This window comes from Pithys albifrons, chromosome 12 (genome assembly GCF_047495875.1).
Source record: "Pithys albifrons albifrons isolate INPA30051 chromosome 12, PitAlb_v1, whole genome shotgun sequence".
Lineage (NCBI taxonomy): Eukaryota > Metazoa > Chordata > Aves > Passeriformes > Thamnophilidae > Pithys > Pithys albifrons.
The window spans coordinates 14,639,344-15,080,629 of record NC_092469.1 but is presented as its reverse complement, the minus strand read 5'-3'; the positions used below and the strand labels follow the sequence as shown (position 1 = coordinate 15,080,629).

The window sequence follows — 441,286 nt, the reverse complement described above, 5'->3', positions numbered from 1 at the left end:
AAAAGAGGTGGAATGTGCTAATCAGGATTAGGAGTTCATCAGCCGTACTGTCAGCTCAGGGCAGGCTGACTCTGTGGAGCATCCCCAACAGAGGGGCAAGCAGGGACCCCCCAACTCCCCAGGCAGCTCCTGTGCCCTGGCCGTGCTGTCTGCAGAGTGGGCCTGCTGTGACAGCCCTGATTTTGATACACACGGGGTCTAGGCCATGAGGGTCTTGCCACTGCTGAAAGCAGGAGCAGACAGCAGAAGACCCCACAGCTCTGGAAGGGCCAGGCTGGCTGGGACTTCCCGGCACCAGCGCGGAGCCAGGTCTGAAGCGGACATACCAACTCTGCAGTCACATCCTGCACCTTTACTTTCTCTTTCAACTCAGGTCCCAGCAGAATACATAACTATTTTCTTCTGCCAGCTCCCTCAATTGAAAGATGAAGATAAGATTGAGTTTGTGCCTGCCCTGTATTTCCCTATGCACAAAGTTTTCTTAGGGCTGCTAGGATTCTGGCATCTCTGTCCTTTTGGAAATTCCAATAGTTACACTTGGGATTTTATTTTCAAAAAGGGAAACCCCCCAGGTTTCCATACAATGCATTTGGTGAAGATCCCAGCCTGTGACTTCAGCCTTTGCTTATACTGTGTTAGAAGAAAAAACCCATTTCAAGGAAATAAAATAAAAATTAAGAGTTGAAATTAAGTCTGTTTGATCCAGCCAGAACAAAGCATGCTGCATCTTTTGGGATGTTTTCTGACCCCTTCCCCAAACAGTGTTCTCCCAGGCTCTGCATAGATTTACAGGAAACTTTTATTCCAGAAACTGGCATTGCCTGAAGCCATCAGGCACCTTGGCCGCTGGAGGAGATGGCACAGGACACACATGCTCACATCTCCCCTGAAAAACCAGGTTCGGGTTCTGAAAAGGATTTGCTGCTAGGGATGGAAAAACAGGAAGGGTTCTGGCATGCAGGTAAGTGGGAGGGCGAGTCCTTTGTTTGCCAAAGGCATGAGTTGCCACAGGCACTGTTGTTTTAAGGCACAAACCACCCTCTAGCAGATAATGCAGCTGCTTTTCCAGTGCAGACAGGGCTGGAGGTGTTTTACCTGGTAGAGGAGTCTGCCAGGACACCCTTGGAAACTCTCTTTGCTTCCAGTGGGCTCAGCAGCTGGATTTGGAGGTGGCAGCAGCACGAGCAGGAGTGTGGAGGGCAGCTGCAGCCTCAGCATGGCTCCATGGGACACAGCGAGCCTTCAAGTGCTGGCAGCAGTGTGGGCCTGAGGCACCAGCAAACCCCTTGTCTCCCACCAAAAACAGGACACAGAGACACAGTATTTGGCTCCAATGGGAGCAGGCAGCTCCAATGAGCAGTGACAAACCTGGGGTGCAGCTGGCAGCAAACTGGTACCATCGTTCCCAACCCAACTGGCACCATCGTTCCTATACCACCCTCCCATCCCATTGCACATCTGCTCCTCCAGCACACCAGCACCAGGCCCTTACTGCACTTCTTTGAGGTCTTGCAGCATTGAAGAACCAAAGGTCAGAGTACCTGCTGCATCCCAGGAGATATTCCTGCTGTAACTAGTGATAAACCATAGGCATTGTGTCTATCTGACAGTAAAGGATCTTAGAATTGCTCTGAGCCCATCTTACCTACAGCCAATTTTAGCTTCTTTAGTGACATCGAATTGTCTGAACACTTGCTGTTGTCTCAGTTTGATTTAGTTTTGCTTTAGTTTCCAGGAATGGGAAGTAGTTATTCAGGGTCTGGGTCTGTAGGTTGAATTGTGATGTGGATGAGGGCAGGCAGGTGTCCTCCTACACCAGCAATCCCAGTCCACAAAGATGAATCACAGCACTCAAATGGTGGAGTCTGCAACCCTACAAGTCAGGGACAATCAGCTTTCAGGGAAACAGAGCAGAAAACCGAATAACTGGGAACCAGAGAGCATGGGCTGTGCTAAAATAATGAATGAAAACAGAGGCCAAGGCTGAAGAGGAAGAGAGCCCTGACGAGGAAGAAAGCCTGCCCACCATGAATGCCCATATCCTTCCAGTGAAACTGTGGGCTGGAGCAGCCCATTGCAACCCATTCCCATTCTTCCTCAGGAGGCTTCTTGAGGTTCCCTTTCCCACCAAAGGCTCTCTGAAGGGGTGTCATAGCACCAAAGAAAAGCAGTATATACCAGGAAGAGGGTTGTTTTTTCCCACTCATGTAACCACAGTATGACTGAGGAAGGACCTTAGGCTGACTGCAAACACAGACAACAGAAACTCATGAACAAACATATGCCTGTGCACCTGCCATCGAGTGTGGTCAGAGGGACGAGGCACGGGGCACTGTCCACCACTGGGGTGGTCCTGCACCTCTGGGTGCTCCAAGACAGCCCCAGACAGGACCCTCAGCACCCACAAAAGGACTTGGCTCATTCCAGTTTGGTCGATGCTGGAGTCTGGGGTCTCTGGGTCCAGTTCCTGCTCTGCCATAAGGAATGTTTTGTACCAGGATGGATGTCCTGCTACTCAAAACACTGGTTATGCTGTGGAGAAGGGGAGAACAAAGTCAGGAGTGGATGTTAGTGACAGCAAAAGGCACATTCCAAAGCCTGATCTGATGTCATACCCCTAACCTTTGGTTGTTCAGTGGAAACCATTACCCAGGAATTTGGCTTATTGCTTTAAATCACAGATATCACAGGTCAAAGGGTCAGATCCCATCTTATCGAGGACAGACAGGGAAGCAGCTCCAGCATTTCCCACCCACCACAACTTTGCCAGGCTATTCACAATCAGGTGCTCGAGCTGTGCACAGAGTCAAGGTTCTCACAGGTGGGAGAAACATATGACTAATGTTGGGGAATTGCTTTTGAAAGTAAAAAGTACTTTGACCCTGCAAAGCTTTATATGTAAGATGATATATAAAAAGAACATGGGCTGTGTCCTAAACAAACAGGAAAGGGCCCCAGAACATGTCCTGCCTCCTTCAGGGAGGGAGTTTCCATTCTGGAAATTTATGCTCCCTGGCTATTTTGGTTCCTTGTGCAAGAAGGGCTGTTTGTTACAGTAGGTTTGCATTCCTTGAAATCAGGTGATGACCACAGAAAAAGTAAAAGTCTGTGAGAGATAGAAGCCTGTATCTGACTTGGAAGAAAGATGCCAGACAGGATCAGATGAGAATGCTGATGATTTTCACTTCATGAAAAGTGGAAATTCTGTTCGGGAACTCCTAAGGCTTCAGGAGTTGGTGACACTGGAACAGGACCCGGTAACAGGTATTGACAGCATCCTTTGCTGCCCACAATATTGCCCATGATCTCCATCCCAGAGGGTGCTGGAAAGAGGCAGCAGGAATGCTCAGCTTTTGGGAAGACCCAGCCAGTCTTGATGCTGCAAGAGAGAACGACTGACACCTGACTGGACATACCATGAGATTCTCTTTCCCCTGATAAGGCTCCCAGTCAACTCATGGCAGTTCCTCCTTGCACTACCCTCGTTTCCTCAGTGGGGTTGGCAGCTCAGCCACCACTCTGCCACAATCCCCCTTTTTCTCAGCCCAGGAGCATGAGTGAGGGGAACTAAATCACCAGCCCAGCAGCAGAGCTCCCATACTCACGAGGGCTGGGCTCCTTTCTCAAGGAATACAGAGGCAGCAAGGTCTGTGAGCTAGGACTGGTGGTGCACCTACTTACTGCAGATGAGGCCAGTGTGTGCAGGAAATGAGGAGCAGTTGTGCGGGGCTGTCTGCAGTCCATGTCTCTGCAGGGGACGGAACAACTCCGTATTTGGAATTACTGACAAGTCCAGGGATTGTTTAAGAAAACGGCTTTATGTAGAAAATGTTTTCAAAAATAGCAGATCATATCACACTGGCTTTCACTTCTCTGAACACAATGCCTTCCTCCTTTGCTATGAGTAAGAACAAATTCAGGCTCCAGCACAGAGTGCAAAAATTGTCCTATGCTAATATTCTGTATTTTTCCACAGTGAAGCAGCCCACAGCTTCCAGTCAGCATTCCCAAAGCAGCCAGGCTGTGGGACACAGCTCTTCTCCTGGCAGCGTCACACCTGAGCTGCAAACTGTTGGCTGATCCCAGTGGGACATTGCAGGGAAAAGTGCATAGCTGCAGTGAGAACTGTTGTCTCTCCTTGGCAGCTGGATCAGCCAGGACTGAGAACTCATTCTGGTCCTGTCCCACGCAGGCTGCCAAGGGCTGCACCGGCTGCTGCAATAAACAAGTTTGAAGTTGTTTGAAAATACAGTGTGCAAAGAAACAAACACGGAGCTGTTCAGTCGGCAACATGCTTCAGCTCTTTCTAAATAGAGAAGAGTCACTTAATCCTGCAGAGCAGTGCAGCCACTGGGAGCAAGCTCTTCCCCAGGGAAGGGAATGGGGAAGGCTCTTGTGGGGAGATGTGCCTGGATGGCACAGGTGAAACCTTGGCAGATATTCAGCTGAGGGGAAGAAGCTGCTGGGACTCTGCCAGAAGGGGCTTCACTGAACACACCAAGCCCTTGGCTCCTGCTGAGCCCCTACAGAGCTTGGGAAATGTCCTGATGTTGCAATCCTTGTGTGTAGCTGCAGACCCTGAAGGCCACAGTTCCATGAAGCTGGCATGGTGAAGGAGAGACACATGATCCTGCATTCAGCTCTGTGGCCCCCAGCCTAAGACGGACATGGAGCTGCTGGAGCAAGTCCAGAGACCACAAATATTCTGAGGGCTGGAGCAGCTCTGCTATGGACACGGGTTGGGAGAGCTGGAATAGTTCAGCCTGGAGAAGAGAAGGCTACAGGGAGACCTTAAAGCCCCTTCCAGTACTAATAGGACTACAAGAGAGCTGAAGAGGGACTTTTGACAAGGGCATAGAGTGACAGGGTAAGGGGGAATGGCTTCATACTGACAGAAGGCAGGTTTAGATTAAATATTGAGAGGAAATTCTTCTCTGTGAGGGTGGTAAGGCCTTGGCAGGGGCTGTTCAGAGAAACTGTGGATGCCCCATCCCTGGAAGTGTTCAAGGCCAGGCTGGATGGGACTCCGAGCAACCTGGGATAGTGGAAGGTGTCCCTGCCCATGGCAGGAGGGTTGAACTAGATGGCCTTTGATTGTCCCATCCCAAACTGTTCTGTGATTCCATGATCTGTTGAAGGGTGGTCTCTCACTACTGCCCTGCTGGGAAGAGAATAGAGAACAGCAGCAGGGCTGCTCAGAAGGGCAGGACAGAAACCACCATGCATCACCTGGAGACCACAGGTGCTGCCAGAGCTCTCTTGGAACAGGGGTGGCTGTCCTGTGCTTTGTCCCAGGGTGGTACAGGGGGCTCTCCCTTTGCATCCTGGAAAAGGGTCCTACCAGGGACCTTGTGGATGCAGACAGAAGATGGGGAGCAGCAAAGTGGCATGTCTCTGCTATTTCACTTCTGCCAGAGCCTGAGGCCAGGCAAGTGCCTGCTGTCCTGGCTGTGGGAAAGGGTAAGGCATGTGCCTCTTTGCAACAGCCTCAGTTACTCTCCCCTCATCCCTCCATCCCACGACAGCAAGGGCAGCAAGTGCCTGTGCCAGCAACTCCTTGTCCTGGTGGGGTCCTTCTGCTGGCAGGAACAGCCAGATCCCAGCCCCAGCCCTTTGCTTGGGGTGCCATGATTTCCCGTCTGTCGCAGAGCCAGCCCTGCAGCCCCATCCCGCAGCATGCAGGGGCCTGCACAATCACAGCCTCTCCACATGCCCTCTTCCCACTTCTGCATCCAATGTGTCTGCACATGCATGCTGACAGTACCTAAGAAAGGAGCTTATCAGAAGGAGTTCTGTTTATTGCCTTCTCGGAAAGGCTCACCTCTTCCCATCTCCTCCAGGCAGGAGAAGGCTGTGTGTCTTCCAACAGAGGCTGTGGAAACAGTTTGACGTGACCTTATCATTAAGCCATGATGGTGGGTGAAGGAGAGACCAGAAAATCTGTCTCCAGGGTGCCCTGGGGCTGATCCCCAGCAGTGTCTTCATGACCGATGGTGGCCCCTGTGAGCCAGCCCCAAAAGCAAATGCCACATGCATTTATGATCTGATAGATGTGACTGTGCTGGGGCCATTGGCACCCCCAGGTTTCAGGTGAGCCCTTCCATCCCAGCAAGTTTCCTTTAGAAAGGGACATCACAGCCTTCCAGACCAGAGCTGTCACCCCACTCATTCTGGTGGGTCTCTCTGCCAAGGCTTGGCCATGGGCGCAAGTGCTGAGCTCCCACCAGTGCCCAGGGACACACTCAGGCAACAGCAAAGAGCCCCAGGAGCCCACATGGCTTCCAACATCCAGGGAACCTTAACATGAACCAGCACAACAAACACACAAGGGCTGGGCAGGAAAACAAAGCCAGGCACACACATTCCTGCTCAGGCACTTAACCCTTTTCAAGCCTTACTGGTTCAACTGAGAGACCAAGGAGTCACTGAATCCTTTCCCTCTCTCCAACCCCAGCCTTTCTGCACCATTGTAAGAACAGAGTGTATCCTCCTTCTCTGCCTCTGCATAGAGCCTCCACACTCCTGGGGATTTCAGCTATAACCCTAACTAGTAACCTGCTCCCTCACCAGTGTATTTAGACGACCAGAGTCAGCCTGGCCCCAGGGCAGCACACTTTTGCCTTACCCAGGCTTTCTTTCTGGGAGCATGACAGCATCACACCTGCCCCACCATCCAGTGCAAGAGCTCCTTAGGCTCCTGATGCACTGTTGTGGCTGTGGGTGTGTTTTTAGGGTCTTGTCTCCTAAGAGCAACAGCCTACAGATGCCAACCCTTAGCATGTTTGTGTTGGCTGGGAATAATTAGAAAATAGGGTGCTGGGCACAAGAGTAAGATAGATTCCTACCCTGGGCTATGATTCCTAATATCAACCCGAGGAGGTAGCACAGGAGAACTGAAGAAAGAAGAGACATGTCTGGGATTCAAAATGCTATTTGGAAAACAATTCCCTCCTAGGACAGAGCTGATCTCAAACCAGGGCTGTGAGCGAAGGCAGTCCTGTTCACACCTGTGCGCCAAAACAAAACAAACTGTCTGTACAAAGAGCTGACGAGCAAGTCTCGTTTCACTGACCTGGACCACAGCCCAGAGCCCTCCCCACAGGCATCCTCCCTGTCCAACCCCACACACTTCCAGAGAACTGCAGGTTCACGCCTTCCAGGCCACTGGGGTGAAATTTAGGGACCAACTCAACTGCAGGCAGTAGGTCCCCTTGAGCTGTGCCAGAAGGAATGGAGTAGCACCAGCAAGTGCTCGAGCAAAGGCTGTCTCTGGGAGAGGTGCAGGGCAGTGGTGCAGGTGAGCCCTGTGAACTCTGTGGCCACCTCCAACAGGCATCCCCTGAGAGGAAAGACCCCATCAGAAAAGGATGTGCAGCCTCCCCTGGGCACTCACCAGATGGCTGATAAGGGAAAACCCCACCTCTGCCTGGCCAGCAGTAATGGCCCTTCCACTGCCCTGCCAGCCCTAAGGTGACAGGGGCCTTGAGGAAGTGACACGTGTCCTTTCCTGCTCAATGAAAGGGTCCCACTCGCGCCAAGGAGCTCCCACCACACTCAGCCCACGCCCTACCCCCGGACTGTTTCCTGCAGTTTCCTGAGCTGGAAGGGGCTCTGCCTCTTGCTGCAGCAGAGGATGCCATCGTGCAGCAGGCATGGTTTCCTTGGCTAGAAATCGCTGCTTCCATCCTCGAGTTCATGAGCAAAACCCAGTCCTATTTTAGTGTTCCCATAGCATGAGGAGATCCCTCAGCAGGCTGCTGGTAACTAGGAACTGGTAAGGGTGAACGAGGGCTCCCAAACACTGGACACCTCCAGAGGCTGCTATTCTCCCACAGGGCGGGAGAGCGATCTCTGGGACAAGCTCAGTCCATGAAGCCACCAGGCTTCTGCAGATCCCAACCAGGAGCTGGACCACACCTGGAGAGGCCACGAGGAGATGATTTCAGCGCTGCTGTATCATTTCCTGCTTGATAAGACAGAGCCTGTGGTCACAGATAAACATTCTTGCTTTGAGGACACCGGGATTTTCACTGCAGGACAATGGGCTGACTGAAAAGTTCAGTCTGGCTGAAGTGTTGGCTATTTGTCTCTCGGGATGTTTTTTTCCCTTTCCACCTCCACTCCTCCAAACCCCCCTCCCCCCCCTCTTCACTTCACCCTTGTTTGGCTGCTCTCCCACCTTGATTTCATTGCAACAGCTCATTCTGAGCTCAGTTCCTTCAAGCCGTACCCCTGGGCTGACAGGGCAGGCAGCTGCAGGCAGGCTTCTCTGAGTTGCCAGCTAAAGAATTTCAAGGAAAATACATTTCTGGGAAAGGGTTAAACCAAGCCCCTGGGAAGCTCATGACCTGCAGCAGCCTTGGGACACCCTCTGAGGCTCAGCAGGGGCTGAGGAGGTTCCAGTGGCAGCAGCTTGAGGTGGGATGTGTGACCAAGACCATGTGCCACCATCCCACATGGCAGATGTCCTGGCCCCTCTTCAGTCACCTAGCAGGCCTCACTTCTGCAGAGTATGTATTACCACATCTCATAGAAAACCAGTATTAAATACACCGCAGAGAAGCAGCAGGAACTGCTGAGAGGCTGCTGAGAGGCTTTGTCTTCTGTAGAGAAACCTAAGCATTGCCTTGTGTGCAAATGGCCCATGTAGCAAAGGGTTGACCTCCCTTGTCCCCTCACCAGGACACCACTGGATATTTCTTTATAATAAATACATAAGCAGGTGCCCACAATGAAGGTTGTGGTGTTCCAGCACTGACACTGACTCACACTTCCTGCAGCAGAGCAGGAGCTCAGGAGCAGAAACACAAGTCGTACATTTAACACTGGCCCTTACAAGGTGATTACCACACCTCTGTGTGCTGCCAGAACTCCCTGTTCCTGTGCAGGGCTAAGAGGTGGCCTGTGCCTGGGGGTTCCTGGTCAAGGGCCTGTATTTCCTCCCCATCCCTGCTCTTGCCTTGTGGCTGTTTGCTTTCAACCCCATGAAAGAGGAAGGAGATTCCCAGCAGGCCCATATCCATAATTTCCCATTCCTCTGTCCTCTCTCCAGCTGTTTAACAAAGTCATTGAGGCAGAGATCACCCTGCAGAACCCTGGGAAGATGGGATTCACCTACACGGTGCTAAACCCCAGCAGTACCACTGCAGACTGCCCTCTGCCTGGTGTGCCTGTGCACGGTGAGTAGCTCAAGGGATTGGCCCCAGCCCTGTGTTGGGTGGCCCAGGAGAGGGTTAAGGGAAATAAGGGGAATAAAACCCTTCAGACAGGGCTGAAAGCAATTGCTTCTGGGATCAGAGAAGGTCAAGCAAGTGCTCTCCTAACAGACTCCCCCGTGGCCTTGGCCAGCATGTGCCACTGGCTGGAGTCACAAACACGTTGGTTGCTCCTTGGACCTGGACTGCTGAACTCTCTGGCTGTGCTGGCACAGCACTTACTCCTTGTCCCTGCCTCCCCCCTGCCAGCACTAAGCAGCACTTAGGCATTCCTTGCTTGGGCTTGAAGCTCCTTTGCCAGAAAGTCTCACAGCCCCTGTGCTACTCCTTCACTCCTTCCAGCTTTGCTGCTCTGCTGCAGCTTTGTGGGGCAGTGGGGAGCCCCTGGAGGAGTGAGGCTGGAAGAGCAAGGAGAGGAGTTTGCAGCATCCCACCGTCCCAGCTTCTCAGTCCTGCCTGTGTATCTTTGAGCCTAAGCAGTGTTCCTGTCTTTGGCCCTCTCTGGAATAGGAAGTGGAAGCTAGATTGCTTTCTCTTTATTTCATGGCTGTCCCCTCCAAGACGTGACACGCTGGTGCCCCCTTCCTGCAGCATCTGCAGACACAGCTCTGCGTGGGCCGTGCAGTCACAGCTGCTGTGGCAGCATTCTGAGTGCTGGCAGCTTGGCAGGGCTCCCTTGGGCTGCAGCTGTGTTGTGTGCTGGAGTGAGAGCTCAGGGGGCTGAGTGGCAGGATCTGCCCCTCTCAGCTGCTTCTCCCTGCAGTGGGAATGGGAGTGGAGAGCTGTCCAGCCCAGCATGTAGGGACAAGCTATGTCCTGTTACCCAGAGCCCAGTTTGCCCTCAGCTTGACTGGTGAGCCCAGCCTGGGGCTTGGACAGCCCTTGTGGAAGCCCAGAGAGGAGATGCCCTTCCTGCCATCACCCTCTTCCCTAGATCTCATCCTAGTCTCTCGTCCTGTGTTTCCAGAGATGTATGTTTGCAGGTGACTGTGAGTCTGGATACGTTCATGCACTCTTAGCAGCTGAGCTGTGCTCTGACCCTGTGCACAGGGCAGGCTCTGCTGGGGAGTGCAGCCTTACAAGCCCTTGGAAGGACACACTGTACCCTTGAGTTGGAGGGTTGAGCTTTTGTGTCCAAGGAAGTTAAAGGTGATACCATCTGATGTTTTCTTCCAGATGAGAACCTGCCCTCTCAGCCTGTCTATTACCTGAGCCATCCCCCATCAAACCTGCTTTGATGCATTCCTTCCCTCTCCTCCCATCCCTTCCAGGATTACATTGAACCTGGCAAGGAGCAAGTCCTGAAAGTTTATTACCTGCCAGGAGTACCAGGATTCTTTTGCAGGACTTTCCAGGTGCAACTGGGTCACCTGGAACCGGCAGAAATCTTCCTAAAAGGAGAGGGGATCTTTCTTAGGATCTCTCTGGACCTGCCCTGGAAAATCAAAGGTTAGCACTGCCTGTCTGCTCCCCAAGAAGGTTCCCTGGTTTTCTCCCCCATAGGGCAGCACACCCCCATCTCCAGCATGCCTGGAGATTGCAGGGCTGCCAGGCCAACACTTGCCCCTCCGGTGTCTCCCTGAGCCTTGAGCAGAGGAGCCCATGTGGGCTTTGTCCCACTAACCATCCTGCAGATCTTGCCAGCACATCTGTCAGAAGTTTGGAAAGATGATGCTAGACAGCAAAGCTTGGGAAAGCTGTAAGAGAGACTTGTAGGCCATTTGGCAGGGTTGGATTTGCATGGCATTTCAGGGGATGAGATGCTCCTCTCTGAGGAGGAAGACAGCTGAGAATCAATATGGGCATTCAGAGAGGAGCAGGAGCATCCACTTTCCATAGATGGCTTGAGGGGTTTGTTTCTGGGAGAGGCCAGTGTTGGGGAAGTGGGACTGCTCAGCTTAAGTGGGATTGGCAGTGTGCCCACACTTCCATTTGTGGATAATTTTTTCCTTCAGGAGATGAGAAATACGAAAAGATACAGACAGAGGCAAAAGAAAACCTGGTAGAAGACAGGCAGAGTGTTGCAGCAGCTGTTCTGCCAGAGCCTGCATCCATGGAGCCACCCACAGATGGCTCTGGCATCGAGAAGCAGCAGCATCCACTTACACCAGGTGACTTGAGGGGTTTGTTTCTGGGAGAGGCCAGTGTTGGGAAAGTGGGACTTCTCAGCTTAAATGAGATTGGCAGTAAGCCCCAGCTTCTATTTGTGGAAATTTTTCTCCTTCAGCATATGAAAACTATAAGGAGATGCTGAAAGAGGCAAAAGACAAGCTTGAAGAAGATACACAGCTTGATGAAGCATCTGCCATGTGGGAAGCTGAGTCCATGGAGCTGTTCAGGAATCTGTCCTTAGCGCCATCCATGGGGCCATCCATGCAGTCACCCATGGCCCCACACATGGCTGTCTCTGTCACTGAGTCTGGCATCGTGGTAAGAACAGCTGCTGCCCCATTTGGCACATGCCACCCTCCCCATGTCACTTGAGCCCCTTGCACCACACAGCAGCTTTCTGGTGCCCTGCTGGCACTTGGGACCTCCCTGCCAGAGGCCATGACCATCTGTGAACTCGGCATTGGACCAGGGGCTGCCCACCTTTGGTCATGGTCTGTCCTGGAGATGCACCAACTTCCTGGCTACCTGTGGGAGAGATCATGAAGGTTGTGCTCAGGAGATGAATTTGATGGGGCTTTGAAGGAAATGCAGGAGTTTGTTACCCTTGGAAGCCCTGCCAGGTGATTTGGATGTTGGTGAGGTGGCAGGACTTACCTAGGCAGATTCCCCTTGCTCCTTCATGAGGCAGCACAGGCACAGGAGGCTCCAATTCAGGAAGAAGATGCTCTGCAAAACAAGACCTTCTCATGAATCTTAGCAGTGTTGATTATATTTATCAGCACTGCTTTAGGGATGATTCTGGTTGCAGAGCAGTGAAGATTTCCTGTGCAGGCAAATTTTATTCCAAGGCCCTGAAGCAATTTCAGGGTTGAGTTCTACACCAGGCTAAGCAGTTTCATTGAGACCAGTGAAGGCCCAGTGGACTTATCTATACTGGCCTTTCATATCAGAGGAGCTGTGACCAGTGTCCATTTTAAACTAATTTTATTTTCAGGTCCCACTGGTAGCTGACAAATCCTAGAACCTGCACTCCCTCTGACTTCCTGAAGTCACAGGCCTTGGGTTTCATGGGCTTGAGTTGAGTTTTTACAGCAATGAGTACAGAATTATCCACTTTATTTTGCATCTTTGATCCATTTGGACGTATATCCAGGCTGTGGTTTAAGGACTGTCTTTACTCCTCCTTCCAGAGTTGAGCTGCCTGCATACATCCTGAACATGGGCAGTGTCATTCAGGGTAATGTTGAGAGACACACCGTGAACATCACCAACACCGGGCTATTCCCAGTATCCTGTTGGATCGATCAAAGTGTCCTGCGTGGAACAGGTAACCAGTGCTGGAGAGACTTCTCGTGGGCTTCCATGAGAGGCCTTGAGGCAAGGCTGTGCTTTCCTCAAACAGCGGCTCACCGTGTCTAAGGGATGCTCAGGTGTGTCTCCTCTCAGTTTTCAACCAGAGAACAGCACAGCATGGGAGAATCTCAATTGGAAAGTCTCCTTTGAAGAGCTCTGTGCAGCCTTCCCTGAGGTGATGAAAGAATGGCTGGAGGTGCTCAGTTAATGGGTTTTGAGTTTACCATCCAAGGTGTACCTTCGAGGCTGGCTGTGAAACCTCTTTCTCCTTGAGTGGTGGGTCACAAGAGAAAAAGAGCAGTAGCTTCTCGAGAGATGCAAGAATGGTATTTGCCAGAGCTGCCAGCCAGGACACCTGTGTGACCTTAACATGCTTGTGACACATTTCATGTTGTTTGTTTAATCTCATCTGCTTTGTTTCCATCTTTCAAGGTTTCAGTGTGAGCCTGGACCAGGTGCAGTGCCTGCCCTACTGCAACACCAAGAGGTTTGAAGTGCTTTTTGACAGCAACAACGTTCCATTTGGAGAGGTGGATGTGCTCCTGCCCATCAAGGTGACACAGCTTTTGGGGCAGGCAGCAGGCTGGGCACAGCAGCAGATGTCACCTGGATTCTCAGTTCAATTGTCTATCCTACAGGTAGCAGGAGGCTCCACAGTTCACATCCATCTCTACGTTACTGTGACTGGGAAGCACATCAAGAGAGAACAGGCCTCCCGCATTCCATGGATGCACTTTGAGAGACTCCAGAGACCTGATGGACTGATCAGCAGAGTGTCATCTGACTTTCCTTATCAAAGGTGAGGGCACAGCTGAGGTCTGTGGGTCTCAGCAGGAGCTGAGGACTCTTGATGCACCCAAAAATCAGATCCTGTGGCTCTCACTCAAAGGTGCTTGAGAGATTGGGTTGCTGCCCCAGTGATGAGGAATGCTCACTCTTTTTCAGGAGTGATAGCCTTGCATCAATCAGTTGCATGGTCCCTGTTTTTCCAGTTAGGAAAGGGAGGCATAAGGGTTTGCAGGGGCCTGGCAGAGAGCTGTAATGCTGAGCACAGAAAAGGGGTTTTGCTCACAGCCTGGTGTCCAGCCTCCCCCAGGGCCTTTTCAGCTGAGGGGCTGTGCTCGAGGGTGCTCGTGAGGGGCTCGTCAGAGAGGTAGGAGCATTATTCCCTGTTCAGAAGTTGGAGGAGCAGCAGCAGTGTTCTCTTTCAAAGCTGCCTTTACTTGTGGCTGCCCACCTTCCAAACTTTGAGGTTTCAGATAAACACTGCCATCATCAGATTGGAAGAGTTGTGGTCTCAATTAAATTGTAGAATTTGGGGTGTCTTCTTTTGTGACTGAGAGAGGCATTTATAGTGAAGTGTTCAGACCTACACAGTGAACAGAGTATTTTGGAGTCAGTGAAGGAGCAAAGCAGCAGCAAACTCCTCTTCATTTACTGTGTAAATAGCAAGAAAGGCAGCTGAACTGGTGAACCTCGTGAGTTCCAAATGCCCTTATTCAGCATAGCCCTCATTTCTTTTCCTCATTGGTGCATGATTCTATGAAACATTTCTCTCCTCTTCTGAAATACAGAAGTTAAGCAGGGAAATTGTTATTTTCCATAGATCATACAGGTATAGAAATGTAGGTTAGAAATCTAGAAATAGGTTACTGTCCCAGGATTTGAGGAGTCTGGAGGATATCAAACAGCCAAACTTGATTCTTCACAGAAGGGCAGGTTACTTCTGATGCTGCCCATTAAAGGCAGAGGTGGGAACTCCGGAGCAGACTGGGAGATCCCTATTCCAAATACGGTTGCCAGACCTCATTGGAGGTCTGGAAGTGAGACTGTCAGTTCTGCTGTTTCTGTCAGGATTTCTAAGGAAATCCTAGCCAAAAGACAACAGAAATTCTTCCATTTGGTTGCAAACAAGATGCCACCCATTTGAGAAGAAGACCACCTGGAGCCAGGGAGGCCCAGAGGGATGTAAACCCTTTGGAAGTCACCTGCTTGCTCAGGGACAAACAGACTGAGGAGCAAGCCTGGAGCAGGATTTACATCCATCCACAGGCACTATCTCCCACACCGAGAAGTGGTGTAGAATATGCTTTGCCTGTATCTGTACCTGTATGGTTGGACTGACACAGTTTCTTCTTCAGTACAATTTTAGATGTTCAGAGTGCCCCTGAGAATAGAGAAATAGAAGAGGTGGAGTCAGCCTGTAAAGAATTCAAGACATCAAGTTTTGGACCAGTTGAGTGATAAGCTGGAGGACTGACACTGGCCCACCTCCTTTACCAATAAAGCAGGGTTTATGTTTTTGTATCTCTCGTAAAGAAATCTGTGAATGCTGAGCTATGTGGCCAGGCATGGTGCAAATTTCATGAGATTCTGTGCAGTTTTGCTCTTTTTTCCAAAAAAAACTCTTCGCGTCACGCCCCCTTCCCTCCCCTCCAGGAGTCCATCCCTCCGCAGTCCATGTATGGTACTGTGCACGCTGATTCGAAGTTACTCCATCACTTCACTTCTTCACTGCCTTCTTTGGGCAATTTCTTGATGCACCATCAACGCTGATTGGCCCATCCAGTCGCCCTATGAGGCCCTACCACCGGCCGCACACCTGCTGGGACTGCCCCTCACAGCCTGCCCGCCAAATCCGCCTGTCTGACCTGCATGTGGAGAAATCCTCCACCCCTTAAAGGGCCAGTTCCGCTTTTCCAAAAAGCAATTAATACAGAACCTTTTAATTCAACTGTTCAAATCAACCAAAACCCCTTCCTTCCACACCTCCTACAACGAACCCTCTCTTTTTATTTCTCACAGTGTCAATGTCACAGCCGGCTGGTTGCGGACTGAGTAGTGATCAGCAGTTAACTACTTCTTTTTGTTAATTGCTGGCATGGGCAGTTAGTGGCGGGGGAGAGAATTTACATAATAATCCCAAACTACAACACACAGTCACACCAGCAGTTCTTCGGCTGGATAAAGACCTTGCAGGTTATCCACAACCTCCAATTGGCCTGTGGTGGTTCAAGCAGATGGATGGGGTGCTATGGCTAGTGAGGCCTCACAGAGAAGTGGCAGTTACCGGTCCTCAGGTAACAGAAATTACCGGTCCTGAGGTAACAGAAATTACCGATCCTCAGCCTCCTCACCAGTTTGAGAAGCGCTGGCTGAGGGAGCTGGGCTTGTTCTTCCAGGCACACTCGCTGGCTGAGGGAGCTGAGCTTGTTCTTCCAGGCACAGTCGCATCAGGACAGCTGCTCTTGCAAAGTGACACAGCCACGTGGTATTTATTTTCCTTCCGTTTCCATCAAAAAACTTATTAATAGAGATTTGGTTAATAACTCCAGATAATGGGGGCCCAAAAGTAATGGGAAGGGGGGAAGGTGAGAAACACCATCAGGCTCTGGTGTGTCTCTGTGGCTTATTTGCACCCACAGCTAAGGGCTGTTTTGACTCAGGGCCTGCCTGTCCTGGGGCTTTATATCTATGAATCTTAACTCTGCCACTAATGATGATGGTTTAATGATGAATCAGGGTGGGGAGGCCTTGTGTTCTCCACTTCTGGAGAAGGAGGCCACAGCCTTGAGACACCAGTGTATCCTTTGGGTCTGCCATGAATGGGATTCTGGATTTGATAGAATAGAATCATAGAATCACTTGGGTTGGAAAAGACCTCTGAGATCATCAAGTCCAACCCTTGGTCCAACTCCAGTCCATTTACTAGAACATTTCCAAAGTTCCATTGCTGCTCCTTCCAGGTGAGCGGAGACATGGCCAGTGGCACCTCCAGAATGGCTTCTGGATCCCAGGGCAGAGTGGGGAAGCCTTGTATTTCAAAGCTGGTCAGAAAGTCAGAGAAGCCTGTAACTGTGAGTACCCATTGTGGCCAGGGAGGATCTGTGCTGAGGCTACAAACTCCTCTTCCATGTCCTTCTGGGGTGATTTTGGTTTTAGTTTTAGCCAGGCCTCAGTTTTAGCAGGCCCAGGGAATCTGAGGTAGATTAGAGGGGACAAACATCACCTGACTTAAGCAACCAAAGAAATATTTCATACCAGATGACGCAAACTGAGATATAAATACAGTAGAGTAGGAGAAGTTTCTCAGTTCCTTCATAGCTGTGGTCGCAGTAGGACACAGTGTGCCGTCCCAGGAGGGATAGGATGCCCATGCCCAGCACTGGCTTACCTCCATTTTATCTTAGGGAATTAAAATGTTTGTTGTTAGTCTTTCTCTCTGCTTAGGTCCGTCCCTCTGGGGATTGAGTTCTCTGGAGTGAGTTGTAGCTAGAATGGTGGGATTTGCATTGGATAGCAAGTGGGGAGGTTTTTTTTTTGTTATTTCTAACTTGTGTAAGTTGGTGTTATTATTGTAGTTTTCTTTTAATTTTCTCCTTTCTGTATAAATATATAAACCTGAGTTTGGCTGTGATCACAAATTATTCACCAGTGGCACTTGAACAAGAAAAGCCTTTCTGAAAAGGGCATTTCTGAGACTCTTGCTGGTTTTTTTGCCTTCCAGCTGACTCCCTCTGCCTTCCAGAAGGAGATGTCTCTCAGCACCAAGCAGAGGCTGGACAGCATTCAAGAGATGAGACTGCCCCAGATTGTCAAGCATCAAGACAGGAATGAGACCTCCCATCACAAGGTAGCATTTTCCTGCCCTTTTCCTTGCTGTTTGATGGGCTATTTGAAGAGGGTGTCAAAAGACCTGCTCAGCTTCAGCCTGATCTGTGTGGCCCAGCAGCTTTTCATCAGCTCAGAGCAGAGGTGGGTGAGCTGCTGTTACCCCAGTGTGAGCTGGGCAGACATTACTCATTGAGAGCCTGCACTTCACTGGGGATCAGTGTAGGATTCTCATTCACGAATCTTCCTCCCAGCAGCTGAACCTCTCTCTGCTCTCTCTTGCCTCTGCAGTTCTCGGCAGTTGACCCAGACCAGACTTTGTTTCAGCCTTTCCCATCAGAGGTGGTATTTCAGAACTACGTCCCACACAAGGTCTATGAGGTGCCAGTGATTCTGAGGAACATGGACAAGGTAAGTGCTGGGATGTGGAGGTGTAATAGAGAGCTGGAAGAGGAGAGAGGTGTAATTTCTGTGTGGTACAGCAGAGCACATGACCTGCTGCAGCACATCCAGAATGAAATGTCTCAGCACCTCTGTTTTACAAGATGATGGAAATCTACCCATGCTGGGATTCTGCCCTGGTTTTGGCTGTGTGTTGGTGGTATCTAACCCAAAGGACGTTTTCTTTTTTGTCTTTGCCAACATATAAACAGTGAATTTGCTCTAGTTGTGCTTCCTCAAGTTTAGAAGGACGTTTGTACTAACATTTCTGCCAGACTCAGTAAAAAATAATGAGCTCGTACAGCAGCATCTTCTGACTGTCCTGTAAAGGGGAGGCATTGTATGAGCTGTTGATTCATCCCAAAGGAATTAATTCTGAACTGAGTAAGACCTCAGTCACTGGATAGCAATTGATAGGCACAACCTGGGCTGTTGTCTGGCTTTCCATCACTTTGGCAAGCTGATTACTCTCATCTTCTGCACCAGCCCTTCCTGGTAGTGTCCTGTACTTCTCTCTTCATGTTTGCTTTTACTCCCAGTAAGGCCAGAGTGTCTGGTCTCCCCACATGACTCTATCCCCATAGCTGGACTGCCCCACTTCAACCAAATCAGTTAGAAGGGAAATTTCCCCCCCCCCGCCCCAGGATAGCACGTGCTGTTTTGCCTTGAGGTAGCACATTTGCCCTCCAGAATGGGGCTGCATGACTGTGTGCAGGCAGAAGCAAACAGGTCTTTGGGCTTGCTGAATATGCAGATGATTTGGTTCAGGTGTTCTGCCTCTGTAACTGCTGGTGCCTGACCTGCTCAGCACTTCCTTCCAAGCAGGAATTGCACTACTGCTTCTGGCTGAGCTGCTTTTGCCCAGGCACCCTTGAGAATTATGTGACTGTACCTCCAGAGCTAAAAGTGCTTTGTAATTTGGTTAAGGAAGGATGTCACCAGACCATAGCCAGGTGTCTTGTCTACCTGTTTCCACAAGTGGAAAGATCATTGTTCTGTGTCATTCCTGCAGGTTCCTCGGCTGGTGAAGGTCATCATAGAGAGGTCACCTTATTTCAAGTTGGATGGCCCCAGTGGTGTGTACCATAAGGTACCACCAGGCTTGTGCTCTACTTCACGCATCCTCTTCACCCCTGTGGAGAACACGGTGAGTCTGGAGGTCCCAAGACATCAGTGTGTTCAGTGGAAAATGAACCTGCAGGGCTGGATTCAGGACAGAGCATCTGGCCTTGGTTTTGCAGAGCTCAGCTGGTTTCAGTGGCATTGCACTGGATCTAGAACTCTTTGCCCGTGGTGAAGATGGGGATAAATGTTCTGAACTGAGACTGTTTCTTTCTATGTAGGATTATTGCCACCAGCTCCTCTGTGTCACTGAAAGAGAGGAGTTCATTGTACCAATTCAGGCCATTGGTCCCCGAGCTGTCCTGGACTTCCCTGACCAGCTGGACTTCTCAGTCTGTCCAGTCAAGTACAGCACCCAGAAGACTCTGCTGGTTCGCAACCTTGGTAACCGGGAAGCCCATTACCAAATCAGCACCCAGAGGTAATGCAGCTCATCCTTCTTTGTGCAAAACACTCTTGGGTGATAATGGAGTTGGTAAAGAGTAACAAAAGGAACCAGATCAGGATCTTCTGAGGGCTGGATCTACCTCAGAAGTAACTGGTTTTGTGTTCTGTCTGTCTTCTGCTGGCTGTGGTTGGTTTACTCCTTCCTTACACAAGTGAGCTGAAGTGAAGTAGACTGCAAAAGGAGTACTATCACCAAATTTCCCGCAAGAGTCCTGATCTCTCCCTGTGTTGTAGCCCTTTCTCTGTCATTCCGGCCATGGGAACTCTCAACATTGGCAACACCATGCAAGTGACAGTGGAATTTCACCCTCTGCAGGCCCGTGATCATTCTGCATCCCTGGTAGTGCACTACGACACCGGTGAGTGCTGGGCACTGCACTGGCTGCCTTGCTGTACACACACAGCAGTTGGGATGTGATCAATGTACTGATCCGTGCAACTGCTCATACAGCTAAAAGCTGTGCAGTTTTCTTCTGTTACCTGGTTTCCTTTGTTCCTTATGTTTCTCTCAGCAAGTGAGCTCAGCAAAGATTCCCCTTTGCTTTGTACCAGGTGAAGATACCCACACAAGCCTTCATGGCTCAGCGGTGAATGTCCACATCAGGCTGGACAGGAATTCTGTGACAGTTGACAAGACTTACCTCTCATTGTCAAACCACAGCACCGTGATGATCCACAACAGGAGCAGTGTCATAGCCCGCTTCCAGTGGAAGGCTTTTGCTACTCAGGAAAGGGAGGATCGGGAGAAGGAGAGGTAGGTTTGAAAGATGCATTTCAGTGAGATCCACTGCCCAAGGGTAAAACTAACATGACCTCAGCAGGGTGTTGGTGCCTTTGAATGGTTTAGGACAATTAAACCATCCCTGGCATCAGGGCATGTGTCCCTGGGCTTCAGGGAAATGGAGCTCAGCACTTCCCATTCCAGTTTCATCTATACTCCAGCTGAGGATGATGTTTTGGAGGGGAAGGGTTGATTGTAATGACTGGATTTCCTCAGAGAGTAAATTAATGTTTGTGGAGCCACAAAGCACTGTGGTCCAGAAATCCCTGGGTTACAGGGTGTCCATGAGGCTGAGAGTGTCAACACCTGCTACCTGGGACTGCACTGAGCAGAAGGACTTCATATAGCTCAGGTAGCACAGCTGTTCTGACACTCTCTGCAGTTCCTTCTGCTCCAGCTTTGATAAGATGGCAGGTTCCTTTCCAGTGCTGTGCAGGGCAGGGGGCTTTGTTGGCCCTGATAGTTGAAGCCATCCTGCTGTAGGATGGTGAATTGCTCTGCACTGTCCCAGTTTCCAGCACAATGAAGTATTTCCTTAGAGGACAGGGAATTTGGAGGTGGAGGGTTCTGCAGGGAAGGCAGAGCAGCACAGGGCTTGGATTTGTGCAGCATTTGGGCTTCAGCAACCTGTGTCTTCATGGTGGTGAAAGATGGGGCTGATTCTTCAAAGGGTGCCTTTGGGGAAGCTGTGAAATTCCTCTTTCAGGCAGCAGAGACATAGACCAGGGGTCTGAACTGGAAATGACGGTTAAAAACTTGGGTGATTTAGGGCATCCTTGTGTGACTTTTCAGACTTGGATGGATGTGGGTATACAGGAGGTAGATTGTCCCAGAGCTGATCAAGAAACTGCCTCAAACTGCAGCACTTTTTAAGGGTTTCTGAGCAAATAAAGTTCAATGTAATTAGGTCAGAAATGCCTTGCAGGCCAAAACTAGTTTTCCACTGTTCTCTATTTAATTACACAGTGTCTGACTTCCATGCAAGCTCAGTGTGTTAAAAGAAAATCGCATTACCTTCTTTGGATACTTCCCTGGACCATTTCCCCATTTCTTCCTACCTGCCTGACTTAGCCTGGCCCCTGAGTGGTCCTCTTTCCCCTCAGAAGCAGCCAGGTTTCCTCACAGTTAACTTCAACCTGATCTTTTCCCAGTTACATTTCCTTTCATGCCAGTTTGTGTCTTAGACTTTGACCAGTCCTTCCTGACTTGCAATCTTGGGGATGGTTGTGGCTCCAAGGTTGCTGTCCTGCTATCAGAGCAGCTTTTGAGATCTCAGAGCAGAGAGGACTTTTTCATGAGAGGAGATAGTGCAGGACCCTGCAGTGGGGTGGAACCCAAAAAGCCCTGGATGATGAGGTCTATCCAGGAGTTTGCTGTGTTTCCCTCCTGGAGGACTTTCTGGGACGTCAAGGTGGAATCATTGTCTGTTGATGGAGGTAGAGTTGAGTTGCCCATCTCAGTGGCTGGAAGCCCTCCTTGTGTCCAGCACTGTAGGTCAGCCATGGAGAAACAGTTCCCATTGCACTCCACAGGGAACCAGCCAAAGCGAGTATTTTTGGTGCTGGTGACAGTGTTTGCCCGAGGCTCTGTCTGTGTGCAGCTGGTGATGTCCACGACTGTATTTCCTTTCTAATTGTGTTTGAACTTGGCTGGGGAATGATCTGTGTCCTGCTTATACTGCACTGCCTCAATCTGCTCCATATGGAGCTTTCACTTGTCCCCCAGTTGTCACCTGCTGGCTCTTCTTGGCCAGGGGACTGGACCGTGAAGGAGGGACAGGGACCTGCCAGCTGGGAGACAATTGCTTCATAGCAGTGCTCCCTTCTGATCTTTCAGACTCATCTCTTGTGATCTTTAAACACTACACTGATTTCTGCTGCAGCTTCCAAGTAAGGGAGACATTAAGAGGTCTGCAGACAAGGCCAAAATGAGGAAAAAGAGATGGTAGTTCAAAGCAAGATTTAAAGGTTTGTATTCAGAGATGCTGGTCCTGACTTCTTTATTGTGTGATACTAAGCAAAGTCCCTTCCTCTCTCAGGGCCTCTGCTTTCATGCATATAAAACCTTGACTGTCACTGAAAGGGTGTAATATCTTAATTTATTTGCTTTGAAAGTGCTCTGGGGTGCTCTGGTGGAAGGCAGTGTAGGGAACAGGACAGTTGGAGTTTGCTTATCCCTGTAGGTACGAAAGGAAAGAAGAGAGTGATGCTGGTAACCTGCAGCTGAAACCCAGATTTTTCCTCCCTTCCCAGGGAAGCCCCACAGTGGGTGTTCCTTGATCTTTATCTACCTCCCCTGATCAGCTCTGTGGTGGGAAAAGCCAGTTGAAGTGACTGATTCTTCCTCAGCTATGGCAGTGGGTTTGAGCCAGGAGACTCTCTTGAAGGTTGTTGTCTTTCAGAATCTCTCCTGAGTTTGTAAGTATCGAGTAAAATTACCTGCTGCACCCACAGAAAACAATTCCATCTGGAATTCTGTGCCTCGTGGCTCAGGGTCAGCCCCTTGCTGAGGAGCTGCTGCTGGTCCTCCCCAGGTGCTTTCCTGCTCCTGCTCTATCTCTGCAAATATGTGGCCCATTAAATGATCCGCTGGGTTTGTCTCTCCCTGTGGCTGCAGGCTGTGCCGCCAGCTGTGTCGGAAGGAAGAGAGCCAGGCAGGTGTTTCTATGAAGTGGTGCAGAGTGGACACCACTTGCCAAGAACGCCTTTGTCTTCTCTCCCACAACTTCCAGAGCGAGAGGGCAAAGGTACAAGAAGATCCTATGCTGTTCTCTAGTGGCATTTTCACTATTGAGCCAGTGGTAAGTGATAGCTGAGAACTGTCCTTTCTCCTCCTCCTCCCTAAGTGAGGTCACTTGGCAGATCCTCATCTCAGCTGGCTTGGTGTGCCAAGAGAGAAGACACTAGGTTTCTGGTGATGCTGGGAGAGCTTGTTGCACAAAGCATTTCTGCCCTGCAGGCTCCTAGCAGGCAGCAGGAACCTGTCTAAATCTTCCAATCTGTTGTATCAGTGTTATTGATAAGGTTTGCCCACTCTTTGCTCATCACTGATGGTCTAAATACAGTCTTGCAGGGCTGTGGCTGGAAACGAGAAATGTGATGTTTGAAGATGAAAGTTTTGTTGTCTTCTTCTGTTTTAGGAGGGAGAGGTCTGGCCAAATTCTTCAGCAGAAATCAATGTGATTTTTAAACCCCAAAAAGCCCAGATCTATAAACAAACTGCCTACTGTGACATCTCAGGTATGGCTCCTTTCTTCTGCCTCTCTCACCCACAGTGAAGGCAAGGTGCAAACTCTCTTCCAGCCCACCGGGCTCCCATGTAATTGGTGGGAAGGATTCATGGTCAGCAGGGCAGTGCTGGCACATGCCCACTGACCCTGTGGCTTCCAGGGAGTCTCATGTGCAAGGCCAGGGCTCAGGATACCTGGCCGTGGATCACTGATTCCCAAACAACCCAAGCAGGGCAACATCTAGTTACATGCAAGCCTTGAGGTAGTCTGGGAGTTAGAGGAACCAGAGCTGGGCAAATGATGTGTGTTGAGAAAGAGATTCTGCTCCTGAACAACAAAATGTGGGATAATATAGGGAATTACTGTACTGAAATTAAAATCTCTCCCCAGGTCGTGAGATCAGGTTGCCGCTGCTCCTCATAGGGGAAGGCCTCGGGCCCCAGCTCCGCTTCTGCTTTGAGGAACTGGACATTGGGGAAGTTTCTGTCCTAGGAGTCCACAGATATGAGGTGAGCAGCAGGGTTGAGGTGTATCCTGATGCTCCTGGGACAGCAGCAAGCCTTGTGGACATGCGGAATTTCTGGCAACTCAGGCAATTGTGATGCTAGTCAAATTTGTGGGGTTTCCTGGAATGTGGATCCTTTTGAGGAAGTCTGAAAGGTATGTCCGTTGTTCATGAAACCCTCATCCCTGCTTTTTGGCCACCTGCCTTGAAGATCAGCTGGGAGGCTTTCCTGCAAAACAACTCCTTGGCATATGAAAGCAACACTGGGTCAAAAAGTGGAGTGTTCAGAGGTTTTTGTTCCTGCCCCAGACTCAAGGCACCTTTGTGCTTGGGCTGTTCAAAAGCAGCTGGAACAAACTGGCTGCATTTAAGGTCAAGTCATTTGCTAACTGTTTTCAGTCAAGTACCTCCTGCCTGTTCCTAGGGGTCAGAGGGAAGTTGTCCAGCCTCCTGGCTTAGCACTGGCCCTCAAAAAGGGCTTGGGAGTGCTTTTGCTTGCTGACCAGTCCCTCACCACACTTGAGCCATGGTGCATCTCTGGCTCTAGAAAGAGCAAAGCATTCCTGGGAAGAAAGCAAAGAAACTTTCTACATCTTTGCCTCAGGCATCTTCTACATGCAATAAACTTGTTGGCTACAGTAGAAGCTGAACAGGTCCTGCCCTTGCTGGTGTTGGGCACACCTGGAGCAGCAGCAGCTCAGTGGTGATGAACTTGTAACGCTGCAATGACCTGTGTTGGTCTTAGGGCCGGGTCTGAATGAAGTTGGTGACACGGAGCAGCTCCTCTGCACTTCAAGTCCAAGTGGACTGCTCTGTGTCAGTGGGATAACGCCAGAGTTACTCTGGTTATGTGAATTTATTGCTGCTTTGCATGAAAAGGAGCAACTGGTCCCGTTGTACTTTTTGGCTTCTGCCAAGCAGCAGCACAGAGCATCTTCTGCTTTTTATGGATGTTAATTATTTAATTTGAAAACAACTCAGCCTTCTGTAAGAGAGGAGATTCCTAATGTATTTCCATTTTGCTTTCATGCTGCTGCAGGCGATCCTGTGCAACAAAGGGCCTGTTGAGGCTCCCTTTTGCCTCATCCCTCCAACTTCAGCCAGGGGCTCCTGCTTCACCTTCCTGCCCCAGCAGAGCATCATTGCACCGGATGGGCTCCAAGTCATCCAGATTTCCTTCCGTGCCACCATCCTGGGGAAGTTCAAGGAAGAATTCTGGTTCAGTGTGACTGAATCCCCTAAGCCTGTGACCTTCACTATCAGGTGAGAAGGGCTCTGGGAGGTAGGTGGGCATGTCAGTAGCTGTCTCTGGGTTATCCTCTCCCACCTACCTCATTTTGTGGTGGAGCAGAGAAAAAGGGTGTTGCCTGAGGTCTTAGTCTTGGCTCTGATCCTGCCATCCCCTTAGTGTGGGGATGCCTGCTTGCCCAGTGAGGGTACCCAGGAGCTGGAGTGACTCCTTCCTCTGGGGATGTCCCTTCCCCCTTGGCCACGACAGGCAGTGGGATGGCATCAGCTTTGGACAGTAGCTGCTCTGGGATGTCCCACCTGCACACCCAGCAAGGCTCCCAGGGCTTTGGCAATGGGCCAGCCTGGGTGATTCTGCACCAGAAGTCATGTTTCTAAAATCCCCTGTTAATAATCCATCCCAAATGGGCAGCAGCAGCCTCACATCATCTCTCATGCCCCTGTGTGAGCTGTGCTCCTGGCTGTGCTGTGAGTGCTCTGGTGCCTCCTTTCCACAGCCAGGAAAGACATGATGAGGAAGCGGGAAGCTCTGCAGCAGGGACTGTCACAAGGACTCAGGCATCATCCCATGGGCTGGTGTCATTACAGAAGATAATCCTTGCCAAGCAGAGGGGAGAGGTGGAGAAGAAAAGAGAAAAAAGATGATGGGAGAGGCAAAGCTCACTTCTCAGAACCTCAGCAGCATGAGGGCTTGTCCCAGATAGCTGGCTGGCTGCTGATCACTTGCTGCCTCCTGTCCACACAGATGCTGTGATGAGCACAGGGTAGTGGGTTGATTTGAAACCCATGGTGGCTCTGACAGGAGCTTTTATCCATTCATGGGGTCATGAGACCTGAACCCTTTGTAATTCCCTTTAATCAAGCCCTTGCCTCCTCCACCTTTGTCCTTATAGGGGCTGTGTTGTTGTACCAACTTTCCATTTTGATGTACCTGCCCTCCACTTCGGTGACATCTCCTTTGGTGAGTGTGCCTGGGATTAGGACCACAGTGTGAGAGATCTCTGTGTTGCTGAGACAGAGCACTTGAGCCTCAGAGCATCCATCCCTTGCGTTCCTCCACAGCAGCCTGTGCAGTGTGGGGGAGATGTCCCTGTTTGTTGGGTAAGGTGAGACATGGTTCCAAACTGCCATTCTCAAAGCAAGCCTCAGGTTTGCCTCCAGTGAAATGGGCTGTGAGTTGTCTACAAGCTCAGTCTGGTTGCCCCAAACCAGGAGATGCCTTAAGACTTCTGCCTAGAGAAACTGCATTAGGGTGCTTTGCATCATATTCTAGTTCCCAGTTTCCTCCTCTCTTACTGTAGCTTCTCCTCGATGACAACTCACTGCTTTTATACCTTGAAAACAGTGGGAGTGTAGATGGAGTTAACAGGAAGTTTTACAGCTTGAATTTTCAGAGTAAATGGTCAGTCTGGGTGCACACTCATCAGAGAGAAATAACTGGTGCTGGTTTGGGGCAGGTGAGAGAGCTCCTCCTCGTTAGAGAAACTTCTGATGTTCAGAAGGGCTAAGAGTGGGCATTTCCAAGGCAGCAGCAATCTGGGAGCAGCATCAAAGGGAACTAAATGACAATTTTTCCTCACTGAGCTGCTCAATGAGCTCTAGTTCAGATAAAAAAGAGCTAAACTGTAAGCACAGTTTTATTCTACCAGAATATTCCCACCAGTAATCACGAGATAATTGGTGCTTACATTTCATTTTTCTAGGCTTTCCTCACACCTTGTCCTGCCGCCTGACTACCACCTCCCTGAGGCCCATGACCTTCAACCTCCGCATTCCTGAGGATGGCTTGGGAGAGCCCAGCACTAACAGCTTTGCTCAGATATCCAGCAACACTCACCCATCCTGGGGAAAGGGAGCTCAAGGTCTCATGAAGCCAAGGGAATTTACCATAAAACCCTGCAGAGGGACCATCCGCTTTGGGCAATTCCAAGATATCCAGGTATGGATCCAGCCATTCACGCTTCAGCAGGTAGAGCTGAAGCTCACTGATGTGTGTGAGGGTGTTTAGCACTGCCAGCTTTGAGCATCATGTGAGTAAGAGATGTGCCCTGGTGTGAGGTCTCTGTTAGCTGAGTCACTGGGGATGTTCCTGAAGGAGCACCATTTTGTTTCCAAAATCATAAGCTGAAATCCTGTACCATATGCTCAAGTCCAGAAGCCATTTGTGTGTTCTTGAGTGCAGTTTCTTTGATTGAAAGCAGCAAAGGAAGGATGGGGACAGAAGGGTGGCTGTTGGAGGGAGAGATATTGTATAAATTCCTTTGCTTTTCTTCCTGATCTCTTGTCTCCTCTCCTGGGGAGCAAAATGAGTTGTATTCCCTGCGGGGATCTTCAGTGGGGACAGGAAACACTCTGCAGCCATGAACTGCCCAGCATCTTCTCAGCCACGCTTTGCCCTCGGCTTCCTGATGTAAAGCTGAGCTCATTCTGTTCAAGTCAACAGATTTTCTCTGCATTTATGTCACTGTAGTCAGGTTGAAAATTGGGCCCTTAATTTGAATACAGTGGTGAGTAAAGCATTAGTCTACTGGTGCTTTAATTTAACTTACCTGTGCCCTAAGAACTGCAAGGTCAGTTTAACAAATCTGATATTGCCCGAAGGCTTTTGTTGCACCCAGAGATTGTGCTGTACACATGGACCAGCAGAAGAATTAAGTAAAAATCCTTCCTTTCATTACAATAGAATAAGAACTGGAGGACACCATATGTGGGTGATGAGCTTTTGGGAGTGAGGAGTTATTTGCTGCTCTTCTCTTCCACCAGGTCACCCTGTGTTCCAACACCGTGCAAAAATATAAGATGGAGCTGGTGGTGGATGTGGATGATGTTGGCAAGGTGTTAGCACTGCCTGTCAAAGCCAGGTACCAGCACTGTCCTTGCAGCTGCTTGTTTTTCCTCATGCACCCACCATTGCCTTGAACGGGGTTTGCTGGCTGCTGCTCCAAAGAAGAAGACGACTTGTTTAATGACCTTGTTCTACCCAGCTAGATGTGAGGATAGCAGTGCTTGGAAAGCAGCCTGTGGTGAGAAGCACCCCTCCTCACAGCCAGGCATGGCCCTGGGCCTTTTTCTAAATGGAATAGGAATGGCATTAATGATTTGCCTGGGTTTTCGTGCTTGAAGTGTAATAAATTTCCAAAGGGCCGCCTCTCCTTCTTCCTGCAAGTGGTGGGTTTGTGCAAGGTTGCCACCACACTGCAGCACTGGTTTGGGACTCAGCAGTCTGCTGAGGGCTGGGGTCTGGCTTAATTAACCAAAGCATGTGCCAGTGGGAAAGGGGCTCATGGCAGGAGTGGTGAAGTAAAAGGAAGGCAAGATCTTATGAAGGGGAATATAGTCCTTGATGTGGCAGGTGAGCTCAGGTTTTGCTGCTTCCCACTGGCTCTTTGAGCATTAATGTTCTCAGACTTGAGGCCAAAAGTTGTTCTTGTTGCAGCCAAATTCAGTCCTGTTACGCTGCTGTGGGTGTCAGTTTAATGACAGGAGGGATGCCGTTCCTTGGTGCTGTTCCCTCTCCCAGGCAGAGCCATCAATTCAGTGCCTGGGCTGCAGTTTTATAAAGCAAGTGCAAACAGGGACAGTCAGTGTATAGACCTGTGGGGTGAAAGCCCAAGGGAGCTGTAGGAACTGGGAGAGAGTGATAGCCCACTCTGTATGGTGTGTGCCCTCCACTTCTGGAGCAAACAGCTGAGTTTTCAGGCAGGGCAACAGCACTACTGGGGATGAGGGAGTAATTTTTACTGAGACACTGTAGTCTTGTGTCCTTTGAGCCTTGGAGAGAACTGATCCTCAGTGGGAAGCTCCTCCAGAGGTCATGGCTCACTGGGACTGTTGCAGGAGTCCTTGCAAACCTCCTTGGGCAAAGGAGGGACAAAGCTGCTGAGACAGCTCTAGAACAGGGCACATGCTCTGCCTGGGCACTTGGAAGCCTCTGCAGTGCTGGGTCTCAGGGTCTGCCCCTCCTTGACAAGAAGTGTTCAAGTGAAAAGAAGTTAAAGGTGATCTGTCACTGTAGGGGTATTAAATGTCTGTTTGACGTGACGGATGTGTTATGCTCCATTTCACGTTCACTGGGGGTACAAGTTCTCCATTCTTTCCGTATCTCTAATTCCCTTGAGGTCATCTCTTTGCCCAGATGTGTCGTTCCTCCACTGAGAGTGCTCAACCCCACCGTGACATTTGGACGATGCTGCCTAAAGGTCCCTTATGAGAAGATCCTGACCCTTGTGAATAACAGTGACTTTTCTGGATGCTACAGAGTTCTTCCTCAGGTTTGGCACCTCCTCCTCTCAAATGTTATTGAGTTCTTTATTAGAAAAAAAAGGGGGGGTTGGATAAGACCTTGCTGGTTTCTATTCAAACCTAAAGGTTTGCTGAGAACAGGAACCTACCTGAAGACAAACTTTAGGAAGCAGTTTAACCTCTTAGGGAGGCAGTTTATATTCTAGTATTTGGGGTGTTTTCATGCAGGAGAGCTTAGAGGGTTGTTAAAAGCTACTGCAAAAAGGCTGCCAGCACAGGGATGAGTGTCTGTGGATGCACTAGCTTTTGGACCCCCTCAGGATGCTAACCCACTACAAGTCCTTCATCTTGTTTTGTGCCTTTCTGCTTTCTCCTGGGGATTTTTAAAAGTGTGAGTGAATTGCTGTTGTGATCAGTGTTAAAGACTTGGAAGTTTCCTCAGAAGTCCCTCTGAAGCTGCATTTGATTCTGTCCCTTCTAGGAACACAAGGAAGATGCTGCTGTGTGGTACTCCAGCCCTGTGCCATGTGGAATTATCAAGGCTCACAGTTCAGTGGAGATCCCATTTATACTTGAAGCCCAGTTGTTGGGAGAGCATGACATCATTGCTGATGTTGCCGTGTTTGGGAATGAAGAATCCCCACTGGTGAGTGTGAGGAGAGACGTGTGCCTTTGTGTGACTCTTCCTGATAGGGAGTAAAATGTACAGGGATTCTTCCAGAGAAAGCAGGAACTTCTGATATATGGCTAATGTAGACAAGGAAAGCAGGGGTTGGTGGCCTAAGTAGCATTTATGCCTAGAAAAGAGGAAGTGTGGAATCCTCACGGGTGGTAATCTCAGTGTCTGACCCAGCATATAGTTATGGATATGGGAGTTGGGATAATACTCCCAGTGTGAAGCCCAGACCAGTCCTAGGTCTCACACTCTGTTGTGTTATCAGATGAACAAAGTGCTGCTTCATTAGAGCTGTTGTTCAGGGGCACACAGGGACATCCCTGAATCCTGCTAAAAGCAAGCACTGCATGTGAGACCACGCTGAAGGGATGTTCTGTGCAGAGCTGGACTGAAGCTTTGCTGAAAATCAAGTTCTTCATGTCTGAGTAATATCCATCATACTTCTTCATCAAAATCCCCAGCCCAAGACACATGAGTTTCCACAGTGCTTGCATCTGGAGCACAGAGACTTTGGTTGTTTTTATCACTAAGCTTGGAAATGAATGAGGCAAAGAGGATTCAGGCATACACCACTACAGCAGCAACTACAAAATGTAGGCCCTGTCGGCCAGGGCTGGGTACCCTTTTTTCCAAAACTGTCAAATGTGGCACTACCACCCCACTGACAAAGCCAGTGGTACTGCAAGGTGTGGGTGTGTGTATGTAGCAATAACACTGATGGCAAAGTTCACATCTTCCTTTATTCCCATTCCCTGGGTGCCACATTGCCTGTAATGCTGGTGAATGGGGCTTTCTCTGTCCCTTCTAAGAAAACTGTAGATGAAGGGTTTGGGGTTTTTTCATAAGCCCTTTCCTCAGTGAGGATATATTGCATTGTTACACACTAATTGAAGCCAGCTGGCCTGGGTATCCTCCAGGTGCTTCTCTGCTCATCTCCAAGGGTTCCGCCCTGCAATTGCTGCTTCTGTCCCGCTGTCACCTGGAAGCAAAGCTGGCTGGTGAGGCACAGCTCTTCCCTCCATCTTCTTCCTGAGCTTTGGGCAGTGTCACCCAGGCTGCAGCATTTTGGGACTCCCTTTTCCCAGAGGTTTATCCTCATGGCAGGGCTTGAATTCCTTATTTTTGAGGTACCAGCCATGGTACATGATTTTTGGCTTTCCCTTGCACATAGTCATGTCCTGTAGGGATGAGTATTTCTGGATGTTGCCGTTTCTGACTCAGTTGTTTCTGACAGCTCTCAGTGCTGTTCCCTTGAGTCAGGCAGCACTGAAGGTTTTACATCATGGGGGCTGGTTTCTTCTGTGGTTAAATCATACTCTGACCCCTCCAGTGTATCATCCAGCAGCTTCTGGGTGTTGGGAGTTTTAAGCATTCTGGTCCTGTGTAGGAGTTGGGGTATTTGGGGCCAGTGAAATCCAGCACGACAGAATAAATTCTCCTGGGTTTCACTGGTGTGAGGTGGTAGTTTAGCAAAGGGATCCGTGTTCCAGCTCCCAGAGTCTGTGCCAACTCTGCAAGAAGAAACCTTTTGGGTTTCAAATTATCAAAAGAATGAATACTGCTTGAATGATGTAATTACTAATTAATGCCTGTTACTTGCATAGTATCAGGACATAAGCACAGAGTGGAGGCAGATAATTTGCCTGATCTCTACTTTGAAGAGCCTGCTTTGCTTCTGACTTGTGCTGGTTTCACAGGTGTAGCTTTAGGAATGTTAAAGAACTTTTAGTGTCCAAGCATGGCTGTGTGGCAGCAGAAGCTGGGAGGGTGGTTTGGGACAAGGTGGAGACGTGAAAGGAGTGGGAGCAGGCATGATGTAGAAGTAGGAGAGAGTGTGGAGGAAGTGGGAAGAAGCAAGAATGGGAAACAGCATTTGTTTGTTTGCTGATAATAGACGGGAGCATGTGGCTTTCAGATGGGATCACTGCAGACCCCACACTTGCTCCAGGCCTTCTGTTTCAGTCCACAGCACTGAAAACTTCAAACAGCCATAATTATTCCCAGTTTAGGAGTGCCCTTAGAGCTGTTGAAGCTTTTCAAACCTTCCCTGTTGTGTCTTTTTTTGATCTTTCCTACCTTCTTCCTGGAACAGAAAATCCACTTAGAGAGCATTGGACAGGGACCGGTTGTCCATGTATATCCAAGTGAGATCAACCTCGGCACTATCCAAGTCCTACAAGACATTTCCCAGACTCTACACCTCTCCAATCAGAGTGTCATCCCTGCAGTCTTCCGGGCAGAGATGGTAAGTATCTGTGGGGCTGTTTTCCACTGAAAATGACTGCTCAGTAGCAGCCTGTGACTTGTTTTTATATGCAATGTTTCCATATCACTCTGTGCAAGATGGTCCATCTGAGTGCGGCAAGGGGAGCCCTGCTCTGGGGGTGGTTTTATCTGGGGCAGCCCTCAGTGACATAGTTTGCAGAGGGGTTGGAGCAGAAATGAGTATTGGGGTTTGCTCAACCAGTTTTGCAGAGTTATCCTTTGGGCTCTCAGCAACATCCTCCAGCTGTGTGGCTGCTGTGGTGGGATTCGAGCAATCCTGGCTTCCTCTGGCCTTGAGCCTTTGTACAAACCCAGCTCTGTTGTCAGGAAGTCAGGAGAGAGAAAGTAGCTTCCCTTGGTGCAGATTCCAAAGAGAGACTGAAGGGGGAATAACCTTCTCCTGAGGAGGAACATCCTTTGGGTTGAGCAAAAAGTGAATCTGTTAAAAGAGGGTAAAATACAGGTTGCATAAGCTCTTGAAGAGTTGCTGTTGCCAGACACTGTTGCTTAAATTCAGAGAAATGAAACCTTTATGGTTTTTACCCTCATCTCTTTAGTCCTTCCATTTCTTGTAGCCCACAGCAGACCAGGGTCCTTGGTTTCCATCCTAAGTCTGTGTTTGGTTTGTCTTACAGGCTGGCACAAGCTCACGTTGGAGGACTGAACCCAGTAAAGGAGTGATCCCTCCCAAGACTGAGGTGACTGTGAGTGTCACAGCAAACCTGGATGGCACAGGGAAATTTGAGGATGAGGTGAAGCTGTTCATTGAGAACAGCCATACGAGCGTCATCGCTGTCCGCGCTGTGGGCATTGGCACCACAATTGTCACCGACAAACCATTTGCTCCAGAGCTCAACTTGAAGTCTCACTTCAGGTAGGATCTCTCTCGGCTCCCACTTCTCCCTTGGGCTCAGCAAGGAGCAGTTTTGCTGGAGTCCTTCGGGCTAGATCTTCTTCACTGCACAAGGTCCCAGCTCTCTTTCCCTGAAGCCACAAGGATTCCTTTAAAAGCATGTGATGGCCATTTGAGAGTCATTAGATACCCTCAAATGCCATCCAAATGGAAAATGGGTAGTGATAAACTTTAGGGGCAGCCAAGGCCTGGCTGTGGATGAAGTCAGGTGGCCTTTTCAGTGGAGATTTTAGCACTGAGTGTGCAGTCAGGGAACACCATCAGGATGCTGAAGCTGGGTGACTGCAGGGAAACAGCAGCTCCTGTGACATTTTCTCTTGCTTCTCTTCTAGCCATGACATTTCAATGTCATTTCATGACATTTTCTCTGCTTCTTTTCTAGCCTCACTCCCTGCCGGTATGAGTTCAAATTAATAAACAAAGGACGACACATCCATGACCTGTACTGGACCACAGAAGGTTTCAGCATCTTTCAGCAGCATCGTGCCACCAAGGGTAAAAAGACTTCCCAGAGCCTCAGACCTGTCAGCCCCGTGTTTAAGCTGGAACCACCACAGATGAAACTGATGCCAGGCCAGACTATGGAGATGGTGCTGGAAGGCTTCTCCAACACTCCCCAGGTGAGGTTCCCACCAAGGGCTGAGCCTTCCCCATCAGATCCCCTGCCCTGGAGCTTCTCCTGCAGCCCCTTGACATTTGCCTGGGATAAGGAGCAAGTGCTTCCGAGGAACTGTTTTAAGGCCATGAGTTTCCATGGCAGCACCAGTTGCTTTCTTTGCTGGCCACCATCCGTTGCTAAGGCTTTTTTGTATTTCCATAGTAACCAAACCCCAACTTATTGATACCAAAACATGGGCTGAAGGAAATAATTATTCCTTCAGGGAAAACAGGAGGTTACCAGTGTCACATGCTGAGACAGAAAGGAAGAGCAGAGAAAAGAAGTTACACTTAGACTAAGAGCCCAGGCAGAGAGTAAATGAAACAAGTGCCAAGTGCACTGGGGAAAGTAGAGAGTAAAACAAAAGCCCTGTGAAGGGAGGGAGTGTCTGGGAGCAGCATCACTTTTGGTCTGCAGACAAACATGGGCAGAGGGCTGGTCTAGCCCTGAGTCCTGGAGAAGGAAAACAAACACAGTGTGTCAGCTCTAAGGATCAGTGTGATGTCCCTCCACATGGAAAACTGTTCTCAGGGATCATTACAATTGGCAGCTTGACTTTTGCCAATCTTTCTCTTACTGCTTGTCCTACTCTCTCAGCCAGCCCTGGTGTCCCAAGGGCAGCCAGGTCTTGCATCACTCTTGGAAAGCAGCTCAGAGGGGGAGATTTTAGCAGAGTCACGGTGTGTTCCTCTCCCTGAACCTTTCTTTCCAATGGAAATACAACTCTGCAGAGAAGCTGCCAGCTATCCCTGGTGTGCATTCCCTGGCTCCAGGACCCATGGGAACAGATATTTAAGTGAATGTGGAAGGAATTTGTACAAAGCTCCTGCTGATTAGCCCTTCTATCACCTGTTTCCTTAATATAATTTAATTTCTTTTAGTCCATTCCTACAGCTTTCTATATAAGCACTATGCTTAGTGATGGCACAATTCAAAGCAATCATCATTTGGGGCTGGGATTACTACAATTGTAGGCAGCATGTGGCTCATGAGTGCCTTTTGTGGATATTGGGGTGCAGAGTTACAGGCATTTCAATGCAGAACAAACAGGGTGCAGCACAGAAAGAAAAGGTGCTTTTGAGGAGAGGAGTGTCTGTAACTCTGTGGCAGGAATAGGGCCTGTGGGTGGTGAGCCAGCATGGGGTGTTTGCTGCTTGCCTTGCCAGCACCCACTGGTGACAGTGACCTTTGCATGCAGGAGGTGAAGGAGCGACTGCTGTGTCATGCCCTTGTGGGGAGAGAGAAAAGAAAGAGACTAATAATGCAAGTGGATGTCACCTGTGAGTTCGTTTCTCCCACTGTGCAAATGTCTTCCAGAGCAATCCCTTTCCGTGTGGAGAAGGTAAGTCTCTGGATTGCATCCTTTAACAGCACGTAATGGCATGGCTGTTAAAACAGCTGGAAGGTTAGAAACTCTCAGAAAGAGTAAATAGAATTGTATGCACTGGGGTTGAAAAATGAGAAATGCATTGGAAGGGAAAGGGGGTGTGTGGCCACTTGAGGTTGTTTTGTCTTGTCTCCTGTTTCTGTAGCAACCCAGTGATGTCCTGACTCTCCAATACGAGCCTCTGTCTTTAAAAAACACCTGCTCCCTGCCACTCAGCATTGTGCTGGACTTGAAGAAGCCATTCCTTATCTGCAATGTGGACCAGCAGCCCCTCTCTGCAGATGCCTGGGTGAGCAGCCAGGGACCCTCCTGCCAGTGGGGTTTGAAGACGGAGGGATGTGGTGGTGCCCTTTTGTTGGCCAGTCCTTGAGTCGAGAAGCTTATTCTGTAAAGTCAGCAATGGACTGGCCTGAAGTGAATCAGCAGAGCTGCAGAAGGACACAAAATCACATCTGAATTGGGAAGACATCCTGGCTCTAAGACACAAGGAGCAGGCAACTAGACCTGGCATGCCATGCAGGAAAGGTGTCTCCTGGAAAGCATCCCAGCTCTCCAGCAGCCATCCCCTTGTATTGCTGCCAAGCACAGAAACGTGGGCCTGAGAAGATCTCAGACCAGAGTGTGGTCAGTCAGACCCTCACTGTAAAGAAATGAAGGGAGAACTGAGAAGCCCACACTGGGGTCACACTTTGAACCTTTACTGTTTCATGCTGCCAGACCTTGGGACTTCATCACATGGGTTATTAATACTATTCATCTCCTTGCAGCCCATGAAGCTGGAGGTAGGGCAGGAGCTTCATCTGTGCATCCAGTTTAACCCAGCTTATAAAAAGGATTTGAACAGCCGGGTAGCAGTGACGACACTGAACATGCGGTTCCTGGAGCATCCTCATGAGGAGCAGATCTCCATTCGGGGAGAAGTTTACTTCCCAAATCTCCATATCCCAGCCAAGGCCCTGGACTTTGGCTGCATCATGAATGACACTGAACAAGTGCGTTATGTGGAGATGACCAACTGCAGCCCAATTGCTGTCCACTACCACTGGGCATTCCAGACAGGCAGCCAGGTAAACACGATAAGGTATGTGCACCTTTGCCCTCTCCTTGAAGCTTTTCTTCCTGGTGTCCTGTTGGTATTTTGGAAAGACCAAGGCTGTTTGCCTGGGATCTGACCAAGTACTTTTGAGACTTCCTTCTGCAAATAACAACAACCAGCCATGGTCAGGCTGGATGCTCAGGGAATAGACAATCTCTGCCAGTTTGACACTGGCTGGAAACAATGTCCTCCAGCCAGACTGGGGCTGGAAGACGCTCCCAACACTTTTCACACAGCAGTAACCTGGAGTCCTGCTTTATCTCTGGAGCTACAAAGCCATGCATAGGCACTTGAACAAGCAGATCTATAATGTGACCACTTTTTCTTCCCTGCCAACCCAGTTTGTTGTCCTTTCCTATGAAGAACCTACACAGGTGCTGCCACCAGAGTGCAGTGCTGCTGTCGCAGTCTCTTGCTGCTGCTTTGTTATAGCCCTCATAGTGTTTTCCCCTGGGAAGGAAAGCTGGTGGGGAAAACTGATTTCTCAGACATCCATGACCTGAGGCAAAGAGCACGTTGGTGAAGGGAGTTTTCACCTGTTAAACCACATATTACCTTCACAAAGCAGCTCTTTGATGCTTGACAGCAATCAGCAGGTTCTGCTGGAGCTTTAGGGATGGCTGTAGCTGTTGGTGGCAGCCCTTGTCTGAATATCCCTGGGAAACAGCTCTGGGCTGTGCTTTCCAAGTGCAATCCTATGGCAGTGCTGGGGCACATCTAGAAACACCTTTGTGGTAGTTCCTACTTCCATGCCATCTGCAGAGTGCAGAAGTCTGGTCTGGGCAGCTTCCATTACAAAAATGAACATTTTTTCTATAATGACCCAGGAAACCAAGCCAAGTTAACCACTGAAATGCTGCAGTTTCAAGGAGCAGAGCTCACCCAGAAAAAGTTTTGTTTAATGAACTGGGCCCTGGCTCAGAGGAGACAACCCTGTAGGGAGCTGAAATGTTGTTTTCCAGGTTCACTCCTTCACCATCTAAATTCAAACCCAAATCGCCAAAGGAGAAGAGAGACTCTTTGGAGTCCTCAGTGTTGCCAAAGAGTCATTTCAGCACTGAAAGTGTGGAGGACCCAAGTGAATCCCTGGAAACAGTGCAGGATCCTGCACAGCAGGCAGAGAGTTTGGAGGATTCCCTGGAATCAGAGGTAGATTTTCTTGTGCACCTATTGCTTGTGTTGCCTCTCACAGCTTGCCACTGAAAAGCCATGCTCGTGCCAACCTCATTTTTGCTGCCCTGCTGTCCTGTGCTCTGAAAGTGGGCTGGGCAGCAGGGCCAGTGTCTGGACATGGAGTGTCTGAGGAGGGAGAAACAGAATAGTTTTCCTCAGAGAAGCCCACTCAGATGCTACAGACCTATACCGAATTTGGGATTTTCGAGCTTATTTTCTTTACAATGTAAAATGTGGTTTTTATCTGCACCATGATGAGAAGGCTTCCAGTTTTCTTCCTGTATCAAGACATGCTGAGTCTTGATCTCCATTTGCCCCTTCCCAACCCAGCTAGAATGACTTATTTTCACATCTCTGCCTTGACCCAAGAGCCAGTGTTGCAGTGACAGCCCTGGAGCTGTCTTTTGTAAAGCAAGACTTTGCAAAGTGGCTGCCTCTTACTCCTAGCATGGAAAATGGCCTTTGGTCTGCTGACCTGCCTGGTGAATCTTGGTGCTTTGGAGTGGGAACTGGCCCCTTGTTCTGTATCATGTGGTACAGAGGCTGCTCGTGGGGTAGTCAAAAAGGATGTAAGGAAGCCTGGGAGTTTGTGAGAGTGCCAGTTAGCATTAGGTTCAAGGAGAGGGGTTGTACCTGCTCACAGTCGTTTTAACTGTGCGTGGTTTTTCTGAATCAGGAGAAACAATACCCATTAGACCCAAATAGTGCGGCTGAATGTTCTCAGACAGAAGCATGAGATCATCTTTATTTCCTGGTTGCTGCCATGTATGCACAAGTAAACCAGGGAGATTCCAGTGGCTATCCTAGAATCCTGGTTTGGCTTGGAAGGGACCTCAGTTTTGCTTGGAAGGGACTTTTCAAAGATCATGCAATTCCACCTCCCTCTGCCTGAGTGTTGGGGGCATCCAGTTGTCCTGTGCAAACTTTATTGTAGGAAGTGCAGATGGAGCTCTGTGGGTGGGCTTGGACCAGCACTTGACTGATAACATGGACATACCCACACTTGGTTTGTGCCCAGGTCCCATTTCAGCTGCTTCTGGTGTGGTGAGGTGGTGGAACCTGCAGCAGAGTGATGTTGCTCAGACCAGCCAGCTGCTCAGTGCAGCCCATGGTGCTTGTTTTCCAGGTACTGCCATCCCCTACTGTGGAGCCTCAGAGCCCAGAGACAGGATTGAGGCAGTTTGTGGAGGTGGAGCACCCTGCCTTGGGAGTACAGGAGGTAAGTGGGAATCTTCTCACTTCAATGTTTCCAGTGTGGAAAGCAGTTCTGTAGGCCCCACTCCCACTGGTGGCTCTCAGCACTGCTCACAGAGGGTCCTTACATCCCTGCAAGCCATTGCAAACCACTGCTGAAGCAACTGGTTACTGGAGGGGCCATGTGGGGACATGTCTTAGGACAAAGGACACCCTGTGCAGCACCTAGGGAGGGCATTTCTTCCCTCGTACCTCATCAAGTGGTTAAATAGGAAATTTTTGCAGGAGCTTTTGCTGTAGCACCATAAGAGAGCAGCATGTAAAGCAGAGTTAAGGAAAACCTCAGGAGTCAGGTGAGCTGAGCTGGAGTCCTCCCCCCAAGTCCAAGGGCTCTCACCTCTTATTCTCCTGTTTTTCTGAAGGCAGTGAAAGTGTTTTCAAAGGCAGGTTCTGCAGTGGAGAGAATTTCTTGCTACCAGCAGACATCCCAACCTACTATAATGTAGTGCATTAATTAATGCATTGATTAGTGAGTATGGGAGAAGATTTTCCCACTGGTCAGTGGCAGGGGTGCAGGAAGCAATTAGGATGATTGCTTCTATGTTTGAGGAGAGGCTGCTCCAGCTACATCTGTCCTTTGCTCCAACTCACAGCTGCTCTTCTGCATCCATTTCCACCCTCAAAGTCTCAACCTCTCCTCCCCTGCTCCAGGTTTTCGATATCCTGCCAGTGTTCGGTGTGCTGCAGCCAAGTCAGAGCCAGCAGGTGCTCTTCACCTTCTTTGGCCACAGCAACATCATCGCCCGTGTCACGGCGCTGTGCCACGTGGAGGGGGGCCCGAACTACGAGGTGGTGCTGTGTGGGGAGGCTTCGTGCCTCACCTACCACCTGGACATCCAGGAGATTGACTGGGGGCTGCAGGTACCACACCCTTCCCCTGGCAGAGCTGCTGTTTTGGAACCATCACCAGCAGGTTGCTGCCCACCCCAGCCCAGGGCTCTCTTCCCTTCCCAGCTCCTTTGTTGGCTCTGGGGCTTTGAAGTGTGACCTTTGAGGCATATGTCCAGCATCCATGCTGGTTGTTAATGGCCATCTCCACCACACACACCCACACGTACACCCCACCACCAATGTTGGGAATTTCTCCTCTTCAAGGGGCCTAACGCTGCCTCCTGGGACAGGCAGGATCCCAGTGCAGATGTCCAGAGAGACTTTTCCCTGAGACAGCCCTCCACTGATCTGCTCCTAAAGCTTGATCTTTAGTTCTTTTCAGTTAAAAGCCCACAGATATTTCCAGCTTCTGGCCCTGTCCATGTTGCCCTGTGTGCCTCCTTTTTGCCTATTTGCTTGCCAATACTTGCATAGAGGTGCCTTTTCCTCTGGAATGCTTCCATGCCACCTCCTTTGTTTCACCAGGCTGTTGGTGACCCCTGAGAGTAAAGAGGGCCTGTGTCCCCTGGTTCATTTATTCCTGGCCCTTACAAGGTTATTACCACACCTCTGTGTGCTGCCAGAACTCCCTGTTCCTGTGCAGGGCTAAGAGGTGGCCTGTGCCTGGGGGTTCCTGGTCAAGTGCCTCTATTTCCTCCCCATCCCTGCTCTTGGCTTGTGGCTGTTTGCTTTCAACCCCATGAAAGAGGAAGGAGATTCCCAACAGCAGGCCCATATCCATAACTTCCCATTCCTCTGTCCTCTCTCCAGCTGTTTAACAAAGTCATCGAGGCAGAGATCACCCTGCAGAACCCTGGGAAGATGGGATTCACCTACACAGTGCTAAACCCCAGCAGTACCACTGCAGACTGCCCTCTGCCTGGTGTGCCTGTGGTTGTGCCCAGCACGGTGAGTAGCTCAAGGGATTGGCCCCAGCCCTGTGTTGGGTGGCCCAGGAGAGGGTTAAGGGAAAAAAGGGGAATAAAACCCTTCAGACAGGGCTGAAAGCAATTGCTTCTGGGATCAGAGAAGGTCAAGCAAGTGCTCTCCTAACAGACTCCCCCGTGGCCTTGGCCAGCATGTGCCACTGGCTGGAGTCACAAACACATTGGTTGCTCCTTGGACCTGGACTGCTGAACTCTCTGGCTGTGCTGGCACAGCACTTACTCCTTGTCCCTGCCTCCCTCCTGCCAGCACTAAGCAGCACTTAGGCATTCCTTACTTGGGCTTGAAGCTCCTTTGCCAGAAAGTCTCACAGCCCCTGTGCTACTCCTTCACTCCTTCCAGCTTTGCTGCTCTGCTGCAGCTTTGTGGGGCAGTGGGAAGCCCCTGGAGGAGTGGGGCTGGAAGAGCAAGGAGAGGAGTTTGCAGCATCCCACCGTCCCAGCTTCTCAGTCCTGCCTGTGTATCTTTGAGCCTAAGCAGTGTTCCTGTCTTTGGCCCTCTCTGGAATAGGAAGTGGAAGCTAGATTGCTTTCTCTTTATTTCATGGCTGTCCCCTCCAAGGCGTGACACGCTGGTGCCCCCTTCCTGCAGCATCTGCAGACACAGCTCTGCGTGGGCCGTGCAGTCACAGCTGCTGTGGCAGCATTCTGAGTGCTGGCAGCTTGGCAGGGCTCCCTTGGGCTGCAGCTGTGTTTTGTGCTGGAGTGAGAGCTCAGGGGGCTGAGTGGCAGGATCTGCCCCTCTCAGCTGCTTCTCCCTGCAGTGGGAATGGGAGTGGAGAGCTGTCCAGCCCAGCATGTAGGGACAAGCTATGTCCTGTTACCCAGAGCCCAGTTTGCCCTCAGCTTGACTGGTGAGCCCAGCCTGGGGCTTGGACAGCCCTTGTGGAAGCCCAGAGAGGAGATGCCCTTCCTGCCATCACCCTCTTCCCTAGATCTCATCCTAGTCTCTTGTCCTGTGTTTCCAGAGATGTATGTTTGCAGGTGACTGTGAGTCTGGATACGTTCATGCACTCTTAGCAGCTGAGCTGTGCTCTGACCCTGTGCACAGGGCAGGCTCTGCTGGGGAGTGCAGCCTTACAAGCCCTTGGAAGGACACACTGTACCCTTGGGTTGGAGGGTTGAGCTTTTGTGTCCAAGGAAGTTAAAGGTGATACCATCTGATGTTTTCTTCCAGATGAGAACCTGCCCTCTCAGCCTGTCTATTACCTGAGCCATCCCCCATCAAACCTGCTTTGATGCATTCCTTCCCTCTCCTCCCATCCCTTCCAGGATTACGTTGAACCTGGCAAGGAGCAAGTCCTGAAAGTTTATTACCTGCCAGGAGTACCAGGATTCTTTTGCAGGACTTTCCAGTTGCAAGTGGGTCACCTGGAACCGGCAGAAATCTCCCTAAAAGGAGAGGGGATCTTTCTTAGGATCTCTCTGGACCTGCCCTGGAAAATCAAAGGTTAGCACTGCCTGTCTGCTCCCCAAGAAGGTTCCCTGGTTTTCTCCCCCATAGGGCAGCACACCCCCATCTCCAGCATGCCTGGAGATTGCAGGGCTGCCAGGCCAACACTTGCCCCTCCGGTGTCTCCCTGAGCCTTGAGCAGAGGAGCCCATGTGGGCTTTGTCCCACTAACCATCCTGCAGATCTTGCCAGCACATCTGTCAGAAGTTTGGAAAGATGATGCTAGACAGCAAAGCTTGGGAAAGCTGTAAGAGAGACTTGTAGGCCATTTGGCAGGGTTGGATTTGCATGGCATTTCAGGGGATGAGATGCTCCTCTCTGAGGAGGAAGACAGCTGAGAATCAATATGGGCATTCAGAGAGGAGCAGGAGCATCCACTTTCCATAGATGGCTTGAGGGGTTTGTTTCTGGGAGAGGCCAGTGTTGGGGAAGTGGGACTGCTCAGCTTAAGTGGGATTGGCAGTGTGCCCACACTTCCATTTGTGGATAATTTTTTCCTTCAGGAGATGAGAAATACGAAAAGATACTGACAGAGGCAAAAGAAAACCTGGTAGAAGACAGGCAGAGTGTTGCAGCAGCTGTTCCGCCAGAGCCTGCATCCATGGAGCCACCCACAGATGGCTCTGGCATCGAGAAGCAGCAGCATCCACTTACACCAGGTGACTTGAGGGGTTTGTTTCTGGGAGAGGCCAGTGTTGGGAAAGTGGGACTTCTCAGCTTAAATGAGATTGGCAGTAAGCCCCAGCTTCTATTTGTGGAAATTTTTCTCCTTCAGCATATGAAAACTATAAGGAGATGCTGAAAGAGGCAAAAGACAAGCTTGAAGAAGATACACAGCTTGATGAAGCATCTGCCATGTGGGAAGCTGAGTCCATGGGGCTGTTCAGGAATCTGTCCTTAGCGCCATCCATGGGGCCATCCATGCAGTCACCCATGGCCCCACACATGGCTGTCTCTGTCACTGAGTCTGGCATCGTGGTAAGAACAGCTGCTGCCCCATTTGGCACATGCCACCCTCCCCATGTCACTTGAGCCCCTTGCACCACACAGCAGCTTTCTGGTGCCCTGCTGGCACTTGGGACCTCCCTGCCAGAGGCCATGACCATCTGTGAACTCGGCATTGGACCAGGGGCTGCCCACCTTTGGTCATGGTCTGTCCTGGAGATGCACCAACTTCCTGGCTACCTGTGGGAGAGATCGTGAAGGTTGTGCTCAGGAGATGGATTTGATGGGGCTCTGAAGGAAATGCAGGAGTTTGTTTCCCCCAATCCAAGCCCTGCCAGGTTTACAGACCTTAATGCATCAGCCTGACTGCACCCTGGGACTTTGCTGGCAGTGGTCAACTTCGAGAGGCACCAGCTTGGTCGGTGTTCCCTTTTCAAGAGGGCTTTTGTTCAAGCTGCTTTGCCACTGTTTAGAGCAGGCAAAAATCTGGAGCTCTGGCGGGTTTCTGGCTTGTCTCTCTGTCTGTCTGGCCCCATCAGCTTTTGTAGCAGTGGCTGGGCAGGCAGAGATGCTGGAGTTACTTCCCTGGGGATAAGGTCCTGGCTCAGCAAGCAGGAGGTGTCACAGACACTGAGCAGCCAGACAGGAGGACCCCATACCCTCTCTCAACAAGAGCAGTGTGGGATCCTTTTTCAGATACAAGCCTAGGCCTTGGGACGAACCCTTGCCAACTAGCCACTGTCTTCTCTTTCCTCAGTGGGACACTTGGCTGCAGATGGAGATGGAGAAGATGCTGGTAGAGCAACATGCTCTGGAGCTGCAGAGAATTGTCACCTGTCGTCCCCCGGAGCACAGGGTCTTTGACAGGTCCCTTCGTCAGAGGCTTGTCGAGTGAGTAGGGACTCTGGTCCCATATCTCCTAGTGCCCCAGGAGTAACACCCAGCAGTGCTCCGTGCTCCTGAGAGCTCCTTGTGTCTTCAGACCTGGGAATAGCCAGGGATTTCAAAAAAGGTCCAGCCTCAATAGCTGTGATGTGCTCCCTGTGAGCAGCTGAGTGTCCTCCCTTCCCCAGTGCCACGCTGAGCTTTGGAGCTGCTCAGCTCCCCACAGGTTGTGTCTTAATGCTGAAGGGGCCCAGAACAGGCTATCAAGCCGTTCCAGGCAGCACAGACACCATCCTTGCCAACAACACCAAGCTGCCATCTTGGTTCCAAATAACAGAGCACACTGAGCAAAAGGAGCAGGGAATCACACAGGTCACCAAACCCTTGGAAACCCTAATCAGGTGATTTGGATGTTGGTGAGGTGGCAGGACTTACCTAGGCAGATTCCCCTTGCTCCTTCATGAGGCAGCACAGGCACAGGAGGCTCCAATTCAGGAAGAAGATGCTCTGCAAAACAAGACCTTCTCATGAATCTTAGCAGTGTTGATTATATTTATCAGCACTGCTTTAGGGATGATTCTGGTTGCAGAGCAATGAAGATTTCCTGTGCAGGCAAATTTTATTCCAAGGCCCTGAAGCAATTTCAGGGTTGAGTTCTACACCAGGCTAAGCAGTTTCATTGAGACCAGTGAAGGCCCAGTGGACTTATCTATACTGGCCTTTCATATCAGAGGAGCTGTGACCAGTGTCCATTTTAAACTAATTTTATTTTCAGGTCCCACTGGTAGCTGACAAATCCTAGAACCTGCACTCCCTCCGACTTCCTGAAGTCACAGGCCTTGGGTTTCATGGGCTTGAGTTGAGTTTTTACAGCAATGAGTACAGAATTATCCACTTTATTTTGCATCTTCCATCCACTTGGACGTATATCCAGGCTGTGGTTTAAGGACTGTCTTTACTCCTCCTTCCAGAGTTGAGCTGCCTGCATACATCCTGAACATGGGCAGTGTCATTCAGGGTAATGTTGAGAGACACACCGTGAACATCACCAACACCGGGCTATTCCCAGTATCCTGCCGGATCGATCAAAGTGTCCTGCGTGGAACAGGTAACCAGTGCTGGAGAGACTTCTCGTGGGCTTCCATGAGAGGCCTTGAGGCAAGGCTGTGCTTTCCTCAAACAGCGGCTCACCGTGTCTAAGGCATGCTCAGGTGTGTCTCCTCTCAGTTTTCAACCAGAGAACAGCACAGCATGGGAGAATCTCAATTGGAAAGTCTCCTTTGAAGAGCTCTGTGCAGCCTTCCCTGAGGTGATGAAAGAATGGCTGGAGGTGCTCAGTTAATGGGTTTTGAGTTTACCATCCAAGGTGTACCTTCGAGGCTGGCTGTGAAACCTCTTTCTCCTTGAGTGGTGGGTCACAAGAGAAAAAGAGCAGTAGCTTCTCGAGAGATGCAAGAATGGTATTTGCCAGAGCTGCCAGCCAGGACACCTGTGTGACCTTAACATGCTTGTCATACATTTCATGTTGTTTAATCTCATCTGCTTTGTTTCTATCTTTCAAGGTTTCAGTGTGAACCTGGACCAGGTGCAGTGCCTGCCCTACTGCAACACCCAGAGGTTTGAAGTACTTTTTGACAGCAACAACATTCCATTTGGAGAGGTGGATGTGCTCCTGCCCATCAAGGTGACACAGCTTTTGGGGCAGGCAGCAGGCTGGGCACAGCAGCAGATGTCACCTGGATTCTCAGTTCAATTGTCTATCCTTCTGCAGGTAGCAGGAGGCTCCACAGTTCACATCCATCTCTACGTTACTGTGACTGGGAAGCACATCAAGAGAGAACAGGCCTCCCGCATTCCATGGATGCACTTTGAGAGACTCCAGAGACCTGATGGACTGATCAGCAGAGTGTCATCTGACTTTCCTTATCAAAGGTGAGGGCACAGCTGAGGTCTGTGGGTCTCAGCAGGAGCTGAGGACTCTTGATGCACCCAAAAATCAGATCCTGTGGCTCTCACTCAAAGGTGCTTGAGAGATTGGGTTGCTGCCCCAGTGATGAGGAATGCTCACTCTTTTTCAGGAGTGATAGCCTTGCATCAATCAGTTGCATGGTCCCTGTTTTTCCAGTTAGGAAAGGGAGGCATAAGGGTTTGCAGGGGCCTGGCAGAGAGCTGTAATGCTGAGCACAGAAAAGGGGTTTTGCTCACAGCCTGGTGTCCAGCCTCCCCCAGGGCCTTTTCAGCTGAGGGGCTGTGCTCGAGGGTGCTCGTGAGGGGCTCGTCAGAGAGGTAGGAGCATTATTCCCTGTTCAGAAGTTGGAGGAGCAGCAGCAGTGTTCTCTTTCAAAGCTGCCTTTACTTGTGGCTGCCCACCTTCCAAACTTTGAGGTTTCAGATAAACACTGCCATCATCAGATTGGAAGAGTTGTGGTCTCGATTAAATTGTAGAATTTGGGGTGTCTTCTTTTGTGACTGAGAGAGGCATTTATAGTGAAGTGTTCAGACGTACACAGTGAACAGAGTATTTGGAGTCAGTGAAGGAGCAAAGCAGCAGCAAACTCCTCTTCATTTACTGTGTAAATAGCAAGAAAGGCAGCTGAACTGGTGAACATCGTGAGTTCCAAATGCCCTTATTCAGCATAGCCCTCATTTGTTTTCCTCATTGGTGCATGATTCTATGAAACATTTCTCTCCTCTTCTGGAATACAGAAGTTAAGCAGGAAAATTGTTATTTTCCATAGATCATACAGGTATAGAAATGTAGGTTAGAAATCTAGAAATAGGTTACTGTCCCAGGCTTTGAGGAGTGTGGAGGATATCAAACAGCCAAACTTGATTCTTCACAGAAGGGCAGGTTACTTCTGATGCTGCCCATAAAAGGCAGAGGTGGGAACTCTGGAGCAGACTGGGAGATCCCTATTCCAAATACGGTTGCCAGACCTCACTGGAGGTCTGGAAGTGAGACTGTCAGTTCTGCTGTTTCTGTCAGGATTTCTAAGGAAATCCTAGCCAAAAGACAACAGAAATTCTTCCATTTGGTTGCAAACAAGATGCCACCAGTTTGAGAAGAAGACCACCTGGAGGCCAGAGAGGCCCAGAGGGATGTAAACCCTTTGGAAGTCACCTCCTTGCTCAGGGACACACAGGCTGAGGGGCAAGCCTGGAGCAGGATTTACATCCATCCACAGGCAGTATCTCCCACACCCAGAGAAGTGGTGTAGAATATGCTTTGCCTGTATCTGTACCTGTATGGTTGGACTGACACAGTTTCTTCTTCAGTACAATTTTAGATGTTCAGAGTGCCCCTGAGGATGGAGAAATAGAAGAGGTGGAGTCAGCCTGTAAAGAATTCAAGACATCAAGTTTTGGACCAGTGGAGTGATAAGCTGGAGGACTGGCACTGGCCCACCTCCTTTACCAGTAAAGCAGGGTTTATGTCTCATGTGAAGTAATCTGTGAATGCTGAGCCATGTGGCCAGGCGTGGTGCAAATTTCATGAGATTCTATGCAGTTTTGTTCTTTTTCCTAAAAAAGCTCTGCAGGACAGAGAACTGAATTCTGTCCACCCCTGTGAAGCACCTGGAGCTTTTATAGTCAGTCTCAGTCACTACTTGAAGTCCCACCATGTTCCTTGCCACTGGAATTGGGTGGCTGATGCTCTAAACCCATACCATGAAGCCAATGACACCCTTATGATGATCAGGGATGACCATCTGATAGCAAAGTTGTTGTCTTGGTGGTACTTTGTCCCAGATAACCCTGAGGATTGTGGCAGACTAATAGAGAGAAGCCTCTTGGTTAGGTATGAGAAGTGACAATACTGATTATATGGATGATTATGATTAAATGTATTGCTAATACAGTAATCTAAATATTGCTAATGCAATATACAAGCAGAAGAAGAAAACATCAGACCAATCACCTTCTGACCTTGTTGTGCCCCAAAGCTTGAGCCTTCCAGCCCAGAGTGCAATGTGTCCTTCTGAGGGCTCCTAAGGCTGCACCCCCAGCAGAGCCTGCCCTGTGCTCAGGGTGAGCACAGCCCTGCTGCTAACAGGCTTTGCTCTCTACCAGCAAGAGCCAGGCTGAACAGAGAAAAGCTCTTTTACCAGCTAGTTTGTAACTAATCTCATTTGAATACATGATTTACCTCATTTTTATAAGATTCCACAACTTTTTACTTGGCATAGGCAGGGCTGTGCCCCTTCACCTGCAGGGACAGGTTGGGTGAAGAAGTGGGTGGCCCTGGAGGTGGAGGCAGAGGCTGAGCAGCACTACGGCAGTAGCTGAGACAGTAAAGAGAGCACGTGTGCCATCGTGGGAGCAGACAGGCAGTGCTCAGGTTTGCCACCAGGGCTTGGGAGCCTTCAGGGCTGGGTTAAGATGCCACAGTCACTATGGGACAACCCCTAAGCCGCCTTCCAGGCTCAGCCCTGTGACCTCAGTGAGGACTCCTGTGCCCCTGAATCCTCCGTGGTGCTGCTTGGGGTTTTGGGGGGGCCCAATCCAGGCTTTTTAGACCACTTACCATTCACAAGGATTTATTTGAAGGTGTTTTTCTACCACCTCACACCTTCTGTGCTAACTTTGCTCACTGCAGGGAAGCTGAGTGATTACTTTAAATAAATTGTCACTGTATAGCTCTTGTGAGGAGAACTAAAATTAACTTCAGGACCTGCAGTTCTGGCTGTGGCTGACCACGTACATTCCCACACAGGGCCCCCAGGGGGGACACCCTTCTGGGCCCCACTTTGGAGTCTAACCCTGTCCCAGAGGGTACGACCGTGGACCAGAGGGGTCCAATCCCACCCCAAAGGGTACGATACTGGGGCAGAGGGGTCCAATCCCCCCCCAAAGGGCTCCAACCCTGTCCCGGTTCCCCACCAGGAACCGCTCCCACCCCACCCCACCCCTCCCGCTCCGCCACAATCCCACAATGCTCCGGGGCGGCGCGCGGGCCCCTTCCCTCATTCAAATGACCCACCGCGGGCGGTGGCGCGGGGGCTGTCGGGAGTTGTAGTTCTTCACGCCCCGCCCAGTGCGCGTCCAGCGGCCGGCGGGACTCGCCGTCCCGGCATGCCGCGGGCCCGGGCGGAGCGGGGCGGGGCGGGAGCGCGGGCGAGGGAGGCTGAGGGGGCTCGCGCCGCGCACGGGGCCGCCGCCGCCGCCATAGTGGGAGCCGCGGGTGAGTGCGGGGGGCGCGACCGGGAGCGGGGCGGCACCGGCACCGCCCGCGCGGCAGCGCCGCACCCCGCGCTCCCCGCCATGGGCCCGCGGCCCGGCCCCAGCTCCAGCCCCGGTCCCGCCGCGGGGCGCTGCCGGCAGCCGCGGGCCGGGCCGGGCCGGGCGGGGCGGGAGCCGCCGGCCGGAGCCGTCCTGACCTTCCCCGCCTTTGAGGCGCCGGCAGCGCGGGCCGGGAGGGGCGGCGGCACAGGGAGCCGAGGGGCTGAAGGGGCCCCGCGTGTGGGTGGGCGGGCTGAGGGCGGCGGCGGCCCCGGCACAGCTCCCCGGGGGAGAGAGGGGCCTCGGCCGGACCGGGCCCGGGGCTCTGATCGCGCCGGGGGTGACCGGGAGGTGCGGGCTGTGCCCCCCCTGCAGCGCCGGCGGGCTCCGGGCACTGCCGCCGCGACCCTCCGAGGCTTCTCCTCGGCCTGGTGCCCGCCGGGGGTGCCGTGCTGGGCTCGGTACCGCAGGGAGTAGAGCTGGACTGGGGAACCGGGAGCTGCGAGGGGGTCTGTGCAGCGCAGAAGGTGCACTCGGTTGTGCTGCTGCCTCGAGGTTTTTTCTCATGTTCTTGCTGTTCTCTGTCTTACCAGAAGGTTGTGCGAGGACTGAAGTTACCTGACCCGGTTGAGTCTTTGTCACATTGAAAAGGAAGAGTTCATTCTTCCTTGGAGTAAAAGTAGCCAAGTGCATGTGCTCAGTGATCTGCTGCGACCGTCTAGTTTTTCACTTTGAGTTGCCAGTTTCCAGTATGATCTGCAAGAGATCATTTTTTCTTCACCCTTCTGGCTGTTGTCACTTTTAAACTTAAAAAACAATCAAAACCTGGAAAGGTGTCCAGTAGCAAGAATCATGTGTTGCATTCAGTTAATATGAGATGGCTTTCTGTAGATATTTAAGTTGCCAAGATGCTGTTCTTGCAATTCAAATTTAACTTGCTGTTCAAGGCAGGCTTTTATAACGCTTCAGCTCACTTGAAGTCCATAATTTCCAGTGTAATTGTATCTTTTAGCGTTGTACATACTGTATTGCAGTTGAACTGATTGCAGAATTGTTGCTTGAAAGTTAAATCTGATTCCTTAATCAGCCGCTTTCTTAAATTGATACTCTTTTGAGGAGTTGTGCTCAAGCAACGTTTGTGTGTGGTAACTTCACGTTTTCTTTTTGTTTGTTTTTAAACTCCTAGATATTGTGGCAATTGTGGATTTTAAACGTTTTGTTGCTGTATCTGTAAGATAAAGAAATACACGGGTAGCCGTTCTCCCTTCTGTTATTTTAACTTGTGCCTCTGTTATTTTAAAACTAAACAGTCTTGTATTCATCCAGGGGAAAGGAAATGTGGCCTCAGCCTTGTAAACTTGAATTCAGTTTTTGATTTGCTTGAAAAATACTGGGGAAAAAAGGCAGTTTTGCAGCACTGTGGCTTTTGCTTAACAACAAAACATTATGTCTTCCTCTCCAGTTGTGTGTAATGTAAGTCTGTATATTTGAAAATCCTCCTGACTGACTCTCTGACCCTTGGGCTGTCAGGCTGCAGTTGGGATGAGCATCCAGCTGCAGGCACAGGGAAAGCTCTCCCAGTCCTCCCCATGTGGTTTGTGAACTGGTGGCCTTACACTTGCTGACGTCTCTAACCAAAAAACTGTACTTCACATTGGCATAATTCCCACATTAATTTGTTTTAGTGAAGTTGGAATAGAGGAATAAAAAGACTAAGGAGAAAGTACATGTATTTCCCAGAAGGAAACAATCTGCACCTTGTCACCTCGTGATTTTTAATTCCCCCTTCTCCTTTCCATCCTTTTGCTGTTCACAAATTTAGATTTCATTATTTTCAGATCTAGAAGTGTAGTTAATGTGATTTCTTGCAGAGTGCAGCCCATGGCAGGAACTGGGTAGAGGTCTCTGTTGAAATCAGTAGTTTCTGATTGGCCTGGAGCTGTGGTTTGCAGAGGTTTGGCCTCCATGGATCAGTCAACTACTGTGAAAATACCTGAGAGAAGCACTTTTTTCCTTCAGTCTCTGAATGTATGAATTTGCTTCTCAACTGGAAATTTCATAGGTTTTGAAACAGAGTGACCACTAAATTGGCATTTGTCAGACAGGTACAATGTATTGGAGATAAATGGCTGATGATTCACGATGTCCCTCAGTAAATTCCAGTATTTCCTCATCCCTGTGTCACTGCACTCTGCCTGGCCTGAGCTTGTGTAGTCCAGAGAAGGCTCCAGCAGCTTCATCGTGGCCCCAGCCTCTGTCAGGCCATTATTGGCAGAATGGAGCCAGGCTTTTCACAGGGATACCCAGTGGGAGGACAGGACACAAAGGACTTAAATTGGAATATCCTGGTTGGACACGGAGAGCTGCCCTCTGCATGAGGGTGGTCAGGCAGTGGAACAGGTTTGTCCTCCTCCTTTGAGCTGGAGGAGGTCCCTTACAACCTGCATTTTTCTGTGATAATTTGCATAGTTTCTTCTCTTGTGTGTGTATCCTTTGCTAAAGGAGAATAATCTGTTATCAAGTGTTGGTGGAGTTGAATCGATGACCTGTTTGAGAGATTGGCTAGTCCTGTGGCGCTGGTTCCATTGTGTTCCTAGAAAGTGCACGCTGGAGGCACTCCTGTCTTTGCAAGTTTTAACAGCAGTAAAAAGAGATTGCAGGAAAAATAGTCTAAAACTGTTTGCTGTTTTAGTTTTTTCCCCCACAGTCTGAAGACTGCTCACTGTTTAATCTGAGCAATCTAAAATATCTGCATGGTAGAAATTGCAGGAGTATCAGGAACCAAAACAACCGAGAGCTCTTCCATTGTCCGTATTTACTGCTGTTAATCAGTAGTGAAGGGTGCAGCAACTGACGGTCTGTACAGGGTTTGCTGTGAATTCACATGGACTCCTGCACCAGCAGCACCTGTTTAAAGACTGTGCTGGTGCTCTCTTGTTAGGCTGATTCTCAAATCCCCCTGAAAACAAGCTTGAATTGGATCTCAAGATGAGTTCAACATCGGTGGAGTGGTGTGTAGGACCAGCTTTAATATTCCGGGACTGTGGTTTATTTATGTTGGGATTACTTGCCAAATAAACATAGTCATAACCGAATAATAGAAGGCAGTTTTCTCCACTGACATATTAGAATGTGTTGGTTTGAGGTTTTTCCTCTTTGAATTCAGTGAGTTTTTTCGTGCTGTATTGTAGAAAGATTTTACTGACCTTATTTGCCTGTAATGGTTGTTCATTGATTCTTTGAATACAGCTTGCTTTTTAAATGTGGCAATCCCTGGCAAACCATCTGTGGTTTATTTAGCAGTTTATATTTTACCATTGCTTATACTTTTGTTGACTTTTTCAGAAAATGCAGCATTCTTCTAGAAGTGCAGGCTTGCCATGCTCCAATTCAAAATTACTTCATTTTTTTAATTGATAGCAGCAAGCTTACTTCTGTCTGTGCCTGATAGTGCAGTAAAGCTGAACTGCTGGTTGAAGCAATTTTTTGTCCTTTCTTCATGCTGCAGAGATGTGACAGTAGCCCACCTGCTCCAAATGTCACTGGTGCTTGTGTTTCAGAGAGGGCAATCTGTTTGTTTACTTTTTCCAAGTAAAAAAGTGGCTTTTCCTCAAGTGACACCTCTGAGTAGCTCTGACAATGCTGCTTGAGGAGAAGGATGGACTCTGTCCTGCAGCTGACTGAGAATCATCTGCAGGGTTGTTTCATTGTTTCTTGCTTGGGAAGGAAGCAGTGGGAGAAGGTTTTATCCAGACCTGTGGCAGAAATGGGTCTGTTGTGGACTGTGTTCCCCTCAGGAGTTATGGGCAGTGTTGGTTGGCTCGTGCTGATCTCTCATGCTCGGAGCTAAGGCAGAGAAGGAAGAGGGATGAGTGTAGACAGGGACACCAAAACTGAGGCAGGCAGTGGAAAAGATGCTGCATTTTTTGATTTTGTGGACAGAAAATCTGCTTCCTGAGGCCAGTGTAACACGAGTTTTATGCGAGGTCACTCATGGCCCGTGTGAAGGCTTTTCTAGGCCTCTGTCTGATACCCTGATACATTTTCCTCCTCTTTGCTGGGTCCTGCAGCCTCACTTGGTATTGGTGCCATCTGCCACATGCCAAAGCCGATACTTGGGATGTTGTGACACCTTGTAGGATGAGAATTGTAGGAAATGTGATGAGAGATGAGCAGAGGGATGGAACTTACACTTGATGTGTCAGTGTGTGGCTTGGCAAAGGTATTGGAAAATTTGATTTAGATGTCACTGTGCAAAAGTCCCCTGCAGAGCAGCAGTCCCAGTTCTTGCAGTGTCAGCATGTACCTGTTGGAGACAAAAGTTGCTGGGACCTTCAGTTTTGTGTACTCTTACTTGGTTTCAGCTTCTGCTGGGTGGTATTTGAGGTGGGGATAAATTCTCTAGTATGAGCAGATTCCAAGAAACTGAGTGAATAATGTGAGTTAAAGTATTGCACCCTGTGTTAGTAGCTCAGCTTTGCTGCTCTGGTTTTGTGAAGAAACTGTTAATCAAATGGACTGTGATGTTCTTAAGTGAATGTGAGGAGGTAGGTTATGTTTGAAGTGACAAAGTCAAGCAAATTAATTAGCTTAAGCAAATTATCTCCTTTTCCGTGGGGAATTAAGGTGGAATATCCGGTAATACACATGCACAGTAGTAACTTTCAGCAGCGCCTTTAAAAGGACAGGTATGCCATGTCTTACATGCTTTCCAGCTTATTGAAACTTCTTTTGTCTGGCTTTATATTAACTGAATATTCTTGTCTTTGTAACCAAACTTTGGGTGAACCATGGACAGATTTAGCTGGATTGCTCTGAGACATTTCTGTGTTGTCCTGGTGTTTGACAACATCAGAACATGTGCAGTCCTCGCTTTGCAATAGATCTTAAAAGCCTTTTATATTACATCTATCTTGTTAAAACATTGTACTGATAAGTGTATCACTATGATCTTACATGGGTGGTGGCTCACTGAAAGGGATTGGGCTTGATGAAACAGATGATTCCCATCTTGTTCTTTCTTTAGGTACATCTCTAAGCTTCTTAGACCTGTAACGACAGGCAGAAAACAGGACAGTGTGGAGGAAAAGCTGACGAATCAGAAGAGGAAAATAAAAAACCTTTCCAGGCAGAGAGAGTGTTCAGCAAAACCATATATGACTGGCACAGGAAAGACAGTAAGGTTGTAACAAGCAAATTAAATTAGTCAAGGATCATTAATTTCAGCCACATCTTTTAGCTTGTTCTCATTTCTGACAAAATCAACATTATAATTGGTCCAGTTCATGCTGGTCTTTTTATTTATTTAATAGTATTTTACCTACCAAAATACAGCTACGTTTTTAGGAGGAGATAGCCAGCCAGCATACTAATCTTTGAGTTTAGAAACCATAATTCTACTTTTCATGTTTAAAATATGCATTCCTTCATTTCTTGCAGTCTCTAAGGCTTCCTTACAGTTGTAGGATTGAACAGGAGGCACCTGATGCTTGAGTGAAGCTGTTGTGCCTTAAGTGACTCATGTACATCTTGGTCTTGGGTTTGTGTGTTGGCACAGTGAGCTGTTCAGGGTGAATACACATCGTGTGTGTGTGTAAATTTAATTTAGCAATAGTTCACTTGCTTTGGCTTCAGGAGAATAAGCTGGTGGTTTTCCTGTGTCCACAACTTCGTTTCAGTATGAGGTGTTCGACTGTTGAGCATAAACACTGTCAAGCAGATTTGCACTTCAGTGTTTAGGAATTATATCTGATAGCGATTGAATTCATGGGTTGAAGTTGAAGTTTGCTGATCCATGGAAAGTGAATCAAAGTGATTTTTACTGTGCTGGTGGTTGAGTCCACCACAACCCTCACAACCCACACACCTCCAGGTACCCACAGGACTGGACTGGGAACAGCAGACAGCAAAGCTAAATCCTGGTACTGCTGGTTTTCCAAACATGACGTCAGTGCTCCCTGTCAGCAGGGTGGGCATCACTTGGCAGAGTTTCCAGGGAGTTCATGTGATGGTTTTAGGATCATTTTCTTTCAACATAAGGTACCTTAATACAGGCTGAAGTTGTTGGATTTGTACCTCAGCTCCAGGTTAGGCCGGGATGTGGCAGTTACGGATGTGCAATCAGTACAACCAATTTGCTTGTAAAGAAGTAGGCTTAAGTTGTTTGAGGTGTGATTTGGCATGATTTGTTTTTTAAATCTGTTGTACTTGGCTGGGTTTTTTTTCCTTTGTGATCTGTTTTCCCAGACAAGTGACCACACTGGGTAAAATCACCCAGGCTGAGTCATGTACTCAGTGCAGTGCTTGGGAGAGTGACTGATGCCAGATTGTAGATCTCTTTGGAGCAGCTGAAATACCAGTTATGTGGCAACAAGTCTTTGAATTTTTAGTCTATGTTAGTGTGCAGGGCTGTTGAGTGTGATGTTGAGCATACTGCCTAGGTGTCTCATAGTGAAATAAGGATGTTTAAAAATGTGACAGGTCTTGTCTTTGATTTGTATCTTGCTTTGGTAGTTGAATTTACTGCCCTGAAAACATGGATGCTGCCTGATGTTATGCCATAGATCGAATAAAAGGGATTTGCTCTTCTGTAAGTCTGGCCAAATATATGGATCCTTAAAACTTCCAACTTAGAGCCTGAACCCATATCATTTCCCATTTACTTGAGTAAAACTCAGGCAGCCAAAGGTCTGAAATACAAAAAGAGCTTTCTTGTCCAACTATGCACAGAAAATTAGGCTTTGGAATACCCCATGGGATGGTCTTGGGAATGTGTGTTTTGCTTCTCTTGGGAATTTGTCAAATCTTAAACAGGTGTGTAAGTAATGGACATCTAAAGGAAGCCAAAATAACTATCATATCCCGTGTCCTAAAACAGAATTTCACACCTTTCCAGACTTGGCAGTGCAATGGAAACCTGTAGGTCCAGGATTCCTGCTCAGGGATGGTGAGGAGAGACTAGTGGCTGACAGGTCTTGGTGTTGAGCAAGTACAGTTTGCATGAAATAAACTCAATTCTTAGAATATAATGTAGTGGGGTTTGAATGCAACATTTTTGTGTTTTGAATTTTATCACAGTTCTTCAGCCTTTCAGAGGGACATCAGGATAAATAAAAATTAATTTGCTTTCTTGAAAAATGTAATGGCATTGTAAAGCCATCATGTGTAAGGATGGTGTGTGATGGTCTGTGGGCTGGGTCTGTCCAGTCTGCTGTGTGTGCTGTGTGTTTAATCCCTCTGGAATAGAGGGACTTGTGTCAGAAGGATGAGATGATGCCTCTGAGCTTCCAGCACCTTCACTGGGAAGTGCAGATTTTCACCACTGGGAAAAATCCTGGTTTGTGTCTGAAAGTTACTACAGGTTCAAATATAAACCTTGAGAGTACTGCAATGTCAGTGACAGGATGGAAGAGGATGGGCAGTAAACCTGTGTTAAGCAATGAGCTAGTGAATTAATTCCTGTTGTGTGCCATTGAGAGGACATCTCAGAAGAACCTCTGGATGGTGAAATACCTGAGGAGCTCAATAGATGAATCAGTTGGTGTCAGCCACTTGCAGACAATCCATGGTAACAGGTCAAGTTGAAACAGCAAACGCTTGCTGGCTTTTTCAGGTGGTGTAATTTCTGCAATATGTGAAGATAAGGTGATATATGAAGGTGAAGTTGTAACACTCATTTTTGTTCTAGTTCTCCACTTTTGTACATGAGATGGAACCTCACACTGAAATAGCACCACAAACCAAATGCTATAATAAGTAACTAAACCATTTGTTATCCAAGACTTTTTTATTTACAGAAAGTCTAACATACAGAGGTGAGATTTGTCTTACTTATCTAACCAAAGAAAAATTCAGGCCAGCTGACAGGATTTGTGTTTGCCAATGCTAATACTTGAGCCAAGTGTTACGCTTGTTCCTCTGATCTTTCTGATGATTTTCTTGGTTGGTTGTTTGTTTCACAGTCACTGGCTCTGGGTGAGGATTCAGAATGGGAGACAAGCCTATCTGGGAGCAGATTGGGTCCAGCTTCATACAACATTACTACCAGCTTTTTGATGCAGACAGGACTCAGTTAGGAGCAATATATGTAAGTATCTACAGAAAGGGGGGGCTGTGTGCTGTTATCTGTCTTGATTTCCCTATTTTGATGTGTGAGAATACACAGGGTAATGTACTGGGTTTTATCCTAAATCCGGTGTGTCAATCAGTGCAATCACACTTACTCAACTTTTATTTATTGCCTTTTTTTTTAATGTGTCACTTCTGTTTTGAGCTTTGTTTGCCTTCCAGGCGGTCACACTCATCAAAGCCCTGGTTGGCTGTAGACAGTGGCTTGTATTGGAGGGGGTTGATGATGATCCTGTGATGAAGTGCTCTGTAAAACCAAACATTCTTGCTCAGTTTGCCATTAATTCAGTCATGGATTTGCTTCGATCCGTCTTGAAGCAGGACATGATTTAAGTCCTACCCTGTGTTCAGCAGTTCTTGCAGGTGTTTCTTGGATCTCATGCTCTGTTGATCCTCTGAAGATTAAAAGAGATTTAAAATTTTGAATCCAGTTTAAAAACGTATAATTTGTGAAATCTAAATTTAAATTTCCTCAAAAATTAGTTTTTTATTTTTGCCTCTTATTTGGGCCAAAGTAGATTTGGATTCCGAAAATTAAAGACTGTACCTAACAAACCCAAACAACACCTCCTTTTGGTTTTGGGGGAAGATTCATAGAATCATAGAATCGATTGGGTTGGAAAAGACCGCCAAGATCATCAAGTCCAACCCTTGGTCCAACTCCAGTCCCTTTACCAGATCATGGCACTCAGTGCCACATCCAGTTCCCCTGGAGCATGCAGAGTGCTCTGTGTGTGGAGTTGATTACTGATGGCGAGCAATGCTGCTGGGTGCCTGAGGTGTTTCAGCAAGACACTCAAGTCTTTCAAGCCTTCCAGTCGCATGTCCTGTTTTTCTGACCAGTTTTTCATGTGTTGAATGAGCTGTGTGAAGTTTCAGCAAGCTCTTGAGGACTGAGCCTGGTTAAATGCCCTCTGACACCCCTCCTTACACCTCAGCAGTGCCCAATGGCACTGATACCATTTGCTGTTGGGTTGGTTGTATACTTGCTACCTGCCAGATTATTGCTTTACTTTGCCCAAGCAGCTCTGTACAGAGCCTATAATGGGAGAAAACCAAGCAGTCTGTTCAAGCCACAGCTCTAAATATGAAGGCTTTTAGCAGTTTGTCATGTTATTACCAAAATACATTCAATCCTCAGAAGACTGGTGAAAAGTACAGCCTAATTTAAATTCCTGGACACGTGGCCTTCCACACTATGAACTCCTGGCTTTTTTTCACCCTTAGGGTCTTTCATTCCATGGAAAAACCTATGCACAGTATTTGGGAGAACTATTATGCAGGTCACTGATGTGTGTGTGTCACTTTGTGGAGTTCCCAAACTATAGAGGATGGGACCCGGTTTTGTGCGGCTAAAATGCACCAAGGTCACAATTTGTCTTAATTTGGGGAGGTTCTGCAGAAATGGGCTTTTAACAATGAGCCTTTACCTTCAGAGACCCTGTGGGAGCAAACAAATTTTATAGCATACAGGAATGCAGCAGGGAGCTCTTGGATTTGGTTTGTGTTCCTGTATCACTATTTCCATCACAAGTTTCAGTTTATCTTTAGTGGTGTAATCCAAGTCATTCAAGCATTTGTCTCCTATCCCAGGCAGGGATCTGGCCAGTCACTTTTGCTATGAATTGCTCGAGTATGGTGAGCTGGAGCACCACCCTTGTGGTGCAACTCATTTTGTCAGTTTTCTTCACGTATTTTTATCTCTCCACTTGCTTGACTTTGTGGTCATAGGATTTTTTTGGTATCCTTTGGATTTTCTTCTGAAGGCTAACTTTGATTCAAAGGCAGGAGCTTTTTTGCAGGTAGAACCATTATAGTGTCTATTTAATTTCTAGTTGATTGTTCCAAACTTTTTAAATTGATCTTGGTGGTTTCTTTCTATCTCCCTTCGAGGTAGTTTTCAAATAGCTGGATTCTAAGAATATATCCTAAATAACCAGAGTCTCCTACCAGGTTTGCTCAAGGGTTACCTAAGCAGGTTGATGATTCTTTCTTTCCCCCTAGATTGATGCATCATGCCTTACGTGGGAAGGACAGCAGTTCCAGGGCAAAGCAGCCATTGTTGAAAAACTCACTGTAAGTCTATAAACTTTATGAATGTTTTGGGAAACAGTTTGGAAGACTGTAAGATAATTGCTTCTGAAAATCTGAGTTAGAATTAAGCAGTTTAAAAATCTTGGATACAGAACTTGTGCTTCTAGCTTTGTTCTTCAAAAAATGTGATTTATTGCTACATAGCAGGGGTGTTCCATTGGCAGCTCTAATGGTGTAATGCTAATTGAGTCCCTAGTTTGCAAGGTTGTTTTGTGACTGCAGTTGTATTTGACATTATTGATTTATTCTTTTTTCAAAGGTCTAATGCATAAGCTGCCTCTGATCTAGAGCAATGAAAGGTGTCTTTGCTCTTTTAAGGCATGCCAAGGAAGAAGCAATAGCAAGCCTGTTACTTGGATCTGTCTGTGATAAAGCCTAGACACATTACTGCAAGAAACAACTTGTTTTCTGATACGTAAACTGCAAATAAGTTCTGTAGTGGAGAAGCTGACTTATCCTCAGTGCAGATTTGTCAGCAGTTCAGATGTGAGCAGGTATGGTTCAGGACTTTGGAACATGTGTTTCCTCTTCAACAAGTAAGAGGCCAGTGGAACTCCATGTTCATTTAATCAAATTTGGAGAAGTTTTATCTTCTTGAGTAAATTCATGCTTCTGTTATAAAACTGAGTCTATTTATAAGCTGTCATGAGACTAGAAAGTTTGTTTCTCTTTCAAGATATGCAGAGGACTTGCTTTTTAGGTCATAAGAGAGTCTGCTTAGAGCATGGTATTTCAGACATACTTCACATTGAGGAGAAAAATCTTTGTAACTTGTCTTGTTGCACAGCTACTGCTCCTGACTTACAGAATTGCTTCTTTCATCCAAGGCATCTTTAACTGTAAAGACTGAGGTTTGCCCCTGGGTCTGTGTTTTAGGTGCCTGTGTTGCCTTTGAGAAGGCCATGCACTCAGAAACAGCACAGCTTGCAATTGCTCACTTGTAGGTGAGGAGATACTGAAGCTCCAGAGTTGTTTGTTTGTGTACTCAGTGTTCTTTAGACTTCTGGGCTAGCAGCCATTTAGATACCCAACCAGCCAAGCATTTGCTTGGTCAGTGTCTGACTGCTGCCTTGGATCCAGCCCAGTGCAGATCCAGCCCCTTCCCCACCACAGCTTTGCTCATCTCCACCTTCCCTGTCTGCAGTGCAGGTTTGCCTTTCTGAATTTATGTGTTTGCTGCAGTCTTAACTGGTGAGTGAAGACACACTACTTTGCCTTAGGGAAGCTTTTTCTGACTTGGATTCATCTGCTTAAAGTAAGGAAGAAAAGTGGTAAAGTTATTCCGTGCCCTTCCACTGCCAGGGCTCCTTATGGGGCTGTATCAGCTTACTGTGACTGATGTCGCTCAGCATTCCCCTGTCAGCACTGAGCTGCCTGGGCTCTGCTTGCTGTTTCAGCTTCTTGTGCTCACCTACTCTGTGCTTCTGGAGCTGCTTAGTCAGTTGAGCAGATCCCTCAAAGTTTGACACTGAATTTCTTTTGCATTTCTGCAGTCATGTGTCCTTCAGCACCTGGCTGGTGAATCGATGTAGGCACAAAGAGGTGGCATTTTCTTTGACATCAAATTCTTTGCTGTGTAACAGCAATGCTGTGGCACCTTTTCAGTCTGCTAATACTGAAAAGGTTCAGTTGGGCATGGTTGTATGGGCATTGCTCTGCCAGCACTGGCACACCTGTACCTTGTTACAGTATGGGAGGTGACACTTGTTCCTTCTGTCCTAATTAGTGCTGGACATGTTTCACTTACACTGCCTGTGCTAATTATGAGCAGCCTGATTACGTTGAGCATTTGAGATCATAATCACGCAGTTCCATGAACATACGGGACCAACGAAGAAGCTGAGGCAGCTCATCTTGTTGTCAGGAGTGAGTTTATGCTACTCAGATTTAGTCTTGCATAATTTCTCTTGTCTGATTTCATAGTTTTGCTCGTGAGAGCCTGGTCCAATTCATCAGAAGATGCTAAAAACCTTGGTTGTTGTGTGGCTTCTTGCTTTTTGGACACGTTTATTGTGCTTTTCATATCACAAAATCCTTCTCTCCAGTACAGATGGATGTCCATAAGCAGCCATCCTTTCGAGGTTGCCTCTGCTTTTGTTAAAAAGCAATGAACTTTCCTGTCTGTTACTTTGCTACTCTTTCCAGTGGGATTTTCCCCCAGTGTACCACAAGTAGCTCGCTAGCCTGGCCAGCCATTTGGGATTGTTTTTGCTGAAGGGGTTAATCATAGAATCATTAAGGTAAAAGATGTCCAAGATCGAGTCCAACCTTGAACTGAACACCACCTTGTTAAGTGAATTACAGGACTAAGTGCCATGGCTGGTTGTTTCTTGAACACTTCCAGGGATGGTGACTTCTCTGGGCAGCCCATTCCAGTGCTTAACCACTGTTTTGAGTGAAGTTCTTCCTTATGTCCAGCCTGAACCGCCCCTTTGCAGCTTGAGGTCATTTCCTCTTGTCCTGTGGAATCAGACACTTGAACAGGCATTGTCTTACCCGTCCTAGTCTTTGGTTCCTTGTCACAGTTTTGCAGAGCTCGTTTCCAAAGCCTTTCCTTCCTCGCTGTGTTCTCTCCCCAGTCTCACCTCTCTTGTCACACTCAAAGCTGGGCTCTGGATACAGTGCATTCTTTCCCCTTCGTCCCTCTGTCTTTTCCAGAGGCTCTTTTTGCAGCACTTGTTCAACAAGAAGCTGTTGTGCTGAGGTGGGACTGGACTTTGTAGTTCTCTTTTGTCAAGGAAGGTGGTGCAATGTGCCAGCCTGTGCTTGTGCAGACTGGGGGCACATTGCACGCTCATTTGTGGGATGGTGACCCTGGAAAATAGTCTGCTGGTCGTTCAGATAAGACTGCTCTGGATTTTTTTCTAGGTGTTGCTAAATGTCTATCCCATATTACAAACCAGCTGACCTGCTTTGCCCTTCCTAGTTGCTTGAGATTGTACTCCCAGCCAAGAGGAAATTCTGCAAGGTTTATTAAAGGGTTCTTGAATAGTGTCCCTCTAATTAGAGGGCTGGTCCATACACTTAATTTGCTTCCTCGGGTCCTGATCCTTCTGCAGTTTCTGTGTTCTCTGTTATCCAAGGATTCAGCTTCCTGTATTTCTTCCTAGAGCCTTATGCTTGTAAAGCCAAGGCTGTACTTCACACCTGTGACAGTAGGACTCATGTCTTTACCTGGGGCTCATAGGAAGTCTTTGAGGCTCCTGCCACTAGAGCGAAATGCAGAACTTGTCAAAGTCATGTTCGGTTCTGCTTCAGCCTGTTTTCAAATCTGGGAAGTGCAGCAAAGGCATCAAAGTGCCACCTGAGCCTTGAATGATCACATGCTGCCATCCTATGCATGGATTTGCTCAATCTTTGTCTTGTAAGTTAAGTAATGCAATTACTGTACATTTCCTTATTTTGATTTCTTTTCATTGCAGAGCCTCCCTTTCCAAAAAATACAACACAGCATCACAGCACAAGACCACCAGCCTACACCTGACAGCTGTATACTCAGTATGGTAGTGGGACAGCTTAAGGTAAACTCTTTCCATTACAGGCTAACAAGTGCTTGCTTATGTCTTAGATTTTTGCAGGATTCTACATAATCTAATTTCTGAAAACATTAAAATGCTCTTATGGGTGGGAAAAGAACATGGGTAAGCTTTCACTGGGACATCATTATTCTGTTGTTCAAGACTGTCAAGAAACTGCTTATCCTTCCAGATACCTCACACTGGGTAAACTGCCTGCAGTTTGACAGTCACGTGGTCTGTCAGGAAAAGCACCACGATTTTTACTGTGCATACAGATACCATGTGGCTTACAGAGGCATCAGTATTTCCCTTACCCTGATGCAGTAAGGTTTCAATGCCCTCTGTTGCATTTAAAAGCATCAACACAGTGTTCTTGGACAATATAAGGATGTGTCGTGTAACGTCCTCTTTGACACATCGAGCTCTGATTTAGCAGATTTCGTTTTGTTAGTTGACCACACATTAGTGAGTCCCTACTTTTCTTTGCTGTCACAGGACATGAGAATTCAGTCCTGGTGTTAATGCAGTCCAGTACCTCTGTAATCAATAGTGATTCAGCAGTGGGAATGTTGCCTCTGAGGTCAAGCACTTACTGCTGAAACAACTTCGTTGTGTGCAGAATCAGATTATTTTTTAGGCTGTAGTATGACTATGTTGCTGTGTGAGTGATACTCCTGAACATGTAAACTTACTCAGTCTCCCAATATACTTGGGCCACAGACCTGTAAATTAATTGAACAGCTTATTAATGAAAGACATTGTCCTGGAATCTGCAAAAAACATCCTGTGTGTAAAGTCAGGTGGTGGATTCACCATCCCTGGAGGTTTTTAAACTGAGATTGGATGTGGCACTGAGTGCCATGATCTGGTAAAGGGACTGGAGTTGGACCAAGGGTTGGACTTGATCACAAAGGTCTTTTCCAACCCAATCCATTCTATGATTCTGTGATTCAGCTGTAGGCAGAACTTGCTCACAGTGGGCAGTGTTAGTTTAAAAAGTGTGGAATTACATAGCAGTAGTTAAAATTATCAGAGTTAGTTTGGTCCAGCCATGCTGTGAAGTCAGGCCTCTAACACCACCCAGTCTTTAGGGTTACCTGAACCCAGTTTGTTTTAAAATAGTTTAGATTTCCTTTTCCTCTTAACTCTGAATGTCACGTCCAGTATCAAGGCATTCAAACGTCCACTGACACTGATCTGTTTACTAAGCAAACGCAGGACTTCAAGTTTGAATCTGCTTGCTTAGCTGTTCTCTTTGTTTTGGGCTGAGCAGTTGAGAAGAGCAGTGTCCAGTGTATTGCATCCACTTCTAAACCTAACATAGACAGCTTTGGCTCTCATTAAAGTCATTCCTGCTTCTCAGCTGCCAGTTGGATTCCAGCTTTCTGTTGCTTGGTCTCACCCGCACACACTGTGAGGAAAAACAGCCCCAATGTGACCATGGAAATCACTGAGTGGCAGGATAGATATGCAGGCAAACATGCTGATCTTCTCAGCCTTGCTCTTGTGTGTGCACACAACTCTGACAGGACCAAGACTTTTTGACCCAAGGTCTTGGTCCAGTCACATCTGCACCTGGTTTTGCACAGTCATGTTGTTAAGGTTACTGCACAGTCATTAAGCAGATCACAGCTTGCAGCAGTGGTTCTGTTGAATCCTGTGGCAAGATACCAAGTTCTTAAACATTTTGTAAAGCTATTGGGTTTTCTTATCCATTAATTTAGAGGGATAGTAAATGGAGTCTGAGAGCTTTCCATAAATACCATGACTTGGAGTAGTATTTCCTAACGTATGGGTTTTATCCTCTGAATAATTCCAGCTTGCTGAAATAACTCAGAATAATTTGGGGATCATGTGTTAGTGCATCTGAGTATTTGAAAAGAACATACAAGATTAAATTATCCTTCCTGTCAGATCAAACTCAACTTGTTTGTGAATTCTTAGTAGATGAGGACACATTTTTCCACCCTTCGTGTGTGTGTCTCAAACCTTAGCTTTAAAAATCACATCTTAATCCCTGGGAATCCTGCTTCTCACTGAACAAGTGTCCAGAAAGTCAAAGTCAACTTAGAACTTCAACTTCATGCCTCTGCTATGTGTGAGACTTACATAGGTGGGCAAATGAAATACCAGTAACAGTGAAATATCAGTAATATATGTATATATCAGTAATATCAATGTGATATCAATCAGTGTATATCAGTAATATCAATGAAATATCAGTAGCAGCATGATGTGAACATGAACCTGCCAGTACATGAAGCTGGTTGTCACTTTTTCTCGTGTGAATTCATACATGTTGACAGCCACTTCAGTGCCTCTCAGTGCTGTGCTGTTGTAATACAGTGACTGAGAACCACCAGATTCAGGTTTGTGCTTTTTAACAGATGGTTCATCTGTAGCTCCAGTTGATCAGCGAACACTTTAATATGCAAACGTGGAGCTCCAGCTTGGTGTTCCTTAAAGCTGTCTTAGTGCTGTGGCTGCTCAGCCCACATCTGTTGGCCTCAAAGAAAACTGTAGAGAGTTTTGCACAGGGAAGGGCACTTTCAAGACCATCAGTAGCAGAGTTTGAAGGGAAAACCCAACCACGCTTCCTGCTTACTGTTCAGTTATCCTTTTCGTGGAACTGGGAGCCAAATTCTTCAAAGCCCAAGACACTTAACAAATATGCTTTTAATCCTCTGCAGTTTTTCAAACTTGCATTGTTTCATGTAATGAAGGAGCATGCACAATGTTTGATAGAGTAACCCAGAAAAATAATAGTGCTGAAGTACCTGTAAGTTGTCGTTCTTGGCATGATATTTAAATGGATTTTTTGAGGCATTAGTTGCTTGAATTGCTCGTCCCAAAAGTTCAGTGGAAGCATCAGTCATGCTGAGCAAGCTGGGCATGTCTTGGTTTCTTCTTTAAACCATTTAGGAGGAAAAATAAAGCAGAAAAACTTTCATTGTAAAACATGTTTAAGTAAATATATGAAAGATCCTCTTTAATGGTTGCTGAGATAGGTATTAATGTTTGAGGGTTTTTTATTATTTTGAAGAGGTGTAATAAATACACATCCACTTATCCTGTTGGTTTTTACTGCTGTTCATGGCCTGGGTGCTGCTTGCTTGCTCCAGCTGGGAGGAGTAGCCTTTAGGAGTGAGTTTCGTTTGGTGTGACGCTGCTTTGCCAGTGTTCATCCACAGTGTCACCCAGTACATCCACTGCTTCACCAAGTAACATGTTTCTCCTGTCATGCTCAGGCAGATGATGACCAGGTTCTAGGCTTCCACCAAACCTTTTTGTTGAAAAGTTTTCAAGGTGCCTGGGTGTGCACCAATGAAGTCTTCAGGCTATCCCTGCACAACGTTTAACCCTCTGCCTTATGCGTCTTCCATGCAGTCCTAGTTAAGTAAGGAGTGCTCTCTTCTTGCCTGTCTGTCCCCTGAGCTCGGCTGAGGAGCATGGCTGTGGCTTGTTCTCAGAGCCAGTGGGGCACATCTGTGGCTCTCCCCAGAGCATTGACGTGATTGCTGCAGAATTAATTGTCAATAACTAATTGTTATGCGGTGTTTCCTAGTCTTAAAAGGAAAAGGAACTTTGCAATTAAAATCACTGGATGTTACTGTAATGCATGCTGAACACTTAAAGCATTGCTTAAAGCCTGTTAAATGAGGCTTAGCAGCTGAAGGAACCTCAATCTGAAGTAATTAGCCTTTCGTTAGAGGTGAGGGTTGTTGCAACACTGCAGTTCAATCCACAGTTGCCGGGGATGCTGGTGAGGAGTAAAACCCTCTCTGATGGACAAGAGGAGGGAAGCTGTGCAGCTGAATTTGGATTGCAATGCAGTCTTGCATCTAAAACGCTGACATGACCTATGACTCTGTGAGATGAGGACTTTCTTTCGAGCCTCCAGGTCAGAAGGGATGTAGAAAAAGTGGAAGAGGTCAAAAAGCTGCCAATATTTTAGGTGTTGGAAAGCTTGTGGAGCCAGGAGAGGAGGTGGCTGAGGGCAAGCTGCCTGAAATGTGGGTGGAAAGTAGTTGAGTACTTTCAACCTCAGAGCAAACTCTTCTTCTTCTTGGTATTGCCAAAAGATGTAACAAGGCACAGTCATTAGAAACCATAATTTGGGAGGTACAGATTGGACACGAGGGAAGATTTTTCATAGTCAAAATTTTGGCAATGGACTATAAAATATTTACTTCCTCTTTACTACAGGATTTTCCTTGTGTTTAAAGTATGCTGCTCCTCTGTGCTGTGAAGACATAACATGAAAGGAATAAAAAACCCCAATGATGTGTGACTCCATTGTGGCAATTTGCTGTCTGTACCACAGCAAGTGTTTTGGAGAAGAATTCCCTTTTAATTTTTCTTCATGTGTCCGGTCCAGAATTGCTTAAGAAAGGGGAAATTCTCCTCAAGCCAAAATACAAGATTTGCAGAGCTCTTGCCAGAGCCTACCTGGGCTTATCAGAACTTGGGGAAACCTACACTAAAGTTGGAGTTGGACCAAGGGTTGGACTTGATGATCTCGGAGGTCTTTTCCAACCCAAACGATTCTATGATTTTGTGATTCTATGATTAAAGCTAGGCTGGTGGTGGTATTTTTTTCAGAGGTATATTTTAAAACTTGCTTATGTCAGTAATGACAAACTTCAGTTTGGTGTGAAAACTACTCACACAACTTGCAGATGCCCCAGTGATCTACAGTGAAGAGCCCACAGGGCAACTGAGAGCTGAGAACCCTCCAGCTCCCGAGCACCAGTGAGTCTGTACTGGGATGTGTTACATTTGGTACCCAGGGGAAGCTGGAAAAGGCACAAACCCGCGGGTTTCGGGGCACAGGCACTGCTGTAGCACAGACATGCAAGCCTCTCTTCTGGGCAGCTGCAATAAGGATAACAGTTGTCTTGAAATAATTGGCAAGGCTGCTGTCATATGTGCTAATGAACTAGACGGACGGCTGGGCTAATCCAGCCTAATTGCTTGTGTTCACACTGGGCTCGTTTCTGCAGAGCCTCTGCCTCATGCACAGAGAGGTGTGTGTTGATGAGACAAGCTGCCCAGTTCCTCTCTTGGACAGTGTCTGTTGGCACTTGTCTTTCTTTGAGCGTTTTTCTTTCATTCATCTATTGAACACTGACTTGCTCGTATTTCTGGCCTTACTTTGCTGCCTCCTTAATTTCTGGCTGTACTGGTTTCCTTCCTGGTTTTGTAGTGATATATTTGTCTTGCCAGACTGATGCCCATGCTGATTGCATTTTTGCAACCTACAGAGTTGTACTTAATTTACTTTTTTTGCTAGGAAAATATCTGGTAGCTGGATAATTTTTCTTGTCCTTTTCTGACTTCGTTGTATCATTATAATTTCTTTAGAGATAAGAAATGCATGCAGGATTTGATATGTGGGTGTTCTCTGTGTATTTATGCATTTGCTTATTTTTGGGTGTTGATTTTCTGTTCCTTCCCTAATAAATGCTAACCCTGTGCTTGCCTTGATAGCTTTTGAGCTCTCAGCTAGTTTAATAAATAAATATACATCATCATTTCATAATAACTTACCTGACTGGCGAATCTCAGGCCTTTTTGGTTTTCTTCTGTGAATTAGCATACACTTAATGAAACTGCGCTTCATCTGTGCCATGTAACTTCCTGGGCAGCTGCCACTGAAATCCTTGCAGTGGTTTTTGGATCTGAATGTTTCTTTTCCACACACTTGATCCCACCACTGCTCTGGCAGACTTGCTGTTCTGTGATACAAATGTTGTCCTTTGAAAGTGGCTCCTCAAAGCTGACTTTTTTCACAGGCTATTTATCACTTCAATGAATATTACTTTTTGAGTAAAAATTATTTTTTGTTTATTTTGTAGGCTGCTTTGCTCTTTAAACTTTTCATTTGCTGTTCTTAGTGAACAGCAGCAGAGCGTTGCCAGTGAATGTGGGGCTTTGACAGCCTATTTCATGTGCTGCCCTGGCTGCTGCTCTTCAAGGCTCTTTTTTATGCATTTCCCCCATTTTCTGAAGGTGAAGTCATTTCTTGAAAGAATAAAGCTTAAAATCCTCCAAAAATGCTGAACTGAACACACTGCAGTCAGTATCAGAAGGTTGTTTTGTAGCTTGGTCCTGTGTGCTGTTCAGATTAAATTCTGCTGTGTGATTTCCTTGATTTGGGAATCATTTGTGTTGAAGATTTAATTCCTGCATGTGTCTGAGAAGACTGGCAAATAAATATTAGGTGGGAGAACCAGTCTCCCTGCAATACTATTTTTACTTTTGTAGTAATACTGTAACTATCCAGGCACTGCACCAGCGTGCCCAGACGTGCTGTCAGAGGCAGCAGTGGAGGCTGCAGAGGTTCCTGTGCTTAGAACATATCCCTGCAGCTGTGCCAAATGCTTTGATACCCCCCAGCTGTTTCTGGACAGTGGAAGGGGAAAGTACCACATTGCTGGCCACCTGTACCTGCTCTGGGAAGGCTTTCAAAACCCAGAGCATTACCTGGATCATTCAGGCAGTGCTCTTGGTACCAACTTCAACAGCAACTCCCTTTTGACATCAACCCAAAGGGCAGCAGATAAAAACTGAACCTCTTTGTTTTAAGCTTGATTCCTGGGCAAGGGATTTGTGGTTCAGCACTGAGGGAGGTGTGTTCTGTCAGTGTGGTGAAGCTGTGGAGTGACATGTCTGCAAGTCTTCAGAAAACCCCAGATTCAGGGTTTCTGTGTCGCTGGGCACTGGGTGTTTGTCTGCAAAGTCCCTCGGAACAGACCCTCTGGTGGCATTAGTGTGTCCTGAGGTACTACACATCTTACAGCATGTGCTGTCACTGTTAATGTCAGCTTTGAGTTGTCTTGGAATAAATTTCTCACAAAAGAGTGTTTTGAACTTTGTTCCCCCCTCTCTTTCCACAGGCTGATGAAGATCCTATCATGGGATTCCACCAGATATTTCTATTAAAGAACATCAACGATGCCTGGGTTTGCACCAATGACATGTTCAGGCTAGCATTGCACAACTTCGGCTGAGCTGCCCATCCCGAGGCACCCGTGCTTTTTTTTTTGTTTTGTTTTGTTTTCCTCCTCTCCTCCTAACTGGTATTATTCACACTCACAGAACATTCCAAATATCATACACAAACCTGCAGCACTGCAGAGCGTGAGCAAGACTTGTGACCTGCCCTTCTGCTGAGTTTACATTGTCACTAGATGAGTTTCTTGTGCATGATGTTTGGAAGTTAGACTTAGCTGCATTTGATAAGAGAAATTTTGTGTTGTACCAGCATGCCTCGGAAAGAATTTATAATGCAAAAGGTTGTTGTTTATGTACTGACAAGATGCTCTATAACCCAAAGAAATGAAAGAACAGCAGCCTCTACAGCCCAGTTATTGATTTGTTCAGATGTTTCAATGCTACGTTACACAATAAAACAGAGATTTTCTTAAAAGTTTAAATTGTTTTAATCAGTTGGCTGTGGTGTGTGTGATACTGCTTGCTGTGGGTATCCTGTGTCTGCCTGTTGGGGAGATGCTGGGGAGATGCTGGGGAACTGAGCAATGCCTGGAGCTTCACCCGCGAGGGCAGCAGGGCAGGTCTGCCCTCGGCCGCACCTCCTCACCTCCCTCTCAGCGCCTTTCTCAACAGGAACTTTCAGCTCAGTTTTCAACAGTGCAGGGTAGTTCTCATCTGTTGCGTTTCACCAGGGCAAATGCCTCAGTCCATAGAGGAAGCTGACACGAATCACGGGAGCCTGTGGTTGGTCCTTGTGCCATCTCAAAGCAAAGCAGGGGCGGTTTATTTCCTTCTCGGGGGTCAGTGCCGTGCGGCCCTCCTGGCGTTTGTGCCTCCACGTGCACCGGGGCTGGGCAGAGCTGCGCACAGGGGGCTGTGCCGTGTCCCCGCGGTGGCCGTGGCCATGTCCCCGTGGTGTCCCCGCGGGGAGGGCGGGACAGCCCCGCCCCGGCCCCGCCCCGGCGCGCGGGGAACGCTCGGCTCGGGCGGCGGTTTCCGCCCGGCGCTCGCGGGGCCGGGCCGGAGGCGGAAGCGCGGGCGGCGGGGCCGGGCCGGGCAGCGCGGTGGCGGCGGCGCGGGCGGGCGGCGCGCCGGGCCCCATGGCCTCCTGCTCCAGCATCGACATCGAGGACGCCACCCAGCACCTGCGGGACATCCTCAAGCTGGACCGGCCGGGAGGTGAGGGCCGCGCCGCGGCAGCGCCGGAGGCCGCCGGGCCGGGCGGGGCCTGGTCGCGGGCCGGGCCGCGGGACCCCCCGGGCCGTTGCGCCGCCGCCCCGCCCGTTGTCACCGCCCGCGCCGGGGAGTCCAGCAGCGCTCGCCGTTCGCCCCTGCGGGCGCGGGGCCAACGAGGCGGCGCGGAGCGGCCCCAGCGTGGGGAAGGAACCCCGGCTGGGTCAGGGGCTGGCGGCGCCGGGCAGGGCGGCAGCGCTGCCGCGTGTCCCTGCGCTGCTCTCGGCTGAGAAGTCGCTGCCGGTGTCCCTGCGCTGCTCTCGGCTGAGAAGGACCGAGCTGGGAGGCGAACAGCACAGACCCCTACGGCGCGAATCCCCGCGGTACTGGGAGTGCTTGGAGTGTTCCCCGGGGATCCCGCTGGGCTCAGAGGAAGGGGCTGTCAGGCTGCTCTGAGATCAGTGCCATGTTCGCCCTTACGCAAACTTTTCCCTCTCCTTGTTTGTATGTGAAATGGGATCACAGATATCTCTCTTAAAGTGGTTGTGAGTCTTCTCACTGTTCTTTGAGGTGTTGTACTTCTCTGCTCAGAGTCCAGTGGACTCCCTTCTGCCTGTAAGAATACCATCAGCAGGCTCAGGAGTCAGCCCTGCGGTGTTCCCCTCTCCTGCAGCCTGAGCTCTCTTTCACCCCTCTCAGTGCTTTTTTAACCTACCATAGTTGTTTCAGTCAAACCTGATGAGGTCATGGGCAGAATGAAGCACAAACCATGAACGCTCTGCAAAAACATCTTAGCCTCTGGGTAGGAGAAAGAATTTATATCCCTGTTGTGCTCCTGTGAAGGGAAAGGCAGGAATAATGTAGCTTTTAAGTATCCTGATGGTAGAAATGTGCTGCTTCCAAAGTGACTGCCATGTGTGCTGCCTTTTGCTTGGCCAAAAGGAGAGGTTGGGTGTGGGATTGTTGTGGGAGGGATGTAGAGGCACATGGAATGATGGAGCAGACCTGGAGTCAGCTTTACTGCCCATACAGAAACTTCTCATTACTTGGAGTAGTTTCTCTTGTTTCTGGAGTGCTTGTACGTGCCTGGATTATAATTCTTATAAGAAAAATATATTTTTCCTTCTTAGTGCAGCACTCTGTACCTTGAGAGACTGAAAGGAGAGCTCCACACAGGGATGGGGAACTGTTGTTTCACTTTCTGAAATAAAAGGATGTGTCATAGTTGGGAAATGGTTGGAGTTGTTGTTCAGGGTGACTTGACTTTTCCCTGAAGCAGCTTCTCCTGCTGGTTGAAGGAGTTATTGGTGGAGTATGGCTTTCTTCTTTTCATTCTTCTTCTTCCCTATTCATTCTCTTTTTACCTTCTCTGTTGTCTCTAGTGCACAAAGAAAGCAGTTGAGAGGAAAAGGAGCAAATGGATAGGAAGTCCACAGAAGGAACCTGTGGTGGTTCTCAGCAGAAATCACTGTGTGGGTAATAGCAAAGAGACTTGATAAGGTGGAGAGGAAGAATACACATGTTAACTGAAAACCTTTAGTACTCCTGTTAGGATGTCAGGGGAAAGGGACAGTGGGGGATCCTTCAAGGCTTGTGAAAGAAAATAGAAGCATCCTCAAGAATTCCATGTTTAGGGTTAATCTTACCTGGCTTAAAGTTGCTGTGGTCAAGGTCCTCCCTGGTTCTAGTTGCTGTTATACCCTGGATTTCCCTTACAGATTTTAATGGCCAGTGGACACTGGTGTAGCTGCTTCCCAAGGCTATTGCTGTGAAGAAAGTTTTGTAGTACTAAGTGTGTGTAGCTGTGAGCAGAATTATGTTACTCTGGGTCCTGTCCAGGCAGGTGACAAGAAACACTCTCTGCTTTAAAGAGTTTACAACTGCCACAATTACTTTTTAAATTCTGCTGGGTTTGGTGATTGTGAAAATGTTGTGTTTGCTACCCCAGTGTTTCTTGACACTGTTTCTTCACAGTTTTGGCAAACGTCACCTGTTACTTCCATAGCCCTTGCCCTTTTTCATGCTGTGTCTTCAGCAAGGGGCAGCTTCGTGGTGAAACTATGGGCCTCCCCATGGAGCATGGAGACAGGCAGTCAGTGCCAGTATGCTGGAGGAACATCCCAGCTGATGATGGGCAGGGTCCTTCAATCCACAGAGATCTCTGCTGATCACCAGGTGTTACGTGGGCTCACCCTGCTCGTGGTGTTTATCAGGGAAGTGTCCTGTTCAGTACAAACTGGCATCCCGTGGGGCAGGTGATGATGGTGGGAGCAGGAAGAGTTCAGTGTCTCAATGCTGTTTGCTCCTGCTCTTTGGAAAGGTACTGAGTATAAACACTCTTGTTTCCCTTTGAGGCCCAGATCTACCAGTCTGGGTTAACCCTTTGGTTTTGTTCATGTTCTTACTAAAAACTGAGCCTCTTCCCTTCTTTTATGCCTCCAGGGCTGTGTGCAGGCAGCACCTGTGCTTGAGCTAAGCCCATTCCTGAACTTGAGTGTACTGTTGTGCCCATCGGCCTCTGGGAGTGTTTCCTGCTTTCTTTTTTCCACGGAGTGAATGTCACTATCCCACTGTCTGTAAAAGAGCAGCGATGCACAAGTGAAGTGCTCCTGTGGCTTCAAACAGAGCAAAGAATGTATCATCTTTCTCTGGCAGCCTTGGTGCTTTTTCTGTAGGGAGTGTTTTCCTGGGTTGGGTCACAAAGGATAAAGTGCTGTCAGTGGAAGTAGCTGCAACTGGACAAGCACCCACCACGTGCTGTAGGAATAAGGGGCACCTCTTAATGTTGAAACAGCAAGGACAGCACCAGTGTTAGCTGGTTACAGCATCACATTCCCTGGCCTGAAATTCCTTGTGCTGTGTGAGTGCCACTGCTTTTGCTTCATGCAGTGCAGGTACACTCAGGTGAGTGCCCAAATGGTTCCTGCATCAGGATACCCTGTCACTGCAGAGGCTTTTTGGGTCCATGGCGTAGTTACTGATTTAATGACTGTTCGTAAACAGGCAAGTTTTAAATATTCTTCTGGCAAATGAATAGTTGCAGTTGTTTTTTAGGCAGCAGCGCTCATCTTGATCTGTTAAAGCCTATTCAGTAATTGAAAGCTTGCCTTTAGAAGGACAGACCTCTTGCCCAGAGGTTTGTTGGGTGTGCCAGTGACAGTGGAGCTTCTGGTCCTGGGAACAGCCATTTTGCAAGAGCTCAGCAGCAGTTGTTACCTGGCAACAGTATATGAAATTTCAATTTTCAAAACCAGTGAAAATTTGAAGTGAGGATTTGCTGAGACAGTCGGCTTTGCCTTGGATGTGCTGATGTGTAAGAGCAGGTGGAGGGGGCTCCTCAACTATTGACCTTGCTGGTGAAGTAGAAGAGTCTCCTTCGCCCTCTGTTACATCTGTCCCCTTCTAAAGCCTTCAGAAGGCTTGGAGACCACCAGCCAACTTGGGCTAGGCCAGCTGCACAAAGTCAGGGCACACACACACCTCAGAGCACAGCTGAAACTCTAAACAAATGGTTGCTTTACACAAAACTTGAGTGCTGTAAACTTCCCTGTGATTATTTGACCAGGGGGAAAATATGGAAATCCTGTAGGCACAGCTGCACAGTTTCATTGCAAAGTTACTTGAACACTCGGACTTTGAGGTCAGGTCTCACAGTCAGAAGCCAGTTTTGGAAAGTAACAAATGTATTATTTCCAGCCAGCCCCAAAAGAGGCAGCTGATCACTGTATTGCTGAACTTCAGAGGTCTCTCTGCAGGCCTGTGGGTTAGAAGTGTGACCTGTCAAGACCCTTTTGGTCTGGCACTTGATTCAGTAAACCTGAATTACCAGCTTAATCTTTCTGTTTGCTCCTTGAATCTGGTAAGTTCCTTGTACCTGTTCTTTGGTGTTTCTCTGATCTGGGATTGCCGTGGAGGAAAAGCTGTGACTTCACTTGGTTGTGTGGAGGTAAGTTTCGCACATGGGAAATCCCTTACACATCCTTTTTGGGCAATACTTTTCCCAACAAATTCATTATATTCTGCCTGACAGACCAGTAAAGACTGACAAAAAGCATCTGGGGGTGGTGTATTTCACACTGCTTTTTCTTTTAAATGAATATTGGGCACAGTTGGTCGTGCTTTTCCTCAGGTTCGGTGAATGAGAACCAGAGACCATCGAGTTCGTATAACGGAGACCTGAATGGACTGCTGGTGTCTGATCCCCTTGGGAGTGGAGATGGACCTCCTCTGGTCAAGCCAGTGCATCGCAGCATCTCTCTAGGAGCCCTGCAGGAGAAACAAGTCATGTAAGTTTTGTTAAAGAAATGCTGAGGGTGAATAGAAAACAGCTAAAATTAAGTTCTGGTGAGCCTGGACATGCGTGCTGGGAGTCTGACAAGGAGCTTTATGTTGAGTTCAGTGCTCTTGATCAGAGCTCTTGTAGCTTTTGTGAGGGTGATGCATGGAGTCTGCCATCCTTCCAGATCAGGAACTGAAGAATATCAGCAGGGCTCTTTAGAGAAGGGGAATAGGACTGGTTACATGGTGGAAAATGCAGGTCAGCGTGCAAGTAAATCAGCAGGGCTCTGGTTGAAACTTGGCATTCTCCTGTAGATCTCCAGATGGCCTCCTTCAGGGACCCAAGTTACCTGAGGGGTTACAGAGCTTGTGTAAGTAGCTTTTGCTTGGGTTCTCTGGTCATAGTTTTGAGAGAGGATGATGCCATGAGAACCACGAGCAGTGTGCGCTGTTCTTGTTGATAAGGTTTGGCTGGTTGGCTTTGGTTTCTTTGCACCATCCAGTGCTGGGTAGTAGTCAAGGCTACTTTAACCAAATGTAGGTCTGTGCTCAAGTCAAAAAAAATGGAGATTTTTAAGCTGAGCAAACTAGATGTTTGGCTCTCTCAAACCCACAGCACATAGGGAAGGGAGACTCAGCTGAGTTTCTCTTTTTGGTTGTTCACCTCAAACCTCCTATATGCACAGATACTGCTAGACTGCTGTTAAAATTATGAATTTAACATTAAATATTAAACCTTCTGTTCTTGTGAGTCCTGTCTGATTTTTCTCCTCTGTTTTTTTTCTTAAAAGTTGCCTTTCTGGTGATGACAGCTCCACTTGCTTAGTGATATCAGCAAAGGACGTGGAGATAGTGGCCAGCAGTGATTCCAGCATTACCAGTAAGGCCAGAGGGAGTAACAAGGTAAGGAATATTGGAATGCATAGTCTGTCTCTTCTTTGAGTGACATCACCTCATGCTTGAATATTTTTAAACAGAAATGAATACCTTCTTTGTTATGTTATAGGAGCTTGTAATGAGGTAGAAGTTTGTCATAGAGTTTAATAAGGGGAGAAAAGTTGAAGCAGTATCTTGTAGTTGATTGTTCCTGTTAATCCAGAGTCTGGCCATGTTATCCTCTAAGTTTCAGAATCTAATCTGTAGGTTCCTGGTAAAATGTCCTTTCTTCACAAACAAGCTTTTTCTGCTGATTGTTTCCTCCCTGGGCCCTGAAGGGAGGGTTTCCTTTGCTGATTTGCTGGTGTCAGTCCTGCTGAGGGTTCTGGCCAGCAGGTCAGAGCTGCAAGAACCAATATGCTGAGATTAAAACTAGTGCTAAGCAGAGTACTGAACTGTGCTCTGAAATGTTAGTGATTAGGAGAGAGAGCTCTGGTCTTGATCATCTCAGCCCTTTCCCATACTGGTCCTTAATTTTCCATTTTGTAGTTTTCCATTTTACATTCCATTTTGTTCTTTAGCATGCAGTGAATTAAGGGACCACATGGATAGTAAATGAATATTGCACTGGGTTACTGTTTTTCATAGATAATACTGAAGATAAAAGTGAAAAGGAGAATCACTGGCTGCATTTCCTCAGTAATTCCTAATTCATTGCTCAGTGACAGTGGTTATCTGTGCTGGTTTGGGACTAAGAGTCCTGCTTGCCAGCTGTAGTTAAACCATGACACTATCAGATTAAATAGTACAGGTTTTCCCTAGAAAAAATTCTATGTTTGACAGGTTTGTTCCAGGAAAGAGTTAATTCCAGACATTTCTCATGCTTTGTTTTCTTTCTCCCGAGCAGGTGAAAATACAACCTGTTGCTAGATATGACTGGGAGCAGAAATACTATTATGGCAATCTGATAGCAGTTTCAAACTCTTACCTGGCTTATGCCATTAGAGGTGAGATTCCTTCTTGGATGTGATTTGTATTCTTTTTCTCTGTGTATCTCTAAAAGAGTCAAAGTTTGCATCTGAAGAATGTACATGGCAATAATTGAAACATACCTTGCAATACCCACATCAGGGTGCTGTTGTAGAGGGAATGTAAGTGAAGGTGAAGTCACGAGTTGGTTACATAGCAGAGTTAGAAATAAAAGAACTTCGGGGGGGATGGAGGAAAAGTTGAAGGACTACACTGGTTTCACTGAACAGCTGATACTCACATTCCTCCTCTTATTAAATATTTCTGCAGCAAACAAGCTTCAGAAACTAAGCTAAGCACATAAACAGCCCTGTGGTAATTTGAGCAGATAAATGTTTGTGATGGATTTGCTTGCATAAATTTAGAGTTGAGTTTAAGGCTAAATTTAGAGGATCCAAAGAGCAAGGCAGATGCAGTGTTCTGTGCAGTGGAGAGAGAAAAGCAGAACAACACAGGGAAAGATTGTTTCACAGCATACAGGAAAGAAAGTGACGGAAATAGCGTCAAGCTGTGCTAGAGGAGTTTAGATTTGGTATTAGGAAATTTTTTTTTCACTGAAAAGGTTGTAAAACACTGGAACAGACTGCCCAGAGAAGTGCTAGAGTCACCATCCCTTGAAGTATTCAAAAAAACCTGTGCATATGGCACTTGCCAACATGGTTTAGTGGTGAACATGGTGTGGTGCAAGGTTGATAGTTGGACTTGATGATCTTAAAGGCCTTTTCCAACCTTAACATTTCTATGAAATGAACAATTAGAGACACTGCAGATGACTTTCTGTTGTCATATAAGCATATAAGTATTTGGGACTCAATCAGCTCTTTCCTTTCTTCCTAGTTCTAGCAGACATCAGTTTGTCTGGTCTTTCTTGAAATCCACTATTCCACTCTTGTGTTTTTTCCTAGCTGAGGATATATTAGAGTAGCTTAAGGATGTCTCACCCTTTTTTAAAAGTATCAAAGCTTGGGTGCAATAACACTGTGGGAAGCTGAGTGGTCTGCTAGGGTTGGCATGGGAGCAGGAAGTGGAAGCAACATGATCGTCATAAAACTGCCTGCTTTATAGTGATGTGTGTCTGAAAAGGGGAAGTGGAAACTTTGCTCTGAAGCATGCTCTTTTCAGTCTTGCAAGGCAAAAAGTAGTGCTTGTTGCCAGGTGAACGTTTATGCTTTTTACATTCCACTTACAGAACGTGCTTCTCAATGACTCCTTTTCTCCAGTTATTAAAAATTAACTTGCAAATAAAATGAGTGCCACTGTCCCTAGAGGTCAGCCTTGGAGGCTTGGTGATGAAGGGATAAAGGTTTAGAGTCCTTGCACTTAGTGGAGGCATCTTTAATGAGGATAATCCTGGGAATTATGAGAAGTTTGTAGAATTATGGGAAATGTATGAGAGTTATGCAGGGAAACCACAGACCTGAACAGTGACCTCTCCCTGTGCCTCTCCCGCAGCTGCCAGCAATGGCTCGGCCATGGTGCGGGTGCTGAGCGTCAGCACCGCAGAGCGGACCTTGCTGAAGGGATTCACGGGCGGCGTGGCAGACCTGGCTTTTGCTCACCTCAACTCCAACCAGCTGGCATGCCTGGACGAGGCTGGCAACCTCTTTGTCTGGCGCCTGGCCATGGATAAAGAGAAAATCCAGTATCCTGTGCAAATACACCTCATATCAGCCTCTGTCTAATGGGTAGATGCAAATGCAGCCTCACATCACAGTTTGTTATGTAGCCTTTGCAGAATAGCAGCTTGCAAGGGAGAGGTCAATAAATCTGCCCCTTCCAGAGTATTATATCACTCAACTTTTGCCTGTGTTCAGCACAATTGTTACTTGAAATTGAATATACCATGAAATTCTACCACCACAGTGCTCCCTGTCCGGGCAAGAGCAGTCAGTGAGAAGTGTCAGTCTGTTCTAGTTGGTCTTGCATGTGGATAGTCACCTCAGCTGTGTGGCAGAGGTTTGTCTTGTCTGGTTCTAACCTTTTGCTCTGTTACTTCTCTGGGGAAGAGGATGCAATACTTCCACTCACTGTCTTCCTTCCAAACTTGTGATCCTGCTTTTAGTGGTCCAAAAATTATTTTCAGTGTCCACTGCCCTAAATATTTTCCTTTTGATTGCTTGGAGTGAGTGGTTAGTACTTCTAGGGAGCATGTGAGATATGTTATCTTAGGGTGTAGCTTCTTAATTTTAATAATGTACCATTATTCCAAAAACAACTGGAAGAAAGGTGATGGTAGTTAAGATCTGATTAGTAGTGGTGCACTAGAGCACTCAGCTGGGGTCAATGTGGTAACTCCTCTGTCTTTCTGTGATCATTTAATCATCAGCAGTCAGGTGGATACACATTCAGATGTGATTGTGTCCCTGTCCTATTTGTCCTGTCACTGTCTGAAGCCTGCAGGAGAAAATTGTGAGAATCTGTGAACTTTTATAAGCTTAAGTTCTTGTACCAGTGAGGAAATTCTAGCCTGGCTGCTTTCTCAGCAGAATCTTTCTATCTGGCTTCTTTTGGAATCTATCACCCAAAAAATCTTCAGGTTTAATAGTATTTGACAGAGGACCAAGCCTGAGTAGGTTATTGCTGGGCATTAGTAACACAGCCAGAATGTTGCATTCTTAACCCTGGTGACCAGAGAGGAGATCCTGGTGAACATCAAGCGACCTGACAATACCCCTCTGAACACCTTCCGAAGGATCATCTGGTGCCCTTTCATCCCGGATGATAATGAGGAGAACGGTGAAGAGGGAAGTCAGACATTGGCATTGTTGCATGAGGACAGGGTAAGAAAACCCTACTTTTGAAACATTGTCCCTAATTATTATTAGAGGAAGAGAATTTAGTGGAGGAAAGAGCTGATTTGGTTAGAGCAATAATGGCTCCTGTGTAGTCCACACTGGGGATCCTCATGTAATGAGATGTGAGATTACTCTCTTCCAAGGTGAGGTCATGCAGATCATTCTCTGGGCCTCAGGGGGATGGAAAGAATAATTTCTGCTCACTGTCAAATAGCAAGGACCACTAGAAACAATGTGGAGGGCAAGAAGCATCACTCATCACTTCAGGCTGAGCCAGTACCTCAGTGTAGGGCTTGGTGGGCAGCAGCTGCAGCTGCCCAAAGCAATTCCCTGTACATACATACAGCTGGGTGCCAGGAAAGCATCCGATGGCCAAATTGAGTGGAAACAGGAAGCTTAGGTCACATACTTGTCATTGGATTGGTATGTCAGGATGGATATAAGATAAGGATCTGGGAACAGACCAGTAGTTGTAAAAATAAACCTATGTGCCTACATGTTTGTTTTCCAGGCAGAGGTGTGGGATTTGGACATTATCCGAACGAACAACAGCTCCTGGCCAGTGCAAGTGCCTGATATCAAGGAAGGCTTCATCGTGGTGAAAGGCCACAGCACGGTACAAACCTGTTTTGTTTTCTTCACTGCCATCACATAGGTGATTGCAACCAATCACTTAGGTTTTCTTTGGGTTATAGTGGCTCAAGAGCTGCAGTTCTCAGGAAAATTGGCTGTAAAAAAAAAACAATTGTGAAACAGCTGTGATTGTAAAGAGCCAGATCAAAATGCTCTGTTCGTAACATGATTAACAGTGAGAACAGTGGCAGGACAATCCTTTGTACTTGAAATGTCTGTGAAATAAAAAACTATAAAATTGATTTTCTGTGTCTCTTTCCCCCCTCTGTATAGTGCTTGAGTGAGGGAGCACTTTCTCCAGATGGAACTGTGTTGGCCACAGCAAGCCATGATGGTTTTGTAAAATTCTGGCAAATCTATATTGAGGGACAAGATGAGCCAAGGTAAGGAGAACTGGAAAACAAAGGGTCTTGAAACAGAGGCCAGCATTTTCTCTGGGAGAATTTCTTTGGTATAGAATCATCTGTAATGGTAGATGCAGGATAAATGTTTGTAAAGTAATTTGTTGCTGAAGAATAGTATCACTGAATATCATAGACATATGGAAAAAACAGAGAGCTGTGTCTGGAAACAGGAGTTCTGTGCTTTGCACAGGCTGTAGTCAAACTCTTGCACTGTCCATGTAAATGCAAGAAGGTGCTCTGAGCTATTCCTCTCAATGTTGACTTCTTTTTGTATTGTACCCATTAAGGCACCAGACCAAATGGCAATGTGGGATTTTATTTATTTATTGGTCGCAATATATGCCTGCATGAACTGTTTTATATAAGCCTGTAAAGAGTTACAAGTCAGTAATGGTTGATAGGTGCTGACTTAGTGCTGTCTTTTGATGAGGAGTTTTTTTTCAGAACCTGCATCTCCCTCTTTTACCACTCCCTGCACACCTGGGTCTTTGCTATTATTTTTTCCCAGGTGTCTTCACGAGTGGAAACCCCATGATGGGAGACCTCTTTCCTGCCTGCTCTTTTGTGACAACCATAAAAAACAGGACCCAGAGTAAGTCCACAATCCTGTACTTGGAATATTAAAGTTCAGCAGTGTCTTCTAACTCCCTTTGGAGGGTTCCTTGTAGCTGAATCATACTTGTAAAAATTTAGCTTGGTGGCAGGAGCAAGTCCTGTCCTCTTTGTAGTCAGTTTTCTAGTGGTGGAGAAATAAATAAGACTCAGAAGCACAACCTAAAGTGACTTTATTTCTACTGCCAATTCCATGAAAGCAGTGAAAATGCTAAATTGATGAGTCCTCTCAGGTTTGTGGTATGGTTAGTCTTAACTGGCCTCTTAATTCTCTGAAATTCCACTGCAATTGATGAAATACAGCTTTTATTTTTATTCTTATTTTTATTGGTTTTTATTTTGTCTTTATTGTTGTGTTCTTAAGGTTCTTGAGAACTGTAGTTGTTTCTAATCTTGCTCAGAGCAGGAATTTTCTGTCAACTTTTAAGACACAGTTGGGCAAAATCAGTTATGTGCTTGTGAGGAGCTTTTCTCTAAAATGTCTGTATGGAAAGGACCAGACCTGCTTTAAGAGGACTTGGATGTGTTGTACCTGCAGGGTTCCCTTCTGGAGGTTTCTCATCACGGGAGCTGATCAGAACAGAGAACTGAAGATGTGGTGCACCGTGTCCTGGACCTGCCTGCAGACTGTCCGGTACGTGTTGATGTGCTGACCCCCCTGAAGGGGTGGATTACTCTGAGCAGTGGGGTCCTAACAGAGCTCTCAAATTTCAGGTGTACTTATTTTGCAAAGGTGATCCTTGATCTCCAATGGAGTCTACTCTAGCCCCAGTTAGAGCCTTCTCCTTTGCCATTCTGACTGTTATTGAAAGTTCTCAGATCAAGCTTTGGAAACGCTGAGGAAGTTGATCCTTTTACCCTTGGTGTTACCAAGACTTATTGTCTTTGTCTTGTTCTGTAGAGCATAGACTTTGCCTCTCCTCATGCTACAGGTTTTCCATAACTGCACACCCAAAGTGTTTTCTTCTCAAAAATTATAGATATTCAGTAACCACTCTAGGATCTTTTCCTATTAATACTTTTATTTTTCATTTAAATGAATGAGGAGCTGCTGTGTTGATAGAGCTTAAGCAATTTTTCAAAGCTTATTTGTTGGTCCAGAATTTCAAATTGTGTTGTAGTCCATTCGCTGGCTCATGTTCCCTGATTCCATTTTTCTGATGGCCTGTCTGATCATACACATGCTTAAGGCCACTTCTGATTTGCCCTCTTAAAATGAGGAGAGCATGACATATAGCTGAGTGCTGCTTTTTCCACCTTCTACTACAGAAGGTCTAAAGCCAGTGGAAGGGTTATTTTGACTTGCGGAATTTTTGTTGTTAAATCTGTAGCATTGACTATTGTACTCCTATGAATGTGGAACAAGTAAAGTGACAACAAACTGTAATACAGCTGTAAACTCCTCAAGATATTGTTGGTTTTGGTTTTGGTTTTTTTTTTTACTATGCAGTTTCATAGTACCCTTTCTAATTGTCTAATCTACCTTGCTTTTTGTACCACTTCCCTCTTATTTGTGGATCTAGCTTTTCTCCTGACATCTTTGGCTCCATGAGTATTCTTCCCAGCCTGAAAGTCTGCCTGGACCTTTCTGCTGAATATCTGATACTGAGTGATGTGCAGAGAAAAGTAAGTGGTTCATTTTATTGCTGGCTGTGTGGGTTATGGGGACTGAAGGAGAAATGGCCTTCTGTGTGACTGTTACTGCTGCCTGGGTCTGGGATTTGCATTAGTAGCTAAAAATGGAGAGATTGGCTTCAACTGTTTCATCATAAGATGACAAAAGGTAGTAGTTCAGCTGATTAATCCTGAGGAGACTTAAGGATTATTTCTTACCCTCTATAAATCTCTCATTTGGAGATGCTTGTGTCAGGCACAGTAGGGTTGAGTTCTGGATCAACATTGACTCAGATAGGAGTGTGGTTCCCTGTGTTCTGTTTCAAATTTCACTGCCCCAGGCTTTATTGCTCATGTAATTTTCCTCGTTCAGGTGTGAGGCTTTGGAGTCCTCACACATATGCATGGTCTGCTGTGAAAGCCCCGTGACTTGACTTCTCTGATTCTTCCAGGTCTTGTATGTGATGGAGCTGATGCAGAACCAAGAGGAGGGCAAGGCTTACTTCAGCTCCATCTCAGAGTTCCTCCTTACCCACCCAGTGCTAAGCTTTGGCATCCAGGCCGTGAGCCGCTGTCGGTTAAGGCACACTGAGGTGCTCCCAGCAGAAGAGGAAACAGACAACTTGAGTGTAGGTATGTGATGAAGTGATCAGGATTTCTTTCCTGGCTGGTTCTCATGAAAGGCTGGTACTCTTCTCCCAAGTAAAAAGACAAGAGGAAACAGCCTTAAGATGCACCCAGTTAGGTTTAGGTTGATATTTGGAAAATTTTCTCCTCCAGGCTTGAAGCTGGGTGGGTTATCAAGCATGGGAACACAGGATTCGAGGTGCGGCCTCACTGGTGCCAAGTACAGGAGGATGACCATTGTCCTGGTCCTGCTGGCCACACTATTGCTGACACAGGCCAGGATGCCATTGGCCTTCTTAGCCACCTAGGCAGTCTGCTACTGTCAACCAGCACCTGCAGGCCCTTCCCTTCTGGGCTGCTTTACACCCTCTCTTCCCCAAGCCTGTAGTGCTGCAGAGGGTGGTTGTGACCCAAGTGCAGGACCCAGCACTTGGCACTGTTGAGCCTCATACAATTGGCCTCTGCCATTGATTCAGCCTGTCCAGATCCCTCTGTAGACCCTTTCTGCCCTTCAGCAGATCAACACTCCTGCCCACCTTGGTGCACAGCATCTCCCATGGTCTAAGAGAGATGATTGTCCAGCTCTGCTCTGCACTGGTGCTGCCTCACCTTGAGTACTGTGTGCAGTTTGGGCACCACAATATAAAAAAGATGTTAAGCCAATAGTATCCAAAGAAGGGCCATGACAATGGTGAAGGATCTGGAGGGGAAGCAATATGAAGAGCACCTGAGGTCATGTGGTCTCTTCAGCCTGAATAAGGGGAGACCTCACTGCAGTTACAACTTCCTTGTGAGAAGCAGCAGAGGGGCAGGCACCCATCTCTTCACTCTCGATACACCATGAAGCTGAGTTAGGAGATGTTTAGATTTGATACCAGGAAAAGGTTTTTTCACCCAGAGGGTGGTTGAGCACTGGAACAGGCTCCCCAGGAAAGTGATCGCAGCACCAAGCCTGACAGGGTTGAAGGAGTGTTTGGACAGTGCTCTCATGCACATGATGGGATTCTTGGCGTGTCCCATGTAGGGCCTGGAGTTGGACTCTATGATCTTGTTGGGTCCCTTCCATCTCAGCATAGTCTATGATTCTGTGGTGGTGTCTGCAAACTTAATAAGGGTGCACTCGATCCCCTCATCCAGATCATTGATAAAGAGAATGTGTATCATGCTGGTTGTTGCTTGTTCATCCTGCTGCGATGTTTTTGTAGTACTTTGTAGTTACCATGCAACTTCATGTTTTACCTTTGTCACCCTTCCAGAAGGTGCTCCGGGCAGTGGGGCTGTTGAATCAGCAGCGGGTGTGCTGATCAAACTCTTCTGTGTGCATACCAAGTGAGTATGTGTGGCTGCTCCCATAGCCCGTTGTTGGCACTGACCTGTAGAAGTTTAACTTACATAAATTCTTTTGCTCATAACAAAAACTACTTGGACCCATGGCAACTTGTAGCTGTGGCGTGTATGGCCTTACCAGGAGGTAGCCCTGAATGGTACTGTGGCAAGCTAGTATTTTTGTGGCCATGAGTACACAGTGGCTTAAGAGTTGTGCTGAGAAAGGTCTCTCATACCCTGAGTGCCAGAACTGGGTGACACAACTCAGTGAGGATCAGCTTCTGCTGCTTCTGTGGCAGCCAGAAAACACTGAAGCATTTTCCAAGGGAATCAGTTCAGTGAAGAGAAATCTTCTGAGACTTGATGATTCATCAGCTGATCAGAGATGCCTCTTTCTTTTTAGAGCCCTACAGGATGTGCAGATTAGATTCCAGCCTCTTCATAGCCCTGACATGAGTGCATCCATACCTTCCCATGGCTCTCATGAAGACTTTGGTGAGCATGTGTGTTAAATCGATCTTCAATGTTGCTGAGCCTTTAAAGGTTGTTGGGGGCAGCAGAAGGACAGGTTTTGTGTATCTCTTTGTACTAGACTGGTGTAATTGCATAAAGGGTTCTAAATATGGACTAACAGTGAAGCAGGAAGTTGGTTAGATCACAGTGTGAGTCTGGATCTTGGGATATGTTAGACCAGGAGTGCTAATGGTTTTTGCATGCTTGAGTTCATCTTCCTAGGTGATTTGGCACTTGTGCAGGAAACTTGAGGTTTGTCTCTTGTCAGGTGGAAGAGATTGGAATGACAGCAGAGCTTTGGGAGTAGAGGGGCTGGGCTCTTTCAGCTCTTTCACCATACTGGGATGTGGCTGTTAAACTGGCCTTGTGTTCAGGGAGGAAAGGAAGATTGGATATTTTATTATCAAAGCCTGATAAAATCCACTCTAGCATACAAAGAGTAAGCATAACACAGGCTTTGCTTTGCCCTAACATTTGATGGGATGTTATGGGTTTTTTGCTTGTTCCTTTTGTTAACCAAGTATGGCATGCAGTGGCATAAGTTCATACTTTGTGGAATTAAAGCTTTAGTTTGGGTGGAAGTTCCTGTAAATCAATTTGTGTCTCTTCCTTGGAAGCCTTTCCGGACCATATGGCTGATCTAAACACGGAAGGGCTGGGATCTGAGAAGGAATCAGTGCACGGCTCTCAACCAGACCTGCGGCGAATTGCTGATCTGCCTCTGCCAGCTGACTTCCTCTCCCTCTCCAATGACGCCAAGCCCAAGCTGATGACTCCAGATGCATTCATGACACCAAGTACTTCTCTTCAGCAGGTAAACAGAGATCAGCACTGTTATGGTGGTGCAATAGATGGGGTTGGATTTTGGTACTTTTGGGCACTCTTTCTAGGCGCTAATGACTCTGATAGGGTGTGCCAGCTGAATGCAGAGCCCACAGGAAACTCTGCATGTAACCAGACTGAGTAGAGACGTGTTGGCGTGTTTGAAATGCTAAGCTGGCCTAAGCTTGTGTTGTAAGTGTTGTGTTTAGCTGCAAAACTGCTGATGTAGCTGTGCTGTGTAGAACTATGGGTTTGCTAAATAACTGTATCTAAGCTGGGAGACTGCTTTTACTGGTTTAGACGTTGTTTGGAGTTATGATATAACTGTAACAGAAGAAATGCCATTTCTGCCCATCCTGTCTGATGTGATCCTGTGGGAATGAACATCTGAAATTGTCAGGTTTGGGGCTATGCAAACCCTGGCTGTTCAAATGGGGGCTGTTCAGACTTGTGAGACCCCACCTGGAGCACCCCCACTCTCTGCCATAAACTCTCTGCCTCACTGATGAGGTGACACCAGAATGCCACTTTGTCTGGGGAGAGCAGCTCCTCAATAAAAGCAGCTGTGCTTCATTGAGGAGAATGTTTCAGGACTTGCCTTCAGCCAGAGCTTGAGTACCTTAGCAGTACAAGTTGACATATTTATTTTCTATTCTCTCTTCCCCAAAGATTCTTTAGGAGTTTTTCTGGAGCCAGCATTCTCAGGTCAAATTTTGCTGTTGGGCTCTGTCCCCTCCTGATTGCTGTGTATTTCCTTACAGATTGCTGTCTCTCCAGGCAGCAGTGTCAGTTCCCTGACTGCAGTCACAGCCATGAGTAGCACTTCTGTCACGGATACCTCTATGCCCAGGTAATTAGCACACGTGTTAAATAATACATCTGCAGCTAAACCAGTACAGGCCTTCATGGTGGCACAGAGCTGTAGCATGTCTTGTAGGAGAGGAGGTTGTAACCAGACTTAGAAACTGGCCTGAGTCCCAGTGCCCCTATATGGGCAGCTGTTTGCATCCCTGATGCAGCTTGGAGCATGCCTGTTGTCATCCCAGGGGCCAACAAGAGTGTTTCATGTGTGCCTCATAGGGATTCTGTTATTGCATCTCAGTTTTGTTGCTTTGCTTGCTTCTCCCAAAGGGCTGTCATTGTTTACAGGTAAGAGAACACTGCAGCCACCCAGGAGAGAGAGAGAATTGGGACTGGTGGGAAAATCTTACCGGTGTCACAGTGGTTAGTCTGCATAACAGGCAAGAATTCACTTCTGGGGGCTGAGAAAAGGAGAGATCTATCCCTAAACTCTGTACTATGTACACTGAAGATACAACTGGTCCCTTTTCTCACTGACCCCTCAGATTCTAAGGGATTGCAATGCCCCACGTTTTTTTCTTTGTTGTTTCCACCTGGTATCTCTCTGGGCTCTCTGGGGATTAGGAGATGGAGGTGCTCATTGACAGGGAGTAGCTGACCATGATGGAAGGAACAAGGGCTCCTCCACTGACCTGTGATCCCATCTCATGCTTTATTTGTTGGTGTTTCTGTTTCTGCAGACCATCAGAAGACTTGACTGTGAGCCCCAAGATGCAGCTGGACACCAGCCTCACACTGAGTAGCAGTAGCAGCAGTCTCCAGACCAGTCCTAGGAGTCATTCAGTTCTTATCCCAGGCCTCCCTGACAAGCTAACACCAAAGGCACCTGTTCCAGTAAGGCTCCAGATGCTGCTCCCTTCCTTCTCACGGGCCAAGGAGTCTCTCTCTGTGCCTGTACAAGCTGAAATTGCTCAGCCTGGAGAAGCAAAGGGTCTGGGGAAACCTCATTGCAACCTTTCAGTGTTGAAAGGGGCTTATAAAAGAGATGAAGAGTGGTTTTTTTTTTATGGGCAGATAGTGAACGGACAAGTGGCAGTGGTTTTAAACTAGGAAGAGAGGAGATTTACATTTAGTGTTAGAAGCAAATTCTTTATTCAGGGGTTGGTGAGGCCCTGGAACAGACTTACCAGGGCAGTTGTGGATGCCCCATCCCTGAAGGTGTTCAAGGCCAGGTTGGATGGGGATTTTAGCAACCCGGTCTAGTGGAAGATGTTCTGGCTATGGCAGTGGGGTTGAGACAGGATGATCTTTAAGGTCTCTTCCAACCCAAACCTTTCTAGGATTCAATGAAATTACATTTATTTGGGTATTAACAGGGACAGTGTCTGCCCTTTGGAAAACACAGCTGCTGGCACAGACCTGCAGCCCAGTTTACTTACCCACATTGATGGAACTTATCCTTGTGTAAGAGCAGTACGTCTCTAACACATAGAGACAGCTCTAGCTTGGGCTGTCACTATCACAGTGACTGGACGTGGTCAGCCTTTGTATTAGGGGACAGTGCTACCTGGAAAGGTTTATTCCTGTCTGTTGGTCTGATGAGTCTGAAATAGCTCTTTCCTATCCCTAAATTTTAATTTCCAGATGTTGTGTAAAATGGATCATGAACAAAGCTTGAATTTGAAATAAGTTTTCAGTCCAAGAGATGTTCAGTGTTAAAACTAATGTCTTGTGTCACAAAGAAGAGATCATGGAGCAGAGCAGGAAGGTAGAACTGGTGTTATATTTTCTTTTGAAAGTGGGTTCAAACTTGCATTAGCTTAAGTGCGTTGTTAGCCCAGCTGAGAGTCCATTACAAGTCCCAGGGCCCCTTTCCATCCGATGAACAAGTAGCAGACAGGGATCACATGAGGTTAGGATACAGCAAACTGTTTCCAGACGTGGTTGGTGTGAGGTACTAGGGATTCTTGAGGTGTGCTTGCGTTACCCTGAAGGCTCTTTTTTGATTTTTGTCTGCAGGTCACTGCAGGAAACTCCTCTCTAGCACTGGAGCTGCAGGAGGTGGAGCCCTTGGTGGTGCCCCAGGCTTCTCCCACCCGTGAGCGCTCGCCAGACGTCATTTCCTCTGCTTCCACGGCCATGTCCCAGGATATCCCAGAGATTGCTTCTGAGACCCTGCAGCGCAGCTTTGCGGCGGCCCCGTCGGGGCTGCCTGCGGAGGTGCTGGAGCCCAGTCACCACACAGACAGCATGGCCTCTGCTGCCTCAGCCCTGCATCTGCTGTCTCCCAGGAACCGGCACAGTTCCGAGCACAGCCACCACTCTTTGGACATGCCTCCAGTGGAGGTGGACAGACTGAATGCTCCATCATTACTGGAGACTGCTTTAACTCAGGAAAATGCATCTTCTGACAGTGTTGTGAGTCAGCCATGGCCAGCAGCTCCTGACATAACCAGAGAAACCAGGAACAGCATGGCAGACAGGTAATCACTTGGGTTTGTCTCGCTTAGGGCAAATTGCCAATTTGCCAGCTTGGTGAAAAGCTCTTAAGTTGTGATTAATCCAGAGCAGTTCTTCATCCCTCTTTCCATTATAGGATCTGATGAGTCAGCCTTCCTATGTGCTTGGTCTGTATGCTCTGTCCTCAACTTCCTAGGTCAGCTCTAACCATTTTTGCTCAGTGATACCCTTTGCAGCATAAATGTTAAAAAGGTGGGAAGTGGAAAGTCTACTTTGTTGGCCTTCACGTTCACCTGGACGTTTGAGATGGGATTTTTTTTTTCTGCTCTGGATATCAAACCAGTACAAGCTAAACTCTGCCCCAGGCGATGCATTCATGCAGGCTTTTGTTGACTCAACTGGCACATAACTGACAGGTTTGGTTATGTGTTAATTGTATATATCTCTTCTAGGATTGGCTTGGCGCAGTTAGTGTTATAAATAAAGTACTTTAGCAGTCAGAAAATGAGTGGCAGTGTCTCCATGGAGCAAGAATGCAGAATGGTGCAACATCACTTAGCCTGCTTTCCAGGAACAAGCTGTTACTCTGGAGCAGCGCTGGGATAGATCACAGAATTAGTGCCCCTGTCTTGTAGTGGGATGGGAACAGCATCTGACATCTCCAGACTGTCTGGGCCAGGGCTACATGCACTGTGAGAGCCTGAAAATACCTTCATTTTTAGCAGGACTCCCAGACTGAGAGGTCAGTCTTGCCCCTCAGGTAATCCTGGACTGTTCCCCGAACAGAATTTCAAGAGAAAGGACTCACCTTGTGCCTCCACATCTGAGAATGCTGCTTCAGGGAACAGTCCCAACTCTGATGGCTCTGGAAGGACATCAAGACTGTCTCTACACAATGTTTTTGCTTTTACTCATAATATGAACTTGAGAAAATATTTTTATAGGAGTTTTGCAACTCCCCTCAATCCTTACTCTGTACCTTACTCTGTTTTCATTCTTCTGGACTTCTCATATCAGAATATCAGATCAGCTGTCTCTGACTGAGAGATTTCACAAATGCTCACCTCTGTTTAAAGATCAACCTGCAATTTGGATTCAGGCAGACTTAGCTTACAGCCCAGAAACACATGCAGTTTTCTTTCGAAAGTGAAACACAGACTGGATCCACTGTTACAATTCTGTTCTGTCTGGTAGGGCTGACCCCTCGAATTCATGCACTTTGTCAGACACTTGAAAGAACTGAGAAGCACTTAAAATTTTTGCTCCAGTGACGAGTATTACTTGAGGTAAAACAAACTCTGAGATTAGCTCAGTTGGTTAAAACCTTGGTTGTAATAATGCCAAGGTCATGGGTTCAATCCCCTGTGTGGGCCATTGACTTAAGAGTTTGACTCGATGATACTTGTGGGTTCCTTCCAACTCAGAATAGTCTGTGATTCTGTGAAACCCAAGATCATGCCATTCACAGGATTATGCTGTGCTGCCAGGTTTGAGTGGTGACTTACCTGTTTTGAATGAATGTTAACTGGGAGATTGTTCTTGGTTAGTGCTGAAAGCGTAGCTGAACTGCTTCTCCCTTCTTAAAGCCACCAGAAAAGCAGATGGAGAAGTTCAAATGTTTGGTGCCTCTAAACAACACTTGTTGCTTTTCAGACCATCAGATCAGTGTGCTGTTGGTTTTTTTTAGAGACTTTCTATCAGGGTCTCTCATGAGACATGGAAAGAGCAAATATCCAAGCTGAAAGAGACTGTCGTGATGGTATTTTCCTTTTTCCCCTCTAGCCCAAGGGATGAGGTTGAAGAAAAGCACAAGAGCTCTTCCTACCATCGACACAGCTACCACCTGCTGCAGCATGACAGCCAGGATGCCAGTGCAGAACAAAGGTACCAGAGTGCTCAGCCCCTTCTCTCATCCTGCACGGACTCAGTTCAGGCTGTATTTGTGCTTCTGTCCCCAGCAAGCCTTCACATGTGGGGTGAATGTCTCTGCTTTGTCTCCTGAATTAACGTGTGTGTGCAGCCTGGCTTCCATAATGTTCTGGTGACTCCATCTGATCTCTGGATTGGCCTCTGTGCATTCTCCAGTTTATGCTCTGTAGGGAGGGGTTTGATTGTGCTGCTTCTAAGAGCACGGACCAAGCTGGATTTAATTACCTGTAAAAATCAACTCAGGGATCAGTTTCAAAACACTGTGCCTTAGATAACGTAGTGAGGGTGCCTCGAGAGTTAGTTTCTTGCTTTTGATACCTTTTCTCTCTCATGAGCCCTCCTAAATCTCTGTGGGTATATTCTGTGTGCTTGACAAGCTCAGCCCTGTTTGACAGCTGAAGGTTCATTCATAATCGACACTTAAAGTCAGACTGAAATGTGCTACCTGTATTGGAGAGCTGGTTAGCACGTGAAAGTCTCCACGGTACTGAGAATCACAGACTTCTTAGGCTCACGTGGTTCTCCTCTGTTCCTGCAGTGCTTTCTGCATTCAGTGCTTGTTGTCTGTAAGCTGTAAGGATGTGCTATGCTTGGGTTTATGTACCTCTGTGTGTGTGTGTGTGTAGCAAGGACAGGCATCATTCCACCACGCTGCCTGAGCCATGGCTGACCTTAATGCAGGGACCCTTCATGTATTGCTATACACAGCACTTGAGCTCAGCCTGAGCAGACCTGGATCAAAGTAGAGCATCCTGTGCTGAGCTCTAGAGTTGTCTCTGTTAAAGATCAAGGTGGGAGTGTCCTTGGCTTGTGTGACTCTGTCTGTGTTTGGATGAAGAGCCGAGTGTGCATCACCTCCCTTAGCGAAGACAGGCACTGTCTGGTATTGCAAGTGATGTCCTCTCCCTGCTGTTCCCTCATAGTGACCATGATGATGAAGTTGCAAGCTTGGCTTCTACATCAGGTGGATTTGGTGCCAAAGCATCTGCACAGAGGCTGCCTGTGAAGGACTGGAAGGTCAAGGCATCCCCCCGGGCTTCCCCAAAGCTAAAGCGGAAGGGCAAGAAAGATGACGGGTACGCTGGGCTTGCCAGAGTACAGGGGGCTGTGGGACCAGCTGAGCAGGGCCACAACTTGTAGCTATTACGGTCTGAGTCTGGGCAGCAGCCAAGTGCTCACAACCCTCTCCCTGTTATGCAAAGGGCAGTAACTCCACAGAAAATGTTGCTGGTTACTCAGACACCGACTGCCACTGATTGCCACTCAGGGATATGGGAATCGGTTCTGCACTATCTTTCCAGCTGGGACTTAAAATCCAACATACAGCTTCAGAAGAATGTGTGAGACATAAATTGGAAGCTGTGGACATTGGATCCTTTTCCATATTTCAGTGAAAACTTCATTGAAACTGTGATGCTGGGCATATCACAGTGGCCACCATTTCTAATTGGCTTCTGCACACTGGCACAATACTCTGTTTCAACAGTATCTATCATTTGTTACCTGCTTCCTGCTTTTGTGTGTTTCTAAACATGCCCATATCAATGACTTGTAAGTGAAAATTGATGACTGGAAAGGTGTGCCCATGGCATGTTAGACCAATCTGTCTGAATTAGTGTGAGAAGGGCAGCACAGCTCCTGCATGGGGCTCTCTCCTTTTCTTGTGTTCCCACAGGGCTGTAAGTGGGATCTCTAGCTGTGCAGATCACAACAAAGATGGACTGTGGCATTAAGTTTCTGGCTGTGGTTCTTCACAGTGACACTCAGAAGTCTTTGGCTTTTGAAATTACTTCCATTTTTCCTCAATCCTTTTAAAGTTGCTGAGTGGATGCTGCCTGGGAACCACAAATGTTTACTTTCCTTCACAGAGCTGTTAATTTAATGGAGACATGCAATATTAGTAGATCAGTTCAGGGATTTTCTTTAGTCTGCTGTGTAAGCTGGAGTGCATCACTAGATTCTTCACTTTGAGAGCAGGAATCACTCTAGATGATTTGAAGCTGATTAATTCTAAATTTTAACAAATGTATACTTCTTTTTTCTTTGGTAAAATATCAGACCTTCAAAAGCTGTTTGGAAAAGTCTTCCCTAGCTTCAAATTTGGACACAACTGATAAATCATTGTGTATTGTTCTTTGTAACAGTCCTCATTAACACTTGGTTCAAGTCTTCTCCCTGCAAAGGGGCCAGTCTGTAAGGAACTTGAGGGCCTATGAATACTGCAAATGATGGAGTCACCTTCCAAGAAGAAGTATGAGCTGGAGTGTAAAAAAGTGTAAAATCTAAACCAACCAATCTGTTTTGGCAGAGGGCTTGAATAATAAGAGAAGTTAATAGACATATTTGAGTTACTACTCTTTCTCTTTTTATTTTCAGGGATGTGAACCAGTCGCCAAGATCTTCTAACAACCAGGTGAGTCAGAACTGCTCCGTGTGATGCTTCTATTTACTGTCTTTCTAAAGACCTTAGAGAAAGTTCATCCCAGTTCCTTGAAGTACCACAGGTCATGCCTGAGCAGGTTAAGATGGGGCTGCACTTGGGCTTGGCATTGCTCTGTGCTCACACACAGCAGAGAAGGAGCTGCTCTGTGTTCTTCAGACTGATGACTTCCTTCTCACCTTTGCCTGTGCCTGCACTGGGTGCAAGACAAGCTGTTCCCAGCAGAGGAAGGGTTGCAGTGGGACTGGCTGGGATGTATAACTACCCTTGTTTAGTGTTCATCTTTTAGCTATTCTGAGCATGTGATTTATACTTCTCCAGTTGTTGGGTTATTCATTAAGGACATGAAGGAGCTGAAAAAGTGCTCTAAGAAACCTCCTTGCTGTCCTGATTGCACAACTCTTTCGTGAGTAATTGAGGTCATCATTTACATTCGGAGGCCTGAACACTCTCTCAGTACCTGCCCAGAAGTGAATATAATCTGTTTTCTTCCATCTTCTTTTAGGTGTTTTGAAGGGAGCCTTGAATGTAAACATTGATAATCTGAGCAACCATTTATGAATTCCATGCAGGAACCTTGCTTTATCAGTGTCTGCCTTGGGACAAAAGTACTTAGAAACAGGCTGGCCCTGATTTCTGTGTGCTGTTACACTTCAGTTTCAGAACAGGGGTTGACTCAATACTGAGTGAAAAGCTGGGCTGATCTCTGATCCTGTTAGAAATTAATACTTGTCCTCTCCATGTGTAGGTGACACCAGAGTTCCAGGACGAGCTGATGTGCATACTGAGGAGCCAACAGCGGGAGCTTTCCGACCTGCGGCAGAACCAGATGGAGCTGCTGCAGAGACTCACGGACCACCTCGATGCCATTCAGAGCTCCCTTATGGGCCACATGGAGAGGGTGGTTGACTCCCAGCAGGAGCAGGAGCGTATCCTTATTTGCAAATGTTGCATGGCAGTTGAGTGGAAGGCTGCAAGGCAGACTAGAGGCATGAGGAAGGCACAGGAAGTTCAAGGATTTTGGGAGTGCAAGGCCATAAGTGCAGTGCAATTGTCTGACTGCTGCAGTATAACTATTTCAGTTCATCTCAGTCCCTTTCTAAGGGCAAGAAACTCAGACATACAACAGGGAAGAACTGACACTCTCTCCATTCCACTGAAATCTTAGTTACTCATTAAGCCATAAGTGGTGCAGTGCTGATAGAGACCAGAGGTGCACCTAATACATTATCTGACCTCAGGCAGTAGCCAGTTGCATGGGAGTAATTACAGGATGATCCTTTCCTTCCTTTCCTCCTTAAGGCAAGTCTGTGCTTGCACCACAAATAGCATCCAACTGCCATACTGCATAGCTGGATATAGAATTATGTTGTCTGTATGCATTTATACATCTGGTGGTCTACAGATCCCTTATGTGTTTCTGAAAAGTATTTTCTTTTGATGCCTTCAAACCTGGTATCCAGTTATTTTTATCATATTGTCAGTAGCTGGTTTCCTGTGCACCTTTTGTTGCACTGAATGTTCCCCAAATCAAGCAGCTCTAGCCGATGTCATGTCTGCCACCACTCTTAATGTCTATGACCATAGTTTTCTGTGTTAATTAGTCCCGAATTTTCCTTTTTTGATCATCAGGCTGTTATTCGTAGATAGTTTAGATAGCTTTCTACTGAATTTTACCGTCTAGAACTATACTGTTATTACTAGAATAATTTTTCCCTGTCTGCACTGAATTTTGTCAGCAACTGAATTGTCATTTCATTGTTTGTTTTTGTTGGTGTTTGGTGTTTGTTTGTTTAAGATGTGTTTGTGTGTTGGTGCCTTCAGAGAGCTTAGTTGCTTCATGAAGCTGAGTAGCCTGAGGTCTGTGTCTGCTGCTGTGCACTATATGCTTTATGTTCACTAATTCCATCCTGTAGAAACATTTTTGCCAGTTTGCTTTTTATGGATATTGAACTTGTTCATTTCTGTAGTGTCCTGGTTTGGGCTTGGAAGGAGTTAGTTTTCATCACAGCAACTCATATGTGTTATATTCTGGATTTGTGACCAAAACTACATTGATAACACATTGATGTTTTTGCTGTTGCTAAACCCTGTCAAGGTCTTCTCTGTGTCTCACACTGCTCCACCAGGGAGGCGCTCAGGGTGGGCAAAAGTTGGGACACACAGCCAGGCGAGCTGACCCCCAGTGACCAAAGGGATGTCCCACCCAGTATGACATTGTGCTCAGCAATAACGCCTGGGGAAAAGGAGGACGGAGAGGACATGATGGTGTTTGCCTTCCCCAGTCACTGTTAGGCCTGAGGGAGCCCTGCTTTCCTGGGAAGGGCTGAACACCTGCTCACTGATGAAAAGTAGTAAATTAATTCCCTCTTTTCCTTGGCTGGCATGTACAGTTTTTGGTTTACTTCTTAAACTGTCTATCTCACCTGTGAACTTTCTTACTTTTACCCTGCCTGTCCTTTCCCCTGTCCTGCTGCAGAGTAGTGAGTGAGCAGCTGTTGGGCGTTGAGCTGCCTATGGCACAGCTCAGTTAACCCACAATATGTAGGGAGCACTAGTGTTGAGCTTCTTTTAGCTGTTTGAATTTTCTACCACATCTTCCAGAGCTCTTCTCTCACCCTGATCATTTGTTTAAGAGCACCCTGTTTACAGGAACACAGCAGTAATATTGTTCAACTCTTCTTTCATCAGAGCTGTGAATTTGCTCCCACTGAGCCTCTGGAGGTGAGGCTGCTGTCCATCTTTGTGGATAAGAATGTTGTGACTAGAGAGGAAATCTGTTGTTTGTGCTCCTTAACATGTGTTCTTACTAGAAAGAAGACTAGACCGAGTGCTGACGGAAGGGCAGCAGCGCAATGGGCAGCTCCAGGAGCATCTGTCTCAGCAGCTCTCTCAGTCCCTGTCCACAGCTGTGTGTAACCGTCTGGAGAGGACCATTCGTGAGGAGATGAAGAAGAGTGTGCCCCAGTGTGAGTGTTGCTGCCTGGGTTTGGGAGGTGAATCCCTGGTTAGCTCCACAGGGATTGAGAGCACTGTGCCTGGGAGTTGGTACTAAATGAAGTAGGAGTTGGGTTGCATGAAGAACAGTCACTGCACATCCATCTGCTGCAGGCCCCACTGTAATCTGAGAAGGGGAGCTGTGGTTTAGAAGAAGTATGAGGCTCCCAGAGGGAATGCCTTCCCAGGGAGTGTGGCCTGACCTTCCATTATAACTCCATGAAGCCTTCAGAGTCCATTCAGTGGAGAAAAGTGAAAGAGGCTAATGAGTTTGGAAATGTTGAGACTTGACTGGAGCAAACTTCAACCTGTCTTTGCCCTTCTTTGATGCACTGGTACCATCCATGTAAAGAATATTCCAAAAAATACTGGTGGGAAAGCCTTCAGCCAGTAGCTGCCTGAAGCAGGGCTACCTGCTTTTTCAGATCAGGTCAGCCGTGAGTTTGTCATGCCATGTCTTGAAAACCTTCAAGGCTGGAGATTCCACAGCCTCTCTGGTGACTTCCAGAGCTGTACCACCTTCCTAGCAAAAGGTTTCTCCAAATGTCCAACCAAAGTGTGTGACCATTGTCCCCCACTGTGTTGTATCCAAGAATGATTTGATTGCATTTTCTTTTTTGGGTTTGAAGTGTGACTTAAGGCTTAAAACTGCAACAAAATACATGTTTGTATTGTGAATAGGCATTTCCAAGAGCATGGACCCTACTGTTAGCCAGCTAAATAACACTATTGCTGCCAAGCTCACTGCTGTTGAGGGGACACTGAAAGAGAATATCACCAAGCTAGTGAAATCAAAGGTAAGGAGAACTAGACCAGCTTTTACTGAGGACATTGCATTGTCACCTGCCTGGGTAGCAACTTATACCTTTTTTCCCTCACCTCTGCTTCTGGGTAATGCCAGTTTAGCTCCCAGTGATCAAAGCTCTGTGCTGGACTCATTAAGGGAACAAGCTCATTGTATGCTCCCCTGCTTGCTTTGCCTCGTTAACACATTTTTTCGTTTACCAAGTTGTTCATTTTCTACTAGAGTAGAGATTCTCACCACAGCAGTGGCTTTTAGGGCCAACTCAATCAGCCAAGTGATGAAAGTTTGACTGGCTCCACTCTGTTCTCCATTTCTGTGTTATTTAGGGAGCACAAGCTGCTAACTTACCTTGGCAGGGAATAGTGGTTTGTGGGAGGGAAGGAGGGAAAGGGGAAAGAAGTTGTGTCTGACTGTGCCATCTTCCCTTGCTCTGCAGCAGAACTGCAGGGAAATGGTGATGTTCTTGGGCAGCCCTTCGGCAGGCAGATACTCTGCCTGCTGTAGCCATGATGCAACCCGGTCAGTGGGAAGGGCAGGGGGAGTGTACACTTCTGAACCTGGGCTGTCCCTGTCTGGTGTGGGTGTGTTGCAGTGTTAACATTCTCAGTCTGCAGCAGGCTGTTAATTTTCTGGAATCTTCTGTGTGTGCTTGTAAGAACCTTACAGACAGCGTTGTGAGGGCAACAGCCGATACGCTGCAGGGGCCGATCCAGTCGGCATACAGGGAAGCGTTCCAGAGCATCGTGCTGCCGGCGTTCGAGAAGAGCTGCCAGTCCATGTTCCAGCAAATCAATGACACCTTCAAGCAGGGCACACAGGAATGTGAGTGGGTTTTCTTCTTCAAGTTTTCTCTGCACAGTCCGTTTACATTAGTGGCTGACAACATACTGGCCTTAGGCCTTTGCCTTTCAGAGTTTCACTGGTGACTGTTTAACCTCTTAGCCCATCCGTGTGCTCCATTTCACACCTGGGAAGCAGAAGTCAGGAGATTTTTATGGGTGGTGCTGTAAGATTCAACTCTGGGCTTTGTAGCCCAAATAGTGAAACATTTGGCCACGTTCTCTGAGTCTGTAACTTCATCTATTGAACAGTAAAGACCAGCTGTAGGATGACGCCATCCTGGTGTCAGGAAGATGGTGAAGGGAGAGGGTAGCAGTCCTGCAGCTAGGCCCTCATCTCAGAGGGATAATGGATTAGAGAAGGTTGGAGAAGGGTACAGGGATGACTAGAGGTTAAACAGTGGCTGAACAGTGTAAACATATTCAGGCTGGAAAAAAGAAGAATATACCCTTAAGTAAGGAAAAACTGAACACTGATGCACTGGAGATCATCTTTCTTGTTCTCAGACATGGGATACAGGTCCTTGGCCTTCTGGGAGGCCAGGCAGGTATTACTCTGCAGAGCTGAGTTCTGAGGGGGGCTGAATGTGGCCAGTGGCTTCTGTTGGCCGTAGATCTGCAGAGTGTCTCCAGCTGCTGTTTATATTGCATCCTCCTTCTTCACAAGTCTCCCACAAGTACTAGAGTTTCTCCCTTTTGATTAGACCAGTTCATAAAATACTTTCAAACACAGCATTTAAATCTCTGCAGACATGATTTCTTTTTTTTCAGGAATGTTCCCCCTCTTTCTTCATTAGCATTGAAGTAACACAGATCACAATTCACACTGTATATGAAATAAAATCACCCTCACTCCCACATTTATCTCCCCTGAACAAAGAACACCTGTAAATGTCTGTTGTAAGAGAACTCATGACTTTGTTGCTGTGCTGTGTGATCCCACATGATGGGGAGGCTGGAAGCAGAGTTTCTAGGTTAGTGTAACACAGCCCAAAACAAGGCTTGTGTGTTCTACCCTCTCCTGTGCTCATACACTGGCACAGTAATTGTTTCTGCTGGAGAACGTGCTGGATTTCTACCCTGATAATCTTCACAGGTACAGATGGCACAAACGTCTCCCCCTTTGCTTGTTGCAGATATCCAGCAGCTTGAGACTCACTTGAAGAACAAGAAGGTACGAGAACAGGAGGTCCGGGACCCGCTGCTGAATCAGCTTCGGCAGCTCATCAGCACCTTCCAGAGCACCACGGAGCAGTTGGCGTCCACTGTGGCAGCCAGTGTCCACACCGAGGTGCAGCATCAGCTGCACATTATTGTGGGCAAGTAAGTTGGCAGCTGGGCACGTGGAAAGAAATGTCAGTGAGAGAGGTACATGCATTTGTCACAAGCACCTGTCCCTGCTTAGTTGTGGAACCCGTTTGCAACAAGTACTATAGGGCTGCTTGTTGGCCCTGCACAGTATGGTAAAGCACGTGGGCTGGTGGAACTGTTGCCCTCGGAAGGTTTTTTTGTATAGCTGGGAGATCAGGGCATGCTTTCCCCAAGGTCCCATGTGCACATTAGATGACAGAAGGACCTAAGGCAGCCCCTAAGCACGTTCGAGTCTGAACACTTGCTGAAGTAATTTCAGAAAAGTCTTTTGATGGCTTTTCATTACTCCCTGTCCTCAGGCATACGGTTTCTGCAGGTTACTCTCACTCCTCCCAACAGCTCTGCAGCAATTCACACTGGGCATTCCTGGTTTTAGGATGTGATCCTGGCAGTGCCTTCAGCACATTCATGCCATGAGGCTGGTGGCAGGTTGCCTGGCATTAAGATTGGCTGGTGGTCACTTGCAGGGCAGAATGCCTATATTTTAAGACATTAGAACATATGTCAGCACACACTGGGATCTTCCATGCAAGTCAGAGTTGCCAGGAAGGCCACCAGACTAAATCCTGTTCTTGTTGCATGGACTGTGCTTGCTCCCAGGGAAGTCTTGCTATTCTGCCTGCGGTAGAGCAGATTTGATGCTTTGTGCCTTTGTCCGAGGAGAGAATCCAGCCCTTTGTGGGCGGAAAGGTGTCACACACAGCAGCAGAGTCTGCACTGTGAACTGCTCTTCTATAGAGTAGTCACAGGCACAGTGTGTGTTTTCATTCTAAAGGTGTCATCTGCACATTAGGAACTGCATGTAGTGGATCTGAGATAGTAACCTGGGCCCATTCAGGGATGACCCTACAGTTTAGTTACCTTGCTTGTAAGCCAGAAACATTAAAGATTTAAAACGTTGTATCATGAGAGACTTAGTTCTCTGTAACATCCACTTTCCTGCACAGAATCCCAGCATGTTCCATGTGCACCCTGGGACATTGAGTTGTTGGACACAGAGTTCTGATGCCTGTACCTCAGAGTTATTTGTATGAACCCTTTGGGAGCCACACTACAAAAACCACATCGGCCTGTGCTTTCTCGCTGGTACCAGCTTTGTGTGCAGTGTTATCCCTTAGCTCTTCGTTCTCCAAGATACCCATGGGTTTTGTTCTGTTTTGGTTTTTGTAGCTTGCAGGAGTCTATTTTGGCCCAGGTGCAGAGAGTCATTAAAGGAGAGGTGAGCCTGGCTATGAAGGAGCAGCAGGCAGCTGTCACCTCGAGCATCGTCCAGGCGATGCGCTCGGCAGCCGGGACGCCAATCCCCTCTACTCACTTGGATTTCCAGTCCCAGCAGACTCACATCCTTCAGCTACTCCAGCAGGGACACCTCAACCAAGCTTTCCAGCAGGTACCTAGTTTTTCTGGCAGTGAATTGCTGCTTGTTGGGGAGTGGGGAGGAAAAAGGGCTCCTTGGGGTGGGGATATAATCCCACTACAGCTTACGCAGATGACTGAAAAGACCTGTGGCAGTGGACTGCTTGAGGGGTCAGTTGCTCTCATGCAGGTGGAGCCAGAGACGTGCAGGTTCCATGATTTGGTAGCAGTTGAGTTCCTTCATCTCTGCCTGTGCCCTGTCAGGACAGTGTCAGCACTCCAGTAAACCAGCATGTTTTGCCATTGGCAGTGGCATGTGGTGCACCCCCAAAGAGCTACAGCTTCATAAGCCTCTCCAGGCAGATCTGCCAGCTGGGACCTGACCTTGCCTTTGCCTTTGAATATGTAGGCAGATCGGTTTGAACTGCCCCAAAAAAAACTTCCCTGTGAATGAACAGACACAGAGTATATACCAGGAGCCCAAACACAGCCCTGCTGGCACGTACAACAGAAGTGCAGAGTTTGCTCCCAGAGGAGCCATTTAGTGCTCCAGGGCAAAGGGCCACACTCTGTCCTGTGTCTCTCACCTGCCTGGTGGTTCTTCTGCATTTCTAGCTGTGTCTTCCTTGCAGGCTCTAACGGCAGCTGATCTCAACCTGGTTCTCTATGTCTGTGAGACTGTGGATAGTCAGCAAGTATTTGGACAGCATCCTTGCCCACTGTCCCAGCCTGTGCTGCTCTCCCTCATCCAGCAGCTCTCCTCAGATTTGGGCACTCGTACAGAGCTGAAGTTGAAGTAAGTATGATCAGAACATCGGGTCCTGTTCCTGGCACTGGCTCTGAATTCACTGCCTGGAAGTGGAAGGTGGTGCTTCGACAGAAGTTGGAGCTTCTGTAGCCTGTTACTGGCATGTTTACAGACAGTAATTTGGAAAAATGTGTCAGCATTGCCACGGAAAGCTTTGCTGCCCAGAGGGAGTAGTGGAAGGAGTACCCATCTGTAGGTCCCAGTACCTCTGGGATTGTAGCCTGTAAATATTTGCAGACTGTTCAGCGATCTCCTTTCCCCAAGGAACAATTCCTCTGTAGAGGCAAAGATAGGGATAGAGCCATGTTCCCTGGATAGTATAATATCCAGAGTAACTTTGCTCTGTCCTCAGTTCTTAGCCTGTCACTGGACTTCGTGTCAGCAGTTTCTTGTCGTGACTCCCAGAAAGGCTCAGTGGGAGGTGGCAGAAGGAGCTACTCGAATAATGTCTATAGATGTTCCAAGCAAAACTTATGTGACAAAATAGTGACTGTGCTGATACTTGCCATGAACATTTTTAGTGAGTGAGTCAAAACTCTGTTATCTGCCCTGAAAAACTAACTTGTTAAGGTTCCTACAGGTTTTGACATGGCTTGTATGGAAAAATTACTTAAATAGAGTTTTTAACTCAAGTTAATAGGGATAAAGCAAGCTAGAAAAATTGAAGAGCTTCAAGTTACAGTTGAGCTGGTAATTGGGGTTAAAGCTGTTGCTGTGAAGTTTAAACTGGTCTGTTAGTGGAAACCTTCTGCAGTGACCACATTGCCTGTGGTTTGAAAGCTGATGGCTCGTCTGAACTTCAGAGTGGCTTGTTGGTAAAAGTCTTGCTCTTCCCCCACTTCTTTCGGGATACACCTTAAATGTAACCCTACATGAACTGAGCCTCACTGCTGAAGGGTTTTACTGTCTAATGAGTGACTAGTTCTGGTTACACTATAAAGGCATAAAAAAAATACCTACTGAGAGCCACCTCCAGCATCGTAGGGAGTTCTTGCTGTTGCTCCTGCTTTGGTTCCAGCAGCTAGGTTGTGTGGCAGGTGGGGCTGGCTGGGAGCTGTAGGCTGCCCTTAAATGTTGAGGAAGGGATAGGTGGACTCTGCTGTGAGTCAGGAACATTTATTTCCTGATGATTGAACATACTGCAGAGTTTGGGTGGGTGGGGAGCAGAATTGTGCATCTTCAATGCTAAAATGAACTGAATCGGATTGAGATCGTTTGTTGGGTTTGGTTCTAACCTTGCGCTCTCTCCTTCAGTTACTTGGAGGACGCAGTGATGCACTTGGACCAAAGTGACCCCATCACCCGAGACCACATGGGGTCAGTCATGAACCAGGTGCGGCAGAAGCTGTTCCAGTTCCTGCAGGTGGAACCCCACAACCCTCTGAGCAAGTCTGCACGTCGCCTCATGATCATGCTCCAGGGCCTGGTCACCCCCAGCATGACCTAGGAGGACTTGGCTGCCTTGTGGGCTGCTCCACCAAAGCCCACCCAGCAGATCAGTAGTTACAAATGATGTATGGCTTTGTGTTAAGAGCTCTTGCCAGGAAATCTATTGACACGTGTGATGTCTCTAAGGCAAACGCCATCTGTGTATAGTTCCAAATAGTCACTGAACGTTCACTTGGCTTCTTTTTCCTAAATAGCCTCTTTTTGAGAGAGTTAAATCTCTTCTTCACCTGCCCATCCGTCCCTGAGGCCTGGCACACAGTCCAAGGCACACGCAGCAGAAGCAGATGGATTTTATACCCCTTTAAAAGTTTGGAGCCTGCTGCCACCAGCAAAGCTGTGCATTGAGCCCCAAGCAGGGGGTGCTGGGGACACCTGCTCCTCACTGACCCAGAAACCTACACCCACATCTTAGTGAAGGGCTCAAACTCCTCCTCCCTGCGGGGATGAGGCACAGCTGAGCAGGAGCAGTTAGTTGAAGTAAGTTAGTTTGGTAGTTACTCTGAAGTTTAACTCCTGATCCGCAGTGGGGTGTCTGGCCCTCCTGATGCAGTGAGGCAGGTTTGGGCAGGGGCGATGCCTCTGGAGTGCCCCGAGGAGGGGCTGTGCTTTGGGGTGCTCAGGCAGCAGCGAGCTGCGAGAGCCCTGGGGGGCCACCAGTTCTGTTGTGCATCAGAGCATGTCCATGTTTCAGACATTAGTTTTGGTTTTACACCAAGGTTTTTCTTATTATCTAAATTTTGAAGGTTTTTGTTGTTTGGGGTTTTGTTTTGTTTTTTTCAGTTCTTTTTTTGTTTTCGTTTTGTTTTTTTTTTTTGAAATAACATTAAGAACAATTCAATAAAAAACTTTTTGAGAAAAAAAAAGGTGGATAACTTCTGTTGGGTGTTGGACTGAGTGATCTTTGTGGATATTAAGCCATCTCCAGGCTGGAGCCTGAGGTGGTGAGAGGCCAGGATCCCCTCTCTCTTCCCAGATTTTCTCCTGAGTCTCTGTTCAAGCTTTCCCACATGAGTCCAGAGAGGCTCATCCATCTCTGCTTCCTGGCAGAGTCAGGAGGTGGTGGTGGGCTGCTGGCTGTGGGAAGGGGACACTAATTCCCCTTTTCACAGCAAAAATGTCTCCTTCTACTCCTCCCTCCTGAAAAAAAGAGAAGAAAAGACTGCGGAGACTTTAGAGCACCTTCCATTCCCTAAAGGGGCTCCAAGAGAGACCTTGGACAGAGGTATGGAGTGACAGGACAAGGGGGAAGAATGGCCTCACACTGATAGAGGGCCGGGTTAGACTGGATATTAAGCAATTCTTTCCTATTAGACTGATGAGGCACAGGTTACCCAGGGAGGCTGTGGCTGCCCCATCCTTGGAAGTGTTCAAGGCCAGGTTGGACGGGGCTTGGAGCAACCTGGTCTAGTGGAAGGTGTCCCCGCCCATGGAAGGGGCTTTGGAACGGGGTGGTCTTTAGGATCCCTTCCAACCCCAACCAATCTGTGATAAGCTGCAAGGACCGAGGTCCAGCCCCGGGGGCTCCTCCGCCCCTCTGTGGGGCGGGCAGGGCGGGCTCGGGCGGTGCCGGGGGCTGGTCCCGGGGCGGGGCCGGGCGGGCCGGGGGCGGGCGGCGGGGACGGGGCTGCGGGAGCGGCGGGCGCGAAGCACTCGGCAACGGCGGCGCGGGGTCCGCACCATGGGCGGCGGCTGCTGGCGGCTGCTCGGCGTCCTGTGCCCGCTGTTCCTGCACCTCGGTGAGTGCCGCGGGGCCGGGGCCGCTCCGTGCCGGGCTGGCGGGTGGGAGCGGGACCTGCGGCCACCTCCGGCTCCGCTGCCGCCGCGCCTCTCGCACCCCCCGTAGCTGCGGGCAGCGGGGTGCCCGGTTGTCCCGCAGCTTGGCGATCCATCTACCCTTGTCCCGTGTCTCCTGCGGTGCTTTGCTCCGGCTGTGCAGCGCTGTCCCAGGTCCCCGTGCTCAGGAGGGGACAGTTCCCAGGCTCCGGAACCAGCCCCATGTGCTCACCCCACGTTCCTGATGGCTATCCCTGCTGCCTTTCCTCAGCCGCGGCCGGAGGGCACCCTGATCGTTGGGGAAGGGTCATCCGGCAGGTTCTGCACCTCTCCGGCACCAGCGCATCCCGCTCCTCTCCCGCTCCTCTGTGAGCTGAGGGAGGACGGGGGGCACAGCGGTACCCAGCGACATCCCTGTCCTGAAGAGGGATGGGGAGCCTGGAATTAAGCTGGTCCGGCTGCAGGAAGGTTGGAGGACAGGGACCTCTAAGCCTCAGGTGGATTTCATGCTCAGAGGGTGGGTGATTCTCCTTCCCCAGAAGCAGGATGGCTGCGTCGGTATTCACCTGGGAGCCAGCGATGCTCTTCAGCGCCCTGGAAAACTTCCTCCGTGCTTTTCCCTTGAGCTTTCTCCCTAATGGAGCCGGGGACAGGTTTTTCCCCATGGTTTTGCAGAGGGGTTGTGGAGATTATTTGCCCTCCTGATTTCTCCTTCCTTGCCTGCCCTGCTCAGCCTTGTGCCGAGGGAGCTGGGCAGAGGGGAGGGCTCGTGCTGGGCGTTAGAGGAGCCCAGGGGATCAAACCAGCCTGCAACAGGGACCAGTCAGCTAAGGGTAGGCATCTGCTATTGTGTGCCTGAGCTTGATGGGGCCAGAAGAGAAGCGACAGATGCCACTTTACTAATACCTGTGATATTTGTTACTCATGTGTCTGGCATCAGAGACTTTCCTTGATGATGTGCTCGGGGGTTCTCATCACAAACACGTGCTGTGCCCCGTGTTGGGCTGTCAGGCTCATTAGTCTCGGCCACAGGTGCTTTGCTCAGGACCTTGTTGCAGGGGCGCAGACACGGGATGCCAGCAGCAAGGCACACAGCTCCTTGGAGATACCGTGGCTGGCTCAGCAGCCACTGGGCAACTTTCATCTCCTTCTGGGGTCATCTTCCCACAGGGATCCCCAGTAGGACTGTCCCCAGTTAGAGACTTGCCTGGCTCACATTCGTGACACTTCCAAAAGTCTCTCAACTCCCAGTGGTGAATCCTTTGTGGAGCAGAGCAGAGAGATGGTGCTTCTCAGAATGAAACAGCCAGAGTTGTGCCTCTTCCTTTTGTGCTTTTCCTTCCCCTTTCCCCTCCCTCTGCCCCTTCTGTTTCTCCTTCCTCTTTCTCCTTTTCCGTTTCTCTTCCCCTTTCCCCTTTGTCTTTCCTCTTCCCCCGTTTTCCCTTTCTTCTTCCTTTCCCCCTTTCCCCTTTGCAACCTTCTTCCTTCTCCCTTTTCTTCTCCCCTTCTCACTTTTCCACTTTCCCTTTCTCTCCTCCTTTCCCTTCTCCTTCTCCTTTCCCCTGCTCCTTCCCCCTTCCCCTTTCCTTTCCTCTCTCCCTCTCTCTCCTGCTGTAGTCGGAGCAGGGACTTGAGCTTGCTGAGCCTTTGCTTTGTTGTTGTTTGTTTTTTTTTTCCTGTTGTAGTCACAAATTAATCTTTGCTGTCAGGAGATAAAGGCCGGGACAGATGGCTCCGGGGAGAGCCCGGGAGGTCCGAGGCGACCCGGCCGTAGGAGCCGTGTGGCTAAAGCAGCATCGCTGCGGGGTCGTCCCATCCTCCCGGGCCAGGAGAGAAGGTTCGCTACGAGTACCCAGGGAGGGGGCGCTGGGGGGTCCAGAGGGGTGCAGAAGCCCCTCGCCACATTTCAGAGCCCCGGTGTCACCCCCACCCGGTGACACCCTCACTGCAGGCACACTGAGCCGGGCAGGCGACGCTGTCGGGGGGGTCCGCGGGGGCTCGGCTCCATCTCTCCTCTCTCTGCCCCCCCCAGCCGCGAGCCAGGAGCCCGTGAGCATGGCCGGGCAGTGCGACACTATCTACAGGGGCTTCGCGGGCTGCCTCATCAGCCTGGGGGACAGCATGGCCCAGAGCGTCCGGCAGCAACAGGAGGAGGGCGGCGAGGAGGCACAGGAGCTGGACACCATCTGCAAGTGAGTGTCCCTGTCCCTGTCCCTGTGGGAGCCGCTGGGACGGCTGGGTGACCTGCCACCAGCAGCTCCCCGACTCCTGCCCTCCTCCCCAGGTCTTGGGACGACTTCCACACCTGCGCCAGCGAGGTGCTGTCGAAATGCCCCGTGGAAGCGGCCACTATCTGGGAGTCGCTGCGCCAGGAGTCCCGCAAGATCCAGTTCCAGGGGAACCTGCAGGAGCTGTGCAGCGCCCGGGGACGCCTGGCCAGCGCCCGGGGCTCGCCGGCTGCTGAGACCAACCAGGCTACGCTGCGGAGCTCGGCCACCGCCCTGCACCCCCGTCTCCTGGCCCTGCTGGCCCTGCCGCTGCTGCTGGCCCGGCTCTAGCCCTGCCCGCCCGCGGGGTGCCCGGGTGACACTCCGGGTCTGTCCCCTCGGTGCTGGCCCAGCACAGGCCTCCGCGGTCCCCGTCGAGCCCACCTCCCTCCGGGGCATCCCTCGCGGGGCACGGTCCTCCCCTGCAGCACTTCAGATGGATTTATATTTATATTAAAAGACACTTTTACATTTCTTCTGTCTCTCTGCCATGGGATGCCCCTCATGCCTTTCCCAAGCTCCGTGTTTGCTCCGGGAATGGGAGAGGATCAATTCCCAGGAAGGGTTAGCAGGGAGTCCGTGGCTCTGATACCCGCGGTGCATTGGCCAGGGCCATCCAGGACGTGGTACCATGGACAGCCCTAGGAAGGCTATCCCGGGGATTCCCAGTGCCCTCGTATTCCCTGACAGCTGCTTTTCAGGGCTGGGCATAGTGGATATTCCCTTTAGAGCTGGGTCAGATGGTTTCTTCGTTTTAAAGGTCACCTTAGGAAAGCACAGGGGGCGTATCTCTTTTCATCTTTGTGGGAGCTCATAGCTTGTCCTCTGATGGGCAAATCCATTGACTTTTTATATAAGGAACCCTATTTTCTTATCCTTTTATTTTAGTTCTGTTGTATTCACAGTTATGAAGAAAACTGGGGTTTTCAGGGAAGAGAGAGGCTTTTTTTAGCCAAGGTGACAGAGGTGAAAGAACGAGGAACTGAAGCTTGCATCCAGGTTCAGGTGGGGCTGGTTGGAAGTAAACCAAGATGATGTGTGGGAGTTTAACTTGGTCTATCTGTGGAATACAGTGTATTTCCCATTCCTGATGCTGTTATGCTGAAAACTTATGATTTTTTTTTCCAAGCTACTAAAACCCATTGTGCAAACCTGCTGTCCTAGGTGTGGTCTGGAGAGAGGACCTCCCCACTCCCCAGGACACAGCAATCACCCCCTGCCCATCACCTAAATTAGGGCCACTGCACTTGCAAATGGGCCACCCCAGCTGTTGCACAGATCCTGGGCTCCTCACTGGTGCGGCCTCTGGTGCCCAGCCGTGGTGGTGGGTAGATCTGGCTGGCATGTGGGAAACCACCTCGCTTGGAAAAGGCAACAAAATCCTGTGGCCAGGAGGAGTGCCACCACGCTGTGGATTGTGCCAGGCTCAGCCATGAGCAGGAGTGATGAGCTCCTATGTGCTGTGAGTACTGAGTTGCTGCTGTATCTGTGATTCCTGGGGTGACTTCAAGGCTGTCCCAAACATATTCCAGCAGCTGGGCACATGCTTTTGGCCCAGGGAGGCCTTTTCATGCTGGTCTGTGGCTGAAAGCCTTTAGCATGTGAGTGAGAAGCTCAGTTATTGCTGTCTTTGTTGAGCCAAGAAATATTATTGTTTGTTTCATCATAAAACTTCTTTCTGTGAGGTCCACTCACAAGTGACTCCTGACCTCTGGAATGTCACCTTGGCTGTCCCAGTACCCTGCCAGCCTGTGGGACCAGGAAACACTGCTGGGGTTGTTGTGCTGTGGTGCATCCCACAGGGCTAAGCAGTTGCTGCTGATTCCTCAGTTTTATGGGGGGCTCCATCTTTATTTCCTGTTACTTATTTCCTTACCAGTCTGGAGCTGGCTGGGGGACCACAAAACATCTGGGCTGCCAGCAGCCCTTGCTGGGGGATGATGGGGCTGGTGCCCAATGGGACACGGGGCAAGACAACATCTCGACTCTCCTCATCCAGCAGCTGCTGCTCCCCGTGTTTAACGCCAGCGCTGGGGGGATAATCCGCCGATTCTCTCCTTCCCAGTTCCTGACAATCCTGTGTTTAAGGGTGAATTAGTGCCGGATCCCGGCAGGGTGGCTAAGAGGATAAACACCAGCTGGGCGGCAGCCACGCACCACTCACTGCCCCACCAGCACCTCCTTGGGGATGGGAGTGGTGGGATCACTGCCAGGGATGCTCCCCACTGTCTGGGGGAGGTGTCCAGGGAGATGGAGTGGCACCAGCACAGTGCTGTGACAGGCTGTCACCACGATGGTGACACCTGTGGTCAACAAAGCATGCAGCTTCAATCCTGCTAGGATCAAAGCCTGGGAAGACCCACAGACACCCACCAAACACTCTGGGTGTTTCTCCCTGTGTGTAGGAAGATGCACCATGCATGTTCCATGTCCTGGGACATGTCCCTGTACATGTCACATACCCTTAGCCGTGTCACCACATGTCCTGAGCAACAGTGCATGTCACCACACTTGGCTCACACCTGTGGCAATTCTCCCACATGTCCTGTAGCTGGAAGGTGACACCAGAATATGGCACACAGCTTGCAGGCACTGATGGCTCCAGGGAATAGGGACTGGGATTTGGGGGTGCCAGGCTAAGATGGGCCCATGGGTCACCACTGCTTGGTGACACCCCATAGTGCAAGAGTCCACAGCAAAGCACTGTCCAAATCCCACTGCCACCTCTGATCCCTCATCCTCCTTCAAAGAGGTGCCAGCAGGGCTAAGGGTGGCAATGGGACAGCAAGGATGGGCATGCTGACCCCAGGAAAGTTCTTTGGGTGCTCCAGAATTGGGACAATGAGCTGGTGTCTGTCCTTCCATTGCATCCAAGGGTTTGGGACAGTCCTGCAGCAGTGTCCTGTTGTGGGAAGGGACAACATCCTTGTTCCTGTCCCCAGAACAGTTAGCTCCCCAGACACTGGCAGCATCTTAAAGAAACTGCCCAGACTGAAACCTGCAGATGTGGGGGACAGAGACTGGTAGACCCCAACACCAGGAACATCTGGAGCACCCAGTGTGCTGTGAAAACCCCTTGTTCTGGTTATGAAACTGGTGACCTACTTTACACTCCCTGCTTTTGTTCTTAATTCCCAGATATGGCCGCTCTCCAGATTTTGCCCATCAAGGCAAATTAATTGGAGTAGATCCTAATTTGCTCTCTGCTATTCTTTGGGCAGAAGATTAAATGCTCTGCAGACATTATCTCCCTCTCTCTCCTCTAAGAGACAAACCTGAATTATTAAAAAAAAGGAAAAAAAAGGATAAAGGCCAGCCGAGTCCGGCTGAGTTGATGTTTGAATTCACTTTTTGTAATCGCAGAAGGGGTTGGGGAGGTTTCCATGTCCTGGGCAGCTGGAACCAGATGGTGACACTATTCTGGGCAGCTGTGTGAGTGAGATGGCACATGTGGCACAGTGACATGAGGGCCAGCCTCCCAACCATGCTGCCCAACACCTCCACCATGTGATGACCAAAGCCTCCAGTCCTTTGCCCTGGGAAACCCCTCTCAGTGAAGGTGCTGACCAGGGAATGACTCCTTGTCTGTGGTAACGCACTTGGGTTTCTCCAGCTGGATGGGTTGGTGTGGGGGCCACCAGCAGAAGGGGAATAGCTCCTTGCCATCCCACAGCCTTCAGTGCCACTTTCCCAGTCTGGTATCCCCATGGCGAAGCCCACCCAGGCACCATCAGGGCCACCTCCAGCATCACTGTCACCCTGCAAGGAGTGGGAGTGTTGGGAGCAGTGAGTAGCTTGGAGGACACCATGTTGCAGGGCTGGCCACTGACCGAGCTTGCCTGGGGATTTCTGCCAAGCCAAATGTCCAACTTTCCATTAAGGAAATACCAAAAGACAACCTCAATCCCCATGGATCAGTGGCAGTGGGAACAGCTGAGCCGGAGTCACCTCTGCCATGGGGGCTGTGCTCAGTGTCCTGCCTGGCACCCCATCTGTGCTCAGCTTTGGGGCTTTTTTATTCTCCTGAGAGGCATATGGAAAGTTGGATTTCTTTTTTAAGCAGCTTTAATTGAACATCCTCCCTCTCCGACCTCTGCTGAGCCTTCCCAGGACAACCTTGAGCTCTGGCCTGGCATGGCCACTGAGGGACAGGCCCGCCTGCTGCACAGTGCGGGGATGCAGCTCAGAGGAAATCCAGGTTTCCCACTTCACCACATCCATCTGATGGCAGATGAGGGACCCCATTATCCTGGCCTCCTATGGCCTGGCACGGCAGGAAGGCCCAGCGTCCCCGAATTGCCCCATGCCCTGCATGTCTAGCAGTGTTTAAGGCAGCTTTGGGGTGCAGGGGATGCTGAAGGTGCTGCCAGACATTCCCATCACTCCATTGGAATTACAGCTTGTTGTACCCCAGTGAGACTCTGGATTCAGATGGAAGCACCACAGGTGGGTGTGGGATGCAAAGGGAGCTCTGAAGTTCCTGCTTTAAGCAGGATTTACCCTGGTGCTGGAGCTGGCAGCCCAAGGCTGACTCCAGAGGAGCTCTGCATCTCCAGGGAGGGAGGATCCTCCACCTCTGGGTACCCAGCACTTGTGGTCCCAGCCTGCCTTTAGCAGCTTCCATGGGAGAAGCCATGAGGAAACTACTAACAGAAGATGCAAATCCAAAGGGAACCTATGGTTGCAGAGGGGTGAGGGCTCCCAGGAGTGAGCAGCCAGGCTGAGGGGCCAGGGGAGAGGCGGATGCCCCATCCCTGGAAGTGTTAAAGGCCACACTGGATGGGACTTGGAGCAACCTGGTTTAGTGGAGGGTGTCCCTGCCCATGACAGCTGAGCTGGAACTGGATGACCTTTAACGGTCCCTTTCAGCCCAACCCATTCTATCATTCTGTAATTCTTCCCAGACATTCCTGCCTCAAGGGCTGAATCCTTCCCACAGCACCGGAGGCAGGCTGCAGGTCTTGAGGGTAAGAGCTGGCAGGGGAGTTCTGAAGCACCAAGCTCAGAGGGTGAGGCTCCTTTCTAGGGAGAGCAGCATCTTGTAAGGCAGGAGGCAGAACTGACTGGAGAAGTGCTGGTGGGAGCCCGAGTACCCAGAGCCCAAAGGGACAAGAGGCTGCAGAGCCTCTTCAGTGCTCGGGACTTCACAGCCCACAGCCGGTGTCCCCAAGCAGCAAGGTGCTTGTCCTGGTCAGAGGAAGCTTCCTGCTGTAGCTTCAGGCATGGCTTTAGATGGATTTACAGGGTCAATGGACAGTGACCCCAAAGTCACACTGGGTGATGAGCAGACAGTTCCCTGCCTCATCTCTGGGTATTTTGCCAGGCTTTGTGCGGATGTCTGGTGCGATGTTCTCTTGTCTCTGGTGGGTCTCAGAGCACCACCATGGCATAAATAATACAAGAGCTAGCTGGTCTGATTAAACTTCTCAGAAGTCCATGGTTCTTGCCCAAGAGTTTGATATGTGTTGGCTCTTTGTCATTTTTCCGCGGTGATGGACTTGGAAGTGCCTCCTTTGATGTTCTCATAAGGCTGGTCAGGAAACAAAGCTGTGAGGAAGTGACTAATGGAAGACACATCCCCTGAGGGAAATGCATCCTCAAAGAGCACTTATCCCTGTGTGGGCAGCTGTGGCCAAGGAGAGGTACAGGCTGGTGACACTAAGCTGGAATGACCTTGAGAAACATCCTGAAATAACAGGATCAACTTAAACAGGGACACGTGCAAGGTTTTACATGACAGACACAGGCTAAGCCACCTCCCAGGGACAGTGCAGGGGACGTGTGGCTGTGGAAACATCTCCAGAGTGGAAATGACTGTAAGAAAAACGTACAGGCAGCATCACAACTGTCTGGGACAACGAGAACTTGGGAACTTTCCTTGCAGGGAACTAAACAACTCACCAGGTCTGTCCAGTCCCACCCAGGCAGCCCCTTCTCAACTCTCACAAATTTCTGTGCCTTATTGGGAATTACATGGAGAAGAAGCTGGTGACAATAATGTGCATCAGCAGGTACAACTTTTATTACGTTATGACTTACTAATCATTTTAAACAGCCGAAGATCCCAGGAGCATTGGAATAAACCCAGCTATTTTTAAAAGCATGGTAGGAGTGTGAAAATAGCCCCGCTCCACCCGAACCGCCTCGGGAATGACGTGACAGCCAGGCTGGAAAACAAGCCCAACAGTGTCGCGTTTGTACCTTCCCCAGAGAAAGGAGAGCCGTCAGCATCCCTGCAAGGTGTCATCCCTCACCCCTCTGCTTCCAGGTCATCCAGGGCCGGCATGTGGAGTGTTTTCTTTGGGTATGGAGAAAGGATATGAGGAAAAAAGTCCACAGGCAGTTACCAAGCAAACTTTGAGGGTTTTGTGGCACTTAGTAGCTGGGGGAAAGAAAGGGGAAAGGAATGTGCCTCGTTATTCTGCTGTGCACAAGAGCCAGCCCGCGGGGACCGGGTTTTCCCTGCCAAGCCAGAGGACCGATGCTTCCGGACAATTCTCTTGCAAAGGGAGTGCTTTTCCAGATTCCTGCAGCCCCGCGGGGAACTCTCAGAGCCGCTCGGTGGGAGCAGCTTCCCCAGCGCTGCCGGACAGCTCCCAGTGCTGGGTTTGGCTCTGAGGGAGGTGAGGGCTGTCCGTCCCCGGGCAGTGCATCAATCCACGGCCATCCCGCCGAGGAAGGAGCGTGGGGAGCAGGAACACCATCCCTGCCGGGGGCCGTGGGGCTGGGGGCACTGTGGGACCCATGGGGTGCCAGCCTTGTGAGCCTCAAGTCACAGTATTGCAAAATGCAGAATATGTTAAGGTTATCTTAAGCCGGGATGTCTTTTTGTTTGACCTCTGTGTACCGGCAAGGCCAAACAGCAGGAAAGGAGACCTGATCAGTGGAATTGGCAGCAGCCAGCATCACTTACTCAGGGACATCTTGGAGGCAATAAATCGAGGATTAAGGATGTAGCAAATCAAGATGTTGATGTCTGTCTATGTACACATTGCTAACCTGGCCAATATACTCCAGGTTCATCTATCCTCGAGCTGAACTAAATTCATTCTAATACTAAAAATCATGCCTGAGGTAAAAGGACCCTGCCCAGATGAAGACCTTTCCCCTGTGCATGAGTAGAAGTTACCTGGGCTGTGTGATTTTTATGGAAATTACTAATCAATCCTAACAGAGGGGCTGTGCTTGGGAAGTTACTAACTCTGAATTTGTGTGTAAATAACAACAGAAGGCCCAGTGGGGTGTGCGGGGTTTGTGGAACACCACTGAGCACCCAGAGCCTTGGGCAGCTCCGAAATCAATAACCAGTGTCTCTCAACCTCGTGTGTCATTATTGGTTTGTTGCACATCAGGCCCTGTGGGGTTGAGGGGTCCCGAGTCCCTGATGGAGCTGAGGGGTCCCAGATGGCACTGAGGGGGTTCCAGGCTGTAGCTGAGGGGTCTCGGAGCCCTGAGGAGTCCCAGGTGGGGCTTGAGGTGTCCCAGACAGGGCTGGAGGGGTTCCCAGACACGGCTGAGGGGGGTCCCAGGCAGGGCCAAGGGGGTCCCAGCTGGAGCCCTGAAGGGGTCGCAGCTGCAGCCCCGATGGGGTCCCCGAGGGGTCCCAGCCCGAGCCCCGATGGGGTCCCCGAGGGGTCCCAGCCCTCCGCTCTCAGCTCCGGCGGTACCGGAAGTTCCCGGCGGCCCCGGCAGGGGGCGCTAGAGCGCTCCCCCGCCCCGCTCCTCGGCCCCGCCCCCCTACGCCTCAGCCAATCGCCGCGCGTAGCGTCCCCTCCCCTCGGGCGTCCCCGGCGCGTGGTGATGACGTCAGGAGGCGGTGCCGCGCCGCGGGCCGGAGCGGGCCCAGGTGAGTGCGGGGTCGGCGTCGCCCGGGACTGTCCGGCACCGGCACCGGCACCGGCACCGGCACCGGCACCGGCACCGGCACCGGCACCGGCACCGCCCCCGCCCCTGCCCCTGCCCCTCCCTTATTCTCGCTCCCTCACGTCCTTCGGACCAGCGGCGAGGCGCGGGCGCGGTGGGCCCCGGCGCCTTAGCCCCGGGGCTGGGCCGCGGGGACGGGCGGGCCGGGGAACGAGCCCTGCCCGCCCCCAGAGTGTCCCCTCAGCGCAGCGGGCGCGGCACTTCCCGGGCCTGGACCCCAGCCTGCCGCGTGACGAGCTCCTGGCCTGGCCCTGGGTCCCCTTTCCAGGATGGGCGAGAAACGGCCTGGGTCGGGATGAGTTATGGAGACAGTCGGAGCTTTGGAAATCTCGGGATGAGTTATGAAAACAACCAAGAGTTTTGGAAATCTCGCTTGGTTTGGCTGAGCCTGGTCCGCCCCCCGGCTCTGGCACAGCTGCCTGTGGTGCTGCAGCAGCCCCAGCCCCGGGTTTCCCCTCCAAACCCCACCAGAGGCTCCCACTGGGAATTCCAGGTTGTGTCTGGTCTGTGTCGGGCAGTGAGGAGCACATTTGACGTGTGTCAGTAAGGGGGCAGGTGAGGTGCTCTCAGAAGGGCAGTGCTGGCACAGGTGTGCTCTGCAGGTTGCTGTGTGAGCTTTGTGTAATGCAGTTACTCGCTGCTATCTTCAGGTTTCCATGCTGGCATCTCACAGAACAGCAGCGTTAATGAGCTCCAGGTTGTGATGCGTTTACTTGGGAGTGGAAGGTCGCTTGGCCTTGGGGGATTTAGGCAGGTGACTGACACCCCTTATCCACAGGGACCCTCAGCCATTCATGCCCTGGTATTTTCAGAGGGAGGACAGTTTCTGAGTCAGCAAGAGCTGAGATGTTTCCCTGCTGGGCTGTGGGAAGTGAGGTGCTGGATGTCCAAGGGGAGAAGCACAAACCCCTCGTTCCTTCCCACCACTTCCAGCTGCAACTCAGGTGTGCTCTCCTCTCTCAGTTTGGCACCTGACAAGTGTGGGGTTTCCTGCTGGGAGTGAGCTTGTAATGCTCCATTTCTCCGATTCCTTTTCCCAAACTCTGTGTGATTATGGCACAGGAGTGTGTCCACCTGCTGACAGAGATGGGCATTTTGGTGCTGATTCTGGTGTGCAGCTCTGGGGTTGCTTCACTGGGACCCTCATGTGTACAAGGAGGAACGACTGACATGCTGGAGTTGCTGCCAGATCTCAGTTAATGTCAGGAGTGGATTTCTATACGATGGTTTCAAGCATTTGATCCTTCTCTTCAGTTTCATTTACAGACTGAACATTTCCTACAAGTGCTTCTCAAAGCGTTGAATTACTGTTTAATAACCTGGTTTGTGGATGCTCTCACTCCAACTCTGTGTTAACTTACTGTGCTTTAAGGTTCAGTAATTCTGGGACAAACTGTCCATGGGAGGAGCGATTCAGGGCCAGCCACAGCTCGTTATATTTTGTCATGGTACTTTAATCCAATTGAACCTCCACTTCCAGGGCAGTACTTGGTGAAAGTCACTTAAGCTGCTTGAGAAGTTGGTGGGTTTTTCCTGTTGCTTGCACCCTCCTACACGTCTGTGCATGGCTGGTGAGCTTGACCTCAGGGTGCTGCCAGGAGGGCATCCCTGACAAGTTACTTTGATCATGTCTGATGTTAAACCTGAATCTTAACTAAAGCCTGGTTTTCTTTCCAGATTGGATGTGGAGTCTAAACTTCTTCCAGGTGTCCCTTTAAAGCATTTCTTATTTCTCCACCTAATTCTCATGATGGAAGACCGGCTGAGGTTCCTTTTCTGCTCTTCATGCTGAGTTGTTGGATGAAGAGGTGGTGCCTGAGCGGAGATTCACCTGGTGATGGTAAGACCACATTTCAAGATGTGAGATCAAATTTCAAGTCTAATCATCTTATGCAGCCTCCTGCAATGGCTCAGGACCACATTGATGGGCTCTGAGCCAAAAAGTGCCACTGTAAAACTGCCAGAGCCACAGGCAGCTTCCCCATCTCCTGGCCAGTGATATTGCTTTAATCAGCACATAAAGACTTGCCCAAGTGCAGCTGATTTGGTGTTGTTGGAACAGTGCTATGAGCTCCCAGTCTGGAACAGCTGGTAGAAATTCCACTTACTACGCACAGCCCCATATGGAAAGCCAGAAGTGGCACTTGGTGCCTGAAGATGTCAAATAAAGCAAAACTCAGTCAGGTTGTTGAAAGATGTCAAAGCCCACCTCAGTTTCTCAGGGTTTGAAGGATGAGGGACTTGCTGACTGAGAGTTGCTCTGGTTAAGTGAACATCTTCCTTTTGGAAGGGACTTCAACAAATTCAGTGGTCAAATGCACCGTAAAACCCCAGTAGCAAACCAGTGAGAGGTTTAAGACACTATGCAAGGTCAGTATAAAGAAAATCTTAGGAAGATTTGTTAAGTGTACGAGTTGCTGAGTTACACTGCGGAGCTTCTAGTGAGAAATTTTAAAACTATAAGGTTTGCAGTGAATGCTGACTGAGGAAGTTGAGCAGATGAAACAAAACTAAGGAAAATGCCTTTCCTTGATTTGATTGTTGTTAAGCAATTGTGGCTAGACAAAAAGACCTCCAGAAGTCTCCTCTAACCTCAACCACTCTGTGACTGATTCAGTGCTCAGCTGGGAGCAAGACCAAACTATGCTTAATAAAAGTGATACTGTGTGATCTCCATGGATCGTTACTGTGTGTGTGACATCCATGGTCCTCACCATGACTGTGTGTTTGTAGGCACCATCTCTGCTCACTTGTGGTGAAGGCAGCAGAACACCTCTTGCTTGATCCAAAATTCTTAGTTTGTGGTAGTGTGGCCTCCTTTGTCTTTTTCCCATTTGGACTTTTACTACCTTGATTCCAATTTATTTGTTTCTTCTCATTCTTCTCCTAAGCTTCAAATGTGGGAATTGTCCTGGCTGTGGTTGTTGCTGCTGCTACCCTGGAAACATGCCTTGACAGGAAATTAACACCAGTCAGTGATGGGCTGTGGGACAAGCAAAGTGCTTCCCGAGCCCCCCAAAGATGTGCAGCTCGACCTGGTTAAAAAAGTTGAACCTTACACAGGCCACAATGACATATACAAACATTTCATCAAAGATGACTGTGGGGCTGTCATCAAAGCCGGCTCCCTGTCACCTCCACATCACATCAACCCATATCCTGGGAATCCCCTGCCTGCCCACCAGCCCGAGCCCCGCAAGAACAAAGTGGCCAAATACCGCGCCAAGTTTGACCCCAGAGTGACAGCCAAGTACGACATCAAGGCCCTGATCGGGCGGGGCAGCTTCAGCCGCGTGGTGCGGGTGGAGCACAAGGCTACCAAGCAGCCCTACGCCATCAAGATGATCGAGACCAAGTACCGGGAGGGCAGGGAGGTGTGCGAGTCGGAGCTCAGCGTCCTGCGCAGGGTGCGGCACACCAACATCATCCAGCTCATCGAGGTGTTCGAGACGCAGGACCGCGTGTACATGGTGATGGAGCTGGCGACCGGCGGGGAGCTGTTCGACCGCATCATCGCCAAGGGCTCCTTCACCGAGCGCGACGCCACGCGCGTGCTGCAGATGGTGCTGGACGGCGTCAGGTACCTGCACACGCTGGGGATCACACACCGCGACCTGAAGCCCGAGAACCTGCTGTACTACCACCCGGGAACGGACTCCAAAATCATGATTACGGACTTTGGCCTGGCAAGCGCTCGGAAGAAGGGGGATGACTGCCTGATGAAAACCACGTGCGGGACGCCGGAGTACATTGCTCCCGAGATCCTGGTCAGGAAGCCCTACACGAACTCCGTGGACATGTGGGCGCTGGGTGTGATCTCCTACATCCTCCTCAGCGGGACGATGCCCTTTGAGGACGACAACCGCACCCGCCTGTACCGGCAGATCCTGAAGGGCAAATACAGCTACTCAGGCGAGGTGAGTGTGTGGAGGGCAAGTCGAGCAAGAAGCTCTCCCTGGGAGGGTGTTCATGATGACAAGAGGTTGTTTGTCATGTGCAGGGTGTAACATCACCTGGGTTAACAAAATCTGTAATTCTGACTTTTAAAATCCTTTCCCATTTTCTGTCTGCTTTCCCAAACTGCTCCCAGTGAACTCCTTTAAAAAACTGTGTAAAGAAAGAGGGGGTTCTTCCTGTACAACAGAACTGGAATGCTTGTGGCTTTCTGGCTGGGGGAAGCTTGGCCATGGTAAGCTGCTGTTTGAGACTTCGCAGTAGACGCTTGTGCCGAGGTGTTTGAAATATGACGTGTACGTACCCAGTCTGATTTCTGATACAAATCCAAGTGTAGTATGAAAAATAGCTTTGCTGAAAGACAGGGTTTTGGCGGGCAAGGGCCACCTGGTTCTTCCATCTGGAGACATGAGCATTTCAGAAATTGATCTGCATTGTTTTCTGAGCTTGGATGTGATAAATTAGAGGATTGAAGGATAGTTTTCATAGATAACTATGGAAAGAGGAGCCTTGGGGGATAATTTTTAGTCAGAAGATGGGTGTCCCTGCCCTCCCAGAGTCCCATCACTCCACAGAATGGCTGGGCTGGCACAGCTCCTGCTGATTTCCTTCTGGTTGTGGTGGGAGAGCTCAGGTACCACCCAGCTCCTTCACCAGCACAGCTACCAAGTGTAGCACAACCTCACTAAGAATCACCTACAGAGAAAGTGGGGAGATCCAAATTTCCAGGTTGCCTTTCTGTTTATCATCCTCACTGTGTTAAAAATATTTAAAAAATGAAGCTTTTATAGCTTCCTTATTAAGTAGGATAGTGTTTATACTCTTAAACACCGTGACTTTGAGATGAAAATGTTAATGAATGGCTAAATTTATGATTCTGAAACTACTGTAAAATAACTGTCAAAAACCCAGAAGAAATTAATGGTCTTGTATTTTTAAATGTGACAGGTGTGTTGGCATTTTAATGATGGATGAAAGGAATCCAACACTAAGTTTTTAAACATGTGAAGCTGCTTTAGGATTGTGTTTTTAAAAAAGAGCCCTTTGGAGAGTGATTTATCAAAGGTGTCAGTAAGTCTTCTGTACTTTAAAGGCCGTCAGGCCAGCTTGTGTTAGTAATTAGAACATCCAAGTTAAATAAAACTGAGGAATATTGGCATTTGCATTGGGGGCCACCAAGTAGAGCCCAGATTTGACACCTTTGCGGATCTTGTTAATTCTTTCCGTGAGTGCTTCTCAAAGTGCCTTGTACACAGTGGAGACACAAGTGTGAGGAATCACAAACCCCCAAATTTGGCAAGATTCCTTGGTTTTTTGAGGCTAAAGATCCACCTGTGTTCAGTGCTTCCTATGGAATGTATTCCATAGATGTAATTATTGCTGTTACCCTTCTCTAGGCTGCTTGTACTCATTAGGATGGGGTGGTACATAAAGGTCGTTCTGGTTGTTCACTGCTTGTTCCCCTGGAGTTTTTGATCCTGTGTTTGTCAGGCAGCTCTCACCATTTGGCTGAGGGTGTAGAAAGTGGCCCACTGTGACTCCAAGAGGTTTCCTGAGTGTTAGCAGCTGATTTGGAGATGTTGTGGTGTCTGGATAGTTTGGTGTATTCCCTGTAACGTCTCAGTAACTCCTCAGTGCATGATCTTGTGTTTAATGACACTGAATTTTATGACTCATTCAACTTTGTCACTTGGTATTTTTACTTTTTGCAGGTTTTTTAATTGTTTAGCATGTTACCCAAGAGAAATTCTGCCTGTTCTTATGAAATGTGGTAATCCTGAAGTCTTAGAATCTTAGAAGCAAGTGGTGGGATATTCATTTGACTCCCAATAAATGATGACATTGAGTTGTTGATGTTACAAACAAAGCTGAGGAAGCAGTGAGGGATCACAAGATAAATTATCTGATGTTCACTATGGATGAATTTGAACTGGTCCCATGGGAAGATGGACTGTTTGAATTTTCTGTAAATGATGGTGGGCCCTGTAGGTGCTTCTTACTCTTAAAAAGAAACAATTTGAGGTGAAATACTTCTAAATATCATCTTGATACTTATGATCAAAAGCTAGTTGGTGCTAGGAATGAGTGTTGCTATTGCGGATGTCCTTGCTGTGCCATGCCCTTGAATATGGAGTGCAGTTCTGCATCCCCTGGATAAAATACAGAACTGAAAAGCTTGTGTAGAAGGGCAAATAATCAAAGGTGTGGGCTGGCTTCCATTTGAAGAATGAGTGAACAGACTGGGGCTCTTCCTTCAAAAAAAATAAACGTTTGAAGGAGGGTCTCTGACCAAATTCTGAGCAGCCACAGGCAGTCTGGAGAGACTTAATTGACAGCAAGTGTTTTGAAGGTTCCCTGGTGTAATTTACTTTGGTGTCTGCTGGTCCTGGTGCCAAGAGGGACGTATTTTGAGAAATTCTTTGAATTCATTGTGCCAGGGCCACTGGATGCTCGTAGGTTGTAGATGCAGATGTAGCACATGTGCCACAGAGAGTGTTAGACTGTGTTTTCAAAGTGCCAGTACAAAACCCTGAGGCATTTTACTCGTTATCCCACCACAAATTACACACTTTAGGGGGATATTACAGATACTATGTGTGACATGAGTGGTTGTTTTGGAAAGCTGTCAATGTTTTACTGCTTGGAAAGCAAATATGTGTCAGCCAGCAGCCCGTATCTTGTCTGGATGCTTTCTGTTCCTCTAGAGCCAGGGAAAATGGATGCTTTAATTTAACAGTGTAATTAAGCCTATGCCCCTAAATTGCAGACGTGTTTGACTGTAGCCAGGTATTGGCAGGAGATGCAGTAAAAAGGCTGCTCATTTTGTGAATAAATTCTAGGAGAAAACAAAGTGAGACAGAGATTTAGAGGTGTCTGGTGCCAGCATTCTTAAAAGCCATCTAAGCCATCTTCTGGGCTTTTAAATGCTTCCAATGATGAAGTTCTGATGTTCACAGGAAATTGCCTTTCTTTATTTGTGTTACACTGGAAGAAGTGGGAAGATGGCAGAAATGAGGCTGTTGATGAGTTTGTTGGACTGATGGTCATGAGAGGAGTCACAGGTCCTGGTTTCTCTGGGACAAGAGTGGGAAGAACACTTGAGTGCATTGCAGGGTGTCTGTCTTGGATAGATACAGAAGCAAAGTTGCTCATGGCAGCAACTGCTTTTCTTGTCTGTAATCTGAAGTTTGAGGATGTGAAATGAAAGAGAAAATGTTGAAAGAAGCCTGTGAACCCCAGAGCTGACAGCTTGAGCTGTGTGGCTCAAACAAGTGCCATGGGAAAGAAGGAAAGTGTCCCAACTGCCCCATGTCAGCCCTGAGTTTGCAGAGTCTCAGTGTTGAGTCCTGCTTTTTGAAAGATCTGGCCTAAAAACCTGGTCAGAGAGGACAAAGCTTTATTGAAAGAGGAATAAAAGCCAAAATGCATGCTGACCTGAACAGTAGCTCCATGTTCTTGGAAAAACAAGTGATCTCAGGTCCAGCTAATGTAATTGCTTTCTGGCTGGGACCCTCTTACCCCGGGCTCCTGTTCCTGGAGTGTGAGGTCTCTTTGAAGAGCCCATTAGCAGATCAATAGGAGAGGTCTCCCACAATAGGTTATTCAGGTGCTGCTGACATCACCGTTCTGATTAGCTCTTGTATCTCCTTCTGTACTTTTTGAACTGCTTGGAGTAATGGCTAGGGTGAGGAATGAAGGAAAGCTGGCTTTGGAACTTCGTGTGCTTCTTTTTCCTCAGCATCTCTGAGTGCAGGTTAGGTGGGCTATTGACACTGCATTGGATGTAGCCTGCTGCAAAGTTATTCTCTTTCACTTGCTTTGTTAGAACTCGCTAAAAAGAAGTTTTGGCAATATTTTAATTGAAATCTTGGGGATAAAACTGATTTCTAAGGATCTCTTTGTAGCTTAAAAAAGTTGACTGAGAAATAAAGCTGGAATTCCATTCACAGTTTCCTTTGAAAGTGCAGAAATGCACATCAGACCATCATTATCCTGCTAGGACAGGCTTGCTCTAGTTCACTTTCAAAGCTTCTTCTTCTGTTGAATCCAGTACTTTTATGTTGCTCTACATACCTGGGAAAATTGCCCAAAGAAGTGGAAGGTAATACATGTTATGGTTAAATTGGGAAGCTGAGCAAGGGTGTGTGAATTGTTCTGGTTTTGATACCTGGTCTGGGCAAATCATTTCCCCTCATAGTCTGTTGTCCTATTCATAGAAGAGAATCAGCTTTTTGTAGTGTGCTCACAGTGGGTGAGGTTGGTGTGTGCTGCTGTGGGAACATCTCTTAATGAATCAACCCAGAAAGCTTGTTCTAAATAATGATGCATTGATAAATGGGACGTAAGGAGAGACATGTTTGATGCACGAGGGAGGTTGGGCATTGTAAGTCTGTAGCAGCTCTGCAAGGGACTGAGCAGCCACAAACAGAGAACAGTTGGCCTGTCTTCCTGCAGTGGTGTTCCAGTGCATACCACTGAACTTAAAATTACAGGACGATTTAGGCACAGATGGACCTCAGGAAATCTTTGGACCAAACCCCTCTTCAAAGAAGGGCTGAATTTTAGGCTAGTTGAAGTTGCTTAGCACCTTATTCACTCCAGCTGCCATGAGGATGGAGATGTCACCACCTCTCTGGGCTCTGTCCTGGAGCAGCCCAGTTCTTGTAGGAACTGTGATTTTTGTTTACATCCACATAGAATTTACCCAGTTGCACCTTGACTGTCACCACTTGCCTTTTCCCTGGGCACCTCTGAGACACTTGGTGGGGTGTCCTCCTCTCTAACTGCCCTGACAGTGCTGGCTCATGCAGTTAGATCCATTTCTCCAGCCAGCTAATGTCCTTCTGGGTGGTGGTCATGCCCTCATGCACATCAACAACTCCTCCAAATCTTTGTCAAAAGCAGCCAAGAAACACATACTAAAAACTTTAAGGATAAAGGAGGGGCCCGACATACAGATTGTATGTGCATTGCATTTCTTCTTTTCTCTCCTTGAACGTTCAGAATCTTAATGATTTTCCACCCTAGCTTGGAGTTGAAAGCCCCAAGTTAAACGCAGGTGTTGAGTAAACTCTGCAGATCCTCTATGGGTAGGTTCAGCCTGGAAGAATGTCCTTAGTTACAGGAAAACCATGTTCCTCTAGAGGAGTAGCTGAGTGGAGTTGTGTGAATGGTGTTCCCACAATAACTAACACAGTCTGTGTAAGCAAAGAAATAAAACGCTTTCTCTCCTTGCAGTTTCCCTGCCTGCATGTGATAGGAGGAGCTGAAAACATGGAGGGTGCAGTAGCACACAAACTGTGCATGTGCTACCTGACAGACAGCAAGATAAAAAAACGCCATTTCAAGGCAGCTGATGGATGTTTACAGGATGAGTCCTTCCTAAGTACTTCAGCAGGTCTGCAGAGCATTTCCAAAGTATTCTTGTAATTGTCCTCATTGTGGAGGCTCCTTAAAAGACTGTGGAGGACTTGTAATCCCTCAAATCCCTTGTGGTACATAATGGAGGAGACAGGTGACAGGCTTGTCAAGTTTTAATATGAATTTCCTGCATTTATTCAATTTCATGAGAGAGAATGGGGTAGAAATTGAGCCCAGACTGCTTCTGACTCAGCTGGGAGCTGGTTGCTGAGTCGCCCATCCTGCTCCAAAGGGACTGATCAGTCACTGTATTAGGATGACTGTGGTTGGGTTTGCTATCAGATGACAAACTTATTCTAAAAAAGGCACAAGAAAAAAAAAGAAACAGTAATTATTCTTGGTAACCTGCTTCCTGTAAAAGTTGGAGATGGAATTGTGTAGTGGCAACTCAACTTTCTATTTTGCATATTTTAGTGGAGGAACTGATTTCCTGTAGGAGAGGAGAAAAATTATACTTGCATATCACAGAAAATCTCTCCATAATCCTTATTGTTTTTCAGGAGAGTTCAGTCAGTGTACGACAAGTATTCTGCAATTTTGGATGTGGCTTTTTAAAGAGCAGTAAGTTTTGCATTGTTGCTGTGACAGGTGTGTCTGGTTGCCAGTCCTGGAATAACTCCTGTGTGTTTGCAGTTTTGGTCACTTAAAATTAATGACATACACCTATGTAATAAAAAAATAGAATTTTTGTTGTTTTGATGACAAAAGTATAACCACATTATCAAAAAATACCAATCTGGAAAAAAATCAAGTGTTCCATATCATATTAGCTTTATTTTCTGTTTTACGCTTTGTTTGCCCCAGAAATGTGTCCAGGTCTTTTTTCCTGCAGTTCATACCTGTAACATTGTTATATATCATCAAGTTTTGTGTAATATCTTGTCTGCTAATTAAATTGGTTATGGGGTAGCAACTGCCCCCAAAGAGGGAAAACTCTGCCTCTGGTTATCTTCTAGCACATCTCCTGATTAAGAAGGGCAGTAAGGCAGCCTGGCTTCCCCAGGTTTGGCCTGGAGTGTGTCTTTGGGAAAACACTTAAAGCAAATTTAAAATACAGCCAGGAGCAGAGAAGCACCACTGCCCTCTGATGCTCCCTTGGTCCTATATATTTATTTTAATGCAGGAAATAAAGTCATATATATACAAGAGTTCAGGAAAGCTGGTAGGTGCCTCCCATTTTTTGAAGATTTACCTTTGCATGGTGTCTTCTGCTGCCCTTTGCTCATTGCAAAACCACCTTATTCTCCTGGATTTTTTTCCATGGTGTCAGTGCCTGGGAGGGACCCTCAGTTGTGAGGGCCCTGGCTGGTCACGCTGGCTCATGGTGTTGCTCTCCCTGGCTGTGCCACGTGGTCTTTAGACCAGTTTGGGGCTTTTACAAGACACAATCATCACCTTGGCCTCTGATGTCCATGCCAGAAGAGAGGAGAGATTTCAAACCAGCAGAGTGGCCAATTTTCCAGTCTTCTCCCTGGACTTTGAGTGTCCCAAGCTGTTGAGTATCGTGTAACAAGGAAAACAGGGACAGGGCAGCTGAAGGCAACGTTCTAAACCACATTTGCAGTACTTATTTGCATGGGTCCACGTTTTAACCTTCTTTCACTTAGAGCAGCTGCTGTTTCTTTCTCTTGTGAGCCCCATTAGATGTTAGAAGTGTTTTACAATAGTCCTGTTGTTAGAGAAATGCTGGCTTTTTTTAAAAAAAAATTAGAATTGGTTTTTTTCCCCCCACGTAGGGAAGAATTGTTTTTTTTATATAAATTGCTGAGCCCTTCGCCTGGAAAAAGTGAAGACCGTCAATTTACAGAGGAATGTGCTTTTGCATTTCATATGGCTGTGAGAAAGTGGTGATTTTTAAGTAGAACAACAAGAGTGCTGGCGAGCTGCAGTCAGAGGGCTCTGCTGAAAAGGGCACTGTGCTCTGCTTTGAAGAGCTGAGGCACTTGAACAGATGAAAGCACCTCTCCGAGCCGGGCACAGAACACGGAGCCCAGTAAATGTACTTCCCTTGGCTTCTGCTCTTTCTTTTCTTTAATGCACCCCTTATGGGTGTGAGGATATGGGTGGGTTTGTGTTGCTCCATCTCTGAGAGAAAAGTGTTTGTCCAGATCTCTCCCGCTGCAGGAGCAGAGTCTTCAGAAAGACAGTAACCTCAATTAAAACCTGGAAAATCCTCCAGTTTCCTGCAGGTATCAGTGACCATGCACCTGCAAAACTTTAGCATGTGATACTGGTAAACATTTTTTGTATAGATAAAGAAACACCTTTTCCCAGTGAAAGGGCTTTGAAACCAATGTATGCATTTAAAAATCAGTTCCCCTTTGCTTTGGCTGCTTCTTGAGGTGCTTTTGAGGGTGGTTTCCTCCAATGGAATTGGTGTGTCACAAGGACCTTTTCCAAAGTTATTCCTTTTGCCTTTTTGCTCTTTACTTCAGCTTATGTTGCAGCTCAACAGTGAGACTTACCCAAATCCTAGGGCAGAGTAACAAGGAGAGGAGGGACCTTTCTTTGCATTCATCTGTCATTTCCATGGCACTGCAGTCTGCAACATTGAATGTTGGCAGTTTATATTTCATAGAACTGTGCACAACATCAGGACAGGGTGGAAACTCTGTCTAAGCCCTAAAGCCCATAGAAACAAAATAGGGAGGGAACAGAGGAATGTGGGGTTTTTTCCCAGCAATTTCATTAACAGCCCTTTTTCCTTAGGGCTGCTGTCCATACAGTAGCCACCTGCAGATTCAAGGCAGGGTGAGAGGCAGCAGCTGAGCATTTTGGTTAAGATTTTTATGTGAGTGCCTGGATTTGGGGATGTGGTGCACAGTGTATGGCACATAATAGAAGGATGGAAGGCAGGAGCCACATCTGAGGGAAAAGGACTTGCAATAGTGCTGTGATTTGACATATATTTTCATTCCTTCATCTCTGGGCCCAATAAAATCCTGTTAATGGTGCAATAGTATTTCTGCAGAATTACAGATGTAGGGATAAAGGGACATTGGTAGGGTAGAAAAAGAATATTAAGTTGCCTCTGTGCAGAATGCACATTATGAGCAGAAAGGATTTGAGCTATCGGCGACCATTGGTGTCTTTGACTCCTTTACATTTCTCTAAAAATAGCCTAGGCCATTTCCTCTTTTACCTTTGTCTGATTTAATCCTAGAGGCCCAGGGAACACTGACTGGCACCTGTAAAATGTTTTTAAAGTGAGGTTTCAGGTGGGTGCTGTTGAAATGTTGCACTGTGGAAAAATATTACAGTGTCTTCCTGACTCCCCCCAAGCCCCCTGGCTGAGGCTTTGAGGTTCTGCAGAGTTGCCCCTGGCTGTAGTTCCAGCTGCTGTCCCTGCTGCAGGTTAAAAGCCAGTTTTGTTTAATCAAAACCGAGCTCTGTGAAGAAGGGCTGTGAACATGCACATTGCTGCAAATCACTTTGTGGCCTGTAACTGACCCTGCCACAGAGAGAGGTGGTTGGACCTGATATATTTGGAACAATCTGGTGCTGACGGGTTTTAGACATCCTCTGACCAGAATTTGGGGGTTCCCCAGCAGTTCCAGTGTGCTCCTGCCCTGGCATGCCATGAAGGGACTGGAGCACAAGTTCTGTGGGGAGAGGCTGAGGCAGCTGGGGGTGTTTAGCCTGGAGAAGAGGAGGCTCAGAGGTGACCTCAGCACTGTCTAGAACTACCTGAAGGGAAGTTCCAGCCAGCTGGGGTTTGGTCTCTTCTCCCAGGCACTCAGCAATAGGACAAGGGGGCACGATGGACTCAAGCTCTGCCAGGGGAAATTTAAGTTGGCGATCAGGAAAAAATTCTTTACAGAGTGCTCAGGCATTGGAATGGGCTGCCCAGAGAGGGGGTGGATTCCCCATCCCTGGAGGTTTTTAAACTGAGATTGGCCGTCGCACTGAGTGCCATGATCTGGTAAAGGGACTGGAGTTGGACCAAGGGTTGGACTTGATGATCTGGGAGGTCTTTTCCAACCCAATCAATTCTGATTCTATGATGATTCTAAGAAGGAGGAGTTAACCAGCACATGTGGTGTAGGTAGGAAGTCAAGGTTTTGATTTTAAATAATCCAGATCTCTTTTCAGCTGCAAAAGCTGTTTTTGGAAAATTCTTCTGGTGCTGAGCTGGAGGGCTAAAAAGGTGCTCCCTGTGCCTGGAAGTTTTCTTGATAGTCTCTTGACCTAATCCTGAAATCCCTAAGTCTGACAAGATTGCATTGAGGCATTGGGTCTGTAGGCACAGGAAACTGGGTTTGCTGTTTGGAGCTGGAAGGGGTGGCTCAAACCAGCATTCGAGTTCCCTGGTTTGGAGCACGAGCTGCTTCTGCTCTTTCCACTCTCACCATCCTCCTGCTTTGCCCTCCTGCTGCCCTGAGTGAGTGACGAGGTAGAAATCCCAGGCATGTTTTCCAATACGTTTGTTATTTTAAATGAATGTTTTTATGGATTTTCCTGAAAACTGAGCTTTTACTAATACACCAGATTAGTTTTGATTGGTGACACGGGAGCCATGGGCACAAGTGGAGGGGAGGCAGAACGAGCCACCTGCTGTTCCTGCAGGGACACCTCAGTGCTGGTGTGGCCCCGTGCCTGGCTGTGTGTCTGGAGCTTGTGAACTTCCATCAGCACAATACACCCCACACATCCGGTGCACCAGCACTTCAGGCACTTCCAGTGATTAACCAAAGAGCTTGATTTTGCACCTCACAAAAGGGAGAATTGAGCTTTCTGATAAAAGTATTTTTGTGTTTCTTACTTTTGTCTGTGTCTGAAGAGTAATTTCTGAGGGATTTTTTCACAGTCTGATCATTTTGAGAATGATTATGTAGCTCAGATGTAAGAAAGGTTTCTTGTTACAGATGGGATGACTCAAAAGACTTTATATACTGTTCTGTCAGCTGCTGATAGGAGTGCCTGGGTTACAGTTTATCATCTCTTCACACTTAGTCCTTCATTTTTTTTTTCATTTGCTTTTAGCTTTGCAAACTTCAGGGATTCCTGGTGATGTTCTAAGCTACCATTTTGTTCAAGAGACTGATACTGCAAAAGTAAGGAAAACTAGCTTGAGCCTTGGATGAGAATGCGAAGTAATTTCATGGCAAATCCTCTTCCAAAGTTCAAAGGAGTTCCAGTGCCTCTCTAGTGTCTGGCACAGGGGCTTGACAAGGATAGATCTGATTTTGGAGGCATCTTAAGCTATTTTATGAACATGTTTCTCAATCTCTGAAAACTCCGTTTGGAAATGTGCTGTAGCCTTGCTTGGGGAACCTTCTGTGTGCACTGAAGGTGTGCCAGACACATGGAGCTCCTGAACAGTCAATATGGGTCAATCCAATGAGTAAGTGGGTTGACTGTTCTTAAGGAACAGAGATGGTGAATTACCCAAGCCTGCAGGCAAAGCAGAGGCAGGGTTTGATGTCTTCCTCATCTTCTGGAAGCAGGGGGCCTTCTCCTCTCCCTGGCTTTGGGCAAGCAGCATTGCCTCTCACATCCTCTGCATCAGCTGGTGTCTTCTGTGTCAATGGGTGAGAAGCTGTGTGGGAGTGGGGGTTGGCACTGGGAAAGCTGTGCTGCTCCACTTACTGTTACAGATCATTTTGTCCTTATTTGCCCTTCATACTGAGCAAAACTTCTGTTACCTAGAAGTGAGGAAAATAATGTTCTCCAATCACTCTGAGGATAAAAGCCATCAGGCAGGTTTTTCTGTGTGGAGCTTTGAAAATCTGCCACAGGGAGAGCATGGAGACCAAATGTTGTATTTCCCCAAACCCAGTGTGTTAAAATTGGCATTTCCTTACTGGTTGCTCATCAGTAAAGTAGAACATGTTGTGACGGTGGTTCTCTAGAACTTTCCAAAGGTCCAGAGGTATTTGAGGGTTTATTGACCAACGCAGGTGAGGGGAGCAGAGGTATGTTCATTGTTTTTGCAGATGATGTGGAAGAGTTGCAAAGTGCATTGAGTTCTAGATAGCCCTAACAAATCTGAGCAGTTCAATAGCAGGTGTATTTAAAAAACAATGAGTGAGTGTACAAAAATAGGTGAAGAACAGAAGATTAGGAGGTGTTTGCTTCTTAGAAAAGGATCTATCTGTGAATCACAAACTATTATGTGAGAGCTGTATCGTACTTGTGGGAGAAGATGAACATGCTGAGGTGTATGAACAGAAAACCAGACAGTGTGTGGTGTGATCCTGCTGTGTTTAGGGGCTGGTGCTGCATGCCAAGCTGAAGCTCTGACACTTCTGGGCAGCAGAGTCCAAAAACACCACGGGCCAAGCAGAGAGACTTGACAGAAGATCAACAAAAACAATTGTGAGTCAAAAAACCACAGTCTCCGGAAGGCTGAAACATTTTTGGCTGTTTGGCGTGGAGAACGTGTTGTCATAGCAGTTTGCAAATATGCAAAACGCTGCTTCAAAGAGGAAAAAGAATAATCTCTTTCCCAGATTATGTCAAACCAGAGCCTTAAAAGGCACTTAGAAAGATTCACTGTGGACCTTTTACAACACTAGTGTCTCCTGCTCCTAAAAAATATTTACCCAGAGGGTTTCTGAAGCTGTGTTGCAGAACAAGTGGGGCAGTCGTCTGTCAGGAGTGATGCATCTGCAGTCGGTCCTTTGGGGGCCATGGGATGGATTCCATGATCCCTGGATGTCTGTCTGCTGCAGCCCTGTTTTCACCCTGATTTCCCAAGGAAGCAAAGCTTATGGCACTGTGCTGTCTGTCTTTCAATCTTCTAGAATTAACTATTTAAATTCTGAGGTCAGTGTCAGCCCAAGTTGAGCAATGTGGAGGACTCAGAGTCATGATGTTTCTATGAGTTTTATGTAAGTCAGTGGCTCAGTAGGAGAGAGAACTAAAGCACATCCTTACTGCAGAAAAAAAATGAGTTTCTGTCAAAATTTACCCTGAGCTGATCAGCACATGTTTATTTTGGAACCATTCATGTCACACTTGACCTGTTAAGCCTGTGGGATGGAGCCTGGGCAGGGACACACGTCCAAAGGAGGGATGTGCTGCTGCTGTGAAGGGGGCGACGATGGTGCTGGCTGGGGACAGGGTGGAGAAGTGTTTGAGTCATAGAAACCTTGGTTACAAGAGACCTTTGGAGGGCTTTAATCCCATTCAGCTTGAGACAGGACTTCTGCCAGCACTAGATCATCTTGGCTGTTACTTTGTCTTCCTGTATCTTGAAAGTCTCCAAGGATGGACATCCCCCACCTCCCCAGTGACCTTTTCCAGGGCTGCACCACCCTTCCCCTGGTATTTCCTGATACAGATCTTCCAAGGCACAGTTTTCCATGTTGCCCTTTGTTTGGACCTGCTATGTGGTAGCTCTGCAATCCTTGTAACTACTTCTGAATAAATGTAATATGCTATTAGATTGCACTTAAGACTTCTCTTTGCCAGCCTGGGTAAGTCCAGCTCCTTCCAGCTCTTCTTAAAGGCTCTGTGTCCAGGCCCCCTGGCTATCTTGGCAGCCCTCACCTGGATTTTCTCTGCAGCCTTTTTGAACCCAGAGATGGCCAGGCTTGACAATAGTTAATATGATTTCACATAATAAACTGAAATATTTTGATTTGTTTCAGAGAGAAAAATACCCCAACAGTGTAGGAAAGAACAGGGTACAATTTAACGGAGAGAAAAATCACATTGGTATAAGATCATAGCTGCAGAATTAGGAACATGTAAATTAGGGATGTTTAATTTGTCGTTGCTACTTTAATTTTTCCTTCTTGTGTATATACAGTTTGGTGCATTGTCAATGACATACTTTGTTGTTCAGCAGGATATCTGTCTCCATCACTGAATAGCTGGGATGCTGAAAGAAATTTGAGAAGAAAATAAGGAGAAATGTGTTGGAATAGGATCCAGAACAGTTTTCCTACTCTGCATTCTAACAAAAACATCCCAAATAATGCTGGGAAAGACAACTGAAAACCAGTCACTGAAGACCAGGGACTGAACTGTGGTAAACCAAACAAACCTACTTACAGTGTCTCCTGATGTTTTGTGTACTTCAGAATGGGTTATATCCACCTGGCCTACCCAAACCAGTGCTGTCTGGGAGAGAAACCAGAATGGCATTAGACTGGGCCATGCTGGCCTAACTTGGGAAGTACTGAGATACCTAAACCTGGGCTTTCAGCAAATGCTCTGATAAAAGAAGGGACATTTCACCTCTTCTGATCCATGCCAGAGTTGGATTATGATTAAAACTGAAAGAGTGACTAGGGAAGAAAGCAGAGTCAAGACAGGCAGTGGGGCAGCTGGAGCCTGGACATTGCTGATGTTTGAGACACAGCTTCTCATTTTGATCCTTGTGGGTCCCTTCCAACTCAGGATATTCTGTGATTCATCCATGCACTGTGTTTGGGCTTGAGGAGGTTAAAGGAGCTGTCCAGGCAGCAGAGGAGAGCTGGTTCCTGCCAGGGCACAGGGCATGGTTGGACTGGCAGCTCAGGCTGTCTTAGGATTTACTCCCCCTTGTTCATTCCCTTGTAAGCACCCAGGGCTTGTGCACCAACAGCTTGAAGCTTGCAGGAGGGGGGTGTGTATGTGGGAGGTTATAAGCTTCTCTGCTCATCCCTCCACCACTGCACTAATCAGTGTGATGAAAGATATTCTTCCTCCCTGGGGAAGATTTTTTCCTCCTGTCAGGAGCCACTATTTCTTAATTAAACTGTTACTCTGGGTGTGTGCGTAGAAACACGTATTGACTTCAGCTCCAGTTCGCAGCCAATACTCGCTTCAGGCAATGGTTCAGAATGAGGGAACATCATTCAGCTCAGATTAGAGTTTTTTGAGAATAAAAGCACCAAAGGTGTCAGGATACCCAGATGTTAGGAACAGACTGGGAAAGATCTTTCCCAGTTACTGCAAATACTGCTGTAACTGGTGCTACAGCAATACCTTTGGAAATTTCTGACCCTTTCCCTGTTTTGATGGTGGTTTTGATGGTGTGTGCTTGATCTTATAATTTCACCTGCATTCTTCTAAGCCCAGGTCTCTTGACCCTGAGCTCCCTCAGTATACGATTTCTCAGTCAAGGTAGTGATTAAAGTCCCCTGTGTGTGACTGTAACTTGCTGACACATATTTAAGAGACATGAAGCGATGCAAGCTACAATATGGTATTACCCCATTTTAACAGCTATTCCCTTGGCATTGCACTTAAAGGAGCCACCCCTGGCTGGAGAGAAAAGCTTTGTGTTTATTGTTTTTGTAGCTGCTGTAATTTTAGTGCATGATTCCAGCTGAATACTCAATGCCTGTACAGGGAAAATGGGCTGGCTATTTCCATTCGAAAAGCTGGGTTATAGAAGTTCACAGCACCAGATGGCCACGCATACTTATAATGCTCTGGATTATTAAAGGACTGTTGTATTTTCCTCTTTCATCCTTCCTTTATTCCTCCTCCCCACATCAACAAATTAATGCTGAATGCTTGGGAATCCGTCCTGCACAGACTTCAGCACATTACATCTTTTCATTGGAAACTTTTTGTTCCAGCTCTTTTGAACTGGTTGGTTTTGATCATCTCTTTGCAACTGTTCAGGGGCTGAATGATGCCTGGGACAGTGCAAGCCTGGTGTTAGCAGAGCCCCAGCACAGCCCTGGGCTGGTTTGCCACCTCACATCTCATAGTTGCTGTCCCCAACCTGCTCCTTTGGAGTTGACACTTTCTGTTTTCTGAAGTCATCTGGGAATCTCCTAAGTTAGACAAAATTGCTGCATTAGCATGGATGGGTGAAGGATGCAATGGAAGAATTTTTGGGGACCTTCATAGTATCATTAAGGTTGATAAACACCTCTAAGATTATTGAGTCCAGTTAATTTCCTTTTCAACACTAACAACTTGTCTCTTGTTACCACCATAAACATCAGAATTTTGAAATGCAGCTACTCTGAAAAATGACAGAAGCTGGAGAGATGTGCCCTTCCCACAGCACCATACATATGTGTTAGATTGAGTCATTTCTGGGAAAAGAAATTAAATTGAAAGAAAAAAGCCTTTGCTGTTCGTATTTGTGGCAGGCTGAAAGAGTTGGGGCTGTTCAGCCTGAAGAAGACAAGGCTCTGGGTACCTTAATGCCCTTTTGAGTCCCTAAGAGCGCTCCAGGAGACTTGGAGAGGGACTTCTGACAAAGGTTTGGAGTGACAGGACAAGGAGGAATGGCTTCACATTGACAGAGGGCAGGATTAGATTGGGTATTAAGAAGAAATTCTCTGTGAGAATGGTGAGGCCCAGACACAGGTTGTCTGGAGGAGCTGTGGCTGTCCCATCCCTGGAAGTGTTCAAGGCCAGGTTGGATGGAGCTCTGAGCAACCTGGTCTAGGGGAAGGTGTCCTTGTCCACGGCAGGAAGTTGAAACAAGATGGTCTCTAAGGTCCCTTCCAACCCAAACCTTTCTATGATTCCTGGGTGCCGTCTGTGTACAGACTGACTTCCTTGTTAATGGTTTTTAATGGTCTGGGTGTTTTCAGTGAGATTGCAGACAGCGCAGTTGATGAACACAGAATGGAGTGTACAAGGTATTGTGTACAAGGCCACGTACACAATTCTGAGCAGTGGTATGGCCAGGTGTGCTTAGGGGAGGGAGTGCAGGTGTTGTAGCCACAAAGGTTCTGCAGGGCAAGAAGAGCTCATCCTTAATAAACTCCTTTATGTTAAAATTCTCCCTGCCCAGGTCAGAGGTGCTGTTTGCAGTTTCTTGAAGACTGGTATCTGCATGGCCTCTCCTTTATGGGTACCAGTGGATATCTGGGGAAGCTGCATTGCTGAAATACAGAGACTTCCAAAATCTGATTTAAAAGAAATACTTAGAGGGTGCAAAAAAAGTAACTTAGAAACCTGAATATAATAGAAATGCTTTAAAGAACTAGAATCCAACAGGAAAATGTATCATAAAGTTTTGCATTTTGTATTTTCAGGTAAAAACAAGTTAAAAGCTGGCATGGAACAGTTGTTAACTTGATTGGGGTACAGGTTTTGGTGACTGCTTGACAGCAGCTCTCATCACAGGCAGAGTAAAATTCAGAGCCTCTGCTCTGGTGTCCAGACTCAGCCCTGAAAGCTGCTTTGCCTCTGGAGTGTTGGCTCCGACCCCCACCGAGGTGCAGTCCAGTTGGATGAGAAGATTCACACCAGTAACACGGGTCAGCACTTTGTTTCCGACACGTGCTGGGAGTTCTGTGCAGCGTAGCCAGGTCTGTGCTGGCGTCAGCTGCAGGGGGAGGAGGGGGGTTGGTTGTTCAAACCGGAGAACAACGTGTTGTTTGTTCCCCACATGCCGGCGTGGACGGCCCCTCAGTAGCTTTTATGCTTGTGTGAATAACAAGCAGGGGTGGTGATGGGATTTAATCACAGAGAGCCAGCGCTGCACGCAATCACCCAGACTAAGTGACACTCACAGAGGATCTCTTTTTTCCTCCTCCCCCAGGCTCGGAGCCTGAGTCTGAATAAAACATAACACACTTGAGAGCTCTTTGAGGCCTTGTAAAGGAGGCTGCTTTCCCCTGAGTTAGTTGTGTAGCAGGGCTGAAGTTGCTGATGGGCGATGCGCCCTGTGCTTTGTACAGCTTAGAAGTTCAGGAGGTGCTTTTGTAGGGAATGCTGGTACACCTCAGAAGCAGCAGCTGGCATTCCTGAGGGACCACAACTACAGATCTGTACAGTGGAAGTTTTCTCCCATTGTCATTATGGCTGTAAGACAGGGAGTGGGGTGGGTTTCATACTTGGTTGACATGTATGCTAATTCTGGATTCTGTGCCAGTTGTTCGCTTGGGCTGATGTAGCTGCTTCTGCAGTTATTTGGTGAGTCATGCCAAGGAATGGCTGGGCTGAAAACCCCAGCTGAAAAATTAACCAAAACTTCCTGGTTTGCTTCACTTTGTTTGCACAAACCAAACTGTCTGTGCTGGCACAACTGGGAGTGCAGCATCAAAGTGGGAATGACAACAGAAATGGTATGTTTGTGTTCTGTGGTGCATGATGTGAAGGCAGTTCCCTCTGACCAAGAGGATGCATTGAACCCAGTCTATTTGTTTAGGCAGGCTCGTTCCCACTAAATCTATTTTGTCTTGTAAAGCTTCCAAGTAGCTGTCTGATGGTTTTCTGTAGGGGAACCTGGAAGGAATTTGTGTGCTGCTGTAAGGCCTCTCAGGTGCTTTGAGGCTTCTCCAGCCCTCAGTCAGACTCATCCTAGGAATCAGTGGGACTGGGATACAGTCTTTGTGGCCTAAGAGTGATTATTTGCAGCTGTGATAACATGCTTTGTGCTTCATGTTTTTGTAAAGGCTGATTGGCAAGGGAGATCCAGGCCTTTGCACTTCTGGGTGTCCCTCACCTTCCCCATAAATGTTGTCTTTAGAGCTCATGTCAGTTCTCCTGAAAACAACATGTAACTTGGGTAGGAATCAGTAAATCAGTATTTTCCTTCAGTGGGTACTGTCAAGGCTAAAAGCCAAGCTTAGAAGTCAGGTGATTGTTTCTTCTTTTCTTTGCACACAACTAACCAGAAGTTCCCTCCCTGCCTTTGTGTCTATAGGGAAAGTGTCTAAGAGCTTCAGTGTGTGTGTGTGTGTGTGTGTGTGTGGTACTTGTGTACCGAGTTCTGTGTCCATGGAGTAGAGGAGACCTCCTGGATGGCCAGGGAGGAGTCGCTGTCAGCTTGGGGAACACTGTGGTCCTGCCTCAAGCAGGTCACCTGTAAGAAATGGGTCTGTCTGAAGTAGTTTGATGCCATATCAGACTTGGTTCACAGTTTCATCAGTCCGTGATGAGACTGGAGTTTGAGCATCAGAGTGATCCTGGGCTACCTGAGTGAACCTGTGGTGGTCCTCTAGGTTATCTACGAAGGTGCAGGATTTGGTGGGGCTTTTTTTGTTTTGTTTTAATGTAAGGATCCTTCACAGCTTATAATAGTACTGGGCTTTACTGCTCCTCATCTCTTTGGAGGTCAGAAACCTGGCACTCCTGCTCCAGCCTGGTGAACAGAGAGGAGAGACCCTTAAAGTTGGTAAATCTTCACCAGTGCTTTTGATGATTAGATAAAGGAGAGCAAAATGATGGCAAGACAGTGTTCATCACCCTCTGCTGAGCCTGCACATGGAAATGGACATGTACTGTTGTTTCTTTGGTTGTTGCAGGAACCCTCATTATTTCTGTCTGAGGGTGAGCTGATAAGATGTACTTACTGCAGCTTGTGGGAGAGTGGGCAGGCCCTGGCACAGGCTGCCCAGAGAGGCTGTGGCTGCCCCATCCCTGGAAGTGTCCAAGGCCAGGTTAAATGGGGCTTGGAGCAACCTGGGATAGTGGAAGGTGATTGGACTAGAGGATCTTTAAGGTCCCTTCCAACTCAAATCTGTGATTCTGTGCAGAAAGACACCAGAACTGCTGTAGTCCCTTTCCCTTCTGGAGAAATACAGTCCAACAGAGGCACAGAAATTATACTCAAACAGCATCACATTAGAAATAATTTCCTAGAGGAACAGGGGTGCAAGGTGAACAAGCATTGGTGGCTTCTCTTCATATTTGTTGCATTTTTATGCCAAAAAAGGGCAGGATGTGTCCACTGTGGCAGTGAGATTAAAGGCAGAGGTGTCTGTTGAGGTGTGGGTGATGTTTCATGGCCACTGGATGGGAGCATTTTCCTTCCAAGCCTTTTTCTGTCTCCACTCAGAGAGGCAGAGAGACAGAATCTCCTCTAGATTGCTTCAGTCCTGTCATGTGAGCACACCTTGTGTCCTGCACTTGTGTCCTCCCTGGTGTTCCCCAACCATACCAGTGTCAGCCTTCCTTGGCTCCTACACAAACCGCTGCCTTGCAGTGTTAATTGGGAGGGTTCCTGGAGTTTTGCCAAGTTAAACCTGCTGTTTTGTCAACTGATAAGAGGTTTCTGGAGAGTGGATACATTTCTCCAGGGGCTGGGGTTGAAAATTGCTTCTGTAGAATGTAGTCTTACCTATTTTTAAGGAAGAGGCTTCAGTGGAATAAAAACGATGCGTGTGGTGCAGCAAATCAAACCTCTGGCTGCATAAACAGATCAATAAACTGATTTGTGTTTGCTGACCAGAAGAAAAATCTAATTGCAGGTACTCCATATTCAACATTTGTGGTAAACTAGAGTAATTGGAATAATGAGAAATCCAATGTGCTTTTGTTTGGAGTTTATTCTTCTTTAGGATTCATTAAACTGCATGGGCCTCCCAAGGCTCAGGCTGGTTATGTATCACTGTTCCTGGCTCTTTAGCCTTCATGGATTTCTTCAAAGTCTAAATCATCACATTTGCTATCTTTTAATAAGACTTGAAAAGATTGAAGCAATGTTGTTCCTGGTGTTTAGAGGCTCATTTCACTCACAGGAATCTCAGTTCACTGAAGTTGAAATGCATCTGAACAGCACTGTAGCTCTTGGGTTGCCTCAAATTCCAGGTCTGTGCAGTTACCAACACCTGCAAGAGGAAATAATGCTTTCCTGCATGTCCTGAAGATGTACTTCCAAGTACTGTTGTGACAGTCCTCAAGTATTTTTCATGTGAGTGCATCTCTTTCCATTTAGATTAGAGAAAGAGGATGGAGGAGGTCCTGGTTTGATTGTATTTCTGTGAGGGATGCTATGCAGAAAGGGACAAGATTTTAGGGAAAGAGAGGAAGAAACACCCCAAGAAAAACAGTGAGGTTGGAGTTGTGTGGATGTGTTTTCTCCATTCTAGTGACACGAAAGCTCTTTCAAGGTATCTTAAATAGTTTCAATTGCCAGTAACTGAAGTGAAGATGGTAGTAAAGTGTTGTTAAAAAGTTGCTGCACGGAGAGTAGAATTGTCACTGCATTTACTGTCTCTTTGAGTTAAAGCTGGTAAATTGAACAGATGTATCATTAGCTTGGACATCTCATTTGGATTATTTGGAGAGTGGAAAATGAGTCCTCTGTGAAGGAAACAGAATGGGGTGAGCTCTGGCTGTGGGGAGGAGAAGGAAAGAAAGGATTGAGAGTTGCCAGGGGTGTAGCCAGGTAATGATGCCTTTGTGATTTTAGCTGAATGAATAGCTGAAAGTGATCCATAAAAATAGCTACAGAAATACAGAAGTTTTTGAAGGCAAGCTTGGAAAAGTGGAGGCAAAACATCTTGCTGCTGGGTTTTATTTGGATGTGTCCATCAATGGCAGAGAGAACCCACAGGTCTGTGACTGGAGATCCTGAGTGTGAAGGGAAGGTGACGTGTTGCCAGTGGACATATGGAACCACCTGGGATTAGCTGAGATTATGCCAATGAAGACTAAATCCTGCAAGTTGATTCCCTTCACTGTTATTTAACAAATTAAGTACCTTATCCAGAAGTCTAGTAGGAAATCTATAGGCTTGAAATGTGCTTTATATTCTTCTGTGGCAGGGCAGATTTGGCTTTTTGGTTCTGTTGTAAAAAGCATAGAGGCTGAGCTCCTCAATAGTCCATCATTCTGCAAAACAGACCATTGTGTTCAGTTGCAATTGAGCCTTTATTGTGGGAGTGTTTTTCTAAATTTGAAAAGGGTTTTTGCTATTTTATTTATCCTCTTTATAATAAAAACACTTTCATGAGTCTCTGATCAAAGATTGTCCTTGTTCTACTGACAAGCACCAGCTTTTCTCTTGCTGTTCATTGCCAAGATACATTTCATCAGCTAAGAAATAGTGATTTAAGACAGGTTATGGCAAACACATTGTATTTATATATAATAATATACTATTTGAAAGTAGTAGGCAGGGCAAGAGAAAATAGCCTTAAGTTGCACCAAGGGAGGTTTAGACTGAATATTAAGAAAAATTTCTTCACTGAAAGAGTGGTCAGACTTGGGAGCAGGCTGCCCAGGGCAGTGGTGGAATCACCATCCCTGGAATTGTTCAGAACACATGTGGATGTGACACCTGGGTACATGGTTTAGTGGTGAACATGGTGGTGTTGGGTTAACATTGGACTCAATGATCTTAGAGGTCTTTTCCAGCCTTAATGATTCCACGGCAGAGAATCTTGAATGTTAAGATTTTTTTTGTTAACTGATTTAGTTCCTGAAATGTGGAGGGGAGTGGATTTTGGATGTGATTTCAAAGCACAGAAGTGATATCTGATCCACAGGAGAAGGCTGTGCTTCCTTCCTGAGCACACTGGAGCATTTCCATTTCTGTCCTGGATGCATTCAGGAACATTTATAGTTTTTTATTCATATGGCAGTATTCAAGTAGTTCATACGATTTTCACTCTCTTCTCTTGCAGAGTTACTGGCAGTGGTCATATATCCCACTTCAGCTGAGTAAGCCAGACTGGTTTAGTCACTGTAAAATGAGACTGTACCCTGGTGCCCCTTGTAGCTGGGTCCTCAGTCAGAATCTGAGTTCACCTTTCCTGGCCATGCTGTGACTGGCTGTGGGCTGGGAGCAGTGCTGTAGCTCTCAGACCATCCTCCCTTTCATTATAAAATCCTCCCAGGGGTCTGCTCCCTTGCTGGTGCCTTTGAGTCTTCTGAAAGCAAACATTACCTTCAGTAGCAATGAACTGCAAACCTCAAAAAAATCAGGACATACCTTTTTTAGACCTATTGCACAAGAAAAAGGCTTTATATCTGGCTGTGCAGTCAGTGGACCCTGAATTTTAAAATAGCTGGATGCTTTTCTTTCTCACCCAATGAAGAGAAGAATGAGAGACACAGGAGAACAGCATTTTGCTTTTTTAACGACACACAGTGTTTCCACTCAGTTACATGTATGTGTTTGTACATGGTCACCGTTATTGTATCAAAATCTTCACTTCATTGCAGGAGTCTGCTCAGGCTTTGTTTTAATGCTCTTTGAGATGCTGGCTCTATGGACTTTAAAAATTCAGTACTGATGCTGAGATTGCACAAATCTGCTCTTGCCCAACTGCATTTGCCACTTGGGGTTTTCTGCTGCCATGCTGCCTCCCCCTTTCCACCCTTACAGTTCATTCTGCCATGTTTTTCTTTCTAGCTTTGTGCACAGCACAGCCTTAACCTCACGCTGAAGAAAATGTTCTCACTTCTCACCTTAGTGTGAATATGGTATTTTGTCAGAAGTGAAACAATTCAGCATGTGTGGTGTTTGATTCATAAGTTGTTATGGCCATTCTTGGGTGTGCTGGAAGGATATTTATTATATCTAATTAATTATTTTGGGCTTGTTTCTTTAAAACTAGCATTTTATTAAAAAATTCCTCTTTCTTTGGTAAACATTCCTGAAAATTTCTTATATCTAACATTTCTGTATATTTGGAACATTTTATGGGGTTGTTTCCAACTGGACTGAAATGCTGCTGTAGGATTGACCAGTAGCAACATCTAAATTTCTCACTCCTGTGTGAGTGAGACCAAGTTCCACAGCAGAAAACTCTCCCTAGTTTTGGTTCCAGGATTGGTGCAGAGGTCAGTACTTTCTCCCTAGATATGTGCCTTAAGATGAAGAGTCAGAAGAGCCCCAGGGATCTGGTGTCAGGATCCGTCCTCTGAGTGCTGTGTTCATGCAGTAGTGGCTTTGTCAGGTACAAAGCACTTGGACTGGGGAGGGTTTTCAATGGGATACAGTTACTCTGCATTTCCCACTAATTCAACCTCTCCCCCTAACCAAAAGTAATTATGTCTCGTGTTCCTTGGGTAGATACTGTCAGTTACAGCTTGGGAGATTTGAGGGTAAAAGAGAAGCAGCAGAATGCCCCAAAGCGCTTTGTAGGCATGGGAGGAATTGATTAATCATCAAAGCCATGCCGGGATGTTTCATTGTAATCAGCTCCTTTGTGTTTCAGCCCTGGCCTAGCGTGTCCAACCTGGCCAAGGATTTCATCGACCGCCTGCTCACGGTGGACCCGAGTGACAGGATGACAGCACTCCAGGCCCTGAAGCACCCGTGGGTGGTCAGCATGGCAGCCTCGTCCTCCATGAAGAATCTCCACCGTTCCATCTCCCAGAACCTTCTCAAGAGGGCCTCTTCCCGCTGCCAGAGCACCAAGTCCGCGCAGTCCACCCGCTCCAGCCGCTCCACCAAATCCAACAAGTCGCGGCGGGTTCGGGAGCGGGAGCTGCGGGAGCTCAACCTGCGCTACCAGCAGCAGTACACGGGCTGAGCACCGGGCTGGCACCTGCCAGGCGCCTCTCCAGATGTCCTCTCTGCAGTGTAGGTGTGCACACACACTCCGTGAGGAACATCCAGGGTCCTCCCTCCCTCCCTCCCTCCAGGTGTTCCCCCATCCATGAGGAGGTGTCCCCCTGTGCGGAGGAAAGGGAACCCTGCGAGCTGTGCCACGGGGGTTTGCCCCAGAAATGGGGGAGCCCCTGTGGGCTCAGAGCACAGCTCAGAGCATCAAGTAACACAAAAATTAAGGAGCCACGTGGGGAGAAGAGCTCTTTTCTATAGCCCAGGAGCTTGGTTGTTCATAGTTATTTATTAATTCCAGAGCATTATGTTTCTCTCACTTGTGTGTGAAAAAACCCCACCAAGTCACTTGTCCGTACATGCACGTCTGTGTGTGCACATACACGTGTGGGTGTGTATATGTATTGAAAAATTATATATACACACAATTTTTGGTCTGGTTTAGTCAGACTCCATGGTGCCTTTGCAGCAAAGCTGGTGTGAGTCATATGCAGTTAGAACTGGGATAGCTCTGACTCACCAGCTGCCCACCAGCTCCTCGCCAAAGAGATGCCAGACAGCAGTTTTCCATGGTGGCTGGGAAGCTGTGAAGTTTCCCCCAAGGGCTGCCATCCACCTGATGACGTCAAGGGCTTACTCGTTGAGTGTTTTACTCGCCTGATGACGTCAAGGGTTTACCCTTTGAATTATCCTTGCCCTGTTTGCAGCAAGACCAGTGCCTGCCATGCAGGGTTTGTTGTTCTTGCTGTGCTGTGGCTCTGTGGTGTCTGTCACCTGTTACACACCTTGCACCCTTCAAAAGAAGACTGAGAAAGTCAAGTTTTCTGTGCTAAGGAAAAAAAAAGGGGAGGAATTTCTAGGAATGTGCTTCCCATCCCAAAGCTGGGATGGGCTATAACTCCTATGAGCATTACTGACCATGTCACTGCACCAGAACTCCAGTGGTTCCAGGCTACTCCCTGTTTGCAGGTTGCAGAGCTTTACATGCCTGTGCTGCCCCAGCACTGCCATTCCTGCTTTGGAAGCGTGAGGTGGTGGTGGGAGCTGTTGGGATGGCTACAAATTGCTCCGTGGCATCAAGGTAAAGGCTTGAGGAGTGGAAGCCCAGTCTGGGAGTGTCAACAGTGACAATGCCCTGGAGATGTTCCACAAATGTCTTAGAGCTGTTAGAGGTGACTTAAATTCTTCAGGAAAAAGGTGCCTTTCAGGTGTCCTTGTGCTGTGTTGGTGACAGGGGGCTCTCTTGTGAAGGACTCTCATTGCAGATGGGGGCTGCAAAGCTGAGCTTTGTGCAAGCCTGCTGAGGTATCTTCCCAACTGTTGGAACAGCAAAGCGGAGCTGATGGCACAGTTCCAGGATGGATTTGGCTTCTTGTGGTAGCAGAGACAAGATCTGCAGTGAAAGAGAATGCTGGGTTTTGAAATGTTTTGTATGAAGCCAGTTTGCTTTGTGCTGTGCACTTGGAAAGGGCTTGCTTGGGAGATGCAGGCTGTGCAAGCTCAGGGGGCTGGTGAGCATGGCCTTTTCCCAGGATTGATGCTGTGCCGGTGTTTTAGTGTCAGCAAGGGCTGAAGTGGACTGTCATATCTCCAGGGAGCTCTCACTGTACTGGCCATAGTCCCTCATGGTCAGCAAACAACAAAGCAGCTTCAGTGGGAGCAGACTGGGTTTTCTGTGCTAAGGGGAAGAAAAGAAAAGGGGAATTTCTAGGGATGTTCTTCCCATCCCAACGCTGAGATGTTTTATAACCATAACCACAGCAAGCTCAGCCCATGTGGTGGAGAATACCACAGAGGAAACCTGAGGACAACCACTGTGTGTAGCAGGGGTGAATTCTAAATCCCTTCCATGGTTTTGCATGTTATTTTGAAAACTTTGCATCTTTTGCATGCTCCCCTTTTTCTGAGCGACCATCCTATCACATCACATCCAGTCTTTCTTTCATCAGCATTAACTGAATTCCCCAAAACTGTGTTTTTTCAACTCTTGGACTGCAAACAAAAATGTCCTTAGTGTCTTTTACCTCCTCACATGGTTTTCCCTGGTTTGTTACCAGGAGCTGTAAACTAGATGTGATTTCTGACAGAGCAGCCAGCTTGCCACATTTTGCTTTATAAAGGATTCAGTGTCCCGCGTGCAAACAGTTCTCTGAAAGCAGAAGCCCCTCTAAGACTGGCATTAACTGGACTGTGAGTGCAGTGCATGTGAGGTGATGGCAGGATGCTCCCTCGGAGCACTTCTGGTTCTGAGCCACTACTCGAAGAGTCTTCTGTGTGTTTGGAGCATCACACCCAGGCACTGTGATCTCACTTACCTCCTGGGTGTCCTCATGGCCTTCCCCAGATTGTTTTGCATGTTTGTCCATAAAACAGGTGTTTTTCTAGTGTGAGGGGGTCAAACTGGTGAACTGAGCCAAGACCCTTCCTGTTGACCACAGGCAATGTGCAGATGTCTGCCAGTACTGTTCCTTCATCCTTCTCTTGTGGGATGACAAATAAAGGAGGGGAGGAGGTCAGGACATTGAGCTCTGGGCTGACCAGGCTTGTTTTTCCACCTTCACAAAGCAGAACAACAATCTTCTCATCTGAGACAGGTTTTGCTTCGTTGCTCTTTTTCACAACTGGTTTTTCACCACGGAAAGTTCAGAGCAATATCGTTCATGGTGACTTTGGGGTGGAATATGTTTTGGGAAGCGAGGTGTTGCTGTCTGGATTTCTGGAAGTGTCAGGTTTTGGTGGTGATGGTCTGTGACTGGGGGTGAATTGGCAGAAGGGAGGATCCATCACATACATGGGCAATACTGGATATTTGCAACCTGCCTCTCCATGGTACAGAGGTGTTTGTGGTCCTCAGGCATGATGCTGGTTGGGAATTGCAGCAAGAGGACCAAGGCCATCCCATAAGAGGCTTTGGTTTTTCTAGAAAAATAACTCTTCACAATTTCAATGTTTTCTTGTTTGCATAGAAAAATCAATGTAAACGTGGGGAAAAGCTTTACAGGCTTTCCTTCCATTATTCGATTATAACACTGTTGGCTCATGCACTGTTCTTTTTCTAAATTCAGTGTCTGCAGGGATTCTTGCACCCAAAGAATAGTATTTGAAGGCAGAGGAGAGATGTGCAGAGCTCCATCCAAGTGTCCCTGGAGTCCCCAGTGATCTTTCTTTCACTCTGGAAAACTGTGATGATCCAAATGCCACGTCAGAAGGTCTAGCTCAAAAACAATTCCTTGGGTGCTTATATCCTTGCAATTAGGGCATGTTTTCAGCTAGGTCAAGTATAGGGAGGGACAGGCAAAGTGCTGTAATTCTGAGCCATAGTTCTGGTGCCTTCAATCTGTCCTCTAAGAAGCTCTTCACTGTGAATTACCTTGATCATCTTTCATCATTCCATAGGAGCATCTCAGTGCTCAGTTGGTCTTAAGTCTCAGGAGTTTACACTTTTCAGGAGTGCCTTGTTTGAGGATTTTAGGAGCTAAAATCTCTCAGAAATGTTTTTTTTTCTACTTTTCCATTTAATTTTTTAATCTCCTTTGGCTCTTAAAAGTGGCTTAATTGGGCTCACAGGGTTTTTTTCCGAAGCCTTCCTTTGGTCCTGAATGTGCTGGGAGAACACAGGTGACAGCTGTGTGTTCCAGACCATCTCCCAGTGCAGTCTTTGTCTTAGGCTGGGGTGCAAATCTACAAATCTACCAGTACTTTTGTTTTCCTTGCTTAGGGTCATGCAGTGAAAATGAAGTTGGAGTGACACCCAGTGGCAAATTGTGGTGTGTCCGTGTCCAAACACAGCCCTCTCCCAGGTACGTTCCTGCTGTTTCTGGGTGAGATGCTCTTACAAAGAGGAATTGGGGATTGGTGTGCTGGGTGATGGTCTTGGACCTAGTCCTAAATGTTCATCAGCCTTCTCTTATGGCACCTGGTCCTGAGGAGCACCATTTTAGCCTCCACAGGGATGAGTATGAGTCCATGTGCACCCGCTGGAAGGGATGCAAGGTGTGTGTAGTCAACTTCCCCAGTGTCACAAGGAGATGCTCACCTTGAGGAGGCACCCTGGGGGACACTGCGGGAGAGCGGGGCCTAAAGATGCTGAGGCTCGAATCAGTGCACAATCCTGGAGTGATTTGGGTTGAAAAAGACCCTTTAAAACCCTTCTTGTTCCAACCCCCTACCTTGGGAAGGGACACCTTCCACTAGACCAGGTTGCTCCAAGCCCCATCCAACCTGACCTTGGACACTTACAAGGATGGGGCACCCAAAGCTTCTCTGGGCAGTAAGTTTGTGACTTTCTCATACCTTGAGACACAGTGCAGCAGCTCAGGGTGTTGCTTCCGAGAGTATTCTGTTTCAGGGAAATGCAGTTTTAAGGAGTAAAGGGAATTAGGGTTGTTTGTCTTTTGGAACTTAGCAGTACTGTGTAAAACAATCCCATCCTTTTGTCCTGGGAGTTTGGCTGCTCTCTTGGGGGAGGGAATTACAGCGTCAAAGAATGTGGCCTGTTGACTTCTTGATTTTATTTTTGAGGGTTATTGGAAAAGAATGTGAAAAGGTCTTCCAGAAGCAGTGTTAGAGGCTCTACAGATTTGCATCCAGATTTTTGAGTATGTGATGTATTTTTCTCTGTGTTTTGCTAAAACAGCAATTACTGGTCCATGTTTGATTTACTTTCTCACCCTTCTTAGGCTTCTAAAAAACTAACATGTCAGCCCAATGGTTGAAACTCCCCTTCCTTCAATCCAGAAGAAGTCTGTGCTATTTAACACTGAGATTGTGATAGCATCCAGATGCTTCTGCCAATTCCTGGTCTACATTGTTCTTGGAAGTGTACATCCCTATGTGAAGGAAAGCTTTAGAGCCTTGTGAGGAGCTTAAGCCCAGACAAAAGGGCTCAGACCTACTGGCCTCAGTAGCAATGTGGAAACCAGCTGCAGTGCAGGGCCTGTGTTAAGTGTTTGTTTTGGATGTGGTAAACCCTCAGACTCTTAACTCCTTTGGAATCTGGATATTTTCCTCTTCCTGGTGAGATTTTTCTGTCCTGATAATTTACATTCTTTCTTCGACCTTGCTCTATTTCTCAATTCTGTTTCCTACCCAAGTATTTGGCTGAAGTACTAATAGAGTCAACTTTTATGTAATGCACAAACTGGAATAGGAGTGGTGGTTCACTCAGCTACTGGGCAGCAGCTCTGGTTTGGCTCTGCAGGAGCTGTGGCGAGTCCTGTGGCAAGGTAAAAGCATCCCTGTGTTGCTTTGCAGGTGGGAGAAGGCTCTCTTTGAGCACCTGCAGTGCAGGCTCAGATCAGTATGATTGTGTACCACACAGGGCGACTGGTGCGTGGCTGTTACAGGCCTCTTACTGTGCTGCTGGGGCCATGCTCTTACTTTAGGTGATGATACTAAAGATTTGGAAGCTTTGAGGTGGGATAAATTAGAATCTCAATTGTTTGACTTAATTTTTTCTAAATGATGCAAAGCAACACAGAGATTGGCTTTTGGGGAAGAGGATTTGCAAACTGTTCTCTGGCAGCATTGTGAGCCCTAAGACTTGCAGGGAGGGTGGATTGTCCCAGCCTCTCACCCACTCGGCTTCATCTTGGAAAATACCACAAAGTGCCTGTACCACTCAGTGCCACATACTCAGCTCTAAGTTGCCTTCACCACTCCTGGGGGGTTATGGTGCTTTCTTTGACCACTCAGTCTCCTCTTTCATCCTGTACTAAGAACGCAGCTCTTGGGTGCTCCGGAGGCAGGTGCCTGTGTGTCAGCTGTGCCTTACTGTGCAGGAAACTCCTCAAAGAAATAAATGTGAAGCAGCAGGGATGCAGCAGCATCATGGAGCTTGGTACCTTCTGCCCTCGGCGTCCCGAGGACAGAGGGAGCTCTGCCTGGTGTCAGTTATTCCCTCTCCCACTGTCTCCCCCCGCCTGGTAATACTGTAGATCCCTCGTGTGTGACAGGCGAGTGTCTCGCTACTGTTACAGATATCATTGCACTGTTTGTCTGTTGAATGTGGAAGAGATCATGGAACAGATCCACGGCTCCAGTGAGGTGTGTTACAAACCAGCAGCTCCTGTGTGGACGCTCAGATGCCTTGGGTTTTCCTGTTGCCTTTCACTACGGAAAGACACCTCCCGGGAAGCTCTCGGGATCGGAGGTCTTCCGGCACTTGATGTTATTTTTGCTTGCCCAGTTTCCGGCGCTGGGTTGGAACAGTTTGGAAGTAATTCCAGTCATATCCAGTCAGTCTCCTCATGGGACTGTTTTGAAAAGGGTCCCATTCTGTGACTTGCCTTTTGAGTCCTGGCTTTACTCTAGGGACTGTTGTGTCAGATGAGGTTGGAATCATTGTAATTAGTCCGTAATGTTACAATTAGTGTACAGAATTATTTATTTGGTGTACTCAGTCTGCTAAAACATGTTCATGTATTCTGTGTACCCCATGGCTCTGCTGTCGTTACTTCTGCCTCATGGATCACTTGAGGGCTGACTGCTGGAAGGCGCTGATTTCCAGGCTGGGAATGATGGTCAGTAAACACATGGAAAGCCAGAAGCTGCTCGCATCTCTAACGTGTCCTTGGATCACAGCAAGAAGGTACCAAACTGCCCATAAAATAGTTTGCTGGTTTAATGCAGCTGCCAGTCCAGGAGCTACCCAAGGGAAACCGTTTGTGGGGATGGGATGCCCATGGGATGCTCTGGGTGAGGCAGCCGCTCGACCTGTTGCTGGAAGGCAAGGTTGGGAGGCTGAACAAGCACTTTGGGACATTTTGTTCACTTTTCTCTGGCTGCAAGGTGGCAAAACGGGCCAGAGAAGTGCTCTGGTTTGCACACAACCACTTTTTAGCTCTACAGTTTCATTCTGAGCAGTTTTTATGGACCAACAGGAAAACCTGTAATATCAAATGATCAATGCACACCCGTCTTGAGCCACCTCCTCCTGGAAAGGAGGTGATTTTTCATGGGCAGGGGACCCCGTCCCATTGGCAGGAGGGCTGACAGTAACCTGAGCACACAGAGTACGTGACCCATAGTGCTGTAGTTGACAGTTCCTGTGTGAAGGTCCTTGTAGACACCAGTTTCCTCTGCCCACATGGCCCATTCCCATATCTCTGACTTTAAGATCAGTTAGGAGCTCCCAGCAGAGCAGACTACTAAATGAAGCTAAATTTTATCTGACCAAACTAAAACTTACAGCCCTGGGCTTTTTTTGAGCAGATTTTTTTTCAACTCAAATCGTTTGGTCAGACTATTTGTGTTTGCCCTCCATTGGTGTTCCATACCCCTTCCCATGGGTATGTCCCTGTGTAGCATCACATTGTCTCTGCAGCTGCTTGACAGAGTGATCACATCATTTTTGGGGCTGTGTTTCACAAAGGAAAGGTTTTGTATTGCATTCATAGAACTGCTAAGGAAAAATAAACCCTGTGTCTCATGTTGGGACAGCCTGATCCTGCTCCTGTCCACAGCGTATCATCACCTGCTCTATTTTGAGCAGTCGGGAACTGGGTTGTAATTCACCGAGCATGTGCCTTGTTACTCCCATGTCACACAAGATGTTGTTTTCACTGCAGACATTGGCTCAACATTTGAGTGAAAACCTGTCACTTGACCTCGAATTTTGTTTTCAGCTTCAAATTTTCCATTGGGATGGCCTTCAGTTTGCTGCTCTGTTACCTGGCAAATCTGCAGGTGTGAAGCAGCGTGCTGTTCTCCAGCCACCCCTTCCACCTGCCCCAAGACCTGGAGCTGCTCTTGGCACTTCTCCCTTTCAGCTCTGTGTTCCCAGGCTGCTGCACAAGTTATGGCTTTGTACTGCATGCAGGGATCTTTTAGGATCCTGTGCACCCACCAGCACCCACCCTCCACTGCAAGCTGAGCAGTGCTGTCCGGTGCTGAGCCTGGTGAGCCTGGGTCCCGGCTGGACACCAAACTGCAGCTCTGGGAAGTGGTTGAGTTCAGGAGAGGAGCACGAGCTCCCCCAGGCTCCCCCATGTGCCTTTTACCCCAGTCTTCATCATGAGGAAAAAGGAAGCAGAGGCAGCATTTGGCACAAGCAAATGCTGATACTTTATTACTCCCAGTGAAGGGATCACTGACACTTCTTTAACCCTGAGCGACAATGGTGTCGATCCAGTTGCGGAACTGGCTGACACGGGTGTACATGGCCGGTGTGCGGGTGTTGCAGTTGGAGGTTCCCCAGGAGACAATGCCAATCAGCATCCAGCCATTCCCATTGTTGTATACCAGAGGTCCACCAGAGTCACCCTGCAGAGAAGACACATTCTTAGTGCCCCTGGCACATGATCCAAACTGGTCCCCTGGGCACAGCCAGGTGCTGTAGCTTAAATCTCTGGTTCCATAGATGTAAGACCCCACATACCCTCCTCCTTCACCCTCCCTGTGATGCAGTGGGAGCTCATCAAGACCCCACATTTCTTCCTCCTCCCCAGCCACCCTGTGGTGCAGCAGGAACTTGGCTCCTTACCTGGCAGGAGCTGGCACCGACCCCACCGGCGCAGAGCATGGAGCTGGTGATGCGGTTGCCCCAGTACTGCATGCACTGGCTCTGGGAGATCAGGGGCACGGTTACCTGCTGCAGGACTGTTGCCAAGGCTTGAGCTATGGGAAAGAAGCACCATTAGATCACCTCAGTGTTGGTTGGTCTGTCGGAGAGTGCACAGGTGCTCTGGGCAAGCTGCTGGTGCTCCAGAACATGAGCGCTGCCCTGCAAAGTGCTTTCCCTCTACATGCCAGTGTACGCCTTCCCTGGGCAGGATCGCTTTGTGCATGCAGCCCTGAGACAGGGCAGACTTGTGCCTGCACAGTTATCCCTGGGTACGCACACATCTCCCTCCTGAGCACACACTGACACCTGTGCATGCACCAACACACTTGTACACACTCAGACAGGGTAACTCCACTGCCCAGCTCCCTCCTCCCTCAGGATGTGTCACCCCCCTGTGCACCCCTGGACCCTCACAGCACCCAGGAAGAACAGCAACCACACAGACCCCTCCCTAAAGCCACTGCACACATACAGTTGGGGTTGGTGCGTCCCCAGCCAGTGGTGACAGCTTGGGCATTGCTGGGCAGAACCAGGTTGGCAGGAGCCAGGCAGATGGGGGCCACACGGGATCCCAGCTGGGCGGGCGTGGAGAGCCTCAGCAGGGTGATGTCATTGTTCATGGTGTTGGGGTTCCAGCCGGGGTTCGTGATGGCCTGCAGAGAAACACCATGTTGTTCGTGCCTTGCTGGGGCAGCCTCAGCACAGAGCTGCAGCCCCGTCCCTGAACCAGCCTGGCTCACCCTGGACACAGTCTTCACTTGAATGGCCTCTGTGTTGGAGCCGAGGTTATATTCCCCGAGCACGACGACATGGGCGCTCGGGCTGTGAGAGGTAAGAGAGAGTCAGGGGGACATGAGGCAGCCCACGCCCCAGGGTGGGAACAGGAACCTGAGGGAATCCACCATGTGGACAACTGGGAGGAAGCCCTGGGCTGCTCAGGCCTTTGGGGCTGGCCCAAGTGCCACTCAGCAGTACCCAGCACATTCCAAGCCCCGGCCAGTGGCCCCAGCATGGGCTGGCTGGGCATGGCTCCTTACTTGAAGTTGCAGTGGGCAGCTGTGACGACCCAGTACTGGTTGATCAAGGAGCCACCGCAGAAGTGGGATCCTGAGCGGGTCTGGGGAGGAAAGAGGGAGGAGGAGCTGGGGCTGGGCTGGCTGAGCACCTCCAAGCTGGGGGCAGGCAGAGGTCCCCTTGGTGCCCATCCACCTCCCAGCCACAATGCCCATCTTGCTGTGCCGCGCTGTGTTGTGCCACTGCAGGGTTTAGGGCACTGCCCCTGCCCCTGCCCGGGGAGTGGGATGGTGCTGTACCTGAAGGGACACCTGCCAGGGCCATGAGCCAGGCACGGCATTCTGCCCATTGACGATCCTCTCGCTGTAGACCACCGAGGGACTGATATCAGGCACGCCACAGCCTGTGGGAGAGGCAGAGGGGCACAAGGGTGACCCCAAAAGCTCAGGGCTCATAGCTGGGGGCTGCCTGCACTGCCGTGGGTTGCCCTTTGTCCCCCTCCCTGGTGTCCTGCTGCACCCAAAGAACCTCCTCACGCCCTTGGGCAGCAGCCCTTACCTGAGACGGCGCTGGCAAGGGCCAGGCAAGCAACAACCCACAGGAATGCCATCCTGGAATTATGCTGGCTGAGCCCCTGGGGGCCACGAGCTTTATAGCAGACAGAAGACCACATGGCTTGCAGCTAGGCAGGTCAAGGTCCCCCTGTGGCCTTGCGTCAGCTGTGAGCAGCAGTGACAGGCCAAGCCTGGCACATACTGTGCCCTTCACAAACAAGGATGTGGGAAGGTGCTGTCCAAAGAAACCTGGGGTGCTTGGGCTATTGATGCAGTGAGTTGTGGCAGTTCTCACTGCAGCCTGTGGAGCTGGAGAGGGGAGAGCACCACAGGGCTGTGATGGGGGGTATCAGGGGCTGCTTGTGCACACCCAGCTGGGATAGCAGTTGGGCTGAACGTGCTGGGATGGGCACCAGTGTCTGGGGGTGTGGGAGGTCATCCTGTACTTGATCTGTTTCAGATCAGTTGGCACTAGAGCTTTTTTTCCATGTGGCCATGAAGTTCTGGCCTGGCTAGCACTGGTCCCAGCTGGATGTTCCCAGGGCTCAGAGCCACGCTTTGAAACATGTCCCTGGTGCAGGTGAGCAAGTCCCAGAGCAGGGACAGGTGGGGATGGCAGATACCTTACCAGGCAGGTGGGAGCTGTGGCCAGCTGAGCAAACACCCTGGGAGCCCAGGAAGGACAGGGGGCACCTCTCCAAGCTGAGGTTGAGTCCGCCACTGAGCATCCCCCCAGCACTGCAGCTGCCTGACCCTCACCAGAGGGCTGGGGAGCAGTACAGCCCACTGTGTCCTGGACCTGGGGTGCGCAGTGTCATCCCCCATGTCCCTGAGTGATCTCCCTGGGGTGGCACCGAGTGCAGGGAGCCAGACCTGGGGTGATCCTGAACACGGGGATGGATCCCCCTTCTCTGTGCCACCTACATGCCCTGATCCCTGTTCTGACCCTCTGGGGAGCAGAGCCTGGACACTGGGGAATGAGTGTAGAGTTCAGGACTTTATTTCCAGCAGGGGTGCTCCACAAGGACAGCAGGATGTGGCCCACCCTAGGGCAGGAAGCATGGCAGAACATGGAGGTCTCCTGGGTGCTGCAGGGGCTGGGTACAAGGATGTAGGCAGAGACACAGGCTGCTCCTGATCTTCTCATGGCACCTGGGGAGCAGATGGCCAAGGGCCAGGCAGTAGCAGAGGATGATGGAAGGAGAGCCAGTGCTCAGGACGGTGCTGCCCATCACAGAGGAACCTTGGAGCAGGAGGGTCCTTCACACACCAGACACAGCCATGCTCTCCATGCAGCTGGAGAGCCTTGGACTCCAGTCCTGTACTGGATGGTGGCAAACTAGCCAGTGCCAGAAGTCTGGCAGGTCAGCAGGAGCTCAGAGCTGATGGCACTGCCCAGGGCAGGAAGACCAACTGCTGCCCTTCTCCAGGGCCGTGAGCCACGATGAGCTGGTTGAGCTGCTCTCCACTGGCCATGCAGGGCTCAGGCTGGAACTGCAACACCTGACCTTGGAACTGAGGCCAGAAGACCTCTCATGGCTTAAACCTTCCTACCACCCTGCTCCCAGTGAGACTCCAGTCTACCTTGGAGCTGGGATGGTAGCAGGCTCCATGGCCAGGGCATGCTGTCTCAGGAGGCTCTCTGGAGACTTGGAGAAACCCAAATATCCCTGCAGCCCAATGGTGACATGGATTTGCCCCAGCTGCAGACTCTTGTCTGCTCTGCAACTCCTCTTTCCCCTGCAGGCAATGGGCCAGGCCTGAGCAGCCCTCAGTCACTGCCCCCAGCAGGCCAACAAAATAGCAACAGGCTGGATTTCCCCTGATCCAGGTATCCCAGTGCTGGTGCTTGCAAGGGACAGTCTGCTCACTGAGGCAAGACCAGAGGAGGAAGGCACATACCCAGACTGTCCCCAACACAGGGCAAGGTGCTGCGTGCAGGGGATGCCATGTGTCACCTCCATTCCCCCCATGTGCAGCTGCAGAGATGCCCTGTGTGGCCTGTTCCTGGGCAGGGGGGAGCCAGCTGGGGGGCAGTGTCAGGCACACTTGCCCTTGCGAAGGCAGAAGGGCAGCTCTGGCACAGGGACCAGGATGGTGCTGAAGATGGGCCGGTAGCCCTCGGGCAGGACCTGGGGGTGCTGAGCCATCATTTCCAGCACCACATGCCGCACTTCCTTGGAGACGTCACCCCGGAGATCCAGCAAGGTGGAGATGTGCTCGTCACTGGGCAAGAGGAAGAGGTGAGTCAGGATGCTGCTGGCCCACGGTACCACCCACGGTGTTCCTGTCCTGCAAACCTCCCGTGATCCAGAGAAGTCAAGCTGAGACCAGGGGAAAGCCAGTACTTTGCATGAAGCAAACTTTAAAATTTGCTTGAAAATAACCCTCCAAACCATATGAATTTGGTTTTTGACATTTCCAACTTGTTGTTTTGTCATTTCTCACACTTTGTTTGGGCACCAGACACGTGAATGCCACAGCAGAACTTTTTCCTTTGCTTCTTTGCCTTTGAGACTTTGCAAGAACCCCCTCAAATCTGCAGCATGGGAAAAGGAAACCTCAGGGAGAAGGGAGAAAAGGTTTGGGTTTCTGCCTGCTCTGCAGTGTCGCCTTACAGGGTCCAGCCTGACTGCCTCTCCTGGACAGATTCCCACCTAGGCCCTCTTGCAGGAGGCACCTTACCTGGCATCAGGGTACTTGGTGATGAAGCCCAGCACCTCCAGACTGAGTAGTGCTGGGTCTTTGAGGTAGAGCAGCTCCCGCAGAGCAAAGACAGCCTCTAAGCTCTGCTGGCTCCGATCCAGGCCCTGGGAGGGAAAGCAGCCAGGTGTGAGACCCAGAAGAGGTCACCACAGTGGCTGGCGAGACACAGCTGAGTCCTAAGTGCCCACATGGGGTCCTGGTTCTCTGCAGCTGTTGTCTTACCACTAAGCATGTTCCACCCATCGGGGCTGCTGTGCAGCACCACAAACCCCTGCTGGGCAGGGTCATGGTCCCCCAAGTCCCTAATGCAGCCAGTTCCCCCTGTCTTGGCCTCACAACCACTCAAGGGTAACAGCCACATCTTGTTTGTGGGCTGATGCCCCCATCCCACCTGCTGTGGGCTGGAGGGGAGCAGGAGGGCGACAGAGGTGAGCTGTGGGCTCCTTTAACTGACCTCACTGGGTGATGCTCCCCTCCCAGAGCACACCCAGGCCCCTCTCACCAGACCACAGAAGAGCTCCTGGAGCTGTGTGGCGTCCTGCAACAGGCGGTCACAGAGCTGGCCACGCTCCTCCTCACTCTTGCACACCACCTTCTTCTGCATGAGCGCCCGCAGGTACTGGCTTGCCACCAGGAGTTCGCTCTCCATCAGCAGGAGCTGGGCAGGGGAGATCTGTAAGTGCTGGCATTGCCTGGGTATCAGACCCCAGTTCCCCAGGGAAAGGCAAGAAGTAAAAAAGGCTGGATACAACACCAAGCCATGGACAACCCACTGGGAAGACCTGTGGCTGAAAAGACAGAGAAAACAGCTGGATTTGGGGGAAGCCCTGAACATCTCTGTGTGGCAGTGCTCTCTGGACTGCTCCAGAGGATACGAGCTCTCCAGCAAACCCAGCAGCGACTGCATCTCCCACATTCTGCACCTCAGCGTGGCACCCAACTGCTCAGCCTCCCTGCACTACACACAAGTAGCGGTTCGAAGGACACCCAGTACCGTGAAGACGGGTTTCCTGACATGGGAGAAGTCCTTTGCATACTTCTCAATCACTTCACACATGCTGCCGACGAGCTGGGACCCAGAGAGCCACTTGCGGGATGGCAGCTGCAGGCACAGGGGCTGAAAGGAGCAGAGGAGCAGTGTCTGTGCCCTGCATCATCGCATCGCTCTCGCAGCAGCTGCCAGCTCAGGGTGGCATGACACCCACAGCTGGTGCCCACCTGCTGCCTGGCAGCACAGCCACTTTGCCTTGCAAAACCCCCAAACCCCTGCTGCCAGCCAAAACTCAACACAAAAACAAAAGAGTGGCCTAGGTTAGGAAATTATGGAAACCCCTGGGGCTGTCCCTCCCTGACACCCTGAGAGCCCCATTTTGGGGCTTTATCTGTGTCAGGATGCAGCACCTGAGGTGCAGGCAGCAAGCTTTTGGCCTGTCTTGCTTTGATTCTATTTTTAATTTCCATTCCTCCCCATTTCCCTTGTGTAGACTTAACATGTTTTTGGCTGAGGGTTTTGATTTCCTATTCCTGCCCTGCTGTCCTTGCCTGTCTTCCTGCCTGCAGGCACACACTCCCTCTGTCTCTGCTGGGGCCACGGCTGCCAGCGAGATCTTCACCCTTTGGCTCTTCCTTTGTTTTCATGGCATTCAAGCCGTAAATAGCAATGCCGTTAATTATTCCAGATTTTTGGTCCAGACTCCAGGAAAGCTAAATTTGCCTATACTAGCAGGAAATTACTTGGGCAGTTGCACATGGATTTGTATCCTCTGCACGGACATTGCTGCTCTCCAGCTGGTTTTCTGTCATGAAACAGCCATTAAAAGGAGCATAAGGCAGCCTGGGGGGGCCATGGCTCCTGGTCTCTGTCCGTTAGTGATTTGGGGGCCACAAACCATCTGCCCCAGCGATACAGGGCGGTGCTGGCTGGTGGCAAACATAGTGTGGTTTATCAAGGTCTGGGAGCCAGGCTGGCAGAGATGTCTGCAGGATGATAGCAGGGTATGGAGTACATGGCAGGGATCCCTGGCAGGAGTAACTTGTGTCTGGGGTGTTGCAGTAAGGCTGTTCTTGCTGAGGCCAGGTTTCTTGCAAACCTTGTCAGCCTCAGGTGCTATGAACAAACGTACCTGCAGGTCCAGGAGCATCTCTTCCAGCAGCAGCTGGCAGGCTTTCTTCTGCATTCTGTCTAGAGCAGACTGGAGGGATGCAGGGACTTCTCTGTGGGCAGCGTTGGGGTGCAGGGAGGAGACAGAGTTGCTGTGAGAGAGAAGAGAGGGTACAGGTAGCCTGGGAAGCACAGTGGGGACACTAGTCCTGTGGGAGGATGGGAAGTATGTGGCTTCCCCATGGGTGGTGGGGTTGCTGCAAGAGCTACAAGGTGCTTGTGCAGGTTACCTGAGAGCCAAGTTGTTGTTGAGCATGGCCAGTAGGTAGGAGACATAGTACTTGGGCACAGTCCGGTCCTGCTGGTGCTCCTTCCCACACTGCACCAGGGCTTCCCGCAGGCTGCAACACAGCGAGGCCACCATGATGGGTGGGCAGAGCCCCCAACCTCCCGCCACAAGGACATGGAGCTGGGATGCTCCTGGGGGCATGTGGACCTTTCACACACACACACACACACACACACACACACACACACACACACACACAGAGCACACTTGGCTCTTTCCTGATCCTGCCATCAGGTTGGAGAGTGACAGGTTTTTGGGCAGGGTGGGACAGTGGGACCCCTTCTGGACCCCCCTGATCTCAGCAGAGAAGCATTTTCAGCAGTGAGCTCTGAGAGCTGATGCTACCAAGGGCTAAGACAGCAGCCCCATGGGTAGACAGGCTGTTGAGTTTTCTGTGACCTCGACGGTGCCACACAGCAGACCTCCACCACCAGCCCATGGTGCTTGGCCACAGGGTCTGTGAGGATGAGCAGGGGTGTGAGGGGCTCCACTGACCGGGCCAGAAATGCCTCAAGCTCCTCCAAGGCCATGTTGTAAACCTTCTGCTGCAGAGAGTCAGTGATCAAGGAAGCTACCTGGATGTTCTCATTCAGCATCTGCAGCGGGAGGGGAGAGTGGAGGTGAGTCAGGAAGAACCTGCAGGCCACAGTCCCTGTTTTGGGAGCTCTCAGCATGGCCATGCCCCAGCTGCACCCACAGGGCTGGAGACCCACCTGCATGACAATGACAGGCAGGGCTGACTGGAAGAAGCCCTGATGGTCTGTCTCAGGTTCCTCTTCCCTGAACCATTCCTTAAACTCCACCTCCAGGGTCCTCTGCATCCACTCTACCACGCTGGCCTGCAGGAGGGACACCCACCATAGGCAGCCCAAGAAAGTCAAGAACAGACTCCCTTGAGACCGAACACAGCAGAGCAATGAGCCCTGGGCCTTGTACCACAGGCTCATAGTCTGTGGCTACTATAAGAGCAGATGCTTGGCTCAGTGGGTGGTCATTGGGGTCCCTGTTCCACTCACCTTGACTTTCACTACGTATCTCCTCTCTGTCTGGTCCACAAGCTCAGGGGACATCAAGGGACCCAGAGCAGAAACATCCACTTCTGGGAGGAGGTCAGGGTGACCCATCATCTCTGGGCTGGAAGGCAGAGCTGGGTCAGGGCTGGGAACACCTGTGTCTAAACAGGAGTTCCTACCTCTCCCTCTGTCCTCCTCTCCCTCTGTCTTCCTGGTGGTCATCCCCTGGTAGCCAGAGCCACTCTCCCAACTCACCCATGTGCTGGTAAACAACCCAGCTCCCCATAACAACCCCTGCTTTGGTGCCAGTGTTGGTGCTGACCTGTGGTACACACGGAGTGCCCATTCAAGGAGGAGGAAGAGCCCCTGTTTGTCCAGATCCTCCCGGAGGATCTCCTGGAGGTGGCTGGTGAGGGCTTGGTGGTAGGTGGTAGTGCAGACACTGAGGATGTTGTAGTGAGCTGGGACACACTGGACCATCAGGTCCTTCACCACACGCAGCTCAGACACAATGTCCTTCTGCAGCACTGCCAAGTGCCTTGCCAGGCCTGGCCCCTCAGCATCGATGTGTGCAGCATGGAAGTGGGCTCCTGTGATGGTGTCCTGGAGAACATGGTAGAACTTCTGCCTCCAGCCCTTTGGGCGGCCAGGGGGCAGGAAGGTGGCCTCCAGGAGCAGAGTATCATCTATTTTTTCCTCCCGCTCGATGATCCTTACAGCAGTGACAAACAGAACCGGGTCCTCACGCACCAGCCGCAGGCCGCTGCCCACGATGTTCCATAGCTGCTTGGCCAGTGTCTCATTGAGCTGCTGCAGCCCACTGAAGTAGGACAGCACAGTTGTCTGGGCACTGGAGAGCCCACGGAGGTGCAGCTGGGAGAGGATGTCATCCCGGAGATGCTCCACCATCATGAGCTCCGCATGGGCCTCCAGGAGGCGCTGCCCATGGAGCAGCTGCAGGGTATGGGAAAAAGCCTCGTGGACTGTGAGAGAGGGAGGAGAGATGCCAGGACTCAGTGCAGGGGAAGAAGGGGATTTGCACTAGGGACATGGGTACAGGTTATCAGGGAGACAGTGAGGGGAAGGATCTGGGCTCAGGGGCTCAGGGTACAGCAGGCTGGATTAGGCCCTGGGGAGGCAGTGAAAACTCCACCCATGGAGACTTTCCAAATTCAGTTGGCAAAGCTGGAGTGACCAGCTCCAGCTTTGCCACCAGCACTGCATGGAGCCCAGGGTCGGACTGAAGTTCTCCCCTGTGCCTTCCAGCTCAAATCCACCAGGACTGGCCAGTGCCTTACCTGAGAAGATCTGTGGCAGCACCTGGACCACGGAGGCCAGCTGCACATGCTCCTCCACCAGCGTCCGCATCTGCTGGAGGCCCTGGAAGTGGTCTGCGCTGTCCAGCAGGGCCCACCGCGCAGCCCCCAGGTCCTGACACACGCTCTGCACCTCCTGCGCCGCCGACCGCAGCTGCTCCAGTCCTGCACTCACCCCCTCCAGATAGGACTGGACAGTCGACTGGGGAGAAGAAAAAGGAGGAGGGCCAGTGGAGCAGCCCCAGAAGGCAGGAGGAGCCCTACACTGTTTGTCCCAGCCCTGCATAGTCTGTATTGCAGCCACTCTCCCAGTCCCACAAGGTCACACCTGCCCCTGTCATCACACCCTCAGACCGTTACATCTCCTGGACTTCCTGCAATGACCCCATCCCACTGGACCCAAGCACACCCAGCTTCTAGGAACCCCCTGCAGCAGCAGGAATGACTCATACAGGGTGGCGTGAAGGGCAATGGCTGCTGTGCATGAGGTGGGAGAAGGGCATCACTTCAGGTGATCAAGGCCACAGGTTGAGCAGTAATCAGATGTCTCCTTTTACTTTTAAAATGCTGCTTTGCTTCTGCAAAAGAGCAGCAGGCCATAGGGTTCTTGTGTGCCCCCCAAGGCATATGGATGCCATGAAGTACCTCAGTGGCCATACAAACCCTCCTTCCAAATGGATTTCCATAATTTCCAGCCCTGCAGTGGCACTGGCACATCTACATGCCCTATCCACCCATTTAATGCCTGACTCCTGGTGCCAAGGAGGCACTGTTCTACCCAGCATCATCAGAAACAAGTTGCTTTCTCTGAGGTCACATCACTTAAAACAAGTTCACTCCTGGATAATTCAACCACACTCAGAGTGGGAGAAACCATCTCCAAAATACTCAGGAGAAGGTTGCAGAGCTCTGACAGATTGGATCACAGGGTTAATCATTCCTTGGGTCATGCAAAAAGGTCACCCTGAGGAGGGAGGTGTGCAGGGGGATTAGAACAGCCCTTACAGATGTGGAGAGATAAAGTTTCCCCTGTGGGGACCTGAAGGCAGGAGCAGGTTGGAGCTCTGCCTCCTCCCAGCCATGGGGGGAAGGGCTGCTGGGACGGGGCAGTGATGGGGAGAGCTGACTCCCACACATGGGGTGTGCTGAACCCCCTTGGTGTTTTATTTTGAAAGAAGTTCATAAACGTGGGAGACTCATTTTAACACTTCAGACACTGCCTGGGGGTAGGGCAGGAGGTGGGGTTACCAGATCTTTTCCCCAAAACATTTGCATTTCCCCCACAAAGTGCCAGCCAAAGGAAAAGATTTTGCCAAAAGTGGACACAAAGATGATTCAATGCACAAGAGAGCACCCTGGCTGTGAATCCTCCCTGGAGAGGTGGTGAGGCTGTGAGTGTCCATGTGTGGGCTGTGGCAAACACCCACCTTCAGCCGGGACTGGATGGAGCTGTTCCTCTGTGTCTCTCGGCTCCGGTAGTGCCCAAGCCCCTCCAGTTTCTCGGGGCGGTAAAACACCCCTGAAGCCCATTTCAGAGCAGCTCCTCTTGCCAGCTTCTCAGCCTTCTCTGCTTCCGGCCACTCCTCATCTGGGGATGAAGCCAGGGGTCAATGAGCACAACGAAGTGGTGCAGGAAGGGCCCCTGAGGCAGGAAGCTGGCTGCCAGCAGACTTCCCAGCACACCCCGATGTGGGAAGCTGGACAGCATGGCACCAAGTGGGTCCTTCCACAAGGGCCCCCACAAGATGCCACAACCACAGACTGGGATGTCACCGTGGCAGCAAAAAGGCTGCCCTGGGAAACTATGACTCAGCCTGCCAGCTCAGATTGTCCCCAGGCTGAGCACACATCCCCATTGCTCCCCCAAACACAATGGTGGGGTGTCTAAGGGTGTCTGATGCCACCTGGGAAGCCCCCAGCAGGGCTGATGCTCCAGCAGTGAGTCAGCAGGAGAGATGAAGAGACAGCAGCTCTCACATGAAGGAGAGCCAGGAAAAGGTGAGGATGGGAGGCTCCTGAGCTCCCAAAAGCACCCACACTGTGGGGGGCCCAGTGTTCCCCTTGGCACAGGGTCCAAAGCCACGCCAAAAGCCTCCTGGACAAAGCAGAGGGCTGAGAACCAGCACAGTTATCACACACCAGTCCCTGTCCACAGCAACTGGTTTCATCGTTACCCTCCACCCCATCCCCAGCCACTCCCTGCAGCCCCACGGGGATGTCACCAAGTGCCAAGCCAGGCTCCTGCTCTGCTGGGAAGCCACCGGCAGCCCTGGGCTTCGGCGAAGGACAGCAGCTTTGAGGATAAGATGTGCAGAGAGCAGCGCTGCCTCCAGCGCAGATATCACCATCGGGAAGCACAGCCAGCCTTCCACCCCACCCAAGAACACAAGGCACCAGCCCCGACACACGGAAAAGGTCCAGGCGCCAGTGAGGCAGAGGGCAGGGGAGCCCCCAGAATGTGCCGCAAGCAGCAGCATCCCTTCCCTGCCCAGCTCGCCGGGTCCCCGGGGCGCAGCATCCCCGTTACCTCTGGGGCTGGCGGCGCGCTCGTCCTCCGCTGACATGCCCATGGTGTCCGGGCTATGAGGAGCTGCGGGGGCCAGGGCAGGGCTGCGGAGGAAGCCGGCACCGCTTCCTCAGCCGGAGCAGCCGCGTCCTCAGGGCCTCATTGTGTTCCCGCAGCCGCGCTCAGGACGTCAGGAACGGGGGGGCGGAGGGGAGGGGGGACCGGGCAGGCACCGCGACAGACGCGGGGCTCGGGAGAAGAAATCATGGGATCCTTTAGATCGGGAAGGCCCTCTAATACCATTGAGTCCATCCGTTAACCCAGCACTGCCAAACCCATCACTAAACAATGTTCCCGAGTGACATCCACACGCCTTTTGAACACCTCCAGGCACGGTCACTCCACCACTGCCCTGGACAGCCTGTTCCTCCAGTGTCTGACCATCCTTTCCGTGGAGAAATGTTCCCCAGTATCCAACCCAACCCTCTCCTGAGGGGAGCCTCAACTTGAGGCTATTTCCTCGCGTTCTGGAAGTGACACCCCGCGTTCCGCGGGATACACAGCCTGTCCCTGCTCCCAGCAATGGCCTGCTCGCACCCAGTCTGGCTCGGGGAGGACAACGGGATGCTCGGGTGCCCCTCTCAGACCTCAGCCCACCCACAGTGGGAGCCCACTGAAGGCTGAAGCAGCGGGGAAAGGGGTCTCTGTGCCAGCGTGACCCGAAGGCAAGAGGGCGGGGAAGCGAGGATGGCCCCTCCATGGCTGGGGATGCGCCTGAAGATGTCCCCTTGCCACAAACTGCCTTTCCCGGGCACAGACTGGAGGATTCCCAGTGTGGAGGATTCCTGGGTGTGCTGGAGCAGCAAACCGCCCCTGTCACCGGGCACAGGACTGAGGTCTGGCTTTGGTACCACAGGACGGCGAGGAGATGGACACACCCCCGGCTGCATCCCGGGGAACCCCGGGCCGAGGAGATGCCCGCACCGGGAGGCAGCGCCTCTTTGTCCGCGGGAGGCGGCGGGGCAGTCCCCGCGCCCGCCCCGTCCCCGCCCCGGAGGTTCCCGGAGGTTCCCGGGGCGCCCCGCGGCCCGGAAGCGGATGCGCGGCCGCGGAGCCGGCGGCGGGCAGATGGCGGAGTGCGGGGCGCAGCCCCCCGGGGGTGGCAGCGGCGCTGCGGTCGCGCCCAGCCGGCACGAGAAGAGCCTGGGGCTGCTCACCACCAAGTTCGTGTCGCTGCTGCAGGAGGCCAAGGACGGCGTGCTCGACCTCAAGCTGGTGCGGGGGCTGCCGGCGGGGGGCGAGGGCTCCGCCGCCCCGGGGGTGGGTCCGGGGGGGCTCCGGCGGGACCGGCCCTTCGGCGGCTGGAGCAGGTTTGGAGAGGGGGGGTCCAGGGACACGGCAGCGCCCCAGTGCAGCAGGTGATTTAGATTGGATACTAGGAAAAATTTCTTCGCGGAAAAGGTGGCCGGGCGCTGGAAGTGTCTGCCCAGGGCGGTGGTGGAGTCAGCGCGCCTGGAAGTGTTCAAAAGGCGTGTGGATGTGGTGCGTAGGGACATGGTTAATGGTTGGATTGGCGGTGCCGGGATAGTGGTTGGACTCGATGGTCTTGAAGGGCTTTTCCAACCGTAATGGTCCTCTGGTCGTACGAACAGGGAAGGCGGGGTCCGCGGGGATGCTCGGGGGTGCAGCAGAGCTGCCAGCCCTGCAGCATTCACACCCCCTCCTGCTCTGCCATCCGCGCCCTTCTCCCCACCCCATCGTGCTGTCTCAGCCGGTCTTCCTTCCCCAGAACCTTGCCTGGCGTTGCGGGTGTTTGGGTGCTTCGTTTGGAACCCGGTCTGACTGTCTCATTCTATTCTGCGTTCTTGCCCCTCACCAAGGTGCTACTTGATCACCGGCACCGTAGTGATCCAGCCCTGTAAAGCTTCCGAGACCTATAGAAACACGTGCCTATAGAAACTGTGCCTCCCTACAGCGCTTAGACCTCCCGGCACACACCAGGAGGGGGAGTGTGCTCACACTCACCTGCCAGAGGTTGTCGCCGATGCCTTTACGCTGTGGAGAAGTGCTCTGGGAATGCATCTTGCTTCTGCAATTTAAGATCTTCACCTAGAGGAAGTAACTAATCCCAGGCCTTTTCTATAGGTCAAGTTCCTTTGCTATGGTTTATACAAATGCCTCTTACGTGGGCACATGTGCAAGTGCGCTCTGACCCTTCAAAGGCAGCAGACAAGTGCCAGAAAGCCCTGACGATGCAGGGGCTGGAGGAGTCTCCTTGCTTCTGCCAAATTTTTGTCTCTTTGGATTTGACAACATTTTCATGCTTCAAATGTCCATTAAGTGGGTTCATGTTGGTTAGTGTGATTTGCTCAGTTGTGCTGTGTAGGGTCTCCAAAGTCCCAGCTGGTTACTGGTGAGTGAGAAGGGATGTGGTTCCTGTGCTGCCACGCTCTGACTGCTGCCACTGACATTGTTAGTCCTGGCTGTGCTCATGTTAACTCTTGCTGGTGCCAGGTTGCTGTGTAGTTGTGGAAACAGTGCAGTTCTTGGTGTCCTAAAACCTGAGGGAAGGAGAGTTGTGTGAGCAAGGCAGGGGAGCCCCAGGGCTGCTCATGCTTGCTCTCCATCTGGCATCCTGTCTTTCAAACAGGAAAAATGTATCTTTTCGAGTGCCTCATGAAAAAATGCTGATTCTCCATCAAGTGGCATCAGATCAGATTCAGAAAAGACCTTTTGAATGTTGACTTCACAGAACTGTTGTCAGTCATGCAGACAGCTCTCAGCCTTCTCCTTCCCATCCCCTTCTCTTTTACCCTGAGGGAGCACTGAATTTTTAGGCTGCTGAATTAGTGTTTTCTAGCACTGCTTTGCTGGTGGGGAATAGTGATTTTTGGATCCACAGGGAGCGGAATAGTTGGAATTTGGATTGTGTTAAGTAGGGAGGTTGCAAGGTAAGTAAAGAAATGCAGGATGAGTGATTTCTCATGGTCATATGACATTGAGACAAGTTACATCTCTGTAACTTGAACTGCTGGAACAGGAGAGGTATTAGGTGGGGAGTGCAGTACTTGGCCAGGAGTTAGTCTGACAGGCAGGAAGGAGCTGAACATGACTGAGTTTGGAGTTAAATGTCTAACCTTTTTGCAGGCTGCAGATACCTTGGCTGTGCGACAGAAGCGACGGATCTACGATATCACAAATGTCCTGGAAGGCATCGGGTTGATCGAGAAGAAATCCAAGAACAGTATCCAGTGGAAGTGAGTGTCAAAGATGGTCTAAATTGTTCACAGGTCCCTTCTAGTCCAGGTCCAAGTGACAGTGAGGTTAAAATGGCCTGTGCAGAGAGAGGTTCCTCAGTGATCTATGCTTGTCTTACCCCAGCTGGGCTGTGCTGTCGGCAGCAATGAGGAAAGCTGAAGTATGTATGGCATGTCCCCTACAGCAGAGCTGTTATTTTGGTGCAGACTAAATATTTGCAGTGTCTTGGGCTATACAAGATGCCTGTCGTGGCACTGGAGATGGAGAACATCTCCACTGGTCTGTGGGAAGTAGAAATATGTACCAAACATTGCTGTGCTGGAAGGTGGGGGTGTAGAGCAGGTACAGACAAGGCTTTCCAGGCAATCTGGCCTTGATATGTGACAGGGATGGCAGTAATGGGCTGGCAACGTCTCTGAGAGGCTGGGGCTGCTCTGGTTGTCTCCAGAGGCCAATGCATCTCACTCCTTTTTACTTTGCCCAGGGGGGTGGGTCCTGGCTGCAACACACGTGAAATAGCTCACAAACTGATCGAGCTGAAGGCAGACATAGAGGACCTGGAGCAGCGGGAACAGGAGCTGGAGCAGCAGAAGATGTGGGTTCAGCAGAGCATCAAAAATGTTACAGAAGACATGCAGAACAGTCGATATCCTTTGTGTGAACTGATTGCTCTGTCTCCATGTTTGCTTGCTGGGCTGGAAAGCAGAGACCCAAGGGCTGGGTTGGTGGTGATCTGTTGCTGCTGGAGAATCTGCACTGAAAGAGTCAAAAGGCAGTGCCTGGCTTTGGAATTAGGGTAACTGTCTAGCCTGGGAACCTGCTTTCTCTGTGGTGCACAGCTTCTCCTCTGGCCTTTGGGAGCAAAAACATTGTAATGTTTACCTTGATGAGAAAAGTGCTTCTTTCTGAGTCACGGAAGCCACTTTCTTGAGTGCAGAACTGTTCTTGTGGTTTAACTATCTCAGGATGTCAGGTGTGATGAGCATGCAGCTTGCAGACCTCACCTGCAGACCACTTGAATGTGGCATGGAGACCCCTCTGGGAATGGTGTTCCTTGTGCTCAGGAAGGAAAGACCAAGTGCCCTTTGAGCTCTCTGTCTATGCAGTAAGCTCTAGCCTTTCTCCTTAACCTTGGAAACATTAGCATATGTGACACATGAAGATATCTGCAAGTGCTTCACAGGTGAGGAAGTGGTGTTCCATCATAAAGATATGACTGCAGTTCTGTCAGTCTCTCCCAGCTGCTCTTCTTTCTCCAGGAAAGAGTGGGCAGCAGACCACAGGCTGCCCAGCAGCATCAAGTTAAATGTAGTGTGAGCTTTGATGCCATCCTGCGTTTGTGTACCATTGAATTGTAGCTTTCACAAGAGCAGGCAGACGGTATCTTTTACTTACTTTAAAAGCTGTTGTTCCTAAGGAAGTCTTTTTGCTGCATGTCAGTGTGTGCGGTGTCCATGTGTTACATTAGAAGCCCTTAATTTTGAACTGCTTGGGTGGCCAGTGTTCTTATAATAGGAAACATTTTAATGCATGGTAGAAATTGGGGTGTAAGCAGGGAAATAGTATAAAAGGTGGTCCTTCATCTGCATCATCTTCCCTATCAATAAAAATGCAGGAGAGAGATAGAGAAGAGCAGGACAGAAGGGAATCACTTGCTCTGCCCTCACTCTCCTATGTGCTGCATTCCTAAAGTTGGAGGGGGACCTGTATCAAAAGACTTGCATTCTGTCTCTTTAGGGCAAAAGTGAAGAAAGCTCACAGGAGACTTTGTTTCTTCTATTGCCAATTTCAATGACAGATGTAAGACCAAAATAATCCTGGTGGCCAGCGTACAGTGGAGCAGCCTGCACTACACAAACTGTTCTTCCCAGCTGTAGCAGTGCAGAGTCACAGCTCATTTCTGCTTCAGTGGATGCCTGACCTCTCCTGACCTGGCAACCTGCATATGCTTTGCTTGCTGCAGAGATTGAAGCTGTTTGTCCTCACCACCCCTAGCCATGCGTAATCTCTCCCATGTCTGACTCTCCTTGTCTCCTCCAGGCACTCTTGTCACCCTGCACTTCACCAGCTCTTATATTTGTCATTGTTGCCTTTGTGCTTTCCTTGTTTACCAGCTTTTACACTGCTCAAGTTCCCACTGGTGTAACAACTGCATCACCACCCCCTTGGCTTTACTGCTGCTTCTGGTTGAAGCTTGCACTTTTGGGGGCAGGGGTTGTGTTTTCAGTTTGACACTGCTTGGGGCCACATCACTTGTAACAGTCTGGAAGAGTTTACTGGAGACCAGCAGACAGCTCATTGCTTGGCTGGTTTAGTGTTTTGCATTTTATTGCACCTGGTTTTTGTAAACCGGTTTGTGCCTGAGGTCAGACCTCACCAAAATACATAGAGATTAGATTTTACTGAGGGCAGGTCTGAATTCCCTCTAGAACAGAGGCTTGGTCCATGTTTTCCCATTGTCTGTACAGTTTCCCTGAATGAATATGCCTTACATGACTCTTTTTCCTCTTCTGAATGTCTGAGTCTTACAGAGATTCTTTGTTGGACCCACTGTGTTCTTGAATTGTGGTGCAGGTTAGATTTCAGCTCCTGGATTTTCTGACTGCTACTGATCTTGCTTTCTCCAAGATTTCCATGCTTGGACTCTTGTCAAATATGAATTCATTACTTGAATTAATTAAAAAAAGAAAATAAGAGAAATAAGAATATGTTAGTTTTTAGTGACTGGGAAATATTATTTTCCCACCTGTTGCTGTGATGCATTTCGCACTTGCAGTTTCAAAAAGGAAGTGGAAACTCACTGTGCTGTTTTATGAAATTATTTGGGATGTTGCTGTCAAGGGAGATAAAACCCACTACCTGTCTTTGAGACTAACAGGTCTTAAAGCTCAAGCTGGTGTCTTTGAGCTTTACTGTGCATTTTTAATGTCTCTTACATTTTTCTTAAGTATAGATTTGTTTAACAAGTCCCATCTAATTGACAAATCCTAAGTTATTTTTAATCCCTTTGCCTTTTGCTGATCTGAACTTTGATTGCCTGCCTGTAATTAAGGGATGTGCTTTTCAGCTATCCACTCTCTCTCTCATCGCTCTGGGGATCTTCTGTGTTAATTACCAAGTGAAGCTTAATGCAGAATACTGATGAACTATGAATATTAACCGCACTAAAGCTTAAACATTCAAAGTGAAAACTGCAAGCTGCTTGATCTAAATATGTCAGATGTTCACAGAGCTGGTATTTCTCTGTTCACATTTGTCTAAATGCAGATATGGGCTGGGAGCTGCTCACCTGTGACTTGTGTTACTAGGGTGCAGGTCTTATGGAGCTGCAGAACTTGGAAAGGAAGGATGCTGTCAGCCTGGAGTCCAGTCCCACACATGGTGGGCTCTGTGGAGGGTCCAGTGCAAATACCACCAGACATCTCTTGTGACTACAGACTGGGGAGTGTTAGTTTCAGGTGTTGTTACACCAGCCTGAGGTTTGCAGCCTGGGTCCTGAGCATGGTTCAACTCCATCTCTCCACTGGCAGTGCAGCTTTTTTGTTTATAATTCACATATGAAAGCTTGTGACAGAAGAACGAAAGATATTCCCCTTAGGTTTCAGGCAGTCTTAAGAGTGAATTTAAGCCAGCCCTTCCGAGGAAAAGAAATAGTCTTGATAGGGACACCGCTGAAAAACTTTGGGGTTACAATTGAGAGAAACTTTGCAGGTTCTTTGTGCCCTGGGCCCTTGGCACACTGGGAGCTGTATAATGGGCTTGGGGTATAGATGTCTTTCTTCTGTGGAGGATTGCCAGGAGATAGGGGGTTTGAGGAGGGGCTCTTCATCAGTGCTTAATTATCATCACAACAGCTTGTGCCCACAGAGCAGAGTGTGCTGACTGGTCTGTTTTCACAGGAGACACCCTCCTTGTGATTCGAGCCCCATCTGGCACTCGTTTGGAGGTTCCCATCCCTGAGGTGAGTGATAAATACATGGGCAGAGGGCAGGTGTGTGTGTGTGTACGTGTATGTCTTGTCTGTGAGAAACTGACATTCTATTTTAATGTACGTCTGTGTTTTGCTTTTGACTTTTCTCAGGGCTTAAATGGGCAGAAGAAATACCAGATCCATCTGAAGAGCACAAGTGGTCCCATTGATGTTCTCTTAGTAAACAAAGATACTTGGAGCTCTCCTGCTGTCGTATTACCTGTCCCTCCCCCTGAAGACCTCATTCAGTGCCAGGCAGCCTCACCCTCGAAAACGCAAATCCCACCGCTCACCCAATTCCAGGAGGCCTCTGTTCCCAGCACCACCCAGCCCTCCACACCAACACCCACCAGCACTCAGGACCATGGCCCTCCCACACAGAAAAATGCAGGCACAGGTGAGAGGGAGCTGTAGAAGGCAGGAACAGTCTGGTGGCTGGCAAAGGAGGGTATGTTCCTTGGCCCACCTGAGGCTGGCACTGCCAGATGCGCAGTGTTGAGCAGCTGGGGACGGGGCACCTCTGCCTATGCTGTAGCCCATCCTTTTGCCATGGTTAGTGGGACTGGCTGTGCTCAGGAAAATCAGGCACTTGGTTTCAGGGGTAGTGCGAGCCTGTAGGGGCACATGTAGGGGAGAAACTGATCATGCAGGTTCACTGAATAGCAAAAACTTGCTAAAGGGTCATTTTGCACCTTGAGTTCAGCTTTCAGTTTGAAAAAAGGTTGTCACAACGATTAGGTTGGTTGTGGCTTTGTCCTCTAAACTTTGAAAGCCTCCAGCAGTGGAGATCTCTGGCTTCCTTGGTGAGCCCCTTGAGGGCTGCTGCACCCTCTCAGTGAATTCCTTTACCCTGAAGTTCGGATCCTTTTTGCTCCTATTGTGCGTGTTACATTGTTTGGTACCACCGAGTTCTTAAATTTGGTAACTGCCATTCAGGTAGCTGCAAGCTGCTGTTAGATCACCCTTAGGCTTCTCTTTGCCTGGCTGATCAAGCCCAGCTCCCTCCACTCTTCCTTGTAGGCCATGGGCCCTAGACCTATGGCAAACTTGGTAGCCCTCAGCTGAATCTTCCACAGCTTTCATGAACTGGAGGATGGCCAAAGCTGGACACTATTCCAAGTGCAGCCCTCAGCCCCAAGGAGGAGGATGGTAACTTCCCTCACTGTGCTGGCCATAGTTCTGGTGTAGCTGTTCATTGCTACCTGGCTTGTTTTCATTGCTATGAGAGCATGTTCTTGGCTTGTGTGCAGCGTGGTACCACCAGAACTGCTCTCCAGCAGAAGTGCAGCAGGACCTGGAGGAAAGCAGGAAGCTTTCTTCCTGTGCTTGGCCAGCATTGCCAGCAAGGGCTGAGTCTGTGCTGCAGCTGCTTTGGGGCTGGTGGGAGACAACATTCCTGTGTGTGTCTGTGGCCCTTTCCAGAGTGTGATGTCCCTGCAGCAGAGTCCAAGGGCACCGGTGACTCCGACAGCCAAGCGGCCGGGCTGGATGCGCAGCTGCTCCAGTCCTCTGCGTCTCTGGACAGCAGCTCCGTCCTGCCCAGCACCTCTACCTCCTTTGAGCCGATCAAGCCCGACCCCACAGGAAGTGAGTATGCTCTCTTGTTTCATGTGTTGCCCTAAAATCATGCAGTGAGGGAAATCAGGGAGTGAGGAAAAGGCTGCTGGGCCTGGAGGAAGGAGCCGAACTCCATTCTACCTTTGCTGTGAGCCAGGCTCTGTCAAGGATGAGCATTTCCCTGTGAGGGTGCCAGGGAGCTTGGCAAGAAGGTGACTATGTCTTGTCTGGTGTCCTGCTGCTTTCCGTGACATCAGTACTAGAAAATCTGTGAGGGACACCCTCATGTCTCTGCTGTTACGTGTAGGGTTATTCCCTTTGAGTCCTTTCTGTAGTGGGAGGTTGCATTTTTGAGGCCACATGAAGCTACAGAATTTCCAGCCATCACTGAGAGCACTTTGTAACTCACAGGGAGTTTTCTTGTATTAGGAGAGCTCTTGTCTCTGTTCTCCTCCTTTACTTAGGAGTGCTTCATCTATCCTTAGCGCCCTTGTGTTCTTAGTGATCTTGCAGTGTGTATTTGGGGAGCTCCTTGATGGGCTTGGTGAGATGAAATGGGCTTTAAAAAAGGAACATTGGAGCTTTATGTCAGGAAATGGCAGGATGGCCCAAGGACATAAAAGCATCCTCTAGGTAAGCCACACCTTGGGAATGTTTTGAAGCCCACCTTCCCTGCAGAAACACTCAAGATTACAAAGTTATGGTTAGAAGAGGAACTGGTACTCCAAACGTAGCTTGCACAGTGCTTGTTTCACACTTCTGCTACCGTGTCTGAGAGAAGCATGAGCTGTCTGTCTGGAGTCGTCTTGGTTATGGAATTAGCCCTTGGATGTCCATATAGCTTACCATGTCCCAGTGGGCCTGCTGGCTCTCCAAAAGCACGCCCTCATCTTACACAGGGTAAATGGAGGCAGCGTGTGGAAGTGACACCATGCGAGGTTTACAAACAGGCAGTTACTCCAGAGCTGCTGACTGTGATAACATGTTCGTGTCCCTGGGCTCCTGGAAATTTATCTTAAAGTAGTAGAGCTCGAGGGTTTCATTGCTTATCATTGCAGCAGAAATATCTGACAGGGAGTATAGGAGCAGACTTCCTGGATGGCATCGGATGATGTGGGTGCATAAGGAGTACAGTAGGTTTGTGGATGATTCTGCTGTAAAGCATTTAAGACTCTTCATGTAATGATCCAAACCATGTGGTTTGTTGTTTGCAGTACTGGAACTTCCCAAAGAGCTGTCAGAGATGTTTGATCCAATGAGAGGTACGTTCATTTCCTGACCACGGCTTTGCTCTGTACCCATCTACCCACAGACATGGGACAGTTTGTTTGGTTCACTCCCTTTTGGATTATTTTGTGGATGTGGTTTTGTAAGGTCCTTGTCATTGCTGGCTGCTAGCCCTCTACTTGTAGTTAGGCACTCTTAAAATTACTGGTTTCTGGATATATTTTTCTGTCTTCATGTTTCCAGCAATCTCTGTTAAGAGCTTGCTCTGCCGCACAGTGACAGGGCTTCCCTGTCCCAATGCCAGCACGTATCTGTGCTCAGCCTTCCCATGTTCCTCCTTCAGCTTGTCAGCACTATGGAAAAGAAAAATCCCTATTAGGTCTTGTTTCAGTGTAGCCTGCTAGAGGTTAACCCAAGCAAATATTCTAGAGAACATTCAGTGGTCTTGGTGGGGCAGGTAATTTTGGAGCAGTAGGAGAGAGGGATGTTGTTACTTGTGTTTGGAGTTCTGACTCTGGCCAAGGGATGTCTAGGGATTGCTGCCTAATGGTGGGACAGACTCTGGGCTAAGGGCAGGAGAGGTAAAGGAATTTGGTCTAGCATAAATCTGAACTGGTAAACTCTTTCTATCAGCACTTTTATTTCCCTTCAGTGCTGGTGGAATACTTTGTAGCCCCACAGCTCAGCAGAGCTGAGTACACAGCTCTGTGGTGGTCGCAGGAGATGTACAACAGCTGTCCCTAGGTCTATGCTCTGGCAAATACTTTGTGAAGGTCCTGCCTTTGTGTGAAAACTCCACAAGCCCAAACATCCACATGTGTGAGCCTCCAATCTGTGTGCTGTGAGTCCTGGGCTCTGCAGTCAGCCTGGAGAGCATCCTTCCTCCTTGCCCAGCACCTGCTGCTGCAGATAGTGCATGAAGTCTTAATGATGTCTAAGTACATCTGAGGAGTAAGTTTGAGTTCACATTGTGAGACATAAATTGCTGCAAAGCCCCAGCCATGTGGAAGACCTGGCTTACCCAAAGTAACTGTACTATGTGACTATATGGACACTCTTAGAAAGGAGATGTTTGCTGTCTATGGTAGTGTATGTGGCTTTGTGGAGTATTCTTCCCAGTCTGGAGTGGGAAGATAAAGATCCAGGAGCAAAGGACAACAAAGAGTCCACAGCTACTGAGGCAAAACTCAGGACTGGAAAAAAGCAACACTACAGAGCTCAGAGAAACAGTCCTTGCAGCATGCTCCATGCAGCCTCTCTCATCCCTGTGTGATCCCAGTAATGTTGCCCTGGCACTGGCAGCTGCTTTAAGGCTGTGCAGTTTAAGCTGCAAGAGCTGGAGTTCTCCTGTAGTGTTTTGTGTTGGAATTACTTTTACTACGTGGTTTTATTTCTATTTTAAACCCAAGCTTCCTTTCACCACTGCCTTCTGTACATACTGTGCTTTAGCCAGAGAAGGGATAACAAGGGTGGGGAGCACCCTGGGAAGGTGGGGAACTACCCAGGAGCAGATCAGGAGAGCGGAGTTTTTTGCTACCATGCTTGTCTCTTCCTCAGAATGTATGAACTCTGAGCTGCTGGAAGAGCTGATGTCATCTGAAGGTGAGTCTTAGAGTCTCCCATCATGGTGTGGCCTTCCCGGCAGGAAGACCATGCTGTGTGACTTTACCCAACTGGCAGCCTTGTGACTGCAGACTCACCCTCATCTCTTCTGGGCTCTGGACACAGACTGGCTTGTTGCTGTCTTGCCAGTCCCTGAGAGAGGTGTGAGAGCCAGGTGTACCTTCAGCACTGCAAGGCTGCTGGAAGCAACCCTCACAGACTGTTACTGTGAGGTGGCTGCACAGCTCAGTGGCCTTTGGCAGGTCCTGGCTAGGGGTGGGAGTGCTGAGTTTTGTAACCAACCCTGGGCTTCTCTTTCCCCAGTGTTTGCTCCCTTGCTCCGCCTCTCCCCTCCACCTGGAGATCATGACTACATCTATAACCTGGATGAGAGTGAAGGTGTCTGTGACCTCTTTGACGTGCCTGTCCTCAACCTCTGACTCTCGGTGCAGCTCTGAGCCCTGCAAACACAGACTGTTTTGTAACTCTTCGGAAAGTGTCTATTTTTGGATTCCTTTTATGCTAGAGCTCGATGGCTGAGTACTTCAGACATGCTCTTATTTGGACTCGGAACCAAGAGATGTGGACTTGCAGGCTGGGAGCCTCCCCGTAACTTGCTTCTTCTTCGGGTGCTCGTGCAAGATGCACGTGCAGCTTGTCCCCTTCATCTCTCCACTGGATCCTGGGCCTCACCTCAAAGGCTCTGTGTTTTGAGTGTTCCCAGTTCACCTGTAGAGTTTGCCCATGTGCCTCTCTGAGCTTCCTCCGATCTGCATGCCTTGGTTTTTCCTGCACTCTCAGAGGCACTTTGCACCTCCTAGGTACCAGCTGCTACAAGGAGCCCTAATATCATGGTCAGTTCACAAGCCCGGAGGTTGTTAATTAGATTTCTCCATGTTAGTGATTTGGATTGAGGTAGTTGTGTTTCTGAAAGGCATCAAGGGGAAAAACAATGGCATCAAAGTGTCTATTTCTGCCAGTGACTTCAGACCAACCTAGTATGTTTTACAAGAAAAAGCACTTTTTTAGCCAGCTGTGCCTCCTAGGAGGACTCAGGAGCTGAGCACTCCTGGTAGCACCCAGGAGCTGAGTCTGTCCCCGCTTGTGCTTCAGCAGGAATGCTGGTTCTGCTTTCATGAGTTTGCTGATGCACAACCTCAGGGGCTCCAGCTCCTTTTCCAGCAGCTGTGCTGTTTCTACAGGGCTAAAGAAGAGATGCCAGTATGGTTTCTTTTTTAATTTTTGGTTTTGCCTAAGTGAAGAGATGTTTGAAAGGATAAGACTGCTCCAGCTGGTGCCTGTAAGGTACTTCAGGAATATCAGAGCCTGTTCATATTTCCAAATAGCTGTCTTCTCCAACCATTGCACTGGAGCCTGCAGCTGTCTGAAAGGCGACCAAGCAGTAACAATTCAGTAGTACTTTGCTGTAACAGGTTACATAGGTGGTGTCAAAATAGTGAGATTTTTTTCTCCCCTTCTCTCAGGATCAGATTTTCTGTATATATTTGAGTTTGCTCCTCTAGTGTCCACACCCGCACTCCCAATCCCTGATCCCGTGGCAGGATCACCTAGTGTGATGCTTTCTTTGCATCATTTTCCTGCAAGATTTTCTTCATGCTTTGTAATGGAAGGTCTGCTGTTGGGTTCTTTAGGATCATCTATCTGGTACTAGGCTTGGACCCTGTATAGTTTAGTTGGAGTAAAAATGCCCTGATGGATTTGTGTTGTATTTTGCAAGCCCCAGCTTTGAGTTTCAGCCAGATCCTGTATTTGAGTGTCTTCAGTTTTGCACATCTTCCTGCCACCACAGTGGCAGCAGCTGTCCTGCCTTTCCTGCTCCGCAAACTGCCGAAGAGAGAGCCGGGCCAGGCTGTGGAGGGCTCTTGCAGAGAGGTAGCTTCCAGCCATCCACTTAAATAGCTGATGTTTAATTTCTCCACGTAGCTGCTCACTGCCTGTGACCCACACAACCAGCTGTAGCACCAGCACTAAGGAAGGTAAAGTCTGAAGAGGTGAGAAGAGTATGTGCTTGGGACCTGCAGCCCTGGGGTGGCTCCTCAGGCCAACCCGTTGTACATGGGACTCATCTGGAAGGACTGTTCCTTTCTGCAACCCCAAAGCAGCATCAGCCTCTTTGGGAAAAGTGTGAAGAACGTGGGAGGAACAATGGGATGCTCCAGTCTGGCAGCTGCTGCACCAGTTGTGGGACCCCTCAGGGGGATGAACTTCAGCCTGCATGCAGCCAGTCCCTGAACCTTTCCCTCTCCATATGGAAGCTGAATCCCTGTGTCCTGCACATACCTTAGCAAGGCTCCCTGGCTTTGGTGTAGCTCCAGATCTTCGAGTACTGCCTGGCCCACACCCTCCTTCCCACTGTTCACCTTCACCACCAAGATAGATGACCTCCAGAAAAGGATGCCTAGAGAAAAACTTACAGTTGCAAATGAACTTTTTGATTCATATATAAAGATTATTTTTATACTTTTTTTTTTGCAAGGAGAGAAAAATTTGCCCGTGATATTTGTACAGTGTTCTCTGACGCGAATAAACAAACAAACGAAAACTTCCCCGAGTCTCTCACGCTGTGGCTGCTGTCTGGGATGGGGTCCGATGGGGAGCGGGGCGCTTTTCCCGCAGGAGGGCCCGTGCTGGGAGCGAAGGTGGGTCCCGCAGGCCGCGTCAGCTCAGGTGAGTGGGCCGGGCCTGCTCGGGGCTGGGGCGGCCTCGGGGCCCTTCGGGCGGGGCTGGGGCGGCGGCGCGGCCCGGAACTGGCGGCGGGCGCGGATCCGTGGTGGGAGCCATGCCGCCGCCCAAGGACGTGGTGAAGATCGCCATCCAGATGGTGGGAGCCATCCCGCAGCTCATCGAGCTGCAGCAGGTACCGCCCGGCACCCTCGCGCCCCTCCGCGGGACCCCCGCCCCGCCTCACGGCCGCGCTCTCGCCCGCAGACCAAGCCGCTCGCCGCGGTGCTCAAGGACGTCTGTGACGCGTGAGTACCGCGCTCGCCGCCGGGTCGCGACAGGTCGCGACAGCCCGTGTCCGGGCTGCGGTGGCCGTACGCTCTGTGACCGGCCGGCCGTGCCCGCAGGTGGAACCTGCCCCACGCCGAGCACTACGCGCTGCAGTACGCGGACGGGCGGCAGACCTACATCACCGAGTCGGTGAGACACCCCCGGCCGCGCCCGGCCCCGCCGCCGCCCCGCTCACCTGCGCACCCGCTCACCCGTTCCCTTCTCCTTACAGAACCGCAGGGAGATTAAGAACGGGAGCATTTTACGGCTGACCACCTCCCCGGTACATCCCTCTGCCCCCCTGTCTCCTCCTGCGCTGCTGCGGTGGGATGTGTCCCTGCAGGGGGGCGATGCGGTGCTCCGAGCCCTCTGCGCTGACTCCCTCGGTGACCTGAGCCCGTGGTGGCTCCCCGCAGTGCCTAAGACCCAGCAGAAATAACACGGGCAAGAGACGTGTCTCAGCCTTCATTTTCCCTCGGCAGAGCTTGGGGGAGTTTGAAGAGAAACTAAATCATCTTGAGATGCTTTGGATGCGTGGGCCAACTCATCAAGTGTTCTTGGTGTCGTGCCAGCTTGACCTCTGTCCTCAGCTTCTCCTGGTCTCTGCTTTGGTGGCTCTGTCTCTCAGTCCGGCTCCTCACTGGGGCTGTTCTAGCCTGAGACTCCTTGCAAAAGTTGCACTTCAGCTCCTTCAGCCTTCTTCAAGCTTCTCACTGCCTTTCAGTGAGCCCCTTTGGCTTGATTCTTTCCTTCCTGGTAGGACCAAGAAGCAGAGCGGTTGTACAGTGGGATCCAGAGCAAGAACGTGGATGTGAAGACTGACTCACTGAAGAAGCTTGCAAGCCTCTCCCAGGATGTTACCTTTGCCCAAGAGTTCATCAGCAGGAATGGCTTGAAACAAATCTACTCTATTGTGGAAGAAGGGAATGAGTGAGTATCAGCACACGACCTTCCATACATTCCTTGACTTTTCTTTTTCCTTGCTAATGCTGTGTGAGCTCCACGCTGGTTGTTGGAGTGGACTCTGTTTGTGTTCCTGACTTGTTGATGCGTGTACTGTGGCTGTGTCCCTGCATGCTGGCAGCCAGAGGAAGGTCCCTACGAATATGTAGTCCTGACTCCCTGTGAATGTGCCCAGACTTGAACCTCCCATCCCTTCCTGGCTGGGTCATCTGTAGCCTTATGGGTTTTGCTACTGGGAAACCTCCCACAATCATTTTGGCCCCCACTGCTGCTCCTCGGTTCTGCCACCCTGAATAAAGCCTCTGTCCTGAGGTTTTAGCTGCAAGGGATTTTCAGGCAGCTTGAGAAAATCCCAGTTGCTCAATACAAATGCCTGTGTGACTCGTTCAGGATGTGATGGTGCATCTCCTCTGAGCTCCTGTCACACAGAGAATATGGAGCCTGAAACAAGGCAGCACAGCACATGTTTCTTACAAGCAGGGGGAGGGTTATGGGTTTGTTTGATTTTCCTGAGGGTTTGTCTGCAGTGATCTTTGTACCATGGTAATGCAGCTTTCCAACTACTGAACTTCCTCTGTCCTGACTTCCTGGGATGACTAAGTGAGAGTCATTTCTAACCGAATTGTCTCTTTCTTTTCTCCTTACTGCCTGTTCATGTGTCCCTCCAGTACAGGGGAGATGCTGGCTCACACTCTGAAAGCCTTCACAGAGCTGATGGAGCATGATTTTGTTTCCTGGGAAAATCTTAGTACAGTCTTCATCAAGAAGGTAACTATCTTCTGCAGCCTCCACAGCCTGTACCCTTGGCACTCCTCATCCTCGTCCCCCAGGCTCAGCCTGCCATGGTTTTGTGTCTTCTAGATAGTGAGTTATGTCAATATGAATGCGGTGGATGCATCTATCCAGCAGCTCTCCTTGTCTATCTTGGAGAACATGGTACCTACCAGTCGCGTCTTCTTTGAGCTGGTTAAAAAAGAAGTGACACTGGATCGTCTTCTCATCCACCTGCAGGTGTATGTGAACAGGCCAGAGCACTATTTGCCTCCTTCTCAGAGCTGGTGATTCTCACATCCTCCTCCTCTTCCTCCCACAGGACAAACTCCCAGCTGCAGCTGAAGGCCATGGCCCTGCTCATTGCGCTGCTGCTGACAGCAACCGATGCTGAGCGGCGGGTGAGGGTCACAGGCAGGATCTGTGGTGGCATTGCAGAGCCAGGCACCACAGTGCCCCTGACACTGGGGTGCTCTGCTGAGAGCCCTCAGCTGTCATTAGCTTTGTCTCAAAGGACAGAAGTACCACAGCTGGTGGTGGCACAGTGACTGCTGACCCAGCCCCAGTGCCTGGCACATCTGAGCTGTCATGGTGGGCCCCACCCTGTGATGGGACTTTGGGCAGCTGGGTGCTCTGCTGTGGGCTTTGTGTCCTTTAGGATGTCAAGGCTCCAAGAGATGCACAGAGATGTTTAAAGTTAGTGTCTTCACTCTGCCTCTTCTTGGCTGTCACAGCCTGTCCTGGCAGCCTGGTGGGGAGGATCTGTTAAAGCTCCACTGGGATGGGCCAGTCCTGGTGCCAGGCCATTGGAAGCTGGAGGCAGCTCTCCTGCTCACTGGTGTCACTCCTAAGACTGCCAGGTCCTTTCTATCTCCATCCTGCCTGTGGCCCAAAGCTAAGCCAAGCAGGGAATTGGGTCAATAGTGGGTACACCAGCTTTTTTTTGGGGGTTATGGGAAACAGTAGGATGCTGAGCTGGGGAATGTCTCACAACCTTTTCCCTTCCTAGGACATGATGGACTACCTAAGAGAGAAGAACATCAGGCAGTTTATCCACAAGGTGAGGAGTTGGAGTTGTGCAAGAGTCTGCTCTGTGCTTCATTCTTTGTCTTTCATTCTCTGTCCTTCCTCCCCAGGCCCTGTCCCCTGAGCCTCAGCCTTTGGTGACCATGCATGGCTGGGTTACCTGTGTGCCCACACCCCTTCCTTGATACCTCCTATGGGTGGTGCTCTGCTGGACTCATGTGTTTAGGGTTACACCCCCATCTGCCTGCAGTTCAGTGCTTGCAGCTCTTGCCCAAGCCTGAGGGAAGCTTCCCACTTCTCAACACGCCTTTGAGCAGCACAACCTGCTGGGCTTTCGCTATTGGCCTCTGGGCTTGGAGGAACTGGGAGCAGCAGCCTGGGAGAACCTTCTCACTTGTGATCTCCTGTAGAACATCGTCCACAGCTCTGAGCCACTGGGGGACGAGATGGCCCATTACCTGTATGTGCTGCAGTCTGTCAGCCTGAACCTGTGTGAGCATCGCATGAGGACCTCCATGGATCCCTACTCACAGGTCTGGGAGTGCTCTCCTGAGTCTGGTCATGGTCTCTTTCACCTGTGGAACTAGTTTGCATTTGGGTGAACCCAGCACATTTGATTTCATTATGGATTTATCCTGGGAGAATCTGCTTGTGTGGGGCTCACTGACATCCCCTCCTCTCCACTCTCCCTTCAGGAACAGCGGGAGCTCCTCCAGTCTCTGCGGCAAACTGCCTTTGAGTTGGAGAGCGAGGTGCCTGCCAGCAACTTCAGCAGCGAGCGCCGGCGATCCCTGTGTGCCAAGGAATTCCGCAAGCTGGGCTTCATGGTGCGTCCCCCGTGCATCCCCTCCCCAGCCCCACACTGGCTCTGCCACACAGCCTTGGTGGCACCTTCTGATGGCCCCCCTAAGCCTGCTGTCCCTCTTGATGCTGATGGACCACCATGCAGTACCTCCCTCCTGCTTCCTTGGGACTCTTGAACAGCAAGTGCTGCAGACCTGTCGAGACTCAAAGGCACACCCCATGGCTGCATCAGGAGGATGCTGCTGCCTGGAGAAGAAAGTTGCAGCTGCTAAATTTCATCCTTTGTGTCCTTCTAGAACAACAGCAACCCAGCAGAAGACCTCCGCCGTGCCCCACCAGGACTCCTTGCCCTGGACAACATGGTGTATTTCTCCAGGAACACCCCCAATGCGTACAGCAGGGTGCGTATGCTTTCCCAATTTGCTCCCTGGTGGAGCGTTGCTGGTGGATCTCCACCTTCTTTTCCTTTCCCTGTGACCTGTCCTCGGCCAAACCCAGATGAGGATGTCCCTTTTGGGCAAGTGTCCTACTGTTGTCCTTTTTCAGACGGAGCTGAGTCCTCCCTGTGAGTAGGAGAAGCCATTTGAGGCTGGTGGCACTGAAGGGTTCCCATAGTTTTGGGGGTTTTGCCCACAGCTTAATTTTCAGGCCTTGAGCACACTCTGGCAATTTGGGCAAAACCAGCCATGCTCTAACTTTCAGTGCCTGTGACCAGTTCATGCACTACCATAGGGGAAAGAAGAGGCTGGGTCTGAATTTCGGGGAGAGTCAATCACTTCTGTTAATGGGTGGTTTTATCTAGGTTGGGGACAGCTTGACTAGGAATTCAGGAGGAGCGTGGAATGTCAGAGCCCCACTACTGGGGCAGCCTTCCAAGTTCATGGCCCATGTAACTTGAGGTATGGCACTCTCCTCCAGTTTGTCCTCGAGAACAGCAGCCGGGAAGACAAACACGAATGTCCGTTCGCTCGAAGCAGCATCCAGCTCACCCTGATCCTCTGCGAGATCCTGCACATCGGAGAGCCGTGTATGTGTGTGCCTTGGCTTGTCCTTCTGCCTGCCCTGTGGCCTGGGGGGACAAGCTAGCAGGGAAAGGGGCTGCATCCATGGGGCTGCCAGGCTCTGGTGTTGCTGACAGCAGGGGAAGGGGAGGTAGGGCTGGGAAATGCCCAGGTTTTCCTGGACACTGAAATCCCCTGGAAAAACTAGGGAGTCTGGCATCATCTGTCCTTCTCACCGCAGGCTCGGAGACGGCTCAGGCCTTTTACCCTATGTTCTTCGGGCAGGATCATTTCTTTGAAGAGCTTTTCTGCATCTGCATCCAGCTGGTGAACAAGACCTGGAAGGAGATGCGTGCAACCCAGGAGGACTTTGACAAGGTGCGAGGGATGCTGTGGCCCCAGATGGGAGCACAAATTCGGGGGCTCTGGGGAGCATCGCCAGACTGGGGTTGACATCCTGGGCCCTGCAGGTGATGCAGGTGGTGCGGGAGCAGATCACCAGGACCCTGGCCCTCAAGCCCACCTCCCTGGAGCTATTCAAGGCCAGAGTGAACGCCTTGAACTACAGCGAGATCCTGAAGCTGCGGCAGACGGAGCGGCTGCATCAGGAGGAGACACTGGCTGTGCCCGTGCTGTGAGTGGGCTGTGGGTGTGACACTATGGGGCTGGGAGAGGTCAGTGTGGACCTGTTGAAATGGCCATGCTCCTCTTCCACTGCTTATCACCCCAGGGAACTGCGGGAGAGGCTGAAGCCGGAGCTCCTGGAGCTGATCCGACAGCAGCGCCTGCTGCACCTCTGCGAGGGCACCCTCTTCCGCAAGATCAGCAGCCGCCGCAGGCAGGGTGGGTGCCAGGCCCCTGCTCCTGGCTGGGGGTCCCGGGAGGGGGAATAGGCTTGTCTTCATGTCCTCTGCCACTGGGGAAGTCCAAATTAATCTGTGGGAGTAGCGTGCCCAGCTCCCTGGACAGCTGGTGTCACCACGGGGTGAGAGAAATTGGGAATGCTGATGAGGGGACAGCTCTGTTCCCCCTGGGAATGGGACCTCGGCAGGGGGAGGCTGAACATTTCTAATGGCCTTTTTGCTGCAGACAAGCTGTGGTACTGCCGCCTGTCACCCAACCACAAGGTACTGCACTATGGGGACGTGGAGGAGGGGGTGCACTCTCCCCCCATCGAGAGCCTGACGGAGAAAAGTAGGTGATGAAGAGAAAGGAAGGGTAGGAAGGAGGGAGGGGAGTCCTCTGCCTACCCCAGTTGAGGCTGGGGCAGGCTGGCCCCCCAAAGGGCACTGCAGAGTGGCTCGAACCCCCCACCCTGAGTTGTGGATGGCTGTGAGCCCCCTTATTTGGTCTGTGTTGGGCTCTGGCCAGGGACCAGGAGGAAAAAGAGAGGGAGGGAAAGGGAAGGGAAGGAAAGAAGGGGCGAGGTGATGCTCAGCTCCTCCACTTGCCCCAGTTCCTGTGGCAGACATGAAGATGCTGCTGGTGGGGAAGGAGTGTCCGCACACAAAGGAGAAGAGCTCTGGGAAGCAGAACAAGGTCAGCACCTCACACCCCTCCCTGTCCAGGTGGGCCCAGCATGCTCCCTTGCCCAGCTGGGGATGGGTTTTGGGGGTGGGTGAACAGTGACAGCTTGGGTGATTTCACAGACATCAGAGACCTCTTGGGTGTCTCAGGGTGCAGAGGAGGAGACTAGGAGGTATATCCTGCTCTAAACCCTACTGGGGCTGGAAAGAGTCCAGCTGAGAAGCTGGCTACATCCTGTGCTGTCCCTGCAGGATGTCCTGGAGCTGGCCTTCTCCATCGTGCATGATGTGGAAGAATACTGCCTCAACTTCATTGCCCCCACCCGGTACGAGGTGAGCTCCAGGGGCCCTCTGGGGAGGCACAAGGTGGCTGGACATTCTTTCCAGGGGACAGAAGGCAGGGGAGCAAGTCTTGTATGTGTTCCTGGAGGGTGGGACCCACAGATGGGAGAGAGGTGGGCTCTGGCTGCCCAGGGCTGGTACCAAAGATGCCCGTGCTCTGCTTCCCCAGTTCTGCCTCTGGACAGATGGGCTGAATGTGCTCCTGGGCAAGGAGATGACGAGTGAGCGAACGCAGACAGACCTTGATGTCCTGCTGTCCATGGAGCTCAAGCTGCGGCTCCTGGACCTGGAGAACATCAGCATTCCTGACACCCCCCCTCCCATCCCAAAGCCCCCCAGCAACTTAAACTTCTGCTATGACTTCAGCCATGCAGAACAGTGAGTTTCTCCCTGTGCCCTGTATCCCCCATCTATGCCCCTCAAAATCAAACCCCTTCCTTCAGGCTCTGTCCCTCATCTTTGCCCAAAGGGACAAGCTGAGGCACTGCCTGCGGGCTTGGGTGACCCGCCCTTCCCTGCCTGCATCCTGCCTGCATCCTGCCCTCTGGTGAGAGCATAGGAATGAGCCACTGAGCATCCTGTTCAAGGGGTGTGACCCAGCTGCTTAACCCCCTGCCATGGGCAGGCAAAACAAAATTCTTCCCATACAGCCAAACCCCTCTGTGGTGGCTCTGACCACCCACACACTGCAGCCAGGTTTTGAGCATAAAGGGCAAGGATGTGGGCAGGAATAAAGGTACAGGCAGCCCTGGGATAGCTGAAGTAGGGGTAACACTACAAAGATACAAATCTGCACTGTCTGACTTTGGCCATCAGTTTAGGGGATGCTTTCTGGACAAGAAAGTGGCTGGAAAAAGGGTAAAACACACCTTTCCACTAAGTTTGTCAAGCAGATAGCATCTCCAGAGCATGGTGTGCCTGCCCTGCCAGCTCCCTCCTACACTGAAATGTGGTTTTGCTGAGCCCTGTTGTGGAAGGGGGGTGTTTGGGGAACAAGTCCTCTTTTCACAGCACTGGTCAGCTGGGCCTGGTGAGGAGGAGACTATGATCTGCCCTTGCTGCCCAACACTGTGACATTTGGCAATCCTGGTGCCTTCCCCCAGTCCTGGTGGACACTTGCACACTTCAGCCATGCTGCTGCACTACTGCACCACGAGAAGCTACCTCCTCCCAGCCCCCATGGCCCTCACCCCGGTGCCCTGCACCTCCTTGTGCCTGCAGCTTCCCCAGGGGTATTGTGGCAACAACCACAGCCACAGGTCACTGGGGATCCAGCTGTGCCTCTCCCTCCTGCATACAGGACAATAAACACCTGTGGAGACCTCGGAGATGTGTCCTTTCCAAAGGTTTGGGGAACGGCTCATACTAGCAGGTCAGAAGGGGCTAGGGTGGGTAAGACTGGGACAGAGCTGTGGCACAGGGTGTGAAAAAGCTGGGAGGAAGATTTTGTTCCTGCTCTTAAGGAGCAGGCTCAGCGTCAAGTTACCTCCAGCTAAGACTACAGCTGAGGCCATTTCCAGCTTAGGAAGGCTTGGGAGCACTGCAGGTGGTCCCAGTCATATGTTGGACAGGCTCAGCTTTTGCAACTGAGCCAGCAACTCTTGAGCTTGAAGTGTGGAGAGCAGCATCCCAGCTGTACAGAGGCTGTACATGGGAAGACAAGGCTGGCAAAGGGGCTCTCACCCCATATGTCCAACCACCTCCCAGGAGCCAGCCAGGCTATGGAGGCTTCAGGCCAGGCTCCCAGCAGCTGTGCTGGACCTTTTTGCAAGAGCCAAAGGGAGGTGACTGGCACAGGTGGGTCAAGGGGCTGTAAAAGGAGGGGGGCTGAAATGGGAAGGGTTGGCACCAGCACCCCAAACCCTGTGGCTGCATGGTGGGGCTGGGGAAAGGTCTTGGGGTCCATTGGGGCTGAGAAGCAGAGAAACCCCCCCGGGGACCTGTGTGTGTGTGTCTGTGTGTGTGTGTGGTGACAGGGGCAGGAATCGGTGTCCGTGTCCCCAGGCCTGTAGAGGGGACACGGAGTCTGGGCTCTCCAGTACAAGAGAGACAGGGAGCTCCTGGAGCAGATGGCAACAAATATGATTAAGGCACTGGAGCATCCCTCTTACGAGGAAAGGCTAAGGATGTTGGGCCTGTTGAACCCAAGAAGAAGAAGAAGCGACTGAGAAGGGACCTCATCAACACATATAAATATGTAAAGTGGGGATGCCAAGAGGATAGACCAGGCTCTGCCTGGTGGTGCCCAGCAACAGGACAAGAGGCAACGGGCAGAAACCGATGCACAGGAAGTTTCACCTGAAGAACTTTCCTGTGCAGTGACCACACACTGAAACAGATCACCCACAGAGGACACAGCGTCTCCCTCATTGGAGATACTCCAAAACCGTCTGGACACAATCCTGTGCCATGTGCTCTGGGAAGATGTTTCTGCAGCAGAGAGCTTGGACCAGATGACCCACTGTGGTGCCTTCCAGCCTGACCCGCCCTGTCACTCTGTGGGAGAAGCCAGGGGCAGAGCTGTCCCCTCCCGGTGCAGCCCCGTCCCCTCCCGGTGCAGCCCCGTCCCCTCCCGGTGCAGCCCCGTCCCCTCCCGGTGCAAAGCTGTCCCCTCCCGGTGCAGGGCTGTCCCCTCCCGGTGCAGGGCTGTCCCCTCCCGGTGCAGCCCCGTCCCCTCCCGGTGCAAAGCTGTCCCCTCCCGGTGCAGGGCTGTCCCCTGCCGGTGCAGTCTTGTCCCCTCCCGATGCAGCGCTGTCCCCCTCCCGGTGCAGGAGTGTCCCCTCCCCAGCAACGCTGTCCCCTCCCGGTCCTCCTCTGTCCCCTCCCTGCCCAGGCCCCGCTCCCGGGGCTGCTCCGCCGCTTCCGCCGCGTCACGTCCGCGGTAAGCGCAGCGCGGAGCCGGCGCGGCCATGGCGGTGAGTGGGGGCCGGGGGAGCGGGGCCCGGGGCTCCGGGGGCGCGCTGACCGCCTCTCTTGGCTCCGCAGCCCAAGGGGAAGGCGGGCACCAAGGGCAAGAAGCAGATCTTCGAGGAGAACCGGGAGACGCTGCGCTTCTACCTCCGCATCATCCTGGGGGCCTCCGTGAGTGCGGCCGGGGGGCCCCGGCGGGGCTGGGCTGGGCTGGGCCGGGTTGGGGAGTGGGCAGACAGCCCAGCCGTGCTCTCTCCTCAGGCCATCTACGCCCTGGTGAACCTGGTGATCTTCTATCCCGCCGCCTCCGCCTGGACGTGGGTGAGCGCTGGGCACCGCCTCTTGTCCGGGAGGGGCTCCCGGGCCCGGGTTCTTCCATGACCTGCGGGCCCCGGGCCGGGCTCTCTGCGCCTGACCTGGTGTCCTCCTTGCAGCTCGCCTTCGTCTTCAGCTGCGTGGTCTACGGCACCAGCTACCGGTCCATGAACTCCATGGCAAAGCCGTCTTTCACAGACGATGGCAGCCTTGCCGACGGGGGAATTGACCTGAATATGGAGCAGGGGATGGCAGAGTGAGTGTCCACACCCGCACGAGTCCAGGTGAGCAGGACCTGCTGCCTGAGCGTGCACGCAGAGCCAGGAGAGCCCTCTAAGGAGAAGGCCAGGCCTCAGCTCCCACCTCAGTTTCCCACCATCGTGGGCCTGGAAGCCTGTTACTGTATTTTTGAGAGTGTACCTTAACTATCCTGATTGTCTGAACTCTTGGCTTGGTGTGTGCCAGTCAGGAGCTGCCACGTGGGTGTGTCAGCCTGGCACAGTCAGTGTTCTTAGGGCTGAGGTGCAGAGGTAAGAGATCACAAATGGTTCAGCAGGAGCAGTTTACAACCATCCTTCAGTTAAGAAACAGCATTAACACTGTGCATGCTGCTGCAGCACACAGTGATGTATGCTTTCTTTTAAACTGGCACTGCAGGTGGTGCTTGACAGAGCAGAAGGGCATGTGCTGGCAGTTACCCCATCCTGGCTGCAAACTGACCATGTCTTGAACTGTTCTACACACTGAAAATTCTTCCCTCTGTCTCAGCCAGCTCCTGTGACCTCAGCCATTTCTGTCCCCCATGCTTGTGCATTCCTTGTGTCCATCTGCAAACAGTGTTTGCCTGTCCATTTTTTTTTGGTGCTACTGTAACTGTCTTTTCCTTGGTCAAGGGACACACAACAATAATTCCTGAAAAGTGCTGTTAATTAAAATAAGGAGACAGAAGTACTGAAACAGCAGAAATACCATCTAGATTTGCTTGTTTTCCAGCAGTGAGCCTCAGGCTAGTCACAGAAAACTGCCAGGTAGTTGTGGACATGTCAGGCTTTGCTCTCTGTCCTCCCAGCCGCCAGCCTTTGTCTCTTGGTCCAGCTTCTGCATGTGCTTAGTGAGGTACTGGAGTCCTTGGCCTACAGTTCCAGGTTTACCTCTGTCCTTCCCTTGCTGCCAGGCTTTTGAAGCAGCACAGTGGGGCCTTGTTTCCAGCTGAGCCCTCTGTGTCACATCAGGTGTTCTCATGCTGGCAGGGCCATATATTGATTTGTATAATTTTACTTTTTCTAACACAAGTTTGATTTCTGCCTGGGGATGTTAGCAGCAGGCAGACTTACTTGTGGGGCACAGAACATGCACAGGGTGAGCTCTTATCTTGTGTTTGTGTTAGTGGAGTGATACTTTTTGTACCTGGAGCAGGAGTGACTCAGATGTCTGGTTAAGAGATTCAGCCAAGAGACAAAGTGGCCAGGAGGAGAGGGGGTTATTTCTAGTGCGACGTTTGAGCTGGGTGCTGTACCCCCCCCCTTCAGCCTGTAGCGTGACTTCATTTTTCTGCTGGTCAGCCACGTGTTTTTCTCCCATTTTATACTGGTTTGGCTCTTTAGAGTGGAATTGCGAAATATGTTCAATACTTTTTTAGTGAAACAAAACATGGGACAGTGGAGAATGGAAAACACCAAAGTTTGACGTTTGGGGTGTCACCCTGGTTGTAGAAGATGCCTGGGAGTTTGTGCAAGGCAGAGAGGGTGCCCCAATAACTGCCCCATGTGTGTATGATGGTGCTGTCAGGGGAAATGGCTGACAGGAGGCAGCACAGGGATCCCATTATCTGCTCTGAAAAGGTGACAAGTGCAGTTGTAGCACTGCTGCAGTCTTGGTTGCAGATGTACTTCCCTTAGTAATGAGGCACTGAGGTTTTCCTGCCTGAGCAATTGGGCTGAGGTTTATGACACATTAAAATGCATTGATGCTTATCTGAGGCATGGGATGTACAAAACACAGAGGGGGCAGAGCTGTAAAAAGTAAACCTCCAGAGCTGAAGTTCCCATCCTTACCTTGTGCCTCTAAATTACCTCCCTGGGGATCAGGAAGGCACTCTAGGCTAGGGGTTACTTCAGAAAGAATTGGATGTTTTTCTTGCCCCTCAGCTGAGCTCCTTTGGAACTGGTCCTGGAACACTCTGGATTTGATGGTGTTTCCCTTGTGCTGTCTGTAACTGAAACGGATGCTTTGTGTTGCTCTGGGGTTGCCCTTGCTGATCTCTGGAAGAACTGGGTTTGGTGGGAGCTCTGCCCTCATCCTTCTGTGGCTTGTGGTGATGCCAGAGATTAGTGAACCTTCATGTCTTGTCCTGGAGCTGTTGATGGTGGATTCTGCAGTGTCTGCAGTTGATGTTTATGGTTAGTTTGCTTTCCACTTTGCCATGACCTTTGTTTTCTAGTCTCCAATCTTGGATGTAACTCCACAGTTTCTTACTCCAACAGCTGATGATCTAACAAGAGTGAGACTGGTGTTTTTCTAACTCTTCATGGCACTCCCTGAGGCTTGTGTTGAAAACCTAATACCTGTTTACCTCTTCTGGGTGTCAGATCCCCCAAGGGTGGTGGTTGAGGCGTGGACAGCTTGTTTGCCTCCATAGCTACTCCCAGCTCTGCCTCAGGCTGGCATGGAAGATGCTGGAGTCAGATAAACAGGAGGGGAGGAGGAGCTGTCTGTTGCTGTAGCTCAGCTTGCAGTGGTGTGCTTGTCCTTCGATGACCCTGAGTGTGTCTGTCAGCCTGTGAGATGGCACGGGGAAGATTCATGGCTCCCTTCAGCACAGCAAGTCATGAGCAGCTATATTTTACATCATATTAGGTGTCAAATCAGCAGGCACTGGCTGCTGTTTCAGCTGTGGGGGTGGGTGCAGGTTTTGTTGCTGATTTCCATCATCCCCATCAATTCCTCAGCTTTCTTAATGTCCTTTATTTGGAGGGAGTTCAGTTCTTTAACTCATCACGTTATTTTTTGTTGTTGTTGTTTGTTTACTGCTTGGATTATTCCAGATAACTGTGTGTGGCACAGCACAACTGCAGGGACAGTTCCTGGGTTGGGTCGGGCAGGGTTGCTCCCCGGAGGTGGTGCAGACAGGCTGTGTTGGCAGAGGAGCTGGTGATTGCTGGAATGGAAGCTCAGTGCTTTGCATTTCTTCCCTCAGGCACCTCAAGGATGTGATCCTGCTGACAGCTATAGTCCAAGTGCTGAGCTGCTTCTCACCCTACGTCTGGTACTTCTGGCTCTTGGTAAGCCCCAGCTGCTGCTGTTGTTCTTGCTGTGCATTGTCCCTGTCTTTCCCTGTCTTCAGCACTGAAGATGTTACCCATTTCATTTCAGTGTCCTGTTTCAGACCCAAGCTATTTTCTGATATGTTTTTTTAATCTCCTTGTCAAATCTTGTTAAAAATGAGGCCACACAAGGGAAAGAAGTCCTGATCCCTCTGGGTCAGCCACACAAAAACTAGGCTGACCTTTGCCTTTCCCCTCTGGTCCTGTGAAAGGGCAACAAGAAACACGAGGCAGAGCAAAGCTGTCTTTGAGTACAGAGCTTTTCTGTGACTGTAACAAACAGTGTTTCTTCTTGTCTGGCTTTCTCAGTCATTCAGCATGGACCAGGGCTGGGATCTGCTGGACACTGTGCCTATTGGTAGATAAAATGCTGTAGGGCTTTGAATTCCCCTTAACACACCAAACTCTTTCTACTCCTGAAACATTTGTCATGTGCCTCCAGCTATAGCTGCTTGTGCAGGACAAAAAATCTCCAGTTAGTTAAAAAATCCCACAGTTGCTTTGAGGATATCTCAGAGAGGTACAGAAGGCAATTGTGGGAGCATGGAAAGTCACCCCATTCAGTCCTTGATCTCATTTCAGTCCTCACCCACAAATTCCTCTCTAACTGGCCTGGCAGAGGGCAGCCTAGACTTGGCTGTCCCTTGGAGACCATCTGGATCACTTTTTTTTTCAATTCAGAGAAATGTGGGTGTGTTTTCTGAAGGAAGGAGAGACGGAATGTCTGGGCAGTTGGATCCCTCTGGGTAATTCAGACCCGATGCTGGGATTTCCATATATGAAGCCTAAGAGCTGTATATGTATGCAAGTTCCTAAATGAAATGAAATTAAATCAGGACATTTATTTTGGCCGGCTGCCACTGCCTTTGATTTCAGTGCATCCTGAGATGCCTCTGATCCAGCCTGTAGAGACACTCCAGCTCCTTTGTCTCCCTCAGTAGGACCAGCAATCCTGACCGTAACACCAGCCTTGCCAGTGCTGTCCCCAAAGTGACCTGAGTTTGTGCCACGTGTGTTTTGCAGGCTCCAGGGCGTGCACTCTACCTGCTGTGGGTGAACATCCTGGGGCCCTGGTTTACAGCAGAGTCTTCACCTGCTGCTCAGGAGCCAAACGAGAAGAAGCAGCGCCGACAAGAACGCCGACAGATGAAGCGCTTCTAGCCCTGGCTGGGGATAGATTAACACGATCTCTCATCTCCATGCTGTTATTTCATCAGGGATGCGACCGAAATCAATCCTAAACCACCACAGTAGCTCTTGCCCTCTGTCACTGCTGCCATTCTGTTAGAAAGGCTGCAAGAGACTTCCTTTGGTTGGGTCTTAGTGCTGGCTGAGGCCCTGCTCCTTGGGATGACAAGGGGGGTGATGCTGGGATGTGTAAATACCTTTTTAAAGCCGCGCTGTATTGCGTTTGAGGTTGGGGAGTGCAATGTTGGAGCAAACAGTACATTAAAGAGCAGAGTCTAATTGACTACTGGCAGTGAGTTCATGCAGGGAAGCTGTGAAAAATGCCAACATGTTGCAGATCTGGAACAGAGGGAAGCAGAATTCCCAGAAACAAGTGCTTTCCTCCATTTCCCAAATTTGATGTGTGCTGCCCTGCTTGCCACAGCCTCTGCACCCTGTGGAGGTACTGCCACTGCTCTGTGGGATCAGGAGTGTGCTGCAAATTGGGCTTGCAGCCAAACCTGGAGCTTTTGGGACTGAGCCTGAGCTCTCTGGAGCAGCAGACTGGCCTGTGCTACCTTTGCAGGAGCTCAGCACGATATAAGACAAGAAGGGTTTTGTTTTGGGTTTTTTTTTTGAAGAGGGTTCTCCCAGAGGTGTCATGGCTGCTGCAGAGTTCATGTGTTAGAGGACCAGGAACAGCTCAGGGCAGTTTTTACTTCTGCCTTCTTTGTCTTACTGATCTTGTCCCTGCAAAGTATGTTGTTTTACACACCCCAGCGACCCCTTCGTGCTCCTGACGCACCAGCTCAGACTATGCAGCTTTGCTGTGCCAGTGAGATGCACAGTGGGCACTCACAGTGCTGCCAGCCTGGTTTTTGATGCTACCCACAACCTTTTGCCCACACGTCTTTTCCATTACATCATCTTTATTACACGCTTTTGACTAACATCAAACCCAGTCCCCACCCTGAGTCCTCAAAGCCAGGCAGGGTGGCTGTAGTTGGGGTGCAGAGCTGGGTGGAGACTGGTATTTAGGGGATTAAAGTCCTTCCTGCTGCTGGTGGAGGGCATGAGGGAAGAGGTAGGGAGTGGCGAAGGAATCCATGGGGAGATCTATGGGGGCAGGCCAGCCCTTATTCCCTGCCAGGCACAGCCCAGAGCTCCAGCCCTGTCTGCTGGCCCCATGTAGGTGCCCCTCCAGTGCTAGGAGCACCCCTGGTACACTATGGCAATCCCCCCCATTGCAACATCCCCAGGACAGCCTTCTGCACTCAGGGACCAGCACATCACCCCAGCTCTGCCCTCACTCCCCCTGAACCCTCTTCTCCAGCTCCTGAAAGCCACGTGGAGCTGCACAGCCGTCCCCAAAATACACAGGGACAATGTTGGGGGGGAACACATCAACACTAACCACACTGGCCCTCGGCCGCGCTACCCTACACAGCGGTACATGCACAGCAGCTGCCCAGGCGCCTGGCTCGGGCTCTGGCCTCTCCTCCAACCCCAGTAAATACCCAATAAATGGCATCAGTTACACCCTTGGGATGCTGGTTTGGGGGATGCCTCTCAGTCAGGCAGCAGCTGCTCCAGTTCCTCCTCATTCAGGCCATTGGTGGTGACAATGTGATCCAGCTGCTTCATGTACCGCTCCAGGTCCTGCATGAAATGGGGGATGCGGGCCTTCTCCAGGACCCCAAATTTCTTCAGCCGATTCACATCTTCATAGGAGACCTGATGGGACGCAGGGAGATGGGGTCAGTCCCCTTCATTCCAAACCCTGGAAGGTGCCAAGGGGGGCATATGGCCCCCTTGCAGCCTACATGGGTCACCCCCTCTCGCCCTGCCACTGCCCAAATAGCCCTCCTGCCTGTGAGGAGGCAGCAGGAGAGCTGCTGGAGGGGGTGGGATTTGCAAGGATTTGTGGGTTTGGTGATTTTCTGTCACTGCAGGGCCAGGTGACAGCAGGACTGCTGTGGCCAAGGGCCAGGAAAGCTTAACCTGCTGGGTTAAGCCTCTTCCCAAAAGTCCCCCACAGAGGATTATGGATTGTCCTGTCCTTCCTTGCATCCTACCCAGCACAGCTTTTCCCTGCTCCATGGAGACCTGTAAGCGCAGGGAAAGGCAAAGAGTGGAAGGGCTGGCAGACAAGGGCTGGGTTTTGGGAAGCCATGGGATCGAGAGAGCCTGTATGATCTTAGGGATGGGACTCCAGGATGAGCCCCTCCCTGTCCCACCCCAGCCTCCAACCATTACCTTTCCAAGTGCAGCCAGCAGTGGGAAGTCAATGGTCTGCCGATGGCGCAGGATTCGGAGAATCCCATCCAGGTAGACCTGGTCCTTACTGAAACAGCCTGGAAGAGCAGAAGAGGCCTGGGAGAGGGAGCCTGGCTTCCCAGTGCCCAGTGCTTGCCTGAATGTCTGCTGACTGCAATAAACAGAATGAGGCCACTGGACCACAATTGTGCCAGGGCTCAGGACTGCTGGGTCCCAAGGGATGAGCACTGGGGAGGCAGCCAGGTGCAATAAGAGTCCTCAAAACCTCACTGGGATGGTTTCATTCTTCTTCCCAAGTAAATTTTTAATGGTAAACCACGACAAGAATCCAAATGCACCCACAGTAATTTTCTACAGCTCAATTTTCCTTTCCTTTGCTGCTTCCCCAGAAGCTTGTGCAAGTCACTCTATGGGAAAAGTGTAATCCCACAGGAGAGTGGGGATGGGGAGGGATGTGAGAGAGGGCTGCTGTGTTGAGAGGAAGGGGTTAAAAGCAGAAGACTAGCAGGTCCAATTGTAAATTGCTCAAGTGACCTTGCACCTGGGAGTAACTCTTGATAAGCCTGTGAACAGCAGGCCAGTGATCCTCTGATATTGTGTAGCTCTGCCCACCTGTTGCTCTGGGGATCCCCTGGTTAGTGAAGTAATGGAAATAAATTTACTTTTTGTAATCTGTGGTTGTCGTGGCTGCCTGTGCTGACTACAGGACTGGTCCTTCTCAACCCACCCAGCAGAACAGTCATCTGCTGGTTTTCCTTTAAAAAAAAAATAAATAGAAGCCCTCCCAAAACCCAAAGGCTTTGCACCCCCCTCCTTGTACCTGGCTGTGAGGTGTCAGTCTGGCCCCGCTTTGCCCGCACGCAGTACTCCCACCGGACACTGGCATCCTGGACATACTGCTCCAGGTCCTGGAAGAGGGCGGAGAAGGAGAGGCGGCTGGCACGCTCGATGGTGTAGTAGAGAAGGGCTGCCCGCCACAGGAAGGGCTGTTTGCGGAACAGGACGCTGTGCAGGCTGGCCAAGCCTTCCTCCGTGGGGTTGGCGGGTTTCAGGCTGTACTGCTTGCGGCCCTCAGAGCTGTGCCAGGGCTGGCGGGTGTTGTTCACCCCTCGGATGTAGTGGGTGCCTGGGGAGGGGGACAGGAGTGAGTGCCAACAGCAACAGCCTCCAAAAATGCCCACTCGCACCCCTCCTGCCCACAGTTGCTGGGATTGGGTGCCAGTCTTTGCTGGTGATGATGTCATGGTACACCTGCTTGCTCTGGTACCCAGGAGGAGGCCAGGACATGGGTAAACTGGTGGGTGCCTAACATGCTTTCCCTGCAGAGAGCGATGCAAGTGGCCTCAGCCCCTTCCAAAACCTGCCCAGGAGCCCTCCTCCAGGATGCCTCCTTGCAGGACCTCTGGGTACCACCTTGCCCCAGGCCACTATCTCAAGGATGCTCACAGCATTCCCCCCTGCTGTGCCCCACACCGACAGCCACCTTCCCCCCCACTGACCTATCTCATGGCGCAGCATCCCCTCCAGCCAGTGCTGCCGGGCTCCAGCCAGGTTGATGGCCAGCGTGGGCCGGCTGTCCTCCACCATCATCACCGCCTGGGACAGCAGGTCATCAGTGAGCTGCACCACCACCTGCCAGAAGGAGGAGGCAACTGCCATCAGCACGGTCTTGGCTCTCAGCAAAGACTGAGATGGTGGCAGATGGTCACAGAAAGCCACTGACACCACGGGTGGCACTGTTTGGCTCTGCTGCACCATCACTGGCCTGTGCTGCAGCTCCCTAAAGGAACCACAGACAGCAGGACCTATTGGGGAGATAATGAGAGGAAAGAGATGATCCCATGTAGATCAGCTGCTTTAATCTCTTTACAGCCGACAAAGCTGAGCAGGCACTGTGGAGGGAGGAGCAGGCAGCTCCTAAGCAGCCTCCTCCATTATTCCTCTGGCTCCAGCATCACCTTCACCTGCTTGTTCCCATGGGCTCCCATCAAGTTCTGTGGCCCACACAAGGGGCATCCTCTGCAGACCTGACTGATCCTCCTTCCGCATCCCCAGTGGCAACGGGATGGAGCAGTAACTTTGGTCACCAAAACAACCCCGCTCTGAACAGCCAACAACATCAGCTTTGCTAATGGGTCCAACCTCTGCACCCCACAACAAACGTCTCCTGAGGGATCCAAGGCTCTGGTTCCTTTTTCATGGACTCCCCTGTAGATTCTCCCATTCAAGGCTCCAAGACATGAGCAGTGAGGATGGCTCCACACCAGTCTACCCTCGCAGAAGAAACCGTGTGTGCTGCCCACAATTCACAGCAGGGATGGGCATCACATACACAGGACTAGTCAGCATCTCTGTACAAAAAAACCCAGCTATTTTGGGAAACCTGGCTATTGTTAAGTACTGGAGCCAAGAGAGCTGCTCTCCATGAACAGGAGTTAACACGTCAGACAAGCAGCATTTTCTGATCACCCAACTTCAGATCTGCAGCGACTCATGGCTGCAGCATCACTGGAGATGGTCCCAGGGAGCTCTTGCATCCAAGGTTTGGCAGTGGCAATCCTCAGGACACCAACCAAAACGGTTCCCCTACACACATATTATCTCTACAAACCATCTGTTATTTCACAGCTGACACTTTTCAGGATGAAAACAGTGTACACATTACTACTTGATAATTCTTCTCTTATTAAGAAAAAAGAGAGGAGACTGAATTGGTTTGCTTTAACTCAGATTTATTATTATTATTATTATTGTTACTTATTATGAAAGCTAAAAGTGCAGTATAACAGAGTCCACTGCTGGGCAAACAAACAACAGAAAATACTTACAGTGCAACTGCTTACCTGGATCAAAATACACCAGAACGAAAAGGAATCCCTCCAACGCAGAGAAAAGAGTTGCCAGTTCTGGCTCCCCACACAGAACCAGTCACCCAGGAGCACTGGAAAGGGACTCTTGGCATTGCTGGAGACTGCAGCTTTCCACACTGTCATTCTGCTGCTCACTGCAGCCTTCTCCTGCTGCAGCAGCCCATCCCACTGAGCAGTACCACTTGCCTTATTTCGAGACCCTCCAGCTTTGCAGATGCTGTTACAACTAGGGCTGTGACTCCAGACAAAATCCTGCTCCTGGAGCAGCAGTGCCAGCCCTCCAGGTCTGTGATCTCTCTTGTTCGGAGCAGCCTTCCCAGTGCATTCTCACAGTCCATGAAGCTTCTGCTCAGCTTTTGTGGATGAAATGATGGAGAAAAAGCTCATCCCAAGGAACTGAGGGAAGGCTTGGGGTGGCCCCCACGGCACTGGGACATAAGTTCCTGCCTCTGCCCAGAAAGCCAGCACTGCTCAGGACCTCCAATACTGAGAAGGCAACTCAGAGGTAGGAGAACACCATCGATGGGATCCCAGGAGACACCAGCTAGCACTATTTAGGCTGACAACATTCCACAACCCCAGGGACTGCCATGCAGCACTTACCAATGGGGCCAGGGATTTCTCTGCTGCAAGCTGTGAGCTCACCGACATCCATATGGAGACCTCCAAGCTCTGGCAGCATCACCTCTGTCCTGAGCCAGAAGAAAAGCAGAAGAGCTTCAGGATCTGCAGCTTGGACCCCGACAAAGCTGCTTTTGAGGGCACAAAGTTAATTACAGCATAAATACTTACCCAGGAGTGTGGTGCCTGCAGTGCCGGAAAGTGGGATCCTGCCTTTGCCGACTGGTGATGGGGGGCACACAGGGCAGCTGCCTGCAGAGGCTGCCACCAGTCCGGCTGTGCTGCCTACCGGGACTGACTGTGGGCAAGGATGCACCAGCTGCTCGGTCTCTAGGCTAATGCTACCACCACATGAGTTTCTTCTTTTTTTAAACAAGTCATCATGATTAGTACACATCAGGGAAGCAAAGGGCATGGCAGAACAGACAGGGCACAGAGGGTGAAAGTCAGGAATCAGAGATACAGGTGCAGGGAGGGAGATACACGCTTGAAACTGCCCAGTTCCCCAACAGGGTGTGAAATTATCAGCGACGCAGAAGTTTCAGCAAGCTTTGGTCCTGTACGCGGAGCAAGATGTGCCAGCATTGCATGGAGAGCAGGTGAAACTCTTCCCTATCCCAGAAACATTCAGCAAAAATTCTAACGGTTAGAAAGGAACAAACTAATGCTTTAATTGTTTTAAAAGCACTTATCAAAAGTCCCAGATAAAACAGCCATGTATCTCACACACCAATATGCAAACATAGTGAGTGAACCCTGTGTTGCCCTGAGTTGGAAGGGATCCACAAGGTTCATTGAGTCCAGCCCTTAACACCTCTGAGCAAAGGGAGAATTACACAGGGTTGGAAGAAAGCCACTTTACACCAATATGTAAGAAAAAAAGATGGCTTTCTGCCCAGTCGGAGCTCAGTTAATGGAGAATAGTTGAAATTGATCAATTAATAAAACCAAGACATACAGCTCAGATAGCAAGTAATACGAGTAGGTCTGTTAAGACTGGCCAGCTTCTTGTCTGGGTATCGAGGCTGGTTCTGGGCAATCAAAGGCAGATGAATTACAGGTAAAGATCTGCAGAAATCCTTTCTGTCCAAAGCAAAGTCTTAGAAGGATCAAGGTGCCAAATCCACATCCCACAGACACCCCTCAGGAGGGATCAGGGCAAACCAAAGGTGCTGAAGGGGGAACGTTCCCTTGGCAGGTGGGGACTCAAGGGATCCCTCATTCCCACTTTTGCAGGCATAGAATGCGCTGGGTACCACGGGGTAAGGTGATGCTATGCAGAAAGACTCATCAACAACCCTGTTTGGAGATGGAGGTGAAAAATCAGAGGTAGGAAATAGAGTCTGGCCAAGAGGCAGTGGTGAGAAAGCCACCATGTCAGTCAGCACTGCATGATCTCTGCCCTGCAGCAACAGCCCGAGGTAGCCCTGCAAGCCAAACCACACAAGGCCAGGTCCAGAAATCCTTCTCAGCCCTTGAACCCAGGACAGAGGAAGTGTTTTGCTCACATCTTGCTGGCAGGAGAAAAAAAGCCCCTTAACTGCAGCAGTGGGACATCCCATGCTGGATGCTGCTGGGGGGTGCAGAGAAACCAGGTTAAGAGATGCTGAACTTCTCCTCTGGCTCCATCCCACATGGCTACTGTTGCATCTTAATCACATATTTCCTAGTCTCAAAACCCAAGCTTGGGGTTTCAAAGCACCATGACCTGGCATGTCCTGCAGGACAGCAGGAAATGTCTTCCCCTGGCTCTGCTTTTGGACATGTGGGTGAAGGCAGCTGTTGGAGACGTCCAGGAGACGAATTCCTGACAGTAATTGATGCCTTATGCACACAGCAAAAGGCTCCTGGCATGGCCACACAGACAAAGAGCAGCTCCTCTCTCTCTTTCCCTTAAGCATAAAAGGGAGATACACATGGAAAAAATCATGGGAAATTGGTGGGAAACCAGCACCCATGTCCTAATGCCAAGGTACAGCAAACACAGCCAAGCTGAAAATGAAACGACACCACTGCTCAGAGTAGAAGAATTTCCTCTTTGTAGCCAAAACATTTCTTAAGCTGAGTCCTTTTAATCAGAAAATATTTTGCTGTATTTTAGAAGCAATAAACGAGGGATGTGGATTACCTCTCCCACGCAGCCTTCCTTCTGCATGTACTTTCGGATCACAGACCAGATCTGGCACTTGCTCAGGAGCCTCCCACCCGTGGCGACCTCAAAGCTCTCGTAAGTCCCATACTTCTCCAGGACTGTACGAATGATCCTGATTGCCTGTCGTACACAGAAACAAAACATCAGTGCAAACACCCTCCCTGCTTACAAACACACCTTAAAATCCCACGTGCAATGAGCCCTGCAGAGATAATCCCTGATTAACGCCACTAAAATGAGATGTGGTTTTGCAATACCTAAAAAAACAAGAAAACTGACCCAGCTGGAGGTGGCCACTGGGCTAGACAGACACTTCACACAATCAGCATGACCCACAGCATATTATTTCTGCTTTTTGTCACCCTTGCAGGCATCTCTTGCGGGAATGGGGCCAAGCAGAAGCGAAACTGCACCATCACAGTGTGGTTAAAGCCACGATTATTTTCAAATTTTTCTGCTTTCAGTTCTCCTTTCAAACTCTGGTGCTTGCACAAAGAGCTCCAGCTTCTCAGCTTGATTTTTACTCTGAGAGTTTCTTAGTACAGCGCTGAATTCCAAGCCTGCCACTGAATTCCAAAATGGCAGTAAGGCTGTGCATCACCCTCTGCAGCAATGCTCCTTCAAAAAGGGTCTCAGCACGACCAGCCTGCTGCATACCCAGCAGCCTCCTAATAAAAGCAGCGCATGCTCCATTATTTGCATTAACATTTATGTAGCATCTATAAAATACACACATTTCCTCCCCCAACAGTGTGTTTTCATTGTAGATATTTTCAAGCAATGACTTTCTCTAGTGACTGGAATATATATTAGTATATATTAATATTAGCATTATAGTATTATACATGCTAAAGCAGATGACAATGACTTTCAACCAATTCTGGAGGTTTTCCAACAGTTTTATTGCATCTGCAAACCTGCCTGAGCAGCTGCCAAGCTTCCCACCCCAGGATGAAGTGCTGCTCCTGAACAGTGGGTTTTTTACCTCCTCCTGCTGAGTAAACCCACTTTGCTCTCCTATGGCCTTCAGGCAGCAGCTGGAGCCCTGTGGAGGAGGTCTCATCCTTTAGTTCATCCCTAAGGTCACCCAGCATCAGCAGATGGGTGCTCACCACCAGTACAGGTGCTCAAATCATCCAACACTCCACAAGACAAGAGGAAATCGCATCAAGTTTTGCCAGTGGAGGTTTAGGTAGGATATTAGGAAAAATTTCTTCATGGAAATGGTTATCAAGCATGGAACAGGCTGCCCAGGGGAGTGGTGGAGTCACAATCCCTGGAGGTATTTAAAAGACATGTAGATGTGGCCCTTGGGGACGTGGCTTAGTGGTGGGATTGGCAGTGCTGTGGTAATGGCTGGACTTGATCTTAAGGGTCTTGTCCCACCTAAACAACTCTGTGATCCTAAGAGCGACTTCATGGTCTGCATCTGGTCAGCTGTTCTTTATTCTCAAGTCACTTACAGTGTCTTCCCAGGAGAAGTTGTGCATGGTTTTTGTGTTCTGAGTTTTGTTTTGTGAGGGTTTTTTTTGGTTTTTGCTTTGTTTGCTGAATTATCATGCTCATTTTTGCAGTGCCACAAGGTACCTCCTGCTGACCAAGGCAGAAAAGGGACCTTTTATATCCTCCCACCTCTGCTCAGCCACTTGCTCTCTCTCCTCCCAGGGGACCCAAAGCACCAAGCCAAGAGAAACCCAGCACAGCTGGTGCCCAGGAGTAAGACAACCAAAGAGGACACTCCTCCCCTAACTTCAGTGCACATCCTGGCATGCAAAATTCCTGAGATATCAGGTTTAGTGTTCTGAGCATCTCCACATCATGCACCCACCACATGCAGTTGGATAACAAATCCTCCAGCCCCAGATCTGTGCTGGTGCTGCTCACATTCATGCGACAAACCACGGATGTGATCTCCAGGGTGATGAGCCTCCGTGTGGCTGAAAGAATCCTCCTGGTTTATTTAATTTTTCTATTAAAAAAAGTAATATAACCCCCCCAAGCACATGCAGAGCAGATGGTGGAGCAGCTGGAAGCAGGGAGCTGGTGTTGGTTTGTCTACTCGTGTTCAAGGATGCCGATTTAGCAAAATGTCTCATTTATTTAAGCTCCATGATTAATGAAGGTCTTTGAAAACAAAACCAGTTTACAGTTAATAGTTAGCTGAAAGGAAAAAGGCTTTCCAGAATAAAAGATACTGGAAAGAGGTTACTGCAGGGTAAGAGCAAAGGAACAGTGACATGAATATTGTCTCATCACATGGACACTGAAGAACTCAGAGAAACATTGGCAGAGACACTGAACACTTAATGTCTCTTGTAAAAGGTTTTAGGATCCAGGATGAGATCATTTACAGTGGTTACAAGCTCTTAATTCCATTCATTCAAAGTACTGCCCAGAGAAAAATAATCTGTTAATAATCTTTCACTATGCTATATGTCAAGGGCACCATAAGAAAAAGCACAGGGGGAAATAGCTCTGAGCAACTCATTTTACTGCATGACTCAGGGAATGAAAAAGCACTGAAATGAAGGAAGGAAGTGCTGAAAAGCCAGCCAGGTCTTTGCAGGAGTCAGAGTGTCTCCCCTGCAACAGCCTTGCTGGCACCAGTTTATCTGGGACAGAGGTATGGCAGGCACTGGGAATGATGAACTGCTAAGAAAGCTGTTTACAGAAAGGGCCTGAATCATCTGGATAATATCCAGGCAGAGACTTGGGCAGCGATGCAGGAGTAAGTAAACATTCCAAAAACAATAAATCAGCAAAGAAGTTGTTATTTCAACAAATCACTCCTGACTGGGAGGTGCAAAGAAACAGCTCTGGTGTGCCAGTTTGAATGCAGGATCAGATGTTTTTATCTGCTCCCTTGTTTGTGTGGCAGAAAGGATGCTCTTCCCAGAGGTGGGATGCCCACCCCCAGGGAGCAAACAAGTTCTGGGGCCAGGATCATAGTTCCAAACATGGAGCAGCTCCACTCCCTGCAACCTGGAAAGACTCGTTTGCAGGCAGAGCATCCTGAAAACAGGCTCCTGCCTTTTACCTCTTGTTGACAAGGAGCTCTTTGCTCAGTGACATCCCCACTGCAGAGAGCAAGTTGGGAACATTTCAGTAGTGGCAACACCGAAACAGTTACACAAAACAGTACCATCTCCTTAAGCGGAGTCTGCACCAACTAATATTGTAATTGACCATATTTGCTGATGTCTTAAGGATGCCGCCACACTGGACAATCTTTAGGCCTTGCAGAAAACAAGCCAGACTTTCCCACCAGGATATTCAGGCTCAGGACTGCTTTCCACACTGTCACATGTGCTCCAGCTCCTTGGCTGCTATTTCTACAGCAACAAGTGCAAAAACATACCAGCAAAGTGTCCCTGATGGAGCACAGCTCCCTGCATAAGCAGGAGCAAGTTGATCATAGGTCACTGACTGGTTTGTGTGGAAATGCACCTTAAAGATCATCTAGTATCAACCTTCACTCCATGGGCAGGGACAACTTTCACCAGACTGAGTTGCTCAAAGGCCCATCCAGCTTGGCCAATAGCTGGATGCTGGTAGCATCACCCAGCACTGGTATAACCAGCACCCACGTAACCCACAGACCATGCACGAGTCCTGCAGGTAAGTGAGGTAACTAAACCCAGGCTTTTTAGAAAGCATAGGGTGAGTGTGCTGAAGGCAGGACACACAAGGGGGAAACTGGATCAGGCAGAAGCCAGGAAGGAAAGCATGCTGTGAGGTTTCACATGGACAAGAGGGAATAGCTTTGGACTGACAGAGAGTGGCTTTAGGTTGGACATTAAGACGAAATTCTTCCCTGTGAGGGTGGTGAGGTTGCACAGGTTGCTCGGAGAAGCCGTGGTTGTCCCATCCCTGGAAATATTCAAGGCGAGTTGGACGGGACTTGGAGCAACCTGGTGTAGTGGAAGGTGTCCCTGCCCACGGTGCTGTGTGTGGGAAATTAGATGTTCCATGACCATGCAGCAGCCTCCGGCCGGCCCCACCCCGGAGCGGTCCCAGCACGACACATCCCTGCGGCACGTGGGTACCCACACGCCGCACCCACTCACGTGTGGGAGCGGGCGAGCCAGGACCACCCCGTTCCTTCTCCTCCTCCTCCTCCTCCTTCACCCAGGCCGAGCACCCTCCCCGGGCCCCGCCTCACCTGAGTCACGAAGCGGTCGGAGGCGGCCCCGTACTTGTCCAGGACGGCGGCGGGCACCGGCTCCGCGTACTCGAACTGCGGGTCGTACGCGAAGCTGGCGCGGAAGAACCGCTCCCGCTCCGCCTCCACGTTGCGCGGCCGCAGCGCCACGAGCAGGCAGGGGCTGCGCCGCCCGCCGCCCTCCTCCCCGCGGCCCCGCGCGATGTGCGGCAGCGAGGCGGCGGCCCGCAGCCCCCCGCGCCCCGCCGCGCCCTCGCTCCGCCGCGTCCCGGCGCCGGTTTCCGAGAGGCGGCGGGTCCCCCGCGGGCAGCGCGGCGCGGAGGGCGGCGGGGACGGGCAGGAGCAGAGCGGGGCGCCAGAGCCCGGCCCGCCCGCCGCCCCGGAGCCCATCGCGCCCGCGCCCATCGCCGCGGCCTCCAGCGCGGACGCACCGGGGCTGCGCCGCCACCGCGCCCCGCCCCGCCGGCCCGGGCACGCGCCGCCGACCGCCAATCGCCGCCGCGCCCGGCGCGCCGCAGCCAATGGGAGCGGGAGCGCTGGGAGAGTCCCGCCCACCCCGCGCCCCTCGCCCCGCCCCGCGGAACGGTCGGGATTCGGAACAGGGCGTCGGGGAGACCGCCGTGATCAGCCCCGGGCGCTTCGCCAGCCCTGGCAGCATCATCACCCCCGGCGGCATTGCCAGCCCCCGCGGCATCACTCCCCCCGGCTGTACAACAGGGCCCGGGTACATTGCTGCCTCGGTAGTATCGCCGGCCTCAGCTGTGTCACATTCGTATTGCCAGCCCCGCCCGCGTCGCCGCTCTATTTGCCATCACCAGCCTTAGGGTGCTGCATCACTAACCCTGGTTGTGTCACCAGCCCCACTTGCCTCACCAGTCCCAGTTGCATTTCCAAGGCCAGTCACGTTTCCATCTCAGTTGCTTTGCCAGCACCAATCGTATCCTCAAGCCGCGTTAACATCACCAACCCTGGCCGTGTCACCAGCCCAAGTCGTATTGCTACCCTGGTTTTGTCACTAACCCCAGCCACACTGTCACCTCGATCATGTTGACAGCCCCGGCCGTGGTGCCAACCCCAGCTGCATCACTGACCATGTGGTTTTTCCCAAAGCCCCAGCTCCTGGGGTGCCTGCAGGCAGTGAGCACCTCACTTTTTGGTTATGGCTGACTTCATTACGCTGCTGTGAAGGACAAGGCAGGCTCAGCGTGCAGAAGCAGTGTGTTTATTATGTTGTAAATCTGCTGATTTTGAGTTGGTCTTGCCTGAGTAGCCTAGCTCGCTGCCTGGCAGAGGTGCTCCTGTAAGCCATACCTGCTGTGCCACCTCTCTGACTACCCTGGTGTGTCAGAGCCTGCTCTCGTTATGCGAGTTGCTCTGTCCCAGGTGAGCAGAGGCTACGGCACCTCGGGTTCCACAGCCTCTAGAGTGCCTAAATATGGCTTGCTAGCGACAAGGGCTTGTGTGTACACTGGAATTCATAAGTGTGATGTTAATGAGCTGGCAGCATGGTTAATTATCCACCCACTAGTGGGAAGTGACAAGCCTCTTAAGTATAATTAATTGTCATTCCCAAAAGAAAAACAATCAGTGTGGAAGTGGGTGCCAGCCCATCCACATGAGCTGTTGGTCTTGCTCATTTTCCTTCCAAACTCAGCTTTGAGTCCTTTGCTCCTTTGCAGGGCAATTTGTGGTGGCTACCATCCTGGAGGGAAACTGGCCTTCACTCCTTTCAGTTCTTTTTAGGCTCCTTAAGGACCTTGTGCCCAGGTAAGATCTTCTTCCCCTTCCCAGCCTCTGGGTTGGATCTCACCTCCCCTGGCTCCCCCTGCTCCTGATGGCTCCCCAGCAGGATCTCATTGATGTAACTGAGTGTGAGGTTGCTGAAGACCATGTTAAAGTGGTGGGCACCTCGCAGCTCCTGGACATACACCTTCTGCTTTTGCTGATTGCGCCACCTCTTGCACAGCTCCAAACTGCGTGTGTTGACACTGTCGTCCCCATCACCATAAATGATGTCCACAGGGTCCTCAAAAGGGAAACGCTCATCATATATGTAAGTCTCTGGGGTGGGGAAGCCTGTGCCATAGAGGCAGTACATGTCCACCCCAGGAGGGGGTAAGTCCTTCAGCAAGTCCTTCATGTCCTCCCACATGTACCAGCCATCCTCCAGGTTGACGTCGGTGAAAAAGTGTTGGTAGTCATGGTAGGTGTAGTTGCGGGAGGGTGTGGAGATGAAAACATGGCTCTCAGGCCAGGCCAGGGTTGTTGGGAACATCCAGGGGTTGGTGGTGGTCATGCGTTGCTCTTCACGCAGCTTGATGTTGGACATGAGTGGGATGCCCTGATTGTCACCTGTGGGACAGACAAGGGCTCATCAGAAACAGCACCACAATGTACCCTCACAGACAGGGCCTTTGGGATCAGCCCCTCCCAGCAGTGACACATGGCTGTCTCCTGGCCAGATCCAGCTTAGCTCTTCCTCTCCCTACCTTGCCCATGACCATATGTCCTCTCCTCACTCCTCTGGCTACAGTTATCCAGAGCAGCCTTCCAAACTCTTCTGTCCACATCTCTAGCTGCTTGGAGGGGTTGAGCACAGACAAACCTGGATGTGTGATGGCCCAGACCAACCCAGCCCTGAACTTTCCCTGAAACTCCAGCATCTCATTGCCTGTCTGCAGGGACAGGAGTGAACTGAACCTGATAGTGGGTGGCCAACCTGCATGTCTCCTGCAAGTCTTGGCATTTTTAGTGTGTTTGGAGTCCTAAAACCGTGGAACAATCCTAAATGACCTTAAAAAGACCTCTGGCTCTTGTGACAACAAAGAAAAATATGAGCAGGTGACTTAAGGGTGATGCAAGGGGCCAGATGTTAAAAAATTCAAGCACATGATTTTTAATCTGATGCTTTTTAGAGGCTCAGCTTGTGACTTGTGGATATTCTGGGCTGTCAGCATTAGGCAAATGATTGTGTCTTTCTGGGCTGCAAAGACGCTAAAGAGGAACTGGGCCCCCCACCTCTTCCAGCACTGTGTCCTTTCCCTGCCCATCCCTTTTATTTCTGCAGGAGGGAAAGAAAACAAAGAGGTGGCTGCACACAAGGATTCACCCACCAGATGCCAGGATACGCAGGGGCTTGACAGACCCTCCCCAGGGGGCACCCAGGGAGATGAAGCCCCCAATGTACTGATCTTTCCAGGCTTGTGTCTGCTGCAGCAGGAAGTAGAGGACATGCAGGTTGCCCATGCTGTGTCCAATGAGGAAGACACGTCTCTGGTACTTGTCATGCATCTCCTCGATCAGCGCCTTCAGGTTCTGGAAGTACTCAGGTTGGTCCTCTGTGGACAAGAGGGGAGCATGATGGCATGAGGCTTATCCTGCTTCCATTCCTGCATGGAGGGCCTGGCCATAACCCCCAGACTTACGGGGTCCAACCCTCCAGTCGTAGGGGGCCGCCCGAACCGTCTGGTCCCTCACGTAGCCATTGTTCACCAGGTTCTGCACGAGTGTGTGCAGGTAACCTGCAAGCAGAGGGAACAGGTGGTAGTTAGGTCTGTCGTCTTCCTGTCAACTTTTTTTTATCCTGATCCTAATCACAACCAAAACATTCTCTAGTAAACCCAGTAGCTTGGTGGCTCCAGCCAGACGTATTGGCTCTGTGCATCCCATTGTGTACTGGGGTCAGGGTCAGGCTAGTCCATACTGGCCCTCAAAGGGAGTGTGTCCCCCTAGGCTAACGTCCCTCATTCCCAGTGACCTGGGCTCTCTGCAGACTCAGTACCTGCTGGAGACACCTCCTCTTTTGCAGGGAGCGCATGGGATCCCCATACACCCCATGCCTCTCCTCCTCTCACCTGCCAGCTTGCTCTGATCCAGATACTCCACAGAATAGGTCTTGCCAAATCCAGGCACGCGGATATGCACCCCTGGGGCATTGGACATTTTCCTGGAGGTTCGGTTGTACACCACCCTGTGAGGACAGGACAGGAGACAGCAGAAGAGCCATTTCCCTATGGGGAGAAGGAGCTGGGGAGAAGATCACTGGATGGCAGCTTAGACCTGAGTGACTGTTTCCAAGCCTTGTATGTATGGGAAGGTGGATTGGTGCCCAGCCAGTGTCCATGCCTGTCACCTGTCATTCTGGGAGAGGAGGATCTGATGGAGCAGGCTGTAGCAGCCCCTTCATCCTGTGGCTCTGGACAGGGAAGCAGCATCTCCAGTGGGTGCTCAGGACATTCTGGCTGTGCGTGAGCACATAGCAGGAACATGGGAAAGGCGCAGGCACTTGGAGCCAGGCAGTTGTGTTCCCAAACAGTCCCATGGTCCTCCCATGCTTTTGCATGTGTGCTGGTCATGGCCAGGGGGAGGAGAGGAGAGGGAGATTCTTGGTAGGTCATTTCCCCAGGGAGTTCCCTGGGTAGGGTTGAATGGTACCTGGTGTTATCGATCCAGCAGTCAACTCCCACTGGCAGGAAGGTGTTGAGGTTGAGCCAGATGGTGAAATAATCCTCTGTTTTGCGGTAGCACATCCAGTTCACCACATCTGGCTTGTCCAGCTTGGCTTCCAGCTGGTTCCCAAGACATCCAGGCACTGGAGATACCAGAGGGAGAGCAGAGCCAGCTACAGACCCCATCCCACTGGCCCTGTGGTGCTTCCCTACACAGCTTTTGTCCCTGTTCCCCAAGAAGGGCTTCCCTGGGACTCTCCCGCTGGGGATGGCTGGGCACCTGCTGGAGCATCATCCCTGGAGGACAGCCCACTCTGCACTGGAGTGAAGATGCTCAGAGCAGAGATCCAGGGTGAGTATGAAAGCAGAGCTAAAAATGCATCCTCAGAGACCCCTGAGTTGCCACCCTTGGCCCAAATGTGCCATTCCTCACCAGCAGCAAGCATTCTGGATTATTCTCCCTGCCTGGCTGGGTTTCCACCCTCCTCCTGCAGCCTGGAGGAATAAGTCAGTGCCGCTTGAGGCCGTCCATCCCTACTGCATTACTGGCACCTTGACCTGAGATAGTGGGACAGGTCAGGGATGCAGAGTTCCTAGAGAGATGAAAGTCCCAGTGCTGGCTCCAGAGACCCATGCACTGTTTTCTTGAACTTTAAACCACACAATCTGAGCTAGGTCTGTGAAATGGTTTGGTGCCCAGCAGAACTGTAATCTGTGGGAATTCAGTGGGAATAGTGTGTGCAGGAAGCACAGTGCAGCTTCAAGCAAGTTCACTTGTGTGGCCTGGGCTCCCTTGAAGGAGGAGGATGGTCACAGGGGTGTTTGGTCTGCTTTGGGAGCTTCAGTGTGGTTCCAAGCAGGGGTGGGACACCCATCCCAATGCCACCCTGATTTATATGCCTGTGCTGGGATCAGACACCATGGAGAGCTTTCCCAGCTGGTGTGCAGGAGCCAAGAGCTGGTTCCCAGTGCCAGCATTGACAGTGAGGGTGAGAACAAAAGGTGAAGGGACTGCAGGGGACAGTGAACCTGGTCAGATGGGAGCACCAGGTGATGCCATGGCCCCAGCAGGTCCAAGGACTTGACTGCAATATGCAGCTGGGGATGGTGTGGACCTTCAATGCCAGGGGGATGACTGCAGACTCTGAAAGCCTCGTGCCATGTGAGGGGGTAGGAGATGCAGCAGTTACCTCCCTCAACCTGCTTCACAGCTCCCTCATGCCTGTGGCATTTCCCCAGAGATACAGGGAGGGTCTAATCCTGTCTTCAAAGCACCTGATTGGAGATTAGGCCATTCAGTGGTCCCTGGTGTAGGAGAGCCCAGATAGGGACTGGGCAGAGGGGATCTCCCTGATCACCAAGAGGACTGGGACCACAAGCTGTCCTGATTGCTCCTGAGGTGCACAGCCAGCACCCCCCACCCCTGGCACACGCCCTGAGCTCTGCCTCCCCTTCCAGAGGACATTAGGTAATTATTAAGGGAGTTCCTGTGGGGGCAGAGGGTTATCGGCGGTCCCAAGGGCACTGGGGGTGTCCGGGATGCCCGGCCCAGGGGGATGGGTTACTTGCGGATGCTTAGCAGCACATGGGGCAGTCAGATCCGGATGGGCGTGGGGCAGGCCCTGAGGTTGGTACTGAGGGACAAAAGGAGATGCTTTGATAATCACAGGTAATCCTGTAAAGAGGCACCTGGTGACAGTGACCTGGGTCTACTGGCCTCCCCAGGAGGACCAGTACCTGGGAATGGAGGTTCCAGACACCTTTCTCTGCTTCCTCATGCCTCTAGAAAGGGAGTTTGCAGGGTCAGCCCTTGGCATTGCAGCAGGAAGGGATCTTCTGCTTTTTCTCTTCTCTTTTTTAAGGGGAAACTTGGCATGATTCAAATAAAAGGAGGAAAACAAACAACTCTGCTCAGCAGAGGTTTCATGGCAAAACTGGAGCTCAGGTCCTGGTGATGGCACAGGGGCAAAGGAAGGCAGAACCGTGCAGGAGAAAGGTAACAGCAGGTGGTGGCTGCTCCCACCTCTCTGAGGTGATACACCCACCTCTCTCTTCACCTCCCTCTGCCCCTTTTCCTGCTGGCTTGCCCACAAACACAGTTGGCATTGGGTGGGATGTGAGATGGATGCCCTTTTGCTGCAGCAGAGGGTGACTTAGCCATCTCCAGGGAATAGAAGAAGACACAGGATGGGGCAGGCTTCAGGGGAATGAGAGGTGGTGGATGCACCCACTGCACTGGCAGCAGCCACCTTGGTAAGTGGCAGAGGAGGTTGTGCTGCTGCCTCTGTCCTTATGGCAGCAGGGTTTCCCAACCCAAGCAAGCCCTATAACACCCTTGGGGCCAGATATGAGCTATCAGAGCCCCATTTACTTTGTCCCCCTAAAAAAGGTCTGGCTGGGCATGGTCTGTGTCCCTATTCCAGCAAATGGGAGGTGACGGGGGAGCCATGTGTCACCCCACCTTAGTGGCTCCAACTCCAGACAGCCAAGAGCCATCACAGCCAAAATCCACTGAATCATCAGAAGCAGAGCACCCCAACCTCCCTGCCTGCTTTGGGGTGCTGCACAACACCCTGGCTGCCCACCCGCACCCCATGTGCTGCCCATGCTGGCGTGACCTTACCGAGTACCACGGGTGGTGTGTTGTTGGTTGGGGGAGCTTCAGGGGTGGTGGTGGGTGGAAAGAGGACATTGAAGAGCCAGAACTGGGACGTGGGCTGCAGGAGTAGCAACAGTGTCAGCAACGCAACGCCGGCGCCACTGCTCCCCATGGCAGGCTCGGCCGGGATCCTCCGGACGGCTCCAAGCCAGACAGCCTTTTATAATTTTTACGCAGGTCCAGCCAAGAGGCTCCCGGGCTGCAGGGGAGGGGAGAGTTGCAAGGGGCTGGCCGTGATGAGGAGGAGGGACGGGGAGGGACAAAGGACTGACCTTATGGACAAGCCATGCCCTGCTGAAGCCAGTCCAGCAGTGTCCAGGGGCTTTTCAGTCCCTGTGAGCCCTGCTCGGGGGTGCCACAAAATGAGCAGCTTCCTGGTGCCTTGATGTCCATCTGCCACGTCCTGGGGTGGTGGCTGCCACGTCCTTTCCCCTGCGCAGTGCTCTGGGCTGCTCCCTCCCTGCCTGTGTGAATACAGACTCCCTCTATTCCTCCTGCCCTTGGCAAGGGATGCTGGTGCTGCCGATGTGGCCAGGTGGACCCCAGGCATCTGGGGGAAGACAGAGGGGTTCAGACAGGTAAAGACACATCTGGTCAGCCTTTTTTGCTGCATGGCAGCACCATATTCCCCAGTGCCACCCTGTGCCCCCATGACTCCCTGCTCAGGGTGCCCCATGCAGCGTCCTCCCAGCATCCCACTGAAGGCTCTCGGCCCTGGGACCCCATGGCTTCTGGATGCTGCGAGCTCCAGGTCCCCAGAGGTGGCTCCAGCTGGCGAAAGAACCTGCAGCCCCCACCTCCATGGGTAGGGCTCCAGATCACCTCCTGGGGACCCTCAGGAGCCAATAATGCTCAGGCTGGAAGGGACATTTCATTTCAGACCTCTGCCATGGGCAGGGACACCTCCCGGCAGACCATGTTGCTCGAAGTCACATCCAACCTGGCCTGGGATGGGACAAAATCATACTCTCCTGCTGAAGGGAAAATACTTTCTTCCTTCCAGGGAAGAGCAAGCTGGGATGGGTCTGCATGGGGCTGGAGAGCACTGGTAGGTAGGCTGGGCTGTCAGGGTGGGTTCCCAGTGGGGCAGAGAGGTCCTTTCCTGCAAAAAGGCGAGGAAGGGCAAGAGAATATGTGGGGTGGCCTTTGGGGGCCCACCCGAGCTCGCAGCCCCTCTGCGGGCTTCGCGTCTCCTCAACCCAACCCCTCGCAGCCGCCTCCCCGCTGCTGGAACGCGGATTCGAACCGGAGTTGCTGCAGCCGCAGCGCAGAGCACGGACCCCAGACCCCTGTGCAGGCACAGCCACGAGCGGGGACCCCACAGACAGGAACACGGCCCCCTGTCTGGGCACATCCCCCGCTGCCGCTTCTCTCCCACGGCTGGACCCTCCTGCCTCCCTCTGGGAGCGGTGGGGACCGGCGGAGGTTTTACAGCTGCTCCTGCAGCATTCTGCTCCCCTCCCTGCCACCGCATCTCTACGGCACCGGCATCTTCCCAGGGTGCATGCCCGTGCCGGATTAGTGCCCATGGGGTTCCCAGGAGCTGGGTGTTCAGCCCGGTGTGCAGTGGCAGCCTCGTTGGGGTGGTGTGGGGGTGGAAGAGGTCAAAGCGGGTCCTTCCAAACGCTGCAGCAAAGTGGGGTCCCCACTGCCTGTCATGGACATCCCCGTGGACTTCAGCCGTGAGCCTGGATAGCTCAGTTGGGAGAGCATCAGACTTTTAATCTGAGGGTCCAGGGTTCAAGCCCCTGTTCAGGCGACAGCTTTATGCTTTAGGAGCCCGTGGGCAGGAACAGCTCCTCCTCTTGTTGGGACAGAGATCACTCTTGGCAGCAGCTGAGACAGTAATGAAAGCAGGGGACTCTTTCCACTGCTCCCACCTGCTTCACTGAAGGGTGGTGCTCAGTTGCCCAAATTAACATCTTCCAGCAGTTTTCCCAACGTTTGAGTTTCTGCTGGCAACTGATTTTGTTTTGTGACGACCTCCATGAAGGGAGGGACCTGAAGTTACCAGAAGGGACCCGAAGATACCAGAGCATCACTTCTGGGAGGGAAGCCACGCTCTGCTCACTGGTGTCCAATGCCAGGACCTGAGGCCATGAGAACACACTGGAACACAGGAGGCTCCTTCTGAACATCAGGAGACACTTTTTCACTGCGAGGGTGACTAGTGGAAGTTTCCCAGTAGCCCTGCTTTTCTTTAATCAAAGATGGTTGATGCAAGAGCAGAGGCTGCAGCATCCTATGGGGCCACCCCACTGCCTCAGCCAAACCCTGGACTGCACTGTAGGTGTATAGACACTGCAGGTTATTTTTGCAAAATAGAAACTCTTTTAACAGAAAATCTTGGATGAAAAATATCCCATTTGGGATTTTTGGCATTTTCCAACCTGAACATATATCAGTTACTCAAGCACAGTACATTGTTCTTCAGCTAAGTTTAGTGGCCTTACACCCCACACTGACTTTCTGGAGGAAAAGAAGAGGGTTGGAGAAATTATGTATTTTCTTGTGTTTGTGATTCTCAGCTGTGTAAAAGTGGGGCAGGTACTGCTGCTACTGAAGGCCAGCTTCTCCAGATGGTTGTCTTCTCTTCCTTTATATTATCCATTATAGGTATTACCTTTAGAAGGGAAAATGCTTTTCAAGCTTTTCCTAAGCAAAGTTTTCAGTAAATGAAAGTTGGAGGAGTGTGAAATTGTGCAAGTAGTGCTCTATAAACTGCAATTCTTAAAGGTAAGTGTTCAATGATTTTTTTATCTTTGTTTCTTGCTCTGGTTAAGTTACAAAATAAAATAAATTTATTTTGTACAATAAAAAAATGCTCCCTCTCCCTTTCCCAAGCACAAACCCTGCTGACACCTGAGCCCATCTGCCTGAGTACTGCAGCCCTCTGCTGCTTTCAGATATCTCCACACTGGCAAATAAGTTGAGACTCACTGCTTTGGTGGTGTTTTCTTCACCACCAGCCTGTGCCATACCTTATGTAATTTCTCTTTAGAAAGCTGCTGTCCAGAGTGAGTTCTGCATGGCTGTCAGGAGAGGGCACCAAGTCCAAGCAAACAGGGTGACTCCATGGCCTGAAGGCTCCAGAAGGGAACGTAAGGCAACAGTTTAAGAGGCTTCCTCAGCTGAAGCATCTCCTGGTGCACCCACCTGCCTCTTGATGCCTGTAAGGCCTCTGGTTCCTAGACCTGCACTGTGTGTCAGGGGCATCACTAAGCTCTGGATGGGTTTTGCTGCTGCTATGAAAGCATCCCTGGAGCTTCTGCAAAAAAATCCTGTTCCCATGGAGTAAGGATTGCGGGCAGCAGGGCATTAATCAGGTTGCTCCTCCGTCTTCTGCTGTGTCAGGTCCTTCTTACCCTGGAGGGCAGGAGGGGCAAGCTGAGCAAGCTGCTGCCTTCCATATCCTCTCACTCTGCAGGGGAGCCTCAGCATCTTTTGGGCCTCTTTCTGTAAAACTGCGATGAAGGGGAATGTGGAAGGCTGGGTGAATTATTCTAAATTCTCAAGCTTGCCTGGAAAATGGAGAAGCTGGAGTGCCACTGATGCCTCACTGGAGAAAGCCAGAGCAGTCAGTGACTACAGGTCGGAAAATCATTGCTTGTGTGAGTCTGGTCAGTCTTAGCAGAGACACGATCCAAGCTTGTGGCCCCTTCCCAGGGTGTGGTATCTTTGCAAAACAACCTCCTCGCAGCTGCCTCCCTCACGGCTCTTGACAAAAGTGTTGCTGTGACTCGGATTCGAACCGAGGTTGCTGCGGCCACAACGCAGAGTACTGACCACTATACGATCACAGCAGGTGTCCTGCCACACGCCGGGACTGTGAGGAGGAGAGTGCCTGCTCTGTCCCCTCTCCTGGCACAGACACCTGGCATAGCCTGGAGAACAAACCCACACTGTTTTATTAAGGAGGCCACAAATGGACTTAGATGATGCTGCTCAGAGCACCAGCAATATGGAAGGGGGCCCTAAATTGTGCAAAAAACTGGCAATGCCAGGATGGCACCTGGGGAGCAAGGCTGCTGTGAAGGACAGCGCTGTCGAGGGGTATCATGCAGTGGGACAATCATATCATAATACAGCGAATTCAGGGTTATAATAGTTTCAGTTAAACACAAGTTTTACAAGAGATGAGGAATTAACTAACTTTTTAGCATTTTAAGTGTGTGATTCAACAAATTTGGGGGCATTCAGTTAAAGCTAGCATGAGAATCTCCACGAGGAGATGAGTGATGCTGTGGGAAGGATCTAGGCAGGGAGGACTAAGTAACCCGGAATGTCCCCAGGACCTTGCTGCCACCTCCCTGCCTGATCATCATCCCTCTTCATATTTCCAGACAATTTTATGCCCTCAAAGCTGTGCTTTGATGACTCCAGAACTATTTTGCTATTGCTGGCCCTGGATGTAGGTTGGGCTCACTGTTGGTGGAGAATAAATGACTTGGTGGGGGCGAGAGCTCCTTACTCCACATGCTGGGCAGCACACAGCCCCCTGGGTAGCATCCCACTGCCTCCTCCTCCCCATCTCTCCATGCACCACAGGATATGCAATAGGGGATCCCAGGTGGCCCCATGGACCCCTAGGCCCCGATGTGCCCACAGGGTCCCCTATACCCCTCCATCAGCCCCATGGTGAGTCCCAGAGAGACTGTGGACATTTCTTCTCAGCACAGAGTCTCCAGTGCCACCTGTGACCCACAGAAGCCATCCAGAAGATGGGTAGAAACAGGATTTAACAGGAACACAGAATAAGGTTCCCACCCCTGGAAGGGCTCAGGACTGCATTTACAGACTTCCTGCTTGCATGTCCTGGCCTTCCTGTATGTTTTTAACTACCTTTGATCGCTGCTGGAGGGACAAGACAGCAGCGCATAAGCAAGACAGGAGGATCCTGGTGGGTTTTGGTGACAATTTCCTGACCTATGTAGTAGAGGAGCTAATGATGAGCAGTGCTCTGTTTGGACTTTGAACTTACAAAGAGGAAGGGCTCACTGGGAGGAGTAGCTGAGTCATTGGAATGTGGTGCTGCCATTCCGAGGGAGAGCTGTGGGATGAGCCCAAGGACAAAGCCCTACCAGGATGGTAGCCAGGTCCCCAGTTAGAGGAGAACAAATGTTCAGACTAACCTAACTCAATGATATTCAGAAATAACTTTGAGAAGTTCTCTCAAAGCATTAGTGAGGACTCTCATTGTGATAATAAAAGACCAAGAGGAACCAGGCTCACACAGTTTGACTTGTTTACAGACACAAATGTATTAAGAAACGGGCACAAGATTGTGCAGCAGTGAAGTTCCCCACAGTGAGAATCCTGAATTGGCATCTCACCATGGCAAAACCTTCCCTTCCCAGTCCAGGAAGGTTCCAGTCTCCTTCTCAGAGATGGAGGAGAGCACTTTCAGCATCCCTTGCACACTGGCGTCAACTGTCAGGGGGGGCTGTGGGGAAGAGGGACAAACAATTGTATGCCCAAGGTCAGAACAGGGTCTGCCCTGGAACAGATCATGGGTCAAGGCTCGGGGTTCTCCAGCATAAGTGAGCAGAAGCCAACACTGGGCAAGAAGAGATCCCAGTCACTCATCCCTGGTGTGGCTCCAGAGTATCTGCCCAAGAGCTCCCACAGAGCCCAGAATGCCTGGGACTGTTCAGTCCCCACGAAGCTCTGCACTCCTGAATGATGAGGCTCTCCCAGACTACGACCAGAATATCTCTTACCTTGAATGATCCTGAGCCTCCCATGTCGGTTTGCACCCAGCCAGGGTGGAGAGTGACACAGAGGATGCCGTGCTCCTTGTATGCCAGGGACTGACACTTGGTCAGCATGTTCAGAGCAGCCTGTGGGGAGACAGGGCAGGGACAGCGGTGGGAGGGGAAGCGGGGCTGCAAGGGGACATGTGCAGATCTCACAGCTTGGTCAGGGATAGGGCAGTTGGAGCCAGTTCCTGGGGTACATGATGCTGCCTCACTATCCATGTGTGGATACCCAGCCTAGTCAAGGTCCTATCCCACCATGCCCCTGTGAGGTAGGACCTGAGGCCAGGCATCTGACTGTGCTGTGAGAGGTACCCAGGGACTGATAGGAGTTGGTGACAGTGCAGAGAGAGGCATGGACTGAGGAGAATGTTGGAAGGCATGCAATGTCGTTTGGAGGGGAAAATGTCTGGGCACTCTGGCAGTACCTTGCTGCAACGGTATGAGACAACCTGTCCAAAATCCCACACATAGACATCCTCAATGGAGCCTGCATAGCTGGACATGTTGACGATGGCTGCCTTGCTGCAGCTCAGCCCTGAGCCCGGGCTCCCCTGAGCAGCCTTCTTCAGCAAGGGCAGGAATGCCTGACAGGAGAAAGAGGAGACAGGGGCATGCATGGATGTGGCACTGGGGAGAGAAAGTGGGCAACACTGGCACCAGCAGTGGAGCATCCTCCCTGCTCTTCCCATTGCCCCAGAGTGCCAGGTTCCAGCTCCTGAGCTCCAGCCTATGGCTCCATGTAGCTGAGAGCCATTGGGCACCAGAGGGGAGGCAGGACACCCTCTCACCAACAGTTCACACCATCTGTGATGTCCACCTGGGGCAGCCAGGGACATTGGAAGGAATGCTCCCTGAGGCTTTGCTGCAGTGCTGTGGACTCACCTGTCCAAGCAACATGGGTCCAACCGTATTGATGGTGTAAGTCTGGGTCATAGTTTCCAGAGTCTCATTATCAAGTGTCCTTGGCTGTGCACTTCCAGCATTGTTGATGAGGATATTCAGCCCTGAGCCCCCCAGCTGTTCCTCGACTCTGGCTGCAGCTGCCTTGATGCTGGTGGGGTCAGTGACTTCTGCAAAGCCAACATAGGGGAGGTCAGTACCCATGTGCTTATGATGGCTTGGTACCACCTGTGTTCCCCCAGAGGTGGCTTTGCCCTCTGGCTCTGCAAGTACCAGCACGGCTCCCTCCCACCATGGAACTCCCAGGGTGTGCCTAGTGTCTGGACAGTTGCCAAAGGAGCGGGAGCAAAGGTTCCCCATCTCTGGGCACCTACCGAGTGGGATGATGACCAGGTTGGGGTGCTTGGCGGCCAAATTTTGTAACTCCTGCAACAGAGGTCACAGTGTGGGTATGGAGAGGCAGGAGAGGCTGCACAGAGGCTCAACTTTTCCCAAGCAAAGCCTGTGTCACTCCAGCTCTGACCCTGAACCACAGTGCACCCAGCACCCTGATCTGGCTGCCCTGAACCCAATAGATGGGGAGTGCTCCATGACCAAGTGCCACTGTTTTCTTCACACATCCCATGTACAGCTGCTCCCACAGTGTCCAAGCCCAGCTGTCCTGTGCCATGGCTGCCTGGATGCAGCTCCAACCACTTGCAAACCCACTCTCTTCTGCAATTTCCCCCTGGCACTGAGCACTCCAGTCCCCCAGCACAGCCACAGCCACTCGCCCCAGACTCACCTGTGCCCGCTGTCCCTTGGGGTCCCGACAACCTGCAAACACCCACTCTGGTGGGTTTGGCATCCTCAGGAAATGCTGGACAAGCCCCAGGCCGATGCCCCGGTTGGCCCCAGTCACCAAGACAGAGCGGACATTAAACTCTCCCATGTTGCTTCTCCTCCCTCTGCTCCAGCTTGCGCTGTTTGCTCAGCTCCCTGATGGTTCCTTATAGCATTTTCCACGGGCACTCCACCCACTCAGAGCTTCTGCCAACCCTTGGATCCAGGTACAATTTCTCCAGCCCTCCAGACTCCAGGACATAGACTCTGGCTGGGAGCCCATCCACGTTACCAAAGGGCAAAAGTCGCTTGGCTTTTTCAAGCAAATTCTGATGGCCTTGGGAAACCTGGTGCTGTAATCCAGTGGAGGCTGTTGTGGGTGAGGAGGGAGGGAGTGGCATATGGAAGGGATGTGGGAAACTCCATGGCTTCTGGGGGTTGACACTTCACAAGATGGGCTTTCCAAACTGGACCTACAGTGCACTGGGAACAGGCTGATTTCATCCCGTTTCATATGTCTGCTGAGCCAGGCCATGCCTCAAATGGCCACGAGAAAACATCCTCTGCCTTGCTTGTGCCACTTGCGAGCCAGTGCCCAATCCCTGATTGTCAAGGGAAAGACCTATGGAGTGGAGGAAACCAGTCCACCAATTCATGGGAGTGGATTCAGTGCCCTGTCAGAAGGATGAGGGCTTGCATGGCGGGCACATCACCCCCTGCTTCCCTTGCACTCCAGCTATGCTCAAGCTGGGGGCATCTCACATCCTAACAGAGTCTCAGTGCCTTCACATCAGGAATTTCTTCCGCTGCTGGAGCAGGCGGCAAAGGGTGCAGGGAAGGAGGGGCTGAGCTGCAGCAGGGCCGCGGTCATCAACATCTCCACCAAACTGGGATCCATTGGGCTGTGCCTCGGGGTGTCAGAGGCCCCCATGTACCCATACCGTGCCAGCAAGGTGAGGTGCCAGGGCAGCAGCTGGGGATGCTCTGCCGTGCACAGTGCCCATGGAGGGCAACCCCTGCCCCAGTCACCCACCCCCCTGCCTGGTTCTCCCAGGCAGCAGCAGAGAGACCGGGACAGCAGCACCTGAGACTGAGCCTTTCAGGTGAGTCACACTGATGCATTCAGATGCGTCATGACAATGCTTTATCCCAGAGCTGAGTGCCATTTCTCACTTCCACAGCCATGTTCTGGCTGGAAAATGAGTTCCCTCCTACCCACCCACACCCCCGGGTCATGCTGTCAGGGCTGGACCTCTTCCAGGCTGCCCAGAACATGGTGATGAGATGCTCAGCTGTGGAGCTCCAGGACAAGGGGAACTTATGTGTGGCCATCCATCCTGGCTGGGTGAAGACTGACATGGGCACAGAGAAGGTACTGGGCTGTGCAGGGAAGGGACAACAAGACCCCCATGGAACACCCACCTCTCAGGGAAAGGAGGAGTGCTTGGTCCTGGAGCCTCAAGAGCAGCTCCAAAGTCTGCATGTTCCTGTGCATGGGGTCAACATTCTGGAGCGGTGCAGGCACAGAGAGAGGGACCACAGCACGTGGTATCCAAGCCCACATGAGATCTAGCCTGGGAAAGAGTCACTGTGGGGCCAAGGCCCCTCATCCCAGTCTGTCACCATGGCTACTGTCATCATTCAGCCAAGCATCAGGTCTGACACACCCACAGGCCAAATATCTGGTGTTCCCTCAGCCCAGGGCCATTCCAGGACTGCTCACTGGCAGTTCCAGTCAATCTGGGCCAGTGCCTGGAGTCTCTCTGTGGAGGTGCCACGCCAGCCATGAGTCAAGGAGCAACTATGGGCACCACTGCACGCCAGGATGAGGAGTTGGACATAAGTGAAGGGACTGACACATAAACTGGCAGCACACAGCAGCATCAGGGGCTCTTGGCAGGGGTTTATTGATGATGTGGGACAGACAGGAGGTGCAGCACAGGGCACTGTTACCAGGGTCCTGAACTGCCATCTCACCACGGCACAACCTTCCCTTCCCAGTCCAGGAAGGTACCAGTCTCCTTCTCAGAGATGGAGGAGAGCACTTTCAGCATCCCTTGCACGCTGGTGTCCACTGTCACAGGGGGCTGTGGGAAAGAGGGACAAACAATTGTATGCCCAAGGTCAGGACAGGGTCTGCCCTGGAACAGATCACTGCTCAAGGCTTGGGGTTCTCTGGCATGAGTGAGCAGAGGCCAGCACTGGGTAAGAAGAGATCCCAGTCACTCATCTCCTCTGCTGTGGCTCCAGAGTATCTGCCCAGGAGCTCCCACAGAGCCAGAATTCCTGGGACTGTTCAGTCCCCACGAAGCTCTGCATTCGCAAATGTTGAGGCCCTTCCAGACTATGACCAGAATATCACTTACGTTGAATGATCCTGAGACTCCCATGTCAGTTTGGACCCAGCCAGGATGAAGAGCGACACAGAGGATGCCGTGCTCCTTGTATGCCAGGGACTGACACTTGGTCAGCATGTTCAGAGCAGCCTGTGAGGAGATGGCAGGGATGGTGATGAGCGGGGAAGGGGGGCTGCAATGGGACATGTGAGACTCCACTGCAGGTCAGCTACAACAATGTGCCATGACAGGGATGCACTGACATACAGGACCTCAGTGAAAGCATAGAGAGGTTCAGGAGCCCAGGGAGGAGACAGTGGAGAGTTTGGGGAGCTGTTTGCTGAGAAAAGATGGTAGACCCATATTCAGGACAGCACAAACCTTGCTGCAGCGGTATGAGACAACATGTGCCAGTTCCCATATATAGACATCCTCGATGGAGCCTGCAGAGCTGGACATGTTGACAATGGCTGCCTTGCTGCAGCTCATCCCTGAGCCTGGGCTCCCCTGAGCAGCCTTCTTCAGCAAGGGCAGGAATGCCTGCCGGGAGAAAGAGGAGTCAAGGGCACACATGGACATGTCACAGGGGAGAGGACCAGCTCCTTCCACAGTGGGCAACACTGGCACAAGCAGTGGAGCTTTGTCCTGCGTCTTCCAAATGCCACAGTGTGTCAGGCTCCAGCTCCTGAGCTCCAGACTATGGCTCCATGAGCTTCTCATCAACGGAAACCCCATCAGGTACTGCGGAGATCTCACACTGCCCAGGATGGCCCAACTGTGAGGAGCCACCGCCCTGAGGAGGGATGTTCACAAGAGCAGAGCTTGATGCTGTGGGTGAGGGTCTCACCTCTCCCAGCAGCAGGGGCCCGACCGTGTTTGTGGTATAAACCTCGATCATGGTCTCCAGTGTCTCAGTATCAATGGAGGTCAATTTGGAAATTCCTGCATTGTTGATGAGGAGGTTCAGTCCAGAGCCCCCCAGGTGCTCCCCAACTTTGGCTGCAGCTGCCTTGATGCTGGAGGGGTCAGCAACTTCTGCAGAGCCGACACAGAGGAGGTCAGAGTCCTTGTGGTGGTTTGGGGCTCCTGGGTCACCTCAGGAATGTGTCCCCTACAGCTCCCTGCACTGTGGGGCTTGCAGGGCTGTGATGAGTGCCCAGGCATTTGCCAGAGGAACTGGTGCAAGAGTGAACCTACCAAGAGGGATGATGACCAGGCTGGGATGTTTGGAGGCCAAATTCTGTAGCTCCTGCAAGAGGGGTGACAACGTTGGCACTGACAAGCTGGAACAGCTGTGCAAAGGCTCACCCAGCAAAGCCAGTCTAAGCCTGTGTTGTTCCCGCTTTGTCCCTGCATCTCCTCATGCCCAGCACCCAGGTCCATCTGCTCCAGCCCAATGCATGGGAAGTGCTCTGTGTCTCCCTCACACCTCATGTCCCTCTGTGCCCTCCACACATCCCATGCACACCTGCTCCTTCGGTGTCCCAGCCCAGCTGCAAGTGCCATGGATGCATCTCCAGCCCTTTGCAAACTCCCTCTCAGCTCCAACCTCCACCCTGGCACTGAGTGCTCCTGTTGCCCAGCCTGGTCTTACCTGTGCCCGCTGTCCCTTGGGGTCCCGACAGCCTGCAAACACCCACTGTGGTGGGTTTGGCAGCCCCAGGAAATGCTGGACGAGCCCCAGGCCAATGCCCCGGTTGGCCCCAGTCACCAGGACAGAGCAGACATTAAGCTCTCCCATGCTGCTTCTCCTCCCTCTGCTCCAGCTCACGTTTGCTCAGCTCCCTAATCTTTCTTTATAGTGCTTTCTGTGGACGCTCCACCCACTCAGAGTTTCTACCAGTCCTTGGATCCAGGTACAACTGCTCAAGCTCTTTGAACTCCAGGACATAGATTCTGGCTGGGAGCCTGTCCTCATTAGCAAAGGGCAAAAATCACCTGAATTTTTCAGGCAAATTCTGATGACCTTGGTAAATATAACACAGTGGTTATATTTATAATTTGGTGCCATAATCCAGTGGAGGCTGTTGTGGGCAAGGAGGCAGGGAGTGGCATATGGAGGGGACGTGGGAAGCTCCATGCCTTGGGTGGGTTTGACACTTTGATGCACTTTCCAAATTCCACCTACACTGCACTGGGAACAGGCAGATTTCACATTTTTTGTCCTGTGTCTCCTGAGGCAGGTCATGGTCCAGAAGACCACGAGCAAATATTTGCTGCCTTGCTCTTGCCTCTTGCAAGCCAGTGCCCATTCCCTGATTGTTAAGGGAAAGACCTATGGAGTGGAGGAAACCCAGTGGATTCAGTGCCCTGTCAGAAGGACGGGAAGTGCTGGGGATACTCTGCCACGCACAGTGCCCATGGAGGGGCAGAGCCCATGGGGGCACCACCTGATCCAGTCATCCACCCCTTGCCTGGTTCTTCCAGGCAGCAGCACAGAGACCAGGACAGCAGCACCTGGGACTGAGCCTTTCAGGTGAGTCACACCGATGCTTTATCTCAGGGCTGAGTGCCATTTCTCACTTCCACAGCCATGTTCTGGCTGGAAAATGAGTTCCCTCCTACCCACCCACACCCCCGGGTCATGCTGTCAGGGCTGGACCTCTTCCAGGCTGCCCAGAACATGGTGATGAGATGCTCAGCTGTGGAGCTCCAGGACAAGGGGAACTTATGTGTGGCCATCCATCCTGGCTGGGTGAAGACTGACATGGGCACAGAGAAGGTACTGGGCTGTGCAGGGAAGGGACAACAAGACCCCCATGGAACACCCACCTCTCAGGGAAAGGAGGAGTGCTTGGTCCTGGAGCCTCAAGAGCAGCTCCAAAGTCTGCATGTTCCTGTGCATGGGGTCAACATTCTGGAGCGGTGCAGGCACAGAGAGAGGGACCACAGCACGTGGTATCCAAGCCCACATGAGATCTAGCCTGGGAAAGAGTCACTGTGGGGCCAAGGCCCCTCATCCCAGTCTGTCACCATGGCTACTGTCATCATTCAGCCAAGCATCAGGTCTGACACACCCACAGGCCAAATATCTGGTGTTCCCTCAGCCTAGGCCATTCCAGGACTGCTCACTGGCAGTTCCAGTCAATCTGGGCCAGTGCCTGGAGTCTCTCTGTGGAGGTGCCACGCCAGCCATGAGTCAAGGAGCAACTGTGGGCACCACTGCACGCCAGGATGAGGAGTTGGACATAAGTGAAGGGACTGACACATAAACTGGCAGCACACAGCAGCATCAGGGGCTCTTGGCAGGGGTTTATTGATGATGTGGGACAGACAGGAGGTGCAGCACAGGGCACTGTTACCAGGGTCCTGAACTGCCATCTCACCACGGCACAACCTTCCCTTCCCAGTCCAGGAAGGTACCAGTCTCCTTCTCAGAGATGGAGGAGAGCACTTTCAGCATCCCTTGCACGCTGGTGTCCACTGTCACAGGGGGCTGTGGGAAAGAGGGACACACAATTGTATGCCCAAGGTCAGGACAGGGTCTGCCCTGGAACAGATCACTGCTCAAGGCTTGGGGTTCTCTGGCATGAGTGAGCAGAGGCCAGCACTGGGTAAGAAGAGATCCCAGTCACTCATCTCCTCTGCTGTGGCTCCAGAGTATCTGCCCAGGAGCTCCCACAGAGCCCAGAATTCCTGGGACTGTTCAGTCCCCATGAAGCTCTGCATTCCCGAATGATGAGGCCCTTCCAGACTATGAGAGCAATATCTCTTACCTTAAATGATCCTAAGACTCCCATGTCTGTTATCACCCAGCCAGGGTGGAGAGTGACACAGAGGATGCCGTGCTCCTTGTATGCCAGGGACTGACACTTGGTCAGCATGTTCAGAGCAGCCTGTGGGGAGATGGCAGGGATGGTGATGAGCGGGGAAGGGGGGCTGCAAGGGGACATGTGAGACTCCACTGCAGGTCAGCTACAACAATGTGCCATGACAGGGATGCACTGACATACAGGACCTCAGTGAAAGCATAGAGAGGTTCAGGAACCCAGGGAGGAGACTGGAGAGTTTGGGGAGTTGTTTGCTGACAAAAGATGGTGGACCCCTATTCAGGACAGCACAAACCTTGCTGCAGCGGTATGAGACCATGTGTACCAGTTCCCACAAAAAGACATCCTCAATGGAGCCTGCAGAGCTGGATATGTTGACAATGGCTGCCTTGCTGCAGCTCATCCCTGAGCCTGGGCTCCCCTGAGCAGCCTTCTTCAGCAAGGGCAGGAATGCCTGCCGGGAGAAAGAGGAGTCAAGGGCACACATGGACATGTCACAGGGGAGAGGACCAGCTCCTTCCACAGTGGGCAACACTGGCACAAGCAGTGGAGCTTTGTCCTGCGTCTTCCCAATGCCACAGTGTGTCAGGCTCCAGCTCCTGAGCTCCAGACTATGGCTCCATGAGCTTCTCATCAATGGAAACCCCATCAGGTACTGCGGAGAACTCACACTGCCCAGGATGGCCCAACTGTGAGGAGCCACCGCCCTGAGGAGGGATGCTCACAAGAGCAGAGCTTGATGCTGTGGGTGAGGGTCTCACCTCTCCCAGCAGCAGGGGCCCGACCGTGTTTGTGGTATAAACCTCGATCATGGTCTCCAGTTTCTCAGTATCAACTGAGGTCAACTTGAGAATTGCTGCATTGTTGATGAGGAGGTTCAATCCAGAGCCCCCCAGGTGCTCCCCAACTTTGGCTGCAGCTGCCTTGATGCTGGAGGGGTCAGCAACTTCTGCAGAGCCGACACAGAGGAGGTCAGAGTCCTTGTGGTGGTTTGGGGCTCCTGGGTCACCTCAGGAATGTGTCCCCTACAGCTCCCTGCACTGTGGGGCTTGCAGGGCTGTGATGAGTGCCCAGGCATTTGCCAGAGGAACTGGTGCAAGAGTGAACCTACCAAGAGGGATGATGACCAGGCTGGGATGTTTGGAGGCCAAATTCTGTAGCTCCTGCAAGAGGGGTGACAACGTTGGCACTGACAAGCTGGAACAGCTGTGCAAAGGCTCACCCAGCAAAGCCGGTCTAAGCCTGTGTTGTTCCCGCTTTGTCCCTGCATCTCCTCATGCCCAGCACCCTGGTCCATCTGCTCCAGCCCAATGCATGGGAAGTGGTCTGTGTCTCCCTCACACCCCATGTCCCTCTGTGCCCTCCACACATCCCATGCACACCTGCTCCTTTGGTGTTCCAGCCCAGCTGCAAGTGCCATGGATGCACCTCCAGCCCTTTGCAAACTCCCTCTCAGCTCCAACCTCCACCCTGGCACTGAGTGCTCCTGTTGCCCAGCCTGGTCTTACCTGTGCCCGCTGTCCCTTGGGGTCCCGACAGCCTGCAAACACCCACTGTGGTGGGTTTGGCAGCCCCAGGAAATGCTGGACGAGCCCCAGGCCAATGCCCCGGTTGGCCCCAGTCACCAGGACAGAGCAGACATTAAGCTCTCCCATGCTGCTTCTCCTCCCTCTGCTCCAGCTCACGTTTGCTCAGCTCCCTAATCTTTCTTTATAGTGCTTTCTGTGGACGCTCCACCCACTCAGAGTTTCTACCAGTCCTTGGATCCAGGTACAACTGCTCAAGCTCTTTGAACTCCAGGACACAGATTCTGGCTGGGAGCCTGTCCTCATTAGCAAAGGGCAAAAATCACCTGAATTTTTCAGGCAAATTCTGATGACCTTGGTAAATATAACACAGTGGTTATATTTATAATTTGGTGCCATAATCCAGTGGAGGCTGTTGTGGGCAAGGAGGCAGGGAGTGGCATATGGAGGGGACGTGGGAAGCTCCATGCCTTGGGTGGGTTTGACACTTTGATGCACTTTCCAAATTCCACCTACACTGCACTGAGAACTGGCAGATTTCACATTTTTTGTCCTGTGTCTCCTGAGGCAGGTCATGGTCCAGATGACCACGAGCAAACATTTGCTGCCTTGCTCTTGCCTCTTGCAAGCCAGTGCCCATTCCCTGATTGTTAAGGGAAAGACTTATGGAGTGGAGGAAACCCAGTGGATTCAGTGCCCTGTCAGAAGGACGGGAAGTGCTGGGGATACTCTGCCATGCACAGTGCCCATGGAGGGGCAGAGCCCATGGGGGCACCACCTGATCCAGTCATCCACCCCTTGCCTGGTTCTTCCAGGCAGCAGCACAGAGACCAGGACAGCAGCACCTGGGACTGAGCCTTTCAGGTGAGTCACACCGATGCTTTATCTCAGGGCTGAGTCCCATTTCCCACCTCCACAGCCATGTTCTGGCTGGGAAATAAGCCCCCTCCTGTCCCCCCACACTCTGGGACATGCTGTCAGGGCTGTGCCTTTTCTATGCTGCCCCAAACATGGTGTCAATGGTGCTTGGCTACAGAGCTCCAAAAAGAGAAGGGCTTGGGAAGCAGTTCTCCTAGCCTTCTGCACCCCATGAATGTCCCTGCAGTCCCCCTCAGGCCCCTACCTCTGTAAATTCTGTGAGCTGATGTCTCTCTGCTCCATCTCCATATCGTCAGTTTCAATTCTCCTGCCCAAGCACAGTGTGTGCATCTGACCCACTTGTGACCAGGAATTCCCCAGCTGAGGGGAGAGGGCAGCTGGTCCCTGTGACCCCCATCCCCTCAGCCACACTGTGACTCCCCTTGGCCTGCAGCTGGCCAGAGAAAAGCCAGCCCTGCAGCGGCTTGGAAGATATCTCTCCTCTCAGAAGAAGGGCTCTGTTCTGGCTTCTCCCACGCCTCATAGAGGGGAGGTCCCCAGAGAGTGATTATGTTGCAATGGGATCTGTAGGCTGTAATTTCTGGGGATGCCTTGGCCAGGCATGGCCTGTGGGCAGCTGTGGGCATCACTGCACCCTGGCATAAGAAGTGGGGCATCTGGGAAGGGGCTGCCCCATGAGTTCACAGTACACGGCAGAGCTGGGTGCTCTCAGAAGGGTTTATTGAGGATGTGGGGCAGTTGGGAGCAGTGGCAAACATCCCCACTGCTGTCAGGTTCCTTAACTGGCATTTCACCAGGGCACGATCTTCCCTTCCCAGTCCAGGAAGGTGCCGGTGTCCTTCTCAGAGATGGAGGAGATCACCTTCAGCATCCCTTTCACACTGGTGTCCACTGTCACAGGGGGCTGTGGGGCATAAGAGGAGAGGCAGCCTGTGCCCGAGGCCATGGAGCACCCAAGGCTGGGGGAATGAACTGCTCCAGTTCAAGGGAAAAGCTGAAAACCCAGGACACCCTGGACAGATGGTTTGAGCAGGGAACTGAGGGAATGCAGGCACCCAGCACCTGGGACCAGGACAGGGGGAGCTGGCCTGCTAGAAATCAGGCAGTGTGGGAAGTCATGGGCAGGGCATCAGGGCAGCAACTTGCACTCATGAAAAGTCAGCAAAGGGGCTCTGATGCACCCTCCATGGTGGAATTCCTACCGTATGTCCACCAGAGCTGCCCAGGTCAGTTTGCACCCAGCCAGGGTGGAGAGCGACACAGAGGATTCCAAGCTCCTTGTACGCCAGGGACTGGCACTTGGTCAGCATGTTCAGAGCAGCCTGTGGGGAGACGGGGCAGGGATGGCAGTGGGAGGGAAAGGGGGTCTGCAAGGGGACCTGTGGCTGTGGCAGGGCAGGGGAAGGAAATCTGTCCCCAGCATGGTGTGACAGTACCTTGCTGCAGCGGTACGAGGTAACTTGCATCTCACTCCAAGCATAGAGACAAGTGATGGAGCCACCAATGCTGGATATGTTGACGATGGCTGCCTTGCTGCAGCTCATCCCTGAGCCCGGGCTCCTCTGAGCAGCCTTCTTCAGCAAGGGCAGGAATGCCTGCCAGGAGAAAAAGGCGACAAGAGCAGACATGGATGTGGCACTGGGGAGAGGACCAGCTCCTTCCACAGAGGGCAACACTGGCACCGGCACCAGAGCATCCTCCCTGCTCTTCCCACTGCCCCAGCGTGCCAGGCTCCAGCTCCTGAACTCCAGCCTATGGCTCCATGAGCTTCTAATCAACTGAGAGCCCATCAGCCTCCATAATGGAGGCAGAACAACTTCCCGCCAACTTTTCATGCTCACCTGGGACAGCCCAGCTTGGGTGAGGATCTCACCTGACCCAGGAGTAGAGGTCCAGCTGTATTTGTGGCATAAATCTCGGTCATGGTCTCCAGTGTCTCAGTGTCAAGCTTATTAGACTTGATAATTGCCGCATTGTTGATGAGGAGGTTCAGTCCAGAGCCCCCCAGGTGCTCCCCAACTTTGGCTGCAGCTGCCTTGATGCTGGAGGGGTCAGCAACATCTGCAGAACCAACACAGAGGAGGTCAGAGTCCTTGTGGTGGTTTGGGGCTCCTGGGTCACCTCAGGAATGTGTCCCCTACAGCTCCCTGCACTGTGGGGCTCCCAGGGCTATGATGAGTTCCCAGGCATTTGCCAGAGGAACTGGGGCAAGAGTGAACCTACCGAGAGGGATGATGACCAGGTTGGGATGTTTGGAGGCCAAATTCTGTAGCTCCTGCAAGAGGGATCCCAACATTGGCACTGACAGGCTGGAACAGCTGTGCAAAGGCTCACCCAGCAAAGCCAGTCTAAGCCTGTGTTGCTCCGGCTTTGTCCCTGCATCTCCTCATGCCCAGCACCCTGGTCCATTTGCACCAGCCCCGATGCATGGGAAATGCTCTGTGCCTCCCTCACACCTCATGTACCTCTGTGCCCTCCACACATCCCATGCACACCAGTTCCCATGAACAACCCTGTCCAGCTGCCCTATGCTGTGGGTGCCTGGCTGCAGCTCCAGCCCTTTGCAAACTCCCTCTCAGCTCCAACCTCCACCCTGGCACCGAGTGCTCCTGTTCCCAGCACAGTCACTGCCTCCCAGCCTGGCCTTACCTGTGCTCGCTGTCCCTTGGGGTCCCGACAGCCTGCAAACACCCACTGCGGAGGTTTTGGCAACCCCAGCAGATGTTGGACGAGCCCCAGGCCGAGGCCCCGGTTGGCCCCAGTCACCAGGACAGAGGAGACACAAAGCTCTCCCATGTTGCTTCTCCTCCTTCTGCTCCAGCTCAACTCACTAAAATTTCCGTATAGCCTGTTTTCATAGACACACCCCAGTCACTCAGGGCTTGCACCAGCTCTTGGCTCATCTCCAGCAGGAGCAATATCTCCATCTCTTTTTGCTCCAGGACACAGATCCCGGCTGGGAGCCTATCTCATTTGCCAAAAGGCAAAAATCACTGGGCTTTTTCAGGCAAATTATGCTGTCATTTGGAAAACTGCTTCCATAATCCGTGTGAGGTTGTTGTGGCTGAGGACGGAGAGAGCAGCATGTGGGTTGATGTGGGAAGTTCCATGGCTTGGATGAGCTTGACTGCTTCACAAGCATTCGAGGGTTCAGTGGTCTTTGCACACTGTACTGGGCTGTGCCTTTGATGTCCCTGAGCAGATGTTCTCTGCCTTGCTCTCTCCTCTTCCAGTGACCACTTGCTCATTGTTGAGTGAAAGAGTCATGGAGTAGAGCAAACCCATCATGGTCTTCTGGCAGAAGGATGAGAACCTGCATGGCCAGCACATCTATCCACCCCCTGGGATGCAGTCCTAAGCTGAACTCTCACTCTGCTCAAAGCCACAGAGGACTCGGGTGCCCGGAACACTCACCTGCAAAGGAAATCCCCAGGTCAAAGCTACATTTTCCACCAAACCTGTTGCCATGGGGCACTGGCTATTCTGTGCTACCACAAGTGAAGCCCAGTGCTGTTCAGTACCTCAAGTGGCACATTACAGGCTTTCAGGGCTGGATTTGGTGCGTGTGTACATCAAGTGTTCCTGCCCCACTGTATGGAAGACATAATGCCAGAAACCTCTTGCCAATCCCTTGCTTCCCTGCCCTGAGTCCCAGAGCCATTGCACAGGCTGCTGGGCCACAGTGGAGAAACTGGCACTGCTTATAACAGTGCTTCTTCCCCAGGATATCTTGGCAGTAGCATTAATCAGAGCCACTTCCTCCTAATGGAAATGCTAGTGCATCCTCATACTCCAGCAGCAGCTGATTTCCTCCTGCCCACTCCAGTCTGTTTTCCAGGGCTCATCTGGGATGCACTGTGAGATAAGCAGGTCCTTTCCGCCTCTGGGCTGGGATCATCCTGCATGGGGCACTCTCTCTATCTCCATCTGGGGAGATGCAGCTTGGGGCCTTGAAAAAGATGCCCATTTGAAAGCCCAGCTCTGCCATCCCCTCATTCCCACACTTGCTTCTGACTTTGTCCTGCACTGAGCACTCTCACATTCCCACTGCATTCACATTCCCCTCTCCCACTCCCTCTCTAGAACTATTTTAAAGTAAAGATGTGCCAAAGTTTGGTCCCAAGGAGCCATCTGTACCTCAGGCCAAAGCAGGGATGAAGCCTCACTATGGTGGCAGCATCCAGTGTGCCTTTTCTGCATCTGACATGGTTCAGCTGCACAAGGTATTGAATCTTCCATCCTCACCTGTCTTCACCAGGCTCTCTCTCGTGGCTTGGGCAGTCATGGTGCATATTGATCCAGATGGTTTTGTCAAATGAGCACACACCACATCGAGACCTGGACGTCATGTCTTGGAAAAATATCCTCATGCATAGCAATCAGTTCTTTACCAGAGCTGGTAAAAGTATATAAAGCATGCTCCTTTTCCAAAAGCTGTATTATCCAAGGGCTGCAGTACCTCTGCTATGGAGACAGGCTGAAAGAGTTGGGAATGTTGAGCCTGGTGAAGAGAAGCCTCCAGGAAGACTTTAGAGGATCTTCCAGTACCTAAGAGGGCTCCAACAGAGCTGAAGAGAGACTTTGGACGAGGGCGTGGAGTGACAGAACAAGAGGGAATGGCTTCAAAGTAACACAGTGTAGGGTTAGATTGGAAACTCTTCCCTGTGGGGGTGGTGAGGCACTGGCACAGGTTGCCCAGTGAGATTGTGGATGCCCCATCCCTGGAAGAGTTCAGGGCCAGGTTGGATGGGACTTGGAGCAATCTGGTCTAGTGGAAGGTACCACTGCCCATGGAGGGGGTTGGAACAAGATGAACTGTAAGGCCCCTTCCAACACAAACTGTTCTACAATTGTTTCTATGATTTATCAAATAGTGTGTTAAGGACTTTTTTTGCAAGTAGATACATGCCACAAATCACAACAAATCTCTGATTTGTTTTTCCTGGGTTGTTACCACATGAATTCGCAGGTTCTGCTGTAGTGGTGCTAAAACAACATCACCAGGGACGAGTTTGAAAGAAAATTGAAGTTTGCACATCCCATCACAGCATCTCAGCATGTGATAGTAAATCCCTTTGGTATTCCTGCTCTGCCAGTTGGATCTGACATGGACACCTGTCTCCATCTCTATGGGGCTTTGTAAATTCCTTCTATACCCTGGAACAGGCAGGTTTGTGGCAGCCCCAGCCTTCCTCTGCTCCTGTAGTAGGTGTTCATTTCCCTTCACCTAGAGTAAAATTTACCATTCTGTTTGCTTGGTGTAAAACCCTGAGATAAAGCCCAGTGCACGTGACAGAAGTGAAACAAACACACTGCTTTCTGGCATGGCAAATGAGAAATAATCTCTGCTGCCAGGTGGCAGCCAATGTTTCCCCTTCTGGAGCTTGTGGAAAATGTTCCCTGCTATTGTATTGGCTTAGTTCCTCTCCTATTATTCATAAGACTTTGTGTACACAGGTACAATATCAGCACAGTAAGCACGTACATTTCAGTTGCTTGGACAACTTCACAGCCATCAAGGCTGGGGTTTGACCCTTCTCCCTTCTACTGCTCATAGCTCTTCTTTCGTGGCAATGTCCCTTTTCGTGGTCCCACAGTACTGTCTGCACCAGCATCCCAGGAACTCCTTTCGCATTGATGGCCTTCCAGTGCTGTGCTATCTGGCTTCTGTGTAAAATACTCCTCTGTGGGAACATGACAGCAGCAACTGGCTCCTTCCCCTCTGTTGTGCACTGGCAGCTTGTATGGTGAGCTGATCACATCTTCTTTCTGCTCCCTTCCTTGTCTCTGCCAAGTCTCAGCCTCTTCCAAGTTCCACACAATTCACTTTTTTTCCCATTTTCTTTCCTGAGGTTAATCAGATCTCCTTCTACTTGTTAAATTTTCCACATTGGTTTGAAAGACTCTGTTTGCCTTTTGAATTTCTACCACTTACCAGCAGTACAAAGCTCTGGGTCTTTCAGCTTCTGTCTCAGACTGATCTTTCACTGAGGAACTCCCAGACAGCTGGACTGAAATTCAGGCTCCTGTAAATCACTTCGGTATTTCCTTTTTAACAACCACAGACCTCAACTTACTCACCAATAGATGCTATTTGCACCAGAGCTCAACTCCTCCAAACAGACTTCCATGGTTTTCTTCTTCTAGGCAGAGGATGAGGCCATCACCCAGAGTCTGTTTGAAAGCTCCACAGCGCTCAGAACGAGATAGCATGAGAAACATAATTAACCTTTTAAATCTCCTATTTTTGCTGTGTCACCACATTTGTGTAGCCATCCAACTGTTTTGGAATTGTAACTTTATAATGTTGACTTTGCTCTGGGGCCCCACACTGCATTATAGAGTTTAAACAAACACTGCTTCACCAGGAGTCAGAGTCCAATCTGGCACGAAGAGGCAGAGGGGAAAGCAACCAACATCACTGCCTTACAGCCCAGCCTTGTCACAAAGGGCTGCTGCCATCCCCAGGCCTCTGGAAGGGACCTTGGACCAGCTCCTAAAAGGGGATTCTGATGGTTCTTTTGCTCTGAAATGTTTTTGCATGGTCTAAACATTAAGCTGAGCATTAAAATCCTTAGAATCATAATTTAGGTTGGAAAAGACCTCTAAGATCATACAATCTAACCATTAAGCTAACACAGCCAATTCCAACACTAAAGCAGGTCCCCAAGTGCTACATCCACACATTTTTTGAACACTTCCAGAGATGGTGACACCACCACTTTCCTGAGCAGTCTGTACCAGTGCTTGACAACCATTTTTGTGAAGAACTTTTCCCTAATATCCCAATAAAACATTCTCTGGCACAACCTAAGTCTGTTTTATCATCACTTGTTACTTGAGAAAAGAGACTGACACCCACCTGGGTACACCCTCCTTTCAGGCAGTTGTACAGAGTGATAAGGGCCCCTTGAGCCTCCTTTTCTTCATGCAAAGCCCTCCCAGCTCCCTCAGCTGCTCCTTATCAGTCTTGTGCTCCTGACTCTTCCCCAGCTCCACTGCCCATCTCTGGACATGCTTCAGCACCTCAATGTCCTTCTAGTTGTGAGTGGCCCAAAACTGAACACAGGATTCAAGGTGCAGCCTCAGCAGTGCCAAGCACACTGTATGGTCCTTTCCCATGACCCCCAGGCAGCTGAAAATTTCACCTATGGATGTTTTCCACATTGGGAAGAGCCAGTTTTCCAGTCACATCTTTTCTGCCCTCAGTTGCTGGAAGCCCAAGTATGCTCACACTCACAGAGGTGATTGCACAATGACAGTGCTGCTTACAGAAACGTGGAGGAACATGTTTTCTCTGCCTGCCAGTGGAATGAGGGTGTGGCACAATTAGCTTAAGCTCATTTAATCTACTGTAAATAAGAATAAACTCACTTCTATTTATCAAGCTGATTTGCTCCACAATGTATTCAGGTTTTTTTTGGGACCTGTCATCACCTATTAGTCACTTGCTAAAGAATCAATAGATGGTGATGAATAAACCACAGATCAAAGGGTGGGGTGAGATGGACCCAGCACTGTAACTGAAGCTCGACAGATTTCCACCCCCCCTGACTCATTGTCCTTTGGGCTAAAAGTGATCTAGTGGGGGCTGGAACCCTATGGCAAGGAGATTGGAACTGGGTGATGTGTAAGGCCTCTTCCAACCGAAGCCATTCTGTGATTCTATGACATGATTCCATGACTATCAACATCCGACTGCAAAAGAATGCAGGAACGCGGGATGAGAGCCTGAGCTTAACTGCAGCTCCCAAGCAAGATTTCCCATGCTTCCTTTGTCTAATCTTTGCCGTCTTCCAAGAAGACTGATCCAGGTTACAACTGCATTCTATCAGTGCGGGAGAGGGACATTGGACAAGGGCATGGAGTGACAGGACAAGGGGGAATGGCTTCAAGCTGACAGAAGGCAGTGTTATGTTGGGTAATAGGAAGAAATTCTCCCTTGTGAGGGTGATGAGGGACTGAAACAGCTTGTCTAGAAAAGCTGTGACTGCTCCATCCCCGGAAGTACTCCAGGCCAGGCCGGATGGGGCTTGCAGCAACCTGATCTAGTAGAAGGTGTCCCTGCCCATGGCAGGGGGGTGGAACAAGATGGTCTTTAAAGTTCCTTCCAACCCAAACCATTCTGTGATTCTGTGACTGAGGATTTAAAATGCTCAGACTCTCCATGCAAACTGCCTTGGGCCACAGCATTTCAACCCAGTGTCAGCCCGGGGCTTCACACTGAGTTCAGAACCTCTATTCTGGGGACATTCAAGCAGTCGAGGTGCCTCCGCAGTGCTGGCAGCACTGGCAATTGACCACAGGGACTGAACTGCATTGCCAGGACACACAGCGACACCATAGAATCCCAACAACCTTCTTTTCTGCCATCCTCCAAGGATAGCGGGCTGGGTTATCCTTCCTGCTTCGGCATGATGCCATGGAGAGAGACCTCAGAACCACCAAGCAAGACAAATTTGCTTTCCCACTATCACATCTGCTAACATGGATGGCTGAGAACGGGCTGTCATACATGACAGTTACATCCCATCTCAGGAACACTAAGGCACAGGCTAAATGACAAGCTTGTGACTGGCTTGGTTTGACATCCATGTGCTGAAGTGAGAAAAGGAGGAAGGCATTAGTTTAAGAATAAATAATAATGCAGATGTTAATTTCGGAATCAAGTTGAAAAAAATCATGAAATTTTATTAAGGAAAGACATTTCAGCATGAAACAATGAATACAATCTTTTAATTAAAAAGCATATAAGGAACTATGGAAAATTTACTTCCTTGAAAGAAGTTAAAATCTGAGCATCCTGTTACTCCAAAAATGTCATGAGAATGTAGATGATGTGACAGAGCTGAGCAGAAAAGTGCAGTCTGTGAACAGCAAAAATGCATATTGCTCTGTAAGTAGCTGAGTGGACAGCACACTGCTTGGGTAAAATGAGATTTATTGGTATTTTACTAGCAGAAATTAAAACTTTCCATAGCTGCTCCTTCTGGTTTCAAACCATATTTTTTAAGAGGGAGGAAAAAAACTTACTTGCTTTTTTTACTATTGTTTCCACCTCTCCAAGTTCATTTTTTTTTTAATTCCAGTGACTGAAGGAGAACTTAAGATGGATCCATCAGCTTAGTGTAAAAGACATGTGCCCACATGTATTTTGTTTTTTACATGTGGAAACTAATCAAATTACAGGATCAACGAGCTGTTAGCAGGAATGACTAGTTTAGATTTTTAGCTAAGTGAACTCAAATATTTCTTTGTGTTCTTATGGAGATTTAGTGGGTGGTGTCCCTGCCCATGGCAGAGAGGGGGGAGCTAGGTGATCTTTAAGGTCCTTTCCAACCCAAACCATTCTAGGATTCTATGACTTATATTCTCAAGCACTTACAAATGCATGAATATGAGACTCAGGCTTTACCAGGAAAAAGGAGTTTCCCAATGCCTGTCACAGGGAAACTGGAGCACTTGGATAAGCCTTGGGGGTTATTTGTTTGGGTTTGCGTTTTTTGTTTTCTTAGCTGGTTCTTCTTTTTTTGGCTGCATTTCTTATTATTACCTTCTAGAAGTCTCGCAACCCTTAACTAACAAGGTTTACAATTAATCGATAATCCTCTAATTTATATGGGAACAGAAGCATAAAAGAAGGTCAAGCAATGCCCTCGCTGGGAAGTATTCGGTTAAAAATGCTCAGAGCTGCCTTTCTTTCACGGCTCACATTTGCATTCAGAGCAGCTTCCTCCTGCCTTCAGCTGTGGCTGCACTTTAACTGTTTCTACACAGCAGATCACTGGGGATCCCTATATCCAAGGCTTTTTCAAACAAGCACCTAGGAAGAGCTTGTTAATGTAATTTGCCTGCAGTATGCAGGATCTGTGTGGAATAGGTGGCCATAACCCCACTCCCCAGCATAGTTCATTGTGACTGTAGCCCTCAGTCCTTATTTGCCAAACTTTGCCACAGGGAGAGCAGCACATCTGATGCTCAGGGAAAATCCAAATCAGGTGCATTTCTGGGCAGCCAGTAAAAACAGCTGTGAAGGGGTTAGTACCTCCCGGTGCTAAATGAGTTTAGGTGGGTTTTTTTACCCTTATCTAAGGTGAAGGTTACTGTGCTAAAGGTGCTGAAGACACCTGCAAGAACTGCTGCAAGCTTTCTGTTTCGCTCACCAGCCTTGGGAAGAGATGAGGGTCCTCAGCCCCTCCCCCATCCCTCATGTCTCCTCTTCCCGCTGGGGACATCAGGGCTGGGATGCGGTTGGTGGTTTTATACTGAATATTAGATTGAACGGCAAAAATACACCCCAGGCATTCCTCTCCGGTGGCTGGGGCACCCCGATCCCGGTCAGCGGGGTCGGGAGGCGGCGCCAGCCGGGCCCGGGACGGCGGCGATGGCGGCGGCGCGGACGGTGCTGCTGACCGGCTCCAACCGCGGCATCGGGCTGGAGCTCGTCAAGCAGCTGCTGGGGTCACCGAAACCCCCCGCCTGGATCTTCGCGACTTGCCGGGACCCCGAGGGGCCGCGAGCCCAGGTCAGTGTGGGCAGGGGGGCGGCAGCACCCTCGGGTGCCGCGGACATGAGCGGGTCACACGCTCGGTCACAGCGTCACCGATCGAGCAGCTCCGCTGCTGCTGCGGGGGTGTTCGCAGCGTGCCCTGCCCCGGGTGAAAGTCGCATGAAGTGCTTCGGGTGAAGAATGGGCCGTGCCACCCTTCAAGCCGCGCCGCTGGGCTATTTTGGGCGGTGTTGGATGTGCCCCAGCCCGCCCTCCCGTGCCAAGGCGCGGTCTGAGCTGGGCTGGACTCGGTGCCTGTGGCTGGCTGAGGAGGTGGCAACAGCAACGATGCTGCTCCGGCTGGTTCTGCAACGTCATTCTGCACTCTGCAAAATCTGGGGATTCCAGACCTGGGATCTGCAAAACTGGTGTCCCGTGGAGCTATGGGATCCCCCTGCTTTCCGCTTCACTGAAGTCAAAGAGACATGTTGTTTCTGCAGGGAATCACAAAGCCTCCCTGTGCTCTCAGCTCTTCTTAGGTCTAGCTTCAGTCTTCTGCTTGCTGTGTCCCACTGAAATACAAGCAAGGAGAAATTTGCTCTCTGATAATCCTGGCTCCAGCTGATTTGTTTGTTGCATGTGTGCATTATTCCACTTCAGGAGTGATGCTGGCACATGTGAATCCACCCTGGCACCCCAGGGGTACCCAGCTCCTGCTGCAGCCGGTGCTTGAGTTGGCTGGCTCAGAGCTAGGTCAGGTCTCATATTTTTCCTTTGTTCTTCCCCCTGCCCTCAATTTGCAGGACTCGGGCAATGATGAGATCAGGGACTTGTTGCAGGGCTGGACTGGAGCCAGTTTACCCACAAGGTAGTCCATAGGTATCTCTCCTAACCAGGGGATGCTTCCCTAAGCCTTGTGCCGCCCTGGTAGGATAAGGGCAGTGTCTTTGGGGTGGTGTTATTGAAGTCTGGTCTGGGGTCTGGTGAGGAAACCCAGAGATAACTGAAGGTGGACCACAGCCTGTGCCAGCAGCTCTCCCACTCCACGTTGGTCGGATGGGTCCTGTCACAAGAGATCACCAATTTGTGTTTCTCCTGCAGCATTTTCTGTGGGCATGTTTGGAAGAAGTTTTTGGTTCTAAAAGCAATCCATGCTGCTTTGGTTCCTGTTGCCTGAGGGTTGCTATAGTTGAAGAAGGCTGAGAGAAAGGAGCTTCCAGGGACCATGAAGTGGAAAGTTTTATTTTTGGAAAGAGCTTTTGAATCCTCCGCTGTGTGACTTGGCAGAGGCAGGCAGCCAGTACAATCCATGGCTAAAACATAAAGAGTAAATTTATTTCTGTTATCTCACTAACCAGGGGATTCCTGACAACACTGGGCAGAGTACAGAGGTACAAGAGATGCAGGCACTGTTAAGATCCATGCTTGCAAATCACTGGCTGCTGTTCACATGGTTTATCAAGGGTTATTCCAGCTCTAAGGTCACTTGAATGATTTACCATCCTCCTCCGCAGTCTTCCACCTTTAACCCATTCCTCCCAGTGTCCACCACATTTGGTTAAAACAATCAATAAAAAGATGCAAAGTGGTTAATTTCACTTGAGTGGGTGATGTGTAGTGTCCACAGCAGAGTGGATCTGGGATTGGGATACTGGATCCAGATGTAACTTCCCCAAAGGTCAAATCTGATGCTAGCACTCACAACTGTTCCTCCTCCACCTCACTGCCAGCAGCCTCTGGGAAGTTTGCATCATTTCCTGGGTGAGCTGATCCTTCACAGCTTGCTGTCATCCTTTGCTGTGGCTCTGGCTGGGTTGTGCACATAAATCCTTTGGGAGAGTGACTGCAGTATCTGGGAGTTGCAGCCATGTCGTGCTCTGTGCATGTTGCTTTATGAGGCCCAGGAGATGCCTGAGAACCAAGGCAGGTCCCCAGGCCAGCCATTCACAAGCACTGAGTAACATCTGTAAGATGTTTCCCTCAGGGTGGGCCATTGCTGGTGACCGAGGATGATCCTTGGCATTGCCTCTGCCTTGTGCTGATTGTTTCCATGTCTCTTTTCATAGGAGCTGAGAGATCTGGCATCCAAACACCCAAACCTGGTTCTTGTGAAGCTGGGTAGGTGCACTCAGCATCTGAGCTGGTAAATTTGAGACTGCCATACATGCTTGCTCCATTTCTCCTTGCCTACCTTCAGGCTGTACATGGAGATTCAGTTCTTCAGAGCTTCTTCAAGTCCTGCTGCCAAACCCCCAGACCTCTCTCTCCCTCAGTACCCCATTCCCTGGAGCCTTCTTGCTCCATGGCCACAGGACCAGGATGTTCTTGAGATCCATCCTGGGCAGCCTCTGGCTCTCCCAGCCAAGTGGCCACATCCTTGCTCTGCCATGCGGATGACCTGTGTTGATTCCAAGTCCAAGGTGAGACCAGGAGGGCTCTGGGAGGAAGGCAGCTCTCGTGGAAACGCTGTGTGATCAGCCCGGAGCCTGGGCAGGAGCTGTAGGACTTGGCAGACCTATCCCACAGCAGGTCCCAGCACAGCCTCCCTGGGGACCTGTCCCTCCTGGGACTGCCCTGGGTTCTGTAGAAGTTGCTCAGGCATGGGCTTTGGAGGTGGTGGCAGCATGGGAGTCACAGCAGCGCTTTGCCCTACGGTGGGTTTTGCCCGGTGGGCTGCGCCGGGGCAGGACAGCTGCTGGCGGTGGGGCGCAGCAGGTTTCGGATCAGTTGGGCTGTGTGGATGCCGGCGTGCTCAGAGTTGGTTTCACAGCTCCATCTGCTGCTTACGGATGGAACGGCCGCGCTAGTCGGGATGTACGGCTGTGCCACCGCATCTACACCTCCCTCTTCCCCCCAGCACCCCAATGGCTCTCGGACCCCGTTCTCTCCCACTGCAGATATCTCAAATCCCTCTGCTATCACTGATGCGGCGAAGATCGTGGAGGGGAAGCTGAATGGCCTGGGCCTGAACCTGCTGATAAACAATGCCGGCATCTTCACCCCCACGGCGTCACTGGACACGGTTGATGCTGAGGACATGATCAGGACGTACAAGACCAATGCAGTGGGGCCAATGCTGATGGCTCAGGTACGGGTGAAGCTCTAGATATGGAGTTCACCGTGAAATTTGGCCCAACTTGAGAGCATCCCAGGCTGTCCATGGTCACAACAGGGATCTTGGAGGGCTTTGCCAAGTTTCCTGGGGCTGCAGGAGGGAGGGGGCAGTGCTAGGATTGCTCTCCCAGCTCAAGCCTTCTGTAGCTGCTCTATGTTGTGCTGGATTAACTGGGAACAGGCAGGGCCACTGCAGCAAAATATCCAGGCTCTCCTGGATTCCCACTATTCTTTCTCATCCTCTGTGGGTTGTGGTCACCATAAGCGGGGCTGGCTTGAGGCACAGGTGTCCCACAAGTTTACTTGTCCCCAGGCATTCCTGCCTCTGCTGAAGAAGGCTTCCCAGGACAGCAAAGAAAAGGGCTTGAGTTGCAGCAAGGCAGCCATTATCAACATCTCCAGTGTTATGGGGTCCATCAAGAAAACGCCTGATTCTTTCTTCAAGCCTGTCATCTCTTACCGCTGCAGCAAGGTATGGAGATTGGCAACCTGCCCGTGCTCCTGAGTTTGGTGGGAGACAGAGCTGCCCCTTGCCAACCTGCTGTCAGGGAAGCACCTGAGATTGCGAGATGAAGGGACTGATCCATGCTTAACATTGCCGAAGCTCCTGTGGCATCTCTATGCTGACCCAGGGGAGACACACAATGTCTCTGAAGATCTGGCATTGTTTATTCTCCCTCACCAAGAGGTAGCGATGGGAAGGGAACCTGGTTCATGGAGCTTTTTTCTGCCCATGGCTGATGCTTCTTTCCTCTCTCAGGCTGCCCTCAACATGCTCACCATGTGCCAGGCTCTGACCTATGGGGAAGCTGGGATCCTCTGCGTGGCACTGCACCCTGGATGGGTGAAAACGGACATGGGCAGCCAGGAGGTGGGTTCCAGCAGAGCAGGTTGAGGGGGGAACCCATGGGTGGGACCCAAGACTACAAACCTTCACAGGAGGTGGCTCAGGTGGCTGAGATCACTCTTAGGAGAAGGGATCCTTGTGAAAATGAGCTGCCTCTTGGTCTCCAAGTTGCCTGCATGTCTGTTGGGCCACTGCAGAACATGTGGATGCTGTTTGGGAAATGGCATCATCACATATACAGGGTGAGCAGGATGCCTCTTCAGGAGGAAAAGGGGCTTTGGGCAGCCTAGAGATGTGCAGAGAAACTGAATCTGACAGAGCAGAGGGGAGAGGAACAGCACCATTCCATCCTGTGCCCCCTTCCTCAAGGAGCTGCAGGTCCACAAGGCCTCTACTCATCCTGCAGGATCCATGTTTTACAGTGGGGGTGGTCTCTGCAGCACTAGAGTTTTGAGGAGCCTGTTTGCAGCAGAGATCTCCTCTGTGTCCTTTTTGGTTAAACCTGTGGCTGGCTTTCCAGCCCAAACCACCCCCATCCAAACTGGCAGTGAGCATGCAGATACCCAGCCATCCTCCCACGTAGCAGACTTTTCCCAGCTCCTGTGGTTCTCTGCTCACTCTGGGTGGCAGGAGCCTTGCTGCCAGTGTGCATGAGCCGAGGGGCCTGCAATGATGGTGCTGTCTCATTGTGCCCATTGCAGGCTGACCTGACAGTGGACACAAGTGTGCGGGGGCTGCTGTCTGTACTGCCGATCCTTTCCGAAAAACACAGTGGGACTTTGCTCAACTGGGAAGGTAAAGCTATCCCCTGGTGATGGCTCTCTGTCCCTGGAATTGCCAGGGGGCTCCCTGGGTGCACTGGAGCACTGGGATCCTCAGCCTTCTGTGATCTGCAAGGGATCTACTTGGGACTCTAGTGGGTGTACGGAGTGTGAGCCCTGCCTTCACCTTGCTAATAAATAAAGTCAATTAGTACCTGTGCCTTTTCCCAGCTGTAGTGTCCCCATTGAGACCGTCTCTGCTCTGGAGCTGGCCCCTGTGAAAAATAGCCTAGCATTAATGGTTGGACTTCATGATCTTGGAGGTGGTTTTCCATCCTAAATGATTCTGTGATCCTGGCAGTCTGCCTGCCTTGTCTTCAGCTGCTCTGAGCTGAAGGGCAGTTCCAGGTGATATGTAACCTACCCAAATCTCCACTGTCCTCCCTGGCTGCAGTGTGTGCCCAGCTCTGCCTGGCCTTCCAACAAAGCATGGTGTCTTTGCCATAGATTTCTTGGGGCAACTTTGTGTTGAACAGGGAGACGCTGGCCTCAGCTTCATCCTTGGGACCTCTGAACCACCTGGCATCTTCCACCTGATCCAGCCACCTGATTTCCCATGCAAATGCTCACTCATGTTTGCTCTTTTCTTTCCTAGCTCACATCTGTGGCCAGAGGAGTCAGTGCTCACCTGGGCACCTCCCTATCAGCACTGTGACAGCAGCAGGAGGAGGGAGGGAATCCCTTGGGAGGAATGGCTGAGGGACAGGAGCAATGGGAAGGGATCCTGCCCCTGTAAGGCTGTGCCCAGTGCTGCCTCAGAGACACGGCCAAGTGCCCTCCCTGCCCCTGGCAGAGGTTCTCCTGCCCCAGTTACTCCACACAAGCCAGCTAGAGCCCAGCCAGTCACCATGGGCTGGCTGCATGCCTATCTCTCTCCATGTTTCTCCCTTCTGTCCCATGCCACATGCTGCATTCTTGGAGATGAGCTGTGCCAGAGACCCCACCATGGTTTGCTGGCAGCTTATAGTTGTTGTCCCCACCATGATCATTGCCAGCCCCATGAGATGGATATAACTGCTCCCTTGGGAACATGGGGAGAAACAGGATTGCTGAAAACTGGGATAAGCTCCATCAGTTTGGCTGAGGGTCTGCAGTGCGGGTGACACAGGATGGTTGCCCATCTGCTATGGCAGTGGGGTTTTGGCTGAGCTCCTGGGGCTGGTAAATCTGTAAGCATATCTCTCCAGCCCCCTGGGAATGGGGACATCACTTGAGATGTGGTCAGGTCACCTAAGACAGCACTGTGTGTTGAAGGAGGTACAAGGAGGAATGGGAAGCTCTGCATGTGGAGTCTGCTCTGGCAGTACTGGATGCCCAGCTGCTATGGACGAGAGCAAACCTCCTGGCACTGCTGGATGTTGAAGCACCAGGAGCATCAGCCTGTAGGAAGCTCAGTGCAGTCGTCTTCCCTTTGGGTGCTGGGACAGCAGACTAACTCCTGTGCAGAGCCAAGAGGTTGCAGGTCAGTCGATCCCATTTTTCAAGCCAGCAGGAGACTGGGGCAGGATGACTCAGCCTGGACCTCTCTCTGCAAATGGGAATGACCCTTGATGAGTGCTCTGCCTTCACAAGGAAGGCCAACTGCTCCCAGGAACCCATCCTTCTACCCTCTGAGACATGGCTCATCCCAGGGACCATATGCTGGAGCAGACCTGCCAGGGACCATGCCAGCCATGGTAACTTGGAGACCAGGGACCCCTGAGGACTTTAGGGTGCTCTGGGGCATGTGTTCATCAAGAAACCACAATGAGAGGCCGGACAGGCAGGTCTTCCTGCTCAAATGCTTGCCAAGTGCACGAGTTCTGTGTGTTTGTGCTCATGATTATCTCCCTGTTTCCTCCTCTGTGGGATGTTTCCTGCCCCTCTCCCTCCCTTTTGCTGGCTTTGCCCTTTTTGTCAGGCTTATTTCCTGGATCTGTACAGTGTCAGACCTCAGTGTTCCCCCTGCCCACTGTAATGGCAACATGCAGCCCTGTGTCCTTTCACTGGGTGAAGCACAGTGCCCCCAGCGAGCCATTCCTTGGGAGCACAGGCAAGCTTGAACAGAGTAAGGATGATTTAGGATCCATCTGCTTTTGGCAGCTGGTCCCTCTCTGTTTTAAAGCTGTGGCACAGTGCCAAGTGGACCAGCATGTCATTGCAGGGAACTGTTGGGCCCAGCAGTAGGGAAAACTGAACAACCCCTTGGGGACCCTTCCTGGGCCTGCACAAGGGCATGGGAACTTGTCTGGGGACTTCCAAGGCCCATGGGTGGAAAGGCTCAGACAGCCCCTCTGGAGCTGAAGTAGCATCTGGGGGCAAACATTTCTCTGCTATGGGGAGCCCAGCAGCTCTCCAGGCTCCTGAGATTCACCTCAGTGGTGGGAAAGGCTCCTAATTCCCAGGGTCTTCCACCAGTTGCCTTCTTCCAGACCAGTATCCTCTGGCAAAGACTTACTGCACCAGGAATTGGAGTCAGGCAGGTCCATGATTTGGGATAGGAGCAGTGAGGACATGGAGAGTCCTGACCTGACTTGCCAGGATCAGGGCAAGACTCATTTTGAGATGGCAGTGGGCAGAGCCCCCATGAAAGGCAAAGCCTGCTACAGGAGGAGAGGGTCAAAAAAAGGAAACAGAGAACGGAAAAGGGCTGCTCCTGTGAAAGCGATGCAGCTGTGGAGGTGGAGCAGCAGACAAGAGGCAGGTCACACGCAGCCAGCACACAAGGAAGTGCTGGGACACCGCCCAGCGTGGCCAGGGTGAACAGGCACGGCAGCTCCAGGTGCAGCAGATCTTGACTGGGCAGGGAAGGACCAGGAGCAGAGGCAACCAGAACCACAGGAACCAGGAGATCCCCTTGGCAGGAGCCGTCTTCCAGCCAAAACTTCCTTCTGCAAAGGTGTGGGCACTGTCTGTGGCGTGGGGGTTGGGGTAGCAGGATGGTCATGGTGGGTACATCTCTGTGCTGGGTGGCACTGCGGTCCTAGGGCTCAGACCCAGGGGTGACCATTCCCAGAGCCACCAGCAGTGCAGAACGCAGATGCTAAGAAGGCTGGATTGTCTGGGATTGCAAGTGCTGGGGTCCAGGGCTGCCATCAAAGTACAAGGACCCAGCTTAGGTCCATGAGAAATGGGGCTCTGGAGGAAGAACCTCCTAGTCCCTGCAGCATCAGGGCTACTGAGGAAGCCAAGTGGGACCAGCAGATAATGTGCTGAGGCTTCCTCTGGCATGGCCATGGCTGTGGCACTGGGATTGCTCCATTGCTATTGGTCCCTGCAGAGCCTGGTGCATCCCTTCTTCCTCCCTATGTTATTGTTAGCTGGGAGGAAGCAGCTACCCAAGTCCCACCTCAAGCCTTTAACCCACTGCTGCCTGGCCTGGTGCTCTCCACTCCCACCAGCCAGAGCCAGGAAGGCTCCACATCTTCCTTAAAAGGATGGTTTGATACTGGGAGCTTGCTCCAGGCTTTGCTTTTCAGCAACACCCCCTAGCTCATCTTCCCCAAAATACGTTGTCTCCCATAACCCCTCTTGAAAAGGGTGGTCTCTGGCATTGTCACCTCTAAGGTCGTGAAAACTTTCGATGCCAATGATTCCCTCCTTCCTCTCTCTTGCCCTTTTAGTTGGTGGGATCCTGCCTTGTGTTTCCTCTGGAAGCCCCCCTGCTCTGATCTGGGGGGCAGCTTTACCAGCTTCGTACAGACTTAACCCAAGCATCTGATAAATGGTTTGGCAGAAATCCAGCTTGGGGAAGAAAACTGCAGCACTTCACCAGCTTCATTTGACAAGCTGGGGTTTAATTGAAGCCTGAGATCGCCAGAGGTGCTACTTGCCACTCCTTGGGGAAGTAGAAATCAGATAGACATCTCGTCAGCCTTCTCCAGATTGTCATCTTCTCACGCAACTGAACTCTGCCAAATTGCCCCCTGATTCTCTCCGGGCACAGAGGGGACTTCAGTGTCCCATCGGCACAGGCTGAACTGTGCCCTCCTGGTGATGACCACCAAGTGACGCCTTTCCTGAGCATCAGTGTTCATGCAGGAGCAGAGGTAGGTCCCAGAATCACAGAATCTGTCCAGTTAGAAGGGTCATCTGGCTGGTCACCCAGCCATTGAGCCTGATGGGCTCATACGGAGATGCTCCATGTCCCCTGCAAATACACCACAGATACTGATGTGACCATCATATGCCCCAGTGCCCCACATGCACCCCCAGAATAAACCAGAGGTTTGTCTGGTCCATGTCCTGGGGCCCTGGACATATGGATCTTGGAAAAAAAAACCATTTGGTAGCACAGGAGGGTGCATCCATGGGTCACAATGAAATGTTCTCCCTTCCTCCCACAGCTGAGCTCTACCCACACCTTTGCCCCCAGCAGTGCCCAGAGTGATCCTTTGGCCGTAGCACCCAGTCCTGCTCTGCAGGGTCCTGCTAGGGGTTTAGAGCAGGTCAGCCTCTCCCTGCCCATCCCATGGCACCAGCTGGGCCTGAATTTCCAGCTCTTGCAGGACAAGTTTCTGGGTGGCTGCACCTGAAGCTGGCACTGTGCCGAGATGCCAGTGTGCCTGTCCAGTGCTGTGTATGGGGGGCTGTGGAAATGGCAATGGGGTTCAGCTGCCCAGGGCATGCCACGGGCTAGGGCAGGCCTCCTGCTGCTGTCTGCAGGACAGGAATCACCAGAGGGGTCAGCCTCTCAATCCCCAGCATGTCAGCACACATGCATCTGTTCAAACGCAATGAGTGGCACAGGGACTTTGGGGTGTCCCTGGAGACCAGCAGGTACCTATCCCATCTGCTCGAGCCACATGGTTTGTGTCCCAGCCTTTATCAGGGATGCAGAATGCTGTGTCTGGGATGCCCAGTCCAGACCCAGACTTATGCCCCTGGACCATCTTTCCCCCCTTGCTGTCTTAAGGGAATGGAGTTAGACCCCGTGATGGCAAGAACATAGATCCAAGCTCATTTCAGTGAGCTCTCTCCCTCATGTCCCTCTTCTCGGAGCCAGGGAAGTGATGCTGGGGAGGAACTTGGCTCCTCTTGTTTGTTATTACAGGATAAAGTTATCCTTTAAAGCAGAGCCAGTGCTGTCAGGGCTGCATACCATGCGGGAACATTGCTCCTTCCCAGCGGCTCAGGACACTTCTGGTTATTGTACTCGCACAGAGCCAGCCCAGCCCCAGGCACAGCGAGGGGGATGCAGGTGGGGGGATCTGAAGAGGAGCCTCCAGGCAGTTTTCACACCCTGGGAGAGTTGGAAGCAAAGGGAAAAAGCCTCTCTCTGGAGTGAGACTGCTCTTCTGACTCAGATATGTGGGAAAGAGGAGCAGAAAGCAAAGGCTGGGAGCAATGGAAGGGGGGGGTGTGTGTTGTCTCCTGAGATGCTGCCCTCACTCCATCTCAGCTGGATACCCTCTGGTGAGGACAGACTGCTGGTTCCAACTGGGGAAACTGCTATGCCCAGGCTGGGCAGTGGTGTGCACCCATCTTCACCCCAATCCATGAGTCCAGCTTGGCATCTCCAGGCCATGAACAGACAGGGAGAGGGCTGGCTTCTCCTTCAAGCTCCAGCCTGTCCCTAGAAGTCCCAAATCCAGGGGACCCACCTATCCTGTGGTGCCCCAGAAGACAGCCCAGCACCCCAAGGTTTTCCAGAGAAGGGGGTTTCTCAGCAGTACCCTGGCCATCCCACCCATGCTGGACCCTCAAGGGGGAGCTGGGGGCTTGCTAAGGCCTTGACCCCCCCCTCATTGAGCCATGACGTGCCTATGGGGTGGAGGGGAAGGAAGCTGACCCGGTGGAGCTGAGCCAGGGATAGCTTCCTGGCAGTGATCTGCAGCCTCCAGCACCTTCCGTGCTGCTGCAGATGGCTGAGAGTGGGACAGAAAGCAGGCAGGGGGCTGTGCAAGCCCCTTCCAGCCATTCCCCAGTTTGGCATCCACCCGCTTTGTGCCGTTCAGGAGGCAAACGCTAGCTGGGGCCCTGACACCGCCACCTCAGCGGGGTGTCGAGGGAAGCCTGACTCATCCCCAGCAGGAGAATATGAGACTTGCACATGTAAACAGAGCTGGCCCCAGTGCACCAGGACACGTGACAGATACAGGAAAGACTGACTGGAGCCGCAGCTCAGGGCTGGTGGCATCCACACATGTGCTAGAGGCGTGACAGAGAGCCAGAATGGGTCCTCCTCAGGGGAGCATAACTTGGGTGGGGAGAATATGGCAGGATCCTTGTTATCAGCATATCCCCTCCACCTCTGCTGTCCCTGCACCACCGGGGGCTTTTAGCAGCTGGCTTTATCCCTGGTCTGCCTGTTTGGTTGCATCTGCTTTCCTCCAGGGACACCCTTCCCACTGGAGTCAGGCAGATGAGGTGCAGGATGACCAGGGCAGTGGTGGAAAAAAACTCATGGATGTGGCATTTGGATATGGTTTAGTGGTGAGCTTGAAAGTGCTGGGTAATGGTTGGACTTGATGATCTTAGACATCTTTTCCAAACCTAATGAATCCATAATTCTATGAGAGCAAAGCTCCTGAGATGCCACCCCATGGTGCCAGCTTCAGGAGCAGAGTGAGGCTTGTGGTGTCAGGAGGTCTCCCTGCATGTTCTTTTCCACAGGGATAGTGAGAGTGTGGTGCCAGTCTCGAAGCATGAAGGCTCCCTGGGTGTCTGTTCCCATTCTGGGAGTAGGGATCACTCAGAAACTTCCCAGCTATTCAACACGCTCTCCAGCACATGATTTCCCCTTGGGTTCATACATGTCGTGCTGTGGGCTCTGGGCTGGGAGAGACACAGGCCAGCAGGGAGAGGAGATATTACAGCACTTCCTATGCTTGCTTACCCTGCACAGCCGGTTTCATTTCCTTAATCCCCATCCCAGCATTTTCTTTGTTGTTTGCTTTGGAAGGAAGGGAGCTTTGCTGAAGACTGGTGCACTCTGCATGGAGCACTTTGACACTCTGGGAGATCAGCATGGTTGCCCACTGGCTGTTCCCAGATGGATTCTCTCTCTGCTCTTGGGTACAGCAGGTGCTGCTCCACTCAGCAGTGGAGCAGACTGGGGTGTGTGGGGGTGTGCTGCACTGCTTGGGAAGGACCATATCTATATGCATTTGCATACAGCTCTGCCAATTTCGCAGACTCAGCCCTGCCAAAGCAACTCATGCTCCAAATGGCCTTTTGCTCTTGCATCTCCTATAGCACCAACTTTGGAGCAACATCTTCCTACCGCAGCCAACTCGATGGGCTGAGTTTTGCTTCACCTGGTGCGATGTTGAATCCTCAGGCTGCTGATGCCTGAGGCTGCTGTGGTCCAGCTGGGCCTGGCCCAGTCATACCAGCCTCCCTGCCACTGGCTACATGTGCTGTGCTGTGCTGGTTTCTGGGCTTGCCCATGACCTCAGCTTTTCTGCTCGGTGTTGGACAGTCCCACCAGACTGTAGGAATATTGTGATTCATGAATACTTTTGGAGTGATCCCCGTGGGTGTGTGCCTGGGAAGATTCCCGCAGTGCTGAGGTGGGGTGGCTGTCTGGTTGCAGGGGGTGCAGTGGTCTCAAGGGATATTCAGTCTCCAAGCTGAGCTGGGACAGGGGTTGGAGATGCTGCCTGCCACCTTCCTGGGATGAAGGAGGAAGTTAGGAGAGGAGACAGCTGGCTGATGGCCAGAGAGTCTGGGTCAGTGACGTTCTGCTGCTCCCTGCCCTCCTTGGCCCATGCTGGCGCTGAAACTGATGCAGTCTCCATCTGGATGTCCTGGCTTTGCTGCAAAGCCCTGACTTGTTCCTGGTTGCTGGCCAGAGTCTGAGGGAGGTGGCCAGCACCCACTGCAAGCCAATGCAGAGTAGGTTTGTGGTCATTCCAGGGGTGTCCTGTCCTCCCTTCTCCAGACCTCACAGGCAGGCACAGTGCTGGAACAGGCATCTCTGCCCCATGGAAAGGGACAGGCTAGGTCAGGGTTGTGCCTCAGCCTGCTGCCACTGTGAGCTGGCCCCAGGCATGTCAGGGAAGGTTTTCCAGCAAAGCTCAGAGGACCTGCTGGTACAGCCCTTCTGTGCTGCTGGCCAGTTCCTGAGCATGGCCAGGGCTCTGGTGAGTCAGCTGTAGTGGCAGGTCACATTGTTCATGCTGCATCAGTGCCACACTGGCTCCCTTAGCTTTTTCCCAGGTTGTGTTCCCCAAAAAAGCACAACCTTGTTTGTAGGATAAGTCCAATGCTGGGATGCTGGTTGCTCAGCTCCAAGGTGGTGGCAGGCTCTATGGAGCTGAGGCACCTTGGTTGCTCATGGGGATGATGTCTGGACTCTGAGTCTGCTCAGCACCTGTGATTGTCCCAGTGCAAGGCTTGGAGCCCTGGCCTGTGTGTACTGCCTTGCTCCAGTGCTGAGCAGGAATGCTGAGCACGCAGGAGCTCCAGCCTGGAACCAAGGGCTGGCCTCCAGCCCTCCAGAGAGAGGGGAGAGGAAGACGTGGCTCTAGGCCCAGCCTGCAGTGAGAAGAGCAATTTGGGCAGAGACCCACAGCATGGGGCTCTGCCAGTGACTCAGACCTTTTTCTGCACTACAGCAGGCAGATGCAGGCAGCTGGCATGGCTGGTTTCTGAAGCTGACAGGGAGAGGGAAATGTGCTTAGTGTGATCCTGGGTCATCAGAATCTGGAAAGGTGTAATCCTGTGCTGGGAGGAGCTGGATGATGCCAGATGGTTCTCAGACAGGGTGCCCTTGTGCTCAGGGATTCCTGCTGCACCAACACCATGCTTCCGAGTGCTGGCAGGGACTGCAGAAAGCCTCCTTCAGTGACAGGAGTCCAGGAGTATCCTTCCATATCCATGCTGTGAGGGTTAACAAAGGAGTATCCTTATCCATACTGGGAAGGTTAACCTAGGAATATCCATCCATATCCATGCTGGCAAGATTAACCCAGGATTATCCATATCCATAATGAAAGGGTTAAACCAAGATTAACTGCATCCATGCTGGGAAGGTTAACCCAGGAGCATCCATCCATATCCATGCCAGCAAGATTAACCCAGGAGTATCCATATCCATAATGAAAGGGTTAAACCAAGATTAACTGCATCCCTGCTGGGAAAGTTAACCCAGGAGTATTCAAATCCATGCTGGGAGGGTTAACCCCTGCCTGCCAGCAGGCAGCATACTTCCATAAAGCCAGGAGGGAGTTTTGGGGGACAGGCAGGTCAGAGGTGCTGCAGGAACTCATACAAGAGCCTGTCTTTGCTTTGCTCCTAGAACAGCCGGTGCCAGCCCAGCCTTGGCACAGGGAGTGCTTGGCTCCATGACCCAGCCTGGCAAGGCAGGCAGGCGTGTGGCCAACAGGAGGGTGCTGCAGGCAACCCTGCCAGCCCCAGCCTGGCCAGGTCCCCTCTCCTGATGTCTGCAGAGATACAGCTGCTCCCCATCCCAGCAGCAGCCAGGAATGGGGTTTTTCCTTGGGATGGTGCTGCATAGGTAAGCAAAACATCATGGTGTGGGTCAGTCTACCTCCAGGCACCCCAAGTTTTTACTGAGAAAGTGGTCAAACCCTGGAACAGGCTCCCTGGAGAGGATGCCCCAGGCCTGTCAGTGCTTGTCAGAGGCATTTGGACAGTGCCATTAACAACGTGCTTTGACTTTAGGTCAGACCTGAAGTGCTCAGGCAGTTGGCCTAGATGATCCTTGCAGGTCACTTTCAAGTGAAAATATTCTCTCTCCTCTGCTCTCTTCTCCTCTCCTCTCCTTCCATTATCCTATCCTAAATGATCAGTACCTGAAGATCTACCTTGCTGTGAGGGAGTACATAGGACCAGGTGTGTGGTCTTCAATTGTGGTGAGGGGGCCCAGGTAAGCACTGGTGGATAAGGGCATGGAGTGACAGGACAAGAAGGAATGGCTTCAAACTGACAGAGGGTGGGGTTAGATTGGGTATTTGGAAGAAATTATTCCCTGTGAGGCTGGTGAGGCATTGGCATAGATTGCACAGAGAAGATGTGGCTGCCCCACCTCTGGAAGTGTTCAAGACCAGGTTGGATGGGGCTTTGAGTAACCTGGTCTAGGGGAAGGTGTCCCTACCATGGCAGGGCGGTTGGAATAGGTTGATCTTTAAGGTCCCTTCCAACCAAACCATTCTGTGACTGATCAACCACCTGGCTTGATGGTGGCTTTCCTTGTCAGCCCTTTGGTTTGGCTTTTCCCTAGTGGCCTCAGGACTTGCTGTCCTCTCTCCCATCTTTGCATCATTTCTCCTTCCCTGTAACCAGGCTAGCCCAGAGGACTGGGCTGGGAGCTGGGACGCCCTGGTTCTCACTGAGCAACCTTGGCACCTCTTTAGTATGGCCCCAGGAGAGTGACAGTGGTACAATGATTTCCTTGTCACTGATACTGCCCTACTCTGCTGAGCTCCAAGACCTGGCGATGGTCTAATTAGTGTTTCTACCTCACAGGGCTGGCGGGAGCACTGCTCTGTCTCATCCCTGCATGGAGGATGTCTCAGCGGGGCTGCAGAGGCATCAGTCCCATTTAAAACTGGGTCAACTCAACAGGATCTAGGACAGGTAGGAGAAAGATGGGCTTGGGAGAAAGGAGGGGAGCAGGGTGCATTCCCCCAGTAGGCACAGTGCTGGGGGAGTGTGGCTTCCTCTTCTCTCCACCTTCAGAGGTGCTCAGAGGTGTTAGGGTTTAGGACCTGGATTGGTAGTTGTGGAAGGAACAGCGTGTGACTGTGGCATCCCTCGAATGACAACCTGCATTTGCACTGGGGTCACTGGTCCCCTAGCCAGGGACCCTGGGAGGGCTCCTCTGCTCCTTCCCCATGGAGGTTGGAGACTGGTGGGATGAGAAATTCAGGTGGACTTGCTGCTCGGCAGAGGTCTGAGCATGGCTTGGTCAGGCTCAGAAGGTGTGGGAAGGTTCTGGGTACCAGAGATCTGGGACCAAGGATATTTGGCTGTTCCCTATGCCACCGGCTGATTGCACAGCCTTGGTTATACCACTTACTGCTGGGCCGTGCAGCATGTTCAGGGTGTGTCAAGGAGCGCTGAAGCCTGGGAGGCTGTGGTGGCCCTCGTGGCAGGAGAGAGGGGGTGTGGGAGGAGATGGGGGCTCCAGCCATTGCTGCCCTGACAGGGGAATGCTGTTGACACTTCGCGCGCGCAGGAGGGCAAAGAGTCCGGAGCCAAGCGAGCTGGGCTGATCCCACACCCCTTTCCCCGGGGGAAGTGGGATCCTGCTCGGGCTCTCGGTGGGGCTGGCGGACCCTCGGGGGGTGCTGGTGGGCCGGTAGGGCCCGACCCCGCAGGGCTGTGGCGGTGCTGGAGGTGGCGGTGGCAGTGGTGGCGGTGACGGTGGCGGTGGTGGCTGCGGTCTCCGGTCTCCTCGGGGAGGGAGGCGCTCCCGGCCATGCAGCCGCCAATGGCGCTGGCTGGGCCGTGGTTTCCTGCCGAAATCACATGGCTCCCGCGTTTCCATGGAGAGAGCCGGGGTGGGCGCTGCCAAGAGCCTGCACGAACTCCCCGATTGCTCCCGTCCATGGGAGTGGAACAAAGGGGATGCACCGAGCCAGGCCCGTTCTCGCCCCGTGCCTCGTCCCCCTCCTCTCCTGGGACATGTGAGTGCCACCCGCAGCTCCGCACCCCGCGGTCACAGGGGGATCGGGGGGAGCGGGGTTGGTGGCTTTAGCAAGGATACACCCTTGGGGGGGCCACGTCGCCGCAGACACCGCCCGCGCCGCCTCCGCCGCCCGCGCTGGTGGGCGCCCCACGCCGCGCGGGGCTGTCCGGGCACGGCGGGACCGGGCACGGGGACACGGACACGGACACGGGGATCCGCTTCTCCTCCCCACTGCGGGTTGGGGGGCAGCTCCGCACCCCGCGGCACGGCCGGGACCGTGGTTGCAGGAGGAGCCCCCTGACAGTGGGATATCGGGTCGAGCACCCCCCAGTGTCACCCGGTATCCCCCAAACCCGGTCCGGGATGTATGAGCTCCTCCAGCCACTCTTTCGCTCCCGGGTTTGGGATGACGCGGGTGGGATGAGCCATGTCCTGCCCCGAATCCCTTGGGACTTCAAGAAGGAGTATGGGCAGGGGTACGGCGGGCGGAGGGGGAGCTGCCCGTGTCCATATAGGGCCGTGCCCGAGCGTCTGCGGGACGCCAGAGCCACGGATCCCGTGGGAGAGGCTGCACCCATCTGCCCCCATCCCACCCCTGCACCCAGGCGGGACCCGGGGGTGCTCCTGAGGGACCTGGGTGCACCATGTCAGCTGGGTGCTGCCTCCTCCTCCAGGGTGACGGAGGGAGGAATGCTCGGAGGAATTAATGAGACAGATCTCGCTTTGTTGCTGGCCCGATCCTCCTGTCTCCCAGCCCTTCCCAGACTGCCAAGAAGTGCTTGTGAAGGCCTCGCACCATTAACCCGTTCCCTGCTGCACCTCTGGCCATCCCAGGGCGTGCAGACAGCCTTAGCGGGTTTTACCCTTTCATGTTCCCGGAGGAGACTCCTGAGGGAAGTCCTGGCCGTCCTGTAAACCCCATATTGGCCAGGGACCTGTCTCCTGGCTGGTGGCCTCACTGCATCCCCTGGGCAGGGCTGGGACATGAGTCTGTGACGCCACGCAAAATCCGGCAGTGCAGGGCTTGTCACCAGTTTGTCACCAGCAGCGTTGCCTGCTCTCAACTTGTTGGGGTCGCCGATGCTTTGGTCCCCTGGGTGGAGAGGAGCCGTGGTGGCATGGTGGTGTCCCTGGCGTGGTGGTGGCTGAGCCGCCATGGAGGTCATGGCATGATGGTTTGAGCATGGGAACAGGGGCAGTGATGGGCAATAGCATAATGGGAGGTGTCAGGGTAGGCAGCTGAAAAATGTTGGGGTGCACCCAGGGGGGAACTGCTGATCTGCAGGGAAAACAGCAGTGGGGACAGGAGTATCTCTTGTCAAGCCTTGCCTGAGGCTCCCTGGCCAGAGCTTCTGCTTTGCCCAGGAATCCACAGCCTGGGTTGAGTGGGGTGCCTGGGGTGAGCGTTGTCTGCTGGACAAGAGGAGCTGGATGAATCTAGGGATGCTCCCCAGAAATGTCATCAGCCTGGGCTCCAGCCTGTACCCACAGCTGAAGCTCAGAGAGTGCACTGGAGCTCCTGCCGTAGCACCGACCTAAAGGACAGGACCCTGGGAGATCCATGGCAGGCAGGGAGCTGGCATTTGGGATTCCCAGGGCACAGTGAAGGCAGCCCAAGCCCTGGCTTTGCGTGGGCTGAGGCCAGTGCTGGGCTGGGACGAGCTCCCTGCCGCGTGCTTTGGGGTTATTTATAGGGCTGCCATTTATATCGCTTCTATTTCTGCTGCCGTGTGGGGACCGTGTGAGGAAGCAAGGGGGGAGGACTGAAGTCTGCCACCGCCCCAGTGCCCGGATGTGGGGTGCTCAGCCCCTCCAGCAGAATCCCTTGCTGGCAGCATTGGTGCCAGCCTGCCTATGGGTAGAGCCTGCCTTGGCACAAGCGATGGTCCTTTTTCAGTCCTCAGGGCATTTACCCTGTGGAAAAAGCTCTGTGTTGGGCTCCCAGAGTTTTTTGGAACTGACTTTGCCAACTTTAGCAAAAGGTAAAGTCTGAGGGGTCAGCTGTAGCACTGTGGTGGGGGTGACCACCTCCAGCTGTAGGACCAGCTGTCCTAGCCCAAGACGAGTCACTCGATCACTCACTATGGTTCTTCTTCAAGCCATGACGGTGTGTCTTCTTGCCAGAATCACCTTCTGCCCCCTCCCAGGTCTCCCTCATGGCCAGGAAATCTTTGGCACCTCACCAGACTGGTGCTGACATGCTGACGACATTCATCTCCCTGAATGTTTTTGGCCAGCCATGACTTCTGCCACCCACTGAGGCTGGCCTATGCCCTTTCCTGTCATGTTTCCAGCTGTGGTGACATTCCCAGTCACTCAAGGATGTCCATGGCTAGGGAGTACTTGTCCAGAGCAGCCTGAAATAGTTTCTTCATGACTTTGGCCTGTGGTGCTGGTGTCACCAGAGCAGTGTGATCCTGGGTCTGGTGGACCTAGAGCCAGCAGAGAAAAGCTGAGGAATATCCCCAGGACTCAGTGCTAGCCAGACATGGGGTCTTTGGGAAGCTGGTCCCATATCCCACGGCAGGCAGGAAAGTAGGAATGTCCTCCTGGAGTGTCTGGGTTTTTGTTCTGCCTGTAAACAGACTGGCTGTGGCTGTACATGTGTGTCCAAGCACAGCTGCCCAGGGAGCATTTTGTTTGCATGCTCAGCTGTTGTGGTTGGGGTGGGGATGCCCAGGGCAACTCCCCAGACCTGGTAAGAGGAAGGCATAAAGTGACATCCCCAAAAAGGGTGCAGCTGGAGCTTTACACCCACATCCCTGCTGCTGCAGAGGAATGGAGGAAGCTGCCCTGGCTGGTTGAGCTGAGCCAGGGTGGTGGGTATCAAGCGAAGTCCCCTGAGCTGAGAGGGGTCACCAGTGCCCTGCATGGCCATGGGGATGTCCCTTTCTTTGCATTCCCTCCCTATGCACCACCAGGCCAGGGCTGGGGATTCATTTAACTCAATTACCACCCAGGCCCTGGCTCTGCTGGCACAACTTGTGCCCTTCGTTTGCCCTCCCTTGGCAAGGTGTCCCTAAACTGTCGAGCCCCGCCGAGAACCTTGCAGGTGCTCAGAAGGAATGGCTGATCCTGCATATCCTTCTCTGGCGTCCTCTGCCACCTTTGCAATGCCTGACCCCACCTCCTGCCTGCTCCTGGTGGTCTCTCCATGGGTGATGCCCAGGATGGTGCCGATGCCAGGCAGCTCACCTGCTTGTCAGCTACCACAGGGATCCCCTGGCAATGTAAGCAGGGCTATGGAGAGGCAAACAGCAAGCAGCAGAGTCTGGCTGTGACCCCTCTGTGAAGGAAGCCTGGGTGTCCCCTCACTCTGCATGGCACTGGGGAACGCCTCTCCTGCAGCTCGGGCAGCTTTAGCGTGGCTTTCTCATTAACCTTTAATGAGAACAAACAAGCTGGCATGGGCCGTGGCTGCGGGCGCACTGCCTGGCCGCGTGCCGGGCACTGGCTCCACGCGGCTGCCAGCACGGCACAGGCTTTGCAGAGGGATGGTCAGACCCAGGGCGGTGCCGGCAGTGATGCCATTCCCTAGGGAGAAGCAGTACGGCATGAAAAGCTGGGCGAAAGCCCCCTGCCCATGACAGTGGCAGGATGGGACTGTGCCCATCAGTGGGGAGAGCCAGGGGGATGTGTCTTGTCCAGGCAAGGCAGGAGACATGGTCTTCATGCAAGTTCCTGAAGCTGAGGAGGAGATGGGCTTTGCAGCATGCTAGGCTGCTGGCTCCCTCTGTGCCCATGGCACTGGCACAGAGGCAGGTAGGTGGGCAGTATGGGATAGTTTTTCCTTGGATGCTGCTCACAGCCAGCCCAGTCTCACCAGCTCTTCTCCCAGCTGCTCTCCCAGTGGAGCTGGTACTGTGCCCACCTGGGCACCAGGACTTCAGGGTGCCCACCTGAGCACCAGGACTTCAGGGTGCCCAGGATTGTAGCACTCTTTGGTGACACCCCTCCAAGTCCCAGCTCTCCAAGCCAGGCTGTGGCTGGCTCCAGACCCACGTGTGCATGCCCATGGTGGGGCAGCCAAGCCACCCTACGAGGAAGCCCCAGGTGCTTCACCGGTGGGACCTGCAGGGAGGGGACTAGCTCTGGGTTGGGGAAGCAGGCTCACAACAGGCTGACCCCTAGGGAAAGGGTTAACTGTCTGGGAGGACCCCATATCTTTGAGCACCCCCCAAGACTCTGTCCCAGTGCTTTTCCTCCTGAACCTGGACTGACCTCACTCTAAAATCAGCAGCAAACAGGAAAGGAGCCTGGGAGGAGGTGTTTCTTCCTGCCCCAGTGATGTGGTGATGGCAGCTGGTCCTAGCCTGTATGGAGCTGGCTGCTTCAGCTTCTGTTAGAGCTGAAGGAAGTGGGTGCCAGGCTTGGGTATCCCAGGACCAGGACCCATGCAGGGAGCTACAGCCCTGGAGTGAGGTGACATCTGAGTCCCATGGTGGTTTAGGGCATCCCTGTGTCCTAAACAGGAAGTTTTGAGGCTGGGAGGTGCTTCTGCCATTGGCATGGAGGACAGGTGGGTCTGACACCCCGCTTCATGGGAGCTGGATCCCCGTGGGGAGAAGGACATCCTTGTTTCCCACATGAGAATGGCACCCAGCATCTTTGGAGAGGCCTGCGAGAAAGCCCTAGGTGAAGGCAGCCTCTCCAAGGTTTTGAAGACTCAGAGGATAAAAAGTGGGAACTTTTGAGCAAGGAAACCCTTTTCACAGTGGCTCCTGGATGTTACAGCGTGCCCACAGGCATGCCATGGGAATAGTGGAATGTGAGAAGCCTACAGCAAAGCCACGGTGATTTTATATATCTATATATGTTTGCATATATTTATATATGTATATTTAAAACCAAGCAATGCAAAAGCAAGCACCAGTGCTGAGTGTCAGCTGCCCATAGCTTTGTGCCTGCCCACAGTGGAGGCAGCAGGGATGGGGCAAGGGGCTGTGCATCCCCCCTCCCCATCCTGGGGACCGGAGCAGCTCAGGGACAGTGGTGTGCTGGGCGGAGCCGTGTGTGCTCTCTGGCTCGTGGCCAGTCCTGGGTGATGAGGGAAGGGGGTTTCGAAGGGAAGAGACTCAGAGAGGGGCTGTGGGGGGAGTCGGCACTGCGGTGCCCTTTAGTGTATTCCCGTCCTTTCCACCCGTGCCTCAGTTTCCCCAGGAAGTCATTGATGAGGGAAGGATGGGACTGAGCTGTGATGTGCTCCAGGAATAGTCGGTGCTGGTGGGCCTCCTTTCCTCCAAGGGGTCAGGCATCCTCCCATGTCCTCCCGTTCTCTGGTCCTCTGTCCTCCGTGTCCCCCTTGAGTCATGCCGGGGCGGTGCTGGGCAGTGATGTCAGCCCTCGGGCAGGGGAAGTGTGGGAGGAGACTGCTGCCCGGGGGGAGCCCTCCGGCCACAGCCCCCACACTCTGACAGACAGACAGACGGACGGCATGAGAGAGCAGCAGCCGCTGTGGACGCTGACCCCAGCCCGAGGGGGATGTGCTGCCGCAGCACACCATGAATGGCAAACCAAAAGGTACTGAGCACCAGCAGCATCAGGGCTCCCCAGCAAATGGCGTTAATTTGGGGACCCCCAGCTGTCTGAGGTTCCCGGGTGATGTAGCTGGGCTCCTGTGGGGCTTTTTGGGGTGAGGGCTTTCCTCAGGAGGAGAACTCTTCCTGACAAGGGGCACCAAGGACATAGGCACTGGCCACCTGCAAGGGACACAGTTGTCACTGCGGCTTGCAGCGACAGGGTGTCAGGACAGGGTATCCATGCAGGATAGGACCTGCTGGCTTCCCAGCATTGCTGGTGCACACACTGAGATCCAGGCTGTGTGTCTCAAGGCAGGAGAGGGGCCACAGCTGCCTGCTGCTCCCGGGTGATGCACCGCTGATGCTGTGGCAGCTCCTGATGCCACAGTGGTGTGGCTTTCCTCAGCAAACTGGTTTTCTCCCCCTCATGCTCCCATGTCTAATGAGGGTAAACAGAGCCTGGCTCTATGTTGAACATCTCTGGCATGGTGGCCCCAGGAGAACTGGGGAGAACAGAGAGTCTTGGGGCTGCTCTTGTACACTTAGACCAAGTTGTCTGGACAGGATTTGCAGGGGAAGGTACTGGTGCCCAACAGAGCACCCTGGAAAAGAGCAGATCATGGGTGAGGTGGCACGTGGGACCTCCACAAGGTTATGCCAATCCCAGCAGGATCCTTCTAGAGGATCCCAGCACCTCTGAGAGGGATCACAGCCCACTCAAGAGCAGGGTCTGGTGCCCCTGGCCAGGCTGTAGTCCCATCTCACAGGGCATGTGGGTGTGCAGTGTCTGTGTGGATCTGTATAGGTGCTTGGTCTGTGCCTGTTGTGGTTGAGGACCCACTTCACCAGGACCATGGTGGTCCTGGGCTGGTTCTCAGGAACTGTGGTTGGTCTTGAGCACTAACAGGCCCTGGGGAACCCCCACCCCAATGGTGGCCACTTCCCTGGGTCACAAACTGGGACTTGCATCCCCCTCTGGCTGGAAACAGGGAGCCCATGGGGTGGGTGGTTGAGTGGGAGGCTGAACCCCCCCCAAGGAACTGGCTGTGAGTGTCTGCCTGTGCCGTGCCCTGCCCTTCCGTGGGGATACTCCGCAGGGTAAATAAGCACTTCCTCCAATTCTTCCCATTTGCAGCTCCTTCCCTTTCCTGCTACCCTCCCACTTGGCCCAAGGAGCCAACAGCCTCCCCCGGCCACAGAAGCGGATATCACTGTCATGCCCCTGCTGCCACAAGGCCAAGAGCACCCAGCACCTATCCAACCCAAACAGCTGAGAGCACCCAGCACCCCTTCAACCAAACCACCATCCCCTGCTCTGGGGGGGGCTGTGGGCCCATGACCTTAGGACTGGGAGTTTCTCTCCCGGGTGAGTCACAGGGAGCTGGGATGCCATTCACTGACTCATCTGATTCCCCAAGCCCCCCAGTCCACCGGCATGAGGGGGAGATGGGGGATGTCCTGTCTTCCTGGAGGAGAGGCAGAGCATGGAGGAGGTCAGGGAAGAGGCGGCTCCCAGGCTCCCTGTGACCAAGGCCTGATGGCGTCGGTCTCCGGATGCTCCCATCCTCTGTGGCGAGGAGGGATGAGGAGTGATGGGAGGGTAGAGCTGCTCCAGCCCACGCTGGGAGCCGGCCAAGGGCTGTCCCAGGGCCGGAAGGGGCCGGCGGGGGCCGGGGTACGTGCATGGGTTAGGGCAGTGAGGCTGCAGCTGTGCAAACACGGACACAGCAGCTACTCCGAGGGAACTGTGCCAGCAGGCTGAGTTCACAGGCTCCCGAGGTCATCCCTGCAGTGTGCCCACGTTTCACCCAAGGGTCCTTGGGCAGGGAGTGGCAGGACCCCCCCACTTGCCTCAGACACCACAGGCAGGATGGTGTGTGAGGTGATCCTGTGGCCACCATGGCCGCCCCCACTGGGGGACACTGGTGTCCTGCTGTGTCCCGAGGGGTGCGTGCAGTGCCATCGGTGTGGGGACCACAGCCCAGCCCCTCCTGGGGAAGCCCCTTGGGTGCCAGTGGGCGCTTCTGCTGGTTGTGGGTGCCCTCCATGAGGTCAGGGGTGCTGGAGGGTGCTGGGTTGGTCATCATGGGCATTGATGGCCTTCAGTGAGTAACATCCCTGGACATGCTGGTCAGAGCACCCCTAGGTCCTAGGGCTGCAGGGCTGGGGATTCACGGGGAGCCAGTTTGGGGCGTCTCCGACCAGGGCAGTTTTGATAAACCTGCAGGAGCGACCTGAGGCTGGTGTCTGAGTGTCGGAAACAGAAACCAGCTGGGACCAACCCAGCCGGTCGGACTGCCCCCTCCACTGCTCAGACATTCTTGGGATCCCAATCATCTTCAGAGCACCAGGCGTCGAGAGAGGAGCTGGCAGCCGGGCTGGAGAGCCCCGGGGTGGGCTCCAGCACCCCATGCTGTGCCGCCTGTCCAGCTGCTCGTTGCCCTTTTGGCCTCTGCCTGTGGGCAGTGCTGGTTGAAGACGGACAGACGGACAGATTCCCAGGACTGTGTTTCCTACACCAGGAGAGCTGGAGGCGGTCTGTGGCACAGAAAAGGTGAAAACCTTGGTTGGGAGGCAGGTTCATTAGCACCAAAGCCCTAATTAAGGGCAGGGGGTGGTGGGGCTTGCTGGGACTGAACCTTTGGGGCAGGACCTCTGTGTCTGCTCCTCAGGAAGAGAAGAGATGTGCTTGGGGCAGGGACACGTGTGTTGGTGCTCTGTTGGTGCCAGCCTTCTGGTAAGCCTGGTGCGGGGCTCACCAGCCTGGGTGAGATGCGGTGGCCAGCGGTCCCTTCCAAGGGTGTCCTGGTCTCTGCTCCCTGCTGGGGGCTGCCTGTGCTGCTGGTACCAGGTACCTCTTATCTCGGTAATGTCAGGAATGCACTATGCTGGGTTTTTTCCTCCTCTGTGAGCCAAGCCCAAGCATGCCAGGAGCAGAGACCCCACATCCTGCTTGCCCTGCCTCATGCAGGCAGTGCTGCCCTTTGGCACCTAACTGGCTGCCTGCTGGTGCCAGGCTCAGCAGGGGCATAGTGTCCCCCACCTGGAAGGGGATTTGGGGTCCTAGCACAGGATCTGGGTTGCAGGGTGCCAAGCCTGGGGATTCAGGGTGCCACAGTGTGTCATGGGTGTTTGGGGGAGAGCTGGGTCCCAGGGCTGGAGTGCAGGGATGTGGCCCTGTCAGCAACTACTGCTCATGTCACTGCTCCCTGTGCCAGTGCAGGAGCCTTTGGTGCTTTGGAGCATGACCCATCACAGCACAAGCGGCTGCTGGAGCCTCAGAGGTGCCTGGGCAAGTGAGTGGGGATTGCTCTGACTCTGCTGAGGAGTTGTGTTGCAACATCTGTCCCCTACAGCACCCTCAGCATCCTTCTGCCCTGTGACACCTCCAGCATCCTTTTTTCCCTGTGACACCCCCAGCATCCATCTCCCCTGTAATGCTGCCAGCATCCTTCTCCCCTTCAACACCTTCAACATCCTTTCCCAGTGTGGGCTCCTGCCTGAGAAAACCTCTTTAGAGCGCCACCTGAGCTCCCAGATAGCAACATGGGCTGGAGAAGGGTGGACTGGCAGGATCACCTCAGCCTCATCCTATGGCTGGTGGGTGCTGTCCTTATGGATGAGCCACTGTAGCACCCAGCTAGGGAGCAAGCATGGGTGCCACATGCCTGGCTTGCTCTGTGGGGAACAGATTAAAGAGCCCTGCTGAGAGTAATCTGCCCAGGCCTGCAGGTCAGCCGGGCTGCCAGGGATTACAGCTCCTTCTAATGAGCTTAATTGGGACAGTGTTGTCCTGGAAAATGGAGGGACGGGCACCCAGATAGCACTGAGGCTGTGGGACCCACCAAGCGGCTCCGTAGTCACGGCCTGGGACCTGAGTGCCAAGGGGGAACCAGATGGACCTGCTGCTTCCCAGCTCCACTGGGATAGAGGTGAGCGGCAGTGGCTTGCTTTGACTCTGAATGGCTCTGGCTCACCCCAAGCACTGCAAATCCCTGTCCCCAGCCTGGTGTGCAGGGTGGCGAGGGGTGCAGCACGGGGGGAATGCCCACTGGTGGCTGAGCCACATGGGACCAGGTTGAGCCAGGGTCCTGGATTTGTTGTGCCGGGGCAAGGAGTGGGGATGGTGGCAGAAGCCCAGAAGTGTCTGTGTCCTTGTGGTGTCCACTGGCTGCCGGCCATGCTGGAGGCAGGAGTGAGCCTCTTGGGATACGGGGAGGTGACTCTGGCCTAGTTTGCCAAGCGGGGAAGTTGTGCATCCCTATGGCCCTGCCAGGCCTTTCCTGGCAGGGTGTGTGACTGCTGGGCACAGTGTGGGTTCATCCCCAGCAGCTCCTGGCTACCTAGCTCACAGATCAGCTTGGGGTTGTCAGGGACAGGGACTGAGCTGCCATCAGCAGTGGAGCATTCCACATCCTGCTCCTCTGTGTCTGCCCTGTGGGCTAGGCTCTTCCCTGAGCCCATCTGGTATTGCTGGGGGTTGCAGAGCCAGAAGCTCCAGAATCCCCTGTTCTTGCCTTGTGCTTTGGACTGCCCTCCCTGATCTCCAGCCAGGGCTGCTGGGATGCTCCTGGCCTCAAGACTCAGATATGATCTGTCCTGGTTGGTATCCACTGCACTGACCATGGTGGGGACAGGCTGGTACTGGCACCAGTTTCAGGGCTGCTGGCACTGCCACTGCAGGGTGCAGCAGCTATGGAGCTGGACACGTTCTGCCCACATGGAGTTTCCAGGGTCCAGCAGGGAATGGCTCAGCCTTTTCTTCCTCAACACAGAGCTCCTGGCAAAGCTGGGAACTTTCCAAAGTGCTTTGTTGTCCTTGGGTTTCCCTCCAGGTTGCTGGAGTGAGCAGAAGCAAGTGAGGAGACAGCAAAGGGCTGGGCAGCTTCAGTCCAGCTCCATGCCCTTCCTGCCCCTGAACCAGGATGGCACGGGTGACAGTGGGATGTGGGACAAAGGAAGAGGTGTCCAGGCTGGGACACAGCCTAGCGTTTGCCATGGTCATGTCTGGGAAGGGTCATATTAGGCACTGGGCATCACCCGCCTCCTGTGGCTGCCATGGGCCAAGCTCAGACACATCCACAGTGTGTCCCCCACTGAGTGCTCAGTGTCCAGAGCCCTGCTTCACCCAGGGCAGGGCACTGGCAGTATCCCTGGGGCAGAATGGGACCTGTGTCCTGGTGCTGCCAGGACTGTTCTTGGTCTGAAAGGCTGGGAAGGCTTGCATTGCAGTCTGTGGGTTCCACTCTCAGTCCCTTAGTGGCACCCTTGCCTGTGTGTTGTGTCCCCGCCCTACTGCTGGTGACCTTGCTGTTTCATTGTCCTCAGGGCGGCCCTCCAGGTCACACTCAACGATGTCACTGTCTGTGCGCCCGCAGCGCCGAGTCCTCGTCACCAAGATCAATAGGAGCCAGTCCTTTGCCGGAGTGAACTCATCGGCCGACCGGCCCTTCAGGTAGGAGATAGGAGCTCATGCTGCCCGCCACGGGGGACAGTGACAGGGGCAGGCTTGGGTGTTGTGTGGTGCAACCTGCTGTGCATCCCGAGGCTCCTTCCCATCCAGCTGTCCCATCATCTTCCTCAGGGACTTTTGTGGTAGCCAGGGGATGTTGCACAGTGGGCTGCAGGGAGCATTGAGGCTGTGTGGGAGGCAGAACCCATCAGTGCAACCCTTCACTGTGCTGTACCCCAGGCAGGGTGAGGACCCTGTGGTTCCTGTCACCAGAGCATGAAGGAGACAGATGTAGCTCACCCAATCTTCAACCTGCTCTTAGGAGCTTCCCTGTGACCATGTTATCATGTTTAATGGGTACAATGGAACTGAGAAGACTTTGAAGTATCTTGAGAGCCTTGACATCCTGCGGCAGCCAGTTTCAGGGTTAAGTGCTGGTGTAAGTCAGGGTTTCCTTGAGGTCACCTCAAACCTGTCACTGAAGGTTTTACTGGCCTCCTGTCAACTCTGGTGCTAGGAGCAACCAGTCCCTACTCATCTTCTCCATTCACTGGTGATGTTATGGTCCCATCATACCCTTCCACCTTCAGCCTCTGTACCAAGTAACACTTTCCAGGTCACCAGCATGTTGATGGTTTTTTGGGGGTGCCAGAGGGGGTTGCTTAGGGATAGGGAATAGGGAGGACTTTTAGATGCCTGCAGCCAAGTGGCTGGTGGGGAGATGCCTGTAGGAGATGCTTCCAGAGACCCTGGAGGACAGGAATGAGAAGGAATGGTGGAAATTAAGCGCTAACTCATTGCTCCACCTTGGGAGGAGGCCAAAACATTCATTTCCCCCACCACTGATTCAGGGAAGTCTTTTGATCACTTCTGCGAAGAGCGGCACAGGATGGGAGGTACAGCCTAAGGCTGGGAACTGAGGAGCCTGTGGTGTCTCCTGGGCACTGGTGGCACGATGATGCTTTTGAAGGAGGAAGGGAAGAGCCGGTCTGAGCAGGCTGGGGAGTGACTCCATTGCACAAGGCAGGAAGGGTGGTGTTCAGGTCCCAAGTGCTGGGTCAGTATCCTGCAGATTTTCTGGGGGAGGCAGCTCCATCCATCAGGTTTGGTGACATCTGGAGGGGCATCAGTGCCTCAGTGATCAGGCATCAGTGGGGATATCCTTGTCCCATGTTGCTGCACTGTGTGATGGGGTGACAGGGCTGCTGGTCCCCAGGATTCTCCCATGCTGCCACCCACTGAGATCTCTGCCTGATCCTGGGACAGACTGTCAAGCCAAAGGTGGCATGTGTCACCCTGGCACAGTGCCCAGAGAGCTACTCTAAGCCCCTGGCAACGTGGGACACTGGGGATGGAGCAGAGCATGGCCTCTTTGGAGGGTGATCAGGGCTGGAGATGTCCCCATAGGCACTCCAGGAACACAGCTTTGCTCCAGCTGGTGCCATCTCTGTTTGCCTTTGCTTCCTCTGCCTAGCACTTGAGACCTCCCCAGCTCCACAGAGGCTGTACCACAGCCAGACTCTTGGACTCCACTGAGACAGGGCTACCTTGCTGTTCTTCTCCATCTCCACCTTCGTGGGTTTCTCCTTGTCTTTCCCATGACTTTGGGGCAGACAAATACATATTGAGTCACTGCAGGCATGTTGTGCAGGCAGTTGTGCCCAGCCTTACAGCTCCATTTCTTCCAGCTCCATTGGCCAGTTTGACTGACTGCCAGGGAGTTCTGGGAGAAGCGGGCAGGTCCTGGTGGACCTGGTCTCCATCCCAGAGCTTCTCCTTGTCTCAAGACAGGGTGCCCAGCAAGCTGAGGCATCTAGGAGGACCCTGGTGCTGTATGCTGACCCTGGCCTTCCTGGCTTTGTCTGCCTCTTTCCCCAGGAACCTCTCACCCTTCACTCCCACTGTTTCCCGCAAGACTGGCTCCAGGGTCAGTAGGATGTTCTCAATGTCCCACAAATCCCCACCACCCAAGGTGCCTCAGCCCAACCGCCTGGACGAGGTGTATGAAGCTCTCAAGAAAGGCCTGACGTAAGTGCTGGGGCTCCCTGTGGCTGGGGGAGTGAAAGAAAGGAGCCCCTGAGGGGCATAGGACAGCTTGTGACATGGATTGGGCTTGGCAGCTCTCCTCCCTCACCAGGCAGGGACATGCCAGGTCTCCTGGGTGCAGTGCCCTGGGGCTCTGGAGCTGTGTGGGGTCCCACATCTCAACACAGCCCATGTGGAGGCATATATGAGTTCCCAAGCCTGAGTGCTGGAACAGGGAATGGGGATGTGGTGCCAGGTGTGCAGGGTTGATGTGGGCTGAGGGTGGCAGGATCCTTGGACATGGATCCCAGCCTGACCCCCATGGTGTGGTTTCCCCCAGAGCCTACCTTGAGGTGCACCAGCTTGAACTGGAGAAGCTCAGCACCCAGATCCGTGAGTCCAAGAGGAATTCACGCCTGGTGAGTGTTGCTTGGGAAGAGCCTTATAGGGAGAAGTTCCTTGGGCAGACAGCCAGGGTTGTGGGCACAGCTGGGGCAGCTCATGGTCCATCTGCGTCCTGGGGCAGAGCCTGTTTCTGTGGGGATGTAGCAGGGCAGCCCAGGCTCTGGTGTTGGGCTGCACAGTGCTCCTGTCCCTCTGTCATGCACTCTCCAGCCTTGGCTGGGTGCTGCATGTCCCACAGCCATGCTATGGGTGGTGGGTGCGACATGCTGGGTCTTCTTGAGTGGACAAAGCTGGCTTTGTGCTGCATCTTATCCCTCTCCTCTCTCCTCCAGGGCTTTCTCTACGATCTGGATAAGGTAAGCGGGATCAGTGCACCATCCCTTTCATATCCCCCTTCCAAGTGCCTGAGATGTGCAACTGCCCTGCTCTGCTAGCACTGCCCTGCTGCCTGTCCCCTGGAATTGGGGTGGGGGGAGACTGGGGCTCTGCAGGCAGGGCAACACTGAGCAAAATCTGAAACAGAGAGGGCTTGTAAGCTGCTTTTTGCAAACAAAAGTTGTTAGTAGCTGCTGGGCCAAGGTTAGCTCTGAGGCTGGGGAAAAAGCACCCTGGAGCCTGGCTTGGCTCCTGGAGGACCCTCTGGAGCAGGGAAGCCTGGAGGAGGCTGCAGCACGTGGGTGTTCCCTGGTGGCTGCCACCCTGCAGCTTGCAGGCAGGGCTGGTGACCAGGACCTGTCCCAGCCACAGCATGGTGACACAGAGGGTACATACTGACCTGCATCTCCACAGAGTGGCTGCACTGCCACTCACACCATCTCCTCTGCTTTTCCAGCAAGTGAAGTCAATTGAGCGCTTTCTGCGTCGCCTGGAGTTTCATGCCAGCAAGGTGAGAGCTGGGGACTGGAGTCACCTTGAGGTAACCACGGTGCAACATTGGGGTAGCCATGCTGTCCCCAGCCCTGGCCCTCACCACAGCTTGGGCCTGTCCTTGCAGATAGATGAGCTGTATGAGGCTTATTGCATCCAGCGGCGGCTCCGGGATGGAGCCCACAACATGGTCAAAGCTTACAGCACGGGCTCGCCGGGCAGCCGGGAGGCACGTGAAAGCCTGGCTGAAGCCAGCAAGGGCTACAAGGAGTACACAGAGGTGAGGCAGCTGGCAGGGATGGGCTGGCAGGGTGATGGGTCCCACGAGTGTCTGCTGATGGATCCTGTCCATCCATCTGTCTGTTCCCAGAACATGTGTCTATTGGAGAATGATCTGGAGAGCCAGCTGGGCGAGTTCCACGTCCGGATGAAAGGTACCTTGTCCTGCTCCATCCCTGTTCTGTTGCCTGCCTGTCTGCCTGCTGCCTGCTGACGCCCCTCTGCCTTCTCTTGCAGGACTGGCAGGCTTTGCCCGGCTTTGTGCTGGTGACCAATATGAGGTTGGTGGGACCATATGAGTTGGGTTCTGCTGTGCTCCTGCCCTGTGGTCCTTGGGGTGTCTTGGGGGTGTAGGTGGGCGTCGGCGTGGAGGGCATGTTGCAGGGTGGTGGGGGCATGGGTCTGTGGCCATGCCTGGGGACACATGGGGACACCCAGTGTCATGTCTCCCCCATACTCAAACCTCTGCGTCCCCAGATCTTCATGAAGTACGGACGGCAGCGGTGGAAGCTGCGGGGGCGTATTGAGGTGAACAGCAAGCAGGTGTGGGACAGCGAGGAGATGGTTTTCTTGCCCCTCATCACTGAGTTCCTCTCCATCAAGGTACAGTGCAGAAGAGGGCAGGGATGGTTTGGGCCAGCTACCCCCCTATATTAGGGTAATTTAGATTGGAGAAGACCTCTGTGATCATCAAGTCCAACTGTTAATCCAGCACTGCCAATCCCACTCTTAAACCATATCGCAAGTGCCACATCCAGACATTTTTTGAACATTTGGAGGGATGGTGTTTCCACCACATTCCTGAGCCTCTCTCGAGCACTTCATTCTCACTGGCCCATGGCTTCATCTCTTCCTCTCCTCCCTCTCCTCCTTCTCTAGGTGACAGAACTAAAGAGCCTGGCCAACCATGTTGTTGTGGGCAACGTGTCCTGTGAGACCAAGGACCTCTTTGCGGCTCTGCCCCAGGTAGTGGCCGTGGATATCAACGACCTGGGCACCCTCAAACTCAGCCTAGAGGTGACCTGGAAGTGAGTACTTCAGCAGGCACTGCTGGTGGCACATGGCAGGGCTAGGGATACCCAGCATGGCATGGCAAGAGATAATCCAGGCTCTCTCCCATCCCAAAACTGGGTTTTAATTATGGAAAACCAGAGCTGAAGTGGAGGGGGTCCTGGTGTCCTGAGACTCCCCTACAAACTGGTGCACACTCCTCACTTTCCTGCTGTCCTCCCCAGTCCCTTCGACAAAGATGATCAACCCTCAGCAGCCAGCACGGTCAACAAGGCTTCCACAGTGAACAAGAGGTTCTCCACCTACAACCAGAGTCCACCAGACACGCCATCCCTTCGGGAACAGGCATTCTATGTAAGTATGCACCAGGCAGGGCTGCTCAGGAGAGGTGGGTGCTGGAGAGGTCCACATGGGAATGTGCCCAGGCTACATCTCAGAGGGTGGCACAGCTCAGGGACAAGGGTGGGCAGCTCCTCTGCAGCCATCCAGCCACAACTCCCCGGTACCGGTGCCTGCTCCTCCATCCCACGTTCACAGCTCCTCTTCTCTCTGCCCAAGAGCCCGGAGCGGGCACCTGACAAGCGCGGTTGGTCCTTGCTGGACATCTTTCGGGAGACACTCTTCGAGAAGCTGTCTCAGAGCTGCTCCTGCGGCGATGTCTCCTCGGCCGAGCTCGGGAGATGGCCGCAGCAGGGCCGCGTAAGTGCGGAGCTGGAGCAGGCCGGTAGCTTAGCCCAGCAGTGTGGCCACCCTGCAGTAGCTGTAGCCACTCCTTGTCTCCTACTCACTATCCCTCGCTGATGCCCAAAGGCCTGGTCCTGCTAGGCTGGGGTTTGGCTGGTCCTGCGTAGCTTGTCCCCAAACTAGAGGAGCCTGGGTTCACCCCCATGCAAGAACTGGGCATTAGAGAGTAGACAGCTTCTCTGTGTCCCTGCGCTGGTGGCATTGGTGTGCTGTGCCATGGCATTGGCATGGTGCTGGTGACGGTGCTGGTGTCATGGTGCTGGTTTGACTCTAACATGGTGTTGGTGTGGCACCAGTTCAGTGATGCTGAGCCACAACATTGGCGTGATGGCCAGTGCTGTCCCCATGAACTGATCCTGGACCTGTTTCAGTCCTTGCAGCTGTGGTGGGTGGTGTCCTTGGCTCCAGGTGTTGCATCCTGCCTGTGCTGGGGAGCCGCTGACACCCCAGGGCTCCAGGGGCTGGGCATGGAGAGCAGAACTGCCTGCTGGTGTGGGGTGAGATCCAGGGCTAGAATAGGCAGCTGTGGTCTGTTGGGACCTCGCTGCCCATCCTGCTGTGCCAGCGAAGCCATGGCAGCCTCCAGCTCAGCTGCCACCGGTTGACAGGAAAACAGTTGGAGGAGCAGGGGCAGGAGGAGAGTCTTGGCTGACACCATTCTCCCCCCTCCAGAACATGCTGCGGCGCCAGGAGGAGCTGGAGAACGGCACGGCCTGGTCCATCTCCTCCGAGTCTTCAGATGACTCTTCCAGCCCTCAGCTGTCTGGCAGCGCCCGCCATGCCACGCACAAGCCCATCGTGCAGCCTGAGGTGCAGGCCTCTGCGCCTGCCATTGAGATCTCCTTCTCCCAGCAACCAGAGGAGCCCGAGACTGGCCCTGGGGCCAGCAGCAGTGGTGTCTCCCCTGCTGGGAGCCAGCCAGAGGAACCAGGCAGCTGTAAGAAAGATACAGTGGCCAATGGGCATGTGCCCTATTCTCGGACTCTGAGCCACATCAGCGAGGCCAGCGTGGATGCCACAATGGAGGCCAAGGCTGTGGAGAGCCCCTGGGAGCCCATGCCCAGTCCAGAGGACACAGGGACAGACGAGCAAGATGCCGACCCCCTCCCCAGCACCACGGTGGCAGCTGCTGTGGCAAGGCAGGACAGGGACACTGAGGCCAAGCCCCGAGCCTCTGCAGCATGGGCCACCTCCTGCGAGGTGGAGGCCAGCAGGGCCGAGCCAGTGCAGAGCCAGGTGCCAGCACAGGGTGGCTGTGGCACCGGGGTCCCCGCAGCGCTGGCACAAGCCTCTGTGGAGGAGAGGCCTGTCCCCACCCCACCACTGCCTGCCAGCGTCCCTGAAGTGCCACGGCAGAAGGTGGTGGATTCAGGTCTGGAGGAGGCGATCAGCCTCCTGGGCTCGGCCCTGGAGGACTATCGGGGGCAGTTCCCAGAGCTGCAGCCCCTCGAACGGGAGCTCAAGCACCTGGAGGAGATGCTGCTGGTGAGGAGCTCCCAGTGGTGTTCAGGGGCATGGGGGACAGGGCCATCCTGGCTGGCAGTGCCTGGGGAAAACTGGGACAGGGCCAGCCCTGCTGACAATACCCAGGGATGATGGGGACAGGACCAGCCCTGCTGCCAGTGCTGAGGTATGGTGGGGATGGGTCCATCCTGGATGGCAGTGCCCAAGGATGATGGGGACAGGACACTGCCCTTCTGGCACTGTGTAGAGACAAGGGGTATGGGTCCGTCCCAGCTGGCAGTGCCAGGGGACAAGGATAGAGCCATCCATGTTGGAAGTGCCCAGGGATGATTGGGACAGGGGTCACCCCAACTGGAAGTCTCCAGGGTTGATGGGGACAGGGTTCACCCCTGATAGCAGTGCCCATGGATGGTGGGGATAGGGTCATCCCTGATGGTATAGCCAGGAATGTGTGTGGCGGGGCTGTCATGGCTGGTGAGCCAGGATTCAACCCCACCATACCTTCCTCCACAGCAGAAGCAGGGCGTCTTCCTCAGCCGGGCCTCCAGCATCAGCCTGACAGTAGAGCATGCGCTCGAGAGCTTCAGTTTCCTCAACACTTCTGACATGGAGGATTCAGAAGGCTCTGAGGAGGAGCCTCTCCAAGATGAGAGGTGCACAGCAGGGCTCATGGGATGGGGCACAGGGCAGGAGGTGGCCCTGGGACACTTGGGATGGGGGGTGCCCACCTCTGTCAGGGTGCCCAAGCACATTTATAGTGGCCCATCACAGCTCAAGGAAGGTCCCGGTCAAGAAGCAGCAGTATCTGCTCCATCTGGTTGCACAGTGTCACCCTGTGTCTGTCCATGGGGGGTGGACTGGAGGCAGCCCCTCTGCCTTGGGGACCTGCTCCTTTGCCCAGCTGTGATGCTGTGAGGCTATAGTACCTGCAGAAACTGCTGTGTGGATGGGGAAGGGCCAGGGCCAGGTTTGCTGTGCTGATCAGTGCCTTGATCTCTCCCTGGCTTGCAGGAAGGCTGGCAGACCCCTGCGCAGCACCAGGGCCCCCAGCGCTAGCGAGATGGGGGCAGATGACACTGGAATGTGCAGCGGCTCTGAGGCCAGCACTGACCCCATGAGCACCGGCAACGAGTTCCTGGATAAGGCTCTGGTGCTTCACCTAAACAACTGCAACCGCCTGCTGCTGGTGAGGACCAGGGGTGGGGTACAGCAGCAGCTGTAGATGCCCTCTCAGGGGGTGTCTTGCCCCGACATGGTGGCTGTGGCATGGGCAGTGGGCTCTGTCCCTGAGGTCCCTGTTTTGGCTGTGGCTTGCAGAAGCTGGGCACCTTCGGTCCCCTGCGGTGCCAGGAGATGTACGCCCTGGACAGGCTGCTGCGGGAGTCACAGGTGCTGGAGATTGTGTGCCAGCTGACGGAGGAGCGCGCAGGAGCAGCCAGCTCAGCTGCCGATGGTAAAGACACATGGCCAAGGGGACCCTCCCTGCCACCCTGGAGGCTATGTGAAGCCTGGTGTCCCCTCATGGGCACAGCTGGGCAGCAAGGGGCCATGCCAGGCAGAGGGCAGGAGTAACCTGCCTGCTGCCATGGCCTTGGGGAGGTTTGACAGTGCCTGTCCCCACAGTGGTGCAGTTCTCAACACGGAAGGAGGGTGTGCTGCCTCTTTGGGACCTTTGTGTGGAGGTGCCCAACATCTACACCTGCTCTGTGGAGCGGTTCCTGCAGGTGCTCAGTGCCCAGTATGCAGCACCCATCAGTGGGCAGCACCCTGGTTTGGCTGATGCTGGTGAGTAGTGGATGCCAGGGGGATTTGGGGAGTTGGCAGCCTCGCTCAGTGACTATGAATGTGGGTATGTAGGTGCCAGGAGCCCCTCAGAGGGGTGACCACAGCTGCTGCACACCCTGATCCTGGCTTTTTCCCACAGTGTGTGTGAAACTGGTGGAGGACGTGCTGAACCGGCGGCTGCCCCGGCGGCCTGGCAGTGCCCAGAGCGAGCAGGTCACCATCTTCCAGTACTGGAGCCACTTTGAGTCGCTCGGCGCCCTGGTGCTTGACACCTACATGATGGAGCTGGCAGAGGAAGGTGAGTGCCCTCCCATCCTCCTTAGGCCCTGGTATGGGGTGCCAGAGCATCACTATAGCGCCTGATCACCCTGCAGCACATCTCCCAGAGGCTCAGGCATCCTTGGGCTAGGAAAGTCAGTTGGATCCAGAGCACAGCCCACTCCCATTCTATCTTCCCATGTCCTTGATGTAGGTCTCCAGCATCTTGGGGGGCAGCTCCATGTACTGGCATCCTGTGTGGGGCCACCTCTGCCCAGCCTGGGTGCAGGGTGCCCAGGGCTGGGTTTGCTGCAGTGGCAGGAGGATGGGGCAGTGCCATGTGGCTCCCCACAGCTTGGCTGAGCCGATGACTCCCCACAGCATTGCTGGCACAGAACCTCAACTCGGACGACCAGGATGTGGTGCTGCGTGCCCTGAAGCGCATGCCTGAGGGCCGCCTGAAGAAGGAGGGACTGAAGGCGCTGAGCCTGCTCCTCGTGGAGGGCAACAGCAAGGTGGTGAGCGCTGTGTCAGCCCAGCTCCGCAGCCTGGCAGAAAACCCCCGCTTCCACCAACGGGTAAGTGCTGGGCAAGCCAGGGGTAAGGTGGGCTGGTGCTACAGTCCCCGGGGTGCTGCCCCCAGTTCTGCTGCAGGTGGTGGCATTGACTCCCCCATTTCCCTCAGGCCCTTGTGTGCTTCCTGGAGCAGCTGGAGGATGAAGAGGTGCAGACACGTGTGGCAGGGTGTGCAGCACTGGGCTGCCTGAAGGTGAGAGGGATGTGGGAAGGAGGCAGCAGAGCTGCATGTTCCAGAGGAAGAGGAAATGTGTGTGGCCAGACACTCCAGACACACCTGCAAAGCCCCATGCTCCCAGGAAAGAGGAGCTGGGGGTGCCCCAAAAGTGCTGGAGCAGCAGGCAGGGGCAGGGCAGGAAGGGAAATGGAGAGGGAAGGGACAGGATGGAGGCCTTTCTTGCACTGTGGAGCTGCAGCACCCTGTGCTGCCTTCCCCTCTGAGCTGTGTCCCTACTCTAGCCCTGCTGGCCACACTCAGCCCTTTGTCCCTTCTTCTGCAGGCCAAGGAGAGCATTGAGCAGCTGGTTTACCTGTGCCAAACTGACAAGGAGCCTGTGCGGGAGGCAGCCAAGCAGAGCCTGATGCTGTGTGGTGAGCATCCTGCTGTTTCTCTGCTCCCTCCCCACCCACAGCATCCCAAGAGGCATCTCCTGGTACCAGCAGTGCCCACAGGTAGTGGGCTCCAGGGCTGGTCCCTGCCTACCCCACGCAGGGGTAGAGCCAGAGCTCATCATGCTCCAAGCTTTGCCAAGCAAGAGCAAGATGGCAGCAGGCAGCGAGGGCCAGGCATCCTGTGGCCACAGAACTAAGCCTGGTTGTTATTTATTATTTGCTAGATGGCCCTGAGAGAACCATCTGAGTGGGCTTCTAGGCCTCCAGATCGCGGCAGCTGCTGCACAGGTTGGGACATGTGAGCCATCCTCGTCCCCTTGTCCCTGCTCCTGCCGCTTTGCTCACAAATGTCTCCGTCTTAGAGCCTGTTCAGCCATGTCACGTTTTGGAGTCTGTGTGTCTTGGTTGTTCATAGCGCCCATCCCTGTGGCACCCCGGCATGTGTAGATGCCTTGTATCCTATGTCCCAGCAGGTTGTCCATGTCAGCACCTCTTGCTGGGGATTGCTGCTGTGGCCAGATTTGTGTGCAAGGGTGCCAGGGAAAGAGCTCAGAGTGAGCCTGTAGCATGGATGTGTGCATCCCTGTGTGTGCATGGGGGTTCTGGGGGAGCCCTCGGGACCCCTATGCCAAGTGCATGCAGATGTGCACAGCTGTTGGAATTGCTGGAGCTGGCACAGCCCTGAGCACTGGTCCTTTGGCCCCAAGTGAGTCCCTCCACAAGCCAATACTTTTGCAGCCCAAACATGGGTGATCCCTGTCCCACATGGGCAGCTGAGGAACAGGATTTGCAACCTCTGAATCAAGAGCTCTGGGGTAGCCAGATCCCAGCTGGAACCTGCCCAAGGGTATGCTAAGGAGGACAAGAGAGGTCTCCATGCTGTGGCCATAGCATGCAGGCTCAGCTCTGCCAGGCATTAGGCATGTTTCCCTGGAAAGGCTGGGTATGGTGGCCAGGAATGGGCAGGGGACAGAACTTCCGCAGTTCAGATCATTGACCACGATGTGTACTTGCAGGGGAAGATGGTAAATCAGCTCACCGGCGGCTGGAGGAGACCCTGGACAGCCTCCCACGGATCTTTGCACCAGCCAGCATGGCCAGTACAGCTTTCTGAGACCCACGCACGCCCACCTGCTATCCCTGAGGGCAAAGGCACCGCTGGGCCGCCCAGGCTTGCACGGACTAGGGCCCCGGCAGCTCCCGCTCTCAGCACCACACCGCAGTATTACCCCTGCCGGCAGCTCGCCACGGCCGCACACTGCCTTATGGAGCACCGCTTCCCTGTCCCCGGCCACCGGCCCCGCGGGTGCCACCGCCGCACCACTGGGCAGGGGGCTCGCTGCACATCCCACCTTCTGATCGCTATTTAAAGTACCCGGGGAGCCCACCCTTCCTGCCCCTCTTGTCGGCTACAGCTGCCGGGACCAGGGCAGCAGGGAGAGGTACCGGATTTCTCTGCTCCTCTTGCCTTCCTCTCGCTCGAGGGCATGCGCCCTGTCCTGGAAGGACCTGCACTTTGGAAACTTTGCTGTTTCTTTCCAGGAATTGCCTGGGCCATGGGGACTGCTGCCCTCTGCCACCTGAAGTCCCCAGGACTTAAATAAAATGAAATATAAGATATTAATATATTCTGCTGGCGTTTCTTCTTTCCAGCTCCACATGCTCCTGTTGCTCCCCAGCTGTGGCTGTAGGGAGTGTAGAGAGATGTGGCCCCCAGCCCAGAACCTTTCCTGGCCTGTTGGGAAGTGCCATGGAGGGCAGGGGCAGGAGGAGCAATAGAGGGACGGACAGATGGACAGACAGAAGCTGCCACCTTTTTTTTTTGTTTATTCAGTTTTATTTTATTTTATTTTATTTTTTATTTACAGATTTTGCAGAAAAACAAAAGCAAAAAATTCTTTTCTATAATGTCTCTATAAATCTATATATACTGTAATTACAGAGAATGACTAATTTTGATTTTAAACCAGAAATAAAACCAAACCTTTAATGATGTCAGTGTTGCTGTGAGGGTGTTTCTTTGGCCCCAGTGCCGAAGGGCAGGGCAAGCCTGTGGGTCAGCTTAGGCAGCTGCAGGGTGATGGGGTGTTGTGGGAAATAACTGTGATATCGGGCATTGCCCAAGTGCATCCCTGTGCCCACACCTCAGCCAAATGTTGCCAAAATTTGTCTGCTCGGCATGAGAAGCATCACCCAAGGTGGTACAAGGTGGCCATACACGGTAGGAGCTACCAAAACCAGAGCTGGCTCGGGAATGACAGGCCTGTATGCGTGTGTGTGTGTATAAATCCACACATTCCCCATCTCCAGCTGCTGCTGTGTGGTAATGGTTATCCAGGCCCTGACCTCCAGTTTGGACCAGTAAGAACCCATGTCCAGCACTGGGAGCAGATTGCAGCAACTGGTGGCCACAGCTGTGTCTCCAAACATCCTCCCTCCGGATGGGTGTGACTGGGAATGCTAAACCACCCCCTGAGCTGCTGTACCTCATCCCAGGACATCCGCTGTCCCCACCTTGCTGTGTGGTACAGGGCTGGGAGAGGGAGCTGCTCCTTGTGTCCCCTCCCGCTGCTTTTCCCTCACTGCCTTCCCTTGGGGCTGGAGTTTTTTGTGCCCCTCCTGTGCAGCTTGGCTGGCACCAACAAGCTACTGGATTGCTGGGAAGGAAGCTTACTGGAAGCTTGCTGGGAAGGAAGCACTGTTTCCTGTGGCTCTCCCAGGAAGCAACTTTGACCTCTTGGTGGCTGTGATGGGGGCAATGTAATGGGGGCCACCAGGGAATCCAGGGGATACTGCTGCATCACTGCTCCACCCAGCCTTCTTCCACCTATTTTGGAGACTGGACAAGCCCCAGGAAGGAAGCACAAAGCTTCTCCCAAAGCACTGCATCACACTGTCAGCTCTAGGCAGCAAGAGATAAGGGATGTGGGTCTCGGCTGGCAAATGCAACTGCAGACGAGCACTCGAGAGGTGGAAACTGGCACAGACCTCTTACACATTTGATTTCATGTCTTTACCCCCCTGAATAACTGCTGGAAATAAAACCAGTCCAGTGTCCCAGTAGTCAAAGTCACAAATTCAATTAATTCACCTACCTGGATGTTCTCTTTGCCCTGCCAAGACCTAGTCCCCTCCCTGCAGCCAAATTCCACCTTCCAAGATAAGCTACACCTTGACTGCAGAGATCACAGCAGGAAAGCAGACTTCTGTCAGGGTAGGCAGGGAGCTGCAAGCCAGGACAAAATTACTCTGCTTCTAGAATTGCAAGGAGTAGTCTCATTATTTACATGGCTTTTAAGAACATGTGGGGAAAAAAACCCCAAACAGATTAATTTAGGAATCTATTGCCCAGTCCCTTGCTCTGAATGGGTCCATGCCAGCACTGCCAAAGAGTTATGCCCCATGGACATGACCAGGTTGCCTGGAATTGCAGGATTGTCATTTTAACATGAATAAACTTTAAAAAAAGGTCCTGTTTTTCAGAGTGCACCACTTCATGGGGTGAACTCCCTGGGAGCCACTCTCACAGTACACGAGGACAAGATGCGGCACCACAAAGCATGTTTTGTGGCAGCATTTGTTATTTCAAAGGAGACAGTGTGCCAGCACCACGTTTGTCAGCCAAATCTGTGTCAGCACTTAAAACATCATCCCCCTCCTGTATGGACGTGCTTGTGCTCAGCAGTTACTTGCTTTTCTTGTAGGAGCTGCAGCCCGTGGGAGGGTGTCTGTGTCACAGTTACATTATCCATGTGCTCTAGCTTTGGAAAGATGTTCCTTTTCCCCATCTACTGCTGCATTTTCTTTTAATTAAAGGGGCCCATATGGATTTTGGAGCACTTAGCAGTATCAGTTTTTACCTGCTGTCTCAGGAAAGTGTCCCAAGGAGACCTTGCAGATCAGCAGAATGTTCCCTCCTCTTTGACAGCATCAGAGCTGGTGCAGCTGCCCAGGTTTGACACCAAGAATACCCACCAGTCAGAATGACCCTGAGGAGATACTACTACTTCGGAGCACCACTAGCTCCAGTCAGCCATTGCAAGTCATTGTGTAAGAAATAACTTAAATCTTGATACCAAGTCATTTTTAGGGGGTTGTGGTTTGGGAATCTCTGGATTGAGCAAGCTCAGAATTGGACCTCTCACCTTATCCCAAGCTTGTGTGAAATATTTCCAAAGCACTTACTAGGGCATTTAGAGATGGTTTGAACAGCTGAGCAGTCTGAGCTGAACCACAGCAAAGGAACAACCTCCTTGTGCACTGATGTGTTCCTCAGAGCGCTGTCAGACACACACACATGGGGCTTGTTCTCCAAGGGCCATTCCTGGGGTGGCAGCTGGGGCCTCATTTCATACAGAGACCAAAGGGTGCTCTAGGCAGCCTTCAGAACTTAATTTAATGCTGTCAAGCTCAACTACTGTCTTCCTTAGAGCAGAGAGAGGAGTGGTGCCTCCTGAGGGCTTGTGAGGGTGATGGAAACATGGAGTTGGAATGAGGAGGGTGAGCTCACCACAGGCCTTGGCAAGGTGGTCAGGGGAGCTCTTCACCTTCAATTCTTGCCATTCTGCTCATGGGCAAGGCGTTTTCCAGAAAGGCCTCACTCAGGCAACTTTCCTAGAAGGAGCATCTGCCTCTGGGTGTCTAATTTGAACAGGCTTGGAGGCCAAATTTCAGGAGTACTCAGAATTAGAACTGCAGCTGGGGATTTGACTTCCCTGCAAGTCAGCTCAAAAGCGCCTCCAAGTGAGGAAACCCAGGATCAGTAGGGCAGACCCGCAGCACTCACTGGTAAATGGTCCAGGACACTTCCAGCAGAATTCCAGGGATAGATGTTTGTTTCCTAAGCAAAGACATTCCCACTACAAAAGATGCAGCCGTTTGCCATAGGATGGCTACAAGCAAAAGGCAGAGGGGTAATTAGCATCCATCTACTCCCTGCCCTGGGTGAGTATTTAAAGCTGCGCAAGAAGCTGTTTTACACACACCCAGTGCTCCTCTCCATTTTGATTCATGCCTGAACTAAATTTTAATCTTAAATCAGGATTCATGACTACAGATGAGAGATATGCCATTCTTCCAAAAATTACAGCATGAGAATTGATGAGTTGACAGCTTAGAATGTAAGTGATTTTCAAAAAATTCACACTACAGAAATGTTCTGAGCAGATTCTTCATGCTGTGCTGACTTAATTTACTTCTACACCAACTCACTGAGTGACCAAAGGGAAGGCCATGGATGTGGGTTTTCTGGATTTTAGCAAAGCATCTGATTGTCAATCACTGGACTCAAAGATCCTCGTGGGTTGCTTCAAACACAGCATATTCTCTTTTGATGATTCAAACTTCTCATGTAATGAAGACCCTGGAGCTCATGGTTGTGGGCTACACCCTGTCATAATTAATGACCACTTTTTGCCATTGCTTTGCAATTTTTAACTCCTTCAGCCAAAGCTGCATCGTTGTGACTCCACACAGCTTGTCCCCTCTGGCCTCTCCGTAAGCTGTCCCTGCCCCCCTGGAACAAGCTAATGGACCCATCTGGGTGTCATGATCCTCTGAAGGAAACTTGTTCTGGGTTGTCAACAGCCTCAAAAGGAGTACCGGTGCTCAGAATTCAGCCCACGGTGCTCTGCTGCTTTGCAAGGACTGGGAGAGGCTTATGCAGGAGAAACCCGTAAAGCCGGGTCAGCTCAACTCCCCACTCACAGGCCTGGCAGACCCTTGTCCTCACAGATCAACAAGTCTTTATTCAGACCAGGATTTAAGGGCAGCTTACACATGCTAATGTATGCTAATATTTTTCTGATGGGTTTGTCACTTGCTAAGCAGGTTGTGGTAAAGCCTAGGCTGTTGAACAGCTTTTACCCCAACCTGCAGTGGCATTTCAAGAGGCAAAAATTTGATGCAAGATTTTTAATGTCAGTTTCAACTGTAACAGCCTTACAATTCTTCAGTCCCACCAGTACAGGTTTGTGTTGTGGTTTCTTTACACTGAGATTTCTCTCTGCATTCCTGGCCTTGTCCTCCAGGGATTGATAGAGAAGTAAAAGGAACAAAAAATGCAGCTTCCTTCCAATGCATTTGATTTTCGAACTATTAATATTTTAACCCATAACTCTTGCTCCATTTAACATGGGTTTATGGTAAGAAAATACCAAAAGTATGCAGCATGAGCTCATGGAATTCTCCCCTCCTCAGCTTGCCTGTCAATCAGCTCCAGATCTGCTACAACAGTGCTGGAGATGAGAAAGTATGTTAAATCCAGAAGACTCAGCAACCCAAAGAAACTGCAGAAAATGAAAGACAGGCAAGCCCGTGTGCATTCTCACAAAAATTCACTCATCTCATGATGGATGCCGTCCCCCTTTCCACTTTTTGGGGAAAAGCTGTGGACAGGAAACACTGTGATGTCTAACTTTGGATGGAAGTCGACCTTGTTGATTTCCCCAGAAGCTCCCTACTAAACACCTGGCAGCACATCCACCATTCCTGCAGTCCTGAAGGTAACTGGAGCAGTTTGTCCCACCCAACTACAAGCTTAGCAAGCCCAAGGTCTTTTGAAACCACCAGGCAAGCACCATCTTAAATCACAGAATTGTAGAATCAGAATGTCCTGAGTTGGAAGGGACCACAAGAATCATCAAATCAAACTCCAGGCCCCGCACAGGACAACCCCAACAATCCCACCAGGTGCCTGAGAGCTTCTTGAGCTGTCGGGCTCAGTGCTGTGACCTCCCTGGGGAGCCTGTTCCAGTGCCTGACCACCCTCTGGGTGAAGACCCTTTTCCCAATATCCTAAAACCTAAACCTCCCCTGGCACAGCTCCAGCCATTCCCTCGGATCCTGTCACTGGTCACAGAGAACAGAGGTCGGAGCTGCCCCTCATGAGAAGCTGCAGCCCAGGATGAGCTCTGCCCTCAGTCCCCTCTTCTCTGACCTCACCGCATCCTGCGTGGCCTCCCCTACAGACTCTAATTCCAGTCACTTGCTGGTATTTACAAAACTGCCCTATGACTTTCCTGGTGATTAATCCATGACCATATTGAGTCACCTTCCAGCTCAAGGAAAGCTTCAGTCTTTCAACCTGGGCAAATCCCCTTCTCAGCACGGAGGATGAGACTTTCACTGTGGCCTTACTGTCCTCGGGAGCTCCTCCCGTGGAGCTGAGGCTCAGCCTCCTGCCCTGGAGTTTCGCTGAGAGGAAGGGGCAGGTTTGGCTGAAGTGAAGGGGGCAGTTTTGGACTATGGGGACAGTTTTGGCTGCAGTGAAGGAGGTGGTTTAGTATGAGGTGAAGGGGAGAATTTTAGCTGAGGTAATGAGGGGAGTTTTGTCTGAGGTGAAGGGGACAGTTTTGGCTGAGGTGAAAGAATTTTTTAGATGAGGTGAAGGGGACAATTTTGGCTGAGGTAAAGGGGACAGTTTTAGCTGAGGTGAAGGGGGGGATTTTGTCTGAGATGAAGGGGACAGTTTTGGCTGGGGTGAAGGAAGTTTTAGATGGGGAAAAGGGGACAGTTTTGTTTGAGGTGAAGGGGACAGTTTTGTCTGAGGTGAAGGGGGCGGTTTTAGCTGAGGTGAAGGGGACAGTTTTGTTCGAGGTGAAGGGGGGATTTTGTCTGAGGCGAAGGGGACGGTTTTAGACGAGGAGCGGCGTGCGGAGCAGGGACGGGACTGCCGGTGTCTCGGGGCAGCTCTGTCAGCACGCAGGGCTGCCCTCAGGGGTCCCCTCAGGCCGCCGCTCCCCCGAGGGATGCTGAGGGGCGGGAAGGGGCGGCGCCCGCCCCCGCCCGCGGGCACGTGACGCGCTGACGCACACACGCACGCACAGGCGCGCGCCGCGGGCCCCGCGCGTTTGAAGTTGGCGCGCGCTCCTCTCCCGCCCCGCCCCGCCCCGCCCCGCCCGCCGCTCCCGGCGTGCCCCGCGCGGCCGCCTCTCCGCGCGCGCCGTCCCCCCCCCGCCCCCCCTCCCCCCCGCCCGGGCCCGGCGGCCGCGGCAGAGCCGCGCTGGGTGGCGCGTGCGCACTGCGCCCCGCCCGCCGCCATTTTGTGTCCGAAAGCGACTGTGGAGCGATTAAACCGCGGGGCTGGTGCCGGGGCGCTTTAAAGCGGCGGCGGCCGCGGCGGGGCGTGCGGGGCGCGCGGCGGCTCCTCCGCGGGGGCCCGCGGGCGGCGCGGGGCGGCGGCGGGGCCCGGCGGCCTGAGGGAGCTCGGCGGGGCGCGGGGCGCAGGTAAGCGGCGGCGGCGGGGGGTTTGCAGTCGCGTTCTCCGGCCTCTAGGTGTCACGATGGGGCTCCGGCGCGGCTGGGGCCCCGCAGCGGCCGCCGCCGGGGCAGCAAGGGGGGCTTTGTCTCCCTCTACCGTCCCCGCGCCGCCGCCGCCACCGCCGCCATTCCCCCACAGCGCGGCGCTGGGCTGCGGCACCGCCCGGGCCGCCCGCCCGCCCTCCCTCCTTCCCTCCGCGGCCGCCGCCACCCGCCGGCCCCGACTCCATTTTCTTTCCTTTGTCTCCTCCGCCGCGCCACCGGCGCTGATTAACCGCCCCATCACCGCCCCCTCCCCGCCGCGCCTGCCGCCCCCCCTTCCCTTCCCGTCCCGCACGTCCTTCCCTTCCCCCTCCCCCGCCTCGCCGCGCCGGCCCCGCTCCCCTCCGGCCCCTCCGCCGCTCTCCCCCCCTCCTCGCACCTCCGCGGAGCTCGGCCCGGCGCCCTCCGCCCGTGTCCTGCCGCGGTGTCGGGCCGGGCGCTGCCCACGGGGCCGGCTGCGTGTCCCGCTCTCGCGGCCGCCGCCTCGCTGCGCTGGCGTGTGCGGCGGAGTGAGAGGCGCTGCGAGGCGCAGAGCGGGACTCGAGCTCCCTCTGCAAGGCAGGCTGAGCAGCGCCATGCAGCAGCACCGGGGCGGGCACGGCTGGGGGGCGCCCGCTCTCGCCGCGGTGACCGGCCCGCAGCCCCCCCGCGCCGCTCCCGGAGAGCCGCGGCCCCGCCGGGCTCTGTCCCCCCCCACTCGTCCCGGCCCGTCGCCAACACCCTCCCCGGGCCCGGGCTCCCCACGAGGCTTCAGGCTCCCATCGGGAGCACCTCGGCGGCCACCGACACGCCGAGCAGTTGTGTCACTTGCTGGGACCTGGCCTGGCTGCCCAACTCCCGGGGCACCCCCCGCGGGAACTTCCCGGGCCTCCCCAGCCGGGCGCTCGCCCAAGGATAGAGCCCGAAATCCCACGGCAAAGCACGGTGTTATTCCCTCCCTTCCATGGGTTTGTGCTGCTTGCCGGGGGGAGCACAAAACCCGATTCTTTTTGTGATGCAGAGGAGGAAACCGCACATGCTCTGTGTCCAAACACTCGGTTTTTTGTTCTCTACATCAACTTTAGATTTCTTCAGAATATGTATTTATGTGGTATCGGGTTTAGCCTTGCCTTAGCTTTGTGTAATTACTTCGATAGAAGGGTTTTGTCATGTTCTGTGAATCGTTCTCTGCTCAGTGTAAATCCTTAGCACTTGCCAGTTGGTGAGAATGAGCTCGCTTTCCTGTTTGTGACTTCCTATTTTTTTACCCAGCCTTCCCCCCACTTAAATACATGCATGGCTGTTCCTCATCTCCTGCCAGTTACTGAATTCTGGTAATAACTTCAGGGGTGTCCTTAGAAGCATCTACGAGACTGTTTACCACTTCCAGTGTGTCTTTTTTGTTAGAGTGCAGTAAGTGTGTAAATATTGAGTTCTCCAGTTTATTCACCTTCTACGGAGCCTGTTGAATTTGCAGGAGTCCGTTGGGTATAAGAAATAACTCTATGCTGTATTCAAGTTCTTCTTACTTAAATGGTCCCTAACGCTTTACTTGAGTAGAGAAGACATCAGGAGAACTGAAGGAAGAAGCGATTTTAGCATAAAGGGAAAGCAGTGCTTACTTTTCTCTATTTTTAAAGTTGATGGGTTTTTACTTCCATTTTGTTTTTCTTCTGGGTGTGCAGAGCTCACTCAGCTTCAGTGTCGTCTGCTATACATGAGAGGTTGTTAGGATGCAGAGAATTGGCTTCATTAAAATTCATTAAACTCTGTGGGATATTTTGGAGGAGTAATACCTGAGCAAAAGGTGCAAAACTTGAGTTCCTGTAGCTTCCGTTGGCCTTGGAACTGAAATAATACAGGGAGTCTTGTCCAGTTCAGACAGAGCTTGGAGAACTGTCACTACAGTGTTAAGTTTGCTGGTGACTCGTGCCTGCAGCGTTACTGAGGGAAGGAGCTATTTCAGGAGCTGCTTCTCATGTGAGCAGGCTGGATCTTGACTACGATCCGTAGCTAATTTGTGTGCATCCTCCCCAGCTCTTGTGCTGCAGGTTGATACCCGCCTGCTGCTCTCCCAGTGCTGTGTCTTGGGAATGCTGGAAGCTGACCTGTGTTACTCTTGTCTCTATTCAGCATTTACCTGAGAAATCTAATTATATGTCATTATTGAGTTGCTTCAGAATTTCTGTATAGAGCCTATTCCAGAATTTAATTTCTTCTCCTTCCCTTAGGACTTCATGTCCAAGAACAACTTCTTTTCTAATGAAGATTTTTGGATGTTGAGCATTATTAGACTTACCTGCTCTCAGAGCAGAGCCAGCCTATTCCTTGCTGTTACCCCTCGTACTTCAGCAGGTTCTGCATCACTTGTAACACAAAGCTGTGCAGAGCTCTGACCTCTGGATAGCTCTCCTGATCTGCCTGAACAGTTTTTTGTACATTAACTATTTCGGATATATCACAGATAGTGATTATATTTACATAAAGACTCCCTCATTTCCTCGTCCTGGCAATTCTTGTTTCTCTTACCCCTTCTTACCAAAGAGGGAATGCTCGAGGCAGTAACAGGGCTTTAGGATCACAAATGCTGCTCCCTCCGGTGCTTATCTGTGCTCCAGAAATACAGGTAATAACAGCAGCCACTGCTTTACCAGCACACATGAGGGACACTGATGGAGCTGAAGGAAACCAAAGCTTTGACTGGTGGTTGTTTTGTTTGTGTTAACTTAGTGAACTGTACTGATTTGTTTGCTTAACTGTAAACCCCTGTTCATCCATTTGGCTTTAGTTCAGATGCCCAGTTCACTCTTTGTTATACTAAACCTTGAAATGTCATTACAGTATCAGGCTCTGCTGCTCTGTAATGCTGCGTGGTCTTAGAGACACACAAATCCAGGAAATTCCATTTTTATTTGTTATATTGAGTGTTCACAAAAATGGCTCAGAACATAAATGGCTTTTGTTCCTTCAGATTTTTTACTGAAACTTAGGAAGAATCTTTGTCCTGTCCTGACTGTAACTGAAGATGTTACACTTTTTTTGTGCCGAAGGATATTTGAATTTCATTTAAAACACCCAGTTCTGAAGCTCCTCCCACTTCTCTCAATAATCCATCATTCTTTAGGAATTAAGTGAGATATGCTTATCCTTGACACACTTAATATGAAAACTGAATAATTGCTGCTCAGCTGAGTGCTCGTTTTTCTGATTAACAGAAAACAACCTTGAAAAGAAAAGTAGAATAAACATAAGGTAGGTAGGGAGTTTTATGTTTCAGGTCACGTTAACATACAGGTAACTGTACACTGAACAACTCAGTTTGTGTGTCTAATGTAAATTAAAGCTGAAGTGAAGTTTTCCTCAGTATTATAAAAGCTTGGAAACTGTAAAATCTTAATTTCTTTCCAGTGTGGCTCTTGACAGGTGAGCACAGCAGTAGTGCAGAGACAGCCCCTGAGAATGGTGCAGATAACGTGCACTGGCTTAGGGGACACCTCTGATAGAATGGACTCACGAGGAATTATTCTCTGACTGTCCCTACAGGTGAAGTTTTGAGTCATAGATACTTAGAGTTACTTTTCTTACATAAAGGTTTGTTTTTAGAGACCTCCTCAGTTCAAGCCCTCCCACAGTTTGCTGTCAGCTGCCTGGATTTCAGTGTTCTGTGTGGGGTTGATACTAAGAGGTGAGACCAGGAATGTTTGAAAGCATTTAAAGCATTATTGTTGTGTCAATCAGGTATCAGCACCATCTTATTTTTCTGCCACAGCTGCAAACTCAGGAAATTTCTAAAGCTTCACTCAAATGTGAAGACACTGTTAAGTAAGTTCAGCTTATACTGAAGGTCTTGTTTTACTTTTTTTTCCCCGTAAGGTAAAAGAAATTCTCTTGACATCATTGAATTTGTCAAATCCTAACAAAACTGAAGGCAAATCACAGATTGTTTGGAGTGTGAAATACATGTCTGTCTGTGTTAATATGCATCATAATTAGCAGCCTGTATGTCTCAAACATCAGCAGGTAAAGGAGCTATCTTTAAAGTAGAGGAGAAAATAGCTTGGTCTAATTATGGAAAGAGTATTATTTGCCTTCATTGGGATATCAAAGTAACCCTTTTGCCCTCTTTCAGGTATTTAGAATGAAGTTACTGTTCTGAAATTGCTCTGTAGTGTATTTGGTTTTTTTAAAAAAACCCAAACACAAGCCAAAACTTAACACAAAAACCATCTAAAAACCCCATCACCAGAATACACTGGGAGATGAGAGGGATTTTTGACTTGGCCAGTATATTTTTTGACCACTGGAGTATCCCTAGCTGTAATATTGGAAGGAATATGTTTTGGTCAAGGCACTTTGGAACACTGGGGAAATTCTCTGAGGTCAGAGGAGGGCTGATATGTCACTGCTAAAACATGGAGTGGATGAACGTGGCAGGGGGGTGGCAGGTGCCCAGGCTACCTTGAGTGTTTGAGTAGCTCTGTATGTGTTAATACAAACATAGTTCACATTATTACCAGCTTTCCCATTTATTTTTAGTATAGAATTTACTTAACAAGGAAAGAAAAGTATTAATTCTGGTAAATAAGGCTGTAAGAATAGAGCTCATTAAATTTATTATTTGAATTTGTTAAAGGTCTTGATGTTGAAGACGTTACTGAATATTAACATTAGTACTGAATATCAGTAAATGCCATTAGTTCAGTATTAGTCTGAATTCAGGTTATAACGTGGTTGCAATAATGCCAAGGTCATGGATGGGTTCAATCCCCTGTGTGGGCCAGTGACTTAAGAGTTGGACTCCATGATCCTTTTGGGTCCCTTCCAACTCAGAAGAGTCTGTGATTCTGTGAACATAAGAGTGAATAGTTCCCATGAATATTCAACAAAACCTTGTAATTGTTACGATTTGTGTAATGATTTTGTGGGTGCAAAAAGCCTTTAAAAACTTTTGCATGATAAACTTGTGGCTCATGACAAGGCAGTGAGCACTAAGGCAGTGGTTGTGATTGTCAGGTTAAGTAGGTCCAGTCAGGTGTTTTCCTAAGGCTGCTCCATACAAAGCTGTGCACCTGGGAATAAGGCATTCCAGCTGAACTTAAATCAAGACATGCTAATCCTAGACAGCGGTGGCTGAACTGCACTTTGGAGTCAGTGGATAAACAGCGTAAACGTAAGTTTCCAAGGTGCTGCTGTGGCCATGAACCTAATGCAGGTCTTAAATGCATTAATGGGTAAGTCAGGATGCGTTCTTGCCTCTGTGGGGTGGGGTGAAGTCAGTCATACTATGTATGGTTCAGTACACACAGTCAGAAAAAAACCCAAACAAAATTACTGTCTGCAAGGGTGATTAATCTCCAGTTTGATGCTGCGGTGCCCTTCAGTGAAATGCTGGGAATTTACTGCGCAGCTTCTCAGCAAAACTAAGAGGTGACTTTGATTAGAGTCCTCACATGTGTCCCTGACAAGATAATATTGGATATTAAGTAGCTTGTTTTAAGCTTGCTGAGAATTTATAGCCTGATAAGTTCAAATTAAAATACTTACGTTTTTCACAGGGAAGGTGATTAACTACTGGATTATGATATGCAGAGCAGCCCTGTATTTCCTAATTATTTAACGTCTTTGAATCAAGATTGTGGGGAAAAAAATCTGAAAATTGCTTCAGACTACTACAAGGTACTGAAGTTTTTTTGTTTCATATACCTTTGGAGAACTGTCATTCAGAAGAGGTTAGGCTTGGTGATCAAATGACAGCTGCTAAAGAAAAAGGGTGGGTGGCAGCTCCTCTTCTCTTGAACCTACTTCCCTGTTTTTGAACAGAGATAAGTTCAGGACTTTTCCTTATCAATCTAGAACATGATCAAGCCAGTAAAATCTTAGGAACAGGAGAAAGTAAGCAGATAGTGATACATACTGGAGTTGTGTCAAATAGTGTCTGGGAAGCTGTTGAAAGGATAAATGTTACTTTTCTGCTGCCTGGGCCTGCTGCTGGCTCATATCCAGCTCTGTGCCTACCCGGCAGCCCAAGGACTTGGCACTAGCACTGCTGCCCAGCCAGCCAGTTCCAAGCCTGTATCTCCAAAGGAGTTCTTCCTTCCCAGTTCAAAGCATGGAAAATGCTCAGAGGGTGAAACAAGGTGATTTTTATTGAATCCACTGAAAAAAATATGGCTCCATAAAATTGTATTACATAAAATTATTTATTGACTCATACTTTATGTATTGCATTTGTATGTACCAAGTGGAATTATTTTATCTGCAGTGATCCTCATTTTAAATGGGATACTGAGTAAAATACTGACTTAATCAGGAATGAAATTAGAGAGCATAAAGCTGTGGAAGGAGTAAACAACACAATAATTTTGAGCTATGATAATGTATCATGTGTGGAGACTTGACACAAGTGTTTGATACTTTCTGAGCTCTAGAATGTTACTGTGAATAAATAGTCTGATGGTGGCCTCAGTATCTCTAGGTGGAGGTTGCTGGAAGGTAAAGTATATTTTTCATGTATTAGCTGTGTTTAAAAGGTAGGAAAGGGATATGTAAGCTTGAGAACTCTTGAGTTGCAGAGCCTATGTATAATCCCCACCCTCCTCTGAGTGGCAGTTTCAACAGAAGCACCTGATGCTGGAGTTCAGCAGTTCTGGTTTCTCCTGGCTGTTTGTAAGAAAGTGACTTGTGTGGTTCTGCTCCTGCCACTGGAGTTCTTTGCAGAGCTCAGTCTGTGCCCAGTCTGGCTGCTGTTCTGTGGTTCCTAGTGCTCACACAAGGCCAACTGCTGGGTTAGATGCTGTGAGTGTTGTGGTGAGCCTGTAGAAGAAAGAAATGGGTAAATACACCACAACCGATGGAAAACCCATTTTTGTAAGAGGCTGTGGGGACACTGTAGGTTCAGAAAGGGATCAGCAGATCCAGAGGGTGAGGTCCCTGATTCCATGGCTGGGTGTTGGGATAAGGGTGGTAAACCACAGCCATTACTGATTGTTCTCCCTACAGTGTTTCCTGCTTGAGCTTTTGGAGCCAGACTGCTGGACTAAAGGGGCACTGATCTGTTCTTGTAGAGCTTTTTTTAGGTTCATGTCGGACAAAGGAAATTTTCCCCCTTTTTTGTCAACCTACCATAAAAGCTATGCAAGTGAATTTACAGGTTTTGCTGTGTTGGAAATAACACCAAAGCATTAGGGAGGTAAAATTCATGGCTTCCCTGGAAAAATAGGTTGTCTTGCATCAGGATTATTGTGACCCCATCTCATTCCATGTGTGTGCTGGCAATTGTGTCACCAGGCGATGAATTGGTTGACTGAATTTGCTTTGTGGGGTCAACTACATGTAAGTGAATGTGGAAAAAATGCAGCTCTAAGTTTGATTTGAGCCTTTGTGGAACCATGCCCCCAAGTATTTTGTGGGTAAGTAAAGGCTTTTTGCAAAGAAAGATGAGACCACAAGTAGTAGTAATGGCAGCATTTGGGTATTTGCAAACATTTTTTACTGTTTTGAAATGGAGCAGTAAACTTTGCTTTATGTTTGAAATCACTGTTCAGGGAATTGAATTCTCCCATTGTTTAATGTTGAAAGAGACATCATGGCTCTGGACTGGCTGGCTCCTGGAAGAGCCTTTCACTGCAGTAGAAACACTAGTGATTTTTGGCCAGTTACTTCAGCTTCTTGTGTAGTTTTTCTGTCTCCTTGTGTTTGATTTGCAAAACTCTTCCATTGAAATGACTTCTAACATCCAAAGATTTAAAATGAAAGCATGAAATGCTACTGAATTTAAAACACCCCCTGTTTTTGACTGTGTGATTTTATTACATAAGTTAACACTATTATATTTCAAACAGTAACTTTCTCCTATGTCCTAAACCCTTGCAGTGGAGGTGTAATCTGAACTGCAGTTTTGCTTTCCTAGGACATACTGTGAGAGAAGCCCTAGAGGCACTTCAGGAGTTCCCAGATTACAGATTGGAAAACAGTCAAATTTTTGAAGGCTGGTAGTTTCAGTCAAAGATTATCAGATTATTAAAACCTTTCTTCCTTTCTTTTTGGAGGATGGAAGAAGTTAGTGTTATCCAGCATTCCTGCTGAGTATATCACTTACTGCCACTTCTGATCTTTGAAGAGAGATTTACTGCTTCCTGTGGCAATACTGAGTAATCAAAAGGTACTCATTGATTACTTGATCCTTGCCTACCTTCCATATTAATGCTCTCCTCTCCTTCCTGTTGAGGAATGGCTGCTGTTGACTCCTGCCTTCTCTGAGCCTCTTGGAGCATTCTGTACACCCAGAGTACTTTATACTTTGCTCCTGTAGTGTGTGTGGAAATAGTTCTGTCCTGCTGAAGCAGCTGCATCCTCTCCCTGTTCTACCAGTGTTTTGACCTACACGAAGAAGAATTTGTCAGCTTCCATGGTAGTATGATGGAGGAGACTATCAAATATTTAGATGTCTCACTTGCCTGACATGACATCTGTGATGTTTTTGGAGACATCTGCTTTGAGTGACTTGGGCAAACAGATCCTTAGGGATGTTTTCTCCAGCTCCACTAGACTCAAAGAAGGGAGGTAGCATTGAACATTTGTCCTCCTGTATTACCAGTCTGGCTCTTTCTGGTTAGAAGTGCTTAATCCAGTGCAGTTGATGATCAGTATGATGTGTTATGTCCTAGAGCTGCCTCCTCGAACAGACTGTCCTGTGCTGGCAGCCAGGGAGACTTTTCAGCCCCCTTCTGGCACTCAAGATACAACTTCTTGTTAAGATTCTGGAGGAAAGAGCACACAGAAGTTCTTACTTCTCCAAGGACAGATTTTTCTTTTTTCTTAGTCTAGATGCACTCATTGGGGCCCTGGGTTTTCTCCTGCAAATGAAAAAGAAATAGTGAGCTCCCTTGTCAATACTGCTTTCCCCTTTTCTGTCTGAAGTTCCTATAGGACCCTTTTCTGATGTGAGTCTTTGTACTTCATAACACATGTGGTTGTGTCTCCTAAACAGTGAAACACTCTGCCTGTGCCCTTCTAATGCTGTTCTCTTAAGTGGCTTTGGATATTCACCAAAAGTGCAGGTCACTGGTAGATTGCTAGGAGTTATTGTACTTCTGCACATCTGCTAAAAACTGATTGGTGTTGGAGAGCTTGCAGAGGTGTCCCAGGGCCTCTGGAACTTCTGTGGAAGTGAATGCTGACACCAGCAAATCTCAGTCCTAAGAACTTCATAGCTAGAACTGCATAAATGGCAAAAAGCCTCACTGTGTTGTGTCTGCAGTTGAAGTGTATCCTTCATTTTATATAGTGCCAGAGAATGGTAAAATAATTTGGGTTGGAAGGGTCTTCTTGTGGTATTCTGGTTCAATCCCTGGCTCAGTGCATTGATGTTAGTTGAGGTTTGGGGCTGTATTTACTAAATATTTTCATTCCCACAGCATCTCTGGGCAAGCTACTCCAGTGTTTGACCTCTCACTGTTGCAGCTTGTCCCAAGAGAATGGTTTCATCATCTCTTTGCTCTCCTGTTGAGTGTATCAGCAGGATCTCCCCAATCTTCTCACAGCTGCATAGGTGGTGTGCACCAGCCACCTTATTTCTCTGGCAGCCTTCTGTTGCGCTTTCTCTGTGTGTTCCGAGCTCAACATGGGACATTTGGACACCTTAAATTTCTACCTTATACCTGTTCTCCTTCAAGCTTATCAAACTTTGTTCATATGTCAGAGATCTAATGGAATGTAAATTCATGCAAGGTATTTTATGCCAGAAAATACACCAGATACTGTAACAGAAGTAGGCCATTATCTTTCCATTAAAGGAGGGTAGAAGTGACATTCCTTCCCTTCAGGACATACCCGTGGAGTGGATCAGAACAATCATGCCTTGCACTTTTGAAGCATATGCTGGGCAGCTTTGCTCCCTGGGTTGTACATTAGTAGGTTGGTATTCCTTGAGCAGTGTCAAAGCAGCTTCAGAACATCTCCTAAAGAAACTCCAGTAACTTACCCCCTTCAGCAGTCAGTGAGTGCCTTGTAAAGAGAGAGGGCATTGGGTGTGCCTTGCATTAACTTACCATCAGTGCTAATCTGCAGAGATCCCTGTGAACTGTTCTGAATTTGTGTTTAGTGTAGGAAAGATCTGCAATTGCTGGTTTGTTTCTCTTTACCCCTACTAAGTGTTTGAGTACAGTCCTTATTCCAAACAGATCTCTCCACTGTTGAATCATTTGTCAAGAAGAGGACTGGGCTTGAAAAATGAAAGAAATTATTTCTTGATTCAGAATTTCAGGAAAACCAAAGTTAGGGTAAAAGAACAGCAGTAGATTAAAGGATGTGTCCATTCAGTTCAGTGTGCTCTGTTGTCCTGGTGTGTGACAAAACTTCTGAGATGATAGAATTCCTCGTGGCAGGTGTTAATTTTTTGTCAAGTGTCCTCTGAATAGGGAAGTCCTTCACTCTTAAGGGTTTTCTGTGTTAATTGACAAGTTTGTAAATGTTAGGAAGTGGTGGTCTCTCCAGGGTTGCCCAGCACAGAACCTGGCAAGGACACACCTTGCATCAGCAGCCTTGATACTCTTAGCAGTGAAGCACATCCTGTGTATTCTCTGAGTGTCCCCTTGCTGGGTTGGGGTTGTATTTGTGATTTTTACAGAGTGATTATTAAATAAAAGAGATAATTCCAAATGTCCTTTAAAAGCTCACTATCACTGAGCACCCACAGCTCCAGCAAACTTCTTATCAGTTGTGCTCTTTGAAGCTGATAAACAGTTAAAAATAGACTTGCCAAGTTAAAAAAATGTAGCCAGGACCCAGACTTGAGTGCCTTGTGCTAAAGAAACGACAGAAGAACGAGGTGGGGGGAAAGTACTTAAATTGAAAGGGTGTAGGACTAATATGAAATCCAGCACTGCTTGGCTCACATCACTAAGTGCAGCAAGAATATGTGCCTCACTTGAGAATTACTCCTGTGGACTTCTTACCGTTCCCAGGGCTTTTAGCATGTGTACATACTGAGGGCTGACAAGGATTACAGATGAGAAATAATGTGCTGTCTTATAAATATTGTAGTTCTGTAATGTGAATATTTGAAACTCTTAGTTGGTAATGAAGGGTAAGAAAGCTCCTAAGGTTGCTTTTCCTCAGGATAGCAAGGTTAGAATTGTTAGAACTGGTTTTGTTTATTGATAGTGTTACTTACTGCATTGACAGTATATAAGGAGTTAAATTTGCTCTGATTTACCTCTTTAACAATAAAAGCTCCTTTGGTGTGTGATTTGCTCTTCCACAGCACAGGAGAAAAAGGCCATCTGAAGTAGGCACAGGCATAGCCAGCTCTAAAATGTCATGTTGCACTCTTAATCTGACATGAGGCAGCTGGAGCTTTAGGCTGTAAGAACTGTAAATGCTGAATTCAGAGTCTGAGAACAGGTACAGAGAGGAGCTTGAAAATTGAGTTCAGTCATCCTGACTGGTTTTATTTATGACTTTTTTCCTAAGTGAAGTGGTCCTCAAGTAGTTATTAATGCTGCTGGTATTAGAGGTGTGGGGCTACACATTTGCTGGTAAACAAGCATTAAACATTCAAACAGTCATTTTGCTACCCCCCCCTTCCCCTCTTCCCTTTCTCTTTTACGTAGTTTCACTAGTACGACTCATCTGTTCTGTTCCAGAGTGTGTTCTGGCCCCAGGAGCTGCATGAAGAATAGCCAGCATGAAGAGAACAAATCAGTCCAGGCAGAAGTGCAGGAGCGACAAGAACATAAATGTAAATTAAATTAAGGGGTTTTAAAGTGTGGTATGTGTTCGGTGCCGAGGCAGCAGTTTCCTGAACATAAAGCTTAACACTGTGCTGGAAGAAACCCTCTTGCTATGCTTTTGGCTGGCCTGAGTGTGTGGGCACAGCAGAGTCCTAGTCTAGATGGAAATAAGTATCTTCTTGGCCAGATGAGTTCTGGCCTGGATTGGTTGCCTGACCAGTGGCTGCAGTGTTAAAAGTGCTTGTGCTGACATGAGGCATAGTTGGAGTGATGGGTGGGGGAAGGAATGGGCAGTTTAAAGACAGGGATGGCTTCTCTGACAGTGTGTCTGAAAATGAGGCCTTACTCCTCTCTTGTATGAAGGTTTTTTCGTCTCAGGTCAAGTGCCTTTGTGGGGTGTTTTTTTTATTCTTCATCTTCTTTGAAGGTTGATTTCAATGGCCCTTTTAGGGCTTAGTGTATGAGAGTATTTGCAATATGAGTCCAAATGAATTAGATGTGTGTATAAAATAAATGAAACTACTTAAAATTTCAGCATGAGGGTCACTTTAAAGGGTTCACCTGGGTTTAATTCTGTTTGTCTGCTCCAACACACAGTAATTCAGATTAGCTCTTCTGTGATCTGTGACTCAAAAGAACGATGTTTTAATTTAGGCCCAGGGAGTTTGTCTGGTCCACCACCCTTCTACTGTAGGTGCTTTCAAAACTCTCCTGGAATTTCCTGTCCCTGCTGCAACAGCAGTAAACTGCACCTCTGCGTTTGGTAGCCTGACATTAAATTAACTAGCACTGACTTTAGTTTCCTTTATGTACATCAGGGTATGATTTGTGAGGTGAGTAATACTTACTGCATGGGCAGCTGTTCATAGCACAGGACCGACATTACCATCCCAGGGATAAGCACTTCCTACTGCTCTAATTTGAAGCCTGAATTCCCTTGTCCAGGCAGAGTATCCTTACTTAATGAATACTTGTGCAAAGATAAAAGAAATAGCTGTTCCCCAAAGTTTATTCTTGGATACTTGTTAATCTAGATGGAACCTTAGAGGAGAACAAAATCCACGTACTTATTATGAAGTCTCCAGAATGCCATGAAACTTGTTGCACAGGTCTTTTTCAGGTGTGGGAGTGGCTTGTGTTGCCATTTTGATATCCTGCAATATGGGTGGCCAAAGAATCCTGCTCTGCTCAGACTGATTCTGAAGAAGCAACTGTTTTGCTGTTAGCAGTTTGCTAATAGCCTAAATGAGAGCCTAAATTAATGTGTGATGGCAGAAATGACCACAAATACTTGTTGATAAAACGAATAGTATCTTCCAGTATCTACTGACAATATTAGACTTCTTGTGTCAGTGAATTTTACAGGCTCTTCTAACCTGAAATTATTTTCTGTCCTCAGTTTAATACCTTCAAGTATTCTGGTGACCTTTGCATGAGCTCCTTCATCACTTTTACATTATGAAAAATTGTAAAAGGGATGGACTGATTAGTGTTACAATCCAGCAGCAGCTTAAAGCAAATTTCTCTGTGACTCCTACTTTTAAATTTGTATTTTACACCTGATTAAATTGCATGTTTGTCCTTCTGAAATGAGCTGTCACGTTGGTAAAACATGAGACTTTCTGTAATATATTAAATAGGGAAACTTTTTTTTGAAAATATTTAATTCACATTTCCCAGCTTTCAGTAAAGAATTCTCTGAATGACTGAAGGCCTACACTTTAGACCCAGACCTAGTGAGATTGCACTAGCACTTATTGGAAGAAATAGCGAAAAATTAAAGCTAACATTTAAAAGAATGTTAGATAGGAATGGAAGGAGAAATTAAGGAAGAATTAACAAGGCTTAAGAACAAGAATATTTACTAGTTTTGTCCCTGCTACCTTCTCAATAGACCTTTAATTCTCCAGATCTGAAGGGAAACAAGGAAAGAATTGCTATTCTATAAGTAAAGATGAAATGCCTTCACCAGCCTGCTTTTCTCATCAAGGCTTTCTGTGTCAAGTTACAGTTTACCCCAAGTAACTCGAATCTGTGGGGTTTGATGTCAGCAACTGCAGTGATTTTTTTATTTATCCTTTTTTTAATTTGCAGTGCAAGTTTCAAGCAGCTGACATTGTGTTTGGATTTCTCTCCACTGTAGGCTGAAGGTTATTACAGTAGAATTAGCAGTATTAGTTCTGGAAGAGCCATAATTCTGGGGCCTTCTGCCGCTGTCAGGTGCAGGAATTAAGAGGGAGCTTGTTCTGCAAACAGCAGAGGAAAGATAAAGAATGGAGTTTCCTTCTGTCTGATTCAGGTACCCTGGACATAATCTCTATTTTCATGTCTTGCATGCGTCTTTCCCTGAGGTCCTGATGCAAAGTAATAAATTCATTCTGAGTAATTGCAGGAGATCACAGGTGTGTGCTGCTCGCTGACTGAAAAATAGCAGTCAGTGCTGAATGAAGATTCTCATTGCTTTGTGTCGCTTCGTGAGACAGGATGGAATTTGAAGGAGCTCTGCTGTGATCCCTGGGCAAGAGCAACAACCAGGGAGATTATTTCTGTAGGTTATAGGAGGAGAGGAGGGGGGAGAAGAAAAAAGTGGGGAGTAGAGAAATGTCATGACACATTTTGATTCTAACACTGCACCAAGCTGGCTGTGGTTGATGAATGTCCTATAGCCAGATGGGGCTTGGCTGGGCTCTTGGGAGTTTGTAAGGGTCGAAGGTAAAAGGGCACTTTCAAAAACATCTTGGTCAAAGTGCACTGCATTTAGATAAGCATAAGTAAAAGGTGACTTTGGTTCACAGGTAACAACTAATTGAATAAAGTAGTTGGAGGGGGGTGTGTGTGATCACAGATGAATACTATGGAATTTAAACAGGAAGGTGCCCACAAATTGGCTGTGACCCAGAGGGTAGCAGGGTGCTTGAGAGAAAGCTGTTACACTGTAATGTATGCTGGTGTATGGCAGGATGACATGGAGGGGAGGGACAAAGCTCAGTGTAGCCACCAACACATGGAATGCACGTTCCTGGTGTTGTGCTTTGGTGACAGCTTTGAGCTGGCACTGCAGCTTAAGGTGGCCTTGGCACTCCAAACCTGCCCCCACACCTCTGCTCAAGTGTTTGTGTGGGGAATAGGATCAGGAACCACATGTGTTCTTATGCAATTACCTGTTCTCCCTGCATTAGTTTTCAGCTGGAATTAGTTCTCAGTAGTTCATTGTGGTGAGTGAATTATTCTGCCAATGTGAAGGAAGAGCAGCTTTTTGAGCAGCAAATGCTGTTTTCGTGTCCTACAGGGATCACACAACCATTTCACAAGTTAATCTGATCTCCTCTCTAGTCACTGGGGAGAAAGATGGGTTTCTCTAGATGGTAGTTTAGCATAGGGCTCCAGTTAAAAGCTTGGAATCGCTCTCTGGAAGAATGTGCACTTCTCATTGCCCTATTTAGAGAGACCAGCCTCCCAGCACTACCAAAGCTGGCTGTCTTCTCCCTGTGCAGGGTCAGTACTTAAGGAAACCATCCTTCAACTCTTAGGTTTGCAATTGCAGCTGTCATTCATGTGGCTGTTCTGTGTATTTCTTGAGGCTTCTTTACCTTGACAGGCCCCTTTTCATACACAGAAAAAGCACAAGTGTTTATTAACTGGTGATGAAGTTCACTCTTCTAGGTTTCTTACTTGTTCTTTTCCTTACTCCCTCTGAGGTGCTGAAATATTTTTCAGACTAATTGCTTAATAGCAGATTGAGAATGCCTTTTCTAAAATTAAAGCTGTAATAAATATTTGAAGTAGTACATTTGACTTTTTTTTGTTTGTTTTCAGTGCCAGTGTTATAAGTGGAAGGAGGAAATGAGAAAACAGCTGGAGATGGGCAGAGCAGTCATAACCAAAGGATATGGAATTGAATGCAGTAGGCAAAAGAAAGCTTTAAGTTTTTAGTGTGAGAAAATGACTTAGTAAAAGAAACTTATCCCAGCTTTTTAGTTTCTCCCGTGGGTGGTAAATCTTTGATGTCTGCATGTGAGATGCACAGCTGGCCTGTTTGGGTCCAGCTGTGCCTGTTGTCTTGAGTGTAGAACTGCTGAACCACTCCTAGAACCACCTCAAGTTCAAAAGCTTTATAGCCATGTTTGTGGATGGCTGAGGCCAAGCTGCCAAACTCTGCCTGGGGTACTTGGCCCTGCACAGAGCTCTTCAGGCATCTTCCTACCACTTCCCAAACAGTGTCAGGATTTTTTGGTTCTATTGCCACGCTGTGTGGAGAAGAAGAGTTGGTGTGCTTTTAAACCCAGAGGGATCTTTGAGAAGTGGGTACGCATACACCTCATCTGTATTCTGGATTTGTAGCCTGTCTAGGGGTACTACTATTATGCTGAGGAGATCAGGAGCAATTGTAGAGAATAGTAAGAGCAACACTAGGAAAGGCAGTACTTAATGCTTTGTGGTTTATGTATGTCTGTTGCTTTAGAATAAGTTATGTTCATGCCACGTTCATTTGTTATCAGGGAAGCTCTGTTGGGGGAAATGGTCTGCTTGTTAAACTGTCTTATCTTTGGCTGTGCTTAGTTGGGAGCCTCTTCAGGGAGAAGATACGGCTGTTCCATGATGAGAAGGGGAATGGCCAAGTGCTCCTGCTGTTACTCTTCGTCTGCTAATGGCCTTAAATACTTACACAGATGTGTGTGAACTGCAAGCAGGAGTAAAAAAAGAAAAAAATTGTTCATGTCTATACACTCTGTTGGATATATATATTTTTTAGTCTTTTTATTTAAGTGGCGGACATGCTGCATAACTGTAGACTCCTAGCTGAAGTTTTTGCTTATTCTTGTATTCATTTTTCAAAGATTCACGGGAAGAACATAAATCTCATGTTGTTTTAACATAAGGCTTTATTTCTGCTCCCATAAATTTTTTAATAAGTGGCTAATCCTTAAGTGTCGAAGCCATGGCAGTTTTTGAGTGTAATCTCTGTGTGGATTGACTTGAGTTCAAGATCTAAATATGTTGCAAGGTGATGTGAATTTTTGTTTACAATAATGCAAAGATAGTTTCCACTGTTTTATGAATGCCAGAAAATTATTGACAGCACTTGGCTTCATTGTTTCTGTTGGGGTTTATTGTTGGGTTTTTTTCCTTGAGTGAAGTGTATATTACATATCTACTTTTCAATTGCTTTAGTGTCCCAACAGTTTTTATTGAGACTGTGCCTTCTTTGGCAAAAGTAAATACTGTTCTATTACTTGGAACATGAAACTTAATGCATTTCAGAGTTTGTTACTTCTGACATTGGGTGAGAGGCAGACAAATGCCTCTTTGACAGGAGTGTCATTATAAATAACAGCTAGAAAAAGAGGCAATGGTATTAACCATCCCTGTCTCTGGTTTTGTACTCTGTGCATTGACACCTACAAGTTGTTTCTAATGCTTCTGCAACTCCCTTCCAGGACCTGAAGGGGCTCCAAGAGAGCTGGAAGTGGACTTTGGACAAGGGCATGGAGTGACAGGGCAAGAGGGAATGACTTCACAGTCAGGGGGTGGGGTTAGGTAGAATATTAGGAAGAAACTGTTCCCGGTGAGTGTACCTGGACTGGGACTCCCCTGTGGTGCAGTTAGTAGGACTGCTGGCACTGAATTATTTTCTCTTGAGCAGCCTTGGGATTCCTTTCCTTGGAATGAGACGTCTGTTGTATCAAATGCATAGCCCTTCTTATTTCTGCTTGTTTCAGCTTTTCAGATGAGCTATTTGAAGTTGTGAGTTATCTGAAGAAGTTTAGGTCTGTTCAGCTTTTTTACCTGGTTAATTGGATCATGATAGTGCATTGAGCTGTTTAGTGGTGTGGTGTCTCTCAGTAGAGCCTGTGTGTAAAGATTGGCTTGAGCTATTACGTCAGAATTGTAGTGTTGATTTCAGATGTTGTTTGCTCTTATTTTGGTCTCTCTTCTTATTGTGGAAGCTCTTCTTTTTTTGCTCCTGTATATTTGTGTATTTTTGAAGTATGTTGTTACTATAACCTTTAGAATATTGTGGAATTTCCCCTGTGGCAAGAGTTTGGTTTAAAACCAGACATTTTCAAATTCATTTACTTTTCACTGAAAGGAACATGCTCATCATACGTGTGCTGTGTTGGAGTCCAGGAGATCTGGGTCAGGATGCAGCGGCGGGCAGGGACAGGGAGGTGACAGGGTCAGGATGCAGCGGCGGGCAGGGACAGGGAGGTGACAGGGTCAGGATGCAGCGGCGGGCAGGGACAGGGAGGTGACAGGGTCAGGATGCAGCGGCGGGCAGGGACAGGGAGGTGACAGGGTCAGGATGCAGCGGCGGGCAGGGACAGGGAGGTGACAGGGTCAGGATGCAGCGGCGGGCAGGGACAGGGAGGTGACAGGGTCAGGATGCAGCGGCGGGCAGGGACAGGGAGGTGACAGGGTCAGGATGCAGCGGCGGGCAGGGACAGGGAGGTGACAGGGTCAGGATGCAGCGGCGGGCAGGGACAGGGAGGTGACAGGGTCAGGATGCAGCGGCGGGCAGGGACAGGGAGGTGACAGGGTCAGGATGCAGCGGCGGGCAGGGACAGGGAGGTGACAGGGTCAGGATGCAGCGGCGGGCAGGGACAGGGAGGTGACAGCGGAGGTCCAGGCCCTGCCCCGCTGCAGTTCCGCGTCGCGCCGCCGGGGGGCAGCCGTGCCCCACCGTGCGACCGCACCCGTGATGAGCGGCAGGTACCGGGATGAGAGATGGCAGAGAGGGGAATAGCGGAGTCATGGTTTCTTTAGTGGACAGTTGTGAGAATTCGTCCGTTCATTTCACACTGTGAGGATCTGAACTCGAGTCTTGCCTGCAGGCGTTTCCTTGGTCTCTGTGTACACCTGCATTCCTAGGCTGGCAAACTTTCCTGACAGCATGAGCCATGTGTCAAAGTCTTCAGGTGTGGTAGTGTCCTGTTCCTTGATGGACATAGGATTTTCTGCTGTGAGTCTGAAATGATGCCTTCCTACGAATCTATGGGAAGACATGCTTCTGTAGGATCGTAGAGAACACTGGCAAATTTTGGGCTGTTGGCCTCCTTTTGTGTGACTTCTTAGCAGCCTTATTAGCATCTTTGATATTGGCAATGAATGTGAAAGTCTTTATAAGAGCCCCACCTCTGCTCAGAGCTGCCATTCTTATACCGAGACTGCAGACCTCTTCTCTGTTCCTCCGCAAGAAAATGGCATTAGCTTTGCAGCTGGGCATTTGCCATTTTTTCCCTTCATCTTAAGTATTTCATTGTTACCCCCCTGACTATTTATTTTGTTTAGCTATGTCCTTCCTTTTCGTGTTCAGAGATTTTTAGTCACCTCAGAAGACTTCTCTTCTCTCTGCAAATACTTAAGGTAATTGTAAAACAGTTTTGCAGTTGCAGTAGGCCAAAGACCAGCTCTGTTCTGATTGCCTGCTGTATGGTGTTAAGTACTTACATCATCTCGTGTACTTCAGCTGTTTCTCCATATGGATTTGCTCCAACTTGAAAAGCTGATGGGTGGTAGAGGAAAGGCGAGGCCGGATCCCTGCAGGGAGTGCACACGAAGCCATATGTCGGTATTTCTGGGTGTCTGGTGCCCTCTGGAGACTGTGGCTGCCCACGACATAACAAATATCAAGACAGCATGTTAATAGATGTCCCCAGTCTGAGCAGGCTGAGGTACAATATGAGCTTTATTGTTCTCACAGCAGAAGTGGAGGATACCAGAAAAGACAGTGAAGTAAAAGCAAGAACTCTCTAAAAATAACAGTAATTATGTGTCTTGTAATTGTTAAAGCTAATGGAGACTGACAGCTGTATTTTGTGTTTGTCTAGAAGCCTATGTATATCAAAATTAATTATACAAGATGAAATATAGATATTTGGAAATAAGTGTTGTGATTTTTAAAGTGTCAGGTTAACAAGGTGGATTAAATATTAAATATTTATGTTAATTAAATTGAGTTAGCTGCTCTGAGAGGCCAGTCAGTCAATTTAATGGGAAAATATGGAAGTCTCTTATCAAATCTGGGACTGGATTCAGGACTTGATTACAGGCTTAGTCAGGAAACTTGTTCTTTTGTTACTTGCGTCAGCAGTAAAATTGATCTTGCTACCTTTTTAAGACTTACGTGAGGGATATAAGAATTGATCCTGATACAGGGAAATGTGTTTGGCGTGGTTGGGGAACCTCCTTTCATATTTACAAAGTAAACCACCTGAAACAAAGGTTAGACTTAAGAAGGACTCCTTTACGATGATCTTACTCTTTTCATTTGGGGGAAAAAAGACATCTGCAAAATAATAAATTCCTTTAGTTCTTACTACTCTTGAAACAACCTTCCTGCGGAATGAGAATACAGGAATTTCATATTTTTTCCTAAGTGCAGATAAGAATTCCGGATGGTCTGAGGAGGAAGAAAATCTCTGTTACGCTTGTATGCAGCTATTTTTAAAGTTACAGTTAAGGCCCACCTTAACACTGAGCTTCAGCATTGTTGTTTATGTCTGTACAGATGGATTTAACCCAGGCATCATTAGAATCCACCAGTTCCGAGTCCACATTGTTTACATCAAAATAAAATTTTACCTGAGCCGTCTCCTGCTATGGCTCATTCAGCTGAAGAGGGAGGGCGAATGCATTGTCCTCTAATCTGCTCAGGTCTCAGCAATGCCCAGAGGTGGGAACAGGAACTGAACTTGAGCTGCTTACAAGAGACATACTTGACCAACTTCTTTGTCCATTTTATTTTTGTTGTTCAGAGGAGTTTAAACATACAGTAAATAATAATAGTTTGGCATGAAACAAGCGAGACTGAAGTTCTTGTGGTCGGTTCTTAGTGCTTTTTCTTCCTGGATAAGTTCTGTGTACTCAAATGTACTTCTTCAAGGTTGGCTTTTTGATTTGTAATAGTGTGGTATTTTTGTACCTTTAAAATTTGTAGCCAAAGACTGCCTCTGGTCCTGCTAAGCTTTGTGAAGTGCTTGCACAAGCTCAGTAAGGAACAATAGTGCTGTGCATCTTGCTGGTGGGATTTGTGGTCTTTGAAAAATGGGAACATGCTTATCGCTTTATCACTCTTCCTTGCTTTCCTTCCTTTCCAAGAAGCTGGTACAGTTGTCTCACTGCAGGCAGCATTTTGTGATTGCCTTGGTTTGCAGTAGTGATGAGCTTGTGAGACCCTCAGCTCTCAGCTCCTCTTTTCTGATTCTCAGTTTGTGGCTGCTGTTCAGTTGAATGTTTCCAGTTGGTTGACTCCTTCTTCTTTGGGGTTTCTGCAGTTGTTACATACATTGGATGGTGTGTGGCATTCATTCTCTTGTTTTTACAGCAGGAAGGTGAAATGGAAGGTGAAGCAGTCGAAGCTATTGTGGAGGAATCAGAAACTTTCATTAAGGGAAAAGAGAGGAAAACCTATCAAAGACGCCGTGAAGGTGGGCAAGAGGATGACGCTTGTCATCTACCACCAAACCAGGCAGATGGAGGTGAAGTAGTGCAGGATGTTGGCAGTGGGGTGCAGATGGTGATGATGGATCAGCTGGATCCAACTCTTCTTCAGATGAAGACTGAAGTAATGGAAGGTGCAGTGCCTCAAGAAACTGAGGCTACGGTGGATGACACACAGATCATAACACTTCAGGTTGTTAATATGGAAGAACAGCCTATAAACCTTGGTGAGCTTCAGCTGGTCCAAGTACCTGTACCAGTGACTGTACCTGTTGCCACCACATCTGTGGAAGAACTACAGGGAGCTTACGAAAATGAGGTTTCCAAAGCAGGCCTGCAAGAGGGGGAACCTATGATCTGTCACACCCTCCCTTTACCGGAAGGCTTCCAAGTAGTGAAAGTCGGAGCAAATGGTGAGGTGGAGACACTGGAACAAGGTGAACTTCAGCCACAGGAAGATCCTAATTGGCAAAAAGATCCAGACTATCAGCCACCAACCAAAAAAACAAAGAAAAACAAAAAGAGTAAGCTTCGCTACACTGAGGAAGGCAAAGATGTGGATGTCTCTGTGTATGACTTTGAAGAGGAGCAGCAGGAGGGTTTGTTGTCTGAAGTTAATGCAGAAAAGGTGGTGGGCAATATGAAGCCACCTAAACCAACAAAAATTAAAAAGAAAGGTAAGCTACCTGTCTGCAAGTGGATTTTGCAAGTGCTTCTGTTATGGTGGGACCTTGCAGTGTGATTGAGGTGACTGAATAGAGGCAAGTTGGGAGGAAAACAGGCATGCCTGATGTTGCTTGCTCCTTATATAATAGAGCTTAACTCCAGTGTTTCTTGAGTGAACCTCCCATCTCTTCCATCGAGGCTCTGAGGGAGCTCATTTTCCTCAAGTATAATGCTGTGGCATTAATATTCCCATGTAACTGTGACTGAAAAGATTGTTTCCTTTGCTGTAATACATATATAACACTTTGTGTGCGTGCGGTTTGCACCAGGAGCCAATGGTATAATTAGTTCTGTGGGTTTTTTCTAACCAAGTGCTGGGTAAGGTAGATGGTGCAAAATACAGTAAATAGACATGTTTGATTTTTTTGTTAAAACTGTAAGTTAAGGAACCCTTTTTAGAGTGCAGAAGGAACATTGAGTGCTGGCATACTAATGAAAATTGAAGCCAAATCAGCCACAGGCAATGCTGTTGGATTTAGCGGTACATGGTGGTTCTTTGGAGTACTTACATCTCCAAGAATCTTTCCTTTTCCCTTCTGATCTCTTAATGTTATGCAGTAGACCACAGTTCTGTCAAAGGCTAAAGATTTCCTTCATGACTAGGTGTAAAGAAGACATTCCAGTGTGAACTGTGCAGTTACACTTGTCCACGTCGTTCCAACTTGGACCGCCACATGAAAAGCCACACTGATGAAAGACCACACAAGTGCCACCTCTGTGGCAGGGCTTTCCGGACAGTCACGTTGCTGAGGAACCACCTCAACACTCACACAGGTACTCCTGGTTTTGCATACATTGTTTTCGTAGGATATGCTCTGTCATTAGAACAAATAGATTTAAGACAGATCCCTCCTGTTTTTCTAATTCCTTTTACGGCACAAGCTAAAAAGGAGGGAGTGATGCAGTTGCTTTCTGCCTGGCCAGTTCAAGTGCAGAGCTTTTGTTCACACATATAAAACTGATCCTGGGCTTGATCTCAACTTACCTGAAGTTACAGAAATGTTCTCTTTGCCTTGGGGGTTAGTACTTGTATTCTGACCTTTGTATTGTCACTGCTGCTTGGAGAAAAGTACAATGAGAATGAGGCTGGAATTAAACATGAGGGAATTAAAAATAACCAAAAAACCTAACCCCAAGAAATAGATATAAACTGGATGAATAAAATTTATGTCTAGGACTGTTAATACATTTGTGTTGCTCCTTACCAAAGTTTCTGGTATGAAACTACAGGTAATTGAACTGTGAATATACTTAAGCTTGTGCCTTTCTGCCGAAAAACTCCCCCATATCCCTCGTTTTCTCTGTGTACTTACATTATGTCTGAATGCGTGGTTTCAAATTTGTAAGTAACCAAGTGATACAAAAATAAGAATATTTCCTCACTGAAAGTGTTAATTCTCTAAGATCTTCAATCTATTAGTTATTTATACAAAACATCTGACTTTTGTGTAATATTTGTTGCTCTAATCTTTCAGAACATGAAAGCAGTGTTGCTAATTCACTCTAAAAACAAAACCAACCAAAACTCTCTCATATTTTCTTTTGTCACTAAATCTGCATGTCATTGTGTTCCTGTTTTGCTGCACACAATCAGGTACTCGTCCTCACAAGTGCCCAGACTGTGACATGGCCTTTGTGACCAGTGGAGAGTTGGTTCGGCATCGCCGCTACAAACATACCCACGAGAAACCATTCAAATGTTCCATGTGTGATTATGCCAGTGTGGAGGTATGTTAGTTACTTGTTATAGTGCTGAGTGCTTCCTTGTGCGCTTCAGAGCTTGTTCACCATCTGTTACAAACTCTGTTCTTAGGCATTTCCTCTTTGGCCATTTGGTTAAAAGGCTCTGAGCAAAAGATGTTATAAATCAGGGCTGCTCTTGGAAGCAAATGGTAGGGTTTCCTCAGTGAATCAGAAAGCAGTTTGAGATCACTTACGCACAGAAATCCTAGGTGATACCCATTTCCTCTTTATAGACAATAGTTGTCATTGTTTCTTAAATTATTTGACCTTTAATGTGATTGCAGGAATTGTAGCATGCTCCATGTTGAAGGAGACAGACATTTCCTGCTGCAGTGGGGTGTCATTTCAGACCAGAATTGCCCTCACATTTTAGAAATGTGCATTCTTCACGTTATCTGTTTATGCCATGAAGGTGTCTGTAGCTAAAACTAATGAGCCTTTGCCTCAATGCTGATTGAAAAGCAGCTGTGCTAGTATTGAATGATTATCTAATTTGCTCAGGCACATTAAGCTCTACTTGAATGTTTCCCCTTCATGCAGTATTGTTACATGTTTTACAGGACAGCTCTTATATTGTGAAATTAGAGCCAGATGATGAACAATATAATTTTTTAAAAATGGAATTTCTGCCATGGAAGAAGGTTACAAGTGGGAGACCTTGAGTGAGAGCTTCAGGCTTTTTTTCCTACACACACTGTGTCTACAGTACTGTAATCCAGGCTCTATGGGTTTGAGTGCTGGATAAATTGTGTTGCACGCATTTTCATAGTAGGAATTAGGAACGAATAACTAAGTTGGTCCTTATGTTAGGTCGTGCTGCTTTTTGTAGGAGGCATAAGTTGATGATTAAGCAGCGTGTTCAGGCTGGAGTAGAGAATGCACTATTATAGGTGTTCTTGCTGATCTTTGTGCTTGGTTTGTGCCTTCTCAATGAAAGCAGAAGAGGAAAGAAATTAAGCTTTCCTGCAACAGTTCCATGTGTCTCTTCAGGATACTTTGACAGTTTAGGATGCCTTCAGATGGTGAGATGGCTGATATTAGTAAGCTGAGCACAGGAGTCTAAATCAGGCTGCAGTGAGGCTGGGAACAAACATCAGGCAAGACTGGGAGTGAGGCTGAGAGGTGAAGTAGAATGGGGCAGGAGTGAGTGGCTGTGTGCAGTGTGAGAATGGCATTGAAGCATGCTTGTTTGGATTTGTGGCAAAATAAAAATAGATCACCTTAAACTCTTCACTGATTGCTTGTACTTTTGGCAATCTGAGCTGCTTATCCATGCTAACGTCAGTCTTGTTCTTGACTTCCAGGTTAGCAAATTGAAACGCCACATTCGCTCTCACACCGGAGAGCGCCCGTTCCAGTGCAGCTTGTGCAGCTATGCCAGCAGGGACACCTACAAACTGAAGAGGCACATGAGGACCCACTCCGGTACTGATGCCAGGTTTCCTTAGTATGAGTGCTGAGGCTGTGTGTAGTATGTGCTAACACTTAAACAGCAAAATAAATAGGGTTTCGTAGTTTTATTTTTAACCTTTATGAAGTCTGTAGATGAAGAGCACTACTAAATTCATAACCTGGTAGAATTACTGCACTGAGAAATGAGCTCAGAGGACTGTGATTTCCAGTTTGACTGTGAGGTGATGAAATACAGGCACGTGTAGTATGAGCTGATGAAACTCCTGTTGTCACTGTTCCACTGTCAGATAAAGATTAGAGCCATTTACAGTTTTATGCTTTAGTGTAATTTTAAAAGCTTCTCATGCGTGTTAGTTCATAAAGATGCTAAATTTTTTCTTCAATGTAAATAGAGATGATTTTAGCACAAAATTCAAGGGGGAAAAATGCTCTTATATGTATATATGAGCATTCAGAATCCCCACCCAAAAAAAATCTGATGCCACTTGCTGTCTTCTGACAGCCTGTGTGTAGCTCTTGCATGCATTTCTGAGAGCCAGAATAGTATAACTTGCTTAAAGATTGAACAGGAGTTTCTTTGTAGAAAGATGCTTATTGGAACTAAAATTTCTAGAGAAAGAGATATTATTGAACTCTTTGTAGAGTTTCTATTGTCCAGATGCCTGTTGCAAGTTTCTGGGAGGTTGTTTGAGGCTTCTTGATAAGATTTCGTTTTAACAAAAGTACTTGTGCTATTTTTCCCTCTTGCTCCTGAAGGAGAGAAGCCATATGAATGTTACATCTGCCATGCTCGCTTCACTCAGAGCGGTACCATGAAGATGCACATTTTGCAGAAGCACACGGAGAATGTGGCCAAATTCCACTGTCCTCACTGTGATACTGTTATAGCAAGAAAGAGTGACTTGGGTATGTATGTCTCAAACATGGCCATTTGCCAAAGATGGTACAAAACTCCTGCCAGCATTAGAGTTCACATAACCCAACTGCTGTCTCTCTTAAGCATTGCATCTGGTAACTGCACAACATGAAGCACAGCTTCCCATGTGGGGCTGGTGATACACACTTTTAGCTTACCATAGCTGCTACAAATTAGAAAAATTTTCTGTTTCTTCTCATAATTTGAAAAAGTAATTTATTTTTTTCCAAGTGTACAAGGCAAGCTGCTGTTTTCAGGCTCATAGATGCAAGGCATTTATTGAACTTGGATGAGATTCCAACAACATAAGGATTGGGGTCTGAAAAGCCTGAAGATTGCTTGGCTTGACCTTCTGCACATTAAGTTTCATGCAGAGATATTTTCATCAAGTTAAAAGGTTTGAATTAGACCAAATGTTTTAATTTTCAGGATGTGGAGCTGTGTGCCACAGACAAGAGCATGTGCTTACAGAAGCCCCAAGTCCTTCCAGTAGGACAATCTTTATGTAGTCAGCAGTACCCACTGTGATTCCAGCAGGCAAGCTCTTGTGTTCTAGAAGAAGGTGACAAACAATATCATGCCCAGAGTAGCTGAGAAGAAGGAAAGAGCCACGATTTGGCAGAACTTTCTGTCTATAAACACAATTACCACCCAGGGAATGGGAAGTCAGGCTGCCTTCCAGTAAAGAAAAGTGTAAAGTGCTACAGTGAGAGGCAGTTCAAGAGGATGGCAGTCAGATGATGCAAGGAGCAAACAAGCTTGATTTACAACAGAGGAAAACTGATATTAGCTATGAAGAATTTTTCTTCTAGTAATGCTTTAATCTACCATAAGCTACCTTGTGCAGCTGTGGTATGCTCTTAGTTGGAGGATTTTAAAGAAGTGACTGAAACCTCTGGCAGGGATTATCTGCTGGTATCCCTGTTGCCTTCTAGCCCTGTCACACTGACTTCTAATCCTGCAGAAAATCCTGTTTCCCCCAGTGAATTACCTGGCTTCTGTTTATATCCAGGCAATATGGGTTAGTCTTAAACATAACAGTCCACAAGACACTTGAGTTTGCCAATCATACATGATCAAATGCAAGTGTCCTGAATCAGCACAGATTGCAATTAATAACCAACTCTGGAATCCTGTGGAAAAACTCAACAGATGTTGTTTTTCTTCAAGCTGTTTTTGTCTAGAAATTGTTCTAGTAGGTTTTAACTACAAAGTTTTAAGGTTAGGGTTGAATCCTAAATTAACTATTTCACTATTTTGGCTGAGCTCAGGTGTGAAGATCACTGAAGGGCTGTAGATCTGTCTTTTCATGCTTGGGAAGCCGTGGTGGTGAAAGCCTGCAATCCTCTTGCTCCTAGGTGTCCATTTGCGGAAGCAGCATTCCTACATCGAGCAGGGCAAGAAGTGTCGCTACTGTGACGCTGTGTTCCACGAGCGCTACGCCCTCATCCAGCATCAGAAGTCTCACAAGAATGAGAAGCGCTTCAAGTGTGACCAGTGTGACTATGCCTGCAGACAGGTAATCTGGTGGGACTGGCACCCCCTGCAAGCGTGAGGACGGGAGCTAAAAATACAAGGTGGAAATCTTGGCTGTTAAATTTGATGAGCTGTTAAGATCAAATTAGTTGTCTAAATCTTTTGAAGGGTGTGAAGGAAAGTATGAGTGGCCTTTTCTTTGTGTGATGCTGCCCCATAGAAAAGAATATCCTTTTCACAACCTTTGATGTACCTGTTGGCCAAGGGATAAGAGTCCACGTAGGATGGAAGTAGCTAGGAATGAATATGCCATCAGTCAGGATGTTATCACATGCCTGTGGAAGCATCCTTTTCTTGATATTAAGCATAACATTTTGGCTTCCTTTTAGCTGAAAATTCACTCTTTCGTATTTGTTTTGAGTTCTCAAGTTTTTTCCTGTCTTGCCTGTCTGTGCCAGGAGCGACACATGGTCATGCATAAACGGACCCATACTGGAGAAAAGCCTTATGCCTGTAGTCATTGTGATAAAACCTTCCGCCAGAAGCAGCTCCTTGACATGCACTTCAAGCGATACCACGATCCCAACTTTGTCCCTGCTGCCTTTGTCTGTTCCAAGTGTGGCAAAACATTCACTCGCAGGGTAAGGGAATTAGACTGCTTTGAACTGGATGGGTTGGAGTGGAGTGAGGCTTTTACTCAAGGGAAGGGGGGGCATTCACCCACCAGAAAGGTTGTGTGAGGAACCCATACAATACCAGTCTTTTAAGTAGAGCCCTCCTCTCTGAGAGGAAGAGTGTGGAGAGACCTGATGAAATTCAAAATTGGTAGCACCACATATTAGCACTGACATCATGAACAATGTGGAAATGCACCTTTATTCATAAAGTTAATAACATACCCATTTCCCCTACACAATCTTTCTTGAAAAAAATATATAAGTTATCAGAAACATATTTGAAAATACAGATCCAGAATGTCTGATCTTGAATTCAGTGCATGTTTTAATTTTTGTTGTGTTTTTCATCTTCCACTGAGTAGAACACAATGGCCAGACATGCTGATAACTGCTCTGGCCTAGATGGTGGTGAAGGAGAGAATGGAGGAGAGACAAAGAAGGGCAAACGTGGCCGAAAGAGGAAGATGAGGTCTAAGAAAGAAGATTCCTCTGATAGTGGTAAGAACAGCTCAGTACCTTCTGAGAATTGCAGGCCTGTGATTCACTGCATGTGTTAGCTGTTGGTTTGCCAGTTCTGCAGGTTTGTTCTGGCACTTGAAAGAGTCTTGTCTAGTTGGCAAACAAAAAATGATAGTACATGGCCAAGTACAGAGGAATGTACTGCCTGTGAGGGATAATACAGATCCTGCTGTCCCAGGGCTCTTCCAAGAGAGTAGTTTAAAAAACAGTCTGACACAGGTTGTGTCAGCTGTGCTGTTCCTGTCATGGCCTGTGTGGGAAACTGTGGTAGTTTTTTCAGAGTCCCAAAAGAAACTATGTGGTTCTGTGGTGCACTGCTCTGAAATGATACTTGATCCTTCTTCGCTAGTGTTGGATGGCATGTGAAATGTCCAGACAACTGCACCACTGAATAGCTTGGCAACTTCTGTGGGTCAAGGCTGGCAGCATCCAAGAGAATGGTGGACATATGGTGTTTGTGAAGAAAAAACTCACAGTCCTCTCTCCTGGTAGAGGGAAAACTTTGTCATGTGTTCAACAGGAAGAGTTAAGAAAAATCTCAAGATGAACCAGTTCGGAGATGATTCTGCAAACAGGCTGTTGCTGATTAGTCTCTTATCTAGAGTGCTTTAATTAACCAAGGGGTGAGGTTGGGAGAACAGGGATATTTCTGGCTAGAGAATATGTATCTGAAATTCCTACATAGCAAACAGGTTTTAGGATGAATATGATCAAATGGTTTGCAGACTTTGTCTGAAAAAAACTTCAGAAACAGGTGCTTAAAATCATGTTTATGTGGATAATTGAAAAAAGTGTTACTACAATTGGTTGAGTTAAGTATTGTGCATTTAAAATATGAAAAGCTATTTATGTGCAACATGCCTCTTTTATACTCTCACCCCTCTATTTTCCCCACACTTGCTCTTCTCCAAATCACCTCAGCCACTCCCCTAAACATCCCATAAATAGTCCTGTGTGATACAGAACTGCCTTTCCCCTGCATCCCACTGTCTTACCTCCAGCCAGGAATTCCCCAACACCCCACAGTCTCAAAGGTGATCTGGAGAGCTGATCCCTCTGACTCATCTGGGTGGATTTCACACCTGGGCACTGGGGCTGGTGACTCTCCTGGGAGTGACTTGGACAAGATGTTTGTTCCTCAGAAGTTGTGGATTTGGTTCCCACCTTCCGTTGTCCCACCCCTGTGCTCCTCTGGGTTGTGCAAGTGGGACCTGGAGCAGAAGGCCAGCTGTGTGTTATTTGGTCCATCTTCTGCTGTTGTCTCTGAGCTCCTTTGTGGATGTGCAGAGTAGTTTTTGTCACATAATCTAACATAATTAAGTTTCCTTTGGCTTTCTGAAGGACAGCTTGTTCCTTCTGTGGGAAGGGTAACAGATTAACAGTCTCTGCCACCAGCCTCTCAACAAAGGCCTTGTTTCCCTTCTTTCTCATTGGAGTTGACGCCTTTTGGATGAGGGATTTGATAGTGCTTTGCTGTAGACTGATGCGTTTCATTCTTGTTTGAACTGAAGACTTACCTGAGATTGTGTCTTACAGAGGAAAATGCTGAACCAGATTTGGATGATAATGAAGATGAGGAGGAGACAGCAGTAGAAATTGAGGCTGAACCAGAAGTTGAGCAAGAGGCTCCTGCGCCACCTCCCAGTAAGAAAAGAAGAGGAAGACCACCAGGCAAAAGTGCCACCCAACCAAAACAATCCCAGCGTAAGTCACTAATTGAAGCTTACCTTACACTGCTTTCTTGAGAGCCTTTTTCCTTGGATTTGGCAATTTCTCATAGGAGGTCTGATCCCTTCAATTGAGCTTATTTAAAAAGTAGGTAACTATACTTGTCTCTGCATTGCCAAAAACTTTTAACATTTGTTGCAACATTTCTTCAGTATTATTTCATTTCATAGATTTGCAAACTGTTTATTTTTTGGAACCAGTTACAGTGTCTCTGCTGATATAGTTCTGGTACAGCAGCTGTCAGTAGGGGTGCTTTGGTATTCCCACCTTTGCAGGCTTTTGCAGGTATTGCCACACACAAACTTGCTTCAGGCTTTTAGTTGTGAGCATATGACCAGTGCAGGTGTTTCAATTCTACAGAGTTTTCTGTGTAATAATAGACACTGTAACTGTGCAGTGTCTAAGTAAATAAATCAAAGGAACAAAGCAGGGAGGGTAAATTTCCTTTACGGAGGTGGTGGCTTCCTCAGTGACTTGGCTATTTGCTCAGTGCTATGAGTGTGCCCTGTGTCCTTTCTGGAATTAGTCTGTGAAAGCATTTTGTGCTGAATTTGTCACTACCATCACTAAATTCCCCTGAATTTGAAGTTTTGCTATTGGCCCATACATTGATACAGAGGTTTTTTGTAGATTACTCTGCAAAATCCATTGTTTTAATAATGCACACTGGAACTGTTGTGCTAGGAGCACATCTTCATACAGGGGCAAGGAAGTAGATGCTTGGGTGAGTTCTGTGGATTGAATTGCTCCCCACTAATGTGGGAACGTGTCTTCCCTTTCTGTGGAAGTGTCCTAAGTCTACCAAAAAGCTGTTTGAGGCATGCAGGCCACTTCTGGAACCAGTAAAATAATCTGTTTCCCCCCCTCCTCCTTGTTCTGCCCTCATAGCTGCAGCAATCATTCAGGTTGAAGACCAGAACACTGGTGAAATTGAAAATATTATAGTTGAAGTGAAGAAAGAACCTGATGCAGAAACAGCAGAGGAAGAGGAGGAAGCTCAGCCTGCTGTAGTGGAAGCTCCCAATGGAGACCTCACCCCTGAGATGATTCTCAGCATGATGGACCGGTGATGGAGGAAGACCACGCTGGCTGACTGAACTGGCCTGGGCTGTGTTTAAGCGGCTCAAATCTATTTTTCCTTTTATCTTTTTTCTTGGCTTTGGGAAATGCATCATTTTAGACCATTTTACCAAACATACTGGGAAATAAAACAATGTTAGAATGTGATTTAACTAGAACTTGCTGTTTTATGTTAGCATTACAGGATCATGGAACATTTGGAAATATTTGGAGTCCTTGAGGGTTTCCTGTGAGATGCTTGATTTAGTTTTGCTCTGAATTGCATTGTAAAGCCGGTCCAAGAACCATGTTTACATGCATCAAGTTTTAATATACAAAAGAGGAAGCCTTGGCTAGAGTATATGGAAAACCACTCTGGACTTGCCCTTCCAGTTCCCAGAGTCCTTGAGCCTCTTCTCTCAGTAGTGTTTTTAACTGTAAATGCAGACTTGGGAGGGTTCTAGACTTTTGAAATGTTTTTGGTTTTTGTTTTTTTTTTTTTTTTTTTTGCTCTTTCCCACTGAGTAGCTCTGGTTCTCCAAGTCGGCTGCACACGGTAGTTTTGGCATGCTCCAACTGGTTTCTGTCCTTAATATGCTTTGCTTTCTGCAAAGCATTTCTGTAATGGTCAAGCTTGTAAATAACTTTTTTTTTTACATTTTAATCTTTTTCCATTAATTAAGAGGTATGCAAAAATGCTGTTTAAATAAACCCCGGTATTTTAATTCCTTTCAAACTAAGTGACAAGAGAATTCATAGAGTGTAAATGTTGGAAAAGCTGTTGATTAACGTAGAGAAGAGATGTATCCAGACTATTGCTTGCAGAGCAAGAGAAACCCACACATGAAATCTGGTTTTGAAGCACAAAAACCTGGTATTTTGTAGAATCATGAACTGGCTTGGGTTGTTTGGGACGTTAAAGTCCATCTAGTTCTACCCTCCCTGCCCTGGACGGGGACACCTTCCATTGGACCAGGTTTCTCCAAGCCCTGTCCAGCCTGGCCTTGAATGCTTCCAGGGATGGGGCATCCACAGCTTCTCTGGGCAACCTGTGGCAGTGCCTCACCTCCTCATTGGGAGGAATTTCTTCCTAATACCCAGTCTAACCTTGCCCTCTGTCAGTTTGAAGCCATCCCTCCATGCCCTTGTCCCTCTCCAGCTCTTGTAGGGCTCCCTGCAGGTTCTGGAAGGCCATAATTAGGTCAGTCCAAAGCCACCTCTTTTCCAAGTTGAGCAACCCGAGCTATCTCAGCCTTTCCTAATGGGAAATGTGCTCCAGCTCTCTAATAATGTTTGTGGCCTCCCCTGGACTCGTTCCACAACAGGTCCATGTCCTTCCTATGCTGGGATCACAGCGCTGCACACGGTGCTGCAGGTGGGGTCTCAGGAGAGCAGAGGGACAGAGTCTCCTCCCTTTGCCTGTTGCCCATTCTGCCTTTGATCAGGATACGGTTGGCTTTTTGGGCTGCTGCATGCAGGTGGCTGGCTCATGTCCAGCCTCTCATCCAGCAGCACCCCTGAGTCCTTCCCAGCAGGGATGCTCTTGATCTGTTCATCCCCCAGCCTGGTTTGATACTGGGGGTTACCCTGACCCAGGTGCAGCACGTTGCACTTGTTCTTGTTAAGCCTCATGAGATTCCCACTTCTTGGGCTTGTCCAGGTCCCTCCGGGTGGCATCCCATCCTTCAGGAGTGTCAACTGCACCACTTGGCTTGGTGTCATCTACAAACTTGCTGGGGGTGCACTCGATCCCTTGATCCTATGTAATTAATGAAGATATTAAATAACACTGGTCCCAGTATGGACCCCTGAGGGACACCACTTGTCACTGATGTCCATCAGGACTCTGAGCCGTTGACCACTGCCCTCTGGATGTGACCATCCAACCAATCCGAAACATTTATAATTAACCTTTTTGAGTTATAATTTCACGACTACATTTTCTTTGCTCTATCTTGTAGTTGTATTTTGTGTTTATGAATTCTATGTTAAGACAAAAGTGGTGATTTATAAGTGGGTCACTGCAGCCCTCAAAACCTGGGCCAGGAAATTTTATTAATAGGTCAGTAATTCTACAATTTTTGAATCTCTGATAAAGACAAAAAAAGGAATAATGTGAAATACAAATGATGCCTGTATATGAAAATGTCACATGTTAAAATATGTAAGCTTTTTATAGAGCCTCAGTCTTGCTGATTTCAAACAAATTTTTCTTCTATGTATTGCTTTTAAGAGAGCTATCAGTTTAGCTATCAGACTCTAGGTTGATGCATTTTTGTACTTAGCTGTACTGTGTGATATTTTTCATTATTTTAGGAAGCCAACATGGGGAAAAAAATACTGTTATAAAATATGTAATGGGGTTTGAAAGCTGGGAAGGAGAATATACTGCTGTACAGCTAATAAATAATAATGGATTAACACGTGTGCTCCCTGGCTGCTTTCTTTGTGCGCATCAGCGGTGTGACCTGGCAGCCATCTCCAGATGGAAAAGCCGCTCTTCCCAGAAGGATGCTGCAAGGCTGTCAGCAGGGACCGGCTCCTCTCTTGCTGCAGGTGCTCCCTCTGCCCCGTGCTGAACACAAGGTACCTGTCCATGCCCTGAAATCGGGGTGTGATTCCCTGTGTGTAGTGGAGAGAGGATGCATAGTGTGAACATTGTTGTTTACAACTGAGCTTGGAGCAATGCGGGAGTAGTTGTTGCTTCTCTGATTTGATTGTGAATTTAAAAGGTTGTAGCTGGTGGTTTAGTTAACAGCAATATCATTTCTATTTTGTTCCAGAACGTAAGACTGGCACTTTGGTGAAGTTGGTGGTGTATTTTCTCGGTTACCTGTGCCAGCTCTAGGCAGTCAGAGAGCTGCATACTGAAGGTTCAGGATAGCACCTGGTACTGTTGGTGCAGGAGCTACTGCAAATTACTCTACTTAGGAATGAGCACAAGAGTTGCTAGATTTGATTTGCACTAGATGCTTGGTGACTAGTTATCTCTGGTCCTGAAAGGTGGTTCAGTTTGCAAGAAAAGCTGCCTGGAGGTGGAACTTTGGAGTCCTGAGCAGTGTGGAGGCTCATTGCAGCAGGTGGGAGAGGTAAAATGTAAGGGCTGCTTCTGTGAGGAGGAGCCAGGTCTGGCTGCAGAAAAGGGGAAATCCTCAAGTGCTTTCCCAGTTGGGCAAGGAGCTTCTTGTACTCAGAAGCCCAAAGATGTTTCAGACTGAGGCAGTGCTCTGAAGTGATTTTGCATAAGCCTAGAGCTAGGGAGGCTTTGTGGTGAGCTGGAAAACCAAAGGTGTCCTCAGGATCTGTAAGGAGAACCACTATCATCTCTTAATCTCTGTGGCTCAAGCCACTGCTGATAAGCAGAGTGTGAAGGAGTTGTAGTGGCTTTGTTTTAGCTGGTGACTTCTGGTGGCCCAAGGAGGTGCCACCTGTGCTCTAGCAGAGACCTCCCCTGGCCTGTATGAGTGCTCCATGTGCAGCTGTTGTACCCAGGGTGGTGTGACCCCAATGCAGGTGCTGCAGTTCTCCTGGGGTTCAGAGGAGATGGCTATGTGTGAACAGCTTGATGGTGGGCTGAAAGGAAGAGAGCCAAGAGGTGTATTTGTCCAAAGATTACAAGTGGTTGTTCCCAAGTACTTTTGATCTGCTGGTAGTGTCATGAATTCCCTGGCAGCTCCCACCCTGCCTGGCACAGCCCACAGCCACAGCAGGCCTGGGGAGGTGAGACAAGGGGCTTCTGTTGTGCTTATCTGAGGAAATACCATCTGAAGAACTATTTCTAAGCAACTTCTTTTTATTGTAGACTGCATTTTGAACTTTCTCCTGAGAGACCTCAGCAAGGGTTTAGTGGGGATGGGAGCTGTCACCCTGTGGTCATCCACCTTTCTTCCCCAGCCTGGTGTGTTACCTTGTGATCTGCTCAGTTGACCTGGTTTCTCTGTGCTTGCTCAGTCAATAGTCTGTTACGCAGACTGGGTTTTATTTGATTTGAGCTGTGTCTCCTGCCTTGGGCAGGGATCTCTGCTTGTGTGCCTCTTGCAGGCTTCTGGAGCTGCTCTGGGGAGATGTAGAGCAACATTCCAGCCTGCTCCTGAGAACACACGTCCAGGGCAGCACCCAAAGCCTGAATATGGACAGAATATTTCTGGCTCAACCCCAGAGTTCTTATCAGTGCTGGAAAAGCTGTGTCCTGGGCTGTGAGTGAAAAGCCAGAGCTGGTATAGATCCAAGAAATGTCACTGCCTCTGCCAGTTGCTTGGCCTGGCTGTCATCCCTGGTGCCTGGGCTGCTGTCCCAGGAGCACACTGGAGAATGGCATCAGGATGGAGAGGAGCTGAGACCAGCTCTGTGCGATTGCTGCTGTCTGCCAAAGGCTTGTTTGGCTTCCAGAGGTTGAGAGCTTCCCCAGGTTAGAGTCACCAACTCCTCTTGTGTTACAAAGCAGAGTCCACTACTGGACACAGAGGAGGTGGGTTGCTCTGGACATCCTGGTATGCCTGGGCTTGCACGGAGGCAGGGAATTCTTGTGCACAGGGATATCTTCATCTGCCCCACTCCTGAGGTAGATATCCTGCTGCACTGATGCTCAGAATGTCCCAGCATATGGGACCCAGTATTCTGGAGTATGTTTGGAATGCAGCTTGCTCAGAGGTCCTTTATGTTTCAACAGGAGCCATTCTGATGGGTTTAATGCGGCAGCTCCTCTCTCCATGTCCTGAATTGAGTGTCCTTACATGACAAAAAACTGGGGCATGGTTCAGCATCTTGGCCTCCTCTCATCCGGGAAAAATCATGGATCCAGACTGTTCCTGGTGGCCGCTGTCTGCATTGAGTGGTGAACACCCTGTGCCTTTCCTCTTCCTGGTGTTCATCCACCTGCTGACGTAGCTCAGGAGGCTTGAGGAGGTGCCTCAGCAGTGGTTGGTCCTTGCCCTGAGCCGTGTTCTCTCCAGTCATCTCCTTGAAAAGAGCTGCTTTGTGTTGTGGTTGGGCTCTGTGAAGACGCTGTCCCTGCAGGGAGATGACTTCCTGCCTTTGCCTTCACTCAGAAAAGCTGGTTTCAGAAGTGCTGTGGCCTCAGGTGCATGTGGCAGGAGGGCAACATCACCCAGCCCTTTCAGGGATCACCTTCTCCAGAGTTATTCTGTCTCTAGGAAAACTCTGAGTCCCTGGCTGCCAGATTGCAGCCTGGAGCTTGGACATTTGTCTAAAAGAGGCAATTTGGAGGCAGAAGGCAACTGGCATCCTCTATCCCAGTGGGTGCTGGTCACAGGGCTGCTGGCTGAGAGCAGCTCTGCCTGTTCCACTCAGAACCAAGTCCTAGTCTCTGGTGGGGCCAAGCTGAACAAACAGCAGGAAATGCTGAGTCCAGAGAAGTCCTGCAGCACTGCACAGGGCACAGGACAGCTTTCTGCTCTGTCCTTGAGTGCTTTGGGGTTTTTGCCTGATCCAGAGCCTTCCTGGGAGGTTGGAGTGGTTGATGCACTCAGCCTTGTTGCTCCAAGGCGGCCCTGGCTTCTGCTTCTTGTCTTTGCTCTAGAACAGCAATTTACTCACTTTAGTAGGATGCCTGGGGCATTTCTGCTGTAGAAAAGCCCTGCCTCCAGCGTTCTGCCATAGGCACCAGCACCCATCCTCTGGAAAGCACCTGCAGTGGGCACCAGCATCCTTCTCCATTACCTCCCCTTGCACATTCCCAGTGCAAGGTGATGGGGCTGGGCTGACCTCCCAGTACTCTGAAGGGTAGACCTGCCCTTTCCCCACTCACCAGCCATCTTCAGACAGAAATGTGTCTCCATGAAGCGCTTCAGGGGGCTGCGGGACGGGCGGAGGCCATGGATCCTCAGCCCTGAAAGGCTGGAGCTGTGAAGAGATGCTACTCCTTCGGGCTGGGCGGCTCTGGCAGGGTGTCCTGCTCACCCAGGGGATGCCGTATAGGAGTAAAAGGACACTGAGTAGTGACGCCCTCTCCTCCCGGCGGGGCCAGTGGGCCGTGGGCACCGTCGCTTTCATTTCGCTTCTCTTGTTCAGGCGGTAAATCTCGCCTGACGGGGCAGGAAGAGGCACCGGGAGGGGGAGGAGGCACCGAGGCTGCGGCGCTGCCGGTTGGTAACCTCAGCGCTTCCTCCCAGCGGGGTGCTTTTCCCGCGGCGCCCAAGGATGCTGCCCTGACACCCGCATCCCCAGGCAGGTGACCCCGTGGTCCCAACCATGGCTGCATCCCCTGGAGGCATCCCTGCTGAGCTGCAAGGTAAGCATCGCCCGCCACTGCGCTGCCGGGGCATCGGTGCCACATGGAAAGCGCCGGTACGGGGCCTGCTCAACCCCAATTTGCTGTGCTGGGGTTGGCAGAGCCACTTTCAGGTTCCTCAGCAGCAGCAGCTGAGCTTCATGGGGGTTCAAGCAGTGTCCGGGAGCTGCTCTTGACCCCAAAACTCATATGCTTGAGGATGGACCTTGGACCAAGAGCATCCCCAGACAACCTGACTCCTCAAGGATGAGGTTCACAGTTCAAGTTGCCTGGTTTGTGGGTACAGCTTGGTGCTGCTCACTTCTATGGGCTTGGGGGCCCCTGGCCAGCTGAGGGTCCCTGGCAGCTCCCCAGGGAGGCACAGCCTACAGCCCAGCATGGCAGTTGTGCAAAGTACCACTGCTGCCAGACTTCTCCCATTTGACTGAAAAGCAAAAGACCATAGAGGTCTTGGGGTCCTTTGGGCTCAGCAGCCCCATCAGGGCTTGCAGTAGGATGGGAAGGAGCCGAGTCACCAGGTCCTCACACCCTCAGGTCCTGGCTCTAGCAGGGGGAGTACCTGGGGACACACAGCTCAAGCCACTGGACCACAGGGCTCGGTGTTGCTGTGAAAGCCTGGTTTGCTTTGCATGGCAATGGACAACTGTGGTTCTCGTTTCATTTCTCCCAGCAGGAGGTGGGAATCGGGAGAGGTGGGGAAGTGATTCTCAAGGCAACAGCAATGCCTGCACTGGTCCAGTAACTGTGGAAGCGTCTGGTCTCCAAACATGGGGAGGTTGTCACATGTGACCACCCTGGCTGCTCCATGGGGAGGAAGGACTTGGGTGCCCATTTGCTCCCCAGTGGTAAATTTGGGGAAAAAAGGAGAGAAATCAGGACCCTCTCGTCACTCCCTGCCAACTCCCAGTGAATGAGGCAGCAGAGGCCGCATGAACCAATAACCCCAAAGCCCTGGGCTCAGTCAAGGCTGTGGCAGGTGATGGGGAAGTGGGGCATCATTTGAGTAGCAAATGAGACCCACAGCTGGTGAAGTGTGTGGCTTAGATAAGAGCAACCAGAGTGTGACTGTCAGGTGTGGATGGAGAGGAGCATATTCAGGCAGAGTTGTGGGGGACGGTGTTCCCAAGGGCAGCAGGGCATTTGGAAGAGAACCAAGGTGACTTCAACCACCTCACTTCTTGTGGACGTTGGTCTTTTCAGAGGGCATCACTGTCTTCCTGGGGACAAAGAAGGTCCTCCTGGTGCTGAGTGTCCAGCTGCAGGTGAAATCCAAGTATGACGACTTCATCTTGGTATGTGCAGAGTCTGGCCTGGTTCTTGCTTTCCCCAGCCAGCTGTTTCATGGCTGCAGTGAGGGACAGAGGTGGCTCCCATGTCACCACTGTTCTTTGTCATGCCAATGTCCCCCTGCCTAGGTGCTGACCCCCTGGCGAGCCTATGTGCTGCCGGTGATGCTGCCAGTGAGGGTGAGTGTGGGTACCTTGCATCGTGGCACAGCCCTGTGGTTCTTAGGGGTGCTTGGGGCACTGAGGGGAGTGATCTGTGGGTCACCTGCCCACTGGGTCTGGGAAGCCTTCAGGAGCTGGAGGAGGAGGAGGGGGTCTGATTCAGAGACTGGTGAAGGCTGCAGGCATAGCCAGGCACTATTTGAGGCATGGGAAGAGTGGGAGCTGGGTGGCACCCTTGGATCCCCCTTCATCAGCACTGGGGCTGATCCTGCTCCTCTCATACACAGGTTCACAGCAGTTTCAGCTTCCTGGAAGTGAGGGAGATGACAGTCCAAGAGCCCAGTGTGGTGAGTGGCAAAACCAGGCACCCTCCCACCTTGTGCCCACGTTCCTCGTGGCAAACTCTGGTCTGGAGCCTGCTGCAGCGTTTGACAGTGTTCTGGGTCCTTGTTGCACACTGAAGGTCACCAGTGACCGTAGGGTATTTATCTCTTTTTCACCTAAAAAAAGTCCTCTTATGGCCTCATCAGGGGTGTCACCCTTGGAGCTGGAGATGCAGGGAGGCACCCAGGAGTGCTGGGTAGGTGCCTGCACCCCTTCTCCTCCAGCAGCCATGGACAGTACCTGGCCATAGCACCTCCTGCTCAGCAGGGACAAGGTGACAAGCGGCTGCTAGCTTACCAAGGTGAAGACAAATTTAGCAGGAGGGTGTTTTAAACCCAGTTAATCCTCTTAGAGAGAGGCAGGCACATAGGGCAGATGCAGCAGTGGGAACCGTGGAAGAGAGGAACAGGATGCCCTGGCTTGGTTATAGTGGCCAAAACAGAGCTGTGGTCCTTGTTAACCTCCTGTCTGGCTTTTGCTTGTTAAAGCATCACCAGTGACGTTGGTCTCAGCTTCTAAACAGGGTTTCTGCTGCTCAAGAGGCTGCATGGCTGAGCCCCAGGAGAGAACTAAAGGAGCTGGGCAGAGACCCAGGGGTGCTGGGGGTTGAAACCTCAGGTTGGAGGCGGGTGAGGCATCTGACTGGGATATGGAAAGCCCAGGGGTTGTTAATGTGCAGGCAGACCTGTACTCTCCTGCCTTTGCAGCCCCAGGCACCGGTGGAAGCGCTGTCCTCGCCTGATGCCAGTGGATAATTGTCATCTTGCTCCCACGCCTCAATCAGCGTGTAATTAAATCAGGGAGCATGTTGCCATGGGATTTTTTTTTCCTGGTAGGAACCAAAAGCTAAAAAAGCCTCAAAACCCGATTAGATAAATTCAGGGAGGAAACCTCCATTCTCTAGCTGCAGCTGCTGTAGGCAGAGGCAAGGCTATTCTCACACCACTACCTTGAGCTGCCTTTGCATCAGTTTAGCTTGAATTTTGGAGATTTTTATGCCTTATTCTTGCATATTACAGTCTCTTGATTGTATTTTATCCTGAGTTCCTGGTGCTCAGTGTTTTTCCTGCGTTCAGTGTTCTGGTTGGGTTGGCAGCGAGGAGCTGATGGCTGTCACCATCATGTCTGGGGGCTTGGGGACGCTCTGTGCTGCCAGCTTGCTCAGGCATCTCTCATCCTTTGGACCCTGCAGGTTGTCATAGAAACAGATGCAGCATCTTATGCCTTCCGGTTCACATCCTTGGATGATTTGGAGCAAGTTGTTATCCATGTCACCATGTCACTTAAGAAGGTCTTTCCAGATTCATCCCTTGGGTAAGGGTCTTCTGCTCTGCAAGCATGGCTGTGCAGGTACCAGAGCAAGCTCTTTGCTCAGAAAAGTCTCAGAGAATCCTGGTATGGTTTGCACTGGAAGATCATCTAGTTCCAACCCCACTGCCATGGGCAGGGATGCCTTCAACTAGAAGATCCCAAATGTAGAATGGGTGTATAATACTGTCTTTCAGCAGGAGGATGGAGGCCAGACTCTGCTTCCTGACTGAATATTTCTGGCCACCCTACATATGAGGGTTGTAGCTAAGCATAAAGTGCTGGAGATGCTCTTTTCCTGGCCAACCACCACACATCCCTCTGATCCTTCCTCAGGACGCTGCTCAAGAACTGCCCCCCTAACCTGTATGAGAGGATCCAGCAGATTGTGGATTCACTGGAGGAAATGCTGCAGAGCAGCCCCAGGCCCTGTGGTAAGTCCTGCCATAACCTCCTCCTTCCCAGACAGGGCCAGGAGGGTTGGAGCACCCTGGGGACCATTCCAGCCCTGCATTCATCAACACCAACTCTGCTGACAGCCCCCACCTCTGCCAGCAGGGCACCCAGGGTGGCTTCAGTGAGACAGAGCGCCCTGCTAATGGGGTCTGCTCTCCACCAGCCCACTCTATCCCCTGGGGCAGGCGTGGGTTTGATGGAATGCTGTTCCCTGGGAAAGAGCAGGACATTTGTGAGGCAAGGATGCTCAGTATCCACCTATGAGGACCTGCAGCTGTGGATGCTTCCACTCACTTCATACAGCATCACTGCAGAGCTTTTCCTGTAGCCTGGTTCGAAGCAGGATACTTCTATTATCACCATAGCAATGTGCCTTGCCTGGTATCCACATGGATCAAGCAAAGCGATCCACAGCCCCCTGAGCTGGGTGATCTTTTTTAGGCTGATTGTAAATCTCTGGCCCCTTTGAGGAGGGAAGGGTGAGCCTTCACCCTCCTGAGTCCCTGCCATCCTCCTCCTGTTTCCTGCCCTCCCCAAAGGTCTCCTCCATGTTCCCATGGGAAGGTCTGCCTCCAAGACTGCCTTCTTTTTGCAGGGGGGTTTTCAGAGACCTACGCTGCTTTGTGTGATTACAACGGCTTTGCCTTCCGTGAGGAGATCCAGTGGGTAAGCTGGTCCATCCCGTGGATGGAGGCAATGGCAGTGTCGCTTGGTGGGCAGGGAAGCAGGATGTTTGTGGGTGCCTCTGCTCCAGACAGCAGCTTCATGAGGCTGCTGGGGCTGGGACACCCCAGAGCTGAGAACTGTATCTTTGCCTGGCTTGAGTGCGGGGCTCAGACATTCCAGGGACCAGAGACATCCCAGGGGTATCCGAGATGGGAACTGCAGCTTTGCCCAGCTTGAGTGCCTCCTGCTACTTGGGGGGCTGGAATCAAAGAGCAAGTGGGGGTCAGATGCCTCAGACCAGGTTGTTTCCCAGACTGTGAACTAAAAAGAGCCCCTGAAAATCTGGGACCCTGCTGAATATCTGTAGTAGAGGAGAACCCTGCTGGGACCCAGCCATAGCATGACCCTCTTCCCCTGGGACACTGATCCCTGTACACCTTTCCCCACACTGTCACTCCCACCAGCCTAGAGTGCATTGCATTCTTCTGGATAATCCCTGCAGAAGTGGTCCAAGACCCACCAATCTGTCCCACCAAACTCAGACATGTTCCCTGCCACCCTGAGCACCAGGGTAGGTTTTAGGCTTGGGATTTAGGCAAGGGGCTGCCCAGAAGAGGGTCACCAAGGGCTCAGCTCCCTTCAGCAGCGCGGGGGACCTGAGCTTTCCCCAGGACCAGGTGCTGAGCCTCATCCATGTGTCCTTCCTTCTGGGAAGGATGTGGACAACATTTACCATAGCCAGGACTGTCGGGAGTTCAACCTGCTGGACTTCAGCCACCTGGAGAGTCGGTGAGTCCCCCAGCCATCCAACCTGTGGTACCCTGTGCCACACCAGCCCTCATCCTCATCCTCCCAGTCCATGTCAGGGGTGGTTCAACACGCTCCTCCTCTCATGTTAGACGCATTTATCACTTTACATGCTCTAAGGATGCCAGATCTGTGGCCTGATGCTCCCCCGCACCAAACACAATGAGATCCATCCCAAGGGGCAACAGCCCAGAGCCCAGGCAGCTTCTGTCTTCATTTTTAACTATTCAATCAGCCTGTGAGCTGCTTACTGGGGTGGAAACTGAAAGTCATGGTGGCTTCTCACAGCTCGTGGCTGTCAGGTGTTTCCCTATGCAAAGCAGCTGGTGCCACTCACCTCCTTGAAACTTGGCACTGCTTCCTTCCAGCCCCCTGAAAATATCTGCTATAACCTTATTATCACCTTATTATAATCTGATAGTGGGGCTGTGAGCTCAGGCTGTGCCCGGAGTTGTCCCTGTAGGGCTCAGCCATATCTCCATTCCAAGAAAGGTGGAGCAAGGGCTCTGCCCTAGGGTGAGGCAACTGCCAGACTGCGCTGCAGCAAATCAGAGTTCTGGGGTGTTTGGGGGAACAGAGGATCTGTGTTCTGTTGGCCAAAAAGAGGACCGTTTTAGAGATTTCTTTGGATGAGGAAGTAAAAAAGAAACTTGTTTCCACTTGAGCAAAACCTGTGGTGTCTTCACATGAGAGCTCAGAATTAAAAAGAATTTGAAACCCAGAGGTTTAGAGAGAAGCATGCAAATAGTTTGATTAATTTTATTTTTCCCAAGAGAATAATCTGGGGAATATGAGCTGTGTTTGTGGGTTGCTTTAAACTGATGGACCCCAGTCCTGTTCTTTTGAACACTGTGTTGGGGCACCTTGAATTTGGGTGTCTTTGGACATCCCAGGGTTGGGTCAGTTGGAGAACCTTGGGTTTGGATGTGTTGGGCACCATGGGGCTGGGTGTGTTGTGGCATCCCTGCAGCTGGGTGTCTTGGGCACCCATTTGACATCAGCCTTGTCTCATACTGGCCTTTGACTCCCTTGTCCCTGTCACCCTGCAGGGATGTGGCGCTGAGTGTCGCTGCCTTATCTTTCAACCTGTGGTTCACCAAGCTCTCCTGCAAAGACTTCAGGCTGGTGAGTGCAGGTGCTATGGGCATTGGGTGCACCAGAGCCGGCTGGGTTTCCAGAAAGGCTTTCTTCTTCTCCGCCAGAATCAGGAGATTTCAGAGCAGTTGCTCTACATGCTCAGCAAGTCAGTGACATTGGAGGAGCTCGTGCTGGAAAACAGCGGGTTGAAAGTGTAAGTGAGGGTGTTGCAAGGCAGTGATGAGCAGGGTCTTGGCAGCCTGATGGTGCATCCCTCAGTGCACGGAGCAGGGAGGTCCACAGATCCATGTGCTAGGGGATGTTGGTGGCTCCATCTCCTCCACAATGTGAAGCCCCCTGGGAGCAGAGACCCCCCCATAGCCTGGAAGGCCAGTGAACACCACCCATCCTTGGAGATGTTCTGCTTTCTCCTTCTGGCTCCTCAGATGGAGCCAGCCCTGCCACACAGGCAGAACCTGGTGCCATGTCCTCATAAGGCTATGGGGTTGGTGGCTGTGTCTCCTGGAGGTGTCCAAACCCTGCTCACATGGGTGACTCTTCTCCTTACAGTGACTTTGTGCAGAGGATGGCCCAGGCACTCAGCAGCCATCCCAATTCTGTCTTGCACACCATCAATCTCTCTGGCAACCAGCTGGAAGACAGAGGTACCCAGATTCTGGGGTGGGATGAGTTTTCACCCATGAAAACTGATCTTCAAGTCCAAACCCCACCAGCAGCTGCCCCTGTCCTGGGGGCTGTAGCTCAGAGTGAGATGGACCCCCACCTGCACTGGCACAGTGATTCAGGGCTCTCTGGTCTTTCATCAGGGATTGCTGCCTTCAGCCGGCACGTGGAGAAGAGTTCCAAGGTTCTGCAGAGCCTCAGCTTGGCCAGGACAATGCTCACAGCCAAAGGTACTGTCTATCAGGCAGCCTTGGGAGGCTGAGCACAGCAGCTCTCGGGGCCAAGCTGGCACAAAAGGGGTTGCTGGAGGACCTGCATGGACACCCAGCAAAGGACACCTTCATGGATGTGATGTCCTGCTGCCTTAGCTGGAGTGAAGTGCCCCTTCCTCTGCTCCACAGCTCTCCCCACTGAAGGGAAGCTGTGGCCATCCATCTCTCCCCCTCTATTCGAGCAGGGATGAACACATTATGCAAGGCCCTCACAGATAACAAAGCCATTGGATTCTCCCTTCAGCACTTGGACCTCTCCGGAAACCCTGGTGCCCTGGCTGGGGATGACATCAGCGTGAGTACCCATGCTGTCATTCTACCTGGAATCTGTCCCCAGCATGGTTTGGATGGCTTTGGTATCCTGGGATCTGTGCCCAGTCTTCCAGCACCCCATGAATGGGAACATCATGGCTATGATACCCCTCTGACTGCCCAGGAGCATCTGGGGATGCCCTGGGGACATCCCCCTGCATCTCCTTGCAAGAAGGTGGGAGATGCCACCTGGAGCAAGGATGTATCCCATGAGTGAGTGGGTCCCTCTATGCAGGATTCAGACTTGTGCTCAGCAGGAGGGAGGAGGCAGGATGGAGCTGAGATTGCTGGGCTGCTGGGTGGAGCTCTCAGGGTCCTGAGCAAAGTTGCTGAGTCCCTCTCTGCCCACAGAATCTGCAGAGCCTCCTCTGCCAGTGCCACTCTCTCTCCCATCTCAGCCTGGCTGGTACAGACTGCCCTTTGGAAGCTGTGAGTACCCATGCAGGGGGTCCTGCCCTCAGCTCCCCTCCATCCCTGGGCTATGTGAGGGGCTGCAGCACCTCTGGGTCCTCCTCCACACAACTTGTATCCCCACCCTGGCAGCTTTTTGGAGCCCTGGTCCATGGATGCCACAACAGCCTCATCCACCTGGATCTCTCCAAAAACGTGTACTCCCACAAGTAAGCCCCCTGGGATGGCACAAGGCGAGTGTGGTACCCAGGCAGGTGGCTGGTGCTGGGTGACAGATAATGCCACATTGTGCCTATCCTTTCCAGGAGGGTGAAGATCATCTCCCCTGACATCAAGGAGTTTTTCAGCCAGGCCTGTGCCCTCAGGCACGTCTCCCTGGCAGGCACCAAGCTACCTGCAGATGTTGTAAGGTGAGGTTGGGCTGTGAGTCCACCCAGGGGAATGGATTTGGGGTGAGCATGATCCAGAGGGGACCTCACACCGGGCGGGGAGAATGGATGGATGGATGGATGGATGGATGGATGGATGGATGGATGGATGGATGGATGGAGCTGTGGGAGGCAGAGGTCTGAGAAGGATGTCCTCTCCTGTATCCCACTCCCACTGCCTGGATCTTTGGAGTGTGCACCATGGCAGGGTCTTCTGCCCCCATTTCTTGCACTGATGGAGACTCTGGTGACTTTCCCAGGGCATTGCTGCAAGGGCTGGCAGACAACAGTCACATCAGTGACCTGCACCTGGATCTTAGCAGCTGTGAGGTGAGGGGCCAGCACCCATGGGGTGCCAGGGGGTTCCACTGTAGCAGTTAGGGGACATCTGTGCCCTCTCTGACCTTCTCAATGGCAGGGTCTCATTTGCGGAACTTGGGACCTCCCCTTGTACTGATGTCTTGCTGTTTCTTCCAAGCTGAGATCAGCGGGGGCCCAAGTCATCCAGGATCTCATCCCTGATGCTACCTCCATCAGCAGTCTGGACTTGTCAGACAATGGTAGGTTGCTTTTCCAGTCTGGGACATCTCCTCCATCTCCTGGATATCACCAGATTTGCCTGGGGATGGTGCAGCCATGAGGATGGGCTGAGAACTCCTCCCATGTTGTCCAGGGTAGTGGGTGGGTGATGAATCTCTGCAGAGTGCCCAGAGTGGATGCTCCTTCCCTGGGGACCCTCATTCCTCAGGGACCCTCACTCCTCAGGGACCCTGGATCTGCACAGGTCTTCAGTCTCCTCAGGGGAGCCAGGAAGGGAGGAAGATGCTCAAGAGCTCCCTGGGCATCTCTCCATTATCCTATGGTTGCAGCTTGGTGGCTCTGCAGGTCTTCTGTGAGGGACCACTTGATGTCACCTCTGCAGACTGCTTGGAGCATCCTGGTGGGTGTCTCTGATCTCTTGCAGGCTTTGACCCTGACATGGTGACCCTGGTGCTCTCCATTGGCAGAAGCAAGTCCATTAGGCACGTCTCTCTGGGGAAGAATTTCAACATCAAATCCAAGTAAGTGCAAAGCTGCAACACCCAGGCCAGGAGCCATCCTGGCACCATGCACCCACCTTGACTCTTTCTCCCCACTGAAAGCCCATGGGCTGGTAGGAATTGCCTGCCCATCCTGGCTGCTCCAACCCAAGGCAGAGCCGGGGGCCATGGGGGGGACCATAGCCGGCAACTGGTACAGTCCCAGGGCTAAGTCAGCCTCAGGCAAGAGTGAGAGGGAGGACAGAGCTCTGGCAGCTGCCTCTGTGGCCCTGGGGATGGATGCACATAATAACCACTCCTGCCTCTTCTGCAGGGAAGGACTGCTGGATGTCCTGCACCGCATCGTCCAGCTCACCCAGGAGGAGGACTGCGTAAGTCCAGCTTGCCCTCAACCACCCTGAATGTCCCATCTGTGCTCCTGGTCACCCTCTACCACCACTTAATAGCCTCCATGCCAGGGTGCCATCCAGATCCCTCCCAGCACAGCCTGGTAGCAAACCTTTCTCCTTCCCACTGCCATTCAAACCCTTCTGCTTTTATTTTCCTCAATCTGAAGCAGATGCTTCCCACAGGGAAGTGGGAGCTGTTCCCATTCATCTGGGAAAGTGGGAGCCTCTGTCTGGCTAAAGGCATGAAGGAGACACTTGGTGTAACCTGGATGCAGCCCAGCTGTCAAAAAAAACCCCTCTTTTCTCCTCACTGCCTCCCAGGCATCTGAGCTAAATGCAGGCTGTTGCCTAAGCACCTTATTGCCCTCCTGTTTCCTGGGGTTCAGCATCACTTGGTGTCTCCAAACCCAGCACCAGCCCAGAGGCTTCTGGACAAGGATGGAGGCTGTGTCTGCAAGGCTGACATGCACCTTGACATGCGTTCTGGCCATCTCTCCCCATCCTTGTCCCTTTTCTAGCCTCTCCGGTCACTATCCGTGGCTGAATCGCGCCTGAAACTGGGAACCAATGTCTTGCTGAGTGCCCTGGGCAGTAACACCAGCCTCGTCGCTCTGGATATCAGTGGCAACGCCATGGGGGACACAGGGGCCAAGATGCTTGCCAAGGCCCTGCAGATCAACACCAAGCTCAGGTAGCAGCAGGTCTATGTCACCCTGTGGGTGCCCTTCCCACCTTGTGTTGAGTGGTCCTGGTCAGGATGCCAATACCATCAGAGGAGGCTTGTCATGGTTCCTGGTGACCATGGATGTGGGCCTGGACCATTCCTGGCACGTGGTCAGATGTTGTGGCTCTATGTTGTGCTCATGGCAGTCACTAGAAATGCTGGCAGGGAACATGTGAAGGCCAAGAGAGCAGCTCAAGCCCTGCCTCGATGCTTGCCAGTGCTTTGCCAGACTCCTGCACAGCCTGGTGTGCTGCAGACAGAGCTTTGCTGTCACTGTCCTCACCACACACTCTGGCACTGGTTCCTAAAATGCCATTTTTGACCACATTGTGCCCACAAAACCAAGGCAATGTTGTCTGTAGGGGATGGGGAGGGGTGTTCTGGCCAGGGCTGTTCCTCTGGGGGACATCTGTCCCTGCCAGCAGGATGATGTCTAACTGTGTCCTCCCAGCCTTTCGCTACCTCCAGGCATCTGCCTAATTTGCAGCTCCTTGCAAAGTCATAATTTGGGTTTTCAATATTTAAACTCACATTTTTAAACCCATTTTTAGGCTTTCTGGTGCCTGGAGTCAACCTTGGACTCACTGTTGCTCCCTTGGGCACCCACCTCAGGACTGTGTGGGTGCAGCAGGGCTCACCCATGTCCTTCTCTTTGCAGGACTGTGGTTTGGGACAGGAACAACACAACTGCCCACGGGCTCCTGGAGGTTGCTCAGGCTTTGGAGAGGTAAGGAAGGAGCTTCTTGGTCCTCCTGGCTTGCTATTGCCATGCAAAAGAGCTTCTGTCTCCAGGATGTCACTGTCCCCAGTGCCTCAGGTCCCCTTGGAACAGTAAGGGCATCACACAGTTGCATACATGTCCCAAGGGAGTTGGTCCACAGCTGTGGCCTTACAGACAGCAAAGCAACCGACCACCTGTTTGGTGATGGCACCTACACTATTAACCTCAGGGTCTCACACGGGCTCTGCATCACAACCAACACAGCCCTGTGTCACTCAAGGAGCCACCAGTGAGCATGGGGGGATCTGCTGGTGGTGATGTGATGGTCCTCTCTTCCTTGCCCATGAAAGATGGATAAAGGTCATCCATCTGATGAACACACCCACCTTCAGGTCTGATGCTTGGCTGTGCAGGTTCTCTGGAGACCTGAAGAAAGAGGGGTGCATGGAGAGCCTGGGCAGGTTGTCGCTGCCTCCCCATCAGGGTTTGCTGACAGCCAGTTTGGCCATCCCTATCTCCGGGAATGGGCACTGGGACAATGTCCAGGCTGCCATTGGGTGGGCTCTGGACCTGTGTCATGTCTGTGGGGATATGAGCAGTGGGGATAAGCCCTGGGTCCAGCAGCACCTGCTCACCCCATGCTGCCTCACAGGAATTACACCCTTAAGTCGATGCCGTTGCCGATGAGCGACGTGGTGCAGGCGTATCGCAGCAACCCTGAGAGAACGGAGGAGGCTGTGCACAAGGTGAGGGTTGTGGGCTGGGGGATGCAGGGCTGGGTGCCACCGACACTGCTCATGCCCTCTTGCCTCCCTCTGCAGCTCCAGTCCTGCCTGACAAGGAACCAGCTGCGGCAGACACTGCCGGCCCAGACCTTCCGGCTGCAGCAGGGCATCCTCACCACCTCTTCTGAACAGGTTTGATGGCCAAGTTGCTGCACAGGGCTGCTCTCCCATGCCCCAAATGACCCTAGTATGAGCAAGCAGCACAACCCCCTTTTTCACCTTTCCAGAGTGGAGGGATAGGAGGGATGGAACAGGTTGTGCAGAGAGGTGGGAGATGCCCCATCCCTGAAAGTGTTCAAGGCCAGGTTAAATGGGGTTTGGAGCAACCTGGTCTAGTGGAAGGTGTCCCTGCAGGGGGGTTGGAACTACATGACCTGTAAGATCCCTTCCAACCCAAATCATTCCATGGTTCTATGATGGGAGTGGGGCTGGGCAGAAAGCAGATCTCCAAGGAATCTTTCTGGTTGCATCCATGCATTTCATGCATATGCAGTGCTGACATAACTTGCTGCTACGCTACTCCACACAGCACATTCCCAGCTCTCCATGCACTCTTGCAAGCAAATTCCTGCCATGTGGCATCCCTGGTTATTAGGCAGGGATGCTCTGGGAGGCTGTAGCCTGCCTGTGCCTCCCACCAAGCATGCTTTGCTCCAGGAAAGTCGCAGCAAGGGGGGAACTGGCAGTGCCACTTTGGTGTTGGCACGTGACGCTGCCTCTCTGTGTTCCAGATGGTGAATGAGATCTGCCTGAGTGTGCAGAAGCATGTCGACATCCTCAGCACCTGCATGGGCAGGGAGGTGGAGGCAGACATCCTCTGTGCGGAGGAGGCCATCAGGAATGCCAACCTCTCCGTCAGTGTGAGTCCCCCGTGCGGGAAACCCCCTCAGCTCACCCGGTGTCAGTTCAGGATCGAGAAGCAGGATATTGATTAGTTAATGACATCATTAACCAGCAGTCAGGGAGTGCCAGAATGTCGATGCAACAGATACACATCACCAAGCATTTCCAAACTTTAAAATACAGCAGAGAATTTCTGAATTCCCTTCTAGAACAAGGGTCAAAATGTTCTTAGTCCCCTCACCCCAAAAACACACAGCTGAGTGCACCCCCCATGGGAATCAGAGGTTACGAGTGCACCCTCTCTTTTGCATCCCTCTCCCACACTCCTCCTTGGGATTGGTGGGTGCTCCAGGTTCGGGCATGCCCTGCAACCCACAGATGCCCACACTGATAAGAAACCTTCCTGCATCCCTGAGGGGTCATCTTCCTTGGGGCACCCTCATCCTACCCGTGATGAGAGTGCTCCACCAGCCCATGACGAAATCCACTGCATTGGCTGGGCAGCTCCTGGCACTCTCAGACCTGGTTTGATCCTTTGGTCCTGTTTCTCTCTCCCCATTGCACCTTTTCCTGCTCCTCCTTTACTTCTCTTCAAACCACCTCCTTTCCCTTTTCCCCAACTCTCTTGGCACTCTGCTGGGTACTCAATCTGGCAGAGATAGGATTTAAGAGGGCAGTACTGATGTTGGAAAGATGGTGAAAGGGATGGGAAAGGATCTCTTCTGATGCAGGCAGCAGTGTAGTGGGGTGCAGGAGAGGAGGAAGGGTCAGTGAGTGGTGGGGAGCAGTTGAGGGTCTGTCTAGGGGACAGAGGGATTCTGAGGGACAAGGATGCCCCATCCTGGCCCAGCAAAACCAGATTGATGGGTCTGCCCAACTGATGTGGGTGATGTTTTTCCATGGATAAGTCATGGATGCTGCCTGTGCGTGAAAGGATGGGAAGCGAAGATAAAGTCTCTCTTCCCATGGCAGATCCTACCCCTCCTGTATGAAGCAGGAAACACCCCATACCAGAATGGCAAGCTGCAGCACAAGCTGGAGTGTCTCATGGAGGAAGCATCACAGATCTGCAGCCGGGAAATCCAGGTGGGCACCCATGGGCACCATGGGATGTTCATCAGCTTTGGCCCAAGGATAAGGGAGATGGTGTCTCCTGGAAACCACATGAATCCTGAAAGAAAAGACACCAAAACTCCCCTTTCTTCCCCCAAATGCAGGCAATCATGCAGGAGGTGCTGGATGCGACACACAGCCTGTGCCCAGCTGTGGTGCAGAAGAGTGGGATCAGGGATCAGCTGGTCAATGCCATGTCAGAGCGGATCTGCCTCCAGGACCACCTCAGCCTTAGTGCCGTCCTGGACCAGATGGTCACAGATGTCTTCAGCAAGCTGAAGTGGGTGATGTGCCGTTCTTCCTCCTATCTCAGCAGCAGTCACTCACTCATGGGGCCAGAGGAAGATTTTAGGGACTCCCTACTAACTTCTCCTCTCCTATGTTGTGGTGGTGATGTGCTGGGTCTTCTTGCTGTGTTTTACCAGATGTGGCTTTGCTTCTGGTTTGGATGTGTCCCTGGGAAGCTGGGGTGTTCCATGGGATGATGTTCCTGCAGACACATCCCCGTGGCTGGCAGAGGGGGGCCCTAGCTATGAATGAGGGAATGCACTTGTCATCCTACTTCCCCGCTGGCACTTGTTCCCATTCCTGCTCTGCCAGGATGGACTCAGTGAGCCACAGCTCAGGGCATGTCCTGGATGCCCCTCTGGGTGCCATTCCCAAGCATCTGTCTGCTCAGCAAGGCTCTCCCTGGTGGGGTTGGCTCCATGGCTTGCAGAGGTGGTGGGTGCTGGCCCTGACACCCCTCTCTCTGCTCCCAGTGAAATCAAGCTGTCCATCACAGCCGCTGCAGCTGACTGCATTGTGGATGCTGTGCTGGGAGACTTGACCATCGCCCAGTGCAAACTGGTGAGTGCCAGGGTCTGGCAGTACCTTTGGGATGGGAATGTGGGGCTGGGATGTAGCACAGGGATCTGGGTACCCCAGCCTTGCCCAGGCACCAGCCAATAATATGACCACAAATTTGCAATCTGGTCATATTTCCACTATTTCCACCCAGGCTGGTTTTCCTCACAGGTAATCCTTTCCCGGTGTGGTCACAGCAACATTAACACCCTGAGCAAAGTCCTGGAACTGCTGCTGTGTGGTGGGGGGGCCCTGGGGTGAAGCCGGGCACTGGCCACTCGTGCACTGGGGCAGGCGCGGGGCAGCTGCACTGGGGCTGGCAGCCGGCTAATCAGGCCTAAATCCGCTCATAAATCCCAGCCGTGGGTAGGGAGCGGAGCTGCACAGAGCACACAGGGCAGCCAGGCGCACTTCAGCCCTTGGGATAATTTAAGCGCTTCCTAATGGTTTTAGGCAGAGAGCCTCTCCAAGCAGGGGCTCGACCTCCTGGTGCTACTGCCGGAGTCGGCTGAGGACGATGCCACCGTGCTGGCGAGGGGCAAGAATCCTCTGGACCTCGCCGCAGACGAGGTAGGGTCCAAACCCACTGCTGCCGCATGATGCCCGCGCTATAACCACCTTTTATCCGCCTTACCGGATGATGCCAGGCTTAACGCCACAGCCTCTCTGGGTTCACGCACCTCCGGCACCCCCCCAGGGCAGCGTTAAGGCAATTAGTGCTGGGAAACGGGACCATTAGCCTGCCAGGCCATGCTGCAGACACCAGGAGCATGTCCTTGTGGTGGCCCAGCTGGTTTTGACTGCTTGTACCCTCTCCTGATGTTGTTGCTTTGGGACCTGGGATCCAGTGTACTGCATGGTCCTAGATGGGAAAATATTCAACCCAGCATTGTGGCGGGTTTTGGAGCTGGGACAAGATCAGGAGGTGCAGTTCTGAGGGTCTAGGGGTGATGGGGGAGTGCACCCATCACCTGGCAAAGCCTGGCTGGCTCCAGCTGCCACCGGATGCTCAACACAGCCAGCTTGTCCACACCAAAACTGCTACCATCCCTTTCTCCCTGCAGTACAAGATGGCCCTGCGGAGGAAAAACAAGCATTTCAGGAGCATTCGGCCCACGCCAACTGTGAGAAGTAAGGTCACTGCGGAACTGTCCCTCTGTGACTCAGTGTGTGTGCTGTGCTGCCTCTGCTGGGGCATGGCAGGGGCAGGGGGCTTGCAGCAGCCTTTGGGGGGCTGATGGGCAGACCCCTCTATGGTAATGCCACAGGCTGTGGGCAGCAGGATCTGGACCCTTTGGAGAGCGTCTCCCAGTGCTGTGGTTGAGGTTGGGGGGGAAAGCTCACCTTGACCTTGCTCTTGTGCGGATTTTGGAGGGTCAGCTGGCAGTGGGGTTAATGCCCTCAGCTCTCTCCTCATGTAGCCAGGCAGGGGTGGGAGGTTATTCTGTGACTGTAGATGCCATGGCATCTTCCACAGCCATCCCAGGGACTATCCTGGCCACAGGCATCAACCAGCCATCCTCTCACCCAACAAACTTGGGGAGAAGACATTGTCCACAGGTTCTCCTTGCTGCTGATGTTGCCTACAGAGCTCTGCATGCCTGGGAGGGTGAGGTCCCTCGGGGGGCACATGCAATGAGCAGATGATGGGCAAGTTCTGCTTTTCAGTGCTTTGACTAAAGCAGAGCTTGTGCCAGACTCCAGTACCCAGCATCTTGGTGTCCCCAAGGGACTCCTGATGTCCCTGAGCCCCACAGCATCCTGACCCCCATCCAGGGGGTACACCGTGAGGTGAGAAGCTCCCTGCAGAGTAAAACAGGTGCATTTTTGAGTGTTGCTCACCGGGTCAGCGCTGGCAGAGCTTGTTCCGAACCACTGCTGCCTGCTGCAGGTTTCTTCTGTGGGGCTCGGCTGGGTCCCTGCCTGAGCATCCCCCCGCATGCCCCCCCAGCATTCCCTGCACGCAAACCTCCAGCGGCAGTGGCAGGATCCAGACCGGGCTACGCCGCAAAGCCGCCACGCACGCTCTCGGCGGCACGGCCACGCTCACCTCCCCACGGCGTAACCAGCGCCCCGCTGACTCTCCACGCGTGGGCGAAGGTGACGGCGTCGGTGATGATGATGATGATGGGGAGGCCTGGTGAGGCCGGGCGTCAAGAGGGACCCTCTCGCCTCTCGTAGGTGTCTCGGAGCTGGAGCCGGCGGCGGGTCGAGACGCCAGCGGGCTCCGAGCTCACCGGGCGCCGCCGTCACTCAGCCCCGCCGCGCCGCCGGCACGCCCTGCCTCCACAAAGGATGCTGAGCCTGCGAGCGGCTCGCTCCCCGCCACGCAGCCTGCCACCACCACCGGATTCCTTATGGACCTGCCGACCGCCGGCGAGAAGCTGGAGCATTGCACCAAAGCCAGGCCCCGGCCCAACCGCCGGCACAAGCAGCCGCCCAGCAAGCCCACTGTAAGCGGGGAGCAAAGCTGGCAAGGGAGGGGGTGTGTGTTTGGTGTGGTTTTCATATCTTTTTCTGCTTGGGTGAGTTATTGCGGTCAGTATTTGTTGCAAGGCAGAGAAATGAGATGCGCGAAGATGCGTTGGGTTTATTATCCTGCATTTCAGATGCTGCCGGAGCCTCCTTCTCGGAGGGGGGCAGCCCCAAAGGATGGGCAAGGGGGTTTGGGGGAGCGGCGAGGAGAATAATCCATTCTCTTTTCTGCTGCTCACTGGGAGATGCTGAGCGGTGGAAGCCGGCAAGGAGGCAGTGAGGAATGAAAAAACCCGCAGAGCTTGTGCGCAGAGGGCCGGCGGTGCGTTCGGCAATGGCTCCGGCAGCCTCCCTCCTGCGCTCAATTTGCTGCCGCTCATCCAAAACCCATCGTCTGTGAAGCACCGGTGGCCGCCACGGCTCCCAGGGATGCTAGTGGGGTTCTGCCAGCTGTGGCAGAGTGGTTTTACTTCCCCACCACATCCAACAGGCGTGTGGATGGGGATCCTGCCTTTGCACCCTTCTTCCCAAAGGAAAAGTAACTTTTGGGTGCAGTTGGTGTCGAGTCCAGCTCTGTCACTGTCCCTGGAGCTGGATCCTGCTGGCATCACCTTGTCTCCATGCCACTGTGATGCAGCTGGATCCTTTTATCTGCTGGAAAGCCCCAACTTGCATGGCCACAGTGGTGTTTGTCCTTGGATCATAGTGGGATCAGCACTGGCGCGGGGCTGAAGGAGAGGCAGGAGCTGTGTCCCACAGGCAGGGCGGGTGTTGGAGGCTGGCAGGGCAGGCAGGACGGGGGCACCATCACCCTGCAGTGGGATGGGCATGCCTGGCATCCAGGGTGGGCCAAGGCTTGAGCAAGGATGGGCTTTGATGGATGTGATGTGACAGGGAGAGCAGATCTCCGATGGCTGGAACGGCTCCTGAACAGCATCAATCCAGCCGTAATAAAAAGTCATTATGGATTGAAATGTCACTGATAGGAAGCGCCTCCCTCTCATCAATAGGAGGCCAGTGATATGGTGCCACATGCCAGGGAGAGGAAGGTGCCATGGAGGAAGGCTTGGCCATGGTGTGGACCACTTTGCAATGGGGATGGAGTGGGTGGTCTTCATGCAAGGCTATGGTGGCACTCCAAGGCTGGACTTGATGCATCTGCAGGATACAGATATAGGTCTCCACAGGTCATCTGCCCCTTCACCCACCAGCAGCATGAGGTCCCCTCCTTGGAGCTCCAAGCATCCCTGGAGGAATTATCCTTGCCAAAGGTTTCTCCTACAGGACCAGCAGGGTCAGAGGCCTGTCCCAGCTCTAGGAGGGCTTTGGCAGGATTTGACATTGTGTTTCACCCAGGATGGTCAGAACCACCTCACCCTTGTGTAGCACACAGGTGCCTGAGTGAATATGGGTGCCATACCCAACCACTGTCCTGGAGAGCCCCACATGTGGTACCCAGAGGGACTGGCAGGAGCCCAGGATTGGCTGGAGCTTCCAATGCTCAAGGGATGGAGCAGGATTGGAGCTGGGATGCAGCTGACAACGCTGTGGTCTGGCCTTCATGCTGGGTACAAGATGCAGGGTGGCAGCACCCATCCTGCACTGGCACCCACTTGTTTGTGCACAGGCATGGGTGACACATCTTTGTGCCTGGTGGTACCTTTGCCCCACCCTGGCCTCACAGCCATGGTTGCTTGCAGGTGCAGCCCGTGGCCTGCGAGAACAGTGAGGACAGGAGCATCACCCGTGTGGACGAGGGGCTGGAGGACTTCTTTGCCAAGAGGCTCATCACAGAAGCACTGCCGTAAGCCTGGGGATCCCAGGGCCACTCAGCTGCCCAGCACCCTGGCACACACCCATCCCCAGGATTCCAGCAGCCTCCCTGCAAATGCTGCTGGTCCCAGTGCCAAGGGGATGCTGGGGAAAGCAGCACACTGAGGCATGGCCAAAGACAAGGCTGGGGGGAGAGGATTGGGGTAGCAGCCAGGGGGTGCAGGATGTGGCCATGGGGTCTGTCCTGCAGTGGGGAGGCTATGAGGCACACCTATAGGAGCCCACACTGGGAATGGGTGCCCTTGCCAGAACACTGTCATCTCAGCTGGGGTGTCCAGGGTTGCTGGATCCAACCCTTTGAGGTGGGTGAAGGGAAAAAACTGATACCTTGCCCCTCACCTTTCCCAATGATTCATCTCTCCCCAGCCCTGTGGCTCCAGAAACCTGCCCGGGATCAGCCCCTCTGGCTCCCTCCGGCTCCCGCACCCTCAAGAAGAAAATTGGGAATTTTTTTGCCTTCAAGAAACCGAAGTCCAGCCGGGGCTCAAGGTGTGAGAAGGAGCCTGAGGGTGGTCCCACTGCCCCCAGGAGCAGACGCTTAATGCTCAGTGACATTTTACGAGCCCCCAGCAAGGCAGGCGAATCGGGGAAGCCACTGAGTAAATCAGAGGAGGGGGGACTTGCTGCCGAGCCCCAGGGAGAGCCTGAGCACTGCCAGACCCCCGACTCTGCCCGAAGGATCCGGCCCAAGTACTCTCGGGAGGGCAAATCCCAATCACTCATCTTGCTATCTGGGGAGGACGAGGATGCGCTGAGGGTCAGGCATGACAAGGTAAGCACTGTCATGGTCCCTGAGCCATCACCACTGTTTGGCTCTCCCAATGCGTGCTGCTCCCACCCATGGATGCTGGTGGTGGGGTCACCAGGGAATGCAGGGACACCGTAGCATGGCTGGGGATATCCCCACGGGGTCATGTCTGGTGACCATCTGGACATGTCCATGTCACCATCTCCCAGTGGCATGCTTGGGGTTGGGGACATGGGTGCTCCCCAGGCAGGCAGGTGCATACCATGGGTACTGTGGTGGGTCAGTGTCCCTGGCAGGGCTGTGTCTCTCCTGCAGAAGAGGCACCTGGAGAAGAGCGAGGGGGAGCTGTCCAGCTCCTTTGAGCAGCGCATGCAGGTCATGCTCCACCGCATTGGCGTCACCAAGGGCCCAGCTGCTGAGAGCAAGAAGCAGCAGGTGGGGACTGGCTTCATTTTCAGGATGGAACCTGAACCCCTGGCGTGGGTGGAGATGGTGGTCCATGGGGTGAGGGGAGAGTCTCCCTGCTGGGACAGGCTGCACCCAGCTCTGTGCTGCCACTGCCCATGGCCTCTGCCCTGTCACCTAACCCTGTGAAAGGGGACTGATACGTGGGTTCCTAGGTGCTGCATGGTGTCCATCTGTCTGTCCCTCCTTCCCTGGCATGCACCCACCCCTTGCAGTCACCCCAGAGCCTGGCAGCACCCTGCCCTCTGCCACCCATCATCCCTGTGGTTGCTGGCACACTGATATCCCCCTTACCAGTTTTCTTTCTCCTTGCAGAGCAAAGACAGCGAGATCAAGAAAGCTGGCTCAGACGGTGAGGGGCTGCACCCTCCCCACCCTGACCTACACCCGGCTGGGCACCCATGTGTGGGCATGGGCAGCCCCCTTGGCCTCCCAGCTGTGGGTCCCACCATATCTTGCCCTTGCTGGGTGCTGGTGGCACTGTGCAGATCCTACATCACTGATGTTGGCCGGTGGCTTGTGCTTGCAGGGGACATCGTGGACAGCTCTGCGGACTCCCCTCCCTCCCTGAAGGTCCGCACACACTCTGTGTCCACAGGTGGGTCACTGGTGGGTGTAGAGTGGGGTCACACCAGCCCACAGGCCAGACGCTCTGTCCTGTCTCCAGCATGGGGGCCAGACAGCACAGGTTGCCTCACATCCATGGGTGCCCATCCCTGGTGATGGCAGATGGACACATTGCCCAGTCCCTGGGCTTGCTGCAGGCTGGTTCCCAGCACCAAGAACCATCCCTGGGGCCTCTATTTCTGGACACTCACAGCTTCCTCCTGCCTGCCCCACAGACGCATCCTTCCGCAGCCCAGCCACCACAATGGAACCCAGCGCTGAGCCCCGACCATCCTGGAAAGCCCTGGGAAGGCAGCTGCTTGCTGAGCCACTGGGCACCGACCAGCCCCGGCACTCCTTCATCCTGTCCGAGCCCAGCGGGCTGCCAGAGCCCGGGAGCCGGGAGGGCTGGAGCAGCAGCCTGCCACGGCTGGGCAGGAACATGCCGGTGGCGCTGCCACGGAGGGTCAGCCATGGTGGGGAGGTGGGTGCTGGCAGTCCCCTGCCCACCCTGCCCACACCACCCGACGCTGAAGGTAGGAGTGCATGAGCTGCCCATGGGTCTAGCATACCATTGTTGGCCTGTTCTTGGAGCCCTTGGGAATGGAGGGCAGCCGGGAGCCAAGCACTCTGCACTGGGTGCTGGTGGGTACTGCGAGGAGGCCTGTGTGCTGCAGGCTCCCCCACAACAGCACCTCCCTGCTTTTCCAGACAACCGGCTGATGGCACGGCTGGCAGCACCACGGGGGACCGGCCGCCGAGCTATGTCTGTCCATGAGGAGCAGCTCAGGGAACCCGAGTGCACAGCAGAGCTGGGAAGTAAGTTGGGGCTGGAGTGGGACCTCAAAACCCCCCTTGCATCCAACACCAGCAGAGGCAGGTGGTGGCATTCTATGTGGGTGGTGGTGCTGCTTGTCCCAGCTGGTAGATGCCTGCCCATGGTGCTGGAGTGATAGACAATGGCATAGCCGTGCTGGGAAGTTCCCAAGGGAAACTTGGTATTAAGACTGGGACAGGAGCCAGGCTGCTGCACCCCATAACATGGAGCTGGATTGTGTTTCCCCCAGTGGGCACTGTTCCCCTGCGCCTGCGGCGGTCGCCTGTGCTGAGGCACAGGACCAAGCACGAGTCCCTCTCAGAGATGGAGGGTGAGCCTGGCCCGTCCTCGGATGCTGAAGGTGAGACACCACGCTCCCCTCCCTGGGGCATCCCTGCTAAAGCAGGTGTTGGGGTACGAAGGGTCCCACCATGTCCACAGCAGCACCCGTGATCTCTCCAGGTGCCACGCTGCAGGACGGGCTCTGTGCCGGACTAGAGGAGCTGCAGGCTGGCACAGGCACTGATGGCGAGCGACCGCAAGCCCTGGCACAAACTGTTGGGAATGCACAAGACTCAGCTGCCGTAGACCAAAGATGCCCAGTGCTGGGCCAGGAGGAACGGGCCCTGGGACAGTGAAGCCCCTGCATGTCACCACACTGTTCCCAATAAAACCCTGCAAGCAAGTGCACGGTGCTGGGGTGCTTGGCAGCTGGGGTGCAGAGAGATGGGGCACCAGGCTGGCGTGGATGTGCCAACAATGGCATTGCCCAACTTGTGCCATGAGGGCAAGCCAGGGCACCAGCATTGCCCAGGGACCATGCCAGAGCCCGCAGGATGCATCCAGCGGTGTTGTGGTGCCCACTGCCTTCTGCTGCTGTGGGCTGCAGGGCGGGGAGCCGGTGATTTTCAGCAGCCAGCTATTTTTAGGAAGTGTTCCCAAGGCACTTTCACCACTCCAGCTCCTCACCCCATGGGGTACTGCTCTCTCCAGCCCCCGCAAGACGCAGGCTTCCATCAGCGGGACCACAACCCACAGCATTTCAGCACGCAGCTCCATCCCTGCAGCTCCCCAACGGCACCAGCGTCATCCTGACACCCCAGCAGCTTTCTCCTGTGTTGCCCTTCGCTCCGGACCAAACGCATTCCTTACACAGATGTTTACGACAAAGCAAGATGCTTGTTTTGATTTCTTTTTTTCCTTTTGTTTTTTTTTTTAATACAAGAGCTGTGTATTTAAAAAATATACAATTTTTATTTTTAATTTCTACAGCATAACCCTGCGGGATATTTTTTGTAACAAACAGTGCAGGACCCTACCTAAACTTATCAATAAAACATCCAAACTCCTGGCGTACCTTTGGAGTGGGTTGTTGGGCCTCTGTCATCGCTGCTACACTGGGACTGAGTCACCTCTTGTCCCCACTCATTGAGCCAAGGCATTTGGAAATGATGGCAAGGTGGGAGAGGGATGCCAGTTCACATGCAGGCATTCCTCAATGGGTGCTTTTTTCCCCTCTTGGTGCCATGGCTGCTGGCTTTCAACAGATCATGTTCCAGAACTCCTGGAGCCAGGGTCTCTGCAGCCAGACTAGCCCACTCAGCAATCCTCTTGAGCACAGGGGTCCTGGTGTCCCCACATTACTCCCCCACCTGCTGTTCCCAGTGTTTGGCAGACACGGTGAAAGACCAAAGGAATGAAGAATAGGCTGGGCTCAGGAATCCTCCTCCTCTGTCAGTATCCAGCATGCCCACTTCAGCATCATCTGCGAAATCCTGCGAAACCAGACAGGAGGAGCTGGGGTGAGTAGGGACCCAGCTGTGGACACAGCACAGGGGCAGCTGAGGATGAGGAGCAAGGCAGAGGTTGGGAACTTGCTGTAGGGGTGCAAGCAGTGATGCCCACATGCTGCAGCAAGGACAAGGGACAGCCATGTGAGTCCATGGCTGCACTGACCTGACAGATTGTATCTGCTTGCAGAGCCTGGGGCTTGATGCCTTGTATTTGTACCGGGCTGGTTTCCTCACATACTGCCGAAGAAAAGGGGAGGGTGAGATGGGTCTGCTCCAGAACCACAGCCCTAAGAGCCCAGGACCAATAGGAAAACTCTGGAGTCACTCCCTCAATCGTTTTCTGATCTTCTTTTACCAAGATAGCTTGGAAGATACTCCAGTAATTGATGGTTCCCACCCAGCTCAGGCTCAACCACACCTTCACCATCCCTGGAGGGATTTAAAGGAATGTGGATGTGGCACCTGGGGACATGGTTCAGTGGCAGACTTGGCAGTGCTGGGGAAATGGCTGGACTTGATCTCACAAGGTCTTATCCAGCCTAAATGATTACAATTTCCCAAGCATTCTCACATTCTCCACCATCTACTCTGACATCTACTTGATGAACACCAGGGCTGTGGGCACACAGAGAATGCCCCCAGTGACAACCCCCCCCGAGGCCCCAGGGAACCCCACCAGCTGCTTCATATCTACCGGCTGCAGAGCTCTGTGCTGCTGTGGCGTCGAGCTGGGGCTGCCGAGAGAGGATGATGCTGGCTCTTCTTCCTGCTCCTCCTCGAGCTCCTTTCCATGCCGCAGCCCCGACTCCTTTCTACTCTTCTTTGCACCCCGTGGGCTCATGAGCTCTGATCTCCTACCCATGCCTGTCCTCCTGCCCTTTGGAGTGCTTTGGAGATGCTGCTGCCCACCAGGGGCCACAGAGATCTTCCTCCTGGCACCCACAGCATCTTGTTCCTGTGTCCTGGCATGAGCTGGACCAGGCTTTAATACATCTGGAGAAAAAGCTGTGCCACTGGAGCACACTTGCTCCCTGTGAGGCATCCTGTCAGGCATGGCTTGCAAGCTGCTGCTGGGCAAGACAGGAAAAACTGGAGAAAGAGTTGTCAGGGTGGCCTGAGAGCTACTTGGTCCCTGCAGGCCTTGAGCAGTGCAGGGTGCATCGCAGGCTGCCCCTAAAGGTGATGCTGCCTGGCTGGTGCCAGTCTCCACTGGAGTGGAATTCCTGTAGGAGCAGAGCAGGGAGGGAGAGGTGGTCTGTACTGGCTCTCCCTGTGGCAAGCCCTCTGGAGAGTCCAGGCTACACAGGTCCAGTAGGTCAGGGGTCTGACTGTCAGCAGCCACACCTTTCTCCATCTTCAGTGAAGTGTCAGGTTGAAGGGTCTTCTCTGCTAAGAGGAAACACATTGTCAGTTTGGGCAGGGGGCTGGTCGTAGGACCTGCCCCAGCACATCAGGGTGGGCCAGAGCGTGTCAGAGCTGGAATGATGCAGGCACAGGGCAATGGAAATAAAGCTAGGTTAGGGCTGGGGCACACACAGCTCTTCGCAGATCAAGCACTACTTTTTGGCCAAGGGAAATCGAGCCGCATCCACAATGAGCTACACCCAGTGAGCAGAGAGGAATTGTCTCCTGCCAGCAAGGCAGGCTGGATGCCCTGGGGCACGAGGACTCACCATTTGAAGAGCTCCGGGTCAAAGACAATGGGGGCATTCTGTTCCAGGGATTGTCTAGGGATCCCTCCAAGCTATCCGACAAGGCTAGTGACTCAGCATCTGCAAGGAAGAAGCTGGAAGGTTGATTTTGGTAAAGAAAGCAGCTGCCCACTTCCAGGCCTATGCACACAGTCTCAGAGACAGCTCACAAGAGATGCTCCAAAGCCAAATGGGGAATACACCAAAATGGCAGTAGGCAGTGGAGAGGCAGACACTGCCCACAGAGCAGGCAGTGGGAGCAAGACCTTCTCCTACAGCCTGCACTATCCAGGACAGCATCTCCCTTCACCTCCTTCTCTATGTGCAGCTTCCACAGGTACTTCTGCAGCAAAGTTTTGTGACACCAAGGCTGGTGAGGTGACAAACCCATCCTGATGCTGAACCAGAACCTGTAAGGAGCCCACACTTGGGCAGGAGACTCAGGCTCTGATGGCACAAAATGACTTGTGCTTCCAGCACAATGAACCCAAGCTGCTCAGCTTCAGGAGGCCGCAGGAATGAAACCATTCCCTGACTGCTCAAGGTCTCCCTAAGGTCTGGCCATGCTTGTACCTTCTCTGCTCAATCCAAGGAGATGGGCTGAGCCAACTGTAAGAGTAAACTAGTAAGAGGCTGCATGGAACCTGGAGCAAATCCAGAGGAGGCCATAAGCATGATCCAGGGGCTGGAGCAGCTCTGCTATGGAGACAGGCTACGAGAGTTGGAGTTATTAAGCCTAGAGAATAGAAAGCTACAGGGAGACCTTAGAGCACCTTCCAGTACCTAAAGGGGCTCCAAGAGAGATGAACTTTTGACAAGGGCATGGAGTCATAGGACAAGGGGGAATGGCTTCAAACTGACAGTGGGCAGGGTTAGATTACATATTAGGAAGAAATTCTTCTCTGTGAGGGTGGTGAGGCACTGGCACAGGGTGCCCAGAGAAGCTGTGGACACCCCATCCCTGGAAGTGTTCAAGGCCAGGTTGTATGGGGCTTGGAGGAATGTGGTCTAGTGGAAAGTGTCCTTTCCCATCCATGGCAGGGGTTTGGAACAAGATGAACTTTAAGGTCCCTTCCAACACAAACCATTCTAGGATCTGGAGGACCCACTACTCACGGCTGGCTTGGGATACAACACTTGGCTCCCCTGGCACTGTCCTGTCACTACTGCTCTTCCCAGGAATAGTTTTATTTCTATCTGCAATGAAAGGAGCACTGCTGGGTCTCATTCCAGCACCTGGCACAGCTGGACCCAAGCAATTGTTCTCCCCATCCCAGGGAGCCCCTCGTTCTGCACACTTGGGTGCTGCACTGCCCACCTGGGCACCCTGAAGATGCAGCCACTGCACTGACCTGCCGTGGAAGAATCACAAGTAACTTCCTCCTCCTCAGGAGGGATCACCAGGGTGTTGACTGGGACCATGAAAACATCTTCACCTTGCTGAAATGAGACACATGACGTAGTTTTTGCTGGGCAGTCCCTCTCCAGATGGAGGAGCCCACCTGTACCTGCCAGCTCTAACACCATCTCCCTCCCCAGCAGACCTCCAGCTCTGCCCCACCATTCTTCCCCCTCCTTCTCCCACCCCAGCAGTGTACCACGAGCTCTCACAGCCCCATCTCAGCTAGTCACAGCAGCCAGACTGACCTCTTTCTTGCGCTCTGCCTCCCACTTGGTGACAGGAACCTCATCTGTCACCATCACTGGCTTGTCCTTGGGCATCTCTAAATCCAAGCATTCCTCAGCATTTTCCTTCAAAATCTCCAGCTGGTTCTGACCTATGGCATCAATCAGCTGAGTGATGGAGGGCTCTGGAGCAAGAACACACAGACATCAGTGGAGAAGACAACTGAACTCTGGCAAGCCTCACTTGCAAATGTCTTTACTCTGCTGCATGACTGTTGTGTGCACTGAAATCTGTGGAAACATCCAAAATTTTGCATTTCCTTTGCTTCTAGAAACTGTATTTCCTCTCTCCACATATCCTAGACCAGCAGTATGAGCACAGGCATGCAATGTCTGACACTGTTTTAGCTATCAGCACCATCTCATCCTGCTTTGGGCTAAGCAACATACTCTTGTGCGATCTGGCCAGATTTGTGCTACCTCTGCCTAACACAAACCAAGCTGAGGAGACCCAGGGGCCTCACCAGGTAGCCAGAACATCATGTGCCTCCCCAGATCCTTTACCTGAGCTGGGAGCACTCCTCACAGAAAGATTCTTCCTGTAATGACCAAGAAGACAAAGCCAGATTAGGGCTGGAGCACGTGGCAGACCAAGCACTCGCACTTGGGAGAAGCAGCTTGTCAAAGCTGCGGATCCTCCAGCGGGTGCTGGATCTGTCCACTGGCTTCTGTTCAGTAGCCCAGGAATAGCCATCAGAGAGCCTCACTCCTGAAGATGGACTGATGGAGGGCCCTGAGGATCTCCAGAGTTGGGTCTCCAAGGGTGGAGGAAGGAATAAGCTGTGCAGGGCTCACCCACCTGGCTGCGCTGCCCACCACTAGCAGGAACAAGCTCCCCACAGCTGTTTCCTCCCAGCTCAGAGGAAGAGGCTGGGGATGAAGAGACCTCTGTGTCACCAGGAACTCATTTTTTATGGTCTACTCATCTCTGTCACATTCTAGGGCAGGGAGTGACAGGTGAATCAGGAGCTGCCATAACCTGGGCCCATGCCAGCCTGCCCTTCCAGCCCAAGCCTGCACACTCTCATCAGGGTGTCTGGATACATCCCATACTTACAGCCAGAGCTCCTTTATCTTCTTCATCACAGAGGGCTCCTGGTTCCTGCAGTAAGAGAGAAGCTGGTTATTGATTCTCTCCGAATCCCCATCTTCCTTCTCCCTTGCCAAGACAATCCTTTTTTCACAACTACCAGGTCACACCAGGACTCCTGGGGTCAGTGTTGCTCTGGGAAGATGAGGCAGATCACAGAGCAGAGCTCCCCACCCACCCACAGGCCTTACCCATCAGACGATTCCATCCTCTGCCTCTGCATGGGCAGCACGATGAACCGCTGGGCCGTGAGGTAGAACTCGCAGTCCTCCTGCAGGGACAACAGAGCCTGTAAGGCACCTCTGCAGTCCCACCTCTGCCCCCACCTCCCCTGGGGCCAGCCAGCACCCCTGCACCCACCCCAATTCTGCCACCAACCCCCCAGCCTAAGTGTGGGTCTCCTCACAAAGGACAACCTCCCTTAAACATGGGGTTTGTACCCTCCTGTGTCAGCTGATGGCCCCTCAAGAGCGACACACCAGGATGGGCCAGCCCAGAGGAGGCTATGGGGACACCTCTGAACCCCTGAGGGAACAGCAGGCAGCTCTGCCACCAGCCCATGCAGGTCTTCTGCAGCTGCCCAACAGGCAGAGGTGATAGCCAGGTGGCCCTGAGGGAGATGCAGCCCATCCCCAGGGAGGGCTCATCCCTGCCCCAGCACCCAGGCCTGCTGCAACAGGCCTCCCAGGAGCTGCAGGTGAAGATGAAAAGCTACCCATCATCTGCCCATTATCTTCACCCATCAGCTCCCATCAGCTCCTGGGAGCAGCTGGAAGCAGGCAAGGTAAAGGAACAGGCTGCTTTCACCCCCCCATAGCACTTACCAGCCTGTCCTCCTCCTGAAAACATACTGTGTACTTCTGCAGGACAATAAATCTGCAAGTAAGGCTGGAAAGCTTGAGCTGCATGTGGGCGCTGGAAAAGGAGCAGAGCAGGAACACATTGGAGAGATGAAGAATGGAGCTGGACCGCCCCCAGGCACACAGTGGGGTTCCCCCAGCAGCTCTGCCAACCTCATTGGGGCATGCTGGAACATGTCTCAGCATAAGCAGCAGGGACCAAGGGCTTCTTATTCCTTAATAATTCCTGCCTAAAAGCAGCTTTTTCCTGTTGCTTATCCTTAGCTTTATGACCAGCACCCCACCAGTTTAAGTCCAAATGGGGAAACCAAGGAAAGTATTGAAGGAGCAGACCAGGCTACCACGGTTAACACTCTGGCTCTTTTCACAAAATCCACAGGCTCTTCAGTCCTTTGTAATGGCATCAGATCTTCTGCCATGGACCCCTGCCCATCCCAGACAGCTGACACCAGAGCATGCCATTCCAACTTTCTTCTCTTAGTAGCTCTTTCTTTCCAACTTCCCACCCTGACATTGCTTTAGCTTAACACAACCTGAAACAAGACCAGGCAGGAGCCCCACTAGCAGCTGTGGAGAACCGCTGTCCCAGCCACAGTTGAGTCATGATGGAACCCACTTTTCCTCTGCCTGCAGAGCTTCAGGTGTGATGACCACACGGATGTAGTAGGATCCATCAGAGACCTGCAGGGCGGAATCTTGGAGGACCCCAGGCTGGTCGGAAGCAGTAGAGTCACTCAAGACCTGTCAAGACATTGGGGAAGAGGAAAAAAGAAATCCCATTTATAGACCTGGAAAAGGCTTCCCAGAAAAGCTGTCATAGCACCAAGCTTTCCAGAATTCAAGAAGTGTTTGGACAATGATCTCAGACACATGGTGTGATTCTCATTATGGACAACTCCTGGCTGGCAGCAGAGGTGGAGTGGGCTCAGCCCATGCTGCAGGAGAGCACCAGTACCACAAGTGGGCAGGCCCGCTCACAGGAGCCTGAAGAAGTGGGTAGGTCTGGGAGTTATAGTTTTGAAACAGAGAGTGGAAAGCACAGCTGGAGCACAGCTTTTCTGCTCAGGATACACTCCCAACCATCATCCATGGTGTGGAGTAGTCACACTGAGGGAACTCTCTCCACTAACCCCTCAGACCGACCCTGAGGGGAGAGGGGATCCCTTCATTCACTGCTGGCACTTCGTCAGCCCAGGTACAAGAGACCTCCTGCTTGGGAGAAGGGATTTGGTTGTTTTCCTCCTGCTTCCTTCCTCATTCTAATCAAGCCTCAAACAGCACAGAGTTCCCAAACTAAAGCTTTCAGGAGCAGGTTTTGTGACTCAGATAACTATGTCCTGAACCACTAAGGAAGAGGCTCTCCCAGAAGAGGAGAACAAGCTTGTGGTCCAACCAAGTGTTACCATAAACAGGCTCCTGACACCTCAGCAGGTCCTGCTACTGCCTCATGCTACTGTCATGACATTCCATCATCAACTGGCATATTACACGGAAGAATGGGATACAAAGAGGACAAGGAGGAAGACAAGGCAGCCTGCAAGTGTAAGCCTAGGAAAGATGACCTCAAAGATTCACAAACATATAGGACAAGAGCAAGGCCCACCTACTATAAGTGTCAGTCAAAGCTGCCAGAAATGAGCAAAGAAAAGCTCCTAGTAAAAAAAAAAATTAAAAATCAGAGATGTTGAGGAGGAAGGGTTGCACACCCACAACCACCAAACTGGGAACCACCAAGCACTTTGCATGAATTTAGATTTCAAGAGCTGTTGGAGCAGTTTGGGACAGTTCCTCCCAGTACTCACCCGCACCACCTGCCCAGCCAGGAAATTCTCATGGTCATCCGGCTGCTCTTCATTCACCAAGAGGTTCACAATCCATGGCTGCAGGACGCAAACTTTGTGAGAAGCCATATTCTTGTCTACAAACACAAACCTATGGAAGAAGAGACAGCAAGCCATTAGCAATGCTCCATCATCCCAGGAAGGGCTTTGCAAGCCAAACACAGCCACAAACCCAGGAGATTGCTGAAACGCAGCCCAAATCCACCCAATTCTCTGCAAGGGCACATTCCAAGGGCACTGTGCTGAGGAAGCCAGTGCTGAGGGCATGCATGTCCTGCTGCATCCCACTTGGGCAGTGGAGGGAGGACATCTGCAGCTCTGGAGTGTGTCTGGCCTTCTGTGAGTCTTCCACACAGTTCGGGACCTTTATTTCTTCCTCTTCCCTTATTGTTTATTATCTCTCAATATTTGTTTCCCTTTGACCAGGTCTTAACCATAACTCTCTGAACTGTAAAATGGAGGACTGAGGACAGGCAGGGTTGGGAAAGGCAGGGTTGGGACAGGCAGGACTGGGGACAGGCAGGGCTGGCGACAGGCAATGCTGGGGACAGGCAGAACTGGGGACAGGCAATGCTGGGGACGGGCAGGACTGGGGACAGGCCAGGTTGGGGTAGGCAGGATTGGGATAGGCAGGACTGGGACGGGCAGGGTGGGGGCAGGCAGGGTGGGGGCAGGCAGGGTGGGGACAGGCAGGGTGGGGACAGGCAGGGCTGACCCCCCTCCCCGGTTCCCGGGTGTCCCCTCACCTGTCCGCCGCCTCCAGCCCCGGCAGCTCCGGCGGGCCCCGCTCCGTTTCCCCGCCCGCCCCGGGCGGAGCCGCCGCCGCCGCCATGGCCGCGACCCGGAAGGGAAGCGCGGCCCGGCGGGGGCAGATCCGGGGCGGGGCGGCCGGAGCGGCCTGCGGGCTCCGGCACCGGTACCGGCACCGGCATCGGCATCGGTCCCGGCTGCGACCCTTGCCCGTCTCCACCCCAACCCGCAACCTCACCCTCATTCCAGTCCACGTCCCCATCCCGGGCGCTTTTCCTGGGCGTACACATGTCCTTCTAGCAGAAAAGAGTCCGGGGAGACCTTCGAGCACTTTCCAGTACGTGAAAGGCCTACAAGGTAGCTGGAGAGGGACTTTGGACAAGGGCATGGAGTGCCAGGGCAAGGGGGAATGTCGTCAGACTGGCAGAGGGTAGGATAGATTGGATATTAGGAAGATAGGAATCCCTGTGAGGGTGATGAGGCACTGGAAGACGTTGCCCAGAGAAGCTGTGGCTGCCCCATCCCTGGAAGTGTTCAAAAACAGCTTGTATGGGGCTTGGAGCAACCTGGGATAGTGAAAGGTGTCCCTGCCCATGGCAGGGAGATGGAACAACATGAGCTGTAAGGTCCCTTCCAACCCAAACTATTCCAGGATTACCCATTTTCTTGCCAACTTTCTAGTGAACCATTACCCATTCATTGGTTCACATGTGATGCCACACTATCCCTGGAACCCTACCATGTTTTCACACTCTTTAGTTCTGGCTCCAGTATCTCCAAGCAGTCACAGGATCTCTGCAGGTGGTTGCCCATGACAAGAAACACCCTTTCACAACAAGCTGGTGCATCCTTTGCCTCCTCTTAATGCATTAAAGCCACGTACCTGATTGAGTCTGTCAAGCAAACCAGGAAATGTTCAGGCTGAAAGGGTGGCAAATTCTTCCTCTGGCCCTGTTCAGTTGTGGCTCGATGTGGTTGGTGCTTTTTTATCCCCGTGCCAGAGGCCGTGGCTGCATCAGTGAGCTGGTGTAAGTGCAGTGAAATGGCTCACAAGACAGATTAGCCCCTCACTGTATTGAGTTTGAATGGCCAGGTTTTGGGAGCAGGAGAGGGCTACAGGGGTGGCTTCTTGTGAGAAGCTGCTGTCTGAGCCAATCAGGAATGATAGTAACACCTCTGGGATAACATATTCAAGAAGGAAAAGAAATAGTTATTGCGCAGGTGTAGTTTCAGTCAGAGAAGAGCAGAGTGAGAATATGTGAGACAAACAACACTGCAGACACCAAGGTCATTGGGGAAGGAGGTGGAGGAGGTGCTCTAGGCACCGCAGTGGAGACTCCTCTGCAGCCTGTGGTGAAGACTGTGGTAATGCAGCTGTGCCTCTGCAGCCCATGGAGGTCAGCAGGGGTGCAGAGATCCACTGGCAGCCCATGGAGGAGCCCACATCAGAGCAGGTGGATGCCCGAGAGAGGCTTTGAATCTGTGGGAAACCCATGCTGGAGCAGGCTCCTGGCAGGAACCTGCAGACTCTTGGAGACAGAAGCCCACACTGGGTCAGGTTTCCTGGACTTGTGACCCAGTGGGAGGACCCACGTTGGAGCAGGCTGTTCTTGAGCAACTGCACTGTGTGGAGGAGTGACCCACATTGCAGCACTTCATGGAGAACTTGTTGCCCATGGGATGGACTCACATTAGGGAAGTTTGTGAAGGACTGACTCCCATGAGAGGTACCTCAGGCTGGAGCAGGGGAAGGACTCTTCTCCCTGAGCAGCACCAGGTACAACGTATGATGGTCAGACTGTAACCCCCATTCCCTGTCTCCCTGCACCGCTGGAGTGGAGGAGGTAGAGCTGGGAAGGAGGGAAGGATGGGGAGAATGTGTTTTTAAGAATTATTTTACTTCTCATTATCCTGCCCTGATCTTGTTAGTAATAAATTCAATTAATATCCTCAATCTGAGTCTGTTTTGCCCGTCATGGTATTTATTTAGTGATCTCTCACAGACCTTAACTCATGAACCTTTGCTACATTTTTTTTCTCTCTGCTATGCAGCTGCGGAGGGGAGTGATAGAACAGTTTTTGTGAATGCCTGGCACAAAAGAGCAGGCAGCAGGCTTTGCTCTTAAAGATAAAAGCTAATTTATTGGGATGGTTACATGAGGCAGTACATGGATGGAGCATCAGATCTTCCATACATGACAGCTGATCATTGTCCAGTTGCAAAAGTTCTTGGAGCAGCACCTTCAGCTGGAGCAGGAGAGATTCCCCAAGCTTAGACCCCCCAGTTCTGCCCACCCACTTCCAGGATCTGTGGTTATTGATAATCTTAAACTGCCTACACAACATCTCCAAACTATCTTAAATATTTATATATTCTGCTGTTGCAAACTGTATATGCAGTTTGGGTGATGCTGCAGCAGGAACCAGCTGGGGAGGCCATGGAATCATAGAATTGCTTAGAAAAGACCACTAAGATCACTGAGTCCCATCCATCCATCATCCATCCAATGCTCTGTCCCTCCCCACAAGATTTCCCAGTGGTCCTAGAGGGTTTCTAGGTTTCTTGGCCTGTTGTTGTGGTCAAGGGATGCTTGTCTGTCCTGACTGCTCCACTCCCAACCCTGGCTTTGGCATTGCACAAATTAAGGCCAACAAACTGCTGTGCAGAGTCAGGAAGTCCAGCCTCGCCTGCCTGACCTTGGGCGAGGGGAGGGAGAGAGCGTGGGATCCCAAGAGGAAGGTGGTGGGAGAGGGCATCTCAGTGCAGGGACAGGGCTAGTGCTGGCCCTGAAAACCAAGCAGCTCAGGTCTGGTGGAGCAGGAAAGGTATGGAAAGCAGCACTCCAAACATCTAGCCCAGGGCATTCCCTGCCTGGGCAGGACACTTGGCTCCCTTTGCATCGTTCCGCAGCTACTGGGAAAAAGTGGATCATGGGTATGGACCACAGCCAAGAGATTAAGGTGCAGGCAGAGAATTTCCGAGCCACGGACTGATGCAAGTCCTCATGGGAACATGCAAGATAACCAAGTAGCAAAAGGCACCCTCAGAGTCCAGGCGAGAGCAGTGCAGCCAAGGACAGTGCAGCATGGCAGGTCTCCGTGTCTGCTCCCTTCTGGTGACTGGGGCCAACCGGGGCATTGGCCTGGGGCTCGTCCAGCATTTCCTGAGGCTGCCAAACCCACCGCAATGGGTGTTTGCAGGCTGTCGGGACCCCAAGGGACAGCGGGCACAGGTAAGACCAGGCTGGGAGGTAGTGGCTGTGCTGGGGAACGGGAGCAGTCGGTGCCAGGGTGGAGGCTGGAGCTGAGAGAGGATTTGCAAGGGTCTGGAGCTGCAGCCAAGCAGCACAGGGCAGCTGGGCTGGGACACTGTGGCAACAGCCGTGCATGAGATGTGTGAAGGGCACAGTGGCATAGAGCCCCATGTGTTGCGAGCGGGGCAGCTGGAGCAGGGTGTTGGGCACAAAACAGTGCAGGGTGAAGCTGGAGTGACACAGGGTTTTCCTGAGAAAGGCTGAGCCTCTGTGCAGCCCCTTCTGCCTCTCTGTGCCCACACAGTGCCCTCTCTTGCAGGAGTTACAGAATTTGGCTTCTAAGCACCCCAACCTGGTCATCATCCCACTCGGTAAGTGCCCCGAGGTAGGGAACCTTTGCCCCAGTTCCTCTGGTGAATGTTCAAGCACTGGGCACACCCTGGGAGTTCCATGGTGGGAGGGAGCCGTGCCAATGGGCTGGTGTTTGCGGGGCCAGAGGGCACTGCCAATGCTTCTGCCCATAGCCAGTCCTGAAGGCATGTCCCTGGGGGAAAACAGGAGACTCAAGCAACCACAGGGACTCTGACCTCCTCTGTGTCGGTTCTGCAGAAGTTGCTGACCCCACCAGCATCAAGGCAGCTGCAGCAAGCATTGAGGGGCACCTGGGGGGCTCAGGACTGAACCTTCTCATCAATAATGCTGGAATTGCCAAGATGAACTTGCTTGAAAATGAGACACTGAAGGACATGACCGAGATTTACACCACCAACACGGCTGGGCCTCTGCTGATGGGCCAGGTGAGACTCTCACTGAAGCTGGGCCATCCCGGCACAGCATGACAGGTCAGTGGGAGAGGATCCTGCCTCCACTCTGGTGCTTGTTGGGCTCTTAGTTGATGAGAAGCTCATGGAGCCATGGACTGGACTTCAGGAGCTGGAGCCTGGCACACTGGGGCAGTGGGAAGAGCAGGGAGGATGCTCCAGTGCTGGTGCCAGTGTTGTCGACTGTGGAAGGAGCTGGTCCTCTCCCCAGTGCCACATCCATGTGTGCCCCGTTGCCTCTTTCTCCTGGCAGGCATTCCTGCCCTTGCTGAAGAAGGCTGCTCAGGGGAGCCCGGGCTCAGAGCTGAGCTGCAGCAAGGCAGCCATCGTCAATATGTCCAGCATTGGTGGCTCCATTGCTTCTGCCTTTGGTTGGGATCTGATACAAGCTACCTCGTACCGCTGCAGCAAGGTACTGTCACACCATGCTGGGGACAGATTTGCTTCCCCTGCCCTGCCACAGCCATAAGTCCCCTTGCAGCCCCCTTCCCCCCCCACAACTGTCCCTGCCCCGTCTCCCCACAGGCTGCTCTGAACATGCTGACCAAGTGTCAGTCCCTGGCATACAAGGAGCACGGAGTCTTCTGCGTCGCTCTCCACCCCGGCTGGGTGCAAACTGACATGGGCAGCTCTGCTGGACACACGGTAGGAATTCCACCATATCGAGTTCATCAGAACCCCTGTGCTGTGTGATTTTCCGTGCGTGGAAGTTGCTGCCCTGATTCCCTGCCCATAACTTCTCATCCTGCCTGATTCCTGCCAGGGCAGCTCCCCCTATCCTGGTTGTGGGTGCTGGGTGCTCCCATCCCCTCTGTTCCCTGCTTAGCCCCTCTGCCTGGGGTTGTCGGTTTTCTTTTTGCCCTGGAGTGGCTCCTTCTCTTGGCTCCTGCTGCTCCGGGGCCCTCAGCCAGGCCTCAGGCATGGACTGCCTCTCCCCCTTTGCCCCACAGCCACCTGTGACGGTGGACGACAGCGTAAAAGGGATGTTGAAGGTGCTTTCCTCCCTCTCTGAGAAGGACACCGGCACCTTCCTGGATTGGGAAGGGAATGTTGTGCCCTGGTGAGACACTAGTTCAGGATCCTGCCAGTGGGACCCTTTGCTGCTGCTCCCACCTGTCCCACATCCTCAATAAACCCCTGTCAAGAGTCCCCAGCTCTGCTGTACATTGCCAGCTCATGGGGTGACCTCTTCTTGGTTGGCCCACTCCTCATCCCACAGCTACCACCCAACCCATGGCTGTCACTGGTACCCCCATGAGTGACAACCAGCAGGTCCTATGGCACTGTGACTGCCATCTGGAGACCTCCCCTCCAGGAGGCACTGGAGGATCCATGGAAAAGGCCCTTTCATGGAGTAGAAAGATCTGAACATCTGCAGGGCTGGCTTTCCTCCTGTCCAGCTGCAGGTCACCCCAGGGCTGTGCTCAGCCTGGGCTGCCCAAGGGATTGGGAATCACTGGGGGCTCAGCTGGGCGATGGTTGGTCACAGACGGGACAGACAGACACACAGCACTTGGGAAGTGCAAAGAGATTGTGTTCCAGGCTTGGATGGGGAGTTTGAGGCTAAGTGTGTCGAGACAGAGTAGAAAGACATCAGCTCACACAGTTTACAGAGGTGGAGGGCACAGAGAGACCACAGGGTCATGCAGGGGTGGGGAAGGGGAGAGAAGCTGCTTCCCAATCCTTCCCCCTCTACCTGACAGCCTGGGATGGGCTGAGGATGAGCAAGGTGACCACACAGAGGGGTGAGCCAGCAAGCAGGAGGCTGAGGCATGGGCAAGTGGCGTCGTCCATCTGTCCATCACCAGGGCAGATGGTTTCCTTCCCAGTCAAGGAAGGCTCCAGAGGCATCCTGCGAGAGGCTGGCCAGCACGGTCAGGATGCCTCGCACGCTGTGCTCTACCGTCAGCGGTGCCTGCAGAAGGAGACAAGGCTCAGCACCACTGCATTGGGCTGTGATTAGCACAGAGAACAGCTCCCAGGCAGAGGAGAGGGTGTGCAGCCTGAGAGCAGCAGCCACTGTGCTCATGGGGATACTTTTCCTTACTGCCACCCCTCTGTTCTCTCTGTTCTCTGGATGGGAGGGACAAGGCTGGCTGTATTGCTTGTTGCCTGCTCCTTGCTTGCTCCGACCCAGGAGATGATTCTGGCAGTCCACAGCACCACACAACATCCCCCAAGTGCCCCTGCCCTCCCCAAGATATGGGGATATGAGTGTCCTGCTGTCCATCCCTGCACAGCCCAGTACCTTTTCTGTGCCCATGTCAGTCTTCACCCATCCAGGATGGATGGCCACACACAAGATCCCCTTGTCCTGGAGCTCTGCAGCCAAACACCTTGTCACCATGTTCTGGGCAGCCTGGAAGAGGCACAGCCCTGACAGCATGACCCGGGGGTGTGGGTGGGCAGGAGGGGGCACGTTTCCCAGCCAGAACATGGCTGTGGAGGTGGGAAATGGGACTCAGTCCTGGGATAAAGCATCATGACTCGCCTGAAAGGCTCAGTCCCAGGTGCTGCTGTCCCGGTCTCTGTGCTGCTGCCTGGGAGAACCAGGCAGGGGGGTGGGTGACTGGGGCAGGGGGTGCCCCCATGGGCTCTGTCCCTCCATGGGCACTGTGCACGGCAGAGCATCCCCAGCACCTCCCCTGGCACCTCACCTTGCTGGCACGGTATGGGTACATGGGGGCCTCTGGCACCCCAAGGCACAGCCCAATGGATCCCAGTTTGGTGGAGATGTTGATGACCGCGGCCCTGCTGCAGCTCAGCCCCTCCTTCCCTGCACCCTTTGCCGCCTGCTCCAGCAGTGGAAGAAATTCCTGAAGCAAAGATGCCAGTGGTAAGACATGACAAGCCCCCAGACTGAGGACTGCTCTGAAGGGCTCTGTCACAGGTCATGAATAAGCAGCTGGACAGAAACCCCTGGCAGAAGGGCAGGGGATGGGGGTGATGCCCCAAGGAGGGGCCAGGCTCCAGCCTTTCCGCTCCCCAGGGAAGGAGCAGCTGGCACAGCCAGCCTGGGGTGGGCAGGAGTTCCAACTGTGGAGGAACAAAGCAAGGGAGATGTCAGGGCTGGGTTGAGCTGCTGAGCATCTCTGGATGAGCAGGGGAGACCCATGGTGATGGCCTTACTCCCATCAGGGAACATCTTCCCAAGCTGGAGACATCCAAAAGGTCCACACATACCCTGGCAACCTGCAGTGGCCCAACCACATTGGTGGCAAACACGGCGAGCATCTCCTGCGAGTCCAGGGAGCGCAGTGTGGCGTGTGAGCTGACTCCTGCATTGTTGATGAGCAGGTTCAAGCCCTGGCCCGTCAGATGAGATTCCACAGCCCGCACAGCCCCTCGGATGCTGGGCAAGTTCACTGTGTCTGCCAGGGCAAAAAGCAAAGTGGAGGAGAGCTCCAGTGGGTCACACTGGAAATTGTGCTATGGCTGGACTGGCTCTCTCTAAACCAGCATTATCCAGAAAGGACACAGCAGGTTTAGCAGGTCAGGGTGTTAAGCACATTGCAATGATTATCTGCTTGTCCTCACCTCTCGGTTTCACAGCCTCAGACAGATTAAACCTCAATTCAACTAATTTTGGGTAGTATGGGGGCTACTGGTAGGAAAAGCTTTCTGTATTTGCTTTCTGTATTTGAGGAGTTTATGATCAGACAAGGGATGCTTGGTCCTTGCACACTGAGACTCACAAGTTTTTTTCCACTGGGAGCCAACATAGATGGGTACATTTTAAGGATATCTTTGGGGAAACAACCAAATTATGCTCTTCAAGCCCTTCTGTACTGCACAACAGCTATAGGGACTGTTAACTAGAGGGTATTTACTGGATTACATGAAGATCCTTTCTGGTTTATACCATTCTGGACAATCATTTTGTCTTTGCCTTTTTAAACAATTTGTGCTTAGATTGATCTTCCACAGAACAACTTCCCATAGTTTTGCAGCCATTTGTAAGCAAAAATCCTTCCTTTTTCCTATCCTTCTTCTTCTGTTTGGATTTTTATTTGCTTCATTTTGTTACAAGGATTTGGAGCTGACAGATGAGCTGGGGTGAGTACAGGTAATAAAAGATTTGGAATGTAATCTGCACTATTTGGTTGCAGACTCTGAGTCTGAACTACTGGCCACGTTGTGGGGAAACCATTAAGTGACCAGAAACAACTGAAATTGGGCTAACAGGGATAAGAATCTCTTTGCTTAAATATTGGTATGGTTTTGAGATTCTGCCATGTTTTTATTGCAGGATGATTTGGCTAAGGCAATAAAAATGGTATTTTTTTAGGCTTGTGTTCATCTTTTGTGGTTGCTTGTTGGGATTTGCATCCCCAACTGGGTGCTCACCCACTGAAGTGGCCGTTGTTTGTTTAAAAGAGTCATCTAAATACCTTCAGGATCTGAAATGGGCCAGTTAGGCCAACATTAAATTTTATATATTGCCTTTTACTACTTCAAGTACACTACTGAACCCTTAAGAACCATGAATATTCAAGCATATGGACATGTTGGAGTGTGCCCTTGCTCCCCTTGCACATTTCTGTGCCCATTTTTTGCAGATGCCAATATGATGAGTCTGCTGGGAGGGGGCAACCGCAGGACTAAATTCCTATTTTTTGCAACACTTTGGCCGCTGAGCTGTGTTTCTTTTCTCATGCTTAGACAAGAGTGACTTAGCAAAGGTTTCCAAGGCTGAAGACTCCCTTCTTGGAGTATTTTATGCACTGATGAGCAGCAGAACCATCCTTTTTCCTGGCATTTTTAACCAACCAGGTGTCTTTATGATGGTAAGCAAGCATATGAATGGCATGGGACTTGTGTCCACCTTGCCTTGTGCAGCACAGACTTCTGTAGAGGTGTCCTGAAAACATCTGAGGGGAATATGATGGGATAATCTGCCGTGGGGCTGCCATATGTGAGGAGGTGGAGCCTTGGGATTTGAGAGGGTGTGGCCAGCTGCAGGACATGTCATAGTGAGCTTTGGAGTGACTTCTCTTTGGATAACAGATGAAGTTCAAGGCTCTTCACCAAGTGTGAGGGATCTTTCAGTCACTTGGTGAATGATTAACTGCTCTGTTTGGATTAGCTGAGTCATTGCTCCAAGGGGCCAAGCACATTTCTAGTTCTATGACACCAAATTTGCTGAAGGAACAAACTTTTGTCGCCTTAGAAGCAATAAGATAAGGATGAGAAAGAAAAACAAAAAGAAGTGACAGATCTTACACATTTTGGAGTTAATTTTAACATATTTTTCTGAAGAGTCCATTCCTGTTACTAGTTTGAAGACAACCTTTACTTAAGGTGGAACAAGACAGCCTGAAAGCAGCTTCTCTCTTTAAAAAATACTTTGTTGCTGTTGATTCTTCAGAGCTTTTAAGCTTATTTTGGAACTTTATTAATAGTCTAAGGTTTGGGTTGTATGTCTTTAAGTAAAGGTTGTTTATATAGTGGTCAGTCTATTGAGATGTCCCTTTTATGTTGGCCATGCTTTAGTGAGCAAAGTAAGCGTGCTCTTCCCATCGTGTGCTGACAGTTGGGGCTCACAGCTCATTTATTTTTTATTACAGAAAAGGTGGTTTACTTTAATAATCTACTTAATAGCAAGATAGAGAATAGCCTGACTTTAGGAATGTCTTCTTCACTAAGAAATGCTAAAAGAACTGAACTTGAACTGAAGTTACTTGAATTTTTCAGGTGTTTTCAAACAATTAAATTGGTAGGTAAGTAGAGACTGATATAGTCTTTGCATGGCTTTTATTCGGTTTTTGTTTTATTGGCTCCAATGAAATACTCAGAAATATTTAGAAGCTCTGGCTGCTCCCACCTCGTTTATAGTGATGGTAATTCTGGTGCAAGCACTGTCCCAAAACACTTCTTTTGGATTTGGATGGGTTCTTTAACCAACTCTTCATTAATAAAAAGAGCAGCTGTGAGCAGCCCCCACTCTCTCAGATTCAGGAGAACACAGGAGATTTCTGCTTTCTCAAGACACATCCACAGCAGATCACATTCCTCAGCCTGGTACTCCTTTACCTGCCCAGGCTTCACTCCAACACTGTCCTCTCCCTGTCCAGCACCCTGGAAGCTTCTTCCTGACTTTGCCAACTACAAACACCACTCTGGCTGTTCTCCCTTTTCTCACCAAGTCCCTCTGCTGTCCAAGTTCATTTTCTACCTTCTCCTGCAGCCCCCAAGTGCTGCTGACAAAGGCCACTGAGTCTGGCCCACCTCCACAAGAACAGGAAAGGGACAGGAGGACATGTCCCCAATCCAGGCTGTGCACATCCAGAACTGGAGAATGCCTCTGGGTCTGAGCATCATCCTGGAATACCAACACCAACATAAGGCCATATTTCCCAAATGCAGACTTTTAGCCTATTTTTCTCTCTCTTTTTTACCTGTAGCATAAGAAATGCTGACCATGGCCACTTCCAAGCAGATCCCAAACCAACCCTCCTACTCAGGAACCATCCTGTAGGTTTGCTTGCTGTGCCCTGCCTTTCTTTGCTTTGTGGCCCGTGTGTGCCAGACCAAAACTTGGGCACTGTATTTAGCATCATTGGGAAGAGATGTCTTTCCCATGAAACTTGCTCAGCTGAGGGATCCAGACCCACCTCTGCCTTCTCTGAAGCCAGTTTGACTGCCCCAACCACAGGACAGCTTCATTTGGAGGGAGAAGCTTGCCCAGGTGTGAATAGATCCCTCCCCATGGGTCCCTCCCCACCTGGCAGGATAGAGCTTCCTGGCCAAGCTGCCCCTGGTCCTGTTTCCAAAGCCAGTGGAGGACTGGAAGCAATGTTGGATGAAAGCAGAGATTGCTCCATACCTAGCTGGACCAGTTTGATGCTGGGGTGCTGGGCAGCTAATTCTTGCAGAGCCTGGAAAAGTGATGGAGCAAGCAGGAGGTTAGAAGTCACTGATGGCACAGCCAGGTGTCCCCTCCCTGCTCCCAGGTCACTGAGCCAGGACGGCTTTGCTTTCACTGGTGAAAGTGTGTGGGGCCATTCCCAGTGGATGGGGTAGGGAAGCATCCCCACAGCCAGCGGAAGAATGATAGTGCCAGACTTAGGCACTGCCCCCCATCCTGAGTGATCCCAGCATGCAGAAGGGATTGACTGGCCATTGTCACAGCCAGGAATGAGTGCTGAAGTTATATCTGCCCCTCCAGCCTCATCCCACCTGGCTACATCAGGCATTGCCTTATCCAGGGTACTTGGGGGGTTATGAGACCCCCTCCCGCACCACACTCCTGTCCCCACTGCTGGGTGACCCAGCCAGGGTCAGGGCCAGCAGTGACCACAGATTCCCTCTGCCCACCTGGCTCAGGACCATCCCCATGCCCTGTGCCCACACTGACCTTCCCTCTCGGACCCTCAGGGTTGCGGCAGGTTGCAAAGATGTGCTGGGGGGGCCAGGGGCTGGCGGCGAGCTGCCGTACGAGCTCCAGCCCGATGCCCCGGTTCGACCCGGTCACCAGGACGCTCCGAGCCAGCGCAGCCATCCCCGCAGTCTCTGTGCAGGGCGGTGACACATGGCAGGATTGCCACCTGCTTGGCGTGAAGAGGAACCAGGCACAGCCCAGGGTGTGGCTCTGGCCGCCCACGGCGACGGGGACAGTGCCAGCACCAGCCCTGGCCCCTTGTCTGCCCCAAACAGAGCCAGGGACCAAGGGCTACCTGACATTTTGGCACATGGGCTACATGTGTCCTTCGTTGCCCAGATTCCCACAACTTCAGTCCCGTGAAGCCTCAGTTCCCAGAGTCCCTGTAACAGCAGAAGGGTCCAGCTCTTCCACAACCTTGGAAGAGCACCACCAGGGAAAGGAAAACAGGTTCAGATCTGACTATGGCCGGCAATCTCCCGGTTGTCTGAGGGGTGAGTTTGGGATGGTTGAACCCTTAGACGAAAATCCAAAGCCCAGCCTGGGAAGCACAGGAAAGGCATTGGAACACTTTCCCCCAGAGCATCCAGGAGCCAGCAGAGAAGGATCCCCAGCTTCCTGCTACTGGACTCCAAGCTCACGGCTATCACCTTCTTCCTTGCTGGAGGACAATGCTGGATGCTTATCAGCCCAAGAGGTGCCTGTAATGCCAAGGCTCCTGCAGCCCAAACCAGCGTAGGGGCATGGATTTTTAGGATGTAGAAGTGCTAAAAGAAGCAAAGAGCTGCCATTTTAAAATCCTCAGCTGAAACGGAAGAATTGGGGCAACCCGAATGTGAAGTGGGAGAGGAAAAAAGAAGAGGAAAGTAGTGGGGATGGGTCCTTCTCATCTGGATGTGCCCAGTGGGACATATCTGTTGTTCAGTCTGGCCCAGTGGGACATATCTGTTGTTCAGTCTGGCAGAGGGGACAGGACTGTCTATTCCCTGAGTAATGATGGGTTCCACATTTGGCAATCACCAAAGAAATAAGTGGGAGGTGGTGAAGGGGCCCCAAGTTTGGAAGATGAGGTCTCAGGTGACACAGAGCATGGAGAGGAGGAAGCAGTGATGTTTCCTTCCGTCATGGTGGCCAGACTATGGCCCCCATGAGAGGTAGGTGTGCTGGGTGTGGATTTGGGCGGTGTTGGAGTCGGACCTGCTGCAGCAGACGTTCTTGAGGGTGTAATCACCTGTGCAAGCAATTGCACTGCACAGATTTGCCTGCTCCTGCTGCTCTTTGCCAGCAGCATCCAGAGCTCCCATTAGGAACCAATAAGTCTGGAGTTTCCTCTTTTCATTCCAGACTCCTCAGGAAGCAGAAAACAGAAACAAGTGAAGAGGGCTACGGAACCAGGAATGGTGGGAATGACAGGAAGGGCTGCAGCAGGGGAGAGCAAGCAGCAAGTGACCTTTGGAAAGGGCTGACTGATGGTGGCCAAGGACAGCAGCACAGCCATGCTCCTGGCTCAGGAATCAGAGCCCAGGGACAGGGGAGATGCACTAGGGAAGAGATGAAAACAAGCACCAGGATCCCAATGCTGCAGAGGCACCTGGGCACCTGGGAACCATCCAGGAGAGCAATAGAGAGAACTCTACTCCAAGTCCTGACAGGAAAAGCAGGGTCAGCAAAGACTTTGGAAGAGGTTGTCCAGTGCTTGAACGTGACCTCAAAACCCTTCAGGGACCCTGCAGACTCCCCACGCCCCTGTTTCACTGCTTGACTGTCCTCATAGGGGTTTTTTTTGTCAGTGTGGCACGTCCCCTGTGTACATGCCAGGCCTCTTGGCCTGGGTCTGCATGTCCCTTCCCCATCAGCTCCCTCACTGCATGACTGGAGTGTGTCCACCATGTAGTGACCCCTCCTGCATCTTCTATCCCTGACCTTGACCCCTCAGACTCTGCAAAGGTCCTGCAGCAGTTACGTCCCTCATCAGGGAAGATCGCAGGGCTTTGGTCCCCACTCCAGCAGCCACTTGGGCCGCCCCCAGCAGCTCCTGCTGCTCCAGAGCCCCTTCCTGGCTGATCCCTGCAGCTCCCTCCATGGGATCAGGCTTCAGACCGGGAGCGGGGCTGTGCCAGGTGGCCAAGGCTCTTCGCCCAGCACCCTCATTGTTCAAAATGTGGAATGTGTCAGGATTATCGCAAGTCAGGATGTTCTTTGATGTTAATTTTTGTATACTTTCAGGCCTAATCAGCAAGAAAGGAGGGCTAATCAGTGGAACAGGCATCAGCATCCCTTACTCAAGGACATTCTGGAGCAAACAAGCTTTAGGGATGGCATTGTTGACTCCTGGAGTCGAATTGTCTTTGTTATTATTCTAAAAATCACGCCTGCAGGTGAAAAGGACCCTGCCCAGGTGAAGACCCTTCCCCTAAGCATGCATAGAAATTGTCAGGGGTTATGTGATTTCCATTCAAGTCACTAATCAATTCTAACAGAAGGGCTGTGCTTGTTAAGTTACTAATCCAGAATCTGTGTGCAAGTAACGGGAAATCCAGTGGGGCATCCCGCGTTTATGGAACACCACCGAGCACCCAGAGGCTCCGGCAGCTCTGAACTCAGTGGTCAGTGTCCCTCTCAGGGTGCCACCACTGGCTCGCTGCACGCCGGGGGAACAATCCCGATTTTTGTGGACAGCATCCCTGCGGCTGCGGGGCGGGCAGCCCTAAAATGGCGGCGCCCAGCGCGGCTTCAGCCCGGCCGCGTCACGTGTGTTCCCGCCATTGCATCAGCCGGCGCGTGGCCCGCCCCGGCCGGAGGGGCGGGGCTTATACAGAGTGACAGCACAGACAGCCAATGGGAGCCGTGAGCCGGCGGAGGGGCGGGGCGAAGCGCGCGCTGCGGGGCAGGCCGTGAGGGCGAGGGGCGGCGGAGGCCGCGCAGGTACGGCCGGGGCGTTCGGCGGAGCCTTGCGGGGCGCGGACACGGGCCCAGGGGAGAAGGGCAGGAGGGAGAGCGCGGAGGAGAGAGGTGGTGGTGGTGGAGATGGTGGTGGTGGTGGAGATGGTGATGGAGGTGGCGGTGGTGATGGAGGTGCCGGTGCCGATGGAGGTGCCGGTGCCGGTGCCGCTGGTCGCGCCTCAGCCGGGCCCGTGGGGGGGATGCCGTGGCCCGCGGGGGGATGCCGGGCACCGCTCTTCCCCCGCCTCTCCTCGGGCACTGGAGAGCGGGTGGTGTCTGGACAGAGCTCCTTATCGTCCCAGATCTCTCTGTGATCTGCCGCCGCAGTGCCCAGTCCTTCCCTCTGTAGGTCCTTCCCTCCTCCAACACCGAGGTTGGCCTCGATGATCTCAGAGGACCTTTCCAACCAAATTGATTCTGTGATTCCATGAACTGCGGGGGATTCTCGTCCCCCGATCCGCAGCAGGCTGCTGGGGGTTCTCCCCCCCCGTTTCTCTGCATTGCGCTGCGCTGACAGGGTCAGCTCTGCACGCCTGGGACACGCGGGCGGTGCTGCCCTCCGGGCTGTCACTGCCTCCCGTGTGCCTGTGGGGTGGGGGTCCTCTCAGGGAACGCTTCCAGGCATCCCTGGAGCTGACTCTGCTCTGAGCGGGGAGGGCAGACAAAGTGATATTTAGGGGTCACTTCCAGACTCGGCTGCTCTGTAGTTTAATTATAGAATCACAGAATGGTTTGGGTTGGAAGGGACCTTAAGTTCTACCCTCCTGCCATGGGCAGGGACACCTTCCACTAGACGAGCTTGGTCCAAGCCCCATCCTTGAATACTTCCAGGGATGGGACAGCCACAGCTTCTCTGTGCAACCTGTGCCACTGTCTCAGCACCCTCACAGAGAAGAATTGATTCCTAAGATCTAACCTAAATCTCTCCTCTTTTGGTTTAAAATTGTTCTCCCTTTACCTATCACTATCTGCCCATGTAAAATGTCACTCTCCCTCTTTTTTATAAACCCCCTTTAGATACAGGAAGGTCACAATGAGCTCTCCCCACTTTACATTTAATTACCTTGAATGCTTTGATGACTTGGCAGTTCCCCCCTCCACCTATGTCCTCATGTCACCAGCAACACCAATGCAACCTTTTAAGTCCAGTACTCATGTGAACTTGGCTTTTTAAAACCATGTGATGTCAAAGAACAGGTAACTTGAGGTAGAGCCCCAGAAATCAGGGATGTTGGGGGAGAGGAAGTTTAGGGCTGGGCCAGCAATATTTGGGGCAGACCAATGGTTGAACTGAGGAGTCAATGGATACTTAAGAATGTGGTGAGACCCTTTTGGGAGATGGAGGCAATGATCCTGATGTTCAGTTTGAGCTAACAACACTGTTAGAGCCTTGTTTGTTGTTGTTTCTTCAGACTGCACCAAGGCCTTGCCGCTTTCCTGCTGCTTGCTTTGGACAGCGGTGAGTTACAGCTTCAGGATGGAGGCCACACTCACAGCCAGCCAGATCCGGCAACGGTTCATCGACTTCTTCAAGGAAAACAAGCACACCTATGTGCACTCGTCTTCTACAATCCCTCTGGACGACCCCACGCTGCTCTTTGCCAATGCTGGTATGAATCAGGTAGGTTTCCCACCCCGGCACTGCAGTCCTTATGAACATGTCCTCTTGAAAACTGTGAAGCTGTTTGCAGACCTATGTGGAAAATTATTATTTTCTCCATCTTCCTTCTTTCATAAAGAGGTGGTTGGTGTGTTGGCTGGAGTCCTCTGTGCTCTCACAAAATTGGCAAGAGCACTGGAAGAGAGGTTCCTGTGATGGGAGCTCTGCCAATCTCCCTTCCTTGACCCTTTGTACCATAGCCAGTCCTGGCACAAATGACTAATGGCATCTTTAAAGAGCTGTTGGGAATGAGCTGCTGCAAAGGCTCTGCTGCAGATCAGCTCTTAGTTTGGTTTTTTTGTCAGCTGGGCATCTGACAGCTTCCAGTCCCTTTGGAAGTTCCAGAGTTTGGCTGGCTCCAGGAACATGTGTGTATGTGAGTTCTAAGCAGTGCTGCAACCTTGGCACAGGCAGAAGCAGCAGGTTTATTTCTGAAAGGTGCCTTGGGTACATCCAGGCCAGTGATACCATGGCACAGATGACACTGCCTTGCTGTTGCTCACAACATTTGAAAACAGTGTCTGAGTGCTTTTGTCAATTGCCCTTTTCTCTCTCATTTCAGTTCAAACCCATCTTCCTCAATACCATCGACCCCTCACACCCGCTCGCTAAACTGAGCAGAGCCACCAACACTCAGAAGTGCATCCGAGCAGGGGGCAAACACAACGACCTGGACGACGTGGGGAAAGATGTGTACCACCACACCTTCTTTGAGATGTTGGGGTCCTGGTCCTTTGGGGATTACTTCAAGGTAAAGCAGGCTGGGTGCAGCTCTCAATCTCTGGCACAGATTTATCCATCTCTGTGAACTCAGCAGAACAGTTGCCAAGAAGAAAGAGAATATGTTGGCACAGAGGTGCATGTGGCTCCTTTGGGATAAATGAGCTTGGAAGTTGCCCCAGCCCTGCAGAATGATTTGGGATTAATTACTTAAGGTTTTCAAAGCTGATTAACTCTGTTAGTTTGGAGTCTTCAGGCAGGGGTTTTAGTGGTTGTCCTGGAGCTGTGGGGAGTTGAATGTCCTGTGCAACTATGATGGACCTTCAAATAGGAGTGACCATACAATAATAATAATGTGCTTTCCCAGGCTTCTTGGTAGTGTAGTGTTCAAAGTCCGAAGGATGTTAAGAATATAAAACAACAGCAGAATTAAAAGGCTTTTTGGAGGCAGTGAACAAGCTAGGACTTAACTTGGCTGCATCACAAAAATCATGTGAGATGTTTCTTACGCCCTGTTCACTGGATATATTAATTTTCCTCCTATGTCAAAAGTTGAAAAGCTTTTGGGTGTTTACCTGCTGATACCTACAGTGGCCAGTACTTTGGATGTTGAAGAGAAGCTGTCTTTGCACTCACTTGCTGACCTTGTCTTTTCTTCTGCAGGAACTCGCTTGTAAACTGGCACTGGAACTTCTCACCAAGGAGTTTGGCATTCCTGCTGAAAGACTCTACGTCACTTACTTTGGTGGAAATGAGGCTGCAGGGCTGCAACCAGACCTGGAGTGCAAGCAGATCTGGTTGGATTTGGGGTAAGGCCTTTCAAGAAGGTCATGTTTTGATGAGCAGTGGTACTTTGTTTGGGTTGGATATTAGGGAAAAAATTAATCACAGGAAAGAACAGAACAGGTTGCCCAGGGAAGTGGTGGAGTCACCACCCCTGGAGGGATTTAAAAGCTGTGTGGCTGTGGCATTGGGACATTGTTTAGTGGTGGGCTTGGCAGTGCTGGGTTAGCAGTTGGGCTTGATGAGCTGAAAGGTCTTTTCCAGACTAAATGTTTCTATGACTCTGATGGCATGTGTTATGTGGCAGAATACATATATAAGGATATTTTAACAAAATTGAAGTGTCAAAAATAGTGTTTGCAGTGTGGTGGAGCTTTGAAACTGAAGGGAAGTACTGGGATTAGACAGGAGATACTGAGAGCTCTTGTCTCAAAATCTCTTGTGTAAGCTTAACAGGTGCCCCACTGGGTCAGGTGGATGAGCTGTCCAGCCCAGTGTGCTGCTGCTGACAGCACTTGAGAAGATCATGAAATCCTAGAACCATGGAATGGTTTGGTTTGGAAGGGACCTTACAGCTCATCTTGTTCCAACCCCTTTGCCATGGGCGGGGACACCTTCCAATACACCAGGTTGCTCCAAGTCCCATCCAGCCTGGTCTTGAGCACTTTCAGGGATGGGGCAGCCACAGCTTTTCTGGGCCAGGGCCTCATCACTCTCACATCAATATCTAATTTTAACCTGTCCTCTGTCAGTTCCTTTCATTGCATGCCCTTCTAAATCTGGAGTTCCTCTCCACATTTCTTGTAGGCCCTTTTAGGTACTGAAAGGTTGTAACAAGGTGATCCTGGAGCCCTCTCTTCATGCTGAACAATCCCAGTTCTCAGCCTTTCTTCATAGGAGAGGTGCTCCATCCCATCCCTGTCTTCTTGCTGATGACTGCTGAGGTGTTGTGTAAGCCTCTGTCTCCAGCTGGGACAAGTGCCAGGTGCCAGCGTTCACTTGATCCCTCTCAGCGGGGATCCTGAGTCTTAGGCTCTAAGAATTCATTGTCTCAATCCAGGGAATTAGTGAGCTGAGGTTTCTCTGGTCTAGCCCTTCGTTTAGGGTATTCTTGCCTTGCTGTTTGTCTCTGTTGTTCAATAAGTTTCTTGTTACAGGCTGGCTGAGGGCAGGATTCTGCCTGGCAATATGAAGGATAATTTCTGGGAAATGGGAGACACAGGCCCATGTGGCCCTTGCAGTGAGATCCACTATGACCGGATCGGGGACAGAGATGCTTCACACCTGGTCAATCAGGATGACCCCAATGTCCTGGAGATCTGGAACCTGGTGTTCATACAGTTCAATAGGTGAGCCAGACCTGCTTCCAACTTCCATGTGAGCCAGGTTTCTCTATCTCCATGTGGGAGGCTGCTTGGGCTGTGTGTTCTTTTAACTGCACCCAGCTTGCTCACCATTCCCAGTGGTCCAAAAGCTGTGCACTGTGATTCTTTGTCCCCTGACCCACCTGTACAAAAAGGGTTGATCACACTGCCTTTGGGAACAAACTGGGAATATTTTTTCCATTTATCTGCCAGGAATTCAGTAGGGAATAAGTGTCATCCCACTCTGGGTGTAAGTTGTTGATGAGGGTCTTGTTAATTATATTTTATCAAAGTTGTCTGTTCTGTGGCTTGTTTATGGGCCTGTGTCATAAATCTGATGGAACCAAATCTCATGAAGATGAGAAAAGAGATGGGGTTCCCCCTGCAGAGCCCTCATCCATAACAGCTCATCTTTCTTTGGCAGGGAAGCTGATGGGACACTGAAACCCCTTCCTAAGAAAAGTATTGATACTGGGATGGGCCTGGAGAGGCTGGTCTCTGTGCTGCAGAACAAGATGTCCAACTATGACACAGACCTTTTCCTTCCTTACTTTGAAGCCATCCAAAAGGTATGAACTGGAGTCTGACCCAGCTGTGTCCGTTCCCTGAATGCCTGGTGAGATGCGTGGGGTTGATTGGACAGGCTGGTCCATGGAAATGCAGGGTGTAACACCATGCAGAGCCCACAGCTCTCCAGCTTCCCTGGCTTCATTGAGTCACCTCTTTCCAAGAGGAGTGCTCCTCTTCTGTGACTGCCAGCAGTGGGATGGATGGGCTTGGCTTCTGAGGCCTTTCCCTGTTACTTTGCCATGGTGCTGGCCCCTGCTGTCTGTAATCACCCCCTTTGCCCACTGCCTTCCCCTCTCTGCTTAGGGCACAGGTGCCAGGCCGTACCAGGGGCAGGTCGGGGCCGATGATGCCGATGGAATAGACATGGCCTACCGCGTGCTGGCCGACCATGCACGGACCATCACCCTGGCCCTCTCTGATGGGGGCAGGCCTGACAACACTGGCAGAGGGTAAGAAGGAGCTGCTGCAATGGTGCCACTCCCATTCTGTTCAGCACAGTTTCCCTGCAGGCTTAGATCTCCTGTGTCCCTGCCATGTCTTTGGATTTGTCATTAATGCAGTGGAGCAGTGTTTGCTCAGGATATTTAATGTTAGAATCCCTGTAATAAGGTCCACCCAAAAGGCCACAACACACAGGTTGGCAGGTTCATGTGAGCATCAGTGCTTCTGTGTCAGCTCCTGGAAGGGATCACTGTGGGCAGACAGGCACAAAGCCCTGCTTGGTGCAGTGCTGCTGGTAAAAAGCAGGGAAGTTTGGGCTGTGGGGCTGTGCTCTGGACTCACAGTGAGCAGAGTGAGTCTGGCTCAGAGAGCTGAAGCCAGGCACCTCACCTGTACCTTGCTGCTGCTGTGAGCAGCTGCTGTGAAAGAGAGCCCTGTGCTGTTGTTCTTGGGAGGGTGGTGGTGGTAGGTGTGTGGTGGTGGAGCCTTTGAGAATAACTTAGAGGTGTAATGTTTGCATGGGGGGCTCTGCTGTTCCCTAGGTACGTGCTGAGGCGGATACTCCGACGGGCTGTGCGCTACTCCCATGAGAAGCTCAATGCCCCCAAAGGTTTCTTTGCTACTCTGGTTGATGTGGTGGTACAGTCACTGGTAAGTTCTTCTCCTGCTCCACTGTATCCACTGAAGTCTTCCTCTGCTGAGGTGTGTGGACCTCCATGCTGAAGGGCTCGTCCTCTTGTGTCTGCAGGGAGATGCCTTTCCTGAGCTGAAGAAGGACCCAGATATGGTGAAGGACATTATCAATGAAGAAGAGGATCAGTTCCTGAAAACACTGAGTAGAGGACGTCGCATCCTGGACAGGAAGATCCAAAGCCTGGGGGACAGTAAAGTCATCCCTGGTAAGGCTGTGACTTCTGCCCGGATGCAGCAAAAGGCATTTATTATCTGGGATCAATCACATTGGGTATCAGCTCGTCTGGGAACTTGGAGGTGCTGGAAAGTGTAGAGTGACCAAGTTGGAGTCCAAAGACATCTCTGAGAGCTGAACCACCCATCTCTCCTCTGGCCTCTGTTCACTTGCTGACATTTCTAAGCTGCCCAGACACAGATCTCTGTGCTGTCAGGGAGGATCTTTTAGAATGTTCACATTCTCAAGACCTGCTTGCTGCCCTGTCAGCAGAGCCGGTTGGGTGGGACACAGCCAGTGGGAGAGCAGGGAAGGGAGCAGTGTATTATGGAACATGAGAGCTGACTGCTCTGCCCTTTCTCTGCAGGTGACACTGCCTGGCTGCTGTATGACACCTATGGTTTTCCTGCGGATCTCACTGGGTTGATTGCAGAGGAGAAGGGCCTTGTTGTGGACATGGAGGGCTTTGAAGAAGAGCGGAAAAATGCACAGGTAGAGAATAGCTCCAAGGGAAGCTGCACTGTGAGTGAACAGGGAGGATTCCCTCCCTTGCAGTTTGCAGTCAAGAGTTGCTCCTTTCTTACTGAGTCTGCTTACACTGCATGTACTCCAGTGTCCTGTAGGAAAAAACAGGACAACTGCAGTTGTTGTGGGACATGTCTTTTCTGTACAGCTGGGATTGGTTTTGCTCACTAACAAATCATGGGGCCTTGAGCTCAGTCTTCCAGCAAGAGATAGCAGAGTGCTGGGAGCACCTCCCTGCTGACCTGTTCTGGTTAGGGAAGTTATTCCCTCTCCGAGGATCAATGTCCTGGCAGGTCCACAGCTTGAGTGCCTCTCACAGCACATTTGCTGGAGCAGCAGGAAGCGGTGTTGACCAGCTGGGTACTTGCCTTGCCCTTGCTGGGCTCAGGCCCACTTGGTCTGCATATCGTGCTGGAACTGCCTGCTCTGAATCCAGAAAAGACAGGAGCACTCCAGCTGCTGACACACAGCTTCCTAGGGCAGAGCTCTAAACCATGGTGTTCTCAGGGATATGAGTGAGGTGTGCATCTAGGCTGGCATGCATTGGTGGGTTTTCTAAAAGTGAGGTGAGTTTTCTCAAACATTAGTGCTTGTCATTGGCAGCTCAAATCCCAGGGCAAGGGTGCTGGAGGGGAGGACCTCCTCATGCTGGACATCTATGCCATCGAAGAGCTAAGGGCCCAAGGGCTGGAGGTGACTGATGACTCGCCAAAATACAACTATGCTTCAGATCTCAGCGGTACCTATGGTATGAAAAACCCTCAGAATCATCTTCCCTGGCATGCACCTTGAAGAGATCCCCTCTGGGCTCACCTTTCCTGGGACATGAAGGTGGGAGTGGAAAGGTGTGCAGGTGAATGAATAGCCTGCTTGTTACAAATCAAGCTGGGAAAAGGAAGGACAGACTGTCAGGGTCTGCTGTACTGCTCAGGTCCGGTTTTGCCAAATTAAGGGGATTCCTGTTTCCTGCAGCTTTGTGTTGCCACACTCCTGTGTTGATGTTTTCTCAGCTGCTGTTTTGCCACTGCTGCAGGAGACTGCAGTTTCTGCTTGGCCTGTTGAAAGGGTTCTTGGCTTGTTTGCTTTGACTGTTCATACTAACTCTTTGATTTGGTGGAGACTGAGGAGGCTGAAGGCTCATAACCAGGTGTGCTGCTGACTTTTACTGCATAGGTGTGGAAGGCAATGACACCCCCTGCCTTGGAGGGGACTAAATGAAATTCCCAACTAACTGTTGCCTTACTCCTCTCTCCTTACTCTCTGTAATTGTGTAGCTCCCAGTGGTAGGAGATACTGCTATGAAGTTCTGCTCCCATGTGGTGTCTGCAAGGTTTTCCTATTTTACTGACACTGCCTGTCATCCTGGTGACAGATTTCGGGAGCCTCGTGGCCACAGTGAAAGCCATCCGCAGGGAGAAGAAGTTTGTGGAGGAGGTATCCACTGGCCAGGAATGTGGGATAGTGCTGGACCGGACCTGCTTCTACGCCGAGCAGGGTGGGCAGATCTATGACCAGGGCTACATGGTCAAGGATGACGACAGCAGGGAGGATGTGAGTGGGCCTGAGAGCCTTTTGCTAGATTCAGTCTGACTCTGGGACCTGGTCAGAGGGGGAGAAGGGGCCAAGCAAGCTCCAGCATTTCCCATCCATGGCAGGTGTCAGGCATTGCACAGGTTTCCTTTCTAGGGGTGCAGCATGGCATGGATGTGCTGGAGTTTTGTTCCTCTTGCTTTTCGGGGAAATCGGCTCTGTACTGCTGTCACCTGTGGTGGTGGTGCTAAAATTGCTGAGCCCAAGGACAGTGCTCCCAATCCATGATGGGGAGCTGAGGTGGGGACCTCTTTCTGTGCCCCATAACTTCTCTGTGTTGCTGTGTGCTATGCCTGGGGACACTTGTCCTTCTTCAGCACACACCTGCTCTGGTTTTCAGCTGGGACCTTTCCAGTTGCAGCTCAAACCTCTGACTAGATGGTTTATCTCCCCATGGCCTTTCACCCTGCTCATGTGGAGCATTTTCTTCTCTATGCAGAAAACAGAATTCACTGTGAAGAATGTGCAGGTCCGAGGAGGCTACGTGCTCCACATAGGAACTCTGTATGGAAGCTTGAAAGTAGGAGATCAGGTCCACCTGTCTATTGATGAAGTGAGTTAAGATGTGGTATAACACATAGGCTTGTCTCTTTTCCCTGAATTTTGCCTCTTCATCAGTGCCACTCTGGGGGCCTGATGTTTGAGGCCTGCTGTCCCTGTGACACATGGTCAAGCAATGTCTGGCTGACTCCAGGTCTCTGCTGCTTGGCACCTGACTTTCTCCTGCCACAAGGCAGATAATGCCCAGCTGACTCAGAGCCACACTTGCTAGGTGTGCGAATCAGCAGCAGAAACACCTATTTGGTCATGACTGGGAGGTAGAACAAGTCTGATGCTCCACTTTATGGGGACAGCAGCAGAGAGCCTGGGCTGCCTGCCCCCCTCCAAACATGGCTTCTGTGGGCTCAACTTGCTGAGTGAGTGCTGAGTTCAGCCTAGTCTACCTAATGCATTTTCCATCCCTAAAGAGGCAGGACCTTTGGAGGAAGAAGGAGGGCTTCCACTAGCAGTGTTTTTCTCTGCTGAGGAGCAGAGATCAGTGTCTGTGACCTGGTCTGTCCTTGGCCTGTCTCCACACAGGAGACTGCCAGGGAAAAGCCATGCACAAATTTGGTGGGAAACACCCTGCTCCCTTCACTGAATCTCCAAGGTAGCAAGTGTGATCGGTTGATTCTGGTCTCCTGAGCCAGTGTAGGATTCTGTTGGAGGGCATCAGCATACCCTTCACCTACTCGTGGCTCCACAGTGCAGGGTCCCATCTGACAGTGTCTTCCTCCCTCAGGCGAGGCGCAGGCCGGTCATGAGCAACCACACAGCCACCCACATCCTCAACTTCGCCCTGCGCTCGGTGCTGGGGGAGGCTGACCAGAGAGGGTCCCTGGTCGCACCAGACAGGCTGCGCTTCGACTTCACAGCCAAGGGAGCCTTGTCCACCCAGGAAATCAAGAAAGTCGAAGGGATTGCCAACCAGATGATCGAGGAGTCAAAGGTGGGTATGGCTGACAGGTTGTGTATCTTAAGTCCAGCTTCTAGATGATCTGGGATGCTGGGAGTTTGGCATGCAGGAGTGTTCTGTGCACAGATTGGCCTCACCTCAGAGGGTTTTGAGCAGGAAAACCCCATGTGGATTGCTCTGTTCATTGATCCAAGCCCTCTCTAGGGTTGGAGTGTTCCCATGCTTGCTGTAGCATTACACTGCCTTACAAGAGACAGGAAGTTTGGCAAAGTAGTTCTGCAGGCCTGACTGGATTTACAGCATACACACCACAGACAACCCAGTGATGTGTCAGCAATGGCGAGAGCGTTGCTCTGTCTGGTGCCAGGCCTGTGTCAGAGCAGACCCTGGAGAACCCTGTGCTCTGCTTAGGAGTCTGTGCTTGGAACTGTTTCCATGTACAATAGCACGCAGGGAATCTGAGCAGGTGGTATTGGGAGCTTTGAAGGTGGTATATCTGACAATGACTTTGGAATCCTTGCAGCTCAACAGACTCTCAACCCACATGAGGCATAAGGCTTCACTTTTAGGATCTCAGAGAAAGTCAGGGTTCCCAGGGAATGTGGGTCCTCAGCCACAGCTGATAGGACCTGCTCTTACCTGCATCCCTTTCCTGTCCTCTGCAGACTGTGTATGCCAAGGAGTGTCCTCTTGCAGCTGCCAAAGCTATCCAAGGACTGCGGGCAGTTTTTGATGAGACCTATCCCGATCCTGTCCGTGTGGTCTCTATTGGTATCCCTGTGGAGGAGCTGCTGGATGACCCCTCTGGTCCTGGGGGCTCCATCACCTCTATTGAGTTCTGTGGAGGCACGTGAGTATCTGGAGAGGCTGGGAAAGGTGCTGGGGTGGCTGAAAAGGAGTCCCTGTGGAGCCCAGTCTCTGCTGGGAGTGCTGTGGTCACATGCAGGGCATAGCCAGGGCAGAGCTGGAGGTGGTGGTAATGATGTGCCTTTGCATTCCCACTCCTGAGTCAGTCCATGTTTAAAATCAGCCCTGTATTGCCCTGCTCACATGCAGGGTTTCTGGCAGTGCTGGGAGCACAGCCCTTGCCCCCCTTTCCTCGCTTATTTGCTTTTAGCAGCTCACTTGCGTTTCCTACCTGTCGCCACACTTGCTGCATCTCCCTGGCAGAGTGGTTGTCATGTTTCTGTGCTGATTCCTGCTGAGATGAGAGGTGGACTTCTAACTCTCTCTTGTGGGTGTGTCTGGGTTCTTTCCAAAGGCACTTGCAGAACTCCAGCCATGCTGGCCCTTTTGTGATTGTTTCAGAAGAAGCAATTGCTAAAGGCATTCGGAGGATAGTTGCAGTCACTGGGGCTGAAGCTCGGAAGGTAAGGGGAGGCAGGAGAGATCCTCTGTGAAATTCCACATGTGCCAAAGTTCCTTTTGTTCCAATTTGCACAATATCCCTGTCAGCACTCACAGAAGAGGGTGCTGCTGTTGACAAAGGCTGTGCTGGAGGTCCCTCGGCTGTGCTACAGTCAGAGAGAAGGGGAGAAGTCTTGGCTGTAGGTACTGTGTCGGTGTGGCAGAGGAGCCCACGATGGTCTGTGGGGTGGGTCTGGGACTAGCTCAGATTGCTTTACAGAATGGGCTGGAGAGCTCTTGGCAGCTGGCAAGAGAGCAGTGAAGTCTGAGAACCCAGTCCTTTGCTGTGGGGCTAGCAGATCATGGGATAGCTTGGGCTGGTGCTTCCTAGAGTGGGAGAAAAGGGGTTTGTGGGGAAGATAGTTTCTATTTTTGAGGCTTTCTTTTGCTTCTGGCAAAGAAAGAGTCCTGGGGTGTGTCTGCCAGTATCACACTCTGGCTCTGGTCAAATACTGCGTACTTTGGTTCTGTGGCTTCCAGAGGAGTTACTAAGCTCCATCCTGGGGCATTCCTCACCCCTTCTCACCCTGGGGTGGTCAAGAGCCCAGTCTGCTCAATCTTCCTGCTTGATTTAACTTGGATTGTATTCTGCTAGGCCCTCAGGAAAGTCGAAAGCCTCAGGAAACTGCTGTCAGCCCTGGAGGCCAAGGTGAAGGTCCAGACGGCTCCCAACAAGGATGTGCAGAAGGAGATTGCAGATCTCGGTGAGGTGAGGATGGTAGCAGTGCTCTGCCTCCCCAGAGTGAATGGGACCTTGATTGCCAGCACTCAATTGTATTAATAAGGCCCATGTTCACCTTGCTACTCCTGTCCAACAGCCCTGCATCCCGTGGGTGCTACAACCAGCACTTCCTGCCTGGGATTGAGTTACTGGGATAGGAGTGGGGCTTACTGGGCTCTGCCAGTTGAGGCTCTGAGATTCATGGTATGCAGCATCTTCTACTGTGGTCTCTGGTACCTTTAACCCTCTCCACCTGGTCTTTTGCAGACACTGGCCACTGCTGTTATCCCACAGTGGCAGAAAGATGAACTGAGAGAGGCTGTTAAAGCACTGAAGAAGGTTATGGATGACCTGGACCGAGCAAGTAAAGCCGACATCCAGAAACGAGTGAGCCCTGGGCTGGAATAAAGGACGGGAGGGCTGCAAGGCATTCCCTTGGGAGTTATGTTTGTGTTCAGTGTAGAAGGGAGCTGAGATGTGGGGACACCCCTCACACTGTTCTCCCAACCTCTCCTGCTCCTAGTGCACCGCTATCTCCCTGGGTTGAAGCATGGCTTGTGTCTTTGAAACAGGGGTGTTCCTGCCCTATTGGTGCCCCTGGGTGCAGGCTGCTTCCTCCTGGATCCCCCTGGAGTTTTTTGGAGGAGTTAGACACAAAACTGCTGCTGCCTTGCAAGCCACACAGCCACCTGCCAAAATATTTTGCTCCTGGCTCCATAGTGTGAGGCTGCTCCAGACTGGGCTGTGGGTGTGTTGCGGCACCTTGATGCCCTCTGTACCTGCAGGAGAAGCTCTACCCAGCTGGTTCTTGTGTCCATTCACAATGTGGGTGCTCTAGTGTCTGAACACTGTTGTCCTCAGGTACTGGAGAAGACCAAGCAAGTCATTGAGAGTCATCCTAACCAGCCATGGGTCATCATGGAAATGGAAAATGGAGCCTCAGCAAAGGTATGGGAAGGCCTGATTTCTCCTCAGTAACCTTCCTTCTGCCTGAGGAGGAGCTGGGTGGTCTCTGCTCATTCAGGGAGGCAGTGCAGTGCTACAGAGCTGTCTTCACACCTGCCATGCCTGAGAAGGGGAAGGTACCACTGGGATATTCTCTGCATCCCACCTCCTGGGCTAACACATGGGTTTGCAGGGGTGGGTGGGGCCTTGACTACTTGCTGAGCTTCCAGACCTGGTGGTGGATAGGAACGCCAACAGAAATCCCACTGTGTCCCTCAGCAGTAACAACATTGGAATGGAGGCTTAAGGGACTCAGAACAGCAGCTCTGCTGAGCCATGGAAGTCATGATGTTTGTGGCCCCTGCAGATTAGCCCCAGGAGTGCTGTCCTGGGCTGGACAGGTCTGGGCAGAGAGCTGTTCTTCAGCTCCTGGGCACTGTCTGGTGCACCTGGGTTCAGGTTCTTTCCTGGCCAGGGCTGAATCTGCTCCTTCCCTCCTTCACACACAAGTTTCTTTCCAAGTGATTTCTGTTGGAATAACATCTCCCTTGTGAGCACTGTGCTGCAGTGCTGAGCCCAGCAAGTGCCAGGCAGCGGGGGCTGATCATGCCTCAGGTTGGACTGCTCTGGTTTTAATGGCCTGTTTAAATTTCCGCTCCAGGAGTCTTGGAGCTGATCCTGCTGGCTCTCTGTGGCCATCCCCATCGCCATGATGCCCACGCTCGCAGTGGGTGCCATCACAGTGTTCTCCCTGGCAGAAACGTGCATCCCAGGGGATGGCAGTGCTGGCAGCCTAGGGAGCTGCCTGTTCCCAGTCCAACCAGAGCAGCCCTGCTTTGCTTGCCAGAGGACCTGCTCCTGGAGCTCTGTGCTGCATCATGGTGTCTGTGTGAATAAGGGATGATGGTCTCCTTGGAAATAACAGGATGCATGGCAGTCTCCCTGGTTCTTCCCATGTGTCTGATAACCCTTGCAGCCTCTTCATGCTGTTTTTGAGTTCTCCTGAATCACTTTGGAACAGATGCTCCTTCCTTTTTCCCCTCCAGCCAGTACACTCAGGCAAAGATTCCCTCTAGGGCTGATTCTGCCAGTTCCTGGATAACTGAAGGTGGGGAAATAAAAACAATTTCTCCTTCCTGCCTCAGGGGACACAGCCAGGGCTTGTGTCACCTGCCAAGGCTTTTACACTGCCAGGGATGTGAAGATGGCTTGTGTTTGGGAGGAGGAGCACTGCAGGGTGCTGCTGGCTGGTTTAAAGCAAGTCTGGATCCCCAAGGTCTCCATGGGTGCCGTAGGGGCAAGCTGTGGACTGAGTGTGTGCAGGGAAGATATGCTGCTATAATTTTGTTCTCTGACAGGCCCTGAATGAATCTCTGAAGCTCTTCAAGACTAACTCCCCCCAGACTGCTGCCATGCTCTTTGCTGTGGATAACGAGGCTGGCAGGATCACCTGCCTGTGTCAAGTTCCCCAGGTAATGCTGAAACTCCACATCTGCCTCTCCCTGAGCCTTTCTGAAGGAGCTGCAGCCTCCAGGCAGGCACGATCTAACACTCCACGGCCAGAATTCATTTGGGTTTGGCCAGAGCCACAACCGTTTGCTCTGGCATATCATCAGGCTGCAGAAGTGCAGGAAAAGGGTTATGCTTTGCAAATGGGGAAGGGGAAGAGCCAGAACTTAACATGGTAGTAAGCATGGGGCAGGGAAACAGCTGCTCTTCCTTCAGTGCTGACTGGTGGGGTTTTTTTCCCATTTTCTGCCCAGGAGACTGCAAATAAAGGCCTGAAGGCCAGCCAGTGGGTCCAGGAGGTGTCTGGCTTGATGGACGGCAAAGGCGGGGGGAAGGACATCTCCGCACAAGCAACAGGCAAGAACGTGGGCTGCCTGCAGGAAGCCCTGCGACTGGCCACGGACTTTGCTAGGCTCCGGCTGGGGGAGCTGAAGAACTGACTGAGGGGAGTATCCGCGGTCCCTTTGTCATCCTATCAGTGCCCTGCGGGGGTTTCCTGTCAATAAAGGTTCCCTGCCCCGATGGACGCGGCCCTTGTGTGCTGGCGGGGCGAGATGGGGTGGGATCCTCCTGCCTTGTTATAGCCTGTGCGTGTCCCCTCCTGTCGTCCCCGCCTCTCGTTTGTGCCCGCCCCTTCCGCTACCGCTCGTGTACTTCCGATCATGCCGCTGGATCACCGCCGCCTGTGCGGCCCGGAGGAGTCGCATCCCCCGGGGCTGTGGGCGGTGGTCGCGGCCGAGGATGAGGACGAGGAGGGCGCGGGAGCCGCGCCGCGGGACCCCTGCTCGCTGCGGCCGCTGTTCGCGCGGGCCGGGCTGCTGAGCCAGGCGCAGGGCTCGGCCTACGTGGAGCTGGGCAGCGGCACCAAGGTGCTCTGCGCCGCCTGGGGCCCACGGGAGGCGGCCGAGCCCGGCCCGGGCCGGCTAATCTGCGAGTTCCGCCGGGCGCCCTTCGCGGGGCGCGGGGCGCGGGGCCGGCCGGGCGGGCTGGCGGAGCGGGAGGCGGAGCGGGAGGCGGCGGCGGCGCTGCGGGAGGCGCTGGAGCCGGCGGTGCGGCTGGGCCGGTACCCGCGGGCGCGCCTGGCCGTCAGCGCGCTGCTGCTGCAGGACGGGGGCTCGGCGCTGGCCGCCGCCGTGAGCGCCGCCGCCCTGGCGCTGGCGGACGCCGGCGTGGAGATGTACGACCTGGCCGTGGGCTGCGCGCTGTGCCGCCCGCCCGCGCCCGCCGCCGCGTGGATGCTGCAGCCCGCGGAGCCCGAGGAGCGCCGCGCCGCCGCCCGCCTCACGCTCGCCCTGCTGCCCGCGCTCAACCAGGTGTCGGCCGTGCTGGGCGGCGGCCAGGGCGGCCCCCCCGAGGACTGGGCGCAGGCCCTGCGGCTCGGCCTCGACGGCTGCCACCGGCAGTACCCGGTGCTGCGGCAGAGCCTCCTGCGGGCCGCCCAGCGCCGCGATGCCGCCGCCGCTGCCGCTGCCACCGTGGCCTGAGTGCTCGTGAGACCTGGGTACCCCATCCTGGGGGTAGGATCATCTCCCAGGGCCTGTCCGAGCTGCTTTCGATGCTGCCAGAGACCGCTGGAGCCTGCCTGATCCACGCCTCACTGTTGGGGATTAAAATAAGTTTACTTTTAGAATATGAGAAGTTTATGAAGTTTAAGCTTAATTATAACTGCTGGAGATGCCCCCGGACCCAGCCTGATCGATGCCTCATGCTGCCAGAGACCCCAGACCCAGCCTGATCCACATGTCATGCTGCTGAGATCCCGCAAGCCAACACTTGTGCTGCTGGAGACCCTCCAGAGCCAACCTGAGCCAGCCTTGGTGGTGCAGGAGACCCCCTGGTGCTGCTCATGCAGCTGAAGGCCCAAGAACTCTGCTCAGGGACACCACTGGAGGGCCCCCAAAGCCGCCCCCACACTGCCCGAGCACCTTGGAGCGTATCTGAGGAGTCCCTGTGTTGCAGAACATTCCCAACTGGCACTGCAGGGCCCAAACAGCCTGGCATGCTTCTGGAGCCCCCCAAGAACAGCCTCCATACTGCCTCAGCAACCAGAGCCTGCCCAAGACCTCCCTCCGAGCAGCCGCCAGCACTGTGGGACCCTATCTCACCCCGGGGTGGTCCCAGCACTAGGCTGAGACCCTCACACTGAGCTCCCCACCACAACCATCTATGCAGGAAGGGGCCAGGCAGCACCAGGCAGGAACCATATTGTGGCATGGACTGTGCATATACCTTGGTCCTCCTGCCCAGGCAGTGCTTCTGGGCAGCAGAGTTGTGTTTTGTTGTTTTTTTCATAGTAATAAATCATTTCCGTTGAGTGTTCTGCCTGCATGGCTCTGCCTGGGCCTCTGCTAACTAAGGGCAGAGGTGGAAGGATATGCTTCCATGATTGGGGTCACCCCCATCTTCTCCCTATGTCCTTCTCTGAGTGATGCTGCCTTGGGATCTGGTTATTCCTGGGGATGGAGCAGAGCAACCAGTTGTGTGTGCCCAGCTGCACCCTGATGGGCTGGAAGGGAATATTCTGGGTGTTTTCTGTAGGGAAGCAGGGTAGAGCTATATTCCCACCTCTGTGTTGAGCTGCAGGAAGGGCAGCATCCAAGAAAGCCAGGGACTGTGTCCACCAGCACACAGAAATGGGTACAAAAATTAAACATGCACTTCAGATGGTTAAAAACTGCATTGGAGTTGAATAACCAAAGAAAAGAAATATAAATTATTTTTCTTTCCAACACAATACACTCTTTTACCAGAGCAAATCAGAAATACAGAACAAGTTCCTACCAGTGAGAGAAGGACAACTGAGAAATGAGGAACACAGAACCAAAACATGACTCTGGGGAGTATAGGGGGACCAGGACTTCTCAGATGCAGGGGAGTGACCCTGGTAAAGCTCTCATGGGAATCCCACTGACTGCAAATGCAATACCTGGACAAGAACAGCCTGTGGAAAAACAGTAAGGAAAACACATTTGGGAACAGGGGCAAATGGAAGTGATTGGGTTGGCATTGCCCCACTGGTGGTCATGGAGCTTGCATCGGAGCTAGGCTTGGCACCATCCCAAAATCCCACAAAAACCTGGAGGTGGCTTAGGGTGGTTCCTCCTTCCTATGGTGGGATGCTGAGTAGCTCTGAAAGCCATCCCAGACTGTATCCATGCCTGCTGCACCAATTCCCAGTGGGGTCTGAAGGGTGGGATAGGGCCTGTGCTGTAGGGGGGGAGCCCCAGGCTGCTTTCTCTGTGCCCCACAGCACTCTGGGTGAGGTGGTGCTGGCAGCAAGGCAGATGGGATTTGGGTTGCTCCTTTGGCATATGGTCCTTTTTCCTTTTGCTTTTCCTCTCCCTCCCCTGGCCACCTCTGCTTATCCCTAGGTCTGAAAACAGGAGAAAAAAGAAAACAAGTGCACTGGAACACAAAAACTTCTCTCGCCACAGCTGGCTGGCAACTCCCGGGGTGGGACACAGAGCTGACAATGGCAGGGAATGGCCGTGCCAAGAGTGGGCACCTTGCACCATGTGTGGCTGGAAGCCTCAAAAGAAATAACAAACACAAGCTCAGAAGGGCTGGTCACAAAGGAAGGCCATGGCATCCCCATCCAGCTACTGGCTCCCTTCGGGATCCGACATGTGGGTTTTCACCTGTGAGGAGAAACACATGGCATGACTGTCTCCTGCTGCGCTCTGGCACCGGGTTCCCTGGGATCCCACACCCACCTGGGGGATGTAGGTGGGGGAGCAGCACCTTTGATAAAAGGTATTTCTGCTCCAAGGTGTTTTTTGCAGCCTTAGTGCTGCAGTGAGGCACACCCAGGGGTTTGCTGCAGGGTGCTTAGGGCTTTCCCAGAGTCACCAGCCGTTTTAGCCCTGGCACACAGCTGGAACGGCTCGGGGAAACCTAATGGAGCATCTCATCTACTCTGCGCATCTGCCACCAGCAAGCAGGGGTGGATTTTATGGAAGCAGAGAGCCCAGCACAGGACCTAGCCCTCCTCTTACCTCTGTCTCCTCCGTGTCTGTGCTCTCCTCAGCGCTGTCAATGTTGCGCAGGTCACTGTGCCCATCAGGTCCCGTCCCCTCCTTCCCGCATGACTCCCGTGACCCCTCTCCCACTGGGGATGGTGACTGTGTCCCTGGCTCTGCCCTCTTCTTCTCACTCTCCTTCGACCCTGCAAAGGCAGAGACAGCAGAAATTTGGGTACCTGTGCAAACATCATCCCTGTCCTCACTGGGTTTCTTTATGCCAAAAGGCTGGGTTCATACTTACAAGCCCAGGGAAGGCAAAGGATGTAGAGAATCTACCCAGTCAGCTCTGGATGTCCTGGGCACACAGGGAGGGAGCCCTTACAGCCAGCTCAGGGGCCAGGCTTGCACATGCCCTCAGCAGGGACACTCCAGTGTGGAGGGTCTGTGGCCTATCCCCTCACCTGTAAGACGTTCTCTCCGCTGGTCCATGCGGTCCAGGCTCTCCAACAGGCTGTCCACTTGCGCCTTTATCTGGCTCAGCTCCCCCTTGATGGAGTGCAGCTCTTCGGCTCGCACTGCAAGAAGAGGAGTTGTGAGGATCCCACCCAGAGCAAGGAAGACATGCTGTCCTGGGCAGCCACCTCCAGAGCTTCCCACTCTGGAATATTCTTCACAAAATATCCTCCTCTATAAAACATACTCCCCACTAGCATTCTTGGGGAATAGGAATGGACACAGGGGAGAGTCACCAGCCCAGTGCAGCCCAGGCTGTGTCTGCTGGAGCTGGGGACTCACATCAACAGGGTCAGCACACACTGAAATGCGAGGGCTGAGCCTCCTCTTTCTCCCAGCCCTGTCACACTTACACTTTGTCCGTCCTGCCGTGGAGCTGGTGCTGCTCCTCGTCCCGGGTTGGGGACTCAGGCTGCCCTTGCCTCCTGCTCCCAAGTGAGTCCGTCTGGTCTTGACTGGGATGTGGTTAATTAGTGGGGGGATCTTCTGGTACTCATACACCCTGCAAGGGCACAAGAGCATGGCAACATGAGCACAACCTCAGAGGTGCAACAGTATTGCAGCCATGAGACCATCTCTTTGGGTCCCTGTGTGATGAAGGACCCCCAGTACTGCCCTGCCCACTTGCTGTCCCTGCCCCATGTACCCCCTCCCCTAGGCACCCAGTCTCAGGAAGCTGCAGCTCCTCAAAGCAGGGAAACACAACTGAGCCTCTCTTGGAGGCACAAGAACAGGTACCCAGGGACACTTTGCTTTTCCATGATCAGAGATACAATTGTGTGCCAAACCCACTCATGCTCAGCTCATTCCACTCCTGGGGTGCCACGCTCACCGGTACGGGAAGTCATCCCTGTAGAGATCATAGTCCAGGTCACAGTTACTGCTGCAGGAGGGGAGAGAGGAGAACATATCACCCGCTCTGTGAGTCACCATGGAGCAGTCACTGCTGGGCACAGCAGGACAGAGACATCCACCCAGCCTCCATCCCCGGGGTGTGGGAGGCATCCCGGAGGATTCCATGCAAGCTGCCCGGGCTGCAGCATGCCTTGGGAGGTGGCTGTGCCCTGGCAGGGGTGTTCCTCGGAGGCAAACAAGGGTGTTGGGGCCGATAACGAGAGCCCCCGGGGCAGCATGAGCAGGGACTCTCTCCAGGAAGCTGCATTTAGAGTGCCTTGATGTTAAACTTCATGGTCCCTGGCTCCACGTGCGCACTGTTGGCTCACTCGGCTCCAAATTAAGCAGTGATCAGTCAGCAGATCCCCTCCAATGCAGGCAGCCGACATGCCAGTAATAAATCATGCACCGTGGACCAGGAGCAGGAAGTGGGGGGAGGAGGAGGAAGAGGAGAAGGAGGAAAGATGCTGAAGCTCATTTTGCTGCTTCAGCTCTTATGGAGTCAGTGAGCATAGGATTAAACCTAACCCAAGGGGAGACAAAGCTATGCTCCAGGCAACGCTGGGATCAGGGAGCCTTCATGGTGCCAGGAATGGGGGGACCAGGAGAAGGTCCCCCAGGTCTCCAGACCTGGCTGCAGATGAGCTTATCACCTAAGGATCGATGCTGGAACTTGGGGAGAGCTGGAGGTCTGCTGAGGGGGACACAGGCAACCTGGGCTGCCCTGCCCAGGGCATCAAGCCTGGGCCAGGCTTGCCCAGTCCAGAGGGCAGCTCAGAGCCCATCATGGGCTGCCATCTTGCCTTCTTCAAGAATCTTCTGCATGGGCCACAGCCTGCAAGCACCAGCCCTCCTGGTGAAGGCACCTGGCACCCCTGGGGATTCACCTGCCTCTGTGCTTTGCACATGGGGTGCAATTTTTGGGGTCTATTTTAGGAGATTTTGGTCCAGGTTTGCTGCCCTCTAAGTTTCTGTTGCTGTGACAGGGATGGTGTGTCCTTTGCATCTCCAACTCCTGCCTGTCACCTGGGGAGGTAAGTCACATCCTGTCTTGGGAAAGGAGGGAATGAGGAGATGGAGAGGTGTGCCAACCCGCACACAGGGCACAAGGGAAGGTGGCCACTCCCCTGACTGCTGCTGCTGCATGGAGCCCACACTGAAAGGAATGGGGATGCCACAGGCCACCCTGTGCCATGGGAGAACGGGTGGCACTGCAGGACACCTGGACTTGGGATCAAGCACCCAGCTAGTGACAGAGCAAGGAGTTTCCTGGCTCAGCTTTTTGCTCAGAGCATCCTCTGGGAACAGCAAAGGCAGTGGCTGCCACGCTCCAGCACCCAAGGGGGCCAAGCAGTCCCGGCCCTCCAGTGCTGCATCCCTTCAGCTCCATGGCAACAGGCAGAGCAATTAGTTCAATCAGGGTGTTTGCAAAAAAGCTCTAACAAGATATAGGAGCCTGGCTCTGATCCCCTCTTCACCACATGCCCACTGAGATGGGGAGCCAAAAGTGCACTGCTCTTCTGCTACCATCACCACCATCCACTGCCATCCTCAGGGCCATAGCCACTCCTGTGTGCCTCTGCAGGGGTTTCTGTCCCTGAGGAACAGCATTTAAAGGCCACCATTGCAATGGATATTGACAAAGAATCATAGAATCCTGGAATGGTTTGGGTTTGAAGAGTCCTTAAAGCTCACCTCATTTGAAACCCCTCTGCCATGGGCAGCAACACCTTCACTAGACCAGGTTGCTCCAAGCCCCATCCAACCTGGTTTTCAACACTTCCAGGGATGAGGCAGCCACAGCTTCTCTGGGCAACCTGTGCCAGGGCCTCACCACACAGAATTTCTTCCTTATGTCCAACCTTAACCTGTCTTTTGTCAGTGTAAAACCATTACTGAAGGAGGGCAACACCTGTATCAGGTGTGGAGACCATAGGGTTCTGCTCTTCTTTCACTGCCTCTGGATGGGGAAGGGGGATCCCCACACCCCACTGGTGACATACACTGGGAGGGGCCCAGTGAGGACTCCAGCTGGCACCTGTGTGTCCAAGAGCCCTGTTGGGATGGAGCAGGGACATCCCCCAGACCCATGCCTACCAACTGGAATAGTCAGAGGTGTGAGTAACAGTGAGCAGGGGAGGAAAAGGACCCAGGTGTGGGACAGTCCGCAGCCCCCAGAGCAGCCCCTGCCCCTCACACAGGCACTCACTGGTACAGGCTGCTGCTGTGCTCCCGCTTCTGGCCCAGCCTGACACGACTCGGCTTGGGCTCCCTGGCCATGTCCAGATCTGAGGAAAGAGAGAGGAGAAGAATGAGCAATGGAAAGAAAAGAGATTGCCAACATCCAAGCCCACACAGACACATCTCTAGCACCAACTTCCTTTGGTCCCAGCCACACTCCTCTCTCAGCTGGAGGTGTCCCACTGCAGAACATCCTCAGGACAAGAAGGAGGGTGGCAGCTTTATAGATTTAAGTTTATGGGAAGGACAGAAGCAGCCTAAAATTGTGCCCAGGACACAGAGCAGATCCATCTGTCCCTTCCCATGGGGGCCCTGTCCCAAGGACTACAGCTGGGCAAACTCCACTCAGAGTGGCAGAAACATCTCTGATGATGAGGTTAATTAATTGCAGAGACATTTCCCACCACAGCAGTGAATCCACATTTATCACTCCTGCTGTGTGGCTGGGACATTTTTCAGGGAGCTCTGGGTCAGTGGGACACTGCTGAGTGAGTGCTGCCCATCAGTGCCTGGTGCCAGGCACAGCAGACCCTGCATCCAGCTGCTCCACCCTCCCCAAGGCTGCTGAGACATGTGCCATGCCAAGGTGTGCAATGGAGATGCCTCCGGATGCACAGCTTGGCAATGCCACATCACACATCCCCAGCAATGCTCTTCACCCCTTCTTTAGGATTTCACAGCCAACATCCATATAAAAGCCGGCTCGAATCTCCTTTCTGTGTATACATTTGAGATGTCCCAATACCATGGTTTATGAACATCATATAATTTATTTTGTGACTTTGGGAGACTTCAAAACCTCTCTTGCCTCTAGGGTAGGAAGTGATGAGTGAGATGTTGAGGGCTCCCTCTTGCATGTTTCTCCTCAGCCACAGTAAGTGCAACCAGCTGTCCCACGGGTGACATTGTGGATGTCACTGCACCAGGGGAACCCCAAGCTAAAGCTTCCTGAGTGCTCTGGTAACACATCAGCCCACCAGAGAGGTTTAGACCTCCCTAGAAGCATGGTCACTCAAGCCCAGCATCTGTCAGAGGAATGTCCTTCCATCCCTACAGAGGAGAGGGTTTCTGAGAAAGATCCAAGCAGAAGGAAACTGGCACTTTGCTTTCCAGGCTGCCACCTTGTGTGGCAAAGTCTGTCAGCTGGCTCTGATCTCAGGGTGAGCTGGGGAAAGTGCTCTGTGCTTGCCAGGTAATGCTGGCACCCATTTTCCACGGGTGCAGCCAGATTCCCCAGGACCACTCAGGGCCACAGCCCACTGTTGACATCTCTCTCTCCAGCCCATCACACCTGTCTGGCAGAGACATCCACTCCCCTCCCTGCCAGAGGGACAGAGACCTCAGCCCCCAGCCAGGGACCCCAGCCATGGCCAGGTGCCCTGTCACAGACCACCTGCACCAAGGGGACTGCCCGGCTGGAGCAGGAGACATGGCCAGTGGGGCTTCATCACCGAGGGCCATTGGCCCCATCTGGGCACCCGTCCCTGTAATGGAAGGGTACTGGGAGGAAATCCCCGGCCTGGATGGTAACAGCACAGAGGCATCCCGGTACTGGGAGGACATCCTTGTCCTGGGGATAATGTCATGGGAGCATTCCAGTACTGGAAGGACACCTCTGACCTGGGGGTAATGTTTCGGGCAAATCCCTGTACTGGGAGGACATCCCTCTCCTAGGAGGGAATACCATGGGGGCATCCCAGTACATCTTGTCCCGGGCGTGATGGCACGGGGAGTCCCAGGCATTCCGGGTATCGGGGGCCACCCCAGCCCTGGGGAGGAACTGTTACCGCGGTAGAGGGCACCCGGAAGGCGGCCCCGCTCGGGATGAGGGCGTTAGGGACACCAGAAGGCTGCGGGGGGACATTCTCGCCTCGGGCAGGGCTGCCGGTGCATGGCGAGCATCCCGGTGCCGGGCGCGCATCCCGATGCCGGAGCATCTCCCGGGGGAGGGGTGCGGGAGGAGGGCCGATCGCGCGGGTGGGACACTCGGAGGGGATGAGGGCCGGATCCGGTCGGTACTCACATCTCCAGCCCGCGTCCCCGCTGCCGAAGAGAGTCATGGCCCCGCACCGGCCCCGCACCCAGCACCCCGCACCCAGCACCGGACCGAGCGCTGCCACCGGGCGCTACCACCGCCGGGCGGGGGGCACGGGCCGCACCACCGCGGCAGGGGGGACACCACGCCCCGGCCGGGGGTCCGCGGCAGCCCCGCTGCCCGTCCCTGCTCGCACCGCTGCCGGCACCGCGGGCACCGGGCACACCCTGCCCCTGGGGTCTCCATCCTCACCCTCATCCTCCCAAGGCTCCTTCCACCTCCATCCTCCCGCCCCCTCCCACCTGCCGGATCCTGCCCTCCTGGTCGCTGGCTGTTTCGCCCTGGGTTTGCCCAGCTCGCCCGGAGCCCAGAGTCCAGTCTTGCTGGCAGCGATGTGAATCGTGGCTTGCCGCCACTGGGCTAAGGACACAAGCAACTGGCATGCAACGCCCTGGCTGGGAACGTTTTAATTCCCAGTTCAGCCCAGCGCTGGAGCGGGCTGTTAGGACAGGAGGGCAGAGGCATGTCTGCCTCAAAAGCACCCACTGACACGTACGAGCTCTGGAGTCACAGGTTTTCACCCAGCACACGGGGTGCCCTGACTTGGGGCTGTCCTGAGGCTGTAAGAAGCAGCTCTTGGCTAATGCCACCCCTTCAAAACACCTCCAGGTGCTGGAGACAAGAGTTCAGCCAAAGGCTGGGCTAGTCCTGGCTCCTCCAACTCCCAGAACCCGTTCCAGAGATGGAGCTGGAGGTACCACTTAGTGCAGGCAGGATGTGGTTAAGCAGAGTCTGGTGAGCTTGTGAGAGCAAAAGGAGACAAACTGCTCTTCCCAAGGGAGAGAGAATCTTTATTAACCACCGGATAGATGGTGATGAAGAAGTGGGTGATGATGAAGGACCAGATAATTGTGAGGAACCCACCAGTCTGGGAGGTTCCCACACAGGTCCAGATGATGGCTTAGAGCTGATTTTGATCCTCACCCTCAGCTGTGATGAGACTTCCGCCTTTCAGGAGCACCCCCTGGCCCCTTGTCACATAGAGACCACAGTCCAGACACAGCTCAGCTGCCAATTTCAGAGGACGCTGCTGTACTGGCTGTTGCAGGGGTGTCTCCTGCCCAGGGGCTGTAGCAGCATGATGGTAACAGAGGAAGGTGAGGGGCAGAATAAGACGCTGTTTCAGGGATGCTGACATGGAGTACACCCCTTCTCACCATGTCCCAGTGCCATAGGTCCCATCAGTCTCCCGTCACCTGTGCAGGTAAACTATGGGGGGATCCTCTTGAGCCATGGTCTGGGCTTGGCACAGCATCAGGGTCTTCCTGAGCCATTGGCTCGGCACAGCAGCCAGCGCTGGCCAGTTTCCAGGGCTGCTGGTTCAGGGGTCCCACTGCCACAGGGCGATGTGTTCCTGGGCTGCGACGGAATGCAGAGAGTCAGTGCCCCCCCATGCCAGGAAAGACCCAGTGGTCTGGGCAGGGCTGGGAACATGGGACAGACCCAGCAGAGCTAGAAACTGGCAGTCCCATGGCTTGACACCCCTGGGGATGCACAGGCGGACTCCCAGCTGCTCACTCACCGAACTGGCAGATGTACCGGTTTCGGGTCTTACAGCGCTGGTCGTTCCAGTTGAAGGCAGCCGTCGCTTGCATCTCCACACAATTCCCAAACCTGTGTCCCAGCAGGAGGGTGGTGAAGCTGGCCAGTGCAGTGGCACAGCGGTGACACCACACAGATTTCAGAGTCCTCTAGATCCACTTACCCCTGGTTGTCTGGCTGCCCAAAAGCAAAGCTGGTGAAAGAGGACGTCTCGCCCACATCCCAGCGGAAGGAAGCCTTGGATGTCTTGTAGGTGAGACCTGGGGGAATGGGGGGTGGGTGAGCATGTCTGACTGCACCCTGGGCACCCTGTGTCCTGCCCACTGCTATCACTCACCAATCCAGAAGTTCCCAGTCTCAAAATCAGTGTCTGTCACCCTGTTACCCATCTCCAAGCGGCTGAGGTAGAAAGCCAGGATGTCCTGGACCTTCTGGTTTCTGATCTGTGCCAGCATTGCCCCTTTCTCCTGCAGGGAAGGGAGCAAGTCTGCCCCAAACGCATGGCCCAGCCCCACACAAGGCAGAGAGATGCCCAGGAGGGTTGAGAGCATGAGTGGCACTTTTCAGCTGTACAGGGATGCCTGGAGCATCCCAGGAGCTCACCTGGCACTTAATTTTGGCTCCGTAATAGGTGTCAGCCTCAGGGGACACCATGAAGCAGTCACTGTCTATCCGCACATCACAAGCATGGAATGGGAACTGGATCTTTGCTGGGGGCACAGGCAGGAGCAAGTGGGTGCCTGTGCTGGCAGAGCTGGGCCCAAAGAGGACCCTTCATCCCGCTCCAGGGGTCCCATCCCATGGGTTTCTGCTGCCACTCCACAGCAGCACAGGTGGGGCACAGACTCACTGCCACATTCAGCTCCGCCGTAGCCCGCATCGCAGAGGCAGGAGCACTCCTCCTTCCTGAACCTTCCATGGAGGCACTGTCCGCTGCACCTCACTGCAGGCACAGTGCTGTGTTAGCTGGTGGGGGGCTCAGCAGCCCCTGCCTGCCCCATGGTACAGCCTGGGCACTGGCTGTGCTGCCCATGCTGTGCCAGCCATACCCACACATGCACTGAGCTGGTGCCCCTCGCGCTGCACCACTGTGGGCACATGTGTACTGAGCAGGCTGTGAGTGCCGCACCAGCCGTGCCCACGCATGCCCTGCACCAGCCATGTACCTGCACCCACCCCGCACACACATGCCTGGAACCCACGCAGCACACACATGCCCTGCAGCAGCCACACACACACACCTCCAGAGGCGAGGAGGGGAGACAGGACTGCACGGTGCCCTCTCACCTTGGCAGTACCTTCCTGTGTAGCCAGCGGGACAGGAGCACTGGCAACTGCTCATGTTGAGGCGCCCGCTGTTCCTGCAGCTCATGCGACAGGGGTTCCTGGGCACCTCTGGGCACAGCAGGCGGGGGCATAAGGGGTGGTGGCAGTGGCACTTGCTGGGGCCACACAGGGGCCGGGGGGACCGCAGGGACTCACCGCAGAGCCCACCGCCGTGATCCCAGGACTTGAAGCAACCAGAGAGGCCGGCGGTGCAGAGGGAGCACCAGGGTCCCTGCTTGTAGGGCAGGACGGGCGTCCCGGCCACCTCCCAGTTGCCCCTGCCCCGCAGGCTGCTGAAGGAGGATGCCCCGCCCACCCGGACAAGCCACACCCCTTTCTGGGCAAGGCCCCGCCCACATCCATGCACAGCCCCGCCTACATTTCCCGTCCCGCCACATCAGCGCGCAGCCCCGCCCACACAGCCCCGCCGGTCCATCACCAAGCCACGCCCACTTCCATACACAGCTCCACCCACACCGTCCAGCTCCACCCACCACCACCTCAGGGCTCCGCCCCCACCCCTCACCACACATTTCCATTGGTCAATCCAATAGACACCCAGGACACACCCAGTAGAGGCCCCGCCCATACACCCAAGCCACACCCCTCGGCCCAGGCCCCGCCCCAAAGCCCCTTACCCCTGTGCCCCCCAAAAGCCCCTTACCCCGGTGAGTAGGCGCAGGTGAAGGCCTCGCTGGGGCCGTGGGGGCCGGGGCAGTGGTGCCGGCCACAGCCCAGCTGCCCCGCCGTGGCCCACACCAGCTGCGGGAGAACACATGTCACTCTGTGCCCTGGACCCCCACGGCCTCCCCGTGCCCACCATGCTCACCATGCCCACCTGGGTGTAATGGCGGCAGGTGGCGTTGCTGGCACAGCGCCCCGTCCTGTAGTCGTAGCGATGTCCCTCTGCAAACCAGCGCTCCAGCACGGCCACGAAGCCCCCGGTGCCCACTGGCAGCAGGACCTCGCTCCAGCCCAGCTGTGGGGTTGGTGGTGGAGCAGGGCCCTCCAGGCAACTGGCTGCCCTTGCCCCCGCCAGCTGCCCCAGCTCCTCACTCCACTCCTGCCGGAATGGGCATGAGCCAACCAGAGAACAGCCCAGAGGGAATTTGGGGACTGACAAGGGGATCAGTGCAGGGGATGACTGGGGAACATCAGAGGGTTGACATGGAAGATGCTGCAGGGGACCCCTAGGAACCAGCCCTGCCCTCGGTGTGGGCAGCTGTGGAGTGATGGAGGGACATTGAAGACCACCAGAGGACATGGGAGATATCCCTAGAGACCAGCCCTGCTCTTGGTGTGCTCAGGTGTGAAGTGGTTGGGAGGCATCAAGGGCCATCCCAGGGAATGGAGGAATCCACAGGAGATTCCTGGGCACCAGCCCTGTCCTTAGTCTGCACAGGTATGGGGTGGTTGTGGGGTATCCAGGGCCATCAAAGGACATGGGAACCCCACAGAGGACCCCAAAAGATCCTTGGTATGTGCAAGTGTGGGGTGATCAGGGGACATCAGATGGACATGGCGGATCCCAAGAGAGACCTCAAGGTACCAGCCCTGCCTTTGGTGTGCCCTGGATCTGTCAGTGCCAGTGGCACATCCTTCTCCGGAGTCCCACACCAGCCAGCTAATCTGCTTCATTAGCTTGTTAACAAACCACTGTGTAATGCCCATGGGCTGCACCCCTCCCTGGGCATGGAGTGGTAGGTGGATGTGACATCGAAGGTAGGGGACATGTGACCTGCCAGGGGACTCACCAGCTTCTGCATGTTGGCAGCGGGGGGCTGCACTTTGCTTCTCAGCTTGTTGTGCAGTGAGAGCACCAGGAAGGTCTCCTTCATGCTGAGAGCTGCAGGGACAGCAGGGGATAGGGATGGGGCCAAAGGGGGCCAGGGGTACAAGTGCTTTCTCCATATCCCTGGCTGTGGTCAGACCCTTTGGGAAGCCGTGGGAACTCTCCCTGAAGGGTCTGACCGCAGCCGAGGATACGGGGAAGGCACCCGGGTCTCCATGGAGACTTGAGGGGAGAGAAGAAAGCGCCTTTGGGCTGGGAGCACAAAAGGAGCAAGGGGCTGAGGCGGGGGGGCAGCCTGCTGAGCCCCTGTCTCGCACGGGTGGGCTGAGACTGTCAGGAATGTACCCGCTCTCCCCCTCCACCTCTCTCCTGCCAGCACCCAGACCCCTCCAGGCTGGACCCATCACTAGCCCCCATCACCATCTGCAGGATTCCCCAGCCCCATTCTGTCACTAGCTTCATCTCATCACCAAAGCCCCCCAGTTCCATCACATCATCAGCCCCAGACTGGTCCCAGGTCTGTTAAATCACTAGCCCCAGAGTCTCCCAATTCCATCCCATTACCAGTTCCATCCCATCATCAGCCCCAGAGTCCCCCCAGCTCCATCCCATCACCAGTTCCATGACCCCTCTCCAAGCACCATTCCATCCCATCCTCAGCACCCATCATCCACCAAGATCCCAGTTACCAACCCTGGATGCCCATCACCCACCCGGCGCCCTGCCCACTTGGTCTCTCCCAAGGCAGCAGTGCTCAGGGGGCACTAACCCCCTACACCAGATGCCTCCCAGCCCTGCTGCCGGAGGAGCCCGTTTCCCAGTTACCTCCCGGAGCCAGCGAGTTCAACTTTTCTGGAGCATCCGACCTTGTCTCACCCTCCCTCCACACCAGGAGGTTGCAAACCAGCAGGACCAAGAGGTCCATGTAGGTCCTGCGATGGTGGGGACTGGACCCCCACGGCTTTTGACGGAGGACTGTGGAGAGCCGAGCCACCCCGCAGCAGCCCTGGCTTTGGGGCGAGCTCGGCCGCGCACTCCTGCGCGCTCCTGTGTCCGTGTGTGTGTGTGTGTGTGTGTGTGTGTGTGTGTGTGTGTGTGTGTGTGTGTCTGGTTGCAGGATTTGATCCTATTCAGGACTCCAGACAGGCACCGCTGGGCAGCGCGAACAAAAGCTTGACGGGTGAGTAATAGCTCTGTCAAAACAGTTGCTCGCTGGAGCGAATGTGGCAGACAAGTCCCGGGGCCCTGGGCTGCAGCCCCGCTGGGATGTCCCGCAGTGGGGTCAGCCCCTCGTGCTCTGCTCCAGCCCCGCCGCCGTGCCGGGGTCAGGGTGTGAAGGCAGCAGGAGCGGGGGTGGCTCTTTGGGAACCCACCTTGGGACACTGGGAGACTGGATATCAAGGGGCTGGGGCAGTAAGGGGGCCCCTACTGCCAGCCTTCCTCCTGCCGCATGAATTAAACATGCCGTAAAGGTAACACATACCGCTGCCGGCATGAAGCCAAATACCCGCTCCGGAGAGCTGGGCAGCGCGGTTACGGGGTGGGAGGATGTGAGGGCTGCGGGGCCGGCGGCGGGAGAGATGCCAGGCTCGAGGAGGGGCACGTTTCAGCAGGCACTCGGGGTCAGGCTGCTCGGGGGGCGGAGCTCAGTTAGCACCCTGAAGACTCTGCCCCAGTGCAGGACTCCCAGCAACCAAGCCAGATTCTCCACTGGCACAGGGCAGAGGTGTGGGCTTCAGGCACACCTGCTCAGAGGTAGCCAGGGGACAGGCACATATGGCCATGCCCCATCTTCTTCTGGGCTGTCACAAGCAGGAGGGACCAGGAGCATCCTACCTGCCAGCTGTCAGGTCTGATCTGGGTGTCAGCAGAAACTCAGCTCTAACTGCTTAAATTCTCTCATCCTAAGCCTAACCTTGGTCTCGAACTCTGGCACTAATGCTAATGTCAAGCCCAATTCTCATCCAAACCCTCCTGCTAATATAGACCTGAACCCCTGGCACTAGTGTTAACACAAACCTTAACCCTAACAAAAAATCTGACCTTAGTCCTAATGGTAAGTTTAATGCTAACCCAAACATTAAACTTAGTGCCAGCTCCAAAACTCACTCTAATGTTAACCCTGACCCAAATCCTAACCCCAATGCTAATCCTAATGCTAACACTAACCCCAGCTCTAATCTTAACCCTAATCCTAACCTCATCCCTAGAACTAATGCTGACTCGAACATTAACCCTGACCCTAATGTTAATGCTGACTCTATCACCAATTTGCACCCCAACTCCAGGCTGTAACAGAGCCCTGGGTCTCTCCTTGAAACTCCAGTCATGGCTGAGCTCACCCCAAACTGTGCTGAGTCCAGTGAATCTGCAGCATTCCTGGGCTGCCCTTCCCCGCAGTGCCAGCCCCTCTGGAGAGCTGAACCCCAGCCTAGACCCCAAAGCCATCTTTTCTCACAGGAGACTTTCCCAGGCTTAGCAAACACATGGGATTAGCCTCACCCTGCATCCCTGCATGCTGGGAAGCTGCCGAGCTGGGGCTGGCTGTGGGGTGAGCCCGGCACTGCCAGTACCTCTGTAAGTGCCGTGACAGCCACCGCCTGGCCCCGGCATCTGCTGCCCTGGGACATGAAAGGCCTCAAAGCCTCTGATGTGCAGACAGGGAAAGGAAGGGAAGGGAAGGGAGAGGCTGGCGCCAGTGCCAAGGGGAAACTTTCCTACAGCTTGGCCTCAGCCAGGAGAAAAAACAACAAACACACGGGCACACACAGTGGATAAATCCCAGCGAGTGCAGGAGTGTAGCCGTGAGCAGAACCGGACCGTCAGAGTCTTGTCTCTGTAGCCAGACCCAGCGTGATGCTCCTCATCCCACTGCCAGTCTGGCTGGCCCTGGGCATCCTGCAGCTGCCACTCAGCAGCCCCCAGGTAAGGACCCTCATGGCTCCCACCCTCTAGCCTCATAGCAGACGAGCCACTGTGGGCTGCTCAGCACCCACCTCTCCCACCCCAGCACCCTGCCACCAGCCTGGAGTGGGGGGTACAGCACAGTCATAGCACTAGTAGGGCTGCCCAGGGCTGGGGGGATGGTCATGGGACTTTTCCACTGTAGAAATGAGATGATGTTAAACCCCCTGGGGCATCCAAGCTGCTCCTAAGCATCTAAGTGCACAGGCAGGACTGGGTGGAGAGGGTTGAGGCTGAAGCAAACATGGAGTCAGGGGCAGACCCCAACTAGGATGGGAAGGAAGGGGCTCTGCCCAGGGCAAGACATCCAAACCAACCCCAAAGATGCTGCCTGCTTGAAAGGGTCCCCCTGGGCTGCAGCAGGGGGGCAGGGGAGCCCAGTGGATGACAGGGATGTCCACATGTTCCCCTAGGAGTGCCTGAGCCGGCAGCAGGCGCTCAGCGCGGTGCGGCAGATACAGAAGTTGCTGGCGGTGCAGGAGGCTGCCCACCTGCGGGGCACGCGTGGGCTCCGGCAGCAGCTTTCCAACCTCCAGAGCCACCTCCAGAGACAGCCCACCAAACGCAATGGTAACCTTGGCCAGTCACCACCGTGGGTGACTCCCCACGGGGCTGGCTCTGGCCTCTGGACCCCCATAAACAACCTGGGCAGGGGGACCCCCAGCTCCTCTCTGGGTTGGAGTCGGCTCCAGCCTGGTGATGTTCATCCTCACCCATGTCTGTCTGTCCACAGAGACCTGTCCACCGCTGGCAGTGCCCTTGAATGGACGGATGCTGGGCCGGAGTGTACGGACAGGCCACGATGTGCACTTTGTCTGTGACACTGGCTTCCGGCTGGTGGGCTCGGAGACCCGCACCTGCCGGCACAACCGCACGTGGAGTGGCACCCAGCCCTTCTGCAGAAGTGAAGTGGGGTGGGGTTGGGATGCCATGGGCTAAGCGCTGTCTGTGGCCTCCTCTGTCACCCTGAGCCACAGGGTTCAATTGCTCTGCCCAGAGGCTGCAGCACTGGGGACTGGGATGAAGTGAGGATGTGCTTCTCCAGCTGATGCTCACAAGCTGCTTCTCTCTAGGTATTGATGACTGCTCCAGCAACCCCTGTGCCAACAGCGGGACCTGTGTGGATGGAATCCAGAACTACACTTGCCTCTGCCCCCCAGGCTGGTCAGGCTCCAGCTGCCAGAGCCCCATCTACTCCTGTAGGTGCCTGGGTTTGGACTGCAGAGGACAGGGATGCTCATGGGGACAGCACCTGGCTATGCTGCACCCATTCCCCCTTCCCTGGCAGCCCCCTGCAACCTCAGCCCCCACCCATCTCCCCATGCCCCAGCACGTGACACCCTCTGCCCCCTGCAGACTGGGTGACAGTGAGCAACACCTCCTTCAGCCGCCAGCCCCGCTGTGCCGAAGGCCGCTCAGGCTCCAGGCGCTGCAGCTGTGACACTGGCTTCCAGCTGAGAGCTGGTGGTGTGTGCCAAGGTAAAAGGGGGATGAAGATGGTAGGGAGTGGGGGGAAAGCAAGGCTTGGTGGCAATAGAACCCTTGGCCATTCCCCACTTTGTTCCCCCCAGATGTGGATGAGTGCCAGCTCTACCAGTCCAGCCCGCAGACCCGGATTTGCCTCCATGACTGCCTCAACCTCCCTGGCTCCTACCGCTGCCTGTGCCCCCCAGGCTACCTGCTCCATGCTGACCGCAATGCCTGTGAGGGTAAGAGTGGCAGGTGCAGGGCACAGAGCATCCCATGGGAAGAGGGGTGCAGTGAGGACAGCCCCACTCACCCTGTATCACCACCAGATGTGAATGAGTGTGCTGGGAAGCAGCACAACTGCACGCAGGGTGACTTCTGCATCAACACCTTTGGGGGCCACCGCTGTGTGCGCCCCAAGTGCCCCCCACCACGCCACAACACCAGCTATGTCAAGACCTCTGCCTTGTGAGTACCATTCTGTGTGTGACTTGGGCTGCATTGTGCCCTCTCCCAGGGTGATGGGTCCTACTGTGCCCTGGGGACTGCAGTGTGTCACCCAGGATCAGCAGGGTCAGTACCACCCAGCAGTGGTAGCAAATTGCCATGTGGCATGCCCAGGTGTCCTTGGCATGGTCCTTGATGGTCTTGGGATAGTGGTGGCTGGGACTGCAGCTGGGAGCACCCCAATACATGGTGGCTTTATCCAGGATCCTGCCTGCCCCTGAGAGCCCCAGACTATGGGTAAAGATGCCATTTCCCCTCTGCTGCACATCCATGTGTTGCCATCGGCTGCCTTCCAGGAGTCCTGGCCATCCCGCTCTTGAGACTAACCCACTTTGTGGCTGAGCAAAAGCCACCTAAGCAGAGGAGCATCCCTGATCCTGACATGTTCCTCTCCAGCATGCACACCTGGCTCCATCCCTGGCCTCCACCTGGGACTGTGGTACCCCCAGTCCTAGCCTCAGAGCATCACTCAGACCTGTGCCCTGCAAGGCATGGTGTTTGCCTAGCAGAAACAGGGATGAGGCAGAGATCCAATGCCAGGCACACTTGGATGTGGCTGTCTTGGGTTGCTCTGCCACAGAACCAACAGTGGGGCTGGAGATGCTGCCTGTGGTGTGGGCTGGGCTTATTTGCAAGGATGAAGGCAGCTCCCTGAGAGCCAAACTACGGCACTGAGCAGTGGCAACCCTTCTCTCCTGGCAGCCAGTGTGAGAGGAATCCCTGCCCCATGGACAGCCGAGCCTGCCATCTGGCCGCCACCTCCATCTCCTTCCACTACCTGCCCCTCCAGGCCAACCGCACTGTGCCCCGTGTGCTCTTCAAGATGTCCACCACCCACTTTGTGGGTGACAGCCTGCGCTTCGCCATTACGGGTGGCCGGGGCCAGGGTGTCTTCTCTGTGCGACGCTCTGACCAGCAGACAGGAGAGCTGCTGCTCACCAGCCCCGTGGCGGGGCCAGCCACGCTGGAGGTGGAGCTGGAGATGAGCGAGTTCTCCCGCAAAGTCCTCCTGGGCAAGCACATATTCAAGGTCACAGCCTTTGTGTCCCCATATGTGTTTTGATCCCTTTTAGAGGCAGGTGTGGGGCCAAGCGGAGTCTCTCCTGGGGAGCGATGGAGCAGGTTCATCTCAGTGGTCCCAGTTCTTGTCTCATTGGAGACATCCCTTTCCTGTAATGCTTGCTCATGGATGGCAGGGCAAAGCCACCACAGCAAAAACCATGCACCACCTGGAAGGAAAACCCTAAGGGCAATGGGGGGACCAGCCTGGCCCCCTCCTCTCTGCCTGCATGGCACACAGAGAGGAAAGACAGAGTGAGCCAACAGCACTTGGCATGCAGGTTCAGCTTCTTGTATCTTGTAATCTCTAATAAAAGAAAAGTGGCTGTAGGAAGGGTGTCCTCCTTGCTCAATACCCAGTGCTCCTGGGGCAAGGCTCCTGGGGACAGCGGGTGGCTGTGCTCACAGCAGGCTCCTCCTGCAGAACATGGGTTCCAGTAGAGCTGCCAAGCCCACTCAGGGTTATGCAGTGGCCATGTCCCTTCCAGCACCACTGTTCCTGGGGGACATGCGGAAGAGCCCCCCAGCTCAGGAGTGGGAGATGGGCTGAACGTAGAATCACAGAATGGTTTGGGTTGGTAGGGATCATCTTGTTCCAACCCTGCTGCCATGGACAGGGACACCTTGCAACACGCTGCCCTGCACATCCTGCACAACCAAGGCTTCCTGAGTCCCTTTGGCAGTGCACGGAATGTGCTCTGGTGAGCAGGGGGTGATGGGCACCATGCTTGCTTGTGTCCAGGAGACTTCCCTCTGCAGCAGCTCTGACAGGAGCAGACCACGTGGTTGAACAAAGCTCCACAGCTCTCCAAGCACTCGAGCTGTCCCCTTGCACCCAACCTGAGGAGGATGGGCTGAGAGAACGAGAGCTGCAGCCCCCCACCCTCCTTAGGCACCCCCTGCCACCGCCAGCACAGCCAGATCCCTGCACAGAGAGAGCCGCCAGCAGCTGGAGGTTGAAAAGGTGACGAGGGCCTTTGGGGACAGTGAGGGAAGGACATGCCGCCTCCAGGACACCCTTCCCTCCACACACAGAAGCCTTCTTAGGTGGATGTCCAGCCAGCACAAAGCAGCTGCTGTGTGCAGACTGCGGGTGGCTCATAAAGAGCTCCTTATGCACCGGACACCAGTCCTGGGAGTCTGCACAGTTTCCTCGCTGGAGCACAGGGAAAAGCCTCCCCAGGGCAGTGGAGTTGTGGGCTGGGCTGGCAGGGCAGGCTGTGCTGCATCACTAAAATCCACAGCTGGCCTGTGCCCGCTGCGGTGAGAGGCTGGGATGCAAAGTAGGGAATTACAGGGGTAAATATTTATCTCTGCACATTAGGAGCCCCAGCCAAACTGGACACCACAAGCAAGGTTTTGCAAAAGGTTTCTGCTACCCTTCGAACCTTCAGATAAAACAAGACTTGACTAATCACTAACACTCACGTTACTGGTTGCTAACAAAAGTGAAACTCTGCAAAACTCACTATAAGCTGGACTCGGAGCTGCTGAAGCACATCCAGAGATGAGCAATGGATCTGGGGAAGGGTGTGAAGCACAGGTCAGATGAGGAGTGAGGGAGGGAGCTGAGGGGACTCAGCCTGGAGAAAAAGAGGGTCAGGAGTGACCTTATCACTACACAGATACCCGAAAGGAGGTTGTAGCCAGGTGTGAATCACTTATCCCACATAACATGTAACAGGATGAGAGGAAACAGCCTCAAGTTGTGTGTGCCAGGAGAGGTTTAGGGAAAATTTCTGTGGAGAAAGGGTGGTGAGGCACTGAAACAGGCTGCCCAGGGCAGTGCTGGAAGCACCATTGCTGGAAGTGTTCAAAAGGTGTGTGGAGGTGTCACTTAGGGACCTGGTTTGGTGGTGAACATGGTGGTGCAGGGTTAACAGTTGAACTTGATGATCTTAGAGGGCTTTTCTGTAGTTCTTTTTTTCTGGTGTTCTTGATGCTTGTTTATTGATTCAGTGAAGTGGTCACAGCACCAAACCTGCCAGAGTTTGGGAAGCCTTTGGACTCTGCTCCCAAGCACATGGTGTGATTCCTGGGGCTGTCCTGTGCAGACCCAGGAGTTGGGACTCAATGGTTTTTGGGGATTGCTTCCAATTCAGGATATCCTATGATTCCATGATCCAGGCATCCCTGGAGTTCATCTTTCTGGAATTACTGATGCTAGATGATACTGGGAGGATTTTAAAGCCATATCAGGTGCTGTGTTATCCCAGTTGCCCAGGTTATCCTTTGTCCTCCGTGGACAACGGTGCTTCCCAGAAGCAATCCATATTTCCACATCCTTTAGTTTGTTTTAATTAAACACAAACCACTCCAAAGCCTCTGGTAAAATTCCACAACATCATTATATTTCACTGTAAATCTCACCATATATATTATAAAAAATAATACATTTCATACCATAAAGACTGGTTGACAGAATAGGGAAGGGAATTTCCCAGGAGCAGGATGGCCTTTGCTCACAACCAGCATCCACCACTGGCTCCCAGGGCATCCCCAGCCCCATGCATATGGAATGCCACCTCCTGGAAGGGTGTGGTGTGTTGTAGCCGGGATTCCCTCGGTGTGGCGCTCAGTGAGAACCCCACACCTGGCTGGGGTGGGACGAAACTCCGATGCCTCCCCACGAGTCCCCGCGGAGCGATCGCGCCCGGCGTGGTTTGGCCCACGCGCGCCGCCGTAGCCGTTGCCATGGCGACGAGCCCAGCGGCCCGAGGCCCGCGGAGGCGCCGGGGGCTGCCCTGGAGGCCTCGGCCGGGGGCCCCGCGCCCTGCCCGGGCATGAGGCGGGGACGGGGCCGCTTCCAGCCGCTTCTGCGGGGAGAAGGTGAGGGAAGGGAGGTGGTGGAGATGCGGGAGGGGTTTTGCGTGGACCTTACCAGAGCGGCTCTCCGGGAACCCGCTCAGCCGGCTGTGCCCCTGGTGCTCCCCCGCGCGTCCCGGTGCCTCTCACTCTCTGTGTGCCCTGAGAACCCAGATAGTGACTTCATGCCTTGTTTTTTAAGTTAGTGTTCTGTGTAGCTGGGTAGAAAGGAGTGCTGGGTGTACCTCCAGCATAAGGGCATCCCACTGGGAAGGGGAGATGGAGTGTCTGCACAAGGGGGAATGGCTTCAAACTGACAGAGGTCAGGGTTAGGTTAGATATTGGGAAGAAATACTGCCCTGTGAGAGTGGGGAGACACTGGCACGGATTGCTCAGAGAAGCTGTGGCTGCCCCATCCCTGGAAGTGTCCAAGGCCAGGTTGGACAGGGCTTGGAGCAACCTGGGATAGTGGAAGGTGGCCCTGCCCATGCCAGAGGATTGGAATCAGATGATCAGTAAGGTCCCTTCTAACCCAAACCATTCTGTGGTTCTATGCTGTATGCTTGAGTCTCTTGACAGAGAGCTTTGTTTTTCATCAGTGCATCATCACTGAATTGTCAGGGAAAGGCAAGAGGAACTTTGCTCCTGAAATGGGACAAGCAATGTCTTGTTCATGGCTTTCTTCCTTCCTGAGAGCCTATTCCAGCCAGACTCTGCTCTGGGATGGCAGCAGCTGTAGGGACAGCTGAGCCAGGGGCAGATTCAGTCACAGTTCAGCACACAAAGACTTCTGACAAATCGTACTGAAGTTTCTGGCATTAAATACCATAGTGTTAAAACCATCCAGTGTCATAAACCATCAAAATCTGGCAGCAGAACCTGCCCTTTTTTTCCCAGGGTCTGTGTGGGCTTGTCTCCCTAGCCAGGGTCTGATTAGGAGAAAGGAAAAACCTGGGAATTTCTTTGAATTATCTGAGCAGGTTTTGTAACAAGTAGCTCAAAGTGATGCGCAAGCAAGATTTCAACAGGCCAGTGAGAAGAGGATGGCATGACTGGGAACTGTTTCTCATCTGTGAGGAGCCAGTTGCCATGTAGCCATTTAAACTGTAAATGCAGGCAGATGCTGCTAATTACCTCAAAGGCTGCTTGTTGATAGGACTGTGCTGAGGAATGTAAATTATGTTCTTTTCTATTCTTACCTACTTTACCAGCTGATCTCAAAAGACATTTCCAGCCCTTTGCCTGGGCCTGAAGGACTGTTGGCATACCAGGATTGGAATAGTCCTGCTCACTCTTTCAGCACATTGCCATACTTGCTCTCCTCTAGCCCTGTGGCATTGTTCTGCCACTGGAACCATCATCAAAAATACCACAAGTGAGCCAAAGACCTTCTCCTTTTCTTTCAGCACTCTCATGTGCGAGTTTGTCAGACTAATTGAAGTTGCTTATTGTGTTAGATGTTAATTTCACATCCTCTTTAGTTACTAAGGAAGGGTGAGAGTGGTGCAGAGGTACCTGGAGTCAGCCCAGGCCAAGCAGAGCTTTCCAGTGCTTGTTTTGTGATGCTGCCCCAGAGCTGCTGCCTGGTTTGTTCCCTGGTATCTGCTGCACCCGAGTTTTCCATGAAGCAGAGCAGCCCAGCTCTCTGTTCTTAGAAACTCCTCCCAGCTCTCTGACAATTGAAAAGCAGCAACTAATAATCCAACACAAATCTAAAAAAGGAAAAATTGCCTCTGAGTTCAGAGCTGTTGTGCAATCAGCAATCATAAACATCCAGAACTTTGGAGGTTATGGTTCATAACTTTGCTGTTAAAGTCTTTGTCATGCCAGGAGTCCAGACATTGCAGGACAGCTGAATAACCAAGCTGCTTCCTGCATGGATGTCCTGCATGTGCAACTTTCTGTTCCTCAGCAACAGTCTGCTTTATACTTGTTGTGGAGTAGCTGCTGCTTCTTTTCCCCTTTTTGTCATTATCAGTGCACTTTTTCAGTTTCTAATCTTCCCACTTCCTTTATTCCTGACAAAGGCATCTCTCTCTCGCTGGGTGCTGTGTAGTGCAGAATTGCAGTTCCAGACTGTGCTGCCATGGGGCCACGAGCTCTCACTGCTTATGTCTGCACTGCCTGGCAGGGAGATGTGGCACTCTGAGACAGGTGAAAGCATTTGTCCTGCCATCATCCAGAGCTGCATTGTCACAGGAACATGTCCCTTGACCACAACATATATCATAGTGTCTCTCCAGACTGCCTCCAAAATACCCTTTCCTCTTTTTACTGCATTTAGGTCTAGAGCCATCCAAAGACTGGCAAAACCTGCATTTCCCTTAGCTGGAAGTTTGGAGTATAGTGTTTCATGCAGACATCAGCACTTGCCTTTAGTGTGTGTAATTGTTTTTACCCTTCTGTTCCTAATGATCACAAATCCCCTGCTCAGAGAGAAATCTCTCCTCAGGTTTGTCATCATTTTAGTCTCTCTAACCTGGTCCACCTTGGAGCATATGTCCAGTGCCAGGGCTCTGTCATGATGTTTTCATGTCACATCTTTTTTGTTTTCCATTTTTTACTTCTGTAGATGAACATCTGCAACAAACCACATAATAAGATTGCTCCGGAAGATTTGGGTGAAGCTGTCCCTGAGGTGCAGGTCCAACGTGCTCGAAGAAATGGCTGGAGTTGGCCTCTGCACCTGTTCCAGATTATTGCCTGGCTGCTGTATCTCTTCTTCGCGCTGGTCGGCTTTGGAATCCTCGTTCCTCTCCTGCCTCGCCACTGGCTGCCTGCTGGCTATATTGTATCCTTTGGTCCAGAGCAGAACAAGGGCTGGAATACACTGTCAGTGGGGTTTTGTAACAGTAGTTGGGTAGCACTGAAAGCGTAGGAAAAAGCTGAACCAGAATCATTCTGAACTATAACCATCATCTTGATCTTCTCCTGTCTGTAAAAATCAGTTATTTTGAGATCCTCACTTTGGATAACTAATGTTTTGCTTGTTTCTTTAATCACTCTTCCTTAAGGTTCTTAATTTTGCTGCCGAGGCTCTTCTGCTGTTTCCTTCTGCCTGTGTGTCTTCTTTGCTTCCTATTGTGGTGCTGCATTTAGAAACAAGAATCCAAACAGGTAATATTTGAAGGAAAAATGACAAATCCTGGATCCTGTCTATAAATTGTATAGGAGCCTATTTTAAAGGGGTGCTCCTCTTTCTTGGGATTCTGACTCAGGAAAAAGAAAGCAAGGTGATCAATACAAGTTCCTTCATGTGACTTTTTTCCTTTTGCTTCTTGGAAGTTTGGTCTTGTGAAGGGGCATGTGCACAGCCTTAACGACTCTCCAAGGGTCTGTGTGGACTAAGAAATGTGGAGCTATATCAGCAGTCTGTACATGGGGTCAGATTCTGGTAAGTAAAGGTAACTTTTAAAACTCCCTGTGCTAGGAATATCTACAATAAGGAATATTGTTCCTGTAGATTTAGTTATCTTTTTCTGGAGGGTATTTATTACAGCACAAACATCTCTGTTAATAAAGCTCAGATTAATGTTCTGCAATCAGTTATTTAGTAATTTCCAGTTCTAAGTCATATATTTCTCATCTGTGTGGGCTTTGTCTATAAGGATTAAAAGATACACATTAAATCCTTAACTGTGTACTTACTTCAGTGTCCAGGAGTGTGTTTTATCTACCATTTAGTTGTTCATCTTACTGCAGTCTCTATTGATCCTGCGGATGCAAATGTGCGAGAAAAAAACTATTTAGGGCCTCTGGCCACCTTCAACCGTAACCAACACGCACATGTCATTGAAAACCATCACTGCCATGTCTGTGATGTAGATGTGTAAGTATCTTTTCTTTCTATTACTCTGTCTTCTTTACCATTACACTTCACCGTTAGTCTTTAGTGTCAGACTGCAGGATTGAAATCAAGCCTCTAAAGTGTGAATTAAGCTTCATCCTGGGGCAGATTCCAGGTATTTGGGTAGGGACCTCCTGTCAAATGTGCACAGGGTTCTGTGTTTTATTTCACTGCTCACATGTGTGGAGAGGGCTGTTGTGTTCCGTGTTACCTGGATGTTGGTGTTTGACCTAACTGTGTAACAGTGTGTGTGTGTGTGCTTGTATCTGGCTGGATGCTTAAGTGGTAGCAGGAAATGCTTGAAGGGCAGGCATTAAGATCCAGCTTTATAGAACTGCTGAAGGGATTCAAATCAGAATTCAGCAATTTCCAAAATAGAAATCATGCAGTGCATTGAAAGGAGAATTTTGTAGTGTTTGGGATTATGGCCCAACCATACAGATATGTTTGGGAGTTGAAGTGCTCTTGATGCAGAAGGTTTTCACACTATTACCAAGATCTCTGCTGGTGTATCCCCCTATATTTGTGTCACTGGAAAGTCATGGTAATGAGCTGGTGCTGCCACACTAATGCCACCCTTTCTTTGGCAGGAGTGCCAAGTCAAAGCACTGTGGAACTTGCAACAAGTGTGTATGTGGCTTTGATCATCACTGCAAATGGCTCAACAACTGTGTGGGAGAGAGGAATTACTGGTAGGAGCCTGGTGTTGTGACAGGAGCAAAAGACTGCATCAGTAACATCACTCCTTCTCTTCCCAAGGTTCTCCTGCATCTCAGTCCAGTCTGTACTCAGCCACACAGAACCACTTTTCTTTCAGCCCCTGGCTGAGTAAAATCAGTCATGAGAAAACTAGATGGAAAATAGAAGCATGATTATGACATTCAAATAACGAGGGATAAAATTCCTACAATTATGATTTTGTAGCTGAACATCTATGAGTAAAAAGAGAGCACATAGTCTTATTCTTTGGTATTAGGAAAAGGTTTTGGGATGTTAATTGGATGTCTTTCATGCTTCTGAGAGCTGGAGTGGGAATAGAATTGTGATTATGCTGTTCCAATCTGAAACCACCTGCATCCAGATTGTGTGCTTTCCCAGTGAGAGTTGCCAGTTGGCAGGAGTCACAGCAGCATATAGGCACCTCTAATCCATGCCAGGTTTCAGATAAGAATAAGGAGACTATCACTGATGCTTCTCAGTTTCACTTTCCTGCACTAAAACCTGGTGGAGAGCAGTGTTGTTGCTGCTGGCTGCCATGTTACACTGCCTTCAGATTTTGTGCAGAGAGCTCTTTGTCTGTCCCAGATATACTGGAGTGTTTTGTAACCACAGTTGCTCTAAAGGGTCACAGTTTAGTCCCTCAGGGTAACAGAAAATAAGTAAGACTGTTCACCACTATCTATCGTAAGTGTAAGGAAGCGTGACAGTAATTGGAGATAGCTGTCCGTATCTCCATCTTTATTAGAGGCTGGGATATTGAATTGTATGTGTGATGTTATTGAAGCTGCTGAGACCTCTCCCCTTCTTGCAGGCTCTTTTTGAATAGTGTTCTGTCTGCCATCCTGGGCCTGGGGCTCCTGCTGCTCGTTGCTTTCTACGTCTTTGTGGAGTTCTTCATCGACCCCACAATGCTCCGCTCCGACCAGCACTTTGATGGTACAGCAACGCTTCAGTTGAGCATCCTGTGAACCAACCAGCATATCTCCATACTGGTTTGGATTCTGTGGGCTCTTCCACTAAGAAGGAACTCCATTCCTTACTCTGTGTATTTTATATTTCTGTTAGAGTATCTTTGCTCAGTCGAATGGAGTGTCTTTCTTTACAGAGCTAACTGTTCTCCCCAAAGTCCCTGCAGGCACCAGATTTTTAGGCCTCCAGTGCACAATAGGTCTGCAGCTACTTTGGAGTTAACAAGATTTCCAGCTGTAAAGTTAGTTAGAGATATTTCCTACATGGACAATCTATTTAACCTCCAGTTCCCTTTGGTTTACAGCTCTAAGGAACCACATGGACCGCTGGTTTGTGTTTCTTCCTGCATCTCCTGTTGAGACTAAGGCACCTGCCATTTTGGTCACAGCTGGAATTTTTATTCTTCTGAGCCTGGTGACTGTGATCCTGCTGGGCCACCTCTTGACCTTTCACGTTTATCTCTGTAGGTATTGTATTCCTGTCATCTGCATCCCCATTTCATTTTTGCTTAGCCTCTGCTCACCCTGTCTTCACTGTGTGTTCACCCATGTCACAAATAGTCACACATCATGCATTTTGTTACCATTGTAAAGGTACAAAATTGGGATTTAACACCATACTTCTAAGTTTCCCTCAGTACAAGGTAGGCTTATCAGTGCATGTATAAGTGGGACCTGTGCATTCAAGTCTGAGCTGTGTTATCCTGGAACTGAAAGCATGTGGGACAGTATTGGATAGGTCAGGTAGGATGAACTGGTCGATTCCAGCATGGTGCCAGTGATGGCATGTTCAGTTGGACTCCTCATATGGGCTTTGTGAGTCTCCTCATGATGCTCCCGGTACTTTGGTTGTGTGAGAGAGCCTGTTTCTCCCTTATCCCAGGAAAGTGTGGCTGTGCTGAGCTACATTTCTAATAGGAGCCCTGACATCCAGGCCAAGGTCACTTTATGGATGTTGTACCATATTGACACAGTATTTGTGGAATTCAGAGGAATAGGCTTTCAGACAGTTTCTCTTTAGATCTCCTGCTTGTTGCTCTGTCAGGAAGGGATGTTTATGTTTATTTATGTACAGATGGCCATCAAAACCCTTCTTTCGGTCATCGTCTAAAATGAAGCCAGTGCTTTTTGGCTGCTGACGAAAGTAATGGTGGAAAAAGATCTTACACTTGCAGTAGTTGCTGGTGCCAAAACTAGGGAAGAAGGGATGTGGTAGAAGAGAAGTGAGGACAGCAGTTACAGAGGATCCTTGGATGGATTTTCAGGTTCTCAGTTAACATCCTTCATGCAGGTGCCAACACAAACTAGGTCAGCACAAACCAGCGGCTCCAGAAGCAAAACAGCTGCACTGCTCAAGTGTAGCATTCGATGGGTGAGTGTTCCTCAGCTGGCACAGACATTACAGCCAGTGAGGGCACTGACTGTCATTTTCCTTCTAGAGCCTCTTTGAGCTTGACTTAAATTTGGTCATGCTGCAATTTTACTTTCTTGGTGGAATTGACAGTTGCTTTGCTGGATTAATGGCAATACCTGGAGATTTAAAAGGTCGATCTAGCACTGTAGGAAGACAAAAGCTTATCAGCTGTCTCAAAAAGTGTAACAAAGCTGGGACCACTCTGGGAAGTTTTCTTTTGGATGAAAAAGCATTATTCGATTTAGTTCTGAGCAGTGTTTATCCTGTCCTTGTGCACAGCTTCCACAAGAGGGTGCTCCCTGCCTGGGATAGAGACCTGCTTTCTCTGTCAGAAATCTGCTTATGTGCCGCTGGTTCAGCTCCAGCTTTGGGAAACTCTCAGTTGCTGTTGTGCTGGGGTGATTCTTTTTCCTCTTTCAGAATGAATTTTGAGCCCAATTAACTTTTACTTTTGGCCCAGTTTTAAATCTCTCTGACTTACATGGAAACAGAATTTAATTATTGTTAATTTTTGTTAATATTTTATTACATTAAAATCTGCTGCCAAAATGAACGGGTTCTAGCTGTGCAGAATGTAGTGTGTAAGTCCTTGCTTTGAAGGAGTGGTGTTACCATACTGAAGCCTGTATTCTGTGAGATATATATATATATATATATATCTATCTATATATATATATATATCTGCATTTCACTTACAGCTGCATTTCCATGTAAAAACTGGGGTTCAGGGAGATAGACAAAGTATGTCTGGTTTAAATTCCTCTTATTTCACACCTATATTTGTCAATAGTCTTCTCTAAGTGCTTTAAGGTAGACAACATTTTAATGAACTGCCTACCCTCTTTTGGGACTAGAAATACAGTTTACCAGTTCAAATGTAATTAGTGTTAAAAGTATTTTTTCATAAACCTTTTTGTTTTTACAAAATTACAGAAAGAAAATGGCACTTCTGTGAGTAGTACTGTCCTTAGACTTCATATAAAAAACCCTGGTTTAAGTCAGGTATGACCTTGAAAATTTAGAATCTTAGTTTTGTTACAAGCACAGTGAAAATTTCAGAGTTGCTCTTCTGATTCGAATTACTCACAGTGATCACTCAAAAGGAAGTAGGTTATTCTCAAAATAGTAAGTCCATGTATTAAAAATTACCAGCCTTGATTCAGACTCAGTTCTAAGGCATTCAGTGAAGCACAGCACTTCACAAATTTGGAGGGAGGATATATTTTTTCTTCAATACTGAGAGGCCAATAGTCAGCAGAATAAAAAGAAAAAAAATAGTAGAAACTATAGGAAGAGAATATAGGAAAGGATATGTGGCTCTTAACAGGCTGTGATTATATGTTGCTTGTTATATGCTGCAATGTTATCTGGCAAAAAATGCAGTATTTTAACTAAATAGCTCCATTAAAATATTTTAGAAGTAAGTACTCAGAAACCTACATCCTCTGAATTAAAAATGGTTTATAGCTATTTGCTTGTGAAGCAATATTCTGTTTCTCAAAGAAAGCAAATGGCACCATTCTAGGAGCACTTTCCAGCACCCTGCACTGTCCCTGTTAAGTGCATTTGCTAATCACTTGGCTGCAGATTCACATTCATCTCTATGCTCTTTCTTTCTGTCCAAATGGATCCTGAATTTTATTTCTTCGTAAGGCGATTGCTTTAGCAGAGGGTCACCTTCTCTTCTGCTCTCCCCCACTTCCCTGTGAAGTAGTCCTGTGCTCCAGGCATGGCTTTGAGAGATAAGATATTACTGATACAAATGTCTTCAGGCAGAGGAAGGATTTTAGTCCGGATGTCCCACATCCCAGGCATCTGCTCTAAGTGCTGTGCTTTTGTAAAAAGGAGAAATGACTAGCAGGCTGTGCACTAAAAATCTTCAACATTCATTTCTGGATTTTGTTCTCTGAAAATACCATAACAGAGTAATTATGGGAGCAATGTGAGTTTTGGACCTTTGCAAGATTTTGGATCTCATGAAGAAACCAAGCTACCCAGCAATGTCACATGCTTTTGGTCATTCATGAAAGCTGATGTGCTTGCATGAAGGACCTTAAGAGCACATAAACTCGGACATGTGAACTCTGGGCACATTTGTTTGTTGTGAGGCAAGTTGTGCATTTGATGCTCACTGGTTTGCATATTGTGTCTCAGTCTCTACAGGACACAGTAACCTGAGCAATTTCTTTGCTCCGTTTAGCATCACATACCTCCTGATTGCTCACCAAGCTATTCACACCTGTTGAGTATGAATAGTGGATTTGCTCTGAAATTACCTGAACAAACTACTACAGTATAGAAGGTTATGTGGTAGTTTAGAAGAACAGTGGGACTATAAGAGAGCATTGTGATGATGGCAGTGAAAGATGGAGAAAGATAAATAAAAGATATAGTACAGTGCACAGGTACTTTTGGCTTAGAGTATCAATCCTTTCATGTTTATAGTTACTATTTGATTGTATAGTTATTCAAACTGTTTGTGTAAGTGTTATCAGGGAGGGGCCTTTCCTGTGCTGACAGGTCTCTTTCTTTCCTCCCAGTGTGGCACAGACTGACTACATACGAGTACATCCTGCAGCAGCGTCCACAGCAAGAGGCAGGAAAAGTGAACAAGCAGCAAGAGTCTTGTTCCTCCCAAGTGAGACCCAATCAGGTACTCATCCTACTTTCAGTCCGTTTCTCAAAACCTGCCTCAATTGTCTGCAGTGTAAAGTTTGCTTCACTTTTTTGAGCTCCAGGTTTTAAAGGCAGCTGCTAGAGATAAGACTTTAGAGGTACTTTGATGGAGTTGAGTAGGATGTGGGAGAGTGTAAGGCCTGTAATTCAATGAACACTTTGGGCATAAGCAAGTACTGCTTTCAAAGGAATCAGTCCCTCCCACTCTCTTCCTCCACCACTTGTTTTGGGCCCTGCACTATCTCATCTCTTGTGCCAGCACAGCTGTTCGTTAGAACAGGGTGGGGGAACTCATCTAAGTAACAATACAGTTTATTAAAAAAATAGTTGAGCTGGCCCAGCTTCCTCCCATTTGGTTCACCAAGCAGTCACATGAATACCTGGCTCAGCACGAATGAGGGTGACTGAAGAGTGGGAAGAATCCTGTCCCTGAGAAGGGCAGGACCATCTGTTTGGGTGACAGAGCACATGTTGGTGGCTTGTGAGAGAGGTACCACAGGTCATGGCTGCAAGTGAAACCAGCTCTAAGGCTGAAGAAAATGGAGGCTAATCATTGAGCAGCCAATAATACCAATAATTTAACCATCTTGGAAATGAAAAGGCCACCAATGATTCAGAAATGACCCAGAAACCTGCTTTTCTTTGAATTGAGTCTGCACAGTGGTAGTAGTCCTTGTGATTACCATGGTCTTGATCTGTATCTCTGTAGAAAGAGTTCTACAAGCTCCTTAATGCTGCTGCACTTTGCAGAGGCAAATATATTCCACTCTTAATTGGTAGGTTTTGTATAATTTATTTTGCTACAAGGCAAAATAAATTATTGGATTAACTCAGATTTTGACTGGACAAATTCTGTACTGGCTTTAACAGGAAGTTGAGCTAGAAACTTCCAGAAATTCTTCCTAGTCTGAATTATTCTGTGATTCTCAATCCTGTGTAGCTTTTCACTTTGTGCAAGTTACCTACTATACAACCAACTTCATTTCTTAAGAAATTAATTAAAGCCAAGCTTCATACGAGTATTTTGTGTAGAAATACTGGGATCTCTCTGGACTCATCCATAATTTTTCCCTATCAAAGCAAAGGGGAAAGTGAGCTAATTTAATTTTGTATAATGCAGAGTCCCTAGCTTTTCATATATATATATTTTTTTTTACAGTTTTGGAAAATTTGAACTTTCAGTTTAAACAGAGGTTTCCATAACAACAAAAATATTTGGCACTTTGTCTCATAGAGCTTTGCCTAATATAAAAATTAAAACAATAATAAAGCATTAGCTCTAATCATCTAGTTACTGAATTTTAATTGATACTGAAAATGTATTTGAACAGGGGAGGACTTCGTGTGTGTGTGCTCACTTGGGATGTAGCCATTCAGTGATGTCCTCCTGTCTGCACTGGTGCTTATATAGGTTTGTGTGAATATGGTTAATTTGGAGCAGCAAGCCTGGAAGGAGCAGGGTGAAAAGGAGTTCTGTGTTTCAGGACTGCACTTAGTACCTTGGGGAACAAGAAATACTGGATGATGCCCAGTAACATTGTTAAAAAAAATGTTAACCCACCAGATTTTCCTTGTTTCTTACATAGCAACCAGAGATAAACACAAACAAATAGATTGGAGTAGGAGGACACCAAGTGACTTGCCTTTTGTAAGCTGTGTTGAATACAGCCTTCTTTAGCTTGAACACAGCAACCCTTTGTAATTTATCCAACATGTTGTGAGCATAAAATGGAAATCATCCTCTTCCAGCTTTTGTCTGAACTGGTCATTCATTGTAGGAACTCAGAAGAAACATGCATTTCCCCTTTAATCCTTGTTTTTGAGCCTTATTCAAGCTTGGTTGTTGGTTTTGGCTTCACTTTTCCATGTTGGTCTGTAGTTAAGTCTTTGTCTATGTTCAGGTTAGAAGATTCTTGTTCAGGTTAAAGGATTCTTACCTACTTGTAGAATCCTTCTCAGAACATGCACAAAGTAAAACCCCTAATTTTGTGCACTAAAACTGTTCAGATGTCACAAAAAATGCAGAACAGTTGGACACACTGAACCTTTGCCTCTATTACCATACCCAAAGCAGGATGTGCAAGTTACAATTTTTTCTGTAGGCTGTTGCATAGCAGTCCAAAGAAATACAAACTAAACCAAACCCAATGCTTTAATGCATAGCTGCATTCATGCCAGGGACCTGGCTTTCATATGGGGCCAGCTGGGACGTGATTCTGCTCACATTCTTAAAACTTTGAACTGTCTTTGGACAATGATTCAGGTTGGTAAGGTTTGATTCTAAATCATAAACACAGATTTTACTCAGCTTCCCTCAAATTTGCAGTGTTGTTTCTGTCTTCCAATGTCACTTTAAGGTGAGCCTCAACTTCACTCTCAGCAACAGAACCACTTTCCCTGAAATAAACATTTTTTTGCTGTTCAGTTCTGCCTCCCCTCCAGCCAGACAGCACTTCAGGGCACTTGCTGTCGCTGAAGTGGTTGATAAGGGCAGCTGCAGCAGGCAGGGAAGCTGAATTCATCCTGAGCTTGTAACAGTGGACCTTGGGGTGGACACAGCTGGTGTTTGGTGAGCATGGCCAGGATTTGCACAGTGGCAGAATTTGGGCAGTCTGTTGATCCAGCACTGTTTTCAGCAGGACTAACAGCTGAGTCCAAACAACCCAGCTGCAAAGGGTGACTTGTCTTGGTGCTGCAGTGGAAGGATTCTGCCTGTCCTGCTGATGCCTGGGAGCAGAGGGAGGCTTGGGCTCTGTGCTGTAGCCGTAGTTTTTCTCACAGTGATAGAACATTGTATTTTCTACTTTCATTTGTTTCTGCTACTCAGCTTTAGTGGTTTACTTTCATTTATGTGGCTGCTTTGGTTATATATTATTTATAGAAGGCTGAAATGAACAAAATGGATTTTAAAAGGCTCTTTCATTCCCTCCTTGGAAAGAAATCGTTCATGTTATTCTCAAGATGAATCATTTATTAATCTCCCTGGAAATGCCAGTCCTACAGTCCTGTTTGTGTGCTGTGGGCATTGAGTGCTGATTGTTTTCAGTTACTCTGCACAGTGGGATGTCTCCCACTGCAGCTCATTCCAGTCACGACTTGCTTCCCTCTGCAAACACCTGTACAATTACAGTGATAAGAGACTGTGTCTGGTCTCCTTCATTTGTGACTCAGGTGCATGAGGTCTGAATGTAAATCTTGATTGTAAATGTCCCCTGGGCGCTTTGAGGAGACATTTGTGCACACTTTGTGTTCAGTCGATGGTGAGTGATGGTCTGACTTGGGTTACAAGTGCTGTGAAATACACGTAGTAAATTTCTGCAGATTATTAATCTCTCACTTGGATAAACCCTACCTGTAGTAGATCTAAGTACAATAATTCTCAAGTCAGAAATATTTGCAGTTGCTAAACCAATTCTCTTCAAATTTTATGTTACCACCTATAAAACAGCTGCAAATTCCACTCCACTGCTTTTTTTTTTCCCCTTCCAAGACCAGTTAAATGCAGAGCATGTTAACAAAATGCAGCAATTCTGAAGTCTTTCCAGTTTGGCAACTCTCTTATCTAACAAATACATGAGTACTGAGTCTCCAGACACTGATGCCAAGATGTTCAAAAGGAACTAGTGATTTTGGAAGTATCTGTTCTGCATGAGGAGAAGCCTGGCCAGAGGGGATCAGACCAGTGTGCTGGCTCTGACACTGGCCCCCAGTACTCTCCCTCAGCACTCAGCAGTTTGTGTTAGTGCCTTTCTTCTGTTTGTTTTGAAACTACTACCTGATTTTTTTCATTTGATGCTCTGTAAATGCTCTATTAGAGAGTTGGTAAACAATTATTCCCCATATGGTTCCTCCACTCATATCTGCCCTGAGTATTCCCTCTCCTGACAGAAGAATCCCAGTCCATCAGCTGTTCCTTGTATAGAAACTGCTCCGTCCGTTTCACTTGTCCTGTCACTGTTCTCTGTACCTTCTTCCTGGTCTTCTGTGAGGAGAGATGCTGGAACACTGTAAAGAATCCAGTGTCCAGGCTGTTGATGAGTTTATTCAGTAACATGAAACTATTTTCTATTTTTATTTTTAATTTGCCTTTCCTTTTTATTCCTAACATCTGAAATGATTTCTTGACTGCCACTGAATGTGCATCTACATGGATTCTTTTCTAGTTGAGACCATTGCTTTGTATATGAAGTTTGCACTGCTTGTCTCACATGCATCTCTTTCCATCTTTACCTCTGGCAATATTGATTTTTGTGTGCCATTTTCTCACCCTGTAATTCAATATTACAAAGATCTTCCGCAGCTCTTTGTGGCTGGCTTTCATTTTTAATGCCTTACATCAGGGAGTGTCATCACCAGGCTTCTCACTGCTCTGCTCTTCTGTTGATTGTTTATGAATTCGTTGAAGTGCAGAGACCTTGGATCTCTCAGGAACCCATTTGTGGAATGTCCAACTCTGACTTCATTTTCTCAAATTTGCTGATCAGGCTGTTCAAAAAAATAGGTCTTCATGAGCCTGTTTAAGTATTTTTGAAGCTAATGCCTATCACATTTCAAATCCCTCCATCTTTACCACCTAAAAGTTACCTTAAAATGTGTGTCTTTATAGTCACTGCATGCTAAAATGCTTAAGAGGAAGCATGTCTGGTTATTCAAGTTTAAGAGCAGCTGATATGAAGTGTCAAGATTCTTCTGAGCACAGTTTATCCATTTTGATAACAGGGCTTCATACCCCACATCCCTTGGTACTCTGACTGTCTTCACTGTGTCCTTTTGAGTCAGAATTGAGTCCTTTTCTGTAATGCAAACACATGGATTTAAGAGGCTTATTTATTGAATCTTCTTATATGTATCTGAAAATATGCAATTTTCAAGTTCAGGATGGAATTACTTTGAGTTCACCTATACCTGAGGCAAATGATCAATGTACCACATGCATTTTTTAAAAAACAGCAGTTATTAGCCATACTGGATCACACAAGAAACAGAAAATACTTTATTTTTTTCCTATATGTTGCATGCTTTCATCTTGCATTTGAAAGACATTTTTGCATTCACTGAGTAGCTCCTCAGATTGAACTGTGTAACTAATGGAGGTTTTAAGTGGTATTTTGAATGTGGTCCCAAGAAATGACTAAGCTGATCTCTGTAAGTGTGATTTGGTTTTGAGTCACATAAAATCCTGACTGGCCTTAATGAATGAATCGGGGACTTTCAATTGTGTCAGCCTTGGTTTTCCATCTTCTTAAGCAGCAGACTCCTGCTGAGCTTCAGCTGTGCTGGCTGTAAGGGTGACAGAAAATGTCTAGCACAGGGAGAAAGAAGACATCTGTAATGAAAATCCCTCTTCTCCACTCTGTGTCCATATTAGTCTGAAGATGTTTGTTTTTTTTTTTTTCAGGAAGCAGACTTACTGTCAGGTAACCCTGGCTATGCAGACCCCAGAGTTCAAGTAGTGGAATTCTCAACAGTAACTTCAGGAAAAGGGTAAGAAAAGTCTCCCAGCAGTGTGTATGGTGAATGGGAAATTGTCATCAAGGTCACTGATGCATCTTAAGACAAAAGTACTTGGGAGGAGAGGGAGCACCAGTATTTTGACCAAAGCATGGTGAAGTCGTTGAGGTTCAAGAGGGTAAACACCTGCAGAAATACTTCTCTTCCCTTCCCTGGGAAAATATGATTCCTACAATTCTCTATTTAGGCTGTTTTATGTTAAATATTTTATATTAAACTGCTTTCTATTAATTGTTTTATATTAAAATTACTTTAAAGCTGCCTGATTTGTCCTGTAATTTCTGTATTGAGCTCATTATAGTTACATGATTTCAGGTTATTGAGAGATGCATCACAACAGGGGAGTTTACAACACAGGCAAGCACTCATGGGAAAACAGGATCCTTGTCTCTTAATTAATCCTTGACTGTTAACTCATGTCCCTGAGGATTTCCTTCATATTTTGCACAGTTATGCAGGGAAAGCTCGCCTGCAGTTTTGCTGGGAATGCTGTGCAAGGCAGGGGAGGTTTCAGTCAGGCTGATGTGTATGTTGCAAAGGGAATCAGAAGTAAGTCCTGTCTTAGGGACTCACCTTGTGTGTCTGCTGTGTTCTTTAGCTTTCCAAAGCTCTATGTCCACAACAAAGAAGGTGACCCCGAGCAGGGCTCCTCCCCAGACCCCCCATCCCTTCACTTTGTGGTCCCTTCTCAGGTAAGCAGGATTTGCTACACCCCAACCCTCTGCTGCTGACAGTCCACTGAGGTGCAGGGGCACACAGTCGCTCTGGTACAGGCTGTGCTTACACCCTGCTCCTCACTCAGCATGTCTGCAGGTGTGGCCGTGCCCTGCAGTCACCACATCCAGGTCATGCTCTCCTGTCTCAGCTCACAGGTGTAATCAGAGCTACCCTGCAGTCCCCTCCAGCTCACAAGCTGTCACACAATCCAGTCCAGTGCCTTGCTGTCCCCACGCAGTTCAGTGACTGTGTCTGTACTTTGTTGATGTTAACAAGTTCTACGTGTTTCTGTAGAGCAAAATCCAGCAGTTTGTGTTCAAATGAGGATATTAAAGCACTGTATGCAGATAACGTGTGTGTTATTAAATACCTGTTCATTGTCACTTTATAGCAACTCAGTCTTAACCTATACAATATTCTTGGACTTTGGTTATACCTAGTGCTCATTATTCAAAATAGGAGGAATTAAAAAGACATAGCAAGTAAAAACACTGTTTCATTGCTCTGGGCTGATAAACTGACTTCTCTTCCCTCGGGCCACTTGCTTTCACAGCAACAGAAGAAAAGAAGAAAGAAGGTGCACAAAGCTTCTTCCTCAGCAACGGACAGTGGATCTAAAGAACATGCTACACGTCAGCTCTTCCCAGATCCCCAGTCAGGTGAGAGTGCACCAGTCAGCTTCTCTGCTGAATTTTGTATAAATATAGGTATGATTTTCTTTAACACTGGTGGATCAGTCGCAGCAGAATTCCTGGGCTTGTTGATGTCTTTGTGGGGCTGAGAGATCTCTCTTTCTCCTTAAGCTTTCTTCTCCCTTTATTTCCATCTGCAGAGTTCCCAGCCACAGCTACTGCCACCTCACCTTCCCACAGCCTTCACCTCTTAGTGCCAGCTTCTCTTCCGAGAGCTGCTGTGCCCCCTGGCACCATGAGCCTCATCCAGGCAGCAGGACCCCCAGCTGACTATCACTCAGAGTCTGCTGAGTCCATGGATGAGATTCCTGTGGCTCAGACTCTTCTTGGGAGCACAGCCCTTCAAGGGCCTCCTAAGAATAACTTAAGCAACTGTGAACGTTATTCCTTGTCCACAGACAATCCCAGAGGTGACAGGAAGAAGACTCTGTATTCTAAGCACAAGGTAAAAAGGAGAAGCTGCCAGCAGGACAGACGCATGGAACAAGACCTGGAACTTTTTTCTAAGATTCCTGATGTGTTTGTAAGTAAGAGCAGTGGAGAACCTTTTGTCCCTCAGCCTCAGCCCAGTGAGAGTACAACGGAGCCTGACCACAGAAAATGCACCAGCAAGCAGCATGTGAGCAGACATGATCCACACTCAAAGGACAGAAGAACAAACACCACAGCGGCCTAGGGATCAGCCTTCCAAAGTCACAGCCTTTGGAACAGTGGGACTCATCCCTCACTGTACGGGTGCTGTCAGGCTGCAGCGAGACATTTCTCACCCTCAGCCTAAGGCGAGGCAGCAAGGTGGCAAACCTGAGGTAGACTTGTTACTCAAGGGAGTTCAAGTGCTTTCCTTAGGAAAGCGCTGACCCCTACTCGCCCTGTACACTCTGGTACTGCAGTAACTTCATGGGAGAGTGCATGGGGAAGAGCAAGGCTGCATCTCTGCTGTTCCCTGCACCCTGAAAACTGTATTTCCCATCTGCCTACACCCTGTCAGACTTTGGATCTTGTGCAGGGGCTTCAGCAGGTGGTCAGGGAGTAATCTCAGGATTGCCCCATCCCTATACCGCCTTCCACTGTGCACCCTCAAGCCAAGTCCACCACCAGCATGTTCTCTGTAAGGCAATGTAGTTTGACCTACTCCCCCTTCCCAGCAGCCTGGGGTGCCCCACAGTGCAGCCTTCTCATCAGAAGCTTTGGGATACAGCAAGTCCTGAAACCTTTCCATTTCCTGGGCTGCCAGATTTGCATTAGTCCACAGCCAAGCCTGGAGTGTGTGTTGCTCAGAAAGATCCCACAGCAGACACTGGGGCACATAGCCAGTGCCTTGAGTCACAGCACCCTGTGTTGGGGGTGGGAAGCAGAGAGGTGTCTGGGCTGCCATCCTACAGCAACTTGGCTTTCCCTGCTCTCTTGACTTCCCCAGGCAGCATGCCCTGCTCTAAATTCCTGGCTGAGCACTGAGGCTGGGGCTTCCAGCAAGGCCATATCTGCCTAGTATCCAGCTAACCTCAGAGCCCAGGATAGCAGCTATACACAGATCCAAACAGGCCTTGCCACGGGCATGGGTGTGCCTGGCATGATTTGTCACTTGGCAGCTGATGGCACCTGCACAGCCCCAGCACAGCTGGTGCTCTGAGCAGCAGCGTCTGACGGGACCAGTTGCACCATTTCCAGACGGGCCTTCAGCACTGCACGTGCTGGTGGGGTGAACAAACAGGTGCACCAGGAAACAAAAGGAAGCCAGGGGAGTCTTCATCCCTACCAAGTCTTTGATGCACAGACAGCACAAGTGACTACTTTCTCCAGGCTATGGTGGGTGCAGGTTAGGGAAGGACAGGACAAAGCAGGGAGCTGTGTGAGTCAAGCTAAGCTGTTCTCCCCTTGCCTATCAGTCTGCAAGCACTTACCCAAAATGGTTCAGAGCAGGACAGGATATGTGGGGGCAAAGGTTCTTTGGGCACAGCCAGTATGGGACAGGCAGGCTGGACTCCCAGCCTTGATGGGAGAGACTAGCCCTGAGGAGAGACTTGGTTTTTTAAAAGGCTGCCTTATGACTCTTCCCTGTTGTCTGATTTTTGTTTCATGAAAGAAATGGGATGAGTAGCCTTGACTCCTCATCAAATTACATCATCCATTGATCAGCAAAAGTGAAGTCTCATGTAGCTGTTGAAGTAATTTTGTCTCAGTTTGCAGGGAAGGCTGGCCTGTGGTCACCCTCCTTGCAGCTTCCCTTGTTACTGTGGCTAGTAGTGCCCACTGGCAGTGTGACCCTTTGCAGAAGCAGATGAGTGTGGGTCCAGCCTTTGTGGACCAGCAGACATGGCACTGGGTGTCCGCAGACATGAGGGTATCTGCTCACCAATGGGTCCTGGTTAGACAAAATCCTTCCTGTTGTTTCTCCTCATGTCCACTGTCATCCAAGGAAACTCTGCACCAATGCTAGGCTCGGGGTTTTCCAAGGTCAGTTGTCCCTCCTCCAGAAGACATTGGTAATTCCTCTGCAGGAGGTGCCCCTGAACAGCCTTTGTGTGTTTTCTTACTCTTTGTTCATGCAGAACCAGTCCCAAAATCATGTACAGAGCTCTTTATATCTCTGATCACAATAAAATTTTCTATACTCTTTGCTAAATAGTTTCTTCCTTTTTTACAGCCTTTCCTGGATCTGCCCAATCCATATCCCCAGACTGTTTGGCTCACCTCTCCTTGAGCCTCTGATGTCCCAGCAGGGCTCAGCACCATAACCAGTGTGGGGATGACAGCAGTCCTCTCTCTGGAAGGTGCCATGGTACTGCCTTCCCCAAGGGTTAGGGATCAGACCACCTTCTCCCACAGGTGGGTAACACAGCCTGGTTTCTGTGCTGGAGCTGAGTGAGGACCAGGGTGAGTCCCAATCAGCTCTGCATCATGATGCAGACAGGCTGCTGTGCCCCTTGGGCTGAGGGGAGCCAGGTTTCCTGGTCTGTCAGATGTCCAGGGAAGGAAAGGTCTGGTGTGTCCTGAGGTGCCAGGTTTTGGGCTCAAGCTGGGAAAGAAGGAGCTGTCCTACAGTTTGCTGGGACATGATCCTCTCCAGAAGCATGAGGCTCACCCTGAAGGCCAGCATTTAGTCCTTCTTCCCTTCCCAAGCTGTGCTCACCTGCCCACTCTCCTACTGAGAATAGCCCCAAATTCTCCTGTCACACACAGAGACACCCACCTGAGAAGGCTCTCTGCTCCCAGAGCCCCTAACAACCAGTGCAGAACCCCATAAGCTGCCGGGATGTACTGGTTCTGCCCAGCCCTGCAGGCTTCACAAGGTGCAGGAGCCCAACACTTCTTGTTGGAGGCCAACAGGATGCCCTGGAGACCCTGGGCAGGGAAGACATCCTTCTGATGCCTTCAGCTGGAACATTTTCTCCACTCAGCTGAATAGCTCAAGGCTGCCAAACATGTCCATGCATTGGAGCAGCTGAGTGCTGAGCCAAGAGCCAGGCTCCAGCAGGACGGGCTCCAGCACTGCCAGGGTTGGACTCTGATCTCCTGACCCCCTCACAGGCAGCAGACAGGATTATGTGTGCCACGTGGTGGTTGAATTTGGCTGGGGTTTGTGTCTTTGACACGACTATATCAAAGGAGGACTGTTGAAGATGCATAATGGACATCCAAGAGTGAAAAAATGGTGAGGCTGACATGGTTTTAACTCCTGGGAGAATTGGACTCTCCTTCCCAACCTTGCTTCTGACTCCTTGGGACTCTAATGCTCATACCTTGTGGGTTCAGATGCCCATGGTATTTCTGCTGTCCTAAGTGAGGAAAGTCCACTGCAGACCTGTGGCAGCAAGCAAAAGAAGTCACATTAGGGTGCTACTGCAGAGACCACCAGCGCATGGTGGTCTTGACACCAGAAGTTTGCAGTAAATGCAAGGTACAGCCCAAGGCCATCAGAGAGCTGGGTTAAGGTGACAGTGGAAGTCCTGATGCTTTAACTCCCCAGCACTGCAGAAACAGTGAGATCTGACATCCCTGAGCACCTTCTCCAGCACTAAAAGGTTTTTGTCAGGACATGAACTCTCCCATCAGCAGGAGGCAGTGCCCTGAACCAGCTGTTTCCACCATGAGACACTGTGGCTTTTTATTAGGAAGAAGCAAGGATTTGCAGGATGACAGTTTTGCACAGTCCTCTAGAATCAGAAATCATGATCCCTGCTCGCTCTCTGACAGCTGTGCCAGGCCTTGCAGTGCCTGCTTTAAGCCTCCTGCTTTGGCACAGGACACACGTCCTGCTTGCTTTTATCTTCTGGCCTGGCTCAAGTTTCTTTGTTTACTCTTTGAAGTCAAGGGGACCTTCCTTTGGGAAACGATTTTGTGTGAGTCTGTTCCTGCACTGCTTTTGACACGTCCTGAGAGCATCTCAGTGAGCTGCCTCGAATTGCAGGGCGGGGGAAAGGAAGTTCCTGCCAGAGGACGGAGCTTTTCTCCCCCTCCTCTCTGCCCGGTGCCATGCATGGCATGACTGCAGCTCGTGCTCGGTGGCACACCCGGCACACACACAGCACCCCTCGATCCACGATCGCGCCGCTCATCAGCCGCTGCTAAGCCCTGCTAATGCCCTGTGGACACGCTGTTGCCAGGGTGACCGTACACATATTGCACAACCTCCGAAACACTTCCCTCTGTTTTGTAGCAACTCGCGCTAGAGAAGCAGCGTTCCCGCATAACCTCATCCCACCCCAGACGCGGCCAAGCCAGCCACTCATTCCTGAAACAAGATGACTCCTGGGAGCCTGGAGTGCCCAGCCCCCGAGGAGGGAAGGGGCAAAGTGCATGAGGGTGAGCATAGAGGGTGCTTCGAGGTTGTGTTGAGCTCTCGTGCAAGCTCTGAGCTGCACCTTGAACAGTCACAGCACTCTGTGTGAAGGTGAGGAGAGGGACACAGTCTTCAGAGTGATCAGCCCGGCAGCCGAAACTGTGTGTGAGCCTCGGTGTGTCTGGGGTAAGCACTGAAGTCTTCTGCTCATTAAAGTCCCTGGAGCATGAAACAGCCTGGGAACATCCTGACCTTGATTAGAAAGGAAACATCCCCGGGGAACTAAGCACTGAGCCGTGTGCATGCTCCTTCACCACATCACAGGACCTGTGCAACCTCCCTCTCAACTCCTGTCCGTCCCGTGGGCTCTGGACCAAGACCCAGCCTCCTCCCAGGCTTCCTTTTCCGGGCTGCATGAGGAACAGCAGGAGCCTGCCAAGGACCATGCTCCATCCCAGCTGGGCTGTCATGGTGACAACAAATGCACAACAAACCCCAGACCTTAGAAACCGAAGCCTGACCTGCTTAACCTGACCCCGTGGGGCAACTCACCAGCCGTGGCTCAGTGCCCCTCCATGCCCAGCTCTCCCCAGGTGCCATGTCTTGGCTCTTTGGGCTCTGTAGCCCCAGGACCAGCTGGAGCTCCTACAGAAGGTTGCCAACATGCCCAGCTCCCACCTCCTCCAGGATGGGATGATCAGGGCTCTCATGCTGCTCACTGCTGCCAAGTCCTGCAGAGCTGCTGCAGGCTGGATGCTCCAGCCAGTGTCACCTGGGCTCCTCTCTGGAGTCGCCAGATGAAGCTGAGCCAGAGACACCTGCTTTGGTGGGAAGCTGCAGGGCAAGTTAAGGACAAGACTGTACCTTCAACAAGACTTAACTGCCCTCCTCAAAGTGTCAGACCCAGTTATTCCATACTCCTTAAGCCAGAGAAAAGGCAACAGCTCTTCCCCATCTACAGTGGGTGGGATGACACGCCTGGGTCCTTGCTGGTCTACGTGGAGGCTGGTTTAAATTCCCACTTCACAGCCAGGCACTGTCACTTCTGGAGCCTCTGCACTTTGGGACCTGCTTTCATATTGTATGAGGAGCAGGAAGCACACGTGGTCAGGAGTGTCTTCATGGTGCCACCTCACTTGTGCAGCACCTGGGCTCTGCAGACGTGTCTGAGCTCTACCAGCACAAACTGGAGAGAGGTAAAACACTTGGAGAGGTCTGCCTGGACTCTGACATCAGAGGAGCCTCTACACCTGTCCCTGTCGGATGTCCTTGCCACCCTGCCTCTGTCTGGGCTGTGAAACAGCAGCTCCTGTGGAGACCCTGATGGAGAGGCCACAGGGCTGAATGGAGGATGTACCAAAGTGGGGGCCCTTCATGTGGCTGTGACCAGCTGGGGCTACCAAAGCAGCCAGGGGCTGTGACACACCTGTGGCCTCTGTTCACTGGCTCTGGCACTCACCTCTGAAGTAAGAGGTAAAGTTAGTGATCCCAAACTCCCAGAGCTGGCTGGTGGTCTCCTCTGGAGGTCTCCAAGCCAGGATCAGTGTGAGAGCATTGCTCATGGCTTTGTCCAGTCAAGAACTGACAACTATGTCCCTGCAGTGAATGCATGCTCTTCAGCCAAGAGGGGGAGGTTGTCACTGGGGCTGTAGCCCACATCAGAGGGCTTTGGGTGTACAAGCAGCACTGACACCCCTGAAGCAGCCCAGCCATGGGGACACCCCTGTCCTTGCCCTGTGGCTCCTCTGCACAGTGACCAGGGCAGACAAACTGCAGGCTGCCAAAGGCTGTGTTGCTTTACCCACCTCACAGCTCCTCAAGCTGCTGACTTGCCTGCAGGACCCCCACAGATGCAGCAAACCACTCTGCATCCCCTGCCTGCACACAACTCCTGGTGATGCTGTGGCTGATCATCTACGATGCCTTGAGCCCAGAGCACTGGGATAGGAATGGGCACTGGGCAAACAGCTGAGGTGGGGCCATGAGTAAGTGATGTGGATTGTGTTGGGACTCCATGACAACCACAATATTTGGGCACTGCCTCAACTCGCAGCACCCACTGAGAGCCCTGAGTGTGGTCATGCTCCAGGCTGCCAGGATGGGCAGACTGGCATGTGGCTGCTCTAAGGATGGGCCATGCAGAGGGGACAGGGGCTTGCTACAGTGCTTAGCACAACAGTTGGCATTTGCCCCCTTAGCCTGGACAGTGGCCTTTGGTCCATGGTGTCACTCACCAAGAGGGGACAGGTCCTGTGTGGAGGAGCACCGTGGCTGTGTGGGACAGGGGCAGGGCTGCAGGGTAGAGCACAGCAGGGCTCCCAGGGGGAGTCTGGGGGGAAAGGGAGGTGGAGAGACCTCGTGGAGTGATGGTGTGGCCTCGTGGGGTAGTGAAGAGACCTTGTGGAGTGCCGTTAGGGTCTCGGGGGAAATCAGAGGGGCTTCAAGGGATGGTGGAGGGTACCCCAGAGGTGGTGCAGGTCCGCAGCACGGGCACCGTGTCCCCGCCCCGCGGGCGCTCCCCGCCGAGCCGGGGCCCGGGGGAGGCGGGAGGGGGCGGCCGGCGGGCGCGGTCCGGGGCCCCTCCCGTCGCTATGGCGGCGCCTTAAACAGGCGGCGGGGCCGCCCCCCCGCCTCAGAGCGCGGCTCCGGGAGGTGAGTGACCGAGCGAGCGCGGCCGCGCCGGAGACGGGACCTCCCCGCACCCCCAGCGCCCCGCTACCCGTCCCGGGGCCGCTGCACGGGGAAGGGGATACGGCGGTGCGGACAGGAGCCGCCGCTGCCCCGGCATCCCCCAAACCTCCGACGGTGACCCCCTTCCGAGCCGGGCGGGAAGAGCCCCGGCTCCGCGCTGCGGGGCCGTGCGGGACCGTGCGGCGCGTTGCGGAGCGCGGGGCGGCGGAGCCCGAGGGAGCGCGGGGCGAACGGCGGCATCCCCGCCCCGCCGCGCCTCCTTAGCGACGGTCGCCAGGCAACGCCCATCCTCTCTAGCGACGGTCCCCGGGACCACTCCCCAGACCTCGCTGAGGTTCCAGGGACTCACTGGGAATCCGCCGGGCGACGTACCCACTATGCACCTCGGAGCCCCCGAAGCCCCCCTGGGTACTGGAGCTCCCCCGGGTACTGGAGCTCCCCCTGGTACTGGCAGAGATGCTGTGGGTGCTCGGCGCGTGGTGAGGGCTGTTGAGCCGACAGGGCGAGGCTGGCGAGGCGACGGCAGGCGGGGAGCAGGGACTGGGCAGCAGCCGTCGTGCCATGGCGGGGTGCAGAGGTCCACTGGCAGCTTGTCATCTGAGGGGCACCGCGCTTGGCCCAGCCCTGGGGGGCAGGTCGCAGGAATGGGGTGCTGCAGCTCCTCACAGGGGGATGCAGGCAGGAGAGAGGTGGGGCTGGAGACAGGCGGCAATGCCGATTGTCCTGATCGGCGACAGGGAGAAAGGCGGGCGCATTGCGTCATTCTTGGAGAGTGCTCCCGAGGGGACAGGCTGATGCACTCACTCCTTGCCAGCCTCCAGAGCTGAACGCCTTGCTGCTGACAGCTCTCAACCAGGAGCCTCCGTTCCCCAAGACACGTTCTTGGCTGTCGGCCTCGGGGCTCATCCCAGCCTGCTGCCAGCCCTCACCCCACACCTGCAGGCACTGCCAGCACCCCGATCCTGCTGCAGTGCCTCCACCCTCGCCAGCCCTTCTCCTCCTCCTCCTTCTCCTCCTGCCCTTGAGGACCCACGAGCGGCCAGCTGAGCTCTGCCGTGTAGCCAGCCGGAGCCTGGGAAGTGACAGGCCCCTCTGTCCCCCTGTCCTGCAGCCCCATGGCCGGGAACGCTGAGATGGCCTCCCTGGAGGAGAGTTTCCGCAAATTCGCCATCTACGGCGACACCAAGGCAACAGGGCAGGAGATGAATGGGAAAAACTGGGCCAAGCTGTGCAAAGACTGCAAAGTCACCGACGGCAAAAGCGTCACCAGCACTGATGTGGACATTGTCTTCTCCAAGGTGAAGTAAGTGAATGGGATTTTCAGGGCCTCCAGCTGCCCAAAGGGTGGGGATGCCCCTTGCAGTGTGGGCAGGGCAGTGGTGCCTGGTGTGAGGGTCCCCACAGAGCTGTGCTACTCCTGCTGTCCATCCCACACAGCTTGAGGCAGCCAGGACTGGCCTGCAGTGTCCTGCCTTCAGAGAGGGTGTGTAGCTGATTCTGCAAGACCCAGTAATAAATTAACTCAAATTTTGTGGGGGAAGATTTGGTGCAAAGGCTGTGCCCTTGCTCCCAATCCTGGCATTGGGGATGGGCCTGCCTGGCTCCCACCTGACAAGATGCCACAGGGAGCAGAGGAGGATACCCATGTGATGTGGCTCATCCCTGGGCCTGGCCAGCCAGTGTCTGAGCTTGAGGAGGCCTTTCATCCATGGAGGTTACAAGGGTAGTTTGAAGGGCTAAAAGGCACATGGAACTTTTTTGGATGTCTGGGGACATGGTGACACCTGATGCTTTGCACCAGGGTGCAGGAGCAAGGATGGGTAGAGAACCTGTTCCTTTTGCATGCTTTGTTCAGGCATCCTCTTGTTCCTGGGTGTGGTCAGGAGGGGCTGAGCACTGGGAGGTTTTCGGGTGCAGAAGGGCGAGTTCCTGTGCTGAGATTAGGACCAGAAGGTCATGGGAGAGATGCTCCATGCATGTCCTTCTGAATGGGACCAGAGGATTGATGACTGCCAGGGGAGAGAAAGGGTGCTGGGCATCCCAGGCAGGCTGGGAGCAGTGGAAATGGATGTGCATCCCCTCCTGACACCAGCACCCAAGTTCCAAGAGCACTTCTATGCACTCTGGTTTTTGGCACCAGGCACTTTCAACAGCATGTGGCTGAAAAGCTCCTGGAGCTCAGCACCAGCTGTGCCCCGCCCAACCCACTCAGCTGTGATTGCTGTAGCTGAATTTCAGAGGTGGGTGAGGGGCCCGACACTGGTGGAGGACAAAGGCTGAGTCTCCCTGATACAGCTCATCCCTTTTGGGGCACAAAGGGAAGAGGTGCTGATGGCAGCCTGGATTTTGTGCTTACAGAGGGAAGACAGCCCGTGTCATCAACTATGAGGAGTTCAAGAAGGCGCTGGAGGAGTTGGCCCCCAAGAGGTTTAAAGACAAGAGCAAAGAGGAGGCATACGAAGCCATCTGCCAGCTGGTGGCAGGGAAGGAGCCCATTAACGTGGGTGTCACGGTGAGTGAGGAGCCCCTCGGCTGCTGGGAGCAGGAAGGAGAGTCAGGAGGGGAAGACAGAGCTCTGTCTGCAGTGCAGAGACTTTCTAGGAGACCACATGGCTCTGGGTGGGCAGAGGGGTGTGGGGTTTGCACAGGGCACAGGGGGCATGGCAGGGTCTTCGGTGGTTGTTAGGAACAAGAGATGAAGGGGGTGGAGCACCTTCTTGACTCCCATGTCCCATCTTCCCACTGCAGAAAGCCAAGACAGTGGGGGCTGTGGAGAGGCTGACAGACACCTCCAAGTACACAGGCTCCCACAAGGAACGCTTCGATGAGAGCGGCAAGGGCAAGGGCAAGAGCGGGCGGGAGAACATCGTGGACACCAGCGGCTACGTCAGTGCCTACAAGAACGCGGGCACCTATGACGCCAAAGTGAAAAAGTAGGGACGGCTGCCCTCGGCGCCCACCGCCCCGGTCCCTGCGTGCCGGCCGTGGGGTCGGCGCTCACGTCAGCCCTGGGACATGCCCGTGTGACGTGGGGCCCGGGAGGCTGCGCTGGGGCCAGCCCCAGGCTGGCGGGATGTCGGCCGCCCAGCGCTGATGTGATTGGGAAAGTCTCCGAGCCGTGTGCTCTGCCCCAGCGCTACGTCTGTCCCACCCTGTGCTGTGATCCCCCAGCCCTTCCTGTGTTCCCCGTGATGTCACGCCCAGTCCCACACCACTGGCAGCGCCCGCCATACTAACAGCACTGCTCCTCAGGATTCCCCTGCCCCACTGGCACCCAGACCTTCCCTACCTCAGCCCTGGCTTTTGGGGCACCCTCCCTAGTCCCACCAGGGGACCACAGCCTCTCGTCCCTGCAGACCTTCTGGGGACCTGCCTTAACCCTGCGCCAATTACACCACAGCCGCCTCCTTCCTTCCTCACCGGTGCCCTCACCATGGGGCTGCCTGGCTTTGCCACTTGCCCAGCACAACGGAAGGCTCGGACCCTGCCGTGCCGTTAGTGCTGGAGTTGCCGGGATGCTCCTGGCCCAGCCCCAGGATGCACCCTGGGAGAGCTTGGTGTTGCCTGGCCACTGGCAAAGGTCTCCAGCCCGAGCCCCTGTGGCCTCTCGCTGCCTTCGTGAAGCCCAAACCAAAGGATGCTGCAGACCCACGCTGTAACCCGGCTCTGCAATAAAGCCCCTCCGCACTGACGCTCCGGTCTGGTTGTGTTCACGGGCCCGAGCAATGGCAGCCCCTGTAGCCACTCACCCAGCCCAGCAGGGGGGGCTCGGCCGGTCACGCCGCCCCAGGACAGCCCTGCCGGTGGCTCGGCCCTGGTCACCGATGATTTTGGCAGCTCCTGGCTGGCCCTGAGTTGCCTGAGCAACCACAGGCACACAAACACGAGCGCCTGGCTCCCACTCCTGCTCTGTTTGCAACCAAACACACAAGCTCCTGGTAACGATCCCTGGGAACAGGCTGGGCTCCAGGATGGGACAACAGCCCTGGGATGGGATGGTCACTCTGGGGGGTGTGTGATGCTGGGTGTATGGATTGCCACCCCAACCCAGGCATGGGCTGAGCCAGTGTAACCAGAATGACACCAGCAGGCTTTCCTGCTAGATACCCTCCTCCATGGTCATTCATTCAGAGTCTGAAAGAAACCCACAGGGATTATTTCCAGGTGCCTGAGCTGTAGTCCTGGCACTGCCCAGGCTGTGAAGGTTGTGCCAAGGGCACACACGGGGCTTGGGCACGCTTGCTCCCTGCCAAAGTGCAGCACTGCACCTGTGCATCCCACCTGCAGAGGCACCTGCTTTGGAAAACACAGGAGAAGAAAGGGGTTGTCTTATTCTGGACTGGATTCAGCCTCATTCCCAGTGAAGGTTTACCAGTGTCTACCAGTGGTAGGTTGGCATGAGGACTGGGGGACATTAGTCCTCCTTCAAGCAGCTCAGAGGGAGTTTCTGGCTGTCTATCCCTAAATGCTCTTTCTGAGCATCCAGTGTTCATCCTTTGGAAAGCTGTTGCTACCAGGGTAGAGACTTAACTCCGTTGTCCAGCTGCACAAACAAGGTGGAGAATTCCTAGGGCTAGGTTGCCCTGCATGCCTTGAGGTCTGTAGAAGTGATTCAGCCCTGTCCTTGTGCAGCCTGGTGAAGGAAGAACATTTTGGGAAGAGATGAGCAGGTCAGGCCCCACAGGACTCATCCCTTGTCTGTATGTGGCTCTGGTCAGGATCTGGTTGTGGATCTCAGGGATGGTACCCGTATTAAGGCAGTTCCGAAGGGGAGATGTGGGTGCTGACATGTTTTTGGTATTGGGAAATGAGGACTGGTAACCACAGAGTTCTGGAATGGTTTGTGTTGGAAGGGGCTTAAAGACCATCTCATTCCAATCCTCCTGCTATGGGCAGGGACACCTTCCACTAGGTTAGGTTGCTCCAAGCCCTGTCCAACCTGGCCTTGAACACTGTCAAGGGTGGAGCATCCACAGCTTCTCTGGGCAACCTGCCCCAATGTCTCACCACCCTACTGAGCCACCTTGCTCAGGCGATGGATCAGCTGGGGCAGGGACTGTGGGACCTCCTGGGAGAGCCAGCTTAGCCAAGCCTCTCCATTAGCCAGTTTCTTTCTGTTCTAAATCCTGAAGGAACTTCCACAGGACCAGCAGGTCCAGCTGTTCCCCAGTGAAGCTTGAAGTGCTGCCACAGGCTGCTGAGACAGAGGAGACCCAAAGATATTAGTTGCAGATCTACTTTGTGTGATGAAAAGTGACACTGCCCAAACAAAGGGGACTGCAGCCGTTTCTCTGTGCTAATGGCCTTGCTCTGGCCAAGCTCTTGCTCCAAGGTTGGCTCCTCACCAGAAGGACACTGTGCAACCAGCCTGCAATTCCCTGGCAGCAGAGGAGCCAGTGAGCCAAAGATGTCTCAGCCAGTATTTATGTTGTTTGCATTGATCCAAGCCCCAGACATGAAGCTTTTTTTCTCCTTTCCACTTGTTTCTTCCCCTTGGCTGGTCTCCGGTCATGCTCCCGCAGCGGAGAGAGACGCCAGACCTCACCCCAACCCTGCCCCAAACACCCACCTCCTCCACCATTCTAGGCAAACCCACACCCTCTTACAGGCTGATGTCCCATCTTGCCAGCCAGATGTGCAGCCCAGAAGGTTCAGCTGGGTGGTTACAACTAATTTAGCTGTAAAATGTGTTCTCTGCCCCCAAGGTCATCTCCCTAGAGTGTTTCTAAAATCATCTGGGGTCATGGCTGATGTGCTTCATGCTTTGACAGCGCTGATGTGCCTGGGATGAGGTATCTGGCTCCTCCAAGAGGTCATTTTATTCTGGGATGATCAGAGATTTGACTAGAGACACTGATGAGGATGGATTACTCTGCTCCTCAAGGACATAGTTTTGTTCCTAGAAGAGAAAGCCAGGAGATGCCAATATGCACAGGGAGGTTTCACCCTCTCTGTACCTGGGAAGAGCTCACATGTTGCTGTTGTTCCAAACATCTGCTCCCCCAGGGAGCATCCCTGCTCGGAGGGTACTGTGCTGGTACAATGCAAGGCAAAACAGCAAACCAGTTTCCCTACAGAGCTGTACCTGCACTGCTTCCTCAGTACTTTTCCATTTCACTGCTCACTGATGGACAGCGTTCTCCAAAACACACAGACAAGGCTGTAAATCGTGTTCAGGCAAGATTCAGAGCACACTTTGTATCACCTAAACCTGGGACTCAAATTTCAATCTCCTCAGTGCCCCAAAATATTGGTTTGACCACAAATGTTCCAGGCAATACTTCGCTGCCAGCTGTGTGTTCCAGCACTGTGCTGGAATATTGATTTAGTACCATTTTAGGCAGAATTCAATTAACTAAATTACCATCTTCCCAGCATGGCACAGTTCCAGATAAAATTATGTTATCCAGGACTCAACCCCACATTTTGTTAATGTAATAACTGCAGCAGAGTTGTACGAACACAGGGAGAGATGGAAGCAGGAAGACACAGAGAAAGAAAACAAAAAGCAAGGGTTGGATTAATCAGATTTAAATACAGCATAAGATTCCATACAAGGTAGAACTGAGCACGATCTGTGTTTAATGTCTGTTTTGCTCTCTGTAGAGAGCACAATTATGTAACTGCTCTGTACTGCAGAACTGCCCAGAGCCATGTGCTGAGGCACTGATGAGCATCTTCCTGGTGGTGATGGTGGTGTGTTTCTCCTGACTGGTGCATTTCTCAGCTGGTAGAGGTGTTTCAGGAATAGTGTGACTACTCTCTTTAGGCAGCTGCTGCATCAGGACAGTTTGTGGCCAGTAAAGAGCTGGACAAGATTGTTGCAGAAAAAAAAGAAACCGTGAGCAGGCATTCAGGAGAGGGTACCTGCTATAATGATATTTCCCCCAAACTGATACACTGATTTCATCATGGAACCGTAGAACAGTTTGGGTTGAAAGGGACCTTAAAGACAATCTAGTTCCAAACTCTCTGCCATGGGCGGGGACATCTTCAACTAGACCAGGTAGCTCAGAGTCTTGTGATGGTGGTGCATCTTCCCCATTCCCTCATTCGTGACATCCATCCAGCCTGGCCTTGAACACTTCCAGGGATAGGGCAGCCACAGCTTCTCTGGGCAACTGGTCCCAGTGTCTCACCAATCTCACAGGGAAGGGTTTCTTCCCGATATCTAATGTAACCCTGCCCGCTGTGAGTTTGATGCCATTCCCCCTTCTCCTGTCACTCCATGTCCTTGTCAAAAGTCCCTCTCCAGCTCTTCTGTAGCCTCGTTAAATACAGAAGCTGCTCTAAAGTCTCCCTGGAACCTTCCCTTCTCCATGCCAGTTTCCATTTATTCAAAATCACATTTTAAAACATTTGCACTTAGAGCTCTAAGTTTGCAGCCCAGAGCTCTGTGTTACAAGACTGCTGTGGATACAGCCAAGATTCATGTTAAGATTTCACACAGAGCTGGCTGACAATGGTTAATAACTGATTGAAATCTTTCCAAGAGATCAATAGCATGTGCTAAGACCACTGGAAGCACATGCCTGGAGCTCTGTGATTGCAAAAGACAAGTCTCCTATCTCTCATTTTGACCTGAGATAATTTAAAAAAAAAAAAAAAAAGTCATTTCATCAGCCCCAGAACATTCTTGACATCCTGCTCACCAAGCTGGCATTTTCGTGTCTTGGCTTAAAAGTCTGTGACCAATTCCAGCCTCATAAAGTGTATAATGTGCATTAATGGTCACCAAAATAGCTTGCTGTGTGTCAAAGCCCCAAATTCATCCATTTGCCAGCAGTGGGGGGACATTGCAGGAAGCAGACCCAACGTTAGGGCTGGAGGAGCTCTGCTGAGACACAGGTGCCACCTCCTGCCATGCCAGATGAGAAGTCCCCTGCCTGTGACCAGCCCGTGCCTCTCCCTGTCCTGCAGAACAGCCCCGGTCTCCTGCAGTCTAGTAAGTTGTTCAATCTCCAGTCTTAGAAATTCTGCTCGGGAACTCTTTCCAAAACAACCGATCTGAAGGAAACAGGCAAAAGGGTGAGCTCATGGGAACTGCCATACTGAGCATCTTCCTGACAGGCTGAGACAAAAAGGACACTGGGATCCAGCAGCTGGAGGTTACACACAGCAAACAATTTTCAGAGCTGCCTGTGGGAGGTTGGGGAACATTTTTTGTGACCCAAAGTCTGTAAAATTCAAGGCTGCAGCAGGGCCTAAAGCCCATCCTGCTGTTCAGTGCTACCTCCCTGATCTGGCAGCAGGCAGGGCACAGAGCGTGGCCTCTGCTTGGGGCAGTTCAGAGGAGATGCTGGAACCTCCTGGGACATCCAGCCTCAGATGGATCCTGGACTACATCCTTCCTTTCATTCCAGCCACTGTTGGACAAACAAGGGTGAAGCTTTGGACTGCTGTCAGTTTGTCTGTCAGGGGGCAAGGACAGACTGCAAATACCTGATAACCACATTCTGTTTTTAGGGAAGCTTGGTTTTGTCCTTCAGCAGTCCAGGTACCCACCCTATGATGCTGCTGCTACTTACAACAGTCTCATTCTTGCTGTACTGTGACTCCAGGCTCCCAGAAAAGGCCTATAGGGCACAGCTGGCTCTGGCACCACACACATGTGGTTGCTCTGCAGTGGTTCTTGTGAGCCTTATAAACCTCATCAGCCCTCATTTACTTGACGCCCAGGAGACTCTGAAAGATCCTTCAGTTTTTCTTCACTGTATGTGGGTGTCTGAGTCCTGGGGATGCAGGAGCTGGAAGCAGCAGCCTGATCCCTCTCCTGTCAGGTGGAATCTGATACAAAGCTCTCCTCCAGCCCTTCATCCAGCTGCTGAATCAGATAATCCCTTTGGGATGAGACAAGACATAAGAAAACAAACCCAAAATCTCCAGAATCACAAAGGATCATAACTGTTACAAGACATGAATCATTTTTTTACAGTTTTCTCCATGTCTGGTAAGTCCCTTGGAGCCTTCCCAATGATTCTCCTGAGCCCTCGGAAGCGATAAATGTCCATGAGTGTAATATGGTGTGAGTTTAAGCAAACCCTTATGTCACTGCTTTGAAGTATTTGTCTGAAACACACTTCTAAAGAAAAAAAAGACATTTTTCAAAGCATTCCTGCATAGGTGTGCAAAAAAAACCACCCTAAACAAACAGTAAAATCTGAAACACACCAAGATATTCTGGCATTTTGGCAGGGAGCTCAGGTGATGTCAGGAAACAAATCTAAACAGAAATGTTTCTACGGAATTTTGTCTCTTTTTTCTAAAGACCTAATTGGAAACAGATTTTTACTTTGGATTTAAACTTTTGTCTGTAGCATCTGCAGTGCTATCCCTGCCTTATGCATGTCAGGCTCAAGGAGCACAAGGGTATGGAGCAGAGGAGGGAAAAACTCAGCATCCTCCTGCTCACATTATTGCAACAGGTTTAGACGGTGGTCTTGGGAAAGTCATGCAACATCATTTTCCTGGGATTTTTACCCAGTAGACTCCCAGGTGGATTACCAAAAACAAAGAGACTCCTGTCCCTTCCGCCCTCGTGAATCCAGCAAGAATTTCTTGCACCACTGAGACAGAGCTTTAAGAAGAGTGAGAAGCTCAGGGTGATTTAATATCCCAACTGGATGAGCTTGGACTCCTCTGCAGGTGGGCTCTGGGGAGAGGGGTTTCACTGAGCCCAGGCATCTCATTGTCTGACTCAGAGCATCACAGCAAGACCCCCAAAAGGCAAAAACCCCCAAGTTTTCCACCGGTGAAGAATCTGATTTGATGTGCAGCCCCCACAGCCGGGGGTTTGTTAAGCCTGACCTGAGGGCAGGGGCAGCAGCACAGCCAGGGCAGCACAGGGGACCTTCAGCGTGGTCATATCAATAACACAGAAAACTCAGCCAAAATACACCGGCAACACCCGGGAAATGCAGAAATTGGAACAACCAAGACACTTGTCTATCCTTGTCCCTGGAGATTCTCCAAAGGGTGGGGAGTGTTGCTGGAAGTGTTGCTGTGGAGCATATGGACCCAGATCCTTCCAGGGCTGGACACGGGACACAATCAGGATGAAGATGGTGGTGGAGGCAAGGCAGGGAGTGTTTGCTCTTTGCTTGATTTCCCGGGAATCAGGGGAGGTCTGCTGGCAGCTGACCAGCTCCTCTGTGTGGCAGCGGCTGGGCCAGCACGGGTGGGACACGGGGAATGTCAAAGGGAAATGCTGAGCTGAATATAGATTAAAAAACTCCACAGGCACTGTCTGAAAATGGGATCTGTCCAACAGCAAAGCTTGGAACTGTTAACTGGTTCACACTGTACAGGGTGGAGAGGACAATGGTGAGCAGATATTTGTTTACATAGCATTTATTTATCGATTGGATAATAAAAATATCCTTATTTTATGTTCTGTTTTTCAGAAAACCTTTCCCTTTATCCCAAAACAACCCTGGCTGCCCTTCTTCCACCCTCCCTTATCGGATTTGTCACCTAAAAACATCCACCAGGGCACTGATATCAATGTAAGTTTTTATTTGCAGGCAAGACGACCAGGAGAGAATGTCAAAGAGACTGACAACTCCAAAATCATAAACCTGACACAAAAACCAGCCCCCAAACGGCCCTCTGGGAAGCCTATTAATAAATTAAATAAATTGGCTTCATGTCAGCTGAGACTTCCAGTAACAACACACAGAGATGCTCATGGGTGAACCTGAGTGAATGTTAAAGACATACAAACTCATCAGTGAGCTGTGACACAGCCCCAGAATGCAGTTATTTTGTGCAGATTTATTTATGTATAAATATTTAATGTAGAAATTATTGACATATATAATATATAGATGTTAATGTGTGGAGTTAGCCTGCTTGACACTCCCCTTTTTTTAATGCTTACCTTGTCCACTGAGAAAGTTTGAAAATATTATTTTGAAAAACTATTTAAAATATTTAAGAATTAATAAAATATTAATACATTATTAATGCATATTAATAAAATATTGATATGCCCTCCTGTATCTTTATCTGAACTGCTTTTAATTTTTTTTAAACTAAAAATCCTGCATGATAAAATTGATTAGTTAATTTATGACCTGTCATATTCCAGGTTTCCTTTTCTCTTTTTTATTCCTTGGGTCTTGCTTCTCAGCTGTTTCTTGTTCTAAGAGAAATGACACAAACAGCACCTAAGTAAAGAGATCCATCATATTAGCATTGTGTTAATTGGCTTTTAAAATAAATTGCAGCCCTGCCCCTTCCTCCAGGCCCTTTGAAGGCTCAGCCTGATGGGATGGGATGGGGAGGCACAAGCCATGGCTGGGAGCAGCAGGTACGACCCCTTTGTGTAGCAGGGACTGAACGTCAGCCTGAGCTGCATGAATTCCCTCTGGCATGTCTGGGATTAATTTCCTTGGAGCAATGGTAGAGAGAGGGAGTTTTGGTGGTGCTGTCCCTCTTGCCCTGTTCCACAAAACTGGAATGATCCTCAGAAATATCAAGATTTTAGTAACCTGTTGTTTTTCTCTTAAAATTTTTAATCTTTCTTGGTTGAACTGTTGCTATTTTTTTTCATGTGTTGTATTCAAATATTTGATTTGCTTTGAAATTGTCAGGCAGTATCAGCAATAAGAAGTTGATGATCAGAATATCGATGAAAAACTCTCAGCTAAGCATGAAATTAGTCATGAAGACTAATTGGAACTTTGAGGGCAACTTAACTGTAGTTCTTCACCATGAGTTTTGATTATCAGTGCTGTCTAGAGCTACAGACTTTCTCTAGAATCTATTAAGTTCAATTCTTACATCCATTTGGAGTAGAGTTTTCCTCCTATCCTTTCCAAACATCCTTTTGACTCCCTTTTCTGTGGTCACTTGTATGAGAAATAGCTTAGAAACATTCCAGGAATCATCTTCCACCCTGTCTTTTTCTGCTCTAGGGATTGTGTTGTCCATTGTCAATACAACCTCTGGTCTCCTTGGCTTTTCAGGCTTCAGTTGACTTTTCCATTCATTTTAGTGGACAACAGATTAATCCATATCCATCACAGAATTATTTAGGTGGGAAAAGCTCTCCCAGATCATTGAGTCCAACCATTTCCCCAGCACTGCCAAGCCCCCCACTAAACCAAGTCCCCCAGTGCCACATCCACATGGCTTTTAAATCTCTCCCGGGATGGTGACTCCACCCCTGCCCTGGGCAACCTGTTACAATGCCTGACCACTCTTCTGATGGAGAAATTTTTCAAAATATCAAAATGATGCAATTATTTTCTGTCTTATAGAAAGGATTGTGACTGACATAGCAGTATCTGCACCCTAAAATCCCAACTTGATGGTGTGCCCGCCGGTGTGTGTGAAGTTACGTGGCATTTATTTGCATTTTACTACTTTTGTTTGAACATTTAAAGAGGACATTTGCCATATTTCATTTGCTGCCCTGTGTAAAAACTCAGTATAGATGTGGACCAAGGTAATAGACCATTAAAACCTCTGCAATTTGCTGACGTGCCATGACCCATGGCCATAAAGACACGAGCTAAGGAATATGTTGCAAGGTAATGCTCCATGTCATTTGCCCCATGCTTTATTTATCACCGTGGAATGGAAAATAAAATGCAAAACCTAATGGGAGTTTTAAAATAAAATGTCA

General features: G+C 51.1%; 30 protein-coding genes and 2 non-coding genes across 69 annotated transcripts; 19 read left to right on the top strand and 13 right to left on the bottom strand.

Annotated features, from left to right (window-relative positions):
* The first annotated feature begins 955 nt into the window (after nt 1-955).
* On the top strand, nt 956-39,174 carry LOC139677683 (hydrocephalus-inducing protein homolog). Its single transcript, XM_071567881.1, has 31 exons — nt 956-961; nt 9,053-9,179; nt 11,171-11,326; nt 11,443-11,524; nt 12,518-12,654; nt 13,113-13,234; nt 13,319-13,479; nt 15,250-15,337; nt 17,188-17,313; nt 17,583-17,702; nt 18,745-18,879; nt 19,076-19,275; nt 19,536-19,660; nt 19,854-20,055; nt 22,699-22,882; nt 23,222-23,321; nt 23,702-23,820; nt 24,856-25,079; nt 25,958-26,025; nt 26,768-27,003; nt 27,828-27,925; nt 29,200-29,335; nt 29,788-29,952; nt 32,075-32,227; nt 32,883-33,121; nt 33,543-33,780; nt 35,017-35,160; nt 35,351-35,494; nt 35,973-36,272; nt 38,601-38,693; nt 39,091-39,174. The coding sequence occupies exons 1-31, from the start codon at nt 956-958 to the stop codon at nt 39,172-39,174; spliced, it is 4,512 nt and encodes a 1,503-aa protein (XP_071423982.1).
* A 9,726-nt stretch (nt 39,175-48,900) lies between these two features.
* On the top strand, nt 48,901-70,219 carry NUTF2 (nuclear transport factor 2). Of its 2 annotated transcripts, none has more exons than XM_071567477.1 (5): nt 48,901-49,007; nt 57,007-57,131; nt 59,177-59,248; nt 62,689-62,787; nt 69,684-70,219. In XM_071567477.1, exons 2-5 carry the CDS (start codon nt 57,033-57,035, stop codon nt 69,795-69,797), a joined length of 384 nt encoding a protein of 127 aa, XP_071423578.1. In that variant the 5' UTR covers nt 48,901-49,007; nt 57,007-57,032; the 3' UTR covers nt 69,798-70,219. The 2 variants fall into 2 exon arrangements, with proteins under 2 accessions (XP_071423578.1, XP_071423579.1); XM_071567478.1 differs by lacking the exon at nt 48,901-49,007 and adding an exon at nt 54,065-54,227.
* Nucleotides 70,220-70,804: 585 nt separating this feature from the next.
* EDC4 (enhancer of mRNA decapping 4) lies at nt 70,805-104,599 on the top strand. The gene is made up of 29 exons (XM_071567517.1): nt 70,805-70,959; nt 75,083-75,239; nt 76,023-76,134; nt 77,015-77,114; nt 78,589-78,778; nt 79,769-79,916; nt 80,443-80,547; nt 80,838-80,947; nt 81,477-81,560; nt 82,119-82,214; nt 83,104-83,206; nt 83,647-83,827; nt 85,078-85,150; nt 85,551-85,642; nt 86,278-86,474; nt 87,244-87,332; nt 88,024-88,177; nt 89,303-89,766; nt 91,526-91,627; nt 92,596-92,748; nt 94,049-94,085; nt 94,861-95,041; nt 96,926-97,081; nt 97,791-97,906; nt 98,571-98,736; nt 99,890-100,076; nt 101,295-101,514; nt 102,113-102,276; nt 103,543-104,599. Exons 1-29 carry the CDS (start codon nt 70,881-70,883, stop codon nt 103,733-103,735), a joined length of 4,209 nt encoding a protein of 1,402 aa, XP_071423618.1. The 5' UTR covers nt 70,805-70,880; the 3' UTR covers nt 103,736-104,599.
* Nucleotides 104,600-105,357: 758 nt separating this feature from the next.
* NRN1L (neuritin 1 like) lies at nt 105,358-108,251 on the top strand. 5 transcript variants are annotated; one of them, XM_071567558.1, is made up of 4 exons: nt 105,385-105,473; nt 107,220-107,347; nt 107,543-107,702; nt 107,795-108,251. In XM_071567558.1, exons 2-4 carry the CDS (start codon nt 107,239-107,241, stop codon nt 108,066-108,068), a joined length of 543 nt encoding a protein of 180 aa, XP_071423659.1. In that variant the 5' UTR covers nt 105,385-105,473; nt 107,220-107,238; the 3' UTR covers nt 108,069-108,251. The 5 variants fall into 5 exon arrangements, with proteins under 5 accessions (XP_071423664.1, XP_071423659.1, XP_071423660.1 ...); XM_071567559.1 differs by lacking the exon at nt 105,385-105,473 and adding an exon at nt 105,801-106,027; XM_071567560.1 differs by lacking the exon at nt 105,385-105,473 and adding an exon at nt 106,601-106,795.
* A 7,340-nt stretch (nt 108,252-115,591) lies between these two features.
* On the top strand, nt 115,592-149,655 carry PSKH1 (protein serine kinase H1). The gene is made up of 4 exons (XM_071567445.1): nt 115,592-115,623; nt 117,378-117,540; nt 118,592-119,617; nt 142,877-149,655. The coding sequence occupies exons 3-4, from the start codon at nt 118,679-118,681 to the stop codon at nt 143,192-143,194; spliced, it is 1,257 nt and encodes a 418-aa protein (XP_071423546.1). The 5' UTR covers nt 115,592-115,623; nt 117,378-117,540; nt 118,592-118,678; the 3' UTR covers nt 143,195-149,655.
* A 1,637-nt stretch (nt 149,656-151,292) lies between these two features.
* On the bottom strand, nt 151,293-153,410 carry CTRL (chymotrypsin like). The gene is made up of 7 exons (XM_071567754.1): nt 153,359-153,410; nt 153,100-153,203; nt 152,824-152,903; nt 152,527-152,608; nt 152,259-152,439; nt 151,706-151,839; nt 151,293-151,485 (listed from the first exon to the last, which is right to left on the bottom strand). Exons 1-7 carry the CDS (start codon nt 153,408-153,410, stop codon nt 151,324-151,326), a joined length of 795 nt encoding a protein of 264 aa, XP_071423855.1. The 3' UTR covers nt 151,293-151,323.
* A 926-nt stretch (nt 153,411-154,336) lies between these two features.
* Nucleotides 154,337-163,503, bottom strand: EXOC3L1 (exocyst complex component 3 like 1). The gene is made up of 13 exons (XM_071567753.1): nt 163,367-163,503; nt 162,267-162,427; nt 160,822-161,041; nt 159,846-160,506; nt 159,527-159,644; nt 159,224-159,349; nt 159,006-159,106; nt 158,452-158,562; nt 158,184-158,313; nt 157,055-157,177; nt 156,563-156,718; nt 156,040-156,164; nt 154,337-155,580 (listed from the first exon to the last, which is right to left on the bottom strand). Exons 1-13 carry the CDS (start codon nt 163,407-163,409, stop codon nt 155,394-155,396), a joined length of 2,262 nt encoding a protein of 753 aa, XP_071423854.1. The 5' UTR covers nt 163,410-163,503; the 3' UTR covers nt 154,337-155,393.
* A 930-nt stretch (nt 163,504-164,433) lies between these two features.
* E2F4 (E2F transcription factor 4) lies at nt 164,434-177,526 on the top strand. Of its 2 annotated transcripts, XM_071567142.1 has the most exons (10): nt 164,434-164,620; nt 166,493-166,602; nt 167,088-167,251; nt 167,745-167,786; nt 170,503-170,564; nt 170,685-170,970; nt 171,996-172,160; nt 173,345-173,392; nt 174,915-174,959; nt 175,284-177,526. In XM_071567142.1, the coding sequence occupies exons 1-10, from the start codon at nt 164,444-164,446 to the stop codon at nt 175,397-175,399; spliced, it is 1,215 nt and encodes a 404-aa protein (XP_071423243.1). In that variant the 5' UTR covers nt 164,434-164,443; the 3' UTR covers nt 175,400-177,526. The 2 variants fall into 2 exon arrangements, with proteins under 2 accessions (XP_071423243.1, XP_071423244.1); XM_071567143.1 differs by lacking the exon at nt 173,345-173,392.
* Nucleotides 177,527-177,686: 160 nt separating this feature from the next.
* Nucleotides 177,687-185,749, top strand: ELMO3 (engulfment and cell motility 3). Of its 4 annotated transcripts, XM_071567138.1 has the most exons (21): nt 177,687-177,837; nt 177,909-177,949; nt 178,049-178,121; nt 178,204-178,254; nt 178,732-178,901; nt 179,603-179,702; nt 179,796-179,947; nt 180,028-180,106; nt 180,715-180,765; nt 181,142-181,264; nt 181,427-181,558; nt 181,832-181,936; nt 182,454-182,562; nt 182,778-182,914; nt 183,007-183,170; nt 183,267-183,379; nt 183,626-183,730; nt 183,993-184,075; nt 184,315-184,395; nt 184,574-184,625; nt 184,736-185,749. In XM_071567138.1, exons 1-21 carry the CDS (start codon nt 177,760-177,762, stop codon nt 184,762-184,764), a joined length of 2,028 nt encoding a protein of 675 aa, XP_071423239.1. In that variant the 5' UTR covers nt 177,687-177,759; the 3' UTR covers nt 184,765-185,749. The 4 variants fall into 4 exon arrangements, with proteins under 4 accessions (XP_071423239.1, XP_071423240.1, XP_071423241.1 ...); XM_071567139.1 differs by having other exon boundaries at nt 177,729-177,837; nt 184,574-185,749; XM_071567140.1 differs by lacking the exons at nt 177,687-177,837; nt 177,909-177,949; nt 178,049-178,121; ... (1 more) ...; nt 178,732-178,901; nt 179,603-179,702 and having other exon boundaries at nt 179,881-179,945; nt 184,574-185,749.
* A 1,483-nt stretch (nt 185,750-187,232) lies between these two features.
* Nucleotides 187,233-192,419, top strand: TMEM208 (transmembrane protein 208). Its single transcript, XM_071567398.1, has 6 exons — nt 187,233-187,319; nt 187,390-187,485; nt 187,576-187,635; nt 187,749-187,885; nt 190,826-190,910; nt 191,976-192,419. The coding sequence occupies exons 1-6, from the start codon at nt 187,314-187,316 to the stop codon at nt 192,111-192,113; spliced, it is 522 nt and encodes a 173-aa protein (XP_071423499.1). The 5' UTR covers nt 187,233-187,313; the 3' UTR covers nt 192,114-192,419.
* A 623-nt stretch (nt 192,420-193,042) lies between these two features.
* Nucleotides 193,043-204,629, bottom strand: MATCAP1 (microtubule associated tyrosine carboxypeptidase 1). Its single transcript, XM_071567629.1, has 6 exons — nt 204,202-204,629; nt 200,016-200,159; nt 195,896-196,028; nt 195,217-195,522; nt 194,376-194,473; nt 193,043-193,853 (listed from the first exon to the last, which is right to left on the bottom strand). The coding sequence occupies exons 1-6, from the start codon at nt 204,604-204,606 to the stop codon at nt 193,689-193,691; spliced, it is 1,251 nt and encodes a 416-aa protein (XP_071423730.1). The 5' UTR covers nt 204,607-204,629; the 3' UTR covers nt 193,043-193,688.
* A 772-nt stretch (nt 204,630-205,401) lies between these two features.
* On the bottom strand, nt 205,402-211,507 carry LCAT (lecithin-cholesterol acyltransferase). The gene is made up of 6 exons (XM_071567271.1): nt 211,273-211,507; nt 208,636-208,792; nt 208,056-208,171; nt 207,627-207,722; nt 207,315-207,539; nt 205,402-206,553 (listed from the first exon to the last, which is right to left on the bottom strand). Exons 1-6 carry the CDS (start codon nt 211,418-211,420, stop codon nt 205,931-205,933), a joined length of 1,365 nt encoding a protein of 454 aa, XP_071423372.1. The 5' UTR covers nt 211,421-211,507; the 3' UTR covers nt 205,402-205,930.
* A 1,487-nt stretch (nt 211,508-212,994) lies between these two features.
* On the top strand, nt 212,995-213,067 carry TRNAK-UUU (transfer RNA lysine (anticodon UUU)). Its single transcript has one exon. It is a non-coding gene; the product is annotated as a tRNA-Lys (tRNA).
* Nucleotides 213,068-215,039: 1,972 nt separating this feature from the next.
* On the bottom strand, nt 215,040-215,111 carry TRNAH-GUG (transfer RNA histidin (anticodon GUG)). The gene has a single exon. It is a non-coding gene; the product is annotated as a tRNA-His (tRNA).
* A 1,439-nt stretch (nt 215,112-216,550) lies between these two features.
* LOC139677406 (C-signal-like) lies at nt 216,551-219,059 on the bottom strand. The gene is made up of 6 exons (XM_071567335.1): nt 218,752-219,059; nt 218,342-218,393; nt 217,950-218,137; nt 217,493-217,651; nt 217,029-217,148; nt 216,551-216,751 (listed from the first exon to the last, which is right to left on the bottom strand). Exons 1-6 carry the CDS (start codon nt 218,896-218,898, stop codon nt 216,638-216,640), a joined length of 780 nt encoding a protein of 259 aa, XP_071423436.1. The 5' UTR covers nt 218,899-219,059; the 3' UTR covers nt 216,551-216,637.
* A 1,613-nt stretch (nt 219,060-220,672) lies between these two features.
* On the bottom strand, nt 220,673-222,951 carry LOC139677404 (C-signal-like). The gene is made up of 6 exons (XM_071567329.1): nt 222,720-222,951; nt 222,323-222,374; nt 221,973-222,160; nt 221,507-221,665; nt 221,156-221,275; nt 220,673-220,876 (listed from the first exon to the last, which is right to left on the bottom strand). Exons 1-6 carry the CDS (start codon nt 222,864-222,866, stop codon nt 220,763-220,765), a joined length of 780 nt encoding a protein of 259 aa, XP_071423430.1. The 5' UTR covers nt 222,867-222,951; the 3' UTR covers nt 220,673-220,762.
* Nucleotides 222,952-224,357: 1,406 nt separating this feature from the next.
* LOC139677403 (C-signal-like) lies at nt 224,358-226,625 on the bottom strand. Its single transcript, XM_071567328.1, has 6 exons — nt 226,404-226,625; nt 226,007-226,058; nt 225,657-225,844; nt 225,191-225,349; nt 224,842-224,961; nt 224,358-224,561 (listed from the first exon to the last, which is right to left on the bottom strand). Exons 1-6 carry the CDS (start codon nt 226,548-226,550, stop codon nt 224,448-224,450), a joined length of 780 nt encoding a protein of 259 aa, XP_071423429.1. The 5' UTR covers nt 226,551-226,625; the 3' UTR covers nt 224,358-224,447.
* A 1,373-nt stretch (nt 226,626-227,998) lies between these two features.
* On the bottom strand, nt 227,999-234,502 carry LOC139677405 (C-signal-like). Of its 3 annotated transcripts, XM_071567330.1 has the most exons (6): nt 229,950-230,661; nt 229,524-229,575; nt 229,174-229,361; nt 228,737-228,895; nt 228,503-228,622; nt 227,999-228,204 (listed from the first exon to the last, which is right to left on the bottom strand). In XM_071567330.1, the coding sequence occupies exons 1-6, from the start codon at nt 230,094-230,096 to the stop codon at nt 228,091-228,093; spliced, it is 780 nt and encodes a 259-aa protein (XP_071423431.1). In that variant the 5' UTR covers nt 230,097-230,661; the 3' UTR covers nt 227,999-228,090. The 3 variants fall into 3 exon arrangements, with proteins under 3 accessions (XP_071423431.1, XP_071423435.1, XP_071423434.1); XM_071567334.1 differs by lacking the exons at nt 229,524-229,575; nt 229,950-230,661 and adding an exon at nt 233,382-234,502; XM_071567333.1 differs by lacking the exon at nt 229,524-229,575 and having other exon boundaries at nt 229,950-230,033.
* Nucleotides 234,503-237,645: 3,143 nt separating this feature from the next.
* On the top strand, nt 237,646-242,731 carry LOC139677400 (C-signal-like). Its single transcript, XM_071567325.1, has 6 exons — nt 237,646-237,825; nt 239,856-239,907; nt 240,687-240,877; nt 241,217-241,375; nt 241,664-241,774; nt 242,452-242,731. Exons 1-6 carry the CDS (start codon nt 237,685-237,687, stop codon nt 242,563-242,565), a joined length of 768 nt encoding a protein of 255 aa, XP_071423426.1. The 5' UTR covers nt 237,646-237,684; the 3' UTR covers nt 242,566-242,731.
* A 2,343-nt stretch (nt 242,732-245,074) lies between these two features.
* Nucleotides 245,075-277,140, top strand: RIPOR1 (RHO family interacting cell polarization regulator 1). Of its 8 annotated transcripts, XM_071567230.1 has the most exons (26): nt 245,075-245,449; nt 246,174-246,599; nt 251,795-252,013; nt 252,985-253,095; nt 264,997-265,123; nt 266,999-267,148; nt 267,486-267,564; nt 267,883-267,906; nt 268,383-268,436; nt 268,545-268,697; nt 268,788-268,851; nt 268,934-268,977; nt 269,174-269,299; nt 269,576-269,724; nt 269,932-270,061; nt 270,266-270,406; nt 271,124-271,936; nt 272,429-272,568; nt 272,927-273,101; nt 273,233-273,368; nt 273,539-273,700; nt 273,840-273,998; nt 274,340-274,536; nt 274,644-274,727; nt 275,035-275,125; nt 276,163-277,140. In XM_071567230.1, the coding sequence occupies exons 5-26, from the start codon at nt 265,023-265,025 to the stop codon at nt 276,258-276,260; spliced, it is 3,270 nt and encodes a 1,089-aa protein (XP_071423331.1). In that variant the 5' UTR covers nt 245,075-245,449; nt 246,174-246,599; nt 251,795-252,013; nt 252,985-253,095; nt 264,997-265,022; the 3' UTR covers nt 276,261-277,140. The 8 variants fall into 8 exon arrangements, 7 of the variants coding, with proteins under 7 accessions (XP_071423331.1, XP_071423330.1, XP_071423329.1 ...); XM_071567229.1 differs by lacking the exons at nt 251,795-252,013; nt 252,985-253,095; XM_071567228.1 differs by lacking the exons at nt 245,075-245,449; nt 246,174-246,599; nt 251,795-252,013; nt 252,985-253,095 and adding exons at nt 253,999-254,147; nt 275,371-275,434 and having other exon boundaries at nt 276,163-276,248.
* A 5,982-nt stretch (nt 277,141-283,122) lies between these two features.
* On the top strand, nt 283,123-317,277 carry CTCF (CCCTC-binding factor). Of its 7 annotated transcripts, none has more exons than XM_071567253.1 (12): nt 283,123-283,372; nt 295,072-295,166; nt 304,484-305,276; nt 305,929-306,099; nt 306,920-307,053; nt 308,373-308,493; nt 309,238-309,387; nt 310,756-310,916; nt 311,332-311,514; nt 311,913-312,048; nt 313,606-313,773; nt 314,686-317,277. In XM_071567253.1, exons 2-12 carry the CDS (start codon nt 295,113-295,115, stop codon nt 314,865-314,867), a joined length of 2,253 nt encoding a protein of 750 aa, XP_071423354.1. In that variant the 5' UTR covers nt 283,123-283,372; nt 295,072-295,112; the 3' UTR covers nt 314,868-317,277. The 7 variants fall into 7 exon arrangements, with proteins under 7 accessions (XP_071423354.1, XP_071423352.1, XP_071423357.1 ...); XM_071567251.1 differs by lacking the exon at nt 295,072-295,166 and adding an exon at nt 288,982-289,102; XM_071567254.1 differs by lacking the exon at nt 283,123-283,372 and adding an exon at nt 289,013-289,102 and having other exon boundaries at nt 304,487-305,276.
* A 3,673-nt stretch (nt 317,278-320,950) lies between these two features.
* CARMIL2 (capping protein regulator and myosin 1 linker 2) lies at nt 320,951-344,120 on the top strand. 4 transcript variants are annotated; one of them, XM_071567499.1, is made up of 41 exons: nt 320,951-321,106; nt 322,307-322,398; nt 322,522-322,572; nt 322,842-322,901; nt 323,018-323,035; nt 324,131-324,252; nt 324,583-324,680; nt 325,298-325,368; nt 326,084-326,157; nt 327,225-327,300; nt 327,378-327,466; nt 327,823-327,917; nt 328,080-328,166; nt 328,394-328,503; nt 328,872-328,949; nt 329,064-329,140; nt 329,237-329,341; nt 329,620-329,689; nt 329,838-329,919; nt 330,324-330,420; nt 330,713-330,770; nt 331,307-331,479; nt 332,171-332,239; nt 332,886-332,979; nt 333,055-333,150; nt 333,750-333,878; nt 334,834-334,947; nt 335,079-335,254; nt 335,736-335,823; nt 336,274-336,390; nt 336,885-336,951; nt 338,002-338,273; nt 339,996-340,099; nt 340,495-340,900; nt 341,192-341,311; nt 341,657-341,693; nt 341,871-341,939; nt 342,184-342,483; nt 342,659-342,766; nt 343,015-343,125; nt 343,209-344,120. In XM_071567499.1, the coding sequence occupies exons 1-41, from the start codon at nt 321,067-321,069 to the stop codon at nt 343,400-343,402; spliced, it is 4,494 nt and encodes a 1,497-aa protein (XP_071423600.1). In that variant the 5' UTR covers nt 320,951-321,066; the 3' UTR covers nt 343,403-344,120. The 4 variants fall into 4 exon arrangements, with proteins under 4 accessions (XP_071423600.1, XP_071423599.1, XP_071423602.1 ...); XM_071567498.1 differs by having other exon boundaries at nt 343,206-344,120; XM_071567501.1 differs by lacking the exon at nt 323,018-323,035 and having other exon boundaries at nt 343,227-344,120.
* On the bottom strand, nt 343,999-352,567 carry ACD (ACD shelterin complex subunit and telomerase recruitment factor). 4 transcript variants are annotated; one of them, XM_071567502.1, is made up of 14 exons: nt 352,472-352,567; nt 351,687-351,816; nt 350,501-350,625; nt 349,849-349,939; nt 349,216-349,295; nt 348,992-349,036; nt 348,439-348,473; nt 347,896-348,059; nt 347,601-347,688; nt 347,365-347,445; nt 346,231-346,329; nt 345,252-345,946; nt 344,721-344,794; nt 343,999-344,539 (listed from the first exon to the last, which is right to left on the bottom strand). In XM_071567502.1, exons 1-14 carry the CDS (start codon nt 352,555-352,557, stop codon nt 344,479-344,481), a joined length of 1,854 nt encoding a protein of 617 aa, XP_071423603.1. In that variant the 5' UTR covers nt 352,558-352,567; the 3' UTR covers nt 343,999-344,478. The 4 variants fall into 4 exon arrangements, with proteins under 4 accessions (XP_071423603.1, XP_071423604.1, XP_071423606.1 ...); XM_071567503.1 differs by having other exon boundaries at nt 345,252-345,943; XM_071567505.1 differs by lacking the exon at nt 347,365-347,445.
* Nucleotides 352,568-355,444: 2,877 nt separating this feature from the next.
* On the top strand, nt 355,445-366,250 carry LOC139677521 (C-signal-like). Of its 2 annotated transcripts, none has more exons than XM_071567566.1 (6): nt 355,445-355,708; nt 356,049-356,100; nt 356,339-356,526; nt 356,804-356,962; nt 357,076-357,195; nt 366,158-366,250. In XM_071567566.1, the coding sequence occupies exons 1-6, from the start codon at nt 355,562-355,564 to the stop codon at nt 366,161-366,163; spliced, it is 672 nt and encodes a 223-aa protein (XP_071423667.1). In that variant the 5' UTR covers nt 355,445-355,561; the 3' UTR covers nt 366,164-366,250. The 2 variants fall into 2 exon arrangements, with proteins under 2 accessions (XP_071423667.1, XP_071423666.1); XM_071567565.1 differs by lacking the exon at nt 366,158-366,250 and adding an exon at nt 357,501-357,699.
* On the bottom strand, nt 358,134-364,098 carry LOC139677522 (C-signal-like). 2 transcript variants are annotated; one of them, XM_071567568.1, is made up of 6 exons: nt 363,908-364,098; nt 363,377-363,428; nt 359,734-359,921; nt 359,208-359,366; nt 358,799-358,909; nt 358,134-358,465 (listed from the first exon to the last, which is right to left on the bottom strand). In XM_071567568.1, the coding sequence occupies exons 1-6, from the start codon at nt 364,049-364,051 to the stop codon at nt 358,352-358,354; spliced, it is 768 nt and encodes a 255-aa protein (XP_071423669.1). In that variant the 5' UTR covers nt 364,052-364,098; the 3' UTR covers nt 358,134-358,351. The 2 variants fall into 2 exon arrangements, with proteins under 2 accessions (XP_071423669.1, XP_071423668.1); XM_071567567.1 differs by lacking the exon at nt 358,799-358,909 and having other exon boundaries at nt 363,908-364,076.
* A 524-nt stretch (nt 366,251-366,774) lies between the features above and the next one.
* Nucleotides 366,775-381,996, top strand: AARS1 (alanyl-tRNA synthetase 1). 2 transcript variants are annotated; one of them, XM_071567569.1, is made up of 21 exons: nt 366,775-366,856; nt 368,287-368,495; nt 369,097-369,285; nt 369,918-370,063; nt 371,195-371,386; nt 371,826-371,970; nt 372,275-372,420; nt 372,955-373,063; nt 373,161-373,311; nt 373,687-373,811; nt 374,448-374,592; nt 375,217-375,395; nt 375,874-375,987; nt 376,717-376,923; nt 377,556-377,740; nt 378,152-378,260; nt 378,893-379,006; nt 379,286-379,405; nt 379,880-379,966; nt 381,322-381,435; nt 381,727-381,996. In XM_071567569.1, exons 2-21 carry the CDS (start codon nt 368,352-368,354, stop codon nt 381,910-381,912), a joined length of 2,907 nt encoding a protein of 968 aa, XP_071423670.1. In that variant the 5' UTR covers nt 366,775-366,856; nt 368,287-368,351; the 3' UTR covers nt 381,913-381,996. The 2 variants fall into 2 exon arrangements, with proteins under 2 accessions (XP_071423670.1, XP_071423672.1); XM_071567571.1 differs by lacking the exon at nt 366,775-366,856 and adding an exon at nt 366,868-366,943.
* A 125-nt stretch (nt 381,997-382,121) lies between these two features.
* EXOSC6 (exosome component 6) lies at nt 382,122-383,787 on the top strand. The gene has a single exon (XM_071567716.1). It carries the CDS (start codon nt 382,135-382,137, stop codon nt 382,954-382,956), a length of 822 nt encoding a protein of 273 aa, XP_071423817.1. The 5' UTR covers nt 382,122-382,134; the 3' UTR covers nt 382,957-383,787.
* A 392-nt stretch (nt 383,788-384,179) lies between these two features.
* LOC139677602 (RNA-binding Raly-like protein) lies at nt 384,180-391,210 on the bottom strand. 3 transcript variants are annotated; one of them, XM_071567718.1, is made up of 7 exons: nt 391,106-391,210; nt 389,051-389,129; nt 386,780-386,830; nt 386,301-386,449; nt 385,896-386,009; nt 385,468-385,637; nt 384,180-385,110 (listed from the first exon to the last, which is right to left on the bottom strand). In XM_071567718.1, the coding sequence occupies exons 1-7, from the start codon at nt 391,140-391,142 to the stop codon at nt 385,072-385,074; spliced, it is 639 nt and encodes a 212-aa protein (XP_071423819.1). In that variant the 5' UTR covers nt 391,143-391,210; the 3' UTR covers nt 384,180-385,071. The 3 variants fall into 3 exon arrangements, with proteins under 3 accessions (XP_071423819.1, XP_071423820.1, XP_071423818.1); XM_071567719.1 differs by having other exon boundaries at nt 386,780-386,827; XM_071567717.1 differs by lacking the exon at nt 384,180-385,110 and having other exon boundaries at nt 385,423-385,637.
* An 864-nt stretch (nt 391,211-392,074) lies between these two features.
* Nucleotides 392,075-396,872, bottom strand: LOC139677600 (C-type lectin domain family 18 member A-like). Of its 2 annotated transcripts, none has more exons than XM_071567714.1 (12): nt 396,663-396,872; nt 395,800-395,891; nt 394,884-395,108; nt 394,710-394,807; nt 394,202-394,323; nt 394,007-394,114; nt 393,570-393,662; nt 393,323-393,429; nt 393,057-393,186; nt 392,883-392,979; nt 392,700-392,818; nt 392,075-392,536 (listed from the first exon to the last, which is right to left on the bottom strand). In XM_071567714.1, exons 1-12 carry the CDS (start codon nt 396,760-396,762, stop codon nt 392,499-392,501), a joined length of 1,329 nt encoding a protein of 442 aa, XP_071423815.1. In that variant the 5' UTR covers nt 396,763-396,872; the 3' UTR covers nt 392,075-392,498. The 2 variants fall into 2 exon arrangements, with proteins under 2 accessions (XP_071423815.1, XP_071423816.1); XM_071567715.1 differs by having other exon boundaries at nt 392,700-392,791.
* Nucleotides 396,873-398,693: 1,821 nt separating this feature from the next.
* On the top strand, nt 398,694-401,838 carry LOC139677564 (fibulin-7-like). The gene is made up of 8 exons (XM_071567649.1): nt 398,694-398,762; nt 399,215-399,371; nt 399,535-399,705; nt 399,875-400,000; nt 400,158-400,280; nt 400,373-400,510; nt 400,598-400,736; nt 401,478-401,838. The coding sequence occupies exons 1-8, from the start codon at nt 398,694-398,696 to the stop codon at nt 401,836-401,838; spliced, it is 1,284 nt and encodes a 427-aa protein (XP_071423750.1).
* Nucleotides 401,839-404,536: 2,698 nt separating this feature from the next.
* On the top strand, nt 404,537-423,800 carry ZDHHC1 (zinc finger DHHC-type containing 1). 2 transcript variants are annotated; one of them, XM_071567294.1, is made up of 11 exons: nt 404,537-404,663; nt 407,212-407,430; nt 408,293-408,468; nt 409,077-409,178; nt 410,018-410,142; nt 410,480-410,638; nt 414,129-414,241; nt 419,663-419,748; nt 420,374-420,467; nt 421,046-421,151; nt 421,583-423,800. In XM_071567294.1, the coding sequence occupies exons 2-11, from the start codon at nt 407,212-407,214 to the stop codon at nt 421,858-421,860; spliced, it is 1,458 nt and encodes a 485-aa protein (XP_071423395.1). In that variant the 5' UTR covers nt 404,537-404,663; the 3' UTR covers nt 421,861-423,800. The 2 variants fall into 2 exon arrangements, with proteins under 2 accessions (XP_071423395.1, XP_071423394.1); XM_071567293.1 differs by having other exon boundaries at nt 421,325-423,800.
* A 4,719-nt stretch (nt 423,801-428,519) lies between these two features.
* TPPP3 (tubulin polymerization promoting protein family member 3) lies at nt 428,520-432,314 on the top strand. The gene is made up of 4 exons (XM_071567447.1): nt 428,520-428,616; nt 429,767-429,958; nt 431,014-431,167; nt 431,404-432,314. Exons 2-4 carry the CDS (start codon nt 429,771-429,773, stop codon nt 431,590-431,592), a joined length of 531 nt encoding a protein of 176 aa, XP_071423548.1. The 5' UTR covers nt 428,520-428,616; nt 429,767-429,770; the 3' UTR covers nt 431,593-432,314.
* The last annotated feature ends 8,972 nt before the right edge of the window (nt 432,315-441,286 follow it).

Coding starts and splice junctions, on each gene's coding strand:
- LOC139677683 (XM_071567881.1), top strand. Junction 13,480..15,249: donor TCTGACTTTCCTTATCAAAG/GTGAGGGCACAG, acceptor TGGCCCATCCAG/TCGCCCTATGAGGCCCTACC. Junction 29,953..32,074: donor GGAATGAAGAATCCCCACTG/GTGAGTGTGAGG, acceptor TTCCTGGAACAG/AAAATCCACTTAGAGAGCAT.
- NUTF2 (XM_071567477.1), top strand. CDS start 57,033: ATGGGAGACAAGCCTATCTGGGAGCAGATTGGGTCCAGCTTCATACAA. Junction 57,132..59,176: donor CTCAGTTAGGAGCAATATAT/GTAAGTATCTAC, acceptor CTTTCCCCCTAG/ATTGATGCATCATGCCTTAC. Junction 59,249..62,688: donor CCATTGTTGAAAAACTCACT/GTAAGTCTATAA, acceptor TTTTCATTGCAG/AGCCTCCCTTTCCAAAAAAT.
- EDC4 (XM_071567517.1), top strand. CDS start 70,881: ATGGCCTCCTGCTCCAGCATCGACATCGAGGACGCCACCCAGCACCTG. Junction 91,628..92,595: donor GATGCCAGTGCAGAACAAAG/GTACCAGAGTGC, acceptor GTTCCCTCATAG/TGACCATGATGATGAAGTTG. Junction 102,277..103,542: donor CGTACAGAGCTGAAGTTGAA/GTAAGTATGATC, acceptor TCTCTCCTTCAG/TTACTTGGAGGACGCAGTGA.
- NRN1L (XM_071567558.1), top strand. CDS start 107,239: ATGGCTCCGGGGAGAGCCCGGGAGGTCCGAGGCGACCCGGCCGTAGGA. Junction 107,348..107,542: donor CTCCCGGGCCAGGAGAGAAG/GTTCGCTACGAG, acceptor TGCCCCCCCCAG/CCGCGAGCCAGGAGCCCGTG. Junction 107,703..107,794: donor GAGCTGGACACCATCTGCAA/GTGAGTGTCCCT, acceptor CCTCCTCCCCAG/GTCTTGGGACGACTTCCACA.
- PSKH1 (XM_071567445.1), top strand. CDS start 118,679: ATGGGCTGTGGGACAAGCAAAGTGCTTCCCGAGCCCCCCAAAGATGTG. Junction 119,618..142,876: donor AATACAGCTACTCAGGCGAG/GTGAGTGTGTGG, acceptor TTTGTGTTTCAG/CCCTGGCCTAGCGTGTCCAA.
- CTRL (XM_071567754.1), bottom strand. CDS start 153,410: ATGGCATTCCTGTGGGTTGTTGCTTGCCTGGCCCTTGCCAGCGCCGTC. Junction 152,904..153,099: donor CCTGGCAGGTGTCCCTTCAG/GTACAGCACCAT, acceptor TTTCCTCCCCAG/ACCCGCTCAGGATCCCACTT. Junction 151,486..151,705: donor TCGGTGCCAGCTCCTGCCAG/GTAAGGAGCCAA, acceptor TCTTCTCTGCAG/GGTGACTCTGGTGGACCTCT.
- EXOC3L1 (XM_071567753.1), bottom strand. CDS start 163,409: ATGGGCATGTCAGCGGAGGACGAGCGCGCCGCCAGCCCCAGAG. Junction 162,428..163,366: donor GCGCGCCGCCAGCCCCAGAG/GTAACGGGGATG, acceptor CTTCATCCCCAG/ATGAGGAGTGGCCGGAAGCA. Junction 156,719..157,054: donor TCAGGAAACCCGTCTTCACG/GTACTGGGTGTC, acceptor TCCCCTGCCCAG/CTCCTGCTGATGGAGAGCGA.
- E2F4 (XM_071567142.1), top strand. CDS start 164,444: ATGCGCGGCCGCGGAGCCGGCGGCGGGCAGATGGCGGAGTGCGGGGCG. Junction 167,252..167,744: donor AGACATGCAGAACAGTCGAT/ATCCTTTGTGTG, acceptor CCTTGGAAACAT/TAGCATATGTGACACATGAA. Junction 167,787..170,502: donor TATCTGCAAGTGCTTCACAG/GTGAGGAAGTGG, acceptor CTGTTTTCACAG/GAGACACCCTCCTTGTGATT.
- ELMO3 (XM_071567139.1), top strand. CDS start 177,760: ATGCCGCCGCCCAAGGACGTGGTGAAGATCGCCATCCAGATGGTGGGA. Junction 181,937..182,453: donor CCCCCAATGCGTACAGCAGG/GTGCGTATGCTT, acceptor ACTCTCCTCCAG/TTTGTCCTCGAGAACAGCAG. Junction 184,076..184,314: donor GCTCTGGGAAGCAGAACAAG/GTCAGCACCTCA, acceptor CTGTCCCTGCAG/GATGTCCTGGAGCTGGCCTT.
- TMEM208 (XM_071567398.1), top strand. Junction 187,886..190,825: donor ATGGAGCAGGGGATGGCAGA/GTGAGTGTCCAC, acceptor TTCTTCCCTCAG/GCACCTCAAGGATGTGATCC. Junction 190,911..191,975: donor TCTGGTACTTCTGGCTCTTG/GTAAGCCCCAGC, acceptor TGTGTTTTGCAG/GCTCCAGGGCGTGCACTCTA.
- MATCAP1 (XM_071567629.1), bottom strand. CDS start 204,606: ATGGGCGCGGGCGCGATGGGCTCCGGGGCGGCGGGCGGGCCGGGCTCT. Junction 196,029..200,015: donor AGGAAGGCTGCGTGGGAGAG/GTAATCCACATC, acceptor TCCTTCTGGCAG/GTGGTGGTGCAGCTCACTGA. Junction 195,523..195,895: donor GATGCTGCGCCATGAGATAG/GTCAGTGGGGGG, acceptor CCCCCTCCCCAG/GCACCCACTACATCCGAGGG.
- LCAT (XM_071567271.1), bottom strand. CDS start 211,420: ATGGGGAGCAGTGGCGCCGGCGTTGCGTTGCTGACACTGTTGCTACTC. Junction 208,172..208,635: donor TGCTGGATCGATAACACCAG/GTACCATTCAAC, acceptor CTGTCCTCACAG/GGTGGTGTACAACCGAACCT. Junction 206,554..207,314: donor CCTGCGTATCCTGGCATCTG/GTGGGTGAATCC, acceptor TCTGTCCCACAG/GTGACAATCAGGGCATCCCA.
- LOC139677406 (XM_071567335.1), bottom strand. CDS start 218,898: ATGGGAGAGTTTAATGTCCGCTCTGTCTTGGTGACTGGGGCCAACCGG. Junction 217,652..217,949: donor GACCCATGTTGCTTGGACAG/GTGAGTCCACAG, acceptor TTCTCCTGTCAG/GCATTCCTGCCCTTGCTGAA. Junction 216,752..217,028: donor GAGGCTCAGGATCATTCAAG/GTAAGAGATATT, acceptor TCTTCCCCACAG/CCCCCCCTGACAGTTGACGC.
- LOC139677404 (XM_071567329.1), bottom strand. CDS start 222,866: ATGGGAGAGCTTAATGTCTGCTCTGTCCTGGTGACTGGGGCCAACCGG. Junction 221,666..221,972: donor GGCCCCTGCTGCTGGGAGAG/GTGAGACCCTCA, acceptor TTCTCCCGGCAG/GCATTCCTGCCCTTGCTGAA. Junction 221,276..221,506: donor TCTCATACCGCTGCAGCAAG/GTTTGTGCTGTC, acceptor ATCTCCTCACAG/GCTGCTCTGAACATGCTGAC.
- LOC139677403 (XM_071567328.1), bottom strand. CDS start 226,550: ATGGGAGAGCTTAATGTCTGCTCTGTCCTGGTGACTGGGGCCAACCGG. Junction 226,059..226,403: donor CCAAGGGACAGCGGGCACAG/GTAAGACCAGGC, acceptor CCCCTCTTGCAG/GAGCTACAGAATTTGGCCTC. Junction 225,845..226,006: donor CCTGGTCATCATCCCTCTTG/GTAGGTTCACTC, acceptor TCGGCTCTGCAG/AAGTTGCTGACCCCTCCAGC.
- LOC139677405 (XM_071567330.1), bottom strand. CDS start 230,096: ATGGGAGAGCTTTGTGTCTCCTCTGTCCTGGTGACTGGGGCCAACCGG. Junction 228,896..229,173: donor GACCTCTACTCCTGGGTCAG/GTGAGATCCTCA, acceptor TTCTCCTGGCAG/GCATTCCTGCCCTTGCTGAA. Junction 228,623..228,736: donor CCTCGTACCGCTGCAGCAAG/GTACTGTCACAC, acceptor GTCTCCCCACAG/GCTGCTCTGAACATGCTGAC.
- LOC139677400 (XM_071567325.1), top strand. CDS start 237,685: ATGGCGGCGGCGCGGACGGTGCTGCTGACCGGCTCCAACCGCGGCATC. Junction 239,908..240,686: donor CCTGGTTCTTGTGAAGCTGG/GTAGGTGCACTC, acceptor CTCCCACTGCAG/ATATCTCAAATCCCTCTGCT. Junction 241,376..241,663: donor TCTCTTACCGCTGCAGCAAG/GTATGGAGATTG, acceptor TTCCTCTCTCAG/GCTGCCCTCAACATGCTCAC.
- RIPOR1 (XM_071567226.1), top strand. CDS start 254,069: ATGGGAGTGGAACAAAGGGGATGCACCGAGCCAGGCCCGTTCTCGCCC. Junction 269,300..269,575: donor CTGAGTTCCTCTCCATCAAG/GTACAGTGCAGA, acceptor CTCCTTCTCTAG/GTGACAGAACTAAAGAGCCT. Junction 273,369..273,538: donor AGCCAGCTCAGCTGCCGATG/GTAAAGACACAT, acceptor CTGTCCCCACAG/TGGTGCAGTTCTCAACACGG.
- CTCF (XM_071567251.1), top strand. CDS start 289,010: ATGCAGAGCAGCCCTGTATTTCCTAATTATTTAACGTCTTTGAATCAA. Junction 311,515..311,912: donor GCAAAACATTCACTCGCAGG/GTAAGGGAATTA, acceptor TCCACTGAGTAG/AACACAATGGCCAGACATGC. Junction 312,049..313,605: donor AGAAGATTCCTCTGATAGTG/GTAAGAACAGCT, acceptor TGTGTCTTACAG/AGGAAAATGCTGAACCAGAT.
- CARMIL2 (XM_071567498.1), top strand. CDS start 321,067: ATGGCTGCATCCCCTGGAGGCATCCCTGCTGAGCTGCAAG. Junction 324,253..324,582: donor TTTCCAGATTCATCCCTTGG/GTAAGGGTCTTC, acceptor ATCCTTCCTCAG/GACGCTGCTCAAGAACTGCC. Junction 338,274..339,995: donor AGCCGCCCAGCAAGCCCACT/GTAAGCGGGGAG, acceptor GGTTGCTTGCAG/GTGCAGCCCGTGGCCTGCGA.
- ACD (XM_071567502.1), bottom strand. CDS start 352,557: ATGGCGGCGGCGGCGGCTCCGCCCGGGGCGGGCGGGGAAACGGAGCGG. Junction 349,940..350,500: donor GCTCTGCAGGCAGAGGAAAA/GTGGGTTCCATC, acceptor CTCCTTTTCCAG/CGCCCACATGCAGCTCAAGC. Junction 348,060..348,438: donor GAGGAGTGCTCCCAGCTCAG/GTAAAGGATCTG, acceptor TTCTTGCTCCAG/AGCCCTCCATCACTCAGCTG.
- LOC139677521 (XM_071567565.1), top strand. CDS start 355,562: ATGGCAGGTCTCCGTGTCTGCTCCCTTCTGGTGACTGGGGCCAACCGG. Junction 355,709..356,048: donor CCAAGGGACAGCGGGCACAG/GTAAGACCAGGC, acceptor CCTCTCTTGCAG/GAGTTACAGAATTTGGCTTC. Junction 356,963..357,075: donor CCTCGTACCGCTGCAGCAAG/GTACTGTCACAC, acceptor GTCTCCCCACAG/GCTGCTCTGAACATGCTGAC.
- LOC139677522 (XM_071567568.1), bottom strand. CDS start 364,051: ATGGCTGCGCTGGCTCGGAGCGTCCTGGTGACCGGGTCGAACCGGGGC. Junction 363,429..363,907: donor CTGAGGGTCCGAGAGGGAAG/GTCAGTGTGGGC, acceptor TCACTTTTCCAG/GCTCTGCAAGAATTAGCTGC. Junction 359,922..363,376: donor CATCAAACTGGTCCAGCTAG/GTATGGAGCAAT, acceptor TTGCCCTGGCAG/ACACAGTGAACTTGCCCAGC.
- AARS1 (XM_071567569.1), top strand. CDS start 368,352: ATGGAGGCCACACTCACAGCCAGCCAGATCCGGCAACGGTTCATCGAC. Junction 373,064..373,160: donor ATGTGGTGGTACAGTCACTG/GTAAGTTCTTCT, acceptor TTGTGTCTGCAG/GGAGATGCCTTTCCTGAGCT. Junction 379,406..379,879: donor AAGCCGACATCCAGAAACGA/GTGAGCCCTGGG, acceptor TGTTGTCCTCAG/GTACTGGAGAAGACCAAGCA.
- EXOSC6 (XM_071567716.1), top strand. CDS start 382,135: ATGCCGCTGGATCACCGCCGCCTGTGCGGCCCGGAGGAGTCGCATCCC.
- LOC139677602 (XM_071567717.1), bottom strand. CDS start 391,142: ATGACTCTCTTCGGCAGCGGGGACGCGGGCTGGAGAT. Junction 386,831..389,050: donor CACAGCAGCAGCCTGTACCA/GTGAGTGCCTGT, acceptor CCCCTCCTGCAG/CAGTAACTGTGACCTGGACT. Junction 385,638..385,895: donor GCGGAGAGAACGTCTTACAG/GTGAGGGGATAG, acceptor CTGCCTTTGCAG/GGTCGAAGGAGAGTGAGAAG.
- LOC139677600 (XM_071567714.1), bottom strand. CDS start 396,762: ATGGACCTCTTGGTCCTGCTGGTTTGCAACCTCCTGGTGTGGAGGGAG. Junction 394,324..394,709: donor ACCTGCGCCTACTCACCGGG/GTAAGGGGCTTT, acceptor CCTGCGGGGCAG/GGGCAACTGGGAGGTGGCCG. Junction 392,819..392,882: donor GGGCAGCCAGACAACCAGGG/GTAAGTGGATCT, acceptor TGCACTGGCCAG/CTTCACCACCCTCCTGCTGG.
- LOC139677564 (XM_071567649.1), top strand. CDS start 398,694: ATGCTCCTCATCCCACTGCCAGTCTGGCTGGCCCTGGGCATCCTGCAG. Junction 399,372..399,534: donor ACAGCCCACCAAACGCAATG/GTAACCTTGGCC, acceptor GTCTGTCCACAG/AGACCTGTCCACCGCTGGCA. Junction 400,281..400,372: donor AGCTGGTGGTGTGTGCCAAG/GTAAAAGGGGGA, acceptor TGTTCCCCCCAG/ATGTGGATGAGTGCCAGCTC.
- ZDHHC1 (XM_071567293.1), top strand. CDS start 407,212: ATGAACATCTGCAACAAACCACATAATAAGATTGCTCCGGAAGATTTG. Junction 407,431..408,292: donor GGCTGCCTGCTGGCTATATT/GTATCCTTTGGT, acceptor TACTTACTTCAG/TGTCCAGGAGTGTGTTTTAT. Junction 414,242..419,662: donor CCCAAGTGAGACCCAATCAG/GTACTCATCCTA, acceptor TTTTTTTTTCAG/GAAGCAGACTTACTGTCAGG.
- TPPP3 (XM_071567447.1), top strand. CDS start 429,771: ATGGCCGGGAACGCTGAGATGGCCTCCCTGGAGGAGAGTTTCCGCAAA. Junction 429,959..431,013: donor ATTGTCTTCTCCAAGGTGAA/GTAAGTGAATGG, acceptor TTGTGCTTACAG/AGGGAAGACAGCCCGTGTCA. Junction 431,168..431,403: donor CCATTAACGTGGGTGTCACG/GTGAGTGAGGAG, acceptor TTCCCACTGCAG/AAAGCCAAGACAGTGGGGGC.